This window comes from Dromiciops gliroides, chromosome 4 (assembly GCF_019393635.1).
Source record: "Dromiciops gliroides isolate mDroGli1 chromosome 4, mDroGli1.pri, whole genome shotgun sequence".
Taxonomy (NCBI): Eukaryota; Metazoa; Chordata; class Mammalia; order Microbiotheria; family Microbiotheriidae; genus Dromiciops; species Dromiciops gliroides.
The window spans coordinates 153,425,842-154,002,557 of NC_057864.1; the positions used below are offsets into that span (position 1 = coordinate 153,425,842).

At 43.0% G+C, this 576,716-nt stretch overlaps 15 protein-coding genes, 1 long non-coding RNA gene and 1 pseudogene across 33 annotated transcripts; 8 read left to right on the plus strand and 9 right to left on the minus strand.

Annotated features, from left to right (window-relative positions):
- Positions 1–30,249: 30,249 nt before the first annotated feature.
- Positions 30,250–112,415, minus strand: VANGL2 (VANGL planar cell polarity protein 2). 2 transcript variants are annotated; one of them, XM_043963764.1, is made up of 8 exons: positions 112,315–112,415; positions 48,702–48,962; positions 48,339–48,459; positions 41,600–42,207; positions 40,037–40,173; positions 39,399–39,534; positions 37,462–37,693; positions 30,250–34,372 (listed from the first exon to the last, which is right to left on the minus strand). In XM_043963764.1, the coding sequence occupies exons 1-8, from the start codon at positions 112,413–112,415 to the stop codon at positions 34,112–34,114; spliced, it is 1,857 nt and encodes a 618-aa protein (XP_043819699.1). In that variant the 3' UTR covers positions 30,250–34,111. The 2 variants fall into 2 exon arrangements, with proteins under 2 accessions (XP_043819699.1, XP_043819700.1); XM_043963765.1 differs by lacking the exon at positions 112,315–112,415 and adding an exon at positions 71,812–72,051.
- Positions 107,628–117,823, minus strand: NHLH1 (nescient helix-loop-helix 1). Of its 5 annotated transcripts, none has more exons than XM_043963771.1 (2): positions 117,699–117,823; positions 107,628–109,749 (listed from the first exon to the last, which is right to left on the minus strand). In XM_043963771.1, the coding sequence occupies exon 2, from the start codon at positions 109,598–109,600 to the stop codon at positions 109,199–109,201; it is 402 nt and encodes a 133-aa protein (XP_043819706.1). In that variant the 5' UTR covers positions 109,601–109,749; positions 117,699–117,823; the 3' UTR covers positions 107,628–109,198. The 5 variants fall into 5 exon arrangements, with proteins under 5 accessions (XP_043819706.1, XP_043819705.1, XP_043819704.1 ...); XM_043963770.1 differs by having other exon boundaries at positions 117,703–117,793; XM_043963769.1 differs by lacking the exon at positions 117,699–117,823 and adding an exon at positions 112,381–112,494 and having other exon boundaries at positions 107,644–109,749.
- A 2,785-nt stretch (positions 117,824–120,608) lies between these two features.
- NCSTN (nicastrin) lies at positions 120,609–138,133 on the minus strand. Of its 2 annotated transcripts, none has more exons than XM_044000253.1 (17): positions 137,935–138,133; positions 136,493–136,597; positions 132,664–132,787; positions 132,137–132,255; positions 131,580–131,725; positions 129,731–129,881; positions 129,259–129,365; positions 128,513–128,665; positions 127,603–127,707; positions 127,297–127,374; positions 125,495–125,667; positions 124,095–124,197; positions 123,739–123,831; positions 123,266–123,353; positions 122,849–123,003; positions 122,364–122,576; positions 120,609–121,358 (listed from the first exon to the last, which is right to left on the minus strand). In XM_044000253.1, exons 1-17 carry the CDS (start codon positions 138,017–138,019, stop codon positions 121,236–121,238), a joined length of 2,121 nt encoding a protein of 706 aa, XP_043856188.1. In that variant the 5' UTR covers positions 138,020–138,133; the 3' UTR covers positions 120,609–121,235. The 2 variants fall into 2 exon arrangements, with proteins under 2 accessions (XP_043856188.1, XP_043856187.1); XM_044000252.1 differs by having other exon boundaries at positions 129,259–129,368; positions 137,935–138,131.
- COPA (COPI coat complex subunit alpha) lies at positions 138,129–179,529 on the plus strand. Its single transcript, XM_044000251.1, has 33 exons — positions 138,129–138,289; positions 142,257–142,370; positions 143,243–143,316; positions 146,473–146,553; positions 148,327–148,403; positions 149,113–149,222; positions 154,364–154,473; positions 155,388–155,487; positions 155,895–156,030; positions 156,714–156,796; positions 160,657–160,807; positions 161,833–161,899; positions 162,874–162,949; positions 165,163–165,245; positions 166,098–166,237; positions 166,344–166,429; positions 166,525–166,663; positions 167,351–167,513; positions 167,636–167,782; positions 169,379–169,568; positions 169,670–169,765; positions 170,765–170,853; positions 171,028–171,151; positions 172,610–172,699; positions 172,891–173,000; positions 173,348–173,425; positions 175,450–175,518; positions 176,033–176,169; positions 176,422–176,608; positions 176,692–176,802; positions 177,207–177,368; positions 178,378–178,572; positions 178,806–179,529. Exons 1-33 carry the CDS (start codon positions 138,250–138,252, stop codon positions 178,863–178,865), a joined length of 3,675 nt encoding a protein of 1,224 aa, XP_043856186.1. The 5' UTR covers positions 138,129–138,249; the 3' UTR covers positions 178,866–179,529.
- Positions 179,530–187,285: 7,756 nt separating this feature from the next.
- On the plus strand, positions 187,286–188,477 carry LOC122756086 (THAP domain-containing protein 3-like). The gene is given in 2 exon segments (XM_044005189.1): positions 187,286–187,889; positions 187,891–188,477. Coding segments are annotated over 2 exon segments (726 nt in total). The 5' UTR covers positions 187,286–187,319; the 3' UTR covers positions 188,047–188,477.
- A 14,360-nt stretch (positions 188,478–202,837) lies between these two features.
- PEX19 (peroxisomal biogenesis factor 19) lies at positions 202,838–210,217 on the plus strand. Its single transcript, XM_043962998.1, has 8 exons — positions 202,838–202,982; positions 204,585–204,694; positions 205,110–205,272; positions 205,697–205,782; positions 206,002–206,169; positions 206,696–206,872; positions 207,372–207,416; positions 207,621–210,217. The coding sequence occupies exons 1-8, from the start codon at positions 202,919–202,921 to the stop codon at positions 207,702–207,704; spliced, it is 897 nt and encodes a 298-aa protein (XP_043818933.1). The 5' UTR covers positions 202,838–202,918; the 3' UTR covers positions 207,705–210,217.
- Positions 205,261–215,290, minus strand: LOC122725737. Its single transcript, XR_006352753.1, has 3 exons — positions 214,998–215,290; positions 205,963–206,148; positions 205,261–205,411 (listed from the first exon to the last, which is right to left on the minus strand). It is a non-coding gene; the product is annotated as an uncharacterized LOC122725737 (long non-coding RNA).
- Positions 215,291–215,882: 592 nt separating this feature from the next.
- On the plus strand, positions 215,883–265,238 carry DCAF8 (DDB1 and CUL4 associated factor 8). Of its 8 annotated transcripts, none has more exons than XM_043962992.1 (15): positions 215,883–216,643; positions 216,960–217,031; positions 223,732–223,796; positions 230,614–230,693; positions 233,586–234,271; positions 235,143–235,283; positions 238,218–238,312; positions 243,199–243,309; positions 252,329–252,401; positions 252,868–252,925; positions 253,353–253,460; positions 255,291–255,421; positions 262,956–263,075; positions 263,493–263,609; positions 264,159–265,238. In XM_043962992.1, exons 4-15 carry the CDS (start codon positions 230,645–230,647, stop codon positions 264,276–264,278), a joined length of 1,809 nt encoding a protein of 602 aa, XP_043818927.1. In that variant the 5' UTR covers positions 215,883–216,643; positions 216,960–217,031; positions 223,732–223,796; positions 230,614–230,644; the 3' UTR covers positions 264,279–265,238. The 8 variants fall into 8 exon arrangements, with proteins under 8 accessions (XP_043818927.1, XP_043818928.1, XP_043818932.1 ...); XM_043962993.1 differs by having other exon boundaries at positions 215,883–216,116; XM_043962997.1 differs by having other exon boundaries at positions 215,883–217,031; positions 230,619–230,693.
- Positions 265,239–266,727: 1,489 nt separating this feature from the next.
- On the minus strand, positions 266,728–278,642 carry PEA15 (proliferation and apoptosis adaptor protein 15). Its single transcript, XM_043962999.1, has 4 exons — positions 278,484–278,642; positions 270,382–270,572; positions 269,113–269,268; positions 266,728–268,843 (listed from the first exon to the last, which is right to left on the minus strand). Exons 2-4 carry the CDS (start codon positions 270,551–270,553, stop codon positions 268,779–268,781), a joined length of 393 nt encoding a protein of 130 aa, XP_043818934.1. The 5' UTR covers positions 270,554–270,572; positions 278,484–278,642; the 3' UTR covers positions 266,728–268,778.
- Positions 278,643–286,200: 7,558 nt separating this feature from the next.
- On the minus strand, positions 286,201–299,185 carry CASQ1 (calsequestrin 1). The gene is made up of 11 exons (XM_044002145.1): positions 298,699–299,185; positions 294,176–294,260; positions 293,047–293,147; positions 292,756–292,867; positions 292,272–292,345; positions 291,930–292,060; positions 290,409–290,454; positions 289,743–289,797; positions 289,454–289,554; positions 287,301–287,375; positions 286,201–286,842 (listed from the first exon to the last, which is right to left on the minus strand). The coding sequence occupies exons 1-11, from the start codon at positions 298,948–298,950 to the stop codon at positions 286,687–286,689; spliced, it is 1,188 nt and encodes a 395-aa protein (XP_043858080.1). The 5' UTR covers positions 298,951–299,185; the 3' UTR covers positions 286,201–286,686.
- Positions 299,186–320,108: 20,923 nt separating this feature from the next.
- LOC122754097 (sodium/potassium-transporting ATPase subunit alpha-4-like) lies at positions 320,109–377,894 on the minus strand. Its single transcript, XM_044002143.1, has 22 exons — positions 377,810–377,894; positions 377,571–377,630; positions 376,911–377,114; positions 376,194–376,307; positions 368,733–368,867; positions 367,987–368,104; positions 365,028–365,296; positions 354,277–354,475; positions 353,945–354,054; positions 353,604–353,738; positions 346,423–346,612; positions 346,036–346,208; positions 337,829–337,965; positions 337,177–337,327; positions 336,416–336,584; positions 335,681–335,835; positions 335,417–335,540; positions 333,734–333,879; positions 332,520–332,650; positions 332,193–332,294; positions 320,665–320,756; positions 320,109–320,353 (listed from the first exon to the last, which is right to left on the minus strand). The coding sequence occupies exons 1-22, from the start codon at positions 377,837–377,839 to the stop codon at positions 320,325–320,327; spliced, it is 2,973 nt and encodes a 990-aa protein (XP_043858078.1). The 5' UTR covers positions 377,840–377,894; the 3' UTR covers positions 320,109–320,324.
- Positions 377,895–397,035: 19,141 nt separating this feature from the next.
- Positions 397,036–437,023, minus strand: LOC122753362 (sodium/potassium-transporting ATPase subunit alpha-2). The gene is made up of 23 exons (XM_044000728.1): positions 436,866–437,023; positions 432,296–432,400; positions 432,035–432,094; positions 430,853–431,056; positions 429,144–429,257; positions 428,728–428,862; positions 426,558–426,675; positions 422,311–422,579; positions 415,472–415,670; positions 414,524–414,633; positions 414,174–414,308; positions 412,637–412,826; positions 412,308–412,483; positions 405,602–405,738; positions 404,833–404,983; positions 404,022–404,190; positions 403,131–403,285; positions 402,656–402,779; positions 402,129–402,274; positions 401,547–401,677; positions 400,055–400,156; positions 399,809–399,900; positions 397,036–399,097 (listed from the first exon to the last, which is right to left on the minus strand). The coding sequence occupies exons 1-23, from the start codon at positions 436,875–436,877 to the stop codon at positions 399,069–399,071; spliced, it is 3,063 nt and encodes a 1,020-aa protein (XP_043856663.1). The 5' UTR covers positions 436,878–437,023; the 3' UTR covers positions 397,036–399,068.
- IGSF8 (immunoglobulin superfamily member 8) lies at positions 436,389–468,833 on the plus strand. 3 transcript variants are annotated; one of them, XM_044000730.1, is made up of 9 exons: positions 436,389–436,548; positions 458,191–458,236; positions 459,065–459,144; positions 464,461–464,835; positions 465,528–465,989; positions 466,423–466,830; positions 467,166–467,579; positions 468,088–468,220; positions 468,499–468,833. In XM_044000730.1, the coding sequence occupies exons 4-8, from the start codon at positions 464,724–464,726 to the stop codon at positions 468,201–468,203; spliced, it is 1,512 nt and encodes a 503-aa protein (XP_043856665.1). In that variant the 5' UTR covers positions 436,389–436,548; positions 458,191–458,236; positions 459,065–459,144; positions 464,461–464,723; the 3' UTR covers positions 468,204–468,220; positions 468,499–468,833. The 3 variants fall into 3 exon arrangements, with proteins under 3 accessions (XP_043856665.1, XP_043856666.1, XP_043856664.1); XM_044000731.1 differs by lacking the exon at positions 459,065–459,144; XM_044000729.1 differs by lacking the exons at positions 436,389–436,548; positions 458,191–458,236; positions 459,065–459,144 and adding an exon at positions 460,517–460,800.
- Positions 468,834–477,526: 8,693 nt separating this feature from the next.
- KCNJ9 (potassium inwardly rectifying channel subfamily J member 9) lies at positions 477,527–494,031 on the minus strand. Of its 3 annotated transcripts, none has more exons than XM_044003297.1 (4): positions 493,843–494,031; positions 491,334–491,515; positions 490,195–491,128; positions 477,527–480,771 (listed from the first exon to the last, which is right to left on the minus strand). In XM_044003297.1, the coding sequence occupies exons 3-4, from the start codon at positions 491,102–491,104 to the stop codon at positions 480,440–480,442; spliced, it is 1,242 nt and encodes a 413-aa protein (XP_043859232.1). In that variant the 5' UTR covers positions 491,105–491,128; positions 491,334–491,515; positions 493,843–494,031; the 3' UTR covers positions 477,527–480,439. The 3 variants fall into 3 exon arrangements, with proteins under 3 accessions (XP_043859232.1, XP_043859233.1, XP_043859231.1); XM_044003298.1 differs by lacking the exon at positions 491,334–491,515 and adding an exon at positions 493,173–493,207; XM_044003296.1 differs by lacking the exon at positions 491,334–491,515.
- A 27,528-nt stretch (positions 494,032–521,559) lies between these two features.
- Positions 521,560–549,327, plus strand: KCNJ10 (potassium inwardly rectifying channel subfamily J member 10). Its single transcript, XM_044000306.1, has 2 exons — positions 521,560–521,796; positions 543,793–549,327. The coding sequence occupies exon 2, from the start codon at positions 543,793–543,795 to the stop codon at positions 544,930–544,932; it is 1,140 nt and encodes a 379-aa protein (XP_043856241.1). The 5' UTR covers positions 521,560–521,796; the 3' UTR covers positions 544,933–549,327.
- A 2,181-nt stretch (positions 549,328–551,508) lies between these two features.
- LOC122727099 lies at positions 551,509–551,633 on the plus strand (annotated as a pseudogene).
- A 4,465-nt stretch (positions 551,634–556,098) lies between these two features.
- On the plus strand, positions 556,099–559,631 carry PIGM (phosphatidylinositol glycan anchor biosynthesis class M). Its single transcript, XM_044000305.1, has one exon. The coding sequence runs from the start codon at positions 556,605–556,607 to the stop codon at positions 557,856–557,858; it is 1,254 nt and encodes a 417-aa protein (XP_043856240.1). The 5' UTR covers positions 556,099–556,604; the 3' UTR covers positions 557,859–559,631.
- The last annotated feature ends 17,085 nt before the right edge of the window (positions 559,632–576,716 follow it).

The following is a 576,716-nucleotide window of genomic DNA, read 5'->3' on the forward strand; positions in this document are numbered from 1 at the left end:
CTTGCCCAGGGTCACACAGCTAGTAAGTGTTAAGTGTCTGAGGCCGGATTTGAACTCAGGTACTCCTGACTCCAGGGCCGGTGCTCTATCCAACATTTCAATTTTAAATGTCAAAATTCCAAGGTGGGAATTGAATGGTTCTTTGGGTGCCATTTAATTAACAGTTCTGGCAACCTAGAAAGCACAGTGGTTAAGAGCACTGGTTTTGGGATCAGGAAGACTCATCTTCATGAAGTCAAATCTGGCCTCAGACACTAACTCGCTGTATGACCCTAGGCAAGTCACTTAACCCTATTTGCCTTTCAGCGTATTAGTAAGTTCAACTTATCTTACCATGTAAAGAAGAGCATAAACTCTTCACATCTTATAAGGTAACACTTCATTCATATTAATGTTGCATATAATGTTCTCTAGGCACAATTCTTTTCCTTTTCATTTTGACTAAATACTTGACTATAATCTACAGCTAGATACTGTCTGCTTTTCATTGATATTTATACTTTTTCAGAAATAAAAAATTAAATTTCCCTTACAAAAAAAGGTAAAAGATAGTGTGGAGGGCAGTGTTGAATTGACTGACTATAGAACCAAGATTGGGAAGGGAAAAAATGAAGTCTGAGTAGGAGTGATTGCCTGGGAGAATCTTAAGGTCAGGAGAGTTTAGGAGAGTTAAAGCATGGGGAGAGATTTCATCATAGGAGGTTGTGATCAGAGTTACGATATGTTCTAGTTTTATCTGGATGTGGGGCATAATTTTCATTTCTGGTTACCACATTTTGAGAAGAACATTTATAAGCTAGAAAGTATTCAGAGGGAGGCAACCAGCATGGTTTGAGATCATGCCATTTGGCAATCCAGAGGAAGGAGTAGATATATTTAGCCTGGAGAAAAAGACAAATTAAAAGGAGCATAATGGTTATCTTCCTATTTAACATAGGCAAATCACTTGATGTCTCTGAGCCTCAGTTGCCTCCCCTATAAAATGAGGGAGTTGGACTAGATGACCTTTAAGATTCCGCCCAACTCTAAATCTAGGATCCTAAGTATTTACATTCTGTCACATGGAAAGGGGATAAGACTTGTTCTCTTTAGCCCCAGAGGCCCAACAATGGTTAGAAGTTGCAAAGAGGGGCAGCTAGATGGCACAGTGGATAGAGCACTGGCCCTGGAGTCAGGAGTACCTGAGTTCAAATCCGGCCTCAGACACTTAACACTTACTAGCTGTGTGACCCTGGGCAAGTCACTTAACCCCAATTGCCTCACTAAAAAAAAAAAAAAAAAAGCAGAACTTGCAAAGAAAAAAATTAAGGTATGATACAAGAAAAATCTGCCTAACAATAAGATGATGCAGAAATGGAATGAAGGGCCTTTGGAGGGAGTGGGTTCAGCTCACTGAAGGTCCAGAAGCAAAAGATGAATGATTACTGATCAGATATGTGAAGACTTTTGTGCAAGTATGGATTAGACCGAATGGTTCCTAATCAGCTTTCCAACTCATGAGATTCTGGGATTAGGTGTGGGATGATTTGGAAAATGATGGATGCAGAAGTCTGAGGATCACATAGGATGATCTATGTGAAGGCAGAGAGAGAAGAGATAGAATTTCAAGTCCAGTTTGGCTAGAATGTAGAATGGGAAAAGTCTGGAGAAGTAGATTGGAGCCAGACTATGGAATTCTTTAAATGCCATGTGGTCAGACATGAGTCTCAGGAAGATTATCTGGCTGAAACAGTAGTGTGAAAGAAGGACTGGAGAGGGGAGACACTAGAAGAATGGAGACCAATCAGGAGGCTCTTATGATAAGGACCTTGGTGAAAAGGACTTTGAACTAGGGTAGTGGCCATACGAATGGAGAGAAAGGTACAGATTCGATGAGAAGTACAAATGATAACACTTTGTGGATCATTGGGTGCTTGATGGAAAAATTAAGGATGATTTCAAGGTTGGCCTTAGCTAGAAGAGCCTCCTCTTCCTCCAACCCTGGAACAAAGGAGAGGGAGGAAAAGGATAGCAAAAAAAAAGTTGGGGGGAAGGTGAAGAAGGGAAGAAGACAAAGCACATGACAGTGAGTTTTCTGCTGAGAGACAGAGGAGAGAAGGTGGCACAAGGGATGTACAAGACAAAAAGGAAAAAAGAAAACAGTTCTCCATCTCAAGGATAGCTGAAAAAAGAATCTAGATAAGATGAGATAAATGGATGGAGTGAATCTCAAAAAAGAAGAGACTGCTGAGGGGGAGCAGTAAAGAGAAGATCTGGAAGTGGCAGAGAGGAGAAAGGAATATAATCTTACTCCTCCTGTGGGTATAATGTTGGAGGGAAGGAGTAGAGGGGAAAGGTTGGGAAAAGGTACAAAAAAGAAAAGGAGTACTCACTACTAAAGAAGGTATGGGGGCAGCTAGGTGGCGCAGTGGATAGAGCACCAGCCCTGGATTCAGGAGCACCTGAGTTCAAATCTGGCCTCAGACACTTCACACTTACTAGCTGTGTGACCCTGGGCAAGTTACTTAACCCCAAATGCCTCGCCAAAAAAAAAAAAAAAAAAAGGTATGGCCAGAAAAGCAGTGGGTTTTTTTTCCCCTCTGAGGGTAGCCAGTGCAGGAGGATAAAAAAGAGAGAAGAAAGAAGGATAAAGTAAAGTTGTTTTTTAACAAAGAAAAGAGAGTTCTAGAAGGTATACTGGAAAAAGAGGAGACAGGAAGACAGAGATTGGGTAGGGACACGGCTGAGATGAATGGCGATGAAAGATTGAGTAACTGGCATTAGGAGAGGGGTTTTCCATGTGGCAGATGGTGACTCTGAATCACAAAGATTAGGAGAAGAGGAAGAGAAGTTTCCTAGGTGTAAAAACGAGAAAGAATCTGGGATATACACATACACAGTGTTTATTTGGAATCACTGCTGTGTACACAAAGTACACACAGTATTCTGTGGTGATGGAGGCTGGTGATTGTTTTCTCTGAAGTCACTACATATGGGGTAAATGTGAAAGAAAGATCAGATCTGGTGCCTGGGTATACAAATACCTGAGCTCTAAGAGCCTCGCCAAACTTGAACTTGAGGCTAATAACTTCGCCTTGTCCCAAGATGGCAGGAAATAAAGCACATTCAAGATACAAGATCCCATGTAGAATGTACCCTTGACTCCCAGTCAGTACTGCCATCTAAATCCCTCCTGACAGATAACCTGACAGCAAAAGGCCTGGTGTTTGAATCCTCTGAGGTTACTATGGACAGGGGTACTGTTTTCTCATTTGACTCAGCAGAGTTGACAATACCTCCACGTGATACTCCAGGGCAAAATGTCTCCAAATCTAGTTCCTGAAAGGACTTGGGGTTCGGCTACCAACCTTCCCTGATGGAGAGAAGGTGACTCGACTATTTACAGAGCTCTTTGCTTACAACACCTCTGGGAGGTAGGTGGAACAAATTGTGTAACCCTATTTTACAGATGAGGAAACTGAAGCTCTGAAATGTTAAATGACTTGCCCATCATCACACAACAAGCAGATATACAAACCTGGACTAGAACCCAGGCCTCCTGACTCTACTTCACAGTTTTATAATTCTTTCACCTTCAAGTGAAAGGTGGTATGGGATCACTTGGCAATCTATATGGATAAGGCTACATTGGCCTGGATGAGAATGAATAGTCTTAGGGGGAAGAGAGGCTCTGAATTTTACAATCATGGGATTGTAAAGCTCAGAAAGGAAGAAAGGCCCTAGAATCAAATAGCTTGAAGGTGACTTCAAGTTCACATAGTCCAACCTGATCATTTTACAGATGAAGACACTAAAACCCACAGAGAGGAAATGACTTACCCAAAGTCATTCAGGCAGAAAACAGCAAAGCTCATTTGAACTCATATCCTTTGACTCCACAATCAAAATTGAATTCATAACACCATGGACACCTCCTCTATGTGGTAACAGCATGAAAGTAAGCCCATGTGATTTGAGGACTAGAACTGGGAATAGCCAGCTGCAATGGAAAGGACATCGATATCACCACAGACCCCAAAAGCAAGACTAGCTGGGGAGAGGGGCAGCTAGGTGGCGCAGTGGATAGAGCATCAGCCCTGGAGTCAGGAGTACCTGAGTTCAAATCCAGCCTCAGACACTTAACACTTACTAGCTGTGTGACCCTGGGAAAGTCACTTAACCCCAATTGCCTCACTAAAAAAAAAAAAAAGACTAGCTGGGGAGGATATGGTTGTTGTTATTAACATTATCGTTGTCATCATCACCATTATGTTATCTCATTCTCATTTTTTCTATGAAACTCAGAATCACTACTGGGAAAGGTGGATAGCCTATGATTATTCTTTTAAATCTCATGTTCTGGAGACTATTGCTGAGATAGATAAAATTATGGTTGTGGAGTGTGTCAGTTCAACTACTGTAGACTCACTGAAAACATCTTTGGGACAATGCTAGCATCAGAGAGCATGATAGGGAAGACATGCATGTCATCACACTCCCACATGATTTTGATATTTGTTGTTGTTGTTTGGCATCCATATTTGCGGGGGGCAGGGCAATGAGGGTTAAGTGACTTGCCCAGGGTCACACAGCTTGTAAGTGTCAAGTGTCTGAGGCCGTATTTGAACTCAGGTCCTCCTGAATTCAGTGCCAGTGCTTTATCTACTATGCCACATAGCTGCCCCCATCCATATTTTTTTTAAACTTTTCCACCTAGTTCAAAGAGTATGAGTGTTCTGTATGGTAACATCATTTGAAAACATTGTTCTTAAATTCTTGATCAAAATTCTAATGTTATACCTGACATTTGTAAAGTACTTTACCATTTTTGAAAGACTTTTTTTTTTTCAGTTTATCCTTACAACAACCCTATGAGGTAGGGAAAGAAATTATTATTGTTCTCTTTTTTTCTGATGAGGAAGGCCAGAGAAGTCCAAGGCCACCTAACTGGCTAATGGCAGAACTAAAAACCCAGGCTTTCTCCTTCCCAGGATTCTTTCCTATAAACCATGCTGCTTCTAGGGTACTTTCCTTCACCAACAACTAGTCTCTGCTCTGCGTCAGAGCCCTCTAAAAAAGACAGCAGGCTGGGAAGGGACTTCCCTTGGGTGTGGGGACCAGCAAGGGTGACAAGGGGACTGTCTCACACTGTTTCAGGAGGCAAAGCAATAAATAGCAAGGCAGTGGAAGGTTGGGGCCCTGTGACTGGAACTGAATTAGAGGCAGAATGGACACACAATCTTGGGCAGCATCTGTCATTGAACAATGACTTAATAGCAGCTATCACAATGCATATTCTTCCTTCCTTATTCTTCAAGCCTCATGATGACATGGAAAAAATTCTGGGCTCTCAAGGTCTATTCTAGTGGCATGCATGCTGTCATGGATCCGGACTGACTGAAAAATATCAGCCTAGAGGCCTGTGTGTAGGTGGTACACTAGGCCCACGGTCATCTCCCTCCAAGGGAAAGTTCTTTCTAGTCCCACAGTGAACCCAGTCAAAGGGATTCTCCCCAAATTAAATAAACCAACAAAGCACTGAGCACCTCTCAGACTTAAAGAATCTCAAACTTGGAAGGCACCCTGAAAACCATGTAGCCCAGCCAATACTTAAGCAAAAATCCCCTCTGCATCAGACTCAGCAAATGACTATCCAGCTTATTTTTGAAGACCTCTAGGGAGGGGGAACCCACTGCTTTTTAAGTAAGCCCATTTCACTTTTAAATAATTTTAATTGTCAGAAATTGTTTCCTGACATCAAACCTAGATGTGCTTCATTGCAAATTCTACTCATTTTGCCCAGTTCTTCCTTCTAAGATCATACCTATTCCCTCCTTCATTTAACAATTCTTCAAATACTTTAAGAGAGCTATCATTTCCCCACAAAGTCTCCTCTTTTTCTTTCATCCCAGTTCTTTCTTCCAATACTCACAGAGCATGGACAAGAGACCCTTCACCATTCTGTTCTTCCTTAGACAGTCTCCAGCTTATTAAGGTTTTTCCCAAAATGTGTTGCCCATAAACGAAAGCAGTAACACAGATGTGTTCACACCAGCACAGAGCACAATATGACTATCACCTCCCTGGTCCAGGAAAATCTGACCCTCTTAATAAAAGTATAAAATTTCACTGGATGGAGATACCAAATGAAGCTCAGTAAGAACAGAAATATCACTCCAAATCACATGGTAAGGTATCTGAGGGAGAATTAAAGTTTGGTCATATCTAGAAAGGGGCTTAGAAAACATTTTGGTCAAGGGTTCTTACCTGACGTCGGGGAATTTGGGTTTTGCTTTGTTTGATATTTTGGTAACTGGTTTTTCCATATCATTTATTTCCTCTTTAATCTTGAGTATTTTATTTTGTAAATGTAAAAACATTATTCCTAGCTGATAGGCTTCATGACATATACACAAAAAAAGGATCCCATGACACAAAAAAAGTTAAGAACCCCTGATTCTGGCCCAACCCTCTCATTTCACAGGTTAATAAAATGAAGCCTAGACGGTTAAAAGCATCATGAAATGAGGACTAAGTCTTGGATTCAAGAGATCTGGATTTAAATCCCAGTTTTGGTGATTCCTAGCTATGTGTGACTTTGAGCAATTCACAATATATAACCTCTTGGAGCTTAAATTCCCTAATCCACAAAATTGAGTGATAATTACATCAACCGCCTCACAGCATTGTTGTGCAGGGCAGGGGTAAGAGCATCCTGCAAATCTTAAAGTGTCATATAAATGTGAGATGCTATTGTTTTATCAGCTTGCCCAAGGTCACATAGCCAGTTAGTGACAAAGTCAGGACTAACCTAGGGTTCTTAGTACAACTCTACAACTCTTTTTATTCACAACTCTGTGTCTCTGTCTCTGTGTGTGTGTCTCTCTGTGTCTCTCCATCTCTCTCTCTCTCTCTCTCTCTCTCTCTCTTTCTCTCTCTCTCTCTTCAAGTCAGTCCAGTGGACTTTACTGAAGTACAAGGCACTGGAGTAGAAACTTGGGTGCTGAGTGGGAAAGACAGATGGAAAGGAAACATGGTCCCTTGCCTTTGAGGAACTGACAAATTTCAAGGGAAATTCAGAATTTACAGAAAGAGTAGGCCATGAATATATTTATTTTTATTTCTAAGGTAGAATTCCCCAGAGGAATACAGAAAATCATTTTCTCTTTTTGGTCTGGACCTGTGATATCACTAATATACGGAACTCCTAGTAGAAAAACTCCCTCTACCAATGTAAATAAGCTCCTGCTCTGCAACTTAAGAGTCTTAAGGGAACTTCCTGTGTCAGTGAGAGTTTTGATCATTTTCTCTGGGCAGCACAGCCAGTGAGTGTCAGAGGCTGACTTTGAACTCAGATTTTCATGACAGGCAGATTTCCTGTCTACTGTACTACCCTGACAATCAATTAGTACGGATTATCTGTTAATGTTTTCATAAATCCATTCAACAGCCAGCTATTAGTATATATGCTAACAAATCCATCCATGCCTTAGGAGGTTTGATTGAAACAACTGGTGACATGTGGCTGGAGAAGAATTAGAGGGGACTTGATAAATGTCCTCAGGTATTTGAAGGGCTGTCATGTGGAAAACCTAGATTTGTCCTGCTTGGCCCTTGAGGGCAGAACTAGGAGCACTGAGTAAAAGTTGAAGAGAGGCAGAGCTCAACTCAGTGCAAGGAAAAACCTTCAACCAATTAGCATTGTTTAAAAGTAGAATGGACTGCCTCTACAAGTAGTAGGTTCCCCACCTTGGAGATATTCAAGAGCAGGATAAGAATGGCCTTCATCGGGGCAGCTAGGTGGCACAGTGGATAGAGTAGGGGCCCTGGAATCAGGAGGACCTGAGTTCAAATCTGACCTCAGACACTTGCCAACTTACTAGCTGTGTGACCTGAGCAAGTCCCTTAACTCCAATTACCTCACCAAAAGAAAAAAAAGAATGGCCTTTATCAGAGACATCATAGAGGGAATGCCTGATTAGTTATGAGGTAGACTAGATGGGAATTTAAAGTCCCTTCCAACTCTGTGTTTCCAGGAGGGGCAAAAGAAGGTTTTACAGAGATGATTAAAAGCAGTTGCAACATTCTCAGATATGGATATAGTAAACAATAATAACAATAAGTAGCAGTAATACAACATGGAGGTGACACAAATTTTAAAATATAATTAATAATAATAATACATAAAGATGAAAATGGGGGCAGCTAGTTGGTGCAGTGGATAGAGCACCAGCCCTGGATTCAGGAGGACCTGAGTTCAAATCCGGCCTCAGACACTTAACACTTACTAGCTGTGTGACCCTGGGCAAGTCACTTAACCCCAATTGCTTCACTAAAAAAAAAAAACAAAGAAACAAAAAAACAAAAAAAAAAGATGAAAATGATAAAATGATGAGATGATAAAAATATCTGAATTTTTTACCAAGTACTTTCCACACACACAAAAATCTCATTTTGTCCTTAAAATAATCCCATGAGGTACATAATAAAGGTATCCTTTCCCCCATTTTACAAATGAGGAAAGTGAGGTTCAGAAAACTAAAGTGCTTCATCTTTATAAGGTTTGATACCAGAGCTGATATCTGAGCATTCTAAAGAGGCTATACAAAGTAGAGAACCCCATGGATTGATAGATCTTGCTTTTAGGGCCAAAAACGACATAAGAGTAGGTGGGTCACAAATTGGGCAAAGCGTGGGGCATCTCCACTGATTAAGTGGTCATAAGATGGTCATTCACTCATGTTGAACAAGACAGAGTAGTCCAAATGTACAAAAATAAGTTGGAGGATTTTCCATGTAATTGAGTCACCTCTGCCATACTGGGCTTGGTCACCATGACAACGAAAAGAAGAGTAGAGGATCTGTAGTTAGCTTCCTATGAATAAGCAAGTGAGCTTACCATCTGCAGTTCACAGCTCTGGGGCTTAATATTTAGTACTTATAATCACTATCCCCTATGGAATCATATCAAATTAGTTAATACTGATTCGAGTAGGGGGCAGCTAGGTGGCAAAGTGGATAAAGCACCAGGCCTGGATTCAGGAGGACCTGAGTTCAAATCCTACCTCAGACACTTGACACATACTAGCTGTGTGACCCTGGGCAAGTCACTTAGCCCTCATTGCCCCACCCAAAAAAAATACTGATTGGAATAGAATACTGGCACAAATAAATTATTTCTCCCATCCACCCATCCCCATTGATCCACAAAAAGATCTCAGTCTATTGTAGAAATAATCCCAAACCCTAAATCATTCTCATTTGGTTTTGTAAATATCCCATATCAGGGGTCCTTAGCCTGCAGTCCCTAGACAGGTTGCAGAAAATACTCAAACTTGGATGGGAAAGAATATTACATAGTTATTTTCACTAACTCTGGACTTCCTAATTCCATATATCTTTTTTTATGCACTTTAAAAACATGATTCCTTGAAGCAGTCTTCAAAAAGTTTCCACAACCATCACAACACAGAGCCCCATAGTGCTATATTCTATAGCAAACCCGCCACAAATTACACTAAGAAATTCCATCTGTTGTAGAACAACTTACCTTGTCCCATCTCATACACTTGTCCAGTCACTTGAAACATCCTGTCATGCAGTCTTGTGGTCCTACGAAGATCTCTCCTTAGGAATACTGAAATGAGTGGGGCTTCAGAGCAGCTTCTAGAGGATTTGCTTCTCCAGTTCAGGTCACTTGCAGAGATCTCCTTCTCTGTTAAAAATCTCTGACAAAACAGTTTTTTTAATACAATTTTAGTTTTCTATTACAATGATCTAGTCAGATAATGAGTGCTAGAGCTAACCTTAACAGCACTAATATGAATATCACTAGACCAGAGACTTCACATTTTTAAATTGGCAAATTTAAACCAAAAACTTTAAAAATTCTGAACCCAAATTTTATATTTGCCTTATATAATTACCTAACCTTGTTACAACTATTTATTAAAACCAACTGAAGGGCAGCTAGGTGGCACAGTGGATAGAGCACTGGCCCTGGAGTCAGGAGTAGCTGAGTTCAAATCTGGCCTCAGACACTTAACACTTACTAGCTGTGTGACCCTGGGCAAGTCATTTAACCCCAATTGCCTACAAAAAAAAAAAAAACTGAAAATTTTTCAATCTTTTCAATCTATCTATCTATTTATTTATTTATTATTTATCTAGCTAATCCTCCTTCCCCTTATTTCTTACCTTATGAGGATGAGATTCCAATATGGAACTATTAACAGAACACTTTTTTAAATAAATGATGATGGCCCTTGAAATACATCTGAATTCATTTAAAAGGTGCCACAATAATTGCAATTGTAACAAAAAGTTCTGGGATGGGATGTATAAGTACATCTAAGTACAGTCGATTTCAAGGCAGTATATGTTACTTATAATAAAACATGTTTGCCTTTCAAGACATGATCACTATCCCAGTAGTAAAAATAAAACCAAATAAAATTGGCTTTTTCAATTTAGGTAACATGGGATAGTCTAACATTCTTTTCTTCAAACCAAAACTAAAGGGTTTTTTAGGCTTAATAATTAGTAGAACAACAGTTTGGTCCCATAAGATGCTCCCTCAATACCCAAATATTCTCATATTGTTTTTAGGAAAAACTAAAATTTTAGGCTAAGTAGTTCATATCTTATACCTTGTGATGAAATAATGGGATTTAGCAGATACTCAAAGACCCACCTTGAGATTAATCTAGACTGATTGAATCAAGTGAGAGTGATTGACTGCTGATTAAACCTACTTCAAGTTAATTGGATTGTAATCACACCTGGCTATCCCTTAAGAAGGTATTGTTCTCAGAAACTAGACTGTGAACTCAACTTGAGAACACCTTCAAAGCCAATGGATTTGGATGACGCCAACCAATCACCTTGAAGCAGTGTGTAAGGACCGCCTCTGTTCCAGATCTATAAAAAGCTTCCACAAACAGCTTGCGAGAGAGTTCGTGATTAAAGCAGGCTTGTGGCAGAGGACTTGAGGAAGAACCAGACCAGGCTGGAACTCTAGGCTAAATAGGTTTTTTTCTTAACTTTCTGAACTCCATGGGAATATCTGTATGCTTTAATAAATGTTTAATGCCCAAGGACTGGTGCTAAAGCTACTAATTTAAGGTGACCAAAATTTTTATTTTAAAAATCACAACCTGTATCTTAATATACTTTAGATTTACTCCAGTAGTAACTTATGAAAATAAGGATTTAATGCTATATTTATACTGATAACCTGAAATGATTATAGAAATTTGCCATAGAAAGAAATTAGGAACATTATACAGTAAGGGAAATATGCTTCCCTAACTTCATATCAATTCCAGGCTAGAGTCATATAGATAGACAATTTTATTGAGCCAGGCTTTAAAAAAGGAAATATCATACCAAAGAAACCAAGTCAGGAAAGTCTTGGCTCAGTCCATGCCAAGAATCATTCTCCCAGACTTTTCCATGAGAACTCCAACCTGTAATTTATGGATGTCAACCCCATAGGGTTACTGGTATCGTGGATCATTGGCCTAATAGGATTCCTTGATGATCATACCTAGAATCAGACTCAGAATAACATTAATTACAATCCATGGGGTCTAGCAGCAAGTTACAATAATCATAGCTTTAAGTGGATTAAGTTATTAAGGATTACGCAGCTCTGATGTAGATGAAAAAGTTCAAGGTCTATAATTTTACATTTCTAAAATAAGCCACCTTCTCAGGTTAGCTTTGAAGTGATTTCTTCCTTCTAGATCTGCTTCCCAGATTCTAAGAGCATGTAAGAAGACAACCCCAATATAAAATAAAATAGCACTATAAAAAGAATTATTATATTAAGAATACATAATTCAATTGAAACTCGAGAGAATTTCAATTGTTGCATCATGAGGCCTGAATTGGAAAATGAGTCTGTGTCTCTTAATATTATTAGATTGATGTTTCAAACTGTAATGATTGGAATGACGCCACCTGCTGGAGACTTACTGTAGGAAAGCTTCACCATGAGGAGAAGGCCTCTGAGGGCAAGGCCATGCAGCTTTGGCATCAGGAAGTGACGTTTGCTTGTGGGAGGAAGAGGGGGAGAGGCGGGCTCTCTCACTCTCTTTCGTCAGGACTCTGGTGGAGAGTGGAGCGAGGAATGCGCTCTCCCTTTAATAGATAGATGAATCTAGGCCTTTCTCTCTTTCTTCACCAAATTCTTATTCTCCTTAATAAATGCTTAAAAGTCTAACTCTTGGGGCAGCTAGGTGGCACAGTGGATAGAGCACCAGCCCTGGAGTCAGGAGTATCTGGGTCCAAATCCGGCCTCAGACACGTAACACTTACTAGCTGTGTGACCCTGGGCAAGTCACTTAACCCCAACTGCCTCACCAAAAAAAAAAAAAAAAAAGTCTAACTCTTGCTAAAGCTTATAATTTATTGGTGACCACTCATTAGATATTTTAGACAGACTAGCTAGAATTTTAGCCCCTTACAAAATGATTTTTACATGTAAAATTCTTAATTCGGGGGCAGCTAGGTGGCACAGTGGATAAAGCACTGGCCCTGATCAGGAGAAGCTGAGTTCAAATCCAGCCTCAGACATTTGACACTTACTAGCTGTGTGACCCTAGGCAAGTCACATAACCCTCATTGCCCAGCAAAAATAATAATAATAATAAATAAAATTCTTAATCCATTCTTGAAAATTGTATTACATTTCTTACTAAATGACATCTCCCACTAATCATATTATCTTAATGAAAGAATGTTATAGGGTAGTCTCATAAACGAAATGACTCATGAACCCCCATGAACCCAAGACTTCATGGTCTTTATTATTTGTGATTTAAATGATATCTCATAATACTAGCATGTATAGGGACAGCTAGGTGGCACAGTGGATAGAGCACCGGCCCTGGATTCAGGAAGACCTGAGTTCAAAATCCAGCCTCGGACCCATGACACTTACCAGCTGTGTGACCCTGGGCAAGTCACTTAATCCCAATTGCCTCACCAAAAAAAAAAAAAAGAAAAAGAAAAAAAATACTAGCATGTGTAACTTAATCAAAAATCAACAATAGGATTCATCTTCTTTTACATTTGCCCTTATTCATAGAATTTGCCATGTGAGGAGAAAGGCAGGAACATAGTAACATTAATTCTGTTTGATTTCAGGTCGGGGTCATAAGCAGCCATTTGTATGATAGGATGCTATAGCTAGCGTCAGAATTAACCAGGTAATGAAATGTCTTATTTACCAAGATGGGAATGGGTCAAGAGAATCTTACCTTCACTAAGTCATTCTCTAGACTTTCCCAGGGACAGATATCTCTACCTGTGGCAGACCTCAAACTGCAGGCAGCCTTATGTGGGGTCAGACACTTGTACCTGGATTCAAGACTTAGAATAGCAACAAATTGAAGACCAAGAGACTCTTCTTCAAATGGCAAAATTTTTTCTAATTAAGTTTAAAGCTAGGTAATTGTTACTTTTTTTCCATGTATTAGCCTGAAAATTTCATTTAGAATCTTTATAACTATTCACAAATTTCATATATTCACAACCATCATCCCTCCACCTTAGTCTACAGATAGAGCTAAAGGGAGAAGATCAGAAAAGTTCTAGAATACAATGAGATGAGACCCCCATCAAAATGCATGTAGACAAATGGGACATACCCAGGCACAACTTCCTTGGTGAAAGCTATGGTATCAGAGGGAGCTGTGGCTTTAGAACTAGGAAATAATTCAACCTTGCTCTGACTTAGGCATAATAATCTTTTTCTGTAAGTGCTCAAGTAGGGGTGGAAGCTAGCTGACGGCCACCAGTGGATTTGACTTGAAAGGCAAACTGATTAACAGCTTTATGGGGGGCAGCTAGGTGGTGCAGTAGATAAAGCACTGGCCCTGGATTCAGGAGGACCTGAGTTCAAATCCAACCTCAGACACTTGACCCTTACTAGCTGTGTGACCCTGGGCAAATCACTTAACCCTCACTGCCTCACAAAAAAAACAACAACAACAACAACAAAAAGCTGCATGAGTTGGACAAGTGGCTGTCATATAAGTTGCCACTGGGGTGGTATCTGGAGTAACCCACTCTTCCTTAATTGAATCTATTATCCCTTGTGTGCCACAATGACACACACACACACACACACACACACATACACACACACACCTTATGAACTAAACAAGTATACCTGGTGATAGAAGTTCTGGGGAGGAGTAGCTTACCTTCCTTGGTCACCCAGACCCAAGAGACCTGTTTAGCATTGTACTGCTGTTTCTACTTCTTCACCACAAGTTCATATGCAGTGAGTAGTTGGTTCAAAATAATAGCATTAAAAGATACAAATAAGTGAATTTCCAAATGATCCCAAATGACACCCACTTATTATTCAAAAGTTTAATTTTTCTACTTTGGGTGGGAAAGGCCCTAGTTCCCCAAACTGCAGTGCTGCAGAGTTTCACAATACTCTGCCAGCAGGGCTCATCCCAAGGAACCTCATAGACAAAGATCTAAGAGAATTTTACCATGTTTTTCTCCCAAAGTAAGTCATTTACTATTATTGTTGTTCTTTTCTAGTTTAAAAAATACTCTAATACTCATATAACAGATAGATTTATAATGTAACAATATACAGATTGAAAAGAGGAAGAAATTTGCTTTAACAGCTTCCCTTCCTATACTTAAAACATCACCAATCAGATGATAATAATTTAAATACCTTTAAAACTTATCAATTCATAAAAAGTCATTTATCTTATTACCCCTAGCGTTGTCATGCTAATCATAGTAGTTTATGTACTGCTGACCATATGCAAGGCTTTGTCTATGTCTTGAAAGTTGTTTAAGCCTATTTTTAGTAGTACTTTAGTGTATAATTTCTCAATTTGTTAACATTCCATGCCAATTAGAAAAAGTAGCTATAAATGGGATAGCATTTTGTTCAACTGTATTCCTACAGGGTCTCAACACTATGGTGCTCATCCTTTACACAAGCCAGATACTGTGGTAAGCACTTCACAATTCTGTGTTTCTCCCAACAACCCTGGGAGATAGGTGTAAATAGTTATTATCCCCTTTGTACATACAAAAACTGATTAGATTCTCTAATTTACTACCATTACAATATTTTCAAACCAATCAATTTTGATGTATAATGACTAGTGGCAATAACTAAATTTCATTTTGCACAAAGTTCCATTATTTTTAGTTGGCTAAAAAAAATAATTTCAAGGTGATACTCCTATCTTCCCATTTCTGCTTCTTTGTTTCTTTGAGTTACCCAAAGAACCTGACCAATTCCTTTAAATTTTCTAAATTACTAATCCTTTAGCATCATTATTTAAACCAGAGCAAAGAGATAATCCTTTCTCTAGCAATCAACTAATAAATCAACTAAAACATGCATTTTATGAAACTTATTTTGTAGTCTTATATTAATTAGGGAAGGAAGACAAGTAGCAATTGTCAAAGGAGCATTGATTTTAAAAATACCTAAATCTTTTCTATTTCAGTGAGATTAAGACCCTCTCTAAAATCTCCTTTTCTTTTTTTTTTTCTTTTTTTGGTGAGGCAATTGGGGTTAAGTGACTTGCCCAGGGTCACACAGCTAGCAAGTGTTAAGTGTCTGAGGCTGGATTTGAACCCAGGTACTCCTGACTCCAGGGCTGGTGCTCTATCCACTGCACCACCTAGCTGCCCCTGAAATCTCCTTCTCAAAACTACAAAACCCTTTACTTTCAAACCCTCAATTTATACTGTGTCAGTGCAGACTCCGACTTTCTTTATCCTTTGACTCATTATTAACTTTTCTAATTTCCCTATGCAATACTACTCTTTCTTTCCTCTACTTGCTTAATTCCTCTAGTAAACCTCCTTTGGATTCTTTATTGGTTATAAATGCATAGTTCATACCAATTTATTTAAGGGCTTTTGGGCAGTAAGAAGCACATAGTTTTATAATCTTAGCTATGGGTTAGCACAGAGCACAAATAGCATAGCAGACAAAACACACACTTACTTCTCAGGTTCTTAATGATTTTCCTAATTGCATAAAGTCCCTTTCTATCTGAAGTAAGGAAACCACTATTCTTAAACTTTGCTTCATCATTTACAAAACGAACACAGAGAAAACATATAACAAGACACAACACTAAACCAAGCCTGAACTTCTCCTAAGTTTTTCTCTAGGAGATTTTGAAGTTGAGATCTTACCTGTCTCCTCTATTTATTGAGTATAGAACTTATGACCATCTTGTGTCTGGGGTCCTATTGTCAGCCTAGAATGATTCTTCTATTTGCTAATTGTGTTAATTCTATTGTAATCTCATAAAAATGTAATTTAGTAACAAAATTGCTTTAGTATAATTTGCCAGGAGGGTTCACCCATTTAAAGTATTCTTCGTATTTAGAACAACACCTAAGAAATAGAAGAGCTAGTTAAAGTTCCATTCCTCTAGACTTTTTGCCAAAGTATGACAAGAAGAAAAGCTGAAACTGATAAAGAATTTAGCAATGTCAATAGTTCATTTGTCCTAAACTAATTTATAAAATTCCATAACTTTCTAAGTAATCAAAAGTTCCATGCTTTGGCCAAAACAATCCCCTAATCTTATTTTCTCAAACCAAACTTTCCCCTTAAAAGCTCTTTCTTTAGTCATCCCCAGACAAGAAGTCCGCTCTTGTCCCAATGGAAATCCTGTAGGATCCATTTATCCTCTTATGCCTGACCCCCTTCTCTCCTGGGAGCAGTCCCAATGTGGAGTGGAACTTCCAGGAGGAACTTCTGAGAGAATTGGACTAGATTCCCAAGGTACCCGCCTCTTAGCTTATTCCATCTGAGAAGTTCTCCACTGAAGATGTTTGTGCTCTCCCCCACCCCCACCCCCAACCATTCCCTGACTGTCTGAGTTCCACCCTTATGACAGTTTTTCCAACAGCTAACACTGTAATATTCAGGGTTTCATTTTGGCAAATTCTCCAATACTTTCAACTCTTTTTTTTTTTTTTTGCGGGGCAATGGGGGTTAAGTGACTTGCCCAGGGTCACACAGCTAGTAAGTGTCAAGTGTCTGAGGCCAGATTTGAACTCAGGTACTCCTGAATCCAGGACTGGTGCTTTATCCACTGCGCCACCTAGCCGCCCCCCAATACTTTCAACTCTTAATTGCCATTGGCAAAAATTCAAACTGGTGTGCACTTCCTTTTTGGGTCCCTTGTGAGGGCCAGCCTAAAGACATAGAGGTCCATGAATCAAACTCCCATCTTGGGTTGTCATTAATATGGCAATAATACAAAAAATAAAAGAGACTGAGGCAAAACTCTGGGCCAGTGGTACTTTATTAAAGGGTTCATCATCCCCTCTAATGAGACGGACCTCAGATCTTCCTCATGATCTGAGATGCTCCCTTCTTCCAGGACCTTATCTTTATAAGGTTTGATACTACATTTGGTACCTAAACATTCTAAAGAGGCTATACAAAGCACAGAATCCCATTGGTTGACAGAGATATTGCTTTGAGGGCCAAAAATGACATATCAGCAGGTGGGTCACAACTTGAGCAAAGCATGGGGCATCTTCACTAAGTGGTCATGAGACTAAGATGGTCACTTGCTCATGCTGGACAAGATACAGTGGTCCAGAGTTATAAAAATAAGTTGGAGGACTTTCCACATAATTAAGCCACCTCTGCCACACTGGGGTTGGTCACCTTGCCACCATGACAAGGAAAAGAAGAGTGGAAGATCTCTAGTTAGCTTCCTATGATTAAGCAAGTGAATTTAACCACCTGAAGCTCACAGCTCTGGGGCCTAATATACAGAACTTATAATCACTACCCCTGTGGAATCATATCAAATTAGTTAATACTAACTGGAATAGAGCAGGGGGCCAAATGAAATATTTCTCACAGGCATAACTAATTATAGTGTCCAGGGCAGGATTTGAAAAAGCACAGCGGGGGCAGCTAGGTGACGCAGTGGATAGAGCGCCAGCCTTGGATTCAGGAGGACCTGAGTTCAAATCTGGCCTCAGACACTTGACACTTACTAGCTGTGTGACCCTGAGCAAGTCACTTAACCCTCATTGCCCCGTGAAAGAAAGAAAGAAAGAAAGAAAGAAAGAAAGAAAGAAAGAAAGAAAGAAAGAAAGAAAGAAAGAAAGAAAGAAAGAAAGAAAGAAAGAAAGAAAGAAAGAAAGCATGGAAGTAGGAATCAGGAAACTAAGGTTCTTGTACAATCAGGAGTGTGTTGGTAAATGTTTAATCAGTCCTTCAATTTTAAAAAAGTGTACCCATGATACAAATTTCAATTCAATCTGAATTATTAACATTTTTCATCACTTTCTTAGTTATAGATCAACAATAAAACAATAAATCAAGCTCTGAATTGTAGCTTTCCCAGGAATAAATTATCACACTAAAAATATAACAATCAGTCCTCATGAGTCAGCTGGAGCTGGCTCCAACACACTCCTAGACTGTACAACTCCATGACCTTGAATAAGTTGCTTCACTACTCTGTGCTTCTAGTTCCTCATCCGTCAGGTGGGAATAATAATACTTGTCCTGTCTAACCTTATAGGGTGTCAAGTAGATCAAACAAGAAAACAAGCATGAAAGCATTTTTTAATAAATAACAAAATGCCATACAAATATAAGATATTATTATTATTATTAATATCCACTCAAAGCTATCAACTAAGACCCTAGCTCAAAAAAGAAATCTTATACCACTATGACATTATATATAGTTCCAAGATAGAGTCCAGGTATGACTGAAGCACTTTGTCCTGATGAGGTTCACAAAGGAATTTGGTGTCAAACTCTTCTTCACTCTCTTCTCCCAGTGTAGAACTGAGATTCTAGGACTTCAGAGTATAAGAGAGACAAGAAAATATCAGGAAAACATACAGCCCATTCTCACTGAAAAAGAACTGGTCTGGGAGCCATTAGACCTGGCATCTAGATTTAGCTTGGCTACTATTTAATTTAATTTAATTCATCTAGTATTTCTTGATCCTATCTAATATGTACAGAACTCTGTGCTAGATGCTAGAGACGCAAGTACAAAAAAAGAAACAATAATTGTTCAGAGCTTACATTCCATTAGAGAAGAAAGGAAATATGCATTTATTAAGCACCTACTATATGCTTGATGCTTTACAAATATTTTCCCATTTCCATCCTCACAACAACCATGCAAGGTAGGTGTTATTATTATCCTCATGTTACAGTTGAAGAAAATGAGACAAACAGCTTAAGTGACTTACCTGGGGTCACACAGCTAGGAAGTATCTGAGGTTGGATTTGAACTCAGGTCTTTTTGACTCAAGGTCCAACATTCTATGCACTTTGCCATCTAGCAATATGTACAGAGACAAATAAATACAAAATAAATGGGGCGGGGAGGGAAAGACCTCATAGAGGAGTTGGAGCCCACACTAAACCTGGAAGAAAGAAGGATTCTGGGAGGTAGGGATATGGAAGCTGTGCATACAAAGCCTGTGCTGTGTAGTTTTGGGATTTGCATTTTCTAGATCTTACTTTCCTTACCTGAAAAACAAAAATGTTGAATTAAATAACCTCCAAGGGCCCCCATCTGGCTCTAATATTCTACAAGTCTAGAACAGTTCAATATGGACCAGGCTTGTGATAGTGAAGAATGATCTTCAGAGATGGAAGGGGGGGCGGGGAAGGAGGACAGCTAGGTGGCGCAGTGGATAGAGCACGGGCCCTGGAGTCAGGAGGACCTGAGTTCAAATCCGACCTCAGACACTTAACACTTACTAGCTGTGTGACCCTGGGCAAGTCACTTAACCCCAATTGCCTCACCAAAGGGAAAAGAGAGAGAGAGAAAGAGAGAGAGACAGAGACAGAGACAGAGAGAGAGAGAGAGAGAGAGAGAGAGAGAGAGAGAGAGAGAGAGAGAGAGAGAGAGAGATGGACAGAGATCCTGGAAGCAGTTCTCACTAAGTGGAAGGACCAGAGCTTGAATATATCCCTCCCTTCCTCAGTCTGCTCAGAAAGGGTAGGCAGGCAAGGCCAGAATTGCAGAATTACAGCCTCTCAGATTTGGAAGGGAAGTGCACAGCCATCTAGATCAACCCCTTTTCCAAAAATAAATCCCCAATATGGTCATACAGCTTCGGCTTGAAGACCCACAGTGGTCTCCAGAAATAGCCCATTCTTGGCCAGGAAGCTTTTTTCTAATCAAGCCTAAATCTGTCTCTTTTCAGCTTCTAGTTCTGCCTAGATGACTTTGAAGTGTAAGCACATTTTTTTTTCCTGTTTGAGGTTAACTCATTTTAAAATATATAAACCCAATAAACTGAACAGGAAGTAGGAGGGGTCAGATAGGGAAACAGGATGGACTGTGGGCAGAAAACTGCAGCAATTTGTGAGAGGCGGGGTGGAGAGCATCAGGGACACCCATGCATGCACCAGATGTTTATTTTAAGGCTGATGCTGCAGTGCCAGAGCAGAGACTGCAGATCAAGGGCTGGACTCCACACTGGACTCCACCCAGTCCAAGCTTCATCAGTAGTGGCTTATGCTGTGTCAAAACAGCTCCACCCTTCTATCCACTAGCCCATTCTCCCACTGGTAAGAGACTCAGAAAGTGGATGGTTCTTGTGAGTTCAGAGAAGGCAGTAGGTGCTCCTTTCACTATACCATAAGTGTTTGAGCTTATACAAAAGATGTCTTTTCCTTAATAAATGATCTATTCAATGACCCACCACAATTCCAAAGGACTCACGATAAAACATATCATGGGATAGAGAACTCATGAATTCAGAGTGGAGAGTAAAGCATTTTTTTTCTTTTTCTTATTTTTTGGGGAGGAAGAACATGGTTGATGAGGATTTTTGCATAACAATACATATTTGTTATAGATTTTGTTTTTTCTGCCTTCTCATTGGGTGGGAGAGGGAGAGAATTTGGAACTGGGAAAAAGGGAAGAAAAAAGTCTCTATTTAAAATATATATTAGAATTTTAAGCACAAATTTATTTTTGCAAAGCCAAAAAAAATGTCTTTTCCAGTGTGATTCATTCACCATAGTAACAATACTACGTTCTTCATATTCCTTTGGAACCCCATTCTCTAGACCAAGGTTTCTTAGTCTATGGTCTGTGAAAAAAAAAAATATATATATATATATATGACTACATTTAAATATAATTGGTTTCCCTTGTATTTATGCATTTAATGTCATTATTATGAGAAAGACTACACAGGTTACACCAGACTGTCAGAAGGGTCCATGACAGAAAAAAGGTTAAGAACTCCATGCCTAGATCTGAGTTTCAGAAATGGACAGCTCCCTGCCCTGACACCACTTCCTATGTAAGAAACAGCTGAGTTTTGGCAACAGTAGGCATCAGTTTTCTCATCTGTGATATGGTTCTGCAATCACTAAGGCCATTTCCTATGCATAACTCCTTTTATTCCAAATGGCATGAACAGACCCCAAATCCTTTGTCTTCCTGGCTGATAAACACATTTTCAGTAGCATATCTTCCCAAACCCTTGGTTTGGGGGTGTCCCTGCAGTTTAAATTCTGCTTCTACAAAAAGTTCATATAAAGCAATAAAAATATCACATGCGTGGGGGCAGCTAGGTGGCGCAGTAGATAAAGAACCAGCCCTGGATTCAGCCTCAGACACTTGAAACTTACGAGCTATGTGACTCTGGGCAAGTCACTTAACCCTCATTGACCCGCAAAAACAAAGACAAAAGAAAATATCACATGCTTGCAAGAAGAAGCTGGTATCACAGGATCAATGTGACAAATGGGTAAATGGTCAGATGCTTGGTATTGCAGAATTTAAACAGAAAGGCAGACATTGGCATTGCTCCTTCCATGGGAAGAAATCCTTTGCATCTCCTTCTGTTTTGGGAGCACCTACAAAGGAATGATTGCTTGTAACTCTCTACTGTATATTTAAGGGAATCAAGAAGCAATAAGAATTCTGGTGTATATAATTTTAAGGGGCTAAAAATCACCCTGGCCACTGTGGAAAGGGATTGCATAAATCTGTGGCACATAATGAGGCATGAGTAGGGTAGAGAAGGAGAGCTATGGAAAATTAGTGATTGCAGGAAGTGAAAGTGCCAGTGACCCCCCAGTGTCATAGGGTGTGCTGTGGACCTCCTCTACCAACACAGACATCCTAGTATGTGTAATGAGGGATAGGACCTGTGGCCTGGTTGCTATCAAAGAAACTTCATACAGTGTATTACAATGGTAAGCAATAATGAAAACTAGAAGACAGTATCTTTGCCACATGCAATGTTATCAAAATTGTGGAATATAAGGCCAACCTCTCATTTCTGTTTTTTTGTTTTTTTTGTTTGTTTGTTTTTGTTGTTTGGGGTTTTTTTTAATTTTTTAAAAATTTTTTTTTGCAGGGCAATGGGGGTTAAGTGACTTGCCCAGGGTCACACAGCTAGTAAGTGTCAAGTGTCTGAGGCTGGATTTGAACTCAGGTACTCCTGAATCCAGGGCCAGCACTTTAACCTGTTTTGTTTTGTTTTGTTTTTAATGTTTTCTGCCCCTTCTCTAGTTTTTTGGGTTTTTTTTTTCCAGGGCAATGAGGGTTAAGTGACTTGCCCAGGGTCACACAGCTAGTGTCAAGTGTCTGAGGCCGGATTTGAACTCAGGTCCTCCTGAATGCAGGGCTGGTGCTTTATCTACTGCGCCACCTATCTGCCCCCTCTCATTTCTGTTTTGAAAGGAGAGTAAGTCTTCAAGGATAAGTTGGAACAGAGTCATAATCGCCTTAAGACCAAAAAAACAAATAAAACTCTAGGCAGCTAGGTGGTGCAATGGGTAAGAGTGCTAGACTTGGAGTCTAGTAGAAGTGGGTTCAAATTCCAGCTCAGATACTAATAGCTGTGTGACACTGGAAGAGTCATTTAATTTATCTGCCTCAGCTTCCTTATTTTTAAAATTGGGGACAATAATAGCACTTACCTCCAAGGGTTGTTGAAGGCATCAAATGAGATAGCATGCATAGCATTTTGCAAACTTGAAAGCACTATAAATGCTATTATCATAGCAGGATCTCTCAATATGACAGTAACATGATTCAGGGCTTGGCTGTATTATTTGGAAATGGTTCAACAAGATCAAAGTGAGTTTTGACGGCCAGTAATTGCTTATTTCTCGCCAACCCTCCTTGTCCTTTGTGTGTCTAATCTTGTTTCCTCCTCCTTTTTCTTCCTATTATCTCCCCCTATAAACCATTTTTAATTCACACACCCACAAAAAAACTTTTTCTGAAGCTCTCAAAGAATTTTTCTCTTCATTATTTTCTTTTTTCTTTATCAAAATTCTAGAACTATAGTTGCTGTTTTCTCCCTTTGCAGAAGAAATTAAGGCTCAAAAAGAAGATGAGTTTTAGGTCAGCCTAGCATAGAGTAACACATTTGTTTCAGGTGCATCAGCCAAATCGGTCTTCTCAATAACCACTCCTGTAAACTCTCTCCAACACACACACACACACACACACACACACACCCATGATTATTCTCAGTTCTGTTCCTTTGTTTATCGGCTTCATTCCTTCTCCCCTTTCTTCCTCTATTTATCCAAATACAATTTTTTCATGGCCTAGCTCAAGTCCCATCTTTTCCATGAGGCAGTCTCCAAATGCTTTAGGTCACATGGATCTCCCTTCTCTACACTTTCAGCATGTAGTAACCCGTAATTCAGTATTTAATTTTTCTTGAATTGTTTCTGTGTCTGTTAACTTTTCTCCCTCAAAGTCCTCCTCATACCTCACTGTGGCATGGAGATTCCCCATAGGATATAAATTCATAGTTAAGAGAAACCTTAGACTCCAATTTAGTCCAACCTCCTTATTTTACAGATGAAGAAACTAAGGCTCAAAAAGACTACATGACTTGGCTAAGGTCACACAGCCAATAAGTGGCAGAGCTGGGATTAGAGATCAGGAAAAATTAATATAAATATATATAACTATATACATATATATGTAGGTAGGTAGGTAGGTATGCTTGTATACATGTATGTATATGTGTATGTGTACTGTATGTGTATATAACTACAATGCTTTTTATATATAACTATAACTGCAATGCTACAGTTATATATATATATAACTATAAGGCTCCATGCTATCTTTCAGTCTTCTTTTCTCCACAACAATTTTAAATTTAAATTTACCAAGGTCGTAATGGCATATTACTTTGTTGTAATAAATGATAACTATAGAGAAGCACTGATGCAGAGTGAAGTAAAAACAGAGATGAGAAAACAATGACTATAATAATGTAAATAGAAAGAATCGGCACACACTCACACACACACATCAATCAAAAGTAAATGTTGCCAAATCATAAATAAGAATGGCTCAAAAAAAGAGATATATGGGGCAGATAGGTGGCACAGTGGATAAAGTACTGACCCTGGATTCAGGAAGACCTGAGTTCAAATCCAGCCTCAGACACTTGACACTTACTAGCTGTGTGACCCTGGGCAAGTCACTTAACCCTCATTGCTCCACCAAAAAAAAAAAGTAAATGTAACAAAAAAAAGAGATATTAGGAGACACCTCCAACCCACCCCTTCATGGAGGCATTAGATCCAAAAGTGTTGCACAGTGCATCTATTCTGGGCCTTTTCCAATGTATTGATTGTGGTGATTTTTTTCCTCTTTTTCTTTGTCTTTAAAAAAATATTGTTATATGGGATGCTTCTCTGTAAAAAGGATGGAAGAGATACTGAAGAAAACTGTGGTGATAAAAAAAGCATAAGTCATATTAATAACGGATTTTAAAAATAAATTTACTGAGGGATAAATGTTAAGTGACTTATCCAAGGTCACATAAATAGGATCAAAAGAGATGTGAACCCAAATCTTCCAACTTCAAATATATTGCTCCTTCCACTGTATCACATCACTACACCAATAGACCACCTGCTTAGGTAGCTCCTATCAAGCTGAAAAGGCTTCATGGAGAACACTGTTCAGCATTTTTCATGATCTCAACATGGTCTCTGATATGAAAACCTGTCAGAAGGTGGTTCAGTGGATAGAGTACTGGGCCTGGAGTCAGGAAGACCTGAGTTCATATCTGGCCTCAGACACTAGATGTGTGACCCTGGGCAAGTCACTTAACCCTGTTTGCCTCAGTTTCCTCATCTATAAAATGAGCTGAAGAAGGAAATGGCAAAACCACTCCAGCATCTTTGCCAAGAAAATCCCAAAAGGGGTCACAAAGAGTGAGACTTAACTGAAATGACTGAACAACCACCACCAGTGGTTTGTATGTCTGGGAATCATGGAACACCACAATATCCAAAAACTCAAAGTGGTAAGTGGCCCAAAGGGCAATAAAGAAATGTATGGTAAATAATAAGTAATCTATAACATGTTGCTAATGTCATACCTTGTAAGCAAGAAGTGGTATGGAAGATTATCACCCAGAATATTGAAGGCCTTCCAGTACAGTGAATTGCTGCTCAGCAGAGGATTTATCAAAGGGCATAGCAAAAATTGCACAGAATGACGTGTGGATGGATAGGTTTCAACCTATCTGCACCGCTGTTTGCATGCTGTATCCTCCCCAGAATAATACAAGCTCCTTCAGGGCAGAGATTTTTTTTTCATTTTGTCTTTTTATTTCCAGCTGCCAGATGGCAGCAAGACATTGAATATAATAGTCTCTCGAGAATTAAAAATGAGTTGTTATATGGTGTTTGTGAGTAGGCTACAATATATAACCAATGAGGAACTTGGACAAAGAATAGGAATAAAAGATGTCACCAAGGGGCAGCTAGGTGGTGCAGTGGATAGAGCACCAGCCCTGGAGTCAGGAGGACCTGAGTTCAAACCCGGCCTCAGACACTTAACACTTACTAGCTGTGTGACCCTGGGCAAGTCACTTAACCCCAATTGCCTCACAAAAAAAAAAAAAAAAAAAAAAAAGATTTCACCAAGAAATTGTATGATCAGAAAAGATGGGTTATTCTCATAGCAAGGATGACAGGTGGATGGATAAAGTACTCTTGATCCATCAGGACAAATTTCCAAGGGAGAAATTATAGGAAAACATGTATAAGGCACACAGGATGGGTAAACAATCTACATCACTGGAAGAAACTGGTAAGATCACTGTTTCATTAGACCAAGGGTTAACCTTTTTTAAAAATAGATAGCCAAAGGGGCAGCTAGGTGGCGCAGTGGGTAAAGCACCGGCCCTGGATTCAGGAGTACCTGAGTTCAAATCTGGCCTCAGACACTTGACACTTACTAGCTGTGTGACCCTGGGCAAGTCACTTAACCCCCACTGCCCCGCAAAAAAAAAAAAAAAAAAAAAAAAAAAAAAGATAGCCAGGTGGTGCAGATGATAGTGTTGAGCCTTAAGTCAAGAATACTTGAGTTCAAATCTTGTCTCAGACTCTTCCTAGCTGTGTTAAGGGAGGGAAAAGGAATAAACTTAGCTCTTGCTAAGTACTTTACAAATTTTATTTCCAATCCTCACAATAACCCTGTGATGGGTGTTGTTAATATCCCCATTTTACTATTGAGGAGAGTCAAACAGAAATTAAGTGATTCACCCAAGATCATACAGCTAGTGTCTGATGCTGCATTTGAACTTGGGTCTTTCTGACTCAAGACCCAGAGTTCTATTCTACCTGTCTCGAGTCATTTAACTGCTATCTGCCTCAGTTTCCTCATCTATAAAATGGAAATAATAATAGCATCTACCTCTCAGGGTTGTTGTGATGATCAAATGAGATAAGACTTGTAATGCCCTTTGCAAACCTAAAAGCACTTACATAAATGCTAGCTGTTTGTGTCAACAATCCCTTCAGCAGTCTGGCAGAGGCTGTAGACACCTACTCAAAATAATGTCTGTTACTTACATTCATAACTGAAGGACGTGCTAAATTTCAGTGAGAAGTTAGAGGAAATAAAGATGTAATTTTTTTCCCATCCAAGTTCATGGATGCTTAAAATGTATCCACAAGTACTGAACAGGGGTCCATGGATTAAGAACCCCAGCACTGAAGTATTTGAATATCCCCAATATCCAGCAGAGTACCTTGCATACATTAGACATTTAATAAATGCTTCCTGGATTGGATTTCTGATTGCTGTGCCACACTGGTACAAGTTGAGGATAGCTATGGCTGCTCCAACAATGGAGCTAGAAATGGCCTTTGACATGTAGTTAAATCCCCTCATTTTTTCAGATGAGAAAAATGAGGTATGAGAAAGTTAAATGATTTACCCAAAGTCCCACAGCAAGTTAGTTGCAGAGCTGGGGCTCAAATCCAAGTCTTCTAATTCCCAGGTGCTCTTATATGATAAACAGTTTTCCCACAACACCACCAGCTACCTCTATAAAGTGTACCTACTAAATAAAATAGAAAGTAAAATAAAGTCAACTAATTTGGACCATATTAATTTAAGGGATAAGAGGTGGGTCCCCGGCTCCCAGCCTCCTTCCCTCATGACAGAGGTGGGAAGCCACTAGGACAGAATATTGTATACACTGTTAGTCTTGGTACCAGATGTTTTTGCTTAACCATTTTTCTCGGACACAAAAAAAGGATTCAATCTGAAGGAAGGTGGGAAATTACTACTATAAAGACAAGAGGCATCAATAAAACTTTTCATAAGTACAGTTATCCCTTCCACATCATGAGGGTTATGGGTGCAGTGTCCCCTTGATCTGGAAAACTGGCATAAAAATTTTTGGCCCTCCCTCCATACCAGAGAAGTCTGAATTTTTTTTTCTTTTATGGGGTGTTCACAGTACCTTATTGAGAAATTTGGGTTAAGTATTTAGTCATAGGCTATGTGTCGTCTGCTGATCTTAATGTGACATGTGTCTTCCACAGAACTCCCAAAAACTTAAAATTTAATTTCTTAGGCCAACCCATGATATATCAAAACCATGATTAGGAAAGTCACGATGTGGAAGGAATAACTGTAGTGGGTTGGGGAATGGACTGTTCAAGCTCTGAATCTTCCTTGTTGGGCATCATTCTTGCTCCGGATCCTTCCCTAAGGTCAAGAAGGCCCTATTCTGTTTGCAAAGCCAGGATTGCTACCTAGGAGGGGATCTAGAGCTGAATGGAACCTTAGGATTATCTAGTGCAACCCCATCATTTAAAAAAATGAGGAAACAGACCCAGGGTGGTAGTAGTGACTTGTCTATCACACAAGCAGTAAATGGAAGATCTAGGATTTAAACCAAATCTTCTGACTCCAAATGCAGTAACAGCTATAACAAGGGATCATTGCACCTGAAGCAAACACTGTAAGCCATGCCCTGGGCAAGTTGTATGAAGCAAATAAATGAGGAACAAAAAACAGAGAATGAGACCATTGACAGAGGCTGCTACAAAGGGTGAAAGAAAGATGGTTAGGGATTGGATAGAACCCACCATCTGTAGGTTCCTATTTTGACTACTTGTCCTTGCCAAATAGTTATTAAATTCCATTGTTTGTTGCTGAAGCATTCCAAGTGCATCATCTAAATTTGGTGACTTAGGACAAAGCCCCAGCCACTCCAGCCTAGTTGTGGTTGTTTCTCCATACTTTCCTAGGCTAGTTGAATTGGGGAAATTCTGTTAAAAGTCAGGAACTTGAAACTCATGTGCTTCAATTGTTCTCAAAAATATAACTTCCCAGCATTCTGCCCAGAATCACTCTAGCATTCTAGAAGGAGAAAGTTCAAGGGACTGTCTCACACAAGAAAGATGGTGATACTGTGGGTATTAAGTGTTTCTATGATTTGGTTTCTGGGTCTACTAGAGAAGCTACTTAGCTGCCTCCTTCCAAATGAGTGTTATAGGCATTTGAGCCAAGGAGCCCACCTCTGTGGTTGTGACTAAACCAGGGCTCTCTGCCAAAAGTACAAGCACAACCCCAATCCTTAGAAGCCAGCATGCTGACCAGCTAGGTCTGGGTCCATATTCTTTCCCCAATTTCCAAACTATTCTCCCCAGAGAAGAAAAGAGACCTTCTAAAGGTCTGAAGGACTTTTAGTGCTTAAGGTAGGTCTCTTGGCTCTGGCACCAATTTATTTAGGACGAAGCTCTCCTGGTCTAGACTTACATTTAAAAGCATGCTCCAAAAGGATAACTAAGGTGGTGAAAGGATTGGAGACTGTGCCATGGGAAGATCGATTGAAAGAACTTGAGGTGTTTGCCTTAAAAAGAGAAGATTTAGGGAAAACTGATTCCATGGGGCAGAACGGAAAAAGTTACAAATACGTAAGTTTTGGTGAGATGTAAAGAAGACATCCTAACAATGAGAGCTATCAAAAAATGAAATGGGCTTCTGGGAGAAGTGGGGAGTTCCCCAGTAGTGGATATCTTAAAGTGGAGAATGAATAGATTCATCTGTCATGCAAAAGATGGTTAGGGATTGGAGAGAGAGGACTCCTGTTGAAGGATAGCATGGATTAAGTAGCCTGTGAAGTCTGAGAGCCTAATATTCTGAAACCATACCCTGAGAAACACCAAGAGCCGAAGAGAAAGTCAGCATAGATGTTGAAAGACAAGCAGGGTCAAAGGGGCGAAAGGAAGAGTCAAAGATGCTGAAGTGAGGTAACCAAGGAAACACCAAGAATCAGAAAAGCAAATAAAGTAAACATGAAACTTGAGCAGCTATAAGCAGGTTTCAGTGTAAGGGTACATATCTCCATGCTGGTTCTTGATTGGTTGGGATTTTCCAGGCATGGCCCCACTTGTCTCTTAAGAGACCTACTTGCTGAGATTCCGTAGCCAAAACATACCAAGTTGAGCAATTACACAGATAAGAACCGGGGGTGTTCTAGATGACCTGTTTTCAGGAAAAGACCCCTTTCTCATTTCCCAAGAGCACTGAATTTGGAGTCAAAGGACCTGGGTTCCAATCCTATGTCGTGTACTCCCTATGTGACACTGGGCAAATTATTTAACCTCTCTGAGCCTCTATTTCCTCATCTGTAAAATGAGGGGTTGGGTCCAGTTGGTCTGTTAGGTTCCTTCCAGCTTTTTACCTACAGTGCTATGACTCTCAAAGCAGTTTAGACCATCACACATTTCCTTAGAAATCCTTCTACCCACCACGGGACTTTCTCTCCATCTCACCCTCAGAAACTTGCAGCTTAAGCCCAGCTTACATTGCCCCCTGCTGATCCCTTTTTATAATCTGATCAACTGGCTGCAGAACCACGAGAAATCCAGACCTTTCAGGGCTGACTTCATGGAAGCTCATTCCCTTACCCCAGTAATAAAGGAATCAAATGCCACCCCAAAAAGTCAAATGTGTTTATTTTATATAAAAACAATTTGTACAGTTTTAGTTCCTATGTTTTAAGAAAAAAAAATCCCTAAATTTGCCATAATGTTTAGATCCACTGCAAACTGTAAAAACAAGCTTTTTATATATTAAAAAAAACAATTTTACATTTTACAATTTTCTACATGCATGCACAAGGTCTCAGCTCTGTAAAAAAAAATTCTAGAATTGAATGGAAAATTCTACATTTACAATCTCACTTGGAAGGGACCTAGTTAGTCCCCCTGCCTCCCCCTTCCTTCTGCGCATAGGAGAATGCAAAATGGGACAGTCCCACACCAGGACTGAATCCATCAGCAGGGGGGGGTGGGGCACAGGAAAGAGAAGGAAGACAAACTGACAGACGAGACACCAAACAGAGACAGGGGAGCCTATGTGGGCCCAACAGAGAGGAAAGCACAAGCCCGCAAAAACAGATGGCCCAGCTGAGAGTCGCTAAGGGTCCATTTGTTTCACCTCATCTCTTCTAACAAAAAAGGGAAAGCCCAGGAGTTCCAAAGGGGATGTCAGCAAAGAATTTAAGGACAGGATGAAGGGTGACAAGGAGGAAGATGACACTGTAAGAAAGAAATAGGGGGAAATGAAGGCAGACACCGTAGAGGGGAGCTTAAGGGAGAGAGGTCAATGAGAACAGAGGCAGAATGGTGAGGTAGGTGAAGGATTGAGGCACAGTGACCCTGGGGGGACGGGGCGGGGCAGGGGAAGGCTGGGTTAGACATGTCAAGAAAATGAAAATGAATACTAGTTATTGGGTAGAGATAAGGTCAGATGGAGATGACAAGACATACCCTGTACCTCCCCAGAAGATTACAGGGCAACCGAAACCCCCATAAGAAGGAAGAGGAAGGCAATTACAGAGGAGACAGACGGACGGACGGACAGACAGACAGACAGACGGGGAGAGAGCACTCCCAGGAAGAGTGTTATTTTCACATCCCACTACTAGTCACAGCCTCAAGACTACTTCCCACAAAGGACACAAAACATACAGACACACACTTCACAAGTCATCCTGATTTTTTGAAAGAAAAAGAAAACAAAGATACCACAGTTGTGACACAGAGGGTCCAAAACATTGCCATTCTCAATCACAGCCCTTAGTGCTTAAGAGACAGAATAAAAAAAATTAGGGTGGCTTTTTTTGTTAGTTTTTTTGTGTGGGGGTTTTTTTTTTAAAGAAAAAGGAATGAAAAAATCACAGTGATTAAAAAATGGCAGGTCCTTTAAAGGAAATATCCACTGCCCCCAATTAAGGAAAGCAATAAGGATCCCAAATAGCTTCCCCCTTACAACCTCAAATTCCCATCCTGCTCCCAATACCCTTTCCACAAAAGGCAGTGAACCCACTATCCATCCAAGACCCCTTTCTAGGAAAGAGTTATTTAGACACACGACCAAGAGAGATCCCTCCCACATTAAATTTTGTAGACAGAAACAGACACAAGCCCAGAAAAGTGCCTGCACCCCAACCCTCTAGCAGTGCCTCAAAATGACCTGGGTTTAACCTGGGGACTTGCAATCCTGGAAAAGTCAGACTTGTAACCACGAGGTCTAACTGGTGCCTAGAGAAAGGGAACCCCCATTGTTCCCTGAGGATTTCCAAAGGAGAAGAGAAGGGTTTGAGGCCTAAGTCCAAGGTTGGCACGAGTCACAAGGACTGTGGGCTAAGTGTAGCAAAGGCTCTGCCCCCTCTCACCAAGTCAGCCACAGGCTTTGGAAGGTGAAGCTTTTCACCTTCAGGGTGTCTATTTTAAAGGTAGAAGGCCTCCTGTGCCCTATCCCTAAGTTCCCCAGGCCGTTGCACACAAAGGGAAAGCAATGAATGATGCAGGGAAGAAGAGGGACGAAAATGAGGAGGGGGGAGACATGGTGGGATCCTTGGCACACCAACCAGGGCATGTACCCCATCCCATCTACTGGAGCTACACTGATAACCATATTGGGTATAAATGGAAGGAAAAGGGTTGGGAGTGGCAGGAGGTGTTAATGCTTCCAATCCCCATTCCCCTTGGCTAAAAGACGGGTATTTGGAAGTACCCAGACTCAAGTTTACATCAAAAATATAGAAAATAGAAGGAAAATTTTGCCCACATCTGCTCTAAGTGATGAGGCCTTCCAGAAACATCTGGAAGCTGAGGTGGGGCAAGGAACTACGTGACCTCAGATAGCAGGGGCTCAGGCTCCTGACCCCAATGCAGAGATCAGAAAGCAAAACGGGGCCCCCAGAGCATCAAAGTGATGAGGTCTCTCAGGCTAAGAGCTTCACTTAAGGGAGGAAAGGAAGGAGCCATGGGGGCCCACCCCCACATAGAGAAGTAGCATTTCTGCCCAGGGAATAAAAGCTTGAGGGGGTTGTCACAGAGGAGAAAGAAGAAGCTCAGCAGCTCACTCCTTTCAATCACATCACCTGTTTGACAATAGAAAGACCTACCCCAGGGTTAAAAAAAAAAAAGAGACTGGGTTCAGTGACCTTCACGGGGGTCTTTTCCAAAACTCCACACAAACAGAATCACAGATATAGTTATAAGACACCTTCTGGTCCAACTCTGTCCTTTTACAGATGAGCAAACAGGCCCCAAGAGGTAAAAGTCACTTCACCAAGGCCACAGAGATAGAAAGTGACAGGGCTAGGATTTAAACCCAGATCCTCTGGCTCCAAATTCACCGCTCCCATGGGCCTTCCTTTCCCCTCCAGGCCTACCAGTAAAGGCGCGTTTGGGAAGAAAATCCATCCCATAGCAAAGAGTTAGGATAGGGAGTTAGGGAAGTAAAGGCAAATGAGAGGGCTAGAGGGGAGAGGAGTGTTTCCCATGCCCCAGGGGAAGCGGCCAGAAGGACCACATTCCCCAGTGTTCTTGCAATCCCATCTGAGTGAAGAGATCAGGAAAGGGGAAAGAAAAAGTAGGATTCTCCCTGACAAGGCTTGAGGGACATGAGATTCCCCTCTGGGAAAGTGTGTGTGTGCATGGGTACATGCTTGCGTGTGTGTGTGTGTGTGTGTGTGTGTGTGTGTGTGTGTGTGTGTGTGTGCAAGCATGCATGTGTTTGTTTAGAACTGGGAGTTCAAGAAGAGAAGAAAGGAATATAAAAGGAAGAGCATAACTAGTAGACAGGAAGGAGGCTCTAGCAGCAGCAAGGGAAAAAAATCTCTGTGGGAGACTCCTGACCCTGGTGACTTGTGCACAGGAGTCCTGTTGCCCCCAAAACTCTGAGTTCCTGAGATAGGCCTAGTGAGATGGACAGGAAGAACAGCCTCAGCTCACGTGGGATGCTAGAGAGGACTAGCCCTGACCTGGGATCATTTGGCCCCATGGTTTACTGTGATCTTGACTTCACCTCTCGGGAGAAGCACTTCCAGGAGGTTGCTGGAGAGAACCGCTACAGTAACCTAGATGGAGAAAGGGGGAGAGGGGTAGAGAAGAAAGAGAAGGGGACAGAAGGACCACATCCCCTTTCAGCAGAGACTGTCACGGAGAAATGGAGAGGAGAGGAGAAGAGGAGCAAAGGAGAGGAGAGGAACCTATTCCCACCGGGCTTGAGGTGGGAAGGAATGGGAAAACGAGGAAAGGCATCTCCCTACCTGCTGCCCTCACCCTCAGGATGGTCCTTCCCCATTCACATGGGGCAGGGAAAGAAAGAGAGGGAGGGGATAGAGTGGGGGTGGAGAGTTAGTTAGTAATTCAAGTAAAAAACAGAGTTGGAGGCAGAAAGGAATGAAGCAGGACTGGCTGAGGCCTGGGCTTCAAGCCCCCTCCCTCTGCCCCCAGGAGCCTCCCATAGCCCCCCATACCCCCACCTTGCCCCATTTTGTGGCACAGTTACACAGAGGTCTCCGACTGCAACCTCATGACAAACTTGTGCGATTTAGGGTCCACAAACTCCTCAGACAGCTTGAAGAAAGGGACTTTCTTGGTGCTGACCACCAGGCTGAAGTCCTGCCGTTTGAGAAGGAAGACGATGCCATCTTTGAGGCCATTGGTCACTGGCTCTTCACTCACCAGTGTCCACTGTTTAGCCAGCCAGCGCTCCTTGTGGTACTGGATGGTGGGGCCAGCTGCCAGGTACCGCTCCAGAAAGGCCTGGGGTAGGGAGAGAAAAGACATGCCAAAACATGACACTGGTTTGCCCCCACCTCCCCACACCCCCTGCAGAAAGGGCTCCCCAAAAGGACCTCCATCCCATAGGGTCCTCTCCTCTTTTCCTCATCCCTCCTTCATTTCTAATTAAAATAGTCAAGACCAGACCCAGGTCTGTGGACAGGCATAGCAATGCAGACAGAAAACTGAACTGGGAATCAAGGGATCTATATTTGAATCTCAGTCCTGACACTTACCAACAAGATATTCCTGGGCAAACCCTCATTGAGGCTCAATTTCTCACAAGGTTGTTGTGAGGAAAGCATTTGGTAAACCTTAAGGCAGATCTAATATGCGTGTATATGTGTGTGTGTATGTAGGGGAAAGAGCAGCTACTATGTGCCAGGCACTCTGGAAAGCCCTTGACAGAGATAATCTCATTTTATCTTCATAATGACGCTGTGGGTGGATACTATTATGAGCCCCAGTTTACAATATGAACGCACACAACATGTATGCTACAGCTCCATAGCAGATTCGCTGCCGTCCCCAAAAGGAGGGTCCTTGTCTGGACCAACCACTTCATCTATCACCCTTTCAGGTTGATTACGACTCCACATTTGCTGCCTGGCCCCCTGGGGACAATGATGATCTGCCTGTGCTTACTCTTTGGTGATCAGTATGTACACCCACCTGATGAGACCATCCCCGTCTCAGTGATTCTGAACCCACCGTGGTCACTATACGACCCCCATTCCCTGCAACCCACTGCCCATTCTCTTCCCATCTCCCTCAACAAACCTATGTCATTCCTTTGACTGTGTTCTATGGAATGCCTCCTCTATATATAATAAATTTACTTCCTTCTTAAAACATTTCCTCTTTCATTCCTTCTCTCTCCTTGTACCCACTGAGCCTTTGCCCTGTTCTGATGACACAACTTCCCCAGACACCCTCTCCAGCACTGCTTGCACTTTCATTCATTCATCCCCAGACACAGCGGGTCCTCATAGGTAAGTCATAATTCTCTTTGATCCCTATTGCCACTTCCACCAGCACCATCATTCAGTAACCTCTCCTCCTCTAAGGTTCACTCAGTCTATAAATAAATTAAGCCCCCTTTCTCTGACACTGCTACCACCCCCCTGCAAGCCTTCATCATAAACCTGGATTAACGCAATAGCCTCCTGACTGATCACCATGGCTCAAAGTTCCCCTCTCTGATTCATCCTCAAAAATCACAGCTATCAAGCCGGTCTTCCAAAAGTACAAATCCAATAGCGTCACACGGTAGGCTGCCTCAAGTGGAGCTAATCTCAAAGGTATGTTTGTGCATAGTTGGTTGCATGTAGTCTCCCCTATTAGAATGTGAGCGTCTTGAGGGAAAGAACTTGTATTTGCCTTCTTTTGCATCTCCAGCACAATACCTGGAATGTAGTAGGTGCTTAACAAATGTTTGTTGATTTGACATATATGTATATGTCATATATGTGCTATAATAGCACATATCAAATATATCACATTATCAAAGTTCAAATAGGTTGGGGCAGCTAGGTAGTGCAGTGGATAAAGCACCGACCCTGGATTCAGGAGGAGCTGAGTTCAAATCTGGCCTCAAACATTCAACACTTACTAGCTGTGTGACCCTGGGCAAGTCACTTAATCCTCACTGCCCCGCCAAAAAAATAAAAAAATAAAATAAGTCCAAATAAGATAGTATGATCATAGATGTGATATAACCTGTGACTCTGGAGAGTTTCCACATATATAAAATAAAGATGTTGGACTAGATGATGTCTAAGGTTCCTTCCAGCTCCATATCAATGATGTAATAATATCAGTCACCCAGGGTAGCTCTACTACTGTCCCAAATGTTTGGTCACCAAGAGTTAGAGTAGAGAGCAATTCCAACAACTAGCAACAGGGGGCAACAGCAGATCATATCTGTGCAAACACTAACAGGTCAAAGTGAAAAATTGCCCTGGGACAGAGAATCATAAATCTAGTGCTGAAGGAGTGGCAGAGGTCATATGGCCACCACCACCCCCCTCATTTGACAGGTAAACCCTGTGGCCCAAGGAGGTTCAATAACTTTCTCCAAATCACATAGGTAGCAAAGATCAGGGGTGAGGAAGGAAAGAAAGAGAGAGACAGAGAAGGGAGAGAAAAAGACAGGGAAAGGGATAGGAGAGGGAAGGAGGGTTAGATGGAAAGAGGAAAAATGGGAGAGGGGAGAGAAGGAGGAGGAGAGGGAGAGAAAAGAGGGAAAGAGAGACCAAGAGAGAGAAGAGAGACAGAGACAGGGGAGAGGAAGAGAGAAAAGGAGAGAGGGAAAGGGGGAGGGATGGAGAGAGATAAAGAGAGAGGAGAGGAGCGGAAAGGAGAGGAGAGGAGAGGAGAGGAGAGGAGAGGAGAGGAGAGGAGAGGAGAGGAGAGGAGAGGAGAGGAGAGGAGAGGAGAGGAGAGGAGAGGAGAGGAGAGGAGAGGAGACGAGAGGAGACGAGAGGAGACGAGAGGAGAGGAGAGGAGACGAGAGGAGAGGAGAGGAGACGAGAGGAGACGAGAGGAGACGAGAGGAGACGAGAGGAGACGAGAGGAGACGAGAGGAGACGAGAGGAAAAGAGACGAGAGGAAAAGAGACGAGAGGAAAGGAGAGGAGAGGAGAGTTAGACCAGACTTCCCCCAATTCTGTACCTAAAGAAGTTCATTCTGACCCTAGAAACTATCTCACCCAGGAGAAAGGTGAAGAAATATGAGCCAAAAAAGGACTATGAACAGAAGAAGGGGAGAATATGAGAGATAGAAGGAGGATAAAAGGTGAAAGAATATCTCGGAGAAGGAAGGAGTCTAGGGAGGAAGAGAGGAAGGGGATAGGGCCATAGTATCCTAGATCAAGAACGAGAAGAGATTTTAGAGGCTGAGTACAACCTTCTTATTTTAAATAAGAGTAATAGGGCCCAGACAGGGATTATTAAATGACTTGCCCGAAGTCATATATCTAATAAGTGTCTAAGGTCAGATTTGAACCCAGATCTTCCTGACTCCAAGGCCATCATTCTATCCACTAGGGTGGGAGGGAAGACAGAACATACCTTGGGTGTCATGTCATGGGTGATACAGAACTCTAGGTGCTGCAGGATGCTCTCCATGGTGTGGTAGGGCTGCTGCTTGGTAGTGCGGAGGTACTTCTGCATGGCTCGTGCCATGGAGGCAAAAATGGCTTGGGCTGCCTCTCTTGGATCCATCACCTCCCTGGGGTTCTTTTGCTCCTCTTCCTGTAGCCTCTTGATGTGTGTGAAGGCCTCTTCCACTGCTACCACCAGTCTGGTCGGGGAGGGGGGCGGGGAGAGAAGAGATTGTTCAGAGACCACTCACCTCCTAAAGCCTTTCATCATAGAGCAACCTAAGCCTCGCCAGACCTCTGCAAAAAAAGGGTCATTTTGTCTCTCCCACTGCCTCCTGACAGGAGGGAGGATCCTTTCCGGGGAGGACTCCCCAAATAAGGGGATCTTATAGGGGGCAGCTAGGTGGCACAGTGGATAAAGCACTGGCCCTGGATTCAGGAAGACCAGAGTTCAAATTCAGCCTCAGACATTTGACACTTACTAGCTGTGTGACCCTAGGCAAGTCACTTAGCCCTCATTGCCCCACCAAAGAAAAAGAAATAAAAAATAAGGAGATCTCACAACTTCCCTCAAAACACAGGGGATTTCTTCCTAACATTTCCCCCTGAAACCCTCCTGCTACCACCTGTAGCAGCTTATGTCTGTTCTCCATGGAAACAAGAAGAGCTGCCATCAATAATAATACCACATATCTCCATCACTCTTTCTAGTTGACGGAGCATTTTGGTCACAACCCTTTATGTGAGGCAGTGCAAGAATTTTTATCCCCATTTTATAGTGGAGGAAGTTATGGTTAAATGATTTACCCATGGTCATACAACCAAGCAGCAAAACCAGGACTAGGACTCAGGTCCTTAGGTCTTCTAGTCTTTCAACTACACCACCCTCTTTACACCTAGATTTCTTAAAACTCACAATGAGAATCAGCTCTTTACACCAGCTCCTACCCCACTTTCTTTAGGAAGAAGTTACTCCCGAGACTGACTTTGCATTATTCTTCCTGAATTATTCTCCCAATCATCTTCCTTTCACGTCTTCCCTCTCCTAAGCACTGTACAAGGTTTTTTGTTTGTTTGTTTGTTTTTTTGGTGAGGCAATTGGGGTTAAGTGACTTGCCCAGGGTCACACAGCTAGTAAGTGTTAAGTGTCTGAGGCCAGATTTGAACTCAGGTCCTCCTGACTCCAAGGCCGGTGCTCTATCCACTGCGCCACCTAGCTGCCCCCTGTACAAGGTATTTTTTTTTTTAATTAAGATGAATTAAAATCATTTTCTTTTGAGACTGAGACCATGATCATACACTACCATCGCCAATAACACCCTGGATGGGTACAAAAAAAGGATTTGGTATCAGGGCTCCACAGCAAGGGGATATCCATTCTTCCATCTATCCAAAATCTCAAAAAAATTGGTGCAAGGGATATAGAAGATGCTGACAATGAAGTCCCTAAGAAAAAGCATGAATGTAGGTAAGTCTGTTAACTCAATTTCCTCATCTGTAAAATGGAGGAATTGAATTATATGATCTCTAAGGTCCTATCCAGCTCTGTCATTTTATGACCCAAAAGCAGAGGATGGGACACTGCTGAAGGCTGTGTTCTCCTTCCTAATGGAGAGGATAACAGACCCAAGAAAGGGAGGGTATGGTGGAGAGGTGTCCAAAACAGAGGCAACTGTGACCAACCAGCTCAAAGTTCTACTAGGCAGCTAGGTGGCTCAGTGGATAGAACATAGAGTAAAAAAGACCTCAACTCAAATCCAACCTATACATTTTACAGATAAGGAAAGTGAAGCCAAAGGAGCACTTCTCCGAAGTCATAAAGGGAGTTTCTACGCGATCTCAATCCATCCCACTGCAGTCATCTTTCCCCTCACACATCCCCCTCTCCTGCCCCAGAGAACAGACCTGGCTCTGCGCTTTCGCACCCTCCGTTCATGCTCTGCCTCCTCATAATAATACTCATTGTGGCTGTTGTCCCGCCTCCGAGCTGCTGCCGCAATCACTGCCCGAGACTGCCCAGTGGAGTTGTTGGTGCTGTTCTCTGAGAGAAGGCAGGGAGGCAGAGGTGGGGATCAAAATGGGGAAAAGGTGTCCAGGGAGACCTGGGGCTGAGGGCAGCAGCCTGACTAGCCATAGTCTTCAGGAGGCACTGTCCCCAGCCACCTTTGGAGAAGGGCCCCCAGGGAACAGCACTCAAGAAGGGCAAGGACTCCAAGCAGGTCCATAAGATTTGGAACTTAGATGGCTGAAGGGCTTAGAGTGCCAGGGCCGACGAGGAGACACAGAGCAGCCAAAGGAGGGGAAACCTGAGAGGGCAGGGGTGAGGGAAGCAGAGGCAAAGGGAGGGAAGTAGGGGAAAGGATCCAAAGGCTCAGCCCCTCCACCTGGAGTCAAGGGGAAGGACAATACAAAAGGGCCTAAAGAAAGGGAGTGAGAAACGAAGGCAGTGAAAGAGGAGGGAGAGGAAGAGAGAGAAAAGAAAGGATGTGCAAAGGGAAGCCTGATAGCAAAGGGCAGAAAAGTGGAAGATCCTGGCTGCTCACCCTCTCCGAGGGAGTACACCTTGAAGCCGGACACTTTCTTGGCCAGGACGGACTTGGGCAGGTTGAGGAGGGCAGGGTTGTAGACGGGGAAATCATGGTAATACTTCTCCAGGATCCACACTGCCACACGCTGGATGCTGTGGGGGAGACGGGAGAGGAAGCGAGGGGAAGGGGAGGGGAAGGGAGGTAAGGGGAACATCCATGGTCACCTCCGCTCCCACACACACACAAAGGTGTCCGGAGGGAGGGACACATCAGGGCAGGACGGCAAGACAAGAAAGGACGAAGGATAGGGAGAAGCTGCTTCTGACAAGTCCAGCTTAAGGAAGCCGCCCTGAGGTCTCTCCCCCTTGGCCTCCTTCCAGCCTCCAGATCAGAGCCCTTCTCCTGGCCAGGCTGTGATTGTCTTCTAATCCCACACTCAAAGTCCTATACAAGTGGGACCTTCTCTGAGGTCCTCCCATGCCACCAACAGCCTCTACTCATCAATGCCTTTGGAATCTTTCTGGGCTGAGAAAATTTCCCAAGTGACAGTTGGAAACCAACAGAGCCCCCACCAACCACCCTCTCCTACTAGATCCTAAGGGACAATGAAATGGGAACCCCCACCCCAGAGTGTTAAGGGTCTAAGGCCAGGCCCAAGACTCAAGTTGCCAGATCTTGAGAAAATGAAGTATCCTTCCCATACATCCCATCAAAAATACACACATACCCACACAGACACGGACACTCACACACACACACACACACACACACACACACACACACACACACACACACACTCACTCACTCACTCACTCACAATATATACATGGACCCACACAAATACACAGATTCTTTCCCAAGTTAATTCATAAGTAGTACAAGACCACTGACCCACAGCCTCTCCCAATATAGCCTTCTTTTCAAAGTAATTGCCCTCTGCCCTACCTGGCTCCATTCATTTCACACTCACTGAATAACCAGAAAGGGTACGTTCTTGTGGTAGTCACAACTCAAGGAAATGTAAAAAGGACCCAAAAAAGCCACTGGTGTGGGCCCATACCCTTCTCCTACATAGAACTCCTCCACCCCCTCCATTTTGTCTTTACCTCCAGGATTCCATCTCCCCTACAAACTCTGTACCACTTCTCTCACCAAAGTTCCTCAGCCCCACCATATACTGACCCTGATCATTCCTTCAGCCCCAACATAGCTCCCATCCTCAACATATTTGTCCTTCAGCACTTCCAGTTATTCTCCATTCCCTACCAACTGCTATCTACTGAGTGAATGCTAAACCCAATTCCCCCAGGTAACTCATGCCCTCAGCTCCCCAATATTCTTCCTACCCCTTTACCCACCCACCTCAAGCCCCCAACCACTTACCTCCCATATGGTCCCAAATCCATTCCTATGCTAATAATCTCTCCCTGCCCTCCCATAACCCTAGTTCTAACCTAATCAATTTCCCATCCCCTCTGCTACCCCATCTCAATGCCCTTAATCTCCTGCATGCTCTCACGTATGCATACACCCAAGATGCGCACCACACACACACACACACACACACACACACTGTACCTGAGGTGGCCAACATTGTAGAAGCGACTGGCCCCATCAGTGGAGCGCACGACTTTGAGGGTGAACTGGGGCTGTAGCTGGCGCAACTCCAGCAGGACCACGGCGAGGTAGTGCACAAAAAGCAGGGCATCTACCAGGGAAACAGCAAACTGCACCACACCCTGATAGCTGCGCTCCCTCGCCTCCAAAATCCTAACCCCATAGAAGAGCCAGTAGGAGACCACGAGCAGGAAGACGAGCACCATGAGCAAGGCGCGCAGCACGAAGACGCGGGGCAGCGAGGCCTTGGGCCGGCGGAAGAACAGGGCCCAGCTGCCCAGCAGCAGGATGAGCAGCTTGAAGGCCACTGAGATGAAGAGTCCCTCGCAGGCCGCCCCACACGGCTCCAGCTCTTCCCGCCACAGCAGTGGGGGCAGCAGGAGGAAGGCCAGCGGGGTGAGGAAGGAGAGCAGCGCCAGGGTAGCCCCAGCCACTACACCCAGGTGGCGTGAGCAGTCCAGAGGGACACTGTCCTCCATGTCCTTGGCAATGCGTGTGAGGTCATCGTGGGAGATGCTGTGTTCCGACGTGCCTGTCACCACCGTCGTTGTCTCACCCCAGTTATCATCCTTTGAGGGAACATAAAGAGGAATAAAAGGGAGAATGTTGGGGAGGGCGAAGGAGGCAGAAAAGGAGAAGGAAGAAGAGAGGAGAAGAGAGGAAAAGGGGGAGCAAGGATAATGGAAAAGGAGAAGGCAGAAAGGGGAGAGGATGGTAATCAACAAATATTCTGTTAAGAAATATTTAGGGGGGGGGCAGCTAGGTGGCTCAGTGGATAGAGCATTGGCCCTGGATTCAGGAGTACCTGAGTTCAAATCCAGCCTCAGACACTTGACACTTACTAGCTGTGTGACCCTGGGCAAGTCACTTAACCCCAACTGCCTCACCAAAAAAAAAAAAGAAATATTTAGGGGGCAGCTAGGTAGCACAGTGGATAGAGTACCAGTCCTGGATTCAGGAGGACCTGAATTCAAATCCAGCCTCAGACACATAACACTTACTAGCTGTGTGACCCTGGGCAAGTCACTTAACCCCAATTGCCTCACCAAAAAAAAAAAGAAAGAAAGAAAGAAATATTTATCAAGTACCTACTGGTCCCTAACACTGTATCAGGCTCCATGTTCAGAGAAATATAGACAGTTGGAAACCAACCAGCTTCTGTCTTCAAAGAGCTTATAATCAAGACAAGACAAAAATCATAAGCCCATCAACCAGGGAAATGACTAAAAAAAATTGTGGTATATGAATGTAATGAAATACAACTGAGCCATACAAAATAATAAATATGATGTACTTTGCACTGGCACAAAGAAGGTGTTTAATAAATGTTGACTGATTGATTGATTGGATCCAGAGATCTATATGAACTCATTAGAGAGGAAAATAAGCATAACTAAAACAATCTCCATGATGGCTATGATAACATAAAGAAAAGTAGCTCCAAAAGACTGGTGAAGACTGATGGTAAAACATGCTTCTTGCTCTTTGGTAGAGAGGTATGGAAAGAGACAGGCATTTTTCAGACATGACCAAGGCGTGATAGTACTTATTTGTTATAAGTGTGAGATTCTGTTAGGTTGCTTAAAAAGAGCATCAATGAAATGTTTTTAAAAGTACATAGAAGGGGGCAGCTAGTTGATGTAGTGGATAAAGCACCGGCCCTGGATTCAGGAGGACCTAAGTTCAAATTCAGCTTCAGACACTTGACGCTTAACTAGCTGTGTGACCCTGGGCAAATCAATTAACTCTCATTGCCCCCCCCCCCAAAAAAAAGTACATAGAAGAAAATTTTAAAAATTTAAAAGGGGACACAAATGGAACAATTTTGTTGTTACTATTGTGTTAAATGTAATACATACTGTTAAAAAAAAATCTATGTATTATAGAAGTTCACAGTTTCAATCCCACCCTCTTTTATGTTCCTTTTTCCCCATCAATTGTTGATTTGTTGATTAAGTTAATAATAATTAATATTTTTTAAAGAATAACATATTTCAATAGGTCTATTGAGCACTTTCTGTGCCACAGTTCTGTGAGGTCAGCAATACAAATATCATCCCCATTTTGCAGGTGAGGAAACTGAACCTCAGAGAAGCAAGGTTATTTTTTCATGGTCACATAGCTAGCAGGTGGCAGCATATGGCAAATCCAGGACTCTTTACCACACTGCTGACCTGAAAAATAACAAAGCCACATGAAAATAAATGGAAATAAACAAACCATGTCAGTCAATGCCAAGCACCAAAGGAGTAGTAGAGACCATAAGTACTATAGAGCTTGGAAGAAGGAGAGATCATTATGGATTCCCTGGTCAAGGTGGCACCTGAGTTGGGTTTTGAAGGATTTGCATAGGTGGAGATGTCAAAAGGAAGACATTCAAGGGGGACGAAACTTTGAAAGGAACAGCAAAGAGATGTAAAAGAACATGACACATGGGGAGGGAGTGTGTACATCAATCTGGACATAGTAGTGTTTAAATAAGTAAGTAGTAACTGAGCTTTGAAATAGATTTGGAATAGAATGTAAAGGGCCCTGAATGCCGAGCTAAAGAATCCAGATCCAAATCAGGGCTCTTCCCATTATACCAAACTCCTGACCTGACAAAACATGAATGTCACACATGGTTGGGGGAATCTAACACATCTATAGGCAGTGGGGAGCCACTGCAGATTTGGGGCAGGGGAGTGACACAATAAAAGCAATATTTTTGGAAAATTAATCTGATTGAAAGGGAGTAGGGGAAGGAGACAAAAGATGGATTGAAAGCATAGGAATTGTCCAGTGATGAGTCAAAGAGACCAGTGGGGAGGCTATGACAAGAGTCCCAGAATAAGGGGATAAAAAAAGAGTTAGTGACAACCTGAATGGAAAGGAATAGACAAAGGGATATGAAGAAGGAAAGGCCTATGGTATTTGGTGACTAGTTATATGTTAAGGTCAAATGAATCCTGTTTAGGTAAAGATTACTCTGTGACCCTTTCCATTTCTGAAATCTTATGATTCTATAGAAAAGTAAAAAGGTAATTCCCTTCCTGCAAAGCAGAAGGATGTTGCCATGGGGTAGAGAGCCAAGGAAGGGGGGTGTAGAGTGGTATGGAGGAAGATCACTGGGTATGGAACATAAAGACCTGGGTTCAAATCTCACTCTTGGCATTTACTATCTCTGTGACCATGGGAAAAATCCCTTAACCTCCCTGAACCTCAGTCTCAATGCCTCCTTTATAAGAAAAGAAAAGTTGGAAGCATAAGATCCCTTATAGAAATGGAAGGGATAAAGCACATTGCTTTCTTTTTTTCTTTTTTTTTTTTTTTTGCAGGGCAATGAGGGTTAAGTGACTTGCCCAGAGTCACATAGCTAGCAAGTTTCAAGTGTCTGAAGCTGGATTTGAACTCAGGTCCTCCTGAATGCAGGGCCAGTGCTTTATCCACTGCACCGCCTAGCTGCCCCCAAGCGCATTGCTTTCATAGCCACCCTCTCCACTCTCAGGACACAGACACCCTAGGTACTTGCATATCCTCACATACCTACCTCTATTCCATGAGGCCAGCAGGCCAAAAAGCTATGCAGTCATCATTATACAGGCTCCCCAAGAATATTAGTCTTGACCTTCCAGTCTTATCCACTGAGTTTCTGCCCTTCTCCTTCCTACTTCCTTCATCTGCTCCCAGAACCATAGAATTCAGGAACTGTATCAAAATGTCATTCTATAAAATGCCACAAGAGGGCATCAGATTCTCCTCCACCTTCCCATCCATGGGAGCTTCCTAGCCTCAGCATTTCAGCCCTGCCACCAGTCTGACTGGTTAAGAACGCAGGAAAGAGCGTGATCAGATCCACTGCAATGCTCAGCCAGGACCCACTCTTTGGAGACCCTCAATGAAAAGGGGAAGCTAGTGAAGGGAGGGGAAAAAACCCCAAAAGCACTGGATTGTAAGTCAAAATATCTGGGTTTGAATCCTTGCTCTTCTACTTATTACCGGTGTAACCTTGAGCAACACCCAAATTTTCTGAGCCTGAGCTTCTTCATCTATAAAATGAATGGGCCGGACTAGATAATTCCTAATGACCCTTATAGTTCTAAATCCTAAATTGGTGGTTTTTATTTCTACAAAAATTTCTTCCATCTACCCTGGCCTGAAACTCTGAGAGAGAACATTGATATTGCCACCTTAAGGTTTGCAGAGCATTTTCCCTACAACATTTCCGTGAGGTAGGGTTAATTCTAAATGCAAATATCACCATTTTACAAATAAGGATCAGAAACAGGGAGATTGTGACTTACCCAAGGCCATCCAGATCCCTGAAGGACCTCCCTCCTTATCCTGCCTACCTACTGATTCCAAACTACCTGAGCCCCAGGAGACTTAGGTCCCAGTTCTTACCCTGCCACCAATTATGTATGACCTTGGGACAAATCAACCACTGAGGAGGGTAGGCAAGGAATCTTCATGTGACAGAGAAATAATGAATTCACAAAGATAGAGGAAGTGCAATAAGATAAGGAGAAAGTCAGAGACAGAGACAGAGAGACAGAGACAGAGATATACAGGGAATAAAAAGATATCAGAGGCAGAGTCTTAGGGACAGAAACCCAGCTGAAAAATAGAAAGGAGGGGGAAACACTGAGGAGCAGAGAACTGAGGAGAGTCATGAGTAGAAAGAGTTGGAGGGGAGGATAAGAGATGTAGGGAAGACACAGAGAGATAGGGAGACAGACATAAGCTGGGGAGAGAGAGAAAGATGGCTAGCTCATGTGATTTATGGAGCATGCGTATATCTGAGTTTATCTACATGTGTCTGAGTTTCCATGTACATGAATTTGGAAATATATTCCTGGAAATTTCTATAGGTACATCCAAGGCATTTGTATGAGGTTACTGACAAACTGGAGTATCCAGAAAGTTCTGAGTAGTGTTTGTGCCTGAGTAGATTATGTCACCATGTCTAGGATTAGATGCTGAAGCACCACCTCCTACCTGAGGCCTATCTCTCTCTCTCTCTCTCTCTCTCTCTCTCTCTCTCTCTCTCTCTCTCTCTCTCTCTCTCTCACACACACACACACACACACACACACACACACACACACACACACACACACACCCCTAGTGGCTGGTGCCCTACCCACCAAAATTACTTTATAATTATTATGTATGACTTCATAGGATCATTGATTTATAGCTGGAAGGAACCTTAGAGGCCACCTTCCCCCTCGTTTTATAGATGTGGAAACTGAGGCTCCAAGAGTGCCCAGGATCACACAGCTAGTGGCACCTGAGGCAAGATTGGAAAGCAAGTTTTTCTGATTCCAAGGCCAAGATTCTATCCACTACACCACAGGTGTCAACTCCCAAGTATGGGCTGGGAAATATCTCAAAAAATGATAAAATACAATAGACCATAGAGAATGTTAATATGTGGTTTTCTAAGTCAATAAGCAGCTGGTAACAATCCTTATGTGCAGATTAGTGGCCCCTAGCTTGACACCACTGCTCTATACCATTTTATGGTTGTGGTTCTGTTCAGATCTGACTCTTCGTGGCCCCATTGGGGGTTTTCTTGGCAAAGATGCTGCAGTAGTTGGCCATTTCCTTCTCCAGTTCATTTTACAGATGAGGAAACTGCATCAAACAAGGTTAAGTAGCTTGACCAGGGTGGCACAGCTAGTAGCTGAGGCCAGATTTGAACTCAGGCCTTGCTGACCCCAGGAACGACATTCTATCCACTGCACCATCTAGTTGCCCTTCTTATGGTTAGGAATTGTTTTGGGTTTTTTCTCTGTATTCCCAGCACCTAGCATGGTATATCTGAAACAGCTAATAATTATAAAGAACTTTTAAGGCTTGCAAAGTACTTTATAAAAATTATCTCATTCTATCCTCACAAGAGTCCTAGGAGGTATGTGTTAATATTATACCTCATTTTACAGAAGAGACTGAGGTAAATAGTAGCTAAATGACTTGCCCAAAATCACATAGCTAATAAGGGTCTGAGGCTGCATTTGAACTCAGATCTTCCTGACTCTAAGTACAGCATTCTACTGCACCACCTACTTAATAAATGTTTATTGAACAAACAAAGCCCCACGCAGACAGGGACTATGTCATTTTCATCCCTGTACTCCCACACAGAGCATAATACCTTAAACATAGTACATTCACTTAATAAATTCCTGTTGAGTTTATTAAACCAAGAAAGAGAAAAGGGAAGACAGAGACAAAAGGATCCAGAAAAGAGGGAGGAAGCAGCAGTGCTAGAGGGGACTGTCACTAGCCTGGCAGTTGGGAGACCTGGATTTAGTCCTGCCTCTGACACTTACCATGCAATCATAGGCAAGCCAATTTAGATCTCTAAGCCAAAGCTGCATAGAGTTATATATTTAGAGATGGATGAGACCTTAGAGATCAGGTCATCCAAGCCCCTCATTTTTACAGATGAGGTAATCAAGGCTCATCTCAGAGACAACCAAACAATCCTCCTGACAGAAAGAGAGTAGAGTTAGCCTCAGAAAAGTTCAATGACTTTTCCAAGTTTGGATGGGTAATAAGTGACAGAGTTGAAATTCTAACTTAGCTGCACTGACTCCAAATTAACTGCACTTTCCTCACCTTTAAAATGAGGGGGCTGAATCAGATGATCTCTAAGGGTGGTTCTAGCTACAAAACTCTGTGATTATAGAATCTCCTTCTCACAGCTCCTCACCCGTTCATCCCCTCTGGTTGACTCATTGTCCAGCAGGGGTTCCCCGGGTGCCTGTATCGTCACTGATTTGTCTCCTCGGCTTCCATCCCTGCTCTTGGAGCGGTGTCTGTCCCGCCGGTCCCTGTGGTAAAAAGGGAAGGAAGCAGATATGAAAAGTCAGCGAAGAGAAGATAAATGTCCCATTTAGGCCCACCTTTGCCTCCTCCGCCCTCCCATTCTGACAGGCTGTCTTATCTGCCATCCATATCCCCACTCCCCACTTCAAACAGAGCTCTCTCTCTCTCTCTCTCTCTCTCTCTCTCTCTCTCTCTCTCTCACTCACTCCAGGTCCCCCCCTCTTCCCTCAGTATCCATCACACCCACCTATGTTTCCGGGAGCTTCGGGAGTGACCAGACTTGTAGGAGTAACCGGAGTACTGGGACTCGGTGTCCATGGCCTCAGAGCGCCGCGCCTTGTAGCGCTCCAGGGCCGTGGGCTGGGGCCTCCTTGGGGGCCCCAAGGCCACTTCCTTCAGCTCTGGCTTCTTCAGGCCAAGAGGCACCTTCAGGAAGTCAACTGTCACCCTGAGGGACTCTATTTTGCTGGACGGGTGGGCTCGTCTCAGAGAAAACCAAGCGGCACTCCTGATAAAAAGAGAGTGGGGTTAGACATGGCAGGGGGACACCACCCAGGAGCTCAGGATAAACAGATGGAGAATGGGAGACAGGCAATGAGAAATCAAAGCTTCTATCCTAACCCCTTCCCCGGTTTCTATTCCTCCCCTCAGAGAACTCAGAGAAGTAAAGAGATTACCCATGGCCCTAATTTGTAAAATGTGCACAAGGTTACCCAGCCTCATCCCCCTTGAGAGATATCAAGGAATAAGAATGAGCCTAGGTAGGAGAGAGCTGCTATCCAAAGCTGAACCCCACTTTCATGAAAGTTTTCCAAGTTCTTCCCACTATTAGCATCTTCCTTCTGAGATTACCTCCCATTGACTGTCTATATCTTGTATGTACATATGTGCTGCTTACATGTTGTCTCCCCCATTGGAATGTTAGTTCCTTGACGGCAAGGACAATATTTTTGTCATTCTTTTTATCCCCAGAGCTTAGTACAATACTCAGAACTTAGTAAACCCTTTAAAAATGCTTGTTGACTGACTCACTGATTCTCCCACTGAAAAAAGAGTAGCACAACAGATTATGTGGGGTATGGAGCCTCTCTGCCTTCAGTGTCACATCCAGCCTGTGAAGGATTCAGATTCACGGAGAATCTCCCAACCTAGGTATAGACAAAACTCAGGCCCCAAATCCTATCACCAAATGCCTGCTGGCCGTTTCTACCTAGATGTCCCACTAGCATTTCAAACTCATCAAGTCCACAGACCAGAGAACAGGCCAGGCAAGTGAAGAACCTGCCCCTCCTTAAACCTTACCACCTTAGACCCCCTGAAATTTGGGACAGTACATCCTGGAAGCAGTGCCCTAATTTAGGAAGGAGTCAAGTCAAGTAAGGGAGGGGCAGGATGAGCAGACAGAGAAAGATGCAGAGCATAGAAAATTTCTTTAGTGACAGGGAAGATCAAGGTGCACCCTCAGAAGATGATAGCAGCATCAGGGCTCCTACATCCAAAGCTTCCAAGAAAAATATGAATTGGTCTCAGGCCATAGGAGCACTCAAATAGGACTTTGAAGATAAAGTAAGAGAGGTAGAGTTAAAAATGGAAAGAGAAATGAGAGTGATGAAGGAGGGTCATGAAAAAAAGTCAACAGCTCAAACTCATCAAGTCCAAAACAAATCTTGTACTCTTTCCTACTAAGCCCATCTTCCTAACCTCCCTCACTGCCTGTTGAGACATCACCGTCCTCCCCTACTCTTCACTCTTCTTCACTCTTCACACACACACACACACAATCCAGTAGTCTTGTCAATTCCACCTCACATGTCTTTCAGAGAGCTCTGAAGGACCACATATAGTGTGATACTGAGCAAGTCACAACATTCAGCCTCCCAAGTTTTCTTCCCCAATGTAAAATGAAAGGATTAGATTAAATTTAGATTGTCAAGTTCCCTTCCAGCTCTAAATCTATGATCCTATTATTTCTTCCATCAGTTACTCCACGCTTTTCCTCTCTCACTCCACCCTGCCCCTCAAGGAAAAAACCAGAACAACTTTTTGATGGGACTATTAAGCTTTAGGTATACTCGATGAGAAAAGTTCTCAAGACACTAAGGGCTGGATAGAGTACAAGGGTCAGGAGAGTATTCTCAAGAGAATCAAGACCTATCTGGAGGATCCCCATATTGGAAGTCAGGTCATTGGTGTCCATTAACAAATTACCCAGAAAGGGATGGATTCCAAGGATATAATAACTTAAGCTAATGATCCCACCACTCCTGTGAAGCTCTGTGAAGATTACAGAATTAATAGAAACTCCGAGACCATCTAGTTCAACCCATACATGAAAACAGAAATACTCTCTATAATATCTCTCACCAAGCATTCAGTCAACTTCCATTTGAAAAACTGGTGAAACCACGAACTCCCCGTTTCTCTTTCTGAACAATTAATTGTTAGGAAACTTTTCCTTATATCCAGCCAAAACCTATCTCAGTGGCTTCTACTTGTTGCTTAGTTTTGCCTCTGGAGCAAAAAAAAAAAAGAAAAAGAAAAAGAAAAGAAAAAAAAAAGAATACATCTAATACTTTCTCCACATAGCAGTCTTTCAAACAAATAAAAATAGCTATTGTAAGCCACATGAGTCCTCCCCAACTTTTCCCAGCAGGCTAAACATCCCTGTTTCCCTCCACCACAGATTCTCATGCTGCATGAACTCAAGGGCCTTCCCAATCTTCAGAATCCACTTCTGGACATATTTTCCTTTGTCAAATGTGTTGACTAAAATGCTCTATAAATACAGGATTATGGAAACAGTCTGACGAGGGTAGAGTGCAGTGAGATGATCACTTATTTCATTTGCTTTTAACAAAAATGAATTAAGCACTTATTATGTACAAGATGCTGGGCTAGACACTGGTGACAGAAAAGTAATAATGAAATAGTACTTGCCCTCCAGAAGCTTACATTCTACATGGAAGGTACAACATGGATCTAGAAAAGTAAATACAAAGTAATTTCAAGTTGAGTAGAGAGAAGAGTGTGCTGGTAAATGTTTAACAACCAGTTCTCTACACACACAAAAAAAAATGTAGGCTAGACACACTTAAGTTTAATCTGCATTATGAAGACTCTCCATCACTTTCTTAAATCTAGGCAATCAACAACAAAAAATAAATCAAGCCTTAATTTGTAGTGTTTCCAAGGTGTAAATGATCACACTGAAAATTCAATAATCTGTTTCCCAGGTAGAAGCTGGCTCCAGCATACCCCTGGTCAAGTACTCTCTCTCTTTTTTTTCTTTTTTTTTTTTCTGGTGAGGCAATTGGGGTTAAGTGACTTGCCCAGGGTCACACAGCTTGTAAGTGTCAAGTGTCTGAAGCTGGATTTGAACTCAGGCCCTTCTGAATCCAGGACTGGTGCTTTATCCACTGTGCCACCTAGCTGTCCCTGTCAAGTACTCTTAATGACCAGATGGTATATGTCCTGTAGCTGATTTCAGACTCTTCCTTCATCCCATATACTGGCTTACTTATCCTATAAACAAAGGGTTGTCCAAAGTCATTTCTCTAGGTCTCATTTCCTCAATGTCTCTGTCTAGTATACTTACAAATCAGTGACCTGGGCAGGGTTTGTTTTTTAGTTGTTGTTTGGAGCTAGGGGGAGAGAGAGGAAAGGAGGAATAGAGTTACTGATGAAGGAAATCATAGATGCAAGGATTCAGAGCTGGAAGGGACCTTTAACAGATAGAAATTTTGATCCAACTTCTTCACTTTAAAGCAAGAAACAAAACTGAAAAGGTTCATTGAGAGTAGGTGATTTACTCATGGTCACCCTGCTATAAAGGCTGAATTTGGATTCACATTCTCTGATTCCAAATCCATCGTCTTTCCACTGTAGGACACTATCTCCTGTAGGTGGGGTGAGAAAGAGGCAGAAAGATTCGAAAGCCTAAAATGGACAAGACCAAACTTTTCCCAGGGTGGGATAAGTAGGTAATACAGTAGATAGCTGGTCTTGGAGTCAAGAAGACTTCAGTTCAAGCCCTACCTATGATAAATGTTATTTAACTTCTCTGTACCTCCAGGCAACTCTTTAAGATATTAAGTGGAAGAACACTGGTTGGAGAAGTGTTTTCATCTCTGGAAATTTCCTACACCCCATGAAATTATAGGTCTGCTTCCCCCTTCCCCCCAACAAATGACCCAGTGAAGGAACAATGTTATGGCAGACCAGAAAATATCTGGATTTTGTTGTTGTTTTTGTTGTTTTGTTGTGGTTTTTTATGGCAGCTCTCTGAAAGATCCATAAGGTTCATATTCACAGCCTACTCCTACTCTAGACCAGGGCATCTTAAACTTTTTCACAACCTCTTTTTCCCTGATAAATTTTTACACAACTCTGGGTATACAGGTATATAAAATAGATATACATAACCTTTTACTGTTGTCAAATTTTTCACAACCCCCACATTCAGTTTAAGACCCACGGTTTAAGAAGTTAGGCTCTAGACAGACCCCCACCCACTACCAGAGCACCCACCACTTCCCCATCCAGGTCTTTATCTGGACCCCTACCTTCTTCCACATCCCCCAACCCTCCCTTTCTCTGTCATCCTCCCTCTCCTAAAATCATGAATCCTCTGCTAAAAACTTACTGCTACTTAGCCAATCCCTTGTGGCTCCCCAGCAATGACATCAGAGGCTGGGGAACCAATCAGATCACATCCCTCCCTATTAAAAACAAAAACCTTTTGAGTTCGCCTGGGCTGCCTTGTTGTATAAGGGACTTAAGAAGGGAATATCTCCATACAGAATGAGGAATGAATAAAGCAGGGCATGAACATGTATATGCCAAGGCCAGAGTGGCCTCTTTCAGAATCACAGTCTCCTTCCTCTTGCCATAGCCTGAGATTCATTGCTTGCCAAGAATCCAAAAACTTCCCCGCTTATATCTTTCATTGCCACCATCCACCTAGATAGATCCTTAAATGATCCTGCCCAAACACAGCTATCTCATTTTGGACCTCCTGACCTCCCTTATGTTAATCAAAACACATTAAGAAATAAGGGCCAGGGGGCAGCTAGGTGGTGCAGTGGATAAAGCGTCAGCCCTGGATTCAGGAGGACCTGAGTTCAAATCTGGCATCAGCCACTTGACACACTTACTATCTGTGTGACCCTGGTTAAGGGCCTACAGACCTAGCATCACTGACCTCTTCTGGGAAAGTCTGAGCAGCTGTCACAGACTGGGACTGTGGCCAGCCCCACATCCTTAACCCAGTCTGTTTCCCTTCTCGAACAGTAGTTGGCGTGTTTCTTGAAATACCTTTGTTCCATTCTCTCAACTGAACCCTATCATATCTATTCTTTAAGGCTATGCTCAAGCACCACCTATTCTATAAAGTCTTTTCTTGCCATCCCAGCCTGCACTGATGTCTCCCTACATCTATCCTAACCTCTCTCCTGACCTGCAGACTCACATCTCCAACTGCCTCCAAATGACATCTCAAACTGAATATCCCACAGACATCTTAATCTCACCATGTCTAAAACAGGAAATAAATGACAGGGGGAAGGCACTAGAATTAAGAGGGATGGAGAAAGGCTTTCTGTAGCAGGTGGGATTTTAGCTGAGACTTGAAGCCAGGGAGTAATATGCAAAAAGACTGGAAAGGGAACAAGGGGCCAAGTTGTGAAGAGATTTAAATGTCAAACAAAGAAGTTTAAATTTGATCCTAGAGGTAATAAGGAGTCACTGGAATTTATTCAGTAGGGATATGACATGATCATATCTGTACTTTAGGAAAATCACTTTGGTAGCTGGGTTGGAGAGGGGAGTGACTTGAATGAGGGTTTTGCAACTGAGAGGTGATAAGAGCCATATTAGGGTGGTTCATGCTTGAGTGGAGAGGAGGGGATAAATGGATGTAAGAGTTGCTATGGAGAGAGATTTGGCAACTATGTTGTGTTGAAAATAGAACAAGGGGCAGCTAGGTGGCGAAGTGGATAAAGCACCGGCCCTGGATTCAGGAGTACCTGAGTTCAAATCCGGCCTCAGACACTTGACACTTACTAGCTGTGTGACCCTGGGCAAGTCACTTAACCCCCACTGCCCTGCAACAAAAAAAAAGAAAAGAAAAGAAAATAGAACAATATTGAGAATTTTGCTAGGTGGCCTGATTTTTGTTATAAGGTGAGACATAAAAGAGAAACTGCAACTGTCATGAAGAATGAAGAGCACAGAGGTCAGATAGGACATCGATTCCCTATAGAGGAGATCTTCCAGATGCTGAGACACGGTACAAAGCACTGACTGTGGCCCCACTAAGCTGTTGGGTCACCTTGGCCATCCTCCTGTTACCAAATCAGAGGTGAGAAGTGAAAGAGAGTTGTCTGCTTTCAAGAATCAACAAAAGAAAGAGGCAGTGTGGGACAGCAGAATGAATAATGCCTCTGGATTCAGAGGGAAGTGGATTAGAATCATACCAATGACAGCCATGACCTGTGTGGCCTTAGGAAAGTCACTTTACCTTTCTGGGACTCAGTTTTCTCATTTTTAAAATTAGAGGGTTGGAACAGAATGCAGTTCCTTCCAGCTTTTAACCCTATGATCCTCCTATCAGAAATCTAGTATGTTACACACTTGCCCAGCCCCCAAGTCAAGAAACTTGTCTGCCCAGGTGCCCAGGTAAAGATAATCTGTTCTTTTAATCTCACTTCCTACTCTTGAAGACTAAAACTTACCTCATTTCACAGAGACAAACTGGGATCCATTGAGGGTCAGCAATTCACAGTCGAGTGGCATATATTTGGGGAGAGGGAGGGAGAGAGAAAGGAGGTTCAAAAGATGAAGGGTGTAGGGATTTAACCTAGGAAAGTCCCCTCTCTCTTCCTTTAGGTCAAGTAATCAGTCTGCCATGCCCCACTCACCAAATATGTGATAAATTTTCAGTATGGGCTCAAAGTAATCTAACTAGAACCTAGGATTTCTGGATTGTTTTTTTACAAATCTTCAAAACTGGGACTCAGTGCTCTTTCCTCCAGACCATACAGACATGAATTTCTAGAAAAAAATCACTATCTCCCAAATCAAGAACTTTGCCCTGAGTTCCTTGAAGGCAAGGACCTTTATTCATTTATTCATTCATTCATCATTTATCAAATATATATGAAGTTCCAACTGTTTTCAGAACAAACATTCTCCTAGTCCTCAAAACTTCCTACCCTCTTTCATGTCACAGAACCAGCAATATTCCTAAGCCTCACTAATTCTTGTCCTTTACCTGTGCCCTTGATGCCCATCTCTCCCAACTCTTCTAGGACCCAGCTGTAGAAGCCATCCTTTCCCACCTGGGATCTTCCATTTTCCCCTCTCCATTGTCTCTTTCTCATCTTCTTATATTGCTCAGGTCCCCCAGTGAGGAAAAAAAATCCCTCACTTGACACTATCCCATCTCTCTCCTCCCTTTCCAGACTAAACTTTTGGGAAAATCTATCTACACCTGAATTCTCTGTTTCCTCACTCCACATTTCCTCCCAACCCCTTGTTACCTAGCTTACATCTCTGCCACTGTACTAAAACTGCTCTTTCAACAGTCACCATAGACTAGATCTTGTACTCTCTAGAACCAATGGGTACTTTTTTCAGTTCTGATTCTCTTGACTGTTCTGTAGCTTTGGACAGCTTTATAACTTTTTCCTACAGGATACTCTCTCTTCTCTTGGCTTGAAAGATGTCACACAATCTATGCTTCTCCTAAACCTCTCTAACTAACTCTTTTTTTGTTTGTTTTTGTTTGTGGGGCAATGGGGGTTAAGTGACTTGCCCAGGGTCACACAGCTAGTAAGTGTCAAGTGTCTGAGTCCAGATTTTAACTCAGATCCTTCTGAATACAGAGCCAGTGCTTTATCCACTGCGCCACCTAGCTGCTCCCTCTAACTCTTTTCTGTGTCCTTTACTCATTCTCTTCCTTATCCCCCTAATGTGAGTCTTCCCAAGCATCTGTCTGTCTTTGGCTTTCTTCTCTCCCTACCTTCCCATCCATGACAATCTTCCTCACTCCTGCCTCTATACAGAGCACTCTCAATTCTATATGCCCTGTCCTGACTTTGCTCCTGAATGAGAGAATTCAAGGAGCTGTAAGCAAACATTTCAGAGAAAGTCAGAATCTAAACTGATGGGCATGTCATACTGTTCCACATAAGAAATCCCAAAAAGGACAAGAATATGCCTGTATCTCCTGCCCTAGATGCCAACAAGTGGCCTCCAAGGAAGCCTGCTAATTCAGATGCTAAGGTGAAGGATGCTGAACTTTATCAGAAAGACCTCTGGTTCATCTCAGAGAGGTGGGAGGAAAAGGAGGGAAGAAGATAGAATTTGGAACTCAAAAAATTTTAATGTTATTTTAAAAAACTGTTTCAGCATATAATTGGGAAAAAACAAAATATTATTTTTTAAAACACATCTCTCCTCTCATAGTCCCCTTGATGGACTCAATCCATATGAGCATTTCACAGTTGGGCCCACAGCTTGGGCCATCCCTAGCATCTAGACAAACTTTCAACATAGCCCCTGCCTTAGCACTCATTATAACCAAGGCCCCCATATGACTCAAAGGGAGAACCTAACATTGGCTGATCTCTATGAAAAGAATCTCTTCGTGTTATTGCTCTAATTAAAAAAAAAAGTCTTCAGTGGTTCCCTATTGTCACCGAGTAAAGTTCAATGCCTTTGTCTAGCCCTCAAGGAGTCCAATGGCACTTCTTACATTATCTCATCTTATTCCTCTCCATAAATTTTAGGTTAACTAGAGCCACACTAGACCATGGTTCCTGCACTCTACCATCTACCTCTGTTTTTGCTCACGAGGTTCTCTGTGCCTGGAAAAACCACCCTCCCACCCTCTTGGCTTGATCCATCCTTTAAAGCTTGCATCAAAGTTCCTCATCATCAGAGCTCTCAAATATGAAAGAGAGCCTGTACCAGAGTGGCAACCAGAGATAAGGAGAAATGTGAGGAATCTGGGATCTGCAGGACTTGGTAACTGACAGGATATGAAATGTAGACATGAGTCACTGAAGATTTTCCAATAGACAATACTCTATACAAAGCTCTATACATTTAAAAAAAAAATCAATTCATTTCAACAAGTATTTATTACCCCTCTCCTGAACAAGGGAAGATACAAAGCTTAAACAAGATCGTATCCTCCCCCTCACAGAATTTAGTACAAGCACAAATAAACTAACACAAAATATTACATGATAAGTACCACCTTGTCAGGTGTAAGAGAAAAAGCACTGAGAAGGGGATGTTACTTATAGAAGGGAAGAAAAAGAATTTTTAATTAAAAAAAAAAAGAAGGGAAGACTTCAGGTCTCTAGATGGGAAAGGAAGGAGGGAGGGAAGGAAGGAAGGAAGGAAGGAAGGAAGGAAGGAAGGAAGGAAGGAAGGAAGGAAGGAAGGAAGGAAGGAAGGAAGGAAGGAAGGAAGGAAGGAAGGAAGGAAGGAGGGAAGGAAGGAAGGAAGGTGGGAAGGAAGGAAGGTGGGAAAGAAGGAAGGTTAAAATTAAATTAAACTTGGGGCAGCTAGGTGGCACAGTGGATAGAGCACCGGCCCTGGATTCAGGACGACCTGAGTTCAAATCGGGCCTCAGACACTTAACACTGTGTGGCCCTGGGCAAGTCACTTAACCCCAATTGCCTCACTAAAAAATAAATAGATAGATAGATAGATAGATAGATAGATAAAGAAATGAATTAATTAATTAGTAGGAATGCAACAGGGGAGGGGGGTGGCATTCCAAACACAGGCAAAAGTATAAGCAAAGGCATGGATCTGGGAAATCACAGCACATTTAGGGGGCAGAGAATAAACCAGTTTGACTAGAGCATAAAGCCTGAAGCTCCTCCCCACTTCTTCCCACACACTCCACACCCCGCCCCCAACCTATGCTAGTGCATTGCACATAGCAGACACTTAATAAATTTGTGTTATCGATCAATCCAGGTCTAAGAGGTGAGGCTAGATGAGCCACAGCTCTGGGAACAGACACATTCCAGTCCCAGAACTACCTCAGAGACTCCTGGGAAAGAGAGACCGAATCCCCAAGATTTGGTGGAGTCAGTAAAGTCAGACACACTCAAATAGACAGAAGTACACTAGCCCAGATGCCTACCCACTCTGACAGATACAGATACACACACACACACACACACACACACACACACACACACACACTCTCTCTCTCTCTCTCTCTCTCTCTCTCTCTCTCTCTCTCTCCCTGGCTAGAAAAGCCACTTCAAACACATGCAGAAGAGAGCTTGATGGGGTTGTGTTATCCCCACCGATAAATTTTTAAAACAGACACAGGGCCAGCCACCAGTACCCCCTCCCCCTAGTCCTTTGTTCTTGCCTGTTCAGCCCACAGGCCCCTTCCCAGCCACCCACCCCTACCCCCTGCCTGGGGAACAGGCTCAGGCATCCACCTCCTTTCCCAAGTTACTCTTAAAGAGACAGCAAGACCCATTCCCTTCTATTCCCACCATCCTCATGCACTAACCTCCCTCCCCAACACAGGACAAGGTACCTAGAAAGCCCCAAATACCACCCACCAAAGGTCACTAAAAGGTCTAGGACAGAATCCAAAACTCTGGGACCCCAGCCAGCTAATCCCCCCAACATCCAACTACCAACCCAGCTACAACAGAAAGGAAAAGGGAGGAGTCCTTCTCTATTTAAGTCAGTCCCAGGGATTGGGCATCAGTGTCTCCAGACCAGGCAGGATTCTCAGGAAAGGGGGTGGGGACAGGAGAGAGCAACAAGTGGGAATGTTGAAAGGGAGAGGGGAGGGAATTATGGGCTTGGGGCGGAGCAGGGAGCTCCCAGGGATAAGAGGAGGCCTCTAAATTGGGACTCCACTCCCTCCCCCAACCCATTTTCTCCTCTAAAAAAATCTAATTCTCTTCAACAGTCCATATGGGGTTAAAAGAAGGCCAGAAGGAAGGAAAAGACCCTTCACAAAAAGAGGGGGGACCCCCTCCCTCAAAGGTCTTTCAGAAATAAAATTAATGGAATGTCTTAGCCTCATCCCGAGGGAGTTGGGGGGGGGGTCTTTTGTCCCTGCTGCCCAGCTTCTCCCACATTGATCACCATAGTAACCAAAGCCCCCTGTTGCCTAGGTGATGGCAGCCAGGTCCTGGAACCCATACCCAGCATCCAAAGCGTGAGAGGTTATGGGGATGGGGTAGGGGAGAGGTTAGGGACGAGGGGAAAGAATGGGGTATCTCCTTCCTCAGCCCCAGCTTTTGTCTGGGCTCTGGTATCAAATTTCTCCAGGAAACAATTGGAGCAAAGGCCCCAGAAAAAAATAAACCCAATGCTGTAGCTCTCCCTCCTCCATCCTCACACACACATACACACACAAGGGAGGGCAGCCTTTGACGCTGGAGGTACGCAGAGTGCTGGCCTGAACCCAAACCAGGAATGGACCCTGCCCCATTCATATCAAGCCGTTCAGATTGGATGGGGCTTGGCCACCTGATCCCCAAAACAAAACAAATATAGGGCACATGTGCATGTACACCCAGCGCAGACAGGAGAGCATAAACAACACAACAGGGGGGCAGGCAAACAAGTGTAATGAATCAGGATTAGGACCATGATACCCCGATCTCAATGACATCCAGTCCTGATCTAATTCATAGCCCAGTTCCAGCATGCACAGCTACAGAAAGCCATAAATAGAAAGAGTGAGGGAACCCAGGACTAAGAGAAATTGTTCAAGGGGCCAGAGGTTGAGGCTGGAAACTAGGACTCAGGGTACCTAAATTCTAGTTCTAGCTCCCAATCCATGTGTCCCTGGACAAGTCAATTCATCTGGATGATCCTGCATCCTTATATATAAAATAAGAAGACTGAATGACCTCAAAAGCTCATGTAAGCTCTAAAGTCCTATGACATCCTTACAAATCATTACAAAAGAGGGGATGGCATGGCTCCTAATCCCCACTAAGGATAGGGACAAAAGAACCAAGATGGTCTGGAAATATGACGCACAATGGTCTGAAGCAGAATCTTCTGGGACAGGAAGTGGAGGTATGGGGTAGTTTTTAAATAGAAATTAATCCAAACATTTCGGTCCTTCCTGTAGGAAACTCTGGCATGGGCAAAATAATTTCATCAGGCCCCCTCCTACAGAACGATCTATGAAGTACATTCCAACAAGCAGGTCAGAGCTTGGACCTGACTCCACACTCTGCCCACCACAAACACGTGTATACATGTAAACGCTTGTTTGTGTGTGTGTGTGTGTGTGTGTGTGTGTGTGTGTGTGTGTGTGTGTGTGTGTGTGCGTGCGCGCGCGTGCGCGCACGCGCGCGCGCTCCCACACACCTTTCTCTAATACCTAGTTCTACCCCTGGTTCCAGCCTTACCAAACTCTGCCCACTGCAGGTCTCAGAATTACTCCCCTTCTTTTCATCTTGACATTCCAGTCAAACTGACCCACTTGTCTTTCCTCTTAATCCTACATCTCACAATGTTCAAACCCTAAGGCCCTCCCTCCACTCCACTCCAAAGAACATTCTCCCTTCTCCCTTCCACCTCTTTAAATCTCTCCCTCAACTACTGCCACCTTTACAAGGCTCTTTTCTCCAGCTTGTGTTTCCCTACCATCATCAAAATTATATTTTGTATTTATCTTTGTACATATTGTTTCCCCTCAATAGAATGAAAGCCACTTGAGTGAAGGGATTGTTTTCACTTTTTCCTTTGTATAAGCAACATCTATTTCCACACCTGAACAGGGTAAGCATTTAATAAATTCTGGTTGAATCTGATTGAAAGTGACTTGTCTGGGGCAGCTAGGTGGTGAAGTAGATAAAGCACTGGCCCTGAATTCAGGAGGACCTGAGTTCACATCTGGCCTCAGACACTTGACACTTACTAGCTGTGTGACCCTGGGCAAGTCACTTAACCCTCATTGCCCCCCAAAAAAAAAAAAAGTCATAAGGCCTAGGACAAGCAGCCAGAGAATTGATCTGCAGCTCCACTATGTCCTGAATATGCAAAATGATCAAATAACAAGATGTGAGTACAGTCTGATCTGGGTGTCTTATGTTGAAGCATGGTGGTCATTGGTGGCTGATGACTTCAGTGGAGAAGGGACATGCCCCTGACTATGCACACATCACAGTGCCCCTGAGCCTCTATCTAAAAGTCAATCCATCAAGGAGGAGAGTTCTAGGTCTATGATACTAGGAGAAGAAAGTAGAGGGGTTTTTTTGCCTAGACTCTAGTCTAACTACAGTTAGTTCTCAGCAGGTTCATGGATATTCTGGACCAGGAAACACTAGTAGAACTGGAGACACTTGAGTTAACCCCACACTGCCATATCAGTAACCAGGGCTATTGTGAGCCAAGAGCTTTTTGGGTAGATCTGGGATAGTCCAAATAATAACAAGCACCATCACTAGCATTTATATAGCACCGACTATGTGCCAGGCACTGTGCAGTGTTTCACCTCATCTGATTCTCACAACAACCCTGGGAGATAGGTGTTATTATCCCCATTTTACAATTAAGGAAACAGAAGTTAAGTAACTTTACAAGGTCACTCAGCTAGTAAGTGTTAGAGGGTAGATTTGAACTCAGGTCTTCCTGATTGCAAGCTCAGCTCTCTATCTGCTGCACCTGCCACATAGCCGCCTCTGAATAACTTTTGAATGTTATGAATATATAATTTTAATAACTCTAAAAAAAGTATTATAACTTTGCCCCCAGGTGGATGGATCTGAGGCCCACGTATGGCTTTGGGCACAGAGGATATCAAAACAGTTTCAGGATTTTGGCAGGGGAGGAGACCCCAGGGAATTCTTTGTGACTGCTTTTGACTTCCTAGCTATTGTTACCTGCTTTTACATTCCGGGACTGTTTTTACCCTAAGGCTTGTTGAATATGTTTTTATCAAAGGAATTGTGGATCTAAATTCTCAAGCTCTGAGTGATCCACTGAGCCAAATGTGTAAACACAAGAGGGGCAACAGAATAGAATGTTAAGAGTTAAAAAGGACTTAAGAAATTCTCCAGACCAGCATCTTTACTATACAAAAGAGAAAATAGTGGTCCAGGGATGGTGAGACTCAACCAAGGTCACAAAGTTGTGTGATATAGTAGAAAGAGCCCTGGATTTGGAAGGAGACAACTTAGGTTGCAGCCATGGCCAAGCTGATCAATTAAGTCTATGTCTTATAGACCTCCAGACTTCACAGGAAGGGATTTAGTGGAAAATACGCCTGGTAAGGGAGGGATTAGATTAAATGAGCTCAAGGATACCTTCCAGCTCTGAGATGCTCTGATCTGGCACCAGAGACTTAACTTCTCTGGGCTTCAGTTTACCAATCCCTCAGATGGAGAATTTAAAACTTGCACTACCCACCTCTCAAAATTGTCATAAGGAAAGCACTTTGTAAACTATAAATGCGAACTACTATTATTAGCCAATTTTTACTGAGGTCATTTTCTAATAGCCCATCATGGCATGGAGGGAAACCTGGGTTCTTGAAAGTCCTTCTCATCAGGAAAGGCTTGGAGCATCAACCCAGAGTCTGTCATCTGAAAGCCAGCCTAGCCAAATGCAGATCAGCTTACCACCAGAAAGTTGGCCACAGATGGTCAGTTCAATTCAACAAACATAAGGTGAAATATTTTTTGACCCCAATAAACCATAAATCCCTCTTCTAAGGCAGAGTGGGGTTCCAATCAGTAAAGGGCACACCCACAAGGAAGAATTCTTTGGAAGCTAAGTTTTGGTATATCAGTGAGAACAGATCGAAAGAACAGAGAGCCAACTCTCAGCCATCTTCTGCTGTACCAGAGTCCCCTCCCAAGTAGTACCATTTGAGAGTGAAATTCTCAAAGAAGTCCCTCAAGAAAAGGGTCAATATAGATCCTGCCCCCCATAGGAGTCCCATACCCTGTACATATAGTAAGTAAATAGGGGCATGGGATCCTTGATCGCTGCACTTTGACAAACCTAAGGGGGTCCATATGGCAAAGTAGGGGATGAAACAATTGACCTAATGTTCAGCCTTATCCTCTCCCTCAAGCCACAGATTCACATGGGCCCTAGGCCTAAACCACAGAAGGGAAAATGTATCCAAAAGATATATCACTGATATACCAAAACTTAGCTTCCAAAAGACCCAAAGCCTGAGACCAACAAGAAAGACTCCATGAACCTCATCTAATTCTCTACCAACCCAAGCACTTCCCAACCCACTATTCTTGAATGAAGGATCTCAAAGCTCCTGCGGGTTACGGCTCTTATAGTCTTCTCTCCCTGACAAGAAAGTGGACATGGAATCTTTTGGACAATAGTACAAATATACCCTCTAGAGAGAAACATCTCCTCTCCTGACTGCACTATGACCCTCTAGCCAAGAAGGGAAAACTAAGGCACAGAGAAAGGACAATAGAATAGCTCCGGGAGTTGGGACTCTTCATCCCTATACCCTGAAAAAAAAAATATGCACTGCCCCTTGGATGGCACACCTGACTAGGAGGTCAGAAAAATAGGTGGAGCTACTGCGAGATGAAGAAATTACAGAGAGGGGGTGGATGGGGGCTGGGCTCAGGTTGTCCATTGGAGGTTGGCACTGGGTATCTTTGCCCCCACCCTGTTTACCTGACACTCTCCCAGGGCAGCTCCCAGCAGCCTCAGACATGAGCTCACCATCCACACTGACCTGAGGGGGTGAAGAGATGACAGGTAGAGATCAAGGATCCGTCTCCATTGGACTCCATAGAAGGGAAAGGGCTATTCCTTTGTCAAAAGGCCTGTGCTTGGGCTCAGAAAGTATGCCTTCTCACCACTAGGCCTATGGATGAATAGAAGTGCAGGGAAGCAAAAGGGTCCTACAGGTCTATAGACACTATTCCCTTCCCTTCGGAAACCTGGAAAGGCTCCTGCTGACTCCACCCAACTCTACTCTACCCCACCCAGCCCAGCGGGCTCTGCAGAGACCTGCTTTGCTCTCTTCACCCCCACCCCCACCTTAGCTCCCAGGATCACACATGTGCCCCCCCCCACACACTCCCCAGCCTCTCCCAGGCCTATTCCCACTGTTCCTACAACCAGTCACAGAAACAGCAGGCTTTGGGGGGCAGGGGGGGGAGGATAGGGTGAGTAATGTCATTGGCATTCGTCCCAGGCAGGGGCTGGGGGAGGGGGCAAGAGGCAGTGGGCTGGCAAAGAGAACCCGGATGCCTGGGTTCCCCCTCCAAGGGCAGGATTTAGCATCCCCACCAAATCACAAGCTTCAGCTAGCTTCCTGACAATTCCAGAGTGGCAAAGGATTCCCCACACACACACCTGAGAGAAGGGGCAAGAACAGACATGTGGATAACAGGAAGTGTGTGCCCTGGATTCCAATTGATGAGACCAACTTCCCTTGTGATCCCCCCCCCAAAAAAAAAGTCTTCCTTTTCCAAACAGTCCTTCCCTTCCCTACCCTCACAATCTGTTCCTCAGGGCTCCTCATGACCCCAGGAGGGTTTCCAAAGTCTGGTAACCCATCTCCTACCAGTCCCTGCAAGCTAGGGAAGCAATAGGATGGGCCTTTGTGTGTATACGAGAGAAGTAGGAAAGAGAAGACAAAGGAGAGATAGGGACCTAGGCGAATGAGTGTGGAATAGGCCTAGAAGGGGAAGGTCAATAGTACAGACTTCCTTAAGTGAAGGGCAGAAGGAATGGGATGGACCTATATGAAAAAGAAGTGAGATAAACAAAGACTACATGTGTATATGGGGCAACTAGGTGATGTAGTAGATAGAGTGCTGGGTCTGGAATCAGGAAAACATCTTTATGAGTTCAAATCTGGCCTCAGACACTTATTAGCTGTGTGACCCTGGGTAACTCACTTAACCTTGTTTGCCTCAGTTTCCTCATCTGTAAAATGAGCTGGAGAAGGAAATGGCAAACCAAGAAAACTCCAAAAGAGGTTATGAAAAGTTGGACACAACCAAAAACAACTGAACAACAACATGCATATACAGAAGTCAAGAATCCATGTGCAAAGGACCTTGGAGGGGAGGGGAAGGGGAAGAAGAGTGAGAAGCAATGGGATAGGTCTAATTGTACATCAGGAGGGAATGGGTATAATTGGGAGGGGGAACAGAAGCCAGTGTGGGAGATGAATCTAGTTTTATGTAGAACAATACACAGGAGAGGAAAAAGAAGTTAGACTGGCAGAAGTGTGTACATGAGGGAGGAGGAGGGTATAATGGAATAGGCCAAGCTGTGTTGGGGAATATACAAATACAATGAGACAGGAGAGTCTAATACATATGGAGGGGGGTGGAAGCATCCCTAGGTTTCTTTTTTTTTTTTTTTTTAGTGAGGCAATTGGGGTTAAGTGACTTGCCCAGGGTCACACAGCTAGTAAGTGTTAAGTGTCTGAGGCCGGATTTGAACTCAGCTACTCCTGACTCCAGGGCCGGTGCTCTATCTACTGTGCCATCTAGCTGCCCCTCCTAGGTTTCTTTTTGACCATGATTTCTCCCCAGGTCAGATTCTTCCTCCTTCTAAGCAGATCAGAAAAAATGCAGATAACTGTAAACTGCACCCCCCCCCAACTCAAAAAGGACTCCAGTGAGAAGGCCCCTCCCAATCTCTCAATTACCCCACCCCAAACTTTTAACTCTAATAAAAGATTTCTAGCCCCCCTCCTCTCCCCACAGAGCCATTCCTGGAGCTAAGCAGGTGAGAAAATGAGTGTCTCCATTCACACTCAGTTGTTTTTAAAGTTCCTCTGTTCACACTTCAGTCTCTGCACCTGTCCCTCTCCACCCCTTATTTTCCAGAGAGAGAGAGAGAGGAGAGAGTCTAGGGTCAGCACAAACTAGATGCAAAGTCTTTTTTTGGGTGGGGAGAGGGTAGCTGAAGGATGGAAAGAGGCGGCAAAGAGATGTTTTTTTCATATCCCCACTTATAGAATACCACCATACCAGTCAACCATTCCCACACATCCCTTTATCATACAATGCCCCACTGGAGAGGGAATCAGACATCCCCAAGCCAAAATTCCAGCATGTTGGTGGCAAGATTGCCCCAGTGACAATCATATTAAAGATGTTTATCTTGTATGAAAAAGCTCTGTGGATAGAGACCCCAGAAGGTAACAATCCTAAATGAAAGGTGATTTCCACACCCACAACCACACCAATCTCCCTTAGAGAAAGCTACCTAGGGTAGCTCATCCATCAGATTGGAAATTGGAAAGGGACTAAGAGGGTATACAGTGTCTTCCTCTTGATCTCCCACCTCCAGCAATCAGAAGGTGATTATAGTTGAGAGCTGAAGATGATTAACATAATGGTGGGGCGAGTCCTGTGGCTAATATTCCCATGCTACACTCTTTCAGCATTAGCAGTACAGCACCAATCACTACCTCCCTGCTGCTTTCCTATATATAGTAGGAACTCTAAGAAGTTCATCCAAAATTCTGGCTTTCCAAATGTGGAGCCTCTACTCCCATGGGTCCCAGATTCCAACACCTCCCTAATAAAGGCCATGTCCACCATACTCTTTAAGAAACAGAGACCCTACTGAGATCTCCTACCTCTGAGGTTCCTAGGGATCCCACCATCCCTCACCCTCCTTGACAAAAAGAAGGCAAAGTTTAGACAGAGAAATTTAGCATTGCCCCCCAGAGTCCATAGAACTTATATTTATAATGCCAGAAAGGATGCTGTTTAAAAAACACACTGAACTTGGAATCACAGAACCTGAATTTTAATTCTGTCTCTGACTCAAATGACCTGTGTAACTCTGGACAAGTTACTTCACCTCCCTGGGCCTCAGTTTTCTCATCTGCAAAATGAGGCTACATTAGATGACTTCCAAGGCCCCTTTCAGCTATAGATGTATAAACCTTTGGTCCTATGATCCTCTCTGTCTTCACTCCTAGCTCAGATAATACAAAGGGCCACTGAATACCATAGAGACTGATCCCTGTGCTCCTCTCCAGAAGCTAAGGCACTCACTACCAATGAGAGAAGAAGAGGGCCTGAGTCAGCTTTCATGTCCCACAGTCTATCCCTCAACCTAACTGCCACGTTTGTCTGAGTTGCTCTGAGTTGCGGAGGCCCCAAAGGACAAAGGGCCCCCCCCCCACCGAGATGCCTGCCCCACCCCTGCCCCCAGCTCCTTCCCACTCTCCCCTCTCCTCACCCCACCCTGATAACTAAGAGATTCTTGGCCTACCCAATCTCCCAAACCCTTTCCCAGGTGTTCATGCTGTAATTACAAGCCTTGCCAGGGGCATCAGGCCATATAGGGCTTCATTTTCATAGGGCCCAACAGAAAGGGTGTCTATGTCTCAGATCTGCACAGAGCTGGGCAGGGGAGATGGCAACCCAGGCAAGCCCCAGCTGGAGATTCACCCTGAGCCTTCCCTGTTCCGGACAGAAAGAAGAGGAACAAGATCTACATAAGGTCAAGACAAAGCTGCTACTTAGGAGCACAAACACTTACTCTCTCTTCAGCCTGTCCCCAACCTGGTATAGAGATCTTATCTTGAAGGGAGTAACTCACCCGGCAGTCAGGCATCCTTACAAACCACCACTGGTGGGAAAAGACCAAGTTAGAAGAGGGGAGTTAAAAAAGGCAGCTAGAGGGCAGCTAGGTGGCGCAGTGGATAAAGCACCAGCCCTGGATTCAAGAGGACCTGAGTTCAAATCTGACCTCAGACACTTGACACTTACTAGCTGTGTGACCCTGGGCAAGTCACTTAACCCTCAGTGCCCAGCAAAAGAAGAAGAAGAAGAAGAAGAAGAAGAAGAAGAAGAAGAAGAAGAAGAAGAAGAAGAAGAAGAAGAAGAAGAAGAAGAAGAAGAAGGCTAGATACAGGAGGAAATGTGACCAGGAAAATTCAAGAGATGAAAGTGGAGGTGGTATTTACAAACAACATGAAAGGAATCAGGAATCCAGAGCACAAAAAAGAAATCAGGCATCAGGTCTAACAGGTATCAAGGAAGTGGTAGAGATCAAATGGACTCTCTAGGAGCTTGAAAGCATGGAGAGATTCAGTATCTCCCATCCTTTTTCATCATAATCCTCTTCCTACCCCCCAGGGATAAGGAGTGACAGGTATCATTAGTCCCATTTTATAGAAAGGGAAACAAAGGCCCAGAGAGGGAAAGAAACTTGGCCAGTATCACATGATACATCAAAGGCTAAGCCAAAACAAGAACCCAGGTTGCTAATTTTCCTGTCCAGGGCTTTCTCCATTTAACCTTATAATAGGGGAACAAGTCAAGGGTGGAATGGAAATGGAAATAAAGGAAAAGGGAGCTCCTGGGGGCATCTGACTTCCTGAAATCCACCTGGGGGAAACAGGAGAGTCCTATCTCCTTCCCACTTGCTCATGGCAGCTCCTCTAAACAGTTAGCCAGCTAAGTCTACTACCCATGTGACTCAAGATATCCCAGACATACTGGGGTAGGGGTAGGGGCAGCAGCAGAGAGATGGCAGAAGGTACTCTTCAACCAAACTCTTCCATCTCTGGAAGTGATTACTGATGTCTATCTAAGACTCCTTCAACTACAAAGTGAATCCCAAAAGGGCGGTGACACCTTGGAGGAGGATCCAGGAAGGTCAGAGCTCAGTAAGTAAAAGTGCCTCTGTTTCTTAGACTAGCCTCGCCTATTAATTTAGACTGGAGCCCTAACCCATTGGCCTGAAAGGCAATTAGGCTATGAATTTGTGAGAATGTTGCCTTAAAAAGGAAGTCCTATCCTAAACCTGGGTCCCTTCCCTTTCCAGGTTTGCCACTCAAGTGCATCTCTTGGGGTCCTGGACCAGTCACTTCCTCCCTTAGCCCCAAACAGGGAAGGAAGAAGCCAATTCTAGTCTCTGAAGAGAAATATTTCCATTTGAGGGGAGGGAAACTGGGTCCCCACATCACAGTCATAGATGAGGGCATATTTGTAAACAGTATGCTTCCCTATTCCCTCCTCCCCAAACTACTCACAGACTTCAGCTCCAGTCCACAGCCTTCAGTCCTCAGTCCTAACCTCAGCTCCCATACTATCCTTCAGCTCACACCATCACCCTTCATCCCATATGCTTAGCCTTAATTCCACATCCTCAGTTTCTATATCTCCGGTCTCAACCCCCAAGCATACCCTCAGCTTTCAGCCCTAATCCATACACTCAGCTTTTATCACTATCCCACATCTTCAGCCCTGTCCTACCTATATCCTCAACCTCATCCCACATGCTTAACCCTCAGGCCTCAGTATCCATCCCAGATCTTCAACCTCATCCTATACCCTTCATCCCTATCTCAAATCTTTGCCCCACACCCTCAGTTCCTATTCCTTCTCCTCAGCTCCTATCCCATACCTTCAGGTGGACCCATCTCATACATCCTCAGCTTCCACCTTATACCTACATCCCCACTCTGCACCCTTAGGCTTGCCTTCAACCTACACAGATTCTTCTGAGAGCAGAAGGGAGGTCCTGAATAGTGCTCCACAAACAAACTACCAGTCAGTCCATTCCCCCAACCATCCAGTTCTTTTCCCAAATTTCTCATATTAATCTCGAAAGCCTGGCCTCCTAGTGAATGAAGATCATCACTACCGTATCATCTGCTCAACCATTCTCCTCCCTCTTTCCTCTTTCCTTCTTCTTGTAGTATCTAAGGGCACAAAGGCCTTAGAACTCCAGGAGTATTACTGGGTGGTAAAATACTAAGCCTAGGAAAAGGTAGTATGGGGGTAGCAAAGTGGAAGGGGGAAAAAGGTTAAGTATTTGGAAGAAGGCCAAAAACCATAGCAGACAAGACATGAAACTTGGAAAGAGACCTCAGAATCTGGACTCCCCTAGTCTTTCTTGTAAGGGTTGAGAAAAAATACTCAATCAAACCTAGACCTTACATACAGCCCCTCCCCCCTACACACACACACACACACACACACACACAGAGCCTTATAAAGGTCTCCACTTTCCACCAACTTCCCCTTGGGCAAGGATGTAGAAAAGAGTTTTGATGTGAACATGCCACAACGCACACACACCAGCCACAAGCAAGCCCTGCCTGACCCACAAAAGGCTGCCCACCCATTCCCACCCCATCCTTGTTTCCAACAATAAACCTACTGTTGCTGTTCCCAAATTCTCCAAGCACTTCATAGAACAGAGAGAGATCCTTCCTCCAAGAGTTAAGTCCACCTCACCTACTTAGATGGAGAGGACATAGCACCTCCCCCCTCCCCAGTACACACACCAACACCAGGGACAGACACTCACTTAAAGGCACACCCATCTAATATACATATGAAACATCTCAAAACACAGTATAGTACACATATACACAAGTACACAGACCTTTTAAACAAGAAACAACTATCTTCAATACAGAGCTCTTGTCCTCCTTATACACATCCTTCCCTAAGACACACGCCCCCATCCTGATCAATATTTGGGCCTGCATACCACCCCTTACCAATATACATACACCTATGTAGACAAACATTCTCATTCCCCCACTATACACATTTCTCTTCCTCAGTATACAAGGACATACATATAGATCCCCTAACACTAGGGACACTCCAGACACTCCCTGCCCCCATATAGAAGCTCCTAGCTAGAAACCCCTACACACCCCAAACACGAAGGCACACACCTGCAGGGACAGGCGTGCACGAATACAAACACAAAGACAGGCTAGGACATACATGCCCCCCCCGCCCCCCCCCCAGTTCTCACAGCGGCAGGTCCCTTTGCTCTCCAAAGAGGGGGGTCATGAGAAAAGGGAAGAGGGGATGGTTGCTAGGGTTTGACCTCCGGGCCCCCAAGAAAGCACAGCCAGTCCCCTTCTCCAGGCTCCACACCCGCTCCCCCTTTACAGCCCCTCCAGCTCCCTCCTGGGACTCCATACAGCCCCCCAGACGCGACACGCCCGCACACCGATCCCCTCCCCACGCTTCAAAGACACCTCCAGATTCCCCTTTACCCCCACCCGCTCCCAACTCCAGGTCCCGGGCTGAAACCCGCTCCCTCAGGGACCTCTCAGGCCCCCGCCCCGGCCCCGGGCCCAGGAAAGTCCCCGGCTTGCCAGGCCCGAGCCCCGCCCCCCCGTGCGCCCCTTCCCCTCCCCGACTAGGGGGGCCCCTGCAGGGTGGAGGGGCGGGCCAGAGGCGGAGAAGCCCAAGACCCCCCCCCCCGAAACCCAAGCCCCCCTTCCCCAGCCCGGGACACCCCTCCCTCGGTCCAGCGCGGCGCCTTGCTCTTTTTTTTTTTCTTTCTTTCTTTCTTTTTTTGCAAACTTTGCCCGCGCCCCCCGCGGCCTCAGCACTCACCCGCCGCTCCCGAGCTGCCCCGGTCCGTTCGGTTCCGCCCCGGCCCAGCCGGAGCCTTTGTATCGCAGCGCAGCGCTCCAGGTCGCTCGGAGCGAACTCCGCGCTCCCGGGCAGCGCTGGCGAGGGGGCGGGCGAGGGAGGGGAGTCGCGGGGGGCTCTTGGTCCTGGTCACCCCCTTGCTCTATCCCAGACCGCAGCCTCTTCCCCCTCTGGGCCCCGGGGGGCGGGGGGTGAGGGGGGAGGAGGGGTTCTTCAGGCTCCCATGGCGGGATCAGGGATCAGGGAATCAGGGATCAGGAATCAGATCGGGAGCCGGCTGAACACAGGGGGGAGGGGGGAAGAGGGAGAAGAGGGAGGGGAGAGGGGAGGGGAGCGGGGGGAGAGCTCACTCGCCAGCACCTCCTCCCCGGCTGTTCCGGCTGCCGCCGCCCCTCCCGCCGCCTCGTCCATTGTCTGCGGAGCCGCAGTTCCCCGACCAGCAGAGCTACTCACCCCTCCCCTCCCCCTGCCCCTTCTACTCCTAGCTCTCCAGGGCCCTCGGGTTCTTGGAAACTAGTCGTGGAGGGTGCGCGACTCCAGTCCTGGAACTGTAAGAGAGAAGAACGAGAATTCCCGGGCCCCCGCCCAGCCTAGCCGGCAGCCTCTCCAAAGGTTGGGGATGAGGATGTCTTCCCGCCTTGTCAGAGACGCTGCTTCCAAATGCTGATGATGCTAAGGACGCTCCCCTCTCTTTTCCCTAGAGCTCTTTTAAAAAGCTAAGGTTTAAGGACCTAGGAAGCCGGGAATCCTCTCACACCAACACACCACCCCCCAGTGGCTAGGGGAAGAGAGGGCAGTCTGTGGCTTGGATCAATAAGGAGAGCTCCCCGCTTAGCCCATAGTTGCGGGGATTTCCCTCTCCGCCCCCCCCCAAATTAATTACTCAGCGTTCATGCTGAGCCCGCCCAGGGAGTAGGGGGGATGCTCCCTCATTAGCACTTTTTTCTCCCCTCAGGTTTGAGCTTCGGGATTAATTACAAAGGGAAACCCGCCCTGGGGAAGCAGGGGAGGGGAAAGAACTGGGACATATCTGGTTGAATTGAGATGGGGGAGGGGATGAATGATTGGGGGAGGGAGAGGAGTTTTCATTTTCTTAGTTTATTTTCTTAGTTTATCTCCCCTAAAGTCTGGTGTAATGGATGGAGGTATTTCTGATTTCCAGCCATACTGACCGTGTGACCCTGGGCAAGTCATTTAACCTTTTCGTTCTTTAGGCGTCTCTCAGAGAAGATTGTAAATCAAGTTGGTAGAGGGAATTCTATGACTATGAAATCACAGATCCTCTCTCCTTCATGACTGTGTACCGTACCCTCCATTCTGTAACAGCTTAACACGTTCTCTATTGAATCAGTGAATTCAACAAGTATTACCGAGCAGCTACTATCAGACACTGCGATAGGTGCCGGGGATACAAAGACAAATCGAAACGGTGTCTCCCCTTTAGGAGCTTTTTGAGAGAAAATGATGTGTACATAGAAAACTAAATACAAAATATATACAAAGAAATTTGTGGGAGGAGGATGCCACCAACTCTAAGCTTCCTGTAGGAAAGGGCACGTGAGCTGAGCTTTAAAGGAAGTTAGAGATTCTCAGGCCGAAGTGATAATAAAATAATGTTTTCGGCATGGGGGACAATTAATTAAAAAGCATTTATTAAACTCCTGCTCAGTACCAGGCGCACAGATAAAAAGCCAAGAGAATACGGTTCTTGCACTCAAGGAGCTTAGTCTAGTCACGGGAGATAACGTATGTATGCATGCATGCACATATGTATACACATACATATATTTGTATATATTTCTCTGTGTGTTATGCACAAAATAGGTAAAAAGTGATGGAAGAGGGGCAGCTAGGTGGCGCACTGGATAGAGCACCGGCCCTGGAGTCAGGAGGACCTGAGTTCAAATCCGACCTTAGACACTTAACACTTACTAGCTGTGTGACCCTGGGCGAGTCACTTAAACTCAATTGCCTCACCAAACAAGCAAACAAAAAAGTGATGGAAGAGATGCTATTGACTTTGGGGAATCAGGAAAGGACTCAAAAAGTTGGACTTGATCTGAGTCTTGAAGCCCACTAGGAAATCTCAGATGGAAAGTGAGTCTAAAGAACGTTTTAAGCCAGTATAATGGCTAGGAAGTAGAAGACTGAGCATCTTACCCAAGGTACGCCAAGAAGGCTAGTTTGGCTAGGGAATAATGAGCAATAAGTCTGGAAAAGTAGATTGAAGCCAATCATCCAATCAATTAACAAGTATTTACTAAATACTATAAGCCAAACACAGCTCTAGGTGATGATGACACAAATAGAGAATGAAACAGTCCCTCTTCTTAAGAACCTTATATGCTAAAGGGGAGATAACAAGTGTGTATGCATATGTGTGTATGTATATATACATATATACATACACATATATACATATATAGCTATATGTAACAAAATTAAATATACAGAGTGAAGTGCAAGTATATAGTGAATAAATATTAAGACAACTAATACAGGGGAGCTAAATACAATGTTGTTATAGAAGGAGGGTACTAGCAGTGAAGAGGGGATCAGAAAAGTTTTCAAGTAGAAGATGATGCACTATATCTTGAAGAAAGAGGAATTCTATGAGGCAGAGGTAAGGAAAAAGTACATTCTTTGCACGGGGGAAACAAGGACAAAGATATGGGATGGGACATGGCCATTCTCTGTGTGAGGAATAGAAAGAAGGCAAGTTTGGTTGAATCGCAGAGTATGGAAGGGAAAGAAAAGTGCAATGGGACTGGAAAGGAACTTATGGGACGAGTTGTGAAGGGCCTTAAATGTCAAACAGAGAAGTTTATATTTTGTCCTAGAACTAATAGAGGGTCACTGAGGTTCTATAAAGGTCTGGAGAAGGATGATGGAATGGAAGAAATGAATGGCCTATTTGTCCCAAACTCCTGGCAGGAAGAATTAGAGACAGGGCCCATGATACATAGGTAGAAAGGTCACTAAAGTTTAGTGACCACCAGATCCAGGCAATTCCTGAAGAGTTAGGGAAATCTTTAGACCATAGATCCAAGGAATGTGCTTAGTTCTACTCTCCAGTGGGTCATTTGTTATAACAGGAGTCAATCTCTGACCTCTGGACTCATTAAAAGTATCTCTTACTGACTCTCCCCTCCCTGTGAGACTTTTGGCAGAAGGCAACTGATTGCTTTGTGTATCCACTTTGGTTAGTAAGGCAAGAAGACTAGATAGATAAATAAATAGATATATAGACAGACAGACAAAACATTTATTAAGAACTTATTCTGGGTTAGGCACTGTGCCAGGTTCTAGGGATCCACATACAAGCAAGCAAGACAGCTCCTGCCATCAAGGAGTTAGCATCCAGAGGGAATAAAACACATAAAAGAGTGTTGGGGAGAAGAGGGTTAAAGGGGGGGAAAATAAGAATGATTATGATTACTATGTTATCCTATAGTTATACTAAAAGGTGGTATAAGGATAAGATCCTATAAATCCAAGATCAAATATCTTATTCCTATAACAAGTATAATGGTCATATTCCCTTCCCTACCTCTGACACACACTAGGACTGTCATATCATCAAGGGTTATAGCACTAAAATGCAAATGACTGTTTTCACTAGGTTTGCTTGTTGTCACTTCTAATTGCTACTCCTAACACCTACAGCTCTTTCCCCCCCCTTCCTAGGCTAATAGGATGAGAACTAAAGGCTGAGAAAAGGCTATTATTTCTATTATCCTCTTGATACTCTTTTCTCTTTTGGTTTCAGTGGCATTGCTGGATCTCTACCAGCTCATGCTTGGTGCCCTCCAAGCTTCACTTCTGGGTGCTCTTTATTCTCCCTCTCTACTATCTTACATGGTGATCTCTTATCAGCTCTCATGGATTCAATTATCATCTGTATGCATAAAAATGATCAGATGTATTTGAAATAAACTACTATCATATTCTATTGGATTTGTGTGCAAGAGATTGTAATTCTTTTTTTGTTGGTTTGTTTTGGGGGGTTTTTTGCGAGGCAATGAGGGTTAAATGACTTGCCCAGAGTCACACAGCTAGTTAGTGTCAAGTGTCTGAGGCCGGATTTGAACTCAGGTACTCCTGAATCCAGGGCCGGTGCTTTATCCACTGCGCCACCTAGCTGCCCCCTGCCTTTCTTTGAATATCCAGTACAAAGCAAAATGCCTGGAATATAGTAAGTGCTTAATAAATGCTTGTTAAGTTGACTGACTGGCAGGCCATCAGATGATGCTAAAGATGTGAACATAAAAGAACCAGTGAATGGTGGAACAATAGATAAAAATATTGAAATCAGAAATAAGAATAGTTTCCAGAGGGGAAAACATAATGACTCAAGAATGAGGGGAAAGTCTTGTTTTGTTTTTAGCTATGTTGGGGGAAAAGGAATATCAAAGAAGTTATAGAACTATTGCAGCTTAGAGTGGTTAGACTGATGGGAATAGGTGACTGAGGGAAGGAAGAGTGGTTCAATTCTTCTTTCTCTTCCGTTTTCTCTGACAAGAAGACTGATCTTTGGATTGGAAAAAAAAAAAGAACAAAAACAGATAATAGAATTGATACCCAGTATTAGTGGAGAGATAATGGAAGAATACCTAGTAATCCTAAAACATTCTCCTTCCTTCTTCAGTGAGTTCAGGACTTTCTTTCCTCTGACACTCCTGCCCCAGGCTTCAATTTACATATCGATGCTCTTTCACACACCCTAACTTCTCATTTCCTCAATCTAATCCGTTCTCATTACCTACTCCTCCACCTCACCTCAGCCACATACACAGATTGTCATGCCTTTCATTTTGCCATCATCCAGTGATGGAATATTATTGTGCTATAAGAAATGACAAGCAGGATGATTTAAGAAAGGCATGGAAAGACTTATATGAACTGATGTATAGTGAAGTGAACAGAACTAAGAGAATGTTGTGCACGGAGAAAGTAATATTGTTTGATGAAGAACTGTGAATGACAACTATTCTCAGTAATACAATGATCCCAGACAATCCTGAAGGACTAATGATGAAATATACTATCCACATCCAAAGAAAGAACTGATATTGACTGAAAACAGATTGAAGCCTGCTATTTTTTACTTTCTTTCATTTTTTCTTTTATTCAAGTTTTCTTGTACAAAATTACTAATATAGTCATGTTTTACATAATCGCACATGTATAACCCATATCTGATTGCTTACCACCTCAGGGAGGGGAAAAGGAGGGAGGGAAGGGGGGATAAAATTTGGAATTCAAAACCATAAAAATGTTTATTATTTAAAAAAAAAAAACTTGTGGGGGCAGCTAGGTAGCACAGTGGATAAAGCACTGGCCCTGGATTCAGGAGGACCTGAGTTCAAATCCAGACTCAGACACTTGACAATTACTAGCTGTGTGACCCTGGGCAAGTCACTTAACCCTCATTGCCCTGCAAAAAAAACCAAAACACATGGGTTATTTTTCTTTTTCCCTGATCACCTTGGGAAATAGACCTAATAGTGGTATTGCTGGGTCAAAGGGTATATATGTAGTTTTATAATTCTTTGGGCATAATTCTAGATTGATCTCCAAAAATGATGGGATCAGTTCACAGTTTCAACAACAGTGTATTTGTGTCCCAGTTTTTCTACATCCCCTCCAACATTTGTCATCTTCCCGGTCTATCATTTTAACCAATTTGATAGGTGTGAAATGGTATCTCAAAGTTCTTTTAATGTGCATTTCTTTAATCAATAATGATTTTTTTTCAGATGCCTATATATAGCTTTGATTTCTTCTTCCAAAAACTGCCTGTTCATGTCCTTTGACTATTTATCAATTGGGGAATGAATCATATTCTTATACATTTGACTCAGTTTGCTATATATTTGAGATATGAAGGGTTTATTCAAAAAAAAGTCCATAAAAATTTTTTCCCAATTTTCTGCTTTTCTTCTAATTTTGACTACTTTGGTTTTATTTATACAAAATCCTTTTAATTTAATGTAATCAAAATTATCCATTTTATATCCCACAATGCTTTCTACTCTTGTTTATTCATAAATTTTTCTCCTATCCATAAGTCATCAGAATTTATGTCAGATGTAATATGTACCAGGCTCTTCTAATTTACTTTAAAAAAATCTTCCTTTATGTCAAAATCATGTATCCATTTTGACCTTATCTTGGTAAATAATGTAAGATATTGTTCTACACCTAGTTTCTGCCAGACTACTTTCAATATTCCCAGCAATTTTTACCAGGGTCACACAGCTATTAAGTGTCAAGTGTCTGAGGTTGGATTTGAATTCAAGTCTTCCTGAATCCAGTGCCGGTGCTTTATCCACTGCACCACCTAGCTGCCCCCAATTCCTTTGATATTCTTGACTTTTTGTTCTTCCAAATGAATTTTGATTTGGTTTTTTTTGTTTGTTTTTTTATTGCAATAAAATAATTTTGGTAGCTTAATTGGGATGGCACTGAATACAAAGAGTAGTTTAGGTTGATTTGTCATTTTTATTATATTGGCTCTGCCAACCCATTAATAATTAATATTTCTCCAATTATTTAAATCGGACTTTATTTGTATAAAAGAGTTTTATAATTATATTCATATAGTTCCTGGATTTGTCTTGGCAGGTATACCCCTAAGATGTTTTATATGAAACTATCTCTTCTTGCTGGGCTTTGTTGGTAATATTTAGAAATGCTGATGATTAATGTGGGCTTATTTTACATACTGCTACTTTGCTGAAATTATTCATTGTTTCAACTAATTTTTAGTTGAATCGCTACGATTTTCCAAGTATATCATCATATTGTTTGTAAAAAGGGATAGTTTTATTTCTTCATTGCCCATTCTGATTCCTTCAATGTCTTTTTCTTCTCTTATTGCTATTGCTAGTATTTCTAGTACGATAGTGAATGATGTTGGTGATAACAGGCATGTTTGTTTTCACTCCTGATCTTATTAAGAAGGTTTCTAGCTTATACCTATTACAGATAATGCTTGCTGATGGTTTTAGGCAGATTTGCTTATTGTTTCAAATAAAAATCCATTTTTACCTATGCTTTAAGTATTTTTAATTAGAATGAGTGTTGTATTTTGTCAAAAGCTTTTTCTCCATCTATTGATATAATCATGATTTCTGTGCTTTTGTTATTGGTATAATCAATTATAGTAATAGTTTTCCTTATATTGAAACAGCCCTTCCTTCCTCAAATAAATCATACTTGGTCTTAATGTATAATCTTTTTGGGGGGCAGGGGGGAAATGAGGGTTAAGTGACTTGCCCAGGGTCACACAGCTAGTAAGTGTCAAGTGTCTGAGGCTGGATTTAAACTCAGGTCCTCCTGAATCCAAGGCTGGTGCTTTAACCGTTGTACCACTTAGCTGCCCCCTATAATGTATAATCTTTGTTGTATTTTGCTGTAGTTTCCTACCTAGTATTTTATTTAGGATTTTTGCATCATTATTCATTAGGGAAATTGGTCTATAATTTTCTTTCTCTGTTTTTGCTCTTCCTGGCTTTGGCATCAGCACCATATTGATTCCAAAAAAAGGAGTTTGGTAGGACTCCTTCTTTGCCTATTATTCCAAATAATTTATTTAATATTGGAATTAGTTGATCTTCAAATGTTTGGTAGAATTAATTTATAAATCCATCGGGTCCTGATGCTTTTTTCTTAGGAAACTCAGTTTTGGCCTCTTCAATTTCTTTTTCTAAAATAAGTTTATTTAGAAATTCTATCTCCTCTTCTGTTAATGTGGGAAGTTTATATTTTTGTAAGTATTTTTCAATTTTAGATAAATTGCTAAATTTATTGGTGTATAATTGGGCAAATAATTGCTTAAATTTTATCTTCATTTATTGTGTATTTAACCTTTTCATTTTTGATACTGTTGATTTGGTTTTCTTCTCTCTCTTTTTAAAATCATATTAAGCAATGGTTTATCTATTTTATTGGGCTTTTTTCCCTAAAACCAGCTCCTAGTTTTATTTATTAACTCAATGGTTTTCTTACATGCAATTTTATTAATCTCACCTTTCATTTCTTTACTATTATTGTTGGTCTATCTTAGGCCCTATGGGTAGACAAGAAACTTGATCTAGAATTAAATTAAAAGGAAGGCTACACCACTCTGGGGAATTGGCACTGTTCTTTTAATGACCTTAGGCTTCTCTTTGAAACAAAAGTCCATATTAAAAAAAATTATTCTAGTGACTATATTAATAAGAATAATTAGTTAAAATAAGAGACTGGGGGACAGCTAGGTGATGCAGTGGATAAAGCACTGGCCCTGGATTCAGGACGACCTGAGTTCAAATCCAGACTCAGACACTTGACAATTACTAGCTGTGTGACCTTGGGCAAGTCACTTAACCCTCATTGCCCCGCAAAAAAAGAAAGAAAGGAAGGAAGGAAGGAAGAAAGAAAAAGAAAAAATTAAAAAAAAAAACATAAGAGACTGCCAGATCTCTACTCCCCTTCCTAACAGCCTCACTGTGAGCTAGTCTCTACCCACTGAGGTCAGTGCCCTATAATTTCTTTGTCTTCTCTCCCCTAAATAAAAATGGATTTCTGGACTTTTGCAAGCTGCTTTTCCTGGTCAGTTGCATTTTTATTTATTTATTTTTTGAGAAACCAAGACACCATAAAGCAAATCCAAATGAATAAAAAAAATAGAGGTCAATGTGAGATATCTTCTGGGGAAAACTGCTGACCTGGAAAATAGGTCCAGGAGAGATAATTTGAAAATTATTGGTCTACCTGAAAACCATGATCAAGGAAAGAGCTTAGACACCATCTTCCAAGATATTCTCAGGGAAAATTTCCCTGAAATTCTAGAAGAAGAAGCTAAAATAGAAATTTAAAGAATCCACCGATCACCTCCAGAAAGAGATCCCAAAAGGAAAATACCTAGGAATATTATAGCCAAATTCCAGAGCTCTCAGGTCAAGGAGAACATATTGCAAGCTGCCAAAAAGAAAGAATTCAAGTACTGTGGAGCCCCAGTCAGGATAGCACAAGATCTAGCAGCTTCTACATTAAAGGACCAGAGGGCATGGAATATGATATTCCAAAGGACAAAGGAAATGGGATTACAACCAAGAATCACCTACCCAGCAAAACTCAGCATAATCTTTCAGCGGAAAAAATGGGACTTTAATGAAAAAGAAGACTTTCAGATATTTGTGATGAAAAGACCTGAACTGAATGGCAAATTTGACTTTCAAATACAAGACCCTAGAGAACCATAAAAAATTGGAGCTGGGGGACTGTCTTGTGTCTGAGGTCGGGTTTTGACTGGGATCCCCCTGCATCCAGGGGGGATACTTTGTCCACTGTGTCACTTCGCTAGGTGATGACATCTTTAGGGTTAAATTGAGGGGTGAAGGGAATTCACTGGGGGAGGGGGAAGGGCAGAAGTGAAATCCTACATGAAAGTAACAGGAAAAGGCTTATGGAGTGGGGGAAGAGATGGGAGAGGAACAGGGCAGTAAATGAATTTTACACTCATCAGAAAAGGCTCAAAGATCTTAAACTCATCAGAGCTGCCTCAAGGAGGGACTAACAGACACACCCAACTGGGTGTAGTAATCTGTTTAATCTGGGCAGTAAATGAGCCTAACACTCATCAGAATTGGCTCAAAGGCCTCAATCTCATAAGAATTGTCTCAAGGAGGGAATAATGTATACATTCAATTGGGTGGAGTAATCTCTCTAAACCTGCAGGAAAATAGGAGGGGAAGGGGATAAAGAGAGAGGGGCAAAAGAAAGAAGGGCAGAGTTGGGGAGGGGACAGACAGAAGCAAATCCCTTTTGAAGAGTGATAGGATGAAAGAAGATGAATAATAGAATAAATATCATGGGGAAGGCAATAGGATGGAAGGGGAACAGTTAACAATAGTAATCATGAAAAAGAGAAAAGGGGGAAAAATTGTACAAAAAATATTTATAGCAACTCTTGGTGGAGGCTAAGAATTGAGAATCAAGGGAATGTCCATCAATTGAGGAATGATGGGAAAAGCTGTGTTATATGATTGTAGGGGAATGGTCTTGTGCTACAGAGGAAATGACAAACAGGATGATCCCTGAAAAACCTGGAAAGACTAATCAACATCGATGTATAGTGAAGTGAGCAGAGCTGGGAGGATATTGCGCATAGTGACAGCAGTATTGTTCAATGAGCAATTGTGAATGACTTAACTACTCTCAGCAGTGCAATGATCCAAGACAATCCCAAGGAACTAATGAGGAAGCTTACTATGCACCCCTATAGAAAGAACTGATAAAAAGAACACTTGTGGATTGTACATATATACCTAATTTTGATCTTGCGAAGGGGGGAAGAGAGGGAGGGAGGGAGAAAAATTTGGAACTCTAAATCTTATGAAAATGAATGTTGAAAACTACCCTTACATTAACTGGAAAATAAAATAAATGTTTGTTGCTGAAAAAAAAAATTTAATCTTCAGAGATGTCTTGCTTCTCTATCATTCCTTCTGTCTTTCTATCTGTTCTTTTATCATTTGGGAGGAGGGGGACTTTATCCTTAGCCCCTCTCCCCCTCTTACCTCTACTTTCCAAATGAAAAAAAAGAAAAGAAAAAGAAAACCCTTGTAACAAATACACATATTTAAGCAAAGCAAATTCCCACAATGGTCAAATCATATATACATATATATGTATATGCAGATGTACATTTGTATATGCATTTTTCTGTATCTGAAGTACATTATTTTTCTGTCAGGAGAGGGGTAGCATGCCCATCTAAATCTTTGGTATTCTGGAATTGTGGTTGGTTATTGCATTGATCAGACTTCTTAAATCTTTCAGTTGTTTCTCTTTACATTTTGGTTGTTATTTTATAAATTGTTCTTCTGGTACTACTCACCTCATTCTGTATTGGTTGGCATAAGTTTTTCCACATTTATCTGAAACAATCTTTTTTTCATTTCATATACCACAATAATATTCCGTTACATTCATGTACCATAATTTGGTTAGCTATTTTTCAATTGATAAACACCCTCTCCCTTAAGCCTTTGCCACTACAAAAAGAGCTGCTATAAATATAGTTCTACATAATGGGCCCTTTACTGATTTCTTTTTTCTCTTTGGGGTATAAGTCTTACAGTGGTATCACTAGGTCAAAGAATATACAGGGTTTAGTGACATGACAAATAATACCAAACTGCTATTCAGAGTGTCTGGACCAACAAAACATTAATGTACCTATTTTCCCACAGCCCCTCCAACGTTTGTAATTTTCTTCTTTCTTTCTTTCTTTTTTTGGTCATTTTAGCCAATCTGATCAACACTAGGTAGAAACTAAGAGTTATTTTAATTTACATGTTCCTCATTATTATTATTTGGAGAATTTTTACATATGGCTATTGATAGCTTATATTCCTTCCTTTAAAAACCTGTCCATGTATTTTAACCATTTATTTATTTATTGGAGAATTGTTCTTGTTCTTATGAATTTGAATCAATTCTTCATATATTTTGTAATTGAGACCACGTGAATTTTACATTGTTATCCCAAGCTCTGCATGTCAAAAAGCAGAATTCAGGGGCAGCTAGGTGGCTCAGCTAGCACTGGCTCTGGATTTAAGAGGACCTGAGTTCAAATCCAGCCTCAGACACTTGACACTTACTAGCTGTGTGACCCTGGGCAAGTCACTTAAATGTCATTGCCCTGCAGAAGAAGAAGAAGAAGAAGAAGAAGAAGAAGAAGAAGAAGAAGAAGAAGAAGAAGAAGAAGAAGAAGAAGAAGAAGAAGAAATTTTTAAAAATCAGAATTCGTTATCTGTCTCCTTAATTCTCTCCTTTTACAAATTTCCCTGTTTTTGTTGAAAACGCCACCATCCTTCCACTGCCCCAGTGCCTGAACTTTCAACTAATCCTTCAATTCTCCCTCACCCTCATTCTCCAAATCCAATCACTTGCTAAATTTTATCTATTCTACCACCACTACATTTCATTCATATATACATACAACATACATACATACATAAGAGAGAGTTCAAGTATTTGTCACTTCTCATCTAAACTATTGTAATATACTCCTTGCCTACAGTCTTTCCCTTTTCCAATCCATCATTCACACAGCTGCCAAATTAATATTCTTTTTGTTTGTTTGTTTGTTAGTTTTTTGGGGGGCTATGGGGGTTAAGTGACTTGCCCAGGGTCACACAGCTAGTAAGTGTCAAGTGTCTGAGGCCGGATTTGAACTCAGGTACTCCTGAATCCAAGGCCAGTTCTTTATCCACTGTGCCACCTAGCTGCCCCCAAATTAATATTCTTAAAGCACAAGTCTGACTATGTGATTCCCTTGCTCAAAAATCTTCAATGGCTCCCTATTGCTTCTGGGGTAAAACACAGACTCCTCAACCTGACATTTAAAGCCTTCCACCATCTAGCTTGCACTTCCCTTCTAGACATTTCAATTTATATTCCTTCCTATGCTTTACTTTCTAGCCAGATTGGCTTACTATCTTGAAACGACATTCTCTCTCCTCCCTGCCTTTTCTCTGTCACATGCCTGGAATACGTGCCAATCATACCCCCTACCATTATCATCCCTAGCTTCCTTCAAATCTTAGCTTAAGTACCGCCACCTATTCAAAGCTTCTTTTTATCCCTCCAGCTCTTAGTATTTTTTCTCTTATGAAATTACTTTGCATTTACTAATCTATGGACATATTGTATCCCTGAAGTAAAATATGAGTTCCTTAGGAGCAAAAACTTTTATTTCTGCCTTTGTCTTCCCATTGTTTAACACAGTGCCTGATATATTGATTTCAATTTTCATTACCTAATACAGTGGCTTGAACAATTAGTCATTTAATAAATATTTGTTTAAATAAACTAAATTGAATTTCACTCTGTGGGTGGTTGGAGATGTGAGTCTGGTGTAAGATGACAGAGAGCTCCTAGTAGTAGTCTCCATTCTAATGAATCCCCATATGGAGTCCAAGACTTCTGACCCTACCTTCACTTCAGAATTAAGGGTATTCATTGGCTTCTATATCTACACTTAACACTCAGTTTGCTGAGATGAAAAAGAAACTGAAGCCTTCATATATGGCTTAGATTTCCCTCGGAAGAAAGAAGTAAAAGCACTTATTAAGCACCAACTATGTGCCAATAAGAAACTACAGTGCCCAAGGGTACAAGTTCCTCTTTCCTACTATGTGGCAGACACTGTGCTAGGTACTTTATCAATCTTGTCTCATTTGATCTTCACAACAACCCTGGGACTTAGGTGATATTATTGTCCCCATTTTACAGTTGAGGAAGCTAAGGCAGATAGAAGTTAAATGACTTGCCCAGGGTCACACAGCTAGTAAATTTGTGACTCTCTCTCTCTCTCTCTCTCTCTCTCTCTCTCTCTCTCTCTATATATATATATATATATATATATATATATATATATATATATATGTGTGTGTGTGTGTGTGTGTCTGACTCTATATCCACACTCGATGGCTCCCTGGGAAACAAAGAAATCTCCAAGTCCATTTAATCCAACCTTTAATTGAACCAGAATTCACTCTATTAAAAAAAAATAGATAGGTGGTCATATGACTTTCTCTTGAAAACCTCTACTAAAGGGGAAAACAATACTTTCCAGACAGCACATTCTAGTTTTGGTTAACTCTAATTGTTAAGAAGTTTTACCTTATATTGAGATAAAACTTGCCCCTCTACAATGTCTATCCCTTTCTCCTACTTCTGTTTTCCAGACAGAAAGATTCTAGTGCCTCTTTCTACAGGACAGTCTTTAAGATATTTGTAGACAGAATTCTGGTCCCACCCATACCCACACCCTCCAGGATAAATATCCCTAATTCCTTCAATGATCTTCATATGTCTTGATCTCAAGACACTTCACTATCTTGGTTGCCTACTTGTGGTCGTTGCCATTGTTGAACTCATTAGTACCCTTTCCAATGCAACCCTTGTTTGCAGCAACCCCTTTACAAGCCACAGGTACCCAATGTTTTTCCTTTTACCTTCTATTAGGTGCCAAGGAAAGACAGAAGAGGAGATAAGGAAAACTTCTGGCTATCATAAAGGATTGACTGTCAGGGTCATACAAGATCATGATCTTAGCAGGAAATTAAAAGGGAAAGACAGGCCTTGCATACCTCTCTGTCTTCTACCTATAAGGTCCCTCTGACTCTTGAGCATTCATGGATTGGGGCTACCAATGCATAAGCTTCCAGTATGACTTCCTGGCAGCCCAGATGAAATACAAACTAGATCACACAGAATCATGATGTAGACCTTTGGGATGATAGGCCTAGACAATACCTGACCAAGGGCCATTCTGTGAGGCTTTCCTATGCCTCAGTTACCTATTCTGTAAAATGATGAATCTGGATGACATTAGCTCACCTCTGAGATCTAACTCTAGATCTATATGATCTTGTGCCCCTATATTATATGTAAGGTAAAGGGCAGCTAGGTGGTGCCATAGTGCATAGGGCACTGGCCCTGGAGTAAGGAAGACATCTTCCTGAGTTCAAATCTGACCTCAGACACTTACTAGCTGCGTGACCCTGGGCAAATCTCTTAACCCTGTTTGCCTCAGTGCCTCATCTGTAAAATGAGCAGGAGAAGGTAGTGGCAAACTCCTCCAGTATCTTTGCTAAGAAAACCAGGGGCAGCTAGGTGGCGCAGTGGATAGAGCACCGGCCCTGGAGTCAGGAGTACCTGAGTTCAAATCCTGCCTCAGAAACTTGACACTTACTAGCTGTGTGACCCTGGGCAAGTCACTTAACCCCAATTGCCTCACTAAAAAAAAAAAAAGGAAAACCCCAGGTGGGGTTACAAACAGTCAGACATGACTGAACAATGACAACAACAAAATATAAAATAAATACCAGTTATAGATGTCAGCAGATGAGAGCCATCAATACCCTATAATTATCTTCACCCACTGATGCTGAGGAAAGGGACACAGTGTAGGAGGGAGACCCAAGAAAGTAGCCCTATAACAGATTCCAGTAGGGACCTATGGTGTCTCTTTTTATCAGGCTTTGGCTCAATCATAAAGTCTCTCTTCTACTAGGTTGAGGGGGTTGATTCTCTTTAGGTTATTAATCACGCTCCTTGTTTATTATTTCTTCAGCTTATCACCTCAGACTGGCTAAGGAAAACTATTAAAAGCTGACCCAGGATTGTGTTGTTCTAGGGAAGAAATCATTACTCAAGAGCCTCCCTAGTCCTCCAGCTAGAAGAAAATGAATGTGTCTACTGCTTTTATCCCAGCTGCTCTTGCCTCAAATTTCTGTCACCACAAATATGATCAAACATTAAACAAGGGTTAATGGCGGCTTATTTCTTTTATTTAGAGACAAACAGGCAACACAATCACAAGAGCAGGGAGAGGCTGATAAAAGAGGTTGATGTACTTGGTATATAGTCTCTGGAAATAACAACAGCCAATGCAAAATGCTTTTTTGCTCCAAGAACAGGCTCTGCTTCCCCTGTCTTGGCTCTTACCTCCTCATGGGGAAAAGAGCAAAGGGATCTCAGAGAGATCCCTCAGAGCTGTTCAGTAACTGGAGTCCTATCCTTTCCAACTCAGAGGTAGGAAGAAAACTCTCACCAACCATTACTCAATCTTCCACGGTCTTCCAGTGTGGCCACAACTGTGCCACCACTCCAGCAGCATACTCCAAACAAAAGATGAGAAAGTTTTTATAGAAAGGAAAAGAAATTCAAAGAGAGAATAACCCTGCTTCTCACCTGACCTGGCTTCCTCTTTTCTTCTCCTCTCCCAAATCCCCTGTGAACACTCCCAGAAAACCCTTCAGTTTTATAACCTCATTGGCCAGTGGAATGCTGGGAAGCATCTCCATCTCCAAGTCATTCTCTCAGAAGATCAAATTCTGAAACAGAGTAGCAAACGTATCTACTAGGACATTGTCTTACCACTAACAAGGACACAGAATAACCCGTGAAAGAATTTTAATGGTTATCACTGCAGGTCCAGCCAAGCAGTGGGAGGTGAATGGAGTGCACAAATACAAAGAAGACCTAGCATCTTTCCCTTTGAGATAATATATGTCTGAGGGTCAATCACTTACCAATAAAGATTTTGAATAGTTCTTTTCAGGAGTAAGAAACTGGGTAGGGGAAGTAAAAATTTCAGATCTCACTCTACATAAGTGACAGGTGTTCAACTACCCAAGGAGGTTTAAAGCTGCCATTACCAGTTTAGTTTTCATATAGTAAAGTTTCCATTTAATCTATATGTGAATATTAGTTCATGAGTAGTTAAAAAGGAAAACAGAATCTCGATGGGTTGGGAGATAACTCAAGCCAGTCAGTCAATAAACATTTACTAAGTGCCTACTATGTACCAGACACTGTGCTAAGCACCAAGGGTACAAAAAGAGCCAAAAGATGGTCCCTGCCCTCAAGGAACTCACAATCTAATGGGGGAGAAAATAAACCAAAAAAAAATATGCAAGACAAACTATATTCAGTATAAAAAGGAAATAATCAACAAATGGAAATCATTAAAACTAAGAGGGATGAGGAAAGTCTTCCTGTCAAAAAATGGGATTTTAGCTGAGACTTAAAGGAATCCAGGGAAGGCCATAGGCAGAGATGAGGAGAGGGAGCATTCCAGACATGGGGAACATCCAGAAAAAATGCCCAGAGCTGAGAAACTTTGTTGTATAATTCTAGCCAACAGATCTCGTCTTCTAAGGTTCTAGAGTCTAGGTAGATACTAAATACCTGTCTCATAGAGTGATATGGTGCAGAGTTTCTACTACTTTGTTCCATAGTAAGAATTGATCAATAAATCCAGGATCCCTAAAGATAATCTGTCTTTAATTGACGGTGGCTATGACTTGTTCCTAAATAACTATCTTCCATAAACTCCATTTCTATACAGAAATCTTCACAATTCAGTCATTTGTTTGATGTTTGTTGGATGAGTTCATGTCAATGTCACTCAATCAGGGAGGGCCTTCTGATTCCACTTTTGAATATTAGTCATTTCATAAGCTTCATCTAGAGATAGACCATATTTGGTTAAGTTTGACAAATCTAACAATGTGTACCGCCCATCCATACCTGCCCGTCTTGTGCGATGCCTATTGTCAGACTTTAGTATTAGCTTTGTGGGGTGAGGTATCTTTCATTCCATAAGTATTTAGGTAAATTTGTAACCTGTTTATTATGTGTTCTAAAGAATATCTACCAATCCTCCTGCTCTTCTTTTCAAGAGAACTATTGGTTTGTTCTGTTTTGTTTTAGCAGGGCAATGAGGGTTGAGTGATTTGCTCAGGGTCGCGCAGCTAGAAAGTGTCAAATGTCTGAGGCTGGATTTGAACTCAGGTCCTCCTGAATCCAGACCTGGTGTTTTATCCACTGCACCACTTAGCTGCCCCTCTCAAGAGAAGTATTGTTCATCCCTATAGCTGCTTTGCAGTGATGAGCCTCATGCTTTGTTAACATTGTAGAAGTTTAACATTGTAGATCTGTTATCATTCAATTTATAGCACCAAAAGTATACATTAAGACTGGAACTATATAGTTCTTAATTGCTCTAATTCTTCTTGAACTTTGACTCAAGGAGACCAAGTTAGTCTCAACACAAACACTTTTAGCTTGATGTCATACATGTACATTGATGACTAATATGGTGATTTGGTCTGACTGCTTCTTTGACTTGAAAGTCAGATTCAGTTCTGTTCAAGTGATGATAAATGACTAAGCAGAACCATAATGGATTTATTGGTTTAACTAGGAAATACCCAAGTTTTATACCAATTTTTCTAGATGGTATCATCAGTACATATTTGAAATAGAGAACAGCTTTTATGTGGACATCAAATATTCTAGCATAGTGCTCTCTAAATTGTTTTAGATGAAGCACCTTAATCAGCAAAAATATTTTTAATACACACCCATAGTAGATGTAAATTATAAAACATACAAATTAGATATTTTAAAGGATGGAATGAATATGAGAAAACAGTATTTTAAAGTTTTGCTGTTTATTAAGAGTACAAGTACACACACCCTCTAACTCATTGACAGATTTTAGGCCCTGATTTAGCCCATCTGCCAAGATAGTTTACTAGGATGTGGCTGCTGCACATGCTATAGTTTCTTGGCACGACAGGTGAGAATTGAGTGCCAGGTAAGATACCGAAGGTGGGTGAGAAGCCCTGAAAAGGGCTTGGCAAGTCCTCACATCAGAGGTGCTAGTCCTTCGTGCATACCCCACACACCCCAAGAAACAATATTTACTAGTAATATCAAATAGCCACTTGAAGGACAATCACCTGATGCATGGATCTCTTTCTTTCAACCAAGTATTCTGGCTTAGAATAAGAAACCTGGAATTTCATGGCTTTTCCAAGGAGCTGCTAGGAAATTGTTTTTGGTTTTGTTTTTGTTTTTTGGCTAGGAAATTCTTAGCAATTATCTCTAAATACAAAGCTTGCATTAAAGTTACAAATCAAGAATAGGGTGTTTCTCTAAATTAGAAAAAAAGAAACGGAAAAGCCAAGTCGACCTATTTTGTGATGGATACAAATCCACAAAATACAGCTTCAAGGACTCCAAGATAAGATAAAAGTATTACAAACTGCAAAGGATCGCACAATAGAAAATTATGAGAACAAGTCTTATCGTATCTGGTCATAAAACAAGAATTGTCAGCATTTTCTGTGTATGCCAGTTTTTGAACATAAGACTATTTAGGCTCTAGCTTTTAGAAATATTTTTAAAAGCTCTATTAAAAATCAAAATAAATAGAAAATCAAAATTTAAAAATAGATAAATGAATGAACTAATGAATAGATGAATAAATGAATGAACAAATAAATAATAAATGAATGAATAAGTAAATAGATAAATAAATGAATGAGTGATTAAATGAATGAATAAATAGATGGATTAATAAATAAATGGATGGATAAATAAATAAGTGGATAAATGGATAGATAAATAAATTAATAAATAGATAAACTAATTGATTGATTAATAAATAAATGAATAAATGGAAAGCTATTAAATTCAACAAAGCATTAAGCCTTTCTTAAATTGTGATTTGCCTATAAAGTTGGGACCCTAATTCCACAATATTTTCTAAAAGTCTTAACTTTAATAGCTTAAAATAAACTAAGACTTTGAGGATATTCTGTATTTCTACAGCACTGCCCCACAGAGTTCCTGATAACTGAAAGAACTTCTCTTGAGTCCCATATGTGGAGGGTGTCCAGGTAACACAAAAGGATTTTGAAGGATAAGACCACCAGAGAATCCTTCCTCTCAGGTCTAGGTTTTACATTCTGGGAAATAAGAGGATCATTGCTGCCAAGATCTTGGGAAAATAATATAATCAGTTCTCTCTCTCTCTCTCTCTCTCTCTCTCTCTCTCTCTCTCTCTCTCTCTCTCTCTCTCTCACACACACACACACACACACACACACACACACACACATCCCAGACAGAACACTAAATAGATGAGAAGGTATGAGATCACTATTTCCAAGGTTAATGTCACCTGGAAAGTTAGAAGCAGCTTAGTGATCTGAAATGAAATACATAGAATCATAGAATATATCAGAACTAAAAGGGAATTTAGAGAGAATGAAAAGAGAACTGTATTTGAAGTTAAAGGACTTGGGCTTGAATCTTTTCTCTTCTAAGTTGCTAGCTATCTGATGTTGGGCAAGTCATTTTATGCTTCTAAGCTTCAATTTCCTCATGTATAAAATGACAAGGATAGACTACATGAACTCCAGGGTCATTTCCAGCTCAAAAATGCCAGTGAGGAGGAAAAAAAGGAATTTGTCTGAAGAGACCAATGTAGATGCACAGGTCACTCACCAATCAACTTGGACTTTGGGTGACTTGCCCAGGGTCACAACTTAGACTTTTTTTATTATTATTATTTTTGTTTGTTTTTTGCAGGGCTATGGGGGTTAAGTGACTTGCCCAGGGTCACACAGCTAATAAGTGTCAAGTGTCTGAGGCCGGATTTGAACTCAGGTACTCCTCAATCCAGGGCCGGTGCTTTATCCACTGCGCCACTTAGACTTTTTAAAGAAATGAACAGAAAATGGAAGCAAGGCTAGATTATACAAAATGAGTGTGGCATGGCACAGTGCTATGAAAATAGTATGCTAAAGTCAAGAATAAGCTGAGGCTGATGAGGAAAGCCAAGGGAAACCCAAATGGGTTGGGGGGATGGAGAGCAAAAGGAGGATCAAAGAAAGAGACACCCTTTGCTTGTTGGATTTGTGGGAAGAAAGTAGGGTAGATGGGATGATGATAAGTGACAACAGACAGAATACAGGATTACTCAATTCTTAATTTATTTTATTTATTTATTTATTTATTTATTTTGCAGGGCAATGGGGGTTAAGTGACTTGCCCAGGGTCACACAGCTAGTAAGTGTCAAGTGTCTGAGGCCGGATTTGAACTCAGGAACTCCTGAATCCAGGGCCAGTGCTTTATCCACTGCGCCACCTAGCTGCCCCCAGATTACTCAATTCTTGGTTCAGTTTTCTCCATGAGGGAGAATGACCTTTACATTAGAAATTATGAAAAGTGGAAAGGAAGGAAGGAAGGAAAGAATTACTAACAAGGAGTTTGTATCTAAGGTGAGTTAGGAAAGAAAGGAAGAGCACCTAGCTGCCCTTAATAAATTTAAGTCACCTGACTTATATGAGCTACATCTTTCAGTCCTGATAGAACTGGTTGGTTGCTAAGTCATTGCTGATTGTACTTGAAAGGTTGTGGAACGCAGAAGAGGTAGCACAAGATTGGAGATTTTCAGAATTTATAAACTTTGGTGAGTGAACTTAACTTCAAATTCAGTGAAAATTCTTGAACAGATACTTAAAGAAATGGTTAGCAAATATTTATGTAACACATAAAGGCTCTGAGCTCTTCCAATCTATGCTCAGACATTTGGTCCCTACAACATGGCTACTGCTCCCTTCAGAGTTTATGGGGCAGCTCTGAGAGGTTTGGGAGTGTCTTACCCTAAAATTACGACTCATGAGCCTCCCATTGGAGAACATTGCCTTTAATATTATTGCCAGTTAATATTTCCTCAAAAGCATCTAACTAGTAATTACTGTCCCAATATACTCTTGAGCAATTAATATTCATTAACCATTTCAAAGGGATGAAAGTATAAGAAGGTATAGCAAGAACAGAAGTTCAAATATATTCCCCCAACCAGGGCCAAACCCTCTTCCTATACACTCTTACTCAATCTTAGGGAAAGTGGTCTCAAACTTAATGTGGTAACTGCAAAGCATTTCCTCCCACCAAGTTCACTTCTGGGTACTGCATAACCAGTGGGCAGGTTACTTCCTTCCTTGCAGAACATAATGTTTTGGCTGCCAGGTTGATTTGCTGCTAATGAACAGGTCACATCTCAGGGCTGACTCCTGACTGGCCCTGGCTGCTATAGCTACAGACAAGTCTGCCATGGATTCTGTTGCTGTATTTCTACTTACTCTTCTGACCTTTTGAAATTCAAAAGGTTGTGATATGGTCTATTTTGTTTCTGATACTCATTAACATCAAGAAAAAGTGAACACAACAGGGAAGAAAAAAAAAGAGATAGCCATGGGTCTGCCTGGATGGGGAGATAAGGCAGCCAGTAGTGCTTGCTACCTCTCTCCTCACTCAGTGGCATTTGGCAGTTTTTGCTTTGGAAAGAGGGTTCTATTTTATTTGTTCAAGCCACTTGTATGCTCACTCAGTCCCAGCACAGCAATCAAATAAAAGGATCAAATAAAATGTATCACCATACAGTAAGACCCCAAGAAAGTCAGAAAATATCTGCATGTGTTCTGAAGCTGAGAGGAAAGTCTCCCTGTACTATTTTTCCATCACTCATATCTGGGAACAAGCTTACCAAACCTCCCCAAGGTTTTGGAACAGGCAGATATTGCCCATCCTCTCAGGTCTTGGGTCTCCATTAACCAGCCCCCCACCCCCGCACCTATTACATCTAGAAAGGGAAGTAGTGATTAGAAAGAGTCAGCATGGCTTCATCAAGAACAGGTCATGCCAGACTAACCTGATTTCCTTTTTTGACAGGATGACTAAACTATCAGTTGAATAAGAAAAAAGAAAACCCGCATAACAAATATGCAACCCTCGGCTTATAGGTATATAAAATAGATATGCATAACCTTTTACTTTTACCATATTTTTATGACCCCTACATTCAGTTATATTGAATATATATTCACAGTTTAAGAAGATAGGTTATAGAAGACTCACAGGGTATGACAGGGCATACATTAGTTTAATTCCTTTGATTGACAGATGGATCCAATAAAGATGTCTGGGCCTTGTTCAATTCTAGTTCCTCTACCTCTGATTGATTGATTAATTTACTAGAGGTCTTTGCACCTGATAAAGGTCTTAGCCACTTTTTGTTACTTTAAGTGGAATGGGGAGATTGACTTAATTGACCCTCACCAGTACACTATTATTGTACTGTTCTCTGATTCCCAGAGATGTAAAGTGACTTGCCAAATATTATATAGCTAGTAATTAGAGCCAAAAAGAGCAAGCAACAGAGGAGCAACTGATATTATTATATCCCCCTAATTCTTTTTCCTTTTTTGGTGGGCAATGGGGGTTAAGTGACTTGCCCAGGGTCACACAGCTAGTAAGTGTCAAGTGTCTGAGGACAGATTTGAACTCAGGTACTCCTGAATCCAGGGTCAGTGCTTTATCCACTGCGCCACCTAGCTGCCCCCCCCCTTAATTCTCAACACAGGAGAGGTCTTGCTCTGCTGTCAATACTTGAGCAGGGAAATGTAAAAACATATAGAGAAAAGAGATACAAAGGTACAGAGAAAGAAAATGTGGAGTCCAAGCCAGTAGGGATAGAAGAGATGTTGTTGTTCAGTCATTTCTCAGTCATGTACAACTCTCAGTGACCCCATACAGGATTTTCTTGGCAAAGATGCTGGAGTAGTTTGCCATTTCCTTCTCCAGGTCATTTTACAGATGAGGAAACAGGCATATAGAGTTGTGACTTTCCCAGTGTAACATAGCCAGTAAGGGTCTGAAGGCAGATTTGAACTCAGGAAGATGTCTTCTTGAGTTTAGGCTCAGCACTCTAACCACAGTACCACCTAGCTACTTCAAAAAGAGATGACTAGTCTATAAATTATATTTGCACTGAGTTATTGATAAACTGTAAAATATAAATTACTTAGGAAAGAACTCCCTATTTGATTAAAAAAACTGCTAAGAAAACTGAAAAACAGTCTGGCAGAAATTAGGCTGACAGCAACACCTTACACCATATTATACAATATATTCTAAATGAATGTGACATTGCTATTAATACTAGAAAAAATACTATAAAAATTAGAACTTACCCACAGCTGTGGGTAAGAGATGGGTAACAAAGAGAGACAATTACAAAAGATGAAACCTAAAATAAGAAGGGAAGTGATAAAAAAAATCTTTGTTTCAAATTTCTCTGATAAGAGTTTAATATCCAAGATACTTAGACAATTAATAGATATCCATATATCAATATAGATATGACAAAACCATTCCCCAATAGAGAAATGGTCCAAAGATATTGCAAACTATTAACAGCTACATGAAAGAATGTTCCAAGTCACTAATAAAAAGAGAAATATAAACCAAAACATTCCTGAGGTTTTCCCTCATACTCGGCAAGCTGGCAAAAATGACCAAAATGACAATAGTCAATGTTATGGAAGACAGGCACACTTGCATTGTTGGGGGAGCTGTGGGTCACTACAACTATTTTGGAAAGCATTTTGGAATTATGCAAATAAAGTGACTAAAATGTCCATGCCCTTTGACCAAGAGATTCCATGATTAGGCTTATACCCCAAAGAGGCCATTTGTAAGAAGAAAATCCCCATCTACACCAAAATATTGGTAGCAGCACTTTTTTGCGATAACAAAGAATTGGAAACAAAGTAATGTTCATTAAGCAAAGAATTGCTAAACAAATTGTAGTACATAAATATAATAGAATATTACTGTGCAATAAGAAATTATGAATGTAATGAATACAGAGAAACATAAAAAGATCTACTTGAACTGAAGCAGAGTGATGTAAGAAGAACCAAGAAAACAGGATACACAATGACAACAATATAAACAGAAAGAGCAACCACACACAAATCAAAAGTTATTATTGCTAAACTATAAAGAACAAGAATAACACAAAAAAGAGGTATGACATTCCTGCCCCACACCTTTATATATCGAGGTATATGATATAATACTCTTCTAATTTTTTAAAGTATAGTTCTAATTTTTATAGTATTTTTCTAGTATTAATAGCAATGTCACATTCATTTAGAATATATTGTAGAATATGATATAAGGTGTTGCTGTCATCCTAATTTCTGCCAGACTGCTTTTCAGTTTTCCTAGCAGTTTTTTTTTAATCAAGCATATATTTCAGATTTTTTCAATGGCCCTTGAGAGTTGTGCTAATTTTTTTCCTTTTCTTTTTCCTTTAAAAAATACTATTTGTTATATGGGATGGCTTTGGAGGGGCAAGGGAGAGATAATGGGGAAACAATGGTGATGTAAAAAAAAAAAAGACATCAATACTTTTTTTTTCTTTTTTTGGTGAGGCAATTGGGGTTAAGTGACTTGCCCAAGGTCACACAGCTAGTAAGTGTTAAGTGTCTGAGGTCAGATTTGAACTCAGGTACTCCTGATTCCAAGGCTGGTGCTCTATCCACTGTGCCACCTAGCTGCCCCTTTTTAAATTTTTACTGGGCAATGAGGGTTAAGTGACTTACCCAGAGTCACACAGCTAATAAGTGTCAAGTGTCTGAGAACAGATTTGAACTCAGGTCCTCCTGAATCCAGGGCTAGAGCTTTAACCATTGGGCCACCTAGCTGCCCCCTGCCCCAATACTTTTTTTTTTTTTTGGTGAGGCAATTGAGGTTAAGTGACTTGCCCAGGGTGACACACCTAGCAAGTGTCAAGTGTCTGAGGCTACATTTGAACTCAGGTCCTCCTGAGTCCAGGCCGGCTACTCTATCCACTGTGCCACCTAGCTGCCCCGCCCCCAATACTTTTTAAAAGATTATATTTGCATACAGAATAGAATGTTGGATTACTATAATTTCAACATGCATCAGCAATGAGACAGGAAAGTCACAAAAACTATGGAAATCTTAGGCTGAATTTAAAAAAAAAAGTCTTAGAGACTGGGAAAAGGGAAACAACTGTCCTGCTTTACTCCTCCCTTACATCTGAGTATTGTATTCAGTTCTGAGTGCCACATTTTAGTGTAGCACCTAGGGCATCCCACTCCCACATAGATCATCTCAGGCTACCTCCAAGGAGAGAGAGAGAGAGAGGAGGAGGAGGAGGAGGAGGAGGAGGAGAGGGAGGGAGGGAGGAAGAGAGAGAGAGAGCATAAGAGATTTTATGTGCCAAACTGTGTTAAGTTCTGGGAATACAAATATAAGTAATCAAAGTAGTCTTGACTTTTAAAGACCTAATATCCTATTGAATGAAGGCAACCCTTAAAAAGGAGTTAGAAAGGGAGAAAGTGTATTTAGATGGAGACAAGACAGCTGCTAAGAAGGTATACAAAAAGTTTGGAGAATGAGTGTGAGGGGAAAATCCATCCTCTTCTCAATAATTCTCAGGAACTCAGCATCTAAGTAACAAAGGCTCTTTATTTCATTCTCATGAGAAGGAGGCACCCTAGTGTGCAGCTAGTGGGTGCCCAGAAAGGGGGCTCACAGGCCCTGTTTTATACCCTAGTCCCTAAAGCGAATGGACCCTCCCCCTTTTCATCACTGGTGGGGTTACAATCTACGGGCAAAAACTAGCTAATCAGAACGCAGTATTCCCACCCCTCTTCCTTGTGTGGGCATAACTCAGGAGTGGACCTTATACTTCCTTATATGGACACAACTCTGGAGAGGACTTTATTGAGACCAGGGCTCCTTGACCTTGCTAACCTGAGGGGGAGGAGGGGATCTGAGACCTTTGTCCTACAAACAGGTCAGGGGGAGTATGACTGACTGTTATATACACATTGAGAGGAGACAACTACCCATTTCTCACAATGAGTCAAGCTGGAGAAAAAATTGATCATAGGGGAAGCACTTCCTGAGATGTTAGTCCTGGTAAGGGGCCCACCAATCAGAAAAAAATGGGCATCAGAGCAAAAGTTTCTCCTGGATAAGGAGGTGGTTGATGAGAAGGTGGAGAAATACAGAGAATGAATTGATCCAAGAGTAAAGTGATACTCTGTGGGTGAATGTCTACTTGTAATCTGTAGCTTGCTAGTCCCCCACCAATTATTTTATTTTTACTAGTCAGTCATAGCACACAATGCAAAGCAAAAACATTTAATGAAATAATATAGTACAGGGGGAGCGAGATGGTGCAGTAGATAAAGCACCAGCCCTGGAGTCAGGAGGGCCTGAGTTCAAATCCAGCCTCAGACACTTGACACTTACTAGCTGTGTGACCCTGGGCAAGTCACTTAACCCTCATTGCCCCTCAAAGAAAGAAATATAAGCTACATAATACATATTTAGCCACCAGATAGTACCGACGCCCCATCATGACCCTGTTTAGCAAAAAAGGATCTGGCAGGGGCAGCTAGATGGCACAGTGGTTAAAGCACTGGGCCTGGAGTCAGGAGGACCTGAGTTCAAATCCAGCCTCAGACACTTGACACTTACTAGCTGTGCGAACCTGGGCAAGTCACTTAATCCCCATTTCGTGCAAAAAAAAAAGGATCTGGCTTTGGGCAGTCCCAAACTCACTCTGGCTATTATAGGTACATGCCCCACTGGGCAGAAATAACGAATATATAATGAGTTCTCTATTGTTCTCAGAAAGTGCTTTTATTCTCCAGTTTCACCTCTCTTTGTAGGTAAGCACCAACTTGCTATGTATATGTGAGGGGAGAGGGGAGACAGTATGGATTGTTGATGATTTAACCAAATAGAATCAGTTTTGATCCCACACTTCAGGCAACCCCTAACTCTTCCCTGAACTTGCTATGTTTCATAGATCCCTAGTTACTCACAATGGAATCAACCTCCTACGTGAAAAGAGTAACACAGAAAAGGGAGTGCTTAGTTGCTAAATATGCTTAGTTGAATATACACATATATTTAGTCTTGGCATATACACAATAAAACAAACAATCTATAGTAAAATAACTTCTGTGCATCTAGATGTCCACCATTCTCCTAGATCACAAAAGGTCCTAGCCAATATAGAAAACAGTCCAAATACAGGAGATCTAGGGAAGACACACAAAAGTTTGTTTAGATCCCTATGACACTGCCTCCGAAGAGCAAACAAGAAAATTAAAATAATACAAAACAGTTCCTACTTGGTGTTTCATTCTGTGATGTTTAAAATCTTAATTGTGGTCGCCTTAAATTAGAAGCTTCAGCACCAGTCTTTGGGCATTAAACATTTATTAAAGCATACATGTATTAACATGGAGTTCAGAAAGTTAAGAAAAGGTCTATCTAGCCTAGAGTTCCAGGCTGGTTGGGTTCTTCCTCAAGTCCTCCTCCAGTAGCCTGCTTTAATCAGGAACTCCCCAGTAAGCTGATTGTGGAAGCTTTTTATAGGTCTGGAACAGAGGCAGTCCTTACACACTGCTTCAAGATGATTGGTTGGCATCATCCAAATCCATTGGTTTTGAAGGTGTTCTCAAGTTGAGTTCACAGTCTAGCTTCTGAGAACAATACCTTCTTAAGGGCTAGCCAGGTGTGATTACAATCCAGTTAACTTGAAGTAGGCTAATCAGCAGTTAATCACTCTCACTTGATTCAATCAGTCTAGATTAATCTCAAGGTGGGTCTTTGAGTATCTGCTAAATCTCATTATTTCATCACAATTCACATTTCCAAGAAGACTCATCCTTAAATGAAAACTGATGAACTTATAGCTTGGGACCACTGGTGACATGGAAGTGAGGATCCAGTATGAAGTATAAATCCTGAAGGCCATCACTTTGCCATTTAGGATCCTGTTATTTAGATGAACTCATGACCAATTATCACTGTAGTTAGCCTATGGGGATGAGTGAAATTGTCAGCCAGCTCTGGTAAGGAACAATACCACCTCCCATCCTTAAGTTCCCCTGACTTTCAGATATTTACTCTGCATACGTCTCTCCTGCAGCTGCATAGCTCAATGGATAGAGCACTAGGCCTTAAGTCAAAAAGATTTGAGTTCAAGTCTGACCTCAGATACTTCCTAGCTGTATGACCCTGGGCAAACCACTCAGCCCCTGTTTGCTGCAGTTCCTCATCTGAGAATGGTGATGATAATAATAGTATTTACCTCCCAGAGTTGTTGTAAGAATCAATTGTGATCATTATAAAGCACTTATAACAGTGCCTAGAACATAGTAGGAGCTATATACATGCTAGCTGTTATTATTCCTGACCCCTTTCCAGTAGTATTCCTCCTTCTTAAAGTTTTAGGGTAGATGAAAGTACAGATGGAGTAAGAGAGGAGGTGAGAAAGAGGGGGGAGGGAGAGAAAGAGAGATACAGAGTACACGTGCATTCGGTAACACAAAATATAAGTCACATGCAAGAACATGTACATGCACATGTAGCAATAATACACACAGGACACTGCATACTAGCAAACATATTTATAACACACACACACATATATGTATATAGTGAAACATAAAACAGGAATAGCACATTGAGAAGAGAAACATGCGACACAGCAAATATTGCAAATATATACAAAACACATTTCATGCACTCCAGCAATAGCCTTCAATTCTCTTCTTTCCCTAAAGTATCATAAATAAGTTTGGTCATGGCATTTTCAATGGGACTCCCTGAGCTTGTGGATGACCCAAGCTGGCTATCATAGTCTCTAGGATCTATAATAATAAGTACATAATAATATAAGTAATAATATAACACAATTAGAGTATCAGGCTAGAAAGGGACCAAGGGACTTTTGGTTCAGCTCTCCCCTCTGTCTGAACAGAGGCTCTCCTGGAGCTGGGATCGATTCATTTGAGTTCCTTAACCTTCCGATGGATACCCACCTCAAGTTTCTTCCTCTTATGAATTGTCATCTTTTGAACTATAATCTAACTGTAACAGTCTCTCTGCAGCTAGGTTCTTCTCAGAGTCCTTTTAGGTAACTACTTTCTCCTTTCCTCTCACCCACTAAGGACTCCAATTAGCTCTCCATCAGGTTAAGAGGTGGTTGCCATCCATTGTCTTTATAGCACCCTCCATATTCTCTGGGGCTGTAGACTTGTGTTTTCCTTTTTTTTTTTTTTTGTGAGGCAATTGGGGTTAAGTGACTTGCCCAGGGTCACACAGCTAGTAAATGTTAAGTGTCTGAGGCCAAATTTGAACTCAGGTACTCCTGACTCCAGGACCGGTGCTCTATCCACTGGGCCACTTAGCTGCCCTGGCTGTAGACTTGTGAATTTTCCAATCTTTCAACTACTTGGTTTGAGGTGGCTCCTCACTTGTACAGCCCCTGTACAAATGTGTGTGCTCCTTGAATAACAAGATTTCTTAGGATAATTCTATCCCTTTGCTAAAGATCTTGACAACAAATTTAAATTTCATAGTCACATGTCTGGGAACTTTTTCTGAACTAAGGCTATAGCTTAATGTTAAGTCTCCTTCAACTGATTTCTTAGTCAGCAAACATACTCTTTGGGAGTCTCTATATTCATCTCCATCTTCTGCAACTTCAAAGCCTTTTAATAGAGAGATATTGCTCTTACTTACACATTTGAAGATATGGCATGTAGCCTATGACATAATTTTTGGTGTTGACTCCACTGAGCTTTTTACTAAGGCCTCCAGGTCCCCAACATGTTTAGCAGCATGCAGTTGAAAAATTAAGTATGAGGATCTTCCTGAAGGTCATATGGTACGGTTCTAGACTTTGATGCCTACCAGAACCAATAGTTTTTGGGTTTTTTTTAGTGAGGCAATTGGGGTTAAGTGACTTGCCCAGGGTCACACAGCTAGTAAGTGTGTGTTAAGTGTCTGAGGCCGGATTTGAACTCAGGTACTCCTGACTCCAGGGCCGGTGCTCTATTGACTGTGCCACCTAGCTGCCCCAGAACCAATAATTTTTAAAATGGTTTATTCTCAAAGTCTTTGATGCATTGAGAGGAATGGCCAGCGAGGACCTAAGCCTTAGAAAATCTTCAGATTTACTCTTTCTGATAGGCTATACAGGACATGAAAAATATCCTATGCATTGTCTTAGTCCAACATGTGGAGGCTTGATGAGCCCACTTGCAGCCATGAGTGACTGGGAATCTGATACTGTGCAGTCATGAGGAGTTTTCTCATTAACTGAAGACCCAGAAAAATGGATAATGATTCAGAAGGCACAGAGCCAGGACTGAATTCAAATACAAAAGGATGTTGAAGAGATATTAGGTGCAAGATTTGGTAACTGATTGGCTATGTGAGGTGAGAGAGCTTGAAAAATCAAGGAGAATGCCAAGATTATGAACCTGGAATCCTGGAAAGATAGTTATGCCTTTGATAGAGACAGGAGAATTTGAAAGAGAGGAGGATTTGAGGAAAAAAGATAAAGAGTTCAGTGTTAAGTTTAAGATGTCTTTGGAACATTATGTTTGAAATGTCCAATAGGGAATTGATGATGAGGGACCAAAGCTCAAGGGAGAGGCTGGGGCTAGATATAGAGTGTGTCCCAAAAGTTTTAGGGCAGTTTTAAGTTATTAAAGACCAAGATTTCTGTAACACTGTATATGGATCAGTAAATCATTTGCATATGGATAATAGTTAAACCCACAAGAGCTAATGAGGTCACCAAAAGAGAGTATGTAAATGGAAGATAGCCTAGGAGAGAAACTTGGGGAATACCTGCTGTTAGAGGGCTTGATATGAATGATGATCCAAGAGAGGAGAATAAGAAGGAGCAATCAGATAGTAAGGAAGAGAAACAGGAGAGAGCAATATTATGAAAACCCAGAGAGGAAAGAGTATATAGGAGACAATGGTCAACAGTATCAGACATAGCACATAGGTTGAGAAGAATGGGGACCGAAAAAAAAGGTCATCAGATCTGGCAATTAAGAAAGTCTTGGTAACTTTGGAGAGAGGATTCAGTTAAGTAGTGACATCAGAAGGAAGCTTGGAAAAGGTTGAATGAGAGGAGACTGAATAGTAAAGTGAATGTGGTCAGTTTTTTCAAGTGGAACCCTAGCCATTTTCCCCTCAGACATCCCTTCCTGTTTTCAGCTTCTGACTAGGACCTCAGAGAGGGCAGCTAGGTGGTGCATTGGATCTGAGTTCAAATTTTACCTCAGACACTTATTAGCTGTGTAACCCTGGGCAAGTCACTTAATCCCAATTGCCTTAAATATCTGGGGCCAGGTTGTCCTGATGTATATCTTGCCACTGGCCCTAGATGGTTCTGGAGGAGAGAGTGAGGTTGGTAACCTTGCACAGCCCTCCCTCACTTAAAAACAATTCACTGCAAGTTGTGGCATCACCCCGATGTCATGGTCTTCTTCGAGAAGGAAGGACAAACAACAACAACAAAAACCTCAGAGAGACCATCTCTCTTCCTTAGCCTATCTGTAGATTGAAACAAAAACTCTGCCAGTGGCCATGAGGGGGCAGCACCCAACCATCAAAACCACAGGACTTAAGCTGCAAGTTGGAGGAAGGTGAATGGGAGGGGGTGTAAGGGGAGACAGGAAGGAGAAGTCTTTGGATCAAAGTCCTCCACCTTCCCAGGCTCCACCCCAAGAAGCCTAGACTCTTTTAGATTGATGACTTCCTTCCCCAGTGAGGAAGGATCAAAGGTTCTCTCGATGCTGCTCTAGGAAAACCAGAGAATCTTAGTGTTATTGGCCCTGCTCCTCTTAGCCCCATTGAATGTTTTGAAGAAGCTGGACTTCTAGGTCTTCATTTTGATGCACACTAGTCTGTTTTCTTTCCTTCAGAGAGTGGGTGACCTTCACCTCCCTCCCTCGGTCATCCAGATTCTCAGTCTGTTTTTCCTCTTCTTTGCTCTCTGTGTCCATTCCCCATCACCCAAACCCAACTCTACTTCACTATCTCTCACTGGGTTTGCCTAAACCCCAAAGTCCTTATCTGTATAGAGTCCTTATGCCTGGCACAGTGGTAGCAAAATCAAGTTCAACCTAGGAAAAAAAGCAATGTGAGAGAAAGACAGATCAAGTCAGATGAGAAAGATTTTGTGTAAGAGGCCAACAAAGAAGTCAGAGGGGAAAAAGGGAAAGTGAAGGAGGACTTGGAATGGGGTGGGGGAGCAAGGAGAGATGGGTGGAATGAGGGAGGGGAGCCCTGTGTGCCCAGACTGGAGAAGGGGGAGAGCAGGCAGGGCTTCCATTGTACAGGCACAAAAGAGCCATATGCTGGGCAGCATAAGACAATGTGTGTGTGGTGAGGGAGGATGGGGGGGGAGCTAAGTGGCTGAGAGCAGACCCCCTCCACACACTCTACCCTGAAACCCCTGGGGCCCTGCCGTCTGCTTTGCCACTGGAAAAAGGAGGGGGTAAGGGAGAGGAGGGGGCAAGGAAGGCGAGTACCTAATGGCTGGCATTTTGGAACCAGGAGTCTGGGAGTGACTTAGGAAGGGAGAAGGACCTAAGCTGAAGTGGCCAGGGTGAAGACTTGAGACTGGGGGAGAATGAGAAAGGACAATGTCTGAGAGTTTCTTCTCTCATTGCTCTTGCTTACCTCCTGCCTACCTGCCAGCCTAAAAGCCTCGATTGGGGGGTGAAGTGAAGACAAGGAACCTGTATCCTGTTCCTCCCAATTACAGGCCCAAGCTCTGACTCCCCATCTTCTCTGTCCCCACAACTTTTCCTAGCCCACATCCCTCAGCACCTCTTTCCTAACTCCTGTATCTCCCCTATTTCCTCACTTCCCCCATCTCCACAGCCTTCAAACCCTGGCTTCCTCTCTCTAGCCTTGGGGTTTCCTGTATCCATAACCCCCGACCTCCTTCTCCCCATCACACTTTGTCCCTTTCTTCTTCCCCTTGTTCCTGCTTCTGCTGGTCCTCCTCCTCCTCCTCTTCCTCTATCTCCTCCTCCTCTTCCTCTTCTTCCTCCTCCTCCTCCTCCTCCCATCCTGCTGAGCAGAGCGGCAGCCGAAGCCAATTGATTATCCAAAGAAATTTGGAGCGAAAGGGAGAACAGCTGCAGCTCAGCCCCCCTTCCCACTGCCCCTGGTCCTGGGGGAGCCCCAAGGGGAGGAGTCCAGTAACCCCTTCAGCACCCCAGCCTGGGGTGTAAAGAGGTAAGGGAGAGGAGAAACATCACTGAATAAAGAGCTGCATGATTTAGTGGAAAGACCATTGGACACTTTTTACCAACGGTGTGACCTTGAGCAAATTGCTTAATGTCCCTAAGCCTCAGTTTCCTCATCCATGAACTGGGGATAACAATGCCTATAGTGTGAGGAAACATGCTGCTGCTATTTTAAATGTGAGCAGTTATTACTCCTAAGCTGCCAGAGCATAGAGTAGGAAAAAGAGCATAGTACTCAAAGTCAGAAAAATTGAGTTCTAGTCCTTGTGTGACCTTGAGTACATCTCTTCATTTCTCTGAGCCTATTTATTTATCTGTTCGATGGAGGGTTAGGGTTGGGTTCAGATCAGAGTATACTGGTAAATGTTTAATCACCAGCTTTAGGGGCTGGAAAATAGTAGGTAGGAGGGCAATGTACAAATGATATATTTTTAAGTTTAATCTGCATTATTCACAATTCCCTAAACCTAGGCAATCAACAAAACAATAAGTCAGGCCCCAATATGTATGGTTTGCTGACTTCTGAGGTATAAATGCTCACACTAAAAATGTAATAATTAGGTAGACTCTGGATTGGATCTGGCTCCAGCTCATTTCTGGTTAAGATGATCAGGGGACAGCTAGATGGCGCAGTGGATAAAGCACTGGCCCTGGATTCAGGAGGACATGAGTTCAAATATGACCTCTGACACTTGACACTAGCTGTGTGACCCTGGGCAAGTCACTTAACTCTCACTGCCCCGCCCCCCCCCCAATATATCAATAAGGTCTCTTCCTGCACTAACATTCAATGATCCTCCGTTGTTTCAGTTCATCCATTGTCTCTGTGACACCCAGCCCAAGTATTGCCTTTTTAAGAAGTGATTCTTCATTTATTTCACTTTCTTCTGTCCCAGTATTTCAAACCTTCCCCATCTGGAAGTTCTTTCTTACATCCAATCCAAGTATCTCTTGTGGAGGCTTTCACTCTGTCCTTTATGAGATAGAAAACAGACCCTTCATGGGCCCTAAAGATGTTCATGTCTACCCCCTATCCCTCAACCACAACCACCACCACCATCCACCACCATCCACATCTCTCCAACTTGACTTCAGCTTTGTCTTGGACCATAAAAAAATAAAACCTTAGAATCCAACCAACCACAAAATGCAGGAACCTCCTCTATGGATATTCATTTAAAGCTCTTATACTTTTCAACTGGCAGGGAATTCATTCACTGTATCCCAAGGCAGCCTACTCCATTATTAAGCAGTTCTTTTTGTTTGTTTGTTTGTTTTTAGTGAGGCAATTGGGGTTAAGTGACTTGCTCAGGGTCACACAGCTAGTACATGTTAGGTGTCTGAGGCCGTATTTGAACTCAGGTACTCCTGACTTCAGGGCCGGTGCTCTACCCACTTCGCCACCTAGCTGCCCCTATTAAGCAGTTCTAATGGTTAGAAAGTTATTTCTTCTATTGAACTGATAGGCTTATATATAGAGAAAGCTAGGAGGAACCTTAATAGTCATCTAGTTCAACCTATCATTTTACAGATGAGGAAACTGAGGCACAGAGGGGGTAAATTGGTTTCCCAAGGTCAGTGCCTTATTGTGATTTCTACCTGTTGATCCTAATTTTCCCCACAGAGAAGCACATAATAAGAGTAATCTCTCTTCCATGTGACAGCCCTTTAAAAAAACACACAAAAAACCCTTGAAGATAGTGATTCTCTGGTTCCTAAGCCTTCTCTTCTCCAAACTAAAAATTCCTAGTTCTTTCGATTGTTCTTCGTGTCATTTGGTTTCCAAGTTCCTTACCATTGCCTGGACTTCCATGTTCCTTCTCAAATCGGGGTACCCAGAAATGAATAATACTAATGCTACTAAATAAATTTATCTCTAATCTCTCAGGTGTTTTTGGCTTTTTTCCCAGCCTTATCCCTATTTTATCCTCAGTCCTTCACCACAATCCTTCCACTTGGACTTGGGGAATCTAAGAGTGAACCTAGTACTCTAAGGGTCTAACCCAAGCTGGGAACAATGTAAAGGACCCTATCATCCCATTCCCAGAGAAATGACTGACTGTGGTGGTGACTAACCACTGAGACATATTCAGTTAGGGTTCTTTTTTCTCTCCCATAGCAAAGGAGAGGGAACAAAACCCCAGAAGTAAAAAAGGGAAAAAATCTCCATTCATTCAGTACCTTAGCCTCTTTAGGAAGTGGAAGTCTGAGGAGATGGAGCTTTTGTAAAAGCAGCAGTATATAGCGGGTTTCTCTGAACTGCTTGCCTTTGTCTACCCTTTCTTCATTTCTCCTTGTATTCTCACATCACCATAATAGATATTCCACCCCAAAGGACATATCCTTTTTGCCCACCCCAGGAACAGAAACTGGTATCCTAGCCTTTCAGACCCAGGTAGGAATGAAGCACAGACATTGTAGAAATGGGAAAGAGGTCACTTTAATTTTCTTTTTTTGTGTGAAAATCATAACTGCCATTAAGGGAATCACATAGGATAGAGGGCAATGGGACAGGGGCTGTTTGGGGTTGTGGGGGTTTCAAAGTAGAAGACCCAAGCCCATAGTTTGATGCTGGATGGAGTTTGGAAGGGAGAGATATGAAGAAGCAGTCCAAAATCCTTGGGAGGAATGTAGGGAGAATTTTGAGTTCTTTTTGGAGAGAGGGCAAAGCAGGGAAATTATACAAAGTGGAAAGTGGAAAGGGTGATGTGGTGAGAGAAAGGCCAAGACTGGAGAAAAGAAGAAGAAAGGGGAGAGAAGGAGGGGGGAGGGAAAGAGAGAGAGAGAGAGAGAGAGAGAGAGAGAGAGAGAGAGAGAGAGAGAGAGATGTCCAGCTAGAGCTGCTTCAGACCCTCACTCTAAAACCAAAGTGCACAACACGGCAATAAATAGCAACATTTATAAATAAATTAAATAAATAACATAAATAAATAAATATCCTTGTGGTAGTGAAAGTTTGGGGGAAGGGAGAGAAGAGGCAGTAGTAGGGGAATAGAAGAGAGGAAACACCCCTATACCAGCCAATGATCCCTTCAGCTCATGCCCCTCTTAGACATTGTATTTGCACACACATACTCACACACACGCACACACACACACTCATACACCCCATGGGGGTGATGGGACATTTGCAGGTAGCTATCTAAAGCCTTCCCATTGGCTAGTTTTCCTCAGGATGTATTAGATCTGCTTTGGATAGGCCCTAGGTTACTCTGACCTTTGGGACAGCCCCAGATAATACTTTGCCTGGGCCATAAAAAATTGGAGAGGAAGGAGGCAGCAGGGTCAAAATAGCCAAATAACCCAGAAAAGTGAAGCATACAACTAGGAGGAGATAAGCATCAAGAGTAAGCTAGATAACAAAAATGATACAGTCTCTTATCTGAGGAAATCTCCAGGCAATCTCCCATTTACCCTGACTCCAGCCTTCTTTACTTTCCTGGTCCAACTTATTCCCTCCAGCTCTAGACAGGATTTGCTGAAAAGGGATGGTGGATATGTAGGTAAGACAGGGGTCAGAACTAAATTCCGAGATCTCTAACAATTCAAATGTGAGCAGGGACCATAGCAGCTTGACCAAAAGCTAGGTAGAAACAAAGAGCAGGTTTGAACAGCCTAAAGAAAAGGGTAAAGGCCACACACCGGCTGACAGCCCTGTTCTCTCTCTCTCTCTCTCTCTCTCTCTCTCTCTCTCTCTCTCTCTCTCACACACACACACACACACACACACATATCCATACACAACCCACTGCCACCAGTTAACATGTAAAAATAGCCTCTATCCCTGGTCTGAGCTAAATCGTTGCTCTCTCTGGACAAGTGCCCATTTATGAGTCTGGGGGGGGAAGGGGAGGCAAGGGGGTGGTACAGGGACTTAACAGTCCAGATCATGGTTTAGGGTGGACATAACAACATTGAGAGAGAGAGAGAAAGAGAGTTGGGCAGCAAGGTATTCTCAGGTGGGAGAGAAAGGGACCCCAAGGGTAGGATTCCCCCAGACAAGGGACCAAAAAGTTCAGACATCTAGGACATGGTTCAGGTAGGAAATATAGCAGATGGCCAGGCGTAAGATTTCAATCTTGGAGAGCTTCTTGTCAGGGGGTAAGGTGGGCAGCAGCTTGCGAAGCTCAGCAAAAGCTAGGTTGAAGGCCTCCACTCGGATCCGTTCCCTAGTGGCATGGGCAGTGCGATACTTGGCGGTGGCCCGCCGCCTCCGCCGCCGTTCCTCACGGCTCAGATGCTGCAGGTCCTTGCGACCAGACTCCCCCATCTCAGGACCCCTGGCCTGGCCTCCCCCAGTACCTCCAGGTCCTGTTCTGTCCGAACCCACACCTCCCCCGCAGTCACTGAAACCTGACTCTGTCTCTGAATGGGTGGGAGGCAGGTCCAGCTCCATGGGGTCTGAGTTAAGCATCATGATGCAGGGTGCCCCCACCCCGGAGGAGCTTTCCAGCTGGATGGTGGTTAGAGGGGAAGGAGCTCGAGGAGGGACCGGGAATGTTAGGTTCTTGGAGCTCTGTGGAACACAGGTACCTCAAAGTTCCATGGCCCAGCACAGCCAAGTTCCTGGAAGAAAAAAAAAAGGGAAAAGCACTGAATGGTATAGGTGGAAAGAGAAAATTGGTCCTGAAAGGGTTCAGATAATAAATAATAGTAAACATTTATATAGTGCTTTTAGATTTGCAAAATGTTGTCTCATGCTTTCTAATTTGATCCCTACAACAACCCTGTGAGGCAGATGGTGGTGGTGGTGATGATGGTAACTAGCATTTCTTTCTTTCTTTCTTTCTTTCTTTCTTTCTTTCTTTCTTTCTTTCTTTCTTTCTTTCTTTCTTTCTTTCTTTCTTTCTTTCTTTCTTTCTTTTCTTTTTGGTGAGGCAATTGGGGTTAAGTGACTTGCCCAGGGTCACACACCTAGTAAGTGTTAAGCGTCTGAGGCCAGATTTGAACTCATGTCCTCCTGACTCCAGGGCTGGTGCATTTCTATAGCACTTATTATATATCAGGTAAGGCTAAGTGTTTTATAATTTTATAATCATCTTGCAATATTAATATCCCCATTTTATAGATGAGGAAACTGAGACTGAGAGGTTAAGTAAATTTCCCAGGGTCACACAGTTAGTGTCTAAGGCAGTATCTGGACTGTTTTTTTCTAATCCTCAGTCCAGCCTACCCTGGGTAGCTACCTCAACGAGATAGGGAAGAGGGAAGTAATGCCCTCTGTGTGTGTGTGTGTGTGTGTGTGTGTGTGTGTGTGTGTGTGTGTGTGTGTGAGAGAGAGAGAGAGAGAGAGAGAGAGAGAGAGAGAGAGAGAGAGAGAGAGAGAGAGAGAGAATGAACAACAGAAAGACCTAGGGGAAAGAAATCAGAAATGGAAAAAGAAATTGATCTATGATCAAGGAGTCTAAAAACAATTCCAGAGACTAAGGAGAAGAAAAAGCAGAGAAGAGGTAAGAGCAGCAAGGCAACGAAAGATGGGCACCGAAAGAAGGAAAAGAATGGGTTGGGGAAGGAATACATATGATTCTGTCTCCCCTCTCAAAGTAATATGAGGGTTGGGGAAAGTTTACTACAACAGACAGAGACGCCACTTCCTCAGACCCCATATCTTGTGGCCTGCAGAGTTGAAGACAGGTGAGGTTGGGGAAGGGTGAATGAGCATAAAGGTTTTTTTTTTTAATTGTGGAATGAATGAAGTAGATCTATTGAAATTGCAGACTTATTGAGGCTGAGCACCCCTACAAGGAGCACCCACCCACCCACACTCCCATCCAATCTCATTGCCGCACATCTCCACTTCTCCAGAAGTCCCCACTTCTCTCTAGGAAAGTCACCCACACATCTTTCCCCACACTACTCCCCCTCCAGGTTTTCCAATTTACTTGGCAATGAGGGTGATTCCCCAAGGTCAAGTGGCCAAGAGGCTGGTGGAAAGCTCTGTGTTTAGACTAGGGCTAGGGAAGAAGTGAGGGGAGAGGCTTGATAAATAAATTTAGAGCCTTTCCTAAGTTACTCCAATTGTTAAAGTCCCTCCAAGAGCCAAAGAGCCCTCTCCCTGTCCCTTCCCTCTCTTCCTGCCCTCCCCCCACCCCCTAGCAAAATACTTCTACTTACTCCTAAAGGTAGAAGGAGTGCTAGAGGCAAGAAACCCAGTGCAATTTGGATGGGTAGGGCAGGTGGAAATTCAAACTCCAGAACCCAAACACTTTACAGTAACCAGGGAAAGAACAGAGCCAAGGGGAAGATACACATAGACACCCCTATAATCAGCACCAGCCCTCACCAGGCATCCACCGTCCACTCCCATCCCTGATCCCCATGAGTTCATAAACAACCTCACAGGGATCAGGATCTCCAAGTCCAGCTACATCTCTGTCACCTGTCCCTGATGCCAGGACAGGTTGGAGCAGGAGCACCTAGAGATAGCCCATCTTTTCTACTCTCTCCCAGATCCACTGGAAATGTCCTGCTGGTAGTCCTTCATCTGCCCCTCTCTGGTTAAGGGGATGAAGAGGTGTGGGTGTGCTGTCTCTGGGCAGAAGGAATCACACACAGGGATCTCTGAATATAGACTGACCTGTTAACACAGCTATCTTCCCAAACTACTCCATCCCAACTCATTTCCCCTCTCCATCATGTCCCAATCTTGCCCAGGGCCCCCATCTGCCCCCATCCGCCCCCATCTGCCTCTATGCCATTCCCAAATGCTTCCTTCCCCTTCTCTAATTCCATTTTCTTATGTGTTCCATCCCTGTCCTAATCTTATTCCTGTTCCATCCAAGTAGTCCTTCTCCAGAGCCAGCCCCCAGACTCAGCTCTAACTTGGGTCCCGGCAGCAGCAGTTCCCAAGAAGTGCTCATCTCTAACTCAGTTCCTGCTTTTTTAGCTCCAAGCCCTGAGCATCAAGGGAGAGCAATGGTGAATGGGAGGACCGTAGCCTCTACTCCACTGAGCTCAACTCTCAAGCTACCCAGGGAACAAGGACAAAGACGGAGGAATGGAGAAACACAGAAAGATGAAAAACAAGAGTTGTGTCTTCTTAAAGAAGAGCTGCAGAGACACCTCAAGAGAACTGAGACAGAGTGGGAGTAATATTCCCTCCACCCCCAACGGACTGCCCTCTTTACCTACACAGGACCTGACGGAAGGGGTAGTGCTGGCCAGCCAGGCAGGGGGCCCCTGAGGGACAGCGCTGACCTGGCCCCTGGCTCCTCTGGCAGATCCGTGCTCATCCGTCTGTGCCCAGTAAAGTTTGCATCCAGCTCCTAGGGAGCTTGGGGATGGTGTGGGAGTGCCCTCTGGGCACCAAGGCAGACAAGAATGGCATACATATCGGGGAGGAGGGGAGGGGGACAAAAGTAAGGGAAGAGGAGAGGAACTCAGCCCAATCTAACAACCACACACCAGCTCACACACCCACTCCTATGCACACACGCACTCATACACACACACATACATACACACCTGGGCTGCCCGCCCTATGTATATATATGGAGATGCACAGAACACCCCTAGCCTCCCATTGGCCAGCCCAGGACCCAGATTATCAATATTAACTAGCTAGACCAGTCTGCCATTGGTGGAGAGTCCACTGAGCCCCCCGGGGAACTGAAGGAGGGGGCTGGCCCTGAGGGGGGTGGGGCGGGAGTGGGGAGCGGGGGACATCTGTTCTCCATGCATATTTCATAAGGAAGAAATGGAGAGATAGGAAAAGGGTGAGATGGGGGGGGGCAGGCAGGGGAGGCAGTGAGGGCTAAAGGGAGATCCAGGGGCAAGATCGCAGATGAACCCTTTTTCTTTCCCACACCAGAGGTGGGAGAGGGCAGAAACACCCCAGGAACTATGGCGTGGGGATTCAATCAGGGTCCCCCTATGAGTTCAGGATATTGGCTTGCCAACCTTGTCTGTGGGCATTCTTCTGACTTTGGGCATTCTTCTTTGGACATTGCTCCTGCTCTCTCCCCTCTGACGGACGGAGGCGCCCCAATGGTACAGTTGTGGGAACAGAGCCTTGAACATACTGGACGTGATCCCTAATGAACCCTGGAAGGGGACCCAGGATTTTTCTATTCTCCTCTTCTCTTCCCTCCCCCAGGACCTTGACCCCTTGCCAATCTAGCATTCAGCCCACTCTAATCTCTGTCTGTTAGTGGTTATTGCTTCCAGTATATCACAACTCCACCTCTTACCTCTACCAGCAAGGAAAGGGCAGGAGCAGAAGCCCACTCACCCCACCCTGAGCCTAGGCAGTTTTTCTAAGCTGGGAAGATCAACTCATCCCATTAGGGGGTAAGGGACCACTCTAAGACAAAGGTATGAGGACTGGAGGGACAAAGGCTGGGGAACACACTTTGGAAAAGGGGCAGGTTCTGGGGGGACTTTGAACTAGAGGGACAGGGGTAACACTAGGGGAAAGGGGCAGAGCTGGGGTCGGGGGAATGCCTGTTTTGGGACATTCGAGTCATATGAAAACAAGATGCAAAACTACATGCAAATACAAATTCATTATATCCAAGTGAGTACGAAGCTTGGGTCCCACGCTTAGTCCTGGGGTAGATAGTTATGGGGTATCCCAGCAGAGCCTAGGATAGAGGGACCTCCAGGATCAGAGTTGAGAGTGGCCACACCCAGCTCAGCTTTCAAATGTCTTTCCCAATGAACATTTCTTGAACATTCATAGAAAACCAAGGGTAGGGAGGACATCGAAGACCTTGACCCCACCCTCCATACTTCTTTCTCACTCCTTACCCACTAACCAACCATAATGACCTGTATACATTGTGTCTGGTCCTTGGACAGTGGCCACATTCAACAGGTTGCTGGGGGTTGGGGAGAGGGGAGAAGTGGGGAGCAGTCAGGGGCATATGAGGAACAGTACAGGCCAGACCAGTCTAGGAGCAAAGGTGCCTAGAAAGCCTAGTGTGTGAGGTTGGTAAATTGGGTGGTGTCTAGTTGGGAAAAAGAGATGGGCTCTGAAAAGCTAGGACTCAATTTCCCCACTGGCTTACTTGGGGAAGGTGTGGAAGGACACAGTGAAGGGGGCCAACATCAAAATCCTGAAACCCTTCTTCCTAAACTAAACTCAAGGGCTGGCTTCCCACTCTCTAATCAGCCTTTCTGGATTCTCTCCAGGTTGAGGGTAGAGGTAGACTATATATCAGTTCGGTTTACTAGAGGTGTTCCCTGGTCTTTCTTCCACAGACTTCCTCCCTCTCTACCCCCAGTTGGGCAGTGCCAGCTCCCACCTGGGCAGGCCCAGACAGGTGCCCAGGCCCCAGCAGATGGGCTGAGCTGGAGGGGAGAAGAGGCTCAGAGAGGGGGGAGAAGAGGGAGGGGGGCAGGGGATCAGGTGGCAGCTCAGTTCTTGCATCATCATTGCCATGGCGCTGATTAAAAACCAATCTCCACCTAATGAGCCCCCAGCAATAACAGCACTCCTCCCCCCACCCCAAACATACTCCCAAGATGCAAGAAGACACAGAGACTTGAAAGAGACATGCAGAGAAAGTATCAGGGAGACAGAGGCCTTGAGGAAGATACAGAAAAGTGGAAAGATGGGGAGACAGATGCAGGAGAAACAAGGGAAATGGGGAGACAGTGACATGGAGGAGTCACCAAGAAGTGAGACACAGGATATAAAGGGAGAGATGTACATATGAGCACAGAATGGCTACCAAGGCACTGAGATACACAGAGATGGGGAGATTAAGAGTTATGACTAGACATGGTTCTGGGGAAGAGGAGACATATTAGGGAGACAGAATCACAAACACATCTAAGGAAAGTCCTAGTGATGATCAACAAAATGGAGAAATGAAGAGCTATCAGAGGGTGACACAACAAGGGAAAAAGAGACACAGGGGAGATCTTTAAACCATAAGAAATAAAGTTCATTATAAATTCAATAGAAGGAGTTCATATGACTGGATAAGGATTGTAGAGGTCATCTATTCCAAGTCCCTCTTTTTTAAAAAATGAAGAAAGCCGGGGCAGCTAGGTGGCACAGTGGATAGAGCATGGGCCCTGGAGTCAGGAGTACCTGAGTTCAAATCCGGCCTCAGACACTTAACATTTACTAGCTGTGTGACCCTGGGCAAGTCACTTAACCCAAATTGCCTCACTAAAAAAAAAAATGAAGAAACCCTGTGTCAGAAAGGCCAGGTGACCTGCCCAACATCACACAGGTAATAAGCATCAGAGCTAGAATTCAAACCCAGACCCTCTGACTCCATGTCTAGCCTGTCTCTTCTTGACCTCGGGGATACTACTTCTCCCCTGGATCTCAGTTTCTCCATCAGTAAAGTCTTATGATCTTCTGAAGTGAATGGGGTATGGTGGAAGGAGCACTGGGTAGAGTTACAGGGCCTGGGTTTAAATACTGGCTCTACTACTCTACCTTATGCATTGGTCCTGGGCATGCCTCCTCTCTAGGCCTTAGTTTACTCATCTTTAAAATAAGGGCCTGGATGACATGACCTCCAAAGCTCCTTCCAGCTCTCTCATCCTAGGAATCCAGATCAAATTATGCCTAAACAGGCCCAAAGGAAGAAGGCAGCCAAAGGCATACATGTGAAACCTGGGGTCTCTCTCACCTTTCAGCTGTCTCCCTGGCTCTGGACAAGGACCCCGAGGCCCCACCCAACACTGGGTGCTTCACTTCCCATCACTCATTTGTTGCCTCGAAACACCCCCTCCCCACCCTGCTAACATCTCAGGGACACCAGGCAGTAACCACAATCACCCTGGACAGTTCACACTGGTGGCTAGGAGCTGAGTCGGAATTCTGGGTTCCTAACCCTACCTGGCAGGCTTGGGGAAGGGCAGGGGGAGGGGAAGGGGGGGGAGGATGTTCAGGGCCCTGGCTAAATCTGAGGTCAACATGCAATGTCTGCTACCCTCCAGCCCCACTTCTTATAGGGAAGAACTCTTAGAGGTAGTTGGTGGAAGGACAGTGCCAGGATCTATAGGGTGGGCATAGAGGTGTGACCTGTAGTTGTAAGGCTGGGATCCAGGTGGGGAAACGATTGTTGATATCATAGGTGATCATCATTGTTATTTCTTCTTTGCATCTGTATAGACTGTTCCCTTTCCAATGCACTTTCACACTCATTACCTCATTTTAGCTTCACAAGAACCTTGAAAGGAGGGATAAAAAGAGGGAAAGAAGTTATTGGGTGCAGAGGTGTGTGGGCGGGGGGGGGGGGGGGGGGGAGGGTGGAGCAGGAGCCCAGGCCTCTGGGCGGGGTGGGGGAGGGGTGGCCTGAAGGAGCTGGGAAGCATTGGGTTTGGCAGGAGAGGGTGTGACATATGTGGGGAGCCCTGGGGACCCAGCCGGGCCTGCGGCTGGCAGGGAGAGCAGACGGAGTTAACCCTCGATATTCCACACTGCCTGACCCTGCCCAGAAGCTGGCTGGCTAGACTGCTATTTTACAAGAAGAGGAAGGAAGGAGGCAAAGGGGGCTGGCCATGGGGGTAGAAGGCAAGAGGAGCCCGGGGCAGTTGTGTCTCTGGAAGGTGACAGCAGGTCATGGCTCTCTTTCCATCTTTGTCTCTGTCTCTATTCATCCCTGTTTCTCTATCTGTCTTGGCCCATCTTTCAGTCTCTCTCTCTCTGCTCTTCCTCTTCATCCTTCTCTCTCTCGATCTCTTTCTGCATGTCTCTCTATCTCCACGTCTCTGAGAGGTGACAGCGGGTCTCCACTCACACTAACCACACAATCTGTCACTCCCTCTGCCGCCAGCGGGGCCCAGAGTTACCCCCCCTACCCTAGCCCTTTTCATTGCTCAGCCCCCAAGCCCTCCCTAACCCATGGCCCTGCCTCCCCACCACCACCACCACCTTGCTGCCTTTGTCTCTCCAGGCAACCCCCCACTCACCTCCCTCCCCCTAATTCGGAGCCCAGCTCCAATCTCATTATGGACTCCAACCCCCCCTCTACCCCACCCCCATCTTCTTCCCTCCCCCATCCATCTGTCTTCCCCACAGTCCCCGTCTTTGTGTCCATCCATCTGTCACCAGCAGCTCTGTGCCTGCTCTCCTCATGGCCACGCCTGGCCCCTCTCCCCTCCAGGCCCTTCTCTCCTAGCACTTAAGGACTCTTCTCCTGTCTCTACCCTGCTCCTCTTTAGTTTCCCACTTTCATTTTCTCCTCTCTTCTTTAGTTTGACCCCTCTCAGTTCCTCAGTTTCCCTCATCTATTTCTCCTCTCTTCCTCAGTTTCTCCCTCAGTGTTCCCCTCCTAACAATTTCCTCTCATTCTACAAGCCTCCTAATCACAGGCACTTGCTGCATCCTGAACCCAAGATCTGTTCTGGGGACAATGGATTTCGAGGGAGAAAGCAGAACAAAGTGGGTAGGAGGACATAGCTTGGCAGAGCCAGCAAAGCAAATGAGCAAGGACAGAACAGGGTGAGTTCAGGGGGTAGACTGAAGGACCCTTGAGTCTATAGCCCCTAGTCCCTGAGCTCCTGTTTACCTCCCAGCCTGCCTGAGCCAGGGGCTAGGTAACACTCACTTACAGTTGCATCATCTCAATGGAACTGCTTCTCTGGGAGCCTCTTGGGGGGGCTTCCTCAAACCGCTATCCTTTGGCTCCTTCTTCTCACTGGGTTAGAGTTCACAGGACGGCTATGGGAGTTCTGTCACTCCTCAGCTGGGAAGTTAAGGAAATGATTTCTGATCCTGGAGCTAAGCAGGGTTTCATTCAGAGCCAGGATTGGGCAGGGATGTGGGACCCAAGCACAAGATGTATGATTCCGTCCCACTTCTGACCTTGGCTGGAAAGCAGGAACAATGGGTGGCTTCTCAAGACCTCCCATGACGAATCACAACAAAATTCCTTACCTGAGTTTCTTGTTCTATTCTGCTTTCCTCCTTGTCCTCTCCACCTCTTTGATGCTGGGTCAGAGAACAATGGTAGCCCCGACAGGAACCTAAGCCCCAACTAAGCTTTGTCACATGAGATACCTTCCTCCCAGTCCAGAAAAGTTTCAGGGATAAGCCATGCACACAGAGGAGGTATGTTTACTAAACCTAGTTCAGTGAACTGTCTCTGCTGCTTCCTCTGAAGTAGCCAGAAAGTGCTGGAACTAGAATCAAGAGATCTGGGTTCTGATCCCACAGTGGACACTTAGCCAGCTGTGCAATAATGAGGATGAGGAATTCACAACTTTTCAGGGTCTTAGTTTCCTCATGTGTAAAATGGGAACAGTAATACTGACAATTACCCATCTCACTGGGAAGTTGTAAGGAAAGCACTTTGTAAAGCTTAAAGTGCTATATAGAAATGTGAGTTCTGATCAGAAAGCCTTCCTTGCCTGCATTAGCTGTGACAGACCAAAGTGATCTATTTGACATGCTAAATGAGATGCGGTTCTGACACCGTGGAAAAAAGCTTTGAATCTGGATGCCCAAAGTCCTGGGTTTTAATGCTGTCACTTAAAAAAAATCACTTCATCTCTCCAGGCCTCAGTTCCCTCATTTGTAAAAATAACAAGGCTGGATTAAATTATCTCAAAGAGTTCTAGTTCCAGTTAATCTAAAACACCAGATCAAGGTTGCCATGGAGTAGGGTGGAGACAGTTTGGGGAGCTACTGAAATAATGCTTCTCCAACTGAAAATACCTCCCCTTAGAGTTTGGGGATGGGGGTCACTGGACTTCTTTTTTAGGCTCGAAAATTCATATTACCTAGATGTGGGAGAGATGTGGAGAATAAGAGCTAGATAGTTCAAATCTGGCCTCAGACACTAGACATTTACTAGCTGTGTAACCCTGGGCAAATCACTTAACCTCAATTGCCTCACCAAAAAACAAAACAAAACAAAAAAGTAAGAGCTAGATCGGTAAACTGGAGTGGGAGAAAGGGGGACTTCACCTGAGTGGATGGGCCCAAATTTGTCTGGGGGTTCGAGTTGGTAAATAGAATCATCCAGCCCATTTCTTTGGTGGAAAAAGGAGCTGCCCTCAGCAGGTCATAAAGGGAATGGCAACAAGAATGAGGGAGATTAGACATTGGAAGACTCCAGAATAAAGGAGTGATCTCCCTTCCCCGGAAGTCTATCTGCCCACCTCTTTCCTAATCTGTCCATATTTTGTCCATCCAAAGAGCTGGACAAGAGGACACCTCATTCCTACCAGCCAGAGCTCTTTTGGAGGGGGAGGGAATGGTATAAGGACTAGGACTGAGATGAAAAAAGATCCACTTTTCTTTTTTAATCAGAGGTAGAACTGGGAGAAAGATCTGGGAAGGCTGAAAGTAGAGGTGAGGTTTTAGAGGATTATTTTAGTGTCCATGCCCCCTCCCACCAAGGTGTGAATGAAACTCGTCCTCTCCATTGAGGGCCCAACCCCCTTTGCTGGCACCCCACTGCTCCCCTGCTCCCTGAGGCTGCCAGCAGGATGAGAGAGCTTATTGCTCCATCCACTGGGAGACCTGTTGGCCAAGGGAGGCGCAGAACTGGCCCAGATGATGGAGGCAGCTGTGTGCATCTCCCGCCAGCACACAGCTTTCTCAGCACAAAGCTGGGGAAGGGGTGGGGGAGAAGCAGCAGGATACCCAATATTTTCCAGCCCCCCCAATATGCTCCCCCACCCAAGGGGCATGAGGCAGTGGTGATGAGTTTTCTCATCAGAGAGAACAAATAAGTTTGGGGCACAGCTAATGAGTAGTTCTTAGGTTTGTGGGGAGAGTATAATATCCCTCTCTTACTCCACCACCTTTGGCTTCACACCAGAGATGCCCACTTGACCAGTGATGTGGGAATGGATAAGACAAGTTTCCTGATCTTTGCCTTCCCTTCTTTCCTGTTGTTCAGTCGTTTAGCAGCATCTGACTCTTCATGACCCTGTGGACCACTGAACGCCAATGCTGTCCGTAGAGCTTTCTTGGCAAAGATATTATAGCAGATCACCATTTCCTTCTCCAGTAGTAGTAAGACAAATGGGATTAAGTGACATGCCCAGGGTCACCCAGATAGTAAGTATCTGAGGCCAGACTTGAACTCAGGAAGATGAGTCATCCTGACTCCAGGCCCAGCACTCTGTGCACAATGGCGCCACCTAGCTTCCTCTCTGAGACAACCTTAGTCAAATACCAGCCAAAGCTCTTGCTCTCTTCTAGAATCTTGCCCTTCCTTTAGTTCAAACAACCATTTAGCTAGAAATGAGGTGGGATGACCAAGAAGAAAGGGGTTTTATGAGCATCCAAGGCAACAGGTCATAGGTTCCTCCCTCTTCCCAAACTTCCACCCTTTCCATCTGTTCTTTGTACAAAAGCCTATTCCTAAGGACTCTTCAGAGAACCGGAAACTATAAACTGTAAACAGTAAACTGTGGGGTCACCAACCGTCAGGAAAGTCTTTGGTTCCTTAAATCATTACCTCAACCTTACTGAAGAAGGGGCACTGAAAGAATAAGGTACAGGCTACATGGGATAATCTGTTTTAATGAAATTGACTATTTATATATGTACAAAACCAACAACAAAAGATATTACAATTTAAGAAAAAAAATACAATTGACCATCATTGGTCAAAAAGGAAACCCCCATCCTGTGGCACTCCAACCCTAGATTTGCCATCTAGGGGCTGGGAAGAAGTACACTGGGAAAGAGGCATCAAGCTCAGCCCACAAAGGTTTCCTTCCATCCTAGCTTAGGAGAACCACATTATTCAATACAAGAATTCCCTCCCTTTGCCCCCCAGCCCCTTATTCCTGGTAGGGGAGTGGTGGGTAAGGGAGAAGGGTGAGGACAGGAGAGGAAGGGAAGGCATGGAGCAAAAAAGGAAAGTTACAGGAGATGGTAACCTCCTTTTGTAATTCCAGAATGGGGGGGGGGAAGGAAAGGAGGAGGAGGAGGAAGAAAAGGGAGGTAATATTTGTCTGCTGGTCTGTCTCTTGTGTAGGACAGTTCCGCTCCTGCCCATTAGACTCAGTCTGCCCTGGGCCAGGGGAATTTCCAGTGTCGACCTAGTGGTTTGTGCCCTGGAAGGAGACTGTCCATCCAGGAAAGGATTCGGGGAACTGGCAGGGAAGGACTTGGTCTCCCATCCTTAGTAAGACACGGCTCCCGGCTCTCGAGGGGTGGTGAACAGGATGTCAGCTTTGGCATTGATGAAGTAGGTAACGATGAGAGAGATAAAGAGGATGCTGAGGCCCACAATCAGGGTGACAAACTATATGGGGGAAGGTCAAGGAGACAGAAGAGACAATCAGAATTAAGTGAAGCATGAGGAGCATGCTCTGGGTTGGGAGCTAGGATGAGGGAGGCTTGGTCTTCATGCAAAATCTCTAAGTGCTCTTTGACCAACAATCTGTGACCTCCTCAATCTGGAACTTAGAAAAATGGGGTGGGTTCACTTTTGCATTTCACTCTAATTTCAACTAGATTCTTAACTACTGAAGCAGAGCCATGGTTTACACCACTTTGCAAATTTTAAATAATTAACTGATAGATCTCAAGGACCAGAGATGAGACACCACAGGATCACAGACTGAGAATTAGAAGGAAGCTTAGTTTAGAGAGGGTTCTTTAGCTGCTGTCCGTGAATTTGCTTTTCTAACTGTATTTCAATACAATTGGTTTCTTTTGTAATCCGATGTATTTTATGGATTTAAAGACATTATTCTGAGGAAGGATCCACAGGCTTCACCAAACTGCCAAAGGAGACCACAACACAAAAAAGCTTAGGGACATCCTAGTTCAAGTCCCTCATTTTCCAGAGGAGAGAACCAAGGCCCAGAGACATACAGTGCTCTGTCCAAGGTCACACTACTAAGTAACAAAGCAGAAACTTAAGCCCAAGTCCTCAAGCTCAGTGCTCTTTCCACATCACAATTCACCTGGTCAATCTTTTGGGACAAGATATCTCAGACTCCAAGGTTCACCTGTAGTATCTCTAGAGTCTCATTATGGAAACAAATTACAAAAATGAAATTTCATTAGGACTAGCAATGAAAATTACTCCCCAATTGGATAAGGTGGCCATGGATAGAGATACCAAGGGAGCTGTTAGGAAGAAGGAAGAGTGACCCTAACTACTGCTAAGGAGGGAGGTGATACATTCTCCTCCACATGGGCACTCCGCCTCCCAAAAGGAAACAGAGGACTCATCTCTCTCCTCTTGCCTGCCCCGACCCTCTTGTATACCCCCAGCCCAAGTCCTCCCTCAGGTTCTCACCTCAAGTTCCTTGCTGGCTACAAGAAAAATGCGAGCACGAATGTCTTTCCAGCGGCTTTCTGTCCAGGTAGAATATTCAGAGGATCCCCACTGCTGCAGCTCAAAGGCAGGAGACACGGCCTTGGCCAGTCGTGCTGTGGAGCGCACACACTGGGGGAGCCTACTTGTCCCACTGGGGTCCATGGGGCCTTGGACCCATGCATACTCATACAGCTACATAGAGAACAAGATTCCACACCTGAATCTGCCATGCCCTGGGACCTTTGTACCAGACTTTTCCCTCCAAATGGCCAATACCATACATGTTCCCACTCTCCTGCACCTTCCCCCCTTGCCACACCAAGCCAATTTGGGAGTTGTTCAATGTCTACATCATCCTCTCTGACAACCCGATTCAATGCCCTTGGTCCTATCCCGGAAGTAGAGGTCCATCTCTGACAAGAGAAAGGACTTCATAGCATCCCTCCACCCCCACTTCCACTCACATCCTTGTTGGCATCTTGGGCCTTCTTTGGGTCTTGGCACTGCTCCCGGGTAAGATTGACCACAGTGCCAGTCAAGTTTGCCAGCACATACTGCACCACATAGGTGGTGTTGATGGGGCTGGAGACGGCAATGTAATGCTGGAGGGGCCCTTCTCCTGATTGGGAGGGCGAGAACCAGGAAGGAGAAGGTTTGGGTGGGATATAAGGAAGGGGTAAGAATGGAGACAGGACAGAAAAAATTCAAATGAACAGAGAGGCAAAAGAAAGGGTTGGGGAAGAGGGAAAGGGCAAAGAAGGAAAACAACAGTCATGGAAAGGGGAGAAAAATGGAATCAAGACTAAAGCAATCAAAATGAACCCACTTCCCCATCCCTGCTTTCTTTGCTCAAAAATCTCATCCATGCTTCTGTTGCTTACCTAGGAACACCTTCAGGTCCTGCCTGATAACTGACTGGAACCATGAGTTGTTGGCTTTAACCAGGAATCCATAGAGCAAGCGAGAGACCTGAGATTAATGAAGAGAAAGGGTCCTGTCAGCTAAATTCCAGAGATGAGTATGGGTAAGGGAGGGGGAAATCAGAAAATCTGTCACTGAGTGCATAGAAATGAGGACAGGGAGAAGCCTGGTCAGATGGATTCTAGAAGTAAGAAGGCTGTATCTGGCTGGCACATAAGAAATGGGAGTGAGATCTTTATGGATGCTCCCTAAGGAAATGTGTCATGAGTCCTCACTGGCAGAAGCCAGACCATCTGAATTCTGAGACTCTGGGGGAACATGCAGGGGGTGGTGAGGGACAGGGGGCAGCCTGCTGTGTAAACACACAGAGACAGAAGGGAGGGGTGGGAGAGTCCTGGGACCTTGCCAGGACTAGAGCCCCATCTGCTCTTACCGTTATTGGATCAGCCTCAACAGCGGTGTGGTTGCTTCCCCCTGCTAGCTGGTATAGTGCACGTCCCAGCACTGTGGCCACAGCTGCCAAGGACTGGGGGAGGTTGAGAGAAGAAATGGGGTGGCCCACCTCAGGCAAAACTTTCCTCCCTTCCCTATCCATACTCCAAGCATTGAAATCTTAACCCACCTTCAACCCATCTCTGTGTTCTCTCCCCACTATGACCAACAGCCTTATTCCAGCAGTGGTACTCTCCCTCCCCTTACCTATGTCAGACATACCAGTTTCTTAATGCTCATGAAATTGTCATCTGACATCCCCATTCACCCTCCAGACCTCTCCCTGAGTTGAGTTACCTTGGCCGTGTCAGTCACAAAGTCCATAGCCTCATCAGGTGTCAGGGATGCAGGATACTTCAGACCAATGTTTTCAGAGGTATCATAGATGCTCTGATAATACCTGTCAGGAGGGGGCAGTCTGAGTGTGGGTGACCTTTGGACAAAGCCAAGACCCTGTCCCTCAACTCTCCCTTGACTTGGTGGCTAAATATTTCACTTTTCATTCCCCTGGGGGGAGATATATTGACAAGCAAAGAAAGTCTACTGAAGATAGGAAGAAGAGATGATAGGCTAATAGCACAGCAAGAGGAGTTTTAGTGAAACAGAAAGCATCTGTTGATAGTGACAGTTGGAAGGCTTGGGAATGGACAAACAAGGGCATAATTTAGAATATGGACAAGATCCCTGCCAACCGGAGGAAGCAAGAATTATTACAATGCTATAGAAAGATGTACTTGTGATCATGTCAACTTGTAGCTTGTGAGGGGCCTCTAGCCCTCACCTAATATTAGTAAAAGCCCTAGTCTACCCACAGAACTAAATCGCCCTGATAAACACATTCCAAATATGTGCCAATCCATAGAAAAGCTCCCAATCAAGAGAGTGAATGGGGATCATGGAAATGATGAAGAAGATTCCCTCTTTATAAACCTGACCCTGAGTAAGTGGACAGAGGACTCCTAGCCAGGCTGGACTCCCCACCTTCAAGGGCTCTGGGCCCAACTTACTTTCCTTTGCCTCAAGACCCAGTCTGACCCATTGCAGGAAGGCAGTTTGGGGAGGGATTCAAAGTTTGGAAAAAAAGCCAATCTCTATAGGCTTCCTGCCCAGCAAGTGGTAGCCCTATTTCAGCCAGGAGCTGCAGTGGGCAGCAGGCTCTATTATTATCTGTCTTATCAATGGGGGAGAGCAGTGGCAGGGAGTGGAGTGAGAGAAGCCAGATAAGTTCCCTGGTCATGGCCATATCACTACCTCTGCTTCCCAGCCAGTTGTGAGGGGCTCTTTCCCAACTGCAGCATGACTCCAACAGTCCCTAATTACTATCTGTCTCCCCCAAATCACTCCACTGTGCTCCTGCTTGGGCTGCTGCCCTCTACCGGTGGGCCTAGGGAACACAGGTCTTTAGAGAGCCTGGTTGAAATTCTACCTTAAGGAGCAAAAACTTGCAGCTAAAGATAACAGGAAAGGTTAGCATGATTACTGGAGAAAAGTGCCTGAAAGCAGAACTTTACAACTCATCTCTAAGGAAGGGATCTTGAGTCAGCCTCAGCATGGGGTTTAGAGGCCACATGAAAGAAGCGTGTGTGATCTCGCCTAAGCACAGAGAGGGACAGATTCTCTTTCCTCTTTCTTGGGCCTGGAAGTTCAGAGATATTTCTCTGAGGTAAATGGAGAAAAGGACATGGGGCAGCGGTTACCTGTTATAAAAGGAGCCAGGGTGGTCAGTAAGCACAACACCAGAGATGTTTTGGCTACGGAGAAACCTTTGCAGGGAGGATGGTGGAAGAGAATGTTGTCGGTTTGCCTCTTGCATTGTCACATTAGGGACACCAGTGCTGCTATTCTTCAGTACGGTCAGGAGATTCTGGACCTGGAGAGCGGGAAGTGAGAGGCAGGAGAGAAGGGGAAAGAGATGCAGGTTGGTAGAAATCATGGAATCTGAACAATGGAAAAGATCTCTGAAGCCATCTAGTCTAACCCATCCCAGAGCAGGAAGAAAGAGGAAGGAGAAGCAGGACCTTCTGACAGTTTCTTTATCCACATGGCATAGGCTTGGACAACCCTAACTTTGCTGCAATAGTCAATCTGCCCAGACCTGATGGTAGGTTCAGTCTGGGACATCCTAGGGCTGAACTCCTCTAGCCTCCCAGGGCCAAGATACTCTGAGTATCTTTCTGTTTTACAGGGAAGGAAACGGAGATGCAGAAAGAGATGCAGAACTGTTTCTGAGCCAGAGGCAGAGAGCCAAGAATGAAACCCAAGCATATTTGCTTCTAGTCCAAGCATTCTGATCCTTGTCCTCCTCCTCCTTGTCCTCCTCCTCCTCCTCCTCCTCCTCCTCCTCCTCCTCCTCCTCATAATCAAACATTTATTGAGCACCTGTTATGTGTTAAGTACTAAGCTAATACGTGGAGACCCAAAGACTCAATCCTCACCCTCCAAGGGCTAATTATTAGCCTAGAAAACAGGACACAAACATAAAAATGTAAATACAAGGAAGCATATGCTAAATGCCAAGTGAGAGGCAAAGACAATAAGTAGGAATTCAATGGAAAAAAGCCCCAAGGCAATGGGATTTGAAAGAAAGCTAAGACTTGCTTAAACTGAGAGAAATGGGAAAGTAATTCCATGTAAGACAAATAGCCCACACCTAGCCTTGCTCCAAGTTTGAGAAAAGGGAGTTTTCGGGGGTTGGACACTCGGACAATAATAGGAGAATGAAGTGAACAGCTCAGGAGAAAGGGAATTAGGTAGAGCTGTCCTTCGCTCCCAGATAGCCCCATACTATGTATTCTTCCCAAAAGTTGACATTAGCAAGTAATCAATCAAGAAGTATTTAGATTTTTTTTTTTAGTGAGGCAATTGGGGTTAAGTGACTTGCCCAGGGTCACACAGCTAGTAAGTGTTAAGTGTCTGAGGCCGGATTTGAACTCAGGTACTCCTGACTCCAGGGCCGGTGCTCTATCCACTGTGCTATCTAGCTGCCCCCGATTTTTTTTTTTTTTAAGTATTTAGGTGTTGAATGTGATTGTGTATGTGTGTATATACGTACACACATATAAAACCTATATCAGATTGCTTTTTGTCTTGGAGAAGGGGGAAGGAAGGAGAAAAATGTGGAACTCAAAACCTTATAAAAAGAAATGTTGAAAACTATCTTTACATGGAAGTGGAAAATAATCAAATACTTTTGTGATTTAAAAAAAAAGTATTTCAGAAGCTCCTACAGCCAGGCACTATGCTAGGATAGAAATACAACAAATGGAAATCACAAAGAGTTTACACAGTAATGGAAGGAGACAAGAAGAGATATATAAATACATAGGGCATCAACATTAAATAAAACAATGAAAATGTACACAAAGCAGTTAAAGACAAGGTAGTTTGGCGGGGAGGACACCAGCAGTAGGGGGAGCTCAGGAAAGACTTCATGCAGGCAGGTGGCTGTCATAGCTTAAGCTGTGTGAGCAGGGAATGGATGATTGGAAGATGAGGTTACCTCGGTATAGATGGACTCATCTCTCTGAGACATGGGATCTGTGTGCATCCACAAGTCTGAAGAATTCCTCAAGGCTACCTATGGGTAAAGAATAGTAGGAGTTAGCAGCATAACTGAGTCCTCCTAGTTCAGGACCCCTGGCCAGGGGAGAAGAGATGGGTGCTGGGTTAGGAGACCTGAAGAAGAATTCAAGAGACAAAGGATCACAGGGAAGAGACAATGCTTGAGAGACATAGGAGACAGGGAGCGGGTATGGGAGAGCACATTAAGCAAAGAGAAGAATGGGAGTGAGTGAGAGCAACGCACCTGTCCAAGTTCCACGAATGAGTGTATGTTCTCTAGCTGGACAGGAAACTTGCCCTTTTCCATATCATACACCATCCGTGAGCTACCGATGTAATCAAAAGTCTCCTGTGGAACAGAGGTGGGTGGGAATGAGAAGAGTGTCACTGACATAAAGCAGCCACAGGGAGTACAAATAGTCACAGCCCCAGCTTGTTCCTCGAATCAGCCCAAACAGCAATGAGACTCTGCAGCTGCCCCCATATCAGCTCTGTTGGGAGAAGTGTGGCCCTCACTCGGATGGGTCCCAGGACAAGACCTAGAGCCAGAGGAAGCCCAGTGAAGGAGAGGTGGCCACAAGGCAGAAACAGGGGAATTCTTAGGGGAACATCAGCAGTGGATCGTCTGCTTTTTCTGTCCCACTCCTCCTCACTGCCTCTGCCCCGGCTGCTGCTGCCACACTCCACAGCCAGGCTACAGCACCAGCAACAAGAGTAACCTCAGGGACACTAAGGAGGAGGAGTCGGCTAAGAAACTGAGTCTAGAGAGGTTGGGAGAAATACCCTAACCTAGACTTGCCAAATTCAGCAAGAGCTCCCAATGAAAAGACTGAAATCATCTAACACTAGGACTTGGTGTTAGGGGATGGGGGATGAAATCAGGAAAGAAGGGCAAAGGCAAGGGAATGAAGAGGTGAAGCCATTCAAATAGAAGAAAAGTGTAGCAAGTTCCCAAGGGGCTCCCAAGCTGATCTCGCTTTTGGATGGGCACACACCAACACTAGGAGGGACTGACACAGGTAGTCATGGAACTTCTTGAGGCCTCAGCAACTGGCAACTGGTATCTGAACACAGGTAAAGGGCTCTCATGCCCTCCCCAGTCTAAAACCCAAGTGCCTTAGAACACAAACCATTCTACCAGTCAGGGCCCTTACCCCTTGGAAGAAGACAAACATAACATTCCGGGGCAGAGTTGCCACATCTGGCGCCTTCTGCAGAGCTTCAGCCACAGCCAGCTGGGTGATGAAGGAACCAACAGCACTCTCAGCCCCAGGAGCCACATTCCAAAAGAATGAACGACTGTCCAACTGGATATAGCAAAAAAAAGAGAGAGAAGAGAAGCTGTCAACAGCACACCTTTGCCAAGCTCTGAACATTTCTCCCTTTAAGGCCCATGAGTCCTGTCCTCTACTCAAGAGGACACCTATCCTTTGTGCTAAGAATAAAACCAATATGCTGTGTGACCCTGGGCAAGTCACTTAACCCCAATTGCCTCACTAAAAAAAAAACAAAAACCAATAGTTTTACTGAATGGCTTGACTGCTCATGTATAGTTAACATTGAATTGTTTGAGTTCTTGGGGGAAGGGGATGGGAAGGAGGGAGGGAGAAAGAGAATTTGGAACATAAAGTTTTAAAAAAATTGATGTCAAAATTTGTACTTTACATGTCATTTGGGAAAACAAAATCAAATTCTACATACTGAATGGCTCCATCCTCTAAGTAGCATATTGCCCGCCTTGAATACCCTGCCTCACCTAAGTCCCTAGTGCAACTGTCCTGTGGTAGTAAGATTTGACATTCTTGAGGGAATCTGCCCCATGCCAACAAACTCCATCTAACACTCCAGTAGATACAGCTCCCCCCACACCCCATTCAATGGCTTCTGGACCAGCACCTACCCTGGTGGCAGCGATGATCACCTTGTCCCCAGGCTCTAACTTCCCAGATGCATTCAAAGGATTCAATGTGTTCCACACGTTGAAGTCAGTCAGGGGGTCACAGACAACTTCTGGAGAGGACAGAGATTATCTGGGATGGGGAGGTGGGGCACAAAGGAAACAGGGAAGGCTCCTTTGACCAAATCCTCCATCTCTTCCAGGTCTTTTTCTCTGTCACACTCCACCCCCTACTTTCTTTACGCCATCATAAGAAAAGTATAAAACATGCACAACAGTTTTGGAGTTACTGATGTTGATTATATGATATTGATACTCATATTGGTTAGATCTGCTGGACTCTGTATCATTTTGCTAAGTAAGTCTTCCAGTAATACCTTGCCAGGCTAGGGTTACTTTCTCTTCAGCCACTCCTGTATCCCTAATGCCATGTGCTGTGAGTACCCCCAGCCCTGCCCCTGGGCCCCAGACCCACCTGGGTTGATGCTGAATGTGTTCTGGATAGCACTACGCCGCATGCAGGTGACTGTGCTGGTGACGGCGTGCATGTGTGAGAAAAGCTGCATTGCACACAGTGGGTAGGCTGGAGCAGATCCATTCACTCCCCGGTTGTGGTCCCAATAGCACTAGAGGAAACAGAACCATTGAAATAAAGGGTAAGGGCTAGTTAGCTGTTCCAAAGGCTTCTTCCACTGTCTCACATGAAAGTACTCTTCCCTGTACTTTTTTTTTGGAGGGGGCGGGGTGAGGCAATTGGGGTTAAGAGACTTGCCCAGGGTCACACAGCTAGTATGTGTCAAGTGTCTGAGGCCGGATTTGAACTCAGGTCCTCCTGACTCCAGGCCCAGTGCTTTATCCAATGCACCACCTAGCTGCCCTGCCCTGTACTCTTTAGAAAAAGGTCCCCAGGGGGCAGCTAGGTGGTGCATTGGATAAAGCACCGGGCCTGGATTCAGGAGTACCTGAGTTCAAATCCGGCCTCAGACACTTGACACTTACTAGCTGTGTGACCCTGGGCAAGTCACTTAACCCCCATTGCCCTGCAAAAAAACAAAAAACAAACAAACAAAAGGTCCCCAGGGCGTTGTTTGTTGTTAGTCCTTCATTTTCATAGAGGACCAATGACTCACAGGGCAGTGTCTTAGACCAGATTTAAGTGAGGCAGACTTGCACAAAACTGTCGGTCCTACTTTCTCTTCCAGAGTCATTAAGTCCAGTGTCGAGACAAAAGTCCAAACAGCTGGTGACAGCCAAGGATTCATCAGATATCCTTGGCATCTTCAGTGTCTGACCAAGCTCTAAGCTCTTCACAGTGCCTACCTCAGTTACCTTCATGGCCACTGGGACAAACTGTTCTCATCCACCCATTCCACCAGGGAAAGTCTTCATGTGCTTGGAGTAGACATCCCCCTAACTCACCAGCAGGCCATTGGGTTTGAGGCCTATCAGTTACCCTCAACCTGGTCAAGTCATCTGCCAGGGTGACATCATTTGCCCAGGGTCACCGAGGTCCTAAGGGTCCTCATGACTCCAGGCCTCCTGTCTCCTTAGACACCTATGGGCTCGATCTCTGCAGCTTCCATTAGTGGGGACACAGGAGTAACCCACGTAGTGGAAGAGGAAGAATCACTACCATGATTTGGTAAGGAAATAAGCTGATCAGTAGAACAGACTAGATTTGGATTTTCTGGAACAACAATATACAGAAGCAAAGAACACTATCCCAGTGTTTGCTAAACCCAAAGGTCTCAGCAAGAAATTACTTCTCAGATCTATGGATAGAGGAGTTAATGACCAAAGGAGATAGAGAGGCTCATACAAGCTGTAGCATGCACAGTGGCCACACTCTAAGCTGCTAGCCTGGGCCAGGAAGCCTTATCATTAGTGCTGCCAGGTGTCAGAGGCTACTGGTTCAATCTCAATGTACTCACATGACAGAAATCCTTCCACTTCAGTTTTCCTAGCTTAGCTCAGAGAACCCTGCTTTACTATCTTCCACTGGGCTTTTTATACCTAATAATCTGCCCCCAACTCCTATCCAACATTAAGAAGTGAGACAGGAAAGACTGTCGAGAGTGGAAGAGGTCAGAAAGGATGAGCACACACTTTTGGGTTATTTTCTTCAAAAATTCAACATGCATTTACTAAGCATTCACAGTGTGCAAAGGACTATGCTAGGCACTAAGGGAAATAAAAAGTTTATATAAGACACAATTCCCAACAAATGGGAGAACATTTATGTACTCTGTATACACTCTATTCTTAGGCCAACCCTAAATGCAGGAGGAGAAGGAGGAAAGCAAAGAAAAAGGACACATTGTTACCTGCTTGATAACTTGTGTTTCATTCTCATCTTCTAGCAGAAAGATGGGGAAGTCAAAATCCTCATAGGCTAACCCATTGCCTAGTGGGTTCCACTTTAATTGTTTGCAGTGGGCATACTCTGACCCATAGGAGTTAGAGTAGATACCTGAAGGGAAAAGGAACCCATTACTAGGAGTGTGTGACATATGATACAACGTGAATGGATCTTGAAAGCCTAGTGTTTCTGGGAATAGGCACAGTTCCCAGAGAGGAACCATGGTACCAGCAGGCCCCAAGCTATCCAGCTTGAAATCTGAGTGTCTTGGGAATGGGATGGATGGTAAAGATGAAGCAACAATGGCTTCTCCAAAGTAGTTAGTAGGTCATTCAGGTGAATGCACGCACACACATCTAGCATACATACCACATTTCTCACAATAGGCCACAATCATATAGAACATATAGACAGTTATATACATTCACTTTAATGATCCTCTTGGGGACAACAAATGACCTACTCAATGGCATTCAAATAATAAGCCATGGGTCATGGTTCCTGTCTCTTTGGGGCTCTTACCGAACCCATCATTAGGGCACTCAACACTGGGAGAAAAACCATCTACAGGGCTGGGTTTAGCGAGAGCCACAGCAAGACCAGAGATTCGTTTGGTTCCCTTCAGCTTCTCCATCAGCTTCCTAGAACAAAAAGAAATATTAGAGCAGGGGAGAAGGGAAGAAGAAAGTGTCAGGCAATGCAAAATCCTTGCTTCTCTTTCTATGGGTAGGGGAAAATATCTGACTGGAAAGTTAAGTTATTTCTTTCCTCATTTAGCCCTATTGTGGGGTTCCTGATTCTAATCCTAATCCCAGTTTCTCTAGACTCTGGATAATGCTGGTTGTTATCTCTCTACCCAAACAGTACCCAGCCAAATGACAGATTTAGTTTCAGGATCATTGAAAATGTTCTCTTTAAATCTATACCATTTTCCAAAAGGAGTCAATATCAGGGAAGTCAAAGGTAGTGCCTATCTTCTGAAGCCAGGAAGAGGCTCCTATTTTCCTCTGGTTGCTCACCTTTTCCAGGCATGCACACCCAGAGCTTACCTGGTAAAAAGGTTGCCTTCCAGTAATACCATGTAGGGTGGGTTAGGGCCATCAGTTAGGACCCACTTCAGGTCTTCCTCCTCTTCCACTACATGGATTACTCCTGTGTCCCCACTAATGGAAGCTGCAGGGATCAGATGGAACAAAGTAAAAACCCTGGGATTTATTCTATTGACTCTACTTCACTGGGCCAGCATTCAGTGAAACTCCCACAACAATTATAAGAAAATAGAACCACGCAGGGCAAAACCACAAGTTCTCATACCACTTCATACATAAGCTAACTATAGTTTCTCTTTCCTGGAATCTAGGTTGGGGACCCTGAAACAGTTGGACATGGAGAAAAGGCATTGCTTGATAAATAATGATCACAAATGACAAACACTTGGAAAAAGCTCTGAGTTTGAAACAACTTTTACAAAGATTTGAGGGTAGACAAGAATAGTCAAATTTGGACGCCATTTGGCCTTGCAAACCAGGGAGTGCTGCAGAACCTGGTTTAAATGTAATTGGGATGGGCAGCTGGGTAGTGCAGTGGATAGAGCACTGGCCCTGGATTCAGGAGTACCTGAGTTCAAATCTGGCCTCAGACACTTGACACTTACTAGCTGTGTGACCCTGGGCAAGTCACTTAACCCCCATTGCCCTCCCCCCACAAAAATGTAATTGGGACAGGCTTAACAAAATAAATAAAAATACAATACAACATAGATAATGTTAATTTGTGTTTTTCTAAGTCTATATATAAGCTTTGGTCCATTTCTAGTTGAATTTGACCTGTAGATCATTCTAGTTGTACTAAATGTTACCTGGGGAGAGAGAAAGGGATTTTGGCTATGAAAGATTAGTAACTCCTGCTCTAATGAGGCTTGGGGAAAAGAAAATTTATGGGAAACCTAGATTCGAGCCTGGGGAGTATCCCTGGTTTATTATGTGATCTTAAACAAGTTGCTTAACCTCTCTGGCCAATCAATGGCAATCAGCTAAACTGCTCCCTAACCACCTCCCCTTATAGGGACAGACTGTATGGAAAAAGAAACCTCTACAACAATCCTTTGAGCTCCCTAGGGAAAGGAGTCCAATAAACACAGGATATTGTTATCAGTAAACCAACACCGTGTCTTACTATTTCTCTAGAGGATTATCATGCTAGCAACCTCAATTAAAGAGGGTGTGTAGCCTGGTTCAGAAGTGGATGAACTTGAAGAGAGAGAGAGAGACTTAGACCTAGCCAGATTGAAAAAGAAATGAGGAAATAGCCTGAGTCTTGCTCCTCCTCCTTTCAGTACTGGTGTTCAGCTTTGCTTATAAGACCATGCTTTCTATAGGGCTGTGGTAAGCATAGGCAGCATGACAGATAAGTCACTGCCAACATGGGCTTAATAGACTAGCAGTATCAGGACCTGGCTCCCAGGGGAATGGAAGTTCAAGCCCCTATACTTAGGGTTGGAACTAAAACTACGGTTAGAGACTATAATGGATCCACCACTCCTCACTCCATGTTGAGTATAGCTTAACGATTATTTCCAGCAATGATCCTATAACTTAAGGGGATGTCTGAGACTAGCCAACCTACATGCAACAAAACATCAACTAGTTGACCAAAGACAGGACAGGCTGATAATAGGGAGACAACACACTAGTAAGTTAGGCTTCTCAGAATAGTTCTGCTCGTCTAACAGGTCCCTTCATCAACCAGAGACATGGTAGCCTAACTGTTGAAGATGCTTTAATCCATGGCAGAAAGCTGATGAAACCAAAATATCCATTCACTATAATCTACACAAGCTAAGCTGATGCATTTTTTTTTTTTTGGTGAGGCAATTGGGGTTAAGTGACTTGCCCGGGGTCACACAGCTAGTAAGTGTTAAGTGTCTGAGGCTGCATTTGAACTCAGGTCCTCCTGAATCCAGGGCCGGTGCTCTATCCACTGCACCACCTAGCTGCCCCACTAAGCTGATCTTTATGAGTTTAAAGTGATACTCTCATGGAGCCTCAAGTCATAGGAAGAAAAGGGATCATTTTCATCAGTTTTATGGAAAAAATAGATCCCAAGCCTCAGAAAAATTAAATAATTTGTTCAATGTCACATAATATGTCAGAAAGTGTTTCTTAGCACTCTCTCTGCTAGAACCCATCATTAAAATTCTAACTTCCTATTTCAAGAGGAAATGTGATGTGCAGAAGCAGGTACTACTGATGGAATGAAAATCAAATCATGAGACTACAAGAGTAAATCACCCCATTCTCTCCTCTGGGATGTTCTTTTATTCGGGGCTTCTTAGCACCACTTCATAATTCATCTCTTCTTCTGATAACAAGAGTTCTATGATTTCGCTGATTCCCATAAATGACAATAAATAAGCCTTCTCAGAATTTCTTCCTTATCAAAAACTCATTGCTTTGCAGAAGTCCACCTCAGAGTATGAGAATATCATTGTACAATAGACAAGCAGTCAAAAGATCACAGATCTAGACCTGGAAGAAATTCAGAGACTATCTAGAGAGAGCATTTATTAAGTGCTAACTATGTGCCAGATACTTCTTAAGCACTTGAAATATAAATACAAGCAAGCAAGACATTTACTGTCATTAAGAAACTTTCATTCTAGTCCAAACTCATTTTGCAGATAAGGAAACTGTGGCTCAGGCAGGTTAAGTGACTTGTTCAAAGTAAAAATCAGACCAAGCATCAGAGGTGGGATTCGAATCCAGGTCTTCCATTCCTGAGCCAGAGCTCTTTCTATTGGACCATATTCGTGCACAAGACATAACTGTTTTCAAAAGAAGAAATGCAAGCTAATCACAACCACTTCGAAATGTACATGGTCATTAATAATCAGAAAAAAGGGAAATTAAGATAATCCTTAAGTACTACCTCATAACCACCAACAGTCAAAAATGTTAAAAGAAGAGAAAACCTATCCTTGGAAGGGTTATAAGAAGACAGGCATGATAATTCTTTGATAGTAGAGTTATGGATTGGTTCAACCACTCTGGAAAAGTTTGGAATTATATAAGAAGTTATTTAATTGTTTATTCCCTTTGACCCAGATATTTTGTTGGTCCTACATCCCCAAGGAGCTTATTGACAGCAAGAAAAGATTTATATATTTTAAAAATTTATAACAATATTAGTGATGAGAACTAGAAATAAAATGTGCCCAATGACCACAGAATATGTGAATAAATTACATGTGAATTTAATGTTACTGAACCTTAAGGAGTAACAAATGTGCAGAATTCAGAGAAACATGGGAAGACTTATATGAAGTAGATGAGAGGTAAAAGAACGGTGATATCAATCAATATATAAAGATAAAAAAGAAATATACAGATATAGATTATCTGTCTATAAACAGACAACAATGTCAATACCCGTATGGAGGGGTAACAAAGGTCTGGTCAAAAACAATGATCATTACTACTACAAAAAATTAAGAGAGTCTTCCTTTTTTGAAAAATCAATAATCTTTTGGAAGGGATGTACTGTGTAAAGGGGTTTGTTTAGCTGTCTTTTGGGAAGGATATGATGTGTTAGAACGAAATGTATGGGAAAAAAAAAGAAAGAAATGTATGGAGTAGAAGGACCTGAGTTCAAATCCAAACTCAGACAATTACTAGCTGTGTGACCCTGGGCAAGTCACTTAACCCCAATTGCCTCAGCAAAAAAAAAAAAAAGATCAATCTAACAATCAGATGTCATATCACTGATTTCCCTCCTTCCCTGTTGTTACTAGCCGTTTCCTGCTACCCTCAATTAACATTCAGTGTACCTAATACAGGCACTGGAATACTGGGAACATTAAAGCATGAATTTCCAACTTACACTGGCAGCCAATCTGGTGAGTGGCATTGAGCAGGCGGACACAGGGAGCTGTTCTATTCAAGGGGATGTAGATCTTCCTCTCCACTGAATTTGCTTGGCACAAAGCTGAAGAGAAAGCAACAGGTGTAAGAAAGAAGCTTTTAAAAGAAGGCAGGGGGGCACAGTTCCCTCACTCATCTTCTCAGCAAGGAGGTGGCAAGAGGCCAGCATATGTCAGTGGGAAAAATCCTGCGTTGGGAAACAAGTTCTAGTTTTAGCAGTGTCCCTAACGCATCTACTTACATTAAGCAAATCGCTCAGCCTCTCTGGGGTCAGTTTTATCCTCTGCATATTGTGAGTATATAAGTATATTATACTCACTTAATATTTTCATTAGGATACAGGAAGGTACATGGTCTGTTCCTCCCTTCTCCCACTCTTCCCCCCAAATCACTAGGGAAATTCAAAAGAATTATGGCAAACCATAAGTTCCCATTACAGAAAATGTGGACAAAGGAAGCCCTATATGCCGACTACTGATTAATTTTTAAAACAACACGAACCCAGGGGCAGCTAGGCAGCGCAGTGGATAAAACACCAGCCCTGTATTCAGGAGTACCTGAGTTCAAATCCGGCCTCAGACACTTAACACTTACTAGCTGTGTGACCCTGGGCAAGTCACTTAACCCCAATTCCAGAGCACTGCCTGGATTCAAAATCTTTCTCTGTATTCCCAAGAGAGGAGGTAGAAATGGAGGAAACCGGTTTAACACAACACACTACTGTCAGATTCAACTCTCATAACTACACCTAAGACACTGGTCGGTCAGGTGAGGGAGTGTGGGCTTTCTCCTTCTCTGGAGATCCTGAAGGACAAGAGATACCAACATTTGGGCTGGAGAAGGAACAGTGATAGCTAGAAAGAGGGAGTGGAGCAGGATAACCTTCTACGGCCCCATAAGGTGTATGATCCTACACGAAAAGCAAATCTTTGTAAGCAAACACCTGCTGCAGTTCCCTCCCCTCCCCCCCCCTCCCCCAAATCTTCAGGCTCCTGGAAACATCGATTCCTACTTCTGAATAGCCAAGGAGTGCAGGAGTCTGTCTCAAGCTACTTGACAGAGGAGAAACTGAGGTACGGGGATGAAAACGAGCCCTTATCCTAGAATCAACAAGAGGTGAGACCCCAGGAGCCTCTAACAAGCCCAGGTAGAGGGTAGTGGCTTCAGATACCAGCCCCTCCGGGCTGAGGGCGGGACACTGTGAAGGCTCCCTCGGGGAGGGCTTGGGGCTTTAAATCCTCGAGAAGGGCGGAACTTGTGTCGGGGGAACGCAGAGTAGGGGGGTTTAGGAGTCGGCGGGACAGGGGACTCAAGAGCCGACAAGGGCGCCCGGGCAGTTTCGGGGTGAAGGAAGTTCTCGCGAAGAGGACCTCGGGGCTCCAGGGGGTGGGGAAGACTCACCTGCCAGCAGAGGAACGAAGCAAAAGAGGAGGCAGGTACGCCGGCCCCCAGAGGCGGCTCCTCCGCCACCCCCAGCAGTGGCCATCTTGCCTCTCCGGGTCGCTTCCGCCTCCTACCCCCTCCAGCCTTACAGAGGCCTCTCTAGGCCGCTCCACTACCAGTCTCTGTGGCCTTCAGGCGGAAGTGCGTTAGGCGTTGGGTGCTTCCGGCTGCGGCTGTGGGGCGGTGCTGACGTGGAGAAGACCTGGGCGAGTCGGGCTGCGCTTTGGGCCGCCGCCGGAGCTGAAGCCGGGGCCTGGGCCAAGGCGTACAAAGATGCTGACCAAATTCGAGACCAAGAGTGCGCGAGTCAAAGGTGGGGAAGGAAGAAGGGGCAGACAAGGGTCCCCGGAGACTGGGTGGGAGTGTGGCGATTAAGGTGGCGCCTTCGCCCTAGGAGGAGGGGGGGAAGGGGAGGAAGAGCGATCAGAGATCTGGGGCCTGAGGGGAACGGGGCAGGGTCTGCCGGGAAGGAGGGGGACCTTTGTGATCCCTGAGTTTTCCCGCACCTCTTCTTTCAGACTTGACCCCTTTTATTACGTTCCCCTCTCTCCCCTTCCCTATTGCCTAGCACCTTCACTATCCTGAACGCCCCCTCCTCCCACACAAATGTATTGGGGGGGATTTGTATTTCCCAATTACTTATCTGTGATCACGTCCCATTCTATTAGAGTGTAAGCTCTTGTAAATGTCTTGCTTGCTTATATTTGTTTCTTCCTATTACCCTGCACCTGGCACTATCACATAGTAGGTGCTTCGTGCAGCCTAGGTAGGATTGTCATTCTTTTTTCCTTTTGATTTATTTGAAAAGGTGAAATGATGGACAGGGTAATATTGCTAAGAGCTTACCAGCTCCTACCCATCCCTCAGTGTCTTACAGAGATAATTTTTCAGCTGTCAAGCCTCTTTTTAATGCATATAAACTAAGTTTTGTGGGTATAGTTCTTGGGTTTTGAACTCTGATCCTGTTCCCACCTACCTACTCCAGTCAGGGACCTTTTGGGGGACAAAGACTAATTACTTTTTTTGTGTGTGGTGAGGCAGTTGGGGTTAAGTGACTTGCCCAGGGTCACACAGCTAGTAAGTGTCAAATGTCTGAGGCCGGATTTGAACTCAGGACCTCCTGAATCCAGGGCCGGTGCTCTATCCACTGTGCCACCTAGCTGCCCCTAATTACTTCTGCCGGTAGAGGCTGCACTATTCCTACCCTGTTGTCTTCATCATAATTTCTTCTGTCCCCAGACCGTGTTGTGTGTCTACTTTGTAAAGGCAGAGCTAGTTGGTGCAATGGATAGAGCCCTGGGACAGAAATCAGGAAAGACCTGAGTTCAAATGTGACCTCAGACACTTGATAGCTATGTTACCCTGTTTAAGTCATTCAACCTATGGTTGCCTCTTTTTCTCATCTGCATAAAGGGGATAACAATAACACCTACCTAGAAGGGTTGTTTTAAGGATCAAATGAGATAATATTTGTAAAAAAGCACTTAGCACAGTGCCTGGCACATAGTTGGCACTATATAAATGCTTATTCCCTTCCTTCCCCTCTCTTCCCCTCCTTGTCTCTGAAACCTGAAGACCTTTTTTTTTTTTTTAATGGTTTTGTTTTATGGGGCAATGAGGGTTAAGTGACTTGCCCAGGGTCACACAGCTAGTGTCAATTGTCTGAGGTCGGATTTGAACTCAGGTCCTCTTGAATCCAGGGCTGTCGCTTTATCCACTGTGTCACCTAGCTGCCCCTGAAGACTTTTTATAAAGACTGACTCTATGTGGAGATAGGAAGAGAAGGTTATGCTTCCTTGGACTCTGTCAGGGATTCCTTAATAAAATCGGAATTGGAAGGAAAAGGTAAAGGAGTAAACTTTGCAAGGACATTGAAAATTAAATCCCATCTTTTAGGTTTAGTAAGACCTAGGATTATAAGGGGTCATTCCTAGTTTCTCAGGTTCTTATGAAAATCTTGATTATCATAAAGTATGTTTAAGGTTTTTCTGTATTCTTGGGTGGCAAGGAGTTAGTGGTAGGAGAATGGAAAGTATTATGAAAAAATAACTGTTTCAAGAAGTTTTGTGGTATTAGAAAGTACAGGGCAGGTAGGTGGCGCAGTGGATAAAGCACCGGCCCTGGATTCAGGAGTACATGAGTTCAAATGCGGCCTCAGACACTTGACACTTACATTAGCTGTGTGACCCTGGGCAAGTCACTTAACCCCCATTACCCCGCAAAAAAAAAAAAAGAAAGAAAAGAAAAAGAAAGTACAGAAACCCTTGGTGTACAGTCATGACCCCTTAGAGAAGGAATTGTAGGTAGAAATCCCCTATCCAAAGTAATCAGCTCTAATATGTGACCATAAGCAAACTGTCTGTTCCCCAAAGGCCTTAGTTTCTGAATAAATGAGAGTTAAAATATAGCTATCTTTTGACTTCTCCAAAAAAGGTAGAATGAAGAGAGAAAATATGATTGCTAATAACTTATCCTCTCCCACGTATTACAGCACATTCTGTGCTCTACCTAGACTTGCTGTTCTTGGTCCATAATGTTCACTCTCCTCACTTCCATTAATGGAACCCCTACCTCCCTTCAAGGCTCAGAACAAGTAGCACTTCTTTCAATAGCTCTTTCCTGATTCCCCTGTTGTAAGTATCCTCTCCATCCCCTCCGTCACTTTGTATTTTTTTGTACATATGCCGTAGTTAGTTCTCTGTCAATATATTGCTTCCCCCAGTAAAATGAAAGTTTCTTCAAGGACAAGGATTATCTTCTTTTATATTTATATACCTGACACTTAGGGTAGTGCAAGTACTTGATAAATGTGTATTGGTGTATTAATTACTGGATGTATCATGCAAGAAACATTGGCCTGTCTGTAACTTTCAAACTTATTCACAATGCAGCTACATTATAAAAAGATATAACCTATGTTCCCTTATAATTTCATCACAAGTTTGTCAAATGAGTTCAAATTAACATCAGGATGCAAAAAAGATATTAACAGTCTGGAATGTTGGGCTGAATCTAATATAACTAATTTTTGTAAGAAAAATATAATGTCCATTACTTAAATTTAAAAATTCACCCTCACAAGTTGAAGATGAAAGAAAGACACGGGAGCAGCTAGGTGGCGCAGTAGATAAAGCACTGGCCCTGGATTCAGGAGGACCTGTGTTCAAATCTAGCTTCAGACACTTGACATTTACTAGCTTTGTGACCCTGGGCAAGTCACTTAACCCTCATTGCCCTGCAAAAAAAAGAAAAAAAAAGAAAGAAAGACATGGTTGGTTAATAGTTCTCCTAATTAAGATCTTGAGTGTTTAATAGATTGTAAACTTATTACGAGTTATTGGTATGATATTTTGACTTTCACAGTATTGGGATTTGAGGCAGCATTGAGAAATATAATGTCTAGAATGAAAGTAATGATCCTACATGCTCAAATTACATCTAGAGTATTGTGTTCCTTTTTGCACACCACTTTTTTTGTTTTGTTTGTTTGTTTGGTTTGGTCTTTTGTTTTGGTGGGGCAGGAGGGGTTAAGTGACTTGCCCAGGGTCACACAGCTAGTAAGTGTCAAGTGTCTGAGGCTGGCTTTGAACTCAGGTCCTCCTGAATCCAGGGTCAGTGCTTTATCCACTGTGCCACCTAGCTGCCCCCCTGCACACCCCATTTTAAGGACATTTATAAGTTGTAGAGCATCCAGAGGAGCTGAAGGACTACATGATGACCAATCGGAGGAACTGGGAATATTTAGTCTGGAGAAGAGAAGATTTAGGGAGGTCATAATTGCTACTCTAAGTATTTGAATGGCTCTCTCTTTAGCCTCGCAGAGCAAAAATAGGAGTAGCAGGTGGATGTTTCAGAGGCAAATTGATTTGACTTAACGGAAACATTTCAAAACAATTAGAGCCAACCAAAAGTGAAGTGAGTTGCCATAGGATTGGATTCCCCATCTCTAGAGGTCTTCAAGACTGAATGATCATTTAGGGCTATTGTAGAAGTAATTCTAGGTGAAATATGTATTGGATTAGATGACCTTTGAGGTTCATTCCAAATATGAATTTCTAGAATTCTGAGATCATTGATTTCTACTGGGATAGTTCCAAATTCCACAAGGAATTTAGAGGTTTCATTTTCTGGGAGTAAGAAGAGGTACTTTTCATTTGATTGGCAAGAGAAAGTTGACATGAAATTTGAGGACCAAATGACTCTTCTTACATGTCTGAATTGTTAGGAGCTTGAGGCATTGGACCTTGTCTCATCGTGGTTCACTATGTCATTCTTCCCAGGACTCAGCTTTCACCCCAAACGACCCTGGATCTTGACTAGTCTTCACAATGGAGTCATCCAGCTATGGGATTACCGAATGTGTACCCTCATTGACAAATTTGATGAGCATGATGGTGAGAAAATGAGTTCTAGAGGAGGGGGTTTTAACCTGGGGTCCATATACCTTTTTAAGAAAATATTTCACTATGTGTATTTTAATGTAATTGGTTTCCTTTGTAAGCCTGTGCATTTTATTCCATTCCTTTAAAAATGTCGCTCTGAGAAGGAGTTGATAGGTTTCACCAAACTGCAAAAGGAGTCTAGGACACAAAAAGATTAATTAAGTCTGAGGATTGTTGTAGCATCCAACTTCAAAATGTCAGTGATTTGTGACTATTACTGTGGGTAATTTTAAAGGCAACATGGTATAATGGAAAGAGACTAGGAGTTAGGTGAGACCTGTCTTCAGATACTGCCTGTGTGATGGTGGGCAAGTTATTTAACCACTCTTAAACTTAATTTTCCCGTCTATAAAATGAGAATAATAAACCTACTTTGCCAAGTTGTTGTGATAAAATGAGATAATGTAGGTAAAGTGCTTTAAAATCTTAAAGTATTATTTAAATGTCAGCTTATTATCATCATCATTATTATTACTCCTTCTACCAGCATAGATTTGAACCCATCCTAACCCTCTTAACCTTTACAGTTCTGGCCTATGTTTTCCTGTAGTCTGTAGAGAATTTTTCCAGTGTACTAGAGGCCTTCCTCTGGTTCATTTTGTATTTTGTAGTGTAGTACTTGTGACTGTCCATCTGTTGTCACTCATACTCAGAAAATCACTTGAATTTATATTGTTTTAGATTTAATAGGTTTGAAAAAGGTAATGATTTAAATGGGGCTTTGTACTACTGAATAGGGATTTTCCTGGAGGGTAGACATTTATAACTTATTTAACATATTTTCTCTGGTTTCTTCATGCTCCATCACCACCTCACTTTACCAGGTCCTGTTCGAGGCATTGACTTCCACAAACAGCAGCCACTGTTCGTCTCTGGAGGAGATGATTATAAGATCAAGGTAGAGAGAACATGATCTGGGGAAAATCAACAATGTGGGAAGGTTGGGAATAGTGGGAGGGAAAGGGACACCTCACTCAGATGAAAATCTTACTTCTGGCAACCTGATGAATTAGCAGGGAGGCAGCTGTAAACCTTGAAATAAATGGAAAAGATTTGAAGCATAAATAGTTGACCCAAAGTTATTCACACAATAAATTTTTCTCTGTGGGGTAGACAGGGCCACCCTCTGTCCCCAAATTATAGCAGCAAGACACAATAACAACAATTTAATTCAGCAAACATATGTTATTTGTATACTATGTGCTGAGCACTATTTTAAACCTTAGAAATATATAAAAACTGAATGAAGTATGGTCCCTGCCCTCATGAAAGTTAGAGTCTAACAGAGGGATACAGCATATACATGTTAATAATGGAAAAGAGCATGGTAAGTTCATAAAGGAGATTCAAAGTACTGCTCAGACACCAAAGAGAAAAAACCTTTATGACCAATGATAGATGTGACAGCTTGAGGCAGAAGAACTGTGGAACTTAGTGCACTGCCTGGCAGATATTGAGTGCTTAACAAATGCTTATTGATTGATTAGAAAGCAAACTTGTTTTCTACTTTCTTTCTCTTTTTTTTTCAGTACTACATACCTGGTGCATTTCATGTAGGATCAAAAGTCCTATGCATTTTGGTAGCTCACATTGTAATAAGTTATGTTCATAAAAATGATTTTGGGAAAAAAATTTTGGCTCTTCAAGAAAAAATTAATTATATTTAGTACATTCACTTTAGAAAAAAGGGAAGGATTTGGCATTTTAGAAGAAATTTCACGAAAAAAGAATAATGTGACAAAGGTTAGCATTTTTAAAAGTAAGCTTCAGTGGGGGCAGCTAGGTGGCACAGTGGATAAAGCACTGGCCCTTGATTCAGAAGGACCTGAGTTCAAATCCAGTCTCAGACACTTGACACTTACTGGCCGTGTGACCTCGGGCAAGTCACTTAGCCCTCATTGCCCTGCAAAACAAACAAACAGTAGGCTTCAATGATTTAGGACAAAATCACCTATATAAAGTTCTTCGTTCCCTGTTACTCTCTTTTTCCAAAGAGGTGAGACAGAGGAGGAAATGAAGCGAATGGTTAAATCACTACCAATGCATTGGGCCTATGGAGTTTGATAGGGGGATCTGAAGGAACACTTCAGTCAGTAAATACTGAAGCTTATAAACACAAGTATGCTTTGAATCTGTAACTTCCTTGAATGCAGTTGTTACTGCATTTTCACTCTTCACATTGCCTCATATTATACATGCTGTAGTAGATAGAACATTACACTTAGAGTCAGGAAGACCTGTGTTTGAATTCTACCTCTGGCATTTACTAGTGTATGAGAATGGACAAGTCTTCCTGTTCTGTGAAGCTGGGATAACATTTACAGTATCTACCTCATAAATTTGTTGTGAGACTCCACTAAGATAATGTCTACAAATGCTTTGCAAATCTTAAAGTGCTATTTAAATACAAGTTTTTATTATTTATATACATAATACATGCCAGTAGAATCCAAGGTCCTTGCAGGCAGGTGTTATTTTATAAAGTGAGAGTGTGAAAGTATGAATATCTGCACCATCTTTCATCAAACTAAAGGTTTAAAAAATGGTATCAGTATGAGGCACTTTGATTTTCTTTGAGTTATCTGCTATATACTATATTCTTTGCTGAGTTACACTTGTAAATGGCCTTATTGCCCCAAATGGGTTGAATTTTGAGAATTCTGATGGATTGAGATAAAAGAACCCTTTGTCCTGCTAATGGGAAGGAGTGTCATGTTGATGCTTGGGTCAATAATACCTAATCTTAAAGTTTTAGTTTTAGTTTTTAATTTTTCAATGTGGTATTTATTTATTTATTTTTTGCGGGGCAATGGGGGTTAAGTGACTTGCTCAGGGTCACACAGCTAGTAAGTGTCAAGTGTCTGAGGCCAGATTTGAACTCAGGAACTCCTGAATCCCGGGCCGGTGCTTTATCCACTGCGCCACCTACCTGCCCCCGATGTGGTATTTTTTAACAGCTCTGTTACTCAGCTCCTTACTTCCCCAGTCCTCTCCCTGGAAATATACACCCCTGCCTTACACAAATATAACACTATCAGGCAAAACCAATCAACCTATTTGAAATGTCTGAGATTATATGCCCTGTGCTACACCATTCAATTCTCTGAAGTCATGATTAGTCACTGCATTGATCAAAATTCTAGTCTTTCAATGATGTTTTCCTTTATATTATTGTGGTTGTCGTATAAGTTGTCTTCTAGGCTCTGGTGATTTTGTTTTGTATCGATTCAAATAAATCTTTCCAAGCTTTTTGGAATTCTTCATATTTGCTATTTCTCATGGTATAATAATCCTTTAAATAAACTGATAGATTGCAAAGTAAGCAAGATCAGGAAAGCAATAAACACCATGTAAATGGGGAGAATACACACACACAAGACACTGAATGCTGCATGATTATAATGAATAAACTTGGCCTCAAAGGAAAGATGAGAATATGAACCTCCCTTCATGCAGGCATGAATAATTATGAATGTGGAACATTTCATCTACTGTCAGACTGAAGTTCTGTGTTAGCTTTGTTAAGCTATTTGTTTTTTCTTTTTTATTCTTTGTTAAAAGGAATAGCTCTTGAGTAGGGAAGAGGGAAGAAAATATAAAAATATAAAAAATATTAAAAAAATAAAATATTTCCAACATTTTAAAAAAAGAACAATTCATACATAAGTCAGAATTTGTTCAGTCTCTTCTCCAATCAGTGGATACCTGCTTTTCTAGTTCTTTGCTACTCCAAAAAGTACTGCTATAAACATTTTCAGTCTATATTATTCAAAGGATTAGTTCTTCAGATAGAGGAAATACTTTTCCATCTCTGAGAAGGTTCCAGATTTTGTTGTTCCTCCTTTCTAGCTTCTCTGGAATGACTTAATATATCTCCTGAGTACTTCTTCCTTTTCCTCAATCATAGTTCCTAGACTGACTCAAAAATGTAAAAAGATAAGGCCAATTAAATATGTTGGGAAACTTGGAGCTCCAGTAGTAAATATCTATAAGGAGAATCCTAGTGTCCACATTTTCCACAGATATTCTTTGTTGACTTTTCTCTTCCATCTAGGTCTGGAATTACAAACTTCGGCGCTGTCTGTTCACATTGCTTGGACACCTGGATTATATCCGTACCACATTTTTTCATCATGTGAGTATCTATAATACCCCTATTTTTGGAAAATTTGTCTGTTGCTTTCCACACAGGAGTCTCCCACCTAAACACCTTTAAGAGATCATGAATTGTTAACAAAATGAGCGATGTTTGAACCCGTCTTACTCTACAGCATTGCTGGAGTTATTGTAATGTAGTTGATTCTCCTGCCACCCCATTTTCTTCTGCAGAGGGAAGAATCCAGGGTTGTGTTTATTTCTGACTGTTCTTACTGAAATAGTTCTCATTTAAAGAAGCAATGGGGAAAAAAATGGAGGGGAAAAAAGAAGAAGCAATGGGAATTTGATTTGGACCTGCCAACGATGAAAGCCAAAAAATGAATCTGTAGACTAATCTCATGTCAGAAAGCTTTATTACAATGTAACTTTTCAGATATGTATTTGCTTATGGCAAGTAATTTTAAATTATGGATTTTATTAGTTTTTGTCACTGCCTCCTGAGACAAAGGCAGACTTGAGAAAGAAGGAAAATAAGCTCTGTCTAAATAATTTCAGTGCTGATAACTGAAGTCCTACCTAGGGGGTAGATTTCCTCAAAGTTCTTCCAGCCCTGTGATTTCATTGAAAAACATTTTGAGAAAGTGGGTAGGATAAAGTAAGAGGTGACTGAAACATTCAAGACTAATAATAATGCTCATTAAAATAATCTAGGCAGCCATGCAAAAAGACTAATTTGGCATTTCCACACTTTAATTTTTTTTAAAAATTGTCCCTTGTTTAGAGCAAATTATCATGTTTGGCTCCCATATACCTTTCTAGAATTATTTCATATTATTCTCCTTTAAGCATGCTATGTTGCAGCCAAACCAATCTACTAACTGCTCCCCTAACTCATCACTCTCTTTACTATCTCAGTGCCTTGCCTCCTGTCTGAAACCTTTTCCATCCTTACCACTACTTCTTAGAATCTGTAACTTCCCTCATAGCAATTGTTAGTGCATTTTCACTCTTCACATTACCCTGTATTTATATGGTACAGTGGATAGAGCTCTAGACTTGGAATTAGAAAGATCTTAGTTTGAATTCCACCACTAGATTTATTGACTGTATTAGCCCCTTTGACCCTCAGTTTCCTGATCTGTGAAGCAGGGTTGATAACATTTTTAGTTTCTACCTCATAGATTTGTTGTGAGGCTCCAGTAAGATAATTTCCATAAAATGTTCTGCAAATCTTAAAGTGCTTTAAATATAAACTTCTATTATTATCTATGTACATATCACATTCCTCAATATAATCTAGGTTCCTTTAGGGCAAGTATTATTTAATTTTTGTTTAAATTGCCTTCAGCAACTAAAATAACACTTTACACAAAGTGCCTACTATGTAATTGAATTATAAATGTCAGGCAAGGCATAACAATACTGGTATCTTCTGGTGGGAAGGCAGACACTGGAAATGTTTTATGGGCTGGTCAGTTTTCACTAATAATTACTAAAATTGCATTCTTGTTAATAGTGAATTTCTGTCTTTGGGAATTCATCCTAAACCAGTCTCTTAACTCCCTTTTCTTTCTGTATTCCAATATCTTATACTCTAAAAGTGCTAAATCTAATGCAAACCACAAGTACATAGGAGAGAAGTCTCCATACTAGATTCATTTGCTTGAAGTACCAGTATGGTTGCCGATAGCCTCAGTGGCTCCTAGTAAATGTAGCTAAAACCTTAGTCATTGGAGTGAACCCACAATAATAATAAGGGGAAAAAAATAGGACTTACATGATAAATCCCTGGTTTTGTAATGTCTTTCAGGAATATCCTTGGATTCTGAGTGCCTCAGATGATCAGACCATCCGTGTATGGAATTGGCAGTCCAGGACCTGTGTCTGGTAATATAGGAGGCAGAGGAGTCATTAGAACCTTCAGCCTCCTCAATACTTCATAATCTGCTACATTATAGAGTACATTAATATCATTCTGACCCTCTTCCCAAAGGAATAATGCACTATTAGTTAATTACCTATTGCATTTTCCTGATGTTTAAAATTAAAAATTTTTAGTTATATATGGAAGCTCACAGTGAATGTTTGGGATCCTTTTTTTTTCCCCCAGAAACGTGGGAGGAGGGAGTGGTTAGTATAGACTTTGGAGATTTAGTTATTATCTTTGGTGATAGTTGGAGCATCATATGAAGCTATATGCCTGGACCCTAGCACAAGGACCTGACAGTTGAAAAATGGAAGAACACCTCAAATTCACTATTCTAAAAGCTTCACATGATGTCTCACAGAAATCTAGCAATTATTTCCCAATGTGAAGTACTGCAATTGTATTTGAGGTACCTGCACTATATTCCTAGGTTATTGCTGTATTTTCAAGTATCTTAAATTTGCTTTGGTGCTTGAAAAAGATATATTTTGTCTGAAGGTAATACAATTATAATTCTATGAAATCAGAACTATTTAGTTGGTAAAGAGGAGTAAGACCTATCAGTAAAGTCTCAAAACACAGTAAGATAAACATCTGTGATGCTTATCTGGGGAGAATGGTGTTCGATTTGAGAGTCTCTGAATGTCTTTTTTGATTTGATTGTTACAGTGTGCTAACAGGACACAACCACTATGTAATGTGTGCCCAGTTCCACCCTTCAGAAGACCTGGTGGTATCAGCTAGCCTGGACCAGACTGTTCGTGTTTGGGATATTTCTGGTGAGCTACCCAAATTTGAGGGACAGTATGGTCAAACTTGATGGAAAACTGCAATTGCCCAAAACAGTGAGAGTGGTTTACTTGGAAAAGGGACAGTGGAGACTGATTTGAGAAATGTCAGCACCTTTGTAGGGTCTTATTACCCAGAATCAGCTTTGATGGTGTTAAATGTCAGTGGATAGGGGAACTAGGTGGCGCAGTGGATAGAGCATCAGCCCTGGATTCAGGAGGACCTGAGTTCAAATCCAGCCTCAGACACTTGACACTAGCTGTGTGACCCTGGGCAAGTCACTTAACCCCAGTTGCCCCCCCCCGCCCCCCCCCACACACAGAAACTCAAATGTCAGTGAATAATAATCTCTAAGAGAAGTAGTTATTTGGAAGTACTCATAGTCCTAACTGTGAAGAAATTTTCAGTTTCAGATAAATCAGTTTTCAGGAAAAAAAAAAAACTTGAGTTTCATTAGCTATAACTGACCAGTTATCATGATTCACACTAGAGAAACAACAGCAAAATTGGTATCAGTTGAGAAAATGTAGTGTATTGGGTCAATACAGGGAAGCAAGACTCCTAGATCATCTTGTTAAAAAAACGGAAAGCCCCTAATATGAGACTGTTTTTCAAACATAGAATGAATTTTGATCTTCTGAATATGTTTTTGTAAAGCCCTTAACAGGGAGAGGAATGTCCTTCAAGATGAGGAATTCTACAGTTCAAAGTTTCGGGGTAGTTGTGCTAATCATTATTCCGTTTTATAACATGTATCATTGCTTTGAGGTACTAATTTAATTTAGATAGAATTTGCTTTCCAGATTAAACAGAAAACACAAATGAGAAAAGGGTATCACCTAGAAGAGAAACAAATTGTTAGATGTATGAAAAGAACTTTGTTTTGTGACTACAATCAGAAGCTACAGATCCAAATGCCAAGGCTATCTGCCTAATTACTTCTGTCAGCTCTCTGGGATATCTTTTTGTATTACTTATCTCAGAAGCTTTAGATCCATAGAGAATTTATGCTGTGAAGGGGTAGTGGTAGGAAGAGTCAAGGACCATAGAAACTGTCCCCTGTCCATCAGTTAAAGGGACAGGCTTCCTAAGGGTCCTTGCCCAAGTCATTTAGGCTAAGTAAGCAGCCTCAGTATTCTATAGACATGAGAACTAGCTCACCCTCTCCCAGCTGCTCTGCAGACCGGCAGCAGGGTGTGCTGAGGCAAGGGAGCACTTACTGCTACTCCAGCTGTTAGTAAACAGCAACAACCAGAGCAAGTTGAGAAGCTGGCACTTATGATGCATAATTTGGAATTTTGCCCATCTCAGTTCCTTAAAGAGTAGATGTAGCATGTAATGCAAGCCAGGGAAGTAGGCTTTTAAGAGCACCACCTGCAGATTCTTCAAGCTCTGTTGAAGTTTCTGCAAGAATTGGGGTCAGGACTGGTAGAAAGTCTCCTACAAAAGACTGATACTACGTGGAGGTGGGATGAGGTTGGAGCAACATTTGCCATTGCAGTTTTCCACAAGACTGATTGTGCCATTTGAAGTACATTACCCAGACACAGGACCAGCCATGCCAACAGGAGGAGCTAGGCATAGGCACTATGAGGCTGTCAGAGCCTATGTCCTCTCCTCACTGCCAACATGGGGGAATTTAATATCCATTCTCCCAGTAACCTAGCTGCAGCTTTCTACCACACACACTCCCTGCCCCCACCTCTCTTTCTCTCTGAGGATACAGGAGCCAAATAGGATTGGAACCCAGCCCATCCTGTTCTGGTGGTTTCTGGGATGGTCATTTAGAGCTTAGCTCTGCTCACCCCACGGGGCACTGCACATACTGCTTGGTGCCAGCATACTCTGTTCTTGGGGGCCAAGCTAAACCAAGTTGGGGCAGTTAGAATGCAAAATAACTACTTGGCTTATGGGCATGGAAGCCTAGATTATTGGTACTCATTTTTTCTTTAGCTTTAGTGAGGAGAGACCATTTCTCCACCAAAGTTAGGGGCCCTGACTCTGAAAAAAAGAGAAAGAGGTGGCTTAATCCTGGTGGTGGTGTGTGCTGGCTCATAGCAACATACAGTGCATGGACAACTGGATCATAACCTAATGGATATCTGTGGCAGTGAGAAATCTCTTGCTAGCTTTGGTACTAATGAATATTAGTTCCCCTTTATCATCCTCTAGTTTTTGCCTAAAGTTTGCAAAGTAGCTTCTGTTCTCTCTTCATTCCTAATAATCTCTTAACCCAAGAGGAAGACTGAACTTTATGGTTGGATTCTTGCCCAAGTTCCTTTCCTTTTCTAGAGTCTTGTGGACTCTCTTCAGTACTACTCTTTGTTTTTATTCAAGGGAGCACCAAGCATAGGTGAACAAGTTAGCTTCACGCTACTAGAAGCTGGGACTTTTCTAGAACCAATGCTGTTAATATTTAGGAGACAGCTTTTGACTTCTGATTCTGGGAACAATTATTTAATTGAAAATAAAATGGCCAAGCAACTGAAATATAGTGTGAATTCCCCTATTTATTTTTCTAAATCTCTGTCTTGAAAAAAAGGGTATAGCTCCTTGAGTGAAAACATGAGATGGCTTTGATAACAAGAATTTATTTACCTTGTTTAACCTCCTCATGAGGAGAAGACTAACTTCTTTCTAAGAATTTGAATCTTTCAAGGCCTCACCTTAGCAAAAGCTTCTGGTTAATACAAAAAAACCTTTTCAGTACCTTATCAGGGGAAATTGGCTATTTCTGCGGTTTGAGCTTTAAGTGAACTAATATTTTAATTATTTTATGTGCTTAACCCTTTGCATGCCAACCTTGTGTAACTAATCTCAGCATTTGGAATGCCTCTGTACTAAATGTATCTTAATCAGATGCCCGCATTTATCCTTATCCCTTTCCACCCCTCCCCCCCATTTGGAGAGTGCACCAAACTGGTCTGTTCTGAGTGTGTCTACTCTTCCCTCTGGATTTGTGTAGCTGCTGCAGAAATTTTCCATCTGTCGTTCAGTCTTAGTCAGTGGCTTGTCAAAGGCTCAAGTATTTCTTTTCTGAGTTTCTTTTCACTGCCTGTCACTATTCATCTGTCTATTTTTCCCCTCCCCCTTTCCTGGGTCATTACACGCAAGTGCAACAAAGGCTTCCACTCTGTCATAGAGCTTTCCCTTTTAATGTATTGGTTGATGCTTATTGGAGATGAAGTTCCTCCCAGCTGTCTATCTTTGTGCTTTCCTTTGATTCTGTTTCATGCATCAGGATCATTAAAGAAAGCTGACAGACCTTGTTAAAGAGACAAGATGAATAAGCAAAAGGAAGGTTCCCTGTGATAATCTGTTTATTAAGCCTTGAAAGATTTTTTGAAAACATTAGATTTGTTCCTCTCAACCTGTTGGCTCTTGAGTTTTTTCACACTGCTCAGCTAGGTACAGGAGACGAGATAAATCTGTCTCATCTTTTCCACCTCCTGGCAGTCTGCTGCTCCCATCTGGCAGGAAGTAGGAAGTATTAGTGCTTCTTAAAAAAATATATAGAAGCATGACTAGTCAAGTGGTTTGAGGTTTTCTGCAACTACTAAGTTTTAAACTTCTACAATTTAGCTGTATTATTTCAGAAAGGACAGTATATCAAGGATATCAAAGGTACTTTATTTTTGCCAATGCTGACTGTTTTGCAAAGCCATTATTCAAAAAGAAAAAGCATTAGACTAAAAGAGCAGAGTGGTAGGCCCACCACCTCTTTCAATATTAAGAAATCCGACCTTGGCCCTAATGGTCCTATTTGTTCATATAAAGTGACAGTGATAGCATCTATTCTTCCTAATTCAGTGTTCTCATGAAGCTCAAGTACAAGAATAAATATGAAGGCTCTTTGAAAATGATAAAGCACTATCTAAATAATAAATCATCTTGATCTTGTTTCTGACTACAAAGAATCATATGATCTGTAAATGGTTTCTAAAGATAGGTGTCTTGCAGCTGTATATGTGGGCCTTATACAGATATTTTGGTTTGGAATAGCATTACTTTAGTTTTCAGTGTTGTAAATTGGCATTATAGCCCCTTCTAGATAGGCTGTCTTTTAAAAATCTGAATAATCTACTTAATAATAAATTTGGTAAATTCTGTAAGCCTTCTGGGCCTTAGTTGACCTGCTTTTACTCTACTGTCCCAGCCCACAGTTATTTCAAACTTCATAGCAACTGTCTCTGAGACCCTTTTGAAAGTTTGAGTTCTTTGAAAAACCACTACTTTAAGAAGTTCCAGGGTAGCTAAGTGGTACAATGGATAGATCCCTGGAGTCAAGAGGACCTGAGTTCAACTGTGGCTTCAGACACTTACTAGCTGTTTGACCCAGGGCAAGTGACTTAACCCCAGTTGTCTCTCCCAAAAACCCCAAACAAACAAAAAAGAAGTTCAAGCAATGGCCTTCTCACAGAGTTTCTCTTTGGAATTTTTGAAATAACAGGGAGAAAGTTCTATAGAAAATGTGAAATTGACTCACTATTTAGGATCATTTCCAAATTGTTCAATAATTGGAAACAGGCCATTGCATGGGAAAAGAAGATTAAGTGTAGGTTTATAAAAGGGAATGGATATTTATAAGTACTGCTCAGCTTAGTGTAGAAAAAAAAACTTTTAGAAACTGTATTTTTGAAATTAAAAAAACGGTTTTTGGTGATTCTGGACTTGACAAATCTCTTAAAGAAAGGCAACATGATATATCATAGGTGAAGAGAACACTTTATTTGGAGTAAGAGGACTTGTATTTAAGTCCCAGTTCTGCCACTTAGTAGTATTATAACCATGAGTAAGTCGCTTCACCCAAATGATTCTCAGCTTCTTCAGCTGTAGTGTGATAGTGTTGGGGTAGATGATCTCTAAGGTCCATTTCAGGCTCTGATTATCTTTTTTAAACTATGTTACAACCAAAATGTCAAGCAAAGCTCTGACAGGTGATTGTTGTTTTGCCTGTACTGAACATTTTAAGGAAAGAGTATCTTGTCGTTTGTCCTTTTCTCCTGTCTAATTTTTTCCCCTCCTTTTCTTAAATGTTTGTCTATCACTGTGTCCCTCCTTACCTCTGATTCTTCACTGTTTTGTTAACATTATGTTTGCTTCCCCCATGCCTGCGCTTCGTGCCTCAAAGGCCTGAGGAAGAAGAACCTTTCCCCTGGAGCTGTGGAGTCAGATGTGAGGGGAATTACAGGGGTTGATCTCTTTGGGACAACGGATGCAGTCGTAAAACATGTTTTGGAGGTACTGTTTCTAAAACCAGTGATTAGGCATAGATTCCCCAGAAAGGGCTTAAGTGACCATATTGGTCTCAAGGACAGTTACTTCATTGTGCAAATCTAAGGAGAAGAAGGGAGAGACTGGATCATAGTCTCTACCTGCCATCACAAAACTAAACCTTTTCCCTAGCCTTTTGTAAGAATACCAATCAATGTTTTCATAAATATTTATTGAGTATCACCTTGGGATTACGAATGGGTGCAATTCTTAGTTGAATTGGGGGAATACAAAGAAGGAATAGACATGATCTCTGCCCCTAGTTATGGAAACAAAACATTTTACATGTAAAAAATAAAAATTGGATAATTCAGTTAAATAATTTGGAGATAGATAAAAACAATAATCTCTACATTTTACTTTACATTTACGGGGGAGGGGAGGCGTGGAGGTACAGTGTGAACACTAAGAGGTGGGAGATAACTGAGAAGGGAGTGTCAGGGGAAGCTTCACAGAGCAGGTGTCAAATGAGTTGAGCCTTGAAGGGGAGATGAGGATGGTGGGAAGTAAAGATAAGGAAGGAACATGTTCCAGAAGAGATGGCATACAAAATTCGGGAAAATAGCTAATAGTCCAGCTTGGCTGAAATGTAGAGTATGTATAGGGGCAAAAGTAATAATATAGTAAAGGTAAAAAGATTAGAAGAGAGGGCATGTGAATTTAGGAACTAGTATGCAGTTGGTAATACTGAGCAACTTGAAATGGTGATCTTCATTTTAAAATTTTAAAAATCATAATTCTAGGATTTTATCCACAGGAGTAAAATCAATGACACTAGCATCCTTTTCTATCATCTAGCATGAATCATTAATTTACTTGTGGGCAAGCTATCATTTGCAAAGCTATGTTAAAAGATTTGCTCCTGCATGACTTCTCCACAGGGTCATGATCGTGGAGTTAACTGGGCCGCTTTCCATCCCACTATGCCTCTCATTGTGTCTGGGGCTGATGACCGTCAAGTGAAGATTTGGCGTATGAATGGTGAGTAGGCCACTCCACTCCTGAGAACTAGGGACCCTAGATTTTGTGACATGCTCTCTTACCATCTATGGGTAAGAAGATACAAGCTTGTATGATTCTGTTCTTCATGTTAATCCTGAAACAGAAGCTGTTCTCTTCCCTTTCTTTCTAGAATAGCAGTTCAGCATTGTGGAGTTTGAATAAGAAGAGAAATTTTTTAAAGGGAATTAGAGAGAAATTTGAAACTATTGAGGAGATCAGAGAAGGAAGAAATACACTGATCAATTGAAGCAATTAGTACAGTTCTTTGTGGTGGTGCTGAACATTTGCTTGAAAGCAGTTCAGTATCACATAGCCAATATCAGTGACAGTAGAAGAGGAGGGAGAGGGTACTTCTGGTGACCTAGTTCTTCCTTTCTTCCTCCCAGAATCTAAGGCTTGGGAAGTAGATACCTGCCGAGGTCACTACAACAATGTTTCCTGTGCTGTCTTCCACCCTCGACAGGAACTCATCCTCAGTAATTCTGAAGATAAAAGTATCCGGGTGTGGGATATGTCAAAGAGGTAAGGGAGTTTGTAAAGATAGTTTTCATCATTTCTTTCTTTTTTATAAGATTTTGAGTTCCAAATTTTTCTCCCTCTCTCTCCCCTCCCCCTTTCCTAAGACAGAAAGCCATCTGATATAGGTTATCTATGTACAGTCACATTAAACATATTTCTACGTTAATCATTTTGTGATAGAAGAATCAGAACAAAAGGGGAAAACCTCAAAAACAAAAAAACAAAAAAGTAGAAACATTATTCAATCTGCATTCAGATTCCACAGTTCTTTTTTTCTGGATGTGGAGAGCATTTTCCATCATGAGTCCTTTGGAATTGTCTTGTATCATTGTATTGCTGAGAAGAGCAAAATCTATCACAGTTGATCATTGAACAATGTTGCTCTTACTGTGTACAGTATTCTCCTCCCAACCCCCTCATTTCATAGGTGTGAAAACAAGCTCATAGAAGTTAAACTACTTGCCCAGGGTCACACAGCTAGTAAGGGTCTTCCTGATTCCAAGTCCAGCACTCTGTCCACTATACCATATACCTCAATAACCTTGGTCATCTTTACTTTGGAACATTCAATATGTTGGTCCTGATTTGATTCCATTAATCAGTTTGTTAGCTTGTTGTCTTTCAGATTGAAGATTCCTGAGAAACTGATAGTTTTTCTATTTCTTCTTTTCTCCAATCCACAATAGGACTGGAGTTCAAACCTTCCGTAGAGACCATGACCGTTTCTGGGTTCTAGCTGCCCATCCCAACCTCAACCTTTTTGCTGCAGGTAAGAACCCTTTTTCCTCCCTCCCTGTTATTCCTCAACGTTTACAACACAGAACAGTTATTCTCCATCACTTTTTTTAAATTAATAAAGTATTTTATTTTTTTCTGTTACATGTAAAGATAGTTCTAAACTTTTGTTTATACAAGCTTTACAATTTCAGATTTTTCTCCCTCCCTCCCTCCCCTCCCTCCCCCCTCCCCTAGACAGCAGGCAATCTGATATAAGTTATATATGTATATCTATATATATCTATATATATACACATAATAACATTAATCCTATTTCTGCATTAGTCATGTTACAAGAGAAAAAATCAGAGCAATGATGAAAAACCTCAAAATAGAAAAAAAACAACAGCATCAAAAACAAAAGAAATAGTATGGTTCATTCAGCATCTATACTCTGCAGTTCTTTTTTTTTCTTTTTCTTTTTTTTTTTTTCTTGGATTTGGAGATCCTCTTCTATCATGAGTTCCCTGGAACTCTTCTGTACCATTGCATTGGTGAGAAGAATATAGTCCATCACAGTAGATCAACACTCATTGTTGATGATACTGTGTACAACTCCATCACTTTTTAAGAAAATATACATTAGGTTAACAGGAGAGAGAGCAAGATTCTTAGAGCCAACTGGTTGGATTTTTAGTTTCTTTTTTTCTCCAGTCATTTTGGAGAAAAGATGTCCTCTTTTCAGGGCAGCTAGGTGGCGCAGTGGATAGAGCACTGGCCCTGGATTCAGGAGGACCTGAGTTCAAATCCAGCCTCAAACACTTAACACTTACTAGCTGTGTGACCCTGGGCAAGTCACTTAACCCCAATTGCCTCACCAAAAAAAAAAAAAAAAAGATGTCCTCTTTTCTCAGAGACCTAGTACTTTGAATTGCACTGGCAAATCACATGCTTTCTCTGTCCAGATCCTATTCATTGCTGATCCTTGGCCTTAAGAATCTTTTTAAAATTTTTTAGTATTTTACCATTTTTTCCTGAATTACACGTGGAAACAGTTTTGTTTTTCTTTTTCTTTTTTTTTTTTAAGGGAGGCAATTGGGGTTAAATGTTAAGTGTCTGAGGCTGGATTTGAACCCAGGTATTCCTGATTCCAGGGCCGGTGCTCTATCCACTGTGCCACCTAGCTGCCCCCCCCCCTTTTTTTTTTGGAAACAGTTTTTAATGTTTGTTTTTTTAATTTTGAGTTCCAAATTCTCTTTTACATTTTTCCCCTCCTCCATTGAGAAGGCAAGCAATTTGATATAAGTTGTATGTGTACTGTCATGCAAAACACATTTCTATCTGTCATGTTGTGAAAGATAACCCAGATCAAGAAAGAAAAGAAAAAGAAAGTGAATTTCATTTTGCATTCAGACTCCATCGGTTTTTTCTCTGAAGGGAAATAGCATTTTTCAACATAAGTCCTTCAAAGCTGTCTTGGGTCATTGTATTGCTGAGAATATCTAAGACATTCACAGTTGATCATTGCTGTTACTGTGTATACTCTTCTGGTTCTGCTCACTTCACCATTCATCAGCTTATGTAAGTCTTTGCAGGTTTTTCTGAAAACATCTTGCTCATCATTTCTTATAGCACAATAGTATTCCATCACAATCACATCACAACTTGTTTAGCCATTCCCCAGTTGATGATCCTCAGTTTCCAATTCTTTGCCATCACAAAAAGAGTTGCTATAAATATTTTTGTACTTATAGGTTCTTTTCCTTTTTTTTAAATCTCTTTAGGATACAGACCTAGTAGTGGTCTGGGTTAAAGGGTATGCATGGTTTTATAACCTTAGGCATAGTTCCGAATTGCTCTCCAGAATGGTTGGGTCAGTTTACAGCTCCACCAGGGATTTGTTAGTGTCCCAATTTATACATCCCCTCCAACATTTGTCATTTTCCTTTTCTGTCATATTAGCTAATCTGATAGGTATGAGGTGGGGCCTTAGAATTGTTTTGGGGTTTTTTTAATTTATTTTTGTTTTTTGGGGGGGCAGTGAGGGTTAAGTAATTTGCCCAGGGTCACACAGCTAGTGTCAGATTTGACACTGGCTGGGGCCAGATTTGAACTCAGGTCCTCCTGAATCCAGGGCTGGAGCTTTATCCACTGCACCATCTAGCCGCTCCCTCAGAATTGTTTTGATTTACATTTCTCTAATAAATAGTGATTTAGAACATTTTTTCATAAGATGTAGATAACTGATTTATTCTTCTGAAAACTGCATGTTCATATCCTTTGACCGTTTGTAAATTGGGGAATGACTTGTATTCTATTATTTTTTTAACGTAAAACATTACCATATTAGTCATTTTGTACAAGGAAGACTTAAATGAAAGAAAGAAAGTGAAAAACAGCATGCCTCAGTCTGTGCTCAATCAGTATCAGTTCTTTCTTTGGAGATGGATGCTATGCTTTATCATTAGTCCTTTGAGGTTGTCTCTGATCATTGTGTTGCTGAGAATAGTTGTCATTCACAGTTCTTCCTTGAACAGTATTGCTGTCACTGTGCACAATGTTCTGGTTCTGCTCACTTCACTATACATCAGTTAATATAAGTCTTTCCAGGCCCTTCTGAAATCATCCTGCTTGTCATTTCTTATAGCAGAATAATATTCCATTACAATCATATGCCACAACTTGTTTAGCCATTCCCCAATTGATGGGCATCCCTTTGATTTCCAATTCTTAGCTAGCACAAAATATTTTTGTACAAATAAGTCTTTTTCTCTTTTGGGGGATGGCTTTGGGATTTAAATCTAGCAGTGGTATTGCTGGATCAAAGGGTATGCATAGTTTGACAGCCCTTTGGGCATAGTTCCATATTGCCCTCCAGAATGGTTGGATCTGTTCATAACTCCACCATCAGTGGATTAGTGTCCCAGTTTTCCCACATCCCCTCTAACATCCAACATGCTCTTTTTTTGTTATATTAGCCACTCATAGATGTGAGGTGGAACCTCAGAGTTGTTTTAATTTGTAGTTCTCTGATCAATAGTGATTTAGAACATTTTTTCATATGACTATAGATAACTTTGATTTCTTCTGAAAACTGCCTGTTTACATCCTTTGACCTTTGTCAGTTGGGGAACTAATTGTATTCTTATAAATTTGACTTAGTTCTCTATATACTTGAGAAATGACTTGGCCTTAAGAATCTTAAACATGGGGCAGCTAGGTGGCACAGTGGATAAAGCACTGGCCCTGGAGTCAGGAGGACCTGAGTTCAAATCCAGACTCAGACACTTAACACTTACTAGCTGAGCTGTGTGACCCTAGGTAAGTCACTTAACCCCAATTGCCTCACCAAAAAAGGGGGGGGGGGAAGCTAGGTGGTATAGTGGATAGAGCACTGGCCCTGGATTCAGAAGGACCTGAGTTCAAATCCAGCCTCAGACACTTGACACTTACTAGCTGTGTGACCCTGGGCAAGTCACTTAACCCCAATTGCCTCACAAAAAAAAAAAAAAAGAATCTTAAACATGTAGGTCTCCTTATTATAATGGAAGAAGCTAGTAGAAAATGATTAAGTTTTAAAATCTTTTTCCTTAGCCTCCTGGGACTTAGAGATCATGTCATGTCAAGATCAGTTGAAAGAACTTAGAGCTTTTCAACCTGGAGAATAGAACTCTTGCTTGGGAGGAGAGGGGAGGTAAAGGGAATATGATAATTTTCTTTAAGGATTTGAAGGACTGTCATTTGGACAAGAGATTACACTTGTTCAACCTAGCCTCCAAGAATAGAAGTATGATTGGAAATTGCAAAGAGGCAACCCTAAACCCTACCAAGTCTCGATCCTTTTCTCAGCCTTATCTATTCCCTTGCTTCTGTCTCTGACCAAAGTCAACCGTTCCTTCTCTTTCCATCCAGGTCATGATGGTGGCATGATTGTCTTTAAACTGGAACGGGAGCGACCAGCTTATGCTGTTCATGGCAACATGCTACACTATGTCAAGGATCGATTCTTGCGCCAGCTAGATTTTAATAGCTCTAAAGATGTTGCTGTCATGCAGTTGAGGAGGTAAGTCTGGCTTAAAATTGACCAGTTAATTCTTTGACCTTCTTAACACCAGTCTGTAACAGAACAAATATCCTGTGAGCTTTCATCTGGTGTTTCTTTAAATAGCAGTTGGGATTTTTTTCACCTATATCACGGTTTAGATCATCTTGGTGCTACACAATTTATACCTCAGTGTGGTGGACAAGGAGGATAGTTATACATAGCCTTGGGAGTGGATATGTTTAGACCCTTAGGTCTAGAACCATCAATTGGAGCTAGTGACTCCTGGAATAAAAAACTCTACTGTCATAGTCTTACTCATCTATGTGTCTTATGCACAGCAAGGGCAATTCTTTTTTAATAGAATACCCCAACTTGGTGACACCACATTCACCTTAGATAGGACCAGCCCAGGTCAGACTGGGAGATAGATTAGAGTTGAACATGTTCTGAGGGAGAGGTTCATTTTGTATTTGTGTGATACACAGTCCTCTCCCTCATTCTTCCATCACTCATCAGCAATATATATATACAACTCCAGACCAGAGGGCACAGATGATGTGATAACCCCTGGGACTCCCAGCAAAAGGCACTGTCCTCTTGGAAAGCCAGCTGCAGCAGCATGCTGAAACTTTCATGGTGACAAACCTTGGCATGGGGGGTTTGTTGTCCTCTGCCAGTATTGCTGCAATAAAAGTTGGGTTGATATAAACGTTCCAAGGAACTAGAGAAAACTGCCAGAGACAAATCAAGTCATGTTGTTCTGTGGTATCAATTGTAATTGTGTGTAGGAATTTGGATTTCAACCAGGCTGATCCCACTCCCCTGCAGCCTGTCCTTTCCCAGTTGTTGCCACCACCTTCTGTTCATTGATTCAAGGTTTACTGGGTTTGCTTTTAAAAGCTTTTTACTTAGAAAAAGGGACTCAACTTAAAAGGAGAGAAGGTGAATGCAACTTTGAGAGAAATTTAAAAATCCAAAAGTTGGATTTTCTCAGTTTTGTTCTGATGCTTCTTCCCAATTTCTTCTTCTTTCCTTCTCCCTAGTGGTTCCAAGTTCCCAGTGTTCAACATGTCATATAACCCAGCAGAGAATGCAGTCCTACTATGTACAGTGAGTAATCACTTCGAGATGGGCTCTTAAACATCAAAGTATACAGGACTTAAATACCTTCTCTTTCCCGTGGCAACATGGAGTTTTTAGTAGCCTATAGGCTCAAACCAAATACAGTTCCATTATCATAGGTGAAAGATTGTTGGATGGTCTAAACCCTAGGAATGGTGAATTCATTCTTAGTGTCCTAGGAAGTATAGAATGTCCTGGATTTTCAAAAGGACGATTTTTTAAAAAATTATGTTGTTTATTAGTGTATTTGCCCTTATCCCAGGAAGCAACTAACTTGATCTCACTGTTTGCATCAGAGTGGAAGATTGGGTTAGATGATTAATATGCCTCTTAAGAGGAGATATTTACAGAGTCCTCGTGTAATCATTTCTACTTCTTACAGTCCAAATTGCAGTGAATTTTAAAATATCCCCATTATTAGACCCCCTGCTGCCAAATTAAGAAAATGAGACTAGTGTCCCTACTAAACTTTTGATTTATGGTATTTGTTGCTTATTTTTCTTCTTGCTTCAAACCCGTTAATATATTAAGACTGACACTTTAATAGCATCTTCAGTTTACTGGAAGTTGGTTGGGAGTAATGGTACACTAAGGAAGCAAAACAGATTACCTGCATTCAGCCAATTTGCTCTGGGACATGGATTGTTTTCCCCTGTCTGTCCTTTAATTTGATTATCTGTAAAATAAAAAAGAAGAAAAGTAATACAATAGTTATCCTAAATTTGGGGGGGGTTGAGGAAGATGAGTGGTATTGTGTATATGTGAAAAATTTTGGAGAAGGTCCTTGTAAACCTGCCTGTATGTTTATTTTTCACACATCTCAGGAAGGGGAAGAAGGACAGGCTATATTAAAATCAGATATTCAGAATTAACATGTTTGGAAAAGAAATATTTTCTTTGTTTAAGATTAAAGAGCTTTGCTATGTTCTTTTCATTGATAATCTCACTACCCTCTTTTACAGAGAGCCAGCAACCTAGAAAACAGCACCTATGACTTATATACCATTCCCAAGGATGCCGACTCTCAGAATCCTGATGGTAGGCTTTCAGCAGCTCCGCTCAGTTCAGCCCCACCCCTCACTCACATCATCATCTCTCTTCAAGTCCTCCACCTTCCCTTCCCAAACCATATCCACATTGCTCATGTCTGTTGGCAGGTGCCTTTGACAACTGCATCATAGGCGACTACATTGTGAAAAATTCATGTTCCTCCCACATTTTATTACCCCAGCTAGATATATATATTTTATAATTTGGTTATTAGAAACTCTCCATTTTCCCTTTCAGCACAGCGTGCTCTCCTGGTTTATTGTCAGCTGAGATGACTTTCACCCTGGTAGTTTCATTTATTTAAAAATGTGGTTCCAATCTGGGAATGTGTCACCCTGGGGCTGGGGATTTATGCTCTCCCATCCACTTCCAGCTCCAATTTGCCTCCCCTCACATGTCAGAAAGATGTGGCTGTTAACAGCCCCAAGCCCCACCTGGGATCTCAGGATCCAGCTGAGACCCTGCTGCCTCCTCCATCACTCCTACCCCACTGTGAATGGCCTCCCTGTCAGAACTGCTGACATTGCTGATTATTGGAGTGGCTCTGACTCCTGCTCATGTTCCTCTTCCTGTGGTCCCTCTTCCTGTGGTCCCTCCTGTTCAATCCAGCAGGACAGTAGTTCAGACCTCAGCTCTTCATTTCTTTATAGACACCTTGACCCCTGCCGGCAGGTTCCAGAAGAGCCTTTTTTGTTGCCTATTGATAGTTTGGATTATTGGGGCTTCTCCCCTTTGTTGGGACAACTACTCTATTCTATGGCGTTGCTGCTGCTGCTATTATAGCCAGCTCTGTGATGGATGGTCACAGAGACTGTAAGAACATGGTAATGACGGGATAAGAAGTTGAATGGAAAAAAATTACATCTTTATTTTCACTAACCTCTAATTGAAATTTATTGTTTCCTTCCATTATTTTTTTTTTAAAAACCACAAACTATTCTGAGAAAGGGTCTGTAGGTTTCACCAGACCACCAAAGGGTACATGACACAAAAATAAGAACTCTGAACCTCAGTGATGGGTATTTAGGAATCCTAGAACTTCCATTGAGCCAAGAGGTTTAGCATCTTCTCCAACCTAACTTATTTTTCCCCTTAGAACTGCTCAACTGCGTAAGAAAAAATTGGGGGAGTTTTAGTTTTGCCTTCTTACCTCATCTCCTTTTCCTTCCCTATGTTGGAGGGGGATGTTGAGATTACTAATTAGCAAAGAAACAGCCCAAAGATGGGCAGCAGAAGGAAAGAGGAGGAGAAGCAAAAGACTTGGATAATTCACTCATTGGATCACAAGCTCCTGGTAATGGAGTGTTGGCTATGATAATAATTAGCCTTGTAAATAGCCAGACACCCCAGGTGTCTGAGAAATTTAGGCCAGGCCAGTCAGTATGTCGGTCAGTACGTTCTGCCATATTATCTCCTGTTACTGATAGATAAAGGAGCATTACAATGCATCCTTCTGTTCGTCCTCATACTGAGTGCCCAGACAGTAGGGGCTACTCATTAAGGTCTGTCTCAAATTCATAATCAGCTTCAGTACTCAGCTGGTGAAAGTAAAGTGATATGGTAAGATTTTTATAAGTCTTCTAAGAGCTGATGGCAATGGATGAACTTTGTTGTGCACCAGCTATGTACTAGATGCTACTCATCACAGGGTCCTCCTTCCTTAAGGGCTCCCCTCAGTCAGAGTGCTCTCTGAATTCTGCACCTAGTCCCACAGGGCTTCTTGAGGAGACCTGCATTTACATGTTAAAAGCAGCAGAACAGCTGCGAACTAGGGAGGGGGCTCTGCCCCTCCTTCAGCTTATTTAGCTGCCTATCAGTGGGGGGTCCTGGACCACCAACAGGCCCCTCGCTGTGCCACAGCTTGGCCAGGAAGGCCCTGCTCGTTAGCTTGACAGAGTGTTCTGTCTCCTAGGATAGGCAGCCTCTTTGCCAGCACATGGCATTGGCTGACAGGCAGCCACTTGGCCTAGGGAAAGAGGATTGGGGGACTGGTACTGGCATTTGGAGAAGAATGGTAGGGAAAAGTCACTCATCAATAGCCTCAGGTTACGACTGAATTAGTTAGGAAGCAGCTGAGCTGGCATAGCCAAGATGGCAGCCAGCAGGACTGGCAGTTCCATAGCACCTGACTCTGTCACCTGCCAGTGGCTTACCACATGTCTCTCCTTACTGACCCCCCTACCCCATCTTGTTCTCCCTAGCCCCTGAAGGGAAACGTTCCTCCGGCCTGACAGCCGTATGGGTTGCCCGAAATCGTTTTGCTGTCCTGGATCGTATGCATTCAGTGAGTTATGACCAAGATGTTTTTGCAGGGTTTAGTTGCTATGTTTTGAGTGGTGTGAAGTAAACAGAATTGATTTATTACTACCTTTCCTGTTGAGATTGATAATTGAGATCACGGTCAGATCGTCTCAGGACTTAAATTCTAAAATAAGGTGCTCTTTACAATAGCTGAAGCCACAAGGTTTGAAAAAAAAAATAGGAACCATAATAAAATGTGCCTCTTCCCTAATTTTGGGTAAGAAGAACGTCTTACTTTGGGGTTTGTAATAGACTCTGGGCCTACTGTACTTCACAAAGTGCTGTCTCTGTTACCACCACACCCTGTCAGGAAGCTATGAAGCAATCAGCAAACAGTGTTGTCTTTCTGACCTTATATATTGAGATCAGTTATACATTTATGTGGCTAGCTCTGCAGATTTTCTTTTTAAGTTTCTTTGATGGGGCAACTAGGTGGCACAGTGGATAAAGCACCAGCCCTGGATTCAGGAGTACTTGAGTTCAAATCCAGCTTCAGACATTTGACACTTACTAGCTGTGTGACTCTGGGCAAGTCACTTAACCTCCATTGCCCCACCAAAAGAAAGAAAGAAAGTAAGTTTGATGAATATAGTCATTGGCCAAGCTTCTCTGAATGTCTCCACTGAAGAAAGGGCCAAGAAGAAGATAGAGTTGGGGTGATATGAGAAGGGAAAAACCCTTACCTAATAACAGATCTTAAACTCTTAGCATAAGATTTATGGAATGAAAAGAGAGTACATGATTAATTGAAGCCAAGGAAGTTGCAGCTCAGAAAAGAAACTTTTTGCATTTTTTTCTGTACACTAAATGCCTCATCCTTTCATTTTCATTTTAGCTTCTGATCAAGAACTTGAAGAATGAAATCACCAAGAAAGTGCAGGTCCCTAATTGTGATGAGATCTTTTATGCAGGCACAGGGAACCTGCTGCTTCGAGATGCTGATTCCATCACACTTTTTGATGTACAACAGAAGCGGTAATTATGCCAACTCCTTTGGTCCCTTGGACACCAAAAGAATCTAAATTGTGACCTGGAATAAAGGATGATATCCCTCTTATTCTGTGTCTCCTCTTCCTTGTAGGACTCTGGCGTCTGTGAAGATTTCCAAAGTGAAGTATGTCATTTGGTCAGCAGATATGTCCCATGTAGCCCTGCTGGCCAAGCATGGTAAGGACTAACTTGGAACAGACTCTCTCATCTACCTGTAACACCCTCCCTGTCCCAGGAGGGTACTCATGTCCCTTGCTCACTGATTCTTACAGCTATCATGATCTGCAATCGTAAACTGGAGTCACTTTGTAACATCCATGAGAATATTCGTGTCAAGAGTGGGGCCTGGGACGAGAGTGGTGTGTTTATCTATACCACCAGCAATCACATCAAATATGCTGTCACCACTGGGTAAGTTCTATACATAGGAAAAAGTATTTCTTTGAAACAACTGACCTATCCTAGAGAGAGTATTCAAGATCATTTTCCTTTCCTCAAAAGACTTGGAAGAAGTCTTGTTATCAAATCCAGTGGCCAGCTTCATTCTCTGAAGTCAGTTTGCTCACCACTGGCTTCCTTTACTCCTGTCATTATGTAACATTCTTCTGCCCTCCCGCAATATCTTTTTTTATATCACCTTCATTTTCAAATATATCCTTCTCCCTTTCCCTCCCCAGAGCATCTTCTCTTGTGACAAAGAATAAGAAAAGAAAGCAGTTCAGCAAAACTAACCCACATATCAACAGTCTGACAGTGCATACAATTTCCTATACCCATCATCTCCCACCTCTAGCAATCATTTTTTCTAAAAGAAAACCCAAAGTTCCCTATCCTGCCTTCACTCTACATGGGAAAGTAAATAATATCAATATGTACTGTTATCCTCCTGTCATGAATTTTTTCCTCATCAACTCAGGTAGCATTTGGTGGATCAAGGATAGATGGATTATGGAGGCTGGGTAGGATTTAGCAGTGCAATGAGGAGGAGGCAGAACTCCTTAATTTCCCTCTCCACAGCAGGGCATACGTTAGACCTGAAACCCTTTCTCCACAGATGCTCATGGCTTTGTTTTCTTACCCCCCTCTTCCCACCTTCAGGGACCATGGGATCATCCGTACCCTTGACTTGCCAATCTATGTCACACGGGTGAAGGGCAATAATGTGTACTGCCTAGATCGAGAGTGTCGTCCACGAGTGCTTACCATTGATCCCACTGAGTTCAAATTCAAGCTTGCTCTGATTAACAGGAAATATGATGAGGTACAGTGAAAAAAACATCTCTGGGGAGAGGGGCATCTCTAAGTAAAATCAAATATAAGAATTGCTGCTCCTCTTCTGAGCAGTCTTTTTCACCATCCCTGCTCCCACAAACACACCTCTAGGTACTGCACATGGTGAGGAATGCCAAATTAGTGGGCCAGTCCATCATTGCCTATCTCCAGAAGAAGGGCTATCCTGAAGTGGCACTGCACTTTGTTAAGGATGAGAAGACTCGATTTAGTTTGGCCCTGGAATGTGGCAACATTGAGGTAAGGCCACCAGTCTCTTGCAATATCAGGGCATGAGTTGGTAGTTGAAAAATTGGGTAAGTGTTGCTCTGGTCCTGGGTTTGTAAATGAAGATCTTCACACAAATGTAGGTCAAGATGTTTAAATGGTAATTTGTATCAACTTTATATTTGCATTCTCTTTATCTCCTACTTTTCCTTATCTTTGTCTCTGTGAGTATCTCATAACATATGATATTTCTGTTTCTACTTTCTTTTATTACTCCCAAGACAGGAATAGGATAGTCAAAATGGAGAATAAATCCATCATTCATTATTCTGATTCCTCAGGTTGAGAGTTTATTAAATACCTCTTTGAAAGCAGTCCATTAAAATGATGGGCAGCTAGATGGCGCAGTGGATAAAGCGCCAGCCCTGGATTCAGGAGTACCTGAGTTCAAATCTGGCCTCAGACACTTGACATTTACTAGCTGTGAGACCCTGGGCAAGTCACTTAACCCTCATTGCCCCACTAAAAAAACAAAAACAAAAAATGATATAATGGGGGGCAGCTAGGTGGCACAGTGGATAAAGCACCGGCCCTGGATTCAGGAAAACCTGTGTTCAAATTTAGCTTCAGATACACTAGCTGTGTCACTTAACCTTTTTTGCCTCCGTTCTTCATCTGTAAAATGATTAGAAGGAAATGGCAAATCACTCCATTACCTTTGCCAAGAAAACCTCAAATGGTGTCACAGAGTCAGACACAACTGAAAATCAACTAAAATAACAACAAATGAGATCCCAACTGACTCACCTTTAAGGACCCAACAATACAGCATGCCAGGGTAGGTGGAACTGATTCCATGGAGTTTCACAGCTTCTCTGATATCATTTCAGTGAATAACTTGTTGAAAAGCTCTGCAAGTTAATCATGGAATTATTTGATTTGAGAGTTCAAAGGTACCTTAGCAAATACCTAATCCAAACCATACCCAGAAGGAATTCCCACTATAACAACCAAGTGAGGGGCAGCTAGGTGGCAAAGTGGATAAAGCACTGGCCCTGAATTTAGGAGGACCTGAGTTCAAATCTGGCCTCAGATGCTTGACACTTACTAGCTGTGTGACCCTGGGCAAGTCACTTAACCCTCATTGCCCTGCCAGAAAAACCCAAAACAACCAAGTGGTCATCCAGCCTCTGGTTAAATGCCTCTAAAGAGCAATCTACCACCTCTATAGTTAGCCCATTCCACTTTCCCTAGCCCACAGTGGCAAAGCTGGTGTGGTTCCCTGACCTGGATCACAAATCCCTTAGGAATATACATATGACACGGTGATTTCTTTTTCTTTTTTTGTGGGGCAGTGAGGATTAAGTGACTTGCCCAGGGCCACACAGCTAGTAAGTGTCAAGTGTCTGAAGCCAGATTTGAACTCAGGCTCTCCTGAATCCAGGACCAGTGCTTTATACACTGTACCACCTAGCTGCCCCCAACAAGGTGATTTCAATCAGACAGAATATGAGTTTGGTCTATCAGCTGGTGCCCCAGTAACTTCACGTGAAATCTAATCCTTCAGAGTTCCTAGGTCAGCAAGCACTGCTCTTAACCCCTCAGTTGTTTTTCTTGGGATATCTTCAGATTGCCCTAGAAGCAGCCAAGGCCCTAGATGACAAAAATTGCTGGGAAAAGCTAGGAGAAGTGGCCCTACTCCAAGGAAACCATCAGATTGTGGAGATGTGCTACCAACGTACCAAGAATTTTGATAAGCTTTCCTTCCTATACCTCATCACTGGCAACCTTGAGAAACTTCGAAAGATGATGAAAATTGGTGAGGTCCCTAAAACCAGAGATGGAAAGAGATGATTTGTGGAGGAGGGAGGAAGGAAAGAGAGGGGCACATAACCTGATGGTTCTTCTTCTGTTGTGCAGCTGAGATCCGAAAAGACATGAGTGGCCATTACCAAAATGCCCTGTACCTGGGTGATGTTTCAGAACGAGTGCGCATCCTGAAGAATTGTGGGCAGAGTGAGTTTAAAACATTTTAGATTCTTAAAGAGCCAGTGCTTTTCATTCATAACACATATCTGTTGTGGTCAGGGATCTGGATTTGTATGCTTCCCTTTGTATTCCTTAGAAGGCCTACCATCATGAAGGGGCACATATTCAGAATAAAAATAAGGTGCTCCCCATGATTTTTTTTTTTTTTTGGCGGGGCAGTGGGGGTTAAGTGACTTGCCCAGGGTCACACAGCTAGTAAGTGTCAAGTGTCTAAGACCAGATTTGAACTCAGGTACTCCTGAATCCATGGCTGGTGCTTTATCCACTGCACCACTCAGCTGCCCTGCTCCCCATGATTTTAAGGCCAGGCATTTTTCCACAGGGGGACCAGAAGTATGGGTGTTAGTGTAATACAGGAGTCTGAGATGCATGGAATCAGAATTCCCAAAAATTAGATGGGTAATTTTGATGTTGTGAAAGCAAATCCCTCTCTTAAAATTGTAGATTAGCTCAGTTCTAGAACCAGTTTTCTGCCCCTAAGGGGTGTTCATGTTAGTATGTCTGTTGGGTTGTGGTGTCCTGGGAAGCCAGGAAGAAGGGGGTGAGGTTGGTATACAAGAACAGCCACAGCCTAAAATGGCAATTTAGGAATCAACTGGTAGAAAAGGTGATGATTCTGCTCTTCCGCTAGAACTGTGCTTCTCCTCTTAGAACCTACTATACCTTTTCATTCCTTCCAAAGGAGTTCTCACTTCTCAAGAAACCAGAAAAAGGAAAGGTTCTCACCAGATGTCCAGGTTAAGAAATAGAGAGAGTAGGGTCAGCTAGGTGGTGCAGTGGATAGAGCACTGGCCCTGGATTCAGGAGGACCTGAGTTCAAATTCAGCCTCAGACACTTGACACTTACTAGCTGTGTGACCCTGGGCAAGTCACTTAACCCCAATTGCCTCATCAAAAAAAAAAAAGAAGAAGAAGAAAGAAAGAAATAGAGTAGGTGTCTAGAATTGAGGTCTGTTTTGTCCACAGAATCCCTGGCCTACCTTACAGCTGCCACTCATGGTCTGGATGAGGAAGCAGAGAGCCTCAAGGAGACATTTGACCCAGAGAAGGAGACAGTAAGTCCCAGATTAGGCTCCTTTGGTCTGGATTGGGGGAAAGTATCAGTTCCTAGAAGGGATTTTGGTCTATGAATCTCTGGAGGCTGAGGGTAACGTCAATGGCCAGAGTGGATCCCAGACATTTTCCCTTTGTTTTTTATAACCTTGTGGCTATTCTTGATCGCCCTTCAGATTCCAGACATTGACCCTAATGCTAGGCTGCTTCAGCCGCCTGCACCCATCATGCCATTGGACACCAACTGGCCCTTGCTAACTGTTTCCAAAGGCTTCTTTGAGGGTTCTATTGCCAGCAAGGGTAAGTATACACCATATCCACTAGCTGTCAGCTATCTTTTTGTTTATAGAAGTGACTGGTACATAGCGGGTGCTTAATAAATGTTCACTGATGGATTAATTGGTAGAACTCTGGATATTGTCACCAGTCTGTCCTTTACTTTGGTGCTCCATCTGCCCTTTTTGTGGGGGTAGACCCTCATGGGACCTCAGACACTTGACACTTACTAGCTGTGTGACCCTGGGCACAAGCCTCTGGGAACATGGAGATGCTTCTACCATGATACTACACTAAAATGCAGCTTCATCAGCTTTGCACTCTGTTGTATGAATCTTTGAAACAGCAGTCATCATTTTCCCACATTTATTTGTGTGTTTGATCCATTAGTCATTCTGTTCTTAAGAACTCAAAAAACATTTATGCCCTAAAAAGCATAACTTCCAATTCACTTCATCCTTTTCCCCACCTTGATAAGAGGAACCTGTAGGTGTGTGTAGGCAAAGCACATCTTTTCCATGGTTCTGTCTTCTATCTAGGAACAATATGCTCTGCTCCCAGGACATTAATTATAAAATACTTAGAAATCCTCCAGCAAAGAGTCCTGAGAAAGAGTTCTTTTCTGATCCCAGCAGACCAAGCATATAGTATACATAAAGAAATGGAATCCAAGCATCCTTGCTTGAGGGCCTTTTTCAACTCAGGAGGAGTCTACATGTATAATGTACATGATAATAGAAGTAGGGAAGAGAAAGGAGAGCCTGAGAAGAATATTTGGTTTTGATTTCTTTTCAAAAAGATGTGGGACGGGGGCAGCTAGATGGCGCAGTGGATAAAGCACCAGCCCTGGATTCAGGAGTACCTGAATTCAAATCCAGCCTCAGATACTCGACACTTACTAGCTGTGTGACCCTGGGCAAGTCACTTAATCCTCATTGCCCCACCCAAAAAAAAACGGTATCAAAAAGATGTGGGACACTTAGGATAGGAAAGAACAGTGGAGGTTATGGAAGGGCTACATATGAGGTACAGAAGAGAAAGTTAAGGAAATTAAGATTGATTCACTTAGGAGGAAAACGAAATAAAAATATAAGTTTGTGAAGAGTAGCTAACTTCTCTAATAAGACAGATTTAGGCCAAATTTTAGACAGAAATGAAAGACTATTAGGAAGGAGTTTATCATCCTAGAGTTTATCTGGCACAGAGGCCAGTTTTCAGGAGGAGCATATAGTTTGTTTCTATCACAGATCCTTCTGTCCTTGTTTATTATGAAAGTTGACCCTGATCACAACATTTAGCACAGTAATAGTTCCTAAGTCTCAAGAATTCACCTACTATCTCTTTCCTCCCCAACAGCAAAAGAGAAAAAGACAGGACTCTGGGTGTCTCTTCTAAACAGTTGCCGAATCCATATGTTTAAGTTAAACCTCGGATTGAAAGGAATAAACAGGGTTAAGGAACATCTCTTTCCCATTCTTACAGGGAAAGGAGGTGCACTGGCTGCTGACATTGACATTGATACCGTTGGTACTGAAGGCTGGGGAGAAGATGCAGAGCTGCAGCTAGATGAAGGTGAGATATTTGCACAAGGGAAAGCCAGTGAAATAGATTCAGAGATTGAGTGAGCCGTTGGATGGGAACTTGCAGGAGCAATCTGAAGGTTTCCAGAGTGATGGGGGCCAAGTAGGCCTTCAGAGTGCAGCTTTCCTGAGACTGGCTGTACATCTGTTCAAGGCCAACAAAAACTTGGATTTTCCTTACAGATGGGTTTGTGGAAGCTGCAGAGGGTTTTGGTGATGAAGCTCTTGCTAAAGGACAGGAAGAAGGAGGTGGCTGGGATGTAGAGGAAGACCTGGAGCTCCCACCTGAGCTGGTATGGAGAGTTCCATTACTGCTTTGGGGCACTGTTTAGTAGGGGCTGTGGCATAAGACTGAGGTCTCCCAAAGGATGGATATCTGGGCTTTCTATCTTCCCAGTAGCTTCTATTCAGTCTTCTGCTGATCTACCTTTGGAAGGAAAGGGTGCTGTAGGCAAGGGCCTACATTATGAAAATGCTATGCAGTTATTTTCTATTATTCTCCTTTTGGTTCTGTGACTTTAGACAAATCTCTTAATAATTTTACTCGGTGTGAGGGCTTGAGGTAGCAGTTCCCATGTTTTCAATTCCTCAGAGCAAAGGGGTAAGAAAACCAAGACAATGAATTTCTCTTCCTCTCTAGGATGTTTCCCCCGGGGCAGCTGGAGGCACTGAAGATGGGTTCTTTGTGCCCCCCACCAAGGGAACAAGTCCTGCTCAGGTAAGTAGGAGAAGAGAACATGCATTTATTTAGCACCTGGTATGTGCCAGGCACTGTGCTAAAAGGGAGATGCTATTATTGTCTCCATTTTACAATTGAAGAAACTGAGACAGAGGTTAGGACACTTGCTCAAGATCACATAGCTAAGGAAGTGTCTGAGGCTAGATTTGATTCCATTCTTTCTGACTCTGGGCCCACTGCTGTATTTATTGCACCACCTATGTTGTGAAAATTTCTAAGTCGCAGGGTTAGACAAAGAAAAAACAAAGTCTCCAAGCTGAAGAGAATAGGTTTATTGAAAGAGGGATCTGTCTCGCAATAAAGCCAAGTCTCAGGTCTAGGACCCAAAGATCCCGAGCCTCAGGATCTGCAGATATTTATACACAATAACTCCTCCCATAATTTAAACACACCCGAAGTGGTACATGTACAATAAGTCTGAAGTAGAGAGTAAGAAACCATCAGTCTTTCATCATCCAAGTTGCAAACCCCTTGGATTTCATTTCTCTACTTAAGATGTTTTCACCTTGGTTGCTGGCCACGTAGGTGGGATCCACCGTGCTTGGTTTCCACTTAGGGTGGAAATCAGATGATTGCAAACCAAATAGATGAATGTCAGCTAGATGGTTTCTAGACCTGATGGCAGTATAGCATTTACATTTGCTCTCTCTTACTTCCTTCATTATTATTAGCTTAAGCTACTAAAGAATACCTAAACATGTTAAATCGCAGTTTGTAGTCTATAAACTGATTATTACCGGAGTTAAATCACTTATATCTAAGGGGTGGGGAAAACCTCACTTAGACCGAGTTGTCTGTAGGGAGATGTAGCCTGCACAATGCCTGGCACATAGTAGATTTTTAATAAATGTTTATTGAATTAGATTGGTTATATAGCTAATAGGGTGTTAATACCAAAGATAAAAAAGACGACAATAATAAAATACCTAGCTACCTTTGGAGGGTTCATGTCACCTGACCCAGATAAACCACACCCTCAGGATCTCAGAGAACTAGTAAGTGTGATTGGTGAGTCATTGTCAATGCTATTTCAAAGGGTGTCAACTGGAGAGGTGCTGTAAGGACAGGAAAAGAAAGATATACCAGTTTTCAAAAAAAGAGAAGAAAACAATGCTTAACTTTTATTCTAAGATAGGAAGATAGTTAAATAAATGTTTACAAAAGGAAGAGGTGATCACAAAGAGCCAATGTAACTTAACCAAAAATGTGTCATATCAGATTAAGTTTATTTCCTTTCTTAGCAAAGTTACTAAACTAGTTGATTAGGGGAATGCTGTAGCAACAAATTACCTAGATTTTAGCAAAACATATTATAAAGTAATTCATGCTCTTCTTGTGAAATACATTAAGAAATATAGGCTAAATATCGGGGCTCTGTTGCTTGTGGGAGGAATTTGACTTATTCTGTTTGGCTTCATAAAGCAGAATTAAATAAAATGTGTTGAAATTGCAAAGAAGCAAATTGAGGCTTATTAAACACTTTTTTACAGAACTATCCAAAAATGAAAGAGGCTTCTGTAGGTAGTAATGGGTGCCTCTTCAGTAGAGATTTTCAAATAAAGATTGGATAACCGCTTGTAGACAGATGTAGAGGGTATTCTTTCCCAGGTATGGATTAGATTAAGTCCCTTCTATCTCTATATGTCTGTAATTCTGATTTTGTCCTTTGAGTGCTACCTTCTTCCTGACCTCACTAATATATAATTGGTGACAAACAAGTTTGATAAAACTTGAAGAGAAGAGAGATGGGAGAAGGAAGTATGAATTTCACTCTTGTAAGATCATAGAATCTTTCTTTAGATCTGTGAGGGACCTTAGAAATGTTTTAGTCCAGCACTCTCATTTTATAGATGAAGAAACTAAAGAACAGAGGTTATGACTTGCTCAGGGTCACACAGCTAGTGTCTGTGGCAGGATTTGAATTCAGATCTTCCTGACTTGAAAGTACAGCACTCTATCCACAATGCCATCTAGCTGCTAAGATGTTTCTTTTCCCCCATCAGATCTGGTGCAATAATTCCCAGCTACCAGTTGACCACATCCTGGCAGGCTCCTTTGAAACAGCTATGAGGGTAAGTCCTCTCAGTGCATCCTGTAGCTTATCTCATCCAGGACCCCTAGGGAGCTCAAAGGATCCATCTTTTCTTTTTTTTTGGAGTGGGGGAGGCAATGAGGGTTAAGTGCCTTGCCCAGCGTCACACAGCTAGTAAGTGTCAAGTGTCTGAGGCCAGATCTGAACTCAGGTCCTCCTGAATCCAGGGCTGGTGCTTATATCCATTGCGCCACCTAGCTAACCCTAAAGCATTCATTTTAATCCTGTAAAAACTGCCCTTTCTCTTCCCATAAATACATATGCCTCTGTCTGCCCATCCCTTTACCTTCCCTCCACCTTCCCATTATCTCTCCAGCTGACCCACTAGTTAGTTGTTCCTCTCAGTTCCCCTTCCTTCTTTCTACCCTTTTCCTGCCTTCAGATTGCATATCAATGGAATAAGAACCCTTTCAAGGAGAGTTTGTATGCTGTAAATTCTGTGTAGAAGCAGCCCAGTTTACAGGTTTTTTACATGTTTTATCTTCTCTCTACAGCTCCTTCATGACCAGGTTGGGGTAACCCAATTTGGCCCCTATAAGCAGTTATTTCTCCAGACATATGCCCGTGGCCGTACCACATACCAGGCTCTACCCTGCCTACCCACCATGTATGGGTACCCAAATCGCAATTGGTAAGGCATACTCTCTCCTCATTTCCTAAAACCATAGAGTAGATGTTTAAAATAACAGGATTTCAGCTTCAAGACCCACAAGTTGGCCAGTGACATAGCCAGGTTTGTCCCCTAATCCGTGTTTGAAAGCAAAATGTATTTAGACTATTCACTCCCCTTGACACTTCTTCCCAGCTGCCAGGCCACCTATAATGTCGGTATTAATCTTTAACTGGCCCCTACTATCTCCTTTCCTCACCTTCCTCTTTCCAGGAAGGATGCAGGACTGAAGAATGGTGTGCCAGCTGTGGGGCTGAAGCTTAATGACCTGATCCAACGACTGCAACTGTGCTACCAGCTCACTACAGCGGGCAAGTTTGAGGAGGCAGTGGAGAAATTCCGTTCTATCCTACTTAGTGTGCCACTCCTTGTAGTGGACAATAAGCAAGAAATTGCTGAGGTAAGAAATTGTGTGACCTCTTGGTCCTCTTCATACCTTCTCTATGGGGCCCTGACCCTGCCATTTTTGGCCCCTTTTCTCAGGCCCAGCAGCTTATTGCTATCTGCCGTGAATACATTGTGGGCTTGTCAATGGAAATTGAGAGGAAGAAGTTGCCCAAGGAGAGCCTAGAACAGCAGAAGCGCATCTGTGAGGTGAGAACTATAGGCCCAGGACTCTTTATGTGATCTTCTATTACCATAGCTTGATAATGGGGCTCCATTTTCACATGGTCTTTAATCCAGAGTCAGTAGGAAATGAGGGTGGCTGAGCTGGGACAGATCTAGATCTAAGCTTGAGGTGAAGGAAAGAATATGACGACCTATGTTTTATTTGTCTCCCACTCCTATGAGTCTCCCATACCATGGAGCTAGAGGCCCCTCTGCTCTGTAATGAAGTCACAAGGTCTTTCTGGAGTACCTCTATTTAGTCCTTCTATTGATGAACCTAGATCACATCCTTACACTAAGCTACTAATTTTTACAGCACCAACCTGATGTGAACACATTCAAGCCTCCAGAACTTGAACACTAATTGTGTTCTCCTTTCTTTCCACCAGATGGCAGCTTACTTCACCCACTCCAATCTGCAGCCTGTGCATATGATCCTGGTGCTTCGCACAGCCCTTAATCTCTTCTTTAAACTCAAGAACTTCAAGACTGCTGCTACCTTTGCCCGGCGCTTGTTAGAGCTGGGGCCCAAGCCTGAGGTGTCCCAGCAGGTAGTCAGCACTTTCTTAGACAGTTATGGGGGAAATCAGGCTTAGTCAAGTATATTTAGAAAGAGAAACCCTAAGGTCCCCCCACAACAGGTACCATGGAGGCAGATGAGTCTTCACTGGGTACTTCTTTGGCTCTAGAGATTGAGGAAGGAATAGGTTTAACCATCCAGGTGGTGTGGGAAAGACAGGTGTTAACCAACTAGACATGGGGCCAACAGGAAGGATGATTACATGCCCCCAGAAATGACAAATTTGGTTTTTTTATCTCCAGAATTCCACAACGATCCCTCTTCCTAAATTAAGAAAAAGAAAATACCACACTCATATATGTGTGTACATGCATGTGTGTGTGTGTGTGTGTGTGTGTGTGTGTGTGTGTGTGTGTGTGTTCCATCCCTCATCCAAAATAGCAATGTTCCCCAGTTCAGTAGAAAAGTCACAGCCTGGCTGAGATGAAATATGTTGAGCTTGTGAAGGACTCATGGGTCAAAAGTACTATTATCTGAGTTAGGTGAAAGACACAAAACAGGAAGGACAATTGTTTCTCTGTGTGTGTGTGTGTGTGTGTGTGTGTGTGTGTGTCTCCCCAAGTTATTCAAGGGACACTTCCATAGGGTAAGGGGGAAACAACTGTTATTCCTGTTTTGTGTCTCTCACTCAACTCAGATAATATAGAGATATAGATATAGATGATATAGATGTACAGATAGAGAGAGAGTGGCAGCATTGCAAAATGCATAGTGAGCTGGCCTCAGAGTGAGAATGACCTAGGTTCAGATCTCTCCTCTGATGTATACTGACTATGTGACACTGGAAAGGCTACTTAACTTCTTATTGCCTGCCACTCCAATCACAATTCTGGACCATTTATAAAAGGAAATTTTAAATGAGTGGTGGCTTTATGTACAGCAACTGCAACAAGGGGCAAAAAATGGCTAAAACAAGCTAAGGCATGGTCTTAGGATCTTCTGTGAACCATCACTTTCCCCTCTCTTAAATATCCCCTTAGACTCGAAAGATCCTTTCAGCCTGTGAGAAGAACCCCACAGATGCCTACCAGCTCAATTATGACATGCACAATCCTTTTGACATCTGTGCTGCATCCTACCGACCTATTTACCGTGGCAAGCCAGTGGAGAAGTGTCCCCTCAGTGGGGCTTGTTATTGTCCTGAGTTTCAGGGCCAGATCTGCCGAGTCACCACAGTAAGTACTGTTCAAAGAGACTGACTACTCAAGGATAGAGATTTCTTTTCTACATCACCTTTACTGTTCCATGCCATAAAGGGTTTTGAGTCCATCACTCTCACTGAGTAGAATGGAGCAAATATGTTCTTGGGCCTCTCAGGCCCACATAAATATCCTCTTGATCCCCTCTCATCCTTAGATGCTTCAGACTTCAGGCTCACTAGCTTTTTTTTTTCTTCTCTCTTCCATAGGTGACAGAAATTGGCAAAGATGTGATTGGTCTAAGAATCAGTCCACTGCAGTTCCGCTGAGGCTTTGTGCTGGGGTAGGGATGAGGTGTAGAACCATTTTGCTACTGGTGGTTCTTCCCAGAGAAAATCCTCCATGTTCTTATCTCTCTCATATCTTCATTTTTCATTTTCTCCACCCTAAGTTTCTTACTCCCATTCCTCCCTTACTGTGGCCAGTTGAGATGCTTATGTCTTAATACCTATTCCTTTGCAACCCTTGGGTTTTTCATGTTACTATGATTTGGGCCATAGTTGGCCTATCCAATTAAAGCCTATTCACTCACTCCCTAAGAGCTGTCAGGAAAAGAATGAAGATTCAAAAAACAAAAGAAAAGAATGAAGATTCTATGGAGCAAAGAACCAACCATCCAACAACCTTGCCCCTCTAATCCTATCTTCTCTGTCCCCCCACAAGTCTGTGCTCTGTTAGTCCTCAACCCCACCTAACCCTCAACTGCCACATAGGACTGACTTGTATATTCATGGATCATGGAACTGAATCTCACATCCTTGTTCCATAGAAAGGTAGATGCCTCCTTTTTGCCCAGTGGACCGAGTTCTATTCTGAAAGCAATCCAGCTGATTCTCAAAATAGAAACACATTTTCAAATTGATTTATCCTTTGTCACTGCTCCTGTTCATAAGTTTTGTTTCTTACAGTTAATAAATTGGATTTACTATTTGAGTAGCTTCTTTTATTACATTTCCATCCACCCTTATTTTCCCTAATTCTCACCTAGGTCCCATTAAGTTAGGGATTCATTCAACAGATATTTGCTATTCCCTACTATGTTAAGGGATTATGTATGTAGTACTGAGGGAGCAATAGGGATAGTGACTGGGCCTGTGATTTTGTTGGCATAGAGAACTCCCAGTAAGGAAATTCTTTCTCTCAGTGTTTATTGGTACCTCTCTTCAACTCATGGTCTTAGAAAGTTACCTAGAGGGGCAGCTAGATGGGGGAGTGGATAGAGCACCAGCCCTGGAGTCAGGGGTACCTGAGTTTGAATCCGACCCCAGACACTTACTAGCTGTGTGACCCTGGGCAGGTCACTTAACCCCAATTGCCCCGCAAAAAAAAAAAAAAAGAAAGTTACCTAGAGCAACTTCCCCTGATCATACCCTATGAACTGTGCCTCTTATAAAAATAAGGAGAAAAAGCAGTTCAGTAAAACTAACCAGCATATCAAATGAGTCCTACATAAGTTGTTCCATGCTTTTTGAAATTATTTTTATTCTTATTTATTGTTTCTTACAGCTCAGTATTACTCTGTTTGATTCATGTTCCACAAGGTATTTAGCCATTTCCCTATTGATAAGTGTCTACTTTGTTTCCCACATTTTCTTGATTTCTAGTCCAGCACTTTATCCATTACACTATGCTAATCCACAGTCAACAGCTTCCCTTCTTATTTTAGTTACATTGATTTTGTGCCTGGGGGCAGCTAGGTAGTGCAGTAGATAAAACACCAGCCCTGGATTCAGGAGGACCTGAGTTCAAATCCAACCTCAGACACTTGACACTTAGTAGGTGTGTGACCCTGGGCAAATCACTTAACCCTCATTGCCCAGCCGCCGCTTCTCCGCCCCCCCCCCCCCCCCCCCGCCCAAATGCAGGCAGATTTTGTGCCTACAAAAACTTTTCAGTGTCATGTAATCAAGATTCTCCATTTTCTGGAGAAGGAGAGCCAAGATAGCAGAGAGAACCCAGGAAATTTCCTGAGCTCTCCCCAGTTTCCTCAGAAACAACATTAAATCAAGCCTCTAAATGAATTCTAGAGTAACAGAACCCACAAAAACATGAAGTGACATGATTTTTCAGCTCAAGATAACTTAGAAGGACTTTAGGAATGATTTGTCTCAGTTAAAAGGGAAGTACAGCCCAGTTCAGATGGTGTCCAAGCAAGTGAGACATTTAGCCACAGCATAAATTATCGACCAAGGCCCCTCAGTCCTGGCTCAGCAGTCTAGTGGCAGAGCAGGCCAGCTGTGAGGCCTCTTGCCCCAGCTCAGAAGGAAAACTACCAGCCCCAAGAACCCCACCACAACAGGGAAGACTAGGACATGCCACCCCAGCATTGTGAGCAAGTGACGAACTTGAGGCCCTGACATAGCAAGCCAGCAACCAGGCCCCTGGCCTTTACTGCAAGAAGCTTGGGACAGTGCCCCTATGCCCCAGGAGCAGAGCTCAACTTTAAGAATCATGAAATAGGCTAAAAAATGAGCCAAAAAAGAAACCAAAACAAAAAACCCAGAAAAGAGCCCTGACCATAGAAAGTTACTTGTTTGTCCTTCATTCTGAAGGGTACCATGACATGGATGGTGTCATGACTTGCACTGAATTGGGTTAAAGGGAGGGCTGTGCAAGGTCATCAGCCTCACTCCTCCAGAGTCATCTGGGTCCAGTGGCAAGATACATATCAGGAAGACTGGAGATAGCCCCAGATGTTTGAGGCAATTGGGATTAACTGACTTGCCCAGGGGTCACACAGCTAGTGTCTGAGGTGAGATTTGAACTCAGGTCCTCCCAATTTGAGGGTCAATGCTTTACCCACTGTGCCACCTAGTTGCTATGGTGACAGGGAAGACCAAAATAAACTCTGAAGAGGACATCAATGTCAAAATGCCTACATGTGAAGCCTCAAAAGGGAATATAAATTGGTCTCAAGCCCCAAAAGCCTTCTTGGGAGAGTTCAAAAAGAATTTTAAAAATCAAGAGAGGAAGAAGAAAAGATTGAGGAAGGAAATGAGTTATGCAAGAGACAGTAAACAGCTTGGAAAAGGAAAAAAATTGAAGAAAACGATTCCTTAAAAAATATACTTGGAGTGGATAAAGCACCAGCTCTGGATTCAGGAGGACCTGATTTCAAATCCAGACTCAGATGCTTGACACTTACTAACTGTGTGACCCTAGGCAAGTCACTTAATCCTCATTGCCCTGCAAAAAAAAAAATATATATATATATATACTTGGCCAAATTGGGGAGAGGAGAGAGGAGCCACTGAAGAAAACAAATCCTTAAAAGGCAGAATTGGCCAAATGGGGGGGAAAAGTACAAAAGCTAACTGAAGAAAATAATTCCTTAAAAATTAGAATTGGGCAAGTGAACGTTAATGATTCTATAAGACATCAAGAATCAAAATCAAAAGAATGAAAAAATAGTTAAAAATGTAAAATACCTCATTAGAAAAACAACTAACCTGGAAAATATATCTAGGAGAGAGAATTTAAGAATTATTAGACTACCTGAAAGCTATGATCAAAAACAACCTGAACAGCACATTTCAAGAAATTATCAAGGAAAACTGCCCTGATATCCTAAAACCAGAGGGTAAAATAGTTACTTTAAAAATCCAGGGAGATATTCTTCTCACCCATGCAATGGCACAGAAGAGTTCCAGGGAACTTGTAATGGAAGAGGATCTCCAAATCCAAGAAAAAAAAAAAAGAACTGCGGAGTATAGATGCTGAATGAACCATACTATTTCTTTTGTTTTTGATGTTGGTTTTTTTTTCTATTTTGAGGTTTTTCATCATTGCTCTGATTTTTTCTCTTATAACATGACTAATATATATATATATATCTATATCTCCTATATCAGATTACCTGCTGTCTAGGGGAGGGGGGAGGGAGGGAGAAAAATCTGAAATTGTAAAGCTTGTATAAACAAAAGTTGAGAACTATCTTTACATGTAACGGAAAAAAATAAAATACTTTATTAATTTAAAAAAAATTTTTTTTAAATCCAGGGAGAAAAATTTAGGACTCTAAATCTTATGAAAATGAATGTTGAAAACTACCCTTTACATGTAAATGGAAAATAAAAAATAAATGTTTGTTGAAAAAAATCCACCCATCACCTGAAAGAAATCCCAAAATGAAAATTCCAAGGAATATTGTAGCCAAATTCCAGAATTATCAGGGCAAAGAGGTCTTCCCAATATTGCAAGCAGCCAGAAAGAAACAATGAAAATATCAAGGAGCCACAGTCGAGATTACAAAGGGATTTAGCAGCTTCTATGTTGAAGGCTTGGAATATGATATTCTGAAAGGCAAAGGAATCAGCAACCAAGAATCAACTACCCAGCAAGATTGAGCATAATCTTTCAGGGGGAGATGGACATTCAATGAAATGGGGGGACTTTCAAATTTTCCTGATGAAAAGACCAGAAATGAACAGAAAATTCTATCTTCAAATACAAAATTCAAGAGGAGCATATAAAGGTAAGCAAGAAAGAAAAAAACATTTTATTCAGCAAGATTAAAAATTTTATATCCCTGCAAGGGAAGATAATACTTGTAACTCTCAGAACTGTATCTCTATTAGGGCAGTTAGAAGGAGTGTACATAGAGGGTGTGGGTATAAGTTGACTTTGATGTAATGATATAAAAAAAAATTAAGGAGTGGAAAAAAAGGATTGTACTGGGAGAAGAAGAAAGGGGGAGGCAGAATAGGGTAAAGTACATCACATGAAGAGGTGCAAAATACCTGTTACGGTGGCGGGGGGCGGGGGAATTAAGCATTGTTTGAACCTTACTCATCAGATTTGGCTCAAAGAGAAAATAATATACTCACTCAGTTGGGTATATAAATTTATCTTACCCTGTAGAGAAGTAGGAGGGGAAAAGGGAAAGAAAAGGGAAGGGGTGGCTGATAGAAAGGAGGGCAGATTGAGGGATGTAGTGGTGAGAAGGAAAACACTGGTGAGGAGGGACAGGGTGAAAGGAGAGAAAAAAGTATAAACAAGGAGAAAAATATGATAGAGGGAAATACACAGTAATAACTGAATGTTAATGGCATGGATTCTCCCATAAAATGGAAGAAGATGGAGTGTATTTTTAAAAAATCCTCCAATATGTTGTTTAAAAGAAACACATTTGAAGCAGAGATACACACAGTAAAGGCAAAAGGCTGGGGCAGAGAAGAAAACTACATCTTACTGAAAGGTACCACTGACAATGAAATAATGTCAATATGAAACATGCACCAAGTGGTATAGCATCCAAGTTCTTAGAGAAGTAAAGTGAATTACAGGAAGAAATAGTAAAACTATACTATTAGGGGACCTCATCCTCTCCCTCTCAGGACTAGATAAATCTAACCACAAAATAAACAAAAAAGAAGTTCAGGAGGTGAATTGAATTTTAGAAAAATTAGGACAGACTTATAGAGAAAATTGAATGGGGATAGAAAGGAATATACCTTTTTTCTCAGCAGTACATGCTACCTGAATAAAAAATGACCACATATTAGGGCATAAAAACCACAATCAAAGGCAGAAATATTAAACATATCATTTTCAGATCATGGTGCAATAAACATTACATGTAATAAAGGGTCATGCAAAGATTGACTAAAAATTAATTGGAAACTAAATCTAATTCTAACGAATGAGTGGGTCACACAACAAATCATAGAAATGTTAATTTCATCAAAGGGAACAACAATAATGAGACAACATACCAAAAACTATGGGATACAACCAAAGCCCTTTTCATTTTTGATACTGGTAATTTTTTTCTTTTCTCTTTTTTAAAGTCAAATTAACCACAGGTTTATCTATTTTATTTTGTTTTCATAAAACCAGCTCTTAGTTTTATTTATTAGTTCGATAATTTTCTTACTTTCAATCAATGAACTCCCTAAGAAAAAATCTCCAGGGCTACATGAGTTTATAAGTGAATTCTACCAATGTTTAAAGAGCAATTATTTCCAATACTAGGTTAACTACTTGGAAAACTAGGTGAAGGAGTCCTACAAAATTCCTTTTATTGATTTGCTCAGGTCACACAGCTAGTAAGTGTCAAGTGTCTGAGGTTGGATTTGAACTCAGGTACTCCTGAATCCAGGGCTGGTGCTTTATCCACTGCACCACCTAGCTGCCCCCCAAAATTCCTTTTATGGCACAAATTATGATGCTGATATGTAAACCAGGAAGAGCCAAAACAGAGAAAGAAAACCATAGACCAATTTCCCTAATGAATATGGATGCAAAAATTTTAAATAAAATACAAGCAAGGAGATTGCAGCAATTTATCACCAGGATAATACATTATGACAAGGTGGGATTTATACCAGGAATGCAGGACTAATTCAATATTAGGAAAACTATCAGCATAATTGACCATATCAATAAAAAAACAAACAAATCATATGATTATCTCAATAGATGCAAAAAAGGCTTTTGACAAAATACAGCACTCATTCATATTAAAAACAGTAGAGGGGCAGCTAGGTGGCGCAGTGGATAGAGCACCGGCCCTGGAGTCAGGAGTACCTGAGTTCAAATCCGGCCTCAGACACTTAACACTTAACTAGCTGTGTGACCCTGGGCAAGTTACTTAACCCCAATTGCCTCACTAAAAAAAAAAAAAAAAAAAAAAACCAGTAGAGAAGGGGCAGCTAGGTGGCAGAGTGGATAAAGCACCAGCCCTGAATTCAGGAGGACCTGAGTTCAAATCTGACCTCAGACACTTGACACTTGCTAGCTGTGTGACCCTGGGCAAGTCACTTAACCCTCATTGCCCTGCAAACAAAACAAAACAAAAACCACTAGTGAGCATAGGAATAAATGGATCTTTCCTTAAAATTGCAAGCAGTATCTAAAACCATCAGCAAGCATTATATGTAATGGGGGTAAATTAGAAATGTTCCAAATAAGATCAGGGGTGAAATAACAATGTCCGTTATCACCACTATTATTCTATATTGTTCTAGAAACATTCACTTCAGCAATAAGGAAAGAAAAAGAAATTGAAGGAATTAGAATTGGCAATGGAAAAACAAAATGATCACTCTTTGCAGATATGATGGTATAGAGAATCAACTGAAAACTACTTGAAAGAATTAACAGCTTTAGCAAAGTTTCAGGATATAAAATAAACCCATATAAATCATCATTTCTATATATGGTCAACAAAGCCCAATAGCAAGAAAAAGAGAAATTCCATTTAAAACAACTCTAGACAGTATAAAATATTTGGGAGTCTACCTGCCATAGAAAACCCAAGAACTATAAAAACACAAATACTTTTCACACAAATAAAGTCAAATCTAAATAATTAGAAAAATATCAATTGCTCATGGGTAGGTCGAGCTAATATAATAACAATGACAATTCAACTTTAATTTATAAAGTGCCATACCAAGAATTTATGACCAAGAGATAGAGAACATTATGAAATGCAAAATGGATCATTTTTATTACACTAAATTAAAAAGGGTTTGTATAAATAAGACCAGTGCAATCAACATTAGAAGGAAAGGGGCAGCAAGGTGGTGCAGTGGATAGAGCACCGCCCCTGGAATCAGGAGTACCTGAGTTCAAATCCAGCCTCAGACCCTTAACACTTACTAGCTGTGTGACCCTGGGCAAGTCACTTAACCCCAATTGCCTCACTAAAAAAAAGAAAAGAAAAAAAAGATTAGAAGGAAAGCAGAAAGTTCAGAAACAATTTTTACAGCCAGTGTTTTGAAAAAGGCCTCATTTGTCAAATACACAAGGAACTGAACCAAATTTATAAAAATAACCATTCCCCAGTTGATAAATAGTCAGAGGAAAAGAACAAGCAGTTTTCAGATGAAGAAATTAAAGCTAAGCTTTATGAAAAAATGCTCTAAATCACTATTGATTAGAGAAATGCAAATTAAAACAACTCTGAGGTACCACCTCACACCTATCAGATTGGCTAATATGATAGAAAAAGAAAATGATAAATGTTGGAGAAGATGTGGGAAAATTAGAAATATGACCAAAGGGCTATAAAGCTGTGCATACCCTTTGATCCAGCAATAGCACTACTAGGTCTGTATCCTAAAGAGATCATAGAAAAGGGAAAAGGACTCACACATACAAAAATATAGCAACTTTTTTGTGTATGGTGGCAAAGAATTGGACATTGAGGGGATGCCCATCAACTGGAGAATGGCTGAGGAAGTTATGGTATATAAATGTAATGGAATACTATTGTAGTATAAGAAATGATGAAAAGGTGAATTTCAGAAAAACCTGAAAAGACTTTCATGAACTGATGCTGAGTGAAGTGAGCAGAACCAGAAGAATATTATATACTATAACAGCAACATTGTGCAGTGATCAACTATGATATTCTTAGTTTCTTCTCAGCAATGATGCAAGACAATTCCAAAAGACTGATGATGGAAAATACTATCCATACCCAGAGTGAAAGAACTATGGAGTCTAAATGCAGATTGAATCATACTATTTTCACTTTTTTTGTTTTTTCTTTCTTATGGTTTTTCCTTTTTATTCTGATACTTTTTTTTTACAACATGACTAATGTGGAAATATGTTTAGCATGTTTGTACATGTATGACCTATATCAGATTGCCTGCTGTCTTCAGGAGGGGTGAGAGAAAGGAGAAAAATTTGGAACTCAAAATCTTATAAAAATGAATGTTGGTTGAGGGCAGTCGACAGCCGTGGGAGGGAAGAGACGGCGGCGGCAGGAGATGCCCAAGTCGTGCGCGGCCCGGCAGTGCTGCAACAGCTACAGCAGCCGCAAGAAGCAGCTCACCTTCCACCGGTTCCCCTTCAGCCGCCCCGAGCTGCTGAAGGAATGGGTGCTCAACATCGGCCGAGGCAACTTCAAACCCAAGCAGCACACGGTCATCTGCTCGGAGCATTTCAAGCCGGACTGCTTCAGCGCCTTCGGCAACCGCAAGAACCTGAAGCAGAACGCGGTGCCCACGGTGTTTGCTTTCCAGGAGACAGCACAGCTGGTTAGGGAGAACACAGACCCTGCTGGCGAGAGGAGCGATGCACAGGGGCAGCTGGGGAAGGACTTCTCAGCTGCAGGGGCTGGGGAATATACCCCAGAAAGGAAGATGGAAAATCCACTTGACAAGCACCAGCTCTCTTCAGATGCTGAGGCTTCTGAAAACGAGGCCTCCTCCTACAGGACAGAAGAAATCGCCTCCCGCCTCCTGCCCACCAGCTCCCCAGGGCAGAGAGGGCCACTTCCCCTCCCGGCCTCAGATCACAGCTATGCCCTCCTGGACTTAGATGCTTTAAAAAAAAAACCTCGTGCTAACACTGAAGGAAAATGAGCGGCTCCGCAGGAGGCTAAAGATGCAGAGGATGGCAATGAGAAAGATGTCCAGCCGCCTTCAGGCTCTCCAAGAGGGTAAGAGGCGCCAGAAAGCCCTGCAGAGGGAAGAGGAGAGACCAGTGGCCTGAGCCAGTGGAGCTCCCTCCTCAGTAAGGTGGACAGCGGCCTGTCGAGGCTTTTTCCAGGGCCCTGCTCCTGCCAGCACCTTGGAAAGACTAGCACCCAGCACAAGGCGGAGGAAAGGAGTGTTGGGGCAGTAAAGTAGGAGGGAAAAACCCTCACTCGCTGCCATGTTGGGTCGGAAAGGGAAGGAGGCCAAACATAGATCAGGTTTGATTCCATTGCAGTGTTTGTTTTCTTGCTAATCCTTCCTGCCTTTTCAACACAAAGAGGCAGATGAGGGTATGGTGTGAGCTAGGCTGCAAGGATGCTTTAATTCAAGGGGATTCACTCGATGTGATGGTGGAAGAGGAAACCAGCTGGGTCTCTTTTGGAAAGTATGGAAGGATGCAGAGAACAGGGTTTTCTCAGGTGGTACCTGAGGCCGTTCTGCTGACGGAGAGTCTCCATCCTCTATGAAGTCACTCCTGCCCAAGCAGGCACATCTGGGGTTTAGCCGGGTCCTATTGTAGAGTGCTGTAGATTGGACTCCTCTTCCCAGGGCAGGCTTCCTGACCCTCCCCAGTCTGATTGGTTGTGCCTATGCCTCCTACGTGCATGCTGCAGGCTTCTATCCTTTGCTAAATAGGAATCGCTAGTTTGAGTTTCCCTCCTTGCTCCATCCAGGCTCTATTGTGGACATGGAAAAAGTCTCAGAGAATCAGTTTCACTTCATACCTTGTAAGCAATGGACAGGGCAGATACCTTTGACAAAAATATCTTGTTTATTAAAAAAAACAAAACAAAACCAAAAAACAACCCAGCACAGTTGATTGCTCCCTGGGACTTGATGTTCTTTAGAACAGCGTGATTTGCAACACCATGACACCCTCTTCCTTGTGTCCAAGGCATGCTGGGTTTTGCATAAACATTTGTTCCCCCTGTGAGGCCGGAGGCACCCAAGATCACACTTACTGAGCATGTGTGCAGTGAGAGGAGGGATGAGATCTGAAGCCCCTTCCCTTGGCCGTGCTTCTGAAAAATGATTCCTAGCTCCAGCTTTCAGAAAGGGTTTATTATTGACAATACAGTGCCTTCTGTACAACCAGCTTCAAACAAAATGAAGACAATTGGTACCCGAAAGAACCGCGTGCCGCAAAGGGGATGGCGGCTGCTTTGGGCCAGTCATTCGGCAAAGTCGATCGCACAATTTGTATTCTTAGCTCCAGGTCTGGGAAACAGTGTAAAAATGGGCATGGATGTCACAGAAAAAAAAAATGAATGTTGGAAATATCTTTACATGTAATTGGAAAAAATAAAATAGTATTAAGTGAAAAATATCTATTTTTTTGTGCTCTCTCTCTCTTTTCTCTCTCTCTTTTTGGTGAGGCAATTGGAGTTAAGTGACTTGCCCCAGGGTCACACAGCTAGTATGTGTCAAGTGTCTGAGGTCGGATTTGAACTCAGATCCTCCTGAATCCAGGGCCGGTGCTCTATCCATTGTGCCACCTAGCTGCCCCTCTATCTCTTTTTTAATTAAGAACTCATCCTCTAGCCATTTTTGTGAAAAGTAATTGATTCAGTTCTCTTCTAACTTTCTTATGGTATGACCTTTCATAGTCAGGTTTTACATCCATTTTGGTCTAAGGGTCTTAAGCCTTTTTTATGTTCTGCAACCCTTTGGCAATCTAGTGAAATAAATATACTCCACAGAATAATGTTTTTAAATTCATTTTTTTAAATGTAGGATTGCAAAGGAAACCAAATTTATTGAAATATAGTTTCCAAATTGCTTAAAGAAGTTCAGGTATGACAGGTTAAGAACTCTTTATCTAAACCTAATTTCTGCCAAATTGCTTTTCAGTTTTCCTGGAAGTTCCTGCCACAAAAAAGGAATATTTCCGAGGTAAATTATGTTCTAAGGTGTATCAAATACTGATTTATGGAGTTCATTTGTTTCCAGTTCTTCCTCATCTAATCAGTTCCACTTAAGTGCATTTTTGTTTTTTAACCAGGACAAGATAGTTTTGATGATTATTATTTTAGTATAATCTGAGATCTCAAAATGCTTTTCTCCCTAAATTCCTACTTTTTGTCATTATTTACCTAGAGATTCTAAACATTTTGTTTCTCCCAATGAATTTTATTATTCGTTCTAGCTCTATAAAGTATTCCTTTGATAATCTGATTACTATAGGACTAAATTTTTTAATTAATCAAAGTTTCTTTCATTTTTTTTTCTGTGCCATGGACCCTTTTGGCCATCTAGAAAAGCTTTTATACCCCTTCACAGAATATTTAAGTTCAGGGAAGATTGTGGAGTAGGTCAGAAAACTCCAGGCTCTCCAAATTTCCCACACAAAAAAGATAATATCACTTCAAAGTGAAGGTAGAGGGGCAGAAATAAATAAAAGTCAGGGTAAAGCAATTGTCTTAAGACAACTGGAGAGGACCTGCTGAAAGACTCTACTTCCAGGGATGGAGGTTCTGAGCTTCCAGAGGATTGGTTCTGCTCAAGTGAAGTTTAAACACCTACAGGCAGACTTACCTGAATCAACAGGCAACAACAAACCTTGGGGGTAGCTGGTTTAAAAGGAAGCCTTGTAGGGGGCGGCTAGGTGGCGCAGTGGATAAAGCACTGGCCCTGGATTCAGGAGTACCTGAGTTCAAGTCCGGCCTCAGACACTTGACACTTACTAGCTGTGTGACCCTGGGCAAGTCACTTAACCCCCATTGCCCCACAAAAAAAAAAAAGGAAGCCTTGTCCTCAGGAACTTTTACCTCAGGACAATGAAGTGGGGCTGGGGATCAGGACTGTTGAGTAAGGGAAGATTGAAGGACCTCCCTCTGTTCCAGGCCCAGCTGTGTCGATGGGACTGCTGTCAGTAGCAGAGGAGAAGGGACCCTGTTTTGGCTCCAGGGCAGAGGGGAGAGCTGAAGTTTGTAGCTACTGGACAAAGGGAGCTTTTCCCAGACAGCATGGCTGGGGGACCAGTGGCTTGGAGGTGGAGAGGAGTGCTTGAGGTGGGGTCCCCAACAGAGCCCAGAAAATAACCTTAAGAAGGACTTGAGGGGCAGCTAGGTGGCACAGTGGATAAAGCACTGGCCCTGGATTCAGAAGGACCTGAGTCCAAATCCAGACTCAGACACTTGACACTAGCTGTGTGACCCTGGGCAAGTCACTTAACCTTCATTGCCCAACCAAAAAATAAAAAGAACCTGAAGCCTCGGCCACTCTTGCCCATACTCCAGGACTAGAACTGATTACAATAATAAGCTGCTAAAAATAAAAGAAAGTAGGGGCAGCTAGATGGTGCAGCGGATAGAGCACCAGCCCTGGAGTCAGGAGTACCTGAGTTCAAATCCGGCCTCAGACACTTAACACTTACTAGCTGTGTGACCCTGGGCAAGTCACTTAACCCCAATTGCTTCACTAAAAAATAAAATAAAATAAAGTAAAAATAAAAACGATTAAGCAAAGGAGAAAGAACCCTACCATAGATAGCTAATATGGGTATAAAAAAGATCTGGGTTCATATTCAGAGGAAGATAGTGAAGTTTAAGAAGCCACTCCTAACTTAATGAGAAACATCAAATGACCAAGCCCAGACAACTTTGAATGACTGATTCATCTTGAGTATCACAAATACTCAAATCAACTACAAAGGACCTATGAGGGAAGATGCTATCCACTTCCAGAGAAAGAACTACTAAATAGAGGCAAATAGAGGTTTTTATAGTATAGTTTTACATATGTAAATGTTGTTTGGAAAATGGGGTAGGGGGTTGGGGTAAGGATAGGGTTTGGGGTCCTTAGGAATTCCTCTTTAAAGAATTACACCCTCTTGCACACAAAAGCAATTAGAATAAGATAGTAATTTATTTAGGGGCAGGGGAAGGGAAGGGAAACCAAGAGAGAAATCATTGGACTTCTTCTCATGGGGAGAAAGGCATGGCACAGAGCGTGGCTCTGAGATACCAATCTCTTCAAGCAGGAGACAGGCAGGTACTTTTATAGAGGACTGATGGGGGTGACCATCTGACTGTGGAAAGTTCCCTTAGTGAGGGAGGACCATCCCCCACTGGTGGTGGCTGGAGGAGATGGGTGAGGGGTGGCTGCAGATCTCTCAAGCCATCTCTCTCCTCAGGACACAAAGGCAGCAGCCACACCCAAACATCTCCCCAGGGGTGAGGGAGACTGGAATGAAGGGTGGGGGTCCCAGAGCTAGGTCAGTCAGATCTGGTTCCACTTATCTCTTTAAGTGTGTCTGTCCTTTGGATTAGTTTCTCAAGGAGAAGGTTCTTTGATGTGCCCCAGAAAACTTCTGGGGTGCTCTGGGCCCATAACAATATATATGTGTATATATGTATATGTGCGTATGTGTATATGCATATGTATATATGTGTTGTTAACTTGGAAATTAAGGAAACAATCAATATAGGAGAAATAAGGTCTTTAATCAGAGCAGAGGAACTATAGCTTGTGGTATCACAAAGCTCAGAAGCTAGGAATACCCAAAGACGGGAACAGAGGACAGGGTTTTTATGGGGTAACAGAACAAAAAGGGAACCACAAGATTGCTCCAGAATGAGTACAACTACTTAATGTAAATGCATCTTTAACTATAATTTTATTTATTAATAATTTATTAATATTAATTTATGATTTATATCATTTTAATTATGATGACTCGCTAAGGAACAGGTTACCCTCTTGTCTCTACTATTTTTTTCTTTTTTCTTTTCTTTTTTTTGCTTTGAATAGAATTTTATTTTCCAAAATATATGTAAAAACAAATTTTAACATCAATTTTTAAAAACTTTGTGTTCCAACTTCTCTTCCTCCCTCCATTCCCACCCCCCACCCACAAGAACTCGAGCAACTCAAAATAAGTTATACATGAGTAGTCATGGGAAAAGTCCCATATTAGCTAGTTGTGAGAAAAAACAGTAAAAAAAAAAAAAAAAACCAAACAACCCAAAACTTTAGATTAAGGGATTGTCAAAAAGGAAAAGAAAAAAAATTTTAATGTGTTTCCATCTGTTTTCAAATACTATCAGTTCTTTCTCTGCAGATGGGCTGCAATCTTCATAAGTCCTTCAGGGTTATATTGGATGATTGCCTTACTGAAAATAACCACATTCTTCAGAGCAGATCATCCCCTGCTATTGCTGTTATTTTGTATACAGTACATTTCACTCTGCTTCAATTCATGTAGGTCTTTCCAGGTTTTTCTGATAGTATCCTGTTCATGATAACCTGTATATAGTACCTTAAGCTCGACAGAGAATTTTCTTCATAAAAGCCCAGCAAAGTAGGTACCATATGTTTTGCCATTATAATCAATCATCATAACTATTTCCCTCCATCCCACTCCCTTCCCATGACATTTACTTTATCTTCTTTTTACCTATTCCTCCTCAAAGGTGTTTTACTTCTGACTATCCTCTCCCCTGCTCTGCACTCCCTTTTTTTCATCCTTCCTTATCCTCCTCCCCTCCTACTTCCCTGCAGGGTTAAATAGAATACTCCTCCCAATTGGGTATGGATGCTATTCCCTCCATGAGCCCATTCCGATGAGATCAAGGTCCCTGAGCTAATTCTGTGTTCTAAATTTTTATTCTTCCCTCCCACCTCAACCCTCCCTATGAGATCAAACAATTCAATATGTCATCCTTGTGCAGTAATACAGAACATCTTCATCTTCCTTGAAAGTGTTTTGCTTTTTACTGCTCTCTCCCCCAATATGCCTTTCCCTCCTTCCCTTCTTCCCCCCCTCCCTCAGGGCAAAAATATATTACTATACCTACATGAGTAAGTATGTTAGTCTTTCTTTGACCACTCCTCAACTCCTTCCCCCTCTTCTCCTCCCCTCCATAAGCTTTTTTCTTGTTTCCTTCATGTGAACTACCCAGACCATCTCTCCCCTTCTCCCTACCCCAGTCTATTCCTCCTACACCTCAACCCTATTTTAATGATGTCATCATGGGTTAGTTAGGTAGCACAGTGGACAAAGCACCAGCCCTGGACCCAGGAGGCCCCCCAAGCTCAAATCCAGCCCCAAACATAAGACACCCCTCCCTGTCTGCCCCACAAAGAACAAAATATAAATGCTTTACAGGTATCATCCCTTCATATTCAGTTCAGACCTGTATCTTCTGTGAATTCCTTACTTAGATAGTTCTTATGAGTTTGAAGTATTATCTTTCCAGGTAGGAATATAACAGTTTGATCTTTTTTTTTTTTTTTGTGAGGCAATTGGGGTTAAGTGACTTGCCCAGGGTCACACAGCTAGTAAGTGTTGAGTGTCTGAGGCTGGATTTGAACTCAGGTACTCCTGAGTCCAGGGCTGGTGCTCTATCCACTGCACCATCTAGCTGCCCAACAGTTTGATCTTTTAATATCCCTCATGAAGTATTTTTCCTGTTTACATTTTTATGCTTCTCCAGGGTCTTGTATTTGAAAGTCAAATTTTCTATTCAGTTCAGGTCTTTTCATCACAAATGCCGGAAAGTCCTCCTTTTCATTGAAATCCCATTTTTTCCTCTGAAAGCTTATAATCAGTTTTGCTGGGCACGTGATTTTTGGCTGTAGTCCCAGTTCCTTTGCCCTCTGGAATATCATATTCCATGCCCTCTGTTCCTTTAATATAGAAGCTGTTAGATTTTGCTTTATCCTTATTGGAGCTCCACAGTATTTGAATTCCTTTTTTCTAGCTGCTTGCAATATTTTCTCCTTGACCTGGGAGTTCTGGAATTTGACTATAATATTCCTGGAGGTTTTCCTTTTGGGATCTCTTTCAGGCGTTGATCGGTGGATTCTTTCAATTTTTATTTTAGCTTCTGCTTCTAGAATATCAGGGCAATTTTCCCTCACAATCTCTTGGAGGATGGTGTCTAAGCTTTTGTTTTGGTCATGGTTTTCAGGTAGTCCAATGATTTTCAAATTATCTCTCCTAGATTTATTTTCCAGGTCAGCTGTTTTCCCAAGGAGATATTTCACATTACCCTCTATTTTTTCATTCAATTGGATTTGCTTTACTGTGTCTTGGTTTCTCATAAGGTCACTAGCTTCCATTTGTTCAATCCTAATTCTTAGGCAGTTATTTTCATCAGACAGTTTTTTAATCTCCTTTTCCATTTGGCTTTTCAAACTGTTGACTTTTTTCTCATGACTCTCCTGTATTGCTCTCATTTCTCTTTCCATTCTTTCCTCCCTTTCTCTACATCTTCTTTCTACTTCTCTATTCTCTTCAAAGTCCCTTTTGAGAGCTTCCATGGCCTGAGACCAGTTCATATTTTTCTTGGAAGCTTTGGATATTGGAGCTTTGACCCTGTTATTATGTTCTTCTGAGGTTGTATTGTGGTCTACCTTACCCCCAAAGAAGTTTTCGATGGTCTTCTGCTTTCTCTGCTTACTCATCCTGGCTTACTATTTCTTGGCTTTTAACTCCTTCTTAAAGTATGGTGCTGCTTCCAGGACACACTGTTCAAGCTACAGCGCGGGCTGGGGGATGGTTGAGCTTCTTCTCAGCCTGCCTGGCCTCACTTTTCTTTGATTTTAAACTCTCCGCTGGGGGTGGGGGGAGGGGGGAGGGTGGGGGAGGGTGGAGGGTGGGACTGCTTCTTGGCTCCACTTCAGAGGGTCCCAGGTGTTTTGATTTGGGGTGGGGGGGCAGGTTTTAATCTCACCTGACCTGTTCTCTGGTCCGAAGATAACCTCAAGCCTACTTACTATGCAACCAACCAGCAAAACTTTCTGTAGTGTGGTTCTTAGTTTCCGATGAGCCTGCTCCCCTGCTCCCCTCCCCCACCTGGGCCTCCATTCGAATCCTTCTCCCCAGTCCACCGGTACCCCTGCCCTTTCTCCTCCCCACCCCCACCCCAACCATTCAACCCGACCGCAAGCTCGGTTCTAGAGGATGCCTGTGCTGCAGCTGATTCAGAAGCACTGGGGCAAATTCCTTGGGCGGGTGTCTGGTGTGTCAGCCTGATTATGGGGTTAGGCTTTCTTTGTGGCCCAGCACGGCCCCCTGAAATCTATCTATTGCTGGAGAAAACTCTCAGCCCGTATTTTTGTGTGTTTTTCTGCTCCAAGGGTTCTTTTATTGCTATTTTTGGGGTGATTGTATCAGGAACTCTATGCATTTTATGTCTTTCCTCCTAAGTATAGGTGATACTGACTCCGAATAGAAACTACTTAATGTAGCCATCTACATTAACTCTTTTATATAATAATCATAAAGTCCAGGGAGTAAGGTGGGGAAACATTGGGAGGGGACAAGTTGCTTGGGGGAAGGTGGGGAAGGTCCATAAGTCCATCAAGAGTCTGGAAATGACAAAGACAGTCAACCCCAGGCAATTCATCTGCCTGGGTAAGGGGACTGGGTGAGGAATCTGTTCTCAGTAAATTCTCAGTAGTTATCAGTATATATCCATGTTTAATTGTAGCCTTCTCTAGGGTGGGGTGGGGAGGAAGGAAGAAAAATAATTCAAAGTGCACAGCAGAGAACAAAAAACTTAGAAGGAAGCACAGAAAAGCTGGGTAGCTTTGATAACAATGTAGTATTTATTACACAGCTTTTCCAAAAGAAGTAAAGAGTCTGAAATAGAAATTCGTGGGGTTTTTATTGAATCTTCTATGCTCTGCTGTGCAAATGGAAATGTTCTTATTTTTTTCTCTTTTTGCATTTAAGTTTGAATTTAAAACAATTTTTAAAAGACTGTTTAAGTTTATGTTATGTTATGCATTCCCAATAGCTAGTTTTTGTGTGTAGATTGTAACCCTTGAGTAATTGGACCAATGATGAAAAAGGGGAGGGTCCATTCGAGTTAAGGACTAGGGTATAAAACAAGGCCTGTGAGCCCCCTTTATTTGCAACCACTAGCTGTACACTAGGGTTCCTCCTTCTCACAAGAAGGAAATAAAAGAGCCTTTGTCACATTGCTGCTGAGTTCCCGAGAATTATTGAGAAGAGGATTTTTTCCCTCACAGAACCCCTGATTTAAGTAGTATCATTTTTATTATATTGGCATGGACCAATCACAGGAAATGAATATCCTTCCAATTATTTAAGCTATTATTTTGTTAAGGAGCTTTTTATAATTATGTCTGCCATTATTGAATGTGTCTTAAGATTGACTCAGATATTTTATGCATTTTATGGTTATTTAAATTAGACTTTTATTTCCTTCTGAATTCTGTTATTACCACATCAAAATGCTATTGATGGGGCAGCTAGATTTCGCAGTGGATAAAGCACTGGCCCTGGATTCAGGAGTACCTGAGTTCAAATCCGGCCTCAGACACTTTACACACTTACTAGCTGTGTGACCCTGGGCAAGTCACTTAACCCCAATTGCCTCACCAAAAAATAAAATTAAAATTAAAATGCTATTGACATTTGTGGATATATTTTGTATTCTGCTATTTTACTGAAGGTATTATCTCACTGAGCTTCTTTGCTGATTTTTCTGGGATTTATTAAATAAAGCCCTGTGTCATCAGAAAATTAGGGTAATTTCATCCTCCCTGCCTTTGTTGCCTTATTAATATTGGGGGAAAAGTAAGAGAGAAAATTAACAGCATCTACATATATGCATATATATGTAAATATATGTATGTATACATGTGCATATATATTACATCTCTGAAAAATCTTTATGAGACTTGTCTGTACAAGAATTGAAGATGTCCTCACTGAGAATATTAGTAGAGAACAAATAGGCTTTTATATGTGACATTCAACAATTAGCTACATCTTTGGTATTCTGCAGTTGACTGAAATGTGTAGACAATATAAAATTTTCTAGTGCTTAGTGTTGTGGGAATTTATTTTGATTTGGGGACCCTGCCTTTGGGCTGAGATGAAAAAGCCTTAGGCCCTCATTGGTTTTTTCTGTGTAAGAGGGGCTAGGGCCCCTCCCCCCTGCCCTTTCAGCTGCAGGGAGGCCTCTGAGCCGGGCTAAATTGTGCCATGGGTGTGGCACGGCCAGTTCACACAGTGAAAAGGCCCATGAAAACCCTCAGGGATGTTGGGGTTTGCTTTGCCCAGCCCCAGCTGCAGGATAGTGAAGCATGGGGCTCAGCTGGCCCTGGGGGCAGTGAGCCCGGGTTTCACCTGGCAGAGCAGGTTAACAAAAAGGGGGGCTGACAAGAGAGAGGGGGGATGGTACAAAGAGGTTGAAGAAAGCAAGACAGGGGCGGTCAGCACAGAGGAGACAGAGAAAAAGCTACTGGGGGAATGCAGGTGGATGCCAGAGGACTAAGAGAACACAAGGAGAAGCAGGTCTGTGAGAGAGAGACAAGGGGTTCAGCGCAGCAGTACAGAGAGGAAAGTTAGACGGTAAGGGGGTGCGACAAAGTGAAAGGGGCTTGGAGTTAGAAGAAAGGAGTGGAACAGTGAAAGTGAAAGAGCAGGGGAGCTAGAGTGAAGGAGAAAAAGAGTGAAAGTTGGAGAAAGCTGGAACAAACCCTAAGGCAAGAGGTGGCAACAGCCCTTATTATATTAAAAGCAGACAGGTTGTATAATTTGCATTTCTTAACCCTTATCATTTACATCGATTTTTATAAATAAATTCTGCTTTGATTATTTAATTAAGAGGCTTTTTTTTTTTAAGTGAGGCAATGGGGGTTAAGTGACTTGCCCAGGGTCACACAGCTAGTAAGTGTTAAGTGTCTGAGGCCAGATTTGAACTCAGGTCCTCCTGACTCCAGGGCCGGTGTTCTGTCCACTGCGCCACCTAGCTGCCCCAATTAAGAGTCTTCTTAATCTTTTGCTTATCAATTTTGGAGCGGAGCAAAGTGGAGAAATTTTTAAAAGGCCCTAACAGATTGTCTTAGGAAATTAATAGCAGTCAGATAGCCAGCCAATCAAAAGTCCCAGATTAGTCCTCCAGATAGATTAGTCCCCCCAAGTTAGTAAAAATAATTCTTACATTTGAATGTCGACCGCGAAGTGTCTAGGGTGAAATTTGAACTCAGATCTTCCCGACTTCAGGCCTGGTACTCTATTCTTCGACCTTCATTAATAAGTTCTGTGGCTGGGTCACTCTTTCTCTATACCCTACTCCTGTTCTCATACTGGGGAACTTATTCATACCAGTGCTTCCTCAAATACCCTAATTTTCAAATTCTTCAGTCTACTTAGTTCATATGATCTACTCTCACTGGTGATCTTATCAGCTCTTATGAACTGGATTGTCATCTCTAGGTAGACGATTCCCAGTTCTATGTATCCAGCCCTAGTCTCTTTACTACAGTATATATAGTCTTGCATTAGCAGCTGTCTTTGGGGCGCCTCAAATTGGATATCCCATAGGTATCTCAGGCTCAACATGTCCAAAAGAGAACTCATCTTTTCTCCTAAACCTTCACTCTCTTCTGAACTTCCCTATTAATTTAATTTTTTTTCCAATCAGTAAAAATCTGCCCTCTTTCCCTCCCATCCCACCCCTTCCTTCAACTATTGAGAATCAAAGGAAAAAATCCCTGTAACAAACATGTATTGCTAGGTCTTAAAAGAAAAATGTATAAATATACATTTGTGTACATATATGCATATATATGTGTACATCTGTCCCATTCTGTAACTTTCACCTCTTCTCAAGAGGTGTATAGTATGTTTCATCATCAGTCCTCTAGAACTGTTTAGTTGTTACATTGTTCAGAGTTCCTTAGTCTTTCAGAGCTGTTTATCTCTACAATATTGTTGTTGATGTACAAATTGTTCTCCTGGTTTTAATCACTTTACTCTGCATCAATGTAGGTGGCACAGTGAATAGACTATTGGAATAGCAGCCTGGTTGTTCTGCCTGAGATCTCCTACCACTCCAATCCATCATCCATTTAGCCACCAAAGTAATTTTCCTAAATTTAAGGCACTACCATATCACTCTCCTAACTCAGTAAACTCCAGTGGTTCCTCATTGCCTCCAGGATCAAATACAAAATGCTCTGTTTGGCATTCAAAGCCTTCAAAACCTAGCCATAGCCTACCTTACCAGTCTTCTTACACCTTACTCCCCTAGCAGTACCTGGCCAGTACTCATCAATCCAGAATCCAATGAGACTGGCTTCTGTGCTGTTTCTATCCCTCTGCTACAAGCCTTTTCTCTGGCTGTCCTTCAAGCCTGGAAAACACTGCCTCCTCAACTCTGACTACTGACTTCTCTGGTTTCTTTTAAGTCCCAACTCAAATCCCATCTTTTATAGGAAGCCTTTCATAATCCCTCTCTTATTTCTTATTTATCCTGGCTATAGTTAGTTTTGTGTATATTTGTTTGCATATTTGTCTTCCCCCATTAAATTGTAAGGTCCTTTAGAACAGGGAACTATCTTAAAAAAATTTTTTTTTATCCTCAGCACTTAGCACTGTGCTTAGTAAATAGTAGGTGCTTATAAATATTGATTGATTAATTGATTGAGCTACTGAGCCTACAGATTGTTCTTTAGGGTTCAGCTGCTGACAAATTCTGGTATGGACTCTAGTTCCAAGATCTTTTTTTTTTTTTTTTTGTGAGGCAATTGGGGTTAAATGACTTGCCTAGGGTTACACAGCTAGTAAGTGTTAAGTGTCTGAGGCTGGATTTGAACTCAGGTCCTCCTGACTCCAGGGTCAGTGCTCTATCCACTGCACCACCTAGCTGCCCCTCCAAGATCAAACAAGATTACAACTTAGACTGTTCCATTTCCAATACTCATACCCCTAAAAGTAGGAAATAAAAAAATACAAAGAGGCAAAGAACTATATACACCACAATCACAGCAGATGTTGACCCATGGTATACATGTGGGAAGTGGGAGGTGAGAGGTACAGACAGGGAGTAGGCACTTGGAGGCTGCTGTGGTCACTTTACCACATTCCACCTGAAACAAAGGCTCACAAAGGAGTCCATGATTTCAGCATCACTAGGAAAGACTGATGTCTATTTGGCCATTTAATACCTTTTGTACATATATCCAGCAGCTCAGCAATCAAAAGGCATTTTCCTCACTAGTGGTAAATGGACTGGAAATAATCATAGAATGACTGTGTATTCTCTGAAGTGGAGAGCTGGGTCTCTCCATTACAGATCTTCATGAACTTTCTGGAACTGGCACACCAAATCCCTGCATTTGTTCATGACTGGGCCCTCATTGGTTAGTGCCCTGTAACTTCAGATAGATTTAGTATTTATTTGTAGGTATGATTGTTTCCCTAGACAGGCTACAAACTCCTTAGGTATAGGCTCTATTTCATTTTTTTTTCCATCACCCTTAGCATCTAGCAAAGTGCCATTAAAAAGGAACTTAACAATGGTTGTTGATTAATAGTGGATAGAAGGCCTGCCTTGGAATCAAGAAGATCTGGGTTACTATTCTCCTTCTGATACATATTGTGTATGATGTGGGCAAGTTACTTAACTCAGTGTTCTAGAGAATTCTCTAAAATTCTTAAATTACAGAGGAACTGGGGGCAACTAGGTGGCACAGTGGATAGAGCACCGGCCCTGGAGTCAGGAGTACCTGGGTTCAAATCCGGCCTCAGACACTTAACACTTACTAGCTGTGTGACCCTGGGCAAGTCACTTAACCCTAATTGCCTCACTAAAAAAAAGAAAAAAATTACAGAGGAACTGAGGATGTGCATTAGTGAAGAGTTTCAGCACAAAGATGAAATTACAGGTCCAAGTAAAAAAACAACAACAACAACAAAACAAAACAAACAGTTCAATTCAACGAGTATTTAATAAATACTTACCACGGTTAAGGTACTGTGTAAGGTGTAAGGAAGGCATTGTGCAAGATGTTGCAGGTTCAAAGGCAAACCCAACTAGTTCTTTCAATCAAGGAGCTTAAATTGTGCTAAAGGGCAGGTTTTTACATACAGGTGAGGTGTGATGAAGAGGTGATAAGGACCTGAATTGTGTGAGTGGAGCAGAGACTACATATAAAGGAGTTCAATAGGCCCAATTTCTTAAAATACTTTTTGACAAATGTGGCATATATAGAACAAAATATGTTAATGGGCTAAGGAATTGAGTGGGTAAGTGGGTTAGCCTGCAGCTATTAATTTCAACTGATGGGCCCTAGTGTAAAATTTGAAGGTACTTAATAAAACAGGAACTGAGAAGCAGGAGAAATATTTGGCTTCTGATAATATATACAATTCCCAGGCACTCATTTTTTTGGTCTGTAGGATTACAGGTTAATTCGTAGGCTCAATTAAATTCGACAAACATTTATTAAAAATGTAAGCCACCGTATACACAAAGATGAAATTACTCATTTATATAATGCTTTTAAGAATCATAAGATGCTTTTCTTGCAACAGCATTGCAGGGTAGGTAATGCAAGCAGTTTTAACTACATTTTATTGATGAGGTTAAATGACGTTCATGGTCACAGTTAGTAGATATCAGATGTCTCAGCTAACCCCAAGTCCAATATTCTTTCCATGTGGAAAATACAAAAGTAGTTTCTGCCTAAGTGTTTGCAATCTGAAGAAACAAAACTTGTAGAAAATAGCTAATACGAGACAAAAGGTAACGTGTCAAAGGAAGGTACAAAGCTTTGAATAATGTGAGGAAAGATCATTTTCAGCTGGGGCTTGGGGAAGCTTTCTTGGAGGGGGCAATACCTGAATTGAGCTTTGAAGGGATTTCAACAGGTGCAGACTTGCTGCAGGGTATGCACGAGGGCGGGGGCGGGTAGGCGGAACAGCCCAGTTTGGCAGAAGCGTCAGGAGGGATGGCAATAGGAAGAGAAAAATGAGGTCATCTGTCTCTTTAAAAATGGCGGTGCCCGGCGTGCCTCTCTTCTCATTGGCTGCGCGAGGCCGAAGCACAGCGGGTAGGAGGGGAGAGCACGTGGTAGGAAGACGGGAAACCAGCCTTCTACGGCAAGTCGAAGGTAGCAAGATGGCCGCAGCTGAGAAAGAGAGCGCATCCGGCACGGACCCGGAGATGGACGAGCTTCTGGAAAGTAAGGGCCAGACTGGGAACACCGTGAGGCCGAAGGGCCCGGGGCGCAGGGGACGGAGAGAGCCAAGGCTGGCGCTGGGAGGGGGCCGTCTTTCTCCTCAGGGTCCGTCCCGCTCACGTTGGGTGTCTGCCGCGAGGAGGGGCCGCCAACCCCCGGCGTGGGGGTGACGAAGTTCTTTGGGAAGTGGAGCTTCTTCCCGGGGTCAGACAGGTGCGCAGGGTAGCCGCGGCAGGCTCCGGAGACTCCGGGACGTGGCTTCAGTCACCGCCCGCCTTCCTTCAGGGCGGGCTTGCTGAAGCTCTTGCTCTTGCTCTCGTTCCTAACTCCTCCGGCCAGCTTCCAGCCCTTTCGTCCTCCCTTCTGGCGGCCAGGTTGAGAAACCAAGGCCACGGGGGCCTCCGGCTTCCGTGTCCCTCCCCCGTCATCTTCGTGCGGGGGGGAGGGGGGGGGTCGCCCTTAGCACTGGTAGGGTCATAGTTTTTTAAAGTGGAGGAGATGTCCTCTAACCAGGACTCATTTTGTAGGTGAGGAAACAGGCTGAGACGAGTGACTTAACCTTAGGGACTCTTGACTCTAAATCCATGCCCTTTTCCCTACCGGGAAGCGCTCAGCCAGGCCGTCTGTTTTCTGTGTTGGTACTGGGCCATCTGCTTTTACCCTCCCACCCTGGGCAAGCATAAAGTAGTGCAGTGGATGTTCTAGTTAACTGTGTTCTGACTGCTGCTGGCCACGGAGACGTGGGCAAAGTGAAAGATACGGGGTGACAAGCTGATGAAACTTTACACATAATTTACTGTATTCTTTTTTTTTTAAGTGAGGCATCATAATTTACTGTATTCTTTTTTTTTTTTTTTTTTTGGTGAGGCAGTTGGGGTTAAGTGACTTGCCCAGGGTCACACAGCTAGTAAGTGTTAAGTGTCTGAGGCCGGATTTGAACTCGGGTACTCCTGACTCCAGGGGCCGGTGCTCTATCCACTGCGCCATCTAGCTGCCCCCATAATTTACTGTAGAAATGGGGACCTCCAGAGAATTATTAAAAAGATTTGGCAAACGGAAATTTGGCAAATTAGGGGTGAGTGGCTCTTCTGTCTGTAACCAAAAGGGATTAGGACAGGGGCAGGTGGGTAGGTAGGTGGATATGGGGTGACTTCCCTTTCCTCTGGTTTCTGCATTTTAGCCAGTTATTCGTTCAGGATCTAAATAAGAGCATACTGTTCCTAGGAGTTATCTGGAGTTTAGAGAGAAGCGTGGTTATAGCCTTGGGCTTGGGGGGCTAAAGGTACTTACCATGTTTCATATACTTCCTTCCCCCTTTCCTCCCCCTCCCTTACTGATCTCCCATTGGCACTCTTTAGACTTGAGTGTTGAATTCTTAAGATCCCTTCATTTCCATTTAGCTGGGGTCTTTGTAGGGAAAAGGGAGGAGGAAATTAAGGAAGGAAAAATCTGGTAGGTTATCTTAATAATCTTTGCCCTAGTGCCTTTCCTACTTAATTACCCGGCAGACTTTTTTTTTTCCCCCTAAGTATTACCCTCCCTTCAAACCCTTCTTCTATTCCCCCCTTCCCCCATACATATACATATCTCTCTCGTTTTCTAAAGGTGCCCTTGATGATTTCGATAAAGCCAAACCCTCCCCAGCATCCCCTCCTACCACCAAGGCCCCAGATGCTTCAGCTTCCCAGAAGAGATCGCCTGCAGACACAGCTAAAGTACAAAACCTGCCCACTAGGGGAGGGTGTGGGGATGGTTGACTAGCTCTTAACAAAAGTTGGACTGAGCCTCTGTGGGCTAAAGGGGAGGGGAGGAGGGACTTGGCATTTGGCTTTAATATTTTTGGATTGCCTTTCCAGGTCTAAGCTCTTTTGAAATGGATTGGGGGAGGGAGAAGGGGAAAGAAAAGAAAGCTAGGGTAGAGAGAAGGTCCTAGGTCTGAGAACATTTTAAAATAGATTATTTGAGACCGCTGGCTCCACATAGTAGCCAAATGTCTTTTTTACTGTCTTCCTTGAGAGAAGTAAGAACTTGTGATTTGGAGGAACCCGAGTTCAGCTCCATTTCATTTCTGAAGTTAGACATTGAGAAGCTTAGGAAAATGCTAACTTGAGTCTCTCCTGTTATTTGCAGGATGCCCTCTTTGCCTCCCAAGAGTTCTTCCAAGAACTGTTTGACAGTGAGCTAGCATGCCAAGCCACTGCAGAATTTGAGAAGGCTATGAAGGAGCTGGCTGAGGAGGAACCCCACCTGGTAGAGCAGTTCCAGAAGCTCTCTGAGGCAGCAGGGAGAGTGGGTGAGCAGTGAGGCATCTTTGCTGACATTCTCCTTATCTAACTAATCAAGTGGTGGCTTGTATCAAAATGTTCCGAAGTATCAACATGGTGCTTTCTCCTCAGGTAGATTGCGGTAGTAGGTAATAAGATTTCTGCTCACTGAAGTGAAAGAAAAGAGGGATAAAAAAGTAGGGTTTGGGAAGCTCATAATTTTAAAAACAGAAAAGTTATCTTCAGTTTAGATGTGGAATATGGTTATGGCCTTTATATATTTGACCATGCAAGTTACCCTTGACAGGATTGTGTTCTTAAGGTCAGAGGGGCTAGGGAATTCACTAGTATCTTTTAAACCCCTATAGCCCATAAGTGTGTCTGCATAGCACCAATGACTTGAAACACAAAAGATCATGTTCCCCGGTGACTCTTGTCTTTTCATTTTCCTAGGCAGTGATACAGCATCCCAACAAGTGTTTGCTTCCTGCCTGAAGGAAACACTCAGTGGACTAGCAAAAAATGCCACTGACCTTCAGGTGAGGTTGTATGGGAAGGTTATGAAGGAACTCCACCTCTTGGAGACCTACATTAAGAGCATTCTGTTTCACTAGAGTTTCTAACTCCAGGGAAAAATAAGAACTATGATGTATGTTCTGAGACTAGTAGCAAATTACATTCTCTCTTTAAACATAGCCTCTTATGAAATGGTGACTTACCTCTCATGATGCTATTATCTCTATTTCTATCCTTTTCAGAACTCCAGCATGTCTGAAGAGGAGCTGACCAAGGCCATGGAAGGGCTGGGCACAGAAGAAGGGGAAGGGGAAGGAGAAGGCAATATACTCCCCATTATGCAGAGCATTATGCAGAACCTATTATCCAAGGATGTACTATATCCGTCACTGAAAGAAATCACAGAGAAAGTTAGTGAGCCTCTGATGCCCACTTTTCCCCTCTCTTGGTTGATCTCTGCTTCCTTGGCATCATAACTTAATGTGACCTGATGAACCAATATAGATGTTAGTGGCTGGTGCTTGTCTTCCTATGACTCTTCTTTATTCTACTGCCCTGAAGAAATAGCTGTAGGAGCTACTGGGCCAACAGTGCATGTGGTTGGAGGAGAAATCATATTGGTCCAAGAATGATTATACTCTCAGCAGCCCATCTTTTTTTACCTAACCCTGTGTCTGCTGTGTCCTCAAGCACTACTTTAAGTGTTGAGTGATAGAAAAGAAATGGAACATTTCCAACCACAAAGTGCTTATAGTCTCTTTAGGAAGATGTATACTTGGGGGGGAAATGAAGTAACTTAGGTGTCTAGAAGTGGTATAAACAGCAAGTGCTGGGGAATTTGAAATCTGAGTCATTGCTGCTCTTTATGCATTGTCCTCATCTTTTGACATAACTCCTGCAGTTCTTTGCCTGATTGCCTCCCCACCTTTTTTCCAGTATCCAGAGTGGTTACAGAGCCACCGTGAAGCACTGCCTCCAGAACAATTTGAGAAGTATCAGGAACAGCACAACGTCATGGGCAAGATTTGTGAGCAGTTTGAAAAAGAGACGGCGGCCGATAGTGAGGACATACAGAAAGCCCGATTTGAGATGGTGCTAGATCTCATGCAGCAGGTGAGAACCCTTTTTGGCATCTCCTGTCATTCCCCTTGCCTTTTTTTTTTTTTTTAGTGAGGCAATTGGGGTTAAGTGACTTGCCCAGGGTCACACAGCTAGTAAGTGTTAAGTGTCTGAGGCCGAATTTGAACTCAGGTACTCCTGACTCCAGGGCTGGTGCTCTATCCACTGCGCCACCTAGCTGCCCCCCATTCCCCTTGCTTTTAAGAGCTCTGCTTATGATGTGCCTGAGGTATTCCTGTTGAGGCATTGCAAGGTGGTGTTTATGGACACCAAAGCCTGTCCACTAGCTATGCATAATGATAGTTTACTGAGGAAGAAGGAAAGTGAGATACTTTAAGGCATGAGGGACATGAGGTGGCTATGGTTCCCTTCTTGACTGAGGTATTTGGATTTTCTCAGTTCCCTTATTCATTTACAACCACTTACTGTCTGCCAAGTGCTAGGCAAAAGAATATTTTATACCACATTATTTTATGAATTCCTTATCTTCCAGCTTCAAGATTTGGGCCATCCCCCAAAGGAACTTGCGGGGGAAACGGTAAGTATTTTTTTTCCTCTAATTGGTCATTAGAACCCCAACTTCCAGAATTCTGCTTAAGCAGTGAACTCAGAACAGTGAGGGGGCTATTAATCATAGTGATGGCAAAAGGTTGTAGGCTAGCCTTGGGGAACGGAATGTGGGGAGTTATGATTTAGAATGTGGAAGACTTCTGAACCTTGTTCTCTCATCCTTTCTCTCTAGCCCCCTGGCTTCAACTTTGACCTTGACACCTTGAATTTGTCTGGCCCTCCAAGTGCCAGTGGTGAGCAGTGTCTGATCATGTGAATTTCTTCATCCTTCCCTTCCCATCCTCGGCCACGAGCGAACACCTGAAGTCAGCAGAGCCATTGGGGTCTGGGAAGGGTGATAAGGCTGTGGAGGAACTGCCTGCCTGTCCCATTTGTCTCCTGTCCCCTTCTAGTTCCCTTCCCTAGCTGTTATCCTAAGACTACTCCACACCAGCATGGGTCCCTCTGTAGCCATTGAGGCTGTTATTTCTGGGAAAGGGACCTATTCAAGTTCCTCTCATTGAGTCATTCTCCCCATTCTTCCCCCCCCCCCCCTTCTCTGCTGCTAGTGAAGGTACTTATCTTTACCTGCTTAAGGTATAGGAGGGGGTACCCTTTATGGACCATGTTTCCTTGCCCCTGCCCCCTTTCCTACACCTAGCCATAACATTGTGTGTACCTGTTGTGTATACCTGCACTGATGCTTCCCTCTCAGACTCCCAGGGTCTATGTGCCTTGTTCCCTATTCCCTCTGGAGTCTGGGTGCTGTGCCAGCTCTGGGCATGGGGCTTGGGGAGATTCTTGGCTCCGAGCACCCATCCTTTGGGTATCTGATCCTTCAGGGCAGACATGTTGGTCAGAGTAGGGACTGGAGAAAGGGTTCTTGGCATATCCTGATAAGAATAGGGTCTTTCTGGTGTTGGCCAGCCGTGTGCTTCTCCTAGGTGCACATGTGTATTCCTCAAAGAAGCTGTGAACTCGAGTTCTGTTCTCCTAAGTTAATAGATGCCTTTGTTCCTGGTCAAATCGGAGAAGCCAAATGTTATCCTGAATGTGAGCAGTGCTACTGTTTCTCATGCATCCCCACCTCCCCCTGCTTTCCTGCTGTTTTCAGCCCTCCCCCGCCCCCACCCCTTTTCTCATTCAGCTCTATAGCTGTTCCCCTGGCAAATAGAGTTGGAGGGGGGACAGTGTTTTTCTCCTTAGCTGTTGTTTTGGCAGTTTTGAAACTTCTGATCCCCTCAACATCATAAACCTTGACTGGTGGCAGTGGCTTGGGAGAGGGCTGACAGCTTGTCCTCCCCCAACCCCTTCTTGGTCCCCTATGTCTCAGCTGATGTCTAATAAACATCCTGAGCTAGGTTGTTGGGAGTGTGGCCTGTTTCTTGTGTGGCATAAGCTCCTACTCTCTAAAGGTAGAGTTGGGGGTAAGTCCTTATAAAAGCTTGGCTCTGAAGCTACCTGCTCAGAGGTGTTTGGCAATGCCCCTCCCCCAATCCAGCTCAGGCTAAGATATCTGCCTGTTTCTTTAAAATTTCAGCAAAAAGTTCTGAGGTTTCCAAGTTGTTTCACTGACAGCATTCTGCTTAATATATCAAACTTATTGAATGTTAAATCACTTGTCTTAGCTGCCCTTTCTTGTCTCCAGCCATTGATACTGTGAGGCCTCTTGTTTACCTTGTAAGCACTACATTCAAACCAACCCTCCTGGATTAAGTGTTATAAAGACAGCTGATATCAAGATGAATTCAGTCTTGGTTTAAAGTCAAGTACAGATCACTAAAATGTGGGAATTTTTAGGTACCTCTGAGCTTGCTATAAGTAAACATTGTGACATGGTAGCTAAAAAAAACCCCAAACCTTTTTCTGTTGTAGTGCTAGAAAAGTTCAGAATAAAAGGAAAGTAGTAAGTGCTAATTATGTTGACTTAAGTGCCTATTATGTATTAGGCAAATATAAAAGAGACAATCCCTGCCTTGAATAAGTTTTTTTTTGGGGGGGGGGGCGCGGGAATGGGAATGCACCACACAACTAAAGTGTTGTATTTAGTTATAAGCATCCCTCTTAAGATGTTAAGTTGGTTTAGGTTTGAGGGAAGATGAACCCCCCAGGATGTAGAAACCCTTAAAACCACATTCAGGGGCAGCTAGGTGGTACAGTGGATAGAGCACCAGCCTTGGATTCAGGAGTACCTGAGTTCAAATTCGGCCTCAGACACTTTACTCACTTACTAGCTGTGTGACCCTGGGCAAGTCACTTAACCCCAATTGTCTCACCAAAAAAAAAAAAAAAAAAAGGAAAAAAAACCACATTCAAAGATTACACTTGCATCTTTCCATCTCCTGTCTGCTTTCCTGGTACTAGCTACTATTACCAAGAAACCCAGGTAGGCATCTCTGCCCGTTTTTTGTTCCTGGACCCTCTTCCCCACGATTGTTGGTCTGTTTGGGAGAAGTGGATGTACATAGTTCACTGTACAAGAAAGCTGTGGCAAACCTGCCTAGTTGTTTCCTCTATAGCGTCTTTCCTAATAAAACAATGCCTGCAGTACATCTCTTCTCTGGGAGGCAGTGTGTGTGGTGCACTAGAAAAACCACTGGGGTTAAGATTCATGAGACCTGGGTTTGAATCCTACCTCTTCTACTAACTGACATTGGGCAAGTCACTTAATTTTTGGACCTCAGTTTCTTGATCTCTAAAGGGGGTTGTGCATTGGTTCCTTCTAACTCTAACCATCAATGACTGCCTGAACATATAGGCATTCAATAAAGGCTTGTTAAATTGACTCTAGCTTCAATATTCTGCTACACTAGACAGCTGTACTGTTTTTAGTGCCATGTTTTATCTACTATGTGAAGTTACCTGAACTTAACCCCAAACTTTAAAGGGTAATAGACAATTCAGTTTTATAGATACTATCATCCTGTTTTAGTCTGTTTTCATTTAGAAAGGTTTTTAGTCTGCTCTCATTTGGCAGCCTTTCCATTTCCTTAGTTATTTTAGCTGCTCTCTGGAGTAGTCTAATTCTACTCTTTTCTTTCTAAGGGTCCCAAGAAGTTTACTGTGTAATAGCCTGAGACTAGGTCAGTAACAAGTGAATTTAGCCAAGAGTTTTTGTTTTCCCAAGCTGAACCACACACTGGAAACTCCTTTTTGCCAGGTAGATTTCTAGGTGACTCCTGGCTGTAGAGGTATATAAAATAGGTGTATGTATAACCTTTTACTGTTGAGATTTGTCATGACCGGGAGATCCCATATGGGATTGCCACCCACCATTGAAGCTTTGGGTTAGGGGATAGAAGAGGGAGGCTTGTGGCCCTAGAATGGAGTGGTGAAAGGAAGTAGTGACTGAGAAGATTGGTTATGTGTATTCATTCTCAACGTCTGGGGGGGGGGGGGGGGGCGGAAAGAATCTTTCCTAAGGAATGACGGGTAGGAAAAAGAAAAGCCAGGAATAGTTTGAGGTGCACCCCTAGATCTTGGCAGCTTTCTGTAAGATTAGTGCTAGAGATGAAATGGGCCAAGGCTGGGGTGGAAGATTAAAAAACTACAAAAGGTTTGAGGGTTTTTTTTTTGTTATATTGGGAAAATTTTTTCAAAGATAGAATGCATAGCTTTCCAACCTCCTTTTTATTTCTGTTTTCTCTGCCAAGCAGAATGGTCTTTGGACCTGAAAGGACAGGAACAAAGGTGGCTGAAGTCACCTTACTCAGATCACCTTAAATATATTTTAGGGTACTGAAAGAATTGGCAAATGCAACTGCTGATCAACTAATCATTCTTGTAGCATGAAGAATGGGGGGGGCAATGCTATAGCATTAGAAAAAGGCAAATGTTCTGATTTTCAGATAGCAAAAACAGGCGAATAAAGTTTGATTTCAATTCCCAGTAAAGTTCCACAATGTATTCAAGGGACAGCTAGTGAACTTCCAGAAAAGGTAAAAATGATCATAGCTTATGTGACTTCATCGAGACCAAATGCCAGATTTTTAATATTTTTAAACCAGCTTACTAAAGTGGTAGATCAGGAAAATGTAAATAATGGCTTACCTCAACTTCAGTGAAATATTTGAAAAAAACATTTTTCCTGCTATTAGGATTTTGGGATAGACAACAGTATGATTAGGTGCATCTAAGCGAATTAAATGGCAGCCTATTACACAGAGTAGTTATTAAAGGGCCAGTGTCAGTTTGGAAGGTAAACAATGTAGGGCCCCAAATGTTTGCATATGACCTTGTGTTGTTTAAGACTTTGAAATGCCTGCTTTCTATGCCTTTTTTTCTAATTTGCAAGTGGCATGAACTTGGTAGGGAGAGTCTACATATTGGATGACAAGATCGAAAAAGATCTTGACAGACTAAAGAACTGGATAGAATATCAAAAACCAAGTATTAAGACCTTCTAAAGTGTCATGCGCTGCTAGGTACTGGGGATACAAGTACAAAGAACGAAATCTCTCAATGGACTTAGATTCTAATGAGAACAAATGACAAATGCATATGGAAATATGTGCAGTATATATATATATATACATACACACATATATATGGTTAATACAGAGAAGGTAGTTAAGGAAGGAGGCTACTAGCCATTAGTCAGGTGTCTGTCAGAGTTGCATCTTATAGGAAGAGGGACTTTGGTAAAGCTAAAAAAAAAAATGCATCCCAGCATGAGGGATAGCCAATGTAAAGGTGCAGAGGAGGGGGAGTGTTGTGTGAGGAGTGAAAGGAGGGCCAGTTTGGTTGAATCACAGAATCCAGGAGAGGGAATAATGTTCTTTGAGAATAGAAAGACAGGTTGGAAGCAGCTTCTAAGAGACTAAAAGCTAAACAGTTTAATTTTATTCTGGAATCAACAGAAGCCACTGGTGTTGTCTGAGTAGGGAAGTCCCATAATCAGATCAGTGCTTAAGGAAAATTGCTTTGGCAGCTTTGTGCAGGATATGCTTGAGGTAGGGAGAACACCTGGAAGGCTTGCTGCAATGAGGGCCTAAACTAAGGTGTTAGCTTTGTGAGTGAAGGGATGGGGTTTAGATGCAAGGGATATTGTGAAAGTAGAAACCACAAGGATTTGGCAACCAGTTGGATAAGTGGGATGAGAGTAAGGAATCCAGTCAACAAAAATAAGGGAGAATTTAGGGGAAAAGATAATGAGTTCAGTTTTATATATGATGAGTTTAAGATGTCTTTAGGACAGCCTGTCTGAAATGTATGTCCAACATCATCTAAATAGGGTTAAGTATAAAGTTTTATGCATGAGTTCCTTAAAAATCAACTTAAAATTTTTATAGGTGCTCATTCCCACAACAGATCCCACCCTCGTGACATACACAACCAAGCAAAACAAATCATATTTGTTGTCTTAAAATGTGTTCATCACACACATATAGTGTACCATTTTCTGCCAAGGGATAGAAGTCCTCCGAAGTCATGAAAAGTCAACTTCACAAGAAGATGGAGGATGCAGTGCTAGACATTTGTTTCAAAAAGATCTGGGTGTTTTTCAGGGATCTCAAGCTCTACAAGTATCTGCAGTGGTATGGTAGTCAAGAAAGCTAATGCAATTTTAGACTGTGTGAAGAGAGAACTTCCAAGAAGGTGATAGTACCATTGTGCTTTGATCTGGTTAGACCACAGAATTTGAGAGGTGGAAGGAACCTCTGGTACTATTCTAGTCCAATACCTAGAGACCTAGGCAATACAGGATATCAGTAAACTGGAGAGTGCGCAGAGATTCTCTTTCACTGGAAGAGGTCTTCAGGCAAAGATTGCTTAGATGACTAGGTATGGCATATAGATGGAATGCTTTTTCAAGTATGTGTTGAACTAAATGTAAACAGAGGTCCCTTTACTCTTGAAAGTCTGTTTATATTTTGGGGGGGATTGGGAGGCTGTATTTTTGGGTCTGATTTATGCCCTTTCCACTATGTCCAAATTTTGCTAAGACAGGCAAATTTGGCTTTTTAGGGTTTCAGTTACTTGCTTTGTAAAATGAGAAGAGAAAAAGTGCTCCGATATTCCCTTTGTCCCCTGAGGCAAAAGGACAGTGAAGACACTAGGGTTTAACAAATTCTTTTTTTTGTTTTTTAGTGAGGCAATTGGGGTTAAGTGACTTGCCCAGGGTCACACAGCTAGTAAGTGTTCGCCACCTAGCTGCCCCGGGTTTAACAAATTCTTAAAAGCCCAAGACTGAGGAAAATTAAAGTTAGGAAATGGATCTGTCCCTTGATGCAAAATTATCAAGACGATACCAGGTTTCATATTCTCAGCTCCATTCTTAAGTACATGTTATTATTCCAAAGTTGTAGAACTCAGGAACTGTGACTGGAAACATTATTTTTTGGGTGTCCAAAAATTTAGTCTGTCAGAATAACCCCATTCTTTCTGTCAAAGTATGCTTAGCCTTTATGGGAAAATCCCATCTACTGTAGTTTCAATTAAGATGTGAGAGAAACACACATAGGCTGAGCCTTACAGTAAGTCTGCATCCTGGATTCAGAGTCTGGTCCTCAGGATTATTGGTTTAGAAACCAAATTTTATCAGGCTCTGGAACTAACGTGTTCTAACCAAACTCACGACACCAGTAAATCATAATAGTTTGCTAATTTATAATGGGAAGCAAACAAAACTGTCCCCCAAGTCCCATTATTATTAACTAACATTGGACACTATTTCCTAATGGGTAAAAATCCACCGGGGAGGCCAAATTATAGGAAGCACAGAATTAGGGAAAAGGGAAAGCAGGTTGTGCTTAAAGGATACTTAGATCAAGTAATTTGATACTAGCTTAATGAAGTGTTCATTTCCATTCCTGGCATGTTTATGTCTAGCTAATGGGTACCATGCATTATAATCAGCATCCTATTGCCTACTTGGTGCTAAAGATAAAACTGCACACCCCTTTTCACATAATTTCATAGTTGGAAGGTTCTTTGGGGGAAAGAGGGCATCTAGACTAGCTCTTGCAGCATCCCTGTTAAGTGGTCATCCAGCCTTTGCCGGAAGAGGAAGCAGCTTGGTAGAGTGAAAAAGCACTGGCTCTGCAGTCAAAGAAACTTGGATTCAAATTCCTTTAGGCAAGAAATTCAAACCACCTTAGACTTAAGTTTCCTCATTTGTAAAATGGAGAGGGAATTGGACTAGAGGGTCAAAGTCCTTTGCAGTTCTAGATCTATGATCTTTAGAGGGAGAATGCACTACTACCCTGGGGTAGTACATCCACTTTAGATAGCTCTCTTTTCCCCGCCTATCCTACTGCTGTACCCATGTACTATACACACCACATTTCTGCTTTGATAATAACTTGGCCCAACTAATTCCATCACGGTTTATCTTAATTACATATTAGTTTTGCTTCTTCAGATACCCTAAATCTCAAAATCCATACGTTTACAAATCATCTAAAATAAATAGTAACCCAGTAGCTTTATAGATGGCTAGTCTTATGGAGATATATGGATATATAAATAATATAAAAATATATATTTATATATCCCTTTATGGTTATCTATTTATATCCTTTTATCCGATTCGACTTGCACTTCTTACAGTGCCCGATGGGGTGTATACCTTGTTTGAAGCCCAAACATTCGATGCCTGCATTTTCCATTCCGACCCCGCTTCTCAGTATCCTGGGTCTCCTCTTCCTCTCGGGCGAGGAACCCTAACAAGTGGAACACAGAACCCCTCTTCTCTTTCCCATCACTCGGCTCGGCCTTATCAATGGCATCCAGCTCATGACCCCAGGAGCCTGAAAGCAGGAGAGGACGGATCCTCGGGATTCTTGTCACACCTCCCTCTACCTCTAAGGCTTTTCCTACCACCACCCCACCGCCCCAGTCCCACTCCCCCAGAACAATCAGACAAACGTGGAAATGGCTGATCTCAGCGGAAGGCAGGCTGGATTTCCCGTTCGGAAGTGCTCGGGGCACTCGGAGGAAATTAGCTCAACGTCGAGGGAGACGCGTCCTCCCCGGGCACAGGGCCGCCGAAGTTGCGGCTGGCCGGCCGGCCGGCTGGCTGGCGGGCAGGAGACTGGGCAGCCGCGTGCCTCTCGAGGCGGAGGCTGCCCGTCGCGGCCAAGGCTTCCCGCTCCAACGTCCTGGCTCCGGACCCCGCAGCAGGCAGACGCCACCTGGGTGCAGACCAGGTGCTCCGCCAGGCCCTTGGGATGCGGAGACTATTTTTATCAGCGCCGGTGACAGTCCGGCACGTTTAGTCCTCGACCAGTGGAAGGAGCGCCTCAGCCACCGCCTCGGGGCTTTCTGGAGCCCCAACACGCACGCGCTTGACCTCAGGTCTTCCGTTAGCTGCCAGCCTCACCCCGCCCAGCGAGACTGCAGAGAAGGGTTGGGGGACGGGAGCTCGCGCCCTACCCACTCTTCAGGTCTCGGGTGCCTCGTCGCAAACGGGGCCGGAAAGCGCGGCGGCGCAGGCGCAAGCGCAGAGAGTGGCGGCGGCGGCGGCGGCAGCGGCGGCGGTAGCGGCGGCGGCGTCGGTGGCGTCGGTGGCGGCGGCTGGCCAGTGTAAGATGGCGGCGGCAGCGGTGGCAGCGGACCAGGCGGCCCGGCCCGGAGCAGCCAGAGCAGCCGCTGGCAGGAGGATGCCCCGAAGCGGGGAGCAGGGCGCCGAGCCTCGCCGGCTCCCGGGCTTGTAACCGCCCCAGCCGGACACCCCTTGACCTGCTCGGTCCGTGTCCCGCTGAGGCCCAGCCTGCCCCCCCTCCCCGGGCCTGTCCCCCATTTTCCCCTGCGGCCGGCCCTCCTTGTCCCAAGACTGAACCAGTTTGCCCTGTGGGACCCGACTTCCCCCTTCCTCGGCCTGCCCCCGCTTCAGTCCTCCCTGGCCAGCTGCCTTCTCTCCCTGCCGGACACCTCATTCGGGTGACCTTAATTCCCTTTCCCTGGGAACTTGGTTCGACCCTCGCCGGTGCCTATTTCCCTTCGCGCTGTCCTGAAATGTGCAGGCCCCAGTGCTGCCTCTCGCAGCAGGGCAGGGGTCAGGGCTGCCCCTCGGAAGCAGCCCTGGGGTTCTGGGCGTCATTTCTTCCCTGCTTCTCGAGTCTCAGGTCCCCCTTCCCCCCCACCCCCAGGAAGGTCCTTTTTGGACCCCGTTAGTCGGAAAGCATCTGGTGGCTTGAATTTCTGACTCCCATGATGTGTTGCTGGAGTCTCGGTGTAAACAAACTGGCTCTGGCGTTTATCAGCATTCTCTAGGTGACTTCCTTGCGATGAGGCTTCTTGTTATTTACAGCTTTCTTTGGGTTCCGTGTCTTTTTGTTTTTGTTTTTTTAATGAATTTCATGTTCCATTATGGCACTGGTTTCCGACCAGTGATTGGCCTGATACCATTTTTTCCTGCACCCCTGTGTTGCTTTTTAGATGTTCAGTAGTCACATTAGATAAATATTTCATTTTGGACTTTAAATAGTTCATTGTGAGCCAGAACAGTATGCTACAAAAAGGGGTGTTTGTATGTTCCAATGTTCCTTAGGTGTGACATTTTTGCCATTTAAATTGTAACTTTTCTCAGTCCTTCAGTGAATCTACAGAGCTATTTTCTCAGGAGTCCAGCCAGACCTTACTTCAGCCATAAAGTGGGAAGGTGAGTAGGAGTTGAAATCAACTTTTAAATTCCTGGGCTCAGGACATAAATGATTCTATCAGGCCCTGCCTTTATGCTTAGTTGCTGACCATTGTGCTCATAAACATCCTACCAGGCTTTCCCTAAAACATAGGGTGGTGTTCCTGTTTTTTGATCCAACTCTAGTCATTATATTTGGCTAACCAGAATTCCTTCTGTAGGTTTAATTGGCTGTGGGAGTCTTTATTTTCTGTCCTCAAGTGTTGCTATATTGCTTTTGAACAGCTCCTGTTGTGCCAAAAGTGAATGTACCTTCCTTGTGCTGATGCATGACTTCCTTCGTTTGTTTCGTGTCTGCCCTGAATTTTATATTGTTAATTGACTGGGAATCAGTCTGCCTTTGAACTGGTTCTGCCACTGAGTCAAGTTAAATCTCTTTCCTTCTTGTGGTCTTAAATTTACCTTCTCTAAAGTTAGGAGGGAAGAACACAGCAGCCTGCTTCTTTCAAAGCTAGGGAAAGATAAGAGTATATCTTGTCTAAAATACCTAACTTCTATGTAAACTGTTAAAGTGTTATATTACTTTAAGCCACTGTGATTATTTTTCTTTCATTAAAGCCCTATTCCGTTTCTTTATCCTGACGGGTGTGACTGGGTTCTGAAAGTTAACCAGGGCTATTGTGCTCAAACTCTTCAGATCCTACCAAGCAAGAAAAGTTTTGAGTAAAGACCTGATGATGGCCTTTGTTATAAAATACTGCCTGAGAACCAGACTAACCAAGTTTTAAGAAGCTTGTTACCAAAAGTTTGGCTCCCTTTTTTCCATCACAGCAACTCATGAAGACTAATTCCATCCAGCATCAGTGAAGCTTATGCTGATAAAACCTCAGATCTTTGAGAATTATTACTTAGAACTCTAGCTTTTTGGGGGAACCAGAGTATTCCTTGGTAATAATCATTGATTAAAAACAAAAAAGGCTGGGGAGTTTTTAATGATTTATAGGAATCATGGTGTGTATCCAATAGAATGGTTTATTCTGGTTACTGTGGTAGATGAAAGGAGAGGTAGAAAAATTATAATCTTTCTATTTCTTTCTTCATGGTACTTTGCATTTAAATGTCAAATGATGTCAGTGAAATTTCTATATGTATCTTTTAATTTTCTTGAAAGTAGAGGGTGATGTGACCTGTCCATACTATGTGAACTTTATGATGGTGAATTTGGACAGTGCAGCTGGTAGATCCCAAAGTAGATTCCATTTTTATTTGTAGTAGGGGGGAGGAGAGTGATTTGTGAGTTTTATAAGGGGGTGTGTGTGTGTGTGTGTGTAATCTTTTTTGTGTTATGGATGCCTTTGGCAAACTGGTGAAGCCTATGGACCTTTGATTGTTATAATGTTTTTAAATGCATAAAATAAAACTCAGGATTACAAAAGAAACCACTTATATTGAAATATGGTTAGCAAAATACTCAAAAAGCAAGTTCATGGACCCTGGGTTAAAAACCCTTGTCCCACAGTGTCTGATTGGGAAATACCTAGGGTTGCTTGCCTCTGAACATAACAATGATAGCCAGTGAGCCCTTTAATCTGCTCCTTTATATGTCTTTCCAGTAGATCTAAGTAAATTATTCATCAGATAATACTTTTGCTTTCAATCAAAAGGTAAAAGTTTTCCTTTGAAGAAAATTGTGTTTTTTTTCTTTAGTTAACTCTCACCAATCTGCTTTGTGGGTTATTCATGACCACCTAGGATCTTTTCAGATAAGTGATTCTGTAGGGTCCTTTGTGATCTTGGGCAAGTCACTTAACCTTTCAAACCCTCAGTTTCCTCATCTGTAAAATGAGGGTATTGGATTATATGGCTTGGAAGGATACTTCCTACTCTTAAAAAAGTAAGATCCTAAGTCTGTAATCCAACTATTAAGCTATAAGGGTCAGGCCAAGATTAAACAGTGAATATGGGAATGCTTGTGTCTGACTGCATGTCAGAGCTAAATATAAATGATATTTGAATTGTTTGTTATTTTGGTCTTCTCCCCTGCATGAGTACTTATAATCAAAAGTTTACTATATTGTAATTCCTGCTCTCCTCCTTTTCTCCTAATGCCCCATAATAACATTTTCATCTTTCCCTAATGGAGAAAGCTTTTTTAAAAAACATACAATCCTGATAACAGGTTACATCTCCCAGAACTAGGTCACGAAATGATCTCATTTCTTTTAGAAGTAAACAGGGGACAAGAGGCCAGGCGTGCTGAGTTTATGCCTTCATCTTCAGAGGGCTAGACTGGGCTATCAAGTAGGAGGATAGCACAAGGAAAAGCAGGCTTTCCTGTCTCTTTTCTTGCCTGACCATACCTCTGGAGAGTAGACAATGGCATTGGAGAAAACTGGTAAAGTTGATAGGATCTGGGATGAAAGCTGTTTGTCTCACTTAAAGTCACTGTGCAGGATAATTGCTTTCAATAGCCTGGGTCTGATTTCTTTGCTAAGAGGTAAAGACACCCATACTAGACAAAAATGACAGTTTTTTTCCCCTGATAGACACTTGGATGCAGTGGGACCTAAAAAAAAAGAATTTCTTCTGCCTCTAGTGAAGATAAGAAAGTAGTTTTGGATATTGGGACATCAAAAGCACTTTTCGAAAGGAAGCATGCTCTAGAAATCCAACTTGTAGAGGTATCCCAGTCTTTAGGGTTTCGCTCCAACCAAACCCAAGATTTTCTTTCATATTCCCGAAGTACCTTACTCTGTTTCTCTGGACAATGTGAATATATATCATTAGATTGTTTTTGCTGTCCAAATTAATGATTCTAATGAGAAATATCCACAAAACTACCACCCAAAAAATTTGATTCAGTTCCGCTGTTGGAGAACTGTGGTATAAGTACAGGGGTTAGTAGTTGGCTTCACTGTCATGTGACTGTTAAAGTGGGTAGGTGCATCTCTTTGAATGTCTGTCCTTTGTGTTGATTCACCTCATAAATTGCAAATACTACTGAATCTGTATTCTTGGAAGTGATAAGAATTTAGCCCTAGTGCTCTCTTCCCTTCTTCATGCCCATAAAACAGAGACAACTGTGGGGTGTTCCCCTTGGACCTTTCCCCCTTAATCATTGTCCTGATACCTAATTTTCTCCCATTTCCACTCTCTTGGTGGCTAACAGACTTTAGTTCTTTTGTCTTATACTTCATTTCCTCTTGATCAGGCTTTCTCTGATTTTCGAAATAGTCTAATAACTCTGTACCTTGAATGATGTACTAATGAGAGAAAGCTATAGAAATTTCTCAAGGCTTAGGATGCATTTTCTACAAAGGCTTTTCGAAGACAGTTTGATATTTCTGTTAATCTATTATTTTGTCAGTGTGGATATGCTTTTCACTGTAGTGTCTCTATACATTTAGTAGGTAGTCTTTAAGAATTACTTAAGCCAAAAAATGCATCACACTGTGGCCAACTTATTGATGAGTCTCTCTGACTTTTACTGCTTTACTTCACTGGACCTTGAAGCATTAGTCTATTAGAAAGTAAACATTTATTAATCGACCACCACGTGCCAGGTACTGTTGCTAAACCCTAGGTATAAAGAGTCAAAAGACAATCCTTGCCCTCAAGTTGCTCACAGTCTAATGGGGGAGACCACTAGCTAACAAATATGCACAAACAAGCTATATACAGAGTAAAAAGGAAGTGATTAAAAGAAGGAAGGCACAAGAATTAAGTAGAGTTGGGAAAGGCTTCCTGTAAAAGATAGGATTAGATTTGCAGTTTATTACTCAAGTCTTAACAGCTTGGTGGGACCTGCCAGAGTAAAACACCCACTTAGCATAGTCTTTGAGAATCCATGGTCACTTTCATTTCATGAGGAAACATCAGACTTTATGGAGTATTAGCACATATAATATTTTTAAAAATAAGACTGTATATACCAATATAGATCAAGTTGGTGTAAAGTCCCAGTGATGACAGTTTAAAAAATACATATATAGATTGAATCAGCATCACAGATATTAGAGCTGGAAGGAACTGAAGCCCACCAAAGTGGTCATAGCCAGGACTCAGACCCATTTCTTAAGATTCCAAGTACATCTTTCATCCCATTATGTTGACAGTTCTTCAGAAAGTATCTTAAGGGTTTTCCCACCGTGGGTGTAGTGGAAAAAGACCTAGGTTCAAATCCCATCTGTCACTTAATTGTGTGACCTTGATCAAATCACTCAACTTTTAAAAAATCTGTTTCCTCATATACTATGTATGATTAATAAAGCCTACAGGGTTGTAGGAATATCAGATATGAAGATGTTCTATCTGTAAAGTGCCATGGAATTATAAACCCTTATTACGAGAAAGGAACAGAGAAGTTTGACTTCACTTCTAAAGCTATTTGTGGTGTTACACAGTACAGGTCCGTGACATATTGACTATGTGTTACACGAGTCAACTCTCAATTATTTATTTGCAGCAATTTTACAGATTATCCTTGTTAAGCTGGGGCTTCATCCCTATTCACCTTCACCCAGCTAGGACCTAGGCAACAAAGATACTCAGCCCTAGGCATGGAGAGGAAAAACTTTTTTGTCTATGTACACATATCAATGACTTTTTTTATATAGACCTCACAGATCGATGTTTTTTTTTTTAATAGACTTTTTAGTGTTATTTTAAAACTGCCTGTCAGGGCAGCTAGATGGAGCAGTGGATAAAGCACTGGCCCTGGATTCAGGAGGACCTGAGTTCAAATTCTGACTCAGACACTTGACACTTACTAGCTGTGTGACTGTGGGCAAGTCACTTGAACCCCATTGCCCTGAGCAAAACAAACAAACAAACTGCCCATCATAAACATGAAAATTTAGTTGATTCCTTAGTGTAGATCTGGCTTAGGATACTTTAATTTCATATTATAATCACACTGAAAAAGCTCTCTCCTGGTAACTGATGCAGGTTTTCTCATAAGTGGGAGTAAGCAAACTCTTAGCAGAATGTTAAAGTAATTGGATGATGGACAAGTATAGAGTTTTAGCAGTCTTTGTAGATGAATTATATGTATAGTGCATTTCAAATTCTTAACTTTAAAATTTTGAGTTGAAAATTAATACCATGGGAATAGAGATTGGCCTTGTGATTTTATTGGTGAGGAAACTTCTACTAATATAGGTCATCTGCAACTTAGAGACATTGAGAGTGACTTTTCTCTGGGGTTATGTGTGCAAGGCAAGATTTGAACATAGGTTTTCCTGGCTTTAAGGCCAGTTTTCTATCCACTCTGCTTTTTGCTCTTATTACAGTAAAGAAATATAGCATTAGATGGCTGGTGACATTGAGGAATTTTTAAGTTTTGTTTTTTTGCCCAGGGTCACACAGCTAGTAAGTGTCAAATGTCTGAGGCCAAATTTTAACTCGGTCCTCCTGAATTCAAGGCCAGTGCTTTATCCACTGTGCCACCTAACTGCCCCGGGAATTTTTAAATTTTAAAACCAAAAAACAACTAAACTTTAGGTGTTTGTCATTAGTTTAGGTAGCTCTGCTTTGGTTCCAACCTGAATCACCAATGTCCTTCCTCTCATTATTTCTCTATTTCCTCATTCCTCTTAACATAGCCAGAAAGTTGAAGTGGGCCCTCCCTGCCTTTGCCAATAGGAGTTTTTCTCATCTTGGTTAAGCTTCCAACTTTCTGCTTGCTGTGTTTGCTGCTATATTTTTCAGGTGTTTGTTTTGTGACCCTTACTCAAGCATTAGACCCTGGCCTCTAACATGACAAAGGTTGGAGTGACTTTTCTGGATGTCCTTGACTTTCACCTCCTCCTTGATTGTTTTTCTGTGAGTTCAGCCTTTGGGTAGAGGCAGGGGTTTCTGCTCTTCTTGCCCCTGGGCTACTGTTTCTTTGCCTGAGAAATATTTGGAAAATTACTGGAAAAAAAAAATAGTGCAACCAACTGTGTGCATAGGAACTGGGGTCTCCATCAATTCTTGAACGTCTTAGAATTCCTTAGTGGAAACAAAATGGAAAACTTAGAAGTTATTCAGTCTAGTATCCTTTATATTGAGATGAAGGAACCTGAACATCATTATTTTAAAAAGAATTTGTAGGCCTTCTCACAGGGGCTGCTCCCTCTTCTCCTCAGGTTACAATGCAGCCTGACATTCCTTCTGGGACATTGTAGTTAGTGTAAGGAACAATAAACTGTAACCACTTAGGGAGAAGGTTCTGAAAGAAGAGCTGGTGATTTAAACAGAGAGGAGGTCCTACTTAGAGAAAGGAAGAAGCAGCACCTGGCTTGTGGCTTGGCTGAGGTATTCAGCCCAGTGTAGATAACTCCCTATAGGGGTTTTGACTGGGATAGTGCTTTAAGAGCTTCCATCTTGGGTATACTATATAACTTCAAGAGTCAAAGAAGGAACTTGGAGAGAAATGGAAGAGTGATGTTTATATGGTGGACCCCATGGAGAAAATTTCTTTACCTCTGATTTCAACAAAATTAAGACTTTTCATGAAAGTATCAGCAAAGATTTCTGGAGATTTTAAGGACAGTTTTGAGTTGTATCAGGATTTTCTTAGGTTTTGCCTATGTTTAATGTTGAATGTAATGCTTGGAGGACTAAGCGCTGTACAGCCTACTCTAGGCAAGCCTAGTATGATACCAACATGTAGAAATCTAGAAATAGGCCCACATAGTAAAATAGATAAATTGAAAGAGCTGCCTTTTTTTCCCTTTAGAACATATATAATTTATGTGAAGTCTGGAAGAACACATTCAAGACCCCAAACAGCCTGAGAATAAGGTAGGGGTCATATGGGAATGGTGGAGGAAACACACCATGAAATTCTTTAAAGTCTCAATGTAGTTTGAACTTTGTTTTATTTTGAAGAAAAATGATTGTCAAAGAATTAAGTGAATCTACTAATCTAAAAAGAATGGGGTATTTAGTGTTTAGAGTCAAATTCTGGTTTCTTTTCCATTGGAGGAAAAAATCCCTATCCAGACCTAATGTGTGGGAAAATAACCTGTGGGTATCAACTTGGGCCACTGGGGGGTGGTAAAAGCCTATAGTTTGGATTGAATCTGAAGTCACATAATTGATGTACTATTGTGATATTTAAGGTAGAACAGTTGGCTTAGCTCCCTAAATTCCTTTAGAGTCAGAACTCTTTTTCTGACCTTCCACCGAAGTGGGTACTAGGTACAGGTTTTCCTCTTTAGAATTCTCTATATGAATAGAAACTTAAGGCTACTGTTCTGATTTGAGGGGCCACCTCTCTAAATAGAATACATTTTAATAACCTTTGGGTCATCTCATCAATATTGCTGTAGAAAGCTTTTATTTAGCAACTATTTATAGTACTTTTTAGCCTTGGTAGCATGCCTTAGCGTTATTTTGCTCATGATATGGAAAGCAAAAGAATGTGAAGAGTAGATTTTAAATGAATCAGTTCTGCTACAAAGCAAAAGGTAAGACTACAGGCAAGGAAGGACTGGTTGATTCCAGATGGAATGTGGTACCTATGACAAAAAAGTGGATTTGGACTTTGGATGTAGATCAGCCACAAAGAGCTGTTCAGCCTTGAACAGCGTAAGACAGTTACCTTCCCAGGAGCATCCATACACTGGATGGCTTTCAGATTCCTATCATATTAATAATTGAAGTTTTCCCTTCTCTCACCCTTTGATTTTTAGAGCAAATTATAAAGTGTTTTATCATTTGGACTTTTTTTTTTTAAACCACCAGGTAATCCAGAATGGGGAGTGTTGGGCAAGGTTGAGCTCTAGGGGACACTGAGAATATTGCATAGAGATTGGACTGACTTTTATATGACTTATATTGGACTGACTCATATATATTAGACTGAGTATATGTGTCAGGGCTGGGAATTGAATTGTCTTAATGGTGACATCAAAGGCAACATTAATTTCTTGATATTTCTATCTTTTAGAACTAAAGGAAAGACTATCAGATAAGGCTAGTTAGTGTGGATCCTAGATCTGAAATTCATTTCAACAAACATTTGGTGTTTTTTGCTTTTTACATTTTTTTAACTTTTGAGAAAGAGTCTCCTTATTTCGTCCAGGCTGGAAGTTCACTGGTCACTTAATGGGCCCTATCCCAATACTTGTCTGCTTGGACTTTTTGATTTATTCTCTTTTTCTGCCTTGGGCCAATTTACCTGTGTGCTCTCCAGACCTGGGGGTTCACTGTGTAAGAATAAAAATTGAAAATTCACAGCATTCTTTCTATGCCACTTCACTCAAGTAAGCATTTTGGGTATTATTCATCATCACTGACAATAGAGAATGAAGAGCTGGGGGAATATTGAGCTAGGATATTGATACTAGGGCTTCTGCATGGACTGAATGGCTGCTTCCGTTGAAATAGAAATCCTCCCAGCTTCCTCACCCCAGATGTGGAGATCTAGATTCTAACTTTTTGGATCACTGTAACATGCAGTTTACCTTGGCCAACTCTCATGAATATTTTTGGTTTTGTTAGTTGTGAGTTTTCAGTTGAATTTTACTTGACCTTACTTTAACATGGTTTCTTGTACAGATAGATCTCCCTTGTTGCAATAAGGACAAGAAAGTAGTCCCTGTGCATTTGAATGAGACGTGGCTCTGCACATATGAATCTTCTTAAGCCTGTACTTTGTTTCTATGCTTGGATTTAGTTAATGTTTTATCATATGTCGGTTAATGTTTGAAAACCCTGGTCTATTAAGACATGTGATGTCAGGGCCACGGGCAATTCTAAAATAGACATTAAAATGGCCTCTGATCCGCCCCTCCCCCCCCAACAGTTTACTAGTTATTTTTCAATTTGGTGGGGGTTATTTTTAGAACATACACAGTGGGGTTTACCCATGACACTTCCCAGTTACCTGGATCATCAAGCTCAGGAGCTCTTCCAAAACCAGCATGATTGGCATTGGTTTGTATTTCACATGGAAGATGTGAACCTCGATATTGCTGGGAATGGGATAAAAATTTCAGGAGGGAGAACAGTGGATTTGGGCAAGTGTGATTTTTAGCTGGAGATGAGAAACTAGGATTGTGTTGCGTGGTGGTTGCTGTGTAAGAGTTATGAGGCACAAATGCAGCATATTGGCCTGCTTCCAATTCAAGCAATTAGTCTCCCTCTGAACCCTACTGCCTTAGTTGTTAGTTGGTTTTAGGTTTCTTCTTTGTTTTGAAAGGCACTGAGGGCTGGCTGAAAGAGCACTAGAACTGAAAGCTCTGAATTCCATGCCTGCTTCCACCAAGTGCTAGCATATGACCTCTCTGGATCAGTTTTGTCATCTCTCTAGTGGGAACTGTAATACTTCATACTCTTCAATAAAATGGAAGTATGTCTGCCATATACTGTTGTTACAAATATCAAAGGAGATAATGGATACAAAGTGCTTTGTAAATGCTAATGCACTATGTAAATAAACATGCTATCATTTCTTGACTGAAATTTGTGTTTCTTTGTGCCTGAGTTATAACATTCTACTCCAAAGATAAGGTTTGCATTTTTATTGTCTTTTCTGTAGCACTACTTTTTTCTCTAGGGCTTTGATCCCAGGAGAAATTGAGGTCCTAGTTCCACCAGGAAATGTGTAAACTTACATTCCCTGGTGGAACTTGTATTTGAAATTGGGGCTTTTAATGCCCAGTCCTTTGCTAATTCTCCCAAACTCTAGTGCCTGAAAAATGACTGCCAGAGAATACATGATCAATTCTTCCCACCTTTAGGTGGGGTTGACCTCTTTAGATGTTCCCAGACTGTAAGGTTTTTGTCTTCAAATTATCCAGTTATCCAGTTAGCAAATGTTAATCATTTACAGGAGTCTCTCTTTGCTCTCCTCTTTCTCCCCCACTTTGCTTTCAGCAATTAATTCTATCAATACTTTTTATCAAGGATCTCTTCCTTCCTGCAAAGGACTTGAACTTAAAACAAGCCTAGCTTTATAACCACTTAAAGAATATTTGTCATTGGGGATGAAGTTGGACTCCTGGCACTCTCTTGCTATCTAAGCCAGATGACCTAGAGGAATAGTAATGAGAACTGGGAAAGCAACTAAAACACAGAAATTCAGAGTTTCAAGGAACCGTGGTTGCTATCTATCTAGTCCAATCCATATCTTAAAAAGAATCTCTTCTTCTGATTCAACTCATTCATGCTTTGCATGAAGACCTCCAGTGAGGGGATCCTAAATATTAAAGGTACAGGGTACAAGGTACAAGGGTTAAGAAGTCTTTCATTATGCTAAACCTAAACTTGCCTCATTTTAGCTACTACACATTACTCCTAATTCTGTCCTTTGGAGTTAGGCAGAACAAGTCTAATCTTTCCACATGACAGCCCTTATTTATACTTGTTTTTTTTTTTAAGTGAGGCAATTGGGGTTAAGTGACTTCCCCAGGGTCACACAGCTAGTAAGTGTTAAGTGTCTGAGGCTGGATTTGAACTCAGGTCCTCCTGACTCCAGGGCCGCTTTATTTATACTTAAAAGACAACCATGAGTTGAGTTGAGGTACCAGCACAACCACTTGTCTCTTCTCACTCTAGGTTATTCTCTACACAGCCACCAAAGTGATTTTCCTTCAATGCAGGTCTTACTATGTCATATTCTTTCTCATTAAACTCCAGTGACTATTGCCTCTAGAAGAAAAAAATATAACTTCTTTTGTTTGGTTGTAAGCTGGCGCCAACTTATCTTTCTAGTCTCATCTATTATACCACTTCTTCCAGTCTACAGTCCAGCTAAATGGGCCTTCTTGCTTTTACTTATGGCACTCTATCTCCTATCTTTGTGCCTGAAATGTATTCCTACCTCTAAGAATCCTTTATTTCTTTTAAGACTCAGTCAGGTGCCACTTCCTGCATAAAACTTTTCCTGATTTCCTCCAGCAGCTAGTGCCCTACCTCCTCAAACTGTCATATTTATTTTGTATATATTCTGTATATACTTATAGATGTCAAACAGGATAATGTAATATAGAGAACAGGCTAGCCTCAAAACCTAGTTCAAATTCTACCTCTGACCTATCCTGGCTGTGTGACTCTGAACAAATCCCAGAATCTCTCAGTGTCCTGGGCAACTCTCTCTTAAGACTATAAACTGGACAACCTGCTTTGGTAGATGAACTTTGTTGGGAGCTCCCAATACCATTAAAATCACTGATCTAGTCCCTATTCTTGTCTCCACTGATAGAATATATACTTGAAGGTAGAGACTGTCTTGTTTTCATCTTTGTATCTCTAGTGTCTTAAGAGCCTGGTACTAGTTGGTGCTTGTAGAATGCTTGTAGAGGGGTTGAAATGTCCTGGAGGTGGAGATACAGGTCAGGATTAGACATTAGTAGTCCTTTGTATAGAGGATATAGTTAAAGTATTGGGAATTAATGAGATTTCCCAGGATCAGAATACAGAAAAGAGAAGATTAAGAATTTTGGGGAATGCCCACATTAAGGGATTAGGAAGAGGATGAGGAACTAATAGTGGAGAAAGAGTAGGGAGTTAACTAGAGTACTGGAAAAGTGTGATGTCCTGAGAAGAAGAGAGTCAAAGAGTATTTAGGGGGGATGATCATAAATAGTATTAAGTGCTGCAAGGGGTCAAGGGGACAGACTTGGAAAAAGCCACTGGAATTGGCAGGTAGTCATAAGGGATATGTATGTATGTATATACACACATGTACATTATCAACATTTTTAGTTGATCTGCCAATTCTGAATCTGCATAAATTTTCTCTGTGAGCAAGAAGGATCTGAAGTTCAGTCCTCTTAGAAGTGCTAGGTGGGATCTGACCTTAGGGCTTCATTTATTTCTTTTCAGAGACTGTAGTGGATCAGTATGATATAGAGATACAGGAGCATAGGCACAATTTTGGCTGAAGAAGAGATTCTGCTTAAGTATGACTGAGGTGACTTTTTGGGTCACTTCTGACTCCAAGTTTATTTGATTTTAGACAAGGAAACTGGTAAGGATTATAGAATTTAAGTTTAATTGTCAGCTTTACTTTCAGTTCACCTCGTCAGCTTAGGCAAACATCTTTCTGTTTCATAGCTCAGTTTTGCCTTTTCCAAAATGGGGTAGTCATTCTCTCCCTGCTTTTTTGGACTATTTTATCTCATGAAAGCAGTAAAACCTTGGGTATAGGGGAAAGATGCTGTACAATATCAAACAGGACTTGGGAGTGGGGAAAAGAGCACATGCATTGTTAAGGACAGTGTACAGAAATACAGGCATGGAAGGAAGGGGAAGAAACCAGACCGAATTGGAAAACGACCTCCTGTTCTCTGTGTGAGACATTTTTCCTTCTGTGCCTCTAGAAATTTGCTTTCTTTTGGCATTGCTTCAGTAGACTTCAGGTATCCTTCCTTCAGACTCAACATCAGTCTTGTCACTGCATATTTTTTCTCTCCTCAGCTAAAAGTAATCTTTGGACAACTGTCTCTTGGTAGACACTTTGGGAAGCTACTTAGTAGAATGGGGTTAGGGGGTAATGGTTAAGATGAGGCTAATTCTAGGATGATTGTGATGGGAATGAAAGGGCTGTTGAAAGATCACAGGCCACTGTGCCTGGGGACAGGGACCAGGGTCATAATCACACTTTGTTTTTCTCCAGTGCCTTTTGTCCAAGGCACTGAAAGGGCTTTTTTACAATTCTGATCTGAACATGTAGTATTCTCTGCTTTTTATGGATCTTTTGGGGAGGTGGGAGTGAGGTTCAGAGAACAAGACAATCGTGCCTAGAGTTGCAGTGGTATAAGAAAAAAACCAAACAGGTATCTTTGGCAGACCAAGATTGGGGATTGTTATTTTGATAAAAATTATAGTAATTGTCATACAAAATGGTCTAAGGCAAAGGAATTAGAGGAGAGAATTTATAGAAATATTGGCCATTGTTATTCAAAACCATACTTTTTCTTTCTTTATTTTTTGTATCATTACTTTAATTAGACCTCCAGATACATGGTTGCCCTTTCAGACTCTGATCTAGAAGTCAGGAGCTCCGAGGTACTAATTCCAGCTCTGATCTTCCTTTTACCTAGTCTCCATCATTTATCAACTAAAAGCTTAATGCTTCTAATGGGCTAGGAACTACCCCTTTATAATGACCCAGGTTTCTGCCTTGAAGAGCCAGAATTACTTCATGCATAAAATGAGTTTCTCAATCTAACTTGATTTCTATAAGATGTGAACATGAGTATTTTACCAAGTTTTATGGTTATATTTGACTAGTATTTATAACAAATGCTTCTTAGAGTCTAGAGGTAAATGCAGAAGCTAGCATTTTTCATTAATTTAGTGCTCTCTGTTAGTACTACCTGTCATTTGCTATTTGTCCACTATTCCAGATTCTATTTCAGTTTTTTTCCCTCATTTCAAAGACTCAGTGAGCAAGGCAAAGAAATGGTGGTTAGCTCCACCAAAGATCTCGTCACTTTTTGAGTTTAGAACAAAAAAGCCTAGACTGTATATTTTGTCTGAGAAGCCTTGTTAATCCACTGAAAAAATATTTTTCAAAATATGACAAAGATTGTTGTATCTCCTTGATTCTCTTCTGTTCCCCCCTAGGGTTGATCGTTTCCTAATTGTTGTGTTTTCTTCTCTTAAGTTCAGGCTGGCTACAACAAATACAACTCAAGATGTCAGGTAAAGGGAGCAGCACAGATGGCAAAACAGACCTTGCGAATGGTAAGGTCCAAGGAGGAAGGAAAGCTTTCTTTGCTATCACTGGGGCTTTTGTGGACAGTTATTGGAAGAATTTAAATTCACCTTAGAAGTGTCTTACTTCCCTTGAGTAGCAGAGTGAGGATCATTTTTCCTTAAAGTGAGCTGACCTCAAATTGTTTTGAATACAAGAAACATCTTTCAAGAACTTTACTCTTCAACTTTTCTCTAAGTATCTTAGAAAGTGTTGAGAACATAAAAACTCCTCCAAGAGGCTAGAGGACTTATTTCTGGACTCCTGAAATAGGAGAATATGGGAATAGGTAAACTTAGATGATGAGGTTAGAGTGATAGAACATCCCTAAAGTGGTGGGAACTAGGGATCTTTGTTGGGAGGTTGGGGATTACTAGTGACACTGGGGAATTCTTTTTTATCCCAGAGCACTAACCACCAGTGAGATTAAATGGAGATGAAGTTACAAACCTAGGCAATGGAAACAAGATTTCTTTTTTCAAGGTCAGAGTCACCAGTGTGTAAAGCACTGGGCACCAGGCAAAGCTTAAAACAGAACACTATTGATTTCTAATGTCTGTAGCATTGCTTAAGTCCATACCCTGCAGGTGATCAGAATAGACTCTTGCTAACAAGTCTGTAGAAGCTGCCTGGGCAGGCCCAGTGGACTTGTCTATAGAAAGCATCTTCAAATGGAGGAAACAGATACTCCAGCCTGTTTCATACCTTGCAGTCCAAGTATACTGGCCAAATTCCAGTTCATTTGCTTTGTATAAAGGGAATGAAGTATAAGCTAAAGAGGGGTGGCTGGGGCTGACTTTGGTTCTACTTCTTGTTCCTTTGAGTCATTTTTCTGCTTCCATTTAATTTCTGTACAGGAAGGTTGGTGAGATTTTCTGACTAGACTTGAGTATTATGAGACTTGAGGATGCAGGGGCAGCTAGGTGGCACAGTGGATAGAGCACCGGCCCTGGATTCAGGAGGACCTGAGTTCAAATCCAGCCTCACACACTTGACACTTACTAGCTGTGTGACCCTGGGCAAGTCACTTAACCCCAATTGCCTCACCACCACCACCCCCAAAAAAAAAAAAAAGAGAGAGAGATGAGGTTGCAGAGAAATTTGAAGCTATAGTACATTATGGCAATGGATTAATGTTGAATTGTTAGATTATTAAGAGCCTCAACTAGGAGATGCTGGTGCTCCAGTGGATTTCACATTTGTGTCTCAATTTTTATTAATCATTACAGTGATGGGGTACAAAAGGTTTTACTATTTTATGTGGCCTTCTATGTTTGTAAACCTATTAGGATAGTGTCCATTTTTTATTTTATTTTTAAACTTCATTTATTTATTTATTTGTTTGTTTTAATTCTTTTTGTTGTTGTTTTTTATTTTATTTTTTCTTGTCCACTTCTAGGACCTGAGTTCAAATCCAGCCTCAGACACTTAACACTTACTAGCTGTGTGACCCTGGGCAAGTTACTTAACCCCAGTTGCCTCACTTAAAAAAAAAAAATCAAAGACATGGGCAGTTATTCATTGAGCAAGGAAAATAAATGGCGGTTAGCCCCACTGAAGACCTGGTTATGGTTATGTAATTCTTGGGGCAAGACCCAGAACAAAGTGAAAGTAGGCTATGAACCTGTATGTCAAGCTCTTTTCCTGCCTTCAGGGGTGAACTTAAGATCATTGCTGTCCTCAACTGTCTTCCTTTCTGTTTTCTTCCCATCTGGGCCTTAGGTTAGGAGCTGTAGGTATATTGGTATTTCGTATACTATCCAAGTACTGATTGGAATAAGATGGAATCATGCAATATCTATTTCCAAGAAATTTGATCTACTACTATGACCCAGTTATTTCATCATTCCCCAAATGGCAGTCTCAGTGTAGTGAACTAAGAGAAATACAAGTACTAACAAAATGAGAGAACACATACTTTTCCTCACTCATCTTTATTGCTATTTTATGCCTATGTAAGTCAGATCACTCACTGGGTTTTCTTTCAGTGGTAAATAGAGGTGATGGTGGAAGTGGACAAGAAATATCTTAACAGGAGAGGGGGAAATATAGGAAATAGAAGGTGGTGGTGATTTCCTTAATTAAGAACTAGCTCAGCTCCCTAATTCAGCAGTCAGGAGACTTCAATTGAGCTCTTTTTTTCCCTTGCCTCAGAGGAATGGCTAAATCAACTCTTGCCAAAGAGCTGTTTTATCATTCGTAAGACTGTATAAAGATGTTATTGTCTTCCTTCATTAGTGATGTGCCAGGTAGAGCTAATCAATACCCATGCAGTAGAGCCCTGAGGAGATGTGCCAAGTATTCCCTGGGATTCTTGGTGAGCCATTGATGCACCCTTCTGTGTCAGAGTGCTTATGGTGTGGGCTCAGCTTTGTGGCATAAGGGAGAGTATTGGGTTCAGAATTGGCATATCTGAGCTCAGGTGTGACTTCTGTCACTTATTCTCTCTTAAGCCTTCCACTCAACCTCTCAGTCCAAGTGGTCATGATGAAATTCACACCAACCTCACAGGGTTGAAGTCTTTCTTTTTTTTTTTTATGTAATTAGTTTTGATGCAGGTTTCATGTGTGCTTGAAAAGAATGTCTATTCTTTTTATATTCAAGCTTCTACATGTCAATTCCAAATTATGTGATTTTTAAAAATCCTATTTGATTCATCACTTTCTAGTTTGTTTGTTTGTTTTTTGTTTTTTTTTACATATAAGGTATTTTATTTTTTCCATTACATGTAAAGATAGTTAAGAAATTGCTGTTCTTAAGCTCATGGGATGAGAGTGCCAAACTAGGTTCCTGAGTCCATTGTTAGGATTTCCTGAACTGCAGCTGTGACCCCTGTTGACTCCTTACATGATATCTTTTCTACTCCTCCCTCTCCCACATAGGAAGCTTGTCCAGCAGTCCAGAGGAAATGTCTGGGACAGAAGAGGGAAGAGAAACATCCTCAGGCATTGAGGTTGAGGCTTCAGACCTAAGCCTGAGCCTAACTGGGGATGATGGGGGTGGCCCCAATCGCACCAGCACAGAAAGCCGAGGCACAGACACAGAGAGCTCAGGTGAAGACAAGGACTCTGATAGCATGGAGGATACTGGCCACTACTCCATTAATGATGAAAACCGGGTCCATGACCGCTCAGAGGAGGAGGAAGAGGAGGAAGAAGAGGAGGAGGAGGAGGAAGAAGAGCAGCCCCGACGCCGGGTTCAGCGCAAACGGGCCAACCGAGAACAGGACTCGTCAGATGATGAGCGGGCCCTTGAGGACTGGGTGGCCTCAGAGACATCAGCTCTGCCCCGGCCTCGCTGGCAGGCCCTCCCAGCCCTAAGAGAGAGGGAGCTGGGCTCAAGTGCTCGTTTTGTGTATGAAGCTTGTGGAGCACGAGTCTTTGTGCAACGCTTCCGCCTGCAACATGGGCTAGAGGGCCACACTGGCTGTGTCAACACCCTGCACTTTAACCAGCGTGGTACTTGGTTGGCCAGTGGCAGTGATGACCTCAAGGTTGTGGTGTGGGATTGGGTTCGGAGGCGACCTGTATTGGACTTTGAGAGTGGCCACAAAAGCAATGTCTTCCAGGTGAGTCAGGGGAACATTAAGATACCAGCATTAGAGAAGGAAATAGTATGTAATTGTCCAGGTCATTTGGAAATTAAAGCCAGAGTTTTCACTTACAATCTTTCTGTCTGTAGTGGGGTTTAAAATTAGGACTTCCTAGGTCCTGCATCTGACTCTTTGGTAAGATGAAGATGGTTCTAATATAGCAAAAATTTTGGAATTCCTGTGTTCCAGCTACAGAGTGACTTTATGAGGAAACTCCCCTCCCTTTGCCCTGTATCTGGTAAGAATGGGAGACCTCATATACAGATTTCTTGGAATTCGTAATGAACATATTAGGCATACATAGATCCCTAGGATAATTTACCCACCATCCCCAAAATACGTGAGTGGTATAACCATCCCCAGGCATTATCTTTCTTGCCTAACTACTCTCCTACCAAGTATTTTCTTCTTGGAAACTTATTTGATTTATTTCTAGAGTCAAGAAAAGGATTTAGGTTTTCCCTCTTTCCCTGCTGTATTTCTTAACTCTCTCACACCCTATTTTCTTCTTTATTCCTACCCCAAACCTATTCCTCAGTTTACTTAAGCATTTTTCTCATTATATAATAATCCAGCACCCTGGAACAGGTAACTTACTCACTTATCTTCAGGGGAAGCCCCCCTCTTCCAATCTTCCCTTGCCTTTATCCTTCTAAACTGTAAAAAGAAGTAATTTTGCAGTAGTCAGCAGTATGAGAAGGAAAGCTTAGTTCTTAATCTCTAGGTAGATGCACTTCATTCACCTGCTGGATAAAAAGGGAGCCTGCTAGGGCCATTGTCATGACTTGCCCTAACCTAATAAGTCTTGATTTCCTTTTTGTCCCTTTTCCTATCCTACGTGATCCAGGCCAAGTTCCTTCCCAACAGTGGTGACTCAACTCTTGCCATGTGTGCCCGTGATGGGCAGGTGCGGGTAGCAGAGCTGTCCGCCACACAGTGCTGCAAGAACACCAAGCGTGTTGCCCAGCACAAGGGAGCCTCCCATAAGGTAACCTTCTAGCCATCCACAGTCTTTACTTGCTTTAATGATAACATCATTCTTCAGAAGTTGGAGGAAATAATGACATATTCTATTTTAAAGTTGATCCTTCCCAACAAGGAAGAACAAGTTGCTGGAGTGAAAATGATGGAAACTTTTTGGGGGAACTGACCTTCCCTATTTGAATTTTTGGTAGGAGGAGAAAACGAGGAATATTTTGACATGCATTTTAGATTTTTGGTGAGCAAATTTCAAAGAGTTCAGAGGAAAGAAAGGCAGGATTCCATGAACTAAAATTCTACAGTCAGTCCGGGAGGGATGGGAAGCTCTCAAGAATAAAATTCTAGAGACACAAAGGGAAACAATTCTTAGGAGGAGAAAAATGAGTATTTGTTTAAAAATACTGCTATGGACGCAAAAATAATTTACCAGCCAATTTATATTTTTGGAAGCCATTTGTGGAGGATGGAAACAAGGACAGATTAAAGATTGAAAGATGAATTCAGAAGCATGGTGTGATCATGTGAGAATAAGGTCAAAAAGGTTAACACTCAAAAGGCTAAATGCTTTCCTGGTGAAGAAAAGAAAGGACAACAAAAAGAGGTTAAAAACTATATTGGGGAAAAAAGGAAGATTAAAGAAAGGAATGGAAACAGACAAATTTTCAAAAATGGAAGAGAATAACATGTTTAAATTATATCCTAGTGAACTTGACTTTGATTCCTGGAAGAATTCTAATATGTGTTATTATACTTTAATAATATAAAGGGATAGTTAGTGAGCTTCTAGGGGAAAAAAAAAGATGATAACAGAGCCAGCATGGCTTCATCAATCAAAAACAGTGTCTCGTTTCCTTTTTTTACACAAGGTTGCTAGCCTGGTATATCAGGGCAATACTATAAATATAATTTGTCTAGATTTGCGTAAAACATTTAACAAAGTCTTGTGCATGTGTTTTAGAAAAGATAGAGAGAGTAGGTTAGATGATAGTACAATTAGGTTTATTCAGGATGGGTTGAATGTTTGATACCCAAGGGAAGTCATTAATGTTCTGTGTCAGCAGTACAGTGCCACAGGAGACCTGGGCTTTATGCTGTATAATATTATTTTCAAAGACTTGACTAACGGCATAGATGGCATATTTTCCAGGACACAAAGCTGGGAGAGATAGCTAACATAAGACTTAAAAGATTTTGGAGGACTAGAATATTGGGCTTATTCAAATAAGATTAAATAGTAGTATGGTAAATTACAATCTTATTCTTTTAAGTTAAAAAAAATTAACTTCACAAGAATAAGAATGGGGGGTAATGGCTTGATAAGTTTATCTGAAAAAGACAACCTATTGGTAGACTTAAAGCTCAATATGAGTAAACAGCATGATGTGGCAAACCAAAAAAATATACAGCATTCTCAGGTTACATTAAGAGAGGCATAGCTTCTAGGGATTAAGGAGGTCAGAGTCCTTTCTATTCTCCCCAGATCAGACACCAGTTAGGTTCTTAGCTGTTTTGGTGTCATGGACACCTTTGGCAATTAGTGAAGTCTATGGATCCTTTCTCAGAATAATGTTTTTAAATGCATAAAATAAAATACATAAGATTACAGTGACCTCTGCCTGAGTGTACAGAGGAAGGCATCCAAAAATAATAAAGGAACACATGTGGATTGGTTGAAAGAAATGGGAAAGTTTAACTTTGAGAAGCCTTACTAACAGAACTGTCCCAAAATGGATGCGCTTCCATGGGAAGTAAGCAGGTTGCACCTTGCTATAAGTCTCCCAACTAAGACTGGAATATCACTTTTCAGGTATGATATTCAGAGATTTTCTGTTCAGATCTGATTAGGACTATGTGACTACCAAAAGGTCCCTTCCAACACTGAAATTCTGTGACCCTCCCTTGACTTTTAGTAACTCAGTTAAGTTTCTTTCCCATCTCTGCTTTTTTTTTTTTTGGTGGGGCAGTGAAGGTTAAGTGTCTTGCCCAGGGTCACACACTCTTTGACTTATAAAACAAAACTGACTACCTGTTTATTCTCCATCAGCTCTAAGTTTTATAAGGTGTAAGAGGAGAGAATGAGGGAACATCTATTATTTTCATGAAAAGAAAAGATCTTTGAGAGCAGAGCATTGTGTCTGTGCATCATACAAATGATTATGCTTGGCCCCCATGCTGAACTGTATCTTTAGGGTCTCCCAGTTCTTCAGAACATCTTAATAGCACTGTGGTGTAAGTAGCTGACTTATCACATGTGAGAATTCCACTTCTGTTCACAGCTTACAAATAGCACTGTTTTCAGGAGCCATATTTAGAGCAGGGAATGTAGGCCAGGCTGTCATGGCAAGATTATGTTAATGGCTACAACCACCGTGTGGTTTAGGGCAAGCCCAATGATCTCAGCCATTGAAATTAGGAACTTTCCCATCTTTTTAACCAAAATTCTAACTAGATGGCTGGAGACCCAGAGATCTCTTTAGGGGTTACTCCTGTAATATCTGGCTATGATAGATTAGGAAATAGGAGAAATGTCTACTCTCAATCCTTATTCCTGACTGCCTAGGCTTTGTAAGATGAGAATATATCTCAGCCTTTCTTTTCTCTCTGAACCACTACCCTCACTACTTTTGAATTTTTGAATTGAGTTCATTTGAGAAAGGGTCATGGTGGCCAGTGTTGATTTCCTTAATTTTCTCACCATTTATCTTCCTATATTCCTCTAGGTCAGGTAAGCCACCTGTCTTTGTATTTAAAAAACAAAACAAAATCCCCATTTGACACAAGGGAAGGAAGAACAGGCTTAAATTATCTCTTTAGCAAGTAGACATTTCTTGTTTTGTGACATTTTGGGCTGTTCATTCCTGCCTAGAGATAGAGGAATGGACTAAATAAACCTCTGACTATGATCTTTATATGCACATCACTTTTCTTTTTCCCTTCATAGTTGGCCCTGGAGCCAGACTCCCCTTGTACTTTCCTATCTGCTGGTGAAGATGCGGTCGTCTTCACCATTGACCTCCGACAAGATCGACCAGCATCGTAAGTATCCCTGGCCATTCTCATTGCCTGAGAACAGTGGTATTGTCAAGAGTTCTCTGTTCAGCTTCAATTTGCATTCAGTACTAGATGTCAACAATAGGTGGGATTCTTCTCTGCTGATTATACAGTCTGTGGGTTATTTATATCTGTAGTTTCTCCATTGATTTTTTAAAATTATGTTGTTCTTAATCTCTGCCTGTTTTGTTTCTATCTTTATCTGTAGTTTCTCCTTTTGAATTTTTCTTTTTTATTATGTTTTCCTTAATCCCCTACCTGTTTTGTTGTTTTTTCTTCTTAGCGAGAGACAAGGAGTTTTGAAACATCTTTTAGTCTACTTTGTTTATAGAAAGGGAGATGGAGGAAGTGGCTCCTCCTGAGATTACCTTATCTATGGATTTCAGTTCCTTGGTGCTCTTGGGTGCCACCCACTTTATCTATAGAAGTATGTGACCTGCTTTGTTGGGTAAGCCCTGCCCTCTGGGAGTTTACAGAAATGTAAAAAAAAGGATAAATAAATGGTACATAAACTTGAAAGAAATCTATTATGGTAAAATAATATAAAATGGCACAGCTCATTTTTACATGTAAATTTGGATTTGAATAAACTCTCATCCTAATGTGATTGCCTTCAGTAAAAGACTGATATGTTTATTTTTTAAAAGGAGTATTAGCTTTGTTTCAACTAAGAACATTATCAAGGAATTCTATGGTATGTACACTGTATATTAAAAAATGAGGTCAGAAGATAAGTTTAGGTAACCGTGCTCTTTCTAGAATTTAGGTAACAGTGTTGTGGGGAGTATTCATTTACCTTTCAGTCTTAGAATTGAATCAGGTGGGGATTTCAAGAGCTGCTTAAGTTATAAAAGGGAAGCAAATGTATTGGGCTCTTTAATGAGGGGAGGAGGGAGAGTTCATTTTAGAGATTTGGTATAGCTAGATAGAGGATTCAGGATGAATTGACCAGATGAAGGGGCATTAACAAGTTTGCCACAGGAGAAAAAAAGGGGTGAGAATATAGAAAATAGTGTGAATTTCATCAGGCCCTGATGGAAAGCTTTAAGATTGGTTAAGGATCTTGATTTTGAGTCATAGGACAGCGGGCCACAAGAAATGGGAGAGACTGTCAGAGAAATCTTTAGAGAAAATGGAGAAAAATGGTTTTGGCAGTATTGAATAATATAGAATGAAGTGCTTAAGGCAGAAAACCTAGTTAAGAGATCATCCAGGACACACATTAAATCCAATGACCGAAGGGATAGAGATTAAAGGGTGACTAATTATAGGAAATATAAAAGAAGAGCAAGATTTAGCAGTAGGCTGGATATGAGGTGTGAAGTGTAATGATGTAGTGGAACTTGGAATTTAGAGAAATTTTTAGGGTTAGATTCATTCTACATAGAAAATGAGTCAACAAGCATTTATTAAGTACTTGCTATTTTCTAGGCACTTTGCTAAGCAACAAAGATAAAGAGAGGAATAAAAAACAGATCCCTTGAAGGAACTTAAAAATCTAGCCAGGGAGATGATATGCAAACAACTATGTACAAACAAGATATATATATATAAGAGAAATTAGACCCAAAAGGAAAACCTCCAGGAATATTATAGCCAAATTCCAGAGCTCCCAGGTCAGGGACAAAATATTACAAGCAGCTAGAAAAAAGGAATTCAGTATGACTCTGAAGGACTTATGAAAACTGCAGTCCATCTACAGAGAAAGAACTGATTGAAGCATAAACAGATTGAAGCATAATTTTTTTGACAGTTCCTTAATCTGAAGTTTTGTTTTTATCCTCTTTTTTCTCACAACCTAGCTAATGTGGAGATGTTTTCCATGACTACTCATGTATTTAAAAAAAAAGAGAGAGAGAGAGAAATTAGAGATAATCAAGAGAGGGATTGCAGAGGGTGGGATTTTAGCTGGCACTTGAAGGAAGCTAGGAGAGCCAGGAGATGGAGATGACAAAAAGAGAGAATTCCAGGTATGAGGGGGACAAACAAGCAAAAATGCACAGTCAGGAGATGGTGTGTCTTGTTTGAAGAACAGTCCAGAGGCCAACTTCACTCAGTATAAATTAAGGTTAAGTGACTTGCCCCTTGCCCCTGGCAAGGATAAGAACTGAAAGAGTTTGTGTTTTTTTCCTTGTACACTATGCTTTGATTTCTAAAATGCTTTCACTCTTCTGTGGGGTAATTGAACGCATCTATACTATATTTATAGGTAGGGGATGCTCATCCTAAAGAGGATTATTCTGAACTTCCTTGTTAGTTTGATGGGTTGAAGAAGTGGGTATTGTCTACTGTTATGGGGAAGTTGGATATGAGGAAGAGTTATGGAAGGAAGATGAACAGCTCTATTTTGACCTTGTTTAGTTAGGTTGGTAACATAATATCCATTTAGATTTAAGACAGTATTATATGGGTTTGGCATAAGGGAAAAAGTTCAAGGAGGTTATTTGTATATAGAAGATGCTTGAATCCCTGGTAGTCAGTGAGATTATCAAGAACTCTTTAATAAAGAGATAAAAGCGGCTAGGTTGTTATCCATGAGAGGAGGGATTCCTATAGCTAAGGGAATGTAATTTGGTATGGATTGCCCATAAAAGTACTTTACTGGTTTTGGTCTCTGCTGGACCATATTCTTGACTTAGTCATTTTAAAATAATCATGTTGAACTAATTTCTACTCATGCTTATGGATCATTCTACTTGCTCCCATGTAGTAATAATGTTAACTTATATATTACATAATGCTTTTACGTTTACAAAGAGTGTTGCAGACGCACTTAGGTATTTAAAAGTATTCTTCATTTGAGCTTCACAACACTCATTAGAGGCTTCGTCATCCCTACTTTACAGATAGGGAAAGTGACTTTCAAGAAAAGGAATTGTTCTACTTGAAAGGTGAAAAAAGAGGCATAGAGAGTGTGCCTTGTCAGTTGGATCATTCAGTAGTAGAGCATAGACTCTAACCTCCCCATCCATATTCTTCATTTTGCCATAAGTGAGTACCATGGGATAGCAGGCAACCTTTTTAAGGATTTCATTCAACCCAGGTGTCCTGATCCCATATGAACTGACAAAGAAGGAGCTCTGGCATTAAGAAAAAACAGCAGTATATACCTCAAATGGATGTCTCCTATGAGTCCCAAACTCTAGTCAGGGCCACCATTCTTTACAGTGGTATCTCTTTCTAATTCAACAGAAACAGGCTTTGAAATAAAATAAAATTTTCTGAGTTGTCTTAGAAAAGTCCCAGACTAGGTGGCTCTGACCACCCAGAGTATGGATATTAAAATAGCTTCCTGGCAAAGAAACTGGTTGTCAAGGTTGTGTTGTATCTTTTGGTTTCCATGGCACCAGAAATGAGTAAAGTTTAAGATTCAAAACAAAAACCAAAGCCCTGCATCCTCCTCCTCAGCTGTTTGATTTTTTTGCTTTGCCTTTAAACTTTGACATTCTCCTGCAGGTTAATAATATCACCTTTTTGACTGGTTGTAGAACTGTAAGTTCTGGGATTTGAATACCAAAAAATAGAAATTCCTCAGCCCCCTCAAGTCTTTGCCTAAGTTAGAACAAATTATGGAAATTTAACTCTTCAGAATCTTGTATCTGTTAGGTAACATTATATCTAGACATTTTTTTTTTTGGAGTCTTAAGTTTTGAACCTATACACTTTTAGAATAGGAATATTTCAGCAATGCAGAAGAATCTATGTTGGATAAAACTTGAGGTGCCATCATCTGCAGGTGACCATAGCTGGCCACTTACCCTTACAGATTCTCCCTTTTTGCTTTCATCAGAATATAGTGAATTGCTTAAAATCATGGTACTGTTGTGTACCCACTGTCTGAACACTGTTTGAGGGTGATAGCCTGAGTGGGCAGGAGCTGGACCTGATAGCTAGTGCTAAAAAAGATCAGTTATGCTTGATACACATGCACTCTCACTAATCTGCTAAACTTAGCCCCGTATTCCTCAGGCTTCATGTTATCTTTTGGTGTCTAATTTTCCTCTGCCCTTTATGTTCATTTTAATCTAATTGCAACTATATAAAATATTGTGGGAAGAGGAACATGCTGCATGATTTGGCCTGCCCTGAAATTTTAGGGCCAGGTTGACAGGAAGGTTGGCCCCAGGCCTTCACACCCCGCTGGGAGGCAGCTTTTCCTGTGGTATAGTCAGAAGAATGTCCAGGACTGGTTTGTCTGCCTTGCAATCCAAAAACAAACCACAGTTTTGATTCTAAGGAATGGTTAAGGATACTGTTTCCCCTTCGATTACATTCATTGTGCTAGGAAACAATGTTAGGGCTTGTTATTTTTTGATACTCAATTTATAAGTCTGGTTCAAAGTGACATTTGTCTGAAAACCATAATTGAAGTCACTAGAAGATTCGTTTCAGCCCTCCGTCTATAATTTTTTCCTCTCTAAGGGACTGCAGAGAGCTATTTGTAGGTAAAGGGCTGGGAGATCTTAGATTAGAGTGCTATTATCTGTGTAGTCACAAATTAATGTTGTTTTGAAATGAGGCCATGATGTTTGAGTCCTTTGGTCCCTGTGCAAAAAGGTCATGAAGTGACTAAGGTGGCTGGTATCTTCAGAATGTGCTAGCTCAGAAAACACTCCAGAAGATTATTTAGTTGCACATTACTAAAGAGAACTCCTTAGAGATTTTTTAAATTTCTGAAGTAACACATGGTAAATGTATGTCTTTTTTTTTTTTTAAACTTTGGAACAAGAAAAGCTGTTTTCTCTCTTTCCAAATCAGAATCTGTTTGGTTTCTTGTCAGCCCTGTCTGCGCCTCTCTCCCTGCTCTCACTTGCCGTGACCATCTGGACCCTTTGGGGAATGTAACTGTGTATGCTCTTCTACTCTTAAAGGAAACTGGTGGTGACGAAGGAGAAGGAGAAGAAAGTTGGGCTATACACAATCTACGTGAACCCCGCCAACACTCACCAATTTGCAGTGGGTGGGCGAGATCAATTTGTGAGGTGAGTCTCTAGTTCTAGGAAGCCCTACGGAAGGTAGTAAGTAGTAGCCCAGCCAAAGGGGCCAAGAGCCAAGTGCTGTCCTGGAGAGGCATAAGATGGCCTAGGAATTACTCAATATTACTTTTAATTCTTGAAATGCTCTGTCCTTCAAAGAACTTAAAATGTTTTCTGATGTGTTTTCTTTTATTTCTGTTAGGAAAGGAGTGGTCATAGATAATATCTTAATTCATAATATGGGAATAATAAAAACTTAGATTCAGTGACTTGACCAAGGTTGCACAACTGAGACTTAATGCCCAGGTCTCTAGGCTTCTAGGCAAAGGCTATATCAGTGTATTTTTCCAGCTTCTTTATGTAAGTGAATAAAGATTATGAATTGGGAACTTCAAAATTTTAAGATTAAGAAACAAGCTGGCTTGATGGTACTCATTGAGCTCAGGATTCCTAACTCCTACAGAACTGAATAACTACTTTTTTCTTTCTACATCTCTACTAGTCACATTTTTATTACTGTAACCATCTGTGATTAGTCAGCTGAGTTGAAACACCAAATGAGAAGCCACATGCAGATGAGGCCAAGGTAATGGATTCAGTTTCCTCAGGATTCATTTAGCTTCCTCTTGATCCACAGTGATAAGCTACACCTTAACTCTTAACATACTTTTCTGTAGATTTATTTATTCATTCTCTCTCTCTCTCTCACACACACACACACACACACACACACACACACACACACACACACACACACACACAGAGTCTTTGGTTAATGGGGACCAAGAAAATCTAGCCTCACAACTATCAACCTCCAAGCTTATTTCCCTAATTCTAATTATAGGTTTAATAACATTATCTTTTTTTACCTTAATTTTTTTCAGTTATCAAGCATTCATTTTTTTTCTTCTTGCTACCTGTCCCTCCCCAATTGAGAAAAAAGAAAAACAAAACCCTTAAAACAAATGTGCTTAATTAGTCAAGCAAAACAAATTCCTGTATTGGCTGTTGTGAAAAATGTGTGTCTCATTCTGCATTCTCATTGCCTTGCTGTCAGGAGGAACATTATCTATCTAGACAAAAGACAACATTACTGTAATCATATCCTAAAATTAATTTTATTAACAAAAATCATTGGGATGTAATAACATTTTACACTAACAGTGTGAAGATCTGTGCTCTAATTCTAACACTGCCGCTTAGCTTTACAGTCTTAAGCAAATTACTGTTTTTGAGCTTCAGTCTCACAACATCATACATTTAGAGTGTATGACCTTGAGATCATTTGGTATTATTAATTCCTTGTTTTGCAAATGAGGAGATTGATGCCCAGAGAAGTTGTGTGTGACTTGTCCATACAGGTGATAAAGGTGGAGTTCAAACATGGGCCCTAGTCCTTCAAAGCCAGTGCTTTTTTCACCGTATCATGTACAAATAGGATAGTCTAGAGATATGCAAGTGGGATAGTCTAGAGGACCTATTTCACATGGTTACTATGAGAATCAAAGTATTAAATACAATATTAATATAAGGTCACATCATTATTAGAGTTATATAGATTGTTATATGGTTGAGTTACCCTTCCTCCAGAATCCTGACCTTAACAACATATCAGCCTTTCTGCCTCAGGGAACCTAGGTGTATCTGCCTCTCCCTTTTTCCTCACAAAAAATCCTTTCCTACTACAAGTCTTTTCCTTTCTGCTCCTTCAGTTTATCTGTCCTCAGGTTCACAACAGAATGCAAAGATTTTCTCTCTGAACAAGATACTAAGACTTCTTAGTTCTCATTTCTGAGGCCACTTTCCTCGACCAAGCCATTGGTCCCATTCAATGACCTTTACAAAATGGTAGTTTCCTGCACAGAGTTCTAGACTGTCTTTGATAACCTTCATCTCTGAAAAATTTGCCTGCTAGAGGAGAGCTCTTTGGAAAGGAGTAGCAGAATCAGTCAGTTACATTGGAAACTGCAGTTAGAATTCCCTTGTTCTGAAGCTGACACTTCCCTCTGGGATAAAGTGAAGCTACAAATTGGCCCTGTGGTTTAATACAAAAGAAACAGCAGTTAGGCTTGCTATTTCCTATCAGCCTCAACACCTACCATTCCTTTGTAGTTTACAGTACTCAACAAGTAATGGGTAGTTTGCTAAGCAGGAAGATCTGGAGGTGTTGAGGTAATCTTAATCTCCTCGGGGGAGATAGTCCTTTAGTATACTAGCTTTTCTCTGGTGTTTTGTTGCTGACTGCTCTGAACTTCCCTGACATCTTTTTGATTCAGTCAACTGAATAGTAGGGATTTCCTTCTCATAATTGTTCTTTTAAAGGGGCTGGAAGGTCTGACTTCAGACACAAAAATGAAAACATTAGTGAATAAATATTTCATGTTAAAAAACAAAACAAACCCCAAAACATTGGTTTTCCTTTGTGGCCCAAAGGGCTTCCTTTCAGAGATCATAGTGGAAACACCTGACTACTTATATAGGTGCCTAGTTCCTAAAACCTGATATCTAATTTGGGACTTGGAAGGAGAATGTGGAAGAAGTGTGCACCTACATCAGCCATGGAGAGCAGTTGGTGCTGATTAGCCAGTATTTACTTGGATACTTTGATGGATCTGTGATCTTATCAATGTGGGTAATTTCTCTAACCATGAGAAATCTCAGTCCATCTATAATACAATTTCTTGTCCAATTTCCCCATAAATTCCACACAGTGGATCTCTGCAGCATAATGGGCGCTCTCTAAGTTGCTTGAAATTGAGTGGATACCAGAGAGCACAAGAGCTGTCCTTTGGTGCCCTTATTCTCCCTGTAACACCAGCCCTTTCCCTTGTCTGGCCATACATCTCTCTGAAGAGATCTTGCGTGCAGCATCTCCTTTCCATTTCTAAGTTGGGCATATGTTATAACCTGTTGACCTTCGCTACCCTTTTGGAAAATCTACAAAAATTTAAATCTTCCATGACTTGCAGCCATGTAACATCAGTAAAAGAATGTAAGAGTCATTAAAAATACTGTAATTTCCCAGCCTTCTTTTTACCTCTCCTCTAGTTCTGGGTCCTGTTTATTATGCTTGAGGCTTCTCTGTCCAAGATGTATGTAGTTTGAGGTATTATGGACTAGTTTTATATATTATCCATAGCATGTCAAATCATAATTGTATCATAATTCAGACAGACATTCTTTCTCCTCCTGTTTTTTTTTATGTGATTAAGTAGGCTAAACTCTTTTGAGATTTTTGAGTCTCATGTAGGAGGCTGTACAATTTTCTAGGACCTGATTCAGTCAATAGTGTCATCCACAATCAGGAGTACCTGAGGAACTTGCCAATCGATGTAGGAGGCAAAAAAAGGGGTTAACAGAAAAACCCAAGATCCAAGCTCTAATTCAGATATTAGCTCTAAAAGGGATTCAGACCCCTGTTAATGGATAACTTACAAGTCAAGATGCTAGGTTCTCTTACCCACATAAATCAGTACCTAGAATGGGAACAGAGAGAGGGAGACCATGAAGACCTGAAACAATAACAATGATAAAATGACAGGCTATAGAAATTTAGACTCAAAATAAATGAAAAATGAAGATGTTTTGAAACTAGCCATGGGAATCAGAAAGAGACATGCTCAGAAAAGGCCAAGTTTGTCTCCAGATTCACCTTATGACGTATAAACCCCAAAAACACCTCCACAGAAAAAGGTACCTGCCTCAGGGGGTTGGTTTAGGACCCCAGGAACTCCAAATTAGGATAGGCCCTCCCCTGTACCTCCCAAAGGTGGAGATTATTATAATGAGTAGGACAGGCCCTCCCCTGTACCTCCCTAAGGTAGAGATTATTATAATAAGACTGATAATCGATTTGTCTATACTATAAATATAACTGTCTTTTCTTACCCTATACGAGAGAGATACCTTTCCACTTTTCTGGTTCTCTCCCTGTGGTCACTCACAGTATTGCAATAAAACTTGGGAAACTGAGTCACTGAGTCTTGTAATTCTTTTGGGATGACTCACGATTAATTTGACCCCAAATTCCATCCCACATCAAATCTATAAAAGGAGTACCTTCATCAGTTTCTCTGCTACATATCTTCCATGAGAATGGTAGACACCTTTAGTGGGAATGAGACATCTGTCATATTTTACTTGATACTTTTTTACTTTTTAAAAATAAATTTTTACTCATATCTTTTGTTCTTTATGTTGCCCATATTCCTTCCCCCTTGATTTTTCCCTTCCATCTCAAAAGCCATCCCTTATAATAAAGGTCGTTTTATAAGAAAAAGAAGAGAAAAATTAGCAAAACCAATTCGTTGGGGGGGGGGCGGAGAGGATCTGATTTGCTAGTACTTGCAAACAAAATTCTCTTAGATTGTTTAAGAAATCTTTTTATGATTTTTGACATACTTGAGAAACACCTTGTTGGAGGGAAGCTTTATGACAGCATTTTGCTCTTTGGAATAAAATGCTTTTTTATAAACAATAACAAGCATTAAGTTCCTTGAGGTATTTTATTATTTGCATCTTTGAGTTAATTAACATCATATAAGTTTGATTTAATTTGAAGCCTCATACCAAATTCTTTGTCAGATTTCTCTATCTCATCCCTGTCAATAGATACTGGTGGATAGGTCACAACTGTTTTAATGGTGTTGTGGTTCTCCCCCACCCCCCCCAAAAAAATACCAAAAAACAAAAATTAAAATACTATATAAATTCTGGCTCTCCTCATTCTTCCCACTGTTTTTAATTGACTTTGAACATCTGACAAAATTAGCTCCTTTATTTGCCATTCCTAGGAGAAATCTATATGCTATCTTTCCATTTAGCTTCAACCTCCTTTTCCCCCCCCCCTCTGCAAGGATATACTTTATTCAAAATAAACAAGATACCTAAAGGGCAAGTTAGGTGTGGAAGGTAGCATTGTATTTTTTTTTAAGTAAATTTCTTTTTAATCAGCAAAAATCTTTCTCTCCTATCTCACCTCAATTGAGAAAGAATAACAAAACCCCTGTTGGGAAAGCTTTAATCTTTATTTTGAGTCCTTTGCCTCTCTATCAGAAAGTAGCATGTTTCCTCATGAGACCTCTGGAATCATGGTCAATAATTACAAAGATCAGAGTTTCAAATTTCAGAGTTGTTTTCTTTATAATATTATTGTCATATAAATTGCTCTCTTGGTTCCACTCACTTTACTCTGTACTAATGCCAATAAGTCTTTCCAGATTTCTCTGACATTATTCCCTTCATCATAGTACAATAGTATTAGATCACATTTATATAAGTTGTTCAGCTGTTCCCCGACTGATGTACAACCTCTCAATTTCCAGTTCTTTGCTAACATAAAAAGAACTATAAATGTTTTTGTACATCCTTAGTTAGAATTTGTTTTGCTTAGGACTAATCTCTCCCTTAATCTCTCCCCAGCTACATGTGTATTCTCTCCTTTGACCAATTTAGATGAGAATGAGGTTCAAGGGTCAGTAACTTTGCCCCACCTATTCCTTCTTGATTGTATAGACTTCTACTTGAGCACCCCATTTATGTAAAATAATTTTCCCTAGTTCTCCCCTCTCCCCATCATTGTATTCCTTTTTTCACCCCATTACCAAGGCAGCTAGGTGGTTCAGTAGGTTCACATCCAGCCTTAGGCACTATCTGTATGAACCTGAACAAGTCACTTAACCTCAGTCTTATTTGTAAAATGGGGATAATAATAGTACCTACCTCCCAGCATTGTTTCGAGGATCAAATGAGATCTTTGTAAAGCACCTGGCACAATGTAGGCACTTAATAAATCCTTCCCTCTCTTCGTCCCAAGATTATCAAGAAATAAAAGAACCACTCCCAGGGTGTCTAATTAGACTCCTTCAATGACCCCTGATGATGATAGGTTTAGAGGGCATATGTCATCACCCCCATTAGAAAGTAAGCAGTTTATCCTTGCTTAATCCCTTAGGATTGTTTGTTCATGTTTACCTTTTTATGTTTTTCTTTACTCCAGTGTTTGTACTTCAGAGTACCTAAATAGGTTTGCTCTTTTCATTGGCAATGCTTGGAAGTCCTCTTTTATTAAAGGTCCATTCCCCTGGCCCCCCCCCCCCCCCCCCGTCCCCCCCCCCCCCCCCGTCCCCCCATTATACTCAGTTTTGCTGAGTAAGTTGTTCTTGGTTGTAAGCTTATATCCTTTGTCTTCTGGAATATTCCATTCCAAGCTCTTAATTACTAATATAGTTGGTGGTTGCTAAATCTTGTGTGGCTCCTTAATGCTTGAATTTTTTCTTTCTGACTGCTTGCAGTATTTTTTTCCCCTTTGATAGGAAGCTCTGGATTTTGACTATAATGTTCCTGGGAGTTTCCATTTTGGAAATTCTTTCAAGAGGTAACTGATAGATTCTATTTCCCCTTAGCCCTCTGGTACTAGACAATTTTCTTTTATGATTTTTTTGAAGATATATATGACTCTTTTTTGGTCATTGTTTTTAAGTGGTCTGGTGATTCTCAAGTTACCTCTTCTTAATCTATTTTCCAGACCAGTTGCTATTAATTTCCTTTCCAGTTCTTCCATAGTTCTCATTTCTTTTCTAATTTTTTTCATCTAGTGCTTTCATCTCATTTATAAAAAATAGTTTGTAATTCTTTTTTTAAAACTTGTACTTCATTTATTCCAGGAATTCTAGTTGAATTTGTGCCTGGCTGTGTTTTACTTTGAATCTTTGTCAGTATTTTGGCGTCATTCTTTTCTTCTGGGTTTGTACTATGAATGTCCTTATCTCCATAATAGTTTCTGCAACTTCCTTTTGCTTTCTGGTTCATTTATAGCAAAAATATAAAGATAAATATGATTCATTTCTGCCAGAATATCTACTTGATCACTAGATAAGGATCTCATATTTAGAATACCAGTGGCTAAATTAATAATTATGGTCTAAAATCTGAGTAATTTTTAGCATTTTCTGCCACTTTGCCACCATCTCTGCTGAAACTGAAGGGGACCATGCAAGACTGAGTTATTTTTTTGTTTCATGAATTTCCATGACTGAAGACTTCATCACCTATTGGCCGGCCTGCTAGTAGTCAACCTCTATGTACTTAAGCTGAATCTAGGAAAGCAGATTCTGTCTGTCAGTGGGAACATACCTGAAACCTTCCCAGCATGATAAAACTTAGACTTGTGCTCATGCTTACACTACATTGGTATAGCCTTTATTGACCCAAGATCATATTTAGGCCAAAAATAGGACTTTGTGAAGGCTATGGCAAACAAAAGAGGAAAAAACATTCTTAGGCAAGTGGAGGAGGTAGCAATCAGTGAGTCTTTGTGTTACTATATTCCTTAGGCTGGTTTAGGAATGTTTGAAAGTTGGAGAGAGAATAAGGATATATCTGGGTAGCAAACTGCAGAGAGATTTGTATAATACATATTAATCTAGCTACAGCTTTGTAAAAGTGCCACAAACTTTTATTGAGCATCTATATATGCAGTGTATCACAATGTTAAGCACCACTGTGGGATTAAAAGGTGAACACCACAAATTCTGCCCTCAAGGACTTTTATTCTAGTTATGGAAAGAGTGACAATGCCAGGTAATATACATAAGATGAATAATGTAGATTAGAAGTACTAAAGGAGTTCAGAGAAAGGTGAAGTAACTGTACTGGCATAGTTGAGAATAAATACTCTGAAAAGGTCAGACTTGAGCTGGGCAGATAACTAGGATTTGGTTAAGCAGAGAAAAGGAAGAGGAGGCTATATGAAAGGACTGCATACACTACAAAGCATAGTTCAGATGTATGGGAATATTCTACCACTGCTTGGGGGAAAGAAAGTTTTATTGATGCTCTTTTAAAAATATCATTCTTGGGGCGGCTAGGTGGCACAGTGGACAAAGCACCGGCCTTAGATTCAGGAGGACCTGAGTTCAAATCCAGCCTCAGACATTTGACACTTACTAGCTGTGTGACCTTGGGCAAGTCACTTGCATTGCCCAGCCTCCCCCCTCTCCCCCCAATCATTGTTGCTTCACATTGGCTCCTTCCCATCTCCTGTAGATCTCTCCCTTATAATAACAAATAAGTTTATTCCAACAAAATGACACATTGGTCAGGCCTGAAAATGTATGCATCATTCAGGAAGACTTTTAGTCCCCCATCATCGTTCTATCAAAAAGCAATAGAAGGGGGCGGCTAGGTGGCACAGTGGACAAAGCACTGGCCTTAGATTCAGGAGGACCTGAGTTCAAATCCAGCCTCAGACATTTGACACTTACTAGCTGTGTGACCTTGGGCAAGTCACTTAACCCTCATTGTCCCACACACACAAAAAAAGCAATAGAAATACTTCACCATTGCTCTCTTGAAGTCATGATTACTCACTGAATTGATCAGAAGGCTGAAGTTTTTTGGTGTTGTATTCCTTATTATATTGTGGTCATCATTCAAATTGTTCTCCTGGTTCTGCTTACTTTACTGCATCACTTTTTTTTTTTTTTTGGTGAGGTAGTTGGGGTTAAGTGACTTGCCCAGGGTCACACAGCTAGTAACTGTCAAGTGTCTGAGGCTGGATTTGAACTCAGGTCCTCCTGACTCCAGGGCTGGTGCTCTATTCACTGTGCTACCTAGCTGCCCCCATTGTATCACTTCTTACAAGACTCCCACAATTTCTCTGAATTCTATGTATTCTTCATGTCTTGTGGTACAGTAATATTCCATTACATAATTTATTCAGCCCCCCCCATTCTTTTCTAATGTAAAAGGTGCAACTTTGAATATTTTTCTCTCTTTGGGACTTCCTCTGTCTTTGACCATGGTTTGCCACTCAGTTAATGGTATCACTGGATCAAAAGATGTGTACAGTTTAGTGGCTTCTTTTCTGAATTTGGTAAGTAATGGCTCAGGTAGGGACCATTCCTTCTGTGTCTCCTTGTGCCTGTTACTCTTCAGATTTGCTGTTACCACCCCTGTTTCCAGAAATGTACAATGCTGTGGCAGCCATGTGTACAAGTTGATTTCTTGCTTTTTCCTCCTACAGGATTTATGACCAACGTAAAATTGATGAGAATGAGAATAATGGTGTGCTGAAGAAATTTTGTCCTCATCACCTGGTAAAGTCTGTGATGGATTGTTGACTTTAGGCTTGCCTGACTCATTTTGACGGTCCACAAAGGGAATGGGCTGCCTTAGGAGGTAGTGAATTCCCTTCACTGAAGTTTTTCAAACCAAGATCGAGTGACTACTTGTTGGGTATAATATAGAGGAGGTTCTTGTTAAAGTTCAGGTTGGATTAGCGGTCTCTTTTGGCTCTGAGAATCTCTTATCTATCTCAAATTCTGCCATGAGTAGTCACCTAGATTCTTGATTAGATTTCATCATTCTTCTAATTCAGCAGTTCCTTTATTGTGAACCCTGGAACCCCTGTCAATAGGAGGTGGCAGGCCAATATTTCATTGGTTTGTAGTCCCTCTTTGAGGGGTAAATATTTTAGGGGAAATTGAAAAGGAAACCTATTTTCCTGAAAAGGTGAAAAAGTTTGATGAATGGATGGATGTCAGTGTCTGCTCTTTGTTGCAGGTAAACAGTGAATCCAAAGCAAATATCACCTGTCTTGTGTACAGCCATGATGGCACAGGTATGTGGGTAGTGACCAGCTCCTAGGCAACAGTTGAAAATGAGAAGCATATTATTTTCAGAGCACACCACTTTTGTCACAACTCTCTGGGTGGAGCTGATGGGGATTCTAACAATTAGGGCAGGTAAAAGAGGAAAAACATCCCTTTACTCTGAGATGCAAGGGAACCCTTGAGTATACTGGTCATGGTTGTATCTAGCCAAGCCCAAAGCTTAACTGCTTTCACCTAGCAGGTTCTTAATGCACATAACTTATCCCTGAGTTAGTAGCTGTTATTCTTCTTAGACCCATACCGTCTGTGAATAGAATACCCTAGACACATGGTCAGGTTGCCATCTTCAGTATGGAGCATATAGTAAAAAACTCTTCCAATTTATGATTCTGATTTCTTCCTATGTCTTCACCACTGTATCCTTGTTTCCGGCAGAGCTCCTTGCCAGTTACAATGATGAGGACATTTATCTCTTCAACTCTTCTCACAGTGATGGTGCCCAGTACATCAAGAGATATAAGGGGCACCGAAATAATGCTACAGGTAAAGATTCTGACACATGTATCATGCTACTCTTTCTGTGGGGAGTTGGACATCTACAGGACCTGGAGTAGATAGCCACTAAAATTCTCTTTCTGTCAATGTGAGTAGTGAAGGGCTTTTCCACATGAAAGGAGATCTCTCTGAGTCACAGTACTCAGATAAATGAGGCTCAAAGGGGTTGCTTAGAGAAGAGGCATATACAGTTTGTGGAGGAACCTATTAATACAGAAAGTCATAGAACAGAACTTGCAACTTTTCCAAATTTTTGTGCCAAGGTTCTTATTCCTTTCATTTTGGCACATGGGGATTGTAGGAAACCAATATGTATGTATTAGTCAGTGATGTATAAGGTAGAGGGAAATAAGGGGTAATATTGAACCCCTATTGATACATGTGAAAGGGGAGAGCAGGTGACTGGTGGTGGGGATAGAGTTATGATCATAGTTGCCATTTATGTAATGCATAAGTTATCTCATTTGAGCCTCCCAACAACCCATCTGTGAGATACTATAGGCTGTATCTTCATTTTACAGATGAGAAAATGGATGTTTAGAAAAGTTGCCCATGGCCATATAGCTAATAAAATGCTAGATGTAAGATTTGAATTCAGGTGTTCCTGACTCCTAAGTCCAGCACTCTTTCCTTCATGGATGTCAGCAGTACCCTGAGTGCCACTGAAAATTGACATTTATTGGTTACTGTCACACCTGAGCTATAAGTTACATCTATCCTGGATGTTGTATGGTTGGGTGTGATGTTCTTAGGTCATCCAGCTGTGTAATTTTTCTTAGCAGTGGCAGGACTTATCAGCACAGATCTCAGCCTACCAGAGAGAAGACAGCAAGGATACCAGCCTAAAATATTGGCAGCTATGGAACAGTTCAGATTCTTGACCTCTTCTATTAGATACAAAGAATACCATGGGGGGGCGGCTAGGTGGTGCAGTGGATAAAGCACTGGCCCTGGATTCAGGAGTCCCTGAGTTCAAATCCGGCCTCAGACTCTTGACACTTACTAGCTGTGTGACCCTGGGCAAGTCACTTAACCCCCATTGCCGCCGCCGCCCCCCCCCCCCCGCCGATTTTTAGTATCAGTTGAGATTAAATGCTCCTGGTATCTGTGAAACATGTTTATCAGGCTGAGGAAGCTGATGACTCTGGAAATATTGATAAAGCATTTTTTGTAATGAGGTTTTTTTGTTTTTCAGTAGGTGAGCTCCTAGGGTATAGAATAATAATACCTGTCTAGTTGTCAGTAAACCTGGGTAGACCCTTAAGTGGATAGCTAAATAGTCCAATAATGGCTATCCTTCATGAATCATCACACTGGACAGATTAAGGTTGGTACTGAGGAACTGTAGTATAGTGGAGCATATAATGTACTTGGAATCAGGAAACCAGAATTCATGTCCTAACTCTCACTTAGAAGCTGTGTGACCTTGGGCAAACCATACTCCCTTTCTGAGATAGTTTCCTTATTGTTAAAATGAGGCATTTGGATAGTTTGTACAGTTCTTCCCAACTGTAACATTTTTTGATTATGGATTACCAAGTTCCTGCCCTAAGAGTAGCTATTTGGAAGAATACAAATAAGCTCTGGGGGTCTGTGGTGGTTCCCTCTCTTGTGGCCATTTGCTACATGTGTGTGCTCGCTTGAGTTCTTTATAAATGAAAAAGATCCATTGGCTCAAAGCTGAGCTAGAACTAGTGCTGGTGCTGAATGGGGAACATGAGCTGGAATATATGGGCATTTTGCTCTGAGCAAGGCAGATGGATACAGGCCTGGTGCCAACCCTCATATAGGAATCTTTCCCCTCACTTCCCATTTCAGTGAAAGGCGTCAATTTCTATGGCCCTAAGAGCGAATTTGTGGTGAGCGGCAGCGACTGTGGGCACATCTTCCTTTGGGAGAAATCGTCCTGCCAGATCATCCAGTTCATGGAAGGGGACAAGGGAGGCGTGGTGAGTGTGGTGTGGTGGGTCTGGCTGGCTCCCCAGCCCCCCAACCACTAAGGTGGGTATAGGCAGTACATAACATCCTCTTGTGACAGGGTTGAGGAACATGGGCCAACCTTGCTCTGTTTCTATAGGGTTTTTTTCCTTTTCTTCTTTCTTCCTATAATTTTCCCCTTAGATCTCTGCCTCCTCTAAGGCAGGGTCTTCCAGAAGAAAATAGAATAAAATCTTACCTATGTGCAGTAACTCTCCTTAGCACTAGCTTTTCCCAAGAAAAAAGTAATTTGGAGGTTTGTGCAGTCTTCTCACCATAGCCTATGGCTAAACCCATGTATTTTCTAGTAAGGGAGCTATTGTCCTGGAATCTGGTATATAATCTTGTCTTCCAGTATGGTGTTATTGGATCTATGCTCTGTTACCTCTCTCTTGTTTTACGTAAATGCATTTAAATACAATAAAATTATGTTGAGTTGGGGCAAAAAAAGTGTGATTCCAGGAATGCTGGTGGAAGAACTAGTTTACCTCATTGGTTATATCCTTTTCCCTTCCTTCTCTATCTCCTCATGCCCTCCTTTTTGTGTGTGTGACCTCAGAAGGAAAGGCAAACTACACCATTAGATTTAGAGTTAGAAGACCTGAATTTGAATCCCAGCCCTACTTACAACTCTTGGAGCCTAAGTTTCCCATCAGTAAAATGAGGGTTTTAGACTAAATGAACTCTGAAGACCACTTTCAGTTTTAGATTATGTTATTTGACTATGGGTTAAGTGTTACAGATATCAAAAGGGAGTTGTAGGGACAGCTAGGTGGCGCAGTGAATAAAGCACTAGCCCTGGATTCAGGAGGACCTGAGTTCAAATCTGGCCTCATACACTTGACACTTAGTAGCTGTGTGACTTTGCGTCACTTAACCCTCATTGCCCCGCAAAAACAAAAAAGCAAGTTGTTGTAGTATTAGAAAAAGTCATCTACTAAGCTTATTTCTGACTACCCAGTACTTTTTAGAAGCTAAAGAGACCCAACTCTAGCTGTAAATAGTTATAGCAATTTCATTAACTTGAAACATGGGTGACTGGGGAGAGCTGACCTATATCCTCTTGGATTCCTGTGGTCCTTCAGTGTTTTTCATCATTGTTTCTATCTTGATAAGACTCCAGATATCTCCAGGCTTACTTGGAATGGAGAGTCAGGGCCCTCTTTTGTGTTTTTTGATTTATTCTTGTTTGTTTATAATAGTGGTTCTACAAGTCCTATTCCAATGCTGCTACCTCCTTTGGAGGTGATCTTGGGTTCTTGAAGGCAATACCAGCAGAAAACAAGCTATGGCAGGTTCTAGAAAGGCTTCTACATAGGCCCATCAACAAGCCTCTTTTGTGGACCAGCCTAATTAAGTATAGAGCAGCATGGCACCAGTAAGCTGGCCACTAGGTGGCATATTCTTTGGCCATGGAAACCCAGGAAACCTCAGAAAAAAAAGAAAAAGAAATGTCCCCCAGGCAACACCCTTCAGATTCTTTGTTGATGGTAACAGAGTTGCAGGAAAGAAGGAAGAACATGCTAAGAATCAGTTTTCCAACCATTTATAAACATTTATCTGTTGACATACTGCTAGAAGATATGGACTTTATCAATATTGACATTCTCACAAAAAAAAAAAAACAACAACCAAAGGATATAAGGAAGTAATCTTTGAATAGAAGGATGGTTCACAGGCATTCCTTGAAGGTACAAATAAAGGAGCTGATGGCATTGGTTTTGTCAGAGGCGACAAGAAATATTTCATGGGAGTATTCATTTTGATAGCATCCCATGCTTTTTTTCTCATGCTGCTGATGAACATAAGCAAAAAGAAGATAATTTATGCACAGACATCTATTGCAGAAGATTAGGAGTTAGTGAAATTCTATGAAAATTGGTCCCTATAATGAAAAGGTGAGTCTGGAGTGAGGTGGGTATATGACCAAAAAAAAGAAAGTGTTGGAAATATGGCTCAGGATCAAGAAAACAAAATTTTTAGATTCCTCTGATAACCTTGTGCTGGTGTATCAGAAATACTTTTTTTAAGAAGACAGACAAGAATCACTGGACACTGGTAAGCACTGAACAACCTCACAAAATTGAAATTAAATATTTTAGCTGCTAAAGAATGACTGATATGGGGCAGCTAGGTGGCGCAGTGGATAGAGCACCGGCCCTGGAGTCAGGATTACCTGAGTTCAAATCCGGCCTCAGACACTTGACACTTACTAGCTGTGTGATCCTGGGCAAGTCACTTAACCCCAGTTCTCACACACACACACACACACACACACACACACACACACACACACACACACAAGAATGACTGATTACTGATATAGAAAGTGTTCCCAACTTTGCTTTCCATGTAGTCAAACCACTGAATTGTTGGAGCAAAGATTACAATTAATATACCAAGTTAGGAGAAAGAACAAATATGAAATGAATTGCATGTAATTAAAGGAAGTCCAATTTGAATTATTTTAAAAAGCTATTGATATCAAAAAATGGGCAATGGATAAAGGAACAGCCATTATTAATACATATGATCACTGTTCTCTCTGGAAGCTTAACCTATATAGCAGTCACCACAGCAAGAAGGCCAAAAAAGTGTAGGAACCACCTTAGCCAACAAACACTTGGTCTCTTTGCCAGTAAAAGAAGCATTCAAATGCAATACGGGATTAGAATATAAATTCAAACTATTTATATAATCCAAAGGATGGTGGAGGGTCATGAACAATTTCAACTCATGAAAAGGCAAGAAATGGTGGAGAAGAAATGAGGCAAGCTTGTGAGACCCAGGTAAGCCAGATCATTATAAGCACATTTAGAAATGAAACTTGAAGGACAGCAAACAGATTGTTAGTGGAAAAGATCTGTTAAGGTTTCTACAACATCATTTTTTCTTCATTAGTGACAATAGGGCTACCAAATTTGGACTCAGTATCACGGTTCTTGATGTTCTTACATGATGAAATACAAATGACACTAATGGAAACAAAAAATAGGAGTCACTGAACTAACCCAACAATATGAAGGAGGTCTGTGTGGGAATTAACACAGTTATGAGAATGCTGAAAGATTGATTTCTCAAGATGTCTGACCTAGGGGGAAAATATAGAACAATTAGAAAAAAATGAATGTTATTTTTGCCAGAAACAATTAAGAAGTTATCAGTTTTGACCTAACCATATGATGACCACCTTTTCTCTAAAGTATTTAAGAACCACTTAAGTATATACTAAGGGCATCCTTGATAAAAATATGAGATGAGCACAGATAGTCATTCTTTTAAAATATTTTATGATAGACTATAGCTTTAGTCACACTGTTGATTGAAAGGTACAGTGAATAAGAACATACAGTTGCTTGGTGTTTGTTGGTTTAATTAAAAAAGGCATTTGCTTTGGTAGAGCAAAATATATGCTCAAAAGCTCTCAGACAGGGTATTTCCATACATATGGGGAAATCATAGAATATTCCTTGGTATGTGCAACAACACAGATTATTTTGTTCAATGATTTGATTATTACTGTCATTTGAGATATAAAATGGAAGATGTGCTCTCCACAGATGTTTGCCACTCTTGTGGAAAATGGCCAGCTCAGGGTCCAGATTGACAAAGGCATTCCCTCTAGATGCTGTTGTTTGTGGATATCATACTAATTGAATCATTCCCTGGACCATTGCAGAGTTTCCTAAATGAGATCTGTAGTCACTCTGGAGAGTTCAGCCTAACTATTCACACATGAAAAACCAAGTAGATGAAGAATTCCTATTGTCTGGATTATTTTGTAGTTGTCAGGACAGCTCATATAGCTGTTCCATCAGTCCATGTATTTTGGATAAGTGCTGCAGGTGGATAATGAACTGTGCTCATAATTAAATAGGATAGAGTGATTGATTTGCATTTGGGATATTGTACAGCTCTTTCAGTGACCCTAAGCTTCTTTCTAATAGAAGAGCCTCTTTTAATAGCAAGTCATCTTCCAGTGTTGCTTTATGGTGATGAATCATGTAATACCACAGTCATGAAGTAATCAAAATGTTAGATTAGGGCAATGGTGAATGTAAATAGGCTGCAATTTGCTAAAGATAATGTGCTTTTTAAAAAAGCATAAATGGGAGGCAACTAGGTGGTTCAGTGGATAAAGCACTGGCCCTGGATTCAGGAGGACTTGAGTTCAAATCCAGCCTCAGACACTTGACACTTACTAGCTGTGTGACCCTGGGCAAGTCACTTAACCCCCATTGCCCCATAAAAATAAAAAATAAATAAATAAATAAGATAATTACAAGAGATACCAGTTCTGGGCAAGCATATTAAAAAAGCATAAATGTTATCATTGAAACAGTATATGAATAGAAAAGGAGATGGGCCAATCATATGAGAATGAGTGATAACTACTGGATAGCCTTTTTGCTACTTTGATGCCCACAATTTCACCAGACCTAGAGGAAGACACCTCCATCTTTCCAAGCCTTGGATGGACCCCTTGTGGAAGATTTATGGGAAAGTGTGGACAAATCACACAGGATAAGAAAGGGTAGATGGATTTGTACTTGCATTGTTGGAAGGAATATGTTAATGAAAACACAAATTCATTGAAGTATTACAGTAATAGCACACATTAACACAGCTTTAATGTTTTATAAAGTGCTTTTCTCTCACAACTCTCTAAAACAGGTTAGTATAAGTATACTTCATTTTGTAGATCAGAGAAGGAAAGTCAATTCTATGTATTCTTACATGGATCTTCTGGTTCTAGATCTAATATTCTTTACATGACACAATGATTTTTATTCTTGCCTCAGCCGAGCCACTGGACTATTTTGGGATCCAGTGCTCCTAAGACCTGAGTAAAGCCAGAGATGCTGAACCTGGAAACTTAGTTTGTTTGTCTAGAAAATACCTGTTAGAATGAGCTGAGGTCCGAGGCAAAATTGGTTACCATGTAGAGTAAGTAAAAGCAAACCACTAGCAAAAACAAATCTCAAAGAATGATGTGTAGTTAGAACGTTGCAGGACTTGACACTTTTATTTGGAGTAGGGTGGGAAAATTGTTATTCTCCCTTAACCCCAAACTCTCCTTGGGATTAATTTCAAAGAGATGAAATGAGCTGACACTTTCCAGGCTTGTGGGTTTTCTCATCTCTGTTAGCATTCCAAAATGACATGGCTGAGTGACTGCAGAAAAGTGTTAACATAGATAGACCACTTTCTGGTAAGCCCGTATGGGAAGAAACAAATGATCCAAACATCTGTTTGGTAGGGCGTTTTCTCAAGAGAATCCCCACCAATCTTTATTATTTCTGGTTCTGTGATTAGATTCTCAGTGAAGAAGGCAGAGGAGCTAAATTAAGGTTATTTCCAGCCCTGCCCTTAACCTCATTCTACAAGTTAAATGATTCATTTGAGCCTATTTACCTTCCCTCTTTTAGGTGGATCCCATAATGCCACTAGACATGGGACTTAACTCTGTATCTGAAATATTAGACTTTATAGTAGTTTTATTATAAAATAAAACATAACTGGAAAAGGGACTTCAGAGGTTATCTAGTCCAGACCTCATTTTACAGGTGAAGGAAACTGAAACCCAGAGAAGTGCAAAGTCTTCTAATTATTTGATGCCTAAGCCAGGACTAGATGCAGATCCCCTGACTAGACCCTGTCCCTGACCCTAGTCTTTAAATGCACATTTTTCTACCATTCAGCGCCATAAAGGTAAGGAGGAATCCTTGGATTCTTGGCACCGTTTTCTAAACTCAAGACTTTCCACTCAGCCCAGTAATCAAGGCCATAGCTCTTTCCAATTTGAACAAAGAATGCAGGTTGGATAAACTATGCAGTTTAAGCCATTTGTTAAAGTGATGATAGACACCCATCACCTCAAACAAAGAATAAAAGTGCAGACCATTAAAAGTGTGTTCTAATGGCCCCATGTCCAATCTTCCCCTCAATTCAGACTTCCTCCTGTCATATGGTCAGGTACTATGATCCATGTTACTCTGTTCTCACTAGCTTTGGGACCCTTACTCCCAAGCTTGAGAAACAAATCACCTGTTGCTGTTGTCTCTTTTTAAGCAAAGTTCACAATGTTGTGACTGGGAAGAGCTTGCCTAAAGGAAAGGGGGCATTTGAGCAAGACACCAAACCAGCTCTATCTTCCTTTGGTCATATTTCTAGAGAAAAGGGTCTAAGTCTTTTTCCTTCACTTCACGGGAGTAGGACTTGATGCCTTCCTTAGTAGATATGAACCAGTATTCCGAGAAGGGTTAGCATCAGTAGGATGGGTTTCTGCTTTATTACTTAGCCTAGTGTCACCTGACCCTTCTCTAAGCCTTTTTTTTTTTCTTTTGGTAAAATATAAATTGAAAAATGAAGACTTGAAAGGAAACTAGTAGACAGGCATGTGATTTCCTTGGTTGTCCCTTTGCTTCTCGAGTGTTTGTGATGGGGTTGTCTGTGGCCGAACCCAAGACTGCTATAGTAGCTGCAAGCATAAGGGGGGGGGGGGGCGGGGGGAGGGGCCTGCAGTGAGTTTAAGACCACAAGTTCTTTTCCTGTCCCATATCAGACTCCAAAGTTTGGAAATGCTGTTTCCAAGGGACCAGCTATTTGGGGGTGGGGAGGTGGTTGTCATTCTTTTCTGCCCAATCATAGGGAAAAGAGTGAATAACCCTGGTTACTAGGACCTGGTATTTTAGCTTTAGACAGCAGGGGGCAGAGGTGTCCTTAGCCAGAAAGAAATGTGAATGTGAAATTTTTCTTGCTTTGTGCATGGCTGTCCTGTTTTGTAGCTGTACACAGAGAAGTGACTGTGACTGGGTTTGTAGGACCTTCGTGGATTTGCTCTGTCAGAATAAGGTTAAGGGAATTATATTCTGTTGAGGTTAGTTGAGAGGAGCGTCTTTGGCCCCATAAGTGTAGGTCACAGAAAAGGATAATTTGGGGTGCCAAAAGGATAATCCTTTTCACCACCACCCCTATCTCTCCTCTTTGTATTTTCCTCTTCATCGGGTAAACAACTCCAGATGAATGTTCCCACATCCATTTCTACTGTCTTTTTGTGGGGGTTGTGAGGGACACTTGATGAAAACTGTCAGAACAGTTCTAGTCTGATGGATTAGAACTCCGAGACTAGATTAGGTCATCTGAACCATGCTTTTGTGGTAGTAATGCCAGTGGGGAGAATAGGTCAGGCAACTAACCATAGGTCTGTATTACGGTAGAGTCAAATCACTGAAACATGTTAGGGGAAAACTGGACTGCTGTTCTTCAACCTTGCTACCTCAGAGCATCTTTTGGTGTTCTATTTCATGCACATGTAGGGGGCACATTTAGCTTAGGCTAGTGGGGTAGGTGTGGCCTTGCCTCTGTCCATACAATTCCCTAACACCACAAAGCCTTCCTGCCAACCTTGTGAGAAAGAGGAGCCACTGAAGAGCAAGCAGTGGGGTTGAAGCCTGGTTTTCCCATCACACCCTGAATCAGTACTTGTTCTTTCTTTCTTTCCAGGTGAACTGTCTAGAGCCCCACCCCCACCTGCCTGTGCTGGCCACTAGTGGTCTAGACCATGATGTCAAGATCTGGGCACCTACTGCTGAGGCTTCCACGGAGCTAACTGGGTTAAAGGATGTAAGTGACCACTAACAAAAGTTGAGCACTTTAATTCCCATCCTCCAGTGTCTCCTTTACTGACTCCTCTTTGTAATAGGGCATCCTAACAGTTTTCTGCCTTTCTCCTTCCCCACATTGTTGCCATTGCCCTTCCTAGACCTATGTCCATCTTAGTTTTAAGGGTCTCTCTTTCCATAATTGGTAATTGGAGAAAGAATCTTTTGGAAGAAACATTCTGAACCAAATCCCTTGCCTGTTTAGTTTGGAACCCAGTGGCTCTTCTCGAGCCCTGGTCACCCTCTATACAAGTAGCCAGGGGTTTTCCTCCCAGTGGAGAGATCCCATTTTGGGAGCTGACACACCTCCAGTCTTCCTGGTCAGGCTATATAGGACTCTAGGTGCTTCCTACTTAGGCTTTATTCCCTTGGGTTCCAGGTGATTAAGAAGAACAAACGGGAGCGGGATGAGGACAGCCTGCACCACACTGACCTGTTTGACAGCCACATGCTCTGGTTCCTCATGCACCACTTGAGGCAGAGACGACATCACCGGGTAAGTTGGAGTGGAGTGGGGAAGATCTCATCTATCCCATTGTTCCCTAAGAACACTGTTCTTACTGAATTGGATTCCCTTTATTAGGAGGGTTAGAAAATGCTACTGACCATCTCCTTCCCAACCCTTGTCTCTTGTTCTGAAGAGAAAAATGGAAGGTCTGGGTTGGGTTTCTCTTGCCTATCCCAGCACCCTCCTACCTGGCCCCTCTCCAAGAGAGTCACATGACTGTATTTTCCTTTGAAAGCCCTAATATATCCAAACAAGAGTCACCACCAAATAGAGCTGGCACCTATGTCCTCCCCCTCCCCTGAAGGAGACATGCCAGTATTGTGTCTCGGTGTGTAGGAAGGGTGCAAGGTTTCAATAACCTATTCAAATCTGAGGAGCTTCTAGCTTCTCAGATAGGAATTTTGTTGGGGAGGGGGAAGATGTTTAGAATCCTTCAGTCCTTGTGATGATTCCTGTGGGCCCCAGTGTCCCCTTTCCTGGTTTGAAGGACCTGCCCTGGGGGGTAGTCACTAACACAACCCCTCACCCCACCAACAGCGCTGGCGGGAGCCCGGGGTCGTCGGGGCCACAGATGGAGACTCAGATGAGTCCCCCAGCTCCTCAGACACATCGGACGAGGAGGAGGGCCCAGACCGGGTGCAGTGCATGCCATCCTGAGAGCCCTGAACTCCCTCGGGAGGGATGAGGGGTAGGGAAGGGGAGGCAACTGGGGCCAGCTTGCCAACCTGCTCTGCTTCTCAGGGGGCATGAGGCTGCCCCTCTCCTGACCCACCCGAGGCCCTCACATTCAGCAGCATTGCACTTTGGACTTTTTGCTTTAGAAAAAGAAAGACATCCAAGGGAGAAGGACTGACCGGAGGAGGGAGACAAAGCATTAAGATGCACAAGGGGCAGGTGGGGGGTTGAGCCCAGGAATATGGTTTGGTGGAGAGGTGCATGGGACTCTGCAGAAATGGCCTCTCCCCAAATCTTTTTCTTTTTTCATTTTCTTTTTCTTTTCTTTTTTTTTTTTGAGCCTGTTGTGTTAGTGTGGTTTTTTTGGGGGTGGGGTGGGGTGGCGGCAGTGTTACTTTTCCTCTCCTCTTCCTTGTTTCTTTGGGGGAGAGGGCCAAGGAATCTTTGGCTGCTCAGCACCATGAAGCCAGAGTGGGAATGGAGGGGCCACTTCCTCTTTGGTTTAGGTTTTTTTGATTTTTTTTCTCTTTTTTTTTTTTAAAGCCTGGGAAAATTGCATTTTCTCCTCCTTCCCTCCCTCCTCCCCCCAATCCCTGCTTGTTCAGGGTAGTTCCACTCCCTGCTAGGACTCCCGCCTCTGAGCCCCAACTATCCCACTCACCTCTTCCCCTCTTTGTCCTCCTTTACATATCACAGTGTTTTGCACTTGATTTTGCCCCCTTCCTTCTCCTTTCATTTTCCACCTCACCACCTAAAACAGGGTGGCAAAGAGGTGGGGGAGAAGGATGAAGATGGGGGGAGGGGGTGTGGATAGGAAGGATGTTTAACTTTTCTGTTACTTTTAAGGAAATGTATGTTTGGCGGCGGTGACGTCCCTTTCCCTATCACTGTTAGAGGCCTAATTTTATATCTATAAATATATTAAAAAGCAAATCAAACTTGGATGTCATCAAGTTAAAATTATTATCAAGGTTTTATGTTCTCTATGAATGTAATAAAGGGACTGGGTGGGAGGGTTTTAAGGAAGGGAGTGGGATTAGTGATCGGGATGACAAGTGGAGTTAGCGTCCCTTTTTTGTCCTCAATATACCTATTTGGAGTTTTCTTTTTGGATCCTAGGGGTCTGGAGGAGGGGAATCTCCCCAACTTTAGAGCACATCTGCCATGAGAAATAGGCAGGGCCTCTCATTGTACAACATGGGTGCTATCCTTCCCTTAGCCCCTGAAATCTTGCCTCTGCTCAGTTTGGAAGCTTTTTGGTTTGGGTTTGTTTTTTTCTTTTCTTTTTGGTGACGTGGTGGGGTGATTCAGGGAGGCTGTTCTTTTAGGTCCAAATGCCAGACACCCATTAGAAGCATGAGTTGACTAGACCCTAGAAAGGCTGTCACTCTTTAAAATCTTGTTCTATTCCCCTTACCTACTTAAAATGTCTCTCTGTCTGTCTCTTACACACACACACACACACACACACACACACACACACACACACACACACACACACAGAGTCATCTAGTCCTTCCTCTCACCCCTTCCAGCAGGAGCCAGTGCTCCAAGAGAAAGGTTTGACTTTGATACTTTATTCCCTGTCTCCTAGCCCCCAGTTTGGGCACACCAAGTGAGAGGGCTCAGCCCCGTGAAAGAATTGGCCGGTAATGGAGTAGAGTACCTTGGGAATGGGTCCTTCTGCTGAGGCATTGGTCAGGAAATAAAGAGGAATCAAAGTGGAATCATGGCCCTGAAGGGCCTGGCCCTGAGTGTTCTTGCTGCTCTTGCTGTCCTTCCTTCGGTTCCAGCCCTCCACCAAGCCCAGTGAGGGAACACTATCCCTTGGCCTGGAGCAGTAAAACTCTCCCTAGGCCTGCCCATTTGGGGAAGAAGATGAGCTGGATAAAGATGTCCTTGGACTCTTCTCTCCCAAACACTTTACCCAGCAGCTCTCAGGCCAGATGTTAACCGACTCCCCTCCATGAAGGATGTGAGGGAAAACTGAATGGTCTGAGTCCCTTATTGCTTCAAGGGTAAAGTGGATTGGTTGGGGAATAAAGCACGCTGGAGTTTGTTGTATTTTCTCTCAGTAAAAGCCTTTTCCCCCGACTTTCTTTGCTGCCATGTGTGGTATATATGGGATCTTCACTGAGGGTCCTTGTTGCTTTCTTTTTAAGTGCCTGGCTCTTTGACCCCGTTTTTTACTCTCAGGAATTCTCACCTGTGGCCTCAGAGGAGGCTGTTTAGACTCACAAAGCCCAAACCTGAGCCTGGCACTTTGTAGCTTAATGAGGATTATGGAGGGAACCTGCTCTACCTACAGTGGAGCCTACAGTTACCCAGACCCACAGTCATGAAAAGCAGCATTTGGTTCATGGAGGGGCGGGGGTGGCACTTCCAGGAGTCTTCGAATTCTGACTTCTCATAGATACTCCAGAACCATGGATGGATTCAGTACAATCACCTTTATTCCAGGGTTAGAACAAGGCCGTGCACACTGCGGACAGAGGGGGGAACAGGGAAATGGGGTGACTCACTGAAGGGCAGGATAGTGGGAGGGTAGGTTAGTATTTTTTTAAAAATCTGACTTAGAGAAACCAAGGGACAGGGAATTTTAAAACTAAGGTGACCCTGCCTTCGTTCCCTCCCCCTTCCCTCTCAGCCAAGGGTGGAGTGGCACCCCTCCTACCCCAACATTAAGTACCCCCCTAACATAGGAAGTAAGAGATCATTTCACTTCCCGATCCCACCAATCTCCCCTTTGCTTTGGGGAAAAGGAGCCAGTGTCCCCTTAACTCCTAGGGAAAAGCCAGATAGGACTATGGGGTCTCAGGAAGGTCCTTAAGGCAAAACCGCGGAGTGTGTAGAGGTGTTTGTTAAGGCAGGTGTCTGCAGCAGTGGCAGGATGGGGGAAGTGGGTATAAAGATTGGGCTATTTGGGGGAATGGGTAACCTCCAGCCTTCTGGCTTCTTCCCTCTTCCAGTAGCTGGCTTATCCCTCTCACTTTCTGTCTACTCTTACTTCCTCCCTAGAAGCGTCAGACACAAAAGCTTACTCTAAATCAACTCTGGGCTTGAATCTGATTTTTTTTTTAACTGCCTTCTCTTCTGTTTTGGCTATGTGGCAACCTATCCATGCCACCCCCACCCCCACTCCCCTTTCCCCAAACTCTCTGGTCTGACCTAGACAATAAGTTAACACTGATAACCACAAAAGGGCAAACATGGCAGTGCGGGTTTAATATACATATATGTAGAATATATATGTACACACAGTTAGCACGGTCAGGGTAGGGAGGGGCATCTTGGGGTCCACAGGCTGGGGTCAGTACCCCCTAGTGGTTTGGCTAGGAAGTAGCTATAAACCCAAGGGGCCAGGAAATGGGGCCAAGTGGAGAAGTAATATCAGTGCTCCCCTTCCCAGACTGAGCCAGGTCTTTTGCCTTGGGGTGCGGGATTAGTGCAAAAGAAAATACTGACGTTTCCCCCTCCCCTTCTCTCTTGTCTGGGGGCAATTCCCTCTTAACTAATGGTGGGAGCACGGGCCCTGAAAGTAGGGGATGGATTGGAACCTGTGGGGCCTGTCCCTTGGGCCCAGGGCTGGAGGGTTTCTCTTGGGGGAGGACTGGTTGAGGATCGCTCTCCAGTCTTGCTCAGGCTCAGGGTACTAGTGTGAAACAGTCACTGAAGAGGAATGGAGGAGTGAGGGAGGGGCACCTACTCCCTTCCATCCTTCCTCAGCTTTGGCCTCCCACTTCCTCTGCCTTTCTAGAGTGGAAAGCAAACAGGGGCTTCAGCTTTAGAGAGCTTCTTACACCCATCTCAAGTGGGTGAGAGAAAAGTGAAAAGGGGGTTGTTTATTCATGCCCTTCCATCCTATTAGAGAATGAAGGGAGGGCATGGAGGGGATCTGCCCTAAAGCTCAGCTGCAGTACATGAATCTGGACCTCACTGAGCCTTCCCCAAGTGCAGAGCTCTGGTCCACTCCTGGGCCACACTGGCCTAGAACTACTACTTTACTCTTTCCTTATGTCCTCTCTTTTCAGCCCATTCAGGGCCTTTCCCAACCCTTCAACCTTCTTAGTTTTCCTCATCCCCAGCTTTCCTCATTTCATTTGGAAAAATCAACCCCCCCTCTGTTCCTAGACTTTTTTGTGGGGGGCGCAGAGAGGTAAGGGAGTGGAAGTGGGAGATGCAGGGGGAATGTGCTGATTTCTATTTGCATAGAAATAGCCCCCACCTCCCCCTGGAGTGGGGGGGACCAAGACCCCATACCCTGCCCCCCCTCCCCCGGGAGGGGGGACTAGGCGAGCTAGACGGACAGACAGACAGCCAGAGCGTGCGCACACACGCACACACACAATTGGGAGTGGTTAAGACCAGGTTAGTGAATAGGTAGGGTAGGGGGTGGTGGTGCAGTGTTTGCCCCTGCCCCCTTCCCAGGAGGATGGGGGTGGTCCACTGAAGGTCCAACCTTCCTCCTGTTCCTCCTCTTCCTCAAGCCTTCTTTGGCGGGGGAGCCAGCTTGATGATTTCTTCCTCTGAGGGCTGCCGGATGATGTCTAGGGGAAAGAAGGGGATGAAACCAGGGAGGGCTATATGGCCAGAGGGTATGGGGAATGTGTACTTAATGTGGGGAAACAAGACCGTATCTGGCTTTTTTAGCCTTTTATTCCTCCAAGCATCTGGAGGCCCAGCCCCTGCCCAGTACCCAAGGAATCCTGTGTTGGGAGGGAGTTAAGGATAGAGGAAAGGGCAGAGGATGACTGTCAGTGAGCAGGAAGGTGAAGGGATATGAGGGCAAAGAAAGAAAATGGGAGTGTCTCATTACCTTTGTACTTCTTGGCACTAGGAATGCGGGTCAGTTTAGTGTCCAGCTCGTCCTCCTCAGAGATCTTTAGCACACGGGTCCTGTAGTCAACCACCATGGTGAGCAGGTCTGGTCGCCTTGAAATCTCAAAGATGTGCTCTATGTAGGAGAGGTTATCTAGAAAGATGAGGGCAAGCAAATCAGAGTTGGCATTTAGAGCACACATCTTCCCCACCTTCTGCTCAGCCACTGGATCCCTGTGTTCTAGTGCCAAGACTGAGTGTAGACAGGGAAAGATGGAGGAGTTCGGAGGTGGTAGTTCTGAGGACAGATTGATATTTTTTTTATGGGGCAGTGAGGATTAAGTGACTTGTTCAGGGTCACAAAGCTAGTAAGTGTCAAGTGTTTGAGGCCAAATTTGAACTCAGATCCTCCTGATTCCAGGGCCAGTGCTTTATCCATTGTGCCACCTAGCTGCTCCCTTTGTAATTACATCATAATAATAATGAGAGTTCACACAATGATTTAAGGTTATTACAAAGTACTCTCCTCAGAGACATCCTTATGAGGTTATGAATGTGACTATTTCCCCCTTCACACAGATGAGGAAGCTGAGACTCAAAGTAATTAAGTGACTTGTCCATGGTCATACAGCTAGTAAAGGTTGAAGCCACTATTCTTTCTTAAAATTTTTTCATTCATTTATTTATTTATTTTTAATGGGGCAATGTGGGTTAAGTGACTTGCCCAGGGTCATACAGCTAGTAAGTGTCGAGTGTCTGAGGTCGTATTTGAACTCAGGTCCTCCTGAACCCAGGGCCGGTGCTTTATCTACTGCACCACCTAGCTGCCCCTGAAGCCACCATTCTAATAAAGTACATTTGCACCACACTACTTCTAGTGAGCAGTGTTCCTGCCACTGCCAAGTCCTGTACTGTTAGGGACAATAGATACCTCGTTGGGGTTTTAAGCAGGTGAAGAGGAACCCCTGTTCCCCATGTCTGATGATGTGTGCCCCACAGTACTGCACCACCAGGCATTTCTCCACAGAAATTTCCAGTGTGAAACTGCTGTAGAATGTGTGAAGAAAATTTCTCAGGTAGGACTGGACAAAAGTCTGGGAGCTTTAGGAGGAAGGGTAAGTAGACAAGGCCACCCCTAAATGGACACTTCTTGGGCAGGCTTTCTGATTCCTCCAAGCCTTTTCTTTTTGTTCCTGTCCCCTCAGCCCAAGCAGGCAGGTGTGCGCGCGCACACACACACACACACACACACACACACACCCCCTACCTTTGTCCAACTTGTTGTGGGTCTCGAGGAAGTGAAACCAGGCACTACCAGTAGTGATCTCCTCACTCTTCTCACTTGGTATGTCCTCTTTACAGGCAGACTTAAGCTGTTCCAGGTCCTCATGGGTGATGTTGTCAGTCAGGTCCTGTAGGAGGGTCCCGTACTCTGCCATAGTTGAAGGTTCCAGGGAACTGAAGCAGGAAAAAGGAGTTTAGGCCATGCTAGTTCCATTACCCTCTCTGGTCACTCAAGCCACCTGTGTGCCTGGCCCTTCTACTTCTGGGTGAAGCCAGAGTTCTTGGTTGCCTTTGGGGAACCTTAGCCCCTTCCTTGACACCCACACCCAAGGCTTTCAGGTACATGGGGGTAGTGAGAGGGAAGGAGAATCAGGAACTGCTTAGGGGAAAAGCAGGCCCAAACCTTGGCTGTTGGAGGAAAGATGTTTCTGCCCTGGAGGAGGAGCTACAGGAAGGTGGGAGGCAAGGAGATGAGTTGGGGGAAGGGACCACAAAGACAGACACACCCCTTTCCCTACCCCCCATTTTTCCTTTTTTCCCCCTCTATCAGTAACCCTGGCAACAGCTCCCCTGACGGAGGAGGCGGTTACCATGGCAACCTAGCTTCTGACTTTCTCACCCACTGTCTACTCCCCCCCTCCCAAAAAAAAAAAATCGCCTAACTACTGAGGGTGGCTAAAAGGCAGGCTTATGAGGGGGATATTCAGCACAGAAACCTAAGAATCCCAGTTCCCATCCTCTTCCAAAGGAGCTTGGGCCCTTCCCCTTGTCAGGGTAAGAAAGTTTCCCTTTCCCACTGAGATCTGGCCTAGGAGCCCCAGCTGTATCCCCCTCCTCATTGAGTCACTTTTGGATGGAAGCCTGCCCCCCTGTTATGGCCCCTCTGTGTTCAGTACTGTATTCAACCCCATGGGGGAAGGCAGGGAGCAGTGGTCCCTTCATCTCTATCCTCACCCCCTGCCAGGGTCTTTTCTCTCCTCAGACTGGCCCATAGCTCCCACTCACCCTTTTCCCTCCCGGGCTTTGTGGTCCTTTGTACATCCTCCGCGCCCAGGAATACCAAGCGGCTGGCGCTGGCCCCCTGCCCAGTTCCCAGGCCGGCTGGGTGGCATTGGGGGTGGGGTGGGGAGAAGAAAAGGTTTCTAGGGTGGTATCAGAATAGAGGTAGGGATAGACGAGGCCCACAGCATCTTTTCTGGGTCAGCCTCCCTTCGATCTAGTCCATCTTGTTGCCTTCCCTTCCTATACTACAACTCCCTCCATCAACTCTGATCTCTTTCTCTAAGACCTTGATCCTGTCATGATTTACAGGATCTGGGATCAAAGGACCTGAGTTTGAATCTCAGCACTGCATCTTACTACCTGTGTGACTGAGGGCAAGTTACTTCTCTTGGCCTTAGTTTCTTCTGTAAGTTAAGGGAACTGAATTCAATGACCTCTAAAGTTCTTTGCACCTCTGAATCTATGATCCTATAATCTCTTGGCTGGATCTTCATGTGTGGACCCCACTGATGTCCTTATCTCCAGTCTCTATCCACTGAAACTAGTGCTTGCCTTTGTATCTCACTCTCCTGGGACTGTAGAGGCAAGGACCAGATCTAGCTTAAGCTCCCTCTTGAACCCCATGTTTCTTTTATTGAGACCTACAAATGAGGGAGGAAGAAAGTGAGGATCCTTCTTATACTGACCCATAGAGGGCCTGAGCCTATGGTGGGATGGAACAAAGTTTAAAACATTAGGGAGAACTACTTCCTTACTCTTGCAGGTGTGAATCCCTCTTGAGAGTGGCCTAGGAATAGGTGAGACTGGTGGGAGGGTGATATACTAGATGACCACCTTTTCTCCTCCTACCAGTCTTCCCTAAATTGAAGCTGTAGACAAAACTACATCTTCTTAACAAATGCCTCCAGCACCCTCTCCTACCCCCACTAAACCTTCCCCTTCTATCCCATCCTATTATACATAAACACACACATTTCCTGGTTTACAAGGAAATTGAGGCAGACACTGGACATTTCACAGTGTAAGCCAAGATGCTGGGGTTCCCATTCCCAGGTACCTGCTCACACTAGGAAAAACAGGGCTCCCTCTAGGGCAGCCACTGTGACATACATACACAAAGAAGCAGAATTAAGTATGTCCTACAATGAGCTTGAGCCACATAAGCGCACAAAATCACACTCTCACACTCAGGTGCAGTCAGACAGAAGAGCCCAGCGGTGGCTACAGGCCCTGGCTGGGCTGAGAACAATGCTCTCTGCCTGTCAGCACCAGGAACTGTCTCCACCCAGAAAACTAGGTCACAGCCAGCTAGCTCCTGTGCTACCCAACCCCCTTCCTCTGGGACAGACAGAATGGTTGGGATGGAAGATAATGGGCAGGGCAATGAGATGTGGGGAGTAGGGATGGGGTTTGGGAACTGAAAGGGATGGGAAATATATGAGAAAGGAAAAGGTAGGAAGGAAGAGCTTACCCTACATACTAAAAGTGTCCTTTGCTCTCTCCCCAGCTCAGAAGGCAAGAGCACCCATGAAGGAAGGGTACATGTGGGCCAAGGGGGAGCGTGTGAGACAGGAAGGGAAGATGGGTGTGTGCTGCATATATTTGGGTAACCAAGCTAATGTCGTTGATCATCTTACTTGACAGTCATACTCTATGTGTGGGTATGTGTCTGTCTGAAGAGAAGTTATGGAGTCACGGGTACAAATATGAGATAGATCTACAAAGGATTAGTGTACGTGAGACCTAAACCCTGAGAGGCACTGGAGGAAGAAAGAGTTCCTCAGGGGGCAGAGAATGTCAAAGGTGTGTGTGTGTGTGTGTGTGTGTGTGTGTGTGTGTGTGTGTGTGTGTGTGTGTGTGTGTGTGTGTGTGTGTGTGTGTGTGTGTGTTGGAGAGCTCCCATACATCTGTCTGTACGTGTGAGAAAAGGATTGGGCCTCAGCTTTGGGACTGAGGTCAGGGAGAGGAAAAGGCTACTGGGATTAAGGCTGGGGGTGTATAACAGATCCTGATCAAGGGACCACAGGGAGGAGGGGAGAGTGCCTATAGAAGCAAAGAAAAACTCCAGTCTCACTATGGCAACTGTAACTGGGCAGACTCTCCCCCTCCCCCACTACATTTTACACACAATTATCATAACAGGGACTCCATAGTCGGCCTGGAGGTGCCCTTTTGCCTGGGCAAGGGAGGACTGCAGCAGGAGGGATGGAGGTAAGACTTCTGGAGGACCCAGGAAGCAACAGTCAAGGTATCTCCCTCCCTGGAGAAAGGCTGGGGAGCAGAGAGCATAGAAACAGAATCCTAGCCCTGGAAAGGATGGAGTGGAAAGAAGGAATAACCTCTGAGGTAACAGTCCAGCCTCCTCATCTGAAGCTTCCAGACCCATCCCTGTGGGAGCAGGGCTCTTGTCCACCGTCTTTTACCATACCCTTCCCTCCCCCTCACTGTGCTTCCTGTGAAGTCCATGCACACCACTAAATACTCAGAAGAGCTCTGGGCAGGGTTGCTTTGTGTAAAGCTAAACTCCGGGACCCTAGCACATGCAGAGCCAGGAGGTCCTGGGTCTCAGAAGCTCTCTAGTCCGCTTGATCCTAGTTGTTTGTACCCATTCCCTCTCACTTCACATTGAAGGTCTCAGGGTTTCGTGGGGTTTGGGAGCAACTTTACTTGTCTCTACTTTGAGGAGTCATTCTTCCAAAGGGTTGGCTAGCCTAGTGCTCCAGCAGCGCCCCACTGGGCCCATCTGGCTCTGGGTGGAGGACAGGATACCAAGGCAGGAACCCGGAACCAAAGCAGGAAGTCCCCTTCCCTCTGTGCTCATTCTCCCAACTCCTTACTGTTTCCTTGAACCTTCCTCAGTTCCTTCCTCTCCCCTTCTTCTCTCTCCTACTTCTAGCACTTCCCTGGGGTAGATCCCAAACACAAGTTGCTCTTAGTCTGAGACAGCCCAAACTAGGGGCTTGTGAGAGGGGTTGTGAGAGGGAGGGGGGAAAACACTGGTTTAGTATATGCTCATCAATCACCAATAAATTTGGATGGGAGTTGCCTTAAGGTGGGAGTGTTAAGTTTGGAACTGGGAGCCGTGGCTGAGGCAGGGGTTTCCTGGGGATAGAGGGGGAAAAAATAGAGGATTTGGGGATGGGTGTGGGAGACACTTTGAGAGGAAGGCACTGAACACTCTTGGGAAGAATAAAAGGATGGTAATGGGGCAAGAACTAATAGTAGTGGTCACTAAAGGAATATCCATACACTTTGACATTAAACAAACCTTTAGCAAGTCACTAGCTCTCCAAGCTTCAGTTTCCTCATTTGTAAAAAAAAGGTTAGGCTACGTGACCGTTACAGTCACCTCCAGCTCTGATTCTGTGATCCTGTGACTTTCCCCAAACTGGGGGTGCTTGAATCTGCTTGTTGTCCCCTTCCTGTCTGTGGGTTAGGGGTGACGATCACATTCAGTACTGGAAATGGAGATGAATCTGTTTTAAAGTATCAGACTAGTTTTGCAAAAAACTGGGAAAAGATTCTAGCCCAGATTATTCCTGTTTCTTTTTTTTTTTTACCCCAAGCACAGGGGCAGACCCACATTTCAGGTGCCGTGGAAAAAGAAAGGGCTGTAGTTCCTAAATGCTGTCAGGACTTCATCCCTTGAAGGTTCAAGAGAGCCTCCTACCCGGGGTGACTCCACATCCCCAAACTCTGCTATCCATTCCCCTTCTTCCCTGCCCCACCCCCCATGAGTATCTGGTGCCAAATTCCCCAGTAAACTCAGTATAATGCAGTGGGAGTCAGAGGATTAGGAGGCCCAACTTCTGCCCTCACATCTGCTTTAGCTACCCCAGCAGCAGGCATTGATGCCGAGGCAAAGGCTCTTCTGCACATAGGCAGAGGTAGTGAAAAAATGGATGATGGAACCAGGCTTGGGGGAATGGTGTATCTGTGACTTCCCAGGAGGTTGTATCTTCTGATGCTGGTGCTGTGACCTGTCCAGAGAGGGACAGGAGCAACTGTGGAATGGCTAGACAGAATTAATGGAACAAGCTACACTATAACGGTGAATATATGGAATTCAGAGAAGCATAGGAAGATATGAACTGTGTAATAAGCAAAGCTGGGAAAACAAGATAAGCAATAATGTAACAACCATGGAAAATGGAAAGAACAACAGAACAATTGAAACTGGAAACTGGAAAATTATGACCTAGAGTTTGGCCCCAAAGAAAAGAAAGGAGAATGTATCTCCCTCCCTTCTGTGTGGAAAACTGCATATAAGGTGGCACTTGGTTAGTTTTACTTAACTGATTTTTTTCTTGTTTTTAGAGGTGTTTTTTAGGATGGTTTTCTGGGAGGGAAAAAGAGGGATATTTGGGGAAATGCAGGTGATGTAAATATAAAATATCAATAAAAAACATTTTAAGTGTGAGAAGGTGAAGGAGAGGCTGGTGGGGAAGGGTAAAGATCAAGAAAGGCATTTCCTTGTCATGCTTTGAAGGAACAAGTCTTAATGCACAGAGTGCTTTACATCAATATTGAACTATTAGCAGAGTGTAAGCTCCTTGAGGGCAGATATTGTTTCTTTCCCCGGTGCCTAGTATAGGGGCTGGCACATGGCAGACACTTAATAAATCCTTGTTGAATTAAATTGATTATCATTATTTTAACTCCTGGGGCTGGAGATGTATCTTTTCATTGCTTCTGCCTGCTCCCCTAAGATGAAAGAACTGAATCCTGGAAAGGGATCAGGCTAGAGAGTATCCAAGAGACTTCGCCTCCACTTGTTCCCGACTGCCCCATCTCTGCCTCATTGCAGCTTAGTATCTTTCTTCCCTTTTTCTTTCCCTTCATTTTCATCCTCCTGTGTCTCTCCCTCAACTGCCTCTCCTTCCCCATCTTATTGTCCTGTCTCTTCCCTGCCTTCTCCTTAATCTCCATATTCGCTTTCCTCCCCTCAATCGTTCTTCCTCCTTAGCTAAGGTTTCTCTCCTAGGCACACATCCAGATTGAGATTGGGGTGACCACCACCCCTCTTTCCCATGACTATACCTTTCCTGTTAGGAGCAACAGGTACTCAGGACTCCTAGAATTTCCTCTTCTTTATCCCTTCCCTGCCTGCTCCTTAACTCAGTGCCCTCTGTGGTCTAGTGAGGCGCCCCAGAGTACACCTATCCCTCTTGCCAAAGGTAACTGACCAATGTATCCATGTGTACTGTGTGTGTGTAGTCAGTGATCTTGTCCAAGTCAATGGGGATAGTATTTCTTAGGGTTTCCTATGTGAATGTATGATACTGCAAACCCACCCTCATGAGTTTATATGTGAATGTGTGAGGTTGGCTGGCACAGTCCCTTACACATTTTAGGGTGACAGCATTTTATAAATACGCATGTCTTTAAAGTGTCTCAACTCTCCCCAATAGGGGGTTGGGTGAAGAGGTTTCCCTTACTGCCCTCCTTCACCTTGTTGGGTCCAGGCACAGGCACTAGGAGGGACCAGAGGAGCAGGCAGTGGAGGGCACAGCTGGCAATTTCCCCAAGTGTGTTTAACCACAAAGGGAACTGGCAATTAAAGTGATTATGGCTCTGACAGTCCTGGGGGCCTGAGGCACATGAACTGCACAGAGAGCCCTTCTTCCTTAACTCTCTTGCTTTCAGACATTTGGAGGGAGAAAGAGGCACAGGGTGATGTCAGAATCTCCCTACCTTTATCACTTGATCTCTCTCTTTCTCTTTTTTCTATCTCTTCCTCTCACATTCTCCTCATTCTTTCTGACTCCCTCTCCATCCCTGACTGACTCATACTCATTCTCTTCCCCCCCACCCCCTACTCTGCTGAGCTCACTGTAGGGGACCTCTACCACTCTGCCACTTCCTCAGTTCCAGACTGGGGCAGACAGGAGACCACCAGGATATCCACACCTTTGCTTAATAACCAACTGAGATCTCCAACTTACCCTTAAGATTTTGCCCCACCCAGTCCCTGGGTAGGTAGGAAGCAATATTTTTCTTCCATCCTCTGCTCAAAGCTTTAAACAAGGGGAACAGACGCACAGGGTTGGATGAAGCTGCTCAGCAAGTCGGGTCAGGGATAGGGCCAGTGGCCCTTCCACAACCCAGGCAGCTGTCCTGTTAGATCCAGCCTCCTCTAAATCTCCAAATCCAGTAGTTCTACTCATGTGGGGGTGGGAGTGAGGAAGAGAAAACGCAGAGCATCTAGCTAGGCTCCTGCGTGTGATTGTGTTTGTGTGTGAGAATCACATCAGTATGTCATCATTACACTGTGTCACATCGGTGTTAACTGACTCCCTAATAGTCCCCTCACCAATTGTACTGTTTCCCTGTCAGCCAAGCACAGATTTAGGGAAGTTGAGGGTATCACCAGATGCCTCTGCTCCTTCCTTAAACAGAACCCCCTCCCCAACCCCACCTCATCCCCCTCTCCGAACCACAGACCCTCCTGAGTAGTCCAAGCACCCAGGAATCCCCCAAGCAAAATGTCTACTTTGATCTCTCTCCAATCACAAGGGGCTAGGGTCTGCTGTCCCTGAGCCTCAAAGGAGGGGGATCCAGCACTGGGAAAAAGAGACTAGAAGGGAACGGAATGGGACAGGATGAACCCGGAGAGAAGAGCGAAAGAGATGGGGGGGGGGGGTGCGGCGGGGGCCGTGTCCAGAGTGAAGAGGAAGGAGGGGCGGGGAGCCGGAGCTGGCCTGGGCCGAGGGCTGGGCGGGAAGCGAGCTCCATCCTAATCCCGGCCCCCGACTCCTGATGCTGAGTCCGGGGCGGAAAACGTGCTGCCGAAACCGCCCCTCCCTCCCGATCCAGGATGCGCCCCAGGACGCGCGCGGGCTCCAGCCCGGGGCGCAGCAGGAGCCGCAGCATCCGCCGGACCTCATCCCGCGGCGTGGCCCCAGAGTCCCCGACTTCGTCCCCCACCCTCCCCCCGCCCCGCCCCGCTCTACTCACCCCACTGCGCGGCCCCAGTCTAGCTGCTGCGGCCCCCGCCCCCCCCCCCCCCAAACCTAGACAGTCGGCAGATGTGCCCGCGCCCCTTCTCCCGGGGACAGGCATTTCTGCTCGGGACCCTCGTACCTCTTCGAAGCTGAGCGCGAAGGGGCCGGGCCGGGCCGGGCACTCCGGACTGCCCTGATTCCTGATCAGCCTCAGGAGCCGCCGCCGCCGCCGCCGCCGCCTCTTCCGCTGCTGCCGGAGCCCGAGCCCCAAGCCCAGCGCCGCCTCGCCCCACCCGGCCGGCCCGTGATGTCAGAGCCGGGGAGGGGCGGGGGGCGGGAGCGGCCGCCGCGGGGGCGGGGGCCGGGGCTCGGGCCGGCCTCGTGGAGCTGGGGGAGGGGGGCGTCCGGCTAGGGGAGGGACACCAGCCCCTCTCTCCGAGACCTGGGATCCGAGCCCTTTTCAGCCACCCCGCCCCCTTCCTCCACTCGGCACTCAGTGCTTTTTGCCCGCTGGTGAGAATGGAAAGAGTAAGGGATGTAAACTGTCCATTTCGTCCCCCTACCACTCAGTCTCCGGAAGCCACAAGCGGGAGACCCGGGGTTCTCCCCCTTGCCCCGATAAAGGTCCTAGAGCCTTGGGCTTCCCCCACCCCCACATCCTCCCGTGACAGGAAAATCTCTTCCCTCCCTAGCAGCCTCAGTTTCTCCAAAGTGCCGGAGGGAAAGGGGTGGAGGGGGGCGGCGGGTAGCTGCTTTCGGACATGACCTATATTGCTTTATCTCATGGGTTGGAGGAAAGGGAGGGTCCCAGCGAGGACCATTCCTTAATCTTCCAGTTTGTCTCCCTCGGTGTCCTGATTCTGTTTTTCTGATCCTAGGAGCACGTTTCTGTCCCTTCATTCATCCTAGAGGACCTTTCGTTTTCCTAAAATGAGGGGTCTGGGCTGCAAGAAATGATGAAAGGGATGGTTTGCGAAGTATCTGGAAAGACAGATATAAACCGATGCAAAATGAAGTGAGCAGAACCAGGAAAATATTTTACCCAGTGACAGCAACATTGTAAAGATATTCAGCTGTGAAACAGTAACTCATCAACACAATGACCCACCACAGTTCCCAAGGACTCAAGATGAAAAATGCTATCCAGCTCCAGAGTGCAAATTGAAGCTTTTTTTTTGTTCTCTTTCTTTTTTTTCCCTTCACATGGCTAATGCGGAAATTTGTTTTGCATGACTTCATATTTGTAAGGGGTTTTGTATTTCTTGCCTTCTCAATGGGTGGGGGAGGGGTTGAGGAAAGAGAAAATCTAGAACTGAAAATAAAACTGAATGGAAAAGAAAAAGAAGGGCCTGGGGTCTGGGCCAGCAGTATGCAAATATAGGCCAATAGAATGCAAAACAACAGTTAGTTTAGGAGCCACTACTCTGCTGCTGAAAGTAGGAGGTCCTCAGGGTGGGTCAGGCCCTGCCAGTATCCTGGGCTAGTGACTCTCACTCCCCCCCCCCCCCAACCCTCTGGGGCTTTCCTGGCTGCCCCAAACCAGCTAGGTTGAAATGAAAGAGGAATAAGGAAGTGGCTGTCCTTCCTTTGACACTGACCACCACCACCCGTCTTGTTTGGGTTTCCTCACCTCACCTCTTAGAATATTGTGTCTACCTCAAGGGAGAGGGAGACACTTAGTTGGATGCCACCAGACTCCCAACTGTCCCAGCCTCCTCTCCAACAATCTGGCTCCAGGCAAGAGGCCTGTTAGCCCTGCCCTGGCAGGAAGTCCTCAGGGGGCTCAGACTGAGACCCAGAGCTGGGCTCAGGGGTAGGCAATGTAGACCCCTGCCAAGAGCACAAGACAGCACCACTTTTTCATGTCATTTTTTATGAATGCACAAATAATTTAGGCAGCTGGGTGGCAGTGGAAAGAAAACAGGGCCTGGAGTCAGAAAGATCTTTCAAATCTGTCTTCAGATACTTCCTAGCTGTGTGACCCTGGGCAAGTCATTTGACGCTGTTTGCCTCAGTTTCCTCATCTACAAAAAGAGCTGGAGAAGAAGATGGCAAACCACTCCACTCTCCTTACCAAGAAAACCCCCAATTGGGTCAAAAAGGCGAACATGCTTGAAAATGAATCAACAATAACATAGATGCCAGGCTATCTCACATGCCCTTCCATACGAGTATTTGTTTTATGGTTGTTACATGTGTTTCAGGGGACAATAACAAAAATAAATTATCCATATTTAGCTGGCCTCCCAAACTGGACCTGAGAAAAATGGGTTCATCTTATGCCCCTCTACAATCTAGACTCAGGTTTTTGCTCTGAATGTCTGCCTTTGCCACCTTGACTTCATCATTAATCACTTTCTTGTGTCTATTAGCTCTTCTGTCACTACCCCCTTTACTGGATCATCTCTCAGTCACTGGATTGTGTTGGATAGCCTGGTTCCTTTGAAAGACCAATGGATTTGGAGCCAGAGGACCTGAGTTTGAATCTTGGCTCTGCTACTTACCTCTGTGACATTGGCAGTTACTGTCATTCTAGGTCTTGGTTTACCTTAGATTCTAAGGTCCCTTCCACTTCTGATTATAATCCTTTCTTCTTTCTTTGAATCATAAAACTTTAGCACTGGAAAGGACTTTAGAAGTCATCCAGTCCAACCCTCTTCTTTTACACAGAAGGGAGGAAACTGAGGCACCCAGAAGTGACTTGGCCAAGGCAAGTCGGTAGCAAAGAAGGAATTCAAACTCATGGACTGATTCCTTGTGCAGTATTCATGATTCCTAGACTCATGATCTCCAAGGCCCCGTTCTGATCTGAGATTCTGTGACATGGCCCATCATTAGATTATGAACCCTTGAAACCTCTCTTCTTCTAGAAAACCATTTCCAGACTGATCAGTAGAAAGCAGAAGTCTCCTGGGGGTCTTAGACCCAACCAATCCAGCCAACGCTAGAAACCCTTTCATTCTTGTCCTTCCCACACAGTCACCCCTCTAGTTAGGACCTTCGAAGGAAGTAGTTAAGGGTTCATTAAAAAGGAGTATTGCTGGATTTCTTTGCCCTCTGTTTTCTTCTCATGTTTGCCCCTCTCACTGCCCCCCCCCACCTTCCCCCTAGACTCTGCCTTGGTAGATCTGACTCAGACTATGCCCACTTTCACTTCCCCTTCCCACTTGTTACAGAATCCAGCAGAATCTGTTTTCCACTTCACAGCAACCTAGTCCAGACCTCCCTTATTTCCTTTCAGTAGAATGCAAGCTCCCTGAGGCTTGAGACTGTGCCATTTGTACCTAGCACAATGCCAGGCACAGAGTAGCTACTTTGGATAATAGATGCTTTGGAATAAATGAATGAATGACTTTGACATGATCGAAGTACTGTTTTAGGACAGATTCATTTGGCAACTGTATAAAGGATAGAGAGACCGAAAGCATGCATGCTTTGGAGAGACAGTGTGGGGTAGTATAAATCACAGCAGCCTGGGAATTAGGAAGTGTGGGTTCTTGTGTCAGTTCTACCAAGAACAGGCTGTGTGATGTTGGGTAAGTGACTTCCTGTCTCTGAGCCTCAGTTTGCTCATCTGTACAATTAGGAACTTAGAATAAATGGACTCTGGGGCAGCTAGGTGGCGCAGTGGATAGAGCACCGGCCCTGGAGTCAGGAGTACCTGAGTTCAAATCCGGCCTCAGACACTTAACACTTACTAGCTGTGTGACTCTGGGCAAGTCACTTAACCCCAATTGTCTCACTAAAAGAAAAAAGAAAAAGAAGAAGAAATGGACTCTAAGGTCTCTTCCAGGGCAGTGAGGTGGTACGGTGGATAGAATACCTGAAGTCAGAAAGATCTGAGTTCAAATCTGTCCTCAGAACTGTGTGACCCTGGGGAAGTCATTTAACTCCCTCTGCCTCAGTTTGCTCATCTGTAAAATGAGCAGGAGAAAGAAATGGCAAATCATTCCAGTATCTTTGCCAAGAAAACCCCAAATGGGGTCACAAAGAGTCGGACATGACTGGACAACAACAAAAGGTCCCTTCCAGGTCTAACACTCTCTTTGTTATCCTATAATTATTTCATCAACCTCCTGGCTGATCTTCCTGCTTCCAGGCTCTCTTTCTGCTGCCAAATTAACCTCCCCTAAAACATCACTTTTATTCTGTCAATTTGTTCATTTATCCAGCAAGTCACTATTAAGTAGCTATGGGGTGCCTGGCAGTGTCCTAGACTGGTACTGCACAAAAACCAGTTTCAGCCCCTCAAGAAGTTTACATTCTACTAGGGGGAACATGAGAGTGGTATAGTGGAAAGAGCACTGGATTTGGAGTTCAAAAGCCAGAGTTCAAATACTGATCATGTCATTCATTATCTGTGTGAGCTTGGACAAGTCATTCTCCAGTCTTGGGACCTTATCTTCCTCACCTGTGAAATGATGGAATTGGATTGTTGTTTTTGTTGTTGACTCCTGTCCATCTCTAGGTTTTCTTGGCAAAGATACTGGAGTGGTTTGCCATTTCCTTCTCCAGTGTGTCCCCATTTTTCATATGGGTAACTGAGGCAAACAGGGGTTAAGTGACTTGTCCAGAGTCATACAACTAGTGTCTGAAGCTGGATTTGAACTCAGGTCTTCCTGACTCCAGTGGATAGATCACCTCGCTACACTAGTTCCCTATCTAGAATTGAACCAGGTGATCTCCAAGGTCCTTTCCAGCTCTAAATCTATGATCCTATGTATCCAGAGGAAGCCATGACACGCTATAATTGCAGAGGCATCGAACAAGGGCCACTGATCCCTGCATAAGGGATAATGGAACCATGGGCCATATGCTGACCTAATTTAAAAAGGTGATATTATCTATCTTATATTCTTCATTATTTTGTTAAATATTTCCTCTCTACATCCTAATCTTTTTTTTCTTTTTTCTTTTTTTCTGGTGAGGCAATTGGGGTTAAGTGACTTGCTCAGGGTCACACAACTAGTGTCAAGTGTCTGAGGCCAGATTTGAACTCAGGTCCTTCTGACTGCAGAGCTAGTGCTCTATCCACTGCATCACTTAGCTGCCTCCTATTCTAATCTGATTTAATCAGAAATTATGTGAACTTCATGCAGCTCTGAGGGCAGTGTGTTTGACACCCAGAGAGCTGGCTGGCCTCAGAGGCAGGAAGGCCTTGGTTCAAGTCTCACCTCTGACTCATAGTGGCTATGTGACCCCTGGGAAGTCACATCAGCTTCTCACTACCAAAGGCAACTAAGACAGAAAATTGCGCTGAAGTTACCACACTGTACTGGTAAAAATTCCTTTCTTGGAGTTCCATGCACCAATGAAATCCAGGTGATGGAAACAGATGTCAATACAAAATCATTTGGGGTCTGGAAGAGAGCCCTAACAATGTGGGGGTGGGAAGACCTCTATGTCAGTCTTTAAGAAACTTAAAGAGTTTAAGATGAAGAGGAAAGAGCTCATCCCTGTACACTCGGGACAGCCTGGACAAAGGCAGGAGATGAATTATTTTGTACAGTAGACCAGTTTGCCTGCAACATAGAATGCATGAGGGAGAATAATGGTGTAACTTTATTCTGCAAAGACAGGTTGAAGCCAGGTTATAGAGGGCTTTAAATGCCAAACTGAGTTTTCATTTTATCCAAGAGGCAATAGGGAGCTGCTGAGGGGAAGAGAATAAATATTTATTAAGGCCTCTATGCACCAGAGATTGGAAGACTAACATTGTCATGCATCTGGAAAGAAGAAAACTCTTATTAGCCTACTTTGTACTAAGCACTTTACAGATGTTATCTCACATGATCCTCACAACAGTGCTGTGAAGTCGGTACTATTATTATCCCCATTTTACAGTTTTGGTTCTTTTTTCTTCTTCTTCTTCTTCTTCTTCTTCTTCTTCTTCTTCTTCTTCTTCTTCTTCTTCTTCTTCTTCTTCTTCTTCTTCTTCTTTTGTTGCAGGGCAATGAGGTTTAAGTGACTTGCCCAGGGTCACACAGCTAGTAAGTGTCAAGTGTCTGAGGCCGTATTTAAACTCAGGTCCTCCTGAATCCAGGGCCAGTGCTTTATCGACTGCGCCACCTAGCTGCCCCCAATCCCCATTTTACAGTTGAAGAAACTGAGGCAGGTAGTGGATAAGTAATTTGCTCAGGGTCACACAACTGGTCAGTGTCTGAGGTCATATTTGAACTCAGGTCTTCCTAACTCAGGACCCAGCATTCTATCTACTGAGCCATCTTGAACAGGGCAGCAACATGGTCAGATCTATGATTTAGTAACATCAATTTGAGAATCATGTGGAATTTGGAGAGGAGAGAGATTGGATGCAGGGAGACCTGTTAGGAGTGGTGTTATAGTCTAGGTGAGAGATGACTAGGGCCTGGTGGAGCGCAGGGAACTTCTCTGCCTACAGGTTCAAGTCCATACTCTTTACGATAGCATTCAAGGACATCCACAATCTGGAACCCAACCTACCTTTCCAACTTGACCTCTAAGTGTTCCACTGCTAGGATCCTTTGCTCCCAAATCCTGCTCTTCTCTGTCCTCAACTGACATCCATTCATTCCTTTTCTTTCTTCCTTCCTTCCTTCCTTCCTTCCTTTCTTTCTTTCTTTCTTTCTTTCTTTCTTTCTTTCTTTCTTTCTTTTTTTGTGAGGCAATTGGGGTTAAGTGACTTGCCCAGGGTCACACAGCTAGTAAGTATCAAGTGTCTGAGGCCGGATTTGAACTCAGGTACTCCTGAATCCAGGGCCAGTGCTTTATCCACCTAGCTGCTCCCTATCCATTCATTCCTACCTTCTGTCTAATTTTATGTTGTTCTTAGCCCTTGCCTAGAATGTCCTTTCCCATTAAGGTCCAATACTATCAGTTCCATGAAACCTTCTGGGACTATTTCATGCTCTTTTCTTTCTTACTGATCAAAATATTTAGCACTAGATGGGTGGGACCTTAAAGACAATCTTATTTATTTTGAGGAAACTGAGGCCCACAGAGGTGAGACAATTTTCCTATGGCCACGCAGGAAGGAGAACTTGAGATCTGAACCCAGGACTGGTCATACTCAAGTTGACTCTCTTTCCAATTATACCACAATGCCTTACTGCCCCTTAACTAAATCAAACCAACTGAACTAACAGCCCACAATTGGCATTTAATTACACATAGAGAATCTCAGAGTTGGAAGGATTCCTAAGCCATCTACCTCAACCCATACCCGAAAAATAATTCTCCCCTCCTACCCCCTAAACATCCCATGTAAGTGATCATGTAGCTTTTGCTTAAAGACCTCCAGTGATGGGAAATCTAACGCCCCCACAGGTACTTTGGGAAGCCTTTTGTTTTAAGATTTTCTTCAGTCAAATCTGAATTTGACTTTTTGCAAATTCCACTCCTTGTTCCTCAGTCTGTCCTCTGTGACCAGGAAGAACAAATCTAATCCTCTTCTCTGTCAACGCTTTGAAAAAAACTTTGAACACTTTCAATGCTTTCAGACTACCTTCCCATTTCATGGATTCAACCTATTGGCTTGTGTTGTTTTTTGTTATTATGACATGTGAGGATTGTTATTGCAGTGAGATCCTGAGCCCCTCAGGGTTGGCATCATGTCTCTCACAGCCCTCTTCCTCATCCCATCTCTCATCCCTGACCCCAATCCTCTCCTCCCCAACTCTGTGCATAACACAGTGTTAAGTCCTTACTAATTATTTAAATGGAATCAATCAAAGCATAATGATGATTAGGGATTCCAAGACCAATGCTGCCACTCTAATCATGTTTCTCCCCAGTCTCTGGAAGAGAATACCTGCCCCCTGCCCCTGCCCCTGCCCCTGCCTCTAGCTCCACCCCCACCACTGGATGAGACATTGACAGACACTGCCCCAGATCCCTTTATTGAGACTTCTCATTTGACCCAAATAAATTAACAGGAAGCGGCTGAGATGTGGCCCCAAACCTAGCACCGCACTCCCCCTCCCTAGGCAGGGAACAGGGCATAGTCAGAGGAAGACAGGATGAAGGGTGATCAGGGAGAGGATTTGAGGAGGGAGTTAGAGGAACACAGGGAGGGGGACCAAGAGAAGAATCTAAGAAAAGAGCATGGAGAGAAAGACTTGGAAGGATTGAAACAGGAAGAGGAGAGATAGGATAAGAGATAAAGGTCAGAAGGGAAGGAGAATGGGAAGGCAGGCAGCCCCTTTCCTCAGTGTAATCCCTGAGGGGAATTAAAGCCTAGACACCAAGAGGCCATTCTGGAAGGGCCCCAAGGCTGGCCAGGGTCCTGCTTGGCACCCCCAAGTGGAGGAGCTCAGTAGGGGAGACCAGAGCAGGCAGGGGCTGAGAAGTGGTCACCATGACACCTAGTCATCATCGTCGTCATCGTCGTCATCGTCATCGTCGTCATCATCATCTTCAGTGTTGATCTCACCCTCCAACACATCTTCCAGCCAGTCCTCCAACTCATCGGCTGAGGGCAGGTCCTCCTCGTTATCCATCTCCATCCAAATGCTGTCAGCCTGCCCCGGTGAGATGGTGCAGGGTGGTGGAGAGAAGAGAGTAGCAGAAAACTAAGCTCTGTCTCAACTCACCTGTCCTGTCCCTCCACCTTTCTGTCCTGTTCATCTACCCACTGGTCCACCCCTCCCTCTCTCCTACCCATTCGCCTGCCAGCCAGTCTGGGCATGTCCATTCTAGTCAATTCAATAAATATTTATTGTCAGGCAGTGGGAATCTAGAGACAAAAAAGAACGACGCCACCACTGCATGACGTTAGCAGGGAGAATACTAGACGTACACAAATAATTATTCTGCCAGGTAGAATGTGATAGGAGAAATGGAAGACCAAGTAAAGGGCTAGGAGAAATTTGAGGAGGGTAAGATACATACCTCTGTCCTGGGTTGCACTAGACCCCTGGAGAGGGGAGGAGCTAGGGAACAGGGGGAGTGGAAGTAGGAGGTAAGGGAGGATACTTACGTCTGTCACGTTGACAACTCCTATCTGTGGAGCTGACAGGTCGATGTCAAATGTCTTCTCCCAGTATGGGACAAGCTACGGAGAGAAAATAGGACGGAAAGGACAAATCTGACAAACGGCCAGGAATAAGGAAGAGATCATACAGAAAGAAGCTAAGCCCGTGCAGTACATAGAGTGCTCTGGGTCTGAATTCAAGAATATTCATCTTCCTGAGTTCAAATCCGGTCTCAGTCACTTCCTAGTTGTGTGCCCCTAGGCAAGTCCTTTAACCTCATTTGCCTTAGTTTCCTCATCTGTAAAATGATCTGGAGAAGGAAATGGCAAACCACTCCAGTATGTTTGCCAAGAAAACTCAAAATAGGGTCATGAAGAGTTGGACATGACTGAATGATAATAAATAGAAGCAATGTAATTGGGTGGACAGAGCCGGGACCCAGGAGACTTGGTTTCTAGAATATTTACCATGAATTTTGGCCTCAGTTATTTCTTCTGGAAAATGAGTGGGTTGGACTAGATGATCCAACTCTGACATTCTATAGTCTTATAATTCTGAAACTAAGTGTGTGTTAAGGTAGGATACAAGTAAAATTTCCATACCTCAATGAGGATGGAGGTGGGGAGAGAGAAATCAAGCATGGGAGTTACAGATGAACTGGACCAGTTCTAGAGCTCAGTGATGGCCCTGGGACCTGGGACCAATAAAAGATGGGAATATACAAAGGATGGACTTAGCATGTACCTGTCTAGAGCTCTTCCCTTATAGTATGTTACTATGATCACGTGCTAGCATGTCTACCGGCAAGGAAGGCTAACTGTCTCTCTGTAAGCATTATTTAGAGTCTCAGGAACCCAGGGTACTGGGGAAAGCAGGTCACTTCTCCCTGCCTCTTTCCTTCTGCAGGAGGAAGGGTTTTGGTGGGAATGAAAGCTCCACCTTATGCAGAGGCCCATTTTACTGTCCTGGGGGTGGCAGAGGTGTATGTGTGTGTGTGTGTGTGTGTGTGTGTGTGTATGTGTGAAAGAGGGGGGGGAGGAAAGGGAGAGGGAGAGGAAGAGGAAAGGAGGGAGAGGAAGAGGAAGAGGAAAGGAGGGAGAGGAAGAGGAAAGGAAGGAGAGTGTCTGTGGAGACTCTTCTCATGAAGAAAGCCTGATGGCTAGGATGCTGGGAGTTTTCTCTTCAGAAGAGCCCTCCCTTCAGAGGATTTAACCTAGGTCCTACCAGCCCAAGGAGCTAGCTTCTCTATATCTTTTGGACTGTCTCCTCATCCATTCAAGACCATTTCTTTGAGTACTCTGTAGGCACAGCTCCTGAGGGTCAATAGGTTTGGGAGTAATACAATAATGACAATGATACTCATCTGCTTATAATCACAGCGTTATAATTCTTTGAAGGGCAGCTAGGTGGTATAGCAGACAGAGCACTAGGTCTGGAGTCAGAAAGATCAGAGTTCCAATCTGACAGATCACTTAATCCCTATTTGTCTCAGTTCCTCATCTGGAAAATGGGGACACACTGGAGAAGGAAATGGCAAACTACCCCAACATCTTTGCCAAGAAAAGCCCATGGACAAAATCCACCAGGTCAGGTACAGTCAGATGAGACTGAACAACAATAATTCTTTAAGGTTCACAATCACTTTCGGCACACCACCACTGTGAGGCAGGTTAATACAAACACTACAATTTACATTGTACAGATGAGAGAATCGAGGTTCAGAGAAGCAGGCAATTTCCTCACGGTCCTATTACTAAAAAGTATATGGGGAGGGAAGACAGAGGGGAGGGGCAGGGAAGAGACACTTCCCACCTCCTCTTCCTCCCTCTCTTTTGCCCCAAGATCCACATCCAGCCTGGACTATAGGAGAGCCTCTAGCCTGAGATACCCAGAAAGAAGCGCTTCCTTTGGTCTTACCTAAGTCCTTTCTGTTGTAGCTTCAGTTGCTTTTCTGGGAGGAGACAGAGCTGCCCTCTGACTTCTCTTCCTTAGGAAAGGGGCCTTATTCTCTAAGGGAGTCGGGGGTGGGAGGGAGTTTGCTTAAGCTACCCTTCCCTGGCCAGCTTGGCTTTTCTAAACCACAGTAGAGTCCAGTTCCCCACACCCAGAGGTGCTGGTGTGACTGCATGGGGCGGGGGGGGGGGGGTTGCCCTCTTACCAAGGGGAAGTCATCAGGGTCGATCCAGATGATGCTGAGATCAGGGTTTTCTGTGTTGTCCTGGGCCACAGCTTTGAGGGTCTCTAAGAACTCATAGCCATCTAGGGGCAAATGGGGGGACCAGGTTGGGAAGGGGTAGAAGGGAAGAATAAACATTTCCCCCATTCCAGGATACCAGCCCCCTTCTAGATTCCATGCGCTTCTCACTGCTATTTCCAGAAGAGGCTTATAGTTCTACTTGCTCTCTCCCCACCCCCATCACGGCCTTCATCCCAGCTCCGCTCCTCACCAGGGTCAGCCTCTTCTGCAAAGGCCACTATATGGATGCCATCCAGGTCATCTTCCTGTGGAGTGAGAAAAGCCAGGATGGGTTAGGGCAGGCCAGGGTTCTCGCTGTTTTGTCTGAAGTTGGGATGCCCAGAAAAGGCTTTATGGTCCTCCTGGGATTCTATGCACTTTTTTTTTGTTTTTTGTTTTTTTTTTGTGGGGCAATGGGGGTTAAGTGACTTGCCCAGGGTCACACAGCTAGTGTCAAGTGTCCGAGGCCAGATTTGAACTCAGGTCCTCCTGAATCCAGGGCTGGTGCTTTATCCACTGTGCTATCTAGCCGCCCCCCTCTATGCAGTTTTTGGAAGGTACAGACTCCTGGAGTTGGGGGGTGGGTCTCTTAATTTTCCTGGGCTCCCAAAGCTCCCCCACCCCCTCCATTCCCTTAGCTGCAAGATAATATCAGCAGGAACAAAAGATTGCTGGGGCTGGAAATGAAGAAACTCTGGGTCCCCAGTGTTGCTCTGCCTCCCTATCACTACAGCAAGAAGAATCCCTCTTCCTCTGTCCTTGGGGCCATAGACATCAGCTGGCTAGGATATTTCTAAGGTCTGAGTCTAGCTGGGTCTTCCTCTCCCCTATCCACAGGCTAGATTTAGGCACATGGCCTTGACTGCAGGGTACTCACCCAAGTCTCATACATACTTTCAGGTTTCAGCTTCCTCAGGGTTGACCTGGAAAAGATGTAAGAAGATTCAGTGAGAAGAACTGTTCCCATCCCAGGGGCCACTCTCCAGTATCTGGGGTCAGACCCAGGGCACAGACAGTTCGTGGCTTTAGACCAAGATCCATCCATCTGGGTGAGAGGCCCAGATCATTGTCCAGCTGTGGGGGAGGGAAGCTGCAGGTTACAGGTAGCCTTAGAGGCAGAATTGGAGTACTGGTCCTGCCACTTTGCCCAAGGACACAGATAGCTCTGAGATTGTGAAAACTCCAACCCAAACCTTTATGAAGCTCCTACTCTATGCAATCAGTTAGTCAGTCAGTAAGCATGGATTAAGCATCTACTATGTGTCAGGCACTGTGCTAAGCACTGGAGATGGGAAGAAAGGCAGGACAAGCCCTCATCTCAAGTAGTTCAGTCTAGGTGAGATGTCTTTACAAAGGCAAGACAAGACAAGACAAAAACCCCAGACCCTGGCCTTAGGGAGTTTCCATTCTACTGGTGGCATATACCATGTAAACAGGTAAGTATCTATGTTTTCATATTCGTGCTAGTTTGCAAACACTAGACGCTATAGGGATCCAGAAACACTGTTCCTTGGTAGTAGTACAGCCTCATAGGAATCCTGCGGCGTTTATAAGAGGTGAAAGTGAAGGTGAGGATGAGGGGAGAACACATTCAAAACATGGGGGTGGGGTGGAGTCGTGGTGCGTGGCACGGCCTTTTCGAAGGCACAGAGACTGGAGATGGAATGTCCCGTGAAGAACAGGACAGTGTGACTGGACTGAAGAGTAGGGGAGAATGGCAGCATTGATGATCTCGACATGCCTTTCCAATCCCCAACAACCTATAGGCTGAGGGACACGAGGTGGGGGTGGGAGGCAAGAGTGAAGTTTGGGAATCTAGACATTATGTGACCAGCATGAAAATCCTCACCATCCTTGTCAACAAGCATTTACCGAATGTCCATTCTGTGCGGAACCCCACAGCCAGTGCTGAAATGCAGGACCCTATGCAGACTGAATCAATGATTCAGGAGACAATGGTCATTGGCAACCAGAGGGTTGTCTTTATGTTTGTCTCCATCCCTGGGTCATCCTGCGGCACTGAGGTGAGGGTGTGATGGGCACTGACTCTCCTCCCCCTCCTTCTTCTTCCTCCCTCCCTCCTTCCTTCTTCCCTCCTCCCCTCTCCTCCTTCTCCTCCTCCTGCCCTCCTTCTTCTCCCTCCCTCCTTCCTTCTTCCCCGTCCTGCTTCCTTCTTCCCTCTTTCCCTCTCCTCCTTCTCCTCCTCCTCCCCCTCCTTCTTCTCCCTCCCTCCTTCCTTCTTCCCCCTTCCGCTTCCTTCTTTTCTCCTCCCTTCTCCTCCTTCCCCTCCTCCTTTTCCTCCTCTTCCTTCTCTTCCTCCTTTTCCAGCCTGAGACTCCACAAGTCACCTCCCAGATAAGGACAAGAGTAGCCCTCCTCCCCCTCCCAGCATCCCCACCTCCTGTGCTCCTCCACAAAGCTGACAATCTCCTCCTCACTGTTGGGCTTGTCTGGGATGGTCACTGGCTCATCCATGAAGGCCTCATAGAAATCGATCTCATTCAGCTTCAGGGTCAGCTTCTTAGCCACCTTTGGGGAAGGAGGGCAAGGGTGGGGACACAGAGCAGTGAGGATCCAGAGAGGCATGAGAGCCTCTGGAGGACCAAAGGGTGAAAAGTTTATTTGAGAAAACTTCAGTTTGGAAAAGCAGAGAAGTTTCTCCATTGGCCCTGGGGGAAGATAGGGCTCCGAGGAGCAAAGGGCTTAATGAAGGGCAGTGAGGGATCTTGAAGGAGGATACCTTGCTGTCAAAGGTGGCAAAGAAGGGTATGTAGGGATGAAACTCCTCAGCTGCATCCTCATAAGCCTTGTAATCTGGGGTGGGGAAGGCACAGTCAGTTCTGTATCTCCATAGAAACCCAAGTGCTGCCCCCCAAACCCCGAATCTTTCCTAAGACAAAGCTGGGGAGCTGAGAGATTCTGGGAGGCTGAGGGATGAGTAGAGAGCAAAGTAGAGGGGGAAGGGAAGCTGAGATGGACAAGAGGGAGGGACACTGCCTGAACAAAGGGATAGATAGTCTGGATAAAACCCCAGTCAGAGGAACAAATAGCAAGTACTCTGTGTTGTTAGTTGGGGGAAAACTGGGGGGGTGGGGAGGAGATTCAGGAGCTGAAACAGAGCACATTGGGAAGGGCAGGGAGCAGCGAATTTAAAAGTGAAGGGAGAGGGGGATGGGAGCTCTAGGAACAGGGTGGAGGGGGGTGGGGAAGAGGGGGCTACCCACGTTCTGAGTCCTCATTCTTGAAGTAGCCGATAAGTTTGATCTCGTCCTCTAAGTTCTCAAATGCCTGCAGCTCCCGCTCACCCTCGATTAGCTCCACAGGGTCCTCCAGGACCTAGTAGAGGAGAGGAGAGTGGATTCCCAAGCCATGGTCTGGGGGGCAGAGGGGATGGAGATAGGCTGAGGTGAAGGGTGGAGAAGAGGGTGTGCTAAGGGAGTATGAGTGGGGGGTTTGGGATAGGGACAGGAGGTAGGTAAAGAGCGAGACTAGGAGGGGACCAGGGTCATTCTCACATCAAGCAGAAACTCCACCAGGGTGTCTGCAGATAATTCGCCATCGTATTCGATGACCTCGTCCCCCTTGAACACGTATATACTGTCCTCCTCGGTCAGGCCTGGGGAATAAGCCAATAGTGAGTCTCGACCTTGATACCCTCAGACTGATCTCTGGGCTCCCGCCCCATTATCTGACTCATACTGGACCCCAAACCCTCAATCTCGGGTCCTGCCTTCCTCTGCCTTGGCCAGGCCCTTTGGCTACAAGCTCCCCCGACCCCATCATCACAAGCAAGGAACACCACTCTCTTGACCCAAATCCCAGTTTTGGAGGGAGAGGCTTTTCACGGGAGGGTTAATCTTTCCCATTTCCCCCTCTTCCAGAACAAGGGGCAACCCCCCACCCCAACTCTTCTCTCTTCCCCTCCTCAAGACTCAGGTGCCTCCCTCCCAAGCCACTTCAACCCCTCCTAGTCAGGCCACTATTATAGCCATCTTGCCACAACTCCCACCATGGGGTCTAGTCTAAAGCCGACAATGCCCCCTGGTGGCCAAGGCCTGGAAAGTCTTCTGGTTGCATCTCTCTCCAAAGAGGTGGGGGAGGGGGGAGGATGTCGACTCAGGGTGGGGAGGAACTGGGACTCTGCTACTCCCCTACCCTTTCTCTCATTTTCCACTCCTCTAAGTTCCAGGGATACGGACTCAGATTGCTGCCACATAACGGCATCAACGGCAACCCATCCTCATAGGGTAGGTTACCCTTTATAGAGGTAGAAGAAATGCTGCTGTTTTCCCCTGTCCCTACACATTTTGGGGTCTGCACTGAAGGTTACAGTTAGGGTCTTTGGGGCTTGTTAAGACACTCTCCTTAGTCAGTCAGAATGATCGGAGCTACCCCACCATCCCCTTCCAGGGGAACGTTTGATGATCTCACTTGTCTTTGGCTTGACCCTTCAACAATTCCCAACTCCAGCAAGCTGCAATTAATTACATTACAGCGCCACCCCAAACCTTTATGCCACCCCCTAACTCCCCCCCCAAAGAATGATTCATCTTTGTTCTCTCCATGGCCTTTAACTCTCCCCCTTTCTATAGGTCTCACATTGCCTCTTCCCGACTTGCCCCCAGATCTCTCTTTCTCCCTTACCCAGTTTCTTGGCCACAGCAGCATCTTTCTCTGAGTCCACGAGCCCGAAGCCAACTCCCTTATCTTCCAGGACTTGGGCGGCTAACTGGAGAAAGTATTAGAGTTAAAACCCAGCGTCTCTAGGTGGAGTCCCCACCAGGGGCATGGAACAGTTGGGCTTAGAATCAAAATGTTAGAACTGGTCCTTACAGACCCCTTTGTTATAGAATCATAGCCCTACAACAGCAAAGGACCTCAGAGGATATTTGGTTCAACTTACTTAGGACACTGAGACCCTGGGAGATTAAGCCCAAGGTCACACAGGTAATAGTAGTTGGAGGTAGGATATGAATCCAGGTTCTGAAGGGAGAGAGCCAATGTTCTTTCCACTGTACTACCATCCCTTCTAATGCTTTTATAAGGAACTGTGAGGTCCATAGAAATGAGGTATTCAAAATTATAGACTTTCGGGGCAGCTAGATGGCGCAGTGGATAGAGCACCAGCCCTGGAGTCAGGAGGACCTGAGTTCAAATCCAGCCTCAGACACTTAACACTCACTAGCTATGTGACCCTGGGCAAGTCACTTAACCCCAATTGCCTCGCTAAAAAACAAAACAAAAAAACCCAAACAAACAGAATTATAGACTTTCAAAAGTGAAAAAGACCTCAGACTATCTATTTTGTTTCAACCTGAACAAAAATCTCATCTACAGATTCTCAACAGATTATCCAACCTTCTTTGGGGAATTTTTAGTGTAAGTGTTATAGTGGGGTAGAGTGCTAGACCTGGAGTGAAGAAGGCCTGAGTTCAAATGTGGCCTTAGATACTTCCTCGGTGTATGACTGTGGACAAGTCACTTAAACTCTGCCTCAGTTTCCTCAATTATAAAATGAGGATAATCAAAGCACACACCTGGAAAGGGTATAGGGAGGATCAAATGAGGTATTTGTAAAGCCCTTTGCAAATTATAGCTATTAGTTTTTCTTGTTCTCATTACCTCCTAAATCATCCCATTTCACTCTTTGGACAGTGCTGATAGTTAGCTTCTACTCATCCAGTCTAGTTTTGCCCTCTGGGCTAAATAGAACAGGCCTAATCCCTCTTCCCCACCAAAGCCTTTCAAATATTTTAAGAATAAAAGCTAACATTTATGTAAAGCTTTCCAAGTATTCTCCTTTGCTGGTTGTGAACAAACCATCCAGGTAAGTGCCATTGTCCCCAGTTTGTAGGTGGGAAAACTAAGGCTCAGAGAGGTCTAGGGACCTGTGGATGGTCCCATATCTCATAAACATGCCTCTGACAGCAGCCCCCTTTCCAGTGTCTCTCACAACAGCCCTGAGAGGTGCTAGTGCCTACTGGAGGTATTCTTTTTTTTTTTTTTTTGGTAAGACAATTGGGGTTAAGTGACTTGCCCAGGGTCATACAGCTAGTAAGCATTAAGTGTCTGAGGTCGGATTTGAACTCAGGTCCTCCTGACACCAGGGCTCTATCCACTGTGCCACCTAGCTACCCCTGTAGGTATTCTCATTCCCATTTTGCAGATTAGGCTCTGAGAGGGTAAATGATTGCTCAAAGGCACATGGCTACTAGATGTCAGAGGAGGGGTTCAAAGCCAGATCTTCATGTCTAACACTCCCTTTCTAGAAAACTTCTCTGAAGACAGCTTTAAGAGGCTAAAACCTTTGCAGTCTCTTCGCCATCATGGTAAAAAATGTCCTTCCTAAAGCTTGAATATCTAGGTGGCACAGTGCATAAAGCACCGGGCCTGGATTCAGGAGGACCTGAGTTCCAATCCGGCCTCAGACACTTGACACTTACTAGCTGTGTGATCCTGGGCAACTCACTTGCATTGCCCCACAAAAAAATAAATAAACAAATAAATAAATAATTTAAAAAGTGCTAGATAGAGCATCAGAGTTGGTTAGTGGTGGAGCCAGGGTTCACAGATTCTTAGACTGGAAAGAACCTGACAGGTCATCTAGTCCAGCCATTACCCCATTACCAGAGATATGAATGCCCAGGTCTTAAGTCTCCTGAGCTGGCCCCAGACAGGGATCCTGACACCTTTGCTTTCTCTGCTTCCCTGTGCAGCAGGGAGATCATGTCCCAGCTCAGCTTCTTGGCCTTCTCCCACTGAGCAGTAGTAGGCTGAGGGGGTCTGACAGCAGGGCAATGAAGGGCCGCCCTCCTTCCCCTAGGGACTTAACCTTGTCCTCCAGCTGTCAGAAATCAAGACCCTCAAGGAAGTCCCCTTCTTTCTCCCCTCGGGATTCATGGCTGTAAGTGAGCTTAGCCTGCAGGAGTGCTTCTTTCCTATTGGCTGTGGGGAGGTGGGGCAATGGAATCTTGCAGAATTAGGACAGAGAGAGACACCCCCACCCAGGGCTTCCTCACCCCCAGGAGTGAGGGAATAATGTGTCTCCTGACAGTTTTACAGAGTCACTCTCTGTTTCCTTACTTGATACAGGCCCTCCCTCCACCCCCGCTCTCACCCCCTACATTTTCCATGGCCAAGAATGTTAAATGCTTAGGGACTGAAAGATTTGAAACTGTGGACTAAGGAGAAACCAGGTTTCAGGGCCAGGCAGAATAGGACTAATGGATTAAATTGTATTTCTAGCCCCAGTCCTATCCATTTTACAACCCTGTGAGGGAGTGTATAACTTTCATTTTGCAGTTGAACTGAGGCAGAGAAGTAAGTGATTTGACTCTAGTCGCAGTAAATGGAACAGCCAGAGCCCAAACTTAGATCATGTCCTACTTCAAATCCAGGGATCTTTCCACTATGCCACAATACCTCTGGGGAATACAGGGGGTATCAAGAATGCTGAGCCCCAGGGCAACAGGGATAGCCCTTGGCTATGTAACCAACCCAGTGGCTTCCCTTTTCTGGGATTCAGCCTTTCTCTTATTCCCAACTTCTCACATCCCATGGGTGGGTGAGGACTAGACAGGAATGATGGAGAAGACAGGGCCTGGAACAGGGAAGGGGGAAGAGAAGGGAGGAGATGGGTGTTCTGGCTAGGCAGTTCTGGAGAAGAGTCTCCACTAAGAATCTCTCAACCCCTGTCTTTTCTTCCAACCTTAGAGAGAGACACAAGGGCAGAGTCAGGGACTACCTTTCATGGCCATGGGTTTTCTCCCCTAACTCCCAACCTCAGCCCTGTTATTGAACAAGTGAACACCCTCCCCTCTCAACTCAACCCTTAGGATAAGCTCCCTAGCCTGTGAGAGCAGCTACCACCTCCCCTGGCCCTAAATCAGATTGTTCCTAGTGCAGTTTCCTTTGTCCTGCTCAGACAGTTCTCCCTCCCCCCCCTCCCCACCTCAATTCTCTCTTCCAGGCTTACTACCAGAACTCCTAGGGGATAGGGTATGAGGGAGTTGGCAGGTGGGTGGCCCTGGTATTCCGGGCACTTGGGATAAAAATACCCAGCCTGTTAATCAAATAGCAGAGTCCAACCCCTTGCTGGGGAGGAGGGGAGGCAAGAAGGAGCTGTGGGGAGGGAAGAGGGGGTCTCTACTCTCTCTGGCCCTACCCTTGACTCCCCCTGGGGAGTGTGAGGCATTAAAGAGCTAGGGAGAAGAAACCCAATTATCCTGGCTCCCAAGGAAACCACTGACTCTTACAATTCTATCTGCCCATATCCTACCCTTCCTCAACACAGCTTCTTTCTTTTCCTTTTAGAGACTTTCCCCTCAACCTCAGGAGTCCCCCTTGCCAGCCCCCCTACCCCCACCCCGTCAGTTTCATCATGCCTGACCTAAGCTTGAGGTGCTAATAAGTTGGTGAGAGGTATATAACACACCAGGAAGAGGGTGGGAGAAGGCCACAATCTATAAGCTGGGAAGCCCAGCATGATCCTGCAGGAAAAAGAGAAGGGGGCATGAAATGAATGGTTAACTGAGATGCCAGGTAACAGGCAAATATCTTGCATGATTTTGTCCTTCACTGGGCATTTTAACTCATGGCTCAGCTAGAGAGATCTGATGGGAGAATGGGTGTGAGGAGGTCAATGGGCTTCTGGGGGCAGGTGAAGAGAGGATAAGGCCACTGCTGACCCCACCCCCTCCACCGCCCCGGGCTCTCCAACCTCCAACCACACCTCTCATTTCCAGTTTGACAAAATGGAGGAATGTTAGAATTAGAGGGCATTACTAGACTATCTAGTCCATTCCCTTAATTTTACAGATGAGAAAACCAAGACCTAGAAAGCCGAACTGATATGTTCAAATCCACACAGTTAGCAAGTGGAAGAAGTGGGACTTGAACGTGTGTCATCTCCATGCTCTGGGCCAGATTTCATAGCCAAGAGGCTCCCACTCACCAAAATGCCTGCTCTGCCCATCCCCTGTGATAGAGGTGAAATTCCTGCCTCTTGCCTCAGTCTCATCAGACAAGGATCCAAAGGCTGTAGATGAGCCTGGGGCTATATTCTCTAAGAGACCCTAGGTTCCTCCCTCCCTCCCTCCCTCCCTCCCTCTTTCTCTCTCACCCTCCTCCCCTTTCTCCGTTCCCTCCTCCCACCCACTTTCCCTCACCTCTAGGATTAGCTCCTCCATCTCAAATTGTCTCTGGGAAGCCTTGTCGTCTTCAGGGGGCTCGTGGTAGAGTAGGGCAAGCACCTCATACTTTTTGAGCACATTCTTGTAGTTCTTGGCATTGACGTTGACCACTCGATCCACACCATCATACTCGGGAAAGTCCAGTCCCTCCTCACCTTGTGCCCCTGGCATAGGTGCCCCCAACAGCAGCACCAGCAGGGGCAACCAAAGACATGGTACAATCCCCATCCTGCTGCTTCTCTACCTGGCTCCTGTCTGGGGGGATACTGGAAATGGCTTCTTGGTCCAGATGGATGATGGATGGGAATGGAGGGGGGAGCCCAGGACCCTGAGTCAGGGAGCACTAGGGGGTAGGGGAGGCTCAGAGCAGTGGGCAGGGGGCACAGTCTGGTCCTGGGGACACTGCTAACAGAGCCCAGAGGAAAATGGGCAGGAGGAGGAGTAGCAAGCTGGGGGCGGGGAAGGAACTGGAGCTGCCCCTGAAATTTGTACCCCCTCCCCCTCCTCCAGCCCCTATCCTGTCTCTGGTCCCCTCCACCAGCCTTGTCCAGTCTAAATATGTCTCTCTGGCTGACGGGAGGGGCAGAGCCCTCCCTGTGAGGCCAAGAAGACTCCATGGGGGGCCTGTTGCCTCCTGCCCAGCCTTCCAGTGCCTCCCCCCACCAATGTCCAGGGCTCCTCAGCCTGTGATCCCAAGTTGGCCTGAGAGCTCATCGCCATATTAAGAAAGGAAAGGGGAGATATGCCCGGGCTAAAAATAAGACCAGATGAGTCGGAGGTAAATGAAACTGGGAGAGGGGAGGGAAGGAGAGGGAGGGACAGGACAGGGGTAATTAGAGAGGGGAGAATAAGGGTAATTAGAGAGATGGAGGTTGGGGGAGGATGGCAAAAAGAACCAAGCATTCAGGGAGTATGGTTAGATTGGCATTATAAGGTAAAAAGGAAATGAGATGAGTTTGACAGGAGGTATTGAGGTCTTAGCACTGGGGGGGACTCACTAGCTGTGTGACTTTGGACCTGTCACTTAACAAACCTGGACCTCAGTTTCTTTATCTGTAAAATGAGGGGGGTTATTCTAATAGATCATCTCTATGATCACGTGTAATCTAGACTTGTCTGGGTTGAGAAATAGACCAGGGGGTGGGGTAAAATCTTTTTTTTTTTTTTTTGGTTGGGGTAAAATCTAACATCCTTGGCCTTGAGACAGTGGGGGCCAGAATGACTGCTACACACATGAATTCTCTAATTGAAAAAACCTGGACAATCTCTTCTAGGAGCATGAGGCAATACAGTGTGTTCAAGAAAAAAATTGATCTGGAAGAAGGAAATCGTCTGAACCCTGCTTTGAAAGATCCAGGGTCATAAATGGGACCAGGAATTGGACACGAGCTAGGGTTGTGACCATCTAACTTTGTTTTCTTCTGTCTATACTTAGTACTCTTCCTCATGGATCTGGTCTTATATCTATCTCCCAGCCCATTATTCTTTTTTTTTTTTGCAGGGCAATGGGGGTTAAGTGACTTGCCCAGGGTCACACAAGCTAGTAAGTGTCAAGTGTCTGAGGCCGGATTTGAACTCAGGTACTCCTGAATCCAGGGCCAGTGCTCTATCCACTGCGCCACCTAGCTGCCCCCTCCCAGCCCATTATTCTTTAACAGAATCCTCAAATTTTAGCATTAAAGGGACTTTAGGGGTTATCTAGTTCACATCCCAGCCCAAAGCAGGAAGTCCATGCTTCTACTACACCAAGGTAGACATGGGAAAATGATTACTTCCTGCTGGGCTGTGGGACCAGAGAGAGATCTAGAGATCTTTTTCTCCTTCTCCTCTGCAGTGGTTCCCTCACCTTCCCTTTTCCCTTTTCCTCTTGTCATGCCTCTGTGTCCCTGTGTCCTCCCCTGACTTGTGGTTCTGTCTTTAAGTACTTGAAAGAACACCCTATGAGAGAGGGATTTAATTTGTTCTATTTGACTCCAAAGATTAGAATTAGGAACACTGGGCAGAAAATGCAGAGGAAAATTTAGGCTTAATATAAGGGAAAACTTGCTCACAATTAGAGCTATCCAAAAGTGAGATGTGTTGCCTTGCTAGGGAGGTCTTTCCTCCTCCTTGGAGTTCTTCAAGCAAAAGCTGGATCACTGCTTGTCAGGTATTTTATAGCCAGTGCTGAAGCCAGCTTTACCTAGCTTACAAGAGCTGCTTGTTAAATTTCCAATGTGAGCATTCATTCCTCAGAAATCCACTACAAATCAGGGCTTTATTTGTTTTGTTGATTGTCTATTCTTTTTTTTTTTTTTTTTGTGAGGCAATTGGGGTTAAATGACTTGCTCAGGGTCACACAGCTAGTAAGTATTAAGTGTCTGAGGCCAGATTTGAACTCAAGTACTCCTGACTCCAGGGCCAGTACTCTATCCACTGCGCCACCTAGCTGCCCCTGATTGTCTATTCTTAAGGATGTGTTAATAATGCAGATTAAACTTAAAAGTATGTGTGCATACTGGGTTATTTTTTTTTTGAGAGCCTTGGTGTTACACATTTATCAGAACATCCCTGAAATATTGCTTGAGCTCAGAAAAAGTGCAGCAGAAAGCTCAGGAAATGAAATTGTTACTAGATGGGATGATGACGATGATGTTAATAATATTAGCATTTATATAGTGTTATGGTTTGTAAAGTGCTTTACAGGATACCATTATCTTGTTTGAGCCTTACAACACCCCTGATTATGGAGGAGATCCTTCATTCATATGGGTCAGATTAGATGACCTTTCAACCCTAAAAGTCTGTGATTCTATGGGTGGGAGGAAGGAATTCTTCAGAGAGGGGACCAAACCTTTTTTGCCCTGAAGATAAGATCTAGAGATATAGGGGGCAGGATGGGGTTTCAGGAAGGGACCATTAAGCCTAAACCTAGCCCTGTGGAAGCTTAAAGTTTGAAGTTTCTTTGCCCATTAAGTCTCAGGGTGAAAGAGTGAGGGAAGCTGGGAGATCTAGCTGGGGAGAACTGGCTCTTCTTTGCATCTTGTTTTACCCTGACCCTGCACGTCTTCAGTTCCAATGGAAGCCAGCAGTTACCTGGCCCTAGGCAGCCAAAGGGCAAGGGGAATTTCTCAGGCTGGTCTCTCACCAAGTCATCCCAAGGGAGGGATGGAGACTGTCTATTTTCCTCTCTTTGATAGAAGGGGCTCTACTCGAGGTGGACACAGGGACAGTGCTAAAAAGGGATGTCTTATAATAATTATAGCTAACATTTATTTGGCCCCACACAGTGCCAGGCATTGTGCTAAGTGCTTTATAAATATTATCTCATTGGATCTTCATGAGTGAGGTAGGTGCTATTATTTTACAGATGAGGAAACTGAGGCAAACAGAGGCTAAATTACATCCCTGGAGTCACCCAGCTAGTAAGTGTCTGAGGCCGGATTTGAACTCACATGTTCCTGACTCCAGGCCCAGCACTCTATCTGCCGTGTACCATGCTACCTAGCTGTCCCTCTCCACAGACTCTGGTTGGGGTGGACATGAGTGTAAAAACAGCAAAATTGACAAAATGGAATGTGTCCAAAGGAAGGTAATTGGCATGGTGAGAGCAATTCAGAAGGGAATTAATCGAAGGAAGTGGGAATGTTTAACTTGAAAAAGAGAAGTCTTAGGAGATGGCAGCTGGTATCCTCATGCTTTTTTTTGTGTGTGTGTGTGGTAGGGGATGGGGGGAAAGCTGGGTCTTTCTCATCCAGGCTGGAAGTACAGTAGCCACTCATGGGCTTGATCCTACTACTGATTGGCTTGGAAATTTTGACCTGATCCACTTCATTTAAAAAATTTTTTATATAAAATTTTATTTATTTAGAATTTTCCCCAAGTTACACATAAAAACAAATTTTCCCATCGATTTTTTAAAACTTTGTGTTCCGAATTCTCTTCCTCCCTCCCTCCCCACCCCTCCTTAAGCACTCAAGCAATTCAATATGTTATACATGTCCAGTCATGTAAAACATTTCCACATTAGAACTAACAAAAAAAATTATACTTCAATCTGTATTCAGATACCATCAATATTCTCTGTAGATGGATTGCATTTTTCATAAGTCGTTCTGATAGCATCCTGCTCATCATTTCTTACAGCACGATAGTGTTCCATCCTAATCTCATCCCACAATTTGTTTAGCCTTTCCCCAATTGATGGGTATCACCCCAATTTCGAATTCAACTGACCTGATCCACTTCAGACCTAGGCCCATTTGTCCTTCCTCAGCCAGTTGGGTGGTCCCTCTATTCCTAGGGGCTCATCATTGTGGTGTCAGACTTAGTTCAGATGCCTGTGTGTCTCTAGACCTACTACAACTCAGAATTCCCGAGCTCAAGTGGTTTACCAGCTTCAGTCTCTCCCAGTGGTAAGGATTATGGGAGGGTTCCACTGAGCTTGGCCCTGGGTAGCTAGTACATCGGAAAGACTCAAAGGACCTGCTTTCACATCTCATCTCTGCTGATTATGGTGTGACCTTGGGCAAGTCATTGAACCTCCTTGGACCTGAGCTTTTGTTATTTGAAAAAATCACTGGGAGGGGGAGGGTTGGATAAGGCATCCTCTGAGGCCCTCTTCAGTTCTAGGTCTATGATTCTATATGCAATCAGTCTTCAAATACTTCAACCGTGATCACATAGAAGAGTGTTTAGGCTTATGCAGTTGATCTTCAGGTGGGAGGACTAAGCTTTAACAGGTTGAAGTTGCAGGAAGGCAGATTTCAGTCAACCTTAGAATTGTTAGAAGTGCCCCAAAGTGGAATGAACTGCTTCAGGCGACAGTTGTTTTCCTTCTCACTGAAGGCCTTCATCTTCAGTCTGAGTAATCACTTATTAGGCAGGGATATACAATATGCTGAATGGAATACTAGTGGATAGAGCACTGGGCCTATTAACAGGAAGACCTGAGTTCAAATCCAACCTCAGACACTTCTTGGCTGTGGGACCCTGGTCAAGCCGCTTAACTTCTGTCTGCCTCAGTTTCCTCATATGTAAAATGGGCATAACAATAGCACCTATCTCAGGGCTGTTGTAAAGATCAAATGAAACAATCTAGGTAAAGTGCTTTATAGACCTTACAGAGGTATTATTATTATTTTATTATTATTAATGGTTTGGTTCAGGGTTGGATTAATCTTTTAATTCTTTATGAGTTTAACTCTTCCTCTCTGGGATCTTTTAGGAATCCATTAACATAGAATCAATACAGAAATACCTGCCTTTCCCCGCTCCTCCTGCTGTTGACCCTAAAACAGAGAACTTGAGCTAGAGCCCAGGGAAGAGAGGGAAGCAGACTAAGAACAGTCAAAGGAACATGAATAGAAAGACCAGACTGTTTCCCTCTGCTTCCTGCTTCAAGGCCCCTTTTAGTTGGCCCCCAAGTACTCGGGACTTATGGGACTATCAGGATTGGAATCTTTACTACAAACCTCAGCCTATCCAACCTGGTGTGCCCTGAGGGTGAAGAACTGGACTGGGCAAGCGGAAGACCTAGAAACAGTTCTACCTCTGCCAAGCACTATGTACCAAGGGGCAGGATATGCGTGTGGCTCTTGGAGGTCCTGGAATTTTGGTATGGTTGCATGCTATGGGTCTGTTAGTTCTGAACCTGGCAGAAAAACTCTTGGTGTCCTAACCATGTTCCAGATGAGAGAACCCGCTGAATAAATGTCTTGCCCTTTGGAACCTATGCTACTCCCTTCCAGTATCAAGAACTGGGGGCTGTTAAGAGATAGATAGGGAAGCTGGAAAGTAGGATATTATTTGTCATAGTCCAGGAGAGGATGGAGACTTCCCTCATAGGATAACTGAAGAGAAGATGGGAAGATAATGATGGGAATAAACCAACATGCCTGTGGAGGTTCCCTGGAGAACTAGGCCTCCTTCAGAGGCACTCATTTTCTCATTTCTATCTATGGTGTCACATTGGACTGAGAGTTTCAGCTTGTCCACTAACTCACTGTATTTGTTGTGGTTCAGTTGTGTTGACTCTTTGTGACACTGTGGACTGTAATGTCCATGGGGTTTTCTTGGCAAAGATACTGGAGTGATTTGCCATTTCCTTCTCCAGTAGATTAAGGTAAACAGAGGGTAAGTGACTTGGCCAGGATCACACAGCTGTCTGGGGTCACATTTGAACTCAGGTCTTCCTGACTCAAGGCACAATGCTTTATCCACTGAGCAATCTAGCTGCCAACTCACAATAAAACCTTGGGTTATTTATTTAATAGGACCATAGGCTCATAGATCCAGAGCCACAAGTGATCATCTAGTCTAGTCCCTTTTTTTTTTTTTTTGCAGGCAATGGGGGTTAAGTGACTTGCCCAGGGTCACACAGCTAGTAAGTGTCAAGTGTCTGAGGTCGGATTTGAACTCAGGTACTCCTGAATCCAGGGCTGGTGCTTAACCACTGCACCATCTAGCTGTCTCCCAGTCCAGTCCCTTTTTACAAATAAGGAAACTGAGGCACAGGGACTTGCCCAAGGTGACGTTGTAAGTGGTAAGATTTGAGCTCATGTCTTCTGACTTTAAGGTAAGGGCTCATGCCACTAAATGCTTGCTGAATGACTTCCTGATTGTGCCACACTGCCTCCTGAGAGACATTGAGAGTCTCTGGGGGGCCCTGGTTTCCTAAGTGATCGCCAAAGCTCCTTCCAACTCTCAGATTTTGAGTCTGCAAAACAATAGTATTAGTTTCACAGTGTCCAGGATGTGAAACCCTGGAGGGCTGATCCAGGAAAGCTGGAGATTTTCAAGAATCTGTAGCGAGCCCCTGGATGGGCTTGATGGGACATGCTAACTTTGCCACAGGGGAAGCTGAGACCAGATAACGTGGAAGAGCTAACGTGTGTGTGTGTGTGTGTATGTGTATGTGTGTGTGTGTGTGTGTGTGTGTGTGTGTGTGTGTGTGTGTTGGGGGTGGGGAGGGCTAGGCTAGGAAAATAAATGCTGGAATTAGAGGTGTTTGTAGGTGTTCTTTCTCAAGATCTAACATCTTCCCCTGGGAGTTTTGAGGGGGAGAGAGAAAAGAGTGCAGTAATTTCTTCTGAAAAAGTCCCTTATGGGTAGTGCTGGCCCGAGTGGGAGGGGAAATCCATAAGGAAGAGAAGACGTGGAACCATCCCCGTGTTCCAACAAGAATTTGACCTTTGTGAATCTTCTGACAGTGTGAACATATAAGACAATCAATAAACGGTGGTTTGGATTGTCCTGGGGCAGGGCTTAGATAGTTTCACAATATGATTTAGTAAACAAAGGAGAAAATGCAATCTTAAACTTCATAAAGGAGTGAAATGAAACTGGGGCAATGGGTGAAAGGCACAAAGAGCCCGATTTTGACCTGAGGTTAGGAAAAATTTCCAAAAGGTGCCTCCAGGTATAGTGTGTGTGTGAGAGTATGTGGGGGGGTGTCGACACAAAAACCGGAAAACCACTTCTGGGTGTATTGAAAAGAGATTCGTGTTTAGGTAGGGATTGGACTGGGTGACCTCAGGTCCCTTCCATCCCTGGGATTCTATAAATTTACGTTTACCCTCAGTTTAATGTAGTTACTTTCTTCCACAGCTCTCTCTTTCAGTTGTCAGCGTCCTTCTGATTCCTATGCCCCTTCATACACTTTACTTTTCTTATCCCTTTTTCTAGCCCACCAATCCAACCTTATCCTGATCTCCCCACCTCCTCCCCTTTCCTCTCTTTATCTGACACTTCATCCCCCTTGCTCAGGCCCCTTTCTTTAGTCCCTTGGACTTGACAGCTCTCGGTCACTGGTATCAAATGACCCTGAGTTGGGACCTCTGTATTTTTAACCCACCAGACACCTGAAGCTCCTGCTATTGAAACCTGAGGAGTCCAAGTTTAGGCTATATCCCTGGACTCTCCATGCTTGCACACACACACACACACACACAATCCTGACCTAGTCTATTGCTCTCCATGCAGCTATGGCTGTGTCAGCAGCCCCAAGATAAGACCCCTGACAAATGCAGCTCACATCCCTACCAAATCCTGGAATGGAAGTGAGTTTGGAGGAGATTGCCAACATTCCAGTCTCCTAAGATCTATGAGAAGAGGGCTGATGTGGAGAGAAGACCAATTATTTCTTATCTTTGCTGCTCCTGTACTGAGTCACAGGCTTCTCCAACCCCCAGTTTGTCCCTTGTCCGCTTTTCTATTTTTCCCATTTACCTTTTTTCTTCTTTTCTAGTCATCTCTCTTCTATTTCCATCCCTTTCTGCCTTTCTTTACTCCAGGGTTTACTAAATGATGTTCTTTCCAATCCCAGTTCTGTAGTATGTGACTTAGGGAATTTTGTGGGAAAATGTCGATGCCCTTTCCTTCCTGGCATCCACTGGCCCAGGTTCATGGGATCTAGTGTCAGGGAAAGGAGAGTGCAGCCTAGGACAAGAGATATTCCTGCCCCCCCCCCACCTCCTATGAGAAGCCATTCTCAATTTTACCCACTCCATTCCCCTCCATTTCTGTCCCTTGGTACCAAAAAAGATGTTACATTTTTTTTTTTTTTACAGGGCAATGGGGTCAAGTGACTTGCTCAGGGTCACACAGCTAGTAAGTGTCAAGTGTCTGAGGCCGGATTTGAACTCAGGAACTCCTGAATCCAGGGCCTGTGCTTTATCCACTGCGCCACCTAGCCGCCCCCAAGATGTTACATTTTGAAGAGAAAGAGAGATGTAGCCTAGTCTTCGGTCTTGTGGTATACTTTCACAAATGTGGGGGTAGGGTTTAGTATCTTTTTAAAGGATGTTTCACAGTTTATTTTCTGGTTGGTTTGGATTATGATTCTCATGTAATTCCCTTTATAAGGAAATAAAACATTTTTTGAAGAGTATTAGATAGTTCTAGGTATAGCTAATCACTGAGAGGGAATGAATGGATTAGCCCAAAGATAATTGCTGTTTTATAAAAATGACACTCCCTGATGCTTCCTTAAAGCTTCACTGTGGGCATGACTTCACACAGGGCAGGCAAACAAGGCCAGGCAAAGCAGCAAAGCACCTTAAGGAGGACAGGAAGCAGCATATGCCAGACAAGTCAAGCCATCACAATCACCTTGACCACTGACTGCCCTCAGATCCTGATGGAGACAATCCAGGATCCTACACCCAAGTGTCCTTGGAGTAACAGTGCCCCACAAACCACCAGACCTACTCCTAACCTAACTCCACAGCCATTATTGAGAGGTGTAATCATTCTGGAGAGGGGGGGTGCCTTCCTCATCACCCCCGGTTATTACTGACTAACTGCCACCAACAGGTAGATAGGTATAGGAGCACCCCTCGCACCATGAGTCCTGCTTCCTGTTTTGCACACATATCCATCATCTGGGGAAGCAACTCCTGTGGAGAAGGGGCCAGATGTCCCCACCAACTGTCAACCAATTACCACCTTGGCAGCACGTGCCAAGCAAGTGAAACCACCACCACCATCTTTGACCATTGTTTCCCTCTAGACCCTGGTGGAAACAGCCAAGGACCTTAAATCTGAGAGCCTTGGGAATATCAGTACTTCCAGCCCAGAGTCCTCAGCTGTCATCCTGGGAAGCTACCAATCTCTGTGGAGATGCAGCCTGGCAACTGCTCCTGCAGGTACTTCAGCCACAGCTACTGAAGACTCAGAGAGGAAATTTCTTATCACCAGAGTCCTTGGCACTGGAAAGTGGTTCAACATTAGAAACTAAGATGATTTTATTGGTGCACTGGCATTAAGGAGGAAGCATTAATATCTGCTTTGCTCTTGCGTCCTAAGGACTATGGGACTTTTCAATCTGACTTACAGCTGAAACTTTCCATATGTGTTGTCTTCTCCTTTAGGAATATGAGCTCCTTGAGAGCACGGGCTGTTTTGTTTTTCTGTTTGTATCCCCAGCATTTAGTACAATGCTCTGTACATAGTAAGTGGTTAATAAAGGTTTCATTCATTTAGTTGTTCATCCATTCATTCGTTCATTCATCCATTCATTTGTTCGTTTGTTCATTCATTCATTCATTCATTCATGGATATGATTGGAGATAGGAAACTGAAAAGCTATGCCAATGGAACATAAAATCTAGTAAAATCTACCAAGCTTGAAAGACTTTAAGTATAGATTTGGTGAGGGACCACGCATCTGTAGAGTCTTCTGGAAAAGATGGATGGCAACATTAAGTTCTAGCCAAACCCAACTCCCCTTTTCAAATAAAAAAAAAATTCCACATGCCTTTATTTAAAAAAAAATTTGCATGGATGCAACAATCTTGTGGGTTTTTAAAAAATCTATTCTGCCCCCCTTCTTCCCTCCCTCCCTCTCTGTCTCTGTCTGTCTCTCAATAGGATTGTTTAATCCAGTCACATGAAAAGTTATGGTTGTTAGGTTTGGTTTTTTTCTCCATTTATTTATTTTGCATTGATTTTTTTTTTTTTTGCGGGGCAACAAGGGTTAAGTGACTTGTCCAGGGTCACACAGCTAGTAAGTGTCAAGCATCTGAGGTCAAATTTGAACTCAGGTCCTCCTGAATCCAGGGCCAGTGCTTTATCCACTGCTCCACCTAGCTGCTCCCTTTTGCATTGATTTTTAACCCCTTCCTCTTTCAAGTCAGCATTTTGTTCCTGCAATTACTTTTACTTTCTTTCTTTCTTCTTCTTCTTTTTTTTGGGGGGGAGGGGGACAGGGCAATGAGGGTTAAGTGATTTGCCCAGGGTCACACAGCTAGTAAGTGTAAAGTGTCTGAGGACAGATTTGAACTCAGGTCCTACTGAATCCAGGGCCAGTGCTCTATCCACTGTGCCACCTAGCTGCCCCCTACTTTTACTTTTACTATTTTGAAGTTAATATGTTCCCACAGGCTCTTCTCCTAGTCTCTTTTATCTGCCCCATCCCAAATTTCTTGAATTTCCTTAAATTGTTAACTTTCTTTTCCTTACCTTCCCCTCCCCTCTCCTCCCCCTTTGGCCCTTCTCTTTCTCTACCCATTTAGGCATATTCTCTCCACTCTACTCACTCACTTTAAAATGGCATTCTTCTATGATATTCTTTCCCAAAAAGTTATCTTTTATTTTAGCCTTCTGTTTATTCTTTCTTTCCCTCTCCCCCCCCCCCACTCCAGTCCATTCTGGATTCTGCTGTTCATCCTTTATTTTTGAAGATGTTGGGGTCAGGGTACAGTGTGTTTGTGGATGATCAGTCCAATACGAGTTCAGAAGACTCTACCACAGGCTGGGCACAAATAATCCATTGGAACATTTGGGTTGGAGATGTCTCTGGATTTGTGCAGCTTACATTTCCTTTGTGCTACTGCAATTCTGCTTTGCTATAGAGCACAGCACCTTCTTTGATACCGGCATGCCATGCTGGGCGGTCCTGTGCCAGCGTCTCCCATGTCTCACAATCGATACTAAAGTTCTTCAGAGAGACCTTGTATTGCTTCTTCTGACTGCTGTGTGAGCACTTGCCTGGTGTGAATTCTCTGTAAAGCAGTCTTTTAGGTAATTGTGCATTTGGCATTTGTGCTACATGGCCAGTCCATCAGAGTTGTGTTCTCTGCAGTAGAGTTTAAATGCTTGGCAGTGTAGCTTGATGGAGGACCTTAATGTCTGGTACCTTATCTTGCCAAAGCCTTTGATAATGTCAGTTGTCAGGGCTTGTGGAAGATCATGGCAAAATTTGGTTGCCCAGAGTATTATACACCAGTTTTTTTGTTTTTGTTTTTGCAGGGCAATGGGGGTTAAGTGACTTGCCCAGGGTCACACAGCTAGTGTCATGTGTCTGAAGCTGGATTTGAACTAAGGTACTCCTGAATCCAGAGCCGGTGCTTTATCTACTGTACCACCTAGCTGCCCCTATACACAGTTTTATGACAGCATGCTTGCATGGGTTCTGGATGATGGATGAGGCTCTCGTGCTTTCCCAGTTGCCAGTGGAGTGAAGGAGGGCTACTTTTTTGCTTCCATGCTTTTTAGCATGATGTTTTCTGCAATGTTGTCAGATGCCTTCTGGATTCTAATCTCTAGCTCACAGACTATAAAACATTTGTTTTTCTTAACTCTGTCCTTCACTGGAGTGGATTTTGTGGAAAACTGAATTTGAAATCTCTCTCCTAACATTCCTATGTTATTGCATTTGTAGATCTTACTACCATGTTCTGGGCTGGATCTGATTCAGGCAACTCTCTGGTAGTTTAGGCTTGATATTAGAAATGAGGTACTTGTAGGTCATTCAACAGTTGAAAAAAAAGAGATTTAGTCATTGTGGGAGAAGGATATTTAACAAGAATAGGCACTGGGGATGCCTCAGGTTGCTTCAGCTAAATGAAACTCTTTTGCCTGAATTGCCCATGATGATCTGCTAAGCAGATGCTCCTTGGGCCCATTTTGGACCTAGATAATGAAGAAGTGATGTCAAAAGCTGTTGAGGATAATTTCAATACCTTTTTTAAAAAAAATTTCAATACCTTTTGAGGAAAAACTAACCTATCTTACACAGGAGGGCAGAGGGGGATTTGATTATTGTTCCTATCACACACATCCCATTTCTCTGTTGTCCTTAAAAGTGTCAATTCACGAAGGAAACAATGTTGAGTAGAAGCACTGTGTGATGAGAGCCATTCTGTCTCTAGTCATGAAGGTTGGTCTTATCCTTTGCCTTCATTATGATCACTCACCAATTTGATTTGGACTTTGTACATTGAGTAACTTTCCTTTTTTTTGTGTGTGTGTGTGTGTAGCAATGAGGGTTAAGCAATTTGCCCAGGGTCACACAGCTAGTAAGTGTTGAGTGTTTGAGGCGGATTTGAACTCAGATCCTCCTGAATCCAGGGCTAGTGCTTTATCTACTGTGCCACCTAGCTGTCCCTCACTCACCAATTCCAAAGCAATGTTATGCTATCTGTGTTTCTACATAATTCCTACTATCCTGGGAGCTGACTTCCCTTGAAGACTCATACAGTTCTTCTCCTGGGGTGGGGTCTTGGGAGGTCTCTAGTTTTGGGAGGTACAACCCTTTGTTGATAGTACATATGTCCTCTAGACAAAACCCATTATCACAGGTAGACATCTTCCCCTGCTATGAGAATATTTTCTGTGACAACCTTTCCTTTTCTCTCCAAGAGTGAAACTCCCCTTTACTTTCCTCACTTCAGTCTCTCTCCTCTATAATTGTAGTCCTATTCTCCTATAGGCCTCACTCTTGAGAAACTAAAGAAATTTCTCAGGGCAGCTTAGGTGGTACAGTGGATAAAGCACTGGCCTTGGATTCAGGAGGTCCTGAGTTCAAATTTGGCCTCAGACACTTGACACGTACTAGCTGTATGACCTTGGGCAAGTCACTTAACCCTCATTGCCCAGCTTGAAAAAGAAATTACTCTTTTCTGTTCATTTATGGATGGGTGGATCAGTTATCTCCATATTTCCTCTTTCTCTTCCCTCACTTATCCCCATTTAACTTCCTAATCTTTCAATCCCTTCCAAAAAGATAATTGTTTCTCTTATTGTAGATGACAGTATTTGGTTCATTGAATAATAATTCAGTTCCTCCTCTTTTAGTTCCCCTTATATCTGTAGCCCCTTAGGTTTTTTGTTTTTTGGGGGTTTTTTTGGTCTTTTAGTGACTTCTCTTTGATCTTTTAGTCCTCTGTTTAATTTCTTTTTTCTTTAAACAATAGCTTATAAATATGAGAAAATTGATTTCATTTCTCATTTAAAAATAATTATATTTACTTTTCTTGTGTTTCTCTTGCTTGAAATGTTTGCCAGTAGATAATTCTGCTTACCAGTGTTTTATTTTGCAGAAATGACTCAAATGTCTTTCTTCTCTTGAAGGTACATTTTTTTCCATTCATGATTAGGATTAGCTTTCTAGTGTGTCTTATTTTGGGTTATAGTTTGAATACCTTTATGTTTTGGAATATATTATTCCAATATCTTTGCTGATTTCTTGTGATAACAGATGAATACTGGGTTATTCAAAGTAGTGTTACTTCATTGCTGAAAGTCCTTTTCCTGACTGCTTGAAAAATTTGTTGTTACTGAAATTGTGAAATTTAACCATGTATAGCTCGGAATTTTAAACATGAAGTTTTTCTCTGGTGCTTATCTATGGTTTTAATCAATTAGCACTTTGGTATCTATATTTAGAAGTTTTGGGTAGATTACTTCTATTATTTCCTGGCACCTGGTATTCATTTTTTTTTTAAAGTATCTATTGGGGGCAGCTAGGTGGAACAGTGGATAAAGCACCAGCCTTGGATTCAGGAGGACCTGAGTTCAAATTTGGCCTCAGACATTTGACACTTACTATCCTGGGCAAGTGACTTAACCCTCGTTGTCATGCAAAAAAGAAAAGAAAAGAAAAGAAAAATGTATCTATCATGTTGTTCTTGGAGATCTGTGCTCTTTATCTCTGTGCATCATATTCTCAAGGTCATTAACTTTGGCTTGTATGGAATTCATATGTTCTTTTGTTTTTGTTTTTTTGAGGGGCAATTGGGGTTAAGTGATTTGCCCAGGGTCACACAGCTAGTAAGTGTTAAGTGTCTGAGGCTGGATTTGAACTCAGGTACTCCTGAATCCAGGGCTGGTGCTCTATCCACTGTGCCATTTAGCTGCCCCCATATGTTCTTTTAAGGTTGTTACCTTTTGTTTCTTTTCTGCCAAATTTTCTTCTACTCTACATTTATGTGTTCCAAATCTGTCATTCTTTCTTTCAGAGCCTCTACTTGTTTGGAAAGATTCCCTGTCATGTCTTTTAAGTTCTGTACCCTGTTATTTGTCTTTTTAAATTCTGTGTTGAGTGCTCTGATTTCTGACCCAATTTTGCTTCTAATATCTTCTAATAAAAATTACACTTATCTTTTAAACCATTCTGGAGTTTCTTGCTGTTGTTCTGTGATCTCTGGTATAGTTTTCTCTTGAAGTCAGTGGAAGGATAGTTCATACTCTCCCCTTGAAGAGGTAAATTATAGAATTATAGGTTTGCATAAGGAAGGAACCTTCAAGGTCAACTAGTCCAACTGTCACATTACAAATGATAAAGCTGAATACCAGAGAGATTAATTGACTAACTCAAGTCATATGGCTAGTAAGCCAAACTTTGAATCCAGTTCTGCCTGCTACTCTCTGATTCAGTTAGTTTAATCACATGTCCAAAACTAACATGAAATATCATCTTGTTAGATATTCAATCATTTCTTTATTGTAGAGATAATGGTTATGAGAGAGTATGAATCCCCACCCTGCTGCCATTAACACAATTCTACTTTTTCCCATACTAATATTTACTGTATAGGGTGACTCCACTATTTTCCCTCTGAAGTAATACATGACTATGATTCATGGAACAACACAAGACTCAAAATGGCAAATCACCTAAAAAACAATGTAAGGGATTAATAGACTATAGTCTTTTCCCAATTATCTAAGAACAAAGAAAAATGTAAAGGACATCATTCAAGTGATATATGACCAGAAAAAAGACAAGCAGGCCAGGTAGTGAGAGTGAAGAATAGAAGATGGGCAGTTTGCATTCTTCACTGGTATGTAAGGCCCCGGAATATTGGGTAGACCTTAGCATTTATGGAAGGACATAGACAAGAGGTGTACAAGATGAGAAAGCATGGGTAGGTTGTGATGTTTACAATGGAATAAGTACCTATATTGATTAAGATCACAAATCCATTAAAGTGTTTAAGAATATTATTCAGGAGAGACCCATTTAACCATGTGATAGTTTTGTTATATCTAGGAAATACCACCAAACTAATAACAGTTCTTATAATTTTGTTAAGGAGCCTACCAATGTCGGGCTGGGCAACAGGAAGATAAAAAGAATGGCCTTGGTCAGACCCTTCGTTATAGGGTCATGGGAAAAGGATCAAAAAGTGAAGAGCTGGAAGGAAAATTTTAGAGATCATCTACTTCACCCCCTCATTTTATAGCTTAGGAAACTGAGGCCCAGAGAGGATAAGTGACTGCTCAAGGTCATGGGCATAAGTGGCAGGTTCAAATCAAGATTAGTTCTTTGATTCTCAATTCAACATTTTTCCCATTGTACCATGTAGGAGACATTCTGATATATGAGGAACTTAAGGGAGACAGGAGGAGAAGGATTCAATTTGAAGAAGAATAAGAAGACTTGAAGTTATTTAATAGCATTTTCTTCTTTGAAGAGGAGTTGATATTCTAAGCAGAACCCAAAGACCTAAATTGTGACACTTTAGGCAAAATGGAAAATCACTCTCATAGTGGGGGATGGGCATGCACCTTGAGGGCCTATTCTCATTGGCTCTTTTTGCTCCATGTAAACCTATGGGTATGGTATATGGGGCAAAGGAATCCTGGGTGATCTTGGGAAAGCTATGTAAACCCTGAGATTTGTAGTCCTTATGTATCTGGAGGGGATAAATCCAAGCTACATCAAGAATCTATTCAGAAGATCAAATGGGAAAATGTAAATAAAAATTCTTTGTAAATCTTAACTGCTATAGAAATGTTAATGATTATTATTATTCTCTTTGACAATTGGAGAAATCTCTATGGGAATATAAATTTAGAGCCAGTGACTAGGTGGTGCAGAGGGTAGAGTGCTGGGCCTGGAGTCAGGAAGACCTGAGTTCAATTTTAGGTTCAGACACTTACTGTGATCCTAGGCAAGTCACTTAACCTCTGTTTGCCTCAATTTCTTCAACTGTAAAATGGGTTGTTGTGAGGATCAAATGAGATAAAGCACTTAGCATGGTATTTGGCACAGAGTAGGTGCTATATAAATGCTTAGTTCCAGGGGCAGCTAGATGGCGCAGTGGTTAAAGCACCGGCCCTGGATTCAGGAGGACCTGAGTTCAAATCTGGCCTCAGACACTTAACACTTACTAGCTGTGTGACCCTGGGCAAGTCACTTAACCCTCATTGCCCCCCAAAACAAAACAAAACAAAAAAATAAATGCTTAGTTCCTTTCCATGCTCCCCTTCCCCTGAAAGAATCTTTAAAGATTACCCAGTCTCACCTCTTCATTTTATGGATGAGGAAACAAGTCAAGAGGGGAAGTACTTTGCCCAAAATCATGCCACATACATGTACTCTGCTATAAAAATAATCTTTGAAAAACTTCGTTTCCTTCTTTTATTTCTTATCAAGGACATTCATTGTATGCGCAATTTGTTATTATAAAGGTTAAATATAATATATATACATATATCTCAGTATCTTAGCTTTCTCTGTCTCTCCCTATAGCCATCATCTATCTATCTATCTATCTATCTATCTATCTATCTATCTATCTATCTATCTATCTATCTATCTATCTATCTATCTGTCTGTCTGTCTGTCTGTCTGTCTGTCTGTCTGTCTGTCTGTCTGTCTGTCTGTCTGTCTGTCTGTGTGTCTGTGTGTCTGTGTGTCTGTGTGTCTGTCTATCTATCTATCTATCTATCTATCTATCTATCTATCTATCTATCTAATTATCTAGTCTATGATCCAATGATAATAGGAGCATTCTTGCCAAGTAGGCATATGGGTTAGTAATTGTTGATGTCTTGGTATGATCCATGAGTTTTCCTATTCTTTTGTAATCTTCTTCCTTGAGATCTCTTGAAAACTGATCTCTGATGATGATTTACAAGTTGTCCATTTCCAGTACACATAATCTGTGCATATTTGGTCAGGGCTAGTTACATTTTCCAACCTGATCTTTTATTTATTTTATTTTATTTTATTTTATTTTATTTTATTTTATTTTTGGTAAGGCAACTGGGGTTAAGTGACTTGCCCAGGGTCACACAGCTAGTAAGTGTTTAAGTGTCTGAGGCCGGATCTGAACTCAGGTACTCCTGACTCCAGGGCCGGTGCTCTATCCACTGTGCCACCTAGCTGCCCCCAACCTGATCTTTTAAAGTGACATTGCCACTTCCTCACATTGTACTTTGGGTACCAAGGTAGTGGAGCCCAAATTTAGTAGTTCCAATATAGTAGCTAATGAGAAGTCACCACAGAAATTCTAGTAGATGTTTTACTTCGTGTCTATTGTCCTCCTTATAGTTTAACACATAGATACTTTTAGGATTGTTTTATCTGATCCTAAGTTCTATGAAGTCTGATATCTTTTTCTTTTTTTTCTTTCTTTTTATCCCCATATAAATATTTTATTATTTTCCAGTTGCATTTAGAGATAGTTTTCAACATTTGTTTTTATAAGATTTCTCATTTCAAATTTTTCTCCCTCCCTCCCCTCTCTCTCCCCTCCCCAAGACAGCAAGTAATCTGATATAGGTTATATATGTACGATCAATCATATTAAACATTTCTGCATTAGTCATGTTATGAGAGAAGAATCAGAGCAAAAAGGAAAAACCTCAAAAAAGAAAAAGAAAAACAATAAAAATAGTATGGTTTGATCTGCATCTAGAGTCCACAGTTCTTTTTTTTTTTCTGGATTTGGAGAGCATTTTCCATCATGAGTCCTTTGGAACTATCTCCAACCATTGTATTGCTGAGAAGAATCAAGTCCTGATATCTTTTTCAATTTTTTTCAGCATCTTGTGAAGTGAGACCATGTGCAATCTTCTGTCATCTCATTCTGTAAAGTTTTGCAAATGAGCTTGAATTCTAAACTTATGCTGTCTTTGGCCACCATCTTTTTGCTGAGTAAATAGACAAGACATTGCCTTGGAAAGATGGTTTTTGGGTCCTTTGCTTCCTTGTTGTTGTGACTTCCATATAAACTAAATTGCCATAAGAAATGGTGACAGTCTATATCTTTAGTTTTGATCATTTCCCAATTTTCATAGTTGAAAACTTATTCCGACAGATCATATTGTGGATGTTATAATTGAGCAGAATGCTTTATCTTTATCATCTCTTAATCTTTATTTTTGTTCTAGCTAATTGATGAGTATTTATTTGGTACTGATCTTGTAGTAGGCACTTATTAGGCATTGGGAGTACAAAGACAAAAAATGTGAAACAATCTTTGCTCTCAATGAGCTAGCAAGTCAATGATGTGATTGTACATAGATGTTTGTGAAATAACATTCATAACCAGTTTTCTCTCTTCTAGGCTAAAGTCAGTGTGTGTGTGTGTGTGTGTGTGTGTGTGTGTGTGTGTGTGTGTGAGAGAGAGAGAGAGAGAGAGAGAGAGAGAGAGAGAGAGAGAGATCCTGTTTGGTACATGCCATAAATAGCACCTTCTGATTTTCATTTTAAAGAAAGCATTAATCATATACAGGGTGAGGCATCTGAATAGTCTCCAAGCAAGACTTCTTAAAATTCTTGATCCTGAAATATACATTTTTCAGCATAGTTTTCACTGTTCTCTCCTGTGCTTGAAATGCTGATTTTAGAGAATCATGTTAAGTGGAATTTTGCTACTTATCCATTCTCAGTGACAGATGATGTCCCATAAGCTGCAATTACTTTCAGGTGATCTGTTTGCTTATGTATATCATGAGTACTACAAGGTGAACTCATTAAGTGTTGTATGGAATGACATTTCTTCCTGTCAGCTTTTCCTGTTGTTGTTGTTGTTGTTTCAGGTCAATGAGGGTTAAGTGACTTGCCCAGGGTCACACAGCTAGTGTCAAGTGTCTGAGGCTGGATTTGAACTCAGGTCTTCCTGAATCCAGGGCCAGTGCTCTATCCACTGTGCCACCTAGCTGCCCCCATCTTGCCAGCTTTTCTAAGGGAGGAGGCAGCATGGCACCGTGGAGGGAAGGCTGGTCCAAAGTTTATATCCTGGTTCTGCCACTTCTGGTGTTACTTTAGGCAAGTCTTTTAACCTCTCTGGGACTCAATTTCTTCATCTGTAAAATGGATTTTTGCCAACTCCTCTAAGTCCTTTATTTGTAGGGGAGGGGGGAGGGCAAGGAGAGAATGGAAAAACTGACTACCATTTAGTTGCAACTTCTTTATGTCTTCTGGTTTATTTATAGTGAGAATGTCAATATAGATTTGATTCAGCTTTCAGACTTTTCCTGGGGCAGATCTGCCTGTATTGGAGAGAAAGTAACTCCTCACCTCAGTCCTCTAGAGAGACTTCTAAACAGACCCTAGTGGACTTTATCTCATCCACATTCACCCACAAGTACCTTAGGATCTCACCAAGACAGGCATCTTTCTATTTACCCAGAATGTACATCCTACTTACCATCTCTTGTGGAGGAACAATAATTAACTCAACTTTACTACTGCTATGGAGAGCATCATGACAATCTATTGCCCTATGGATCCACAAGACACATTGAAGTTCTGCAGTGTCAGGGATGATACTTTTATCTGTGCCTCTCTCCTAATGCTTTCTATTGTGTGTCTGCCCACTTTGCCCATGGAAACAGTATTTGTAGGAGAATGTATCCCAGGTGTATAGGGAGATATTTCTGCTTATTTTTCTTATTAAGCCATTTCAGTAAACACTGTTGCTTTGAGCTGTGCCCTTTGTTTGATTATTGATGGTGAAAAGATCAGTAGGGGTTTGTGAGCTCTGTTTTTTAGGAGTGTGGACCTACAGAGTGTATTGAACTAGGGGTAGTAGTCCCCTGGAGGACTCAATCTGTGAGTGCAAATTGGGTAGCATACCAGAAAAGGGTGCTACAAAATTATGATTGTTCTCTTGAAATAGATAGGCTCACTGGTCACTGGAAAAACATTGACCATTAGCATATCATCTAACATTTATTGTTTTAAATGGTCTAAAAATGGTGATTCTTACCACTCTCTGCCTACCTCCTATTGTTTTTGCCACTTTGCCAGTGGTATGACAGAAGTGGAGGACTGAGAACCATTCTGTATTTTAATCTGTTTCATGGGCTGCTCTGGTCAAAAAATTAATCTCCTAATCTTTTAACACTTCTGGTGATGAGCTAAAAGTCATGGGTCCCAGGGAACCTCTCTGTACTTAGTGAGGCTGGCTCTTGGGCAGCAGATAAGAATCTTTGCTGGGACCATACTTGGAGTCTTGACAGCTTGGTAGAACCTGCCAGAGGTGATGTTCTTCTGGTTAAACCCTTGAAAATTCTTGCCACCTTTATGTCAAAATAAGGGTCTAGAGAAAGACCTTTGTTGAGTATAGTAGCTTACATATTCATGGTTCTTTAGTGTTTGTAAGGTACCTTTATATGCCTTATCTAATTGGATCCTCACAACAGTCCTATGAGAGAGATAGTTCAAATGGCATTATCTCCATTTACAGATGAGGAAACTGAAGCTGAGAGGTCAATTACTTAGCCACAGTCACACAGCCATTAAATGTTAGGACTAGAAGATACAGACCCGGTACAGTTGCAATATATTGAAACTTTTATTATTATCTAGACTGGCTACAGGGCAACATTCCCCCACAAGTTCCATCAGCCCAAACTTGGTCAACTATACTCCTCTCTCACCCTGCCTAAATTATTCTTATTTCAATCCCCTTCCTTTCTTCTCCTTACCTCTCCTTACCCCTCCCTGTACAGGGATGCCCTATTTTCCCTCCCCAATCCTAACTATTCCTTGCTTTTAACTAGACACTGGCCTCTCCCCAGCCAATACCCATGAACCAACAACACCACCCCCCCTTTCAGGATGCTCTTTCTGTCCAGTGCACAGTGTGTCTTCTGCTGACTCAGTAGTATGTCTCCTTCTCCACCCAGCCTGTTAAAGAGAGAAAGCCAGGATTAACTGGATTAGCAGTGCCTGGTGAGGGTGACTCTTCCAGTTAGCTTGGGTCAGCAAGGAATGCCTGGAAAAATAGGGATGGGAGAACAAGATGGAGGCGAGGAATAGGGTTGCAGGTCTAAGAGCCACAGGACACAGAAATATGTGGGTGTATGCATTTGTATGGGTATGTGTGTTATGGGATAGCAGACTGCCATCTGGTAAGGTAAAGAACCTGAGGCAACAGGACATAATAGTCAGGGGGCTATGAAATAGTGGAGCAGGTTCAGGTCTAGGGGAAGACTTACCACCAGGGTTGTGCCGAATTAAATATCTTCGGCTCTCATCATAGACAAGGATAAGGACAGAGTAGGGGAGGGCACAGAACCACCAACTTAGTCTACGGGAAATAAGAGTATGATTAGTAAATTGTAATCTGATACCCTGGTTATCAGAAGAGTGAGGAAAACACAGGGATACCGGTAGCCTTTATGGGGCAAGAGAAAAACTGAGATTCTCTTCATTTCCCAGAACAATAATTCAGACCTAGAAAGTAAGTGTGTGTGTGTGTGTGTGTGTGTGTGTGTGTGCGCTCGCGCGCGCGAGTGCTCACACTTGCACCCATGAATGCACAGAGGGAGTCCAAACAGAGTTAGTCTGGCTGTTAGATGGATTTATATTTGTATCTTAAGGAAACCAGTGTCAAACTATTCATACTATGCATACATAATATGCAGGAAAAGACACGAATATTCCAAGAAGTTTTCACACGCAGATGTTGTTTGTCCTCTGTTCTCAAAGAGGACCATGACATCAGGAGGTGTTGTCATGACTTGCACTGAATTGGAATTAAGTGAGGGAGGGCTGCGCAAGGTCACCAACCTCACTCTCTCCTCCAGAGCCATCTGGGTCCAGTGGCAAGATATACATCAGGATGACTGGAGATGGCCCTGGATGTTTAAGGCAATTGGGGTTAAGTGACTTGTCCAGGGTCACACAACTAGTAAGTGTCTGGGGTGAGATTTGAACTCAGATCCTCCTGACTCCAGGGCCAGTGCTCTATCCACTGTGCTGCTTAGCTGCCCTTTCAGGTACAGATGTGTACATAATGACTACACAAAGATAGCAAGTAGTTATAGACCCTAGCCCCATATAGGTCTGAAATTAAGCCAAAGAGGAAAAAGGTCAGGATTAAAGAGAAATATTTTGCTTTGACTTCAATAAATATAGCCAGTACTCAATTTTTGATAGGACTTGGAATTTTAATATATTAATATAATTATATTAATAATTATATAATTGTATTATACATTATATATTGTAATTATAAAAACAGTCCCAATAAGGAATAGTGATAATCTCTGTTATGTGTATAACCTCCCCAAAACCCTACTCCAAAGCTTCACCATGGCATAGAAGTGACCTTGGGATCACAAAGGTTATTATGCCAAGTGAGCACAGCCTCTGGCAAGTCCTAACATGCAGGAAGTTTTAAGTACAGTCAGAAAATCACAGAACTTCAGCATTTAAGGTGATTTCAGTGTCCACCAAGCTCAACCCAGGTAAGGCTCTGTCCTAGGTGCTCTCCTCCCTTCTTTCCAATCTCTTGCCACACATGGTGATCTGTCCAGCTCCCATGGGCTGAAGGGTCATCCCCAAGCAGATGACTCCCAAATCTAGAGAGCCACCCCTAGTCTCTCTCCTTAGCTCTTGTATGCAACCAATTGAATATTTCAAACTAAATGTCATGAAGGAATCTCAAATTTAACATATCCAAAACTGAAGACATTATCTTTCCTCCTAAAACCTACCCATTTTCTGACCTTTTCTATATCTGGAGAGAACTCTGCCACCCATCTTTTGACCTGGTTTTGCAACTTCAGTGACATTTTTGTCTATTTCTTGACAACCTCTGTCTAGAAGTTGACTGATGTGAGCTTAAGAGTAGCCAGATGTTACACATGATTTCTTATCCTCCCTCAGCCCACGTATGCAACATAATGTTTCTGCCTTTCCAACATGGGTAACATCTGTCCTCTTCTCTCTATCCACATGGCCACCACCCTAATTCAGGTTCCCATCACCTCTCTAATGGACTATGGCAAAAGCCTCCTAATTGGACTCCTTTCCTCAAGTCTCTCTTCTTTTCAATTCACCCCCCTTACATCTGCCAAAGTGATTTTTGCCAGAGACTAACCATGTCAATAATTCTGGTAAGCTCTTATTGTTCTCCAGGATCAAATTTGGGCTACTCCCTTTAAAAAGCCTTTAAAACCTGACTTCAACCTGCCTTTCCAACTTAATTATATGTTAGTCCCCTTCTCACACTATAAAGTCTAGTCAAACTGTCCTTGCTTTTCTTTATATATAGCACTGTCTCTCTTTGCCCTGGTTGTCCCTATGCCTGTAATATCCACCACACTTCCTTCTTTTCAAATCCCCGGTTTCCTTCAAAACTTTGCTCAAGTCCACCTTCTGCAGGAAGCTTTTCCTGATCTATCTCAGATACTACTGTGACCCCTCCTCCCCAATTTGCCTCACATTTATTTTCTACATATTTTATGTATGTTTATTTATACCTTTTCTCTTCCAATGGAATGTAAGTTCCTTGAAAGCAGGAGTTTTTCATTTTTGTCTTTGTATCCCCAGCACCTATCATGATGCCTAACCCATAGTAGGTACTCAATAAATGCTTATTGTTTGATTTCTTGATTGACAAGTGGTCAACCATTCTCGATTTCCAATGAGGGAAAACCAACCACTTCTCTGGGGAGTCCATTCCACTTCTGGACAGCTCTCAATTGTTAGGAATTTTTCCTGATATTGAATCCAAATTTTCCTTTTTCAACTTCTACCCTTTTTCCTGTTTCTGTCCTTTAGATCCAAACCCACCTAAGTGTATAATGGTACAGTCCACATCTTTCCATTTTCTCTTCAAGAATAGCATGACATACTTTGTCAAGAGCTTCACTAAAATCTAGGTAATTATATCTACATTTTTCCCCTTGGTTAGCAGTTTAGTATCCCTGTCAAAAAAAGAAATAAGGTTAGTCTGGCAAGACCTATTTTTGATGAAGTCATGCTGGCTTTTTGTAATATTTCCCTACTTAGATTTCACCAACTGGCTCTTTAATATTCTATTCTAGATTTTTTTCCAGGAATAGAAGTCAGCTCTCTAGCCTATAGTTTGAAGACTCTGTTCTCTTCTTTTTTTTTGAAAATTGAGACATTTACCCTTCTCCAATTTTGTGGTGCCTTTCCCATTGCCCACAATCTTTTAAATATTAGTGACAATAGAGGGGCAGCTAGGTGGTTCAGTGGATAAAGCACTGGCCCTAGATTCAGGAGGACCTGAGTTCAAATGTGATCTCAGACACTTGACACTTATTAGCTGTGAGACCCTGGGCAAATCACTTAACCCTCATTGCCCTGCAAAAAAAAAAAAAATATTTCCAACAGTAGCTTAGCAATCGTATCTGCCAATTCATTCTGTATCAAAGGATATAGTTAATCTAGACCAGGTGAATTTAATTCATCAAAGGCAACCACATGATCTCTTACTAACCCCTTGTTCATAATGAACTCTTAATTATTTTGATTTTGTTGTTTCTAGAGTAAAGGTCACTCTAGACAGAGAAAATAGAAAAAATTAGAAATGAGCAGCACTTCCTTCCCTTTTATTTGTTATTGTCAACCCATCTACCCCAAACGACAGTCCTATCCCTTCTTTGCTCTTTTTTTTCTTCCAATATAGCTTAAAAAATTCCAATCTCTTTGTCCTTAGCCTCCATCATCAACCTCAATACATTCACAGCTTTAACACTCCTGATACTATTTTTACAGGACTTTGCTATACCCACATTCATCCTGTCGTTCTTGCTTCCATCTTTTGGAAATTCTTTTAAAAATATTTAGTTGGTAAATTCCCTGTGCATTTACATCTTTAGACAACTGCTATGCCCCTCTTCCCTGCCTCCCAAATTTGAAATGTTTCCCTTTGTGTCTTTAGAATTTAATTCCTGAGCATTTTTTATTCCTTCTGTGCTGACTTCACCAGGGGACTTTCACTCCATGGAATCCTACCTACCTTTTCTCTAGACCCTTGAAATCTGCTTTCCTCAGGTCTAGGGGACATGGAAGACTAAGGCCAGATTTCTTCTCTATCACAAACTCAAGCAGTGGTCACTTCTCCTAAAGTTCCTATCATTTCCTCTCCAGAAATCAGTTCTTCCCTAACAGTGAGAATCGGCTCCAAAATCAAGTCCCCCCCACCCCCACCCCCACCCCTACACACCTTGTTGATTTCTCCACCTTTTAAAGAATGAAATTATCATCAAGGCAAGTCGAGAAGTTGTCAGCTGTTCTGTTAGAGGGAGTTCCAGCAGATGTCTGGCTAATTTGAAGTCTACCATCAATATTACATAATGCCTCTGTACCAATCTCTGATGTTTCCAAAACTGCTCCTTTCTGAAGTAAATGCCAATGACAAAATCACTTCTATTTCTTCCTCCACTGGTCTTTACTCAACTGCTCTGCATTATGTTTCTCCCCTATGCTTCCTGGATTTCTTCATATGAGTATAACTTTTGAATATATACTACTTTTTTTTTGGTGAGGCAATTAGGGTTAAGTGACTTGCCCAGGGTCACACAGCTAGTAAGTGTCAAGTGTCTGAGGTCTGATTTGAACTCAGGTACTCCTGAATCCAGGGGTGGTGCTTTATCCACTGCGCCACCTAGCTGCCCCTCCTATACTATCTTTTAGAAAGCTATTCTGTTTCTTTAGAATAAGGCATGCCTATCCAGAATTATACTCTTACCATGGTGTTTTATCCCATCAAATATCTGCGATAGCAACAATATCAAATTTAGCTCCTTTCATTAGGACCTCTAGTTCTTCTTGCTTTGGATGTGTGAGGACATCATATTTTTTATTTTTTTTTATTTTTTTTGGTGAGGCAATTAGGGTTAAGTGACTTGCCCAGGGTCACACAGCTAGTAAGTGTTAAGTGTCTGAGGCCGAATTTGAACTCAGGTACTCCTGACTCCAGGGCGTGAGGACATCATCTTAATAATACTCCGTGGATTTCATTGTCTATAATCTTATGGATGTCTTAACTGCTTTTCTTCCTTTATTGTAGCCATAATCTTAAGAATCTAGTTTCATAGTTACACAAAATCGGTCATCTCTCATTCCCATTCCTTTAAATTAAACCGCTTTTGATTAGATCTGTAAGACACCCCACATAGAATTCTTTTGAATTTTTCCTAAGCATATTCTATCTCTGACCATGAATCTGTTATTTGTATATTTTACATTGTGTTCCACAGTCTAAATTCCATTCTGAGGCAATATTTTCTTAGTAAACAACTATTTACTGTTTTTGTTTTTTTTTGCTGGGCAATGAGGGTTAAGTGACTTGCCCAGGGTCACATAGCTAGTAAGTGTCAAGTGTCTGAGGCTGGATTTAAACTCAGGTCCTCCTGAATGCAGGGCTGGTGCTTTATCCACTGCGCCATCTAGCTGCCCCAACTATTTACTTTCCAAATAAGTTTTTCTCTTCTGTACGCTTTGCCTTCTCTTGTGGTTTCTCAGTGATAGACAGTATCTATTATACTATTATAGATAGTACCCATTTTCTGAGGATCAGCATAGTTAAGTATGGAGAACCTTATCAGTAGTAAGCTGGCTAGTAGGTGAAGAATTCATCAGGCATGGTAACTCATGAAACAAAGGAAAATACAAAATGCCTCTTAATATTCTTTTTACTTTGATGATCACAGAATGGCAGAAACAACAGAGGCTATTATTGATACTGCAAAATGGGAAATTGGTAAAGGGACATCAAAAAGACTATCGCTGTTTCATTTCTTTTCTTTTCTTTTTTTTTTTTTGCGGGGCAATGAGGGTTAAGTGACTTGCCCAGGGTCACACAGCTAGTAAGCATCAAGTGTTCCCGTCCAGATTTGAACTCAGGTCCTCCTGAATCCAAGGCCGGTGCTTTATCCACTGCTCCACCTAGCTGCCCCCCATCACTGTTTCTTAATTAAGTTTAACTCAAATAAATGTATTGCCACAATGAGGTGAAAAGATCCTAGAAACCGCTGTTGTCAGTAAATGTTTATCTCTTTGTCAAGAAGAAAAATAGGATGGCCAAGAACTGACTGGTTCAGAATATAAACTCATTTGTAAAACTTATGGAGAGAGGACATTTGAAGATCATGATTAGCATTGCTTCATTTAATATTGAGCAGGATTAGAAGGAAAAACAAATTTACAGAAAACTTGGAAGAGATCCAAGTAAGCCTTATCCTCCTGAGAGTATTTAAGGATCAAACTCAAATAAATACAACAAACAGAAGAAAAACAGAAAAGATCTGTCAAAATTACTAAAGAAAAAAGTTTTCACATTCGGAGGCCAACATCATAGTTTCCAAAATGCAGCATATGAGAGTAGAAATACTATTAAAGAAAACAAAGATGGATAGCAAACACTTATCAGAGAAATCTAATTCAAAGATAGAGAGAGCACCATTCCTAGACTACTCAGAGGAGGCCCATGCTGGAGGTGACATGGTTTTGGGGGTATTGAGGTCTCAATTTTTTTTTGGAAAAGCAATCGGGGACAAGTGATTTGCCCAGCATCACACAGCTAGTAAGCATTAAGTGTCTGAGGCCAGATTTGAACTCAGGTCCTCCTGATTCCAGGGTTGGTGTTCTATCCACTTGCCACCAAGCTGCCTCAAAATCTCAGTTCTTAAGCTGTCTGAAAGAAGGAAAGATTCAAAATGTTTGGGAAAGGGGCAGCTAGGTGGCGCAGTGGATAAAGCACTGGCTCTGGATTCAGGAGTACCTGAGTTCAAATCCAGCCTCAGACACTTGACACTTACTAGCTGTGTGACCCTGGGCAAGTCACTTAACCCCCATTGCCCCTCAAAAAAAAGAAAAAAAAACAAAACCAAAATGTTTGGGAAAAAAATAACAGATGCTATTACTATTAAAAAAAGACAATCAACAAAATGTCAGCCTCATATGCTTAATTTTTGATTTTTATAAAACTTTTGTGAGAATACACACATATTGAGGGTATCCTTGTATCTTTGGTGAAGTTATGAGAAAGGAACAGGAAAGCTTGTACAAATGGCATTCTAGTAATGGAGCAAGGGAGGAGTCAAGATGATGGAATAGCAGGAAGCTAAACAGTGAGCTCCCTCCCCAGACTCCTCCAAATAGATCTAGAAAATGCACTAAGAAAAAAGCCACAGTGAGTCACTTTTTCAGCCTTGCTGCCATAAAGAAACAGAGGAGTCTGTTGACTCTGGGGAAATGTCTATCCATGGAGCATTCCAATATGGGGAGAGGCTGGGTGCTAGGACAGGAAGAGGTCCCAGACCCATTCCAGGATATAGTAGGGTGTGGGAACAGGTGCCAACCATCAGTTTTGTTGTTCACTATCCAGTTTTGGGGCATAGATCCAAGACTAACTGTGGAAGGAGATCTACATCCAGGGGTGTTCAAAAGCAAATAGTAGCAGTGTGACTGACCTCAGAAACAGCAGGGTTTCAGTTTCAACTTCTACCCCAGGGGTCAGCAAATTATTCTTCTTTTATGGGCTGTACAAAACCAGGCAGGGTTTGGACTGGATTTGGCTCATGATCTATAGTTTGTGGAATTCTTTCTTATCTCAGTATAAAGACTGCTGAGGAATAAGCAGGACAGAAATCCCAGACTAAAGGTGAGTCAGGTTCTGTGCCCTCAAAACTAGTTAGAACTTCCTAGCTAGCTGATAGGGGCCGAGCTGTGTGGTAGTCTACTGTTGCTCAGGTCCAAACTCAAAGCAGGGACTTATAGAACTCAGACTAGGAAGGCAAGAATCAGACTTTGTCTTGTATTAGACCACTTTAGGAGCACTGACAGCTTGCAGATCCCTAGCCTGAGCTGATCCTGGAACAAACCTACAAGAAAGCAGCAACAACAGGGCTAGCCCAGACCTTTTCTCCAAAAATGTGAAGAGCTAGGCCTTAACATCAAGTCCAAAGTCAGGAAGCAGGCTGGAAGAAGGAGCAAACAAAGAAAGAATTCCACCATAAAAAAAAACCTATTACGGTGACAGGGATGATTAAGATATAAACCCAGAGGAAAATAATGACTCTAAAACATCTGTAAGCAAAGCCCAAATGAAAAATGTAGCTTGTGTACAAATTCAATTAGACTTGCTGAAAGACATGAAGCAAGAGTTGAAAAAAAGAATTAAAATATTTTTATAAATGAAATGAGAGTTCCAAAAGAAAAAAAGTTTGCAAAGAAATGAAAGTTGTGGAAGAAAGGATTGGAAAGGGAATTAGGGGCAGCTGGATGGCACAGTGGATGGAGCACCGGCCCTGGAGTCAGGAGTACCTGAGTTCAAATCCGGCCTCAGACACTTGACACTTACTAGCTGTGTGACCCTGGGCAAGTCACTTAACCCCAATTGCCTCACTAAAAAAAAAAAAAAAAAAAAAAGAAAGGGAATTAACAACCTGGTATGAGAGGTAGAAAGGAACAAATTCCATGCCCAAGCAGCAAACTACATGAAAATTAGAATGGACCAAGAGAAGCCAACAACTGCATGAGACAGCAAGAATTTTTTTTTTTGGTGGGGCAATGAGGGTTAAATGACTTGCCCAAGGTCACACAACTAGTAAGTGTCAAGTGTCTGAGGCTGGATTTGAACTCAGGTACTCCTGAATCTCGGGCCAGTGCTTTATCCACTGCACCAGCTAGCTGCCCCCAACCACAAGAAATATTAAAACAAAGTCAAAAGACTGAAGAAAAAATAGAAGAAAATGTAAGTTATTTCATAACAAAAAGAACCAAATTGGAAAATAGATCAAGGAGAAAAGATTTAAGAATGAAATCACTGGACTACTTGAGTATCATGACTAAAAAAAGAACTTAGGCTTTATAATTCAAGAAATCTTAAAAGAAAACTGCCTAGATCTCTTAGAATCAGAGAGTAAAGTAGAAATAGAAAGGATTCACTAGTCACCTCCTGAAAATGAAAATGAAAACCTCAAGGAACATTATAGCTAAAATCCAGAGCTTCCAGATCAAAGAAAAATGCAGTAAGTGGTCAGAAGAAAGAATTCAAATGTTGAGGAGCCATAGTCAAGATCACACTGATTTAGGGGCTACCACTCTTAGAAAGTGAATGATAAAGTACTAATCAAGAATAAACTGCTTTCGTTCTATTATGGGAAGATGATACATGTGTCCCCTTTGAACCTTATCATCATTAGGGGTCATAGAGGAAGTCTAATTATACAAGGCCAGATAGTCATTCTGTTATATTTTGAAGATATTAAGGGAATAATGGAAAAAGATGGGCTCCACTGGAGATGGGGAAACCTGGGAAGAATTGTTTGAACTGATGTAGAGTGAAGCAAACAGAGCCAGGAGAACAATGTATATAATGGTGACACTATGGTAAAGACAAACAACTTTGGTTTTTTTTTGTTTTTTGTTTTTGTTTTTTGGTGGGGCAATGGGGGTTAAGTGACTTGCTCAGGGTCACACAGCCAGTAAGTGTCAAGTGTCTGAGGCTGCATTTGAACTCAGGAATTCCTGAATCCAGGGCTGGTGCTTTATCCACTGTGCCACCTAGCCGCCCCCAACAAACAACTTTGGAAGAACTAGAAACTGTGATCCACCAAGGTTCCAGAGACTAATGATGAAACATGCTACCTGCCTTCTGAGAGGTGAAGGACTCACAGAATAGAATGAAACCAATTTTTTTTTGGACATGGCTAACTCAGGAATTCATTTTGCTTGATTGTATATGTTTGTCACAGGGGCTTTGTTTTTCTTTCATTCTCAGTTGGAGGTGGGGGATAGGTTGGGTTAGGAGGGAAAGAAAGTGATTTTTGCCGATTGGACAAAGATATAAACATTTTAAAAAAAGATATTCTACAGTGAGCAACACCATTATACTCACACAATTCATTGAAAGTTAAAAGAGAGTAGACATATGGTGGTGCATGCCTGTAATCTGTACCACCAGGAAAACCGAGGTTGGTGGATTGCTTAAGTTTAAGAGTTCTGTGCTGCAGTATACTAAGCCAGGATCACAAGAGGAGAAGCCTAGATGGAGCAGTGGAGAGAGTGCCATGCCATGGGAGTCAGGAAGACTAATCTTTTTGAGTTCAAATTTGGCCTTAGACACTTATTATCTGCGTGAACCTAGTCAAATCACTCAGTTCGGTTTGCCTCATTTTCCTTATCTGTCAAATGAGCTGGAGAAGGAAATGGCAAACCACTCTGGTATCTTTGCCAAGAAAACCCCAAATAAGGTTAAGAAGAATTGGACATGACTAATAACAACATGTGCCAGGCACTGTGCTAAGTGCTGGGGATAAAAAAAAAAAAAGAGGCAAAAGTCAGTTCCTACCCTCAAGGAGCTTACAATCTTTTATTGCTATTTTTGGGGTTATTGTATCAGGAACCCTGTGAGCTTAATGTCTTTCCAAGGAGCTTACAATCTAATGGGGGAGACAACATGCAAACATATATATATATATACAAAGCAAGGTATATACAGGATAAATAGGAAATGATTAAAAGAGGGAAAGCATCTGTAGAAGGTAGAATTTCTTCCTCATTTGTTTCTGTGCTTACCAAGCTAAACTTATGCTACAAGAAGCAACATGGAGGAGTGGAAAGGAGGCTAGACTTGGAGAGACCAAAGTTCAGCTACCTGTGACACTAGCTATGTGACCATGGGCCAGTCACCTAACATTTCTGAGTTAGAGTTGCCTCATCTGTAAGACAGTGATGATATTTGTAGTATCTAGCCTCTAGGATTTGTTTTGAGGATCAAACAAAATAAACCATGTACTTTGCACATCTTAAAGCACTCTATGCTGCTGAGCAGAGCTTGCATTTGACTCCAAAATCCAGTATTCTTGCCAAGCAGATCTGTGCCTATTGTGCTGGTGCCTCTGTGTTCCAGGGTGAGCCCCACTCAGAGGCCAGATGTGAGTCTCTTCTTCTTCTTCTTTTTTTTTGGTGAGGCAATTGGGGTTAAGTGACTTGCCCAGGGTCACACAGCTAGTGTCAAGGGTCTGAGGTCGGATTTGAACTCAGGTCCTCATGAATCCAAGGCCAGTTCTCTATCCACTGTGCCAACTAACTGCCCCTGTGAGTCTCTTCTTGACCACTGATCCTTTGACCCCTGCACTACGCTGATTAATGACTCTAGGCTCTATGTGAGCTCGTGTTTTTTGAATACATGTTCTCTCATGCCTAAATTGCCTTATTTTGCTTTTGTATATATTCATATGTGTACATGTTGTTTTCCAGATAGAATCTGATGCCCTACTTGAGGACAAAGGCTGTTTTATGGTTATTTTTTTTAATCCCCATTGCTTATAATAGTACCTGACATATAATATAGAGATAAGGATTAGAACTGGGATTTCACTAGTGTAATGAACTCTCAGGGAAGGGATGTCTTTCTACGATGCAGGTTGATACATCCTTTGCAATTCAACGGGTCTTGGCGAGTTGCCTAGAGTAAAGCTTCTTAAAGTGTGGTTCGCGATTCTCATGGGGGTCATGTAAAAATTTGGCAGTAAATGTTTGATTTTATATATTTTATATACCTATGTACCTAGGGATGCATAAAAATTTCTCAGGTGAAAAGGGGTTTTGAGTTGAAAAAGTTTAAGAAGCTCTGCCCTAGAGTACTGAGAGCTTAAATGATTTGGTCAGGGTCACACTGCCAGGATGTGTCAGAGAACAGAGACTTGAACTTGTCTTCCCGGTATAGTTTCCCTTTCACCCTGCCCTCAATACTCACTTGAGTGGGTACATTCGAAGGGCAATATCCATGCCTGGGCAGTAGGACAGAAAAACTGCCAGAAGTGTCTCTTCTATTAACCCAAAGATCAAGACCTTGTTTCTAGGAAGGAAAGGCACATGGGTGTGATGTAGGAATGGAGAAGAGAGTGGGCAAGAGGGGTGGGACTCCCGGGAAGGAGGATGAGAATGGAAATTCAGAGTTGGGTGGTCCAGGGTGGGTAAGCCAAGAACAGCCTGAGAGCTGGCCCTTCTGTGTGTGGCCCAGCAGTCAGCTATCTTGATAGAGCTATGGAGGCTTGAAATGCTTGTGTAGTGGGAAGCTCACGTCATGCCCTGTTGGAAGACAGAGTTTCTACGGGTCTTGGAGACGATGAGGTCAGTCCATTGCACCTCTACAATGCTGATGAAGAAGGCCGTTTGGCATGTGAACTCTACCACCTTTCGCTGCTCATAGGTCTGGAAAGATCAGAAGGGACAGTTGAAGTCATAGGGGAGAGTTTATGGAGAGGAGCAAATAGAGTCTGAGAAGAGTGTGAAATGACTGGGGAGGGTTGGGTTAGAGAGGAGGCATCAAGGAGTGAGTTGGCCTCATCTAAACAAATACCTTTAGGACATTTCAAAGGTGAGTGACTTTATACCCAGCTATACAAGGATTACAGAAGCGTGGGACAGAAATGGGCCTGGCCCTTAGGGCAACAATTCTTTAATTCCAGTTTTAGGACTCTATAGAGCATCTCTAATTATTTGTAGTGGGTGGGTGTTTCTAAAAAATTCCTTAAGTAAAATCAACTCTATTTCCATTTAATTTATAAAATAAATGCCGTATAGCTCTTTGAGGATGAAGAGGAGGATGCTTATATTTCAACTTAATAAAGGGGGATCACTGGCACAGAGAGTCAAAGCAAAGTGTCCAGACATGCAAATATGTATACGTTAAAATATTTATGTATGTCTGTGTCTGTGCATCTCTCCCATACACACAGAATGGGTTAGTGGCTCTGTTCTAACTCTATTGAGTTTGTTGATGGATGACCCCTATGTAGAGGCATCCTTTAGGTTCTGAGAAGTTCAGGATTGGGGATGTGAAGGTTGGGATGCTGAGAAGCTAAACATATTGTGGTGGAATTTTTATCTTGTGGGATCTGATGTAAAGAGAAAAAGCATATGGATTTCAAGGGGAGGAAGCACAAGGAGACCAAAGGGTTCTAGTGCTGGTCCCTGAAGTCTTGGCTGGGAGCCAAAGGAAGATGAGCCATCAGAGAGAACCACCAGTGACAAAGGGGAGAGAGACAAAGTCTCCTGGGCCCAAGGGAACAGATAAACTCAACAGAACTAGAGCAGAGAACAAACAATTGGCATTGGCATAGAGAAGTTCAATGGAAACACTAGAAGAATATTATAGAAATATACTGGGCGTTGAGGTCAGTTGGAAGGGAGGCAGTGGAGGAAAGACGTTGTTCCTAGTGATCTCGATGCCCTTATTCTCCCATGCCTTCCCATCTCCTTTCTCCTCTCCATCACTGTTCCCAGTTCACTCACCCACTGCTGTCCATAACAATCTTCCAGGTCATTGATAAACGAATTGTCCCACTTAACCCTGAGGCCCAGCAGAAATAAGGGCCAGAAACCATTCTCTGCCATGATCACAAAGTAAGTGAAGAAGCCAGCCAAAGATTGGATTATCCCTGTGGGAAATTAGAGGCAAAGGAGAAAGGGCTTGGTCAGAGAAGGAAGGAAGACAGAGTCTAGAGAGAGGACAGTAGGAAAAAATACAGATATCAGAACCCTGGGTGACAGAAACTTTGATGTTATAGTCCCAGGAAATGTGGAAGAGTCAGAAGCTTCTTGAGTTCTGGCAGGATCCACTATTCTTTCAACTTGAGTGACTCTTCAATCTGTATTTCATCTCTATCTTCTACCTAGATTTTAGCCTTGATTTCTCCTTATCTTCCCACATTTAGTCAGTCACCAAGTCTCACTGGGATTTTTCACAACCCTTTCGATTCCCAGAACCTCCACCTCATTACCTCAAACCTCAACTATTAAGGTAGCTTCCTATAGTTATACCTTTCTCCAGTCTCTCCACCGCTTCTGCAATCCAATCATACACATTATCCTTCCTAAAATGCTACCACTGTCCAATTATAAAATAGAATTGCTTTGCATTTCCTATTGGATGAAGTTGAGACTCCTTAGCTGGGCATTAAAGACCTTCCATAATTTGACTCTTATCTTTTTTTTTTTTTTTTTTGCAGGGCAATGAGGGTTAAGTGACTTGCCCAGGGTCATACAGCTAGTAAGTGTCAAGTGTCTGAGGCTGGATTTGAACTCAGGTCCTCCTGAATCCAAGTCCAGTGCTTTATCCACTGAGCCACCTAGCTGCCCATCTGGCTCTCATCTTAGTCCAACCAACCTCCTATTGGTTCTCCCTTCACAATCCCTTGCATTCCTCCAAGAAGTAACTGTATGTGCTTTGTTGCCTCAGTATGCTGCACCTGGCACACAGTAAGTGCTTAATAAATACATGTTGCCTGAACTCACCCTGACTACCTGGATCAGTTCTTTCCTCTCCTCTCCACTTGTCTGAGTCCTACCCTACCTTGCAGGCAGAGTCCAAGTTCTTCCTCCTCTCTTACCCCAAACTGTCCTGGGTGCTTGGTTTCTTCCTTGTACTTCCAAGACATTTATTGTTTGTACCATTCATGGAGCATTTACCCCATACTGACATATTGTTGTTTACCTTGTTGTTGTACACAGATCATATCTCCAACTAGATTATACATCTTTTCATGAGCAGGGGCCATGGCTTAGAATTCCCTCTGTCCCCAGTGCTTAGTGTCCCACATAATTATATTTATTGAAGAGGAAAATGACTTCCCACTCCCACCCCAGATAGCCACACTTGGACAGCTCAGATAAACTTTGGATAGAGTGCTAGGCTTGGAGCCAGAAAGATCTGAATTCAAATCCGGACTCAGATACTTAACTAGTTGTATGATCCTGGGCAAGTCACTTAGCTCCTGTTTGTCTCAGTTTCCTAATCTATAAAATGGGGGTTGTTTTGAGAATCAAATGAGATAATATTTATAACAAGTGCTTAGCACACTGCTTGACACACAGTAGAGTAGGCACTATATAAATGCGTATTCCCTTTCTTTCCTCCCTTCCCTTTGGCTCTTCCCCATTCACCACCTGCCCCCATTTTGTCTCCCAGAATCACACCAATTTGCCCATAGGACATGCTGATGAGTCGTCGATTCACCAGCTTGTCCTTCTTGGGGTCCCGAGGCATACGCTTCATTATGTCACTCTCCGCTGACTCGTAGGCCAAGGAAATTGCAGGGACCTAGGAGAAGAGGCCACATAAGGCTCAGAAGGGAACTTAAATTACCTAAGCTTTGCCCCTTTCCCTCTTTACAGTTGCTCCCCTTACCCCATCCCTTCCCACTAAAGGTGCCCTTCCCTTGGTTCCTGCTGGATCCTTACCATATCAGTACCCAGATCAATGCAGAGAATGGTGATAGTGCCCAGAGGCAGGGGTATATTCAAGATGATGAACAACAAGAAAGGGCTTATCTCAGGAACATTGCTGCTCAGGGTATAGGCGATGGACTTCTTCAGATTGTCAAAAATGAGTCGCCCTGTGGGGATATACCTGGGCTATCAGGAAGATTATTGGGAAAGAGGCTAGGCAGGAAGAAGAAGAAGAGGCTTTAAGGTAAAAGCCATGGAAACTAGTACGTGGAAATCATGAGTTCTTACCCTATGCCCACCCAGGTTTTCCAGGAAATGGGGATGTTCACTTTGGTTCATGCAGATAAACCTTGGAGCTCAGGATCTACTAGGTTTTAGTGTGTTCTTATCCTTCAGGATTCCATTACTTAAATGATTGGCTGGATTTGGGGTCTCTTGGTCTTTTGTTTTTGGACCAGTCCTATACTAACTTGAATTCAGTCATGAAAGGACCATGACATTAGCTCCAGGAGACCAATATAGTCCTTTATGTTATTGGGAGGGGAATCCCAGAGGGAGTAGCAGATGGATCTAAGCTGCCATATTAGCCTCCAATATAAATCTACCAGACTGGGGGTAGAGGTTGACTGTCAAGACTGCTAGAAGGAATGAGGAAGTGGGGTGATAGTGATAACCTTGGGCATGTCAACCCTACTAAAGTAAAACAAGGAAAGTCGCAGGTCCAATGACCCTCCTTCTGTCCCTCACCTTCCTCCACCCCAGTGACAATGGAAGCAAAATTGTCATCCAGAAGGATCATGTCAGCTGCCTGCTTGGAAACATCAGAGCCAGTGATCCCCATGGCAATGCCAATATCAGCCTTTTTCAGTGCAGGAGAATCATTCACCCCATCACCAGTCACTGCTACAATAGCACCCTGGATGGGAGTTGGAGGTATAAACAGAGGCTGTGAGCTAATGCGATGGCCTAGACCTGGACTAGCCCACAGAGACCATAATGATTACAGGGGCCCTTTTGCCTTGTTGTAGGGTAGGATTTGATCTTTATCTCCCTTACTGGATTGGAGTCTCCTACAACCTAGCCCTTTCCTCAAACTGGGCTCATTTCAGGGTCCTCTTGTCTAGTCCACTCTTGTTCTTGGCTTTGAACTTAGTTGGAACCATATCAGCTTTAGTGGACACAAGAGTGAGGGAGCTAGGTTCAAAGTTTCTGCAACACTTTTGTCTACCCACTTCAAATCTAGAATGATAGAATGTTAGGCCTGGAAAGGATCCAAGAGATTATCCCATACCACCCTCCTTGTTTTATAGGTGAGACCCAGAGAGGTGTAATGATTTATCCACAGTCAACCTGCTGGTTTGTGGCAAAATTAGTACCAGAACCCAGGCCACCTAATGTCCCAGGACAATGACTCCATGACCTTACAAAGTGACATTATGACCAGAGATAATGCATTCTAGTCTACTTCCATCTGTCTCTGAAAGGCCCCCATGCTTTTCTCCCTGCACCTGTCTCTGACATCCTTCCACAATGATGAGCTTTTGCTGAGGTGAAGTTCGGGCAAAGACGATCTCGGTGTGTTCTTGGAGGACATGGTCTAGCTGCTCTTGTGACATGTCCTTTAGTTGTGAGCCATGTATCACACAGGCTTTCGCATCCCTGGGGAAAAAGGGATCCCCTAAAGTGAGTTCTGGGGGATAGAGTTCCTAAGCAGGATTTTCCTAAGAGACTCTAGTTCTTTGCTTCTGTTCAACCAACTTCCTGAATGTCCCTAAACATTCTATCCCTATGCGTAATCATGGGATTATAGAATTGAGAACTGGAAGAGACTTTTAAAGTCATCTCCTTATTTTATAGTCTATAAGTATTCACGCTTGTTTTTTTAGTCCTTAGTGCTTTACATTCCCTTTCATCACTTTCCCCATTCAGGATCCTCATAGTTTCCCATCATACTAATGACCTTTCCTAATCCAATTTCTTCCTCTTCTCCTTCAATTCTTCCCCAATATGGAGGCATTTCCCTATTGTATAATGTTTCTGGACATGTATAAAATTGGTAAATCTTATCTTTTAGGTGCCTCCCAGGAAATCAGGGTAGTGGGAACTGTTGGGATATTGTCAGGCATGAAGGACAAGAACTGGGGAGTATGGGGGCCTCACCTGGGGTCCACCTGGCTGACAGAGATACGCAGCCGGGCAGCAATATCCTCCACAGTCTCATTGTTCTCAGAGATTATTCCAACACCTTTAGCGATGGCCTTGGCAGTGATAGGGTGATCTCCAGTTACCATGATCACCTGGGAGGTGGAGGACCATTGTCAGAGCTGCCCCTGGCCCTGCTAGTCTTCAAGACATGCAGGACCTTGTCTTTTCTGAACAGGGGGTTAGAGAGCTCATGGCAGCCAAGGTATAAAATAATGGGCTTGGATGAGATGACCTCTACCTTGGCTACCACTTATGGAAATAGATAGTGTTATAAAAAGACAAGAACCAGCATAGTCTGGGGACATAATGTTTCTAGAACATGAACATATCTTATAATTAGATCCATACAGATGTGATTTTTGTCTACTAATGGACGTTTTTGTTTTTTTGGTTTTTTTGGGGCAGGGCAATGAGGGTTAAGTGACTTGCCCAGGGTCACACAGCTAGTGTCAGTGTCTGAGGCTGGATTTGAACTCAGCTCCTCCTGAATCCAGGGCCAGTGCTTTATCGACTGTACCACCTAGCTGCCCCTAATGGACAGTTCTAATTGGGTTCACTATGTAGTTAAATCTGGTTCAGGCCTGAGTCCATGAGTCAAGGCTAGTCCTGAGGCCCGACCATTTCTACTGCCAAGGCTGCTGAGGTTGTCAGGCATTTTAAGGGCTTGGGAAACTCCCCAGTGAGCTCATGCCTCAGGTTCAGTTGCCTGGGGCTGACTGAAACTGAACTTATTCTCTAAAGTCCTGTGAAAATGGTGTCAGGCAGTTTAAAACTCAGTAATAATAACAATTCATTTCATATTGCATGATAAAGTTTACAAAGTACTTTACTCATAGTAACCTTCCAATTTTTTCCATTTTACAGATAAATTGAGGCTTAAGAGAGGTTACATGTTTTGCTTACTGTTACAAAGCTAGTAAGTCTTAGAGATGGAATTCAGGTTCAGGGCTCATTCAATTCTACTAGGGTTTATAACCTACTTTACTTTGATAATTCAGTGTATCCAGGATCTCATAATCATGAGTATAGATTGCAAACTAGCCTTGCCTCCTTATTCTATGAAATTCTAGTCCATATCCTTCCTTCCATAAGTTCTACATACAGAATTTGCTAAATGTTCATAATAGTAAGTACTAGATGCAAAAAAACCCCCAACCTTTTAAAAAGTTGGTAGACAAATATATGAGACCCAGAGCCATTCCTCAGTAGAAGAGTTGTCAAAGATATGAATAAATTCTTCTCAAAAGAACTGCAAACTATTAAGAACAATATAAAAGATTGCTCTAAACCACCAAATAATAAGAGAATGCAAATCAAAGCAACTCTCAGGTTTTACTCAACAAACTGGCAAAGATGACAAAAGATGGAAATAGTGTTTGAGGAGTAGCAGAAAGGTTGACTCACGAAGATACTTGGTCAAGTCATGAATTGATTCAACCATTCCAGAAAGCAATCTGGAATTATGCTGTAAAAGTGACTTAAATGTCTATACCATTTGACTCAGATATCTCATTGCTAGGCATATATCTCAGGGGGATTAAAGATAAAGTTAATGGTACTTTCTGTGGTAGCAAATAACTGGAAACCAAGTAGATATCCAATGCTTAGGGAATCACTGAACAAAATCTGTTACATAAAGTTAATGAAATAGAAGTGCACTTTAAGAAATGATTAATATGAATAATAAAAGAGGAGCTTGGGAAGACTCATATGAACTTATACATAGAAGGAAAACAACATTCATAATGACTGCAGTAAATAGAACAATGACAAAACCCTAAATGCTACATAATTATAATGAGCAAGGTTGACCCGGAAGGAGAGATGTGAAAATGCATCTTCCTCTTTCCAGAGGAAGGGACAATAGACGTGGAACACAGCATATGCTGTCCGATTCAGTGGATATATTGGTTGTTTTTTCTGAACTGTTTTCTTCTTTCTTTCTTATTAATTCTTTGTTATAAGGGAAAGCTTGTTCTCCAGGGAAGGGGAGAGGGATCTATTTGGAAATGAAGGTTATGTGAATAAGAATATTAATAAAAATGTTTAAAGTTGTGTTAGGTACAAAAGTTTCATGAAGTAAGGAAAGTATCCCTTCCTTGGGAGAAATTAGAAGATGATGGAGAAAAACAAAAATCACTCAACCTTGTTTGCTAGAATAACACTTAACAGAGAACCCAAACCTGAAAAGGTAGGAGGCAAGGTGGTGAGGCTAGGTGTCACAGTGGATAGAGTGCTGGGCCTGGAGTCAGGAATATCTGAGGTCAAATCTGGCCTCAGAGAGTTACTAGCTGTGTGACCTTGGGCAAGTCACTTCACCCTGCTTGCCTCAGTTTCCTCATCTGTAAAATGAGCTAGAGAAGGAAATGCCAAGCCATTCTTTGCCAAGAAAACCCCGAATGGGGTCATAAAGAGTTGGATATGACTGAAAAAAATGACTAAACAACAAGAAGAAAATAGTAATATTTCATATAACTTAGTAGTCTTTAGTAAATTAAAGTAACTCAGTTCAGAACTACAAGCGAATATATTAAAAGGCCTAGTAGATGAGATTACTGAGCTACTTTCAGTGATTTTGGGAAAATTTGGGCAAACCAGGGATGGGCTGCAGACCTACAGAAAGGTCAATGCCCTGATTTTCAAAAACACCGTATAATCAACCAACATTTGTTAAGGGCTTGCTCTGTGTAGGACTTTTACTCTGTGTTGGGTGCTGGGAGGATACAAATGAAATACAAATAAAAATAAATAAAATAGTCCCTGCCTTTGAGGAGCTTACATTCTACTGAGGGAAAGAACATATCACTTAACTTCCTGGTCCTCAGTTTCCTGATTTGTAAAATGAAACAGCTGGACTAGACAGCCTCTGAGGTTTCTTCTAGCTATAGCATCCCTCAAGGCTCATTGCTCAGCTACTTTCTCTATATAATGTCTCATCAGCTCCAATGAGTTTAATTATCTCAGAACTACATATGCACCCCAAGTTTCTCTTCTGAGCTAGTCATGAATCACCATTTATCTCATGGATATCTTGAACTGGATGTTGCATAGGTATCTCAAGTTCAATACGTCCAAAGCAAAACTCATTCCCTTTCCTCCAAACTCTCCACACTTCCAAATTTTCCTCTTACTATCCTTCTGGTCAGCCAGGCTTGCAATTTCAGTATCATTCTTGATTCCTCACTCTTGGTCACCCTACATATCCAATCCATTACTAAATCTTGTGGTTTCTTCCATCTCAACATCTCCCCTTCTCTCCAGTTATATAGCCACAGCTATAGTTCAGGCCTTCGTTATCACTCATCAGGTCTACTTCAATAGCCTTCCACCTCCCCTCTAATTCATCTTAGTGTAGCTAGATGGTTCAATGAATAGAGTGTCAGGCCTGGAGTCAGGAAGACCTGAATTCAAATCTGACCTCAGAAATTTATTATCTGCATGACCCTGAGCAAATCAATTAACCCTCTGTATGCTTCAGTTTCCTTATCTGTAAAATGAGTTAGAGAAGGAATGGCAAACCACTCCAGTATCTTTGCCTAGAAAATCCCAAATGGGGTCACAAAATGACTTAGCAGCAACAACTAGAGAGGCACCATTGTGCTTGGCATGGTCATTTGTTGTTCTTGTTCATCCTTCATTCTCAAAGAGGACCAGTGACATCAGGAGGGTGATATCTTGACTTGCGAGTGAGTTGGTTTTAAGTGAGGCAGGGCTGTGCAAAGTCATCAGCCCCACTCTCTCCTTCAGTGTCACCTGAGTCTAATGGCAAGACATAGCTCAGGTTGACTGGAGATGACCCCAGATTCCATGGGAGACCTTGACCTTTTTAAACGAAGGTTTTTCCCACATCTCAGTTTGTCTGAGACAATACTGAATCAATGAATAAAGGCTAGGCAAGAATAGAAGCAAAAGATGGCCTTGTTTGCCCTCACAAAAGAATCAGTCTGGGAGGGGAAGTACCTTAGAGTCTCTCACTTGTCATGGTACGTTTGCTGTCATGGATAGAGAGCTGACCTCCCAAACAGGAAGGGGTGTCTGGTAGCTTCAGCAGTTGAATCCAGGGAAGAAACACCACTGAGGACATGCTTGACCCAGCCCAGCATGAATTGATCTGGCAGCTGAGTCACTATATCCTATAAGCAGGGGAGTGACTTGTCCAGGAGTGAATTTGGTGTGGGGAAATGCTTTGTGGCAAACATTTTAAGTCCACTCTTCCCAGGGAAGAGAGAGTATTATCTCTAGTCTGTAGAAGTTTTTGTCCTTGTTATAACTCCTCAATAAATATACTTTGTAAAGCTAAGCAATGTAATTGGTTAATTGATGTTGGGGAGATATCAACTGGTAAACTGATATAGAGGTGAGATCAACTGGCCAAATTGATATTTGGGGGGAGATATTAACTAGTGGATGATATTGGGGGATATGTACTGGATAGGGGATAATGACCATTCGTACTAGAAAGACACCCCCAGCCTCTTAGGTTTTACCCTGCGAACCCTGAAGGGAGAGAAATAGGAGCTAAACTCTGAGAACTTAACCCACCAGTAAAAGTGGGAATTAGGAACCTGCTTTTCAGAGAATGCTACAGAAGGAACTGGGCGTATTTGGAATGGAGGAGACAGGCAGGAAGATGTAGCTGTCTTTAAATAATTGAAGGCTATCATATTTGTGGAAGGATATAAATCCCATTCCCACTCTTTCAGAGATACCAAGCAATCATAATCTTGCCCCTCCCCCCTCATGCTTTGGTTTAAAATCTTCAGTTGAAATCAAATGCAAGAACTAATCAATTTTCCCTGAAATAGAAGAAAATAGAATATCCTCATCTAAAGTTCTTTTTGTTTCATTCTTAGAGGTTGAATCCATTTCTAAATGGAAACACCTGAGCATCAGGAAGGACTCCTCCAGACAACTGGTTAAAGTAAGAGGAAGAATGGCTTTGATTAATAAAATTAAGGGAAATATCTCTTGAGTTCATTTTTGACCAGGAAAAAAGGGGAATTCTTAGAGCAGGGGTTCTGAACCTGGAGTCTGTGAACTTAAAAAAAACTTTTTTTTTTGAAACTATTTCAATATAATTGGGTTCCTTTGTAATCTTATGTATTTTATTTTACGCTTTTACAAAACATTATTCTGAGGAGTCTTCAGGCATCACCAATCTGCCAAAAGGATACATGACACCAAAAATGTTAAGAACTGGAACTCAATGAACTAGAGAGGGATGTTGGTGGTTTTATTGAATGGTTTTGGGGAAATGGTTTCCCTGGGTATGCCCAAAAGTTAAGTCCTGATGATTATTGCCAACTTTGTCCTTCTGTTTGATTTTGATTATAGAACTTTGTCCTTGTTCTTGAATCCCATAAATTGTAACTCAAAAAAGTCTTGGGTAGAGAGATTTTCAGAGACCTTTGTCCCTCTACATTTTCTCTCTCTCTCTCTAAGCAGAGATGCTTAGATTAGTTTAATTAACAAATTTGTTTCTGGAAGATTTGTGCCTCAAATGCAGAGAATGGAATTTTTCTTCCATGTGTGGAAGGAATTAGAATTGTTACACTTCAGAGGGAAGAATTAGGAACAAAGGGTGGAAGTTATAAGGGAACAGATTTCAGGTCAACATAAATAAAAGTTTTCTAAAATTAGGGTTCTTTAAAAATGGAATTGACAGTCTGAGGGGCCTGCTAATTTCCCATTATTGGTAGTCTTAGGTAGAGGCCACATAAGTATAGGATTCATGCTTTGGAAAGAGGTTGGACTGGATGGCCAGTGAGATACCTTCTAATTCTTTAATTCCTGAAATTACTCAGGGTGTATTCTTTTTTTAAAAAAATAATTGCCTTAATTTTCTTTTCTTTTCATTGGTGGCTCAGTTGCACTCACTCCTTTTATTTTTGATACTAGTAATTTGGTTTGCTTCCTTCTTCTTCTTCTTCTTCTTCTTCTTCTTCTTCTTCTTTTTTGTGGGGCAATGTGGGTTAAGTGACTTGCCCAGGGTCACACAGCTAGTGTCAACTGTCTGAAGTCGGATTTGAACTCAGGTACTCCTGAATCCAGGGCCGGTGCTTTATCCACTGTGCCACCTACCTGCCCCCCCCCCCCCCAGGGTGTATTCTTAAGGAAAGATTCTAAAGAGAAGAGGCTAGGGAAAAGGAAAGCAACTAGGAACTGTTACAATAACCCTAGTGGTAGGTAATGCAGATCTGAAATGGGGCAGGTGCAGTGAGAGAAGAGTTGGAAGCTGATTAGATGTGGGGTTTTAAGCAGAAAATGTCAAAGATTACCAAGTTTTCTAGCCTGGGTAAATTGGAGAATGGAATTGCTGAAAACCAGGGTAGAAAAAAGTGGGGAAAAGGGAAGGTTCTTCTGAGGAAATGTTGAGTTTACTTTGAAACAGGTTGAGTTTAAAGGGTTGACAGAACATCCAAACATGCCCAGTTGGCAGTTCAAAACATGGGACTGAAGCTCAACTCTAGAGAGCTCACTGTTGGAAATATTTACTTGGCAGTCCTGTTGCTTGCATGAAGGTAATCACTGAAGATGTGGGAGGGACTGATATGCCTAAGGGAGAGAATGTTAAGAGAGCAGAGACAAAGGCTTTGGGGAATGCCTGTGTTTAAGGGATGGAAAGAGAATGAGGAGAGATAGTGGCTACAGAGACAGAGGGGGAGGGGGCATAGAGTTAGGAGGAGAATCATGAATGCAGCAGTAAGTTGAATATAGCTGGGGGAAATCACTCAGTTGATCTGGCTAGGTACACTACAAATTTACACCATCTCACCTAAACTGGCAGCAAGGTAATTCCACTTTTCTCAAAGATGGTTCCAGAACTTTTTCTTCTATCTTCAGAAGTCTCATACCCTTTCCCATCTCCCCACTTTATGCACATCCCGGAACCTTGCCTCTTACTTTCCTGAGAAGATGAAGGCTGTTTGTCACATATTCTATCTTTCCCCCTTTTCTTTACTTTAAAACCTTTTAACATCATCTTCTACTCTCTCCACTTTTGCTCCATTCTCTAAAAGTCAAGTGACCCTTTTCCATGCCAAGGCTAACCCCTCTACATATATCTTTTTTTTTTTTTTTGGTGAGGAAATTGGAGTTAAGTGACTTGCCCAGGGTCACACAGCTAGTAAGTGTCAAGTGTTTGAGGCTGCATTTGAACTCAGGTCCTTCTGACTCCAGGACCAGTGCTCTATCCACTGCACCACCCAGCTGCCTCCTTCATATGTCTTTAATCCAATACCCTCATATCTTCTCCAGCAGATTGAGCTCTCAATTATCCTTCTCTCAATCTTAAATTTTTCTTTCCATTGGTTCCTTCTCTACTGCCTTCAAACATGCCCAAGGCTTCCATATCTTGGGAAAAAACCCTTTATTAGATCCCACTACCTCTTCAAACTATTGTCTTATGTTTCTTCTCTGTTTCTTAAAGTCCTAGAAAAAGCTGTCCACATTCATTGCCTTTACTTTTTCTCTCATTCACTCCTTTGCAATCTGACCTCTAATCTCATCACTCACTGTTCTCTCTAGAGTTACCAGTGCTCTCGTTTTTTTTTCAGTGATCTCTTAATTGCCAAATCTCATGTTTTTGTTTTTTTTCTTAGTCTTTATCCTTCATGACTCCTCTACAACATTTGACATTTTCATGACACTAGTCTTCGTTCTCCCACTTGCAACCTTCTGTCTCCTTTGCTGGTTAATGACTCATATCACTTTTTCTACCTGTGTGTATCCTCTAAAGCTATGCTCTTGCCTTCTTCTCCTTTTAACTCTCTCTTTCTCTATTCTCTCCCTTGGTGACTTATTTCTGGTGGGTTTAATTATCATCTCTGGACAGAAAACTTACAGACTCACATATCTGGTCCCCACAGTCACTCTTTTTTTTTTTTTTTTTTAGATAGGCAATTGGGGTTAAGTGACTTGCCCAGGGTCACACAGCTAATAAATATTAAGTGTCTGAGGCCGGATTTGAACTCAGGTACTCCTGACTCCAGGGCCGGTGCTCTATCCACTGTGCCACCTAGCTGCCCCTAGGATAGGGTTTTTAACTACAGGAAGCTTATTTGCCTTACAAGGGCATGCCCATTGAGGAACAAATCACTGGGAAAATCCCTAGGGTGGGGATGGTGATGGTGGTGAGGAGACTCAAAGCCCAGGTAGCCTACCTTGATGCCTGCACTACGGCACTTGCTTACAGCATCAGGGACAGCGGCTCGAGGTGGGTCAATCATGGATATGAGCCCCACAAAGCAGAGTTCCTTTGTAGGGAAATTGATATTGTTTGTATCAAACTGAAAGTCCCCAATGTATGGTTCGGGGAGGTCCAAATAGCAGAACCCTGGAGGAAAAAAAAAGGAAGAAGCAAAGATAATTCAGATACTCCCTCTTCTCCATCCTCATACCTGAGCATCTTATAACCTTTCCCAATCCCCTATGCCTAACATTTTTCCTTAGCTTCTAGGGTCTTCCCCACCATTCTCAAGGCCCCACCCCTCCACACCTTCTCCTCTTTTCTATCCCTTTCCTAGTTCACTTTCCCCAGCTTCCCTCACCCAGCACACGCTCCCCTAGCCCTCCCAGTTCTAGGTAGGCATCCTGGAAGAACTGAAGAGCCTCCTCATTCAATGGATAGTCTATGCCATTTATTAGGATAGTAGAGCAACAATCCAGGATCCGTTCTGGAGCTCCCTTCATCACCAGCGAATATCTCATGGCGCTCGCATCCCGAACGTGGATTGATAGCTAGGGAGAGAGGAGAAACAGTGTCAGGGAAGGAAGAGATGGGGCTGAGAAGAGGTACCCTTGTCCCTTCTTCCCCCCACCAAATACCGTTCCTACTCTATCCTTCCCAATTCTACTGAAGGCTCAGCCAATACTCACGGACTTGAGGATGGCAAGGGACCTTAAGAGATCAATGATAGATAGATGAGGAAACTGAAGCTCAGGGAAGAATGATGATCTGACCACAGTCAGAGCATTCAGGAGCAGATCAGGCATTCAAATACAGGTGCTTGGACTCCAAACAAGCACTTTTTAGACAACACTAAAAAGCAGGTGCTTACCTCCTTTGAATTCAATTCATATTAACATGATTATGGTTTTTGTTACCTACTTTGTGTACAGTAATTTGTTGGTTGAGCATCCTGGGTCTGGGAGCAGGAAAGAAGAGATAGGCAGCAAAGTATGGGAGAAAGAATACCCAGCCTGTAGTCAAGAAATCTGGGTTTGCTTTCTGGATTTGGTGCAGAATGCTTTGTAACCCTGGACTCTGAGTCTGAGTCTCAATTTTCCAATTTGTAAATAGGGATATAGGGCAACTGGATGGAATGGTAGATAGAGTGCCTAGCTTGGAGTCAGGAAGACTCATTTTGCCGATTTCAAATCTGGCCTCAGACACTTCCTAGCTGTGTGACCCTGGGCAAGTCACTTAATGCTGTTTACCTTAGTTCCCCATCTATAAAATGAGCTGGAGAAAGAAATGGCAAACCACTTCAGTATCTTTGCCAAGAAAACCCCAACTGGGGTCATGACCAGAAAAAACAATTGAATAACAAAAATAGGATTAACACCTGCACTATCCACTTCACATGCCTAAGAGGAAAAAAAGTGCTTTATAATCTTAATAACACTATAAAAATATAAGTTATTATTATTCAAAGATAAATAAAGCAGGCTCTGGCTAGCGAGGTGACTCAGTGGATAGAGAGCACTGGGCCTGGAGTCAGGAAGAACTGAGCTCAAATGACTTGGTTTTTAAAAAAATTTTTTTCAAATAACTTGTTAAAATGTAAACACTTGATCATCATATAGTCCTTTCCAATAGATCGAATATCAATCCTTTGATTTTGTTTTAATATTTTCATGTTGTCTTATGGAATCCTTGCTTTCTGTTTTGTCCATTCTAATTTTCAGGATGTTGAATTCTTGGTCATGGTTAACTACTATCTGTTCTAAATTATTCTCCTTATATTTCTTCCCTTTCTACTCATAGTTTCCTTTAATATTACATTTCTTATTTAATTTCTTCCAGTTACTCATAGTCCTTGTGGCTAGGGCATCCTTGTCTCTGGGGTTGTCGGTAGCTTGTATTTTTTTTCTTTTTTTTAATTTTTAATTTTTTTGCAGGGCAATGAGGATTAAGTGACTTGCCCAGGGTCACACAGCTAGTGTCAAGTGTCTGAGGCTGGATTTGAACTCAGGTCCTCCTGAATCCAGGGGCAGTATTTTATCCACTGTGCCACCTACCTGTCCCAGTAGCTTGTATTTCTTTCACTAAAAACTGCCTATTCATATTCTTTGATCATTTATTTATTAGGGAATGACATTTGTTCTTGTACATTTGAATCAGTTCCTTATATATCTTGGAGATGAGACATTTAACTGAAAAATGTGACAAAAAGATTTTCCCCTCATTTATCTGTTTTCTTCCTAATTTTAAGTGCATTGGTTTTGTTGGGGCAAAACATTTTATGTAATCAAAAATGTCCATTTTATCATGAACTCTTCCTCTTCATTGTTGTGGAAGGTAATTTCTTCCTTGTTTTTAAAAATTGCTTATCATGTTTATCACATTTTATGTCTAAATCATGTATCCATTTGAAACTTATCTTGGCATATGGGATGAGATGTCAGTTTATACCTAACTTCTGCCAGGCTGCTTACAAGTTTTTCTAGTAGTTTTTGTAACTTGTAATACTTGTTATAGTGAGTCCTTACACCAGTAATTAGGATCTATGAGTTTGTTAAACAATATGATATGTTCATTTGTTTCTGTACAGTTGTTGTTTAGTAATTTTTCAGTTGTGACTTTTTGTGACCCTATTTGGAGTTTTCTTGGCAAAGATACTGGAGTGGTTTGCCATTTCTTTCTCCAGCTCATCTGACAGATGAGGAAACCAAGGCAAACCGAGTGAAGTGACTTGCTCAGCATAATACAGCTAGTAAGTATCTGAGACCAGATTTTTTTTTTTAAAGTGAGGCAATTGGGGTTAAGTGACTTGCCCAGGGTCACACAGCTAGTAAGTGTTATGTGTCTGAGGCCGGATTTGAACTCAGGTACTCCTGACTCCAGGGCCGGTGCTCTATCCACTCCGCCACCTAGCTGCCCCTTGAGACCAGATTTGAAGTCAGGAAGAAGAGCTTTCTGGACTCCAGTCTGGTGCACTAGACACTCTGCCACCTAGCTGCACTTTCTGCATAGAATCTGATGCCTAATCTGTTCCAGTAACTGACGACTATTTTATAGTCTGTATCAAATTATTTTCATCATTACTGCTTTGTAGTATGATTTGAGATCCAGGCCCCCTTTCTTTCTATTAAAAACTATTTCCTTTGAGATTCTTGACCTTTTGTTATTCCAGATTAATTTTTTCCCATTTTTTCTAGCTCTCAAAGTGAGTCTTTCATAGTTTGATTGTGTAACGATTGGAATGACGCCACCTGCTGGAGACTTACTGTAGCAAAGCTCTGCCATGAGGAGAAGGCATCTGAGGGCAAGACATCTGGCTCTTTGGTGTCAGGAAGTGATGTTTGCTTGTGGGAGGAAGAGGTGGTGAGGCTGGTGCTCTCTCTTTCCTCAGGACTCAGGTGGAGAAGGGAGCTAGAAATGTGCTCTCCCTTTAATAGATAGATGAATCTAGGCCTTTCTCTCTCTCTTTACCAAATTCTTATTCTCCTTAATAAATGCTTAAAAGTCTAACTCTTGCTAAAGCTTATAATTTATTGGTGACCACTCATTAGATATTTTTAGACAGTATAGCTAGAATTTTAGCCCCTTACAATTGGTATAGCACTGCATAAATTCATTTAAGTAGCATTGTCATTTTTTTTATTTAAGTGAGGCAATTGGGGTTAAGCAACTTGCCTAGGGTCACACAGCTAGTAAGTGTTAAGTGTCTGAGGCCGGATTTGAACTCAGGTACTCCTGAATCCAGGGCCGGTGCTCTATCGACTGCACCACCTAGCTGCCCCAGTATTGTCATTTTTATGTTGACATGGCCTACCAAGGAGCAATTGATATTTTCTCACTTATTTAGGCCTTTATTTCTTTAAAGAGAATTTTAATTGTATTCTTATAGTTCTTGCATGTGTTTTGTTAGATCCCCAAATATTTTACACATTCTGCAGTTATTTTGAAAGTAATTTCTTTTTCTTTCTCTTCTTCCTGAGTTTATTGATAATATAGTAAAATGTTGGTGATTTAAGTGTATTTCTTTTATATCTTGCAATTTTTCAAGGTTTTTCATTGCTCCAATTAATTTTTTTATTTTTTATTTTATTTTTAATTTTTAATTATTATTATTATTTTTTTTGCAGGGCAATGGGGGTTAAGTGACTTGCCCAGGGTCACACAGCTAATAAGTGTCAAGTGTCTGAGGCTGGATTTGAACTCAGGTACTCCTGAATCCAGGGCCAGCGCTTTAACCACTGCGCCGTCTAGATGCCCCTTCCAATTAACTTTTTTTTTTTTAATGTATAAGGTATTTTATTTTTTCCGTTACATGTAAAGATAGTTCTCAACCTTTGTCTATACAAGCTTTACAATTTCAGATTTTTCTCCCTCCCTCCCCTCCCTCCCCCCTCCCCTAGACAGCAGGTAATCTGATATAGGTTATATCTATATATCTCTATACATATAGATATAGATATATACACACACATATATATACACATAATAACATTAATCCTATTTCTGCATTAATCCTGTTACAAGAGAAAAAATCAGAGCAGTGATGCAAAACCTCAAAATAGAAAAAAAACCCAACAGTACCCAAAACAAAAGAAATAATATGGTTCAATCAGCATCTATACTCCACAGTTCTTTCTTTCTTTTTTTTTTCTTGGATTTGGAGATCCTCTTCCATCATGAGTTCCCTGGAATCCAATTAACTTTTAGTTTACTCTTTTCTTTGGTTCTATGGGTAAACCATCATATCATCTTTAAAAAGTTGTAATTTTGTTTTCTCTTTGCCTGTGTTTATTCCCTTGATTTTTTTGTCTTATAAAGCTATCATTTTTCACATGATATTAAATAATAATGGTGGTGATAATGAATATTCTTGCTTAACTCATGATATTACTGAAGAAGGTCCTAACCTTTCTCTATTACATATGTTGTTGGCTCTTGGTTTTAGGTAGAAAATTACTATATTAAGGAAGGTCCATTTCTTCCTTATGCTTTTTAGTGTTTGTTTTACAAAAATGGATGTTGGATTTTATAAAAAGCTTTTTTATTACCTATTGATGTAAGCATGTGGTTTTTTATTATTTTATTATGAATGTGATTTATTATGTTTATGGTTTTCCTTTTATTGAATCAACCTTTCATTCTAAGTATAAATCCAACCACAGTGGATAACTTTTTAAATATGTTGTTGTAGTCCCTTTGCTAATATATTATTTAATATTTTTGCATCAATGTTCATTAGGGATATTGCTTTATAATTTTCTTTATCTGCCATGTTTCTCTGTTTTAAATACCAAGACCATATTTGTAAAACAATAATAGTAATAGCTAGCACTAATATGCACTAAGAGGTTTTCAGAATTATCTGATTTGATCTTCCCAATCACTTTGTGAAGAAGTGCCATTATTATCTCCATTTTACAGATGTAACTGAGGCTCAGTGGTTCAGTGACTTGCCTAGGGTCACAGAGCTAGTGAGCTCCTGAGGCAGGATTTGTACTCAAGTTTTCCTGACTCCAAGTCCAGAATTCTATATCTATTTATATCTATCACCGACTTGCTTGTATAACAGATTGTTGAAGGATCCCTTCTTTTCTTATTTTTATAAACAATTAATGTAATATTAGAATTTTTTTTGCATGTTTGAGGATTCACTTATAAATCCACATGGTCCTCCTAGATTTTGTTTGTTTGTAATTCCTTTGGTAGTTTAGGTATGGCTTATTTAATTTCTTTTTTTGCTCCTGGGGTTATTGAAATGATCTAATTCTCTTAATTTGAATATTTTATATTTTAAAAATATTACTTCATTTCATCTAAATTATCTGTTTTGTTGGCCTACAATTAAACTATTCATAATTGGATAATTTCTTTTATTTTATCTTAAGTTACTATGAATTCTCCTTTCTCCTTTTCATTTATTTATTTATTTATTTATCTAGCTAGCTATTTATTTATTCATTCATTTACCCATCTATTTATTTATCTATTTATGTATCTATCCATTCATTCATTCATTTACTTATTTACATATTTATTTATTTATCTACTCATTTATTTAATTTGCTTATTTATTTATGCATTTATTCCTTCACTCATTTGTTTATTCACTCATTTATTTATTTATTTATTCATCCATTCATCTATCTATCTATCTATCTATCTATCTATCTATCTATCTATCTATCTATCTATCTATCTATTTTGGGAGCAATGAGGGTTAAGTGACTTGCCCAGAGCCACATAGCTAGTAAGTGTCAAGTGTCTGAAGCTAGATTTGAATTCAGGTCCTCCTGAATCCAGGGCCAGTGCTTTATCCACTGTGCCACCTAGCTGCCCCCTCCTTTCTCATTTTTGGTAAAATTTAGTTTTCTTCTGTCTTTAAAAAAATCATACCAGCTAACTGGTTATTTATTTTATTATTATTTTAAATCAGATTTTTATTTATTTTTGAAGTTTTAAAAAAATTTCAATTTTGTTATCTCTTCTTTGATTTTCAGACTTTCTACTTTGATGTTTGGTTGATTTAAAAAAAATTGATATTCTCTTAGTTTTTTTAAAACTACATGTCCATGTATAACCTATATCAAATTGCTTGCCTTCTCAGTGGGAGAGAAAGGGAGAAGAAGGGAGAAAATTTGAAACTCAAAAATTTCAAAAGATGAATGTTCAAAATTGTTTATGGTAGTTGGGGGGAAATATTATATTTAGAGTAAAAAAGATAATCTATAAAACATAAACCACATATATTTCCAACTCAATGACCTGTTAAAATATAAATATTTCATCATCATATAGTCCTTTCCAATTGATCAAATGCCAAACTTTTTATTTTGTTTTAATATTTTCTTATTGTCTCATGGAATCATTGCTTTCTGTTTGGCCAACTCTGATTTTCAGGGTCTTGAATTCTAATGTATGGTTTACTGCCATTTGTTCTAAGCTATTAATTTTCTTGGTCATTCTTTCCTCCCTGCTAGTAGTTTCCTTTAATATTACACTTATTTCATTTCTTCCAGGTACTCATGGTCCTTGTGGATAGGATATCCTCATCTCTGAGGTTCTACTTGGACTTGTGGAATCAGTTGCTAAGTGTGTCAGTAATGGGGCTATGATTCAAACCCAAGTCCTCTGACTCCATGTATGAGGCTCCTTCCAGTGCACTATACTGCTACTTTTTATGTTCAGTGCAATTCCCAGAAGTTCAGAACATTAGAGTTTTTCAAGTCAACAGACATGTATTAAACACCTACTGTATGCAGGGGATTGTGCAAAATGAGATACATAGACAAAAGTGAAAGAGTCCCTGCTGTGAAGATTACATTCTACTAACCTCCTGGTCATTTTCATCACTTTTCATTCTCTGTTTTTGAGAAAAGAAAACACTTGTAATGGAGGTAACAACTTTGACATTCCTTCACCTGATACTGCTTTATAAACCTGATAACCAATTCTATTACTAGAGCCTAATCCTTGTCTTCCAAGTTTTGTCTGTCTTCCCCTTCCCTTGATCTTATTCTCTTTGTATAGTCTTCCTTGGCTCCATACCTGGTACTTGTTGGTGGAATTGAAGGGGATCTCTGCCACCTTGGGGTACTTTTGCCTCATCTCAGTCACTGGGCCATAAGATTGTTCAATAAATTTGAGTAGAGCTGATTCAGATGCATCACCTGTTGTCTTCCTCTGTCGGGAAGGGGCTGGAGTCACCTTGAGGAGCATAGCTTTGGGGGACCAGGATCCCTGAGTGTCACTGGGAAGTGTAGAGTCCACCCATGGAAACGAGATGGATGGACTGGGGAAAAGACACATGTACTGGATAATGAGGGAAGTAACTGAAGGCTGGGAGGATAGGGCTTTGGAGATACCTCCTTTCACTATGGACCTGATACCTTAGAGATAAGGATATTTTCTTGATTTGGTGTAAATTCTGCTCGGTTACAGAGACCAGCAATTAGAGCCAGGGCAGGCCAAGTTTCAGAGTTCTTGTCAAACACGTTCCCTGAAAAAAAAGAGGAATTTGTGAGTATGGGATGCAAGGGGATGAATCTGAGAAACACCTTCATGCCCTATTTCTCATTTAAATGCTTCTCAGGGGCATCATTCCTCTTCTGAAGCCCCACTTTTTTAGGTGTTTTCTCTTTTCCTGATCCTACGATTCCCTCCCTTTCAATCTACTCCACTCCTTCTTCATTCCCCTTTCCCCCCAAATGCTCCCAGTCACCAGACTGGTCCTCAGTGGTATCAGCCTCATATATAGTCTTGTCAAACCACATGTGGGCCACAGTCATCCGGTTCTGGGTGAGGGTGCCCGTCTTGTCTGAGCAGATGGTGGAGGTGGAGCCCAGGGTCTCCACGGCCTCGAGGTTCTTGACCAGACAGTTTTTCCGGGCCATTCGCTTGGCTGTCAAAGTTAGACACACCTAGAGTGAGGGTGGGGAGGAGAAGGAAAGGAAACGGAGTTCAGTCTAGTATTTGTTGCTGGAGTTGTCACCTCAGCCCCCTCTCCCTTTAAAGTCCAGGCTCAAAGCCTTATGTAATAATAGCAGCTAACATTTATATAGTACCTACTCTATGCCAGGCACTGTGCTAAGGAAGCACCTGACAATTATTATCTCATTTGATCCTCATAACAATTCTGTGAGGTAGGTGCTATTATTATTATTATCTGCATTTCACAGATAAGGAAACTGAGGTAAACAGAGGTTAAGTGACTTGCCTAGGGTCACACAGCTAGAAAGTATCTTAGGTAAGATTTGAACACTGGTCTTCCTAGGTCCTGGTCCATCATTCTACCCGTTGCATCATCAGGAAGGTACACTCAACCTGAGGTTTTCAAAGGGTGGCTTTCACACAATTCAAATTGCTCAAGAGCTTCAGAGCAATGAACTTTATTTAGTTGGGACCTAACTAGACATAGGCTATGGAGGATGAAGCAGTATTAGAGGCCATGGAAATGAGGCAGAGAGGAGTCAGGAGCTAGGGACATGAAGAACAATATAGTCAGCATTTAGGAACATGGAACTATGGGATTTATTTGTTTATTTGGGTTTTTTTTTGCAGGGCAATGAGGGTTAAGTGACTTGCCCAGGGTCACACAGCTAGTAAGTGTCAAGTGTCTGAGGCCAGATTTGAACTCAGGTACTCCTGAATCCAGGACCAGTGCTTTATCCACTGTGCCACCTAGCTGCCCCCAAACTATAGGATTTAGAACTAGACAGGACTATAGAGAACATTTAATGCTTCCCTATGCACCCGGAATGAGTCTCAGAAAGGTTAAGTGTTTTGCCTGAGGCCATATTGGTAGTTAATAACAGAATATTTGAACCTAGGTCCTAGGAGTATGAGTTCAGTGTTCTTGACAGTCAGTCCCTGCTTAAGTAACAGAGTGCCTATAATTTTGAGCATTATCAAAGTTTTTGGAAGGAAACACTCAAGAAATAGGAGGTAAGGCTCTGCCTTTCAGGATCTTAAAATTAGAAGAGGGAGACAAGAGAGACACCCACAGATATACACACACATAAATCCATACACACAGACTACACAAACAGAAGAAATATACCAAAGAACGCATCAATAATTTGATTTATCTTAAAAAAAGGCCACCTTTATTGAAACACCATAAAGACATGCCCTTTCCTTTCCTGAGGTGGGAATTAAATTACTGTGGGGGTGGTACTGCAAACCTGTGAATATCTTCCTTGGGAGAGAAATATGAGCTATGCTGAAATCAATCTGGGTAGAACTTTGTAAATGTGGCAGATTGCTGCCCTGTCCCCAAGCTCGGGCTTTGGAAGGGGGAAGTTAGTAGTAGGGGTTGAAAGGGGTCAGGAGCCCATCACCTTGGCATAAGAAGAGAGTTTTGGGAGATGGGTCTAGGCATGTCTGGGGAAGGTACAACCATGGAGTTTTCTCCTAAAACAAGTATGGTGGTTGGTCAGTTGGGGACCAGCCCTTATGTTAATTTAGATGAGAGGAAGGTCTAAATATCCTGACCATTACTGACCAGATTAGGGTTACTTTTCTTGTGAAGTTCTTGTTGTTGTTCAGTCATGTCCAACTCTTTGCTACCCCATTTGGGATTTTCTTTGGCAAAGATACTAGAGTGGTTTGCCATTTCTTTCTCCACCTCATCTTTTTTTTTGGGGGGGGGTGAGGCAATTGGGGGTTAAATGACTTGCCCAGGGTCACACAGCTAGTAAGTGTCCAGTGTCTGAGGTTGGATTTGAACTCAGGTCCTCCTGACTCCAGGGCTGGTGCTCTATCCACTGCACCACCTAGCTGCCCCCACCTCATCTTTTAAAATGAGGAATCGGAGGCAAATAGGGTTAAGTATCTTGTCCAGAGAGTCTGAGGCTGGATTTAAACTCAGGTCTTCTTGATTCCAGGCTCAGCACTCTGTGCACTATGCCACCCAGCTGTCCTGAAGTCCTACTTCAAGCATAATTAAAAGAGTTCTGGATTTGAAGCAGAGGACCTAGGTTTAAGTTCCTGGCTCTGCCACTTATTAACTGCATGACCTCAAGCAAGCAAACCAACCTTGTTGAGCCTTAGATTCTTTCTCTGAAAAATGAGAGGGTTTAACTGGATGGTCTCTAAGGTCCCTTCTAGCTCTAAATCCATGATCATGGGTTCTTGAAAGGTATGTCAAAAGAATATAAACCCTGGCGAGTCCCACCAATCTGGAAAGACTACAAGTACCAGGGCTAAGATCTAGCTTGGTTTGGGGAAGCTTATCACCAGAAAACTGACTATGAGAGGATGGATCTTTTTACTTAGAGGAGTTCATAAACTATCTATTTGGATATGGAGACTTTGTTGTCTTATTGGTAGAATGAGCACCCATGTCAAAGAAATAGAAATAATTTACAGTATTCATGTAGGTATAGCTTCTTATCTGAAGAGCAATAATTCTTTACTCAGTATGTGTGTTTTTTTTAAAGTTTACCTTATTTCTCTTAAGGAACATTAAAATACCTTTTCAAAAATTCAACCTAGATCTGATGATGTATGAAGGGGAAAAGAAGGTAGTATTGTGGGAGGATAAGCAAAGACTGGTGGTAGCAGGAGAGGAACTGTGAAGGAAAGGAGGCAGCAAGGGTAAAGGCAAGAGGGGCTGTACTTGAAATGAGAAGGGCCTGGGTTAAAATCCTGCCTCAGATATTTATTATCTGTGTGACTCTGGGAAAGTCATTTAACTTCTCTATGACTCAGATTCCTTATCTGTAAAATGAGAAGGTCGGACTCAATGATAGAATTATTAACTTAATAAATGTTTATTGACTGACCAACTGATTAACTAATTCTAAGATCTCTTTCAGCTCTAACTCTAGGATCCTATGATCCAAGGAGGCAAAAAGGGACTTCCCCTGAGGGGATGACCAGTCTTCTGGTAGGTGAAATCATCTGACAGGATGCCTATGCTTTTAAGCCCAAATCACTCATCATGTGAGAGAACAGGGTGAAGTAGGAGATGGCAGCGGGTGGCATCTGGGTGATATGATATAAGGAAGAGGGCAGAAAAGGGAGCTATTAATGAATGGCTTTGATTTTTTTCTGTAAAACATGAAACAACGTTCTCAGCTGAGAATGTGGGTGGAGAAGTCACCATGGGAAATTTGAGGAAGGAATAAAAAAAGTTTGTAAGAGCTGTTGTGGAGAATGGGATAGGGGGTTGATGAGGGAAGTATAATAAGACTGTCTACCATCAGTAAGGGCCTAGTTGAATTTGTGTAATATAAATTTGTGGTGGACACAATCAGAATGGATGTGTGATTTTCTCCACCTTCATTCAGTAGCATGTTTGTAGGAGCAAAGGTGATAGATGGTGGGAATGAAGCAAGGATATGACTTGACTGGGTATAATCAGAAATATAATAAAGTGGTCAGGGATTCAAAAGAGGAGGACTGTGTAGAATTGAATTAGTTTGCTAATTCAACTAATTATAAGATGGGGAGAAGAGTGGCTAATGCAGGAAAGATGGCCTGGCCTCTGAAAGGTCAAGGTATTGAAGGTCATAATGTGGATAAAGGGGAGAGAGAGAGAGAACCCATAGATTATAGTTGGATAAGGGTTTTGGAATTCTTGAACATAGAGGTGAGATATCTGTGGGTGATGGCAAGATTTAGGCTATGATCATCTCTGCATGACTGAGGTAAGATGGAAGAGTAGGTCATGAGAAGTGAGTAGAATGAGGAACTCACCATTTAGGGTGTTTGACAGAGAGTCAATATGTGTGTTGAATGCACCTAGGATATGGGTAGCAGTTGGAAGGGGAGTGACCTGGAGGTCTGTAGGCAACAGCTACAAGGATTTTAATTGAGTGGTAGAGATGAATAGCATGAGCAACAACAGAGAGATTTCTGAATGATGGAGATAGGAAGAGAACCTGGAAGTGGCAATGGGGAGCAAGGAGTATTCCAACTTTCCTACCTTGACCACTGAGCTAAGGGAATGAATGAGGGTGCAGCCAATACTGGAAAAGGTGTCTAGGGTGGCTGTGTTGTCAAGGGGAAGGGTGAGTTTCATTAATAGCTAGAAGATGGAAGGAGTGGGAGAGGAAAAGTTTAAGTCTGAAGGGAAGTTTGTTGCCTATGGATTGGGCATTTGAGAAAGAACAATGGAAGGAGAGGTTAGTTTGGGGTGGAAGGGTTGAGGGAAATGGTAATAAAAATCAAGTGGTGGGGGTAGAGAATAGGGTTTGAATGATGACCTAGAGGGTTTCAGAATCACTGGGATATATGACCAGGTATAAGAATGTTCATCAGTGAGTGTAAGGCACCACTCCTCTTCTCAAAGGAGGCTGGAGATTGGCTCAGAGTCAAATGCATTGTGAGAAAGAAAGCACACAATTAGATGCTGAGATGGGAAGCAGGGTTTCCCTACTCCACTGTCCCCCATAACCATTTCACCTGAAGATTAGGAAGGAAATAGCACAGGAGGAGATAATAATTAAATCTTCACAGCATGAGAAGGAAGTTTTTTTCCCCACAGATTTTCCTCTTTCTTTTCCCTCAAGAAGACAAGATGGAAGGCCTGAGGTCAAAGGGAAGGTTGCTTTTTTTTGGCTTTTGAGGTTCTCCATATCATGGTTGGGAAAGGCAGCTAGGTGGCACAGTGGATAGATACAGTGGTCCTGAAGTTGGGAGGACCTGAGTTCAACTCTCACCTCAGACACTAGCTATGTGACCCTGGGTTAGTCACTTAACCCCAATTGCCTTAAACATCTTGGGGCCATCTTCAGTTGTCTTCAACTGTTCAGATGGGGTCATCATAATACATCAGTATGTCTTGCCACTGGACCCAGATGGCTCTGGAGGAGAGAGGTTGGTGACTTTGCACAGCCCTCCCTCACTTAAATCCAATTCACTGAAAGTCATGACATCATCCTGATGTCATGGCCCTCTTCAAAATCAAAGGACAAACAACAACAATTGTGTTTGAGAGATCATGCTAGTATCAGGAGTCTGATACAAATGGAAGTCATTGGCCTGGTCCCTTGCTGTCTTTCCTCAGGGGACACATGCAATAGATGGAGATTGTCAGGGGGAAGGTTTGGGGAAATCATTTTGGGGCATACCTGAAGTCTCTTTGCCCAGTTCCTTGCTGCCTTCCCTCAGGGTTCATGTACAACAAGAGATGGCTTCTCTTCTCACCTCACTCTAGAGATCAAGGGAGCAGCAGGAAGACGCTCTGGGGCAGATGGAAGTCAACTGTTTGGCCCCTTGCCACATCCCCTCAGGGGACAGACAGCAAGGGATGGAAGGTGCCCAGTAATCATCTTCTCATACCTTATGGAATTCTTAGCACCCTTTGAACAACCTTCACCTGGGGTCACAGGATGGTAGGAAGATGGTGGAAAGTTGGGAAGTTCCTTTCACCATTAATTCTTAGGCTTCTGCTGGAGAAAAATGCCTTTTGTATCTCAATAAAGAAATCATTTGCCAGACTCCACATATTTCAGATTTGATCCTTGCCTGAAATAATTGGATTACCAGGCAAGATCTGGTGCAATGGCCTTGTACTTCAGAAAGGGTGGGAGTCAGGATACTCCAGCAGATTGTAAATTCCTTTGAAGGCAGAGACTGTCTTTTTTGCCTCCTTTTGTATTCTTAGAGTTTAGGATAGTGCCTGGCACATAGTAGGCACTTAATAAAGGTTTATTGACTGACTAACTGATTAAAGACCTCCCTGAATTCTAGGATGGCCGAGTAACTGGTATTCGGTTGCTAATGAATTATGGACTCTGTGGGACAGACCCAGTGGGAATAGAATGGATATTCCGTAGAACCTGGGGACATAGTCTGATGGATGCATAATGAGAGGGACGAGGAGAGAGGGGTCACTGTGAGGGGGACCACTTTTCAGCTACTCCTTGTGGTAACAGAGAATAAATAAAAGGATTTGGTCCAATCCTAGCTCCCCATTAGAGGGTCATTAGAGCCAAGACTGGGGAACCACCAGAATTATAGGTTCATAGGATCATATTGTTTGTTGTTCATTCTTCATTATAGAAGATGACCAAAGACATCAGGAGGATGATGTGTTTAGAGCCAGAAGGGACCTTAGAGGCCACTGAGTCCAATCCCCTCATTTTAAGATGAAGGAACTGAGGCACAAGAAAAATTAAGTGACTTGCCCAGGATCACACAACAAGTGTCTGAGGAAGGATTTGACCTTGTCTTCTTGACTCTAACAGTGCATTACAGCCAACTTGAAGAAGAGTGCTAGTATGTGGTGGGTGAACGTTTGGACTACAGAAGTGGGAAATGCTTTTCCTTAGGCCCTATGGATAGAGGAGACACCTGTGATAAACTTGGCAGGTTGAATCCAGATGAAGCTATTTACCTTGACTGTAGCCCCCAAATGGGGCTTGACCCTTTTCCACTGGGCAGGGAGGTAAATGAAACTTGAATCATTTCAGAAAGGAGACTTTCTGGAGCATTGTGTAGGGTAGCACAAAAGAAGTATCTTCAAGCAAAATTGTATTTCACATGGGAAGACAAACTTCAACTTGGAAAACCTCAAAAACAGAAAATGAAGGAAGTATAGATAGCTTATTCAAGGAGTTGGCTGAGAAAGGTAGGAAGATATAGATTATTGTTTTATATAGAATTTTTTTTTGGGGGGGGGCAATGGGGGTTAAGTGACTTGCCCAGGATCACACAGCTAGTAAGTATCAAGTGTCTGAGGTCAGATTTGAACTCAAGTCTTCCTGAATCTAGGGCCAGTGCTTTATCCACTGTGCCACCTAGCTGCCCTTTATATAGAATTATAGTGTGAGGGAACAGTGGGGTTAAGTGAAGTTTTTTTCCCAAGATAGTGGAGAGTTGCATGTATTTATAGGCATCATGGAAGGAACCTGAAGACTTACTGAAGATCAGAGAGACAGGGAAAGATGATAAGAGTAATATGCTCAGGGGCAGCTAGGTGGCACAGTGGATAGAGCACTGGCCCTGGAGTCAGGAGTACCTGAGTTCAAATCCGGCCTCAGACACTTAACACTTACTAGCTGTGTGACCCTGGGCAAGTCACTTGCCTCACTAAAAAAACAAAACAAAAAACAACAACAAAAAAAGAGTAATATGCTGGAGAAGACAGGAGAGAATGGGATCAAAAGTACATGTAGACAGGTTCACTTTGCTAAGAAGGGCCACCTCTTCATTAAAGATTGGAGTAGAGTCAGCTAGGTGGCACAGTGGATAAAGTACTGGCCCTGGATTCAGGAGGACCCGAGTTCAATTCTGGCCTCAGACACTTGACCCTGTGAAGTGTGTGAACCTGGGTAAGTCACTTAACCCTCATTGCCCTGCCCCCCCCAAAAGATTGGAGTAAAGGAAGAGAGAATAGGAAATGTCAAGAGTTTTGGGTGTAAGAAGTTTGCTGTAAATAGCCTCTATTTTCTCAGTAGAATACAAGGCAAAGCCCTCCTCTAAGAGGGCGATACGAAGGGATAGGGTGGGAGACCAGTGAAGAGGAGGGAAGGTTTAGAACAGTTCTTGTGGGAAGTGCAATAGAAAATCAATTAGGGATAAATAAAAGGATTGACTTATTGTAATGAAGGGGCCCATGAGGCTAGATAACATAACTTTGCTGGGAACTCGGTCACTGCAGTTGTATGATTTCCTCCAGCTTTATCCAGCATCATGAGACTATGAGTGGAGAATGCAAATGGTGGGAGGAATTCAAGACTGGAATTTGGCAAGACAGGAGTAGCAAAAGGACAAAGGGGCAAGGGATTTGAGGACAGTGTGTAGTTAAACTTGTTAACTTTAAGGTCAAGATTGGAAAGGAAGGAGAGTGAAGTCAGATCACAGATGATGGTTTTGGAAAAGTACTGAGGGATGGAGGGGCTGAAGGTCTTGGTGAGGATGTAAGAATAGGTTTAGGGGAATAAGGCATCAGGAGAGATGGAATGATAGGAAATTATGTTCAGATAATGGAATTTACCCTTTCTGCTAATTTCAATTTCTGTCAAGTGTATCACCATACTTCTAGTCACAGTGGTCTGCAACCTTGGCATCATCCTTAATGACTCATTTTTTCATATAGATATTTCATATTTATATGTTGGCACATGTGGTCTATTTGACAGCTGTAATATCCCTTGTATATGTCCCCTTTTCTCTCCTCATATGGCTACCACTTAATTCAGGCTCTTCCCTGGATTGTGACAATAAACTCCCAATAGGTCTCCCTACCCTAAGTCTCTCCTCACTCTAATATATCCTCCACACAGCTGCCATATTGACATTCTTTTATTTTTATTGTTTTTTTGTGGGGCAATGAGGGTTAAGTGACTTGCCCAGGGTCACACAGCTAGTGTCAAAGTGTCTGAGGCTGGATTTGAACTCAGGTCCTCCTGAATCCAGGACCAGTGCTTTATCCACTGCGCCACCTAGCTGCCCCCCATATTGACATTCTTTTGTTTTTGTTTTTGTTTTTTTTGTTTTTAGGGAGGCAGTTGGGGTTAAGTAACTTGCCCAGGGTCACACAGCTAGTAAGTGTTAAGTGTCTAAGGCCGGACTTGAACTCAGGTACTCCTGACTCCAGGGCCTGTGCTCTATCTACTGCGCCACCTAGCTGCCCCAATATTGACATTCTTAAAGGACAAGTCTGACCACATTGCTACCCTGATCAAGAAACTTCATTCTCCATTGTTTCTAGGATAAGCTATAAACTACTCTGTTAGACTCTTAAGCCCTTCCTGATCTGGTTTAACTGATCTCATATATACTCACACATACTATCTTCCAGTTATACTGAGCTACTTGTGTTTCCCCTCGAATGATATTCTGTTCCCACCCTGCCTTTGCCCAGGCTGTCTCCTATGTCTGGAATGTTCTCCCTTTTCATCTCTGACTCCTGGAATCTCTAGCTCCTTTGGAGGCTTATTTCAAGTGCTAACTCCTATAAGAGGTCTTTCCTTGGGGCCAGATAGGTGGCGCAGTGGATAAAGCACCAGCCCTGGATTCAGGAGGACCTGAATTCCAATCCGGCCTCAGTCACTTGACACTTACTAGCTGTGTGACCATGGGCAAGTCACTCAACCCCCATTGCCCTGTCCCCCCCCCAAAAAAAAAGAGGCCTTTCCTTATTAGTCCAGTTATTAATAAGGAGGAATACTTTACATTTATTTTATAGTTACTTATCTTTATACAAGTTATTTCTGGGGCAGCTAGGTGGCGCAGTGGATAAAGCACCGGCCTTGAATTAAGGAGTACCTGAGTTCAAATCTGGCCTCAGACACTTGATACTTACTAGTTGTGTGACCCTGGGCAAGTCATTTGACCTCCATTGCCCATCAAAAAAAGAAAGAAAGAAAGAAAGAAACAAGTTATTTCCTGCCAGCAGAATGTAAATTCCTAGAAGGCATGGACTTCCATTTTTGTCTTTGTATAATGGGTGCTTAATAAATGCTCATTGAATGAGTGAAATAAAATAGAACCTTGATGACAATTGTAGAAAAGATTTCTGGGTAGGAAGTCGGGCAATATGATTTTTCTTTTTCTTTTTCTTTTTTTTTTTTAGTGAGGCAATTGGGGTTAAGTGACTTGCCCAGGGTCACACAGCTAGTAAGTGTTAAGTGTCTGAGGCCGGATTTGAACTCAGGTACTCCTGACTCTATGGCCGGTGCTTTATCCACTGCACCACCTAGCTGCCCCCAATATGATTTTTCTAAGGTCTCTTTCTAAGGTACCTAAGCTCTAAAATTCAATTACTCAGGGGCAGCTAGGTGGTACAGTGGATAGAGCACAGGCCCTGGAGTCAGTAGGACCTGAGTTCAAATCTGACCTCAGACACTTGACACTTACTAGCTGTGTGACCTTGGGCAAGTCACTTAACCCTCATTGCCCAACCAAAAAAAAAAATTAAAATTCAATTACTCTCACCATTTGATTAATGAGGAAACCAAGGCCCAGAGTGGTTAATAGACTTATCCAGTATAATACAATTAGCCTCTGACCTGGGATTAAAACCCAGTTCTGATTTGTAGTCTAATCTTCCACTACACCATACTATATTCCATGGAAGGAAACACATTGGGAAATAGAGGGGTGATAGCAGAGGAAGGGATGGAAGGGAGGGGAGTCAGTACAATTTTGAAAACCAAATAATGTCTGGCAACTATTTATATAGCTAGCCAGGATTTTAGAAATCATCTAGTTTAACTCCTTCATTTTACGGTTAGGGAAACTAAGGCCCAGAGAAGAGAAGTGGTTTATCCATGGTCCCATAGTTAGAGGATTCAAACTGAGGTCCTTTGACTTTAAACCCAGGGCTCTTTTTACTCTACTCTGTAGTCTGCTTTCTGAGCTCCTACACCTAGAGTACTATGCAGAGGCATATGAAAACAGATAGTAGTCAATACAATACTGTGTGACACGTCTTAGAGGTATAGTGTAAGGGCCAGAACTCTGCCTTAACCTTTCTCCGGTGAAACCTTGTCCCCAACTTTGCCCTTGCCCACTCACGGTGACAGTAGCTAGTAGCCCCTCAGGTACGTTGGCCACTATGATGCCGATGAGGAAGATGACAGCCTGCAGCCAGCCATAACCCAGAAAGATGGAGAGAAAGAAGAAGGTGAGTCCCAGAAATACAGCCACTCCTGTGATAATGTGAATAAAGTGCTCGATCTCCACAGCAATGGGTGTCTTGCCAGATTCCAAGACAGAGGTCAATGAGGCAATTCGGCCCATCACTGTGTGGTCTCCAGTGGCTATCACAATGCCCCGGGCGTTTCCTGTAGATAAAGTGAGAAGGATGATGACTGAAAATGCTATTTTCTTACTATAGGGAGGGCTTTGGACCTGTTCAGAGGAAATGGATAACATCCAAAATTGAACCAGAGACTCAAGCTCCTTTGGGGAGTTTTCTCATTTATAGAGGCAGTGTGGTGTAATATGTTTTAAAGTAGCCAACTTAGAATCAGGAAGACCTGGGTTAAAATTTTCCTTAGAAATTTACTAGCTATATGACTGACCACAGGCAAGTCAATTACTCTTGGAATCTCCCTTTCCTTATCTATAAGTTGGGGATAGTAATGTGTGGGACAGTCATGGATTTGAGTCAGATTAAACTCTGAGGATGGAGTATGAAAGATATCTAGCCCCCCCCCCCCAGAATAGCTAGCCTCTTGCTTTGCCTAAAAGTTAATTGCTTGTCAAATTCTCACTGTCTCCTTTAAGTTTTATTGTTGAGATAATGGACTTGGGACAGTTCTGTAAACTTTGGGGATGGGGTCTGGGAGATATCCAGTCCCCCAGTAAGTTTTATTACTTGTCACAGTTCTACCAATCAGCACTATTTACTTTACTTCTGCTTAGTTCCCACATGCCAGCTACACCTTAGTTTATGGCCTGTAATAAAAAAAAAAACCTCCCCTCTCACATGTCAGAATCCCAGTCCCTGTCATGGCAGATAAGGGAGTGATTTCTGCCTCCCTCTTTCTTTGACATTCCTCAGACTTGTACCCCTTCCCCTTCTCCCCTTTGTTCTTGGACATGTCTCCATACATGGATCACGAGCTGGGTACGCATCTTGGGTGAGACAGGATTGGATGTTAGATTGTGAGCTCATCCACCCTAGATGTACATGGGGACAGTCCTTTTCAAGATTACTATAAAAACCTAGAGGATTGGGCATATCTTTGCAAGACTTCAATGTGTAATTGGGTTTTGCCCGTCCTCATGAGGATGTAATAAATCTGTCTCTGCTTGACTTGGTGGTCTCCTCGAGTTATTTGGATAAACTGAGGCAGTTTGTCTCAAACAGTAATATCTACCTCACAAGGTGGTTGTGAGCTTAAAATAAGCGAATCTATGTAAAGCAAAATTCTAAAGCACTATATAAACGTAATTTGTTCATTCTCCTTTACAAACCACCTCTGACCCTGCTGCCTCCCACCATGCCTCCAGCCTTTGGACTATTTCATATTCAGGTCTGAGAGATGGGGGGTCTCTTCTATTCTGAAAGGCTTTATGGAACTTTTCACAGTCTCTTGAGACAACTGTTTTGTTACCTAATTACTCTCCCTGTTCAGTTTTTCATTATTCCAAACTATGAATCCATTTGCTCTTGTTATTTTGCTCAGTTGCTGAATATTTTTCAAAACTGCTAGAAACAGAGCCATGTGGTCTTCTTTCTGGTAGTAGTACAAGGCCAAACACCTTGCTTCTCTTTATTCTAAAACCCTATCCCAAGCCCCTCACAGCCACTTGGAGCCTTTTCCATTCTGGTGGGTAGCACAAGCCATTGAATCCATGTTTTTGTCCTTAATTAGCTTCCTTCTTTCTCCTTCACCAGCACTTACACAAATATTTACACTATGACACCAAATAATAGGTGACAAGTGAGCTTCAAATCAAATCATTTGTAAGATCAGAGGGAAGAAGGATCATCATTGATGGGAATATTGGCCACCTGATCATCTGAACTTAGGGATCAGGAACTCTTGAACTCTCACTGCACTGGTTATTATAACAACCTTTTCACAATGCTTTAAGGTTTTCAAATGCTTTCCTCCCAACAGCCCTGTGAGATAGGTAGTACAAATATTACTGTTCCCATTTTACAGATGAGAAGAATTGTAGTGAAGTGACTTGTCTAGAGTCACACTAATAAATGGTAGAGCTGGGATTTGAATTCTGACTTTTGTGTCTCTACACTACGCTGCAATCTGCTTCTCACACTTTTCATTTTCTCCATGGCTGATATTTGCTCTGGCTTCCAAAATAAAAACCGAGGTCAAAGTGGACACCCCACAGACTCAAAGAATCTCAGAGTTGGACAGAACCTCAGAGGCTTTATGATCTATAACTAATACCTGAATAGAAACATCATCTAGACTCTCTTAACAAAATCCTTTAGTGAAAGAGAAGGTTTTTTTATTCTATCTCCAAAGGTATCTGTTTTGATTTTTTTCATACATTAAGCCTAAGTCTATCTTCCCCACATTGTTCATAGGTCTATTCTCTAGAGCCAAAGTGAAGAAGTCTTCCATGAGACAGATCTTAAGACAGTTACCATGTGTAGCCCAAATTCTCTTCAGGCTAAACAACTCCAGGTCCTTCCTCTGATTTTTGTATAGTATGGTCTTCATCCCCCTCCCTTTCCTTGCTGCCCTCTTCTGGATGAACTGTAGTTTGTCCATGTCCTCTGTTTGTTAGGTATATCAAATCCCTCCCCTTTGCCCCTTTTATTACCCAGTATCCTAGTGTACCTCACAAGTAGAGAGATCTCCTTTCTGGGTTAAGAATTTAGGAAGGTGTTGAAACTATCTTCTGAGAAGGGCAAATGAACTGGACTCCAAACCATTGCCCTCTTGTCTGCCTTTTCTGCTTTGCTAATTACTTATCAGATGAGAATTTCATTAACACCTAATGATGAATCTTAATCTCAGTTGGATTAAGCAAGATGTCATACAAACTTTACCTTCCACGCAGTTGGTGGAGAAGAAGCAGATGTTACGGGTTTCCAGGGGATTGGGGTCAGTGAAATCCGGAGAACGCATTAGTGGCTCTGATTCGCCAGTCAGGGATGAATTATCCACCTGAGATGGAAAAGAAAAATAGGCCATCAGCTGGGAACATGTGGAGACAGATAGATACATGAAATGATCAATAAGCATTTACCAAACATTGACTGTGTATTAGCTACTGTGTACTATGTACTATACACACACAAAGTAGTTTTGTAATGGAGAGCTCTAAGAACTAAACACACATAGAGGCCTATATGCTTGACAGCATGAACAGGGTACACATATATACACAGTCAAAGAATGATAGAATTTGAGAGTCACAAGGGTGGTGGTGACCATTCTGGAGTCTAACCCATATACGAAAAGAATCCCTACTATGACAAACCCAAATGGATGTTCTAGGTAGAGCCTCTGCTTAAAAATTACCAAAGGAGTCACAAGTTACAGACATTGAGACATTCGCACCATCAGGCGTGGACATGGAGAGACATACATATCACCCCCTATCCACAGGATTCTCCTCTCTTGTGATCTTCTTGGGGTTTGAGGGACAAGATCATGGTTTCCTTTCCTGCGTCTATAACAATACTGTACTTCTAGTCTCTCTAGTTTTGCCTCCTCCCCATCCTACTAAGATTCTTAACCCTATCCTACTGAAGGGCACCTTGGCTAGTCCCTCTTGGGCCTGCAGACTTACCTTACATCCTTGGGAAGAGATGACCCGGAGATCAGCAGGGATTCGATCTCCACCCTTCACCTCCACCAAGTCTCCCCGAACCACATTCTCTGCGTTGATCTGCATCTTCTCCCCTGATCGAATCACTAATGCTTGCTATGAAGAGGTAATTAATTGGAGGTTACTGTCAAGGTTTCCTCCTCCTGTCATTAGGTTTCCTCTTTGGATGAACTTTACCTGTATGGGACTAGACTATGGAAACTTTCATCCAATTCCCTTCCCAAATAGTAACCTGCTGATAGAAAACCAAGCCAGAACATCTTCACCTATGTGGGTTAAGGTCATTTTGAAGGTCACTTTGGGGCTGCTTGATTCCACAAACTTTTCCAATTAAATATCTCTTTCAATTTAGATTTCCCCTGTCTATGGTTAACATGTCCGTTCAGGTAACTTCTCCATTTCTTACTCCGTGAATTTCTGTAATCCAGGCATACTGAACTCAGTATAATCCTCTTCCTGCTGCTATCTCATTTCTCTCGTCTTATAGTCTCATTCCCACATACCTTGATTCCCATTGCCATTCTCAGATTCCTCTTCCATTATCACACATAACAGCAAGTCTTGGCAAAAAGATCCAAGGTGGAAGAAGTCATAGGCTTGATGCCAAAGGCCAATCAGCACTCACTCTAGCATCTCAACAGAGAACTATGTAACTTGGTACAAACTCTAATGTTTGGATCAGCATAGCTATAGTTAGAGCAAAAGACTTCTGACCAGTTGACTTTGCCCTCTACCTTGGGTGGTTGGGTCCAGGTATTGCTGAATAACTTCACCAGTCTCTTCCTAGATTGTGCATCCATAAGGGTGCTGAATTAACTCTGGCTTTGAAAGGGAAGGTAGGACTTCCATTTATTAGCTGGGGAGACTCTTTTCAGAGAGATCTGTTTCAGGGGGTATTTGGATTGGTTAGTTTCTTTTTTGGCATCAACCATGGAACTGGACATGTGTTCTGATCCCTTGACAAAGGATATGTACCTCATTAAGAGGACAAAGCAACTCTAGATTGAACTCCATGACTGGGGTTGAATATAATAAGTGATTGAATCAAAAGAGGCCACCACTTTTTGGTATCTAAGAAAAGTGAAAACAAACAGTTCTACTTCTTTGGGACCCTTCTTTCTTTGGAACTCTTCTAGTGTTTTCTCTTCCTTGGACTTTTGGCAATGATGAGAAGAGGAATGCTTGTGTAGTGGGAAGCTCATTTCATGTCCTGGTGGAGGAGAGAGTTTCTATGGGTCTTGCAGATGATGAAGTCAGTCCATTGCACCTCTATAATACTGATGGAGAAGGCTGTTTGGCATGTGAGTTGTTGTTGATCGTCCTTCATTCTCATAGAGGACCAATGACATCAGGAGGATGATGTCTTGACTTGCAAGTGAATTGGATTTAAGTGAGGCAGGGCTGTGCAAAGTCATCAGCCTCACTCTCTCTTCCAGAGTCACTGGAGTCCAGTGGCAAGATAGAGGTCAAGATGACTGGAGATGGCCTCAGATGCAGCCTTTTTAAGCTTAGATCTTTTCCAAACCTCAGTTTGTCTGAGGCAATGCCAATTCAGTAATTAAAGCATAGATAAGAATTGAGGTAAAAAAATGGTCTCAATTGCCTTCATAAAATAATAAATCTGGGAAGGGGAAGACTCTCAGAGTTTCTGATGGCAGTGTGAACACATGCTTGCCTAGCTAGACCTGATACAGAACGTCCAGTTCCTGGTTGTGTCTCTGTTCCTTTCCTTGATCACAGGTCAGTAACTATGCATCCTGAGAAAAGGACATTTCTATCCTTGCCTCATGAGTTTGAAAGTTCCTTAGTCTGATGTTGGCCCTCCAGGAGGTGATACCTGTAGCACTTGTGTCATTCTTCAGAGGAGAAGATGACTGTTTCCTGGATAATCTTGTACAGTAGTTGAAGGACTCAAGAGAACCATGCCCTAGCTAGCAGGAGATTTAAATCTTTGGAGTTGCTTAATAAACGCAGGCTTGAAGTAAAAATGAAGTATTGTTTCCATTGTCCCACAAAGTTGTCTTTACTTTCTATAAGAAGTATAACGGGCCTCCTAATGGGCTATTTGAGATGATTTATGTTTCCTGCAGGGGTCTTTTGTAGCTTTTTTTTTTTTGGTGAGGCAATTGGGGTTAAGTGACTTGCCCAGGGTCACACAGCTAGTAATTGTTAAGTGTCTGAGGCTGGATTTGAACTCAGGTCCTCCTGAATCCAGGGCTGGTGCTCCATCCACTGCGCTACCTAGCTGCCCCGGGTCTTTTGTATCTTAAACAGTAGTGGAGGGAATAACCAGCTGTGTCCTCTACCTGATATTCCTATGATACACTGAGTCTCTTTTCTAGAAAAGGTTCCTGTTACCCACATATTGGGAAACTCTAGACATGAGGTGTACCAAAGCTTGTTTACTTTCTAAGAGTGGGGGCAGAGAAAGAGAGAGAACTTCTCCCATAGGGGTTAGCCTGTATCCAAGAAGAGTCTGGATCTGTGCGAACCCACCCTTGCAGGAGTGGGGAGGGGGAGTCCAGGGCTTGAAGCACAGTAGAAATTTGCTAATTATGAATCAAAGGTAAATAAGCAAGCTGGCATCACATTACAGAGCAAGGTGTAAAACTTGCTATAAATAAAGCCTTAGAATGGAGTCCCCTTTGTGGTGACAGGCACTTTGAGGTTGGGAGTGCTTTCTAGTCCACGTGAAGAAATCCAGGTAAACCCTCTAATTTTGCGCATGTCTGAAAGAGGGCTGTGTCAAGTAGCCTGACGTTAGGAAGCCACCTGGTGGCATGTTGGGTCGCCAAAGGGTGCCTGATACCTCTGACCTTGAGAACAGGCCTTTTTTTTTTTTTTTTTTTTTTTGGTATCCTCAATGCTTAGCACAATGCCTGGGCTTTTAATAAATGCTTGTTGATTTGACTTGACTCTAAACTAGTAGTCCAGTATGAATAGACTATAGAGTTGAGTAGAAGGGAGTAACATAAAAAACTTGAGAAGATAGGAAGGGGCCAGGTAGGGAGAAGTTTTGAATGCTAAGCACAGGCGCTTATATTTAATCCTAGAAGTAATAGGAAGCCACTGGAGTTTACTGAATAGAGGGCTGGTATGTTTAGGAAAAAAACTTTGGAGGTTTTGTGAAGAATGGATGCAAATGGGGACAGATTAGAGATAGGGAGAAAAATTATTTGGCTATTGGAATAGTTCAGGCAAGGGGGGTGACGAGGGCCTGAACTAGAGTAGTGCTTGTGTGAGTGGAAAGAAGAGGATGTATATGAAAGATGCTGGAGAGATAGGAATGCCAAGATTTGGCATCTGGTTGGATATGTGTGATGAGAAAGAGTGAGGAAGTGAGGATGACACCCTTAGTGATTGGAAGGATGGTGGTATTGTCAACAGTAATGGAGAAGTTCAAAATAGGGGTAGATTTGGAGGAAAAGAAAGTGAGTTCTGGTTGTGATATGTAATTTTGAGATGCCCAAAAGACATTGATTTTGAAATGTATAATAGGAAGTTGGTGATAAGTGACTAAAGCTCAAAAGAAAGACTAGAGATGGATATATAGAACTGGGTACATTTGCATAGAGATGATAATTGAGTCTGTTAGGGTCAACAAGAAAGAGAGAGCAGAGAGAGAAGTCTCCAATCCATCAGTTAGTAGGCACAACAGGAATGAGGATCTGACAAAAGAGAATGAGAAAACAGGAAGACAACCAAGAGAACAGTCTCATGAAAACCCAAAGATTATCCCAGAGGAGAGCGTCAAATGTTATAAAGATGCCAAGAAAGACAAGGATTGAGAAAAGGCTATTCAATCTGGAACTTAAGAGATCATTGGTAACTTTGGAAAAAGCAGGTTCAAATGAAGGAAGAAGTTGGAAGCCAGATTGCAGAGTTCAGAAAATAGTAAAAGGAAAGAAAGTAAAGGCATTGAGTACAGATAGCTTTTTCAGGGAGTTTAGTTGAGGAGAGATATAAGATAATAGCTAGTGGGAATGGTAAAACAAAAATAGTAAATGGAGCGTTAAAAGGAAATATAAGTGTATGATATATAGCTGTCTTTAATGACTTAAGTACCAGGCTCAGATGAACTGTATCTCAGATTCCCCCCAACCTGTCCCTACCCAAAGGCAGATATAATGTCTGAGTACTGTCAGTGACTTCTGAAGAATTGTGGAAAATGAGAAGGGTTCTGTAGGAATGAAGAAAGGAAAAATCCCAATTTTCAAAAAAAGGCTTGGGGGGGGGAGAGAGGAGGGTAGATTTTTCAGATTATATGCTAGTTAGCTTATTTTAGGTTCCTAGTAAAATTCTAAAATGTATTATTGAAAGGGTGACTTGTGGGCATTTATAAAAAGAAGTGATGGTCACTAAAAGCCTGTCTGGATTCATTCAGAATGGACCATGCCAGAAGAGTCTCATTTCATTTTAGGTAAAGTTATGAGACTAGTAGATCTAGGGAATGCCATGAATTTCAGCAAGGCATTCAACTTTTGCTAACATTGGGGAAAAGATGAAGAGGTATGGACTAGATGATAGTATAGTCAAGTGGATTTGGAAACAATTGAATGAATAGATTATAAAAGTCATGATTAATTCATCCATGTCAAACTCAATGTGTATCTCTAATATAGCATTTTAAGGTTTTTAACTGGATCTTGTTCCATTTAAGATGTTAATCAATGACTTATATGAAGGAGATGGAATACAGATCACTTTTATAAATGATATAAATTTGGATAGGGTAGCTACTATGTTGGATAGGTTCCAAAATTATCTCAACTTAGAGACATCCCATTTAAAATGAATTTAGAAATATAAAATACTTGGGAGTCTACCTGCCAAGACACTATAGTTACAGTCAGGAGCAATATGAACATAATTACTAAACACGCTTTGTGCAAATAAAGACAAATCTAAATAATTGGAGAAATATTAATTGCTCATGAGTAGGATGAACCAATATAATAAAAAATGATAATACTACCTAAATCAATTTACTTTTTCAGTGCCATACCAATCAAACTCCCAAAAGATTGCTATATGGATCAAGAAAGAAGAATAACAAAATTCATCTGGAGGAACAAAAAGGTAAAGAATAACAGGAAAATTAATGAAAAAAAGTTGGAAGGAAGGAGGCCTACCAGTACCAGATCTCAAACTATACTACAAAGCAGTAATCATCAAAACAATTTGGTACTGGCTAAGAAATAAAGGGTCAGCTAGGTGGTGCAGTGGATAGAGTGCTAGGCCTTGAGTCAGGAAGACTCATTTTCCTGAGTTCAAATCAGACCTTAGACACTAGATGTGTGACCCTTGGCAAGTCACTTCTCTGTTTGCCTCATTTTCCTCCTCTGTAAAATGAGTTAGAGAAGGAAATGGAAAACCAGTCCACTATCTTTGACAAGAAAACCCCAAATGGGGTCACAAAGAGTCAGACACAATGAAAAATGACTAAACCACAAGAAATAAAAAGGTTGATTAGACCTGAGTTCAAATTTGACTTCAATCACTTACTAGCTATGTGACCCTGGCAAAGTCAATTAACCCTATTTGTCTTAACCCACTGGAGAAGGACATAGCAAATCATTGCAGTATCTTTGCCAAGAAAACCCTAAAGGACAATATTTATGTGCTATTATGGTCCATGGGGTCATGAAGAATTGGACATGACTGAACCACTAAACAAGAAGTTTAATATGATTTAATATGACATAGTGGAAAAAAAACCACCCCACAAACTACCTCGATCTTAGGCTACATTGATAGATGCATAATATCTAAAATGAGAAAGGTGATAATCTCATCCTACTCCATCCTAATCAGACCACATGAGGAGCACTGGGTTTAGTTTTGGGGCATCATATTTTAGGAAGGCCATTTTACAGGTGAGTAAAAGAATCCAAGAGAAGTTAGGGGACTTGCAAGGTCACACAGGTAGTAAGGGGGCACAGTTGGGATTCAACTTTAAAATCTAGAATTCTTTCCACTTTACCATTACTCTCTCTAGATGGCTTCTGAGATCCCTTTCAATTCTGTGATACTGTGAGTCTGTGGTTCAGCAGATGTAAATTGATACTTTTCTCCCTCTTCATTTTTAGCTTATATAGTGCTCTTAAGCAGTAATAAGCTGTTAGTGGGCACTTTTAAATTCAGTCTTCAGACAAATTCTTCCTATACTTTGGAAGATGGATTCCATTCCTAGTTTTAAAAGCCTATTTGTTGGGGCAGCTAGGTGGCGCAGTGGATAAAGCACTGGCCCTGGATTCAGGAGGACCTGAGTTCAAATCTGGCCTCAGACACTTAACACTTACTAGCTGTGTGACCCTGGGCAAGTCACTTAACCCTCATTGCCCTGCCCCCCCCCAAAAAAAGCCTATTTGTTTTCTCATTATTCTAGTTTCTATTCCTTTCCGTTCCTTTCTTCCTCTCTTTCTTCCTTCTTTCGCACATTGCTATATTCTCACCAAAACTCTTATTAAAAACAAAACAAAAGAAAGCATTTAAGGGTTTTTTACTGCCTACCAAAATACATATAAATTCCTTATCTTGGCATTCAAAGATCATTGTAATTCAGCTCCAATTTACCTTTCCAACCTTTTGTCACATTCCTTTCTTTACCAGCCAACTAATCAGCACTACTTAACATTTCTTCATATCTAGTCTTCCTACCTTTGATCATATAATTCTCCCTGTCTAGAATGGAAGTCCATTGTTCCAACCCTACTCAATTCTGTCTTTTAAGATCATTCAAAGTTCAATTCGGGTGCAACCCCTTCCATAAAGCCTTCTCTAATGCCGTAGCTGAAAGGAATTTCTCCCTCCTCAAATTTCTCAGAACACTATGTGTGGATCAGTCGTTTGCATGATCAAATTCTTCTGTGTATTATAGTTTACATATCTTATGTCTATATTAGATTGTATGCTCCAAGAAGGCATGTGTTTTCTTTCATCTTTGCATGCCCAGGATTTAGTATAGTGCCATTACACACAGGAGGTACTGAATGTTTATTGGAACCTTCCTCTTTCCCTCAACACCTTGAAGATTCCCGAGCTTATTCCTCCTAGCTTATTTCTGAGGAGGGATCAGTCAGGCTGTGTCTCACACCAGAGTTCAATGAAAAATCTTGTTTTTTAATTTGTAGAATCTTATCCTAGAACTGAGAATGGAGAAGTGTCTCTTTTTTGAAGCCTAGAGTCAAGGGAAGAAGGCCAGAAATTCTTATTTATTGTCAGATCTATGTCTAAATATTCTTAAACCTGTAATAGGATTGTTTTGCTAAATACCTATCATCCCCTACTCCAAGGTTCCAGCCCCAACTCTGACTTAAGTCAGTAAGACCCAGACTACCAGGAACCTAGTCTGTGGCCAAGTCCACAATAGACCCTCCAAATGTTAGGTTATACTTTGTTCCCCTTACCAAAAAGTCCTACCTGTGGCACCATGTTCTTGAATGACTCCATAATCTTAGAGCTCTTGGCCTCCTGGTAATAGGAGAAACAGCCAGTGATAATGACCACGGCTGCCAGCACGAAGCCCAAAAACAGCTGGGGAGTAGGAGAAAGCAGGTCAGGCTAACCTTGTCAAGCTTCCTGTCCTTAGGAGGACAACTAACAATGACTAGCAATGGGCCTGACATGAAATCCCAGTTTCCCTAGGGCACCATGTAGAGGAAATAACAGACAAGGGACCCGAAGACCGAGAAGGGAGGATGGGAATAGGGGAATGAGAGGAGTTAGATTTAGCTAAAATAACAGTAGCTCCTGGAGAAAATGCCTAGGGTTTGGGGGGGGTGGGAGGAAGCAGAGGACAGAGGTCAAACTGTCAAACTCTGTCTAGTCCTTGGGGGCAAAAAATGTTTCTTCAGGATCCTAAAAGGGGAAAACAGACTTGGGAGGACTGTGGTAATCAGATGAGTTCATGAATAAAGGGCAATACTTTCTCATTGAGCTGAGTCATGGGGTTCTCTAGATAGCAATGGAGGAAGGGGATTGGAGGTATGAGTTAGAGAGGCCATTGGGGGATGACTTAATTAGTGGGTGCCTGGTGGTTCAGGGGCTTGAACCAGGTAGCTGGACTTGAAAGTCTTAGGGGTTAGGCTATGGAAGCTGAGTGGGAGGATCCAGTAGGTATCAGGTATCCAAGCTCACATTGTCTTTATCAGCGTCCTTATTTGAGATTCTCTGGATGCTGTAGGCCACAAAACAGAGGATGGAACCAGTCCACAGGAGGAGGGAGAAACCCCCGAAAAGTTGACTACAGAACTTGACCCACTCAGGAATGTTGGGAGGTGGGGTGAGGGTGTTAGGCCCATCCTGTAACAGGATCTCCCTTGCTCGTTTGCTGGTGAGACCCTGCATGGAAGAGTGATGGTGGGGTAGACAAGGAACCAATGAAGAAAGCCAAGAAACCACTGGCAAGAAGGGGAGGATCACAGGGTAGTCAAAAGAATACTGACTCAGTCAAAAGGTCTAGTCTCTAGCTCTGCCTATGTTCACTTATCACTTAGAGTTCCTAATCTTTAAAAGGTATGGATAATAATATTTCTTCTGCTTACCTTGTGGGGGTATTGAAGCTCAACTGAAAGAACTGATGTAAAAATGCTTTGTGAATTGTAAAACACTATAAAAATATAGAGTATTGTTGTCATGATTACAGCTCTATCTAATCTAGGCTCCCAATCTACTGAAAATCCAGACACAAGGGTGGGGGAAGGGAGGACAGAGGGGGAAAAAAAAGTGAGTGGGTGACATACAGACCAGAAATGGGGGGTGTTTGTTCTTTCCATCCTGGGGAGCCCCTTAACTCACCTTGATCAGGTCAACCTCATACTTTCGGCTTAGCTCCTCCAGACTCAGCATGTGGTCTTCCTGAAGGGGCAGCAGAGAGAGGAAATAAGGCCAAAGGTCATATTGCTTTTTCAGATAGGGCTAACAGTGTTTTTTTTTTTTTTTTAATGTCAGGTCAGTTCTCAAGGAGGGTGTTAAAGGGTCATTGGGATGGTTCTGTCTCAGGGAAATTTGCCATTTCACGTTCTGGACGGTCTTACCATGACTGCTTCCTTCTTGAGGTCATCCATATTTTTATAACCTTTCTTCTTTTTACCAGGCTTCTGCTTCTTGGTGTTTCTATTATGAATTTGGATAGAGAATTTGGAGGAATATTGCCCATGTGGGGGTCACTGTTCCTTGCCTCTCCCTTCCTAAGCTCCTAGGAGGCATAGCTCAGAGCCAGGGTAAGTAAAGTAAAAAAGAGATAAGAATGGGAGTGAAGTAGGGGGAAGTGAAGTCATTAAGGGATAAGGAAAGCCAGGGAGGAGAGGGGATCAGGAAGTGAAGGTTCTGAATGAAGCATTAGAGGCTTGACAAAGGTGAGGAAAGTGGACTGACCAGGGAGTGAGAGACAGAGGGTGGCCTGGGGGGACTAAGGACTGAGGGGGCAAATTGATGGAGGAATTCTGGGATTAAGAAGATCAGAGACTGAGGGGTTAAGGGAATCAGGGAATGAGAGGGTGAGGGGATCAGGGTTGAATTGAAGTGAGATCAACATTTGATAAATGAGGTTAAGAAGGTCTGAGACTGAGGTGGGTGAAATCATCAGCCATTGTGGGATAAAGGAATCAGAGATGGGCGAGTGGAGAAGTGGGGAAGGATCAGAGAGTGAGAGAGTGAGGAAGTCAGGAACTGAGAGGATGTGGGTGGTATAAAGGATCAAGGTCTGAGGGGGGTGGTAGTGAGGGGTAAGGGGATCAGGGACTGGAGCTAAGGAGATCAGGGACTAGGGTTTTGGGGATCAATGACTATGGGGGTAAAAGCATCAAGGATAGGTACTGAGGGGATCAGGGAGTGAAGAGATGAGGGGATCAAGGATGAGGGTTGGGGAAATCAGGGAATGAAGGGGTGAGGGGATTGAGAATGGGGGTTGAAGTGATTAGGGATTGAGGGGTTGAGGGGATCAGCAACTGTGGGGTGAGGGGAACAGGAGCTGAGTGGTAAGGGAAATGATGTATAATGAGGGAGGGGTGATGGGCTTGAAGGGCTAAGCTAAAAGGGGTCATCATCTCAGGTGGGGAGAGCAAAGGGATCCAAGCCCAGGGGAGAGTGGAAACTTGAAGTAGGACAAGGGCCTGAGGGGGAAAAGGAGTTAGGGAGAAAAGTGAGGGGAGGAGAGGGCAGAGGCAAGGGCAGGGGCAGGCCAAGACCTGCTGGTTTGAAAATCTTGCCTTAAATTCTCTTCCTTAGCCATGCTGAGAAACTAACTGCTCCCTGCTTCTCTCCCACTGCGAATGCGGACAGCCAGTTGCCGTGGTGACGAACCTGCTCAGTTCAGTCCACTCCAGGCTTCTCCAGTTATCTCTGCCCCTCCCCCACTCTGAGAGTGTGAAGCCTGTGGGCTGAGAAGTGATGCCAATGGGCAGCCCCCTACCTATGGGGTGAGGGTGTGGAGTTTGGGTCTGTCCTCCCTGGAGGAAGTTGGGATCTCTGGCATCCTTTTGTCTTAGGGAAACCCAGAGACAGAGAGACCAGGGAGAGTGGAGGAATGGATGAGTGAAAGAGACTCCTCTCTGTGAGGAAGAAGAAGGAATAAGGAATAAGAATGAGTGAGGAAGAGGTCATGGGAAAGAGCCTGGGTCTGGACTCCAACAATTTCACCTTTCTGGACCTTACTTTCCTCATCTGTAAAATGAGGGGGCTGATCCTGGATGCTCCCTAAGGTTCCTGCCAACTCTAAAGCTATTATCTTGTGGTTTTGGGGAGAAGGCCTACACCTATGATTCTACGGATGGAGGGGAGGGAGAGTTTTTAAATGTAACATGTTTTGTTGTATTTTTATTTATTTTGCTGAATGTTTTGTAAGTACAAATATTTATCTGGTTCTGTCTACACTCCAGGGAGTTATGGGGTCCAGCCCTGTTTGACCCCTCTGGACTAGCTGCTCTTGACAGTAACGAGTTAGCTAGCTCACCTAGTGGATAGAGCACTGGGCCTGGAGGCAGGAAGACCTGGGTTTAAGTTCAGCTTCAGATATTCCCTGTGTGACCTTGGGCAAGTCAGTTAACCTCTGTTTGCCTCAGTTTCTTCATCTTGATAGGGATAATTAGCTACCTTCCTTTCCCACAAGGGTGAGGCTCAAATGAGATAATATTTGTAAAGCTCTTGGCACTGAGTAGGTGCTGTGGAAACACTAGCTATTATCATTAAGAAGGGCAGCTAGGTGATGCAGTGGATAAAGCCCAGCCCTGGAGTCAGGAGTTCAAATCTGTCCTCAGACACTTACTAGCTGTGTGACCCTGGGCATACTTCATCCTGTTTGCCTCAGTTCCTCATATGTCAAATGAGTTGGAGAAGAAAGTGGCAGACCATTCCAGTCTCTCTGCCAAGAAAAACCCCAGATAGGGTCACAAAGAGTAGGACACAACTAAACAACAAAATTATTATAAAGTCCTTTCCATTGAGGGGTCAGAGTAGATGAACTTCTCAGATCCCTTTCAACTCTAAAGCTATCATCTTCTAATTCTATTATTGCCTGACCACATGAGTGAACAAGGCAGGGTGAAAAGAATGTCAGGTGATAGGTCTGAGCTGTATAACTTCCAGGATCATAGATTTGGTGATTAAAAGGGCCTTAGGGGGGTCATCTAATCTGAGCCTTTCATTTTACAGATGAGAAAACTAAGGTTCATGGAGGCTGAGTGACCTGCCTGAGAGTGCACAGATACCAGAGCTGGGAGATGAACCCACTGCACTACACTGCCTCCCATTATCTGGTCTACCTGACCTCATCTTTTACATAAGAAACTGGGACTTACCCAAGTTTTGCCCAGGTAGTAAATAGATCAAAATGTTACACCTGACTTTTCTTATTCAGATGTTAGTGTTCTTGCAACTGTGTCAGAGTTATCTCAGTGAAAAGCTGCCATTACAACTACTGTTAAAAAAAAAGAAGAAAGAAGATACAAACATCTCTCAAAATGTGAGTTCAAATGACAAAGGGTCAGTACATCATCTTCATTTTACCTCTTCCATACTTCAAACCATTTCATAGGCGTGGGCACTTCTTCCACCAACAAAAACAGCATGATTTAGTTAAAAATCTTCTTGAGTTGCCATGACCACAAAAATTCATCACCTAGGAGCCAACCTTCTGGTGGGTGATAAGCCTCTCCGAACTTAGCTTGGTCCTAATAAAATGGTTGATTACAGAGCACATTGCTGAACCTGTACTTGAAGCTCTTCTATCTTTTTTTTGTTGTTCGGTTGTTACAAACATGTCTGACTCTTTGTGCCTCTTCCTTTGGGGTTTTCTTGGCAAAGATTCTGGAGCAGTTTGCCATTGTCTTCTCCAGCTCATTTTACAGATGAGGAAATTGAGGTAAACAGGATGAAGTGACTTGCCCAGGGTCACATAGCCAGGAAGTGTCTGAAGCTGGTTTTGAACTCAGGAAGACTCATGGAATGAAATTAATCTTCTGACTCCAGGCCTGGCTCTGTACATATTGCGCCACCAATTCTCCTTCTATCTTATTAGGACCTAAAAGAACCCGCAACACTCCATTGTCATTGTCTTTTTCTCTGTTGCTTCCACCCCTTCAATGGTCCAAAGTGATAACTTCTTCCTGTGAACTAACGGCCCTTTTCCTCTTATTTTTCATGGATCTTCACATTATGCTTTATTCCCACATATTAATAGATTATGAATACTTTGAAGATAAAAGCCTTGTCTTATCCATCTTCATATAGCACTTAGCACAATTCCTTATATATAGTAAGTGCTCAAAAATGTTTTTTGAAATGAATATAAGAAAAAACAGCATATACAATTATAAGTGAGATTGGAGGAAGTGTATAATTTCACTAGAGTGGATTCTCTTTTGAAATGAATATAAGAAAAAAACAGCATATACAATTATAAGTGAGATTGGAGGAAGTGTATAATTTCACTAGAGTGGATTCTCTTTTGAAATGAATATAAGAAAAAAACAGCATATACAATTATAAGTGAGATTGGAGGAAGTGTATAATTTCACTAGAGTGGATTCTAAGATATGAGAAATAAAGAGGGTGGGTATATGTGTCATCAACATTATCAAGAAACTATATGAAATCCCACAGTTCATGAGTTTAATTTGCGCTTGTTTTTAAAAATAAGTTTGTTTTATTCTTTCATTTACCTCAACAAAATTTATCCTAACATCCCTCCCCTCCCCCTCAAAGAACCATTTCATATAATAAATATTTTTTAAAGACAAAAAAAAAAAGAAGAGAAAAAAGTCAGCAAAATGGATCAATACATTGAAAAAGTGTGAGCATATGTGCAGCCAGGTGGCTCAATGGACAGAGTGCTGGACTTGGAGTCAGGAAGACCTGAGTTTTCAAATCCTGTCTCAGGCACTTAATAGCTGAGTGATCCTGAGCAAGTCACTTTATCTCTATTTGCCTTAATCTCCTTCTCTATAAAATGAGGATTATAATAGCACCTTCCTCCCAGGGTTCTTGTGAGAATCAACAGAGATCATAATTGTAAAGTGTTTGGCAAACCTTAAAGTGCCACATAAATGCTAGCTATCATTATTATTATGAACCATACTCTTGGTCTTCCCACCTCTGCAAAGGGATGAGGTGAGGTAAGGCAGGGTGAGGGTGAGGGTGTGTGTGTGTGTGTGTGTGTGTGTGTGTGTGTGTGTGTGTGTGTGTGTGTGTGTGTGTGTATGTCTTCTCATTGCTTTTCTTTGGAACCATGCCCCCCTGCAATCCAGATTCTCAGTTATTTTCAGTCTCTTTCTGTCTTCTAGCTCATTTCTTTTCTTTTCTTTCTTTCTTTCTTTTTTTTTTTGCGGGGCTATGGGGGTTAAGTGACTTGCCCAGGGTCACACAACTAGTAAGTGTCAAGTGTCTGAGGCTGGATTTGAACTCAGGTCCTCCTGAATCCAGGGCCAGTGCTTTATCCACTGCGCTACCTAGCTGCCCCTAGCTCATTTCTTACTGCCTATAAACATGCCTATGTCTTCCTCATCTTCAAAATATTCTTATTTGAGCCATCCTGCTAAACTCCTTGCAAAGGCCTTCAGTAGGTGCTTCCACTTTTCTCTCTTCTGCCTCTTTTCTTAATCCTTTACAATTCTGCTTCCCACCTCATTATTTCCTGGAAGCTGCTCTCTCCAAAGTTACCAGTGATCTCTTAGTTGACAAATCCAATGGCCCTTTCTCATTTCTCATTCTCCTTGACTTCTCAGTTGTCTTTGACTCTGCTGATCCCTCTGTCCTCCTTGATATTCTCTTCTCTCTAGGTTTTTTTTTCTTTTTTTTTTCTTTATTTTTTTTTGTGAGGCAGTTGGGGTTAAGTGACTTGCCCAGGGTCACACAGCTAGTAAGTGTCAAGTGTCTGAGGTCGGATTTGAACTCAGGTTCTCCTGAATCCAGGGCCAGTGCTCTATTCACTGCGCCACCTAGCTGCCCCTCTCTCTAGGTTTTCAAGGACACCACTGTCTCGCAGTTCTCCTGCTCTACTATCAATCTGACAGTTCCTTCTCTGTTTCCTTTGCTGCATCCTCTTCCAGATCACACCCGCTAATCATACCTATTCCTCAAAGTTCTGTCCTGGGCTCTCTTCCTCTATACCATTTCACTTGGCCATCTTATCAAATCCCACAGATTGAATTACCATCTCTATGTTAATGATTCTCAAATCGACCTATCTTGCCCCAGACCTTTCTGCTGACCTCTAATCTCACATCTCCAACTCCTTTTTAGACATCTCAAAGCTGTTCAATAGATATCTTAGACTCAATATGTCCAAAGTAGAACTCATTATCTTTCCCCTGTACCCTCCCTCCACCTCCCTTTTATTTTCCCTACTACTGTAGAAGGCAACTACTATTTTCCCAGTTCCTCAGGCTCACAACCAAGATGTTATTTATCCCCAACTCCTCACTACCTCTCACCCCCCCTGTATCTAAGCTGTTGCCAAGGCCTGTTGGTTTCTCCTTATACTTGCATTATTGCAATAGCCTGACATTGGGTCTACCTGTCCCATGTCTCCCTGCTCCAATCCATCTTCCATTAAGCTGCTAAAGTGATTTTCCTAAAGTGCAGGTTTGATCATTTCATATTCTTCCTCTCCCCCACCACCCCTGTCCCCCTGCCCTGCCACCCCACTCAATAAACTCCAGTGGCTTTCTTTGCTCCCAGAAGGAAATACAAAATGCTCTGTTTGACATGCAAAGCCATTCATAACCTAGGCACCTTCTACCTTTCCAGTCTTCTTACACTTTATTTCCTGACAGGTACTATATGATCTAGTAACACTGGCCTCCACAAACAAGGTGCTCCATTTCTTGACTTTAGACATTCTCTCTAGCTGTCCCCATGACTAAAACACTGCCCCTCCTCCACTCTAATTACTGATCTTTCTGACTTCCTTTAAGTCCATCTAAATTCCTACTTTCTACAAACCTTCTTAATTCTAGGCCCTTCCTTCTGTTAATTATTTCCTATTTATCTCACATGTAGTTTACTATGTATATATTTGCTTGCATGTTGTCTCCCTGATTAGATTGTCTTCTACTTCTCTCAATTGATTTTTTGTTTTTGTTTTATTTTGGTGAGGCAATTGGGGTTAAGTGACTTCCCCAGGGTCACACAGCTAGTAAGAGTCAAGTGTCTGAGGTCAGATTTGAACTCAGGTCCTCCTGAATCCAGGGTCAGTGCTCTATCCACTGCGCCACCTAGCTGCCTCTCAATTGATTTTTAAAAATCCCTTTTGAGCTCTTCCAAGAAGGCTTTTTGCTTTTGAGACCAATTCATCTTCCCTCTTGAGGCTTCACATGTAGGCAATTTGAGAGTATTGTCTTCATTTGAGTTTGTGTTTGGCTCTTCCCTGTCAACACAGAAGCTCTCAATGGTGAGAGCTCTTTTTTGTTTCTTACTCATACTGCAGCTTATTATTATTATTTTTTAAAGTTGAGGTCCACTCCTTGGGCACCAGGGTCACTGTTTCAAGCTTCTTGTATTGTGAAATAGGGGCCGTGTTACTGGCTTTCTACTCTGAGGCCTCTATGGTTTGCGGATTTCTTACCACCCTGGGTTTGTTCCCTGTGCTTGCTCCCGGCAGGTGCTGGGATGGCCAGGCCTGGTTATGCACGGCCTGTGGGTAGCCCCCTAGCTGGCAGCCTGCTCTCTCAGCTGGTGCTGGCAGATCTCACCACTGGCCTGCTGCGCCACCAGCCCACCAAGCCAAGATCAAGGGGCCTCAGTTGCTCTGCTGTGGCCTATCGCTTCTCACTGACTTGCCCCAACCCCCTTCACGCTGTGCTGTGCTGAGGCGCGCTGCACTCCCCCCCTGCCCAAGTGAGACCGACGTTTCCTGAAGTCTTTTAAATTATTTCAGGCTGGTAGATTGTGTTTCTCTGTCTTTTTGTAGGTTCTGTAGTTTCAGAATCTGTTTAGAGGCTTTAAAAAATGTTCTTTTTGAGGGAACCAAAAGAGAGCTCAGGCAGTTTGCTGCCTTCTCTCTGTCATCTTGCTGGATGTTTTTTCCCCCATTAGATTGTAAACTTCAGGGCAGGGACTGTCTTTTGCCTCTTTTTTATATCCCCAGCATTTAGCATAGTACCTCACATAAAGTAGGCACTTAATAAATGTTTATTGATTAATTGATTGACAATTTTGAGACATTCACTTTAACATTTAATTTTTGTTTTTTTAAATTTCATATAAACAAAAATTTTAACATTCATTTAAAAAAATTTTGAGTTCCAAAATATCTCCTTTCCCTCCTCTCCCCCTCCTATATAAGCAGCCATGCAAAATATTTTCATATTAGCCATGTTGCAAAAGAAAACAGATTTTTAAAAAGAATAATAAAGTTTAAAAAAGTATGCTTCAGTCAGCATTCATATTTCATCAGTTCTTTCACTGTGAGGGCAGGGGAGGATAGCATTTTTCATTATAAATCCTTTGGAATAGATTTAGGATCATTGTTTTGCTGAGAACAGCTAAATCATTCAAAGTTGATCATCATACAATTTTGTTATTACTGTTACAATGTTCACTTCATTTTGCATCAGTTCATGTAAGTCTTTCCAGGTTTTTCTGAAAGCATCCTGTTTATTATTTCTTATAGCATAATAGTATTTAATCATACTCAATATACCACAACTTGTTAAGCCATTCCCCAATTGATGAATATTCCCTTAATTTCTTTTTTTTGTTTTGTTTTGTTTTGTTTTTGGTGAGGCAATTGGGGTTAAGTGACTTGCCCAGGGTCACACAGCTAGTAAGTGTTAAGTGTCTGAGGCTGGATTTGAACTCAGGTACTGCTGACTCCAGGGTCAGTGCTCTATCCATTGCACCACTTAGCTGCCCCATTCCCTTACTTTCTAATGTTTTGCCACCACAAAAAGAGCTGCTATAAATATTTTTGTACATATAGATAATTTTCCTTTTTCTTTGATATCTTTGGTGGTATAGACCTAGAAGTGGCATTGATGGGTCAAAGTGTATGCACAGTTTTATTGCCCTTCCACAATGGTTGGATCAGTTCACAACTCCACCAATAGTGAATTAGTGTCCCAATTTTTCCATATCCTCTCCAAAACGCAACATTCACTCTTGATATTTTTGTGTTTGTTCATTCTGTTTACAATGTTGTAGTCATTTTGAATATTGTCTCCTTGGCTCCATTTACTTCATTCTGCATCAGATCATGTAAATCTTTCCATGATTCTATATATTTAACATATTCATCAGTTCCCCTTACTACTACTTTGGCTGCAACCCACAAATTTTGGTGTGTTGTCTCATTATTGTCATTTTCTTTAGTGAAATTATTGATTATTTCTATTATTTGTTCTTTGACACACTCATTCTTTAGAATTAGTTTACAAGTAATTTTTAATCTAGGCTTCCTTGGCCCTTTATTGAATGTAATTTGCTTTGCATTATTGTCTGAAAAGTGTGCATTTAATATTTCTGCTTTTTTTGCATTTGATTGTGAGGTTTTTATGTCCTAATACACAGATAGTCTTTGTGGAGGTATCATCTGTAGCTGAGGAAAAGGTATACTTCTTTCTATCCCCACTCAATTTTCTTCAGAGGCCTATCATATTTAACTTTTGTAAGATATATTCATCTCCTTAACTTCTATCTTATTATTTTATGGTTAGATTTATCTAGCATCTGGGAGGGAAAAGTTGAGATCCCCCTCTAGTATAGTTTTACTATTTAATTCCTCCTGTAATTCATTTAACTTTTCCTTTAAGAATTTGGATACTATGCCATTTGGTACATATATGTTTAATATTGATATAACTTCCTTTTTCTATGGTGTCTTTTGGCAAGATGTAGTTTCCTTGCTTGTATCTTTTAATTACATTTATTTTTTCTTTTTCTTTGTCTTAGATCATGATTGCTACCCCTGCCTTTTTTTTTTTACATCATCTGAAGCATAATAGATTTTGTTCAAGCCCCTTATTTTCACTCTGTATTTGTCTTTCTGTTTCAAGCTTGTCTCTTGTAAACAACATATTGTAGGATTCTGGTTTCTAATCTATTATTATAGCTGCTTTCATTTTATGGGTGACTTAATCCCACTCAAATTCATAGTTATGATTGCTAGTTGTCCATTTACTTCTATCCTGTTTTATTCAGTTAATACTTTCTCTCTCTCTCCCCTCCCCCCTCTCTCTTGTTATCCTATTCCTCCTCTAAAGTCTATTTTGCTTTTGACCAATGTCTTCTTTTATCTACACTCCCTTTTGTTACCTCTCCCCGCCTTTTTTGCGGGGCAATGAGGGTTAAGTGACTTGCCCAGGGTCAAACAGCTAGTAAGTGTCAAATGTCTGAGGGCTGATTTGAACTCAGGTCCTCCTGAATTCAGGGCCAGTGCTTTATCTACTTGTGCCACCTATCTGCCCTCCTTCCCCTTTCTCTTATTCCTTTTCCTACCCACTTCCCAGTTGGGTAAGATAGATTGCTGTACCCAATTGAGTGTGTGTATATATGTGTGTATATGTGTATAAATATATGCATATATATATGTATATGTGTGTATATATACATATCCCTTTCTGAATCAATTTAGATATGAGTAAGGTTCAAGTGTTGCCTGACTTCCTACTCCCACCATTTTCCCCTCCACTATAAAAGCTCTCCCTTGTGTTCCTCTTTTATGTGAGATAGTTTTCCCCATTCTTCTCCCTTCCCCTTTTTCCCAGTCTCCCTTTTTCTTGCTCATACAGTTTTTTTACATCATCTCTACATAATTGACTCACTTTAGCTTCCTTTATCTATATAGAATTTTTCTAATGGCCCTAATTATTAGAAAAGTATTATCAGTTACATGTACCATCTTCCCATAGAGAAATGAAAACACTTTAACCTTATTGAGTCCCTTTTGATTTCTCTTTCATAATTATCTTTTTATGCTTTTCTTGAGTCTTGTTTTTGAATGTCAAGTTTTCTGTCTGGTCATCAGTTATGCTTGAAATTTCTCTATTTCATTAAATATCCATTTCTTTTCTTGAACAATTATACTGTTTTGCTGGGTAGGTTATTCTTGGTTATAATCCTAGCTCTTTTGCCTTTTGGAATATTATATTCCAAGTTCTCTACTCCTTTAATGTGGTAGCTGCTAAATCTTGTGTGATCCTGACTGTGGCTCAATAGTATTTGAATGATTTCTTTTTGGCTGCTTGGAGCATTTTCTCTTTGACGTAGAATCTCTACAATTTAGCTATAATATTCCTGCGAGTTTTCATTTGGGATCTCTTTCAGGTGATTAGGGAATTCTTTCAATTTCTATTTTACCTTTTCTTTCTAGGATATCAGGGCAATTTTCCTTGATAATTTCTTGAAATATGATAGCTAGCTCTTTCTTTGATCATAGTTTTCAGGTAGTTCAATAATTCTTTTTTTTTTTTTTTAGTGAGGCAATTGGGGTTAAGTGATTTGCCAAGGGTCACACAGCTAGTAAGTGTTAAGTGTCTGAGGCCGGATTTGAACTCAGGTACTCCTGACTCTAGGGCCGGTGCTCTATCCACTGCGCCACCTAGCTGCCCCTCAATAATTCTTAAATTATCTCTTGATATATTTTCCAGGTAAGTTATTTTTCCAGTGAGATATTTCACATTCTCTTCTCTTTTTTCTTTCTTTTGACTTCGTTTTATTGTTTCTTGATGTCTTATGGAGTCATTTGCTTCCGATTGCCCAATTCTAATTTTTTAAAGAATTATTTTCAGCAGTGAGTTTTTATACCTCTTTTCCCATTTGGCCAATTATGATTTTTTTAAGGTGTTATTTTCTTCAATATTTTTTGTACCTCTTTTTACCAAGCTATAAATTTTCTTTTCAAAATTTTCTTCCTTTGTTCTCTTTTCTTTACCTAATTTTTTATCTATCACTCTTATTTGATTTTGAAAATCATTTTTTAGCTGTTATAGGAATTCTTGTTGGACTTCTGTCCAATTAGCTTTTTTTGTTTTCCCTTTTAGGCTTTGTTTGTAGCTATCTTATTTGTCTTCTTCTGAGTTTGTATTTTGATCTTCCTTGTCATTATAGTAGCTTTTTATGGTCAGTTTCTTTTTGCTGTTGTTGTTTCCTCATTTCCCCACCATATTTCTTGATTTTTGGGCTCTGTTCCTGGTGTAGGAGGGGGAGGGGCACTCTCCTAAGCTTCAGGCTTTTTCTGCACTGCTATTTTCAGAGCTAGTTCTGGGGGTTTAACAATCTAAGGTGATGTGATCTGGGGAGAGGTGTAGTAGTGACTACACTCTGGTATTTACCCAGGAATGGCCTTTGCTGTATTGCTCCTCAGGGTCTCAGGATCTGAAGCAATACTGTTCTTCAAGGCCCCTGCTCCCTCTTGACCAAAAGTGCTTCTCTCTGCTCTTAAACTGTGACCCAGAGTGGGTATAGGCAATTGAGTCTTCAAATAGTGTCCTGTTCTGTGTCCAGTGCTAGCATGGATGTCCCCTGTAATCTCTTTTTGACTAGTTGCTAGATCCGTTTGCCATTTCTGGCTCAAGAGCTCCTCAGGCTGCTTTTACTTCTGTTGCCAACAAGCTAGTCTCATGACTGGTGTTGCATCCACGTGGGCTCTGGGCCAGATCTGTGGCACAAATCTCTCTTTCTGACCCTTTAAGTCATCTTGGGCTGGAACAATGTCTCACTCTGACCTTTTGCTGACTGCTATACCAGAATTCTATCTGAGGCATTATTTTAAAAGTTGTTTGGAGAGGAATGTTGAGAAAGCTCAGATAAGTGCTTCCTCTACTCTGCCATCTTAGCTTAGTCTGGGCAAGCCACTTAATCTCTCTCAGTCTCAGTTTCCTCATCTGTAAAATGAGGATAATAATACAACATACCTCTTAGAGTTGCTGTGAGGCTCAAATGAGATAATTAGATGTAAAGCATTTTGTAAACCTCAAAGTGCTATATAAATATTAGCTATTATTAATTATTTTGATGGAGTTCAGATAGAAATGGTCCTGGAATAAGTTGCCATCCTGATGTTATTCCTTCATATATGCTCTACATAAAATAACTGCTTTTTGTAATTGAATAAAAATATTGGGTCATACGCTTATCTTTTTCAAGCTCACTAAAAGCATTCTTGGGGCAATTTCAGTAGCAGTAGTATAACAGGGATGACATGTACTTCATTCTTTTGCCAGGTGGCTTTGATTTCATTTGCTAGGCCTCTATATTCTGAAAGCTTTTCATTTCTCATGGTTTGGACATTATGAATACTTAGTGTCTATCTAACATATTGTAAAATTTTCTATGGATCAATGTTATATTCAGGTGATTGTGAATTACAGTTTCATCTGAGATATCATTTAGTTTATAAAAGGTAATGAACATCTAGCCACCACACTAGGTATTGAAAGCTATTTGCTAGGTACAGATAAGCTAGGCTTAATTTTGGAGGCTTTCTATGATAATGATAATGTATTTTCATGGTTCATGCTTCTACCCATTATTTCCTCTGGGAATATCAGGATCTAGCTAGATATTTGGGAAATGCTAACTTTTTGTAGCCTATAGTGATATGCTTCACAGATCTAAACTGATCACTAAGTTTGGACTCCTTATGGGCAACCCCTCTGTACTTTCTCATATCTCATCCCTGATGGTCATGATGACCCCTTCCATTTCCACAGTTGCTTAACATAGCATATGGCATACAGTAAGTGCTTAATAAATACTTGTTGACTGATAGGATAGCCATTTGCTCACTGTTTCTTTGAGTGTTAAGGACCTTTCGCTTCTATTTTTGGATCTTAGTTGTTTATAGACTCCCATTTGGAGATAAACAAATTTGGGTTATATTGACAAAGCCAATGATGTGTATCTATTAACTGCTTTTTACTATTGTTCAGTGAAGTGATATCTATTTACTCCAAAATTATTTCTGACTTATCATGTGTTAAAAAAAAGTCTATCAATTCTTTTCCTCCTCCTACTTTTTCATGTTAGTGCTGATCTTTCTTTCTTTCTTTCTTTCTTTCTTTCTTTCTTTCTTTCTTTCTTTCTTTCTTTCTTTCTTTCTTTCTTTCTTTCTTTCTTTCTTTTTGTGAGGCAATTGGGGTTAAGTGACTTGCCCAGGGTCACCCAGCTAGTAAGTGTCAAGTGTCTGAGGGTGGATTTGAACTCAGGTCCTCCTGACTCCAGGGCCGGTGCTCTATCCACTGCACCACCTAGCCGCCCCCCAGTGCTGATCTTTCTATAGCTACCTTAGGCCCTATTTTTTGTAAATACTGTTAGGGTACTTTCCAAATCTCTGACAGTCCATTTTCACAATTCTAGATATGTACAAACTGGCATTATGTAGGTGTTAATTGCTTTAAATGTGTTTGTTCCATTTAGCTACTATTTCAGAATACCAGTAAGTCTCTTAAAGTATTCAGTGGAAGCCTACTCCTTAATATCATTTTGCTTGATGAGTCATGCCTGGAAGAGACCAAGGTATCATCTTCTTTTTCCACTGGTCCAATGTGACATCTGGATTTAAGCTTAAAGCCTTCTGTCTCTCTCTTTCTTTGGCACACATTGAGAATCTTATACTTATCAAGTCCAAATGACATGATGTTATTGGAAAAAGATTCCACAAAATGTGAGAGCTGTTTAATTTGTTTTTCAGTGGAGTTACATAATTTGATGTCATCCACATATATTAAGTGGCTAATAAGGTTTTTGGTTTAATTTGTTTTTCATTTAATTTGGAAACCATACATAATTCTATTGAGAAGAGATGGCAATAGGATTAATGTTAGGCAAAACCATAATGAATATATCTGTCTTCCTGAAAAATGGCATATTTGATATGAATTGTTCTTGCAATTATTATTGTGTTGGTGGCATATTTTAAATAAATAATGCTATTCTATGAAGACATCAAATACTCTAGCATTCTCACTATATTTGGGTATATTTTATATATCTGCAGAATGTAAATAAACCATGAATAAGGAACTGGCAAAGTCTCTGTGATAATCAACAAAGGCAGTTGTTGTGTTACGGTGATTTGGGGCTGTTTGTTCAGAAGTTACTGAATCAATAAGTTGCTTTTTCCATGACAAATCTGGTGTCAAAAGATAAAAACACCAGCGACTCCTTCAAATAAAGACCAATTATGTGTTTATGTGCTGCATACAAAGTATTCATAGCCTGTACCAAAAAATTTTTTAAATCTATAAATGCAAAAACCAATATATTTATTAAGGAGCAAAAAAAGTGTGTCAAAAAGTCCCAGGGGATATAAAGAACAGTTCCTTCTTTTTCTTTTCCTTCTCCTCCTCCATCTTCTTCCCTGTTTAGAACACATTTGGGGTTTTGGGGGGGAGTCTCTCTTCAGTGTGCCATGTTTAGAAAGGATATTAACCAACTGGAAGCTATCCAGAAGTGGGCGACCAGGATAGTGCCCCAAAGTAGAATGAGTTGCTGTCATAGTAAATTTCTCATCTCTAGAGGTCTTCAAGGTGGAGCTAAATGATCACTTAAGGATATTCAGAGAGGATTCTTGTTTAGACTAGATGATCTCTAAGATCCCTTCCAGCTCTGAGATTTTATAATTCTACATCAACATACATTGCAAGGGTCACACTACCTGGCCTCTTGCCATCATCACAGTCTAGAGGCTCTGTGCCCACACTTTGGGCAAGTAGGCCATGACCTATTATTAGTCCTTCCCTCCCTCACCTCTTTTCCAAGATTCTCCAATCAATTATGTCCCCTTCTCTCAGGGCTCCAGTCTGATCTTTAAGAACTTCCCCTTGTCTCCAACCCAGTAATCTGAGGCCCTTCTGTTGCTCATCTCAAGTGTCCACTGCCGGAGTAGTCCCTGGCAGTAAGTACCACATGACATGGCAGTCTCCATCCACTTAGTCATAAAGTTTCATTGCTGAACTGGTTTCCCTTGATTCAAACATTATTTTGGTTTGGCTTTATTTGCAGTTTCAATTTAGAATGAGGAAAAAGTGGAGAAACATTACAGTCGCTAACCATTTTGCCCCAGGTCTTCCTTTTTAAAGCTTTGACAAAGGATATTTACTTCAAAATCATAGCAAGAACAAAAATACAAATATTTCCCCCATTAACTAAGGATCATACTCTCCCTTACTTTATACCACATTGATCTCTGGGGGAAAATAGGCTCTAAAAGTGGGGAAGTAGCATCAGCTAGACAAACCCTTAGGGTCTGTGTAGGCACTAGGCTCTGGTAACATTCCCCTCAACCCTCACCCCTCACCTTTGAACAAGTTTGTGGTCCCTGAACCCTATGAACTCTAGGTTATTTTGTTTGTTTGTTTTTAAATTTTGTATTTAACAAACACTTCTGTCCCTCTATTCCCATATACAAAGCAGAAGATAAAATGATGATTATATATGAAACCATGAATCTCTGTATTGCTCTACCTTCTTAAAAGACTCTGTGATAGAGTGGCAAGGGTAGGCAACTTCCCCTCTACCATCCCAAGGCCTTTGGAGGGAGTAGTAAAGGTGGGATATAGTGGGGTACAATGGAAAGAATGCTTGATTTGCAGAGAACCCGAGTTCAATTTTAGGCACAACTGTTCATTACTTGTCTAACTTTGGGAAAGTCACTAAACTTTTCTGGGTCTCAATTTCCTCATTTATAAAAAGAAGAGTTAAGACTAAGTAGCTTCAGAGGCACTTCCTAACTTTAAATCTATGATTCTGTGGAGGTGATATTGTTGTTATTTTTCCTTCATTCTTGTTTGTTTGTTTGTTTTGGTGAGGCAATTGGGGTTAAGTGACTTGCCCAGGGTCACACAGCTAGTAAGTGTCAAATGTCTGAGGCTGGATTTGAACTCAGGTACTCCTGACTCCAGGGCCGGTGCTCTATCCACTGTGCCACCTAGCTGCCCCTTTTCCTTCATTCTTGAAGAGGACCATGATATCGGGAGGTGATGTCATGACTTGCACTGAATTGGATTTAAGCGAGGGAGGGCTGAAGTTGATATTATTACTATTCTGATCCCCCCAATACTTTGGGGGTCACACTTCTCCACATTGGACCAAAAGTCTCTCCCCAACTCACCCTCCCCTAATTTTGCTTTTATCTTACCTCCTAGGGATTTGAATCTAGGGCTCTCTCTTCTTCACTTTGTCCTGACCTTTATTGACAAATGTCTGTCTCTTTTCTAAGGTCCAACACTGAAGTGGGGACCATATAGTTAGTGGACTGGAAAAGAGTACTAGATCTGAAGCCAGGAGATTTAGGAATCTGGGCCCAAGACCCAGCTCTGACACAAGTTCTGTGACCTTGAGGAAGTCACCAGGTTGTGATATAGAATTAAAAGAGAGATCTGAGTCATAGATTTAGCACTGAAAGGACCTCAGAGGCCATCTAAGCCCAAGCCTCTCATTTTACAGATGAGGAAACTGAGACCCAGAGAGGAAAGGTGGTTTGCCTAAAGTCACATAGCTGGTAAATAGTTCCAGGATTTGAACTCAGTTCTATTATTCTAAGCTCAGGATCATTACCCCTATACCATGCTGCTTTCCCATATAGTGGAAGGAGTACTGAGCTTGGAGTCAAATGACCTGAGTTCAAATCTAGACTCTGCTACTTGTAACTATGACCTTGGGCTATTCACTTAACCTTGGAACCTCTGTTTTTTTAGATCTGTCAAATGAGGGAGTTGGACAAGATAATCATGAATATTCCTTCTAACCCTTACACTTATGAATTTCATCTTTCTCATGTGAAATCAAGGTAATGATGCTTGCCCTACTTGCATCAGAGGTTCATGGACAAAAGCCATTTTGTAAACCTTAAAGATCTCCATAAATGGGAGCTATTGCCATGATATAAACAACATCATTATTATTGTTATTGTTGTTATCTTCCCTCCAATATTTATAGCATAGCGTGAGCAGCAAATCAATATTGCTGATTGAACTGTTCCTCCCCCTCAACCTTCTGAATCTTGCTAACCTTGAGATTTTTCACATCCTGTTTTGGAACAACGGAGACCAAGCCAGTCCTGTGGGATTCCGTTCCCAATTGAACGTCTAGTCCTAACCCAGAATGACTCAGTTAGAAAAGATGCTGGATGAGCTCTGACTCTTGGGTTCCCTTTGAGGTGGGGGTCCACGTTTGGGATTATCAGTCATGAGGAAGGAAGCTGCTGCTGCATGCTCCTGGAGGTCATTTTTAACTGATCTTCCTAAAGCCTTTTCTCTATAATAACGGATGTTTGTGATGTAGTAGTGGTAGTAGTAGTGATAGTTGTTATAGTAGTAATGGTGGTGGTGGTGGTACTGATGGTAGCAGTAGTAGCAGTAGCAGTAGTAGTAGCCACAGTGGTGGTAGTAGTAATAATGGTAGTGGTAGTAGTGGTGGTGGTGGTGGTAGTAGTAGTAGTAGTAGTAGTAGTAGTAGTAGTAGTAGAAGAAGAAGAAGAAGAAGAAGAAGAAGAAGAAGAAGAAGAAGAAGAAGAAAACATGTAAGCAGCATTTTGAGATTTACAAAATGTTTTACACACATTATTTTATTTCTTCCTTAGAATACTTGTGAGGTAAGTGCTATTATATACATTTTATAATTGAAGAAACTGAGGCACAAAGAGGCTTTTCTTGCTTATAGCTATACAGTTACTAGGTATCTAAGGAAGGATTTGAAGCTGGGTCTCTCCTGAGTCCAGGTCTAGAAGTGATCTTTTCACCTTCCTCACAATAGCCCTTCAGAGGTAGGTAATGTAAATACCATTATACCCATTTCACAAATAAGGAGACTGGCATTCATAGGAGTCATAGTCAAATTGCTGGTACATGGTAGAACCCAGGTCTTCTTTGACACAGTGCCTTTATGTATCTGCCCTTCCCTGCTTCTCTACCTATCATTCACTCTTTCCCTCCCTTTACCATCCTACCTTTCCTGCATTATCTCATACTATTCCCCTCCACACACTTTATGCTTCAGCCAAACCAGTCTATTCTCTGCATAGACCTCTGCCCCCAACACAGGTACACATACTCACACCTTTGTGCCTTTCTCACATTCTTCTTTATGCCTCCAGTATCCTTCCTCTTCTTCATTTGATGACATCCTAATAATCAACCTTTAAAATATAGCTAAAATGTTACCTTCCCTGACTGTTCTAGTCCCAAGAATCTCACAGAGTACTTTGTTTTGTAATTGTCTAATGCACTATCATGGGGCAGCTAAGTGGTACAGTGGATAGAGTGCTGGACCTGGAGTCAGGAAGACTCATCTTCTTGAGTTCAAATCTCACCTCAGATACTTACCAGTTGTGTGACCCCAGACAAGTTGCTTAACCTTGTTTGCCTCAATTTCCTCAACAGAAAAATGAGCTGGAGAAGGAAATGGCAAACCACTCCAGTATCTTTGCCAAGAAAACCCCAAATGGGGCCATGAAGAGTTGGACATGACTGAAAAATTACTGAACAGCAATAATGTACTATCATATAATATTGCATATTCTAGTTCTTCACTATCATGTAATATTGTATATTCTAGTTCTTCATGTTCATGTCTTATCTCCCTGCTAGCTATAAGTTTTATGAGGTTAGGGAATAGTGTCTTACCTAGACTTTGCATCTCTCTAGCACTAAACACAATGTCTTACCCAGAGTAGGAAATTTCTAAATGTTTGTTAAATGAAGGAATCTTTTCCTTTAGTTCTATCCCTTTACAAATCAAATACAGCTACAACAACAACAAATAGGCTAAAATGCCTTTTTTTTTGAGGAAAGATGTTTGAATTACTGAGATAGTTGAAGTAAAGAGTACTTTTTAAAAAGGAAATGCATTTATTACTTTTAAAGTACATACAGTGACTCAAACTAAAGGCTAACAAAGGTTCACCAAGTCTCTTGGTGCTTCTTTAATGAATAGATAAAAATCATTTGTAATTAGCACATTCAGAGTAATTCATTGTAAATAAATGCTCCTAAGTGACTATAATTTGCTTTGACTACTAAATATGCCCCCAATAATCCTTTTTATGCTATTATTTAATTTAACTTAGCAAATTCCTTTTTTCCATAGGCTTTTGTCTGAATTATCATGAATCCCCAAATAGTAGGGTTCAACTTAAGATGGTTTTTCATAAATAAGATTTTCAAGCCTCAGCCAATTGCTAATTTAAAAAATTATCTGGTGCAACTCAAGAATATGGGCAGTCAATTGGAATTTTATTAGGGAATTTGTTCTCCATCTGTTTCTCTTCCTTACCTATTAGTTTTTACCCCTTTGTAGCCACTCTTCCTCTCCCTTTTCCCTTTGGTCTCTCTCTCTCTCTCTCTCTCACTTGCTCAATGCTTCCTGGGTCTTTCTATAGGGCATAGTTTTTGTTCCTTGAGCTAAAGCTGAAAAAAGATGAAAATGCCCAAAGAGTGAAAGTACTAGGTTGGTAGTAGTAGGGGAAAGGAATTCAATTACTGTAGAGGGTGACCCCTCCATTTCAGGGAGCTTGTGTAATGTTGAGGACTGCTCAGACTATGTGAAGGGCATTTGGTCAGAAATTGCCTTGCATTCCTTGACACCAAAGGGCATTCTTAAAGCAGTGGTTTTATCCCTTTTTGTATAAAGATTCTGAACCAAGGTGACACTAAGCCTGATAGGATTGTCGAGTCTTCTGGGTCACAATTGTATTCTGAAAACCTGGGTTCTTTCTTCTTGAGGGCTAAGTTGACTGTGGCAGGCATTGAATTCTACCCACATTTACCATGACAGGTCATGAAAACCTCATAGGGACTGAAGGACCAAATGACCTAGTAGGTTCTTTCTTCCATATGATTAGGAGAATCTTGAGGACTCAGCATCCCAGCTCACAGAACAATATGAGGGAGAAGCTGTTGTTCACCTTATGTTCATTGGGAACACCTGTCTCAGGGTGTGGCTGGTGTTTGGTGGTGGTTGTTGTTTTTAGCATCACCTGACACCATTCTTTTAAGAATTAGAGTTTGGATGTCTGCTGATTGGGGGTTGGGCCCTCTTCTACAATAGGGACACAGATCTGGGACAAGGCTTGTTGATAAAATTGTCAAAATGCTCCAAAACCCACTGTCACCATCCCTCTTCAATCTATCTCCTCATCTGTTTCTTTCATCAATTGATGACTAATCCTATCCCTACGGGGTCTCCCCCTTTTCTGTTCTTCCCTCTCTTTTGTTCTCTATTTGGCCTTGTCTCTCTCTGAATTAGAGCATTTCTACCTTTTTCACACTGTTCCCTACTGGGGGAGTCCCTACAGGGAAGGCCTAGTCTTCGGTTCCTGTTTCACAGACTCCTGTTTCTTATGAGCAGAAGTAGATGGTGATTTTGAGGTCTGGGGCAGAGAAGTGGGGATCACTGGGGACAGAGTTGGATGGAGAGAAAAAGAACAGGTGGTAACAGAGAATGGAGTGAGGTGAGAGAACACAGTGGTTCTGGGTCCCCGAGGGCCTAAGCAATCTTCTCTCCAAGCCTGAACACCTCAGACTCATACCTGCTATTACAACTTGATCTCTCCTGGTAGTTATGGAGGGCTGGAAGGATTCCAAGCCACCATGAAGAGCAGAAGAGAAGAACAGTAGGGATAGGATCTGGGGAGGGGATCCCGACATTTAGTGTCTAAACTGATTTTTCACAGTTAGGTCTACAGGGCAATCACCCTAAACCCCATTCCTACCCTACCCTGGCCCAAACCTCAGTTGGCTGGGCTGCCCCCCCACCTCCCCACGACCCTCCTACAAGTGTATCTCCTATGCACCCACCCTTTCCCACCCCCCAACAGGGCACCCCTATCTGTTTGGTGCCTGCTTCATCTTCTGCTCAGCTCAGTAGTAAGTTTCCTTCTCCACCCAGCCTGTTGGAGAGAAAAGTTGCGTGAGGGAGAAGATCAATGAATTTCTTAGGGACTCAGGGCAGTGATGGTTATGCACAATGGGCCTTGGAAGGTGGGGGCAAGAAGGGACTGGAAATATAACAAGGAGGAAAAGAAGGAGGTGGTGGTGGAAAGACAAGATTGTAGACAGTAAGGGCTAGAGGGGAAAATAAGACGGGGGCTAGGTGCAAATAGGACTGAGAAATGGGAAAACTTTGTATCTATCACAGGGTAAGGAACATCTAAGGTACCCACTCAACATTTGTTGGTTAATTGAAAATCAGGTAGAGATTGGAGTGGCTGAAAGACTGTAATTACAGGTGAGGGAGAGATTTGAAGTCTAAGAGTTATAGGGATCATAGGGAGATAGATCAGAGCCCAAAGGGACCTAAGAGATCAGTGAGTACAACCCTCTCATTTTAAGGATGAGGAAACTGAATCCATGAGAGGTGAAATGATTTGATCAGGGTTGAAGAGGTAAGAGTAGACTTCAAATCCAGATGTCCATCTACTACATCACTCAGGGGAAAGACTGTTGAATACCAGAGGCCAGGATTTAAGAGAACAGTGCCCCAAACCACCTGGAAGTCTGGGGTCGGAGGGCACTGAAAGTCAATGGTGGGTGTCTGGATTTGGGCGTGTGGTTAGGGGGTTGGGAGACAAGCTGGGTTGCTGAGGCAAGGGGAATCTCACCACCAGGATAGCGCCGCAGGATGAGTTTTCGGACCTCATCATAGATGAAGATAAGGAGACTATAGGGGAAGGCACAGAACCACCATGTGACCCTGTAAAGAATGGGGGAGAAGGAGAGTGGGATCAGGATATGGGGTGAGACACCCAGAGCAATCCAAGCTATGGTTACATGAACAACCCTCCACCCACATTCCCTCTGCTTCTGTGTAAAGGACTGCCTCATCCTGCCCCCTCCTGGGCACTCACTTGAGCGGGTACATTCGTAGGGCCAGGCCCATGCCTGGGCAGTAGGACAAAAAGGCGGCCAGAGCTGTCTCTTCGAGCAGTCCAAAGATCAAGATCTTGTTTCTAGCAAAGAAATTGATGTTAGAGGGGAGCCTTCCATTCTGGTCTGTGTGACTTCAAGTGCTTACTCACAGTTATCCTCTTCAGCCTGACTTCATAGCAATCCTTTAAATTCATCTCTTACTGATTCCCTAGCACACTCCCCACAGCAGCTGTTCAACACCTCCTCTCCTCAAGATCCTCCCTCTTCCTCTCTGTCTGTCTGTGTCACTGTCTCTCTCTGTCTCTGTCTCTGTCTCTGTCTCTGTCTCTGTCTCTGTCTCTGTCTCTCTCTCTCTCTCTCTCTCTCTCTTCTGTGTCTGTCTGTGTCTCTCTCTCATCTCTCCCTATTTACTGGGTCATTACCTTCATGAACCCTAAATTATGGTACCAGCTGTCCACCAAACTTGATGGCATCTTGTCTCCCCATACATTCATGCAGACTACCCTCCTTGGTGACATCTTTCCTGATCCCTCCAGCTGAAAATGAGCTCTTCCTCAGATTTTCCTTGAACACATTTTGTCTGAATCTCACACTTCCATCACACCTGACCTTGTATTATACTTATTCCTGGATATGTTATATTCATCCCCCTCTTCTCCTCCCTCTATCTAACTCCTTGAGGTCAAGGACTGTGTCATTTTTTAATCTTTGTATCTTCAGGGCCTAGCACAGTGCCTTGATATAGCAGCCAATAAAATGTTTATTGAATTTGTCAGAGAAAGTTGGATGTTTCTAATAGCCATATTCCTTTCCCCTTCTCATCTGTCTCCTATAACTGAAGAATATTTTCATTTTACCTTCTTTTAATCTTTCTAAATTTCACCAACAGCTTAGTACTTTATTATACACTGTCTTCTTTTACGGTCTGGAAGTTCTCTGAGGCCAGAGACCATGTCTTGTTCCTTGATCATAAGGGTTACATAAGTAACCCGGGTCAAGTCTGCTATCTAGGGTCCACCTGGAAAAGGCTTTGACCTTTGACCTTGGGCAAATAACTTTCCCTCTCTGACACTTGATTTCCTTATCTTCAACATGAAGGGGCAGTACTAAATGATCTGCCTCTAAGGTTCTTTCTAGAGCTAACATTCTATTAGTCTATGTGTTGTTGTTGTTGTTTTAAGTAGAGTAAGGGAAGAGAAATGAGCAGAAGGGGTGGGAAGGAAGGATAGGAGTGGCACCCTCCAGAGATCTGTACCCACCCAGCATCAGGAAACAGAATTAAAGCTGCCAAATTCCTCCTCCTCCTCCTCCCCACCTCCAAAGCAATACCATGCCTAGAGCTGAGTGATTACAATCTGATCCTGATCCCAACAGAGGAAAATGGGGTAGCTCATGGTCAGGGTGAATCAGGGTTGTGGGATCATGCCAGCGCTGGGGGAGCTGAAATAGGCTTTGTGGTGGGGTGCTCACTTCATGCCCTGCTGGAAGACAGAATTACGGCGGGTCTTGCAGATGATGAGGTCAGCCCATTGCACAACTACGATGCTGGCAAAGAAGGCTGTGTGGCATGTGAACTCCACCACCTTCCGCTGCTCATAGGTCTGGAGAAAGGGCACAGAAGGGGTTAGAGTGAGAGGGGAAGGTGTGGTCAGGGTAGAATTATAGAAGTCAAGGTCAAGGAGAGAATGGTGAATCCAGGTATGGATATGGATGGAGTCAAAGGGAGAGCTGGAGTCAGAGACAGGGTTACAGTGCAGAAAGAAAATGTTACCAAGGGAGAGTAGAGTCATAGGAGAGAGGTCAGTCAGAAAGGAAGGGTTAGTTAGAAAGGAGGGTCAAATGGAAGAGGGAAGGGCTCAGTCAGGAAGAAAGCTTAGTCAAAGAGAAGGTTGGGGTCACAAGAGGGAGTAGAATTAGGTAGGAGAATGGAGACAAAGAGGAGGATGGAGTCAAGAATTAGGATCAGAGTGAGGAGGGACAGAGGAAAGAGCCAGGTCAGGGGATACCTGTTCAAACCACTGGTACCCACCCAGGCTCACTCAAATTGCTTACCCATTCCTGTCCATAACTGTCCTCCAGGTCATTCTTGGAGCGATCATCCCAATCGAGTCGGATGCCCAGGAGCCTTGAGGGTAGGAAACCATTCTCCGCCAGGATCACGAAGTAGGTAAAAAAGCCACCCAGTGCCTGGATCATCCCTGTGAGTAGTGAGGGCCACAGGAGTAGGAGATGAGTTAGAGAAGGAAACAAGATACAACCTGGACCAAGAAGGGAAGGTTCAACACTAAACTGGGTCCTGACTTAAGGCAGTTTTGAGAACTTAATCTTTTCAAATGTTGGGAAACAGCCAGAGGTGCACATTACAAAGAGCACTGGTACTGTAGTCTGAAGACCTGGGTTCAAATTCTGCATCTGACACTACTTGTGTGACCATGGGCAAGTCACTTAACCTCCATGGGTCTCAGTTTCCTCCACTGTAAAATGAGGTTGAACTGGAAGGTCTCTGAGGTCCCTTCCAAAGCTCTATGATTCTGACACTGTAATCGCACTCTGAGGCAATGAGTCCCTTCAAACCTCACCAATTTGACCATAGGCCATACTGATGAGCCTCTCATTCACCAGCTTGTCCGTCTGTGGGTTCCGAGGCTGGCGTTTCATGATGTCACTTTCAGCTGCCTCATAGGCCAAGGAGATAGCTGGTACCTGGTATGTGGAAATGGATATGGGGAGGAGATGGGAATTCAATTCAACCGACTTTTATTTAAGCATCTATTGTAAACAGAATACTATGCTAGGCACTGGGGGAGATATGAAGTTTAGATGAGCAAGGTCCTTACCCTTACTGAACTTATAGTTTGGTAGATTCAACAATATTAATAATTTCTGTGGAATTTTAAGATTTCTAAGAGATATGAAGCAACTCTTAAATCAAGTCTTCCTTCTACCAAACAGGAATCAATATTTAGGCCAGTTAGTTGTCCTAGGTTCCCCCCACCTCCGACCTTGATAATTTCCTCACATCCTGTTTCCCTTCAGCCATATCCCTGGACTTACCATATCAGTGCCCAGGTCAATGCAAAGGATTGTCACAGTGCCCAGAGGCAATGGGATGTTGACAATGATAAAGAGCAGGAAAGGAGTGATCTCTGGGATGTTACTGGTCAGAGTGTAGGCAATGGACTTCTTCAGGTTGTCAAAGATCAGGCGACCTGTGGGTAGGTTCTTAGAATATCAGTGATATCAGAGGCACCACCCCTCCCACTCATACCAGGCTAGGCTCTTACATTGTGGTCTAATAGTCTGTGAGGGAATTGGAGGACACTGAGAAGAGCCCTACATGAGACCAGGGCCAGGAGAACATCAGTGACAGAGAAGACTATCAATAACTATCTCTCTCTCTGGTTCTGTTTCTCTATTTTCTGTATATGCCTCATGCTTTCTGTTTCCTGAAAGAGGAAAACCTTGAAATTGAGGAGAACTGAGGCAGGCTCTGGAATAATTAGCTACCTGAACTACTGGATATATGTGATATAGTGAAAAAAAAACCCACTGAATTGGAAGTCAGAAGACCCAGGTTCCAATTCCAGTTCTGCTTTTTTACTGCTTATGGTACTTCTGACTTTTAACCTCTCTTGGCCTCAGTTTCCTCATCTGTAAAATGAGGAGATTAGACAAAACTTCTAAGGACTCTCCCAGGTCCAAACCCTATCAATACCATAATCCCACAATCCTGGCTGAAAAGGCAGAGGATTTAAATTGGAATGAAATGTCAGGAAGAAGACAGTACAAGGAGAATGGGAAGCTAACCTTCTACCCTTCACTTTAGCCTTTGGTGAGATCTTAGCAAAGAATAATTTCCTGCCCTGATGGCTGATTGGCATCTGACTCAACCGTGATAAATGTGCCAAGAATGAGCTGGAGAGCAGCCATCGGCACCCTACTCACCCTCCTCCACTCCAGTGACAATGGAAGCAAAGTTGTCATCTAGTAAGATCATATCAGCTGCCTGCTTGGAGACATCAGAGCCCGAGATGCCCATGGCAATGCCAATGTCAGCCTTCTTCAGTGCAGGAGAATCATTCACACCATCACCAGTCACTGCCACGATGGCACCCTGGTGAGAAGACACCATCAGAGGCAGAGTCTCTGCCAAGCCTCAGAGTCAGAGGGAACCTCAGAGGTTACCTAATCTAACAAGAATTGTGGGATGATACATTTAGAGCCGGACAGGATCTTGGAGGCTGATCCCATCCGCCTCCCCCTCCCCCCACCATTGCACCAAGAGGAAAATGAGGCACGCAGGTTTTTCTGACTTCAAATTCAGTGTCTTCTCCACTACACGCCACCCATCCCCCTAACACATCCCAACAAAAGGGCTGTTTGAAGAACTCCAATGATGAGGAATTCACTTCCTCTCAAGGTAATCCATTCTATTTTTCTAATTTGGACTATTCAGACTGACATGATGCTTAAGTATACCTTCTTGTGCCTTGTGCCTATTACTTCTGGTTCTGTCCGTTATGATGAAGCAGAACAAGTTTGATCTCTCTTTTCCAATACTGAAGACAGCCATGATGCCTCCATTCTTCTTTTCTCCTGCAGAGGCATCATGGTCCCTCATCCCAGTTATTCCTCTGACAGCTCTCTGTCTCCCGGGCCCGGTTTCCCTATCCTATCTCCTCAGGTACAGTGGGTTTTCTATTCATCCCTGATAGCTGAAAAGGCTGCCCAGCCTCACCTCATTCAGTTTTCCCACCTGTCTCTGACATCCTTCCACAATGATGAGCTTCTGCTGTGGAGAAGTCCGAGCAAAGACAATCTCTGTGTGGTTCTTGAGGATCTCATCCAGCTGCTCTGATGACATGTCCTTCAGGTCAGACCCATGCACCACACAGGCCTTGGCTTCCCTGGATTGGTTAGGGGACAACACACAATTTGACTGACCTTTGTCCCCATGCCCCAGGCTTTCGATCCCTTCATTCCTCTGTTCTCACGTCCTGCTACTCTCTGGGATTCAGCTTTTTCATTTCCTTACAGGGGCTGTCCTTTGAGGAAGGGCTGAAGACCCACCAAGAAGACTCAAAAACTCTGCATGAAGGACCAAGGCAGTCCAACAAGTTACTCATGAGGCCAGACATGGGAGATTTAGGGGTCCAGGATGTGTACTATGAGCCCCACAAGGGGGCACTCACTTCTGAGGTAGTATGGGATGGGAGGGGTATCCATCTAGTGTAGTGGATAAAGATGGCATTTGGTCAGGGACAGTGGCATACTGGTAAATGTTTAACAATGGGCTCTCCAGGAGAAAAGAAAAGTATGCAGGACACACTTTTAAGTTTAATCTGCACATTTTCTTGAACACTTTCCTATGTCTAGACAATCAATGAAACAAAAAATCAAGCCCTAATTTGTAGCCTTTGCCATTTTCCGAGGTGTGAGTGCTCAGACTGAAAAATGGAACGGTTTGGCCTCAGTTCTGACAGCTCTAGCTCATCCCTGGTCGGGGCATCCAACACGGGCCTCACCTGGGATTGACCTGGCTGACCGGTATATTTAGGCGGGCAGCAATGTCCTCAACTGTCTCATTCCCCTCTGAGATGATGCCCACACCTTTGGCGATGGCTTTTGCTGTGATAGGATGGTCCCCGGTCACCATGATCACCTAGAGGGAGAACAAAGAAGAGACAGGGAAAATGCTATTAAGGTTCTTTGGAGTGGCAGCAGAGGCACATCTTACACCTCTAGTACATCCTCATGTAGGGAACAGAGGAGAAACTACACACTAAGGGGGAGTTGAGTCTGGCTCCTGTCACTTGCTAGACATGTGACCCTGGATGGTAGAGAAAATACTGAAATGGGAGGCAGGAGACCTGGGTTATAAGCCAGACTGAAAATCACTAGCTGTATGACATTGGGCATGATAATGCCCCTCAGAGGTCTCAATTTCCTCATCTGGAGAATGAGAGAATTGGACAAGAACATCTCCAATAATTCACCTGGTTCTTAAAGTCAATATGCTTTAAATGCTTACAATGGAGCCTGCTGGCTACCTGTGACTCACAACACTCTTAAGTGCTGCAGGAACCCAATTAAAATGTAACTGGCAAATATTTAATAAAAAAATAAAAACACAATAGAGCATAAATAATATCACATTTTAAAACTAAGTCAGGGGGCTGCTAGGTGGTACAGAGGATAGAGTAACAGCCCTGGAATTAGGAAGTGCTGAGTTTAAATCTGGTCTCAGACACTTATTAGCTGTGTGACTCTGGGCAAGTCACTTAACTCTAATGACCTCCAAGAAAAGACCAACCCTAGACAGTGTGAGTGGCTGTCACTTCTATTTGAGTTTGACATCACTGATCTAGAGGTTAGGTAGAGTAGACATTGCAGCCACAAAAACATGGTTTCAAGTTCTGCTTCTAACATCCACTAACTGTGGGACCCTGGACAAGTCTCTTGACTTCTCAGTACTACCAGGGAACCCTCTAAGACTATAAATTGTAGGACAGTGGCCCTACTAAAGGGAGTTTCCTGATTGGGAGTTTACTATACCAATATGGGGCAGCTAGGTGGTACCACAGTGCATAGAGCACTGGACCTGGAGTCAGGAAAAATCTTCCTGAGTTCAAATCTTGCCTGAGACACTTTGTAGCTGTGTGACCCTGGGCAAGTCACTTAACCCTGTTTGCCTCAATTTTCTCATCTTTAAAATGAGCTGGAGAGGGAAATGACAAATCATTCCCACCTCTTTGCCAAGAAAACCCCAAATGGAGTCACAAAGAATCGGACAAAACTGAAAAAGACTGAACAACAATAACATACCAATGAAATCTGGGGCCCAGTCTTGTTCTGCTCCCCCTCCAAAAAGAAACACCTTAAGAGTTTATAAAGCACTTTCCTCACAAGCCTGTGAGGTTGGGAGCATAAATATTAACATCTTAATTAAACACATGACAAAACCAAAGCTCAGAGACATCATACATCCAGTTAGTGTCAGACCTGGAACTCAAACCTAGGTCTCTCTTGTCTCTCAATCCAGTGCTTTTCTCACAGAATACAAACACCCAACCCCTGCCACTGCCCCTGCCCCATATACACACATGCCACAAACACACACATGCAAGCACATCCAAACCACACACATACACACAAACACAGACACCACAAATAGATATACACACACATATACATACATAATACATACAATGTCAGAGCTGGAAAGGACCACAGTGACAATCTAGTCCAACCCATCTCATCAAAAGATTTCCCTAACACTGCTGGGAAATGGTCATTCAGTCTTTGCTCCATGTCTTCCAAAGAAAGACAACCTGCTTCCTCTCAGGGTAGCCCAGCTTACTTTTAAAAAAACAACTAAAAAAAAAAAAAAAAAAAAAAAAAAGGGGCAGCTAGGTGGTGCAGTGGATAGAGCACCGGCCCTGGAGTCAGGAGTACCTGAGTTCAAATCCGGCCTCAGACACTTAATACTTACTAGCTGTGTGACCCTGGGCAAGTCACTTAACCCCAATTGCCTCACTAAAAAAAAAAAAAAAAAAAAAACAACTAATGTGATCTTGGGCTGCATTAAGATAGTCATGTCTCCAGGAATAGAGGAGATGGTCCCACCGTAATCCACCCCGGTCAGACTTCACCTGGAATGTTGTGCTAAATTGGAGAGTCTGCAGACGTTAGCATGATGGTGAAGGCCCATATAAGTTCAGGCCCTATAAATGTAGGTCAACAGAACAGGGGATGTTAGTCTAGAGAAGAGAAGAGAGAGGGGAAATAGGATGATCGTCTTCAAGTATTTGAAGGACTGACACAGAAGAGAAATTAGACTTGTTCTGTTTGGCCCTAGAGGGAAGAACTAGGGGTAGTTGGTGGAAGTAGCAACATTAGTTTTTTTGGCTGCCTTATCATCCTGCTGACTCATCATGAGTTTGCAGTCTGCTAACATTCCCATTTTGTAGATGAACTGTTATCTAACTATACCGCCCTTATCTTGTACTTGTGAAAATGGATTTTTTGAGCTCAAGTTTAAGACTTTATCCCTATTACGTTTCATTCTATTTGATTCAACTCAATGCTCTAGCTTAGGGGTCAGCAAACTACTGCCAGAGGACCAAATATGGCCTGCTGCCTGTTTTTATATGGGCTGCTAAAGAAGAATGGTTTCGGTTTGTTTTTTTTTTGGTTACCATTTTTCAATACAATAAAACTTTATTTTGACGTGTAAAAACCATTCTTAGCTGGTGGATCATACAAAAGTAGGCTTCTGGCAGGAATCTGCTTCTATTCTAGCCTGTCAACATTTTTGGCCATAATAGACAGACCATCTGTTGTGTTTTCTAACCCTTCCAGCTCTGTATTACCTGAGGATTTGATAAGAGTATATAGATACACCTTTATCCAAATCATAAGTAGAAATGTTAAGCAGCATAAGCTAAGCACAAATATTTGGAGCTGTCCTCTAAAGGCTTCCTTCCAACAAAAATGCTTTGCTAAAACCTTTTTAGATATTTGTTGTTGTTCAGTATATATGTATATGCCATACATGCACACACAATAGGCATATACAAACATATAATATACATATATAATATATGTATACATATATGAGTATTTTGTAATCACAAAGTGCTATATGTATGTGTAAGTGCTACATAAATATACATATATTATTTCCTAAGGCAGACAATAATAACAGTTGACATTCATACAACATTTTGCAATTTGCAAAGTACTTTGCATATAATTATCTCATTTAAGCATCATAACCAGCCACCTACCCTTACAACCTCCATAGAACTATATATCCTCAGGTGTTAAAAGAACAGCTAAAATGACTGAGTTGCTTTCTATGTGTTCTGAAAGACCATGGAGAATAGTACAGGTATTATAGTCCTCCCCCATTTTACATTTTTTTATATTTATATATATTTTTTGTGGGGCAATAAGGGTTAAGTGACTTGCTCAGGGTCACATAGCTAGTAAGTGTCAAGTGTCTGAGGCCAGATTTGAACTCAGGTCCTCTTGAATCCAGGGCCAGTGCTTTATGACTGTGCCACCTAGCTACCCCCACCCCCATTTTACAGACAAAGAAACTGAGACTCAGAGAGGTTAAGTGATTTACCTATGCCCACATAACTGGTAAAATAAGTGTCAGAGGCAGGATTTTAATCCAGGTCTTCCTGACTCTTCAGTTAGCACTATATCCACTATGCCACATGACAGCTGGAAGAGATCCAGCCTACTCAGTCATGAGGATGGAATACAAAGGGGTGTGGAACTGGTGAACCCAAGGAGATGCTGCAGTTTCTCCACATAGTTGGTCATGGGTGGCAGTGTGAGACACAGAGTGGAGACAAGTCATGAGTTTGCCATGATGGGTGAATAAGGAATGAGGAAGCTATAAGGGCAAGATTCTGGAATCCCTACACTCATGGATTTGGATTTTATGAAAGCCAGCAATAGTTGATTTAATTGTTTTCTTGTGCCTTTCTCAAGCTTCTCTGTCATAGCCACTAAAGATAAATATTCCCAAGATCTGTGTGGGTCCAGGAACCTCCATCTGTGGCCTAGACTTTCTTACACATGATAAGAGCACTGGATTTGAAGGCAGAATACCTGGGTCTTCACCTCATCACTTATTAACCCTGAAACCAAGCAACTAAACCTCAGGAACCTCGGTTTTTCATCTATAAAACAGGGATAATTGTGCTATCCTCTTCACAGAGTTGTGAGAATTAAACAAGATAGCATATGTAAGCTGCGTTGTAAACCTTCTAGTGATATATTAAAGTAAGCTGCTATGATGATGATAAAGATGACAGCATTGATGATGATAATGATGAAAGTGGTGTTATTTTAGAGTACTTCCCACCATGTTCTGCTAAGTTTATTTTCCCCCCAAATGCTAGGAAAGCCCTTTTGAAAAACCCAACCTATGTCTTTACCGACTAAGAGAAAGGAAGCTGTCATGGCTGGGAGTGACAAAGGCCAGTAGCTTTGGAAGAAAGATGTAGAAGGGGCTTCACTCCAACAGTTTTGTAATGCTAAAAAGCAGAGGTCGAATATAGAGTAGAAAAGGAAGAGACTAAGGTGTATTGAATCTGATGGCTGTTTCCTTGTTTGGCCTCCTATTTCTTTAGGTAATGCATGTTTATAAGCAGAGAGGAAGGTACCTGAGGTCCTTTCTTACTCTAAGCATTTGTGATTCTACACAGTAAATTATGGTAGAGAAGGAGAGGGTTCAGGAAAAAAAAATAATTCATTTAATAAAAGGGATTGGAGAAAGAACATAAAAGCAAGGGTTAACTTTCCCCAGGAGGATCAAGGGATGCTAGAGAATAAAATAACAGATTTGGATCTTAGAAAGGACCTTTGAAATTGTTATGTTCAACCTTCTCATTTTACAAATGAGGAAATTACTATATGGAGAGGTTAATTGCCTTGCCCACACAGATAGTAAGTATCTGAGGCAGAATTAGAACCCATATCTTTCTGATTCCAGTCTATCCTTCTTTTTTTTGTTTTGTTTGTTTTTTGTTTTTTTGCCCAAGGTCACACAGCTAGTAAGTGTCAAGTGTCTGAGGCCGGATTTGAACTCAGGTCCTCCTGAATCCAGGTCGGGTGCTTTATCCGCTGAGCCATCTAGCTGCCTCCATCCTTCTTTCCATTATACTTTCTCACCTCTGCTTAAAGCTGGAAGGGACCTCAGAGATCATCTAGACTAGAGCTTCTTAAACTTTTTCCACTCAAGATCCCTTTTTGCCAGAGATATTTTTATGCAACCCTGGGTATTTAGGTATATAATCTAGGTATACATAACCTTTTACTGTTGCCAAATATTTTGCAACCTCCACATTCAGTTATGTGATCCCATATTGGGTCACAACCCACAGTTTAAGAAGCTTTGATCTCGCCCAACCCTCTCATTTTACAGTTGAAATTGAAAGCTAGGGAATTTAAGTAACTTGCCTAAGCTCATAAAAGTAGTAAGAATCAGAGGTGGGTTTTGGTTCTCTGACTATGGAGCCAGAGTTTGCTGCATGGAAGGACAGAGCCTCCTGTCAGAAGCAGAGAGGAACTACCAAAGGGTTCAACCCCAGAGTAGATCTGGGCTATGTGCTAGTTGAAAAGCAGATAGTGGTAGAGGGAAGGCAGCATGGGCACATAGCTGCTTCTCCCAAACTCCTTGGCTATTTAAGGAGTTAAAATGTTTCTTTGGTGGTGGTGATAATTTTTGGCGCGATGGTAGGAGATCTGGCTCCTGGAGGATTGGGAGCAAATATGTCAAAAGTAGAGGACAGGAGGCAGCTAGGTGGCACAGTGAATAAAGCACCGGCCCTGGATTCAGGAGGACTTGAGTTCAAATCTGGCCTCAGACACTTGACACTTACTAGTTGTGTGACCCTGGGCAAGTCACTTAACCCTCATTGCCCCACAAAAACAAAACAAAACAAAACAACCCCCCCCAAAGAAAAACAAAAGTAGAGGACAGATTGTTTGATGAATAAAATATGTACAGAGTTTAGTATGGCCCAAATGACTTTCAGGAAAAGTGTGTGAGCTAGAGGGAAAGAGGAAATAGTAGTGGTCTGTGAGAGTGAATAGTAAGGGGACGTTCTGGTGCTATACTCCACAGTCTACAGACTAGTCCAGGTGGAAACTCCCAAGAGGTTCATCTTTACTCCTAGAGTGAAGCTTGATTTAAAGGGCATGGGGGGGGGGGCAGCTAGATGGTGCAGTGGATAAGCACCGGCCCTGGATTCAGGAGTACCTGAGTTCAAATATGGCCTCAGACACTTACTAGCTGTGTGACCCTGGGCAAGTCACTTAACCCCAATTGCCTCACCAAAATAATAATAATAATAAAATAAAGGGCATAGGGAGTCAACCCAGCCATGGGTACCCCTAGCTTGTGCAGCTATAGCTTCCCAGATTATGTACAAGCTAGTTGTGAGAACCACCCCCAGGGAGTGATTCCACTATGTAGATGGGGAGAGCACAAGTGCTCAAGGGCTGAAGAATGGTTAAGAGCAGTGAGTACATCTCTAACACAATGATCTTTATTTTCTCAAAGCAAGAGTCCCAAGATCCTTGGTTCTAGAGGAAGAATGAAAGAAGAGAAAGAAAGAGAAGGTCAGGGAAGAGGAAGGAAGGAGAAAGGGAAAGGGAAGGAAGAGAGCAGATGAAGGGGAAAGGGAGCAGAGGGGAGGCAAGGGGTACCTTGATCCCTGCACTTCGGCACTTGCCCACAGCATCAGGCACAGCAGCCCTGGGAGGGTCAATCATAGACATGAGTCCCACAAAGCAGAGCTTCTCTGTGGGGAAGTTCAACTCATCTGTGTCAAACTTGAAACCCCGGGGGAATTTTGCAGAGGGTAGGTTGAGGTGGCAAAACCCTGGAGGGAACAGAAAAGGAGGTGTGAGGGAGAGACTTGGCAGACAACTGGGAATGTAAACAGGCTACAAGCAGCTTGATACCAAGAGAGAGGCTCCCTAACCCTTTTTGGAACCCTATCGCCTTTGATCCCCAAGCCCCCTTGATCCCTCACCAAGCACACGCTCCCCCAGTCCTCCCAGCTCCATGTAGGCGTTTTGAAAGGCATCCTGCATCTCCTTGTCCAGAGGAATCTCTTTGCCCTGAACAAGGATGGAGGAGCATCTGTCCAGGATCCTCTCCGGAGCCCCTTTCATCACCAGCACGTGGCTCTGGGGACTGTCTTCCCGTTCATGGATGGACAGCTGGGGAAAGAACAGAGGCAATGTTAGGGAGGGTGTTGGAGGCAAAGCCAATGGAAAAATGGAAAACTGGGGTCAGGGGTAGCTTGGTAGGGTGGACTTGAAATCAGAAAACACAGGACTTAGGGTCTTGGGATCATGGGTCTCCAGTCAGAAGAGGGCTCAGAGGCCATCTAATCCAATACACTCATTTTATAGATGAGGAAACAGGCCAAAGGATGCTAAGTGACTTGTCCCTAGGGGCACACAGATAACAAGAATCACAAGCTGGACTTGAATCTAGGTCCTTTCACTCTAGAACCAGTACATCATGCCTCTCCTCTGTAAGCAGAAGCTTGTAAGACGAAATGCAACTAGTTAATGGGAGAGCCAGGATTTCGATCCAAATCTTCTGACTCCAAATCCCCTGCTTTAAAAAAAAAAAAAAAGATTCCTTGCCCTCCCAGCTAGTCATGTGACTCAGCCTCAGTTTTCCTACCGGGGAAAGGGGAATAATAATACTTTTCAATCTTAAAAGTGCTATTTAGACATGTTATTTTAAACTACTTCACAGAGTTGTTGTGAGAAAAGCATTTTGTGAGCTGTAAAGTGTTAAGAGAAATGTCAGCTATTATTATAAAAAGAAATGAGGACAGTGTCCTGGTTAGAGGTAACAATTCATGTTTTTATGATACTTTAAAGCCTACAAAGCAATTTCCCCACAATACACAACCCCATGATTCAGAGAGTGCAGGTATCATTATTTCTGTTTTATAGATAATAGAACTGAGACCCAGAAAGGACACGTGACTTATCCAGGGTCCTATGGCAAGTAAATATTAGAGCTGAAGTCTGAAGCCATCTTCCTTCTTACCAGAAGTCTGGTGCTCCTTTTGGTATACTTTTTCAGGAGGGATGTTGGAGGGGAGGGGCAAGTGGGGGGGGGCTTTCGGGGGTTGAAGGGTGGGGAATGAGGCTTGTCATCATACAGATACAAGGCAGAAGAGGGTGAATATTTGCTCCAGTCCCTAACAAATCCTTCACTCCTCCTACTGCAAAATGAACTTTAATTCTGTATCTCAACATATTTACCATCTAGTATTAAATATTAGCATTATCTGTGTTTCAGATAAAATCATTATCTGTTTCTCAGCTCTGCCCTAAACTATAAAGTCCTTAAGGGCAGGAACCTGATCTCACTCTGAAAGTGTTCTTTCTCCTAGAGCCTGGCATGTACTTCAGGCCATAGACACTTATAACTTATTGACTGTTCTTGTTTCCTGATGGAGATAAAAGCTATTTCTTCCTCCTGTCCTGCCTGCATTTGTCCCACACCTCTCTCCTGTATCATTTTGGGACTATGTCCTATACCTGGTACTTGTTGGTGGAGTTGAAGGGGATTTCAGCCACTTTGGGGTTCCTCTCCCTCATCTTCCGAACCGAGCCACATGATAACTCAATACATTTCAGCAGAGCAGACTCAGAGGCGTCACCAGCCGTGTCCCTCTGCCAAAACAAGAATTATTGTCACTGGGTGGGCGGGCGAGGTTGTTAGGGTTGGTATGGGGGAGGGGGGTCACAGAACAATCACTGAGATGTCACCAAAGGGGCTGGGAGAAGCCATGGTGGGGTTTTAAGGATAAGGGAAGCCTTTTGAAGTAACTGTCATCACTGAAATCCTGACGTCCCCTTTGCCCCCTTTTAGTCCTGGCTCCCTTTACCTTAGAGACAGAGATGTTTTCCTGTCCAGCCTTAAAGACTGCACGGTTGCAGAGGCCAGCGATCCGAGACAAGGCAGTCCACGTTGGGGAGCGTTTGTCGAATGTGGCACCTAGATGATGATGATGGTTTGTGTTTATATAGAATTATTTTGTATGAGCTTTTTAAAGTGTTCTGTTTTGATTTGAGCCTCACAGAGGCCTTGTGAGCATGGGAGAGCGAGTATTATTATATTTCCATTTTGCAGATTAGGAAACAGGTTCAGTGAAGGTTGTTACTTGTACAGGGCTTCATAGATCATACATTTAGTTGAGGAGATGTGACTTTACACCCTGCCCTGGTCTCCTGACTCTTGAATCCAGAGAACTTTCTCTTTCTTTCTTTCTTTCTTTCTTTCTTTCTTTCTTTCTTTCTTTCTTTCTTTCTTTCTTTCTTTCTTTCTTTCTTTCTTTCTTTCTTTTTCTTTCTTTCTTCCTTCCTTCCTTCCTTTCGTTTCCTTTCGTTTCCTTTCGTTTCCTTTCGTTTCCTTTCGTTTCCTTTCGTTTCCTTTCCTTTCCTTTCCTTTCCTTTCCTTTCCTTTCCTTTCCTTTCTCTTTTTCTTTTTCTTTTTCTGCAGGGCAATGAGGGTTAAGTGACTTGCCCAGGATCACACAGCTACTGTCAATTGTCCGAGACCAGATTTGAACTCAGGTCCTCCTGAATCTAGGGCTGGTGCTTTATCTACTGCACCACCTAGCTGCCCTCCCAAAGAACTTTCTACTTCCCCCCACAGTGCCCTAGGTAAATATACTGGGGAGCCATGAACAAGGTTTCCCTTTTTCATGACCCTTGCCTGAATAGTCTTCCATTTTATCTTCTTCCTTACCCTCTACCCATTTCTTCCTAGTGCCTTCAACTCCCTCCCAGTTCCCAACACTCCCAGCCAATGAGTATCCCAGTGATTGTGTCACCAGACTGGTCTTCAGTGGTATCAGCCTCATGGATCTGGTTGTCAAACCACATGTGGGCCACAGTCATCCGGTTCTGGGTGAGGGTGCCCGTCTTGTCTGAGCAGATGGTGGAGGTAGATCCCAAGGTCTCCACGGCCTCAAGGTTCTTCACCAGACAGTTCTTCCGGGCCATTCTCTTGGCTGTCAGGGTGAGACACACCTGTAGGGATGGTGGGGGAGAGAAGAGGAAAGAAGCAAAAAAGGAACTAAGTCTGGTGCTAGGGAGAGTTCTCCATGACTAAGACTGAGGGCATGGTCTTTCTCTTCTCCTGGCAGCTTGGTCCCTAATTCCTAAACCCTAATTCCATTTCTAACCCTACCACTGACTTTTATTCATTCATCAACTAATCTATTCAATAGATATTTACTGAGTACTTAGCACGAGATACAAAGATGGATAAGACATAGACCCTGTTGCTACAAGCCAACACTCTAGATGGGGAGACAAAACACAAATGTGCCTCACAACTTTGAATGCTTTGGTTAGCTGTCACGTGGGTACACAGAACCAGATGTGTGATGTTCAGTGGTGAGGACTGTGATATGTCTACAATCTATGCTCCTGCTGTGTTTTCCCATAAACCCTCCACCAAGCACGCAGCAATTAATTGTCATTAATATGTGGCAGCCTATTCAGGCCCAGCATGAATCTCTTCATTGCCCCTTGGGTGTTCTACAATTTTCATCCCTCAAAGTCTGTGGCATTCCATAATTTATAGTCGTGTAACGTCATTGAAAGAATATCAGTATTTTAAAAATGGAATTTCGTTTCAAGAGGCTTGGGATCTTTGAAAGCCCTGTCCAATTTCCCAAATACAAGCTTTCCTTTTCCTGTTCAATTCTGGGCCCAGTTCATCATCCCATTGACAATTCTATCCAAGATACATATACTGATAAACCAGGTTTATGGGCTGTCCATCCAACTGCATGCCCTAATCTGGACGATAGGCAGTCTTCATTTACTTGGTGTCTCCTGTGGATGGTTATACTGAACTCTTTTGAATAATTATGAGTACCGTTTAGGAGGCTCTGTGGTTTGACAGAGTCTGATATAGTCAGCACAATGCGATCTTAAAACAGGATCAACTATAACACCTTCCCAAGACAGCTCTGTGGCACAGTTTATAGAGTGTTAGAGCTAGGAGTCAGGGAGTCATGAGTTAGAATCATACCTAAGACTTACTAAGTGTAAGACTCTAGGCAAGCCACTTAACCTCTTTCTGACTCAGTTTGATCATCTCTAAAATGGGGGTAATAATAGCATATACTTCACAGGGTTCTTGTGAAGATCAAATGAGATAACCTCTGAATTGCTTTGCAAACCTTAAAGTACTATACATATACTAGCTATTATTATCTACAAGGAATTTTTCTTCACCTTGGACTTTGTATGAAACCATGATAGTGGTAAATGACTTTGGCAAGCATATCATATTTTGCATCTTGCTTGATATTAATAATCAGAACCCAATGGACTCACTTATCAGTAAAGGAGAAAATGATTTATTTTGACAGATGTTTTCCTTTTCCTTTATTTGTTTATTTATTTTGGTCTCTTGGTTATCCCTCTAGTTTTGTCCTTAAATGCTCTCAGAATGATCTGGCTTAATTGGGTCTTAACTCAAGTTTTCTGTAAGCTTATTTTTCCTCTTCCTTCATGGGAGGTGTTACCCCTCATAACCTTCCACCATCCTTCTTTGCACAATTTTGCAAATGAGTTTATATTCTGAACTGGTCTTGCTCTTGGCTGCTATATCTCCTCTTGGCAAGAAGACCAAGTGTTTACTGGATAAGGGGGTTTCTTCATGCTTTTGACCTCATGGTTGTGTCAACTAAAAATAACAAAAAAAATGGACTTTGATTTCATCAGTGTAGGAAGTACCCAGAAAAAAACTTCTACTACTATAGATTGGCACCTTCTTGGCAACTTATGGTTGTAGGCAATTGTAAGATATGAAGGTAGGGAATAGGCACGGCTTGCTTTGAAATTATGAGCAAACCAGTCTAGCTCAAGTAGGATCATAAAATCTTAGACATGGAAGGGACATAGAGCTCTCATCCAATCTCCTACCCATTGCAAGCATCTGTAACATCCACAACACATAATTATTTGGCTTAGATTTTAAATCATTCCCATGATTCAGTCATCATTTCTATGTAACTGACTTCTAAATCTATAGCTGCAGTCATAAATTTTATCCTGAGCTCCAAGATATTCTGAGCACCATATTTCCAACTACCTAATGGACATTTCTACCTGGAAGTCCTTCCAGAACCTCACATTCAACATATCTAAAACGAAACCTATCATCTCCAAGGCAAGTCTCCCTCCTTATATTCCCATTTCTGTTCATGGTACCACCTTTCTCTAAGTTATCCAGGTTCGGAACTTCAGAATCACCTTTGAATTATTTCTATTCTTTGCCCTCATAACCAATCAGATGCAATGCCCTTTTGTTTCTACCTCTGAAATATCTTTCACGTGTTTCTTCCTTTCTATTCCTGCTGCTAGTTGAGACCCTTATTGCCTCTCTCCTGGACTATTAAAATAGACTCTTAATTAGTCAAGAGGCAGTATTGTGTAGTGGAAAGCATACCTGTTTTGAAGCTAGAGGGCCTGTGGTAAAATCCTAACTACTACTTATTACCTGAGTGTAAACCTCTTTTCTTCACTAGTAAAATGGAGAATATTCAATAAAATGAAGAGACTATAATAGTTTTTAAGGTCTCTTTCAGTCTTAAAAATCTATGATTTGAGTTTTCTTGCCTCTAGGCTATGCCTCTACAATTCATCTCACATTACACTGTCAAAGTATCACATCTCTCCACTGCTCTAAAATCTCCAATGGGTCTCCATTGCCAATGGACAGCATGAATTTATCAAATATAGCCTCAGCCTGTCATTCCAACCTTATTTCCTACCACTTCAAGAAGCTACATCCTCTAAGAAAGATTCAATCTTGGGGGCAGCTAGGTGGTACCGTGGATCAAGCACTGGCCCTGGATTCAGGAGGACCTGAGTTCAAATCTAGCCTCAGACACTTGACACTTACTAGCTGTGTGACCCTGGGCAAATCTTTTAACCCCAATTGCCTCACAAAAAAGATTCAATCTTTTTCTCCTCTGTACTTCACATGATTTTATGTTTTATGTCTTATAGCTTGAAAGTTCTGCTCCCAGATCTCATGGTGATGTGAAGGTAACTCTGGATTCTTAAAGGCTATACTAGTAGAATAGTTCTTGCCAAATTGCAAAGGCTTCAAGTATGGGTATATACATATATTATCCTATTATCCAAGAATCAAACTAGTTAAGTCTGGAGAGATCCATCCCCAGGTTGATCCTAATTAACCTCAATAACTTAGCCACTTTTGTCAATCATTTTTCAGTCATGTCTGATTCTTCATGACCCCATTTGGGATTTTCTTGGCAAAGATACTGTAGTGGTCTGTCATTTCCTTCTCCTGCTCATTTTCAAATGAGGAAACTGAAGCAAACAGAATTAAGTGACTTGCCCAGGATTACACAGGTAGTAAGTATCTGAAGTCAGATTTGAACTCAGGAAGAGGAATCTTCCTGACTCCTGATATCATCTCTAAAATGGGGGTAATAATAGCTTATATATGGAATCATAGATCTATAGCTGGAAGGAACCTCAGAGACCATCTAATCCAGCCCCTGCATTTTACAGAGAAGCTAGGTGACTTGCCCAAGGTCATAGAGTATATAAGGGCCAGAGGTGAGATTTAAATTCAGGTCACCTACAGTCAGTATTCTTTCCATTGTACTATGTTATTTCCCCTGTTCTTGAAAGCTTGTATTCTATATTGGTAGTGGGAACACAGATGAAATCAGGATTTCTTGAAGTACCAAAGATACAAAGCATATCATTAGCTTTGTACTGTAGTTATTTGTGTGCTTTTTCTTATAACTTCTACTAGATCATAAGTTCCTCGAGGCCTTGGCCTATATTTTATCTTATTCATACTTAATTCCCCTGAATCACCTGACACAGTTGATGCATTTAGTCAGGTTCTCAGGACAGGAGAAGTAGGAATAGAAAGTAGAGATAATGTACAAAACATCTCAGAGCTAGAATCTACAGGATTTGGCAGCTGGTTGGGTGTGGGAATAAGGCAAAGATAAAAGTAAAAATTAATCTGAGGGTGCCTGTGTTAGGAAAATATTACTATTAAAAAAACAACAAGGGAAGCCAGAAACAGGCACTAGTTTTGGTAAAAGATAATTCAGTTTTACATGTGTTGAGATGAGGTGATTGTGGGGACATCCAAGTGGAAATGTCTGGCAGGCAGGTGCATATTAGCTCTTTTAACTCTGGAGAGAGGTCTGGTATAGATAAGAGATTTAGGAGTAATGCACATTTTGGTAAAATAAAAAAAAAACAGACCAAAAGAAAACAGTGAATGGAAGATATTTTAAAGAGAAAACCTTAGGGAACACCCACTGGTTCCTGGGTGATCCTAGGTGGTAAGAGGAAGAAGAAGAGCCATGAAGGAGGTAGAGGAAAAAAAGGAGAAACAGGACAGTGTAATGTCCTAGAGGCCAAGGGAGAGAGTTTTGAGAAGGAATGGAAATGTCAGTATCAAATGCCACAGATAGGTCAAGAAGGGTGAGAAAAGGCTGATGGCTGTGGTGATTAGGTCATTGGTGACCTTTGAGAGAACAGTTTCAGTGGAAGCTGAGAGTTCAGGAATGAATGAGTAATGAGAAAATGGAGGCTATATGTATAGCCCATGGATTCGAAAAGGGTAGTAGTTAGGTTAAGTGTGCAAAGTGCATTAACAGTTCTCTTCTCTCCTAAATTGAAGAGAACTCAAAGCTCCATGTGGAGTGAATGCATATGTGGGGAGGTAAGAGGTGATTCTGCCTCTTAACTCTCCTCCTCAGAATACTTCTTTTCCCCCTTTCCCTCAGCACATCCTGATAATAGACTTGGGGATGAGTAGTTGTAACTAGGCATTCATTCTTCATTCTATACCGCTCAGATACCAGGTAAAGGCAGAGGAGAATAAGCAGAAACACCCTTCCTTCCCTCTCCAAGGTGTGAATGAGGAGGTTCAGGTCAGGGCTGAAGTATCCCAACTCTGTACTCCAGAAAGTAAATACTAAGGGGTACTGGATTTCTGGGACTGACATCTCCTCAGACATTTCCTTCCATAGGGTTAGAACAACACAACACAACACTTTTTCTGATTCTGGGACTTGAACCTACTTTCCCAAGTCTGGGTCCTTTCCTCTAGACTTCAGTTTTACCAAACAACATCACTTGGAGGTCTAAGTAACTTCATGGTGCCTCTAGGATGGCTGCTGTAGCCCAGCATTGGAAGTGACAGCTAGATTACAGAACAGATGGACCATTCACTTCAGGCTCCACCTCCTCACTCCCAACTTGTTTCATTAAAATTATCATTGGGGGGGACCCTTGTGGCTGTTGTTCAGGGCCTACCTGTTTTTAACCTTTTCCCGATGGTGTAGGTCCCCAGCCTGAAGGTTTTAGAACACCTGCACTTGGTCCGGCCTCAGACACTTAACACTTACTAGCTGTGTGACCCTGGGCAAGTCACTTAACCCCAATTGCCTCACTAAAAAAAAATCATAGAATCATAGAGCTAGCTCTAAAAAAGATTGTAAATACCATATAGAACACCTGCACTTGGGCTCTGCTTCTGCCACTTAATATTATGTGGCTTTAGATTAACCACTTAACCTTTGAGCCTTAGTATCCTCATAAAAATAATAATTGATCAATTGACCAGTTATTAAGTGCCTTTTATGTGCCAGGCACTGTGGCATACAAATATAAAATGAGATAATTCTATTAATAATGAAGATAAATTAAAAAGCAATGAGGTGCAATATCTCACATGTCTATAGAAATGCATGTTTTAAATGTACTTTACCTATATAATTTAATTTGACTTTCATCAATAATCCTCTGAAGGAATGAGTGCAAGTTTTTTTCAATCCCTGTTTTTAAAAAGTGTTTATTTTATTTTATTTTTATTAAAAAAATTTTTTTTGGTTGGGCAATGAGGGTTAAGTGACTTGCCCAGGGTCACACAGCTAGTAAGTGTCAAGTGTCTGAGGCTGGATTTGAACTCAGGTCCTCCTGAATCCAGGGCCAGTGCTTTATCCACTGAGCTGCCCCCTCACTGTACAAAATAAATACAAGGTGGTACAGTGGATAGTGTGCTGGACCTAGAGTCACAAAGTCCTGAGTTCAAAAATGACTTCACATATTGGTTATGTGATTCTGGGTAGTCACAATCTCTGCTAGCCCTAGTTTCCTCAACTATGAAATGGGAATCACAATAGCACCCACCTCCCAGGGCTGTTGTGAGGATCAAAGAAGACAATAGTTGCAACAGGCACAGTGCCTATCTTTGCACATAGTAGGTGGTTAATAAATGCTTATTTCCACCTTCTGGGACGGGCTGTTGGGGAGGGAGGAATTAGGTATTTTACCAATGAGGAAAAAGTCTCAGAGAGGAATGTCAGAGTTTAAATTAGACCCCAGGTCTTTTGAGTGGAAATGCAATCTGCTTTCCACAACACTGCACTGTCTCTTCCCTTTGTAGCCATATTTGCTAGGTCAATGCAAACTCCTGCTGTGCTGCGGAAGGCTTGTGGAGTACAACTCCATCCCAGGTGCCAGAAAGAATTTCTGTTCAATTCAAATCAACAAAGACTCACAAGGCAGTAAGATCATGGACACCCATGCTTGTTAATAAAATGGCGTCTAGTCACCCTCCTGTCCCTTCCCGGCCCTACCCACTCACAGTGACAGTGGCCAGGAGCCCCTCAGGTACATTGGCCACGATGATGCCAATGAGGAAGATGACGGCCTCCAGCCAGCTGTAGCCCAGGATGAGGGAGAGCACGAAGAAGGAGACGCCAAGGAAGACGGCCACTCCAGTGATCAGTTGGATGAAGTGTTCGATCTCCATGGCAATGGGTGTGCGGCCAACCTCCAGTCCTGAGGCCAGAGTGGCAATGCGGCCCATCACCGTCCGGTCACCTGTAGCAATCACAATGCCCCGGGCTGTGCCTGCATACAAGGAGGGGACACCTGGATCAGGCCATCAGGGCACACTACAGGGGGCGTCTTGCTAGGAGTATTACTCAGATACAAAAAACAATCCAAATGAATATTGGGGCTAGAAGGGGACTTAGAATTCAACTGCTCCAATCATTTACCAGTTGAAGAAGTTGAGGGGAAATGACTTGCTTTGGATCAGACAGTGAGTCAATGACAGGGATGAGACTAGAATGCAGGTCCTCTGCTTTCCATTACGGGGATCTTTCCATTGTACTTTCCTTTTTGCTTTGTTTTAGAGGTAATTAGGGTTAAACAACTTGCCTAGGGGCATACAGCTAATAAGTGTCTGAAGTCAAATTTGAACTCAAGTTCTCCTGACTCCAGGGCCTGTGTTCTATCCACCATGCTACCTTAGCTGCTCCCATGATACTTTCCTAAGGGGGTTGTAGACACCTTGCTGCCTAACAGCATAACTAGTTAGAGAGGTCAGATAGATGGGAGGTAAACCCTAGTCCTGCTTCGACAAATAAATCACTCTGCAGAACTAGGATACTTCGGGGGCCCCTCCCAACTCTTGAGCTTCTAAGGTGCTGATCCCACCCACTTCCTCTTAGTTAAATTCCATGTAGCCCCCTCTCACATATTTCTGGCACCCATGAAGAAATGTTGCAAATGAGAGAGAAGTTGTGATTTTCAGGAGATTAAACAAAAGCTTGGACATTGCTTTTCAGCAGTAATAACAGAACCACACTGGCAGCAGTGATTACCATGGACGTTCCTCATCCCTCAAGACAAACAAGGAAATCTTTTTTGAGGGGCCTTGCTGTTAGAAGTCAAGCACTGTATAGGAGGCACTAAGAGCTCCTTGGATGGATGTCTAAGAACCTTTGCCTGTTCTTTTAAGCTAGAGTTTTAGAAGGGGGAAGGAATATTTTGTCAAGCTTTTCTGAAAAAACAAATGAGCACAAACGATGGGAGACCCAATGCAAATGACAAAGACCCAGTGTGTTTACATAGAATATTAATTGGGTCTAGGGGGAAAGGTATAGATTGCGAAAAAGTACAAATTGGGCTAATAAGGGTCATCATTGTAATTCTGGCTTCTTCAAGATAGAAGCATACAGGATAGAGGCACTGAATCTAGGCATATTCTGCATAACATTTCCCCAGCTAACATTGCTTCACAATAAAATTTTAACACATCGTGCTCCAAAAGTCATGGGCTCAGCTCTAATGGTGCTCAAGCGATTAACTGTCCCTATGTAAAATTTCTAACATGATTCCTTTGGAACTCACTGCCCCCTGTAGCAGTGGGTGGCCTAGTATTGTGTTTTGCAGAATCAATTAATGATGTTTAATATGAGCAGAGCTTGTGGTACAGTGGAAAGAGACTATAAAGTCAAAATGTCTGGGTTCATATCCTACTTCCCCAGCTTACTGTACGAAGTTGGGAGTCACTCAGCTTTCTCATTTGTGAGATGACGGGGAGGAGAAGACTCAGTGAATTCTAAGATCCCTTTCTGCTTTAACATAAAAATAGTATTTACATAGTGCTTTTAGGTTTGCAAAGCACTTTACAAATATTATCTCATTTGATCCTCACAATAATATTGGAAGGCAGGTGCTATTTTTATACCCATTGTGACTTGCCCAGTGTCACACAACTAGCAAGAGTCTGAGGCTGAATTTGAACTAAGGTCTTCCTGGCTCCAAATACAGTTTTTTTAACCATTGTACTACCTAATTACCAATAAGCCTATGAGCTCCATGTATCTCCATGAAATATATGGATCAGGAAAGAATTATATACTACAGAATTCAAATTTTGAGGCCTAAGGTCCAATTGTCTTCCTTCTCCAACCTCTTCCTCCTTTTCCTTCAGTCCCTTCCTAAAATGACCTTTCCCTCAGCACTCTTATCACACCGGAATGGAAAGAACTGGATGACCAGTGAGGTCACAAAATCTCTAAAGCCACTAGGTCTGGGCTGGACCCAATGTCCCCTGGGGCTTTCAGGGAGCAGCTGATTTAGGCTAGGAGTACAGAAGATATCAGGATCAATTTCACATCTGATATCTATGGAGGAGCTCTGGATTTTAGTGCCAGGAGGTCTGTGTTTAAACCCTGGCTCAGCAACTACTTACAAACAGTATGATCTTGAGGAGGTCCTTCCCCTCTCTGGCTGGCCCTCAGTTTCTTCAGGTGTGAAATGAGGTTGGATTAGATGATCCCTCAAGTTCTTCTAAATCTTATGCTCTTTGGTCCCAAGGACAGAATGAACACAATCTGTGTATCTATGCCAGGGATTGGCTTACAACCTACTTGGCACCTAACTTGGATACAGCCTAGAAGTAATGCAGAGTTCCCTAATCCAAGAGCTGCTTTTTGCCCCTCCAGCATGATTCTCCCCAACTAGGGCTCCCTTCTAGTCTGGGGCTCTGATTAAGTAGGAGAGAGGTAAATACCACATTTGCTACTTTCTCTAGGATGAGGGTGAAGATTCAAGTTGAGGAAAGATATGATATCAGACAAACCCAAGATCCCCTGGGAGATGAGTTTGGTTCTGTGTCCCTGGGGCTCATGTACTTGCTTCTAGGGGCTCTCAAAAGTCACTAAAGTCTCAGGGTGACAGGGAGGGGAGTAAGAGTCAGCCCTGTTCCCTTGCCTCCCAGGGGAGCCTTTTCTGCCCACTGCCGGCTTCAACAATGGAAAGCACCTTGGTTCTTTTCCTGCTTGAACTATCCCCTCCAGAGGCTTAGCTGTCTGTACCCAGGCAGTGCCAGCTTCACCATGTTTACCTCTGTCTGGGCTTCCCTTTAGCCTAGAGAAATCAGATTCTATTCCTAGCCATGCCTCCAGCAAAGATAAGAGGGCAACAGGTGAGAGGAAATGAAACTGCAGCCATCAAAAGAGATCAAGCCAGTTCAAATATGATTTAGCAGATTCAGAGTCAGAGATTGAGCTCAGATCCTTTTTTTGTTCATTACCTGTCACTTTACTTTTCTAGGCCTCAGTCCCCTCATCTGTTAAATGAGGGGGTGTGTGGTTAGACTAGATCAGAGATGTCAAACTCACAGTCAACCAGCTTTCCAAATTCAAAGCCAAATTTAAATACAATTAACAAAATGGAAAACAGTTCATTTTAAAACAAATTCATTGTGCCTCCCTTAGAGATCCTTATGTGTGAATTAGTGGCCCCCATTTCTATTTGAGTTTGACACCACTGGACTAAACCTCAGTTCTATTTCCTGTGAGCTGGGGATTTTCTCCTTCTCTTCATTCAACCCCTACCTCTTTTTTATATAGCACTTGATAGTTTACAAAGCACATCCTCCCCATCAGGGAGGTAGTGAAGGTATCATCTCTCCCACTTTACAAATGGCAAAGCTAAAGAGGCAGTGAAGTTCAATGGAAAGTACACCAGAACTCTGAGTCCCTGCCTTAGAATCCTTGCTCTGGTGCTCACTACCTGAATGACTTGGGCAAGACATCTCACTTCTCTGGGTCTCAGTATCCTCCCTGAGGGTTAGGTAGGACCGGATGAACTCAGATCCTTTCTAGCTCTAAACCTTTGATTCCATGATGCTCAGAGAATCTAAGAGACTCGCTCACAGTCACATAGTTGTTAAGTACTATAGCCAGGCTCCACAGTCAGATTTCCTGGCTCGAAGACCACCCAGTACACCATGCTGCTGTTCCCCCGGCCAGCACCCCAAAGACACTGAGATGCCTTGTTCTCTGTATCTCACCTCACAGTTCTACCACTGTAAAGAACTATCCCAGATGAGAAGGGGCACAGCATCACAGCTGAGCCCAGATCACTCTTGGTGAAGCTTTCCTTACTTGCTTATTGTGGTGGTGGTGGTGGGGGGGGTAGGACAACCTCACTGATATTGGGATGGGTCTCATCTGGAAGTACTATTCACTCTCCCCATCAGACATTTCTTTGTGGAGCTTCGAGGGCACCCATTCTGGCTATGCTTCTCACCTTCTACACAGTTGGTAGAGAAGAAGCAGATATTTCGGGTCTCCAAGGGATTCTCGTGAGTAAACTCAGGGGAACGGGTCTGTGGTTCCGACTCGCCTGTCAGGGATGAATTGTCCACCTGAGGATAAAGAGACAGTGTGAAGATTCATCGGATAGACATGCATTTACACAGATGTTGTTGCTGTTCACTTGTTTCAGTAGTGTCCAACTTTTTGTGAGCCCATTTGGGGTTTTCTTGGCAAAGATACTAGAGTGGTTTGCTGTTTGCCATTTCCTTTTCAAGTTCATTTTACAGATGAGGAAACTGAGTGACTTGAAATGGAGGAAAATAGGATTAAGTGACTTGCCTAGGGTTACACAGCTGTGTGTGAGACCAGATTTGAACTCAGGAAGATGATTCTTCTTGACTCCAAGTCCAGCACTCTATCGACTGCACCGCCTAGCTGCTCTTATTTACACAGATAAAAGCCCAGACCTACTTAATCACCGGTACACGTAGCCAAAGACATCTTAGAATCAGCCTTATTCAGTAGAAAGAACACTAGGTCTCTAATCTGAAAACCTGTGCTTGCATTCTATTTTTCCACACTGTCTCTCTGAGAGCAGTGGTACACAGCTAGCTCAATGTCATCTTGGAAGGAAGTCTCTAGTGGACTTCCGTAGGGAACTATTGCTTGTTCTCCTGTGTTTGTCTTGCACTACTTAATAGCTTTATCAGTGACCTAAATAAAGGCATGGATGGCACGGTTATGAAATGTACAGATGATACAAAGCTAGGAAGGGTAAGCTAACACAAAAGTCACAGAGTCAGGATCCCAAAAGGGTCTGGAAGAAATAGAATGTTGTGCCAAATTTACGAATGGGAAATTTCATCAGATGAAATGTAAAAACTTAACATTTGGGTTCAAAGATCAATTTTGTAAGCATGAGATAGGGCAAAAAAAAACCATTCTGAAAAGAATTGGGGTCTTAGTGTATTGCAGGCTTCATATGAGTCAGCATTGTGATAAAAAAGTCATTGAACTGAATGAGATCATTGGCTGATTTAAGAGGCACAGTGTCAAAGCCTGAGAGAGATGGCAGTGCCACCATTCTATCTTGGCCAGACTACATCTGGAAGGTTGTAGTCAGTTCTCATACCATGATTCAGGACATTGATAAACTGGAGAGCTTCCAGGGAAGGGTAACAAGGCTATAGAGGGGCTTCATGATAATTGCATACAAAGATTATCTTGAGAACCTTATAGAAGAGAAGGCTTGGGAAGAACATGCTAGTTGTCCAAGAATTTTAAGGACAGTCATATGGAAGAGGTATTAGATTTATTTGGCTTGGTTCCCAAGAGCAAAACTAGGTGCTAGGGATGAACGTTGAAGAGACGAATTTAGACGATGTAAGGAATGCTTCCTAACGATTGGAGCTATCTCAAAGTGGAATGGACTAGCCTAAGATGGAATGGGCTAGCCCAGCAGGCACCATTTTCCTCTTCATTAAGAGTTCTTCAAGCAAAAGTTAGATTACTGTTTGTTAGTTGTGTTATAGAGGGGATTATTTTTCAGGGATAGGTTGGATCAGATAGTCTCTGAAGTCTTTTCCAATTCTTTCCAATTCTGTTGTTAGATGCTAGGACTTGGAATCGAGAGACCTGGGTTAGAATCTTGGACTAAGTAGTCTTAGTGGTCTCTTCCAGCCCTAAATATATGATACTATGATCTTTGGGTCTCACTACTCAAATACACCAGTGTTACTATTGTCTAGTCCATATCTCTCTATAAGCATTGGGCCATGTTTATTTCACTAGAATGATTTAAAATGTATTAACAGCCCACTTTGATGATACATTTTAAAACTTTACAAAGTACTTTTTTTCCCCACTAGATCTCAATGGAGTAGGTAGTAAACCCTAAACAGGATTTGAACCTATGAGGAGACATCCAATTAGATTTCAAATTCAAGACATTAACCATTTAGTCATCATAACTGTACAGATAGAATAAACAACAGAAGAAAAAGATAATCCATAGACACTCTACTGATAGGAAAATCAGATGGATATGATTGGATAGGATAGGATGACAGTTGGCCAAGTCCGACTTGTCCCTATCTTCTGTAATCTACTCAACCTTACATCAACACGGCCATTCCCAGTCAACCTGACCCTTACCTACTCACCTTGCAACCATGAGAAGAGATGATCCGGAGGTCAGCAGGAACACGATCTCCACCCTTCACCTCTACCAGGTCTCCTACCACCACTTCCTCTGCATTGATCTGCATTTTCTCACCCTCTCGAACTACCAGTGCTTGCTATGGGAAGATGGTGAAAGCATCTGTACCATTCAGACCTCCATTATGTTCCTTTATTCCCTCCCTTCCCATTTCTGCCCTTTCACACCCTTACCCACCTAGGGGGAAAGCAAAAGACTCTCCCTCCTCTGCATCTATCTTCAGAACTTTATCATGACTTGAAGAAACAATGGGGCTTCCCCTAAGCAAGTTTCCATATTAGTGAGCAGGGGAAACAGAGAAGAGATTGTATCCCTCAGAAACTCTTACAGCTCTACCCCAAATCCAACCATGTCATCTACCTGTGGCACCATGTTCTTGAAGGAATCCATGATCTTGGAACTCTTGGCCTCCTGATAGTAGGAGAAACAGCCAGTGACAATGACCACAGCTGCAAGGACCACACCCAGGTAGAGCTGGAGAAGGAAAAAAAGTCTTAACTCCTACCTGATCCCAGGAAAAGCAGCTGCTCCAGAGTAAGAGCAGCCGGCCTTGCAGAATATAATCATTTTATGCAAAGCAGAAGATTTCTGGTTCTGGGGGTGTGTTGGAGGCCACTTGGGCTTAGGAGAGATGATTAAATTTTCAGTATGGGGCAGCTAGATGGCACAGCGGATAGAGCACCAGCCCTGGAGTCAGGAGTACCTGAGTTCAAATCCGGCCTCAGACACTTAACACTTACTAGCTGTGTGAACATGGGCAAGTCACTTAACCCCAATTGCCTCACTAAAAAAAAAAAAATCAGTATGAATATCTACATCTTGGAAATCAGAAAATGCAACAAATCAGGTCTTGATTTATTGTTTTGTTGATTGTTTAGATTCAAAGTGATAGAGAAAAGGTTAATGCAAATTCAACTTAAAAGCATGCCATGTGTATACTTTTTCCCCACTGGAAAGCCTGTCCTTAAATATTTACCAGCACGCCTTTGCTTGGTTCCCACTGAGTGGGTTGCCTCAGAAGGTAGGAGTGTCAACAGAGGGAATTCTCTTTCCTGACCCTAATCCTGTAGATTTGATAGGGTTGGGGAGACATAAAGGGGATGAGAGTAAAGCTATTACTAAGGAGTGAATCAGCAACAATTGATTCCATGAGGAAGGGGTAATCCTTGAGGCAACAGGGCATAATGGGCAGTCAGACCTCTAGGCTTGAAACCCTCTCTTTTCTACTTCCCATATATGTGATCCTGGGAAGATCACTTCACCTTTCAGTACCTCAGTTTTCTCATCTGTAAAATGAAAATAACATTTCCCTATCTATTAAACAAGATTATTGCAAGAAAAGTGCATGGCAAACTTTCAAGTGCTGTAAAAATGTGGGGTGTTATTACTAAAAGCTCCCGTTTATATAACACTTTACAGTTTGCCCAAGGGCTTTACAGACATCATTGAATTTGTGTGTGTGTGTGGGGGGGGGCAATGAAGGTTAAGTAACTTGCCCAGGGTCACACAGCTAGTAAGTGTCAAGTGTTTGAGGCTGGATTTGAACTCATGTCCTCCTGAATCCAAAGTCAGTGCTTTATCTACTGCACCACCTAGCTGCCCCAACACCATTGAATTTTCACAATAACCTATTATTATATTCATTTTACAGATAAAATTGAGGCAGAAAAGTTAGGTGATACCTAAGGTTACACAGATGAGTAAATATCCAAGGTAAAATTTGAACTCATATCTCTTCCTGATTCCAAGTCCTGTGCTTTACCCACTCGCTATGATGCCTTACCCATCATCATCATCACCACCACCACCACCATCACCACTCTGCCTTGGCAGTGGTGGTAGGGTTTACAAGCTGCTGACCACAAATATATGAGGCTTATTTTTTTGCTGTTTGTTTTAATCTCCAGCTCAGGGGCCAGCCTCATCTCTGAGTCACAGCCCAGCCAAGTGCCAGGTTCTGTACATGAGGGACTTTGCTCAGGGGTCTAGTTCTGGAGGTTGGGGATTTGGGGGTTCCAGGCTAAGAAGGGCTAGAAGGCAGGGCTAACCACACAGGACAATAGACTCACATTGTCGTTGGATGGCTCGTCTTCCATGGCTGCCTGGATACCATAGGCCAGGAAGCAGAGCAGGGCTCCAATCCAGAGCAGGATGGAGAAGCCCCCAAAGAGCTGCCGACAGAATTTGACCCATTCAGGGGTGGTGGGTGGTGGAGTGAGAGCATTAGGTCCATCCCGGGCCAAGATATCCTGGGCCCGCTGGTTGGTGAGGCCCTGTGGAAATGGGATAAAAGGATTAGACTCAGTGATTTCCAAGGTCCTTTCTTGTTTAATCACTCTGACTCTTTACTGCCTTGGTACTGAACCAGTCACCAGATATGCCAAGACAGGTACCTTACCACTCCCTGTCTCCTTTCCTCTTCACTCTTTTCTCTTCTTCCTTTCCCCTCTGCCTCTCTATCTCTGGTTTTCCCAGCTAGGCCCAATAGCTTCTTTTCTTCCCACCCCTATTCTATAGTTTAAAGCCCTCAGGAGTGAAGGTCTCCGAGCCCACAGCAGAGGCAAGGCCAGGCTTGGGAGAGCCATAGATGGGGCTCCCTCCCAGGAAAGGCAGCTCAAAAGGCCTCTGCTCTCAGCCCTTCTTTTCCCATTCTCCTGAGGAGAAATCTTTTGGACACAGAGTTGGGACTACACAGTTTATCATTTGACAGAATTAGAGAATCTGGGTGTTAGAGGAGATTCCAGGAATTACATAAATAGGAATCCCCCTTATAGCACGCCCAATGAGACATCATTGAGCCTCTGCCAGATCTCCCGTGAGGCAGAATCCACTATTCCCTAGGAGAGGCCATTCTGCTTTTGAATAGCTTTATTCATTAGGGTTTTCCTTGATTACTTCAAGACTAAGTTTGCATCTGAAGCTTCTCCCCACCACCTTCTTGTTCTGTTATACTATCATCTCATGCATAGTAGCCCTGTGATGGAGCTACAGTGGAGTGGGAAGGGCACTGACTCAAGAAGCAGAGACAATGATTCTGGCTGAGTGCCTTTGGACAAGTTGATCAACCTCTTTGGGCTTTTTCCATCTCCAGTTCTAACACCCCGTCCTAGTTCTAACCCTTCCCAGACTGTCACACCAAGAGGACAGAGAACATTTTATGCTAGGGGATGTTCCCCCTCGGAGAGTGGGGGAGACCAGGAGCAAAGTGGGGCCTCCTCTTCCTACCCCACAAGGGAATCTTCCCAACTCACCTTGGACAGGTCTACCTGATACTTTCGACCCAACTCATCCAGAGACAGCTTGTGGTCATCCTGAGGGGAAAGCAGGCAATTACTACAAGGGAAGGAAGGAATTCAGGGAAGTGGTTTTGATGGACCTAAGGACAGGAAAGGCACTTGGGACTTTTCCAGCAGTCATCCCTGGGAACGACACAGGTCTCCCCACTTCAGGAAGGCCTCATCTTAAAGGATGGAAAGGACAAGACAGGCCCCAGGGCAGGCAGTGGTCCTCACCATGGCTACTTCCTTCTTCAATTCATCCAGTTCCTTTTCTTTCTGCTTCTTCTTGCCGCCCCCATTTTCTGTAGTGGTGGCGGCAGGTGAGTACTCTCGGCCAGCCTAGGATAGGAATTAATTGATGCCAGGGAATTAGAAAGAAAGAAGAGAGGGACCAGGGACTGCTTCCCTTAAGGATAACGATGCTGATCCAAAACCAAAGGATTTTCTATGAGGGTTTTTTTTTTAAGGTTATTGGGGTTAAGTGACTTCCCCAGGGTCACACAACTAATAAATGTCTGAGACTGGATTTGAACTCAGGTCTTCCTGATTCCAGGGCCAGTACTCCATTCACTGTGCAACCTAGCTGGCCTTCCATGAGATTTTGAAGGAGGTGGAGTTCAGTGGAAAAAGTTCAGGATTGGGAAACAAGAGGACCTGGGTTTGATCCCAACTTTGCTACTTATTACAGATGTGACCTTGGGAAAATCATTGTACCTCTGTGGGGTTTCCTCACCTGTTAAAATGAAGGGGTCATTTGTACTAGGTGATAACTAAGGTTCATTCCCCATCTATGATGCTATGAATTCAAGTCAATTCAATAAAGGTTTATTAAGTATCTACTATGAGCAAGAAACAAGAGGATAGCTACAAAGATAAAGATGGCTAAGTCCCTCAGAGAGCCTGTAGTCTTGCAGTCTTAACATCACACTTGGAAGAAATCCTAGGCTGTTTAAGGAGTAAAGGAGAAGGTGGCAGGCCAGGAGAACTGTATTTGACCAGGACCAGCTGGGACCATCTGAGAGAGAAACAATGAAGGGGAGAGCCCTGGAGAAGACAGCCTGTGGGGGAGGTGAGGATGAGTGGGGTGGGAAGTTCTGTCTGTGGGGTGAGGGCAGCAAGAGGATTGAGTTTAGGGTTGAGAAACCTGAGAGATTGGGCCAGCGATATGAGAGGGGCGAGAGATTTGAGGAATGCAGGAATGGAATCTGGGGAATGGGATTGTGTGGGGTATTTTTTTTCTGGGAGCCCTGTTTATCCTGAAAGCCTGCCCTTGGTTACCATTTTCACCTCCCTTTCTTGGGATAGGGTGACACCCTGAGGTCCCTTAATCTTGTGTCCTTGTTTTGGTCCTACTCACAGACATGAGAAGGGTGAGAAATGAGCCAGGATATTCCCCAAATAGAAGAATTCCCAGGTACAGGATCCAGCCTCTGGGAACCCATTAGCCAAACCACAGTCAGACCAACAAGTGTAGATATTAAGCACTAACCCTGTGCCAGGCCCTGGGCTAAGATCAGGGCACTGCTAAAGTAAACACCTTAAGTGGAATAACAGCCTTGGGTCCAGGGGCATCTACTGGGTTCCTGGGGTCTAAGGTGAAAAAGATTTTGTCCCAGGGTCAGGAGCATTTCCCTCTAGGGTGGCCTCAGCCCAAAGGTCCACTTTGGCATATTGTGGGGATAGCGAGAGCATAGGGGGTGACTCAGCTCCGGTGTGGGCACAAGAACTCACCGGAAAGGGATCTTTTTCACTTTAGACTCTCCTCATTCTCTTCTCCCCACCCCCACTCAGGGACACAGTGACCTTGTGGTAAGGCTGGCCTGAGAAGGCTTGGTTGGAAGTCAGGACTTCTTGGCTTCATTCTAGGGGCCTTATCCAACCTCACTAAGAGGCCCCTCAGATTTCTTTCCACCTCCGTGCCTCAGTTTCCTCCTCCGCACTATGTGGAGAGGTTTGTGACTGGTTCCTTTTTAGTCCTACCTCTCCCTGCCCCATATTTCCTAGGAGGACCTGTGAACAACTCATTGGATTGGATTGATTTTATAAACAAGAACCTTGGATTTTTTTTAACTCTCTGACCTTATACTTTATGGGAGGCAGGTTTCTGGCTGGGGAGGCAAGGGACCAGTTGTGAGACAGAGGACTGATTAAGGCAGTAGACCAAACAGTAGTTTCTCTAGGCTTGACAGACTCTTCAGGGAGAGGTGATAATACTTGGGGTAGAGGGACAAGGACCAAGGTTAGGAACATTTAATATGTATTTTGACATAAAAGGAATTATGTGAAAATTGGATTCAAGTGTGTATTTTTTTTTAAATTACTAGCCTAGAAACTTGGCCATAGGATGCAGTTGGCTCTTAGCAGCTTCTCCTCTCCCCCCACCATTCCACTCCATTCCCCAGCAGGCCTTGAGCTTGGGACAGACTGCCCACTCTCCCCCCTCCTCCTGTCCTGGCAGGCATTGTCAGGCTCTGGAGCCAGGAGCCCGCAGAGAGCCAGGGCCAGCGGCAGCCTAGGGAAGAAAGGGAGAGAGGAAGGAAGGACCCCTTTGCCTCTTAACTTCCCCCCTCCCCTTTACCCACTCTCCCCTTCTCAGGGTCCTGAATGCGGAAGGAGAACAGAGAGTTCTTTCTGAGAAAGCCAGAGGCTGGGACAGAGCGGGGGCGGTTGGAAATCAGCCCAATCTGCCCCCCCCCCCCGCCACGCCACCTCCCCACTGCAGCTGGAGAAGGCCGGCATCCCCCCCTCCCAACACTGTTATCCCTCCCCCACTGCCCAGGCCATCCTTCATGGCTGTGGGGTGATGAGATGAGACCAGCTCTGGACCGGGGACCAGCAGGACTCTCCCCTTATAAGACTGATGGGAAGTGGACAATTCTGGGTTGGGGAGCAGGACCCTAGAAACCAGATTCTGGGGAGTCTGTCCTACTGCAAAGAACAGGGTGGTCCTTTCTAATGGGCTAGAATCCAAACTGCAGCCACCCCCCTCTCACTCCGCCTCCTTTCGCTGAAACAGAGCCTGTTTTCCTTCCCCACCTGGCTATTATTACAACCTAAAGCACTGAAGGGGGAGTTTCAGGGTCATCCAGAGATACTTGGGAGGTGGGGGCTTAAACAGTGAGCTGGAGAATTCTACAGCTTCCATAGAACCCATCTTCCTGTAAGTCGGCATTCCTGGGTCCCTAAGTCAGCATTCTCTTCCCAGCAGTGCCTCTTGGACTGCTAGGAAACTTGGGTGTCCTAAAGGGAAAATCAGTTGGAGAGCTTGTCTCCCCCACCTGTGAGCACTCTTGCCTGACCCTCTTCCTGTCCTTTAACTATCTCCCATCCACTCTTTATACCAAATACTCCTGGCAGGCTCACTGGGAACTCACTCCTTCAGGAGAATTATTACAGAATCCAAAGCTCAGATGAAAAACTCAGGAGTATATAAGCTCCCGAAGGCATCTATCTAACGGCCAAAGACATTTCTCTATCTGAAAGATGCAAGTACAGCCCCCACCAATGCAGGATGGCAGCTACACTTGGGCCTCGTCACAAGTGGAGTTCCATTGACATCCTTTCAACACAGACTCAGACACCAATGGGCATCCTCCTACATATACATGCACGTATACACATACACACAGAGATGCATTCATGGACATAGAAATACAGGGCCACACACGCATTGTGATTCCCTCACTCTCTATTTATAGCTCTCATCCAAGCCCAGGAACCCTGGTGTCCCCACCCCACAGCTTTCTCAGCTGTTGAACTCAGATGTGTCCTGGCCTGACCCGTCATGGTTCTTTTGTCCACTGGGAAGTCTCAGCAGGGAGAGACCCTCTCCATTTCTAACCACTGGCTCTGGTTTTTGTCTCCAAACCTCCCATTCTTACTGTGCCCTTTCCCAGAGGAAAAGGGTTGGCAATGCTGTGATGTATATAAGGGGATATAGGGTCAGTCCTCCACAGATGGAAATTATACTTGCAACTATCCCAAACTCAGGCCTTGCTTCCCATGGGGGGTCCAAAAGATAGTGCCCGAAAAAGGTCTTTAATCTGCTCAACAGACATTCCTTTTGCCTGAGAATGCCATGGGCAGGGACAAGGGAGCAGATTGCTCTCACTAACCACTGGGAAAATCCTCACTGAGCATAGCCCAAAGCCCAAGGACAATGTTGCCCAGGACATGGCGGGGGGCCTTCACTCCTCCCCCCCACCTCTCCCAGCTGTCCCTGGCACTCAGTGCCCAGAGAACTGGGTGTCCAGAGCTGCTTGGCTACCCAGGGAATGAGATGCTGAATCCCTATAGCTTCCGCCCCTCCCAGCCCTCAATAAGCCAGAGTGTGCTCTACCCTCTTGGATTGGCAGTCCCAGGGGGCTATCTTTTTGGGTCCTGGGAACAAACAGGACCAGATGACCCTTCACTTGGCTACTTAGGGTGGGAGAAAGAAAAGCAGCAAGTGAATGGGGATACAGGAGTGTTAGGAAGAGGATTAACAAGTAAGTTTGAAGAAGTTCAGGGTGGGTTGGAGCGTGGGAGATGGGGTAAATGACTGTAATGGGAATGGAGTGGTGTGGAGGGGATGACTTCGTATATGTGTGTGTGCATGCATGTGAGTGTGTGTGCATGTGAGTGAGAGTGTGTGTGCCCACCTCTGAACTGCCCCTCTGGATCTTCCTTACCACGTCCCACTCTCTCTTCTCCACCCCCCCCCCAACCTTGGTCCCTGTTTTGCCAACCTTCCTTCCTCAGAGTTCCATGCTTGGTAAGAGACATGGTAGCAGAGGGGGTGGGCTCAGCTTTCAGGGGTACTCACCCCGCGGCCCATCTTAGGGCAGAGGAGCTGCAGGGACTGAGAACGGAGAGGCCAATGGGAAGGATCAGCAACTCGGACAGGCGGAGATGGAGTCAGACGGACAGAGACAGCCGAAGTAACAGGGTAGCTTTAAATAGGTCTCTCTCCCCCTCTGCCCCCCTCTCCTGCTCGGGAAAGAGCCGCTTGTTGAAATAGGATCCCTGAGGGCTCCTCCCCTCCAGCCCCTTAGAGCCTCTTGTCCTGATGCTTGCCCTCCCTTCCCCAATTTCTCTCTGTCTCCCTGACTTGCCTTTGGCAGCCACCAACAGAGAGAAGCAAGGGAGCCGGGAGATTTGGGGGGGGGTAGAGATGAGGAGAGAATGGAACTTCTTCAAAATAGTTCTTGAAGAACAGAAAGGATTGGAGGGGGAGGTCTGTTCATTTAGATCCTCAACCCTCAAGCCACATGAAGAGGGAAGAGAAAGGTGGAGGGGTGGTGTATAGTAGGGGGGAGGAATTGGCGACCCAGAGCCCTCACCTATGTAGGAATTTATAGAACTATAAAATTTTAGAGTTGGAGGGGACTGCCTAGCCCAAAGCTGTCATTTTGCAAATGAAGAAACTGGTTAAGTGACTCGCCCAAGGTCACACAGCAAGTTCGTGGTATGGCCAGGACCAGACTTCAGATCCAGCATTCTGTTCTTTAGATGAGGATGCCTTTATACACTGAAGGAAAGACCAGATATGGAAGCCAGAGCAGCCTCTGGAGAAGGTGCTCCCAGGCCTGGAGATGGGGGAGCAAGGCTTCCCCAGCCCTCTAACTAAAAGGTGTCAAAGGTGCCCATGTCTGCCTTCCTCACCAGCTCCAGAAGCTAAATGGCAGTCTACAAAAACACTGACAACGGGCTCCAAATCCTGTGTCTAATCAGCCCGGGAGAGCAGGCAGGACTCAGATCGGAGGGTTGATGTGGGAGGGGCAGACCAAGGCCACAAAGTGTCCCTGGGTGCCCCTGGATTCATTTCAGTTGGGTGGTATACGAGGTAACCTCTTTTGCTCCCTTTCCTTAGAGCCCCAAAGTTACAACACTCAGTCCCTGTTTTGGCATTTGGGCTAGAATCAAGAGGAGAGAAAATGTTTGGAGAGAGGGGTTAAGAAGGATGATGGGAAGGGTGGTGGTACACTAAAAAGGAAGGGGAAATGGAGAATGGGAAGGGAGGCAGAACATCAACCTGATAAGTTTTTGAGTCTGCAGAATGGGACAAGGGTAAGAAAGGAAGCCCAGTGGCACAAGAGAAAAGAGTGCTGGACCCAGAAGCAGGAAGGCCTGAGTTCAAAAGTGCTCTCAGAGGGCAGCTGGGTGGTGTAGTGGATAAAGCACCAGTCCTGGATTCAGGAGGACCTGAGTTCAAATCTGACCTCAGATACTTGACACTTCCTAGTTGTGTGACCCTGGGCACGTCACTGTATCACTGTCTGCCTCTGTTTCCTCATCCACAAAATGGGAATAATAATGGCACCTACTTCCTATGGTTTTTATAAGGATCAGTGGAAATATTTGTATAGTGTTTAGCAGTTATAAAAGCGTTAACTATCATTACTATATCACTATTATATTTCCAGTGGGGACACAGAGAAAGAGCTAAAATGCTACAGCTTGAATGACTGAGGTTAGACATCAAGATTTTCCTACTAGGGAGGAACATAAGATTCTGAAACATGTCTTAGGGTTTAGAGCTGGAAGGGTCCTTAGAGGAATTTTTGTCCAATGCCTTAGTTTTACAGACAAGGAAACTAATGCCAAAGTGAAATGACTTGTTTAAGGTCATCTCATCATTGAATCCAGGTGTCATTACTGATGGAAAAAGTAATCTCTTCTGGTAGAGATGCCTTTAACTCCATCTAGCCTGATGGCGTGCACCCTGGAGACAGGTTAGATTAAATGACCCTTGAATGGGGTCTGCTGGGCCCCTAGAGTCTGGGAATATCATTGTTGCTTAAGGAGGAAAAAGAGCTGAGAGAGGGATGAAGGAAAGAACTGAGAGGGGAAGAGGGAAGAAGGGAAAAGAATATCCACCATCTCCTGACAGACTTCTTCTTCTGGGATGGGAAGTGGGTGAAAGTAGGGAAGGTGAGAAGGGTTGTGATAGGGCAAGATTTTCTAGTAGTATATCCCTGGTTCTTCGGATCAAGTGAGGAACTGATGTTATCTATAAAAGAGAATGATTGCTGTCTGGGGCACAGGGACAGGGGAAGAGTGAGGAAGAAAGCAAGGAGAGGCCTGTCATAGGGGCTGAGGTCCTAGGGAACAGGGGGCTCTCCAAGGCTGAGTCAGGTCTGTCTCCGACTCCAGAGGGGAGCTCCCCACAGAGGGATTATCGCTTGTTCTCTCTGGCAAATCCGATCTCTGTGTTCAAGGCCCCTGCCTGAATTCCCCAAATAACTGCCCCCCTCCTTCCTGCTATGCCGCTGGGATTTTCCATTACAGGGATCCGGTGGGGGCACGGCCCACTTCCGAACAGACATGTCTGCTGGAGGTAGGGTAGGACCCATAAGTTCCCCCTGACTACCTCTACTTAGTGCCCTCCCTTCCCCCTGCTAACGATTCCCCTGTAATCCAGCCTGGAGAAAAGGAGAAAGAAAGGAAAGAAGGTTTGAGGTACAGAAGGATGATGGAATCTTTGAGCTCTCTAAAGAGCTTTGGGTGCATGAGGAAAGGGCGAAAAGGAAGGGACTGATATTGTACACCAGGAAGGACATCTTGTTAGAAGGGACCCTGGGATAAGGAAATGAGAAAAACTAGAGGAAGCTGGTGGCACAATGTACTGTGGACTGGGCCCAGAGAAACTTATTAGCTGTGTGACCCTGGACAAGTCATTTAACCTCTGTCTGCCTCAGTTTCCTCAACTGTAAAATGGGAATAAAGATAAAGGAGATCTCCAGCCTCGGAATTTCTCCCATAGTTAAAAATAACCCCATGAGAACCATAGGAGCTGGAAAAGAAGTTCTTCTAATTCACACTTTTCATTTTATAGACGTACAAACTGAGGTCCAAATTGGAAAAGTGACTTGCCCAAGGTCACACAGCTAATAAGAGGAAGAGCTGGGCAACAGACCCCTGTTATCTGACTCAATATCAGTGTTCTTTCCACCACACTATGCTTCTTCTTTTTGTTTGTTTGTTTTTATGGGGTAATGAGGGTTAAGTGACTTGCCCAGGGTCACACAGCTAGTAAGTATCAAGTGTCTGAGGCTGGATTTGAACTCAGGTCCTCCTGAATCCAGGGCCAGTGCTCTATCCACTGTGCTACCCAGCTGCCCCTGCACTATGCTTTTTTTTTTAAAGAATATCAGGCTCAGCCATTGAGACCAGAACCAGTGTTATCCCATTTTTAACCTTACAATGCCCACACCCTTTAGAGACAGCATAAAATAGTAAAAAGAGAGCAGGTCTTAGAGTCAGGCAGTTTAGGTTAAATCCTCATTTTGTTACTTGCAGCTAAGTATAGGATCACGGGTAAGACTTAAATTTCCATGAGCCTCAGTTTCCTCACCTGTAAAATAGAAACAATAATATTTGCCTTCCTTATCTCCCAGGGTTGTGGTAGTAATAATGACTAGGAAAACTGCTTTTTTTTTTTTTGTATCTAAACTGCCCCATTAATGCTAGGACTATGTCTTCTCTTGTTTGCTTAATCGGCATAGTTAGGGGGTCAGTGCCATCATCCCATACATTTGCCAGCCCCAAACCCCAAGCAAATCCAGTGGATTTTGGGTTGCTGCTCACACAGACTTCCATAGTACTAGATGAGAAGGAAGGCCTCAGTGGGCATGGAGCCCTGCAGTCTAAGTGTGGGATTCCTGGCTCCCAACCTCTACTGTTTCTACTCTCCTTTGGAGAGTCGATTCTCTGCTCTGGACTTCAGTATCTTTCTTTCCCCACTCAGAGAGATTCCTTCCCTCCCATCACTGACAACATCCCCAGGGTCTGGGACTAGAGCATGGGCCTTCTCACTCTCTTGAGTCTGGCTACCTGGCTCAGGCTACTCTCTTCCTTTGGGCATCTGGTTGGACTGGGGCCTTTGGCAAAGTGGGATTCTAGGGGAGAGTAAGGAGGAATTGATGGTGAGAGAGAGGAAAGGGCCTGAATGACAGGGGGATGGGTGGAAGTTGGAAGGAGAATCAGAGTTGAGGAGAGAAATGACAGAAAGCCAGGGCAGGAGGCAGCTCTGAACTGGGAGGAATGGAGGGGGCAAGAAGAGTATTTGGCTTGGTAGATCGAGGAAGAAGGCTAGGACAGGGAGCAGCTTTGCTTGGTTTGCTATGGCAAGAGCTGAGGAGCCGGGGAAGTGACTGAGTGTGAATGAGAATGTATGTGGGAATGAAGACATAGACATACATATATGTTAGCTTATTAATGTGTTAACATGGCAATGTGGGAGAGAATTTTAAAATATAGGTGAGTGGAGAGGAAAGGAAGTGGGGGGGTGTCAAGGGAAGCATCCACCAAAGAGATGGCAACTTCAGAAGAGCTCAAAGGGATTTTGAGCAGTGATTGTAAACCTGAATGAAGCAAGTTCGTGTTTTCCCCAAGGGGAACTACTTCTGAAGGAGAAAAACTAGCAAGCATTAAGTCAAACTATTTACTACTGATAATAAATTCCCATTTCCATGGCACTTCAGGTATTACAAAATGCTTTCCTCACTCCAGCTTTTTGAGGTAAGTAAACAAAAGGATTTTTACCCCCATTTTACGTAGGAGGAAATTGAGGCTGTCATACAGGTAGTGAGTGGCAGAGCTGAGATTAGAACCCCAATCTCCTGATTCTGAGTCCAGCTTGGTGCTTGCTCTATGTCCCACGGCCTCTACTTTGTAGCCAGATCTCATATATATAGAGGAGTGTGTGTGTGTGTGTGTGTGTGTGTGTGTGTGTGTGTGTGTGTGTGTGAGAGAGAGAGAGAGAAGATCTAAATATGTGGGAGTATTCGAGAAGCTGTGTGATGCTGTATGTGAGTGTGTGCAGTAGAGTGGAAACGTGTGTGTGTGTGTGTGTGTGTGTGTGTGTGTGTGTGTAGCCAAGTGATTGTGAGAGAATCTGGGTGTCTACGTGAGATTCTATGAGAGAATGTGTGTGTGTGCAGGCACACACCAGGGAAGCGGGGGTTGGGGACGTGCATAGGCTGCAGATGGGCTTTCAAGGTCTCCAAGAAACAGTTTTGTTTCCTAAGTGACTGACCTCCTGGGGCCTCCAGCCCAGATTTGAAGGTTGTTTCAAGATCATGAAGGAGAGAGGGAGGGAAGGAGGTGGGGGTGGGGAAGAACAGAGAGCAGGGAGCTCATCTAGCCTTTTTTAACTCACCCTCCTCCAGTCTCACCCATCTTTGGTCTTACCACCATCCCCCACCCCCATCTCCTGGGCCTAGACCAAACTTCTTTCTTCTCTCACACTGCTTTTGCTGCCTGCTTCTGTCCTTCTTTCTCTCCACTCCCCTTCTCCTTTGTCTCTTGGGGGTCGGTCTCTCTCTCTCTCTCTCTCTCTCTCTCTCTCTCTCTCTCTCTCTCTTCTTCCTATGGCACTGCCTCTCTCCTGTTTCCCTTTTCTCTTCTTTGTCTTTACCTTTCATTCTCTCCTCAGTTTTAGCCATAGTATCTCTACTTCTCCAAATAGCTTTCTCTTTGTCTTTCTCCGACTCCCTTTTTCTCTGTGTTTACATCCTTGACTTTTCTCTCCATGCCTGAGTCTCTTTCTGTTGTTTTTTCCCCTGTTAAGCACACAGGTGAAAGAGAAAGAGAGACAGAGACAGACAGACAGACAGAGAGACAGAGACACAGAGACACAGAAACAGAGATAGAAACAGAGACACAAAGACACAAAGAGAGACAGAGACACTGAGAGAGACACACAGAGACAGAGAGAGACAGAGACAGTGAGACAGAGAAGTAGGGGAGTAAGCTTCAATGTCTCAGGAGCCATGCCCAGAGCAAACTTGCTCCCCTGGGCATGACATGCACAATGCCTCCACTTCCCCACCCACCTACCCATTATCCAGAGATACCAATGCTAATGCTCAGCTCTACTTCTAAGACAGAGTGCCTACCCTTTGGGACCATTTCCTAGCCTGCCTGAATTAATCAATCAATCAAGCAAGCAAGCAAGCATTTATTAAGCACCTACTATGTACCAGGCATGGTACTAATGTGAAAGATTTGCTGGTTGGAGCACTGTCACTGAAAGGGAGAATCTGTGAAGTGGGTGCAGGAAGTCACACCTGCTCCCAGAGAAGGAAGAACTGTGGAAAGCAGATTGGAGAGGGGCAGAGACCTAAGGTCCATTAAAGTACTGGGCTACATATTTAACTACACATACTGATAAGATAGAGGGCCTCCCTTGAAGTCAAGTAAACCTGGGTTCAAATCTTGCCTCTGACACATAGAAACTGGGTGACCATAGCAAGGTACCTCAACTTAATTCTTAGCATGGTAGGTAACCCTGTAAGATTTTAAGTTCCCCAAGGCCTCACACAGCACTTGGCAAATACCAAAGGCAGGCACTTAATATATGCTTGTTAATTGAAATAACTTGTAAATAGACCTAGGTTTCAGTCTATTATGGAGGGCGTTTCCACACCAGAAGTTCCCCAGGCTGATAAAATCATAGGTCCAGACAAAAACCCACAAGTAAGCTGGGTGTGGGGGGTTGGGGGTGGGAGGAACCACGATCTTTGTCTTCAAATATTCCAAGGGATGTCACGTGGAGGCAAGATTGTATTTATTCTCTTTGGCCCAAGAGAGCAGAAGTAGGAGTCGCTGGTGAAAGGAAGTGGAAAGATGAAGAGTCTACCTCACAGAAAGGGGACCTTTCTGATAATTCGCATTGTCCCAAAGTAAAATGGGCTACCTCTAAAGGTGGTAGTTTTCACTGGAGGTCTTTGGGATAATGCTCTTGTGGCAAATATAGAGATTGTGGGTCAGACTAGATGAACTGAGAACCCTCTCAATTTTTAGTTTCTGTAACTGGTGGTGGAAGGGAGCTTGGGCAGAGACAGACCTGGAACAATATTGAGAGGAGAGGAACAAAGGTTGTGGGAAGAAGGTTAGAGGCTTAGGGGGACTGTGGCTGGGGAAAGAAGCTGGGATGATACAGGGGAAGATGAGAAGGGCTTGGGGAAAGACTTGCGGGGAGAGGGGATAACTTTGAGGAGACATTAAGGGACAAGAGGCAGGGGCTGGGAGAAACTGGGGTAGGGGTCAATGGCTGCAGAGCTATTGAAGGGAAAGAGGCAGAGACTGGTAGACATTTGGGGGAGGGGACAGGGGGACCCTGGGCAAAAAGGAGGATAATCTTGGGTCATAATGAAGGGAAAGGACAGGGGTCAGGACAAAAAGGGTTTGAGAGACACAGAGGGAAGAGGTAAAGGCTGAGGGACACTAGGAGAGGGGGCGGAACTGGAAGTCTTTTGTGTGTTCCGACAATAAGTGCTTCTTATAACAATGAACACTGGTTGGGTTTGATTTCAAAGTCCCCCTAAGCTTGGAGAGATGGGGTATCAGCTGCAGGGAGGATGGGGTTAATGGTCATGCTGGGCATGGGGATCAAGGGACACAGCTGGTCCCTCTAGGGTTCCTGTTTGCCTTTGATTATATCTGAGGGGAGGAGGAGGGAGCGGCACCCCAACCCCTGAGGAGGGTTTGCTTTGGCCAGAGATCTGACCCAACTGCTGGCCCACAGCACCACGCCTCCCCTGCTCCTCCTATCAGGAGGCTGTGTTGTCTCTCTCCAGCTTCTTCCGCTCCTCCAGGGGCCTCACACAGACTCAAGCCCTGGACACAGCTTCATTTGTCTTTCTTTCCTGGGATCTTTGACTTGGAGCTCAAAGAATAGGACCCTTACTAAGGGGTGCTGAGAGCTAGGAAGATGGCCTTCTTATCCCAGTGCTAGGTTCTAATGTGTTCTCTTCAGAGAAAGGCCAATATCTCTTACTTCTGGGTCTTTTCTCCCCACATCTAATGCTATCTTGGAGTCTAAAAAAAAAGTTAATTTTTAAGTTTATTGACTTAAGTGATGCCATGAATAGAATGCTGGGCCTGGAATCCAGAACACTTGAATTTGAATCCAACCTCAGATACTTACTGGCTGTGTGACCCTGGGCAAGTCACAACCTCTACTAGCCTCAGTGTCCTTATCTTTAAAATGGGCATAATAATAGCACCTACCTCCCAGGGTTGTTGTTGAGAATCAAATAAAGTAATATTTGTAAAGTGCCTGGCACATAATAGATGATTAATAAATCCTTCCTTCCTTCCTTCCATGATTTCATCACTGCACATTCTCTCTCCATAGACAAATACTTCACTCCTCCCCCCCCCCCATATCTGAGCAGATACTTTAAAGCAGGGATTCTTAAACTATCTGTGTCATGGATCCTTTGGGCAGTCTGGTGAAGCTTCTGGACTCCTCAGAATGTTTTAAAAGGCACAAAATATATAAGATTAAAACAGAACCTAATTTATTGAAGTTATTTTTTTTTAAATAGAAAGTTCATGAACCCCAGCTTAAGAACCTCTGCTTTAATAAGTTGCTATGGCCAGGAAAACTCATCATCTGGCAGTCTCTCCAGGACGTAGTCAGGCTGATCCTCATGTAGCACTCGTGCGCGCGCGCACACACACACACACACACACACACACACACACACACCAACCCATGAAATTACTGTAGCACAGATGGGGGTGGAGGTGGAAGTGGGATGGGGAATAAGCATTTCTCTAGCACCTATTACATATCAGGCACTGTGCTAAGTGCATTACAAACATTATCTCATTTGCTCCTTACAACCACTCTTATTTTTAGGCCCATTTTATTATGCCTATTATTATACCCATTTTACAGTTTAGGAAGCTGAGGCAAACAGAGCTGAAGTCCACTTGCCCAGGGTCACACACTTAGTAAATGTCTGAGGCTCGATGTGATCTTCCTGACTCCAGGTCCAGCATTCTATATCCACTCTGCCACCAACTGTGTCAGGCTAACGTTTTGAAGTTGGAATCAGGTTCAAATTTCTTCTCTGATGCTTTATGAGTCTCATCCTCACTTTGTTCATCTGTACAATGAGAGGGCTGAACTAGCTGGCTGCTGAGAGGTCCCTTCTAGTACTAGTTCTATGATTTTATGCCTCTTTCTAAGTTATTAAGATCTGCCAGCCCTGGGCTCCTCTGGCATAACCTTGGAAAACTCAGGGTCACTCCCTCCTCCATAATCCATGTTTCAAGGGGGAAGATTGTATTTATATCTGATGTAGTTAATACAAAAACATTACAGATATCTCAGTTCTAATTTCCCCTATCACTCCAAACAGGTCCTACTACTTTCTTTCTTCTACATCCCCAACCCCTAATGTGTTTGATTAGGCAGATTAAGCTTCAACCTAGAATAATTGATAGTTGAACTCTGCCTCTTTGCCTGACTCCCATAGAAAACCAGGCTGGTTTCCCCAGCCTGATTCCTCTGGGGAAGCAGAGATAGAGAGAAAGGGACTCAGTGTAATGGAAAAGTGTTGACTCTGGAGTGTGATTCAATGAAGTTAAAGGAGCATTATATTGATCCTTTATTGTATTACTGTTATGTTGCTTCACATTTCCTGTGAGGGTGAATTAAAGGTTGTCACATACCTGAATGCAGTGTTACCCTGAGTACTTGCACAGGAGCTGGGGTCCTTTTACTTTCGTTGGTAGAAAACTGGACACGAACCATGTTCTGAGATATTGAAGAAGCTCTGGGTGGGGACTCAAAGGAGGTAAGACTTGGGGGTAGGGAGGAATTCCCAAGATTACTCCCCATCCATCAGCAAACACAGAATCTGAGTGAAAAGGACCTCAACAATCATTATATACAGCCTATGCTAAAACAAGGATTTTCTCTATAATACTGTTAAAAATATTTACGTAACTTTTGTTGAAGTCCTCCAGGCTGGAGGCTCCCATGGAAGCCCATTCCAATTTTGGACATCTCAAATTGTTAGGAAGTTTTTCTTTACATCGAACCTAAATCTGCCTTTCCATGGATTGTTATTCCCAGTTCTGCTTTCTGAGACCAAGAAAACAACAACAACAAAAAACAAAAATAACCCACAAAAACAAACAAAAAGCCCCACAACCTAATCTCTCTTTCATATTAGAGCCTTTCAAATATTTGAAAATTGCTATCATTTCCTAACATGGTCTTCTCTGTTTCAGCCAAACGTTCCCAGTTCCTTCAACAAATATTTGTACGCCATGCTCTTCACCATAATGGCCAACCTCCTTCAAACACTCTCCAACTTAGTGTCTTTTCTAATGTGGCTCCCCACTAAACACAATATTCCAGATGGTATCTTTAAGGCAAAGTATTGTGGTTCTATAGATTCCTTTGTTCTGGACACTGTGTATATTCTAATTCAACCTAAGATCTTATTAGCTTTTTTGATAGTCATAACCCACTGTTGACTCAACTTGAAAATTCATTCATTCATTCATTCAATAAGCATTTATTAAATGCTTATTATGCTTATTATGTGCCAGACACCATGCTAAGTGGGGGGAAGGAGGATACAAAGAAAGGCAAAGATAGACCCTGCCTTCAAAGAGCTTACCTTCTAATGGGGGGGGGCCTCCAAAATATAAAGAAGCAGGTAAATACAATATTAGTTGAGAATACATGAAAAGCAATCTTACAAAATGAGTCTCTAGTATCTTAAGGGGCCTGGGAAAGTCTTCCCTGCAGACAGTATCATTTCAATTGTCTTTTTTTTTTTTTTTGGTGGGGCAATAAGGGTTAAGTGACTTGCCCAGGGTCACACAACTAGTGTCAAATGTCTGACGCTGGATTTGAGCTCAGGTCCTCCTGAACCGAGGGCTGGTGCTTTAGCCACTACACCACCTATCTGCCCCCTTGAATTGAGTCTTGAAGGAATCCAGGGATTCTAAGAGGCAGAGATGGAGTGTTGCGAGAGAGGAATAGTGAGTAGGCCAGTACACTAAAGGAAAGGAAAGCATAAGACTACCCAAAAGCTAGGGGGTGGCAGAATTTTAAATGCAAAACAGGACTTTATATTTGATTCTGGAAGTAATAGGAAACAAATGGAGTGACTGAAGTTGGGCAGTGACAGGATCAGATTTTCCTCTGCTTTGGGAGAATCACTTTGACCTCTAAGTAGAGGATGGATTGGCACAAGGAGAGACTTGAGGCAGAGAGAATGATTAGAAAACTGTTGCAATCGTCCAGGTGAAAGGGGATGATGAGGGCCGGAATCAGGGTGGTAGCTATGTGTATGGAGAGAAGGGGATGGTTATAAGAGATGTTGTGAGGGTAGTAGAAATAACAAAATTTGGTAATAGATCAGATATGTGAGGTGAGTCAGAGTGAGGAGTTAATGATGACACCAAGCCTGACAACCTAGGTTAGTGGGAAGATGATGGCTTCTTTGAAGATAATAGGAAAATTCAGGAGAAAGAGGGTTTTCAAGGAAAGATAATGAGTTCAGCTTTAGACATGGTGAATTTTAAATGTCTATGGGACATCCAGTTCAAGATGTCCAATGGACACATAGGTGATGCAGGCCTAGAGTTTAAGTGAGAGACTAGGACTCAATATATAGATCTAGGAAGCATCTGCATAGAGATGATAATTGATCCATGGAAGCCAATGAAATCAGCAAGAGATATAGTATAGGGATAAAGAGGGCCTAGGGCAGAAACTTCCACTAAACCCCCAGATCTTTTTCAGATGAACTGCTGTCTAGACATTCCTCTCCCACCTTATATTTGTGGAGTAGATATGGGCAACTAGGTGGTACAGTGGAAGGCGTGGAGTCATGAAGACATCTTCCTGAGTTCAAATCTGTCTTCAGACACTTATTATCCTTTCGACCCTGGGCAAGTCGCTTAACCTTGTTTGCCTCAGTTTCCTCATAAGTAAGGAAATGACAAACCACTCCAATATTTTTGCCAAGAAAACCCCAAATGAGGTTAAGAAGAGTCCGACATGACTGAAAATGTCAGAACAACAACAAAAAGACTATGTATAGGTCTTTACATTTATTCCTATTAGATTTCATCTTCTTAGATTCTTTCATTCTATCTTGTTGAAATTTCTTTTGATCCTAACTTTGTCATTCAGTGCGTTTTGTTTTTTTTTAACCACCTACAAATCTAACTTGTATGCTAGTCAAACTGGTCAATTCAAGTCACCAAAAAAAAAAAAAAATGCTAAACAGCCCAGGGTCAAGTACAGATTCCTGGTGCACTTCAGGTCCATACTGTTGTGACATTCTACCAGTTTAGAATCCACCTAGCTAAATGTCCCAGATCTTTTACACTTGGCTAGAGTGAGGGAGCTCCCTGTGCCTGCTTTGTTTTCTCCAATCAGGAAGGCAGTAGAGCAGTTAGAGAGAAAGGCAGGAATCACGGCCAAAGCCCTAATAAGGACAACTGAACTCTCTCCCACTCTGGAGATGACTGGAGGCAGAGTATAAAGGCTCCAGTTCTGGACTGGTGCTCTTTAAACTGGTCCTCAGGCTGTGATTGTTGTAGCGGTGGATGTTGCTGGAAAGAACACAGCAGTGCAGTGTGGGAAAGTCTGGTAATCTGGATCATTTTCACTGTGAGTCTGGGTGTGTTTCCATGTTCCAGGTGTTCCCTGCAGAATGTTTTGTACACTGGGATGTACTGAGAGCAAGAGTTGGACAATGGGAACTCTGTGTTTTGAGATCAGCGATAGCTACTTCTTTGACAATACTTCCTGAGCCAGGTATACCTAGGGTCTTGGAACCCTACAGATCTGGCCATATTCCTCGGTTCCCTGAACCTTGGCATGTTCCTTGGTTCCCTAGACTTGGACAGGTTCCTAGATTCCCTGATCTCAGAGATTTGTCACATCCAAGCCCCATAGTCTGCTACTGATACTGTAACTAGATGCTTCATTCAATCATATATTCCCTCATTTCATTTCTCTTTCTGTCACCACATGCAACAAACCACAAGAATGTGACTTATTCACAGAGGGAAAGAAGTATGCAGAAATGATAAGACTAGCATTGCTGTTGTTCAGTCATTTCAGGAACTCTGGGAGTGGCAGCACCACTTAGACCATCATCCCTACTTCTAGTCCTGCTCACACAGCTATTATCTGAAGAAGAAACTTCTATGGAGAGGAGGACCAGCCATTCTTACCAATTGCTCACCAACTGCAACACACCGGGCAGGAAAACTAGCCTAGCAGAAGCAGTGGAGTGCCCTGAGGGAGAGACAAGTGGCAGCATGTGCCAGGCAATCCAATCCCTTGACCACTATTCCCCCTTGAACCCTGATGAAGACAGCCCAGGACCCTGAACACAAAAGCCTTGAGACTAGCCATGCTTCCCATCTGGTGCCCTCAGACATCATCTTGGGAGAGAAGCTTTGTAGAGAGGCAGGCTTGCATCCTGCAGGAGCTACTGTCACAGCTACCTCTCCTGCCCCTAAAAAAAGTTCTTGCCACCAGTCCTTGGTGATATCAAATGGTTCAACATAAAAATATGATGTGATTTTATCAGTGTAAATAACATTAAAGAAGAGATATTCAACATCTCTTTTTCCCCTGCATCCTAAGGATCATGGGACTTTGCCATTTGACCTGTAGCTGACCTTCCATATATATTTTCTTCCCCATTAGGATGTGAGCTCCTGGAGAAAAGAGGCTGTCTTGATCTTTTATTTGTGTCCCCAGTGGTTTCCCATAGGGCTTTGTGCATAGTAACTTTTTAATACTTCATTCATTCATTCATTCTCGTTTCCTCAGAAAAGGGAATAATTGAAAGGGTACCCAGTTCCCTCCCAAAGCTCCCCAAAGGCCATCCTTTTCACCACAGGTCCTGAACTTTGCAGCTTTGTTAGGGGTTGGCCTATGGGTAGACAGGGAAATGCTCATATTGTATGTTTCTGTGGGAACATAGTGGCAGAGGAGTTGATTCCAGGCCCTCAAATTAGATCTCGTAAATGGGTCCTTCTTCTGGACACCCTCTCTTTTCCTAGGCTCCCATGCACTTTTTGGACATAAATCTGCACTTGTACTTTAGGGCAGAGCTGTGTGACAGTTTGGGGAGGAGCCAGAGGTCAGTCAGTGTTGGGTATAAGCAATCCAGGTCCAGACTCCAGCGACACAGAGAAGCAACTCCTAAGCAACCTCTTTTTCCTCTAAAAGCCCTCTATGTTCTTTTTTTGTTTTTAGTGAGGCAATTGGGGTTAAGTGACTTGCCCAGGGTCACACAGCTAGTACACGTTAAGTGTCTGAGGGTAGATTTGAACTCAGGTCCTCCTGAATCCAGGGTCAATGCTCTATCTACTGCACCACCTAACTGCCCCCTTTATGTTCTTTTTAACCTAATTTCATGTTGATTAAAATAGTGGGGTTAAGGGGAACAGTATGGAATAGTGGATCAAAGTCTGGTTTCTAGTCCTTCCTCTGACAGATAAGAGGTATGTGACCCTAGGGCAAATTATTTAACCTCCCAGTGCTGTGGGCACCTCCTTAAGACCATAAATTTCTGCTGAGTGGCTGAGCTGACATTATTCAGGAAGTTTTCTGTTGAATCACAAGTTCAAACCCAGACCCACTAAAAATAAGTAGGGTGGGGGGAGTAGGAGACATATTGTTCCAAATTCCATATCCCCTTAGGGGTTCTCTTCCCTCCTCTCTTAGTTCCCTCCCAGGACCTAAGTTTCCTCTGTGGGATCTTGGGAAGTCACTTTCCTGCTTTGGGCCTTAGTTTCCTCATCTGTAAAATGAGGGGGTTTGAATAGATGATCCCTAAAGTTTATTCTAGCTGTAAAATCTATGGTCCTTTGATCCTTCTCATCTGGCAAAGATTTGGACAACTGAGGGTAGGGGGTAAGAAAGGGTTAGAGTGATGCTCAGCAGAGCAAAGAACTTTCCTAGAGGAGGGAGGGTTGAGGGGGGATTCCAGCTGAGAGAGGGATCCATAAGTGACATTCCGGAGTGGGCGTCAGCAGGAATGAGCCAGGGCAGGGAAAGGGCAATGCCCCCCTCAACGGCTCAAGAACTGGAAAATGCCAAGCCCAGCAGCTACATAGCACTTCCCTCCCCTCTCTCTTCCCTCTCTTGACATGGTCTTTTTTATTGCCCTAATGGAGGAGTTAAGAATAGGGGGTGGTGGCAGTAGAGAATAATGTGCAGGGAATTCTAGCCAGGGCAATATGGGGGTGCAGGGATCCAGTCAAAGAGTGCATCTATCCAGTCCACTGCAATGGCTTACATCAGACCCAGAGAGAAGGTGGAGAGAGAAGTTGAACATATAACAAGTGTGTGATGTATCTCTGTGTGTGAACTACAGCCTCACTGTGTCTGCCCATCTCCATGCCCTGTTTAGAATGTTATGAAAGCATAGCTCTTTAGGACTGCAGGGGGCAAAGGTCTCATAAACTTATCCCATCACTAGACATTCTAAAGTCTGTCATCTTGGTTCCCACCACAGAGCCATGATACTAAATTTATACATATTTGTAAGAAAGAGTCAAATATGCACAAGGGTGTGATTTATGATTCTATGTGTATCTATTTCTTTTTAAAAATAATTTTTATTGAACATTTGTTTTTACATCACCTAAATTGGCCCCAGTATTCCTACCCTTCCCCTCTCAGAGAGCTGCCCCATATAACAAAGAATATTTTAAAGGAAAAAAGAAAAAAAGGAAGAAGAGGACAAAACCAATCAGCAAAACCAATCAAAGCATAAAAATCCTGAAAATATATGCAATGTTCCATACCCATGGACCCCACCCCTTTATACCTCTGCAAAGGAGTGGGAGAAGGGGAGGAGAAAAGTGAAACGTCTTCTTAGAGCTTGTAATTTTGCAACATTCACTTTTGATTGATTATCTTGTGGTGGTTGTCCCTTCCATTTATGTTGTTGTAATAATTACGTCAATTGTTTTCTCGGCTCTGCTTATTCTATTCTGCATCAGTTAGATATGTCTTTCCAATATTCTCTCTATTCATAATATTCAACATTTCTTATAGCACAGTAATATTCCATTACATTCATGGACCACTATTTGTTTAACAGTTCCCCATCTGATGGTCATATACTTTGCTTCTAGCTGTTTGCTGTATCCAAAAGTACTGCTATAAATATTTTTGTGTATTTGGAGACTTTCTGTGTATCTATTTCTATGCATGTCTCTGACCATCTTGGTGCCTAGAGTATATACAATGTTATGCATACGTGTATGTATATCTCTCTAATCTATCTGTCCTCTTCTAAAGTACTTCTCCCATGGGTCACCATGACAGCAATCAATCAATCAATCTACAAGCTTAGTGCAGTGAAGACTACGACCCCCCCACCCCATGTATAGCATGAGAACATCATTGTGTGGCTCAAAGGGAGGTTGACTAGACATCTCTAGCCTCTTCTCTCCAAGGAAGACTTTATTTCCTGCCAGGAGAAGAAGCAAGAGGTAGGAAGCCAGAAGAAGCTTTGTGACTCTACTCTCTTCAGGGAGAGAGGGTACCGGGCTAGAGCTATTTCTATTTGCTTCTGAAAAAATTTTAGTCTAGGGCACATGGTTTTCAGGCTGAAGCTAAACTTCTGATTGATGTTCATTACTTAGAGGTGTGGGAAAATAATGGGATTTGCCAACACCCAAAGGCCCCACCTGGAGGAGATTGATTTGGATTGATTGAATTGAGTGAGAGTGATTGATTTCGCTGATTAACCCACTTAAAGTTGACTTAATTGAAACCATAACTGCCTGGCCCTCAAGTGTATTGTTCTCAGAAGCTGTAGACTCAGAACCCCCTTCCACCCACCCACACACCCACAGCCACACACCCCGCCCCCCCAACGCCTAACTAACTAAAGGAAGTTAACTAACTTAAGACCACCTTCAAGTCATGTCAATCAATGGACTCGAATGCTACCAGCCAATTAGCTTCAAGTGGTGTGTGGGAGATTGCCTCTCTTCTGGACATGAAAGGAGCTTCCACTCTCACAGACATAGGAAATTCCTCTTTGTGTCTGGGACTCGGAGGTGGTGGCAGGAGATTAGAGAGAAGAACCAAGTCAGGCTGTTGGTGGATGAAGCTGAGGATGCTAGGTTAGATAGGTCTTTTCCTGGCTCTCTGACCCAGGTGTTCTCTTTTTTGGCTTTGGGGTTTTGTTTTGTTGTTGTTGTTGTTGTTGTTTTGTGGGGCAGTGGGGGTTAAGTGACTTGCCCAGGGTCACACAGCTAGTGTCAAGTGTCTGAGGCTGGATTTGAACTCAGGTCCTCCTGAATCCAGGGCCAGTGCTTTATCCACTGCTCCACCTAGCTGCCCCCCTAGGTGTCCTCTTTTCACTAATAAATGCTTAATGCTAAACTTGGTGCTAAAGCTTCTCATTTATAAATAAACCCCAGCTAGTTTTCCCTACACTTGGAACAAGAATAAGGTCTCATCAGATTTTACTCATCACAGAGGGAAAGGAGGATGCAAGCTTTATAGCCAAATCTTGACTCTTTCCCCATCAAATACTAGTTCCACAATGAACACATATAGCAAATAGCAAAGAAATACATCTATCCAAGTTGATAGCAAAACAAAAATCAGAGAAAGTATATCTGCATACATACATATGTACATATATGTGTATATATCCATATATATAAATTACACACACACACAAGAATATACCAGACACTGCAGAGAAAAGGAGCTCTCTCATTGGGACCAAGATATCTCAACCAAGAGAGTCTCAGTTCTTACCCAAAAGGGAAATTCTTTGTAGTGGCTAATGTAGCAGGCTGGGGATAGGGAGGTGATGGTGCCTGCTAACTCCCCTCATGTCATCTTCTTCCCAGAGTCTTATTTTCATTTTAGCAGCCTGAAATGGGGTTGGCATCATCCATCTTTTCTCTAGAATCTAGAAAGTGCTCAAAGAGACGGAAGAACCTATGGCTCTCCTCTCCTCTGTTCTCACCCACTCCACTCCACACCTCATACAGCTGTGGGACATTAATCTCCACCAATGAGGAGAGAGTACCATACTAGTGGGTTCATTACATTGGGTATCTACTGTTTGCCAGACATTGTTCTAGGTGCTGGGGAAACAAAGAATGAAATAATTTCCACTCTCAGGGAGCTTACAAGCACTGAGAAGACCCAGAGTTCTTGAAGGCTATGTGCCAGCAGAGCACTATCTGTGGCAAGTCTTAAGATGGAAAGGCTTCAAGGAAATAAACAAGTATTTACTAAGTACCTACTACTATGTGCTAGACACCATGCTATCTGCTTTACAAATTTTATCTCATTTGACCTTGGGAGGTAGATGCTTTTATTATCCCCATTTTACACTTAAGGAAACTGAGGCAGATAAAAGCTAAGCAACTTGTCCAGAGTGACACAACCAGTAAGTATCTGAATCCAGATTTGAACTCAAGTCTTCCTGACTCCAGGAGCTAGTGCTCTATCCATTAAGCCACCTAGTTGCCCAAAAGTGGCAAAAGAAAGGCCCAAAGATGGCTAGTCTAAGGACTAGCCTAGGTAAATGCAGAGAAGCCCATCCCCCAAAATATGGTTACCAGGTAAGGGGTTTAGCCACTTTAGAACCCTGAAACCCTATGCCTAAGGTTTGGAGGTTCTATGTAGTTATATAGTGGAATGACACTGTGTTTGGAGTTAGAAGATTTAGATTGAATACCATTTCCTAGCCGTGTGCCCTTGGGCAAGTCACAGCCTCTCTGGACCTCAATTGCTTAATCTGTAAAACAGAGATAATAACAACACTACCTACCTCACAGGTTTGTACTAAGCATCCACTGAGGTAAAATGCATTGTAAGTAGAGTGCTATCTAAATGCTCCCTATTATTTCTATCTGTGTGGGAGGAGGGAGGATACACACTGATGAAATCATATCTATTGAACTATCTGTGTATATTAGATGCTGTGGGTGTCTCTCAGTGGGCCTAAGCCTGTGACTGTGTGCATATATTTGTGTCAGTGTATCTGCATTTGTTTTTGTATATCCTGGTGTATGTCTATTATATCCTTGGGTATGATATGTGTCTTCATCAGTGGGTGGGTGAGTGACACGTGACTCTGCCTCTGGGTACATGTGATGCTAGGATGCCTCAGCTCCTGTGCAAAGTGTGTGCCGACATCAAGTGGCAGATGGGGAGTGGGTGGCAGGTTGGTGATGGGCAGCAAACACAGAAGCTGAAAGGGCTTCTAGAGCTTCTACATGCACTGCTGTGCCCAACACCCACCCACCACACCACACACATCTGTGTCTACATCTCACTGACAGGCTCAGTTGCTAACCCATGCCATAATCACCCAGAGTCTGGGCTGGCACTCCTTCCGGGCTGCCTTCTGTTCGTCCTACCCTGCAGGGTGTGGTCTTACCTAACCAACTAGCCTTGGTGCAGGTGCTGGGTGCTTGGTGTTTTTCCCAGGCTCTGTCTTATAGAATCATGGGGTTTTATTGCAAGAAAGGACTTTAGAGATTATCTAGTCAAGCCTCTTTAAAAAAATTTTACTTTACAGGAGTCACGGATGATTAGGGAGATCATTGACTTGTCCAAGGGCACGTATCAGGATTAGGATTCAATCTCATGATTTTTAATTCCAAATACAATGCTTTTCCCACTACCCCTCCTTGTTTTTGACTGTGTCTCTGGGTATCCAGGTTTCTAATTTTCCTATGAAGTACTTGAATGTGATGCTACAGTGTGTATACTGTGTGTTCTGTCTATATGTGTAATGTATCTCCTGACACCGGGTATGTAAGAGACATATGGTCTCTGGGTGTATGCTCACATGTTTCCTCCCTGTCTCCCCCTCCCAGTCCTGTTTTTCTTAAGTTATATAAGTGTCTGATGGACTATGCCACGACTGAACTTCGAGCGCCCCCTGCTGCTAGCCTTTAGAACTCACAGACTGGGGATAGATAGAGAAGGCAAAGAGTAGTGCGCCTTTCTTTTGGGAACCCTAAACACTCTGTCCAGCCCTTAGCCCTTCCCCCACTCCAACCCCATGCCTCCATCCCCAAGCCATGAGTCTTAGGGTTGGGGATTTGGCTTTTTGAGGCGGAGAAGAGAAAAGATTAGGGGAGCGATGAAGATAAGTCCTCCAACCACTAAAGAGAGTGGGGAGAGAAGGCCGATCAAGACCCATCCCTGTTTTCTTGTCTTTAGCGATTCGTGTTCATATCTTCCCATAAATCCTATATAGAATGTCCATTCAACATAGCAAAGACCTTCCATTTTTAAGGGGGGGTAGGGGGTGAACTAGACTGGTGATTCTACTGGCATAGAGAACTCTGCCTTGTTGGAACTTTCATCACCAATCCAGATTGCTTTGCAAAATAGCCCAGGAATTCTTAACTTGGGGGTCTGTGAACTTGCTTAAAGATAGTTTGATGACTGTATCTATTTTTAAACATTCATTAAAAATTTTTTTGAGCTCCAAATTCTCTCCTTCCCTCCAGCCCCTCCCTCACCCATTGAGAAGGCAAGCAATATGATACCCATTATACATGTGAAGTTATGCAAAACATATTTCCATATTAGCCATGTTGCAGGGAAAAAAGGCGAGAAAAATAAAGAAAGTGAAAAACGATATATTTTCATCTGTATGTGGAGTTCTCTCTCAGGAGGTAGATAGCATTTTTCATCACGAGTCTTTTGGAATTGTCTTAGATTACTGTATTGATCAGAGTGGCAAAGTTTTTTCATAGTTGATCATTGTTACCGATGACTGTATTTCAATATAATTAGTTTCCTTTGCAATCCTATGAATTTTATTTTACATATTTAAAAAAATTATTCCTAGTGACTGGCACATAATAAATACTTGTTGGCTTGACTTGAAACAGGCTCCAAAGGCTTTGACAGACTACCATTAAAAAGGTAAGGACCCCTGTCTTAAAGAGTTGTCTGGGGCCACTGAGACTCTAAATGACATTGCTCAGTTACAAAGGCTATATGTGTTAGAAGTAGGACATAAAGCCAGGTCTTACTAATATAGGACTGGTCTTCCATCCACCATCTCATGCTGTCTTTGGTTCTTTTAATATTATTTTAAATTAGGGCAGTACTTGGTCTTTTTATCTGTCATCTTACTATATGATCAGCCTACCTTCTTTTCTGATCCTAATTCAATTTAATTAAACACATGTGTTTGAAGGGCCTCCTATGAGCCAGGCAATTGTACTAGGTTCTGGGAGTACAAAAATAAAAAAGAAATAGTCTCTACCCTCAAGAAGCTTACATTTTATTGAGGGAAAACAGTGTGAACACAGAGAAGTAAATACAAACTTTTTTTTTTTCTCTCCAGGGGAAGAGAGAGCGCTAACAACTGGAAAGATCAGAAGAAATCTTGGGTAAGGGTTAAGCTCTGAAAAGAGCTAGGAACTCCAAGAGGCAGAAGTGAGATGGAAGAGCATACCAGACATGGGGTACAGACAACCTATGCAAAGGCATGGTGGTGGTTGTTGTTGTTATTCTTCATTCTTGAAGAGAAACATGACATCAGGAGGTAATGTCATGACTTGCAGTGAATTGGATTTAAGTGAGGGATGGCTGTGCAAAGTCACGAACCTCTCGCCTCCAGAGCCATCTGGTCCAGTAGCAAGACATACATCAGGACAACTGGAGATGGCCCCAGATGTTTAAGGCAATTGGGGTTAAGTGACTTGCCCAGGGTCACACAGCTAGTAAATGTCTGAGGTCACATTTGAACTCAGGTCCTCCCAACTTTAGTGCTCTATCCACTGCACCACTTAGTTGCCCCTTGCAAAGGCATGGAGGTGGGAGAGGGAATTTCATGTATGGAAACCCCAAGCAGGCCAGTTTGTTTGGATTATCTATAAGAGAGTCCCTGGTAGCATCTATTATGCTACTTTCACGTTAAAAAGTCATTGTTGGCAAAGCTATAGCCTACACGCTTTTACAAACTATGTCCTTTTCCACTGACCTTTGGGTCACCATCTTGGTTTTTCTAAGGTGGTTGTTTCATGAGTCACCATCACCTAATTCATATTCAACATTTGTCATATTCATTCATATTCACCAAGAGAATATTGATATTAAAAGATGGGCTTTTGCAGCAGAGTACAGCTTGGCATCTTTAAGAGTGCTGCATTAATTTCTCAAGTTATATTCCAGAATGTCAGTAAAAATGAAGACTCTGCTCTTTCTGTCCCCTCAAGGTTGGCTGGGTCTTGGAGGTGCTAAAAGGAAAGAAGAACCGAAGGGGATAGATAAGAAAGTCTTCCTTTCCTGTTCGGAGGTCTCAAGCCTTTCTCAAAAGACCCTCTGTTCTCAGTCACTAAGGATACCGTTCTCAAAGAGACACAAAAATCAAGTTCTCCCTTTCTTTTGCTTCCTCCCAGTTCTTGTGACCTGCCTCCTCTTACCAGCAGAGTCACCTCTATTTGTCTGCAAGATTCCTGCAGTTCCAGAACTGCTTAGAGCAGGAGCTGGCTGCCTAGGAGCCTCCCATACATAGTTGATAATGATAAGGGGCTGGGCTATTATTACTGAGGAGAAATAAGGAACCAATGAACCAACATTTACTGATCTTTTACTATGGGCCAGGCACTGTGCTAAGCAGCAGGGGTACAAAAGCAGAAATGAATCAGTTCCTGTTCTCAAGGAGATTACATTTTAGTGAAGGTGACAAAATGTACACACCAGCATATTCGCAATACATGCAAAAGGAATCCAAGGCAGATTGAGGAGGAGCCTAGCAGCTGGGGGTGGGGTTGGGGACCAGACCAGGAAAGGCTTTATGAAGAAGGGGGCACTTGAGTGGAGTCTTGAAAGAAACCAGGGATTCCACAACATAGAATTTGGAGTCAGAAGGCATCAGTTTGAATCCTAGCTAAGTAGGTGACCTTGAACAAGTCCTTGCCCAGCTGTGAGCTTCAGTTTCCTTTTCAGTAAAATGAGGGGTTGAAGTAGATGATGTTTATCTCAGGTCCCTCTTTTCAATTTCTAAATTCTATGATTCTATGAATCACACGTGCCAGACAGGAAGGAACCTAGATAGTTCCTCTCACCCATCCCTGGCCTTCAGGCAGCACCTTGCCTGCCCCACCCTGACGCAGTTCTTTGACCTATACACTTCATTCATCTGTTGCAAAAGTTCTCTCTCTCTCTCTCTCTCTCTCTCTCTCTCTCTCTCTCTCTCTCTCTCTCTCTCTCTTCTCTCTTTTTCTATCTCTGTTTTTCTCTGTGTCTCTGTCTCTCTGTCCGTCTCTGTCTCTCTCCCCCCCACACACACACCAAAAGCAGCTTTCATAAAACTTTGATTGCTCTCTCAACTTTCTTCCTGAGCCTGCCCATTACTACTTGCCCCAGCCAGGTTCCCTCAGCCAGAAGGGAAGGCCCCAAGGCCCAGCAGGAAACAGCTGGACTCCAAGCTGGCCCCCAATCCCTTGCTGACGCCACTTGCTCTGGGTTTCTTCCTCCCTTGCATGGGGTACGCCTCTCTCCTGAAGTTGGGGGGGCCAGCGAGGACCTTGGGGCAAGCTGGAGGGGATTGCGGCGAGGAGCAGAGCCCCAGGACAGGGTACTGGGAATCAGGACTAGAGAGAAGTGCCAACTATTCGCCCCCAGAGAGAGAAGGGGAGGTGGAGAGGCGGGGCTTGGGCGGAGCCCTGCGGGGCGGAGGTGGGGCCGGCCAGGCCCAGAATCCCGAAGGGAGGGAGAGAGAAAGCGGGAGCAGGAGCGGGAGGGGGAGGAAGAGGAAGAGGAAGGAGGGGACTCGGACGCTCCGGCTTGGTGCGCCTCACTCCCTCCAGCCGGGCATGCGCCCCCAGAGCCCTTGGCCCCCCAGAGCCCGAGCCGCCCCCTGGATCCTCCCCGGATTCTGCAGCGCGCAGCATGGGAGCCCCCGGGCTCACGCCGTGGCGGCGGCTGCTGCTGCTGCTGCTAATGCTCGGTAAGAAAGAGGAGCCGCTGATCTCCCCATGCCCTTCCTGCCCTACGTCCTGCCCGCTGGGTTCATCCCCCTCCCACCTGAACCTTGCCCCTTCCCCTTTCCCTGCGCCAGTTTTGGGCGGGCAGCCTTGGCCGGGACTAGGGCATCCTCAGTCTCTGCCGGGGCGGGCGGGGATAGGACGTTGTTTCAGCCTCGGCTGCTTCGGGCCTCTGGCCCCGCGCTGACCGCCCCCGGGGCTCCTCCAGAGCCAGGCTTGGGCGCACGGAGGACTGTGCTCAGCTGGCTTATGTGGCCTCCAGCTGAGCCGATTAGGAAGAGGGGGTAGTGGGAAGGAAAGGGGTTTCCCAGCTCCAGGCTCCTCCTCTCCAGCTGTTTGGATGAGGACTGCGTGAGGAGCTACCGAAGGGGCTACCCCAGCGAACTATAACGCCACGGCCAAACTATGGGATGCCATGCCCGACCTCTCTCCCCGCTAACCCTAGTGCGTTTCTCTGTACCGGCATAGCCAGACTCTAGGAGCACTGCAGCTTTCGGTGCCTGGCCTAGGCGTGGGTAGTGCCCGCCCTACAAATTACCCCAGACTCGGCAGGAGGCCAAGGAGCTGGCTCTGCCCACAATCTTTGAAGCCTCCCCTAATTGCCCCCTTGTCTCCTCAGGGACCGTGACCCCTCTCGCCCCTTTTTCCAACTCTGGGTTCACTCTCTTATCCCTTTACTATGCCAACCTACCAGACCCCTCGCCCCTTGGTGCTCCTGTCCCCCTCCTCTCTCCCAAGGCTTCTACTCCCTCTGATCTTTCCTCAGGCTCTTAACCCTTCTCTAGCCAGCTCTCTCACCTCTCTTCCCCTCTCCCCGCTGTCCACACTATCAGGTTTCTAATGGTTGCAGTTAAGTGGCTAGGCTATAGGCAGTTGTGGACACTTTCTTAATAACACAAAGCCTTGCTCTGATCCACCCCATCCTCCAACTTTACCAAATCTGGGGCTCAGAATATGTTGGCAGGGAAGGATGTGGGCAAATCAGTCTCTGATAACATCAGCCTGGTCTCTTTGGAGACTTTAATCTTAAGATCTCTAAGCACCATTTACCTCTGGCATTGTAATAAGTAGGGGAGCTACCGAGTACAGGCAGGAAATTTGGGCCTTGTGTCTTCCCATGCCCAAGAACGGTTGAAAGGCTGTCGTGGGAACATATACAGTAAGATGTGATACCAGTCAATAGCCAGTTAAGGTTTGTTTGACCTGAACAAGCGGGCTTCCTGGAGGAGGCAGAGTGGGGGGGAAGACAATAGAAAGATTGAATTGTATTCTAACCTTAGGAAAATCGATACCCCATCTCATTTTCCAGGATTTATTTCAGTATTTGAGTCTGAATTGGTAGGGTGTCAGTAATAATTGTCCTCATCACCTATTTTTAGGCCAGAGATCTGCAGATGCTTCATGATGTCCCCAAACTCCTCTGCCTTCCCCTCAGCTCAGCTGAGTGGACTCCTGGGTCTTGTTGGTTGGGGGAGGATCTTTTTTCTCCTCTCCAGTCCCCTGGGTTGGGCAGTTGGGGAAGTAGGGACCCACAGGAACTGGTTGCTTAGTATATAGCCTGCTTTCCCCAATTGACAGGATGATGTTCAGGCAGAAATCCTAAGGGTTTTTTCAGGGCGTTGCGGGGAGAGGAGGAGTGTAGGATGAGGGACAGGAACTAGGCTCGGGTGAACCCTGTACTAGTTAATTCCAAAGATGAAGGGTGCTTTCCCATGGGGATCTTAGAGCATCAACTTTGGGGTATAGGAGTGTGAGGGGGAGAAGAGCCCCTTTTAATAAACAGAAGGCCAGGCCTGGTGCGGTTGGGTAACTTGGTAGTGCTTCACTCTCTTTATTGTCTCCCTGGTTATGAAACCAGCTAGAGGCTGGGCCCTTCTGACTCACAGACTCATAAAATTCTAGAACATGAAGGGACTTTAGAAATAATCTTATCTAAACTTTATATTTTCCAGATGAGGAAATTGAGTCCTGGAGTGCCCACGCTTATAGAACCTTTAGTGTTGAATTGGATGGAATGGAAACCGTGGTTTTTATAAAGTGGAAAGAGAATGAAGCCTTATTAGTCTTGGGCAAATTGCTTAAATTCTCTAAGCCTTAGTTCCTTCACCATGATAATACTTACATGAATCTCTCCCACAGGGGAGTTGTAAGTATACAATGAGAAAGTGCATATAGACTGCTTTAACTGTAAAGGGTGAGGTGTTATTACTCCATAAACTATCAATCAATCAATCAACAATCATCTAATAAGCATGTACTATGTGCCAGGCACAGAGCTAAGTTCTAGGGGCTAATGGGCATTGTTCTCTTGAGTTCCTCATTGAATCCTCCCCTATTTTTCAGAAACTTGGGTGATCAACTCTGGAAGAAGAAGCTGTGAATGTTAGAAATGGTTAGAGGAAGCTGAGAACCAAGGATTCTCAAGTCTCCTCCTCAGTCCCTGGTCCCCTTAGAATGTGGTGAAGAGGCTTCAGAATTCCAGGCTAAAGGGGACTGGAGCACTAGACAATTGGGGAGGGCAGGAGCCCGGTTTTTCTGGTCAGTTTTTCTGGTCAGGCCCTGACGGTTCACCCTGAGGTTTCACCAGCTTCTGTGTTTTCCTCCAACTCTAATCCCTAAGGATGCTGCCTTGGGCACCTTGGAAGGTAAAGACAACTAGAGAAATATTGGAAAGCAGGCTGCCCTGGAACAGAAGGCACGGTGGAAGAAATAAGGAGGAGGAACTGACCCAAATCAGAGCTTAAGGAGTGTCTTGGGGGGTTGGGCAATCTGTGGGGATCCCTCCTTATCCCCTTCTCCCATGGGGGGAGGGGCTCAGCCAATGAGAACTTTAGAGAAGAGGAAAGCAGAGTTGACATGAAGCTTGATGTGAAATGAATATGTAAATTAGATGCAAATCACCATGCAAGTCAGGCTCTATTGTTTAGGCCCTTGGGAGAGAGAAGGGGCCAACAGCAGTAAGATAAGTTGTCCGGGAAGAGATGTCAAGATTCTTTGGAAGGGGAGGATGGTATGATGGCTCTCCTGGGGGCAGGCTTTGGCATCGATGGCCTCAGCTGCAGGGGTATCTGTCTATCGAGGTGGAGAAATCAGTGAGCTCACCGTCCCCAGCTGGACAGGGTAGTAGTGGGGGACAGCACATTGTCCCGGGAGGAGAAATGACTCCATCTGCGTCCAGGCCCTGCCCCGCTCGGGGCTACTGGCTCCATTGTTCCATGGCCCCAGGTGGCACAGCCCCTACTGATATGAGAAGCTGAGACAATGGGCCCTTCTGAACCAGACCTTCCATCCTTTCTCATCCTTTAAAGGCAGAGGGGCAAGCTGGTGTCAGCGGAATCTATGATAGGGAATGCCCATTCCCACCCTGGGAATCCCACAATCAGGGAAACCTTCCCCCTCCTCATAATGCCATCTCTGAAGGGGGCATGAACAGAACACAGGGATCTAGGGAGAGTGAATCAGGGAATGAGTCGCTTCTGTCCTACCGCTTTCACTTATGATTAAGACCCAGATGCCCCTTCTCCTGACACCCCCTAAGACCCCTGGGCTTCTCTTCCCCTGCTGGTGAATAGCCTTTCAGATCAGGGACCCTATCATCCTGACATCCCCAATGTTCACTGCAGGTGTGTGTGGTGCCCGGGAAGTGGTGGTGCCTAAGGGACCTCTGTACCGAGTGGCAGGCACTGCCATCTCCATCTCCTGCAACGTCAGCAACTACGAGGGCCCCTCGAAGCAAGACTTTGAGTGGTTTCTATACCGACCTGAGGCACCTGAGTCAGCATTGGGCATAATCAGCACACGGGACAGCCGCTTCCCCTATGCTGTATTTGGGGCCCGGGTAGCATCAGGCGATATTCAGGTTCAGCGGCTCCAGGGTGATGCTGTGATGCTCCAGATATCACGCCTGCAGACCCAGGATGCTGGTGTCTATGAGTGCTACACACCATCTACCGATGCCCGATACCTGGGCAGCTACAGTGGAAAGGTGGAACTGAGAGGTACCAGGGTGGCTGGGGCATGTGAGGGTGGGACATTCTCTCTATAAAAGAATCACTGGGGGGGGGGGGGGAGAGGGGCGGCTAGGTGGCGTAGTGGATAAAGCACTGGCCCTGGATTCAGGAGGACCTGAGTTCAAATTCGACCTCAGACACTTGACACTTACTAGCTGTGTGATCCTGGGCAAGTCACTTAACCCTCGTTGCCCCACCAAAAACAAAAAAAGAATCACTGATGTGGAAAGGACCTTAAAAATCAAGTTTAGCCATTTAGGATTGAGGAAACAAGCTCCAGTAGAGCTAAGCCCTCTGTCTCCCAGGCCAATGTTCCTTCCACAGCACCACACTGCCTTCCTAAATAAGTCATTCTGATTGTCTCTTCCCGTTTTTGGCTGCTTGGGGAAGCCCCAGGGAAACCCAGAATGGCCTGGTGGGAGGACTGCTGGAATTTCTCTGTAACTTGGAGAGCTCTGCCTAGATTGGTTGGAGAAGAGGGAACTTTGTCTATCCTCCTAAGGTTTTCCTTATCTGTTTGGGGAAATAAAACATACATACATATATATGTACTTATACATACAATACATACATTATATATACGTGTGTGTGTGTGTGTGTGTGTGTGAGTATAAGCAACCTAAGGCCTCAGCTTCCTGATGTGCACAACCACAATACTCACTGTAGCTATTCTCTCTTAGTCCTTCCAGATGTCCTGCAGGTGTCTGCTGCCCCTCCAGGGCCCCGGGGCCGCCAGGGCCCATCTTCACCGCCACGCCTGGTGGTACCCGAGGGACAAGAAGTGGCCCTTGGCTGTGTGGCTCGGACGAGCACACAGGAGCACACACACCTGGCAGTGTCTTTTGGGCGGGCGGTGCCTGAGGCGCCTGTGGGGAGGGCAACACTACAGGAAGTGGCAGGGCTTCGATCTGACCTGGCAGTGGAGGCTGGGGCACCCTACGCCGAACGACTAACGGCAGGCGAGTTGCGGCTAAGCAAAGAGGGTGCTGAACGGTACCGACTAGTACTGGGGGGGGCCCAGCCAGAGGATGCTGGCACCTACCACTGCACTGCTGCTGAATGGATCCAAGACCCTGATGGTAGCTGGGCCCAGATTGGCGAAAAGCGGGCAGTGCTGGCCCACGTGGATGTGCAGACCCTTGGTGAGTGTTCCTAGCTACCAGGGTAGGCATCTGGCTTGGTATTAAAGTAGCCATAACAGGAATGGGGGCAGGGATAGGTACCCACTATGTTTCAGGTGCTTTGATGAGCATTTCCTGGGGGGAGGGCAGGGTGGGTTGGCATTGATGCCCATGTCGCCTGTTTCTGGTCCTCCCCCTACTTAGGTAGTTGGAATTGGGAGTGATCAGGCCTAAAGCACATGACTTAAGGATGAAGGCAGGGTTATCTGATGTAGTCTGTTCTATTTCCCTTTTCCTCATCACCACAAAAAGGCCCCAAGAGGGAGGACAGGGGCAAAATCTGTCATAAGGAGATTGTTTTGGATGATTGTGATGTTGAAGAATGCTATGCCCTGACCACTCAGTAATTGCTTCTTTCTTCTTTGACCCCCACCCCCACCCCTGTATGTTTCAGCCAGCCAGTTGGCCGTAGTTGTGGGCCCTGGGGAGCTTCGGGTCGGCCCTGGAGAGCCCCTAGAGCTGCTGTGTAATGTATCAGGGGCACTACCCCCACCAGGGCCCCATGCTGCCTACTCTGTGGGCTGGGAGATGGCACCTGCAGGGGCCCCTGGGCCCGGGCACCTGGTGGCCCAATTGGACACAGAGGGGATAGGCAGCCTGGGCCCAGGCTACGAGGACCGACATATCTCCATGGAAAAGGTGGCACCTATTACCTACCGTCTGCGGCTGGAGGCAGCAAGGCCTGGCGATGCAGGCACATACCGTTGCCTGGCACGGGCCTATGTTCGGGGACCTGGGGCTCGGCTTCGGGAAGCTGCCAGCGTTCGTTCTCGGCCCCTCCCTGTGCACGTGAGGGAAGAAGGTGAGAGGATTTGGAGGGCCCGAGGGGGTAAAATCTATATCAGCCTGAGGAAGGCTCCTTAAGTGGGGAAGTCATCTGGAGGATGCCCTGAGACAGGTAGTGGATCACCCTCCCAGAGATTTCCAGGGAAAACTTTCCTTCTTCCTCTGTCCACCTTTGTCTCTACCTCCCATTCTTCTGTCAAAGTTATTCCCTCATTGTCCAAATTTCTGGTTTATGTAGAATAATGAATAAAGCAGGGATGTTACTACCCCATAATTTCTTGCTCCTCTGCCAAATCCTTGAGGCATTTCCTGGGTCAACAACCCCTAACCTCATGCCCCTGTGCCTCACAGGTGTGGTGCTGGAAGCTGTGGCATGGCTGGCTGGTGGCACAGTGTACCGGGGAGAGACAGCCTCCCTGTTCTGCAACATCTCTGTGACAGGGGGACCCCCAGGACTACGGCTGGCCACCAGCTGGTGGGTGGAGCGGTTAGGGGAGCCGGGCCTGGTTCCACCCCCTCCCCAGCTGGTTGGTGGCATGGGCCGGGATGGTGTGGCAGAGTTGGGGGTCCGGCCAGGTGGAGGTGCTGTCAGTGTGGAGCAGGTTGGGCCCCGAAGCCACCGACTGAGACTACATGAGTTGGGGCCACAGGATGAGGGAGTATACCACTGTGCCCCCAGTGCCTGGGTGCAGCATGCTGACTACAGCTGGTACCAAGCAGGCAGTGCTCGCTCTGAGCCCATCACCGTCTACCCCTACACCCTTCGTGAGTAATAACCCTTATACTATGACCCCCACAATTCATCTCCCCATCCTCTGACTCCTGCCTTTATCTTATAAGGCTATTATGGAAAATGGCAATTTATTTATTTATTTGTTTGTTTATTTATTTTTGTGGGGCAATGAGGGTTAGGTGACTTGCCCAGGGTCACACGGCTAGTAACTGTCAAGTATCTGACACCAAATTTGAACTCAGGTTCCTCTGAATCCAGGGCTGGTACTTTATCTACTGCGCCACTTAGTGGCTATTATGAGGAAAACACTTTGTTGAATTTTTAGAGATTTATAGAAGTGAGTTATTTTTGACCTTCTTAAATCACTTCCTCCTCCCCCCATGAAATGTGGCAGCAAAGGCTGGTATAGGTAGAAGTCTTATGGGAAATTGGAGGAATAGATTTGGGGAAGACCAAAGCTACAAAAAGTGTGTTGGGGGGTATAGGCGGTGAAGGGCAGGAATGTCACTAACAGATCCTCTTTCTTTTCTCTCTTTTCAGCCCTGGACACTCTGTTTGTGCCCCTGCTAGTGGGTACAGGGGCTGCCCTGGTCACGGGCATCACCATCCTTAGCACTGTCACTTGTTGCTTCATGAAAAGACTGAGAAAGCGGTGAACCCTAACCCCGCCATGGTGAGAGCCTGGGACCCCCAAAGTCCTCCATCCTTGGTTTAACCCAGAGAAGAAATAATTGCTACTCCTTACTCAACTGCCCCTTTCCCATTGGAAGAGAGGCCATGACACTATATGCCTTAGTTCTACCCTGTGTCCTTGCCCCAGGATCTCACATGTGCATTCAAGGGTGTTTTCATTGGGGATATCAGGCTGTGTACCATAATGAGGTTAGGGGGCAGAAGAAGCCCAAGCTCACCTTTTATAGCCTCCCTCAACTCTTTCTCTCGTTTCTGCAGGTACGAGCTGTCTTCCAGCCCTACTCCCAGCCCAACATCAGTTGCCTAAATTTCCTCTATTGTTTACCCCTAATCTGGTCCTTCTGTCTCTTGCCCTTTTTATTTATTTTATTCAAGGGGACCAAGATTTCCCCCTCTGCTCTGCCAGGCTGGGAGGTTTTCCAAAGCCGCAGGCACGGCCCCAGTGCCCTCCTCCCCAGTACCCCCCAAATCCTGGCTCTCTTTTCTGACCTTTTCCCCTTTCTGTGGGCATGCCCTTAGCCCTTACCCCAAAACTGGTTTTTCTAAAATGTGAATAAAGGTTTTTTTTTTTTAATAAAATCAGGTACTAGGCATATCCTTCCTCTTTCTGTTCCTAAGGAGCTAGAAGGTGTTAATGTGTATGTAGAGGGGGCCTGTGTAGGAGAGATAGTAAGGACTGACAAGTCTATAAATGAATGGATCAATATCTGGAGGGAAGTGTCCAGTAGAGTTCTCTATTGCTCTGTTTGGCCCTGTTCTGTTCAATATTCTTATCAGTGACTTGTATCCAGGTATAATTTTGTCATGACACAAAGCTGGAAGGAAGCAAATGTCTGGGTTGGCCAGAATCAAATACCACAAAATCTCTACAGACTGAAATGTGTTGACAGGAACAAGATGAATTTTAATAAGGACAAATATTACATCCTACCCTTGGGTTCAAAAAAGTCAACTGGACAAGAATAGGAAGGGGGAGATGTTCATGTAGGAAAGATCTGGAAATTCCAGGGGACTCTACATTCACTATAGAGTCAGCATTGTGATGATTTAGCTAAAAAAATGAGGCTGCCTTGAGAGACAGTGTCCAGAAGAGGAAAGTGATGGTCCCATTGGACTCTGCCCAGGTCAGATGGTTTTGGAGTACTGTGGGTAACTTAATGTGCCACATTTTATGACAGGCATAAATCAAAGATTTGATTTGACGGAATCAAGAATGCCCTAAGGAGGATGGAAGATGATGAGGACCTAACGTCATAGCATAAAGGATGGGTTGAAGAAACTGGAATTATTTATCCAGGAGAAAAGAAGGCTTGGAAGGGACAGGTCAAGTATCTGAAGGGTTGTCATTTGAAGGAATGTTTAAGTTGCTGCAGTAAGCCAGGCAGTGTGGTGGAAAGAGTATTTGGAATTGGAGTAGAGACCTGGACTCAGCTCCCACATCATACATATTACCTGTGTGATCACTGAAAAGTCCATTGACTTCTCTAAACCTCCACTTCTTTATAAATGAGGATAATAATTTCTCTCACTATTAAACCTAAGGCTGTCACAAGGAGCAAGTGAGCATTTTGTAAGCCATAAAGTGTAGATTAAAATATGAGTTACTGTTAGAATTAGACCCAGAAGGCCAAACTGCAATCCATGGGTGGAAGTTATGGGAAGACAGATATCTGTTCAATGTAAGGAAAATCTTTCTAGTAGCTGCATTTATTCAAAACAGCATGAGTTAGCCCTGATATTCTAGAACAAGAGGGCAAAATAGAAATGGAAAGAATCCATCAATTACTTCCTGAAATGGAAACTCCCAGGACTATTATAGCCAAATTCCAGAGCTCCCAGGTCAAAAAGAAAATATTGCAAGTAGCCAGAAAGAAACAATTCAAATACCATAGAGCCACAGTCAGGATAACACAAGATTTAGCAGCTTCCACATTAAAGGATCAGAGGGCTTGGAATATGATATTCTGGAGGGCAAGGAGCTAGGGTTACAACCAAGAATCACCTACCCAGCAAAACTAAGTATAATCTGTAAGGGGGGTGGGAATAAGATATTCAATGAAATAGAGGAATATCAAGCATTCCTGATGAAAAGACCAGAGCTGAATAGAAAATTAGATTTTCAAATACAAGAATCTAGAGAATTGTAAACAGGAAAGAGAAATTATAAGGTATTCATTAAGGTTAAACTGTTTACATTTCTACATGGGAAGATGACACATAACTCATAAGAACTTTGTCATTATTAGGGCAGTTAGAAGGAATATGCATGGACAGAGGGAACATGTGTGAGTTGAATGTGATGGGATGATATCTAAAAAATATAAATAACGGGTGAGAAAGAGGACTGCACTGGGAGAACGGGAAAGGGAGAGGTAGAATAGGGTAAGTTATCTCACCTGAAAGAGCTTTCACAGTGGAGGGGAGGATGTGGGAAGGGGGAGGAGGAATGTTTGAACTTTACTTTCATTGGAATTGGCTCAAAGGAGGAATAACATACTCGATTGGGTGTAGAAATCTATATTACATTACAGGAATGTAGGAGGGGAAGAAGATGAGAAGGGGGTGCTGATAGAAGGGAGGGCAGATTGGAGGAGGTGGCAGTCAGAAGCAAAACATTTTTGAGGATGGACAGGATGAAAGAAAAGAGATAGTAAGATAAATGGGCAAAATAGGATGGAGGGAAATACACAGTAACCATAATTGTGAAAAAACTTTTACAGCAAGTTTCTCTGATAAAGGGCTAATTTTTCAAATACATAGAGAACTGAGTCACATTGGTAAAAATAAGTCATTTCCCAACTGATAAATGGTCAAAGGATATAATAGGAAGTTTTAAGAAGTAATCAAAGCTATCTATAGTTATTTTTAAAAAATGTTCTAGGGGGCAGCTAGGTGGCGCAGTAAATAAGGCACCGGCCCTGGATTCAGGAGGACCTGAGTTCAAATCCGGCCTCAGACACTTGACACTTACTAGCTGTGTGACCCTGGGCAAGTCACTTAACCCTCATTGCCCTACGCAAAAAAAAAAAAAAAATGTTCTAAATCACTATTGACTAAAGAAATGCAAATTGAAACAACTCTGTGGTACCTCCCCTCACCTATCAGATTAGGTATTATGACAGAAAAGGAAAATGGTAAATGTTGGAGGGAAGGTGGGAAAATTGAAATATATACATTGTCAGTGGAGTTGTGAACTGATTCAACTATTTTGGAGAGTAATTTGGAACTATGCCCAACGGGTTATAAACTGTGCATACCCTTTGTTTTGTTTTTTTGTTTTTTGTTTTGTGGGGCAATGAGGGTCAAGTGATCTGCCCAGGGCCACACAGCCAGCAAGTGTCAAGTGTCTGAGGTTGGTCCTAAACTCAGGTCCTCCTGAATCCAGGGCCAGTGCCTTATCCACTGTGCCACCCAGCTGCCCCTGTGCATACCTTTTGACCCAGAAATACCACTACTAGGTTGGTATCCTAAAGAGATAAAAACAAAAAAAGGAAAAGAACCCATATGTATACAAATATTTACAGCAACTCTTATAGTAGTGACAAAGAATTGGAAATCGAAGGGTGCCCATCAGTTGAAAACTGGCTGAACAAATTGTGATGAAATACTATTGTACTATAAGAAATGACACGCAGGATGCTCTCAAAAAAACCTGGAAAGACTTACATGAACTGAAGTAAAGTGAAATGAGCAGAACCAGGAGAACACTGTACACAGTAACAGCAATATTGTACAAGGATCAATTGTGAATGACTTAGCTATTCTCAGCAATACAATAAACTAAGACAATTCCAAAGGACCTATGATGAAAAATGCTATTTATCTCCAGAGAAAGAACTGATGGAGTCTGAATGCAGATTGAAGCAGACTTTTGAAAATTTTTTGCTTTTTTTTTTACTCTGTTATCTTTCACAACATGACTAATATGGAAATATGTTTTGTATGACTATACTTGCATAACCTATATCAAAATGCCTGCCTTCTCAATGAGGGTGGAGGGAAGGAGAAGGAGGTAGAGAGAGAATTTGGAACTCAAAATTTAAAAAACTGAATGTTAAAAATTGTTTTTACATGTAATTGGGGGAATAAAATATTAAGTAAATCTATTTTTAAAATTAAAAATAAATAAATAAGCTGAAAAAAAATCAGCATTTGTTGCCTCAGGAGGTTAGGCGTTTTTCCACAAAAGAGGTGTGAAAGTGGAGACTGGATCAACATTTATTAAGAGATGTAGAAAAGCCTCATGTTTTCCACTGAGGTTGGTGGTTTTTAAATTCCTTTAAATCCCCCCCTTAGGTGAATCGGGGGCCTTCCATCCCCCATACCATTTGACCTTAGTGACCTGAACTCTGTGGAGAGAGAACCCCTTGGTCACATCTGTTGTATGAGCTATCATTGCTCAGGAGAGCTTTAACTGGGCTCTAAATATAGGTGGGAGTAGAGATCAAGGAAATGCCCCAGTTTTGCTGACCACTTCAGCCTTTGGAGACAGAAAATTCTTGAAGCAACTCCCATACTTTTATACAGCCCCACAATCTGCCCTTTCCACCTCATATTTCCAATCTCCTGGACCCTGGGCCTGAATCTGTTTTCCTTCATGACCTTCATTCTGCCTATGATAACACTAGAAAAGAAGTAACTGATAGTAACTTGGGGGGATGGAAAAAAGAGAACTAGAATTTACAGTGGGTATGAGTGTGAGTATTTCCACTCCTGCTAGTCTGCCTCCAGCTCTTGAGGAAATTACACAGATGGCCCTACCTCACAGCTCATTCTAAAAGGAACTTCCTGTTCCTAGGCAACGTGGAAAGTCCTCTGAATTTCTGCTTTTTTGGAGTGAGGTTTAACTCACTTCCCTGATCACAGAATTGAATGTCACAGCTAGAAGAGATTACCCCACTCTTGTTACAGATGAGGAAAACAAAGGACAAACAAGCTGGAAAACTTGTTCAAGGTCACAAAACTAGTTAGTATCAGAAACAGGTCTGTTCTTCCAGTTGCCAGTCTGGTGCTCTTTCGACACCTATGGTTCTTAGCTGCAAGAATGAAAACTAAGAATCATAGAATCTTTGAGTTGGGAGGAACTGCAGACATATACTCCTTGGTTGCTTAGTTGGTTGGTTGTTGTCCTCTGTTCTCAAAGAGAACCAAAATAACATCACTATGTTAGGGTGTCTGACTATGGCTGATCAGACCAAGAAGAACTTAGAAGGCTCTACCACAGGTCAAGCAGAAATGGTCCATGTGAACATTTGGGTTGGATTCTCTAAATTTCTGCATCTCATATTTCTTTTGAGCTGCTGCAATTCTGCTTTGCTCATAGAGCACAGCACCTTCTTTGATGAGGGCATGCCATGCCGGGTGGTTCTGTGCTAGCATCTCCCATATCACGGAATCACTTCCATAGCTCTTAAGAGAGACTTTGAGAGTGTCCTTATATTGCTTTTTTTGACCATCATGTGAGTGCTTGCCCTCTATGAGTTCTCCATAACTTAAGTCTTTTAGGCAAACATATCCAATTTATGCATGAGTCAAAAGACAGCACCCATACCATTTATCCCTTAACCTGGGTAGGAACTCCTTCCATGATATTGCTTACCAAGGGGTCACTTACCTGCCTTTTGAAGCTCTGCAGTGGTGGAGATATCAAGTCATTTCACTTTTGGACAGCTGTGAGGAATTCTTTTCTTGTACTTAAAGATATGTGCAATCTCATCAATGGGTATTTTTCCCTCCAACAATGTAGATCATAATTCATCCACATTTGTCCACTCTATGACACTCCTATCCATGTCACGTCCTTCCACTAGTTTACCAATGGCAGTCTGTCTGATATACTAGGAACCTTCTTTGATCTGAATTGGTGAAGACACAGGTGTAGCACATGGGCTATCCATTGGCCATCCCTTCCTCTTGACACATGACTAGCCCATCTTCTCTTCCTGTCATACAACTCTTTGATGATGTCTTTTATTCCTGTTTACAGTTTTTCATTAATTATACATTGCAACCTATTCACATCTACCATGCCTTCTCCATTGTCCTTTGGGTGATACTCATTTGTGTTCCATGTCTTGCTTCCTATAGCAGCACCAATAGAAGTCAGGTAAAAAAAAAGTACTTTTAATTTCCTGAGAAGCTTGGGTTCAGTAAAAGAGCTCTTCAATTTCCTGAAAGCAATTCAGTATAATTGGTTTCCTTTGTAATCCTGTGTATTTTATGTTATGTATTTAAGATGAAAACTCATTAATTACAATTTAAGAACATTATTTTGAGAAGGGATCTATAGGGTTTTTTTTGTTTTTGTTTTGCAGGGCAATGAGGGTTAAGTGACTTGCCCAGGGTCACACAGCTAGTAAGTGTTAAGTGTCTGAAGTTGGATTTGAACTCAGGTACTCCTGACTCCAGGGCGGGTGCTTTATCCACTGTGCCACCTAGCTGCCCGGATCTATAGGTTTTACCAGACTGCCATGATAGAAAAAAGTTTAAAACCTCTGCCCTATAGAATATCTATCCAAATGTATATTGGCATATGGACAACAGACATCCTTCCTCCACTTGGTCTTCCTTGTGTGGATGGACATGCCAAACTCCTTTGAGTGCTTGCAGATCTCTGTTATTAGGCTCTGTACTATCCTTGGGCTTGATGCAATTGGAACAATGTCATACACAAAATGAACATCAGGAGGACTTCACCATTCACATGGAATCCCTCCTCTACCTGAACTTTGCATTATATCTCCTCTATTACAGTGCAAACACCTTTGGCAAGCATACAGTCCATCTCTCTGGTTTGTGAATTGATTCATATTTATTATCAGAGGGTTAAGGAACTGGGTATTTCTGTTGTGGTATCTTCTAAGTAATCCTGAATGATCTTGATGTTTGATTAACCCATGAAACTCATAGACTATTGGTAATGGAAAGATGGGCTTTTGTTTCTAGAACAAGTGTATAGTCATTAAAGGAGTTATGTAATTTCCTGAAGTTGATTTCATCTGCTCTCCTCTTGTTTTTCTATATTAACTAATGAGCATTTAGTAAGCATTTACTATGTGCCAGGCACCATGTGAGGTGCAGAGGACACAAATGCAAAGACGCTACCCTCAAGGTGCCTGAACTATGTACATTAGCCCGCTGGTGGCAAAAACAGCAAATTTGGATTTGGACCAGATGACCCCAAAGGCCCCTTCTACCTCAGAATCCCGTGATTTTAATCTAAAGAAGAATCCTTCTACAACATCCCCAGCAAGTGGTCACCCAGCCTCTGCTTGAAGACCTCCAGCTATGGGGAACTAACTACCTCCTAAGGCAAAACATTTCCATTTTTGGACAACTTGAATTGTTAGGACTTTTTTCCCTCTATTGAACTGAAATCTGCTTCTTTATGATGTCTTATTATATTATGTCTATTGTTCTTAGTCATACCTACTGGGGCTAAGAACAAAACATCCAGGGGCAGCTAGGTGGTGCAGTGGATAAAGCACTGGCCCTGGATTCAGGAGTACCTGAGTTCAAATCCAGCCTCAGACACTTAACACTTACTAGCTGTGTGACCCTGGGCAAGTCACTTAACCCCCATTGCCCTGCAAAAAAAAAAAAAAAAAAAGAAAAGAAAAGAACAAAACATCCATTCTTCTCTATGACAATCCTTCAAACACCTTAGAACAGTTATCCTGTCTCCCCTAACTTTTTTTTTGTCAGACTGAACATCCCACTTCCTTCAAATGGTCCTTACGTGATATGGTCTCCAGCATCCTTGTCATTCTGGTTATCCTCAAGAAGCATTCTAGTCTGTCAATGTCTTTTTAAAAATATGGTACCCACAAAGGAATGCAGTATTTCAGATAGGACTTGACCAGAATGGAGGGCAGTGTACTGTTATCTCCTTTGTTCTGAACATTATACTATTTGATGCAATATAGGAATGGATTTTTTTGTTTGTTTTTGGCCTCCATGTTATGTTATTGATATACTGCACTTGCAACCCACTGAAAGCAATACATGTTTTCATAGGAACTGGATTTCCCCTATCCTATCCTTTGAATTTTTTGAAGCCAAATGTAGGAATTTGTATTTATCCTAATTGAATTTTATCCTATTAGATCCTTCCCCCACACCTCAAAGTCTCATTCCAGTGCTTCATCGTGCTATGGGGGTGAGTCTTAGTTCTTGAAGGCAATGTCCATGGAGTGAAAGAACTATCGCATTTTGACCAGACCTAAAGGCTTTCAGTACAATCCTCATGAGACAGAGGATAATAATAGATAACATTTCTATAGCATGTGCCTAGTGCTTTGCAATATATTACCTCATTTGATTCTCACAACAACTCTAAGAGTTAAGTTCTATTATCATTCCCATTTTACACCAGAGGAAACTGAAGTGAGCAGAGGTTAAGTCAGTTGCCCAGGTTCACACAGTTAGTAAGTATCTGAGACTGGATTTGAACACAGGTCTTCCTGACTCCAGTCTGGTCAACATGGAACAATACTTGCACTCCACGGCACCACCTCGATGCCTAATGATGTCTCCTGTCTTAGGATCAGCCTAGTTAAGTGACAGGGAATTAATTCATTGTCAGAGCAACAGAGATTCCATGGTCATGGAATAACTCTCCAAAATCCATCCATTCAGATATAAAGGAACTGTAATCTACACTGGCAGAAGGACAGCCCCAGAGGATGAAGTCATGGGTCACTGACATATAGAAGTAAGCAGATTGATCCCATCATACTAGTCTGCTGGGATTTGGGGGGATCCTGCCTCTATCATCCAGAGATGCAGACAGCTTGAAATTTGCCTCCCAGTTTGATGTCTCCTGTGCATTTGGCAAATAAGCATGCTGCCTCTCATACTTCTCAGCTGTGTGACCATGGTCAGATCACTTCAGTTCTCAGAGTCTCTGTTTCCTCATCAGTAAAATGAGGATAAAGATACCTATAGTACCTACATCATGTAATTTGTTGTGAGGATCAAACCAAAAAAGTATGTAATTATCATCTGTTACTATTAGCAGTCATAGTAGTAATAATAACTTTGGAAAGGACCCTAAATGTCCCGTATTTCCTACCCTGAAAGAAGCTTGGCTCTTGAGCATCTCCCATCATTGATAATCCTATTGTTCAGTTTCCCAGGGACACTCATTCCCATCACTACCCACTCCCCCCTACACACACACACACACACACACACACACACACACACACACACTCACACACACACTCACACACACACACTCACACACACACACACTCGCACGCCTGGAACAGACCAGACATGGGGCTAGGGTTCTTCTCCCCAGAGGGGCTGTAAGTTTATTAAAGAGCAGGCGTGAGTATGAAGTCACAGTTGTGAAGCAAATGACCCTTACTAAGACAGTACTGTCATATATTTTTCCCACTCCCTTCTGGGGGTAGGTAGGACCAAGCTGTGAGTGCTCTTGTTTTCTTCCACTTCCTTTAATAAGATGGGCCCCAGAGGTTTTGCCTTCCTCTCACCACACCTTATGATCTGAGCTTTGCCCTCACCCTTATCACTCATGATCTGGTCCCACAGGTCTCTACTCTTTTAATTACTGGGTCAGGAGGATGGGAAGGGCAGGCAGGGCATGAGAGGATATGAAAGGGAGATGAGTTGGGTGGGGAGGGCTCCTGGTCAGAGCAGCACAGACAGACAGCAAGCCATAGTCACAGTCTAAATCATCTTTGAATCTTTTCTCTGTTACATTCCTCTTATTCCATCCATTACTACATCCTGGTCATCCCTCTCCTTCAAGAGATTTGACTCCCTTTCCATGTTCACCACTTGAATTCAGGTGCTCTCTCCTCAGAGGAATCAGTCCCAGGGGATTAACCCAAGCTTGAATCCAATCTCTAAACCTTTAAAGTCCAACTTAAATGCCATTTCCTTCAGTCCCCTCATGGATGGGTTAATGCAACTGCTTCCTCATTGCCTCCTGAGGTCCCTGCCCCCTTTTTCTCTCCCTTCCAATTCACCCTACAAATCTTCCTAAAGCACACTTCCATCATAATTCAGTGTCACTCCCCTGCTGTTGGTTCCCTACGAATATCCTGCTCTTGTCTTTCTGCCTTGGCATGGACTGCCCTGGCCGATCCTCCCCTCCATCCCCACTCCCTTCCTCCTGCTTTCTGCAATGCTCTACTTCCCCATCATTACATTGTGGTCTCCCTAGCTCTCTGCAAGGCTCAGCTCAAGCGCCACATCCTAGAGGATGCCTTTCCAGGACTCCCCATGCTGTTTTGTGTTTCTCTCTGCACCCTCCTCCTCCCCACTTGCTGCATCTTTACTTAAGTATAAGCATAATGACTAGAGCTGGCCCTGAATCTAGGAAGGCAGTGCAAAGTGGATTTAGGTAAGTCACTTACTCTTTTCAGAGATCTCGATAAGATTATACATTGCAGAGAAGGTGTCAACTATTACACTGGTAAAAGGAATTGGACAGGGAGTTTCCATGTCTAGTGAAAACACTGGTCTGGTCCTTATCCCTATATTTGTATTTACTTCTCTGTGCATGTCATCTCCCTCCAACTAAATACAAGCCCCACGAGGGCAGGTACTGTGTCATTTTTGTCATTTTTGTCACCCCAGTGCCTGGCACATAACAAGAACTTAATCAATGCTTATTGGGCTGTTGAAAAACCATCAATGGTTATACCAACTCTGCAGAATCCAAATTCTTAATCCTGAAATTCAAGGCCTTCTTCCCACTATGCTCAGGGAGCCCGTCTCACCTGGCTCTGCCAAGCTGGTCCGCTCCCATTCCCACCTCCTGAATTCTATGTATTCGTCCTACTCAGGGTAATCACTCTAGCCTCTTTGCCCACCATCGCAGAGCCCTAAATGTTGTAGAACTCCGCTCAAAGGTGCCTTCCAAGACCACTGCCCCTGCCCAACTTGCATGCTCATTATTGGGCACCGCTTAGCACTTGGTCTCAGTCTTAGTTATACTGATTTTCCTGGATTGGCACATTGTCTATTCCGCCTTTTCCACGTGTGTATGCTTTCTTACCAAACAGAGGGCAAGGAGAGTGGCTAGTTCTTCTCAGGTCCTATTGCCTCTATCTGTGATTCCCAGGTCAGGACTCAGCACACAGTTGGTGCCTAGTCAATAGCACTGATGATCTCTTTCCTCTGTCTTTCATCTTGCTCAATGGTGACAAAAGTGATAGAAGAGGCTCCTTCTTCAGTTCCAGCTTATGAAACCCTGTCTGAAGGTTCACCACCACTCGAATGCCCTCTCTTCTCTCCAGGAAGAGCCTCCTCTGATCCCCAACTGCACTGGAGTTACCTGCTAGTGTTGGGATCACCCCCAAGGCTTTACCACCCCCTCCCACCCCACCATTAAAAAATAGATCTGTATTTACATATAATTCTCTTAATATAGAAGTTTTTTAAAAGCCCATCTGAAGAGCCAGCTACCCACGGGTCACTCTTTCTACCCCTCAAGCACAGTTCTTCTCTCTAACCTCAACTCAGAGCTCTCTGCTTTACCAGCATGGGGCAGGAGGAGTTCCTATATTCCTCTCTCTCCCTTCTGTTTTTCCATTTATCAACATTCTTATCCATTCTGCCACTCACTCCTACTCACTCAACTAATGTCCATGTATTTCTGTCTCTGTCCTTCGATCAATCCATCCACCCTCTCAGCTTCCCATACAATTCCCTATCCCCATCCACTCAACAACTTAATCCAATCTAATCCTAATTTTATCACTTCATCCATTTCTCTACCCATCTTCTCATAAAAATCCCAATTCCCCATCTAGTTATTTTCTCATTAGATTATTTCTCTCTCCCCCTGCCCTCTCACCCAAATACTGATCTGACCCTCGGTGACTCAAATGTGTGTCCATCTTTAAACAGATAATTAGAAATATAAATGCAATGGTCCATGACCCCTATTCCACTCACTCTATCTCCATGGCAAATGCATTCTTAATCACCCCCTCCCCAACACCTGCACTAGCACTCTCTCCCCAGAGTGGATCTTAGACTTGAAATTCTAAAGGGGCTCACTGAATTTCAACACCTTTCTAGATACTTAAGTCTTTTTCTCTTTTATGCCTGGGCCTCTCTGTGACCATTCTTCCCGTCTGTCTTGATCCTGGCTATTTGTCTGACACTGGGAATTGGGAGGTAGTGGGGGAGGGGTGTATCCTACCTCCTCTGGCTATAGCTACACTTTGGACTCACTCTCTGGAGGGGGCAAGCGGCCATTCTTCTCCTTGTCTCCTTCATTCCCCCAGCCCGGCCCCTCTCCCGCCCCTTCCTCCTCCACCTTCTCATCCAGCCGGCTGGGGATGGACCAGTAGAGATGAGCATCAAGCCGGGCAGCAGCTTCAGCCAACTCTCGGGCACTGCAGGAAGGGGTGGGTACCTCGAAGGTCTCATGGAAACTGGCATAGTCCACCTCATAGAAGCCGTCCTCCAGGCTCAGTACGGACATAAAGCGGTGACCCCACAGCACCTCATCCACCAGATATGAGCTCCTAGCTTGGCATGTCATCCCTGGGAATTGGGGAGAACAGAAGGGGTCAAGAAAGGGGTCCCTTGCCCCAAACTTCCCTCTATCATCTCCAAACACATTCTTTCATCTCAAGGCCCCTTTGGCCTTACTGTTTTGTGTACCTTAGAGACACTTTCACATGCACTCAGAATCTTTACTTTAGCCATGTGAACTTAATCCTCGTTTCTTCCCCACCTTACTGTGGACACCCTCTTCCATTCTTTTCCTACCCTCTAGATTTGTCAAAATTCTGATCCACATTTCCATCCTCCAGAAATCCATCTGCAACTAACCTTTCTAAGCACCCCATACCTCTTTATACCTTCCCATCTCTCTAGAATTGATGTCTGGGGATACGTCCATTGGCTATTGAAATCCTATGGAAGAGGCCTTCTAAGTTACCTAGTCCCTAAATTCTTAAACTATGGGTGGGACCCCACATAGGGTCAGGTAACCGAATGTGGGGGTTGCAAACATTTTGGCAACAGTAATAGGTTATGTATACCTATTTTGTATACCAATATACCCAAGGTCAGGTAAAAATTTCTCAGGTAGAAAGTGGTGGAGAGGGCAGCTAGGTGGCGCAGTGGATAGAGCACCAGCCCTGGAGTCAGGAGTACCTGAGTTCAAATCCAGCTTCAGACACTTAACACTTACTAGCTGTGTGACCCTGGGCAAGTCACTTAACCCTAATTGCCCCACCAAAAACAAAAAAAAAGTGGTGGAGAGTGGAAAAAGTTTAAGAAGCCCTGACCTAGTCTAGGACCTCTCCCAATGCAGGAATCTTTTCTACAACAATCTTATCTGCTATTCTGCATCTCACTTCAGGTATGAGAGGTCTGTGTTTTACCCTTTGCAGTCAAGTCACTTAACCTTTCATTGCCCCAGCTTTTTTAGTTGTAAAAGAAGAGAGGAATATTTGGTTCTTGGGCAGGGATAGAATATACCAGACAAGGGCTTGTAAAACATTTGCCTCAAGTCTTGGAAACATGATCAAATGGGTTTTAAAATAAAAAGGGAAGGAAAGGGAGAAAACTGTCCACAAAAATTTTATGAACCTGTTATCACAGATATATATGTTGTATCTATATCTGTAACAGAGACAGTAAAAGGAAAAAAAGGCTCACATCCTCTCAAAGCTACGATATTCCTTGCATCAGTCCCCCTCCTTCCATTCACATAGCCACCACTTTAGTTCAGGATTGTATCACTTCTCAGTCAGACTATTTGGATTATCTCCTAATTGATTTCCTTTTTATTTTTCCTCAAGCTTTGTTGTTATTATTCAGTTGTGGCTGACTCTTCCTGACCCCATTTGAGGTTTTTCTGGCAAAGATACTGGAGTGATTTGCCATTTCCTTCTCCAGCTCATTTTACAGATGAAGAAACTAAGACAAACTGGGCTTAAGAGACTTGCCCAGGGTCACCCAGTTAGTAAGTGTCTTGAGGTCAGATTTGAACTCAGGTGTTCCTGATTCCGGGTCTGGCACTCTATCCATTGTGCCACCTAGCTGCCCTAGACTTTAGATCTGACAATGTCACTCTCCTACTCAAGAAACTTCACTGGCTCTCTATTGCCTCTAGAATCAAGTATAATTTTCTCTTTGCTACCTCAAAGTAGCTAAGTAGCACAGCGGATAGAAAATTGGGCCTGCAGTCACAGCTGTATTGCATAGCTATAGTAGCTGTGTGACCTCTGTTTGCCTCAGTCTCCTCAACTGCAAGATGTGATAACAATAATATCTATCTCCCAGGCTTGTTGTAAGATCAAATGAGATAATAATTGTAAAATGCTTAGCACAGTGGCTGGCACATGATAGGCACTTAATAAATGCTCATTCCCTTCCTTCTGTTAGGCATTTAAAGCCCTTCACAACCTGACCCCAGACTATCTTTTTTTTGGGGGGGGGGCAATGAGGGTTAAATAACTTGTCCAGGGTCACATAGCTAGTAAGTGTCAAGTATCTGAGACCGGATTTGAACTCAGATCATCCTGTATCCAGGGCTGGTGCTTTATCCACTGCGCCACCTAGATGCCCTCCCAGACTATCCCTGCAGTCCAGTCAAGCTGGAGTTCTTGCTATTCCTCCCCCTCCACTCTCCATCTCCTGTTTCCAGGTCTTTGCAGTAGCTGTCCTCCTTGCCTTGAATGCCCTCCTCACTCTTAGAATTCCTGTTTTCCTTCAAGGCTCAGATCAAGTACTAACCACCTTTTACTTAAAGCCTTTCTTCATCATAACAGCTCCTTCCCATCCCTCAATAACTTTGTACTTATTTAGTATAAACTTATATATGTACCTGTTCTCTTCCCCATTAGAACGTAAGTTCCTTGAGGGCAAGAACTGTGTTCATTATTATCCTTGTATCCTGAGTGCTAGCATAATACCTGGCACATCGCAGTCACTTCATAAATGCTTGCTGATTGATAGAGAGAGTATCCTCAAAGAGACAAAGTCTTAAAACTCATGGTCTCAGTTGTCTACATACAAAGAATGGGTAATAATCAGAGGCAGCTGGAGATACTAATTTCAAGGAAGCAAATTAGACCTCATCAGTAATTATAGTAATAACAGTTTACGTTAATATAATGCTCTAAGGGTGACAGCTAGGTGGCGTAGTGGATAGAGCACCCACCGGCCCTGGATTCAGGAGGACCTGAGTTCAAATCCAGCCTCAGACACTTAACACTTACTAGCTGTGTGACCCTGGGCAAGTCAATTAACCCCAATTGCCTCACCAAAAAAACACCAATATAATGCTCTAAGGTTTACAAAATAGCTTACAAATGTTTGATCCTCACAAGAACCCTGGGCACTAGGTGCTATTATTATGACAATTTTACAGATGAGAATACTGAAGCTCAGAGGCATGAAGGCGAGGAGTTCACCCAGGGTGACTCAGGTCGTGAGTGTTTGAGGTAGAACTCAGAGATAGGTTTTCTTGTCTCTGAGCCCAGAACTCCCTCCACTCTACCACATTGCCTGTTTGTAGAGGAATGGCACTGAGGCTCAATTCAGGAGACCTTTGATACTAATTGTCCCACAAGTCACTTTGCCGCTCAGTTTCAGTTTGTTGATCTATAAAATGGGAATAGGGAAGCAGCAGAATATAGAGGAGTTAAGTCTCAGACTTGTTCTCCAAGACCCATCTCTACAAATGTACTGACTGCATAACTCTGGATAAGCGGTTTATGCTCTTAGTACCTCTGGGTAACTTTCTAAGACTATAAGATTGCAATCTCCATTAGTAGAGGAGGTTCCTCAGTGGGAACTCCATAAAAGGATGAAAATATAGGTCAGGTTAAAAAATGTATATAATAATTCCTATACTACCTACATCTCAGAGTTGCTATGAGGAAAGTGCTTTTAAAGCCTATGAGCTTTGGTTATTGAGGGGACCAATCACTTCCTTACCACTACCAACACCATCTGCCACTCATGGGCAGGTAGGTCCAAGAGCTCTAGGAATAGTAGCATGCCCCAGATCAATGGCTCTGTTCCAGCCCAGCTCTTGAAGCTATTATAAGAGGAACCAGCTCTTGTGGAAAAGAGGACAGCCATCCCTTTCAACTGCCATCTACAAGGCAGGCAAGCTAGCCTACTGAAGCAGCAAGGTACCCTGAGGGAAAGATAGGAGGCAGTAGATGCTAGGCAAGTCAAAACACTGTTACCACCCTAACCATCACTTTCCTCAAACCCTGATGGAGATATCCCAAGCCCCTGAACCCCAAGAGCCTTGGAAACAGCAGTGCCTCCGGACCCCAGGCCTTGCTTCCAGCCAGGGCCTCATAACCATCACTGAGGGGAGCAATCACTATGAAGCAGGGGCCCACCTTCTTCATCAATTGCTGACCAACTCTCGACGACAAAAAGGTGAGCCCAAGAGCCCGGGTAGTTAGAGCACCTTCCGAACCACCAGCCTGCCTCCTGAAGCATCCTGCATCCTGGGAAGCAATCCCTGTGGGGATGAATCATGATAACTGCTTGTGTAGATGATGGAGCTCTGCCTCCCTTAACAGACACAGTTACTGAAGAATGAGAAAGAGAACGCTCTCATCAGAAAGCCCTCGGCACTGTGAAATGTTTCAGTATCAGAAACATGATTTCATCAGTGGAAATTACATTATAGAAAACGTATTGCCATTGATAAACGGTTAAAGGATATGAACAGGAAGTTTTCAAGGGAAGAAATTCAAGCTATCAACAGCCATATGGAAACATAATTCAAATCATGATTAGGGAAATGCAAATTAAAGAAATGCTGAACTTGTACCTCACCCATGTCAGACTGACAAATATTGGAGGGCCTGTGGGAAAACAGGCACATTAATGCCCTATTGATGAAGCTGTGAATTGGTCTAATCATTCTGAAAAGCAATATGGAGCCATGCCCCCAAAGACATTAAACTGTACATACTCTCTGACCTGGCAATACCACTACTGGATCTATCCCCTCAAAGAGATCAGGAAAGAGGAAAAGGATCCATATACACAGAAAATATTTATTGCAGTTCTTTTTGTAGAAACAAAGAACTGGAAGGTAAGAAGATGCCCATCAACTGGAGAATGGCTGACCAAATTGGAATAATATTATGGCATAAGAAATAAGGAGAGGGATGGTTTCAGTGAAACCTGGGATTACTTAAATGAAATGTTGCAGAGTAAAGGAAGCAGAATCAGAAGACTCCACCCCAAATCCAATGCCCTATTTACTATCTTATGCTGCCTTTCAAAGATCTTTTACATTTATTTTTATTTTCTCTAAATTGTGGGGAGGGGCTGCACGAGGAAGATCAAAGAAAGGATGGAACTGTGGCTTTGGATGATGAAAGTATTAGAACTGATGATAGTGAGAAGGCCAAACTACTCCATTCATATTGTTAATATCTAATCTTCCAAAGAGAAGGATCCGCAGACCAAAAAAGAGAGAATAAAAACGGTTAGCAGGAAATGGAAAGCCAAGCTAGTTGAGGAGTTGACAATACAATATTTGGCTGCTGCCCTCAATGAGTTCAAGTCAGCTTTGTGCAACTCTGCCTCACTTAAATCCAATTCATGTGTAAGTCAAGACATCACCCCATGATGTCAATGGTCCTCTTTGAAAGGACAAATAACAACAAGTCAACAGACCCTGATGACTTGGCTCCTGGCCCTTACATCCAGGGTACTAACTGACAGATGGGCCTGCTGTGCCACTAAAACATTTGAAAGATCTTGGAGAAGGGGAGAGGTGCTGCAGGGCTAGAGAAGAGCAAGAGTCTTGATTTTCAAAAAAGGTAAAATGAATAAACTTGACTTCTATTGCTGGCAAAATCCTAGAGTACTTTACTAAAAGGATAGTTTATAGGCATTCTTTTCCACTTCTCCCTCACTCCCAATCTCATACTTGGGGGCTGCCATATTTAAGTTGCTACCTCCTTAAACAGTCTGGACTCCAGTTCATCAGCCCCCTCAGCTTCCAGGGACTATATCTTTTGTCTACCTCAGCTACTCGTGGTAGTGGTTATACACGAAATTCACCATCACTCAAAACCTTTATCATCCTGAGCCCTGAAATTCCCTTTTCTGTTCCTATTCTTCTGTTTTTCCATCATTCCCTCCATGTTCCTGAATCTGTCTGTCTTTATTATGAACTTCAGAATATAATCACAGAATTTCAGGGTTGGAAGGAATCTCACATCCATTTAGTTCAACTAATCCTTGAATAGGGATTATGTATAGCACCACAAGTGGTCATCCAACATTGGCTCTAAGATTTCAAATAAAGAGGACTCCACTAACTAATGAAATAGCCCAATTCCATTTTTAATAGATCCAATTGTTGGGAACTTTCTCCTTATATCATACCTAAAGTTGCCTATTTGTAACTTTCACCCAATGATCTAGTTTTGCTCTGTGGGGCCAGAGTGAATAAGGGGATAAGGAAGTTGGGCAGAACAAAGGAAGCATGATTTGGAAGTGATTGGGCAGTTATAGGCTTAGAGAGTTGCTTAGAACATTGAAAATCTAAGTGACTTGTCTATAATTACACAGCGGTTGTTGTTTGTCCTTCTCAAAGAGGACCATGACATCAGGAGGTGATGTCATGACTTGCACTGAATTTGGTTTAAGTGAGGGAGGGCTGTGCAAGGTCACCAACCTCACTCTCTCCTCCAGAGTATCTGGGTCCAGTGGCAAGATATACATCAGGATGACTGGAGATGGCCCCAGATGTTTAAGGTAATTAGGGTTAAGTGACTTGCCCAGCTAGTAAGTATCTGAGCTGAGATTTGAACTCAGGTGCTACTGACTTCAGGGCCAGTGCTCTATCCACTGCACCACAGTCGCACATCAGAAAGGACTTGAAACCTGACTCTGAGGCTTGTTATCTAACCACTATGCTACATGGCTTCTCTTATGGTAAGTGTTTAATAAATGCTTTTTGGGGGGGCAGCTAGCTGGCGCAGTGGATAAAGCACCGGCCCTGGAGTCAGGAGGACCTGAGTTCAAATCCAGACTCAGACACTTGACAATTACTAGCTGTGTGACCCTGGGCAAGTCACTTAACCCCCATTGCCCCGCAAAAAAAAAAAAAAATTATTAAAAAAAAAAAAGAAAGAAGCTTCAAAAAAATGCTTTTTGATTGGCCAATTGGGTTCTCCATTACTGGAAGTCTCACAAAAACTGAATAGCTAACTACTTGCAAATGATATTGATGAGGGATTTCTTGGTCACGTATGGGTTAGGCTAGACAGCCTTTGAAATCCTTTACAACATTCAGTTCCTGTGATGCAGTGATTAGATTTTCAAGGTTTTCCTCAGCACTAAAATGGAAATTTAATCTCTGCTTAAATATTACCAATGATGAGGATTACAATCCTTTGAGAAACAACCTGGTCCGTTGTTGGACAGCTCTAATTGTTAATCAAGCCACATTTTGTTGTGCCAAGCTGTGTTTCCCTGTATTTCCTATCTGTTTACCCTGGCTTAGGCAGCAGAGAAGTCTATTCTCTTCTGCAATCATGCATAGATTTGAAGTCAGCTCTTACATGTCTTTAGTTATTTTTTGTTTTTGTTTTTGTTTCTGGTCAGGGCCATGACAGTTAAGTGACTTGCCCAGGGTCAAACAGCTAGTCAAGTGTCTGGGGTCAGATTTGAACTCGGGTCCTCCTGAATCCAGTGCTTTATCCACTGCTCCACCTAGCTGCCCCATCTTTAGTTATTTTTACATCAAATGCTCCCCGTTTCTTCAATTATTCTTTACAAACTCATCAACCTCATTATGCTTCTTTGGACATACTTTACTTTGCCAACCGCCTTTTTAAAGCACGGTACCTGGAAATGACCACAATACTTGGTATTAATAAGGTCGAGAAAGCAGGGCCTTTTTTCCCCCCATAGATCTGCCGCAGAAGACCAGTTTCCCTCTCAACACTGTGAACCTATAGCCAGAGATATCTTTGGGTATAAGATTTTATTTTTCCCATGGTGGATGACAGAATGTGAAATATTATTGGAATGGGTTTAAAGCAGTGTGGGGAGAGGGATAGGTATTAGGGCAGGTAGAGCAGTGGCTTAGGAAGCACTAGGAAGAGAGGGGAGAAGCCTGGAGTGGTGACACAGAGTAATACTAGGGATGATGAGGAGATAGTAAAGGAACAACAGGGTTTGGGCTATTGGAAATACTGGGAGAAAGGGGTCTAAAAACTTGCAGCGCTGAAGAGGTTGATTCTTAGACATCTATTTGTCAGGGAGGGACCACCAGGGGGCAGCAGGAGCTCTGAGACCACTCAACAGCGATTTCAGAGTCCCCTGTCTTGTGGGTGTCTCAGCCTACAGGTTTTTGAATGACTGAGTACCATTCTCTGCTGACCTTAAGCTCTTTTCCAACAGCCTCCAATCTCTGGGGGGCTGGGAAGGAGAGTTAGAATTGGAGGGAAGACGGCTGGCTGTTAGCACCATTTAAAAGTACTGACACAAAAACAATACCTTTCTTTGCTCCAACAACCACCCCATATGTCCCCCACCCCCAAACCCCTATTCCCTTATCCCTGTCCTATACTGCTCCCCACTGAGGTCACTTAATTACCCTTCTCCCATTCCTATACTTATTTGTCCCCTCAGTCCCTGCTCTTCTATTCTAGCTCTTTGGTAGTCTTTTTTCTCCTTCACCAACCACCTGGCTCCAATTCCCCTCGAACCTCCCCACCTTAGGGTGACCCAACTTAAAATTCTCCACCTAGGGGGCAGCTAGGTGGTGCAGTGGATAGAGCACCGGCCTTGGAGTCAGGAGTACCTGAGTTCAAATCCAGCCTCAGACACTTGACACTTACTAACTGTATGACCCTGGGCAAGTCACTTAACCCTTATTTCTCCACACCCCCCCCAAATTCTCCACTTTCTAGCATCCCCAATACCTCTTTTCCGTTCTGTGATTTTGTTCATCGATTCCCCTAAGCTTTACTTCCTGTATCTCTCAGACACCTGTCTGTTGTCTGCAGCTAAAAAGTGAATGCATTCTTGGGCTGTATTGAGAGGCATAGAATCCTGAGCAAAGGTGATAATTCTGCTGTACTCTGACCTAGTCAGACTGCAGCTGGGATATTGTGTTTAATTTTGGGTGCCATAATTTAGGAAGGACACTGATAAGCTTGAAAGTGTCTAAAGTGTGGTAAAGGGCCGGAAGATTATGTCTTCCTAGTATCTGGAAATGTTTAGCTTGGAGAAAAGAAGACTTAGAAAGATGTGATAGCTTTCTTCAAACATCTGAGGGATTATACAGGAGAAGGATTAGACTTTTCTGCTTGATTCCAGAGGCCAAGACTAGGAACAAAAGGTAAAAGGGTCAAAGAGATAGATTTCAGGTCCAAATAGGGAAAATTTCCCAACAATTTGAGCTGTCCAAGAGTGAAATGGGCTGCCTCAGGAGGTGGTGACGTTTGTTTGTTTGTTTTTCCCTACTAGGTTTGCTGTAGAGGAGATTGATTGTTCAGGTATAACCTAACCTCTTAGATCCCATCCAGCTCTAAGATTTTGTGTCTCCCTCCCCATCCCTCAAGCCTCCCACACAAATGCTACACTGATGCTCATCTTTCACTCTATTTCTCAGCCTCTAGGGTAGCTCTCCCCATTTCTTTATCTACCCATGAACAATTAATTCTTCATTAATCCCTCGGTTCTAAGGCCTCTTGCCTCCTCATGCTCCAGGCTCCTGCCCTTCTGCCAGAGGGCATTACCCCCTCCTCGATTTGACTGTCCAAGGTGCCTTCTTTTCGGTGCACCCATAAGAATGCCTATTATCCACTCTGTCTAACGTTGACCTCTCCTCTCCCACCAGGGGTGCTTGCCCCCTTTCTCATTTTCCCTGTCTCCGTCCTCCCTGACACTCCTCGCCTCCCCCACACCACCCCACTCCCGACCCCTTCTTCCACGCCCCAGTCCCCGCACCAGTGGCCTCCACCATGCCCTCAAGGATCACCACGATCTCGAAGTCGTCCCTCTCGAGGGCGCGGCGTGACGCCTCCCAGAAGGGGCTGGAGGCGTCTATCTCGTGGCTGATGACCAGTGGCGAGACGAGAAAGAGGCGGTCGTCGCCCGTGTCAAAGCCCACGCTGAGGTCGGTCTGATGCAGGGGGATGAACTCGCCCTCGAGCGTCTGGCGCGAGCGGATGAGCTTGGCGCGGATGGAGGCTTCCACGATGTGAGACGAGCGCAGATCGCCCACGCGGAACATGAGGCACAGGCGCCCGTCGCGCAGAGACACCACGGCGTGCGAGGAGAAGACGAGCGTGGCGGCGCGCTTGTTGGGCTGCGAGATCTTGACGAACATGCAGCCCACCATGAAGGCGTTGACCATGGAACCCAGGATGGCCTGCAGCAGCAGCAGCGCGATGCCCTCGGGGCACTGGTCCGTGATGACGCGGTGCCCGTAGCCGATGGTGGTCTCGGTTTCGATGGAGAAGAGGAAGGCGGCCACGAAGCCGTTGAGGTTGTTCACGCACGGCGTCCACGTCGTGTCTTCCAGATGCTCCAGGTCCCCTCGGCCGTAGGCGATTAGCCACCAGATGGCGCCGAAAAAGAGCCAGGTGAGCGCGTAGGCGAGCACGAAAAAGAGCAGACTGAGCCGCCACTGCAGGTCCACCAGCGTGGTGAAGATGTCCGTCAGGTAGCGGTACGTCTCCCGCACGTTGCCCTGCTGCACGTTGCACTTGCCGTCCTTCTCCACGTAGCGCTGGCGGCCCCGTCGGGGCGGCCGCTCCGGGGGCTCGCGGGGCTCGGCGCGCGCCGCCAGGGCGCGGGGGAGACCCGCGGGGGGCTCCTCGGGCCCAGGGGAGAAGGCCGAGTTTTCCTGGGCCATGTCAGCAGCGACGCCCCTCGGAGGCTGCGGGGATGGAAGGGACAGTGCGGGGTTAGAGCAACGTCCTGGGAGAATAAAACCGGGAGAGCCCCCTTCCACCTCCACCTCCCCTGTCACTTCACCTTCACCTCCCCAGTGGCCATGGCTGGAAGGCGCCCGGAAAGACCGAATGAACGTGGACTTAGAATGAGAGGAACCGGCTTCCAATCCCAGCCCTGCCCACTATTACCTCTGTCACCTTGGGCAAGGTGACACTGGCTTCACCTCTCTGGGCCTCAGGCTCCTCAGCTGTCAAACGGTGGGTTTGACTAAGATGATCTTCAAAGTCCCTTCCAGCTCTAAGAGTGGGATCCTTGAGGACAAAGACTGATCATTTTTTGTCTTTGTATTCCCAACACCTCGAATAGTGTCCTGCACATAGCAGATAAACCGAGGATGGGGTACCAGTGCTGCCTACCTCTCAGAAGGAGAAAGACATGTGCAAAGCATTTTGTGAACCCAAAAGTGCTATATACATGTCAGTTACTACTCTTTAAAATAAATGCTTGTGGGTTTGAATTAAATTTATTTGAACATTCTTTAGCCTCATGGGAACTCAGAGCACTTGCCTCCTAACCCTGACCTCTATGCATTTCACTTTACAAATAGTCCCTATTCTCCCTCTGCTATGAATTACTGGACTACCACTTAACCTGTCCAGAACCCATAACATTCTCCTCTAGCAATCGTTTAAGGCCACTCCTGCCCCCACCCCCACCCCCACCCCCATAGCTGCCTTCCCAGCTCTCCTTTCCTTTTACTCTGGAAATAACTAAAAATGAGTCTTTCCCCCCTTCTATCGTGCTCACCTCACTTCTCCCATTCTTCTCTACCCCCACAAGGAGATAATAATAGCTCTTATTTATTTGGCACTTTTATGGTTTACACAGTTCTTTCCTTACAATAAGCCTGCAGGGAAGGTGGTGCAAATTTTTTATCCTTCTTTTACAGATAAGGGGACTGAAGGTCAGAGAGGTGAGGTGACTCCTCCAAAGTCATACCTAGTTCAGGCTCAATCTCATCTTCTGACTTTAAATCCAGTTCTCTTTCCACTAATACTACTTTTTGCCTCCAGGGAGGCAAAAAAGGAACTCTGGGTTTGGAAAATGAATGGAGGTTTTTCTCTGTTAGGAAGTCCCACCCACCCACCTCCACCCCCAGAAATTCTAACTGAGGTCTAACCACCATTCCCTCTGTTGCAAGGTCAGCCCAATTTCCTCTTGGTCCTGTTCTCAGAAATCATTGAAAGGCAAGGAATAGAGAAGTGCCCACCCTCAGGCCAGGAGGGTCCCAGGAAAAAAGGAGGCAGAGGCAACAGAACCGAGGTAGGGATGGCTGGACTTGTACCTTCAGGAGAATTGGTAGTGGGGTCTGTCTCCCCATGTGCCTCAATTTCTCCATTAGAAAAAAATGTATTAGATGAGATTAAATGAAGCTCTAGTCCACACCCCAAACCATTCAGTTCCTTCTTCCTCATCTCTCCTGGCTCTTGATATAACCTCCTCACATTGACTGACCCACTCATTTTTCTTCCCTAAATTTGGCCTTTACCAGGAATCTCACCCTTATTAGTCTTGCTACCCCCTCCTTTTCTTTCCTCTATCATAAAAGACCTCTCTCAGCGATCAGCACCTGAAATTTGCCTGGACTTCATCCCTAAATCAATCCAGAGTCCCCAGCTTTAGTTAATAATTGGAGAATATAGGGAGCAGAATGAAAAAAAAAAGTGGCATAAGAGAAAAGAGGGATATTGTGGAGTAGAATGAGGAGTTCGGGGAAGAGTCTGGCCAGGACCCGCAGAAAAATTGCCTGGATTTGTAACTCCAGGCCCTAGAGGTCCTGCAGCCATATTCTCTATAGGAGGAGAACCTGGAAAAGGCTTCAGGGCTTAGGGGCCAGACCATCCCCAGACATTCTCCAGGAAGGCTCAGAGAACACCATTCTAATCACAGAGTGTAGTATTACCCCAACTTTGAACAGGATAGTAACAAACAATTCCTTCCCTCTCATCCCTCCTCCCATCACTGACCTCCTTTTTCTTCCACTGCGGCTGGAGTTGTCCTCCTGGAGTGATTTTTAAGCATTTGCCAACTCAGAGGCCCTAGGTCACTCAAAAAACAACCCAGCTGTCCCACAAGCCCCTGGCCCCTCTCAAAGTGCTCCAGCCTCACTAGAGTCCCAGGTGTCCTTTCTCTCATCCTGTCTGCACTACGAAGGAGATCCAAGCATTAAGCTCCCTCTTTAGTAACCTTCTCTCCTCACCCATTATTCCAGAACTAGGGCTGACCCTCCTTCCATTCTTACCCCATCCTGACCCCTTTCCTTCCAGTTAGGGTGAAGAGGGGCTGCCCTTTCCCTTGTCGGGGGTGGAAAGATCCCAAATGACACTTTCCATCCCAGGACCTGCCCGGTCTCTCTCTGCATTCCTCCCCACCCCCTACCTTATCTTCTGTGGGTTCTCTTCTTCCCCATTCCCAAAGGTCCCCAGTCTTTCAGTCCTCCTTGGTATCACTTCCCCCTCCCAAAACATACACCACAGGGAGTGAAGTATATAAGAGGATTGGGGAAGCAACCATCCACAAGGTGGTCTGAAGAGAATTTGAGGGATCCACACCCCCCCATCCCTCATCCCATCCTCCCTATTGCCACAGAAATTGGGATCCCCAGACCCTGAATCCCCCCTCCACAACTCAACTCACAGTGCATGGGGAGCAGAGGAGATAGCAGCAGGGCCCCCCGGGGGGTGGCGTCCATGCCCCTGACACCTCCCCCCCAGGGCTGCCCCCCCAGGAGATTGGAAGTCGAGGACACCACTGTTTTTCCTAAATTTAGCGGCAGCTCCGACCAGGACTTGCTATCTGTGTCATCCTAACTTCCCAGGCTCCCCTGCTCCTGCCTGTTTCCACGGTAACCAGTCTGGTGGCCTCCTAGGCGACGGCTCCCGCCCTCCCCCTACTCTCCCCCAATCCTGGGTACCACTAGAGGCTGATCAACACGCTATGGTTATTTTTAGCTAATATTTACCACCCTCCTCTCCACTCCTTGCGCCAGACCTCCCCCCTCTACCACCAAGGAAGTCAGCTCATTCTACAGAAATTCCTTTTCCTTTTGTGAAATTGAGGGATCTAATAGGTTTGGAGATAGGGGCAGGGCTGGGCTTTCTAAGGATACCAGAGATATCCCTCATCAGGGGAAGGTGAGGTATCTTACTTGACAAGGATACACATGAAATCAGCTATTCCCTGACTGAGATTCTTCAGGTTGTAGTAGTCCAAGTTTAACCCTGAAGAGTGTTCAGGGGAGATTGAGAGGGGGAACCTGGGGGTGACTGAGAGGAGTGGGATGGGCACTGGGGAAGTATTGGCAGGCAGAAAGTTAGGGACCTTAGCTTCTTTATTAATTAGCTGTGAGATCTAGAGTGAGTCACATACATAAGCTTAAATTCATTTTGCCTCAGTTTCTTTGCCAGATGAAGACACTACCTAATTCACTGGACAATTGTATTATCTCAAAATAATGTGAAATCATTTTAGACATACATAATGCTGTAGAAATATTCACTGCAGTACTTTAAAAAAAAACAAACCATGATTGCATCTGTGTGGGCAGTGCCTTCACTTATTCACAGAGGCGGAGGTGGTAGAAGGGATAGGGTACTGGCCTTGAAGTCAGAAAACAGTTGAGTTCAAATCCGACCTCAGATACCTACTAGTTTTGTGACCTTGGGCAAATCACTTAACTTCCGTTTGTCTTAGTTTCCTCATCTGTAAAATGGGGGTAATAGCACCTACCTCCAAGGATTGTGAGGCTCAAATGAAATAATCTTTCTTTCTTTCTTTCTTTCTTTCTTTCTTTCTTTCTTTCTTTCTTTCTTTCTTTCTTTCTTTCTTTCTTTCTTTCTTTCTTTCTTTCTTTCTTTCTTTCTTTCTTTCTTTCTTTCTTTCTTCCTTCCTTCCTTCCTTCCTTCCTTCCTTCCTTCCTTCCTTCCTTCCTTCCTTCCTTCCTTCCTTCCTTCCTTCCTTTCTTTCTTTCTTTTTGGTGTGGCAATGAGGGTTAAGTGACTTGCCCAGCATCACACAGCTAGTTAAGTGTCAAGTGTCTGAGGCCAGATTTGAACTCAGGTCTTCCTGAATCCAGGGCCAGTTCTTTATCCACTGTGCCACCTAGCTGCCCCCCATGAGATAATATTTCTTAAGCACTTAGCACTATGCATGGCACTCAGTAAGTGCTTAATAAATGTTTGTTTCCTTCCCCCTTTCCCTCCTTTGATGGTGAAGGGGAAATCTCACAGCACCCATACTCAGGGTGCCTTTCCAGTTTGGTAGGGCATGGCAGAGCTTGCATTCTCCATAACTAGCTTCTCAGCCACACTGAAGTGAAGAATCAGAAGAGCTTTTCAGTGTATGACGCTGCGCCAATAGAAGATGCCATTAAGAATATTGTTGTTATTCACTGTCATGGTTTCTCTGGTAATGTTGATTTCTTTGATTCCTCATGGTAGCATGGATGATCTAACCCTGCCTTCTTAAGGGCTACATTAGCAGAATGTCAGAGGTGGCAGGTCCTATCCTATGGCCTATTAATGAGCTGAATTTCTGTTACCCAACGAGCTTCTTAACTATATTCTGGGAGATTGTTCATCATCATCAACATTAACAACAGTATTTACAGAGTGCTTTAAGATTCGAAAAACCCTTTTACACATATTAACTCACTTGATCCTATAAGGTAGATATTATTATCCTAATGTTTCAGGTGGGGAAATTGAGGCACAAAGTGGTTAAATGACTTGCTCAGGGTCACATGGCTAGTAAGTGTGAGAGGCCTGATTTGAATTCATGTCTTCCTGAGTCCAAATCCTGCATACCATCCAATAGCTGGGTGGTATAGGAGATAGAGAGCCGGGCCTGGAGTCAAGAATACTTGAGTTCAAATCTGGCCTTAGATGCTTACTAGCTTTGTGACTCAGAGAAAGCCACTTAACCTCTGCTTACCTGCGTTTCCTCAATTGTAAAACGGGTATAAAAGCATCTATCTTGAAGAGTTGTGATGATCAAATGAGATAATATTTGTAATGTACTTATTAGAGTGCCTGACAGGGAGTAAGCACTATGTAAATCCTTATTCTTTTCCCCTTCCCCTATCTGCCTTAAAATTTTCAACAATGTCTTGAAGACTATTCACCAAGTTATGGAAGGATTAAAATCTGTATCGATGCAGAGAATAGCCACACCAATGACATAAGAGGTCCTTGAAGCATTTTAGTCATTGTATAGGGCCTCTGAGGCTGAACCATGGAAATGGTCAGAATTTCCTTTTCTGAAGAGGAGAATTGAGGGTAGGATTGAGAATCAGAGGGCTTAGGTTCAAATCCCAACTCAGCTACTTACTTACTAGCTCTTTGCCTTTGCGTAAGTCATTGGTCCTTTATTTCCTCATCTGTTGGGGCAGGTAGGTGGCACAGTCGATAGAGCCCTGGCCCTGGAGTCAGGAAGACCTGAGTTCAAATCTCAACTCAGACACTAACTAGCTGTGTGACCCTGGGCAAGTCATTTAATCCAAATTGCCTTAAACCTCTGGGGCCATCTCCAGTCGTCTTGCCGTGTATCTTGCCACTGGACCCAGATGGCTCTGGAGAAGAGAGCGAGGTTGGTGACCTTGCACAGTCCTCCCTCACTTAAATCCAATTTAGTGCAAGTTATGACCGCCTCCTGATGTCACGGACCTCTTCAAGAACGAAGGTTAAACAATGATAACAACAACCTCAAATGTCAAATGAGGATTTAGACAAGATTGCCCAATCCTTGCTCCTGTTGTCTCCCATGATACATGATTTCTACTGGGTTATATACCTAGTATATTCTATTCTGTATTATAACCAATTCTGTCAAGGCAATTATAAGATCCTTGAGGGTAGGGTAAATCCATCCCCAGTACCTGACCAAGGCCTTTCATAGAGTAGGCATTTAATAAGTATTTGAATGAATTGACATCTGCCTCCAGGGCAGATGGATGTGATCTGTAGGGGGCACTCCAGATACATCCCCTCCCCACCCCATTCCCCAAACCAGTGCCCCACCTTCTTCATGTTTCTTGTTGTTCTAAGTGGAAATATCGGGTTTTCAGCCCAAGATTGGCATCAGGGAGGCTATTAAAGCCCTCCTCATCATCCATGCCTCCTGGCCACAGCCCTGTCATCTGAGCCTGGAGCTGCTCGCCTGCCCCTATCTGTCTTGCCAAGGGGCAGCTCAAGTTGGCATCACTGTGCCAGGGGCTTGGGGAGAGGAAATCAAACTCCTCACAAGGCCACATTTGCATGGACCTGTCCCCATTTCCTAGCAGAGAGAAAAACAGGCTCCTAAGGTTGGCTGTGTTTTTGAGATGTCATATTCAATTCATTTATTGAGGAAGGTCTCTCCTGCTCTTAGAGCTCTCGAGGAAAGTAGAGACTGCTACTTGCTTAATCCCCCCATTCTAGTGTCCCTAGTGATGGTTAGGAAGTCCTTCCTGTAGTCTAACCTCACTTTGTCTAATAATCATCAAATTTTTATTGAATGGTCACAGGGAACATAATAACATCCTATGCACAGATGCAGGGTCAAGATGGGGATGGTTCTTGGCCTTTAGGGAGATTTAATGAGGGAGAAAAGATAATATTTAGAACATCAATAGAAATAGATAAAAATAGTTGTGGTAAGAATGGTTTGGGGGACAAGTGGGACAAGATCAGAGATAGCAATGTAGGAAGACTCCCTGAAGGAGGAAGCCTTAAGCTACAGTTGTAAAAAACAGAATGTAAATCTCCTTTATATAGTGCTTTAAGAGTTAAAAAATGGGGGCAGCTAGGTGGTGCAGTGATAAAGCACCGGCCCTGGATTCAGGAGTACCTGAGTTCAAATCCAGCCCCGGACACTTGACATTAGCTGTGTGACCCTGGGCAAGTCACTTAACCCCCATTGCCCTGCAAAAAAAGAGAAAAAGAAAAAAAAAGAGTTAAAAATGCTTTTGTCTCAACCCAGTGAGATTGGTGTGGAAGGTAGTTAATCCACCAATAAGTCAGCCGACAAGCTTTTATTAATCACCTATAAACACTGGGGATACAAAACATAACAAGAAAAAACTTCCTGTATTCAGAAGCTTAACCATTTCTGGGGGTGAGGTTGAGAAGGCAGGTACACTTTAGATGAAAGACCCTCTCTGGGCTAACCCAGAATGGAACTCTCATTGGGAAGTTGGGTCCCAAGGGGAAATGAGTGACTATTATCACTCTTTGTCTCAGGGTTCTAAGGGAAATCCTGAGGGGTTCTGCTTCTTGCCCTGTAGCTTTTAAACCTCAACCAAAGTGTTCTCCATTAATAATCAGCCAATCGTCTCCACTAACTTTTAGAAACAGCATTTGCTGAGATGGTACCATAAGAATACTTCATATAAAACATTTCCCCCCAAACCTGGGGCACCACTCTCCCACAAATACAACATCCAGGAGGAGAGTGGCCTTAGACTTTAAATATAATGTTAATGAGCCGCATGCTCAAGAACAGATTCTGTACACTAGAATACCTCCCAGATCCTGGTCTTAGAAGTCCTTGTATCCCTTCATTAAATCTTTAGGAAGTTCCCAATTCTTTGCTAGATGGGCTTCTCAGCTGGGTTCCCAGGATTCTTGGATTCTTCAGTCCATAGCTGGAGCTTCTCTCCTCCATCAGGAGTCTTCTTCCCTGAAGCTGCTGTCATGTTTGGGCGAAATACACATCTGTCTGTCCTCAGTATATTAACCCTCTCCTGACATAGGCACTTCCATTTGTAAGTTCCTCCATGTAGTCCAGGACTGCAGCAAAAACAAAACATAGCAAAACAGCAACAATCACAAAAATGTCTGGTCAATCCTATAGAGCCTCAGAGCAGAAACAGGCCTGGGCAATCCTAAACCAAAGCAAGCACCCAGACCAAAAAATAAGAAGAGGTCAGGTCCCAAACAGCTCAGCACGCAGGCCCTCTGCCAGAGGAATAGCAGGAGATGAGGCCAGATTGGTGCCCAGGCACTGTGCCCAGGAAGCTCAGCACCCAGTGGCCAGTAGGTCTTAAAGAAGGCAGCACAGTGCAGAGCACCCAGGTGGCCCAGCTCTCAGTAAGCAGATGGCCCCAGGGGAGGCACAAAGGGTGCTTGCCCGGGCAGCACAGTTCACAACATACTGGAAGTTTGAGGCTCAAGAACCTCAGTACTTGGGCAGCTCTGCCCAAGCCACAGTAAGAATAGGGACAAGTTAGCACACAGGCATCTCAGTTCTCAGGCAGCCCATTCTTGAGCTACAGCAGGAGAAAGAGCCAAAGCTGTGTGTGTGTGGGAAGCACAGCACCTAGGGTCTCCCAGGAGTATCAGCACCAACAACATGTTAGGTTCACAGCAAGGGACAGAACCAAATTCAGCTTCAAACTATATAAGAGGGAAACAAAGAAGGAACCACTGTGAGTCCCCAGGAGACTGAAACCAAACCCAGTAATTCCTGAAGGGGATGGGGCTTAATTTTATGTACCACATTTAGGACTAAATAGGACTTGTCTGCACCATCTAAGAGCATGAAAGGGAGCAGAGTCTGACCCAAACACAAAGCTCGAGAAACTGAGGCTAGAGACATAAGTAAAGAAGAAAAAAGTGCTTAACACAATGAAAAACTATCTTGAATTAGAAAAGTCCAAGAAATAATTACAGAAGAGAAAAATAACTCCACAACAAGTCTAAATAAAGTGTCAGAGAAAAGAATGAGCAGGCCATGAGAAGTGCAAGGGTGACTGGAAGAGATGAAAGAAGAAGTAAAAAGTGAAATATTAAAGAAAATAAGAGCCATGAAGGAAAAAATGGTAAGGAAAATTAATAGCTTAGAACGTTACACAAGAATTTACCTTTTCTGCAATTTAGAATGGTTAGAACAGAAAGGAATGACTCCATGAGATAATGAGAAACAGAAAAACAAAATCAAAAGGCCAAAGAAAAGAAGAAAATATAAGGTATATGCTATCAAAAAACAACTGATCTAGAAAACAGGTCAAAGAGATTTAATCTTAGAATCACTGAACTACCTGAAAATCAATTAAATTAAATTAAATTAATTAGCTTATTTTGTACCATGCTAATCAAACTATCTAGAGGTTGCCAGGTGGCACAGTGGATTGAGTGCTGGACTTGGAATCTGGAAGACCTGAGTTCCAATCTGACCTCATACACTTACTAGTTCTGTGACCCTGGCAAGTCACTTAATCTCTGGCTGCCTCAGTTTCCTCATCTGTAAAGTGAGGATAATAATAGTATCTACATTCCATGGTTGTTGCAAAGATAAAATGAGATAATATTTGTAAAGTACCTGGAATGTAGTAGGCATTTTAGCAAATGTCTTCTTCCTTCCTTTCAAAGGATTATTTTGTAGAACTAGAAAAAAAAATAACAAAATTGACCTGGAGGAACAAAAAACCAAAAATCTCAAGAGAAATGATGGAAAAAATTGTGTGAAAGGAGGGATATTTAGCAGTAGCAGAAACCAAACTATGATACAAAAGGGTAATCATTAAAACTATTTGGTACTATCTTAAAAAATAGAGAGACCATTCAATAGCACAGATTAGGTATACAACATTCAAAAGCAAATAACACAGTAGCATAGTGTTCAATAAACTCAAAGACTATAATGAGTGGGTTAAGGACTCTATTCAACAAAAACTCCTGGGAAAACTGGAAAGTAGTCTGGCAGAAATTAAGTATTAAACTTCAAATTGGTATATGATATAGAAATAGAGTGATATAAACAAATTCAAGGAGCAAGGACAAAATTATCTTTTAGATCTATGGACAGGGGAAGAGTTTTATCACCAAACAAGGGATAAAGAGGATCACAGAAAGTAAAAGGACAGGTTTTTTTTTGCGGGGCAATGGGGGTCAAGTGACTTGCCCAGGGTCACACAGCTAGTAAGTGTCAAGTGTCTGAGGCCGGATTTGAACTCAGGAGCTCCTGAATCCAGGGCTGGTGCTCTATCCACTGCGCCACCTAGTTGCCCCCAAAAGGACAGTTTTGATCACATAAAATTAAAAAGTTGTTGCACAAACAAAATCAATGCAGCTAAAATGAGAAGAAACAAGTTAAGTGGGGGAAAATCTTCACCGCAAGTTTCTCTGAAAAAATCCTCATATTAGAGTTATATAAGGTAGAAATTCAAAGTTATGAAAACAAGAGTCATTCCCCAATAGGGTAAAAGAATATGAATAATTGAGTTTGGGTATTTTTTTTTTTGCGGGGCAGTGAGGGTTAAGTGACTTGCCCAAGGTCACACAGTTAGTAAGTGTCAAGTGTCTAAGGCCAGATTTGAACTCAGGTCCTCCTGAATCCAGGGCTGGTGCTTTATCCATTGTACCACCTAGCTGCTCCTGAATAATTTGTTTTCAAAGGAAGAAATACAAGCTATCAACAACCATATTTTTTAAAATGCTCCAAATCACTAATAATAAGATATGCAAATTAAAGCAACTCTAAGCTTTTTACCTCATACCTGTCAGATTGGCAAAGATGACAAAATTGGAAAATGACAAATGTTGGAGGGGTTATGGGAAAAAGAGACATGTTAATGTACTATTGATGGAACTGTGAATTGGTGCAGCTGATCTGGAAATCAATTTGGGGGGCAGCTGGGTGGCGCAATGGATAGAGCACCAGCCCTGGATTCAGGAGGACCTGAGTTCAAATCTGGCCTCAGACACTTTACACACTTACTAGTTGTATGACCCTGGGCAAGTCACTTAACCCCAATTGCCTCACCAAAAACCAAAAAAATAAAAATAAAAAAATAAAAGAAAGAAATTTGGATCCACTCTCCAAATGTCAAAAATACAAAATATGTATCATTTCACCCAGAGATACCATTTCTAAGCCTATGCTCTCTAAGAGATAAAAAAGTAAATGGATCCATATGTACAAAAATATTAATATTAGCTCTTTGTTGTAACAAATAACTAAAACAATTAGATAATAACTAAAACAAATTATCATCTATGAATATAACGGAATATTATTGCACTGTAAGAAATTTTAAAAGGGAAAGTTTCAGAGAAACCTGAGAGGAACATTATGAGTTAATGCAGAGCAAAATGAGCAGAACCAGAAAAACAATTCATACAATGACATTATAAAGAAAAACAATTCTGAAGAACCTAAGAACTCCTCAGTGCAACAATTCACTATTCAAGAGGATTAATGCCGAGGCTTGTTATCCACTTGCAAAGAGAGGTTTGGAACCAAGATGTAGAATGAGACAAAGAATTTTGGATTCAGCTAATGTGGGGATTTGTTTTGTTTGACTATCTATATTTGTCACAAGGGCTTTATTTTTGTTTATCTTTTTCTTAATGGAAATGTGTATGTGTGTGGGGGGTGAGGATGAGATGGAGGGACTGGGATAGGAGAACAAAAAGAAAAGAAAAGAAAGAAAGGAAGGTCATTGAAGCATCTTTTAAAAGTAATGCACAGGGACAGCTAGGTGGCACAGTGGATAAAGCACTGACCCTGGATTCAGGAGGACCTGAGTTCAAATCTGACCTCAGACATTTGATACTTACTAGCTGTGTGACCTTGGGCAAGTCACTTAACCCTCATTGCCCCACCAAAAAAAAATGCACGGAAGAGGGCAGCTAGGTGATGCAGTAGATGAAGCACTGACCCTGAATTCAGGAGGATCTGAGTTCAAATCTGGCCTCAGACACTTGACCCTTACTAAGTATGTGACCCTGGGCAAGTCACCTAACCCTCATTGCCCCGCCAAACAAACAAACAAAAATAATGCACGGAAGAGAGCATAAAGAGGGCCACGAATAAATCACAGCTACATTACTTAGATATTATAAACAAATACAAGTAGATCAATTTTTAAAGTTACATATTGAGTTTATTATATGTACATAAGTTATTACACATATATTATGCATATATTACACATATGTGTATATGTATAGTTATACAGAAAGAAAGAAAGAGAAAGACAAGTTGTACATTATAGAGACCTATAGTTTCCTGTATGATTCTCTTCTTCTGTTATACTGGGCATCTAGGTGGCATAATGGGTAGAGTACCAGCATTAGAATCAGGAAGACCTGAGTTCAAATTCAACCTCAGACTTCTAATCCTTGTTTGTTTCAGTTTATTATCAGTAAAGTAGGGATAATATCACCTATTTCTCAGGGTTGTTGTGAGGATCAAATGAGATCATAATTATAAAATATTTGGCACATAGAAAGTGCTATGTAAATGATAGTTATCATTACTATTATACAATGTAAATAAAAATACCCATTTTATTGTGTCTAGATTCAGAATAAAAACAAAATAAAAATTTTAAAAGATCACAAGTATGGATCAAAAAACATTAAAAGAAAAAGAGGATCTTTACAATGTTATCACTGACAATTCCTTTCTGGATACTCATTCACTTATGATTTGGAAAAACCAAATACAAAAAGACAGAGGCGTTCATATATTGACAGCCACCACAGCTGGTAGGAAAGAGCCACAGGACAGCTTCCCTTCCCCCCACCTGTCCTGGGAGGCAGCCTGAGGTAGTCTAGCCATTCTTAGTGCTGGACAGAAGGGGGCCTAGAGTCAGGCCACCCTTTTTCAGATCCACAAAGTTCCTCCTAAGCCCTGAGTTAATTAGAGGCCTTTTGCTCATCACAAAGAACAAGCCCATCAAGCACATACTACTGAAGGGCAGGCCCCAAAATTCACTGTGCCTTCTTCAAAGCTTAGCTCAAATGCTACCTCCTACACTAGGCCTTTCCTAAAAGGCAGGGAATTTTGGTGCCTGCTCAGTGTAACTCACAAATAAGGGTAAATCTGAGCATGCTCCAGGTCTTTGTTATATAAGTAAATACAGATTACATACAAAATCATTTGGGCATAAGGGCACCAGTCCATGGTGGGTCAGGAAAGGCCTCAAGGAAGAAGCAGTCCTTGAGCTGAATTTTGAAAAAGGTGAAGGATTGTAAGAGGTAGAAGTGAGCACATTCTAGGGATAGACTGTACAAGTGTGTGGAGGTTAGAGATGCAATGTCATTTATAGGAGACAAGGAAGCTGATTTGGCTGCAACATGGAGTGTATGAGAGATAACAGTTTTCAACAAACCTGCAAAAGTAGGCCGGTCAGATTGTGAAAGGCTTAAATGTCCAACGAAGGAATTTATATTTGATTGTAGAGGCAATAGGAAATCATTGTTACTTTCTGAGCATAGGAATGATGTAGTCATGTTGTTGTTGTGTGGAGGATGGATGGGGTGGGATATGACAGGAAGCAAGGAGAACATTTGGAGGTTATTGCAATAATCCAGGAGACAGATGACAAGGGCATAAATGACAGTGGTGGCTGCATGCTAACATATAGTAGGCATGATATAAATGCTTATTCCCCTTCCTTTCCCCCCTTTTAGGAGCTTGACTGAGAAAGGCAGGAGAGAGATGTAGCATGATTGCTTCCGGGAATTGTATGGTTCAGTGATTGTAACAGGAGCTATAAGCTGGAGGACATTGGAGGGAATGGGTTAGAGTGCACATATAGAGGAACTGACCTTGGTGAAAAATGTCACCTCTTAATCAGAGACTGGAGTAAAGGAAGAAAGAATGGAGGATGATGTCAAGGAGTTCTGAGATACAGAGCAAGGCAGAGTGGAAGGTAATAGGGAATAATAGTCTTTATTTTCTTAGGAAAACGTGAGACTGATCTGTTGAGAGGGAGGAGAATGGAGTGTAGTTAGGTAAGTCTGAAGAGATAAATCTTCATCTTTATGAGTTCAAATCCAACCTTAGACACTTATTAGCTGTGTGACCCTGGGCAAGTCACTTAACCCTGTTTGCCTCAGTTTCCTCATCTGTAAAATGAACTGGAGAAGGAAATGGCAAACCACTCCAATATCTTTGCCAAGAAAACCCCAAATAAGGCCACAAAGTCAGACGCAATTGAAACAACTGAACAGCAAGAGAAAAAAGAAAGTTCAGGACAACTGCTGCAGAGAATGCAATAAGAAGTCAATTAGGGAAGAGTCAAAGGATTTCCTTGTGAAAATATCCAGTTGACATTTTGTACTGGGTGTCTGATTTCATTAATAGGAGGCTCCAGGTGAGGAAATTCCCTCTACCAATTTGGATCAACTCTTGCTCTGCAACTTGTAGTTTTGGAAAGTTTCCTGGGAGCACTGAGGTCACTTGCCTGGCATATACCTCTCTCTCTCTCTCTCTCTCTCTCTCTCTCTCTCTCTCTCTCTCTCTCTCTCTCTCTCTCCCCTCCTCTCTCTCTCTCTCCCCTCCTCTCTCTCTCTCTCCCCCCTCCTCTCTCTCTCTCTCTCTCTCTCTCTCTCTCTCTCTCTCTCTCTCTCAACTCCAAGACTGGATCTCCACTCATTACCCAACCCTGCCTTTCCTCATTGCCATTTTATAATATAAAATTTTAGTGGACCTAGTAAGCACAATTGTTTCACTTCTTCCAGCACTATTCAGCTGAATGCAAGTAGGTGCAGAAAAAGACAATGAGTAACCTCATTGTTGAGATCTGGCAAGGCAAAAGCATGGGTGAGACTAAGGGACAAGGGATTTAAGAGTAGAAGATAGGATAAAGTTGAATTGTTGACACTAAGGTTGATTGAGAAGGGAAAATTGTATCCTCTTTTCCCTACTCTGTTTCCCCAAACCCTTTCATATCATCCTCCATTCTCTTCTCCTTTACTCCAATCTCTAATGAAGAGGTGGCACTTTTCACCAAGGTCAGTTCCTCCACTTATAACCTCTAACCCATCCCCTCCCATCTCCTTCTGCGTATAGCTCCTACAATCACTGGGCCATACAATCCACCAAAGCAATCGTTCTACATCTCACTCCTGTCTTTCTCATTCGAGGTCCTAGAAGAAGGAAAGAGGAAAGAAATAAGAATTCATTTGGTGCCTACTATGTGCCAGGGCAGCAGGGGTGATGGTCTGGAAAAACACTGAGGGATAGTAGAGATAGAGGACATGGTGAAGATGAAAAGAGGTTCAGCAGAAATAAGGCACATGGGGGCAGCTAGGTGGCACAGTGGATAAAGCACCAGCCCTGGATTCAGGAGGACCTGAGTTCAAATCCAGCCTCAGACACTTGACACTTACTAGCTGTGTGACCCTGGGCAAGTCACTTAACCCCCATTGCCCAGCCAAAAAAAAAAAAAGGAAAAAAAAAGAAATAAGGCACATAAACAGATTAAAGATAGGTAGTTATGAACAGATAAGGAATCACTTTGATCAAGGAAGTAAAACATTTTGTGAATGATGGTAAGAACAAAGGTCTGACTATACTGTGTAGTGGGAGGGAGATAGGGCTAGACAAGAGTAAATTGGAGCAGAGTGGAGAAACTGACAGTGATGGTGACAATCTAAATGAAATTCAGGGCTAATGGGGCCCTGGGATGTAAGATATGGTTGAAGAAGCAGGTATGGAAAAATACTATTCTTTCCTTCAGAGTGCTCTGAAGTGGGGAGAATCAGAGGGCTATGTGGGGAGAGCCTATAGGTATAGATGAAGAAAGAAGCATGAAATGGGTTGAAGTCTGGGACTGAAAGAACACAGAGGGACTCCAAGGGTTTGTGGACATCACTGTCCTGCCTCCATTCTCAATAAAGACAATGAAGAACACTTTTTCTACAGGTATGTACAAATATATTCCTGTAAAGAATAACACAGGGGGCAGCTGGGTGAGCAGTGGATAGAGCACTGGCCCTGGAGTCAGGAGTACCTGAGTTCAAATCCGGCCTCAGACACTTAACACTTACTAGCTGTGTGACCCTGGGCAAGTCACTTAACCCCAATTGCCTCACTTAAAAAAAAAAAAAAGAATAACACAGGACCTTTAGAAATTTGAACAGGAATAGATCATCAAGTTCAGCTAAGTTTTATAGATGGGGAGCCTGAGTCACAAAGATGAATTGACTTACTAAAGATTAAATTAGTAGTAGAAAACTAGGATTATACATTTGGAGGTTGAAGGGACTGAGAGTTTATATATGTGTTTTTATGGTGATGAGGGTGGCTTAGCCACTCTTTTTGTTCTTTATTTTGGATGTAAATCCTCTTTCTACAAGTCTCTTTATCTTTTTTGTTAGTTTTGAACCCCCAGCAGAGAAAGTGTTTCTGGCAAAACATCTGTGTTAAATCTATATCTCTTCTTTGGGGTTGTTTTCTAGTTGCTTCTTCCCAACTCTAATCACAGTAAGTACTAGCAATTTCCAGTGAGTAATTTCTGGTGGTTGCCACTGTTTATAAAGAAGAAATAGACATTTAAAAGGAAGCAAGAAAAAAATCCTTCCCAAGCCCACACCTGGAGGGAAAGGCTTCAGGCTCCCCAGATGGGAGTCAAGGAAAAACAAGAGGTCCAGTACTATAGCCTTGGGGGTCTGTAGTGGGGATTTCAACAGTAGAGCTTCTTTTCCAATGTACTTTAACCCCAGTAGCCCAAACAGCTTCTCTCCACCTCCTTTTTTTTTTTTTTTGGTGCCCCATCCTGCACTTCTGATGTCTCACATGGCTTTTTAGAACATCACCTCCAGATTCATGCTTCTTTTGCTCCTCCAGTCAGTCAGCATTGGGGCTTCTCTTTGAGTTGGGCTGGCCTATGGTTCACTCGGTGAACTGACTTTTTTTGGGGGGAGGGAATGAGGCAATCAGGGTTAAGTGACTTGCCCAGGCTCACACAGCTAGTAAGTGTCAAGTGTCTAAGGCGGATTTGAACTCAGGTCCTTCTGACTCCACAGTCAGTACTCTATCAGCTGAGTGCTGAGCCACCTAGCTGCCCCAGAATTGACTTTCAAAAACAGTCCTGAGGCTTCTTATTCTAGTTCTCATTCTATTGTTTTCTTTCTGATTCATTCAAGAGAATAATTTGCATCTCATAAAGAAACCACCTGCGTCTTTTACAGTTAGCCGAACTGCTCTTTATTGGCTCCTTTTTGGTGATTAGATCCTGGGCTTTCAAGGACCACTCCATTAATATGAGAAGATGAGACCCTGAGAGGGAAAGGGGGTAGTAAACTGTGGAGCCTGGATTGGAGCCCAGACCTTGTAAGTTTCACACGAGCCTTCTTTCCACCACACCAGAGATATCTAACATTTGCCTATACTCCCTGAGTATGGCTAGAACCAGAATAAAACAAAATTGGGAAATAGTTAACAAAATAAATAAAATATAGATAATGTTAATAAGGGGTTTTCAAAGTAGGGATCCTAATGGATAGTGTAGGGATCTCTGTTTCTGTTTGAGTTTGATACCACCATACTACATATACCACATTATATTTTTTAAATTGTACATCATTTAAAGAAGCTCTTTGGCAAATCTTTTTGAAAACTGAAGAATCACCCTCTAATTTATTTGATTGAAAGTCCACATCTTAACATTTATTTTATCTAAAGTAGTGAACATGTGTATGGGGGTCTGTCATAGAGTTTTTAGAGAGGGAAGGAACCTTAGTGATTATCAAATCCAAGTCCCTCACATTACGGACAGGGAAACTAAGGACTAGGAAGGTGAAGTGAATACTGCAAAGTCACACAACTAGTTAATGACAGACCCAAAACAAGCATTCAGATCTGCTGTCTTTGAGTCCATTGTTCTTTCCACTATCTCGTTTGACCTCAATTCAATACAGTTTTCAATTCAACAACCATTTATCAAGCCCTAGTTCCTAAGTGCAGGGCACTATAGTAAAGTTCTGAGATTACAAAAAAAAATTTTTTTAAAGATTCAATCATTTTATAAAATGTGTTAATGTAATTTGTTGTTCAGTTGTGTCCAACTCTTCATGACCTCATTTGGGGTTTTCTTGGCAAAGATATTGAAGTGGTTTGCCATTTCCTTCTCCAATTCATTTGACAGTTGAGGCAAACAGGGTTAAGTGACTTGTCCAGGGTCACACAGCTGGTAAGTGAACTCAGGTCTTCTTGACTTCAGGCCCAGAACTCTATCCACTGAACCACCTAGCTGCCATTAATATAATACCTGGTTATAAGAATTAGCTCATTTTAAGCCTATCTACAATATTTAATAGCCTCTAAGGTACATATTATTCCCTCCTCTGCTGCTTTATGGAGTTTTTTAGACAAAAAGCTGAATTCAGTAACAATCAATCAGAGCTCCCGGTTAGCAAAAATTTCTAATATTTAGGCAAAGAGTACTTAGTTTGGGATCTAAAATGCATAGATTTTGGGGGGTGGGGTGGGGACGGGACTGGAGAGGGTCTATAAACTAGGATAGAAGAAAAATTACAACTTTATTTTTACTAACCTTTAGCTGAAACTAAGCAGTTTCTTAAACTATATGTGTCTTTGTTTGTTTGTTTGGTTGTTTTTTTTTGTGTGTGTTTTTTAAACATTTTGAGAAGGAGTCCATAGATTTCATCAGACTTCCAAAGGGGTCCATCACTCAAAAAAAGTTAAGAACTCCTGGTTTAGGCAGAAGGTGGACTCCCTGCCTAGGTTTACGTTTATATCTTTCCCTAGTTAACCCCTGGCCTCTTTTTGTTTGAAGTAAAATTCTGGTTACTGGAAACAAAACAGTAGATTATATTGTGTGTCAGTGGATAGATAGGCACCTGTAGCGAGAGTTGGAGAAAGAGCAAGCCTTTGCTCAGATCTTCCCTGACGGTATGTGAGTGCTTTAAGGGCAGCAACCTGGGCCTTATGCTCTAATATGCCTGTAGAGCTGATGGCCCTTCTCAATAGTTCCCTTCTCTTCCATAGCTCAGTTTTACTCCCTCCCCCCCACACACACACTTCTTTAGGTTAATTTGATTAAAAAAAGAAAAAAAGAAAATGAAATTAGTAGTATCAAAAATGAATAGGATGAATATGCCACCAATGAAGATGAAATTAAAACAATTATTAGGAGTTATTTTGCCCAATTATATGCTAGTAATACTGACACTCTAAGGGAAATAGATTTATAAAAATATAAACTGATCAAACTAACAGAAGAGAAAATAGAATCCTTAAATAACCCTATTTTAGAAAAAATAAATTGAACAAGCCATCAATGAGCTCCCTAAGATAAAATATCCAGGACCAGATGGGTTTACAATTGTATTCTACCAAACATTTAAGGAGCAATTCCATTTAAAATAACTGCAGACAATATAAAGTACTTGGGAGTCTACCTGCCAAGACAAACCCAGGGATCATATGAACACAGCTACAAAATGCTTTTCACACAAATAAAGACAGATCTAAACAATTGGAGAAATACTAATTGCACATGGGTAGTCAATATAATAAAAATAACAATATTACTGAAGTTAATTAACTTATTATGTGCCATATTAATCAAACTACCAAAGAATTTTTTTAAAGAGCTAGAAAAATAATAACAAAATTCATCTGGAAGTTGTTAACTGTTTCAGCTGGTTTTTTAGTTGATTTTCTAGAGTTCTCTCAGTGTATTTTGTTCCAGGAATTTAAATGAGAAGGGATCCATAGATTTCATTAGACTGCCAAAAGGGTCTATGAAACAACAGAGACTATGCACCCTTCATTCAGGCCAACCTTCTCATTTCACAGTTGGGGGAAACTGAGGCCCAGAGAGAGGAAAGTGCTTTGCTCAAGGTGGCAAAGTGATCATAGTACAGATTTTCCTGGAATAGAAACCTGGCTTTCATTAGATACTGCTATTGTCAGTCAATCGGTAAATAAGCTTTTATTAAATGCCTACTATGTGCCAGGCGCTGGGCTAATCACTGGGGATACAAAAAAGGCAAGACCTCCCTACCCTCAAGGAACTCTCAATCTAATGGGGGAGACAGCATGCAAAAGGAGCTTGTGCAAACAAGATAGATACAGGACAAACAAGAAATAAGAGAGGGAAAGCACCAGAACTGAGAGGAATTGGGAAAGGCTTCCTTTAGCAGGTAGGATTTTAGCTAAGACTTGAAAATAGACAGGAAGCCAGAAGGCAGAGGTGAAGAAGGAGAGCATTGTAGGCATGGGGAGAAAGTGCCCAGAGCAGAGGAATGGAGTGTCTTGTTCAGGCAACAGCTGGGATGCCAGTGTCATTTGACCGAACAGTGCCTGTGTGCATATCAGATGTACACATAAGATGCCACAGAATTTTGTATTGGGTCCTGGAGGTGATAAGGGGCCACAGGACAGTGAGTAGAGGAGTGACATGGTCAGAGCGATGCTTTAGAGAATCACTCTGAAGGCTGTATGGAAGATAGAGTAGAGTTGGGGGAGACTCGTGACAGGCAGACCCACCATTAAGCTATTGCAATGTACTTTTCTGATTTCTACATTCACCTTTTTATCTTTTAGCCTTTATCATTGGGGTGGAGCAGGGGTTTAACACACGCTCCTTGCTGGCTAATGACACTTCTGTATTATAGAACCACCAACTTCACTCACTTTCCAATATATACTCATACCATCCTCTCCGTTTCTTCATATCACTTTCCAAAGTCCACTTCAATCCTCTTGTTCCTCAACTTCCACGTCATGATGAACTCTCTCCTCAGCCTCTGGCTTCTTTCCCCACAACTCTCTGGCAACTTCTCTCAAAGGCCATTACTGACCCAATCCAAGGGCCTTCTTCAGTCCCTGTCCCCCTCGACTTCACTTGTCATTATCGCCTACCTCCTCCTTTTAGGTAACTCCCCTCCCTTGGCTCCTGGGTTCTCCTGCTTCTCTTTCTACCTCTCTGACTCCTTCTCCTCAGTGCACTTTGTTCTTCCTATTCTTGCTTTTGCCCCCTAAGTATGAACTTCCCTTATTTGCCTTTAGACCAACTCTCTCATTCTCTCTTCCTTGGTGATCTGATCTACTCCTGTGGATCCAATTTTCACCTCTACTGATTCATATCAGTAGAGATGAATCTTAGATCTATATTTCTATCCCCAGTCTCCTCATCCCCCTCAAGTGCTAACTAGATTTGCTTCTCTAGGACCTGTTGACCATCTCTAGTTGGTTCTACTACCAATGGAACAAATTCCTACTTCAATATGTCAACAGATATTTGATTTCATAAACTGGAATATTTCTCTACCTATATAATTCAAACCAATTCAACTCTTTTTTTTTTAGTGGGGCAATGAGGGTTAAGTGACTTGCCCAGGGTCACACAGCTAGTAAGTGTCAAGTGTCTGAGGCCAAATTTGAACTCAGGTCCTCCTGAATCCAGGGCCACTTCCCTTTTTCCTCCATCCCCTTATTGTTAATGCTTTCTCCCTGCTCAGAATGTTTGGTATGTTGTCTCCCCTAGTAGAACATAAGCTCCTTACCAGGGAGGAAATGTATACATGACACATTTTTTAGTTTAATTTACACTATTAACATTTTCTCCATCATTTCTTTAAATGTTAACAGCCTGTACAAAAGCACAGAGGCAGGAGATGGGAAGCAAAGTTCAGAGACTAGAGAAGTATAGCTACCCCAAAGTGCGGGAAGCTTTCATCCAGGTCTTTTAACATTTGTTGGGCATCAGTGCAGCCCTAAGGCTGTCCATCTAGTATCCTTTCCTTTTTCCTGAATTCTATCTTCTGCACCACTTTTTGCAGTTTTGGTAATATGTTGCACCTTGTTTAGGCCCATGAGGGCCTCCCAGTTGCCTTTGAGCTACCTGTAATTTAATTCAAACCAATTCAACTTTTTTTTTTTTGGTGGGGCAATGAGGGTTAAGTGACTTGCCCAGGGTCACACAGCTGGTAAGTGACACGTATCTGAGGTTGGATTTGAACTCAGGTCCTCCTGAATCCAGGGCCAGTGTTTTATCCACTGTTCCACCTAGTGGCCTCCAATTCAATTCAATAAATATTTATTAAACACCTACCATGTGCCAGGCACAATGCTAGGTGCCAAGCATACCAGATAAGTCTCTGTCATGGGTGGGTTGGAGCCAGCTCCAAAGAGAGAGAAAGCTGATTGTTAAATTTTTAGTGTGAGCATTCATGCCTCAAAAATCAGCAAACACTACAAATCTGGCCTTACCAAATCCTCTAAGAATCCTTAGCTTCCTTCAAGGATTCCTGGAAAATAACAAAATACTTTTATGATTTAAAAAAATGCTATGTAGTTTCTCAAAAGAGACCAGGCCTCTTTAAATTTGATACTGGGCCCAAATTAACATGTCCTAAAGTGAATTCATTATCTTCCCTTCAAAATCTGCCTCTCTGCCTCTCTGTCTGTCTTTCTGATTTTTTGAGATTGCCAACACCACCATTCTCCCAGTTATCCAGGCTCAGAACCATATTCTCAACTCTTCACTCTTTAACTAACTGTTCCCTACATTCAATCAATCGACAAATCATATCTATAGCTTTACCATTCCTCGATTCCTTTCCTTTGCATCAATCCCTCCACCTGATGTCCTTATTCCCACTTCCTCAGGACCACACTCTGACAATCATCTCTCTCTCTCTCTCTCTCTCTCCCTCTCTTCCAAGCTCTCCTTACTCTGTTCCCTCTTCCTATGAATATTCATGTTTTCTCTATCCTAATAACAAAAGAATCCCCCCAAACCAACAATAAACCTTTTTTTCCCTTCCTAACCTTTAAAACTACTGTGCTACTTCTCCTTTCATAACCTCTCTTCTTTTTGATTTCCCTATTTTTATCAAACTTCATATGAGAGTAGTTTACCTTCATTGACTCCATTGCATCATCACTCATTCAATTAATCCTCAACCCCTTGCAATTTGGAGTCTGCTTATAGAACCCTGTTGAAATTGTTATTGTTTGTCCTTCATTCTTGAAGAGTACCATAACATCAGGAGGTTATGTCATGACTTGTGCTGAATTGGATTTAAGTGAGGGAGGGCTGTGCAATGTCACCAACCTCACTCTTTCCTCCAGAGCCATCTAGGTCCAGTGGCTAGATATACATCAGGATGACCAGATGATGGCCCCAGACGTTTAAGGCAATTGGGGTTAAGTGACTTGTCCAGTATCACACAGCTAGTAAGTATCTGAGGTGAGATTTAAACTCACACCTTCCTGACTCCAGGGCCAGTGCTTTATCCACTTCACCACTTAGCTGCCCCTCTGTTGAAACTGATCTCTCAAACATCACTTTGTTGTTGTTGATGTTCAGTAATTTCAATGGTGTCTAATTCTTCGTGACCCCATTTGGAGTTTTCTTGGCAAAGATACTGGAGTGGTTTACCATTTCTTTCTCCAGCTCATTTGACAGTTGAGGCAAACAGGGTTAAATGACTTTCCCAGGGTCACACAGCGAAGTAGTGTTTGAGGATGAATTTGAATGCAGGTCTTCATGCCTCCAGGATCAGTGCTCTATCCACTGTGCCACCCAGCTGTTCACCTAGCCACCCAAAGATCACTAAAGATCTCCTAATGACCAACAATAGCTTTATTATTTTTTGATCACTTTCATTTCTCTTCCTTGTCTTCCAGGACACTGCTTTTTCTTGTCCCCTTTTCTAGATCTCAATTGGGCTTCTAATTCTAAAATATATTACAGAACCTTAGAACTGCATGAGACCTCAGAGATCGTCCGTTTCAATCTATCCTGAAACAAGAATCTTCCTCAACAGTGAACCTAAGAAATAATTATTCATTCTCTTCTTTGTTTTTTTGTTTGTTTTGCGGGGCAATGGGGGTTAAGCGACTTGCCCAGGGTCACACAGCTGGTAAGTGTCAAGTGTCTGAGGTCGGATTTGAACTCAGGTACTCCTGAATCCAGGGCCGGTGCTTTATCCACTGTGCCACCTAGCCGCCCCCCATTCTCTTCTTAAAGATCTTCTGTTTTGTGAAACTTGTTGCCTCCTAAAGCAGCCCATTCCATTTTTAGAAATGAAAAGTTATTAGGAAATTTTGTAGCATAGGAAGCAGAAATCTGCCCCTTTGCAACTTCAATATATTGCTTTGGCTTCTGTCCTCTGGGGCCAAGCAGAGTAAATTGAATGTGTCTTGAAGGTGAAACACCACCAAATGCCCAAAGACATCTGCTAATGTGCCCCCCCCCCTTAACCACAAGTTATTTATTACTCAGGTTAACCATCCTCAGTTCCTTCAACTGAGACTTTTATGGTGAAATAGTCTTGTCACCTCGCTATCCTGGTCAATCTCCTTTGGCTAAACTCTAGTTTGTCAATAACATTCTAAATATTCTAGAGGTGGTCTGACCAGGGAAATAAGTAGCTGGGGGACCATCACTCAGAACTAAACAAAATATCTCAGAAGTGGTCAGATGAGGGAAAGATAGCCTTGTTCTCCGAAGTATAACTTTCAATGCAGCTCAGGATCACATTAAGATTTTTGGCTACCATGTCACACTGTTAATTCACAATGAGCTTGGCAGCTAGATGGTCCAGTGGATAAAGAGCTAGACTCAGAGTCAGGAAGATCTGAGTTCAAATCCTTCCTAAGACACTTAGATTTATGATATTAAGCAAGTCTCCTAACCTTGCTCTATCTCATCTATAAAATGAGGATAAGAGCACCTACTCCACAGGTTTGTTGTGATGATTAAGTGATATAAACATGTAAAGTGTTTTGCAAACTTTGAAGTGCTATATACAGGCTAGCTATTATTATAATAGTAGATCACATATCACGCTTTAAGGTTTAAAGAATACATAGTTTTGTCACAACAACCTCATAAGATAGGAAGTATGTGTATTAATATCTCCATTTTACAGGTAAAGAAACAAGTTCAGAGAGATTTAATAAGCTAGTGAGTGTTAAATCAAGGTTTTGATCCCAGTTCTCCAAGACTCCAAGACTCTGTCCAACATATCATGCTATCTTATTAAAACTCCTAGGTTTATTTATTTTTTTTAGATCATGGGAATGATTCTCTATCCTAAGCTCCGTATCAATTATTTCAAACCTTCTCTTCTCTCCTCAAGACTCACGAACCACCTCCTCCTCCTCCAACCCTCTCAGCCAATGACTTCTCATATTTTAATGAGAAAATGTAGGCCATTCTCTGCAATTTCATCTTTCTTCCTCTACACCTCACAACCTCTTGATACCAACCACTCTTGTCTCTTCTTTTATTCTAGTTTCTGAAGAAGAGGTGGTAATTCTCTTCACCAAGACCAACCCCTTTTCTTGTACCTTTGTATACCATCCAGTCCTGCCTTTTCCAACAATTTGCCCTCTCTCTCAATCATCCCTTCTCTTTCTAATCTTCATCCTCTCCCTATATGTTTGTTCAATTCCTGGTGCTGACAAACACACCTAAGTCACCCTCATTCTGTACAAAACCTTACTAAACCACAAGGGAGAAAAGAACATTTTTAAGTGTCTGCTATGAACCAGGCACTCTACTAAGTGCTTTCCAAATATTATCTCATTTAACTGTCATCCTTTTGAGCTAAAATCTTCTCTCTCTCCAACCTTTCACAGCCAAATTCCTAGAAAAAACAATCTACTCATCGCCTCCACTTCCTCTCCTCTCTCCTGATTCTCAACTTTTTGTAATTTGGCTTCAGACTTCATTACTCAATTGAAACTGCTCTTCCCAAAATTACCATTGATCTCTAAATTACTAGATCTGATAATCTTTCCTCAATTTTCATCTATCTTGACCTCCTTGGAGCCTTTTACAGTGCTGATCACCCTCTTCCCCTGGATACTTCTCCTTTCTGTTTTTTTTTTTAATAACACCTCTGTCTTTGTCTCTCTCTGTCTCTGTCTCTGTCTCTGTCTCCTCGTCTTCTTTCCTGTCTCACCACTTCTTCCCAGGTACCTTTACTGGTTTATCATCTACATCATAGGCATCAACGATGAGTGTCTTCCTAAGACTCTGTCCTGGGACCTCTTTTCTTCTCTCTACATTCTCTCTTGGTGACTTCATCAGATTTTGTGGATTTCATTTTCATTTCTGTGCACATGACTCCCAGACCTATATAGCCCATTCTAATGTTTATCCCTAGATCCATTCCTACATCACCAACTGCCTATCAAACACTTCAAATTGGATGTGCCATAATCATCTCAAATGCAACACATCCAAAAACAGCACTCCTTATCTTTCCTCCTCACATCCATCCCTCTTTCAGACTTTCTTATTTCTGTTGAGAGCATGACCATCCTTCCAGTCATCCAGGTTCTCATCCTCAGTGTCATTCTCTACTCCTCACTTTCATTGACTCCATACATCCATTTTGGTGTCAAATCTTGTCATTTTGATCTCTCCAACATTTCTCAAATCCATCATCTCCTCTCTACCCATACAACCACCACTCTATTTCAGGATTTCATCATATCTCACCTACTACAATAGTTTTCTAATCCGTTCCCTTACTTCAAGTTTCTCCCCACTTCAATTCATCTTCCTAACTGCTGCCAAACTCTGATCATGTCACTTCCCCACTCATTAAGCACCATTGACACCCTGTTTCTTCTAGGATAAAATGCAAACTTTTCTGTTTGTTATTGAAAGCCTTGTTTAAGCTGGAACCACTCTAGCCTTCCAGGCTTAATTAACATTACTCCTCTGTAAGCCTCCATAGTCTAGCCAAACTGGCATTTTTATATTTTTCATACATTTCTTCTCCCATCTCCATGTCTTTGCATTGCTGTTCTCTATGCCTGGAATCCACTCCCTCCTCACCTTGGCCTCTTAGAATCCCTAGTTTCCTGTCAGATTTATTTCAAGTGATATCTGATATATGAAGCTTTTTCTGATACCCTCAGTTTCTAATGCCTCCCCAACCCAAAATCATCTTGCTTTTATTTTATACCTGTGTGTGTACATGGTTATTTTCCTGAACATGTAAAGTGCCTGAGAGCAGGGATTTTGCTTTTCTTTGCGAAACTCCAGTTCCTTGTAGGAGTGCCTGACATAGTATGGACATATAAATGCCTATTGATAGATTGATTTTTTTTTCTTTTTTCACATGAACTGTTTTCTATCCATGCTTTTAACATCTTATACTATGTGGCAGATTTTTTTTTAAACTTCCATTATAGCAGTTTTGTTATTGTTGTTCAGTCATTTCAATTGTGTTTAACTTTTCATGACCCCATTTTGGGGTTTTCTTGGTAAAAATACTGGAATGGTTTGTCATTTCCTTCTCTAGCTCATTTGACAGATGAGGAAACTGTGACTTACCCAGTCAGATGACTCTGCTTCTAAGCCCATTGCTCTATCCACTGTGCCACCTACTGGATTTGAAACCAGAGATTCAAATCCCTGCTCTTCTACTGACTATGTAACCTTTTGTAAATTACTTCACTTTTTTTTTTTTTTGGTTTGGCCTAATTTTATTACTCTATAGGTAGAGATAGTTGAATTTATGTCTGTCTAATATATTTTTACATTATCATTTCAAAGTTTGTTTTACAATATGCTAAAAAATTGTCAACAACCATGAACATTTTTACATGCCAAGAAGCCCAGAAAATGGGGATTATACTTGAAATCTTGAATCCATGATATAGAGATTGTTCTTTTTATTACATCGACTTTAGTGTGGTTGTACCAACATTGCCATGCTCATCTGGGCCCTTATCTGAGCCCCTCTCTGTTCTTTTCTTTTTATTTTAAAAAGTTTTCATTAATGCTCTTTTCTTTCTTCTCTTTACTTTGGTTTTTGTATCTACCACTTCCCCACCACCTCTTCTAAATTAAAGCCCTCCCTTAGAACAAACATACAGTCCAGTAAAAATCAATTTATATTATAAGGTTGTAACTGGAAATGTAAGTTTCCTTCTGTATCTACAGCATATCACTTCTCTACTAAAAGGTGAGAAATAATCTTCGCCATTGTCTAATATATTTTATATTAGATTTATCCTATGCTTTTAAAATCCTTATTCTGCCACCTAATATTCTATTTATCTATCACAACTTTCTTTTTCCAAAAATTCAATAAGTATGTCATCTAGGCTTCCAGCTAATTTAATGATAAAAAATATCAAACAGAATAGGGCTAAGATAGATCCCTGTGTTCTTCCAATAGAGACATCCCACCAGACTTTGACATGGATTCACTGATTTAGTACTACCAGCTCAGTATCCACTGTCATCCAGATCCCATCATGCTTGTAAGATAAGAGACTGTCAGATGTTAGTAGAACCACTATTTCCCCAGTCATCGAAGGTGTAGGAGAAACAGCACGATATTAGCAGTCCCCAGAGCAGGGTACTAACCCTGGCTCTGCCACTGACTAGGTAGTTGTATGACCTTGGGCAAATCCCAGAGGTTTGGGCTAGTCTCCAAGCAGTTCTGACATTCTATGACTTGGGAGATGCTGTGACTTTTTATTCTTCCCTCCTCCATCCCAACGTTAACTCTTGATTTTTCCTTCCATGTCTTCTGACTCTTGCCTTTATTCTCTTTATTCCCATTAACTTAGTTCAGATCTTCATTACCTTTATGCTAGACTATTTATTTCAATAGCTTCCTGTTTTCTATGCCTCCAGCCCCTCAGGACTACTATACCTCAGGATTTTCACTATGACCTTGTCATACTTCCACTAAAAAATTAGCAATGACTCTCCAAAATAAAGTCCAAACTCCCTAACATGGCATTCAAGGGCTGGCTTCAACCTTCCTTTCCAGCTTTATCTCACAATACTTTCCAGCTTCCCAACATGGACAGTCCAGCCAAGTGGGACAATTTGCTTTCCTCTGATCATTTCATACTTTTCTGCCACCTGTTACCACCCCCCGACTTTTCCCCCCTCTCCCTCATTTTTGCTTGTGGAAAGCCTACCCATCCTTCAAGATCCAGCTTGAATTCTACTTTCTCCTGGATATTTTCCCTATCATCCAGCCACAAGTATTCCCTCCCTTTCCATCACTGATTGATTGATTATTACTCATTCAAGAAACATTAAGTGCTGCTGGTATGAAGGAGAAACAACATTTAGTGATTCAGTATTATAGATTTTGAAGTAGAAGGTACTTTAGAGAAATGCAATCACAAAAATATTGCTTACAGAGAATAAAACTAAGAAGAGAAGCAAAATGTACAAAATCCCATAGGTAGTGAGTAACAGCCAGAATTCAAGTCAATTCCAATTCTGGAACTCTTATTACTACTCTTTGCTAGTGGACTTTTAAGTGTAGAAGAGGGATGAGATACCAATGGTATTACAGAATGTATGTCACAGAGAGGTGCAAAACAAAAGACTTTGTAAGGTGGAGGGGAAGGTCTCTATAACATGTAATGAAGACTATGAGGAAAAGGTGGTATTTGAGTTTGGCTTTAAAGAATGAGTAAGAGTTCAGCAAGTGAAAAGGAGGAAGGGAGGACATTCTAGGCTTATGAAGTGTTGTGAGCAAGATACAGGCTGGAAGAGCTCAGTGTGCATTTCAGGCTGTGAGAGGGCCTGGGCCTAGGACTACAGTTTGGCTGGAGTGAATGGTATGGAGGAATTATGGGATAAAGGTTGGGAAACTAGGCTGCCACCAGCTTGTGGAGGGCCTTGAATGCCAGGCAAAATTTTTGAATTAAATTTGAGTTTGAAGGAGCAAGGTGATCAGAAGCCAGTGAAGATTTTTGAATGGAGGAATAACAAAAACACATCTTAGTTTACATCAATTTTTTTTTAGCATTTATTATATGCTTCCTGGACTGTATTTATTTGTGTCAGTGTCTTGTCTTCCCTATTAGAATGAATCACAGAATCCTAAAGTTGGAAGGCACCTTAAACATCAGCTGGTAGAACTCCCTGCCTAGTGGATGACAACACTGCTTAGCTGCTTAACAACATCCCCCACTAGTGGCCTAAACCCCACCAGGTCAGGGGTCCTGCCACATTAATTTTTTTAGTCCTCACAGAGCCAAGCACATAGTAGGTGCTCGATGAATGAAGGAATGCAGACCATTCTGTCATATCCCTAAGGCAGGAGCCCAAGCCCAGCTTCACTTCCAAGAGCTGTCCTCAGTGCAGCCTTCAGCATAACTTGGGCCCTTCCTGAATTTATTTCCACCTCATTAACTCTACCTCAATTCCACTCCTCCCCACCCACATTCCCCCCACCAGGGGCCAGCTCGGGCTTCACTCCCTCCTGTTATTCTTGCTTCCTCTTCCTCTTTACTTTGCTTCTCTCTACCTCTTTCATTCTCTTCATCTTTCCACCTCTTTCTCCCTGTGTATTTCCCTGACTGTGTCTGGCCGTCTGTCTGCGTCCTCCTCCTGTCTGTGTTCATCTCCCTCTCCCTTCTCTTGTCTCCCTGTCCCTGTCTGTGTCTCTCCTGGTCTGTTTCTCCCACTCTTGGCCATTCACCCCACCCCCGGCTCATCCCCCTCCAATCCCGGCAACAGGTCCTCAGCGCTCGAATTTCCTATTGGTCACTGGGGAACCCCCCCCCTCCCCGCCTCCGCCCATTCTCCCCCTCATCCCTCAACAGCCCCCCCACCCCCACCCCGTGGCCCCTCCATTCACACAAAGTTTGGCTCCATCACTGAGGAGGGAGGGGGCGGCCCGGCCCGGCCCAGCTCTGCCCCCGGCCCGGCCCGGCCCTGGCCCCGGCCCCGGCCCCGGCCCAGCCCTTATCTGATCGACTCGTCTAGTTTAAGAGCCGGGCCCCGCCCGTCACACAGCTCCGCTCCTCTCCTCACCCTCCAGCCCGCCCCGTCAGTGAAGCCTTCAGTGCGTTCTCTCGGCCACCCGGTCCGAGGTGCTTCCCTGCCCAGGACCCAAGGTAAGGGATGCGGTCCCTGGGGGATCGGGGGTGACGAACAGAAGCTGGTGTTTCCAACATGAAATCGTGGAGGGCTGCCCACCCGGACCCCAGAGCCTTTATCATCCAGCCCTCCGCGAACCTCGGCGTCCCGTTCCTCAGCTTTGCTCTCTTATAGAAGTCCCGGCGGGGACCCCTGAGAAATGCTTGAGGCCGACTGGCTCCCCCACCACCTAAAGCTGATGTGGGAGGATCTCTGGACCCTTGTCTCCTTCCTCCCCACCCCACCACCTCCGCAGGAGCTCCAGGAGGTCACAAACTGACGACACAGCTCCTCAGTCCGTTCCACAGTGACCCCCACATGTAGCCCTCACATACATGCTGCCCGAATGACAAAGGCAGCGCCTCCCTCCTCCCAGAAACACTTAGAAGACCCCGTCCCGCTCCCCACAAAGTAAAACTCGAATAGTGACATGCACTCGCGCTGGACCACACACTAGGAGAAACACGGCTCTCTTGTTAGGCCATGAGTTAAAATGATGAACATCTTTGCGTAGTCCCATTGCCCGTTCCCAGCTTGGGGGCTTTCCCCTAGCATGTGCACCCACTCCCCTGTGACCTCCTTTACTTCACCCCCCCCCTCAAACCCCCACCCCCGCCCCAGCTGCTTAGGACTGAGCTCCCCACCCCCAACCCGCGACTGCAGGCAGCTGTCTGTGTGAGGGGAGCAGTGGGACCACTGAAGACTTCAAAAACAAGCGGGGAGAAATGGCCCGCTGAGAGAGACAAGGGAATTTCCTCCCCTTCCCCATTATACTCCTCTTTCCTCACACCCACCCCTTGCCAGGGACTGATCAAAGACTCCTTGGATAATGCCTCAGTGATTGATGAAGATCAGAGCTTCCAGGCTGGAGTAGGGGAAGTGAATAAGATCGTTCCTAGCCTTTCCTTAGTTGAGATTTCAGTCCAGGTGTAGGCTAGGGAGAGGAGAGAGGGCTCATCATAGCATCATAGATGAGGAACCAGAAGGGACTTTATGGATCCTTAGCCTTATTGTACAGACAAGGAAACTTCACCCCAGGTAGTTAATAACGGAGCCAGCTTTTGGATACCAGTTTTCCTGAGCTCAGATTCAATGTCTTTTCCCACATCACCCTTCTTCTCTGGGAAGGTGTTCTCCGAGGAAGTCAGAGACGAGGAAATTACTCCAGGAGGGGCTGAAGGGAGATTGTTTCAAAGGGTGGGCTCCAGATCCAAGCAAGACCAGGATTAACCACAAAAATTTCAACCCTAGGACCTTGGTATTCTGGATGGTCCAGCAAAAGCAGCTGGTTAAAGGACTCTAAGCACATTTATTCCCAGCCTAACTGTGGTCACCGTACTGATACCAGCACTGATGATTTCTGGATTTAGGCTGGGGCTTGGATGGGGCTGAAGCTCAGAGGACCTGAGAGAAAACAGGTGTCTTGGCTCCCAGCACATTTTTCAGAATAGTGGTGGTGGTGGGATGGCATGAAGGGAAGAGGGGCCAGGGATGGTCTGCAGAGGTAGTAGTGATGTCAGTTTTGCTTCTCCCATGTCCTCTCCCCAGTCCCTTTGGTGGCCAGGGTAGGGGGGGGGGGCTCCAGGCCAGTCTGGCCTCCAGAAGCCCCTGCCAACCTGGGCCCTGAAAGGAGCTGCTGTTTTCAGAGTCATCCCTCCTCCCACCCCCCACCCCCCCCCATCCCCCGCCTGAGCAGCCAGCTCGTCTCTGTGGGTATCAAATGGCAATGACTCCACTAATGGGGAGGGGAGGGAATGGTCCAGATTCCTTATAGTAGCTTTGGCACAAAGCCTGACCCCCCACTCCTCATCCTGAGCAAAAGCCACGACTGTTTTGCCATTTATATCCTGCTCTGTCTCCCTTCTTCTGAATCCTGTCTGTCTCTTGCTGTGATATGACCCCACCTGCACCGCTCTACATGGGGGTGTATATCTGGTGCGGAGAGGGATATTTACCCTCCTCTGCTCCCCCTCCAATTACCATATACCCTCTTGCATCACCTTCTGCTCACGAAGCCAGTTTTATCATCAACTTAAGTTTAAGAGCTTGACAGAGAGAGAGAGAGAGAGAGAGAGAGAGAGAGAGAGAGAGAGAGAGAGGTTGGTAAATTTATTTAGCTGTCCTGGATTACTGGCTCTTTTCTGCTTGTTCCCTGGGCTCAAAGAGTCTAAGATCTGAGGGTCAGGGTTACATGGGGTCTCTCTCCCAACCTCTTTCAACTCTGTGCAGTCCTGAGTTTGGTGATCTTGGGGCGGGATAAGGTAATGCAGAGTGACCTCACCATTGAGGGACCCTCCAGAATCAGGTTGGGAAGATGCCTGGATCTTAGACACAAGGAGAAGCAGGGCAGTGACCCTTTGGCATTGGCTGTGAGGCTGGAGAGGACAGAACTGGCTAGTAGAACCTCCAAAGCCTATTGCCAAAGGTTATCCAGGACAGATGGAAAAAACCAGCATTCAGAACCCACTCGTCCCCTGACCACCTAAATTCTCCTTCGGCCTGATTGGTCCGTAGTCCCACCAAGACAAGGGCAAGTGGTTGGGATGGCTGAGTGAGGTCTGAGGCCCTGTATAGAGGAAAGTGAGTGTGATAAACCAAGACACAGAGCTGAGATGGGACCACAGGAAGGTTGAGGAAGGGGATCCAAGCCCCCAGTAGTGGTGATAAGTTTGGAACTAGAGTTGACTAGGTTCTCTTAATATCATCTTGTCCATTCCCCTCTCTCTGGACCAACTCTACAGCCCCTTTCCTAGCTAGCACAGATTGGGGGATCATGGGGGGTTCCTACATGCTGGAGATAACAACTGTTGCTGGACTTATCATGTTGTCCAGATTGAAGCTCCCCTCCCTTTACTTTTAACCAACTCCCCTTCCCCCCAAAGTGTGTCTGACCTAGGATGCCTTCCCCTTCCTAGTCCCCGCCTAGAATCTTCTTTAAAAGTCACAGAGGAAAACACCGTGAAAAACCTATTTCTATCAGTGAATTCTTCCAGGAGCCTCCATTTTCTGGAGGGATTCAGGCCAGTGTGCATTCATTCCCCTCCTGGTCCTGCTTTTGACTGTCTCTGGATTTCAAAACCATCCTCTCTCCCCACCCAATCCTGCTGTTCACCTCCCTTTGGTGTCATCTTACCCTTTAGAATAGAAGTTTCTCAGGAGCAAGGGCTCTCTCTTCTCCCTTGTATTTGTATCCCCAGTGCTTAGCACTATGCATGGCACAGAACAAATGCTCAATAAATGCTTCCTTCCTTTCTCCCTCCCTTCCCTCCTTCCTCCTTTACCTTTCCTTCCTTCTTTCCTTCCTTCCTTCCTTCCCTCCCTTCCCTCTTCCCTTCTCCCTCCCTCCCTTCCTTCCTTCCTTTCTTCCTTCCTTCCTTCCTTCCTTCCTTCCTTCCTTCCTTCCTTCCTTCCTTCCTTCCTATTCATATCAAATCCAGAACCCAGGCTGGGAATTGCAGGTGGTTGGGAAAAGGAAGCAAATGATGGAATATCCTATCCAGAAAAGGCCTTAGAGATAATTTAGCATAAGGCCGATATTTTACAGCTGGGGAGACTGAGGTCCAGAGAGGTAAAGTGATTTCTTTAAATTCTTCTCTACTGAGTGGGAAATAAGAAGTTATGGGGCTGCTCAGTCTGGAAAGTAGAAGGTTGGAGAACCTGGAGGGGGGCAGGAAGGCTGAATTGGGGTGTTCAAAGCTCTTCAAGGTTGCTGTGTGTATATACATATACATACATATGCATGTGTATTTCTTCACTCAGAGCAGTAGAGCAGATATGAGGGTGGAGCATAAGGGAAGGGTATCTGAATTATAGAGAATAGAGAAGAAAAAAGGAGACAGAAGCTATGACCTCCTAGGGGAGAACTCATATCACTGGGCACTGTCTCAGAGACAAAGGGATAGATGTGACCATGGAGGACCAGCAAGTCTAGAATTATCTTAGAGGCTGAAGTTCCACAGTGGTGTCCTAGGTACGCTTTCTCCCTTGGCTTTTAGGGGCCCCAGACTTCACCAGGTTCTCCCCAATCTATCTAGCTGTTCCTCTATCTCCTCTTCCTGACCTCTTGAAGTGGGTTTTACCCTAGACTTACTTCTCAGAGCCTTCTCTCAGGGAGAACAATGCCTTGCACCCAGTGGGAAGATAATTAACTTTGTTTAATTCAATCAACTATTCAGTGAACACCTCCTGTATGCTCAGTGTATTTCTGACATGCAAAGAGGTCTCATTCCTCAATTCAACAGCTCCATTCACTACCCTTTCCTCATCTCTGGTTCCAAATCTCCTCTCGCCCACAGGGCAATGCCATATGTCCACAACTAAGCTCTTCAATTCCCCATCACCACTGCTGAACTCCCTTATTCCATCTTCTATATTTTTGCCAATGACATCAATCCTGGGCTCACTGTAGGATTTTAGTGCTGGAAGAGACCACTTGAAAAGACTTTAGTAATCATCTAGTTCAACCTCCTGATTTGACAGATGAGATAGTGGATCAATCGCTTTTTTAATAAGTTGCAGATTCAAGATTCAAACCCAGGTCTCCTCAGTTCATTTCTCTACATTTCTTAACATGGAACTTTTGTGTCCTCCTTCTCCTGCCCTTCCCAAAACTTGTCAGTCATTCTGCTCTTCCTGAACAGGTCCTTTTTGCCCTTCTATACCTTTCCATTCTCATCTAGACCCACATCCCATTCTGCTTGGACATTGGGCACAGCCATCACCCAGTCTCTGTTCGTATCTACTTCACACCCCACACAGAGAACACGCTCCTTATTCCTTGTTTGGATCCGGGTCCTTTCCTATTTAGATCCTACGATGGCGTCTTATACCCAGTGAAAACGTGCTAATCATAGGTTTCCCATTGAAGGCATCATGATGTACCGAAGGGGAAACAACCATTACATTTGGAGCCAAGAAGGGTTATATAGGGCTGGGAAGGTCCTTGAAGGTCAGCCTCCTCCTTTCACAGATGAATAAACTGAAAATCAGAGAAGTTAAATGACTTGCCCAAAGTCATGCAGGTATCAAGTGCCAAGCTGGGATTTGAACCAAGTCCATCTGATTTTTCAGACCCAATATTCATATCCCACGCTGGTCTGGTCTAGGTTTTACAATCACAGAATTTTAGAGCTGAAGGGACTTTACTGAGCATTAGTATAATTCCCTTTTCTTTGAGCCACCATTTCCTGATCTATAAAATGAAGCCCCATTTTGTAATATCTGCCCCCAACTATGTCACAGAGTTCGTGTGAGAATCCCATGTAATAATGTACATGGAAGAGCTTTGTAAGTTGTAAGGGAATACTAAACGAATGGAAGCTGTTGCTGTGTATGTGGGTCTGCCCTGATCTACTAGGATTTATGCCATTTAGAGACTTTTCTAGGCAAACAAACCAGACCTTTCCATTGTTCATTCATGCCTCATCTTCTTCCACCCCTAAGCCTTGACACAGATTCCATCACCACTCTCCCACCCTTTCTAGGTTAGGACCCGGCTTCTCCTTCACTCAGCTGACTTCTGACCTTCTATTTCCTCCCAAGTGGTTTCCGATTCACCTTATGTAGGAAAGCCTTCCTGGACTGTTTCCATCCAAGCATGTGAGTCTCTGCAGCATTCCTCTTCATGCTCAGGCCCAGCTATTGTTCAGGATGTCATAATGCGTTAATGATAGTGTTAATATTTAAAAATATTTATAATGGGTATGTGTCCCATTTTTTTCCCCTCAGATATGGAGTTAGCTGAGTATAACTTCTTCTTACCTTAGATAATCTCCAAGTACCCAGCTCAGACAGAGTAGATAAGCAGAAACTATAGGTTGCAGCTGGGAGCTGGCCTGAAGTCAGGAAGACCCGAGTTCAAATGAAGCCCCAGACACTTACTATTTGTACGACCTTGGGCAAGTCATTTAACCCTGTTTGCTTCAGTGTCCTCATCTGTCATAAGAGCTGGAGTAGGAAATGTCAAACCACTCCAGTATCTTTGCCAAGAAAACCCCAAACGAGGTCATGAAGAGTTGGACATGAATGAACAACATAGGTTATAATGTGGAGAAAGGTTGAATTTCGGGATCATTTTCACTGTTCATCATTCATTCATTGAACAAATATTAATTAAGCATCTTATTCTGCAAGACATTATACAAAGCCCTGGGGAAGGTGCAAACTCCATAAAGGGTGGTCTCTACCCTCAAGGAGCTTGTAATTTAGTAGTGGAAGAAGAAGCTATTGTATATGCATGAAAAATTGGGTTTGAATCCCAGCTCTGCAACTTACTATTTCTATATCCTTGGATAAATCACTTTGCCCTCTCTGTGCCTCAGGTTCCCCATGAGAGGAAAGTAGATAATGCATGGGAAAAGTGCTGGACCTCAAATCAGGAATACTAGAGTTTCAATCCTGCCTCAGACATTAGCTATATGATCTTGGGCAAGTTCGTGGCATCTGTAAAATGGGAATAATGGCACTTACCTCTTCAGGTTGTTGTGAAGATCAAATGAAATAACACAGGTTAAAGTGTTTTAAGCCTTAAAGTTCTATGTAAATGTTCACTATTGCTATTATCTTGAGAGGTTAGACTAGATAATCTCTAAGGTGCCTTTATTTCTAAATGCAAGGAGTAGAAAGTACAACCAAGTTACGGATTTAGATTTGGGAGGTACTTCAGAGGTCATTTAGTCCAACCTTTTCATTTCATAGGTAAAGACACTAAGGCCTAGAGAGGTCATGGGGACAAAAGTGATTTGTCCAAGGTCACACGGCTAGTAATGGACTAAAGATCTGAACTGATTCCAAATCCAAATTGAGGGAAGAATTATTTTTGGCTAATCCCAGAAAGTAGGATTGAGGTTCCTGGATATCTGAATGGGTCTTCCATCAGGGAAGAAGCTACCCCTCAGAACCTCGTGAGTGCACTTCTTTCCTCTCCCCTCCCCACATGCCCACCTGTTTCAGTGTGGGGCTCTGAAATGGGGACCCTGGTGCTTTTGTCATGTTGGATCAAAATGCTAAACGTCCTCGCCCGAGACTGGTCTGGTTCTAGCCTGACCTTGTTGTTCAGGAGGGATGGTGGGGAACTGAAGTGGGGTCACTTTGGGATAGGTCGCCTTGGGGACCTAGAGTTATGAAGTGGTTTGCGTGAAGTCACAGGATGATAATGAGGCTTTCCAGGAGCACCTCAGGATGACAATTTGGAAAGTAATAATAACTTACATTTCTCTAGTGCTTGGCAGTGTGCAAAGTATCCCTGTGTATATGACCTTACTTAATGCTCAAAGTAGCCCTGTGAGGTTTGTAGCCCAAGTGTTATCATTCTCAGTTAAAAGCATAGTAAACTGAGGCTCAGACAAGTTAAATAACTTGCCAAAGACCACGTACTAAGGAGCAGAACTGGAAATCAAGTGGGTTCAAGTCTTTTGTTTCCCATTCTACTGTTCTTTCCAAACTGACCTGAAAAAAGCTAACCTTATGTCCCTGGCTGATCTGTCCCCCAGCTGATCTTCTATTAGCTTTCAAAGCCCATAACCTTTCTTGAGCTCATGGTCTGGGTGCTGCCCTGGGGCTGGGGGTGATGGGAAGGAGTTTGTGTTTCTAGCAACACAACTGCCCACCCTCTTGTCCATCCTGTTTCTATGACTCGGTACCATTTCTTGGCCCCCTGCCTGTCCCCTCTTCTCAGATAGTTTTCCTCAATTCCATTCCTGGCCTTCGAGCAGTCTCACCCCTTACTGTGCCCTGCCCCATGCCAGCTGTCCCCAGCGACTACCCCCTGGGTTCCCTCCCTGCTTTGTGTCCTGAGGCCTGGGGTCGGCGTTGGAGCTGGAGGCGGGGTTGGGGATGAAGGGGCTTGTCGAATGGATGAATGGGTCAGGCCTGGACACTGACAGTGCTTGCTGCTCACACAGGGTGGTTGTGATGGAGACAGAAAAAGAGAGACAGACACAAGAGCCTGAGCACAAATAGGTGGTTCTTGAAGCCAGATGCTCCTGACTTAAAGCTGGGCTCAGGTGCTTTATCTATCCTGGTCTGCCCCATGAAGCATGTGAGAAGGGTCTATTGGGGTGGGACTTGTGGGAAGGGAGACTTCTGTGGCTTCAGCTACCCAGTCCCTCCTTCAGGATCCCGCTTGGGGATCTGGCTCTGGCATTTTTAGCTTCCTCTAGAGAGCTCTGCTTCTCCAGCTCCCACAACCCCCTTAAAAGCTGTCTGGGAAACTAAGGCAGAGAGTGGGTGGGCCTGGCCCCTCCCCTCCCCCATTCCAGAGGCATTCCCGGACACCATATTTCCAAGCCCATTCTCACTTCTCTCCCACCCCATCCTTAAGGGGTTTCTGTGGCTTTTTTTCATTTGGAAAATCCTTTCTTGGGGGTTTTGGGTCTGGAGTGTGAATGGCACTCTCTCAAGGGGTTCAACCCTTTCCTCTTTCTCTTTCCTGTTCAGTTCCTTTTGGGGAGCTCACAAGGGTGCAAGGCTCCCCATCTCTGTCCTTAGCTCTGGCCCAGTCCTCCCCCACCAAGGCCCTGCATCCTCCTCCCCCCCAACTCCCCCACAACCATACACACACACATACCCTCCCAGACTGTGGGACAGGGAGCCAGAGGAGGGGCCAGCCCTGCATACTAATGCAGGGCCCATTGTCAAAGCCGCTTTGTGCCCCAGCTCTCCATTGAGGCGGCTCTGAGGCAGGCACAATGGGGGCTCTGTCCCTGAGTTCCCCCCAAACAGTCACCTGCTTTCAGAGCTTCTCCTCCCCCCCCCAACAGTGTCCGGAGGGGCTGGGGAGAGTGGGGGAGTGGGCTATGGGCCAAGGGCTTTGGGGGTGGGGGAGAATGGGCAGGGGGCACTGCTACCCCTGGGTCAGGCATGAAAGATGGGCAGTTGGCAGGGCCAGATTTCACTGGGCACAGATGCAGACAGAGCACTGAATTCCCAGTGGGAGTTGGATTGGGGGGCGGCCACTCTTGCTTGGAATGTGGGTTCTATGAGGCTGGAGGAAGGAGACACTTCCAGAGGTACCCACCTCCATGGCCACAAATACCCAGTGTAATCTCATAACTATCATTCCTCTATTCTCCCAAACCCCTGAGATAGGATGGAGACACACACCTCCTCTTCCCCACTTACACTCAGACACTTATATATGCATACACACACATTGGCGTACACTCATACATGCACACACATATCCCCACATACACATAGACACTCTCATATATGCAGACACACACACAGACATGCTTGTTGAGACACAGCGTGGTGTAGTGTAAAGATCCCTGAATGTGAAGTCAGAAGACCTAGGCATAAATCCTAGTTTTGAAACATCTTAGCTGTGTCACTTAACCTTTCTGAGCCTCAGTTTCCCCATATGCCAAATGGGAATAATGATATTTGCACTCCTCACCTCTTGGGTTTGTTGTGAGGGAATTATTTTGTAAATCTCACAGCACTATAGAAATTGAGTTGTTATTATATGTGCCTGCTCATGGCTACATATACATCTGTAGGTACACATATGACTCCATCGACAGACATACTGATATTCAGATCAGTCAGATCTTGCCATCATTGATGGCCACACACAAACACCCCTGCACATATACTCTGGGACCCACTCAAATATGCACACATATACGATGCCCCCCATCCCAACCATGCTCTTGGGTTTGGAGGCCTTAGCACCCCCTTTCCCCTCCCGGGCACCTCAGCTCCCACCCCCCCAACCCCCCCCCACCTCATGCCCTTGCCGCCCCCTGCTGCTCTGACACAGGTTGTAACAAGTTTGCACTTGTTGTGACCTCGAGAATGTGGCCCTGGGGCTGGGAATGTCCCACTACTCCAGCAGAGGCTTAAACTTTAACCAGAGCACACTCCCTGCGGCTCCTGAGCGAGGCACAGCAGCCTCTTCCAGGCTCCTTCTCCCCCCACCCCCAGAAAGGGTGCTGGCCTCCCTCAACCCCTGAAGAGAGCAAGCCAACTTCCCACTGTGGCTGTGTGGTCATTGTTTCAGTCCCCAAAGCTGTTTGGGGTGAGAATGCCTCTCTCCCTTACATGCTCCGGCAAGCAAGGAAGATGTGAGAAGGAAGAGATGATGGAGGAAGATGTAGTAGAAAACCCTGGAAAAGTCATATCATCATTCTTCTTCGTGGATAGATGGAGAGGCTCTAAAAACCCCCAGGTTGCCCATGCCACTATCCCCGATGCTTTTATGCTAGGAAGTCTTCTCTCTTATCCTATCTCAATCCTTTTTGATGCTGGATGGAGCTCACAGATGTACACACAGGGCTAGGCGTCACAACCCCTCAAGGATGAAGCACCTCTTGGTAGCAAGGTTCTGGTAATGCACCCCCTAGAAGTGCAGGGAGGGAAATCATAGGAGCATTCCCACCACAAGATGAGAGTCCTAGGAATTGGACTGAGATGTCAGGGAAGGGATTCTGGCTTGGGGTGATACTCTCCAAACCAGGGCTTCTTTTTTTTTTTTTTTTTTTTTAGTGAGGCAATTGGGGTTAAGTGACTTGCCCAGGGTCACACAGCTAGTAAGTGTTAAGTGTCTGAGGCCGGATTTGAACTCAGGTACTCCTGACTCCAGGGCCGGTGCTCTATCCACTGCGCCATCTAGCTGCCCAAACCAGGGCTTCTTAAGCTTTTTCTACTCATGACTCTTTTTTGCCTCAGAAATTTTTATGTAACCCCAGGTATAAAGGTATATAAAATAGGTACAGATAACCTTTTCCTGTTGCCAAATTTTTCGGGACCTCCACATTCAGTTTAAGCAGCTTTGTTCTAAAACACCAATGACAGTAACACTTGAACTGGAGTTCATTTGCTTGTTTGCACATTTGATACACCATCCCTGTGTGACAAAATGAAGATGAAAGCTCCTAGGCCCAGCACCTTCCCCAGTAGGCCCCAAACCCTTATCTCACCCTCATTGACCCCCTAGCCTCAGTCCCTTTGTCCCTCCCTGCCTTCTCCTATTGTCATCTCTCAGGATGGATCTTTCCCCCCAAAATCTCCTCATTCCTCTAGTCCAAACCCACTGGGGATAGTGAGAAGCTGGTGGTGCTCTTGCTTCCACAGCTTTCTAGGCAAAAGTCTCCCTTACTTCTCTATTCCAGGGTTCTGCCTCTGTATTTCAGTTTGTTCTTTCTGACACTCTCAATATCAACATCCCCAAATGAGGAATGTGGAGGAAGAGGTTAGGTGGAAACTATCAAAGTGGCTTGAGGAATGGGTTTTCTTTTTGAAGGGGTCTGCAACCTGAGATAGAGATGGAGGTATGATTCCAGATTTGTGTACTGGATGAGGGGGAGAAGGGACATTTCAAGGTTACCCTTGATCTCTATTTCTGCCAAGGGTAAAGGAAGAATCTGCTTAGATAGCAGTACATGGGATTTAGGTTAAGACTCAAAGAAAAAAACACCACCTTCCCAATGGTCAGAGGTCACCGAAGCATGGAGGAGATGAGAATTATTCTATCTTTCTTTGAAAATGTTAGTGAAGACCAGATACCCATATAGGATAATACTTAGCTAGGGACAATTGTGTCTGGAAGCTAAGATAAGCTCTCTAGGGACCTGTTGGCTGTGGAATTTTCTGAAACTTTCTGAATTTTCTGACACATTTTCAGTATGTCACACTTTGAGATCATTTTGCCCCATTCCCCTCACCCCTGCCATTCACTCTGTCCCCTCAAAAGATCAAATTTATGTTGAAATGGAAGGGTGGAAATATTGGATTTCCCCTCTTATTCAATCCAGGGGAGAGTTGTAATTGTCCTTGCCTACCCTCTTCGACACCGCCCCTCCCCCCAGCTCCATCTGTTTTCATCCTCCATAGCGTTGGTCCCAATCAAAGAAATTCTTAACTCTTTCTCTTCTCCCACTTAGCTGAGATGTGGTAGAGAAAGAGCATAAGATGAACCCAACCAGATGTTTTTACAGTCTGGGACAGCACAACTGGACCCTGGGGGACTTGGAAGCATCCCCAGGGACAGAGGCCTGTGGAAAGGAAGAGAGAAGTGGCAGCTTTGGGGAAAAGGGCAGGAGCATTCCTGTGATTTTTATGTTAAAATGAAGCAAATGAGTTGAAAAGTGGTCATTTATTGGGTTGTTACATTAGGTTGAACCATTCTAGGAAAAATAGTCACAGAATTCCACTTTGGAGTTTTTAGACAGGCTCTTTCTGACCCAGTTTTTTGACCTGAACAATCCAGCCAAGTCGGACAATTCACTGTTCTCTATCTTGTGCTTTTCCACAATGAATCAAGCTGTTGCCTCTGACTTATTTTCCCTTCTCTCCCCCATTTTTACCCATCCTTCAAGGTCTGCTTATGTATACATCTGGAGGGAAAAAAACAATGTCCAAACTTTGCAGCTCCCAGGGAGCTAAGGGTTGGCCCTTCTCCCTCTCTCACCTTTCCAATCTTTCTCCCTGGGCCTCAGTTTCCCTTTCTACTGACAGAAGGCTAGGATCACATATTTAGAATTGAAAGAATCCTTAGAGATTACCTGGGCCAGGGCTTCTTAAAATTTTTTCGATTTGTGACTCCTTTTTACCCAATAAATTTTTACACAACCCTGGGTATGGAGGTATATAAAGTAGGTATACATAACCTTTTACTGTTGCCAATTTTTTTGTCATCCCCACATTCGGTTACATGATCCCATCTGGGGTTTTGACCCGAAGTTTAAGAAGCTAGGATTTAGTCCAACTCGCTCATTTTACAGATCAGGAAACTGGGGTTTAGAGGTTAAGAGACTCGCCTGAGGTCACATGAGTACATAAATGGCAGAGGCTGGCTGAACCTGGACCTTTACTGCCCCTCAGCTATAGCCAGGAATCTGTATCATGGGACTGTGGGCAGCAAGGGGGGCCCGAGAGTGCTTCCCAGGGATACCTGCTGGGTCTGGAGGACATCTTTCAGGTTCTGAGCTGTCTGGCTTTGACCTCCAGGTCCTGAAATCTGCTCATTCCCCAAAGTCGTGTCTGAGGAACCCAGACCTCTTGACTTCAGCTTTGTGACTTTCTGTTCTTCAGTTTCCCTTCTAGGACTGTGACTCCTTCAGAAACCTGGGCTCCCCAACAAAGGAGAGCTCACAGTTGTGTTGGAGAGGGTTGCTAAGAACAGATACAGAGGAGAGGAGAGAGCCCGGAGGATAGAGAGAGCTCCTAGGAGCAAGTGTTAATTCAATCTGGAGGAAAGAGAGAGTGAGGAGGGACTAAGGTAGAATCCCCAAATCCTCGAAAGGTCCAGCCAAAGCTGCACTTAGGGGGATTGAGGTCAATTTACAGAAGGAAGAATTTACAGACAATGGGCAGTATCTAATCCTAGAAGGGGTGATTGAATATGGAGGAGGAGGATATAGGAAATCCATTGTTCTCTCCTGGCTTCTTTTAATAAAGATTTTCTTGTTTGAAAGAGGTGAGGCAGGAGGATGAATGAAATGACCTCAAGGTCTCAGCCAGTTCTAAGAAGCCTATTAAAATAAAGGAACCGATCCTAGGTGTACTTCTCCTGGGGTGTGATCCTGTCTGCCCCCTCTGCCACCTAGAAACACTCCATTGCTTAGGATTTTCTATCAGTCTTCTATTTCTCCTCTAAAACTTCCCACCAGGGATTTCCAAAGCACTTTCCTCTGACTCCTTCCTCATACCCTGGAGGGGAGTTAAACTGAGGCCCAGAATCAGGAAAACTGGGATGAGACACAGGCTGCTGCCCCTGCCCTTCTTCCCTCCTCCCTGCTGGAGGACAGTATGGCCTCATTCTGGGCCCAGGGGGCCAGGAACCCCTGAGGAGCCGGTCCGACAAGCTCAGGGCCCTCTCCGGTTTCCTGGCTCCTCCACAGGCCATGGCCCAAGATGCTGGTGGCAGATCTGGTGACAGCTCAATAGTGCTTTGGCCTCCACTCCCTGAGGCCTTATCTCCTGGGGCCTGGCCATCTCCATGCCACAGACCAGCATTCAGGGCCTGCCAGATTCTTGGAGCTGTGAGCCTGGGGAAGGGGAAGGGTACATGCCCTGACTGAGGGTGGTGGTGGTGACAAAAATTGGGAAGTTCAGCTCTACCCAGCATCCTAATAACTATAAGATATACCTCTCCAATGACCCTCATGACAGTTTGCAGGTCCCCCTCTAGCCTGGGGAGTTAGATGGGAGGAGGCACCCAGGGAAAGAAGGGAGAGGTAAAAGTAGATTGGAGATGCCTGACCTCGTCAATCTTTGGTCATCTAAGAGAACAATGTACCCCAGTCTCCCTGCCCACTGGCCCCTTCTTGGGCTTGGAGATTTGGTGAGTAGAGGACAAAGAAATAAGGCATTAGTGTAGCCCCGAGTTTCTTGGGAGGATCTGGAAATCACATCAGCCACTGTTTTGGGGAGGTTTCAGGAAAGCAGAATAAACTGTGCTTGGGGCAAATGACAATTCGGCCGAGCCCCAAGAGCCAGAGAGCCCTGCCCTCTGGTGGTGGGACACTGATTCTCCTGCAAGGACTTCAAGGGTATCCAGATTAAGGTGTCTTCCTCCTTCTGCTCCATCTTCCAGTCTGGACTCTCAGATCTGGGGAGACTGAGGTTGGGAGCAATTCCCTGCAAGGGAGCTTGCAAACAAAGTCATTAGATAAGGCTGTGAAGTGGAGGGCTGCACCTGGAATCAGGAAGACCTGAATTCAGATTTGGCCTCAGACATTTCCTAGCTATGGGAGAAAATCTGGGCAAACCTCTTACACTCTGGATGCCTTAGTTTCCTCATCTGTAAAATGGAGATAATAATAGTACCGCCCTCCCTAGGGTTGTTGTGGAGATATTTCTAAAGCGCCATTTCAGTGCTAGTTACTACAGTGTAGGAAGTCTTCTCTTGTGATCGGTGCTCTCTGACCCTTTCTCTTATAGGTTAGTTCATCTGGTTCTCCCTATGGAGAATCGCTGAGACAGAGAGAGAGACATGCTGAAGCATAGGGAAGATTTGTAAGGCTGAGAGAGAGAAGAGGTCACTGCTTGCCTCGGCCTCCCCCAGCCCAGATTCCTCCAGGAGAAGGACTCTATAATCTCCCTTTATCCAATTCAGTTCAATTCAGTTCAACAAGCACTTAAGTACCCACTTCTCTTGGGTCCTTTGCACTGTCTGTTATGTAGCTATTCCCAGTGACTAACTTCCGTCTCTTCTGTTTTGGATTAATCTCATTTCCTGACTCCTCAGTGGAGGTGGGGTGAGAAGGTGGGAGGTGGGATGCAATGGAATACCATCCTCTGGGTTGCACTTGACTTCAGCCCTTTCTTTGATGAGAATGACTGATGGGGTGCAAGGTTGAGAAGTTTTTGTTTCCAACTCTTCCTCCTGGGCAACTATAGCTGAGTCCTTAGTCGCCCTGCAAGCCCAGTTCCACAAAAAGAACCTCAGCGGTTGCCAGGGCACCTAGCACTGCCAGCCCTAGTATAGGACAGATTCCTTGGTGTGGTCCCCGCCGTGGCCTGGTAATCCTGGAGAGTCGGGAGGGGGTGCATAGAACCAGGATCTGTCCGCCAAGTGCCCCGGGGAGCCTGCCCTCCTGGTGCCCTCAATTGACAAACTGGAAGAGGGAAGCCCTGGAGTGCCAACCTCCGGGCAACTCTCTGCAGGAACATTGTGCCCTCTTTCCAGAGGACAGAGGGCATGGCCTAAAAATTGGGAATTACTGGGCTTGGGGGGAGTGGAGAGGGGGAAAAGAGGGAGCGGCCAAGATCAGCCCATCAGACAGAGGAGCTGGATGGTTAGAGAAGGGCTTCTAACATGGTCCCATCTCTCCTTCCCTCCTTCCCCTAACCGGAAAGCACAAGGGGGAACCGAAGGGGCCAGGCAGAGGTCTCTGGCTCCCAGGAAACACTTTGAAGCCTTTTCTCTCTTTTTTGTTTGGGCAATGAAAACTTTCCAAACATTGACACAAGGGAAGAAAAGCCTATTCTTCTACCATGGGCCCAGGGCCTGTGTGCCAGGCTGGGGCCAAGGGATGGGAGGGAAAAGGAAGAAGGGCAGAGGATGGGGATAGAGGCAATGATGACTCAGCCAGAAATGAGCATAAACACACACATACACATAGCCCTCATCCTGCCTCCTCCACCCCCCACTCCAAGTTTTGTTGTTCATACGATTCCATTTTTACTTTTTGATCTTTCTATTAATTAATGAGAAATGAAGCTGCTTCAAGAGAATAAACCACAAATCCAACCCCATTCTTCCTTAAAGGCTGACTAACCCACAATGCTTTTTTTCTTTGTCCTGAGTTTTCACACAATTCTCTCTCTCTCTCTCTCTCTCTCTCTCTCTCTCTCTCTCTCTCTCTCTCTCTCTCTCTCTCCTCTCTCTCCCCTTCCCAAACTTGGCTGTATTAGCAAAATCCTGCTCCATAGTTCTTAATCTACTTTGATGTTTGAATTGGAATTGGTAATCCATTAAAGATATAAAGCCAAGCCTGGCAAGAGGAGATTACAGAATGATTTCCCATTTCCATGAATGGCAAAAACAAGTGGGAATAGCCTAAAATTGCACCAGACAGGATAACCTCCCTGACCTCTGGTCTGTTCAGCCCACCCCCAGAGCAATGGGGGCTAGGATGGTGGGAAGACTGGAGAACACACCATTTCTAAGCTCTACTGAAGAAACTCAGGGTGCCTAGCCTGGAGAAGACAAGGGATGAGGGGGAGAAATAATCTAGTTGTTTTCAAATATTTGATGCACTGTTGCATAGGGGAGAGGACAGATTTGTTCAGATCGGCCCCAGAGGAAAGGGTAAAAGTTGAAGAGAGGCAGATTTTAGCTCAAAATAGGGGAAAACTTTTATAATTAGATATTTCCAAAAGTGGAATGGGCACTGCCATTCAGTTTTTCCAAAGTTTTCTGAAATGATATCTTTCCTATAAAGACATCGTAGGATTGGTGGACCGAAGGGCTGGTCTCAAAGTCAGGACGACCCAAGTTCAGGTACAACTTCTGACACCTACTGACTATGTGACTCTGGGCAGGTCATTTAATCTCTTGGTGCCCAGTGAATTTTCTAAAACCCTAAGTACTGAACAACTGACAATCTGCATTGCTAGAGAGAGTTAGTTAATGAATCCCCTCCACTAAAGATATTGCAGATTAACAAAAAATATTATTATTAGCTGACATCTATGTAGTGCATTAAGATTTGCAAAGATCTTTACATAAGTTACCTCCTGTCATCCTCACAACAACCACAAAATACATACATACATTCATACATACATATATGAGAGAGGAAGAGAGAGGAAAGAGTATGAGTGTGTGTGTGTGTGTGTGTGTGTGAGAGAGAGAGAGAGAGAGAGAGAGAGAGAGAGAGTTATAATATAAGCTCCTTTAGGGCAGGGACCATTTTGTTTTTACTATTGTTTCCCCCATGCCTAACATATTCCTGGCACATAGTAGGCACTTAATAAATGCTTGTTGAATTGAACTGAGGTGAGATTTTAATTCAGGTGTTCCTGACTCCAAATCCAACTCAAGAAACTGGGAGAAGAAGACAGAGATAGAGGAGAGACACAAAGAAGAACAAAAAACTAGAAAACAGGCCCAAGGAGATTACAGGATTGAAGAAACAAAGGACACAGCACAAAAATCAGAAAATAGGGGGGGGGGTGGAGCAGTGGATCTGTAGAAGAAAAGTGGGAAGAATAAAGAAGTCTGAAAAACCAGTAGAAGAAAGCTTGAAAACAGTGAGCAGAGGAAACAAAAAAGAATGTTGTCAACTCTAATTACCCTTATGTCATTCATCCAGAGCATCATCCCTGAGTACAGTCTTTCTACCAACCTGGCTCCCACCAGCCTTCCAGCATGTTTTGATCATGACCTCCCCTGGTTGTCAGTCAGGGTGGGAAGAGGAGGCAACCCAATTTTAATAGGAGCTTCAACAAAATAGCTTTAAGAAAGTAAATCCATTGCTGGAAAATAAAACTGTGATAAATGCATGCTGTGGCTGGCTCACTTAGGTGGTTAGAGCCCCCAAGTTATACATTCTTGATCTTGTGTTTGATTCCCCTGTGAATTAGCGGAGGGTGTGGAGGTATATGGAATGGGTTCACAGGTACAGGTTGTTTCCTTAATCCTGCCCAATCACTTTTAGAGGCCCCATGGTTTAGTGAAAAAGAGTCAGGAAAACTAGGTGCAAATCATGGTTTCAAAGCTTATGCTCCCCAGTAGATCAGTTTCTGGAAGGCTGGGAATAATTTGATTGTTGTCTTTGCCAAAAGAAACTTAAGACATGTTTGTTGCATTGACTTGAATAGCTGTGTGACAACAATAAAGTTATTTTACCCCTCTGACCCTCCATTTCCTCTTCTGTAAAAATAGAGACAGAAATGGATTTGAAAACTTACTAGTTGAATGACCAAAGGGGGAACAATCACTTTACCATCATGAACCAGAGCATTACAGATGAAGATATCTGGGTAATTTGGGGGTGAGTGTTTCGGTTAAGAATGGATGTTTCATGCCACCTCACATGAAGGAAAGGGGACAAGGAGTAGTGAGAAGCACCTGTGAGGAATCTGGTTCTGACCACCCACTGTACTGGGGACAAGAGTCAATTGCCCTACGACCAAATCCCAGCTCTTTCACTTACTAGCTGTGTGACCTTGGGCTAGTTCTTTCATCTTCCTGGGCTTCAATGTCCTCATCTGTAAAACAAGGGGAGTCAGAATGTATGATATCTGAAAACCCTTTCAGCTCTAAATCTATGACCCTGTGATCTTCGTGGTCCCTTCCCAGGTCGAAAATCCTGCGATTCTGATCTCCATCTCTCTTGGCCTCTGGGCTTAACTTTGGTTGGAGTCCTGGAGAGTAGGACAACATCACCCTCTGGTGGTAGAAGTGGGGGTAACGTGAGGATGCAGCCTCATTTTGGTTGGAACTTTGGCCTGCCTGCCTTCCCACATGTCTGGGCCCAGTTGGGAGGTGGAGGGGATGAGAGGGAGATCCCTTCTCAGCCACTCCTGGCCCCGGCTCTCCATGAGGAGCCAAGTCACTTGGGTGTGGGAGGTAGCAGACACAACAGCTGGGGGCATCAGATAACAGATGAAGGAGGCAGATAAAACAGCTGGCACCAGCAGATACAACAACTGGAGGTGGCAGACACAACAAGCGGAGGTGGCAAACAGGCCAGCTAGAAGCCAAAGGCCCCAGTGCCCAAGAAGATGGAGCTGAGTGAGATGGGCTATTGAGGCTGTGTCTGCCCCGGCTTTTTCTAAGGTCATTACAAATGCAGCAGAGATATTTCCTCTTGAAATCTCGAGACCAATGAGAACGACCCCCTCCAGAAATTCTGGCATAATTGTTATTACTATGATTATGTCCCAGAGGGAATCACTCCTATTCTCTCTTTAAAATTATTTTCAAACAGCAAGGGAAGGCAAAAGTAGCAGCAGTCTAGACCCCTGGATACTCTGAAGATCTCAGTGGCCTGCCTTCCTGGAGCTGACCTAACCTCTGCTCCTCAAGATTGAAATGACCTCCCCAGGGCAGGTCAAGGCAGAATGGAGAAGCTCTGTTCACTGGTACTTCTTTACCCCTGGAAAAGTACAAGTTACCCCACAGGCAGGCAGGCAGGGGTGCCAGATGTCCAGTCTGGAGGAGACTGTCTCCTATTTCAATGCTTTGCTTGCTTTTTTCCTGGCAGGATGCACAGCAGTCCTGAATTTAAGCCCGGTCAGACATCGTCAGTGATTAGCACTCATTCACCTTCTACCTAGCTCCCTGGGTCAGAACAATTTCCCAATTTGAAATCTGCCAGTCTTCTCTAGGGGCCCTTCAAGAAAATGCCCCAACACCTTCAGGAGAGTTCCTTCCTCCACTGTTGCTTCCTTTGTCTTATCTACATGGATGAGCCCTGTCTGTTCCTTTCCCTGTGACACAGAGCATCCCTTAGACATGAAATTAACCACCAAGCATTGTTTGGGGGACAAGGAGAGGAGAGGGAGACCAGCTTCTGAGATATTGTGGTGTGGCAGACTGAGTGCTGGACTTTAAGTTAGGAGAGACTTGGGCTTAAATGTCACCTCTGAGACTCAGTTTCCTCAACTGCCAAATAAAATCTGCATTACCGAGCTCATGGGGATTTTGTAAAGATCAAGTAACATAATATACAAAAAGGGATAGGGATAGGGCCTGTGATTGCACTGCTATATAGGAAACTTCTGGATGAAAAAACTCCATATACCAATCCATGTCAGCACTTTCTTTGCAATTTATAGTCTCTTAAAACTGCCTACATTCCAACTCAGTATGTAGATGCAATCAAAGACACTGTGCTGGGAAAATGGCAGTATTTTTGGAAGCACTTTCACCTCTGGCACAGGAGACTGACCCAAAGTGAAGGACATTGCTGGGAGAGGCCTGCAACATGCTTGGATTTCATGGTTCTGGAACTTTTATTAATTCAAATCTGAGGAGATATTGACTGAAGCCAGAGGTCATGTACTTTCACCATTAGTTTACTTTTAACTTAAAACTGCAAAATCCCTTCCCTTCAGTCAGCTTCAAAACATATTTAAAGTGAATACAGTGGAAATCAATAAATCTTAATTCGAGAAAAAAGGGGGGGCACAGCTAGGGGGTACAGTGGATAAAGCACTGGCCCTGGATTCAGGAGGACCTGAGTTCAAATTTGACCTCAGACACTTGACACTTACTAGCTGTGTGTCCTTGGGCAAGTCACTTAACCCTCATTGCCCTGCAAAAACAAAACAAAACAAAACAAACAAACAAACAAAAAACTGCCTACAGCCCTGAGAAGTTAAGTGACTTGCCAAGGATCACTAATCCAGCATGTGTTAGAGCACTATATAAAAGTTAGCAATTATTATTTTTGAGACAGCTAAATATCTCTGTGTCTTTGCTGGGTTTTAGGAATGGGGACAATCATAGTCATAGATTGAGAGCTGGAAGGGATCTTAGAGACACGGCCATTTGACAGGTGAGGAGACTAAGGCCCAGAGAGGTAATGGCTTATTCTAAGTCATGCCAGTGGGGGCAGAGGCACAGTTCAAGTCCAGGTGCTCTGATACAAAATCAATGTTCTTTACACGGGAGTAGTAGTAGTAGTAGTAGTAGTAGTAGTAGTAGTAGTAGTAGTAGTAGTAGTAGTAGTAGTAGTAGTGGTGGTGGTGGTGGTGGTGGTGGTGGTGGTAGTAGTAGTAGTGGTGGTGGTGGTGGTGGTGATGGTAGTAGTAGTGGTGGTGGTGGTGGTGGTGGTGGTGGTGGTGGTGGTAGTAGTAGTAGTAGTAGTAGTAGTAGTAGTGGTAGTAGTGGTAGTAGTGGTAGTAGTAGTAGTAGTGGTAGTAGTAGTAGTGGTAGTAGTGGTGGTAGTAGTAGTAGTTGTTGTTGTTGTTTGTCCTTTGTTCGCAAAGAGGACCTTGACACTGGGGTGATGTCATGACTTGTGCTTAATTGGATTTAAATGAAGGAGGGCTGTGCAAAGTCACCAACCTCACTCTCTTCTCCAGAACCATCTGGGTCCAATGGCAAGATAGACATCAGTGTGACTGGAGAAGGCCCTTGATGTTTAAGGAAGTTGAGGTTAAGTGACTTGCCCAGGGTCACACAGCTAGTGTTTGGGGTGAGATTTGAACTCAGATCCTACCAATTTCAGGGCCACTGCTCTATCCACTGCACCACCTAGCTGCCCTAACTGGGACAGTGGGCTGGCCTGGAGATACAAAGGCAGAATCCTACCTTAGAATCAAAAGGCTCCAGAGAATTCATTCCGGGCTCTAATGGAGGTTAGGGCTCTTTAGGAGCAGTGGGTCCCATTTCAGTCTCTCCTCACCCCAATCTCAGGGAATCGTGGGATGATACTGTGGTCAAATCTGAGGCCATGCTGGCAGTAGCTTCGCCCTCAGAAAGTACAGAATTTCCCGAGCCCCTCTGGAGTGGCTGCCAGAGGATGGCCAGGGTCTCATATAAACCTCTACCATGCTGTCTTCCTCTCCAGATGACTTCGGTTGCAAAGGTATACTACAGCCAGACCACCCAGACAGAGAGCCGGCCCCTGATGGGCCCCGGGCTGCGTCGCCGGCGGGTACTGACCAAGGATGGCCGCAGTAACATCCGCATGGAACACATTGCTGACAAGCGCTTCCTCTACCTCAAGGACCTATGGACCACCTTCATTGACATGCAGTGGCGCTACAAGCTGTTACTGTTCTCGGCCACCTTTGCAGGCACCTGGTTTCTATTTGGTGTGGTGTGGTACCTGGTGGCTGTGGCCCATGGAGACCTGCTGGAGCTAGGGCCTCCGGCCAACCACACGCCCTGCGTGGTGCAAGTGCACACGCTCACAGGTGCCTTCCTCTTCTCCCTTGAGTCACAGACCACCATTGGCTACGGGTTCCGCTATATTAGTGAAGAGTGTCCACTGGCCATCGTCCTCCTCATTGCCCAGCTGGTGCTCACTACCATTCTGGAGATCTTTATCACAGGCACCTTCCTGGCCAAAATTGCCCGGCCCAAGAAGAGGGCTGAGACCATCCGCTTCAGCCAGCATGCTGTGGTGGCCACCCACGATGGTAAACCCTGCCTCATGATCCGTGTTGCCAACATGCGCAAAAGCCTCCTCATTGGCTGCCAGGTGACAGGTAAGCTGCTCCAGACCCATTTAACCAAGGAGGGGGAGAGCATCCGGCTCAATCAAGTCAATGTGGCCTTCCAGGTGGATACAGCCTCTGACAGCCCATTCCTCATCCTACCCCTTACCTTCTACCATGTGGTGGATGAATCCAGCCCTCTACGTGACCTGCCCCTGCGAAGTGGAGAGGGGGACTTTGAGCTGGTTCTGATCCTCAGTGGGACAGTGGAATCCACCAGTGCCACCTGCCAAGTGCGCACTTCCTACTTGCCAGAGGAGATCCTCTGGGGTTATGAATTCACACCTGCCATCTCGCTCTCCGCTAGTGGCAAGTACGTGGCTGACTTCAGCCTGTTTGACCAGGTTGTGAAAGTGACCCCTCCCGGCTGCCTCCGAGACACCACTGTCCGTTATGGGGACCCCGAAAAGCTCAAGCTAGAGGAGTCATTCCGGGAACAGGAAGGGAAAGAGGGCAGTGCCCTCAGTGTCCGAATCAGCAATGTCTGACAGCTTTGACTCCCACTTCCCTCACCCCTTCGGGCCAGAGGAGATGTTCTCTGGTTCTACCCTACCCCATCTCGTGCCTGCTCTCTCTCTCCACTCCCGGGTGGGGTGTCCTACCCAGGCTCACTGGAGAGAGCCCTAGGACCACCCTTCTCCTAATCCCATCTCCCTCCCCCCCCCCTCCAGTGGCCTGTCATTTGCCTAGGCCAGCCTGAGGGAACAGTCCCCCTTTGGAGACTGAGCCCCACCTCCAAGCCCAGGTTTGGGGTGTTTGGGACAGAGTAGATTGGGCTGAGGAGGATTAGGAAATCTCAGTCATTACTGGAGACTTGATAAGAGAACTGTACAGTTGGGTGGATGGACTCTGCTCCATTTATAAAGCTTGGTGCCTTGAGGATGGAGGACTTTCCTTTCCCACCTTCCCATCTAGCTGGTTCCCTGAGCCCAGGCTCCCTCTGCTGGTCACTCTGGGGACTATACTCTTAGATATGCCTAATGTGGGGACCAGGCAGTGGATAAAGTATCAAGCTATCATAGTATCCCTGCTATACCCCAACAGAGAACCCTACTTCCTCTTCTGATGAGACTGATTCCCCTTCTGGCCCAAACCTATGGGCTTGATCACTACCATTTTCTCCTTCACAATTCCCCAAGGGGATCTTCTTCCTATGTCCCAGATCTGACTTGTCCCTCCTTTGATGCCTTTGTCCCCAGACATTAGAATTGATCATAACAAATGACCACAACATATAGTCATACCACAATCACACACTCATAGAGTTTTAAATTCTTCGAATCGAGGATCACTGGAAAAGATATTGTCCACATTCCAGGTGCTTATCTCCCTAGGCTATTCAAGGTCTCCTGTGAGAGGTCTGACCCTAGCTGCCACATTCCCCAAGGAAGGGTTCAGGTGTCTGAACCCTTAGAAAAGGGTCTAAGATGATGTTTCAGACAGAAGCTGTACCTAGGGCACCCTCTTTTCTAACTGGTTTGTTCAGTGTCCCTTTTTCCTTCCCATAACGATTCTGTTTCCCAAGGTGAATGGGAAGTGGAGAGGGAGGACTTTTCTTTAGTTTTTCATCCACTGAAGACCAGATCTCAGGGCCCAAAAGCTCTAATGAAAGTGGACAAATCTCACCAAGTGAGAAGTTTTCCATATGCCAGGCTTTTGGATAGAGCTTTTTGGGTGTGCCTTCAAGGGACTGGTTATATACTGTTGAGCACTGGACAAGAAACCAAGATCTATGCTTGGAAATCACTATTAGCACTCCCAGTCATCCTGGACTCCTCTGAAAAGTACAAGTTACTTCACAGGCCATTAGATGGATACCTGAATGCTGTCGGAAAGAACATGGAATTCCTGGGCCCCAGAGGAAAATGAAGAGGATCCACCTTATTCCAACTCTCCTGTTCCCCCAGAACTCAGTTTCAGATGCTTAGTGGGCAAGTATTCTCAAAGGAACAGGACTGTACTACAGCCCACCAAAGGAGGACAGTGTGATGCAGTAGAAAGAATACTGGATTTGGAGTCAGAGGACCTGAGTTCAAATCCTGGTTTTGCTACTTACTACCTATGTGGCCTGGAGCAAATCACTTAAACTCTCTGGGTCTCAGTTTCTTCATCTACAAATCAGCTGGGCTAACTGACCTCTAAGGTCTTTTCTAGCTCTAAATCTATGATCCATTTCCTGACAGGAACAGGTTTGGAGAGCCACTGGGGCTTTTGGACTGAAGAAAGCCTCCATATCTATGGAGGGTAGCCCTATTGGCAGGTAATGAGGACACTGTTGCAGGGTTCTTGTGGAGTGTCATTAAATGAGGTAGCTGAGAGAAGACCCTGTTTCTACATCAGGAGAGAGGAGGCTATAGCAGAAGTCACCATCTGGTGGTTTATATAAGCCTATGCCCAGCTAATCACATTCCAACCTACAGTTTTGGTAAAAAATGTGTCTGTTTCCAGATGTCCCTATATGTGTATTCTCATTCTGTAGTCTTGTAGACAGGCTCACCATATCTCCAGGCTTACCACAGAATCACAAACTGACCACATTTGCACAAGCTCCACTCGTGATGAGCTTTTTGGACTTGGCTAATCCCAGCTGCTATGTGGAGACTGCTGCCACCTCTCCATCAATCTCTGCCTATAATAATCCCCCTTAGAGGCTCCTGGCCTAGGTGGAGTTTAGACAGAGTTGAAGCTTGCAGATACTTGAGAGCCTTCCACAGGGACCAGAAGGGAGAGGGCCATCCGCTGAATTTTCCCTTCTTGAAATCAGACTTCCCTGTTTTCTTCTGTGTCTATATACAGATAAGGACACATACACACTGACATATAATGTCCACACCTATATCTTATTCCTAATCAGTCCCCATCCATCTGGTTTCTTCTGCACATAGCTGCCACCCCCTTACATGAGTCATTCCTCCTCTCTCCCTCCACTCCCTTAGTCTTAATTTCTCAGCCTTCCCAGCTCTTTGGACGGTCAACAAACTTGGAGAAGTTGTCTGGAACCCAATTCACTGTCTTACCTCCAGGATCCTGCCCGTGTCTTGTCCCCAACTCCAGGCCTCCCTGTAAATTGCACTTTATTTGGCATGTTCTCCTTTGGTCTGGCCTGGCACTCTTATCCCCCTACTCACATGCCAAGGATCCCATTCTCCTACCCAACCCTGAATGCGTTCATTGGAGGGCAGTCTCTGTCCCCAGATCAGACTTATTTCTCTTCTAAACTGTGAGATGTGCCTCCAGATATGGACAGTTCTTACAGGAAATGGATCACATCTCCACCAACCATCATCTAGGAATGTGGGGAAAAGGGGAAAGAGAGAGTCAAGGGTGCTGAGTGAGGATGTGTCAGAGGATGGTCTGATAACCTCTGGAAGAGATGGGGTGAGAAGACAGAAGAAGGTGGTGGTATTGAGGGAACCCACCGAAATCCACCAAACTTTTATGCCTTACCATCCACCTCTTTACATCACTAGACACCTTAGATAAGAGAAAAAAGTCTAGGCAGGGTTTGGGGGAGGTCACATGACATGTATAGAAGGTTTACCTATGGAAGAGAGATAGAAAAAATAATATATATATATATAATATATATACATCTATGTATGTGTAAATATATGTACAGAAAAGTGCACAGGGAGCTTACAGTGAGGGGCAGGACACCTTGCCCTAATGAAGGGTGGGTCAGGGAGAGGGATGGGTGGGATGCCCCGGACTCCCTGTCTCATGATGGTCACTGGTTCTGGTCACAGTCTAGAGTTGGGGGATTGGCTCGAGGTCCTTGGAAACTGAGAAAGGATAGAACATGCTGATCTTGCTGGAAATAAGGCATCTATTGTGAGCTTGTGATACTCAGAAAACAAATCATTCCCCACAGCCCAGTGTTGCTGTCAGGGCCTGAAGAGGGCCTGCTGGTGAGTAGGAGAAGCAGCAGAGAAATTAAGAGGGCCCTTAGGGAGGAGGTTTTTTCGGGTTCTAACTCAGTGTAGAGGCTAAGTCTGGTGGAAAACTTCTTAGCTCTGTTTCTGAATCCTAGCAGTTGGATCCTAGCCTGCATATCCATTGTTTTTAAAGTCCAGTCCAATCCAACTTGTCCCTCTTATTCTATTCACAGGGGTGATAGCAGCGATAGCCTGAGCCCTTAGAGATAATGACTATCATATTTGGGAGCCTTAACACCCAGATTCCATCTTGGCCTCCCTATCATAAAAGCTGGGGGTGGGTGCAGGGGAACTGGAGTGGGAGGATTCTATCTCACCCTCCTGGCTCCCTTATCCTCCGGTGCAGGATTGTTGGGCTGCTACTTCCAATGTTACTCCTAAGATAGATACTTAAGTATCTGTGTAAATACTGGCTAAAAGCAGCACTTAGGAGGAGAATGCCTCCAAGGGCAGGCAGACCCTGGTGCTGTCATGAGTGACAATGGGTTGTTTCTGTGCAGATAGGAGAAGAGGGTAGGATTGCTCTGGGGGACAGCTGGTGGTAGCTTTCACACTACAATTAGTTCCTCAGCGTCTCCCAAATCTAATGAGACTACCTGAGGATTTCATATGTGGCCTGAAGGAAAGGAAGAAGTTATCTACAACACCCCCACCCCACATGGCAGAAATTAACCATTCCCCTCCCCAGGCTGCTATCCTAGTCCTTCACCCTCACTTGGCTTATCTAGTTTATTTTCAAAGTAACATACTGTTGCCTTCACTGTAGAGCTAGCTTGGGCCTTGGGCCCAGTAATGGCCCATTCTACTGAACCAGGAGTGTCTAGGAAAAGGTGTTTCCATTCATTGTGCTAAAAACTAAACCAAGTCAGATTTATCCAATAAAAAGATGCTTGAGTATTTTTTTTTTCCTGTACAGAATAAGCTACTAAATAAAATATTTCATCACCATGATTTGTTTCCAGGCTGTTCTTGGAAAAGAAAATAAGCCTCCTAGCAATAATAAAACATCCTCAATGGGCGGAGTTGGGGAGTGGAGTAGGGTATAGAGAGGCCTGGGGGTTAGTTAGGTTTGAATAATACTAGTGGTTTTCTAGTTTCTTGGTCTGACCCCCTCACTTTATCTCCCCTAAGCCTTTTCAGCTAAGGCTACTCATCCTTCTACCCACTCCTCCTACTTTTAGCCTCTTCAACAACCTCTCCAGATGCCCCATATGACTGGAGTGGTGAAAAGGGGAGGTCACTGGTTTTCTATAAAAGATAAAAGAAGTATTACCCACTCCCTTTGAAGTCCTATCTGACATCATGCTCCCAAAGGCCACTTCACCTTTGATACTGGACACTCTTTCCATCAACCAATGAGCACAAAACCATTTTTTCCCCTCTCTTCTAAACCAATCAGTTGGCCTGTTGCCTGTATTTGTGGATGAATCTTCACAGAATCAGAGTTGGAAAGGACATCAAAGGTCCACGGTCCTATTTCCCTGGCTTAGGCTAGCGATCTGCATCAGATCTCAGAGAAATTGATCTCTCTTCTGCTTTTCATTATTGAAGTTCTGAGACAGACCTGTGTATTCCCATCCAGTCAAACAGGGTCCCTTTTACCAAGAGAGGAAATAAATTCAAAAGCCTGTTCCAAACAACAGGTAGGGAAGGAAGAAAGTGAAAATGGAGTCTCATAAATAAACATTTAACAATAACGATAAACATTGATTGACATATTTATTATGACTGTGTAAAGCACTGGAGTTAAAATGATATATAAAACCCAGTTTCTACCCTCAAGGTACTTATAAAGTAGTTTGGGGTAGGGGGAGAGGAGGAAGGGAGATATAGGTAAAATGATAGATAGTAAAGATGAAGTGCTAAGCTAATAATTCCCCCCATTTCTATTGTGCTTTAAGGTTTATGAAACATTTTGCTCACGACAACCTTGTGAGGTACGGAGAGCAAGTATCTATTATCACTATTTTGCAGATGGGAAAACAGGATCAGAAATGGTAAGTGATTTGCCCAGGGTCATCAAGCTAAGAAATTTTGGAGCTGAGACTCAGCCCCAAGTCTTCTGACTCCAAGTCTTTGTTCTTTCTATGGATAGATAAATATACTTAGGAAGTTCCAAGGGCAGGGATGTTATTTTAAAAATTTTTATTTAAAAAAACCTTTAAAAAAATTTTAGGGGTATTATTTTTTAAAAGGCTTCATAAAGCAGGTGATACCTGAGCAGGCCTTTGAAATATGGATAGATGTTAGATAAGTGGAAGGGAATAGGGATGGGAAAATAGCATGAGCAAAGCCCAGAGGACAAAATTTTGCAAGGAATATTTAGGAGTGGGCAGCTAGGTGGCACAGTGGATAAAGTGCCAGGCATGGAGTCAGCAAGACTCACCTTCCGGAGTTCAAATCTGGTCTTAGACATTTACTGTATGACCCTTGGAAAGTCATTTAACTCTGTTTACCTCAGGTTCCTCATCTGCCAAATGAGCTAGAGAAGGAAATAGCAAACCAATCTAGTAACTTTGCCATTTTTGTGGTTCAATCGTGATTCTTCCCAGAACTCTATCCAATGCACGACCTAGCTTTGCCAAGAAAACACTGAGTAGGGTCACAAAGAATCAGACGCAGCGGAAACAACTGAACAATAACGTCTTGACTCCAGGCTTGGTGCTCTAACCACTGTACCACCTAGCTGCCCCAAAAGGGTTCACATAGAGCTGCAACAACAAAGAGAACCCTAGCTCAATGTATTAGTTTAAGAGGGGCCTCCAAGTCTGAAACCAGATATATTTATCTTTTTATTTACACTCTATGCTAATTCACTCTAGCATATTCTTTTTGAATACACACACATACATATATATACATACATGTATATATACATACATGTATATATGGTTTTGTTCATAAAAATTCTCTCTCTACTCTTGCAGGACCCAATTCCTCTTCAGCTTGGTTGGCTATCTTTGAGAGTTCTTGGGATTAAAAAATCCATCACCTTGCTGCCATCCTGGTGATGAGTCCCACAAAGTTAACCAGGCTGTTCTTTTACAACAGGTACATAGTCCATCACTGGGCCACTGGCATAGCTTCCAAGAATCCAGGGTCACCTCTATGACAAGAGGTATCAGAAAAAGACTTAACAGGTTGGGGAAACACCATGATCAGAGGGGTGGATTTCCTAGAGTGAGGCTCGTGCACTGCTTTCTGGCTAGGCTTAGCCCTGCTGCACAATCTGTGGTAGTAGGGATCTTTCCCTTGTAAGCAAACCTTAGAAAACATACTCTTATTGTCTATAGCACTGGTGTCAAACTCACATAGAAATGGGGGGGGGTCACTAAACCATAATAAGGATCCCTGCAGGCCACATGTTGATTTAGAAAACCACATATTAATGTTATTTATATTTTATTATATTTTAATTTATTTTGTTAAATATTTCACAATTATATTTTAATCTGGTTGCACACTCCAGAGTGCTGTGGGCCTCACATGGCCTGTAGAGAAAGGGGGCAGAAGGGAAAGTGGGAAGTGGGTCCTAGAACTGAGCACTAAGATACATAAGGTGTTAACAGTGGAAGCAGGACAAGGAAACTAGGGTTTGAGTCATAGCACTGAAGCCAGGCCAAAGATGCGCAGGCAGGAGATGCTATGTTCCATGTGGGTTCAGGGATCAGAGAAGGCCCAGATAGTAGTAAAAAGATGAGAGTGCTGGAGCTAAAGGCAAAGATTCCTTGGATCCTGATAGCTGAATGGGTTCAGCAAGGGCCCAAGACCCAATGCCCAGAGCTAGGATTCTCCACAAAAATAAGAGATGGATTTTGAGACATTAAAGACTCAAAAGGCTTTACTTATACGTTGCTAACAGGAGCTAGGGAACCCCAGAGAAAGCAAGCTATATAAAGGATAAATAGGAATAATTAAAAGAGGGAAGGTACTGGAATTAAGAGGGGTTAGGGAAGGCTTCCTGTGGAAAGTAGAATTTTAGTTGGGATTTAAAAGAAGCCAAGGAGGTCAGTAGTCAGAGGGGTGGAGAGAGAAGATTCCAGGAATGGGGGACAGCTGGAAAAAAATGTGTGGAAAGATAGAGTGTCTTATTCATGCAACACTAAGAAGGCTGGTGTCACTGAGTGGGGAGCAAGGTTTAAGAAGACTGGAGAGGCAGGAGGGGGTTAGGCTATTAAGGGCTTTGAATGTCAAACAGAGCATCTTGTATTTGATCTTGGAGGCAATAGGAAGCCACTTGAGTTTACTGAGGGGTAGTGGTGGTGACATGAGAAGACCTGTGTTAAGAATCTATTATGTGTGGGGCAGCTAGATGGCGCAGTGGATAAAGACTGGCTTCAGATTCAGGAGGACCTGAGTTCAAATCCAGCCTCAGACACTTGACACTAGCTGTGTGACCCTGGGCAAATCACTTAACCCTCATTGCCCCCCCCCAAAAGAACCTATTATGTGGGGGGCAGCTAGGTGGTACAGTGGATAAAGCACTGGCCTTGGATTCAGGAGGACCTGAGTTCAAATCCAGCCTCAAACACTTGACACTTACTAGTTGTGTGACCCTGGGCAAGTCATTTAACCCCCATTGCCCCACCAAAAAAAAAAAAAAAGAACCTCTTATGTGTCAGCCACAGTACAGAAAGAAAGGAAGGAAGGAAGGAAGAAAGAAAGAAAGAATCTCTGTCTTTATGGAGCTTAAAATTCAATTGGGAAAATAAATATACAAGGACAAATAAATATAAACTATAACTCAAATGTAAGGGGGATATATTTGGTTCTTCCTCTCCATTCCCCTAGCTGATGCAATCTCAGAAAACAAGGAGGATAACAGGTATAAAGATGATTTAACCCATTGACCCCCAGAGACCCTTTGAAAATGTGAGCATCCTTTTCTGAGTCAATCAGAAGAGGCAATGTGATTTTTAGAGCTAAAAATGAGCCACATCCCTGGGGGTTTTAAATAGCTAAAAGAGTTGACCAGTTTGTTTGGTTGAATGCAGACTAGTTACTTATGGAGGAGACCTCTACGTGGAGAAGACTTCTCTTTCCATCCCACCCCACTTTATTGGCTAAGCAGTATAGCCTCAGAGTTCTTGTACAAAAAGATTCATCCCATAATGCAGAAGGAGAATTAGTTCAGGAAAATTCAGTGCACAGTGCCACACACTCCAGACAGAAACAGATCCTGAGAGTCAGTACACTAAGGCAGGTAGCAGGATTGAGGACCCCAGGTGGCAGAAAAGAGGAGCAGCTATGGAGTCAAGAATTTGAGAGTTGATATGGGGAGAAAAGCAGACCCTGGAAGCACAACTAAATTCTTCAACCAGCAGACACGTAGCATCCAGGGGACCTCTGTGAAGACTCCATGGGAGAGAAAAGACTTTCAGGTCTTGCTGTTCTGGAGGTGTTAATTGCTCTGGCCACATGTTCAATACGCATTTGGCACATTACCTGTGTACTCTGTTCATGCCCACTCTTTCCCATACACAGTGCGTATTCTTGGGAGAATATGTTTCTCGGGGATATGGGGGAGAATGTTTTGTAGCCATTCTTGATACTATTCAGTGTTAGTAAATAAATGTCTTTGCTAAGAACCAACAACTTATACTGGCTGATTGTTCATGGGAACCAAGTGGTGACTTACGATTTATAGTTTTAGAAATGAGTATCTACAGGATAATCTACAACCCAAAGTGGTGGCTGTTTTAGGGGGAACCAAACCCAAATTGACTGCAGGTTAAATGAGTATGCCATGAGATGATAGAGAAATAAATACAAAGTCATTCCAAGGAGGGAAGAGGAGGTGCTAGGATCTTGAAAAATCATGAAATGCTTCTTGTACCAGATGGCACCTGAGCTGAACCTTGGTGGAAACTCAGGATTCCTGGAGTTGGAAGTGGGGAGGGAAAGTATTGAGGATACAGGGGACAGCCTGTGAAAAAACATGGAGGTAGGAGATGTAATGTCATGCATTTTGGGGGTGTTCCAAGGCTCAAATGAGATAAGGGATGTAAAATACTTTGCAAACCTTAGAGCACTTTATAAATGCCATCTGTTATTATTATTAACTTACAGTCACCTGACATCATTCCCTGAGCTTCTACTGCACTTCTCTTGAGCTCAAGCAATATTTATAGAGCAATACGGCCATGTGCTGGTAACTGTTTAACAGTCAGACTCTTTGGGGGGGGGGGGAGAGCATGCATATACATTTTTACTTTAATCTGTATTATTATCATTTCCCCCCATCACTTTCTTAAATCTAGAAATCAACACAACAATAAATTAAAACCTGCTTTGTAGCAACTGACAATTTCTGAGGTGTTACTGCTCACACTAAAAATTTAACAATGGGCTCTTGCAAACTGGTTAGAACTGGCTCCAGCCAATTGGGACAGTGCCTAGCACATAGTAGGTGCTTACAAATCACTTACTGAATGTTTTTATCATTCATCACCATTCATCCACTTTACATGTATCTGAACAAGCTTGAGCACAGTGAAAACATCACCTTCCTCTTTCTGGTCATTATTATTTAGCATAGTGCCTGGCCCATAGGTGACACCATAGGAATATTAGCCATATATAAATCTGATAATAATAGCTAACATTTATATACTTACTATGTGCCAGGTGCTTTACAAATAGTATCTCATTTGATCCTCACAACAACCCTGTAAGGTGGAGGCTATTATTATCTCCGTTTTTGCATTTAAGGAAATTGAGGCAAACAGGTTAAGTGACTTGTCCAGGGTCTCTCCAGCTCTGATTTTACTATGCTACCTAGCTGTCCCATGACAAGTATGTTATGTATTTTTTTTTCCATGTAGTTGATAAAAATGTTAAAAGTCACAGGGTCAAGCACAGATCCCAAGAGCTACTACTCTGGAGACCTTGAAAGTTGATCTGTAATCATCGGCTACTGTTTGGGTACAGTCATTCAAGCACTTCAGAAGTTACCCAATTGTATTAACATTTAACCCACTTTTTTCCATTTTTATGCACAAAAAAATAGCATGAGATTTTTTATTCAGTGACTTGCTAAATACAGCTAGCTGCTAATAGTAGAAAGTGCACTGGATTCAGAGCCAGAGGGTCTGGGTTCGAATTCTGTTTCCTATGTGTTCTCCATGTGAGACCCTGGCAAGTCGTTTAACTTTTGAGCTTCAGTTTCCTTACCTGTAAAAAAAAGGGGGGGGGGAGTGGGAGCTGGATTTTCAGGGGTTCTTAACCTGGAGTCCATGAAGTTTAAAAAAATGTATTTTAATCATTATTCAATATAATGTTTTCTTTGTAATTCTCTTTATTTTATTTTGTGTATTTAAAAACATTCTGAGAAGGGGTCTATAGGCTTCATCAGACTGCCAAAGGCAACTATGACACAAAAAAGGATAAGAATCCCTGAAGTTAAAAAAAAAAAGTCCTCGAGATCTCTAACAGCAGCTAATCCGTTAACTGCAATGTTCCCCTATTTTTCCGCTTTAGAAATAAGCTTAACACGTGAGGATGGAGTGGGATATTTGTAAATCGCTTTGTAAGCTTTAAAATGCCACTTAAATGCTAGCTATTATTCGTTATTTCTTTCAAGTGAGAAATGAGGTTAGTGCTGTACGGTCTGTTCCTGATGAAGCCATGCTGGATCTTGGGGATGACAGCTCCTTTTCTGATGTTCAGTAACCATCCTTTTTATAATTCAGTCTAGAAGTAAAGTTCACTAGCCTTTGGTTTGCAGAGTAGACTCTCCTGTTTTGTTTTTTTTTTTAATCATGACAACTTCAGCCTTCCTCCAATCCTGTTTTCCACCATCTTTCAAAGTCACAGGCTCACCAATCTCACGCGCGGGAGGTTCTAACCCGGGTCTAACAGCACGGGGAATTCAAGCATCATTTTGCCCTCGCCACGCCCACACGTAGGCCACGCCCCTTCTGGTTTCTGAGAGCAGGAGGGAGGGCTTCCCACCCGGCTCCGGGGAAAACACATCCGACACACCCACGAGACAGGAAGTCCTGCCCTTTCCCTGGAAGGAGGACGAACGCGAGAGGTATATGAACCAATCAACAGCGCTAGGCCGATGCCGGAAGTAAGTTCTAGGGGCGGGACTACCTTTCCGGAAATGGCTGTTGTGGGTGCTCTGCTCCTCCGTGCTAACCCACACGGAGAGCTATGTCCGTGGAACTGGGCCGGCGCCGGGGCGGGCACCACTTCGACGGTCGGATGAGGGGCTGCCGAGGATGAAGGCGAAGCGCTTATCTGGGCCCTGGCACGGGCCCGCCGCCATATTCGGCGTCGCCCTGGCGGCCCGTGTCGCCCTGGTCTTCTACGGCCTCTACCAGGACCGGACGCTGGTGGTGAAGTTCACGGACATCGACTACCGGGTGTTCACGGACGCGGCGCGCCTGGTGACGGAGGGCCGCTCCCCCTACCAGAGAGCCACGTACCGCTACACGCCGCTGCTGGCCTGGCTCCTCACGCCCAACGTCTACCTCTCCGAGCTCTTCGGCAAGTTTCTCTTCGTCACCTGCGACCTGCTCGTGGGCTTCCTCATGCTCCGCCTGCTGCTCCTGTCCGGCTTGAGTCCCCACCAGGCCTGCGCCTCCTGCGCCTGGTGGCTGCTCAACCCGCTGCCCTTGGTGGTGTCCAGCCGGGGCAACGCCGAGTCGGTCATCGCCTCCCTGGTCCTGACCACCTTGTACCTTCTCGAGAGGAAACACGTGGCTACGGCCGCGGTGGTCTACGGCCTGGTGGTGCACATGAAGGTGTACCCGGTGACCTACGGCCTTCCCATAGTCCTCTCTTTGCAGACCTCCCACGGCGAGGCGGAGGGGCACAGCTTCAAGAAATGCCGCCTGGCTCGGGTCTGGGCACTGGCTCAGGGGCTGTGGAATCGGGATGTGCTGCTTTTCGGGGTCGTTGCTGGACTCACGTTTTCTGCCTTGGGCTTAGGGTTTTATTACAAATACGGCTGGGAATTTCTGGAACACACTTACCTCTATCACTTAACCAGGCGAGACATCCGACACAATTTTTCCCCGTACTTCTACATGCTCTATCTGACAGCAGAGAGCAAATGGAGTTTTTCACTCGGACTGGTAGCGTTTCTGCCGCAGTTGTTGTTACTTGTAGTTGTGTCGTTTGCTTATTATAGGGACCTGGCTTTTTGTTGTTTTCTCCACACTGCCATTTTTGTGAGTTTTAATAAGGTTTGCACTTCCCAGTATTTTTTATGGTACCTCTGTCTGCTACCTCTTGTGATGCCACAAATAAGGATGTCCTGGGAGAGAGCTGTACTCCTCCTTGGACTGTGGTTTATGGGACAGGCATTATGGCTGGCTCCTGCTTACTTCCTTGAGTTCCAAGGGAAAAACACTTTTTTGCTCATTTGGTTAGCTGGTTTGCTCTTTCTTTTTATTAACTGTTATATATTGGTTCAGATTATTTCTCATTATCAGTTGAGAAAGTTGGGTAAGAAAATCAAATCTCAGTAATGGGTAATATTGATGACATGGGGTTTCTATGATTTATGCCCATCATATGGGCCATAAAGTGCTTTTAAAATGTTATAACTTAAGCTTTGAGCATTTTTATCACTCCCCAAAATGCCCATTTTGGGTCACAAAACTCAATTTAAGCCAGAAATCTGAAGTAGAATGGAGAGAGAAACCTGTAAAGATTGTTGTTTCTTGATCCAACTCCTTTGGAGAATACTAGTAATGGAAAGTTACACATTTGAATACTGGATGTCCCAAAAGTCTTAGTGCAGTGTTAAGATTTGTGACACCTTGTAACGGTTGAATGAATGTGTTTTCAGTTGCTAAAGAAATTCTTGGTAGAAAAAATAGGAATCATTTACTGCAAAATTCATACCATTTGGAGTTTTGCCCAAATTTAATAAGCCCAGTGAGTCTGTTATCTTAAATTTTAACCTCCAAGTATTCTCTCTTGTAAAGTGGAATTAGCAGTCACCAGCCTGACAGAGTTGTGGTAACAAGTGTTAAATAAAACACTGTTTGGTTAGGTAAAATAGTTTTTCTTTTAAATAAAATTGAGTGTGTGTTTGCAGGGCAGAGATGATGATTAAAACATTTAAATTGTCGAGTGGACCTTTCCCTCTGACTTGTAGCTGAACTGCTAAAGCCTATTTGTGTCATCTTTCCATATTAGAAGGTGAACTTGAGAGCTTGGATTGTTGTGTTTTTCTTTTTGTAGCTCTGAGCTTAGTACTATTGTAAGTGCTTAATGAATGCTTTTTCATTTGTTAATCAAGTTGTTTCAATGCTTGTTTGGTTTGGTTTGTTACTGGGTCTTTTATGCACTGTAACACTAGTGTTATTGGCATGTAATTAATTTTCAATGTACAAAGAAAAATTGCTGCATATTTAAATCTGTGAGGAAAAACTTTTATTTTTGTAACACATCTTTATATATTCAGATATATCTATTCTTCAGGCTTTTGTATTTGTGTATTTCTGGAGAAGGGCAGTGGTACAAATAAACTTCTTTAGGGATGTTTTACAGAATGAGCCTGTAGCACATTTTTAGTTCTTTATAGTTAAAAAAACCCCTTTTTCTTTTAAAAGAAAGTTAATATCTAAAATGTTTATAGTTTGAATGGTAAAAACTGCATAGTTTTAAATGATGTTTACAAAGATAAGCACAATTTTACTTATGACCTTTAGTTTATATGAATGAGATGGATTAACTGGCCAGTAGAGGGCTGACTTCCACAAGAGAGTAGAAAGTATTCTGAGTCATCCTGTTACTTTTTTATTGAGTGCCAGAAAATTTCTCCATTTAAATTATGTTACAAATGGTTGTCAAGAGTCCCAAGCCAGTGAATTAAAAACCCGTTGAAGTTTCAGTATAGCTCTAGTAGTAAGAGTTCAGGATGGCACATAGGTTATTTTCAACACTAATCTAGGCTATCTACTTGCTGTAACTGGCAAACATTCATTTCCTTGAATAAAATCAGACTACATATGAACATATCTAGAAGTCTTGGCTCTCTAATTATCAATTCCATTTACATAAAAGAAACCGTACCTTTTATAGTGTTAATTTAAAAAAATGCCTTGCAGCATTCCTAAGGATTATTTGAAGCCAGTTCATCCACAAAAGGATTTCCAACCTTTCTACCCATCAAATTATTCTGTCAGTCTGCCAAATATTCCTATATCTCACATAATAAATCATTATAACATCTATTCACAGTGAACATGAAAGAATCTAATATAGAACCCTCATGGGGTCACAATTTTAAATTATAATAAAATTCATCCCTATAATTCAAGAGATTTTAGGCCCAGCTTAATTTATTTAGGCTTTTAAGCAACTAATTTGAATGTATAATATGGATGAGAATATCACTAAGCATTTAATTTTAGTGGTCTCATTGGTTCCTTTGAGGTTGGGGATTAGGAGATCAGCAAACTGGAAGCTAATAAAGCAAGTGCACCTGAAATGTGGTTATTAGAAATGACATTTTCAGGTGTATTCCTTGTGCATACTAAACACAGTAAATGTTCATTGAATTGGATTAATTGTCATAATTTCAAATTATGGTTCAAAATCACAGTCTCTGGAGAAGTCAAAGCTTTATGGAACTTTGCAACGAGACTGCAACATCAGAAATTTGTAGTGTCATGATGTCAATAAAATTCACTAAAAAAATCCTAGGATTGGAGGCAGCTGGGTGGTGCAGTGGATAAAGCACCAGGCCTGGATTCAGGAAGACCTGAGTTCAAATCCAGCCTCAGACACTTACACTTACTAGCTGTGTGACCCTGGGCAAGTCACTTAACTCTCATTCCCCCCCACCCCCCAAAGTCCTAGAATTTAGAGATGCAAGAAATCTTAAGAAGTCTTCAGTCCAAACCCCTTATTTTATAGGTGAGAGAAAAGGCCTAGAGAAATCAAGTAATTTACTGAAATCCATATAGCAGGTAAAGTGTCAGAACTGAGATTGTGGATGAAAGATACAAGAGATAATAATTGTGGATAATAGATACAAGATAACAAGCCACCATGGTGATGTGGCATTCATAAAAGCAAATTTCGATCTTAGCCTGTTTTAAAAAGGTCATAGCCCTCAAAATAAGGGAGATGATACTGTAGTTTCCCCATACTCTTTCCTCATACCTGGTAAGTGTTCAGTTCTGGCCACCACATTTTAAGGACTTTAGTAAACTAGAGAGCTTGGTCTTTCCTCATACCTGATAAGTGTTCAGTTCTGGCCACCACATTTTAAGGACTTTAATAAACTAGAGAGCTTGGAGATGAGGACAGCCAAGATAGTGGGGAGACTCAATGTAATACAAGGTCCAATGGAAGGAACTGCAGCTGTTTCAATCCTGGAGAAGAGATTTTGGGAAGAAGGAATGATAATTGTCTTCATATATTTGAAGGCAATTTAAACTCGGGAATGATAAAGACATTAAAGGCTAGCAGCAAGTGTTACCTTGAAAAGGCAGCAGAGTGACTTCAAAAATTTGGAATGTTATTTTAAACTGGAAATATGACTTTGTTTTAACAGTATGCAGTGTCTTGATTATCAACAAGTATATAAATCAGAGAAGTTAAAGGTGCTGCATCTTCTTTGAAGTCCCTTGAGTTTGTTAGCTTTTTTTTCTCTCAAGCTGTTAGACATAGTGGTAATTAATAGCCTTTGTTCTCTTTAGAATGTATAAAAACATCTCTGAGAATCTCACTAGGGAGAGAAGCCTTGTGTCTAGATTCTGGCCTCAGTCTCTCCAATTGTAGACTAAAGTCATATTTTGTTCTTCAGCTAATTCACTCTTAGAATTATTTGTATTTTTAGAGGGGTTTTCTCTGGTTCCAGAGGCAGAACCAGAAGCAATAGGAGGAAGTTGCAAGAAGTAGATTGACCTCTCATCAAGATGGTGGAGTGAGTAGGAAGAAAACAGCCCAGTTTTCTGAGAACTGCTTCGGTGCCTAGTAGGAACATAACTCATTATTTGCCGAATTTTTCTCACAACTCTATGAGGTAGATATTATAATCTTCATTTTGCAGATGAGGAAACTGGTTTTAAAAGGCTAAATAACTTGTTCTATGTGATTCACTTAATAAGTAGTAGAGGGAAGACTCAGCCAGACTTTCCCCTGTATCAAGTCCAAGCATACTACTGATCCTCTCAAACATTTTTGGAGTGGCTCTCTTGAAGTGATTGGGGATGGGAGGGTAGGGGAATAATGCCCTTTAGCTCCTTCAAAAACACTGGGGAAAAAAAACCCAAACAAACAAACAAAAAACACTGGGGAGTTTCAGTCTGATATCACCAACTATGAGAGCTGTGATAACGAGTCATGAAGGCCAGGTAGGGGTCAGAACACATGGATTCAGGACTCAGCTTCACCCTTTGCAAGCTTGGCCAAGTCTCAACCTCTTGGCCTAAGTTTCCCCATTGGTAAAATGGAGATAACCTGCCTTGCTTACTTCATGTTAAAATGCTTTGTGACTATAAAGTTTTATGGAAATAGAAGGGTTTATTTCATTAATGTTGGTATCTTTAAGACATTATTCTCCAGACTATGAATCGTATAATACCATGATGTCAGAAGAATATAAAAAATACAAATAACTCAAAGGAAGATGGAAAGACCTGCAGTTGGTGTAAGCTGGCTGTAAAATGTTAGCAGTGGACAAGTTGCATACAGTAGATAAAGCATTTATTAAGCATCTACTTATGTGGCATACACTCTGCTAAGCCCTAGGGATGCAAAAAGAGACAAAAGATATTACCTGCCTTTAAGAAGCTCACAATCTAATGGGGGAGACAAATATGTACAAACAAGCTATATACAGGATAAATAGGAAATAAGTAAGAGAGGGAGGGCACTAGAATTAAGAGGGGTCGAGAAAGGCTTCCCATAGAAGGTGGGGTTTTAGTTGGGACTTGAAGGAGACCAGAGAAGCCAAAGATAAGGAAAGAGAACATTCCAGGCCTGGGTGACAGAGAAGATGCTGGGAGAGAAGAGACGGAGTTCTTTGTTTATGAAACATCCAGGAGGCCAGTCTCACTGGATCAGAGTTTGTGACAGGGAGTAAGGAGTAAGAAGACTGGAAAGATAGGAGAGGGCTAGGCTATAAAGAGCTTTGAATGCCAAACAGGATTTTTTATTTGATCCTGGATGTGATAGGGAACCACTGGAATTTATTGAGTGGGGGAAGGGAGGGAAGTGACACAGTCAGATCTGGGCTTTAGGAAAATCACTCTATTGGCTAAATGGAGGATAGATTGGAACAGGGAGACTTAAGGGAGGCCGAGCCACCAGTAAACAATTGCAATATTGAAATTCCCTGTCTTACTAGGAATTTTAGAAGGTTTTACATTCTCAGGTAATTTAAAGGATACAGAAAAGATTTTTATCTTTCTCTTCATAACCTCTTAGTTAATAATTCACTTTTCTTTGCATTTTAATGGCATCTTGTAAATATCTTTAATATCTTTGTTTCTTAGTTGGCATTCCTTAGAGAAGATTATCTGCATTGCTAAGTGCCAGTATTCTAGACATACTATGTCATTATTACTGATATTAACCTCCACATTTAATGGGTTAGCAAATCAAAAGATATAAGGAACTAAGTATTAAAAAAAATCAACATTATATTAAAGAAACTGGTTTGTCTTAGAGAGAAAAACTTCAAAAAGTTCCAACATTTTATTTCTCTAGTAGATTCCTGGGAAATCATTTCATAAATCCTCTCTGCTGTAGATCTCTGCCAATGTAAAAGGTGCCATATCAGAAGAACCCCTGCAGCATACCCCAGATGTGGCACTCCTTAGCCTTTTTATTATCTTGGGCTGGGTGGAGCGTGCTTGTTCACCCCTCATTTTATGGTTCTCCAGAGGGGTGACCACGTGGCAGTTATTTACTTTCAGAGCCTCACCAGTGTGCTTTCCATTTATACAAAATTAGTTCCAATGACACCGTTGACTTTTAACATGAAACATTTACTAAAGGATCAGATAAAAACAACCATAACATTTACTCAAAGACAAGCATAAGAATAAGCAAACCGTAGTCCACCTAGAAGCCTGGGTTTCTATCACCTAAGCATGAAGTGTGTGTGTGTGTAGCAGCAGAGTTGGGAGAGTCAGAGTGAACACAAATAACCTAGCAATGAGGCACATGAGAAAGAAATTCCATGTGCCCAGGACAATCCATGACTTAAGATTACTAGACTGAAGACCTAGAAGACTTAGATCACCTCTTTTAGGGAACAGTTCACTGGATATAGTCACTTTTCTGCCACTGTTGGGCCACTGAAGCAGTGTGTGTGTGTGTGTGTGTGTGTGTGTGTGTGTGTGTGTGTGTGTGTGTGTGTGTTTAAAGAAAGCAGAAGCATTATATTCTTTTAGTGAGGCAGTAGCCCTAAGCCTGATGTTTGCAGCTTTCCAAAGATGCTCCTTTGGTTGGGCACTGAAGCAGTATTAAGCTGTTTCAGTGACAAGCAGTACCCCCTTAAGCTAGAGAACTGCAAAGCTCCTCACATCTGCTCTCTGGGCCTCTGAGGAATTGCTCATTCTCAAGCCAGAAAGGGCAGCAAGAAGGCGATACTGACAATCATTTGACACATTCTGCCCTCTCAGCCTGTAGATGGTGCTAGAGATCAACAAGCCCAACCACAACAGCTGCAGCTGCAGCTGCAGCAACGCTGGTCCAGCTTCAGGCTCACTCACCTTAAAGCTACTGCTCTTATCTTTCATTTCTTCCATTTGGATCCTCTCAAGCGTCAGGTAACAGTCAGCTCTCTCTTAAGGCAGCTGCTGTGTCTTCTCGTTCCTCTGATCATTGGCTTTCTCATTTCCTTATTTATTGGGCTTCTACCAATTTCTAGCTCAGGTTGATAAAACCCAAATTCACAGTTGAATCAGATATAATACAAATAAATAATGTAAGATTTATCCACAATCCCCAAACAGTTCTTGATTTTATAGTTTCTTAGCTATATTTCAAAACCAGAAAACTGGCATACGTAAATTAGCTGATGGACAACAATGCCCTGCAACCATTTTCACCTTCAGTCAATATTTGTGCCTTTAAGCTGCTTTCAAACAGGTCCATTCTGTACACTTATCTTAATTTTCTCTCTGGTCCTCAGAGCTGTCTAAAGCTGCATTTGTCACAGGAATGTCCTTCCTTCCTTCTTCCCTTTCTCCCTCTCTGCCTTCCTTCTTCTTTTCCTCCCTCCTTCTATCCCTTCCTTTATCCCTTCCTCCCACCTTCCCATTCTTCCAATCTACCTCCTTCCTTTCTTTCCTCCCTTTTCCCCACCATTCCTCCTTTCTTACCTCCCTCTTTTTCTCCCTCCCTCTTGTCCTGCTTTCCTTCCTTCATTCCTCCTTCCTCTCCCCCTTTTTTCCTTCTTTCCTTCAACCCTTCCTCTCTCTCTCTCTTCCTTTCTCTATCCTATCCCAAGTCACCACAGTTCAGTTCCCATCATCTTATATGGATCTCTTCAAACTTAAGGTTCCATTTTAACTTTCCAGTTCATTATTGGTCTAGAAGCTGACATTCAAGGCAACAACAGTCACATTAAACCTTCTGTCCATAGATACACACTGAAAAATAATACCAATAATTGCCTGCATTCAGGTTTTATAAAAGCTAGATTTGGAGGAAGTTTGTTTGCAAACTTATCATAGGGTCTACAAAGGGAAGGGGAATTGAAATTATTTTGAAATCACATAAAGCATATGGTAGTTTAAAATGAATTCCTAAGATGATCATTATTATCAGTCTCATTCCTTGTAAAATTGAGAATATTCTTAGGAGTGGGGCAGGTAGATAGCACAGGCCCTGAATTCAGGAGGACCTGAGTTCAAATGTGGCCTCAGACACTTGACACTTACTAGCTGTGTGACCCTGTCACTTAACCCTCATTGCCCTGCAAAAAAAAAAAAAACTTAACTTAAGTCACTTAACCCTCATTGCCCTGCAAAAAAAAAAAAAAAGTAGGGAGAATATTCTTAGGAGTGCCTCATAATTGTTTAATACCTCTTCCTAAACTACTGGCTCCCTACATTCAATTAATCAGTAAGCCTTTATTAAATGCCTTCTATGCACTAGACACTGTGCTTGGCACTTGGGATATAAGCTTACATTCTACTGGGGGGAGACAACTTGTTCATGTTGCTATTCAGTTGTTTCCAACTCTTTGTGACCCCCATTTGGGCTTTTTTTAAGGAAAGATGCTGGAATGACTTTCCATTTCCTTCTCCAGCTCATTTGACAGATGAGGAACCGGAGGCAAATACAGTTAAGTGATGCCCAGGGTCATACATCTTGTGTCTGAGGCTGGATTTGAACTCAGGTCTTCCTGACTCTGGACCCCAGCACTCTATCCACTTTGACACCTAGTTACAAATACACAGATCATCCTATCATCATGTGTATTTTTAAAAATCATACTACTTATGTTTGCATTTGTATTTGAGATAACTTGTTTTCTTTTTTTATTTTTGTAGCTGAAGATACCAAGGTGCTATCCATTTTCCTGGCATCTAGGATGCTTACCCTTCTTTAATCTGAAATACTTCCTTTTTCAGTGTGGCAAATACAGCTTCTGAAATGCCATTGTCTGCATAATCCTATATGAAAAGGACAGGAGCAATCATAGAAAGGGTTACTCATAACTGTTCTGTTAGGGGAGGATGACTTTTTCAGGTGGCTTAAATGAAGAGCATGGCAGAATGAGTGACAAGTTTAATCTAGAGGAGGAAGCTTTTTAGAGAGCCATATACAGCAAAGTGAAACTACTTTAGTTAGATGTTGTTTTAATCAGTATTTGAGTGACAAGGAAGGAAGACCCAAGATCTGACTTGAAGCTGAAGAGTGGACCAGGGACCAAAATAAGAAGGCAGTTTCCTTCTTTTTCAGTGACCAAAGGCCCTTAAATAATCGACAAATAACATGTTGGAGAAAGGGGCAGGTTAAATATACTGACTTGGGAGAACAGAATGAACTAAGACCTAAACTGTAACAAGGCATAATTTGTTTAATTCATCTAATATAGCTTGCCTGTTTAGGGAGTCTCCTGTTTAAAGGTTAGGTAGCTATTTCATTGAGCAATGCATAGAATGCCATGAACTCTTCCTGAGTTCAAATCTGTCCTCAGAGGCTTACTAGCTGTGTGACCTTGGGCAAGTCACTTAACCCGGTTTACCTCAGGTTCCCAATCTATAAAATGAGCTGGAGAAGGAAATGGTCAACCCAAAACTCCAAATGGGGTCAGGCAGGACTGAACAATGACAAATCTTGATTATGGGCTTCAGCAGGCCCTGAGGACTGAAGAAAACTATAAGCTCTTTTGAGAGAGAACAGTGATGGAGGCTGAACAGAAAACCCCCAGGAGGGGGGCCCTGTGAAACCTAATCTTTTTTTTTTATTATTATTATTTTTACAGGGCAATGAGGGTTAAGTGACTTGCCCAGGGTCACACAGCTAGTAAGTGTCAAGTGTCTGAGGCTGGATTTGAACTCAGGTCCTCCTGAATCCAGGGCCAGTGCTTTATCCACTGTGCCACCTAGCTGCCCCGGGAAACCTAATCTGAAGCATAATGCTGGAGGTGGTCTGGCTAATCAATATGCAGGGCAGGAGAACCTAAACCACCAATCAATCAACAAATGCTTACTATGTACCTACTATATCCAGGCATTTTCTCTGGCTATCCCCTATGCCTGGAATGTTTTCTATTCTCTGTTACGGGTACTGACCTCCTTGGCTTCTTTTAAGTCCCAACTAAAATCCCACCTTTTACTGGATGCTTTTCCCAACCTCTCTTAATTCTAGTGCCTTCCCAGTCTTAATCTTTTTTTCCTGTACAGACATACCTGGTTCACTTCCAGACCACTACAATAAAGTGAATATAAAAGTTATATTTATACTATACTGTAGTCTATTAAGGATATAATATTATATCTAAAAAATTTATATACCTTAATTTAAAATATTTTATTGCTAAAAATGCTAATCTGAACCTTCAGCAAGTCATAATCTTTTTGGTGACGGAGGGTCTTGCCTTGATTTTGTTGACTGCTGACTGATCAGGGTGGTGGTTGCTAAAGGTTGGGGTGGCTGTGGCAATTTCTTAAAATAAGACAACAGTGAAGTTTGCTTCATTGATTGACTTTTCCTTTCACTTGAACACAAATATTGTTGTTTCTCGTGGAATAGGGAAGCCCTAGGAGAGGGAGAGAGACAGGGGAACTGCCACTTAGTCAACATTTATTGATTAAGTTCTCCATCTTGTACGGGCTTATGGCACCCCAAAATAATTACAAAATTAACATGAAAGTTCACTGATCATAGATCACCACAACAGGTCTCATGATAATGAAAAAGTTTGAAATACTGCGAAAATTATCAAAACGTGACACAGAGACATGATGTGAGCACGTGCTGTTGGAAAAATGGTGCCAATAGACTTGCTTAATGCAGGATTGCCATAAACCTTCAATTTGTAAAAAAAAAAAAATACATCTGTGAAGTGTAATAAACCAAAGCCAATAAAATGAGGTATGCTTGTATATAGCTAGATTTGCGTATATTTGCTTGCATGTTGTCTCCCCCATATTATGAAATCCTTGAGGTTTGGGACTGTCTTTTGCCTCATTTTGCATCCCCATAGTACCTGGTACATAATAGGCATTTAATAAATGTTTATTGATTGAATGATTGATTGTGCAAGGTACTGGAGATACCAAGCCAAAAGTGAAACAGTCTATGCCTTCCCATCTGTATATAGTGCTGGGTCTGAAGTCAGGAAGACTCATCTTCCTGAGTTCAAATCTGGCCTTGTACACTTACTAGCTGTGTGAACCTAGGAAGTCACTTAACCCTGTTTGCCTCAGCTTCCTCATCTGTAAAATGAGCTGGAGAAGGAAATGGCAAACCCCTCCAGCGTCTTTGCCAAGAAAACCACAGATGGGGTCAAGAAGTGTTAGATACAACTAAAAAAGTGACTGAACATTTATAGGTATACCAGACTTTGCAGTATCCATATGTGCATGAATCAACAACCACATTAATTCTCTATACTTCTATTCCTGCTCCCAGCTTACATTTCCATATTAATTCTCTACCCAGATTCTAAGGCAGTCTGTTCTGATATTTCCTCATAAATCAATAGAAATCTGTAATATATCTTATTAATTAATCAGTTAGCTCTGAGCTCCTACCCCAGTTTATAAATAAACCACAGAAATCTCTTTTTTCCATAAACTTTTGCTCTTTTCTAAAAATTCTTGGTCTCATAGGCTTAATAACATCCATGCTACAGCTCATGTAATTTATTACAGAAGAAAAGAATAATACAGATAAATAAATATTTACAATGGATTGCAGTGAATAATGTGCACAGCCAGTCACCTTTGTGCTCTTAAAAAGCAGGGGAAATAGAACAGAATACTCTTGTGTACATATTGGCTGATTTCTCCTCAATTTACTAAACAGAGTTCCCTTAGAATTGTAATTCACATTTTTTAGAAATTCTCTTCAAAATATCTTTTCACAAAATAAGAGTTAAATGCATTTATCTCACAATGTTTCTTCAGATTCATTCACAAGATAGCAGCTAACTCTAAGACTAAGAAACAGTTTGGCTTTCACAAGAATAACTTCTAGTCTCTTAATCTTCTCAGAGATGACAGTTTTAACTCCGTTGTTTTCCTCAAGAAACAACAGTTGACATTTCATTATTTCCTAAGTTTTCCATGTTTAAATGTACTTTTCATATTGGTCATTACTTATGAGAAAGTAATATTACATTTTATTCATGTACTACAATTTATTCAACCATGCTCCAATCATTGGGCACAGTTGTTGTTTTTTAAAATTAGTATAAATAGTGTGGGTATAATTTTCTTTTTTGCATAAATAGGTCTTTTCTTCCTATCAATGACATTCTTAGGGTATTAAAACCATTTATTAGTGGTACTAAAGGTTTGGAGGGTATGAATAATTCTATAATTTTTATTTCCAGTTTCATTTAATTTTCCAAAATAGTCAGACTAATTCATAGCACCACTAGAATTAATATACCTCTTTTTTCCCTTACAGGCCTACAAACATTAGTTTTTTTCACCTTTTACGATCTTTGCCAAGTTAATGGATTTAAGATTTTAGCTTAGTTACTTTAGACTATAGATGTAAGTAATCTCATTGAGGGCATGATCTAGCTGATATTTTTATTTCTATTTTTAGCACCTAGTAGAGTGCCTGGTACATACTAGGTTCTTAATAAATGAGTGTTAGTTTAATGTATATTTCTTTGATTATTAGCAATTCTGAACTTCTTTCAAATGAATATTGTCAATTTCTTCTTCTGGTTGTTTGTGAATTCTTTTCATTTTTTTCTCTGTGTCCCTAGAAGGCCAAAAGTAAATCACATTATCAGTGTGATTTACCACTACAGGATAGAGCAATTGTTGTTTGTCCTTCATTTTTGAAGAGGACCAATGACATCCTGGGGTGATGCAAGTAGAATCGTACAAAGTCTGAGGACTCACCCTTTTTTCCAGAGTCATTGAAGTTTGATGGCAAGATAAAAGTCAGGAAAACTGGTGTTGGCTGAAGATGCGGTGGATGTCCTTGGCATTTTTGATGTCCGACTAAGCTCTAAGCTCTCCACAGTACCTGCTTTAGCTGCTTTCATGGCCATTGGAATAAATTGTCCTCATGTGCTCATTCTGCTGGGGAAAGTCTTCACATATTTGGGGGTAGACATCTCCCCAACTCAGTGACATGCTTGAGGCTCCTTGGTTACTCTCAACTTGATATAGCAAGTCAGCTGAGACAATTTTACCCAGATGTGGCCACTGTGCATTCTATAGCTTCTTGGAGCTACAGGTGAGATTTGGGGCACAAGTGGACCCCAAAGTTGAATGAGCAGTCCTTAAAAGGGCTTGGCAAGGCCTCACACCAGAGGGGCTAGTGCTCACTCAACACCGCATCCACCCCAAGGACAAAGCAATATTCCTTATATGGAGGGCCTAGCTCTTTCAATCAATTTCTCTCTGGACCTACATTGGCTTATTTCTTTCACTTCTCCTATTTCCTGGGTTTCCTTCCCTACTATGAAATTAATTGTAACAGCACCCTAAGTAAAAAAATTAGGAAGGAAATTTGCTGCTCAGACTTACAAACACACACATAATCCCATATATAGAGAAATATACAACACATTCCAAGTAAAATATGTACTGTCTGCAGTGTTTCAGATGTTCTAAATTCGAATAGATGACAACTGATAGAAATCAATTTTAAAAAACATGATTTTATGATATCTTTTGATCTAGAGCTTTTACTTTCAAAACCTGTTCATATCTATCATCTTACTTTTTCCTGACAACATCCTTCCCTATGCCACAGAAAGGGCTAGAGATACAGCTATTCAGTCTAAACCAAAGGGTGTGTGTGTGTGTGTGTGTGTGTGTGTGTGTTTGTGTATGTATGTGTTTGATTGACCACTCTGGAAGTCTGGTGAAGCTTATGGACCTCTTCTCTGAATGATGTTTTTAAATGTATAAAATAGGCTTACAAAGGAAGCTATATTAAAGTACAGTTGCCAGTTACCATATATATGTATATATGTATGTATGTATTTAATTTTTTTGTGTGGGGCAATGAGGGTTAAATGACAGCTAGTGGTCACACAGCTAGTAAGTGTCAGCACAGCTAGTTGGTCACACAGCTAGTAAGTGTCAAGTGTCTGAGGCCGAATTTGAACTCAGGTCCTCCTGAATCAGGGCTGGTACTTTATCTACTGCACCACCTAGCTGCCCCCCTAAGTTAAAAAAAAACTTTTTTTAAATTTTTTTTTTTGGTGAGGCAATTGGGGGTAAGTGACTTGCCCAGGGTCACACAGCTAGTAAGTGTCAAATGTCTGAGGCTGGATTTGAACTCAGGTCCTCCTGACTTCAGGGCCGGTGTTCTATCCACTGCACCACCTAGCTGCCCCTGCCCCCTAAATTTTAAAAAGAGTTCATGGTCCCCAGGTTAAAAACTCTTTGTCTAGTCTGATGTCTATTTTTTTAATTGGGTAGCAGTCCTTACTTAAACCCCAAGACCTGACACCTACAAGATCTCAGGGACATTAAGATCACATCATATCAGATTAACCTAATTTCTTTTTCTGATAGAGTTCCTGAAGTGGTAGATGAAGGGAATACCATAGATATAATTTATCTATATTTTAGCAAAGCATTTGACAAAACCTCTGATGCTAGTATTGTGGAAAAGGTGGACATATAGACTTGATGATAATGCAATTAGATTAACTTGGAACCTGTTGAATGGATCAACCAAAAAACAGCACTCTGATGACTACACTGTTTAACATTTTAATCAATGACATAGATGTGTATTTGCCAAAATTTCTGGGAAGGATAATCAACACACTGGTCCCATTTATAGCTCGAGGAGTCTCTTGTCACATTACCTAGTTCTGTGCCCTAGGTTTTCCCGTTGTCAGCACTTAAGACCCTCATTGCTATTTGATTAATGAAGCGGGTAATAGTATCATTTATATATAGCCAGAAGGCTCTTTGGATGACATTTTTTAAAGTAATAAAACATTTTTATTTATAGTTTTGGGTTCCAATTTTTATCCCTCCTTACCTTTCTCCCCTCCCTCCTTCCTGAGGTGGTAAGCAATCGGGGTATAGGTTGGTTATACATGTGTGATTATATAAAACATTACCATATTAGTCATTTTGTATAAGAAAACTTGAATAAAAGAAAAACAATGAAAGTAAATGAAAAATAACATGCTTCAGTCCGTTCAATTGATATCAGTCCTTGGGGCCAGCTAGGTGGCGCAGTGGATAAAGCACTGGCCCTGGATTCAGGAGGACCTGAGTTCAAATCCAGCCTCAGACACTTGACACCTACTAGCTGTGTGACCCTGGGCAAGTCACTTAACCCTCAATGCCCTACAAAACAAAAAACAAAACAATATCAGTTCTTTCTTTGGAGGTGGATAGTATGCTTTATCAATAGTTGGATGACATATCCAAACCTTTATTTTATAAATGAAGAAACTGAGGCCCAGGGAATTTGGGGTCATTTGCTAAAAGTCACCCAAATAATAAGAGTTAGAGGCAGGATATTCTTGCCTCCTTTTTAAAAAAAAATCTAAAATGCATCCTTTACTTAGCCAATTGGACTATACACATTATTTTTAACTTCTATACATACTATTCCTTGTGTATAGATCTGGTTATGTCAACACTCTGCCCCAAACCTGTAGTGGTTCCCTTGCCTGAATAAATCCCAAATTCCTCTGTCTGGTATCCAAGCTCCTTCAGTGTTCTGGATTCATTCTAACTTCCCAGCATTATCTAACATTATTCTCCTTCACACATTGTACACATTGGCCAAACTGAACTACTCTCTTTCCTGGTTGGTTCTGGACCTATCTAGATGTACTTTTTACCTGCATTGTCTATTCCTCTTCTGCTTATGAATTCTTACCTATTCTTTAAATTCCTTCAAAAGGATGAAGGAGATAAGCATTTATTAAGCCCCTACTATGGGCCAAGCACTGTGCTCAGCACTTTACAATTAGTATCTCATTTGATCTTCACAACAACCCTGTGAGGTAGGTGTTATTATCCCTTTTTTATAATTGAGGAAGCAGATGCAATCAGAAGTCAGGTAACTTTCCCAGGGTCGCACAGCTAGGAAGTGTCTGAAGCTGGGCTTGAACTGGGTCTTCCCTCTGCCAGAACCATCTCTCTATCCACTATTCCTTAGTGCTTAAAAAAAAACACCCTCCTTCTCCATGAAGTCTTCCCAGGTCATTGCTAGAGCACTACATTTTACATCTCTCCAATGCACTTATCATGCAATAGTGCATATTTAAGTTTGTGTTGGTTTCATCTTCTCATAGAATGATGAAGGCAGGGGCTTGTCTTTTCTAAATTTCTTATTTCCCTCTGGAATGGGCACAGTACTTTGCACACAGTAAGAGCTCCATAAATGTTTGTTGACTAGTGTTGAATTTCTCTGAGCAGGAGGGGGAAGGCCCGGAGCTAAGTTGTGGCCTGGATGTCTCTTTTTCCTTGGCTAGAAAGTCTTTCCTGGGCCCCAGCTAAACTCCTTTCTCTCCCCCTGCCCCTACTTTATAACCAGGCATTTCTCTAAGCATAGGGACAAGGTTCTATTTTGTCCTCTGGGGGCCTGCACCACTCCCTGCTCGCCTTCAGTTTCTTCTCTCTGGTGATCAGGTCTTTCCAACCTGTTAGGACCTTGAGGGAGGCAGGGAGGAAGGGGACGTGGTGTTGGACAGGCCACAGAGAACCTTAGGGATGGCATTTATTGAGTGCTTACTATGTTCCAGGTACTGTGCTAAGCACCAAGGATACAAAAAGAAGCAAGCAAACAAACAAAAAGCCCAAAATAACAAGAAATCCCTGTCTCATGGAGCTCAGGATGATGACAGTCTATCCAGCAACTGCTAATGTTAGGAGATGTGGACTGGATGATTGGATGGCTTGGTTACCCAGTAGATTTTGATCTGGCCAACTGGAGAAATGTTCTAGAATATTCTAGGCTATATTTGCATTTGAGGAAACTGAAGCTTGGAAGATGAAACACATAAAAGATGCAAACCCAGGTCTTCTATCTCCAAATCTGGTGTTTTCTTGCTGTTGCAACATTGTTGTCTACTTAAAGTTGGTTCCCTCCTATTCTTACCTTTCCATTAAATCACAAGATTTCAGAAATGGTTAGAGTTGTGGGCCATCTAATCCAGTCTATAGTGGAACAAAAAAAATCCCTTTTACAACACTTCATAGAAGTATGTGCTCATCAAGCCTTTCCTGGAATACCTCCAAATAGAAGCAACTCACACGCTTCCCAAGACAGCCCATTCAACTTATGGACAACACTAATTATTAGGGAGATTTTTCCTTTTTATCAGGCTAAAATCTACCTCTCTGAAACTCCTACTCATTTACTTCCATGTTTGTTCTGGAGCCAAGAGGAACAATAGTCCTCTTGAATAGGGCAGATCTAAAAATATGCGAGGAGAGCAATCATGCCCCTGGAAAGAAGTTTGCAAACTTTAAAGCATTGTATAAATGGCAGTTATTGTTCTTATTATCATAGTTTTTTTTTTTCTCTTGGCTAAACCTATCCAGATCCTTACAAATAATCATCATATGATAGGGTTTCTAGTCCTCTTGCCATACCGGTCACTGCCCTCCTCCGTCCGCCAGGTCCCCCCTTACCCTCTCCCTCCTCCTCAATTTCCCTCGCTTCCCACCACCAGATGGACACCAGTTTGTCAAAATTCTTTCTCAGTGTAGCTCATGCTGCTAAACAGAATACAGCAGAAATGGTCTGATGGGGATCGATAACGTCGTTTGGAATTTTGACATCTGGCACAAGAACAGAAAATATTTCAAGTAAATCAACCACAGAGGAAAGACTATGGAGACTACCCCTCCCCATCCCCAGGTGGCTCCCCAAATAGTTAAATCCCATTGTTGAAGGGACCACTCTCGGAGGAGTAGGGTGGGATGAAACAGGATGGAACTTACCTGATGTGTAGTGGATGGTGGGACCACAGCACAAAATCTGGTAGCTTTCAAGTTTGAGTTATTCTTGCTATGTAGTGACTTGCCTAGGGTCACACAGCTAGTAAGTGTCAAGTGTCTGAGGCCGGATTTGAACCCAGGTCCTCCTGAATCCGGGGCTGGTGCCTTATCCACTGCCTACCTAGCTGCCTCTCTATGTAGTTTTTATGTGACTGACAGGGTGAAAGTACTGCCTGAATGCAAATGGTATATTTTCAATTGCACAGTCTTTTAAGATCATTCAATTTTTCAATTCTACATTTTGGTGCCCTGGAGCAAAGCCCTGACTGCCCTACTCTTTGACTTTGATCAGGGAAGAGGGCAGTAGGGTTATTAACCCCTTCATTCTGAACATTATACCTCTATGAATACAGTTTAAGATTGTTAGATTTTAAAAATCTAATTTAAAAAATCACTTTATTTGTTTTTATTGACCTTGCGGTCCACTACAATTCCCAGATTTTTTCACACATATTGTTGTCTGCTCATTTTTCCCTTATCCTGTGATTATGCATTCTATTTTCTCAATGCAAGGGTAGATATTTCATCTTATTATATTTAAACCAGTAGCCTCTCTTATTAAAACTTTAGGGGATCCAAACATGGCATATATTTGATAATCATCCATGAAAAAATCATGCACCAACTCTCCTTCCACTTTAGTCTTGGCTTGTAGCCTTTTCAAGTTAAATAATTTACCATTAGTGCAGTAGTGACCTTAATGTTGTGTTCATCCTCATTGAAGGCATCTGACAACATTGCTGAAAACATCATGCTAAAAAGCATAGGAGCAAGCACACAGCATTGCTTCTCTCCATTGGTAACTGGGAAAACATGAGAGCATTGTCTGTTATCTAGAACCCAGGCAATCATGCCATCATGAAATTGATGTACAATACTGATGAACTTCTCTGGGCAACCAAATTTTGACAGAATTTTCCACAAGCCATCACAACTGACAGTATGAAAGGCCTTGGTCAGATTAATGAACATTATGTTCTTCTCCTGGCATTTCTCCTGGAGTACTGGGCAGCAAACACACAGCTTCTGAAGCTGAGATACTCCAAAGTATGGATCAGTTCTCTGCTGCTTGTGCTAATATTGGCCTAACAATTACCACTAAGAAAACGTAGGACTTCCACCAGCCAGTGCCAAACCATCCATACATGGAGCCATTCATTAGTTACAACAAATGGAGAAGTTTTGAATACCTCGGGAGTATACTTTCCTGGGATGATAATGAGGTTGATGCATGCATTCCCAGAGCTAGCTCAGTGTTTGGGAGCCTCCAAAGGAAAGTGTGGGAGAGAAGAGGTATTAGACTGCCTGTCAAACTGAAGGTCTACAGAGCCATTGTGATGACCTCATTGTTGCATGCCTGTGAAACTTGGACAGTCTACCAGAGCCATTCCAGGAAACTAGATTGCTTCCATTTGAATTATCTTAGGGAGATTCTGAAGGTCACCTGTTAGGATGAAGGTACTGGACACTGAGGTCCTTTCTCAAATTAAACTGCCAAGCCACAACTCCAGTGGGCTGGCCACATTGTTTGAATACCAAACACAGCTTGCCTAAAAGACTATTTTATGAAGAACTCACACGGCAAACACTCACATGGTGGTCAAAAGAAGGGATAAAAGAACACCCCCAAGTTCTCTCTGAAGATCTTTGAATTGATTGTGGGAGATGGGAAATATTGGCAAAGGACTACCCAGAAAGGCATACCCTCATCAAAGAAGATGC

Excerpts from the sequence above, each read along its gene's own strand:
- LOC122754097 (XM_044002143.1), bottom strand. The coding sequence starts at position 377,839 with ATGGATGACCTCAAGAAGGAAGCAGTCATG. Across the intron at positions 346,613-353,603 it reads ATTCCACCAACAAGTACCAG|CTATCAATCCACGTTCGGGA; the intron begins GTATGGAGCCAA and ends CTCTCTCCCTAG. Across the intron at positions 337,966-346,035 it reads GCCGTAGTGCAGGCATCAAG|GTGATCATGGTAACTGGAGA; the intron begins GTAGGCTACCTG and ends TCCACCTCCCAG.
- PIGM (XM_044000305.1), top strand. The coding sequence starts at position 556,605 with ATGAAGGCGAAGCGCTTATCTGGGCCCTGGCACGGGCCCGCCGCCATA.
- CASQ1 (XM_044002145.1), bottom strand. The coding sequence starts at position 298,950 with ATGGGGATTGTACCATGTCTTTGGTTGCCCCTGCTGGTGCTGCTGTTG. Across the intron at positions 289,555-289,742 it reads TGCAGAAGAGGCTGACCCTG|ATGGCTATGAGTTCTTAGAG; the intron begins GTGAGGAGCGGA and ends ATTTGCCCCTAG. Across the intron at positions 286,843-287,300 it reads GAGTTGTCAACGTGACAGAC|GCTGACAGCATTTGGATGGA; the intron begins GTAAGTATCCTC and ends TCACCGGGGCAG.
- PEA15 (XM_043962999.1), bottom strand. The coding sequence starts at position 270,553 with ATGGCAGAGTACGGGACCCTCCTACAGGACCTGACTGACAACATCACC. Across the intron at positions 269,269-270,381 it reads CCACAACAAGTTGGACAAAG|ATAACCTCTCCTACATAGAG; the intron begins GTAGGGGGTGTG and ends TCATCTTTCTAG. Across the intron at positions 268,844-269,112 it reads TAGTGCCAAGAAGTACAAAG|ACATCATCCGGCAGCCCTCA; the intron begins GTAATGAGACAC and ends TCTTTCCCCTAG.
- NCSTN (XM_044000252.1), bottom strand. The coding sequence starts at position 138,019 with ATGGCCACTGCTGGGGGTGGCGGAGGAGCCGCCTCTGGGGGCCGGCGT. Across the intron at positions 132,788-136,492 it reads TCACCAGATTGGCTGCCAGT|CTTCCATTAGTGGGGACACA; the intron begins GTAAGTTGGAAA and ends TGATCCCTGCAG. Across the intron at positions 127,375-127,602 it reads CATTCGTGGAACTTGGACAG|GTAGCCTTGAGGAATTCTTC; the intron begins GTGCGTTGCTCT and ends CTTTACCCATAG.
- KCNJ10 (XM_044000306.1), top strand. The coding sequence starts at position 543,793 with ATGACTTCGGTTGCAAAGGTATACTACAGCCAGACCACCCAGACAGAG.
- KCNJ9 (XM_044003296.1), bottom strand. The coding sequence starts at position 491,104 with ATGGCCCAGGAAAACTCGGCCTTCTCCCCTGGGCCCGAGGAGCCCCCC. Across the intron at positions 480,772-490,194 it reads GGGCATGGTGGAGGCCACTG|GGATGACATGCCAAGCTAGG; the intron begins GTGCGGGGACTG and ends CCCAATTCCCAG.
- IGSF8 (XM_044000729.1), top strand. The coding sequence starts at position 460,743 with ATGGGAGCCCCCGGGCTCACGCCGTGGCGGCGGCTGCTGCTGCTGCTG. Across the intron at positions 464,836-465,527 it reads TGGAAAGGTGGAACTGAGAG|TCCTTCCAGATGTCCTGCAG; the intron begins GTACCAGGGTGG and ends ATTCTCTCTTAG. Across the intron at positions 465,990-466,422 it reads CGTGGATGTGCAGACCCTTG|CCAGCCAGTTGGCCGTAGTT; the intron begins GTGAGTGTTCCT and ends TGTATGTTTCAG.
- LOC122753362 (XM_044000728.1), bottom strand. Across the intron at positions 429,258-430,852 it reads ACGAGCCATCCAACGACAAT|CTCTACCTGGGTGTGGTCCT; the intron begins GTGAGTCTATTG and ends TTCCTTCTCCAG. Across the intron at positions 403,286-404,021 it reads TGTCACTGGAGTGGAGGAGG|GTCGCCTGATCTTTGACAAC; the intron begins GTGAGTAGGGTG and ends ACCTACCCACAG.
- VANGL2 (XM_043963764.1), bottom strand. The coding sequence starts at position 112,415 with ATGAGCACGGATCTGCCAGAGGAGCCAGGGGCCAGGTCAGCGCTGTCC. Across the intron at positions 39,535-40,036 it reads GGTGTACTCCCTCGGAGAGG|AGAACAGCACCAACAACTCC; the intron begins GTGAGCAGCCAG and ends GCCTTCTCTCAG. Across the intron at positions 34,373-37,461 it reads CCCATGACATGACACCCAAG|GCCTTTCTGGAGCGGTACCT; the intron begins GTATGTTCTGTC and ends TCCCTACCCCAG.
- NHLH1 (XM_043963771.1), bottom strand. The coding sequence starts at position 109,600 with ATGATGCTTAACTCAGACCCCATGGAGCTGGACCTGCCTCCCACCCAT.
- DCAF8 (XM_043962997.1), top strand. The coding sequence starts at position 230,645 with ATGTCAGGTAAAGGGAGCAGCACAGATGGCAAAACAGACCTTGCGAAT. Across the intron at positions 238,313-243,198 it reads CGACAAGATCGACCAGCATC|GAAACTGGTGGTGACGAAGG; the intron begins GTAAGTATCCCT and ends CTACTCTTAAAG. Across the intron at positions 255,422-262,955 it reads AAGGGGACAAGGGAGGCGTG|GTGAACTGTCTAGAGCCCCA; the intron begins GTGAGTGTGGTG and ends CTTTCTTTCCAG.
- COPA (XM_044000251.1), top strand. The coding sequence starts at position 138,250 with ATGCTGACCAAATTCGAGACCAAGAGTGCGCGAGTCAAAG. Across the intron at positions 167,783-169,378 it reads TGGAATGTGGCAACATTGAG|ATTGCCCTAGAAGCAGCCAA; the intron begins GTAAGGCCACCA and ends GGATATCTTCAG. Across the intron at positions 175,519-176,032 it reads CCTTTGAAACAGCTATGAGG|CTCCTTCATGACCAGGTTGG; the intron begins GTAAGTCCTCTC and ends TTCTCTCTACAG.
- PEX19 (XM_043962998.1), top strand. The coding sequence starts at position 202,919 with ATGGCCGCAGCTGAGAAAGAGAGCGCATCCGGCACGGACCCGGAGATG. Across the intron at positions 202,983-204,584 it reads GATGGACGAGCTTCTGGAAA|GTGCCCTTGATGATTTCGAT; the intron begins GTAAGGGCCAGA and ends CGTTTTCTAAAG. Across the intron at positions 205,783-206,001 it reads AAAATGCCACTGACCTTCAG|AACTCCAGCATGTCTGAAGA; the intron begins GTGAGGTTGTAT and ends TATCCTTTTCAG.